This window comes from Bos javanicus, chromosome 5, assembly GCF_032452875.1.
Source record: "Bos javanicus breed banteng chromosome 5, ARS-OSU_banteng_1.0, whole genome shotgun sequence".
Lineage (NCBI taxonomy): Eukaryota > Metazoa > Chordata > Mammalia > Artiodactyla > Bovidae > Bos > Bos javanicus.
The window spans coordinates 6,152,464-6,677,423 of NC_083872.1; the positions used below are offsets into that span (position 1 = coordinate 6,152,464).

Consider the following 524,960-nt stretch of genomic DNA (forward strand, 5'->3'; position numbering starts at 1 on the left):
ACACGACTGAATCAACTTAGCAGCAGCAGCAGCAGTGGTTTCAGTTCCTCTGGCTGCAGCTTTAATGCCATCTTCCTATTCTCCTAATGCAACACCTAAGGCCTGCAGAAGGGATGCCCTGAGGAGAACTAGCCCTACTGGAAAATGAAATGCTACTGTAGATTTTCCAAAAGAGCCCCACTTTCTGAATTTCTCCCTCTGCTCCTCTGGCCTACTGTGAGGGGCTATTCCATTCCTTCTGGGACCAGAAATCCACCACCACCCTCTTTTCTTAGAACTATTCTAAGAGTTGCACAATGTAATTGACTCCAGAAGGTCACCATGAGAGTACTTCTAAGAAGAATGAAATGATGAGGCCTGGATATTTATTTTGCTGTGTGTGTTTGGGGAATTTTTTGGGTTTTGTTTTTCTGATATTGGAACTTGATTTGTTTCAGAACCCTCTTCCCTGAAGCTGCGAGTGAGCGTGCTGGGAGCGAGTGTTCGACTCTTTGTGACCCTAAGGATTGTATCCCACCAGACTAAGGACTGTATCCAGTATTCTCCAGGCAAGAACACTGGAGTGAGTTGCCATGCCCTTCTCCATGGAATCTTCCCGACCTGGGGATCGAATATGCATCTCTTGTGTCTCCTGCATTGGCAGGTGGGTTCTTGACCACCTGTGCCACCTGGGAAGCCCCTCCCCGGGGCTGGCACTATTGATATGGCCTGTGTCTATGGAGTACGGGGCCGTCAGCTTCAGAACTGTGTGCCAGCTGGCATGGTTTCTTCCAACCCTCTTTCTAGGCAGAAAACTCAGAATATTCCATCCCGGATAGTAAAGGGCTGCCCAGCTCTGACATTCCGTTTTTCTGCCCAGTTTACAAAAAATATTGCCCCAGAAACCCATCAGGTTTTCTGTTTATGAACTCTGAATTCCTCTTCCCAGGTGCCAACAAGAAAGGCTCTCCTAGAGTCCTCTAGGTTCAGAACTGCAAAATGAATGACCCTAAGTAAGGTCTCGGAGAAGGTGATGGCACCCTACTCCAGTACTCTTGCCTGGAAAATCCCATGGATGGAGGAGCCTGGTGGGCTGCAGTCCATGGGGTCGGGAAGAGTCGGTCGTGACTGAGTGACTTCCCTTTCAATTTTCACTTTCATGCATTGGAGAAGGAAATGGCAACCCACTCCAGTGTTCTTGCCTGGAGAATCCCAGGGACGGGGGAGCCTGGTGGGCTGCCGTCTATGGGGTCACACAGAGTCAGACATGACTGAAGTGACTTAGCAGCAGCAAGTAAGGTCTGCATTTGACGGCACTCCTTACACGGTCCCTTTCTGATAATATTCTTTCCACCTAATGTTCTGAATCCTATGTCCATTTCTTACATTCTCGGGGGGCGGGGGGGAAGAAAAGGGTGAGTGAAAATAGACTCTGTCTAAGCTTTGGTTAAACCTCCTGCACTCTGAGGACTTTTTGCTGCTGCACACAGGCTTTTTGGAGACACTTCTCCTTTCGTGATAACTCAGCAGGTTGGCTGAAGTCAGCCAACTTTTGGGGGTGGAGATGAAGGAAGGTTGGTCTTCTGGTCTCTTTTGTTTGATATCTCGAAAAACATACTGTTTTAAAAGGGTTTTTCAGACCTATAAATAATTAGCAATTGACATTACCAAAAGCTATTTCTTAATCTCTTTAAAAACAAAAACACTGAATGAGATAATAACAGCAAACACTTAACTGAGCTCTTCCCAGGGCCAGGCACTGCTCCATGTGCTTCACAGGCGCTCACCTTTCATAGCCCTCTGAGGCAGCTACTGTTATCATTCCCATTTTCCAGACAAGGGACCGAGCACAGAGTGGTTAAATTGTTTGCTCAAGGTAACACAGCGATTACGTGTGAGAGTCTGGCTCAAGGATCTAAAGATCTAAAGGGGCTCGTACACAAAAAGCACTATTTCAGTTTTCTCTGATAGACTGGAGAAGGTGGTGAAGAGTACACAGGACTCTGGAATTAAGAGAGCATAGGGTTGAAGTTCCTATTGTCCCCTTACCAGCTGAATAACGTGGGACAAGTAGATTCATCACGCTGAGCTTTACTTTCTCCATCTGCATTTTGAAAATAACAATACCTTTCTCATAGAACTATTGTGTAGATTTAATGAGAAAACCCTTGTTTAGTAGAGACCGAGTAACATAGCATTACAGTTGGAAAGAGAAGTTGTTCTCAGATGTCAGGACAGAATTACTGAGGGCATGACATTTGCAAGAGGAATTACAAGTGTACATTTCCATCCATAGTTGGACAAATCACCTTCCTCAATTCTACCAGCTTAGAATGATGTTGGAATTTTGTAAGGTCCTAGGAGCCATCCCAAATAAACAGCCAGTAATTTTAGTGATTCTAGAACAGAACTGTCCAGTTCTGTCCACCTTCAGCAATGACTGGCGCATTCAGTATCTGCATTGATTAATATGGCAGCCACATAATGGCTCTCAAGCACCTGAAATGTGGCTTCTGTGATAGAGGAACTGATATTTTTCTTGTTGTTCAGTTGCTCAGTTGTGTTCAACTCTTTGCAACCCCATGGACTACAGCATACCAGGCCTCCCTGTCCGTCACCAAATCCTGGAGTTTACGCAAACTCATGTCCATTGAGTTGGTGATGCCATCCAACCATCTCATCCTCTGTTGTCCCCTTCTCCTTCCACCTTCAATGTTTCCCAGCAGCAGGGTCTTTTCCAATAAGTTGGCTCTTCACATCAGATGGCCAAAGTATTGGAGCTTCAGCTTCAGCATCAGCCCTTCCAATGAATATTCAGGGTTGATTTCTTTTAGGATTAACTGCTTTGCTCTCCTTGCTGTCCAAGGGACTCTCTCTGATATTTTAATTTTATTTAATTTTAATTTATTTCAATTTAGATAGCCACATGTAGCTGCTGATTACAAGTGAGACAGAAGAGCCCTAGATCAGTGGTCCTCAAACTTTTTGGCACCAGGGACCAGTTTCACGGAAGACAATTTTTTCACAGACTGGGGTGGGGGGTGGGGTGGCTTTTGGGACGATTCAAGTGCATTGCATTTACTGTGTACTTTATTTCTTTTATTATTACATAAGCTTCACTTCAGGTCATCAGGCATCAGATTCTGGAGTGTGAGGAACCCTGCTCTAGATGATCTGATCAGGAGGGCTGCCCTGGCGGATCAGACAGTAAAGAATCCACCTGCCAAGCAGGAGAGCCGGGTGTGATCCCTGGGTTGGGAAGATCCCCTGTAGAGGCTATGGCAACCCACTGTAGTATTCTTGCCTGGAGAATTCCATGGACAGAGGAGCCTGGTGGGCTACAGTCCACGGGGTTGCAAAGTCTTGGACATGACTGAGAGACTTTCACTCACTTTATTATAATTTTTCAGATTTCCTGCCCTAAATGCAAGATAGAAAATGAAACTGCTTAACTATTTTCTCCAATGAACCATATAGGTAAGGCCTAGATGAAATCAAAGTATGACCTGTTCTCACTCCTAAATCACGGATCAATTAGTGTTTTGAACTACATCAGCTTTCTTCCATTATCTGGTTATAAATTTCAGAAACATTTATTCTCATATTATCATTATAATGCTTTACTCCATCATATTAGGAATACAGCTAGAAATGAAAGCTATGTCACAGACCCGTTTCATTTTGACAATTAATAGGTGAGTGGAATCAATGCTTTCCTGCTATAGAAAACAGGAGGGTGAGGACTCTGTGGTGTTCACATTCCTGTTTCACGCAGAAAAAGTCTTCCTAAGAATTAATCAGACCAATTGGCTAGTTGATGTTAAAGGTCTTAGACATCTTTACTCCCAAACTCAAAGAGTTATACCTATACAAACGTGGCAGTTTGCAACATATTAACAGAACAACATAAGCGGACTCCAAAGGTACCTCAATTCATTCAGCGGCTTGGGACGTGCCCCTTTTACCTGACTCGTCCCCACAGTCCAGGATGGCATAATGTTCTGCTGCCCTTTCTCTTTATGTGGAATAGACCTTGGGAGCCTCAATCAGGTACTTAATCAAATTTTTGATAAAAGAACTTGATTATATTTACACTCACCCTTGCCATCTGCACTTCCAATCAACTGAGTGGAAATTCTGCCTGGGTCAGAATGCCAAAGCTTGGTATCTTTTCTTCCTCAGTAGAACAAATTTTCTCTCTACTACCTGGTATCTATAAGATGACTCCCATTATCCATTCACATAAAATATCTTCATTTCCCATACCTGTGGTGGGAAAAATTCACTCAAGAATTGATTGAGATATGTTACTTCATAATACTTACGTAAGCCTCTGAGATTGTAAGGAACTTATCGTTATGATCACTATTAATTCTTGTTTGTTTGTTTTTTTGGCCACATCACAGGGCATGTGGGATCTTAGTTCCCCAGGGATGGAACCCACATGCCCTGGAGTGGAAACACAGAATCTTCACCACTTGACTGCCAGGGAACGGACATTATTCATTTTTTTTTTTTTTTAGATTTTCCCCTAGTTTTGCTTCAGTCAGACCAGATCAGTCGTTCAGTCATGTCTGACTCTTTGCGACCCCATGAATCGCAGCACACCAGGCCTCCCTGTCCATCACCAACTCCCAGAGTTCACTCAGACTCACGTCCATCGAGTCAGTGATGCCATCCAGCCATCTCATCCTCTGTCGTCCCCTTCTCCTCTTGCCCCCAATCCCTCCCAGCATCAGAGTCTTTTTCAATGAGTCAACTCTTCTCATGAGGTGGCCAAAGTACTGGAGTTTCAGCTTCAGCATCATTCCTTCCAAAGAAATCCCAGGGCTGATCTCCTTCACAATGGACTGGTTGGATCTCCTTGCAGTCCAAGGGACTTTCAAGAGTCTTCTCCAACACCACAGTTCAAAAGCATCAATTCTTTGGTGCTCAGCCTTCTTCACAGTCCAACTCTCACATCCATACGTGACCACAGGAAAAACCATAGCCTTGACTAGGCGAACCTTTGTTGGCAAAGTAATGTCTCTGCTTTTGAATATGCTATCTAGGTTGGTCATAACTTTCCTTCCAAGGAGTAAGTGTCTTTTAATTTCATGGCTGCAGTCACCATCTGCAGTGATTTTGGAGCCCCCCAAAATAAAGTCTGACACTGTTTTCACTGTTTCCCCATCTATTTCCCATGAAGTGATGGGACCAGATGCCATGATCTTTGTTTTCTGAATGTTGAGCTTTAAGCCAACTTTTTCACTCTCCACTTTCACTTTCATCAAGAGGCTTTTGAGTTCCTCTTCACTTTCTGCCATAAGAGTGGTGTCATCTGCATTTCTGAGGTTATTGATATTTCTCCCAGCAATCTTGATTCCAGCTTGTGTTTCTTCCAGTCCAGCGTTTCTCATGATGTACTCTCCATATAAGTTAAATAAACAGGGTGACAATATACAGCCTTGACGAACTCCTTTTCCTATTTGGAACCAGTCTGTTGTTCCATGACCAGTTCTAACTGTTGCTTCCTGACCTGCATACAAATTTCTCAAGAGGCAGGTCAGGTGGTCTGGTATTCCCATCTCTTTCAGAATTTTCCACAGTTTACTGTGATCCACACAGTCCAAGGCTTTGGCATAGTCAATAAAGCAGAAATAGATGTTTTTCTGGAATTCTCTTGCTTTTTCCATGATCCAGCGGATGTTGGCAATTTGATCTCTGGTTCCTCTGCCTTTTCTAAAACCAGCTTGAACATCAGGAAGTTCACAGTTCACATATTGCTGAAGCCTGGCTTGGAGAATTTTCAGCATTACTTTACTAGCATGTGAGATGAGTGCAATTTTGTGGTAGTTTGAGCATTCTTTGGCATTGCCTTTCTTTGGGATTGGAATGAAAACTGCCCTTTTCCAGTCCTGTGGCCACTGCTGAGTTTTCCAAATGTGCTGGCATATTGAGTGCAGCACTTTCAGAGCATCATCTTTCAGGATTTGGAATCTGCTTCAGTACTGTAAGCTAATAATACTAGCTCTAATTTATTGAGTATTTACTTTGTCTGAAGGAGTATATAAGTTCTCTCATTTAATTCGCACAACACACTGAAGAGTAGAATTAGTGTTACAATATGGAAACCAAGGCTCAGAGGGAGTGTATCGCCCAGATCACCCGGCTTCTATGGGGTGGAGCCAGAGTGCATACCCAGGGCCTCCTGACTCCACAGTCTGAGCAGTTAAACTCCAAACTATATTCCGTCTTGACTCACTGATATCAGTGTACCCGGGCTGTGCAATCTGTTATCTACAAAAGCATTCTCACTAGTAAAATGTAAACTTTTAGAGAGCATCTGTAAAATAGCACATTGGAAAAGTATTTGGTTGTTCTGCAAAATCACAGATGTGGTCATTTCTGTTCCTTGGTGCCTTTGGGTTCAGTTGAAAGAAAAGTGTCTCTTCGTGTACATGTTATTTGCAGTTAGAACAAAAGCCCAGTATGTTTTCACTTGGGTCTTCACTGCCAAGAAACTTGGCCAAGCTCATTGCTAAACTAGCACAATGAACTTACCTCATGTGTTCAGTGCTGTTATCTGTTTATTCAGCATATGACTATATTTATGTAAATATAAGGTATTTATGAAGCCTATTATGTTTAGGGGGCTATGATCACACCTGGGATGCAAAATAGAGAGGTGAACATGACTGAAATTTCCTCAGGGAGCTCACAGTTGAATAGGGAAAGAAGAGATTATATAAAGAATAACACAAATTGTTAATTATAATTGTGATTAGAGCCACAAAATATAAATGAATGGTGGCATCGCCTAGCCAGGCAATAGTGGTTTCATGGGTCAGTTAGTAAGAAAAACCTCTGAAAGTAGACTTTGTGATCATTAGCCAGCAATTCTATTATGCACTGATATTCCATTGTATGTAATTTGACAATCAATTCATTAGAAAAAACAACAATATATGAGGCATAAATGTGCCTTTTACTTATCAAGAAGTACCATCTAATTATTCTCCCACTTCTTTTTCTTTCAGTGAAAATCTTGTTTTAAAAATTCCCCTGGAAAGTATGTAAAACAGTTTTACTATAATAAAAATGAAAATTGAGTTGAAACGATGTTGTCGCTTTTAACCTCTGCATTATTAATCTGGAGAAGACGAAGACTAATAGGACTTGAACCTTCTGTTCAGAAGTAAAGATCATGCCTTATAAGCAAGCAAAGATCATGCCTTTGTGAAATGATTAATTCTTACTTCAGAAAGCTATACCCAAAAAATGACTAAGGAAAACCATCTCCTGCCTTTGAAGGCTTTAGTCTGCTATCATCATTAAGAATTAAGATTTAAAAAAAAAAAACCACCATCATGGTCTAAGAGTTCTAGAAGTTAATTTTTAAGACTTTCTTTTCTACTTAGAGCTTGCCTGAAAAAGGAGTAAGTATGAATTAATTCTCACATGGGTCAGCCAATAATCCCCAGATATAGGTGTTAGAACATTAACAACAATGACAGAAAGTGAGTGAGTGTTAGTCACTCAGTTGTGTCTGACTCTTTGCAAACCCATGGACTATATACAGCCCACCAGGCTCCTCTGTCCACAGGATGCTGCAGGCAAGAACACTGGAGTGGGTAGCCATTCCCTTTTCCAGGGGATCTTCTTGACCCAGGGATCGAACGTGGGTATCCCACATTGCAGGCAGATTCTTTACCATCTGAGCCACCAGGGAAGCCCAAAGAAGATCCCCATTTTTTTTTTCCACAGCATTGCCTTGACTTCCCCTGCCTTGGTCTGCTCTATAGAATTTAAGAGAAGCTGAGTGTGCCAATTTTTCTTTGCTGGTAGTTTTCTCCTGTGCTTTTCTCATGTTCAAAAGTGGAAAAGGGAAGATGCTATAAAAACAGAAACAGCTCTGAGGTGTGGTCTCCACAAATGAGCTCTTCAGAAGGGCCAACCCTTCCACTCAGTAACCTGGAACCCATACGTGTCTGTTCCTCACTGCTAGACCCACCTGCCTGAAATACCACCAGAAATGCATTTGACGTATGAGGTCTCCTCTTTGCAAATGAAAGCATCTCTAAAGAGTTTCTTGTTAGCACCTAAGATCAGCTACAGTGAAGTGACGGTAACTTTGGTGAGTGAGGGTTGGAGAAGAGAGGACTGTAGAACATGGAGCACTGTGGAGCACCCATCTGGCCAGTGCAGGAGCCAGAGCAGAGCGCACAGGACACCCGTACATGCCCAGGTCACACAGAGACAGGTGCTGCGGAGAGAAGGGGGACAGGAAGGAAAGCAGCTGGCAGCACAAACCAAAACAGATCTGTGTAAAGGAATTATTTTACATAAATCACGTAGAACAGTGAGTGCCTAGCCCCAAATAACACGGTAACAGTAAGCATTTCCTAATCACTGGTCCTAGGGCGAGTCAGTCCCTACAACAGAAGGGACCGCTCTCTCTCCTCCTCCTCTCCTCCTCCTGTCTTGTCACGTGGCCTATTGTTCCCAGGGCTCAGAGGTCTGACTTGCACATCTCGTGGCACAGCTTCACTCCAAGTGAGGGGAAAAGGCTTCAGTGAGCTGGCCCTGGAGTCCAAACAGTATTCATCCTATTGTTTCCGTAGAAAAGGTGTTGAGAGCACAGTAGACTCTCAAAGAGTCTTTGTTTAAGCAAAAAAAATGTTTAGTCGTGGTGAGGTTCAGAACATGCTACCCCACAATACAGTACCTTGCCACTGTGAAAATTTTACACTGAAGGAATCCGAGCAATGACAGGTGTAGTGAGGACTCTCTGATCTTCCTCTGAAGTAGGTCGTTTCCCCCGCCCCGCATCCCCCCGAGAGAGGTGCCGTCCTACACCCAGAGGAAAGGAGAATCCTCGTCTCTGAGATGCATAGAGGAGTCTGGGGGACCGGCTTTGCCAAGTTTCCCTAGTTTACTACCCTTAGCTCATACTCTTTTTTTTTCCTCTCATAATGCCCCATGACTTTCCATTCTACATCAAACCTAGTTTAAAAATACTCAGACTTAACTGTTTCTCAGGTCTTCATTTCCTTATAAGGCTACCATGTCATGCAAAACTTATACTAAATAATTTAGTAAGCTTTCCTCTAGTTAATCTGTTTGTCAGTCTAATTTACGTGGCTCTAAATAGAGAACCGAGGAGGAAAGAGATTGTTTTTCCTCCCCTACAGTTTTCCCCCAATCAGTGTCCATACTTTGAGAAAGGATTACATACATAGGGTGAGGGCTCCCTATATACTGGATGCTTATTTTACTTAGACACTTGTTCTCCTTGCTTTTTAAATTTTTAATGGTAAAGGATTTTTTTTTTAAATTTAACCTAACAAGATTCCACATAAGGAAAACAGAGAATAGATGCTATGCAAAATACAAGAAACTTGGAATCTTGGCTGTCCTGAAGTGCAGATTCTACAGGGACACAATCTAACTCTTTGATAAGTGCACACAGATCAGGAATTAAGGATCTGCATACCCGAAAGGAATAGGCTACACTCGGAGAAGGCAATGGCACCCCACTCCAGTACTCTTGCCTGGAAAATCCCATGGACAGTGGAGCCAGGTAGGCTGCAGTCCATGGGGTCGCTAAGAGTCAGGCACGACTGAGCGACTTCACTTTCACTTTTCACTTTTCACTTTCCTGCATTGGAGAAGGAAATGGCAACCCACTCCAGTGTTCTTGCCTGGAGAATCCCAGGGACGGCAGAGCCTGGTGGGCTGCCGTCTATGGGGTCGCACAGAGTCGGACAGGACTGAAGCAACTTAGCAGTAGCAGTAGCAACAACCAGGAATTGGTGATGGACAGGGAGGCCTGGCGTGCTGCGATTCATGGGGTCGCAAAGAGTTGGACACGACTGATCGACTGAACTGAACTGAACTGAACAACCAAATTGTCATCACCTGAAGAAGCCTTCAGACAATCAACATTTACCCACTTAAGTTCCAAAGAAAATGCATCGCAGCTACAAAGAATGTTCCGTCCCAGATTCTGAATGAACCAGAGAGAGACAATGACAGCCTACAGGATAAAAGCCCAAGGCGCCGCTAGCCCGTTTGTGTTCGTGGTCATAACCTCTAGTCTGGTTCATGACAGAATTGATTCAGTACTAACAACTGCCTTCAACACTAAAGAGAGCATAAAGGAATAGATCGATCATGCCCCCGTCTAGTCTGCTAGCCACAAAACTCTAAAAATAAATAAATGTCGCTAAGGAGAACATTAAAAGAGAAATGTTATCTACTAAAAAGGATACATGAGCCCTTTGTGTTTTTCCAAAGTCATTACTGAATGACTAGGGCAATTCATATGCCTCAGAACTGCACTCTTCATTTGTATATTTTGATCCCTCAGCAGTATTTGTGTTTGGTACTTTTTTTTTGTAGAAGAGAAGGACAGGAAGGAGTTTGGTTCAGAGTTTCCCAGATTGCTTATACTGTACAGAAGATGAATATTACAGTCCTGGAGGTAGGGCAGGGAGGGCTTCTCAGGACAAGCTTGGAGACAGATGGCATTCATATTTATTTGATGTGCAGCCTTCAGTTCCTAGAGAGATTGGGGCAGGGTGGGAAATAGAAGTTGACCAAGACCCCATAGGGCCACCCAAGGCAGAAAGAAATTTTAAAATCACAATGAGGTGGAAATAGGTTTGGGATGAACTGACAACCAAGCATTTTTGCACATTTTTATACCTTCTGTTTATGACCACTGATACTCAGCTCAATTTAGTTGCTCAGTCGTGTCCAGCTCTTTGCAACCCATGGACCAGAGCACGCCAGGCCTCCCTGTCCATCACCGATTCCCGAGTTTACTCCAACTCATGTCCATGGAGTCAGTGATGCCATCCAACCATCTCATTCTTTGTCATCCGTTTCTCCTCCTGCCTTCAATCTTTCCCAGCATCAGGGTCTTTTCAAATGAGTCAGTTCTTCGCATCAGGTGGCCAAAGCATGGGAGTTTCAGTTTCAACATCAGTCCTTTCAATGAACACTCAGGACTGATCTCCTTTAGGATGGACTGATTGGATTGTAGTCCAAGGGACTCTCAAGAGTTTTCTCCAACACCACAGTTCAAAAGCATCAATTCTTCTGCACTCAGCATTCTTTACAGTCCAACTCTCACATCCATACACGACTACTGGAAAAACTAGCCTTGACTAGACGGAACTTTGTTGGCAAAGTAATGTCTCTGCTTTTGAATATGCTATCTAGGTTGGTTATAACTTTTCTTTCAAGGAGCAAGCGTCTTTTAATTTCACGGCTGCAGTCACCATCTGCAGTGATTTTGGAGCCCAGAAAAATACAGTCTGACACTGTTTCCACTGTCTCCCCATCTATTTGCCATGAAGTGATGGGACCGGATGCCATGATCTTAGTTTTAAGAATGTTGAACTTTAAGCCAACTTTTTCACTCCTCTCTCTCACTTTCATCAAGAGGCTCTTTAGTTTTTCTTTACTTTCTGCCATAAGGGTGGTGTCATCTGCATATCTGAGGTGATTGATATTTCTCCCGGCAATCTTGATTCCAGCTTGTGCTTCATCCAGCCCAGTGTTTCTCATGATGTACTCTGCATATAAGTTAAATAAGCAGGGTGACAATATACAGCCTTGACGTACTTCTTTTCCTATTTGGAACCAGTCTGTTGTTCCATGTCCAGTTCTAACTGTTACTTCCTGACCTGCATACAGATGTCTCAAGAGGCAGGTCAGGTGGTCTGGTATTCTCATCTCTTTCAGAATTTTCCACATTTTATTGTGATCCACACAGTCCAAGGCTTTGGCACGGTCAATAAAGCAGAAATAGATGTTTTTCTGGAATTCTCTTGCTTTTTCCATGATCTTCAGCAATATGTGAACCGTGAACTTCCTGATGTTCAAGCTGGTTTTAGAAAAGGCAGAGGAACCAGAGATCAAATTGCCAACATCCGCTGGATCATGGAAAAAGCAAGAGAGTTCCAGAAAAACATCTATTTCTGCTTTATTGACCATGCCAAAGCCTTGGACTGTGTGGATCACAATAAACTGTGGAAAATTCTGAAAGAGATGGGATACCAGACCACCTGACCTGCCTCTTGAGAAATCTGTATGCAGGTCAGGAAGCAACAGTTAGAACTGGTCATGGAACAACAGACTGGTTCCAAATAGGAAAAGGAGTTCGTCAAGGCTGCATATTGTCACTCTGCTTATTTAACTTATATACAGAGAACATCATGAGAAACGCTGGACTGGAAGAAACACAAGCTGGAATCAAGATTGCCGGGAAAAATAGCAATAACCTCAGATATGCAGATGACACTACCCTTATGGCAGAAAGTGAAGAGGAACTCAAAAGCCTCTTGATGAAAGTGAAAGTGGAGAGTGAAAAAGTTGGCTTAAAGCTCAACATTCAGAAAACTAAGATCATGGCATCTGGTCCCATCACTTCATGGGAAATAGATGGGGAAACAGTGAAAACAGTGTCAGACTTTATTTTTCTGGGCTCCAAAATCACTGCAGATGGTGACTGCAGCCATGAAATTAAAAGACGCTTACTCCTTGGAAGGAAAGTTATGACCAACCTAGATAGCATATTCAAAAGCAGAGACATCACTTTGCCAACAAAGGTTCGTCTAGTCAAGGCTATGGTTTTTCCTGTGGTCATGTATGGCTGTGAGAGTTGGACTGTGAAGAAGGCTGAGTGCGGAAGAATTGATGCTTTTGAACTGTAGTGTTGGAGAAGACTCTTGAGAGTCCCTTGGACTACAAGGAGGTCCAACCAGTCCATTCTGAAGGAGATCAGCCCTGGGATTTCTTTGGAAGGAATGATGCTGAAGCTGAAACTCCAGTACTTTGGCCACCTCATGGGAAGAGTTGACTCCTTGGAAAAGACTCTGATGCTGGGAGGGATTGGGGGCAGGAGGAGAAGGGGACGACAGAGGATGAGATGGCTGGATGGCATCACTGACTCAATGGACGTGAGTCTGGGTGAACTCCGGGAGCTGGTGATGGACAGAGAGGCCTGGCGTGCTGTGATTCATTGGGTTGCAAAGAGTCGGACACTATTGAGCGACTGAACTGAACTGAGCGGATGTTGGCAATTTGATCTCTGGTTCCTCTGCCTTTCTAAAACCAGCTTGAACGGAAGTTCACAGTTCACGTACTGTTGAAGCCTGGCTTGGAGAATTTTGAGCATTACTTTACTAGCGTTGTGAGATGAGCGCAATTGTGAGGTAGTTTGAACATTCTTTGGCATTGCCTTTCTTTGGGATTGGAATGAAAACTGACCATTTCCACTCCTGTGGCCACTGCTGTTTTCCAAATTTGCTGATATATTGAGTGCAGCACTTTCACAGCATCATCTTTTAGGATTTGAAATAGCTCAACTGGAATTCCATCACCTCCACTAGCTTTGTTCATAGTAATGCTTCCTAAAACCCTCTTGACTTCACCCTCCAGGATTTCTGGCTCTAGGTGAGTGAGCACACCATCGTGATTATCTGGTTCGTGAAGACCTTTTTTGTACAGTTCTTCTGTGTATTCTTGCCACCTCTTCTTAATATCTTCTGTTTCTGTTAGGTCCATACCATTTCTGTCCTTTATTGAGCCCATCTTTGCATGAAATGTTCCCTTGGTATCTCTAATTTTCTTGAAAAGATCTCTAGTCTTTCCCATTCTATTGTTTTCCTCTATTTCTTTGCATTGATCGCTGAGGAAGGCTTTCTTATCTCTCCTTGCTGTTCTTTGGAACTCTGCATTTAAGTGGGTATATGTTTCCTTTTCTGCTTTGCTTTTCACTTCTCTTCTTTTTACAGCTATTTGTAAGGCCTCCTCAGACAGCCATTTTGCTTTTTTGCATTTCTTTTTCTTGGAGATAGTCTTGATCCCTGTCTCCTGTACAGTGTCACGGACCTCCATCCATAGTTCATCAGGCACTCTGTCTATCAGATCTAGTCCCCTAAATCTCTTTGTCACTTCCACTGTATAATCATAAGGGATTTGATTTAGGTCATACCTGAATACCCACTCCAGTATTCTTGCTTGGAGAATCCCAGGGACGGAGAAGCCTGGTGGGCTGCCGTCTATGGGGTTGCACAGAGTCGGACACGACCGAAGCGACTTAGCAGTAGCAGCAGCATACCTGAATGGTCTAGTGGTTTTCCCCATTTTCTTCAATTTAAGTCTGAATTTGGCAATAAGGAGTTCATGATCTGAGCCCAGTCAGCTCCTGGTCTTGTTTTTGTTGACTGTATAGAGCTTCTCCATCTTTGACTGCAAAGAATATAATCAATCTGATTTTGGTGTTGGCCATCTGGTGATGTCTATGTGTAGAATCTTCTCTTGTGTTGTTGGAAGAGTATCTAGAGTATCTAGTATCTAGTATCACTGATACTATATTCCATTTGTAGTAGTAATACAATTTTCTTTTTAAATAAATATTTAAAATTTTTAAATTGAATTGACAAGTTAGTATGCTATTACTATGTTATTCAGGTATAACAGTTTCAGAAACTGATGCCTGAATGCCTGACACTTAGGAGCTGTTTGCTTGGAAAAGAGCTCTGGTTTCAGAGTCACTCCAGTACTCCCTTGGGTTACCTTCCAGTGATTATTTACTTTCTCTGAACCTCATGATCCTCAACTACAAAATGTCTGGATGAGAAACACAAACCTCTCAAGCAAGGCAATTGTAAGGAATACAATTCCTTTCCTTCCTTGCTTCCTTTTTTTCCTACATAAAAAGGCATACCAAAATTTATGTTGAATATTCTCTTCTAATTGAAGGCTTATTACCTCTTTTTTGTCCTTCACACATTAAAAGTCTATGAAACTTTTGGACTCCCCTGGTGACCCAACAGTTAAGAATCTGCTTGCCAATGCCAGGAACTCAAGCTCTATGCCTGGTTCAGGAAGATTTCACATGCCACGGAGCAATGAAGCCTGTGTGCCTCAACCGCGGCACCCTCGTGCCTAGAGCCTGTGCTCTGCAACAGGAGAGGCCACCCCGATGGGAGGTCCGCACACCGCAAGGAGAGCACAGCTTCCGCTTGTGGAAGCTGGAGACAAGCCTGTGCAGCAACGAGGACCCAGCAGAACCAATTAGGAAAAACAAAGATTTGTTGTATGACCACATGAAGAGATAAAACAACGCCTGGCCAGTGGTCAACTTCTCCTCCTGGCATGGTGAACTTTTAGCAACTTAAAATTCTGATACTAAGAATTACCTTCAAAATATTCCTTCAGAGGAGTTCATTTCCCTGAACAATTATTTATCTCTAATAGCTTCCTTTTTCTCTCTTTAACTTTGATTCCTTTTTCTGTCTTTGACAATGACTGAAAAACTGGCTGATGTTGAAAAGTCAGGATAAATCTCTTTATAAAATATACATATCTAGAATCCATAATATTTCTATTGTTTAATCTGTGAATTTTGTGTTTATTAATTTAACATTAATTTATTATCAATAAAATTAATTTATTAACATTTAATTCATTAATTTAATATCTGTGATTATTTTCTTGTAATTTGTAAACATTTAGAGAGAAATTTTTCTAAAAGTAAGTAATTTTAAACAGTGTAATTATTATCATAGACACTTTAAATGCCTTTTCATTTGAGGATATTCTTAAACTGCATCTAGTTGTTCTTTTCTTTGTAATATTTTTTCTTCATCAATTTTTTTAACCTGAGATCTTTTTTTTTAATTTGTTTTTCCAAGAGTAAGAATATTTTTCACTCCCATACATTTTTCCAATACCCTGGTGATGGCCAATTTGGATTTTTATTTATATTTTTAAATAGTCATCATCTGAATTAAAAACTCTTCATCTTTTAAAAATTTCTTCTACTTATAAAAATTAGATGATACACATGCATTTCAAAAAATTAGAAAATATAGGTAAATTAAAAATTAAGATCATGTAGATTAATTAAAAGATTAATTATGTGGATTAAAATGATCATGTAGAAAATATAGATAAATTAAAAGATTAAAATCATGCAGATTATTTTAAAAGATTTAATTAAAAATTAAATTAGAATCATAGCAGTCCAGCAGTTTAGACTCTTGCACTTTCAATATAGGGGGCACGGGTTCCATCCCTGGCCAGAGAACTGAGACCCTACAAGCCACATGGTGTGGCAAAATAATAATAATAAAATAAATAAATTTAAAAACAAATTAAAATCATGTAAAATTTTACCATTCTGATTTGATCATTTAAAATGTTCACCTGATCCTGTTTGATTTCCCCACTGTTCTAAATTGCTTCTTTTGTCTTCAAATTTCCATCTTTCTCCTAAAGCCTTTCCTCTTTCTGGGTTTCCCTGTGTGAATCTCCCCTACCTTTATAAAACTCCATGCCCCAAACCCAGTTATTGGCACTGTATATCCCCTCCCAACAGGACCTCTTCACTTTCCGGTCAGCCGTCAGGTCTCCTGAGTCTGATTCGTGCGGTCTGGGGTAGCCCATGACCAGTAGAATTAGAGTGGTCACCGGTGTCCCTCTCCACAGACCAGTCTCTCCCAGCCTTGTGATCCCATCTCTGACATGCCTAGCCACTCCAAATAAAATTGGGTCCTTCCCAATCTCTTCACGAGTGTGAGGTGCGAGCTGGCTGGATCAAACACCCTGAAGGATAAAGATGGAACAGTCAGCCTAAGCCGGAACTAACGCGGACGGAAATAAAAGCCTTTGTGCGGTTGTGTCAGCAGTGAGGACTGTGCCAGCCGGGGATCGGGCACCGCATCTAAAAGGGGCAATCCTCGCCCAGCCTGGGCACAGAGAGATGAAGTCACCATGGCCAGAATGCTGCATTTTGAAGTCAAATTTGCTCCATTGGCTCACTGTTTTTTAAATTAAGACATTTGCGGAGCAAATAAAAGCTGCTTTCAGGTTAAATATGACCTGTGTTTTACCAGTTTATGACTCCTAAACCAAAACCATATAAACCAGCAGGAAGGAGAAAATATTTTTCCAACCATTTCCTAATTTATAAGTCACCTTTCTCTCCAGAATCCATAAGTCTTGGAAGTCATATTTTTGTGCAAAGCAATGTTCCTTCCATTACTCACTCTCTTCCTCTGCACATCTACTGGGAATTAGGGCTATTTTCTTAATAACACAAAATAGACCTTTGAGTTTTAACTTCATTTTTTAAAAAATATTTTATTTATTTGACTGTGCCAGGTCCTAGCTACAGCACACGGGATCTGCTATAGCAGGCAGGATCTGCTGAGGCTTGCTGTGTCTAGCTGAGGCAGGCAAGCTTTTAGTTGTGACATGTGAGATCTAGTTCCCTGACCAGGGACTGAACCCAGGCCCTCCACATTGGAAGTGCAGAGTGTTAAGCACTGGACCACCAGGGAAGTCCCTTTTTTTAAAAAAAAGATATGATATAAGGAATTTTTTAAACAAAGTATTGTGATTATATATGTAAAAGGCTGGGCCACTGAAATACCCCAACACATAGAAAAATCACCGGTATGGAACAAAGCCATAATGGATGTCACAACGAGGTATTTTGATCATAATAGCTCACTCTCTTCAGACTCAGCACAGATAAAACAGGACTTGGTTGCTGCATCGTCTCTAGGCACTGTCTCCTGTACAAGTTCCCAGTGATTTACGTTTGATTTCTGTACTTACCATAAATACTTAAGTTCTCAATTTTTATTCTCTGAGTAATATTTTTCTAATTTGTATAAATTACGTGTAACTTTCTTTGGTAATTGTATAGGTTTTTTGCTTCTTGCCTAATTGCACAAACATCTTCTTTAGTTGCACTTTGAAGCAACAGGGACCACATTGATTTAGCATCCGCTCATCCATTAGAGACGGAGAAGGCGATGGCACCCCACTCCAGTACTCTTGCCTGGAAAATCCCATGGACGGAGGAGCCTGGTGGGCTGCAGTCCATGGGGTCACTAAGAGTCGGATACGACTGAGTGACTTCACTTTCACTTTTCACTTTCATGCATTGGAGAAGGAAATGGCAACCCACTCCAGTGTTCTTGCCTGGACAATCCCAGGGACGGCGGGGCCTGGTGGGCTGCCGTCTATGGGGTCGCACAGAGTTGGACACGACTGAAGCGACTTAGCAGCAGGAGCAGCAGCAGCATCAGTTAGAGATGTATTATGCCAGACCTTGTGCTAGGCTATAGTATATGTCACAGTGAGAGGAGTGGGAATGTCAACATTATTATTACTGTGAGCTTTCAAGATGCTCACAGTCTGCTGGGAAAGACTCATGATCCAGTGGGAGAGATACATGTAAACGCTGTGCATAAACGGGAAGAACTGGATTGTCTAGAAGGGTTCTTACAGGCATTAAAATGTGAGCCATGTCTTGAAGAATGAAAAACAGCTTATCGTGTTGAGAAACAGAAGAGTATCAAGGCAGAATGGGTACTAGAATTATGGCAGAGAGACATGATTAAACATAGTATTCGGGGATAAAAGGAGAAGCTGAATACGCTACACATAGGAGAGTATCAGGAGTAAGAATAAAGTGTGGGCTGGGGCCAGATCATTGACTTTCCTGAAAGGTTTTTAAGCAGTGTGTCACCATTATATTTGTGACTGAGAAAGCACACTGTAGCTAACTTTATTTGGCTCCATGAATACAGGGAAACTTAATATGCAAATACGCTTTGAGTTTAGTTGGCATTTTTGGACTCAACATCTTGGGCTAAAAGTTGCTGAAACATGATATCCCTTAGATGGAGTTCAAAGTTGTATCAGGAAGAATCTGAAGCATAAATGACTAATTCTTACGAGCGGGGATGTCTCAGTGACAAGCAGTTTTACAAAAAATTTCTAATTTTCAAACTGAGCAAACAGTAGTATTATTTAATACTCATACCCTTTGACCTGTGACCTGTGACCTAACTCCTCCAACTCAAGTAGACTTGTCTGGTTTCTTACACAGTCTATTTTAAAATTATTTACTCATTTATTTATTTGGCTGCACCGGGTCTTTCTTGCAGCATGTGGGATCTTTAGTTGCTGCATATGGTCTCTAGTTCCCTGACGAGGAATTGAACCCCAGGCCTCCTGCGTTGGTAACCTGAAGTTTTAGATACTGGACCACCAGGGAAGTCCCTCTTATATAGTATTTAGAATCAGTTTCATACAGTTGTTACATCACCATACAAAAGTTCCTAGGTTTCTACTTTCACAGGATTAATTTGAAATTTAAGATGAAATAAATTGTATTTTATAAATTCAACTCAGTAGATCTCAAAACAATATTTTGTGTTTAATATATACTTGTAAATTTGGTATAAATTATAGCTCTATAGATTTTTTGTTTTGCTTTTTGAAAATAAATCAGTATAAGATTATGCTTAATTTTGAGTTAGTTTTCTCTTAGCCAGAAATGAATCATTTAAGTATTTTAAAATGCGTTTCATGAGATGCCAGTCCAGGGTCAATGCACGATACTGGATGCTTGGGGCTAGTGCACTGGGACGACCCAGAGGGATGGTATGGGGAGAGAGGAGGGAGGAGGGTTCAGGAGGGGGAGCACATGTATACCTGTGATGGATTCATTTTGATATTTGGCAAAACTAATTTCAATTATCATGGTCTACCATCCATACAAAGAATAAAATGGAGAGATTAAACAAAATCTATGTAAAGGGTAATAACAAATTAATTTACCAGGTTTTATATACATTTCTTACCTTGTAGAAAACAAATGTCTTCCTTAACTTTTTAGTCTCTATAGGAAATATGACTTCAATAATGGTTCAAAAAAGCAATGTCTTATTTACGAGTTAATATGAATCATCAAATGATGCTGATGAAAGGTCACACCATACCTATGTAGCAGCAGCACACTGAAAATAAAGATAACATAACAATCCGTAGTTTTCTTTTTCACTTAAATTCTTGTCCGCAGGGTCTATTCTGATTCCTTGTTTGCCTTTTCTAAGATTCGTGCTAATAAAAAAAACAGAGGTAGAGAAACTGGTGATCACTACATAGCCTCCACGAACTTTCCAGAGTAATTTTGTCTACTTGGTCAATTTTTAAATCAAATTTATCCTATAACTCCAATTCACAAATTAAAAAGTGAGTGCAGAGTGTGTGTATGTATGCATGTGTATATACACATATTTGAAAAAATTACCCCAAATAATTCCGACCTCCAAAAATACACTATTGGATGAAGAAACCATAGTTTTCAGAAAGCATAAAATCACATTTAAAAAGCATCCCACTCCAGGAAAGGAATGCCATTTCTGATTTGTAAAGCACACAGGCAGCGTGAGGATCCCTTCATTTGTCATTCCTTCAGATTCTTCGGCAAGGGACCTTGTTGTCAACAGCAGAGAAAATCACTGTTCTTTCTGAATTTCTGTCATCATCACAGAGAAGCTGTAGGCTAAAATCATTCTTTTTTTCTTCCATGCTCAGATAAAATAATCTACATTAAAGACAAAAGATACTAAATGCAAGTGTACATATCCCCAAGCCAACAATCTAATATGATTTGTTTAAAAAGTTATTCTACACTGATCATAGTCCTCCAGATGAGGTCTTCTGAGGAAGGCCAACATGCGGCTGGGGTACCATCATCAATCTTTGTATCACAGAGCACTCAGCTATCATTAATCATTTAAAATAATCACTCAAAGTGATTCATGGTAGGCAAACATTTCAAAGAAAGTTTGGTCGCTCAGTCGTGTCCAACCCTTTTCGACCCCGTGGACTGTAGCCCACCAGGCTTCTCCGTCCATGGGATTCTCCAGGCAAGAATACTGGAGTGGGTTGCCATTTCCTTCTCCCGACTCAGAGATCAAACCCAGGTCTCCCGCATTGCGGGCAGACGCTTTAACCTCTGAGCCACCGAGGTTTACATTTCAAAGGCACTGACAAAATTTAAAGGTAAGTTATAAACAAGAATATTGAATTTCTTTGACCTGGTAAAGTTCTTTCATTTATGAATTATTAGTGATGATCTCTAAAAATGTTTTTCTGGGACTTCCTGGGTGGTGCAGTGGTTAAGACTCCTTGCTTTCACTGCAGGGGGCATGGGTGAGAGCCCGGGTCGGGAACTAAGATCCCATTTGCCAATGGTCAAAAAACTAAAAAAAAATTTTGATAAAATAAAAATGTTTTTCCTCTCAAAGACCCAAAGCACTAAGCAGTCAAATTCTAGTTCCTTCTTAGAATGCCTGACTCAGCAGATAGAAAGAAGACACTAAAGTGTGTCCATTTCCAACACAGAGACATCAAGGTCTTTGTACATCTCTCTTTCTTTATCAACATATGGACCCCAAACATGCTATTTGAAAATTCAGTGATAATCAGAATATTTTCAAAGGAAACTTTATAAAACGTGGATGCCCAGGCACCACCCACCATCCAACCACGTATTCAGACATGGTGGGGATGATGATACATGGCCTGCACTTGTTTAGTGAAGATGAGGCTGAACTTATTCTTTGGTCTTTGTGGGGTTTTCATGTTTGGGTTGGTTCAGGTTCTCAGTATTCCTTGGGACATTAAGGTTAAATTTCTTGGAAATTCAATGTGTTATAAAGTTGAACTCAATGTAGTTATCCTCCAAGAAACACACCCCAGAGGGCAATTTCCAAAGAATTTAGGTCTATAACAGCATCAGAGAAAAAAGGACGTTGGTTTTTCAGTGGGTACTGCGTGAACAACCACTTATTCACTTCTTCCTGAAGTAACAGTAGAAGCAACCACTTCTATGAGAAAAACAAAATGGAGGGGAGCTCAGACTATTATTTACCTTTACACAACTGCAATTATAAAATAAAATAAGAGTTTAAAAAAATCATTTCAAGTTGGAGCCAGGAGAAGCGCCTTAAGCATGTTGGAGCCAGGAGAAGTTACGGGATATTGGAAGAATTCAAGGCAGGAGAATATTGGTGGATTTCAAACGTCTGTTATTTTGTTCTGTGATAACATAGCTCTGCATACACTTGCAAGGAATTACTGGCTGTATAGTTATAATAGTAAAATTAGTATATGCAGCAAGAAGGTAATTCCAGCACATTGGAAATAATTCCTCTTTGGAATTCTTCAGGAATTAGAGTTGAAAGAGCACAGAGCAAGATAAACAAGGGGAAGAAAGCAGAGTTGATGGGACCTTTTCTTGAGCTCAGGACTGCCAAATATACCTGGTCTGTGAAGAGAGTGATGCCAGATGATGACTACACGGAGAAACCGGGGAAAAACCTCAGGGGAGCATAAGCTTCAAAATCCAGTCAGAGGGCTGTTGCTGACTATCCAGGGAATCAAGGGAAGTACTATGCTTGCAAGTGGGTTTGGCCTTCATGAGTAGTTCCCAAACCATTGGAATCACCTCAGTTCAGTTCAGTTCAGTCGCTCAGTCGTGTCCGACTCTTTGCGACCCCATGAATCGCAGCACGCCAGGCCTCCCTCTCCATCACCAACTCCTGGAGTTCACCCAAACTCTTGTCCATCGAGTTGGTGATGCCATCCAGCCATCCCATCCTCTGTTGTCCCCTTCTCCTGCTGCCCCCAATCCCTCCCAGCATCAGAGTCTTTTCCAATGAGTCAGCTCTTCGCATGGGATGGCCAAAGTACTGGAGTTTCAGCTTTAGCATCAGTCCTTCCAAAGAACACCCAGGACTAATCTCCTTTAGAATGGACTGGTTGGATCTCCTTGCAGTCCAAGGGACTCTCAAGAGTCTTCTCCAACACCACAGTTCAAAAGCATCAATTCTTTGGCGCTCAGCTTTCTTCACAGTCCAACTCTCACATCCGTACATGACCACTGGAATCACCTCAGGAGCATTCAAAAAGCAGACTCTTGACCGCACAGCAGGCATGCTGAATCTCAATGGGATGCAGAGACAGAGGATGGGGCCACTTAGCCCATGCCAGGCACTGTTTCAGGTGCTCACTGTTTTAGTCACTAACATATGACTTAACACATTCAGTCATCTTCTTAATCAGGTATTAGTCCCTTTAACAGGCGAGGAAGCCAAAACTCAGAGAAGCTAAGTAACTGGCAGCAAGTCATAGAGCTGTGATTTGGATCTGGTCTACTTCTAGAGCCTTCATAACCCTGGCACTCTGCCAGAGCTGGAAGTGAGGTAATCCAGATACATTCAAACTAGAAGTTTTATTATTTTTTATTTAGCAACCAGAAAAAAAAAATTCAGGAACAGTATCCATTCTTAACGATGTACTCATTTCATATGTAATCTTTTTAAAAATCAACTTTATGTTTTGAATGGCTTTAGAGTCTCAAAAAAAAAACTGTGACGGAAGTAGAAAGAATTCCCATACACCCTGCACCCAGGTTCCCCTATTACTATCTAACGGTGCAGTATATACGTTATAATTAATGAACTGATATTGACACATTATTAAGCCCATGTGTAACCTTTTTCAAGTATATTATTTGTAATCAACTGACTGTGCAAGACTCAAGATTAGGTCTGATGGCCCAAGTGTCTTGGGCAAAGAATTTAGCTGCTGAACCTTATCTTACTCATCTCTAGAAGAGAAATAATAAGAGTAATGGTTTCACAGGGATATGTTGATATATTTGAAGAGGGTCCCACACCTAATACTCTTTTCCCTTGTCTGGGTCTGGTAGAGGCCAAAATATTTCTGCTAGGACTGCTAAAGCGGATAAAGAAATGTGTGACTTTCATCTGCAGTCAAGTGGTATATAATACCGACCTCCTGGATAAAACAGATTTACATGACAAGACAGACTGGCCAGGTAAAGCGGAAGAACACAAAGAACAACATACACAGTAGCCAGGAAACTTTCATGGGGAAGGAGCAAGAACGGGGTGCGGCGCCGCAGGCTGTCTCCCGTCAACACGTGTCAGCAGCCGGGTGAAGCTGTTCCTTCTTCCCTGGGGAGAATGGCCAGGAGGGGTGAATGCTAATGGCAGCTGGGCAATACTAACTGCTAGATCTACACGAAAAGATGCCATTTGCAGTAACATGGAAGGACCCAGGGATTTTAACACTGAGTGAAGTGAGTCAAAGCCAGATATCATGGTATTACTTTTACGTGGAATCTAAAATATGACACAAATGAACTTATTTACAAAACAGGAAGAGACTCACAGACAGAGAAGACAAACTTATGATTACTAAAGGGGGCAAGGGGAGTGGGGAGAGGAGTTTGGGATTGACATATACATACTACTACGTACTGATATAAAATAGATACCCAACAAGGACCTACTGTATACACAGGGAACTACACTCAATATTTTGTAATGATCTATGAGGGGAAAGTATCTGAATATATATATATATATACACACACACACATATATACGAATCACTGTGCTATACACCTGAAACTAAAACATTGTAAATCAAACTATAAATTTGTTTTTTAATATAAATTTATTTATTTTAATTAGAGGCTAATTACTTTACAATATTGTATTGGTTTTGCCATACATCAACATGAATCCGCCATGGGTGTACTCATGTTCCCCATCCTGAACCTCCCTCCCCTCTCCCTCCCCGTACCATCCCTCTGGGTCATCCCAGTGCACCAGCCCCAAGCATCCTGTATCCTGCATCGAACCTGGACTGGCGATTCGTTTCATATATGATATTATACATCTTTCAATGCCATTCTCCCAAATCATCCCACCCTCTCCCTCTCCCACAGAGTCCAAAAGACTGTTCTATACAACTGTGTCTCTTTTGCTGTCTCGCATACAGGGTTATCATTCAGTTCACTTCAGTTCAGTTGCTCAGTCGTGTCCGACTCTTTGTGACCCCATGAATCACAGCACGCCAGGCCTCCCTGTTCATCACCAACTCCCAGAGTTCACTCAGACTCACATCCATCGAGTCAGTGATGCCATTCAGCCATCTCATCCTCTGTCGTTCCCTTCTCCTGCCCTCAATCCCTCCCAGCATCCGAGTTTTTTCCAATGAGTCAACTCTTCGCATGAGGTGGCCAAAGTACTGGAGTTTCAGCTTCAGCATCATTCCTTCCAAAGAAATCCCAGGGCTGATCTCCTTCAGAATGGACTGGTTGGATCTCCTTGCAGTCCAAGGGACTCTCAAGAGTCTTCTCCAACACCACAGTTCAAAAGCATCAATTCTTCGGCACTCAGCCTTCTTCAAAGTCCAACTCTCACATCCATACATGACCACAGGAAAAACCATAGCCTTGACTAGACGGACCTTTGTTGGCAAAGTAATGTCTCTGCTTTTGAATATGCTATCTAGGTTGGTCATAACTTTCCTTCCAAGGAGTAAGCGTCTTTTAATTTCATGGCTGCAGTCACCATCTGCAGTGACTTTGGAGCCCAAAAAAATAAAGTCTGACACTGTTTCCACTGTTTCTCCATCTATTCCCCATAAAGTGATGGGACCGGATGCCATGATCTTTGTTTTCTGAATGTTGAGCTTTAAGCCAACTTTTTCACTCTCCTCTTTCACCTTCATCAACAGGCTTTTTAGTTCCTCTTCACTTTCTGCCATAAGGGTGGTGTCATCTGCATATCTGAGGTTATTGATATTTTTCCCGGCAATCTTGATTCCAGCTTGTGTTTCTTCCAGTCCAGCATTTCTCATGATGTACTCTGTGTATAAGTTAAATAAGCAGGGTGACAATATATAGCCTTGACGTACTCCTTTTCCTATTTGGAACCAGTCTGTTGTTCCATGTCCAGTTCTAACTGTTGCTTCCTGACCTGCATACAGATTTCTCAAGAGGCAGGTCAGGTGGTCTGGTATCCCATCTCTTTCAGAATTTTCCACGGTTTATTGTGATCCACACAGTCAAAGGCTTTGGCATAGTCAATAAAGCAGAAATAGATGTTTTTCTGGAACTCTCTTGCTTTTTCCATGATCCAGCGGATGTTGGCAATTTGACCTCTGGTTCCTCTGCCTTTTCTAAAACCAGCTTGAACATCAGGAAGTTCACGGTTCATGTATTGCTGAAGCCTGGCTTGAAGAATTTTGAACATTACTTTACGAGCATATGAGATGAGTGCAATTGTGCGGTAGTTTGAGCATTCTTTGGCATTGCCTTTCTTTGGGATTGGAATGAAAACTGAGCATTTCCAGTCCTGTGGCCACTGCTGAGTTTTCCAAATTTGCTGGCATATTGAGTGCAGCACTTTCACAGCATCATCTTTCAGGATTTGAAAGAGCTCAACTGGAATTCCATCACCTCCACTAGCTTTGTTTGTAGTGATGCTTTCTTTCTAAGGCCCACTTGACTTCACTTTCCAGGATGTCTGGCTCTAGGTCAGTGATCACACCATTGTGATTATCTGGGTCATGAAGATCTTTTTTGTACAGTTCTTCTGTGTATTCTTGCCACCTCTTCTTGATATCTTCTGCTTCTGTTAGGTCCATCCCATTTCTGTCCTTTATCGAGCCCATCTTTCTAAATTCCATATATATGCGTTAGTATACTGTATTGGTGTTTTTCTTTCTGGCATACTTCACTCTGTATAATCGGCTCCAATTTCATCCACCTCATTAGAACTGATTCAAATGCATTCTTTTTAATGGCTGAGTAATACTCCATTGTGTATATGTACCACAGCTTTCTTATCCATTCATCTACTGATGGACATCTAGGTTGCTTCCATGTCCTGGCTATTATAAACAGTGCTGTGATGAACATTGGGGTACACGTGTCTCTTTTAATTCTGGTTTCCTCGGTGTGTATGCCCAGCAGTGGGATTGCTGGGTCATTTGGCAGTTCTATTTCCAGTTTTTTAAGGAATCTCCACACTCAAACTATAACTTTGATTGGAAAAAAAGAAGTTAGATTTACAATTAAGAATTGATCCACATGTGTGAGCTCAAACGTTGGTGTCTGGTACAAATAGATACAAAATAGTATTTGTACCAAACAACTAATTCTGCAACAGATATTGATTTTTATTTTTCCAGCCTAGACAGTGATATTTTTGCTTCAAAATAGTCCAGATGCTAACAGTGAGTAGGCACAAATGTAGGGTTGTAAAAAACACGTTTTTTTTTTTAATAAGAATCACTTTATTATGACTATAGAAAGCCAAATAAATGATTGAATCCATTAGTTGAATTTTCTCAGCATGATTTCCAAAACTGGGTCATCTATGGTGTCACCCTGTTGAAAATATAGAATCTTAGGTTCCACTGGATCAGAACATGCAAGGTGTTTCTTTCTTTCTCCTTCTTCTTTGTTTAAAGTTTTATTTTGGCTGTACTGCAGAGCTTGTGTACACTCCCCAAGAGACTGAACCCTGGCCCTGGCACTGAAAGCAGAGTCCTAACCACTGGACCACCAGGGATTCCCCAGGGTCTTTCCATCCTTGAAAAGACTTCAGGAAATCCTATAATCAAAGATTTTGGGTCTCACTGGTACACACTAGAGGGACACTGAACATTGAAATCTAATTTGCAGAGAAAAATAAATTTTTTTCTTAAAAAAACCACAGTTCTGAGTTACTAAGATGTATAAAAATATCAATCTATTTTATAAGCTTTCTTCACTTTGCTTCAGTTTGGAAATCTTTTCAAATAAGTAAAATGTATTAATCTCAGAAAAACTCATATCATAGTTTGCCTGGGCATGGGCTACAAAGTATTAGCAGACAGGCTGCTGGAGAAGTTAAATCTTCAGGGAGTTTGCATTTTGGGAGGCAAATGCTAACCCTATGTTTATATCCTCACCATTTCCTGAGAAGGTATACTCTTTGAACAGACTAAAATAAAGATATTGCCAAGCCAACATTAAAAATAGGAGCACGGTTGGAACCTGCATACTCATTCGGCTCCGAGCACTTCCTGCAGACGCCCACAGCTCTCTCCAGCTTCTATCTGACGCGGCAGAACCAGCACATCCCTTTCCTAAAGAGGCTTCTCTCTGGCTTCATATTAACGCAGAGACCACTGATGCTATTTCTGTGTCAGCAACAATTCTTGTCCTTCCTGTGTCATCCAAGGAGCCCTGAATTCTTTCTGAACGCGAACACGCTGGTCCTGTCCACACTGGCACACCAGGGGGAAGGTGTTGGGGAAGGGGGGTGATGGATGAGTATTTTTTTGAAAGAGGTTCAGCATGAACTCAGCAGATTCACAGAGTAGGTCGATGTACAAGATAAATCAAAATTCGGAAATACAAATATTTTCTGCTGCTATTTTATTTAAAAAAAAAAACAATATTTTTTCTAAATTCAGGGAGAAAAATCAGCCTAAAATCAACAATTTGCTTATTTCTGCCAGTTACTGTTTTACTTAGTAATTTTCTCTTTGCCTTATTCTGAACATCCATTATTGTCTTTGCATCCTCATACTATTAGACATCTGAATTAGCAATCGTTTGTTAAGTGCTCTGTCAGTTAGCTCTTGCCGTATAACAAATTACCCCGCAACTTGCTTGAAAAAAACAAGCACTTATGTAGCTCATGATTCTGGGAACTGAAAGGTGGTTCCCCTCCAGGCTGTCTTTGCTGGGCTCTGCTGGGCTTACGTGGCCTGTGATCACTGCTGGCGGGACTGGAGGCTGGCTGGCCTAGGATGGTCTCACCCGTACGTCTGGCTATTGGCAGGTGGCTGATGGGCACCCGGATGCCAGGGTACCTCGAATTTGCTCCTCATATCCTCTCATCTTTTAGCAGGCCAGCTTGGGCTCCTTGTAACCTCAGGGTTCCAACCCCAGTGAAAGACAGCAAGGTCTCAAGTGCCAGTGTCTGCTGTGAATTTGCCGATCTCCTTGTCCAAATCTAGTCGTGTGTCCACATCCAGACTCCAGGTGTGGTGAAACAGACTCCACCTCTTGATGGGAGGAACTTCAACTTCGCATCGAAAGGGTATGACTAGACAGATGCAGGGAAGTGATGGCCATTTTTGCAATATACCACAAGGGTCTAGTGAGTGAAAATTTTCACATTTAAAAAACAGATGAGGTATCTCCCATGGTGTAATGACTGGAGTTTATTTTTTATTTTAGCCTTATGTTTTGACAGAGTTCCAAACCAGGCAAATCCACAAAACCTCATCCAGCAACACAAATCCCTACTTTCCTTTCACCATTTGAGCTTTCGGATTATCCTCAGAGCTAGCTGCGACTCCGAGCCGCTGCAGATGGACCGCAGTGTGGCGAGTACGCTGGGTGGACAGTGAGGAAGGGCTCCCAGCGCTGCCAGCACAGGCTTCTAAGTGAGCCTTTACCCTTCCGTGATTCCACCACCGGTTCAAAAGTGACAGACACAGAAGGACACTGTTAGCTCACAAAAGCACAGGTGGAGTCCCTGAGCCGAAAAAAAAAAGAGCTTATTTGTTTTGTTTTTGCTTGCTTATTAGCTTTTTAAAAGTCCATATATGAGTGAAATCAAAGTATTTGTCTTTCTCTGACTTATTTCACTTGCCATAATATCCTTAAGGCCCAAACCAAACCAAACCAAAGCGAACAGCTACAATGAAAAGCAGGGGTTACCGCAGGGGGAGGAGTGGGAGGCGAAAAGGGTAAAGGGATTAGCTATACAGCAAGGAATGAAAACTAAATTTTTGGTGGCAAGCACATTTTAGGGTATACAGAAGTATAACATGATATTCTACATTGAAAATTTACAGAATGTTATAAAACAATGTTGCTGCTTCAATTAAAAAAAAAGTATGTGTGCCTGATTTTGCAACCAGGCATACTTGGTGACTGAAAGAAAGGCACTTAGCAAGACCCAACCCTTGGATAAGAGACAGAAAGTGAGACAAAAACTCTGGGCACTGTCACAAAGCGAGCTCACGCTCCACGTGATAATGTCTGAGAGTCCTTCCGTCTGAGGAGGGTGGCAATTCTAATTAGTCTGGATGTCAGTGCAACTTGGCCCTGTTTTTTGATTTCCTGGTTTATAATGAGGGGGAATCAAGTTGTGCTAAGATCTTTTCTCCCTATGCCATCCTCTCCTTACCCATGAACAAGTTTTGCAGATTGTGGTTTTTAGAAAATATTCTGCACTTTCTCAAATGGCCCACTTGTTAAAGGCCCCTGATGGGCACAGAAGAAATAGATCCCTTTCTGAAATGTAGTAAGGTTCAGTTACTTAGTGTCCTCTAGGACAAAGTGTCTTCTAGGTATCAGTGATGCGCAAATAACAGTGTTGCCTGAATTTTCCATTACCTCAGTTTTAGAAATGTGGGAGGGAATAAAAGTAAAAGCAGAGCTTTGAAATTAGGAGGTTGGGAGTAACTTATACACACTCAGTTCAGTTCAGTCGCTCAGTCATGTCCGACTCTGCGACCCCATGAACCGCAACACGCCAAGTTCCCCCTGTACGTCACCAACTCCCAGAGTTTACCCAAACTCATGTCTATTGAGTCGGTGATGCCATCCAACCATCTCATCCTCTGTTGTCCCCTTCTCCTCCTGCCCTCAATCTTTCCCAGCATCAAGATCTTTTCAAATGAGTCAGCTTTTCACATCAGGGGGCCAAAGTATTGGAGTTTCAGTTTCAACATCAGTCCCTCCAGTGAACACTCAGGACTGATCTCCTTTAGGATGGATTGGTTGGATCTCCTTGCAGTCCAAGGGACTCTCAAGAGTTCTCTCATACAGTTTAAAAGCATCAATTCTTCTGTTCTCAGCTTTCTTTACAGTCCAACTCACAATCATACACAACTACTGGAAAAACCATAGCCTTGACTAGACGGACTTTTGTTGACAAAGTAATGTCTCTGCTTTTTAATATGCTGTCTAGGTTGGTCATAGCTTTCCTTCCAAGGAGCAAGCGTCTTTTAATTTCATGGCTGCAGTCACCATCTGCAGTGATTTTGGAGCCCCCCAAAAATAAAGTCAGCCACTGTTTCCACTGTTTCCCCATCAATTTGCCATGAAGTGATGGGACTGGATGCCATGATCTTAGTTTTCTGAATGTTGAGCTTTAAGTCAACTTCTTCACTCTCCACTTTCACCTTCATCAACAGGCTCTTTAGTTCTTCTTCACTTTCTGCCATAAGGGTGGTGTCATATGTATATCTGAGGTTATTGATATTTCTCCCGGCAGTCTTGATTCCAGCTTGTGTTTCTTCCAGCCCAGTGTTTCTCATGATGTACTCTGCATATAAGTTAAAAAAGCAGGGAGACAATATGCAGCCTTGACATGCTCTTTTTCCTATTTGGAACCAGTCTGTTGTTCCATGTCCAGTTTTAACTGTTGCTTCCTGATCTGCATACAGATGTCTCAAGAGGCAGGTCAGGTGGTCTGGTATCCCATCTCTTTCAGAATTTTCCACAATTTATTGTGATCCACACAGTCAAAGGCTTTGGCATAGTCAATAAAGCAGAAATAGATGTTTTTCCGGAACTCTCTTGCTTTTTCGATGATCCAGTTGATGTTGGCAATTTGACCTCTGGTTCCTCTGCCTTTTCTAAAACCAGCTTGAACATCTGGAAATTCATGGTTTGCCGGGGTCCTGCCCCGGCTGATCCAGGGTATTCGAAGCGGGGACGGCGTCGGTGACCTATTTATTTAAATATTTTATCAAAGATATAAAGAGTAATAGGATGAGGATAGCTCAGTAGGAAAATTCAGTGGAGAAAAGAGGCTGAGTGGCTTGGTTTACGCGGGAGACCAATAAAACTTCAAGACAAGAAGTTTGCACCACTTACGTAGGCCGCAGGCGTCCTTCCATTTTCCCGAAGGAGAGGAGACACTGAGGCCTCCCCGGTCGGATCTTAGAAGCCCAGGCATAATTAGTAAGCATGGTGGGTTCCACGCTCCAGATGGAGACTCAACCAGAGTGAGAGAGAGAGCGACATGGGGAGACCAGTATTTCGAGAAACTGATCCCAATTCTTTATTTTCCATGGTCTACTTTTATACACTGAGATGTTATGCAAAAGTCACGCGGGGTCAGCAGTCCTGACTTTTATCAAAGTCAGGTGCTTCATACAAATGTATACAGAGGTCTTAGGGGTGTTACATCATCTTCTGGCCAGGGGGGCCTGCTGACAATTTATGACCCTCTCCTTGTGACAGCGGTCAGTCAATCAGGACACTTATTTCTCCAGGGCTGATTATTCTCAAAACAGACGCCACCCAAATAAAGTTACATTCCTACAGGGTGAGGGTGTAGTGGGTTTTAGTTAAGGAAAGAATTTACTTAGCCTAAGGTCTAACGTGATTAATATCAAAGGTTAATTCTATATATTCATTAATATGTGTAAAGGCAGGGGATATGGAGACTTAGCAACAAACATTGGCTCAACAAATGAAAAACCCTTCACCAACACAATTTCTAATTAGCCCACTATACTTATACTTATAGTTTTCTAACTTTTCTAAGGAACCTGTTTTTAGAAGGTTTAAAGCATCTCGTGCCTCTCACGGTTGGGAGGCTGTGAGCAATCACATGTGGCCGGACAAGCCTGTCAGGCAGGCTAGAGAACCTTCAGAGGAGTTTGTAGGTTAAAACACTCTTGTCACACCCAAGAGTTTTTATTGACTGGAGCTCTAGGTTAACTCCTTCTCCAAAAGAGGTGGTGGGGGATAGCCCCCCGTAAAGTCAGAGGTGTAGGTAAGAGCACAAAGTAGTAAAGTAGGCAGGCTCTGGTTATGGGGGTAGATGCTCGAGGAGTTCCAGGGGGACTCCTGAGGCTCGATCCCGCCTTTGCGTATGTCGAGCCTCCTTCCTCATGACCTTTGTCACGGGCGGAGTACCTCACTCTGGCCCCCAACAATGGTTCACATACTGTTGAAGCCTGGCTTGGAGAATTTTGAGCATTACTTTGCTAGCATGTGAGATGAGTGCAATTGTGCGGTAGTTTGAGTGTTCTTTGGCATTGCCTTTCTTTGGGATTGGAATGAAAACTGACCATTTCCACTCCTGTGGCCACTGCTGAGTTTTCAAACTTTACTGACATACTGAGTGCAGCACTTTCACAGCATCATCTTTCAGGATTTGAAATAGCTCAACTGGAATTCCATCACCTCCACTAGCTTTGTTCGTAGTGGTGCTTCCTAAGGCCCACTTGACTTCACATTCCAGGATGTCTGGCTCTAGGTGAGTGAGCACACTATCATGATTATCTGGGTGGTAAAGATCTTTTTTGTACAGTTTTTCTGTGTATTCTTTCCACCTCTTCTTAATATCTTCTGCTTCTATTAAGTCCATACCATTTCTGTCCTTTATCGAGCCCATCTTTGCATGAAATATTCCCTTGGTATCTCTAATTTTCTTGAAAAGATCTCTAGTCTTTCCCATTCTATTGTTTTCCTCTATTTCTTTGCATTGGTCACTGAGGAAAGGTTTCTTATCTCTCCTTGCTATTCTTTGAAACTCTGCAGTCAAATAGGTATATCTTTCTTTTTCTCCTTTGCTTTTTGCATCTCCTCTTTTCACAGCTATTTGTAAGGCCTCCTCAGACAGCCATTTTGCTTTTTTGCATTTATTTTTCTTGGGGATGGTCTTGATCCCTGTCTCCTGTAAAACGTCACAAACCTCCATTCATAGTTCATCAGGCCCTCTGTCTATTAGATCTAGCTAGTCCCTTAAATCTATTTCTTTCTTCCACTGTATTTGATTTGGGTCATGTATTTGAATGGTCTAGTGGTTTTCCCTACTTTCTTCAATTTAAGTCTGAATTTGGCAATAAGGAGTTCATGATCTGAGCCACAGTCAGCTCACAGTCTTGTTTTTGCTGACTGTATAGAGCTTCTCCATCTTTCGCTGCAAAGAATATAATCAATCTGATTTCGGTATTGACCATCTGGTGATGTCCATGTGTAGAGTCTTCTCTTGTGTTGTGGAAAAGAGTGTTTGCTATGACCAGTGCGTTTTCCTGGCAAAACTCTATTAGCCTTTGCCCTGCTTCATTCTGTATTCCAAAGCCAAGTTTGTCTGTTACTCCAGGTGTTTCTTGACGTCCTACTTTTGCATTCCAGTCCCCCATAATGAAAAGGACATCTTTTTTGGGTGTTAGTTCTAGAAGGTCTTGTAGGTCTTCATAGAACCATTCAACTTCAGGTTCTTCAGCATTACTGGTCAGGGCATAGACTTGGATTACCGTGATATTGAGTGGCTTGCCTTGGAAACGAACAGAAATCATTCTGTTGTTTTTGAGATTGCATCCAAGTACTGCATTTCGGACTCTTTTATTGACTATGATGGCTACTCCATTTCTTCTAAGGGATTCCTGCCCACAGTAGTAGATATAATGGTCATCTGAGTTAAATTCACCATTCCAGTCCATCTTAGTTTGCTGATTCCTAGAATGTTGACATTCACTCTTGCCATCTCCTGTTTGACCACTTCCAATTTGCCTTGATTCATGGACCTAACGTTCCAGGTTCCTATGCAATATTGCTCTTTACAGCATCAGACCTCACTTCTATCACCAGTCACATCCACAACTGGGTGTTGTTTTTGCTTTGGCTCCATCCCTTCATTCTTTCTGGAATTATTTCTCCACTGATCTCCAGTAGCATTTTGGGCACTTACTGACCTGGGGAGTTCCTCTTTCAGTATCCTATCATTTTGCCTTTTCATACCGTTCATGGGGTTCTCAAGGCAAGAATACTGAAGTGGTTTGCCATTCCCTTCTCCAGTGGACCACATTCTGTCAGACCTCTCCACCATGACCCATCCATCTTGGGTGGCCCCACACGGATGGCTTAGTTTCACTGAGTTAGACAAGGCTGTGGTCCATGTGATCAGATTGGCTAGTTGTCTGTGATTGTGGTTTCAATCTGTTGCCCTCTGATACCCTCTGTCAGCACCTACTGTCTTAATACACACTACTGTATATAAAACAAACAACCAACAAGGGCCTACTGTATAGCACAGGGGACTATACGGAATATTTTGTAGTAACTTACACAGGAAAATGTGATGGTGATGCAGCCATGAAAGTAAAGACGCTTACTCCTTGGAAGGAAAGTTATGACCAACCTAGATAGCATATTCAAAAGCAGAGACATTACTTTGCCAACAAAGGTCCGTTTAGTCAAGGCTATGGTTTTTCCTGTGGTCATGTATGGATGTGAGAGTTGGACTGTGAAGAAAGCTGAGCACCAAAGAATTAATGCTTTTGAACTGTGGTGTTGGAGAAGACTCTTGAGAGTCCCTTAGACTGCAAGGGGATCCAACCAGTCCATTGTGAAGGAGATCAGCCTTGGGATTTCTTTGGAAGGAATGATGCTGAAGCTGAAACTTCAGTACTTTGGCCACCTCATGCGAAGAGTTGACTCATTGGAAAAGACTCTGATGCTGGGAGGGATTGGGGGCAGGAGGAGAAGGGGACGACAGAGGATGAGATGGCTGGATGGTATCACTGACTCGATGGACGTGAGTCTGAGTGAATTCCAGGAGTTGGTGATGGACAGGGAGGCCTGGTGTGCTGCGATTCATGGGGTCACAAAGAGTCGAACACAACTGAGCACCTGAACTGAACTGACTGACACAGGAAAAGAACTAGAATATATATGTATTATATACACTTCCCTGGTGGCTCAATGGTAAACAATCTACCTGCCAATTCAGGAGATGTGGGTTCAATCCCTGGGTCTGGAAGACCCGCTGGAGAAAGGAATGGTAACCCACTCCAGTATTCTTGCCTGGGAAAGCCCACGGACAGAGGATCCTGGTGGGCTACAGTCCACGGGATCACAAAAGAGTCAGACATGACTTAGTGACTAAACAAGAGCAACAGCATATGCGTATATACATATTTTTATTTATATGTAACTGAATCACTATGAAACTAACACAACACTGTAAATCAACTACACTTCAATTAAATAAATAAATAAGTAAATTTTAAAAATAAGAATAAAAACAGAGCCTTGGAAGGGCATTACGGTTCCACGGACCAACGCCCTAGGGTTAGAAAAGGGCTCTTGTGAGCTACTGGTCCCCTTGGAAGGAGTACCCAGGGGGCCTCAGGTACCCGGCCTCTCAGGCCCACCTCCTTCGGAGCACTCTGCTCTTAACCATTTTGTACATTGAGATTTTGCAAAATATTTCTTCTGATGAAAGATTTCTGAAGCAAAGACTTCATTTTGTAGGTGAGGAACTGGAGGCCCAGGGATGTGGGGTAACATGCTCAGGGCCACAGTGGTTGTCTGAGGACAGAATTCAAATCTCAATTTCTAGGCCAGTCTTCTTTGTTCTACCACATGCCATCTTCCACTTCTATGCCTACGCTGGGCATCTTCTTTTTAATAGATGCTCACTCGGATGGCACTATAAATATTGCCAAAATGTTTGACACAGATTAGAAGATGAAAATTGTTATTTCTCATTTGAACAATTGCTATGACATGATCTGAGTTCTGGCTTCAAATTCTTACCCTGTTTTCCACGAGCTGGGTGACTGAATTTCTCTCTGTTGCACTCTCATTGTAAACTAGAGGCATTGACACTCAACAACTGCTCAGCTTTTTGTAAATAAGCAGATAGCTAATACAGAATGCAGCTATGATTACTGGTTTATTGCTTTGATTACACAAAAAACAATTACTATTCATGCATCGTAAAGGCTCCACTACAGTGAATTGTCTCTTAACACTTTTGGAAAAACTAAAGCAATAATCAAAACAGTCACCCTTTGTATGGAACATAACTTGAGTTAATCAAACCACGATCAAAGGACCTGTGTTGCCTGCAAACCATGCACTCTGAAGGGCAATAAGAACTAAGGAATGAGCCTTGAGAAATCATCTGACTGTCCTGAATCTTATAAAGCCTGGAATACATATGAAAGCAATACTGGAGAAGAATTCACTGGGGCTGTCTCTTAACTAATAAACAACACAAGCACCAGAAACTTCAGTTGGTCCTGAAATTCACTGCTTCCCATTTAGAAGCTGCTTCTAAATGTGGCAGCTCTCCCACTACCTAATTAAAATGCCTTCCCAGAACAGCTTCAAATCTGACAAGGATGAATTGTTGCCAAAGGGGCCCCTTTCTTTGCCGGGCCTGCAGATCATTTGCCTCCAGCTAACAGGAGCTGAGCCAAAAGTGGGGCATCAGAAGGTTTCAGTCACTGAGTAAGGACTGTTCTATGATGCTCAAATGTGGACTGAGCTCTGTGGTAGCTCAGATGATTCTGTAATATCAGTAAATTGTGCATAGCTATGCTACAAGGCAGGAAAAATGGTGTTCAGATGAACGTGACTCTAGTGTGTGCAATGTTTCCGATTTCTTTCATGATTGTATAAAACATCCAGATTATGTCAGATTACGTCTCCACTGGAGCTGGGAGATTTGTGCTCAGATTCTGGCCCAGTTACTGAGTATCTTTGCTGGATTAAACTTTGGGCCTCTGTTTCCTCATCTATGAAATAGCCAGTGAGGCAGAAAGTTAGGTTAGGAATTTTTAAAGTACTTTTCCAGTTCTAATAGCTTCTTAGTTTATGGTTAAAGGTTGTAATGACCAACAGCTTTCCTTCTCTCTTTGGATTATTTAAATTGTCTCATATATCAAATTACAATGGATTTAAAAATTATATTGAGTCTGTGGCCTATTACCCATCTATGTAGTATGTTAAGGAAGTTTATTGCTTTGATTACTACCTGGGCTAGTGATTTGGTAAGAACTAAGCTTCCCTGGTGGTTCAGATGGTAAAGCGTCTGCCTACAATGCGGGAGACCTGGGTTTGATCCCTGGGTCGGGAAGATCCTCTGGAGAAGGAAATGGCAACCCACTCCAGTACTTTTGCCTGGAAAATCCCATGGACAGAGGAGCGTGGTAGGCTATAGTCCATGGGGTCACAAAGAGTCGGACACGACTGAGCTACTTCACTTTCACAAACTGTGCTGTAAGAAACAAAATCTGGAATTCCCTGGCAGTCCAGAGACTAGGACTCTGTATTCTCACTGCTGAGGGCCCAGTTCAGTCCCTGGTTGGGGAACTAAATGACCACAAGCTGCGAGGTATGGCCAAAACAAAAAAGAGAGAGAGAGAGAAACCAAAATCTGACTACTGCAGTTTAAAAACACAAGGTTTTCTTCTCTGACATGAACTCTAGAGGTAGGAAATCCACAAACACTGTGGCTTGATGAAGAAGTTCCACTGCATGTGGCTACTAGCCTCGTTTACCTCCTGTGAAGCGAGGTGAAAGTCGTTCAGTCGTGTCTGACTCTTTGTGACCCTATGGACTCTACAGTCCATGGAATTCTCCAGGCCAGAACACTGGAGTGGGTGGGTAGCCTTTCCCTCCTCCCAGGGGATCTTTCCAATCCAGGGATTGAACCCAAGTCTCCTGCATTGCAGGTGGATTCTATGCCAGCTGAGCCACAAGGGAAGCCCAAGAATACTGGAGTGGGTAGCCTATCTCTTCTCCAGCAGATCTTCCCAACTCAGGAATCGAACTGGAGTCTCCTGCATTGCAGGCAGATTCTTTGCCAACTGAGCTATCAGGGAAGCCCAAGATTACCTCCTAATACAACATCATTGCTAGCATGCCAACCCTTGCATCTATATTCCAGGAGCAAGGGGAAATTGACAAAAGTGGGGGCATCCTTTGACTAGGGAATGCTGTTCATAATCTGGGCATGCTGCCATCCTAAATAAAACTGGGGTCCTGTTGCTAAGAAGAAATAGGACCAACCATCTGGTTCTGTCACAGCCAGTTATTTCAGCTGGATTCCTTGGCCATTTCCTCAGTCCTGAATAGCTTTCTCCCAAATTCAAGAGCCAATCTAGACAAACTCCTCTGTTTTTCAACACCTGTAAGTCATGTAAGGCGCTTGGGAGGGAAGGCACTATCTTGCTGATTGAGGATTTGAAAAATCATTTTCAAAGGTGAAAGGCAGCAAATTTATTCTAGTGTGGGTGCCACTTGAAGAATTTGCTATTTTTGAATTATTACAGTAAGAGTATTTTCCAGTTTTCCTAGGAAATAAACTAATTTTCACCTTCCTAAAAAAATTTCAAAACTATTTAAAGTAATTCTCTTCTTGCTATGAATAAGTTCCACAGCTTAGCAACAGAGAACAGAGGGAGACACACAAAGCTTTTTCTTTTTTAAAAAAATAATAGCTCACCCCCAACTTTGGATTAGGTAAAATAGTCACTTGGGCAAAAGGAATTCACTTCCTGAAGTTCTGTTTTTATCTTTGCTGCTAAAAACCCACAGGCTGTATTTCTCACTATGGTATTTTGCTTTTTTAATAATCTTAGTTCACCTGACTAGTCAAAAATGCCAAAGAGGTATATGGGTTTTTAAGAAATTAAAAACAGAACCCAATCAAAACCTAAGCAGACTGAAGGCTGAAGCTGTTTGGGGACAGTGCTTCAGTTCAGACACTTTGGTTCTAGGTTCATATTTACCGCAGATCCCTGTTCCCCATCTGTGACGGTTAATTCTATGTGTCATCATGGCTAGGCCACAGTCAGTCAGATATTTGGTTAAACGACAATTTATTTTTTGTTTATGTTTTAATTGGCCATACTCCGCAGCTAGCCAGCTCTTAGTTTCCTAACCAACGATCGAACCCATGCCCTCTGCAGTGGAAGCACACTGTTCTAGCTACTGGAGTACCAGGGAATTCACAGAACAGCAGTTTACATTTTGACGTGAAGGCATTTTCTAGCTGCGTACATGTATGCGTGTATGCTCAGTCCGACTCTTTGTGACTCCATGGGCTATAGCCCACCAGTCTCCTCTGTCCATGGAATTTTCCAGCCAAGAATCCTGGAATGGGTTGCCATTTCCTACTCCAGGGGAACTTCCCAACCCAGGGATCAAACCCATGTCTCCTGCATCTCCTGAATTGGCAGGCAGATTCTTTACCACTGCACCCACTGGGAGGCCCCCTTTTTAGATGAGACTGCCATTTAAATCAGTAAATTTCGAGTAAAGCAGATTACCTCCACGGGGTAGATGGGTCTCATCCAACCAGTTGAAAGCCTAGAGAGATAAAGACTTTGTCAGAAGAAGCAGGAATTCTGCCTTCAGGCTGTCTTCTGATTTATGACTCCAACATCAACTCTGCCCTGGTCCCTAGCCTGCTAGCCTTCTCTGAAGACCTCAAAACTTGCTCCCACAACTGCATGAACCAATTTCTTAAAAGTTTAATAGACAGATAGGTACACAAACACTCAGAGGACACAAACAAAACCTTGTGTGCACCAGGATCCAGGGAAAGGAGAAGTGACCTTCATAAGAGACTGACCCAGACCAGACTTTGAGTGTTTCAGTATCTCCTGCAGAGGAACGGGGCAGCAGTGGTCTGCCACGGGGACAGGGGCTCTGGCTGCAGCAGACCTGGGAGGTGGGGCATGAGGCATAAGTCCTCTTGGAGGAGCTCGCCATTACCTCCACCATAGAGCCACTGAGCAGATGACCCACAAACTGGAGAACAGTTACATTAAAGAAATTCTTGCACTGTTGCAAAAGTTCTAGGGCCCACAACAGATTTCCCAACCTGGGCATCTGGCAAAAAGACTGAGAATCCCCAGGGAACTTGACTTTGAAGGCCAGAGAGATTTGATTCCAGAACTTCCACAGGACTGGGGAAAACAGACTCTTGGAGGACATAGACAAAACCGTGTTTGCACCAGGACCTGGGAGAAAGGAGCAGCGACCCACAAGAGACTGAAACACACTTGCCTGTGAGCGTCCAGGAGTCTCTGGCAGAGGTGTGGATCTACAGTGGCCTGCCTCAAGGTCAGGGGCACTGCATACAACAGTCCTGGGAACCAGGCGTGATTGCGTAAGTTCTTTTGAAGGAGGTCGCCATTACCACCATTGCTCCTACCACAGTCTGGCCTCAGGCCAAACTACAGTGAGGGAACACAGCACCACCCATCAGCAGAAAATTGGATTAAAGATTCACTGAGCAGGGCCCCCGCCCACCAAAGCGGGGGCCCCCACAGCCAGTCCCTCCCATCAGAAAGCTTCCACAAGCCTCTTCTCCTCATTCATCGGACATTGGACAGAATGAAAACCACAATCACAGAAAACCAACCAAACTGATCACATGGATCAGAGCCTTGTCTAACTCAGTGAACTATGAGCCATGCCGTGGGGGGCCACCCAAGATGGATGCGTCATAGTGGAGAGTTCCGACAAAACGTGGTCCACTGGAGAAGGGAAGAACAACTACTTCAGCATTCTTGCCTTGAATGGTATGAAAAGGCAAAAGGATATGACACTGAAAGATGAACTCCCCAGATCAGTTCAGTTCAGTTCAGTTCAGTCGCTCAGTCGTGTCCAACTCTTTGCGACCCCATGAATCGCAGCACGCCAGGCCTCCCTGTCCATCACCACCTCCCGGAGTTCACTCAGACTCACGTCCATCGAGTCAGTGATGCCATTCAGCCATCTCATCCTCTGTCGTCCCCTTCTCCTCCTGTGGAGAAATAGCTCCAGAAGGAATGAAGAGGCTGAGCCAAAATGGAAACAATGCCTTCTGGATGGTCTGGTGGTGAAAGTACAGTCCGATGCTATAAAGAGCAATATTGCGTAGGAACCTGGAATGTTAGGTCCATGAGTCAAGGTAAATTGGAAGTGGTCAAACAGGAGATGGCAAGAGTGAACGTCAACATTTTAGGAATCAGTGAACTAAAATGGACAGGAATGGGCGAGTTTAATTCAGATGACCATTATATCTACTACTGTGGGGAGGAATCCCTTAGAAGAAATGGAATAGCCATCATGGTCAACAAAAGAGTCCTGCGGGGAGCGAGCTCCACCCGTGGCAAAGGTCATGAGGAAGGAGGCTTGGCATATGCAAAGGCGGGATCAAGCCTCAGGGGTCTCCCTGGAAATTCTCGAGCATCTACCCCCAAAACTAGAGTCTGCCTACTTTCTGCTTGTGCTTTCACCTACACCTCTGACTTTACGGGGGGCTGTCCCCCACTACCTCTCTCTGAAAAGAGTTAGCTTACAGTTCCAGTTAATAATTCCTGGGTGTGACAGTGTTTAACCTACAAACTCCTTTGGAAATCCTCTAGCCTGCCTGAATAGGTTTTTCAGGCCACATGTGATTGTTCAGAGCCTCCCAACTGTGAGAGGCAGGAGATGTTCTAAACTGTCTAAACACAGATTCCTTTGAGTAGTTAAAAGATTGATTAGAAATTATATTGGTGAAGGGTTTTTCACTTATTGGGCCAATGTTTGTTGCTAAGTCTCCATACCCCTTACCTACTGTGTCCTTGGCAGTGTATTGATTGATATAATGGGTGTATAGAAATGTAAGTAGTAGCCTCAATGTTTGTAACCTTGGACCCTTGAGTTAATTCTTTTCTTGATTGAGCCCACCTCACCTTTGCCCTGTAGGAATGCAGCTTTGTCCAATGCTTTTTTGGAGGCTGGTGCCTGACTTTGGAATAATCACCTTTAGAGAAAGATGTTTCTTAAAATGTTAAGGCCTCCTGGCCAGAAGATGATGTAATTCACCTGAACTTTTGCATATGATAAGTTTGAAAGCCTGGCTTCGATTAGGACCAGGAACTGCTGTCCTTGCATGACTCCACCCCTTCCCCCATTATCCTCTATGCACAACTTAAGGTATAAAAACTACTTTGGAAAATAAAGTGCGGGCCTTGTTCACTGAAACTTGGTCTCCCCATGTCGCTCTCTCTCCCAAATTCTGGCTGAGTCTCCATCTGGAGCGTGGAACCCGCCATGCTTGCTAATTATGCCTGGGTTTCTAAGATCCGACCGGGGAGGCCTCAGTGTCTCCTCTCCTTCGGGAGAACGGAAGGACGCCTGCGGCCTACATAAGTGGTGCAAACTTCTTGTCTTTTGGTCTCCCGCATAAACCAAGCTACTCAGCCTCTTTTCTCCACTGCATTTCCTCACTGAGCTATCCTCATCCTATTACTCTTTATATCTTTGATAAATATTTAAATAAATAAGTCGCCGACGCTGTCCCCGCTTCGAATACCCTGGATCAGCCAGGGCTGGTGGTCAACAAAAGAGTCCGAAATGCAGTACTTGGGTGTAATCTAAAAAACAACAGAATGATCTCTGTTCATTTCCAAGGCAAACCATTCAATATCACAGTAATCCAAGTCTATACCCCAAACACTAATGCTGAAGAAGCTGAAGTTGAACGGTTCTATGAAGACCTACAAGACTTTCTAGAATTAACACCAAAAAAAGATGTTCTTTTCATGATAGGGGACTGGAATGCAAAAGTAGGAAGTCAAGATACACCTGGAATAACAGGCAAGTTTGGAGAACAAAATGAAGCAGGGCAAAAGCTATCAGAGTTTTGCCAAGAGAACACACTGGTCATAGCAGACATCCTCTTCCAACAACACAAAAGAAGACTCGACAGATGGACATCACCAGATGGTCAACATCGAAATCATATTGATTATATTCTTTGCAGTCGAAGATGGAGAAGGTCTATACAGTCAGCAAAAACAAGACCAGGAGCTGACTGTGGCTCAGAGCATGAACTCCTTATTGTAAAATTCAGATTTAAATTGCAGAATGTACTGAAAATCACTAGGCCATTCAGTTATGACCTAAATCAAATCCCTTATGATTATACAGTGGAAGTGACAAATAGATTCAAGGGATTAGATCTGATAGATAAGAGTGCCTGATGAACTATGGAATGAGGTTCGTGACATTGTACAGGAGACAGGGATCAAAATCATCTCCAAGAGGAATAAATGCAAAAAGGCAAAATGGTTGTCTGAGGAGGCCTTACAAACAGCTGAGAAAAGAAGAGAAGCAAAAGGCCAGAGAGAAAAGGGGAGGTATATCCATCTGAATTCAGAGTTCCAAAGAACAGCAAGGAGAGATAAGAAAGCCTTCCTCAGTGATCAATGCAAAGAAATAGAGGAAAACAATAGAATGGGGAAGATGAGAGATCTCTTCAAGAAAATTAGAGATACCAAGGGGACATTCATGCAAAGATGGGCATAATAAAGGACAGAAATGGTATGGACCTAACAGAAGCAGATGATATTAAGAAGAGGTGGCAAGAATAAACAGACGAACTATACAAAAAAGATCATAATGACTCAGATAACCACAATGCTGTGATCACTCACCTAGATCCAGGCATCCTGGAGTGTGAAGTCAAGTTGGCCTTAGGGAGCATCACTACAAACAAAGCCTAGTGGAGGTGAACCTAAAATATGGTGCTGTGAAAGTGCTGCACTCAATATGCCAGCAAATTTGGAAAACTCAGCAGTGGCCACAGGACCGGAAATGGCCAGTTTTCATTCCAATCCCAAAGAAAGGCAATGCCAAAGAATGTTCAAACTACCACACAATTGCACTCATTCCCCATGTTAGCCAAGTAATGCTCAAAATTCTCCAAGCCCGGCTTCAACAGTACATGACCCGTGAACTTCCAAATGTTCAAGCTGCATTTAGAAAAGGCAGAGGAACCAGAGGTCAAACTCCCAACATCCACTGGATCATAGGAAAAGCAAGAGAATTCCAGAAAAACATCTACTTCTGCTTCACTGACTATGCTAAAGCCTTTGACTGTGTGGATCACAACAAACTGGAAAATTCTTCAAGAGATGCGACTACCAGGCTACCTTACCTGTCTCCTGAGAAATCTGAATGCAGGTCAAGAAGCAACAGTTAGAACCAGTCATGGAACAATGGACTGGTTTAAAGTTGGGAAAGGAGTACCCTACTTATTTAACTTATATGCAGAGTACATCATGTGAAACGCTGGGCTGGATGAAGCACAAGCTGGAATCAAGATTGCCGGGAGAAATATCAATAACCTCATATACACTATGACACCACCCTTATGGCAGAAAGTGAAGAGGAACTAAGGAGTCTCTTGATGAAGGTGAAAGAGGAGAGTGAAAAAGCTGACTTAAAACTCAACATTTAAAAAATGAAGATCATGGCATCTGGTCACATCACTTCATGGCAAATAGATGGGAAAACAGTGGAAACAGTGACTTTATTTTTTGGGGGGGGCTCTAAAATCACTGTAGATGGTGACTGCAGCCATGAAATTAAAAGACACTTGCTCCTTGGAAGAAAAGCTATGACTAACCTAGACAGCATTTAAAAAGCAGAGACTTACTTTGCCAACTAGGTTCCATATAGTCAAAGCTATGTTTTTTCTAGTAGTCAAGTATGGATGTGATAATTGGACCATAAAGAAAGTTGAGCAGTGAAGAATTGGTGCTTTTGAATTGTGGTATTGGAGAAGAATCTTGAGAGTCCACCGGACGACAAGGAGATCCAGTCAATCTTAAAGGAAATTAGTTCTGAATATTCATTGGAAGAACTGATGCTGAAGCTAACACTTTGGCCACCTGATGCAAAGAACTGACTCACTGGAAAAGACCCTGATGCTGGGAAAGATTGATGGCAGGAAGAGAAGGGGATGACAGAGGACGAGATGGTTGGATGGCATCATCGACTCAACGGACATGAGTTTGAGCAAGCTTTGGGAGTTGGTGAAGGATAGGGAAGCCTGGTGTGCCACAGTCCACGGGGTCACAAAGATTCGGACATGACTGAGTGACTGAACAACAACAGATAGACAGACAGACAGGTTCTTTTTTTCTGGAGAACTCTGACAAATAAACCACACCAAATTTTGGCTCATGAATGTTTGTAAAGCCTGTTTGTACTACTCATTTCTGCAATCCATTATTCAAAACAGACTGAATAAGGCTTTTAGGTCTAAAGGAGTAGAGGGTATGGATCGTGGCATGAGATTGGCTTGGTATCACAGTAGCAAGGTTATATTCCCTGGATAAATCTCTTATCTCTCTGGGCCTGCATGTCTATTCCTGTAAAATGGGTTATGATGCTGATTGAGGCATAAAATGATAATGACAGTAATGACAGCAAAAAATACATTACTTTTTTGGAGCATTTACTAAGTGACGTGAACATGGATTCTCTTTTCTCTCCCAAACAGCCTTAGAAGTTGAAACTGAGGTTCACAAAGGGCTAAGAACCTTTTCCGAATTCACACAGGCGGCATGCGGTAGACGCAGCATCAGGACCAGCACCATGCTGTCTCCACAGCACACGTGAAGGTGCCTAGTCTATGCCTGCCCAGAGCAGACAGTCTATATTAACTCCTTCCACTTCCCTCTTCATTGTCTTTTGTCTGATTACTCAGCTGTTTCTGCAAAGGTCAGAGCCTGTGAAAGCAACAAAATGTTGTACCCTTCAATTTGTAGCTCTCAGGCAGTCAGGAATCTGCCCTAAGGTGATTCACTCTGCAATTTCTTGCCAGGAGTTGAATCTGAAAGCAAAGACTGTTCCACCGCAGCATCTAGAGTGGCCGATGGTCAGGTTGGGATTGTCTAACCAACTGGACACAGCCACTGTCTATACTGCTGAGTTCACTCCCAGAGTCAATCCCAAGCTGATGTGTTTGGATGTATACCTCATTGCCTCCATTTTCCTGGTGTAAATTCACCGTGAAATCACACATGGAAAGTAAGACTGAAAAGAGTGGATGGTGGTCAGAATCTCCCTTCCTAACTTGGTGCTGCCCAGGGCGTGCGATGCCTTTTCTTACTTGGTTATGTTGATAGGGAAGCCATGCAAAATGGCACAAGAGCCACCCTCCCTCTGTCTCTTCTCTCTTCTCTTTGGAAAACACTGAAGAGATCTGTCCATTAGCATGAAGAGTGCATTTATGCATTTTTTAAAGTGGTTTTTGGCAAACCAGAGAGCTGTTCTATGACAGGCTACAGACACAGTGTCTGGCTATTTATCATGATAATAGGCATCCTTACAATATGGATGTCTCTGAGTGTAACATTAGCTCTTTGAAAATTCATTTTGTGTGAGGATGTTGATGTTGGTAACCAAGTTATTCTCTAATTCTAGGGACAAGGTTTTGAGAGTCCTCTGTAGTTGACGTAACAACTGCTATACTCATGCTCAGATTTTGATCAACTTAAACAATTTAAATTTTAGCAAAGATTGGCTTAATTCCAGCTAATTACTTTAGGGCTTCCAATATAAATGGTAATGTAGGCAGTAGTATTTTTATTATTAAGCTTTTGCTATAAAACATATTTTTCAAAGATAATTTAAAAATTTAGGACTTGAATTACACATTTTCATAGCCTGATGCAATGAACGCTTGACGTTTGTAACAGCTAGATCTACAAACACGATGTGTGGCACGGGTCAGAAGTCACAGACATGGGGGTGTCCATTCCTTTCTGGCCTCCTGTCCCTCCATTCTTCTGCAGTGATGCCAAGCTTCTTCTTGGGTCATAGAGAACATGTTCCTCTTCCCAATGCTACGCATGTGCTATCTCCTTGGTCCACATGACCCTCCTGTCCTTCATCCCCCTCTTCCCACTGTGCAGCCCAAATTCTTCTCCCTAGACATTCAGATCAAGTGTCATCTCCCTCAGGAAACCTTCCCTGATTTTCCCATACTACTTCTTTGGAGCTTAATGTCTATTTATCTCCTACAATTCTTCAAAGACATATAAGTCCAAATGTAGTTAACTCTCAGCTATCCACCTGGACGTTCCTGGTGGTCCAGTGGTTCGGAATCTGCCTGCTAATGCAGGAGACACAGGTTCTATCCCTGGTCTGGGAAGATCCCACATGCTCTGGAGCAACTAACCCCGGGCACCACAACTGCTTCAACCCGCACCTAGAAGCCCCGCTCCACAACAAGAGGAGCCCCCGTGGTGAGCCCCCGCAGCAAGGAGGGCACAGCGCCACCAAAGTAAACAAGTGGCCTGTCTACCTAAGCATCCTGGAAGGCACGTAGAGACCTAGACAGAAGTCCATGCTTCTTGCAACAAGGAAGTGAGAGATGATTCTATACAGTTTGATCCAGTACCTTAAGAATAGAACCATGTCTTCTAGGATTCTGCTTATCCCACAGGACCAGATGGCAAGACTAATACAGACTGTTGAAGAGAATTTAGAAAGTGCTAAAAAAAAAAAGGGAAAAACAGCTCGATCCAGTTATCCGGTGATAACCTCTGCTGATATTTAGTGGGTATCTTGGTGCTTTGTTTTGCTTTCAGTGTGTATGTCTATATGAATTTTGATTCTCCTCGTTCCTTGGACTGTAGGACAACCACTCACCATGACCACGCTCATTGGACCTAGCCTGTTCTTAATAAAGGCTAAGGCTGTATTAGAGGTACATATGATATGTACCGGAAAGTTCACACACAAATCGAGTGTACAGCTTGATGAATTTTAATAAAATGAAGATACCCATGTAACCAGCACCTGGATCAAAAAGTAGCATTTTACCAGTGCCCTAGATGCCCCTCTTCTGTCCGCTTCTAGTTACTGCCCTCCCCCAAAGGTAATCATTATGTATACTTCCAACAGATTGTCATTTTGCCTGTTTGGGAACTTTACATAAACAGAATAATACAATATGTACTTTTTTATGTGTGTATGAAATGACCAAGCTGAATTTAGGTTGAGGAAGAAGCTGAGGGTATCCACCAGGGTGAAGCAGATATGGGACTAATTTGTGTACATAAATGTGCTTGCAATATAGGGACTAACTCATTGATCTCCCAGAAAGCGCTCCAGGGCCCCTATGTTCATAGCCTAAGTCCTACCATATCATCTGGGACAGTCTCAGAGCCAGAGGATACCACCATCCCAGCCTAGGCTTAAGTAGCAGGAAGTGAAGGATAATTTCCATTTGTACAAACTGAGAATAAAATCCAGTTATTAAAAAAAAAAATACAGGACTAACCCCCCAAATTATTTGAAGCATGAGAAAGGGCTTTGGCTTCCTGGGAAGCTTCTAGATCTGTGTGTGTTGAATACATTTTCCTGTGCCAGAAATTATGGTCCTATGGATTCAATGAATCAGATCTATTTCTAACAGGAAAAATGAGGATAAATCCAGTAAAAATAGCTACCTTTCACTAACCACTTCTCTTATGCGCCAGACACTGGTATCTATACACATCAACTGCTTTATGTGAATGTAGTGAGTGCACAGTCCTCAGGAGAACCTTAGGAGGTAGATCGCATTACCCTCATTCTACAGTCGAGGAAGCTAAGGTAAATCCGCACTTCTGATCACTGCTGTTGGCATGGGGCTGGCTGGTGAGCCGGTCAGCAGAGGGTTTCGAAGGAAGGACCTCCCTGGCAATCCAGGAGCTAAGACTCTGTAGGGGGTACAGATTTGACCCCTGGTCCAGGAATTAAGATTCCATGTGCTGGGTGGCATGGCCAAAAAATTAAAAAAAATTTTTTTAAAGAGAGAATGACAATACAGTAAGAATCTGAGGGTCTACTCCATGAGAGTGGTTCCTTCCCTGAAACTGGATGGGAAGGAATTAAATCTATCTAGCTAATATGGAGTGGAACAGATCTCCTTGAGAAAAAGAGCCCGTGTCCATGGAGGCCTACAAAGGAGCTCAGTGCTGGATCTGAGGAGGGGAGGTAGGGTGTGATGGTCTGGTCAGGATCCTGTTCCTGTGGCATGCCATCCAACTATCCCCTGGACACTTGGACAAAAGATGTCAGCCTGAATCCCTGGCATCAGAACTTTCTTAGAATCCTGGAGAGGCCCATGTCTTGTGAGCATATTACGAGGGAATTCTCTATGATCTCCTGGAAATCCACTCCTCTGAGCAGGCCTCAGTGATCGAGCCTAAGATTTAAAATGTAAACCAACCCTCGGGCTTCCCTGGTGCTCCAGTGAGACTTCCCTGGTGGCTCAGATGGTAAAGCATCTGCCTACAGTGCGGGAGACCCGGGTTCAATCATTGGGTCAGGAAGATCTCCTGGAGAAGGCAATGGCAACCCACTCCAGGATTCTTGCCTGGAAAATCCCATGGATGGAGGAGCCTGGTAGGCTACAGTTCATGGGGTCGCAAAGAGTCGGACACGACTGAGCGACTTCACTTTCCAGTGGCTAAGACTCTGTGCTCCCGATGCAGGCGGCCCAGGTTTGATCCTCGGTCAGGGAACTCGATGCCATACGCCACAACTAAGAGTTCACAGGCTGAAACGAAACATCCTGCATGCCGCAACTAAGACCCAGTGCAGCCAAACAAATAAAAATAAATATAAAAAAAAAGTAAACTAACCCTGAAGCAAGAGGTTGAGTGTTCCTCTTTTTAAGACTCTGTGAAACTGCTGTCAGCCCACACCCTTCGGCTTCTCCTAGCCCTCAGAACAAGGAGTAGAATTGAGGCGAGACACAGCCAGAAGACTCTTTCACTCACAAGTGCCAAGAAGGGAAGGGAAACGTCCTTGAGGATCGCAGCTGGTTTAAAGTGGCGCCAAGACAGTGGCCAGATTCCTTTGGAACATCCTATTTATTGAGAAGCTTGTTAGCACCTTATCTGACAAATCAGGCCTGGAGAATCCCTTCAAGGGTCTCCTCCTGGGCAAGAAACTGGCACGTCCGAGGACTAGATGGTAAGGGATATTAACAAGCAACACTGTTCCAGCTATCAAATATAAATACAGCACGGGGCTTGTTCCCCTGAGAATTGACTGAGGTCAGCAAATCTGCAGGGAGGTTCTCGGAACAACCATCCTTAACAGGTCCGAGGAATAATTTGATGAAGGAGCCTTAAGAGGTTGAAGCAGGGAAAACTGGTAGGAAAAAGACAGCTTTTATCCTTTCAAATCGAGAAAGCAACTCTGTCCACTGTCTATATTAACTTCTAGCTTTCTGATCACTGCAAATGCAAGTGGAAAGTAAGAGTGGGAAGATGGGTGTGAGGGGAACAGCGGGGCAAAGAATAGGGAAGGAGAGGATGGGGGAGGTGAGAGGAAATGGGGTAAAAGTCCAAATAAAAGATAGCTTAGATGGTGTGTCAATTAAATTAAAAATAAGCAAATTAACAAATTAATGATCAAGTCTGAGAGAATGATGCCTACTTTAAAATGGGATATGGGAAAAACCAAAAGCAGTAAGACAAAAGGGAATTAAGCACAGAGCAAAATATTCCAAATTAAGATTAGGAATGAATAAAAACAGAATAAAATAGATATAATTTTTGAAAAGACAGGGTCAGTGAAATAGGAGATGAAAGCTTTGAAACAGAAAGCTATTAAAATTAAACTGAAGCTAAACCCAAATGAGAAAAAGAAAAATAAATAAGGTGAATGTAACTTAAGAAGTACAAGAAAGTAAGAAAAAAGGAACTCATAACAACACAACTCAAAACAACAGCCACCACCTGACCAGCCGGACCACTCAAGGGAAAGGAGGAATGAGGAAGTCCTTTGGACAGCCAGGCTCTCCTCCTAAGAGAATTCTCCCGAGGCCCATCCCTGCCGTCAGGTTTTTTTAGTCTGGTTACATATTCATCTATTTCTATCTCCATTCATTCATTTCCCAAATATTTATTGTGCTGAACTGGAAATTCAACTGTGTGAGTCAAACAGAGAAGAATTTTGCCTCCATGAGGCTCACAGTCTAGTGGCATGAGGTGGTGGTGGGAGAGAACACAGATGTTAAATAAATGACTACATAGGCAAATTAAAAATTACACGGCAATGAAGAAAGGGCTTCCACGGTGGGTCAAAAGGTAAAGAGTCTGTCTGCATTGCAGGAGACCTGGGTTCGATCTCTGGGTCAGAAAGATCCCCTGGAGGAGGGCATGGCAACCCACTCCAGTATTGTTGCCTGGAGAATCCCATGGACAGAGGAGCCTGGCAGTTCACAGGGTCGCAAAGAGTCAGACATGACTTTCACTTAAGAAAATCCCATAGCGCTAGGGGGATATACGAATTGGTCACTGATTCAACATACATTAGGAATGGGGGATGTGGAGTTGGTGTGGAGATAGATGGACATCGGCGGAGTCTTTTCTGCCAACATATTTGTCCTGAGATTCAGAGGATATATTAGGAACTAACCAAAGCACAGTAGGGGTAGAGATAAGCAATATATACCAAGGCCCTGAAATAGGAAGGCTTTAATCCGTTTGAGGAACTAAAAGAAGGCTGTGGCTGAAGCAGATAGGCCTAGCAAGGGAGAAGTGTTGGATGCAGTAGGGGAGGATGGTGAGGGACAGAATAAGATTTTTGATGTTTATCTAGGAGCAATGGGAAGCCAATTGTTTGTTTCCTTCAGGCAACTGAGGCAACAGAAAGTGTTTCATCCATTTGTTTACCCTTTTCTTGGTGGGAGTTCTCTTCCTTTGGGGCAGGGCACCTTATCTGACACAATATTCCCAGCACCTGTGCAGTGGACAATAAGTATTTTGAATGAATTAATGGGAATTATTTTGGTAGGACCACAACCAAATTCCAGGTCTTCTTCAAAACCTGTTTCCTCCAAGAAGTCATATTACCACCTCCGTAGTTTGCTTAGAGTCCTATCTGCTCATCAGTAAGGTAGATGTTAGATGTCTTGCTCAATGCTTTTGCCATCCTTAAAATAACAGCTCAGCTTCTGAAGCACTGGTTACTTCTGAAAGTTTTGAGAATCGCTAATGAATTCTGCCACCTGCCATGATGTCAGATGGATGCCATCGCTGGCTACTGGCAGCCAAGTAGGGGGAAGGAATTTATCATTGCATGTCCGTGTGCCCTGGCATTCTTTTCCTGAAGAACTAACCCATGCAGTGGCAAACTGCTTTCCCATTAACAATTTTCACGAGTCTCAGGGAAAACTTAGCAACACTTGGCTTCTTAGCAAGTTTTTTCCCCAAGCGATGGGGTGCCTAAGGTACTTGACACCTGAAATAGATCAGTTTTTAACAGCCTCCTCTTGTAGAAGACAACGTTATTTTTAGTAATAGTCATGTAATAATCAGGAATGTTAATTCTTGTTTCCTTTTTTTTTGGTTTAAAATAAGCAATAGTTTTTTTAAAAGAATAAATATGAGTTTTTAAAATATTACTTTAAAATTAGTAAACTACGTAAATCAACTACGCTTCAATAAAAAAGTTGTTTGTTTTGAAAAAAAAATTGAGAAGAGTGCTAAAAAAATCAGTGAACCACTTCACACAGGAACTAAAATTTGCACTTACTAAACAGAAGTATCACATGTTGCATTTTGCACTCTTTATCACTATTTAAAATTTAAATACAAATAAAAAACTCAGAGTGGTCACAGAGAACGTCAGAATTAAAGTAGCAACTTTTGTTTCTTTGTTTTTAAAATCACTATGTCATGATTGTCTACTTCAAATCTACTTGTTTAAATCAGGTGGTTGCCTATTTTCCATATTTTTTAAAAGCACTTTGGCAAAAATTCTTATGCTCTTATTCACTTATTGCTTAAGTGTTAAAGTTGCTCAGTTCTGTCCAGCTCTTTGCAACCCCATGGAAGGTAGCCCACCAGGCTCCACATTCCATGGGAATTTTCCAGGCAAGAATACTGTAGAGGGCTCAGTTCGGTTCAGTTCAGTTGCTCAGTCACGTCTGACTCTTTGTGACCCCAAACTCATGCCCATCGAGTCGGTGATGCCATCCAACCATCTCATCCTCTGTCGTCTCCTTCTCCTCCTGCCTTCAATCTTTCCCAGCATCAGGGTCTTTTCAAATGAGTCATTTCTTCACATCAGGTGGCCAAAGTATTGGACTTTCAGCTTCAGCATCAGTCCTTCCACAGAATATTCAGGACTGATCTCCTTTAGAATGGACTGGTTGGATCTCCTTGCTGTCCAAGTTACTCTCGAGAGTCTTTTCCAACACCACAGTTCAAAAGCATCAATTCTTCGGTGCTCAGCTTTCTTTACAGTCCAACTCTCACATCCATACCTGACTATTGGAAAAACCATAGATTTGACTAGACAGACCTTTGTTGGCAAAGTAATGTCTCTGCTTTTGAATATGCTGTCTAAGTTGGTCATAACTTTTCTTCCAAGGAGAAAGCGTCTTTTAATTTCATGGCTGCAGTCACCATCTGCAGTGATTTTGGAGCCCCCCAAAATAAGGTAGACACTGTTTCCACGGTTTCCCCATCTATTTGCCATGAAGTGATGGGACCAGATGCCATGATCTTAGTTTTCTGAATGTTGAGTTTTAAGCCAACTTTTCACTCTCCTCTTTCACTTTCATCAAGAGGCTATTTAGTTCTTCTTCACTTTCTGCCATAAGGGTGGTGTCATCTGCATATCTGAGGTTATTGATATGGCAATCTTGAGTCCAGCTGGTGTTTCTTCCAGCCCAGCGTTTCTCATGATGTACTCTGCATAGTAGTTAAATAAGCAGGGTGACAATATACAGCCTTGACGAACTCCTTTTCCTATTTGGAACCAGTCTGTTGTTCCATGTGCAGTTCTAACTGTTGCTTCCTGACCTGCATACAGATTTCTCAAGAGGCAGGTCAGGTGGTCTGGTATTCCCATCTCTTTCAGAATTTTCTACATTTTATTGTAATCCATAGTCAAAGGCTTTGTAGTCAATAAAGCAGAAATAGATGTTTTTCTGGAACTCTCCTGCTTTTTCGATGATCCAGCGGATGTTGGCAATTTGATCTCTGGTTCCTCTGCCTTTTCTAAATTCAGCTTGAACATCTGGAAGTTCATGGTTCATGTACTGTTGAAGCCTGGCTTGGAGAATTTTGAGCATTACTTTACTAGCATGTGAGATGAGTGCAATTGTGCAGTAGTTTGAGCATTCTTTGGCATTGCCTTTCTTTGGGATTGGAATGAAAACTGACTTTTTCCAGTCCTGTGGCCACTGCTGAGTTTTCCAAATTTGCTGACATATTGAGTGCAGCACTTTCACAGCATCATCTTTCAGGATTTGAAATAGCTCAACTGGAATTCCATCACCTCCACTAGTTTTGTTTGTAGTGATGCTTCCTAAGGCTCACTTGACTTCACATTCCAGGATGTCTGGCTCTAGGTGAGTGTGAGTGATCACACCATTGTGATTATCTGGGTCATGAAGATCTTTTTTGTACAGTTCTTCTGTGCATTCTTGCTACCTCTTCTTAATATCTTCTGCTTCTATTAGGTCCATACCATTTCTGTCCTTTATTGTGCCCATCTTTGCATGAAGTGTTCCCTTGGTATCTCTAATTTCTTAAAGAGATCTCTACTCTTTCCCATTCTGTTGTTTTCCTCTATTTCTTTGCATTGATCACTAAGGAAGTCTTTCTTATCTCTCCTTGCTATTCTTTGGAATTCTGCATTCAAATGGGTATATCTTTCCTTTTCTTCTTTGGCTTCTCTTCTTTTCACAGCTATTTGTAAGGCCTCCTCAGACAGCTATTTTGCCTTTTTGCATTTCTTTTTCTTGGTGATGGTCTTGATCCCTGCCTCCTATGCAACGGGACATTGTACTGGATAGGGTAGACACCGGTTAAATACAAACTCCTAAATGTGGAATTGCTGAGTCAAAGGTTACAAATGTGTAAGGCTTTTCAAGCTGTTTCACTACATATCAGACAAGCAAATATGAAGAATCATCACAGCTCCCTCTCTCCAAAGTTTCCAATGATGGTGCCACAGAAACTATTCCTTTAAAAAGTAAAATGTGCGGGGGGCCTTCTCCAGTGGGCCAGTGGCTAAGATTCTGCATTCTCAGCGTAGAAGCTCAGGTTCCATCCCTGATCAGGGGTCTAGATATTGCATGCTGCAATGAAGGGTTCACATGCCACAACTAAAAAAAGGCTGTTATAGCAACTAAGACCCAGAGCAGCCACAGTCAAAGAAACACATTTTTTACTTTTTAACTTTAAAGTGCAGCATTTAGAGACTCAGAAGGATACAGAGGGGACTTCCCTGGCCATCCAATGGTTAAGACCTGTGCTTCTAATACAGGAGTGTGGGTTTGATTCCTGGTCAGGGAACTAAGATCCCACATGCTGTGTGGTGGCCGAAAAAAAAAAAAAAAAAAATGGGCAGGGAATAGCCAAGGTCAGCAGGGAGGCCAAGGGAAAGGCGGGAGGGCTCCTGGTGTGGCTTTCTCTGGAGGACGTTCCACCCATCTCAGAATAACGTGCCTCCTCTCTCCCAACTGCTGAGACTTTTCAGCTTCTCTTGACAAGTTCCTCACTGGAGACCAGACTCCTCTGAAGAGGTACCTGAAGTTTCTACAATGGCCAAGGCAAATTTTGCTTGAAGGTGGGGTTTGAATTGTGAGGCACAGGGGAGGAGCTTGCCAAGCCCTATGGAGTATCAGACTGCCAAACAAGGCCTCAGGGAGACACTGGGTGTGCTGGGAGGCGGGGACCAGGGGAGAACGCTGAGACACAGAGGGGGACGGAGAACCTGTCAAAGACCCCAGTTCCCCTCCTTCAGAACGGCCCAGAGTAAAAGCTTTCTCTGACCCTACTCTTATATGATCAAATGATTCTCTACTCATAGGAACTCAAACTGAAACTAGCACATTGGTTTCATTTATGGATTAAATAGCACTTTAATGGATAAACTGAGAACTTCAGCTTTGAATCATATATACTTTTATATATGGGCATACATATGAAATATGGTTTATATAGAAAACTGCATTCTAAATAACCAATTATTAATAAGCAAATAACCCAACAAATGCTGGAATCCATGCAAAGGGTTTAGTACCCAACACACAGCAAGCATTGACTAAGTGTAAGCTATACTATGCTAATAGAAATAACATTATACTCTGATTGCTCACACACAGTATAAAATATTTACTCCAGTAAATAAATAAGCTACAATTGTTACAAATAACACTGAAACCCCTCAGCAGTAAGACCTCCTTAGCCCAGGCAGGGGGTACTCCTGTGAGAGTCTCCAAGGACAGATAAGCCCAGGGACTGAGATGGGTAATAAAGGCTCTGGGAGCCACACTCTGCTTCTGCAGCGAACCCAAAGAGAGGGCTGCGGAGCCGGTGGGGAAAGGTTGGGAGTGGCTACGACCTTCATGGGCCTCGTCCTAGAGGGAACAGCAGGGAGCGGGACCAGGCTGGGCCAGGAGAGGAGGGGAGGTTAGGAAACCTCAAGGTTTGTTATCAGTCTCACTGCAAAGGGAGCGGGCATATGGGAGGTCATATCCTGGGACCTTCAGCGCCAGGTATCAGCTGCACTGGTCGGCGGGGTTTCTCTAGTGTTGACACCCTGACGGCCTGTGGGATTCTCTTGCTAAGGAGGCTGGGGGGTGGATGCCAGGCAGTCAACCAGCATGTGGGCACCCCAGGGCTTGCGCCCCTGGGGAGGGCTTCCACTCTGCCTCTGGGGACAGATGGAGCTGCTCTAGATCTACTTCTCACCTGTGGGGGCGCCTGATTAACTTACTTTACTTTTCTAAGCTGCATATGCAAATAGAGATAATAATAGATGTTTAGCTCCTAGGACAGTCGTGAGAGTTAAATGAGACATACAGTAACTAGCGTGGCACCTGGCCCTGAGCAGGAACCCAGAAAATATTGGTAATGATTATACGTTCAGCCTGGATGACCTTACTGGTTTTATTTTTGCCCAGATTACATGATTTCTCTTTTCCACAATTTAACAAAAAGAAACATGCCCTAGAAACTAGAGTTGCTTCCCGGTGAGGCACAATTGTTTAAGAAGGTCACCTTTAGAAGCATTTCAGTAAAACTTTTTATCTGTAGGTGCAGAAACAAGTCTCTCACCATCTGTCTGCAGAGCTGTCACTTATTTTGCCCCCCTTTTGTGCAACTGGGTTATTTCGTCACACTTCATGCCCACTGGAAGCTACAGCTGACAAGCACCATCGTTGCTTCACAGGGTACCTGGCGGCACCGTGGGCTCATTTTTCCTCCTGCTGCCAAGCTGAAGAATTCTCAGGACTCTCTCTTTGTTGCATTTCAGAGCTGGTATTTATAAATATGAGAAAAGATGTAGTGAAGACTGAGGGCAAAATCAGTCTTTCAATTATGTGAAGGTTGGGTTTGCTGGTGAATGAGAAATAGTGGGTGGGGGGTGGGAGGTGGTGCTGGTCGAGGAGTCTGACCAGGAATATGTCTCTGGCCTGGATGCTTGATCCTAAGACACTCCTGTCTCCATGCTGAGCTCTCAGCTACCTGACCCCTTCGGCCCTCACCCCAGGCTTCAGGACCACAGCAAGGAGGAACTCACCGAGTCCACGTGGTTCTGCAAAAAGACAGCCAGCCACCTCCGAGGTTGGCTCTGATGTCCCATCCTGGCTCCAGCCACATGACTGAGTCCTAGAATTGTTCTCTTACCCTTAGATCTGTTCTGATATTACAGTTCTTCTCACAAGGCTCAGTTCTGCCTTGTTCCAACCACGCCTCCAAACTGGGACTGGGCCCCTACCCCTGACTTCCAGCCTTGTGGCTGTAATCAGTTTCCAAAATCTCCCCAGTGCCACAAGCCACACAGAACGGCTTGCTCAGTCGCTGCATCACTGTGCTCTCGTCGCTTTCCTGAACCCGCAGGTCCCGCTGAGCATTTTGGATGACCACCCACCACCTACCCCTTCATCGCCCTCACCGGAGCTGGTTTAGCCATCCTGGCCGCACGCACCTTCTAACTTGGCTCCACATCCAGCAGCACTTCTGGGCCAGGCGGGGGTTGCTGGTGGGTCCTGGTCCCTCTGTGCTGTCCTTGCCAGTGCCACTTTCAGTTTCGACGTGGGTTCCTGCCCAAGTCTGTCACTAGCTACGAGACTCTGGATGAACACCATCACTGGGAAGCCACAAACTCAGTGCTCTACAGGGACCAGGTGGGCAAGACAGCCCAGACTGGGTGGCATGGGGCACAGCGCACTGTGGCTGTGCGGTTACTGCACGATCGTATGGCTGTGTGATTACTGTAACCGCTGGGTGCTTGCTGCCAAGCTAGACTACAAGCCTCTTGTGGCTGTGTCTCCAGCTTTCCGAAAGGGGTGTGTGTGTGTGTGTGTGTATGTGTGTGTGTGTGAGAGAGAGAGAGATAGAGAGAGAAGCCTGCTTTTTCAGTCTTTACAACAAATTCTTATTCTAAGGCTGTGCGGGCCACCCTTGGTCTATGAGTCGCCAGTAGACAAGCAATTCGTAAGGACCTCTCTGTGCCGCATTTCCTCATTTGTGGGAGAAGGAAGCTTTTCTAGATAAAGCCTAGGGTCCCTTCCAGGTCCTATGTCCTGCTTTAGGGAAGAGAGAACTCTGGACAGGAATGCTGCTGCTGCTGCTAAGTCGCTTCAGTTGTGTCCAACTCTGTGCGACCCCATAGACGGCAGCCCACCAGGCTCTGCCATCCCTGGGATTCTCCAGGCAAGAACACTGGAGTGAGTTGCCATTTCCTTCTCCAATGCATGAAAGTGAAAAGTGAAAGTGAAGTTGCTCAGTCGCGTCTGACTCTTCGCGACCCCATGGACTGCAGCCTACCAGGCTCCTCCATCCATGGGATTGTCCAGGCAAGAGTACTGGAGTGAGCCTTCTCCGTGGACAGGAATGGGTCACGGACAGTTTCCTATCCCTTCAGTAGGAATAAGGAAAGGATATAACGGGGGAGGGAGAGGAGGAAAAGGGCAGGGGAAGTCCACCTGCTGTCTGCTCCTGCGTTTCTCTTCACCCCTGACTAACTCTCGCTTCTCTGGAGTGTGGCTCCCTGTCCCGAGATTCTTTGGGACATCGGTGACATGCCATCACACCAGGTCACCACCTCTCCTCTCTGAGGCTTCTAAACGGTGAATCCTGAATGCCAGATTTCTCAAGAGCTGTTCTAGCTCCAGCTGGGTCACGGAGACTCGAAGTCATTCTCTGTGGCTTGTTAATTCAGTTTACTTGATGAGCTTGCTGTATGGTGAGAAAGTCACGGGGCTGTTCCAGTTGACCGTGGACAGTATCTCAAGTGGGGTCTGCTGAGGAAAGAGTGTGAAGAGCATGGGTCCATCAGGGCTGCCAGGAAGTCACTAGAATTCTGAATTCACTCACCTTTATGGGTCCCATCCTGTGGGTTTAGTTATCAGGCTTGTGGTCACTGATATAAAAGCAACACCTGAACACTCCCCAAAGCTGAGAGGATGGTAGAATTGAACGTTTCCTGCCTCTGTTTCGACTGAGGGGGTGAGATGAAAGACATGGATGAGGTCAGATGCCCATGTGAGCGAGACAGACACACCCCCTCCTAACTTGTACAAGGCAAATGGAATGTCTCTAAGAATCTGTTCCAGAGTCCTGGGACTGCTCCGGGAGGTCCAGATGAGACTGAGGAGACAATGTCTCCTTAGAGGGAGTGGGGAGCTGGTGGGTGTCGCGGATCCTGTTAACACCCCTGCAGAGCCCCTTGAAAACTGACTCACTGCCTGCCCCACCACCCCTTCTCTGGAGAGCGGCCCTTAGCCGGCAGGACCTGTAGGCCACGCCCCCCGTCCCGACCAGCCCAGCACACCTCAGCCCAGTCAGCAGAGGAGGACCCGAGCTCCTGGCCTCCAGGTGGGTCTGTCTTCGCCATGCCCTTCGTCGGCAATCTTTCCCTCGGAAATCAGACTGAAGCTGGTCTCTAGCTGGGACCACAGTCCTGCTTGGCTTCTCTCTCCTCCAGCTTTACCCTGCTCTCTTCATTCCCCTTCTAATGAGAAGAGTTCCTCAAAAAATCACTTGAAGAGGAATCCCCATTTCAGGTGCTGCTTGTAGGGAGGCTGACTGAAGACAGAGCCCTTGTGGATCCTGAAGATGGAGTTGTCGTGTGAGTCGCTCAGTCGTGTCTGACTCTCTGTGACCCCACGGACTGCAGCCCGCCAGGCTCCTCTGTCCATGGCATTTCTCAGCCAAGGATACTGGAGTGGGTTGCCATTTCTTTCTCCAAGGGACCTTCCTGACCTAGGGATCAAACCCGCATCTCATGTCTCCCACCTTGGTAGGCGAGTTCTTTCCCACTGAGCCACCAGGGAAGCCAAAGATGGAGACTTTAAGGCAATTGCGTTGAGTGCCTTTTAAGTGTCCCCTACAACTGGAGGCCAAAGAGGATGGGCCCCTCCTTCAGGCTGGAGGAAGGCTCACTCCCACCTCGGAATTCCAACAGCAGCAGCTCCAGGGTGGAGCCAGGAGGAGGGTGCTGCTGCGTGGACTTGGCTGACCCCAGGTGGGAGAGAAAAGCAATGTCTGATGCAGGATGGACCAGCACGCGTCCTCTCAGCCTAACAGGGCTGCCTGCAGGGGCACGGAGACCTCAGGCAAAGAGTCAGAGGCCTGACCTCCCAGTGAAGACGGCATCACAGATGGCCACCAAGAACAGAGATCGATCACGCCAGGCCCAGGGAACTGCAAGGGCAGGGAAGTCTGGGACGTCCCTGCTGATCCAGTGATTACGACTCAGCGTTCCCAATGCAGCGGATGCAGTGTGAGCACTACATCCCGTGTGGCACCCAGAGTGTGCCCCCACCAAAAAAAGCAAGGAAACCAATGAGAAACCCCTGAAGAAGCAAAACGCTCCCGCAAGAAGAGAATTCATTGCGACCACCTGCCAACCCCATCCAGAAGTTCCAGCTTTCAAGGTTCAGCCAAGGGACAACAGTGCTTTCCGTCCTTTTCCCTCACTTTCCCTACACTCAGGCCAAGAGAGAAACCACAGGCACTGCAGTGGAGCTGGGAGAAAGGGAGAACGGAAGGATCACAAACTCCTTCCCCAGCCACAGCTTTGTGGAGCAGGCTGCGCCTGGAGACTGCGTGATGGTTTAACCTTGACTTCAGGTGCGGATTTTTTTCTGTGGATTTGTTATTATTAGATGAGACTGAATATATTGCTTTTAAAATGAGGCTGTTGTTTTTGTAAGTCCAAGTGAATAACACTCAGAGTGACGCAAGACTTTATCAACAGAGAAATTTCTCCCCACTGAATTTGGTTTAAAGTGGTGGAGGGAGATGAAAGCAATGTCTGGATCCCATGCTCGTGCAACATATGGTTACGTAAAGGGGGAGCGGTGGCGACTTCCCTCTGCTTCTCCAAGCAAGCCTTGTGCCGACTCAGGCAACTGCATCCTTAGGCCTGGCTCCTGGGATAAAATGTCCATTGGGTAAGGATCTGAAACAGCAGGCTCTGAAACTTTTGACTGGCCAAGTGCCAGGTGACTCAGAGCTATGTATGTAAATGAATCATGTCATCTCTCTGTAGGAATCTGGAGGAATCTACATTTTTTTTTTTTTTTTGCCACATGGCTTGCAGGATTTTAGTTCCCCAACTAGGGACTGAGCCCAGGCCACCGCAGTGAAACGGCTGAGTCCTACCACTAGACCACCAAGGAATGCCCGGAATCTGCTACCTTGAAAATGGTGGCAACCTTCCTCCATGACCCTGGTTAGAAATACATGTGTTGCCACTGCTTTACTGAATTCCTATCAGGTACTGAAGATTACAAAACAATGAAACAGAGACCTGACTTGCAAAGATACGACTTACATATATGTGCTGTCCTTTTAGTGTGGAGGACAGAATGATTCTAACAGAGGTGATGGTTAAAGTGAGGCTTGGTCAGGGACTACTTGAATTGGTGGATCTAAACTTTGATGAAACATGGTCAGAAATATCCTCTGAAGGAGGGCATGGTAACCCATTCCAGTATCCTTGCCTGGAGAATCCCACAGACAGAGGAACCTGGTGGGTTACAGTCCATAACGTCGCCAAGAGTCAGACACAACTGAAGTGACTCAGCACACATGTATGGGAATCACCTGGAATGCTTTTTAAAAACACCATGTTCCACTAAAAGCTTCTGATTTATTGGCCTGAGCTGCTGCCTGGGGCAGCAGGGTTTTTTTGTAAATCCCCCGGATAATTCTAATGTGCAGTCAAGGCTGTGAACTACTTTAGATCATCATAACAAAGCTGAGTACCAAGGCACCAAAGTGATAATAAGTGTTTTAAAATGTGATATTTGTATGAATAGTTTTAGTAGGAATTTTCACTTTATGAAATGAAAGCCAATATAAACATTTGAATTGTATGCACGGGCCTTTTGCAATCTTTCGTGTTCCTTAGTCAGCTGATTAGTCAAAGAAACACTAGAGCATGTTTTCCTCTCCCTGGAACAAAAGGCTTTTCAATTATCATTGGAGCACATGACTACTTTCCACTTTTCTACAAAATCTATTTTTGCTAAGTGACCCAGGTGTCAAACTATTAAAACAAATTTCCTATATTAAAATATTGAGTAGAATGATAAGACACATCTGTTTAAAAAAAAGAATAAGTAGGACTTCCCTGGTGGTACGGTGGATAACAGTCCACCTGCCAATGCAGGGGACGTGGCTTTGACCCCTGGTCAAAAGATTCCACACACCGAGGAACAGCTAAGCCCAAAAGGCGCGAGGGCTGAGACCACGCGCCCCAGAGCCAACACGCGCAGCAACGAAGAGGAGCCCCCTTGCTTGCTGCGCAGCAAAAACCCAGTGCAGCCAGAAAGAAATAATTACAATAAGAAAATAAAGAATAAGTAATGTCTTGTTTTTTTCTGTTTTGCTATTAAAGCTAAAGGTTAAAATTACTCAGCAGTTATCTCCGGTCCATCATTAGTGGTCTGGCTTGTTCTACACTCTGGAGGCAAATACACAGTGAGAAGGAGTACCAGGCACGTTGTTGTCTGCTTGCTAAGTCCTGTCTGACCCTTTGTGACCTCAGGGTCTGTAGCACGCCACTGTCTCCCAGAGCTTGCTCCAGTCCACGCCCACTGAGTCAGTGATGCCGTCTAACCATCTCATTCCCTGCCGCTCCCTCGGGAGGGTCCCATCTCTGGTCAGGGACTTAAGATCTTACAGGCCTCGGGCCAAAAAACTAAAACAGAAAACAGAAGCAACCTTGTAACAGATTCAAGAAAAGACTTTAAAAATGGTCCACATTGAAAAACATCTTTGGGGACACGACTGAGTGAATTTCACTTCTCCTTTTGCCTTCAGTCTTTCCCATCACCAGGTATATTACTCAGGTAATTTAAATAAATTGTTTTTATACACGTACACACACACACAGCCATATGTAGGAGTGATTTTTGCCTACACGGTGAAATTTATAAGTGGGGTGGGGTAGAACAGGACAATGGATTTTTTTTTCTTTTTATATCATTACGTATTTTGTTTACAACCTACAACCTATTCTTTTAAGTTCTCTGCATCAATTTCTCTCTCTTTCCTTTGATTTTTTTTTTTCCGCAGCCTTTCCTTCTATTAGTCAAACTGTATTCTCAGTTATAATAGACCTATCCACCCACTTAGTTCACTCATTCATCCCTTAATCCACCATTCGTGATATGACAATTCATTCTACTGTAGTCAACTGCCACACCACAGATAATGGCTTCAGAACTTTGAAAAGAAAGGACATGATTTCTTTATTGATAGATCGGGTAGCTTGCTTCATAGCCCAACTTTCTCTGAGCAAAGTTTAATTGCCAAGAGAGAAACTCCTTAGTGGATAATAAAACCCAAAATGAGTGCTTCTGGGCAGCCCCTCTTCACACCTCTCACCTTCTCCCACCCCACCACACCTCCTGGTGGCTGGGAACCGGCTATAATATAAAAAAGAGCAACAGGCTTCACTACATTCAGAGGTTGGAGAGTATGAGTCATAAACTGTTCCTCTGCTTTTATTTTTTTAAAAATTCCTTCCTGTCTTGTATTTCGCCTTCTTCTTTTTACTCCTATTGCTTTGCTGTCTATATGTGTTTATTTTCCTTCCTTCCTTTTCCACCTTCTACTGTCCCCACTGATGTCAGGACCAGGGGTCCCTGGGCATCGCTGATCATCAGTAGTAGCCCATAGTGGGACCAGTGCCCTGTGACAGGCCCTGAGCCAATCCTCTCTCAGTTTAGAGCAGTGAGCTGGGACAATGAAGGAGGCAAATACTGAAAGACAGAGGGGTGCCTGGTGGGAGCTATACTCTATGGAGCATGACTGCAAAGGGATGCAGTGAATTTTTTTTTTTTTTTTAACAGGGATTTATAAGCCAGTTACAAGAATAAATGGGCTTCCCTGGTGGCTCAGAATCAGTCAAGAATCCACCTGCAATGCAGGAGACCTGGGTTCAATCCCTGAGTTGGGAAGATCCCCTGGAGAAGGGAATGGCTACCCACTCCAGTACTTTTGCTTGGAGAATTCCACAGACAGAGGAGCCTGGCAGACTACAGTCCATAGGGTCACAAAGAGTCAGATATGACTAACTGACACTTTCACTTTACAAGAATAAATATCCCCAAATGTTTGGAGCATTGTTAATAAAGGGTTGAGCCTCTCAAGGTGATTGCTTTGAAATGGACAGCACTAATTCAGCTCTGTATCAGAACAAAAATAATTCCTGTGTGGAGGTTCCCTATCATTTCCTTTCCCCCCATGTGCCAAACACAATTCTGACTTGATCATTATGGCTGCCTGCCCTTCCTGCCACGGTTCTGGACCTTTCTGATAAAGAATGAGGAAACAAAGGGAGAGACGAGACGAGAAACAGGGAGCCGGGGAGTTTTCCTGGGAGTTAGGTGAAACGGAATCTTAACCCCCAAGGGTGACAGCATTAGTAGGTGCGGCCTTGGGGAGGTGCTTCCGTCCTAAAGGAAGGCTCAGAAGGGGATTAGTGCCCCACCATAACAGACCCACAGAGATCCCTTGCCCCTTCCGGCGTGTGAAGGCCTGGTAAGAAGGCACCAGCTTCAAACCAGGAAGAGGACCTTCAGAAAGTCACTCTATGCAGCAGCTTGATCTTTGACTTCCCAGCTCCAGAGCTGTGAGAAATAAATTTCTGTGGCTAATAAGCTACCAAATCTGTAGTTATTTATTTCTTTTTTTATAGCAGCCGGAACAAACCAAGACAAGAGTCCTCAAAACAACCTCTCTCCCCACCAAGTGTGTTTCAGTGATTCGCTGGGAGGACACTGTCTTATTCAAGGCTGAGAGTCCAGCAAAAGGACGCAAAGCAAAATCAGCAAAGAGAAGAGCCATGTGGGGCAACGCTTAGAGGAAACCAAGCACGAGTTTCTAGGAGTCCTAACTCACACAGGACGCACTTCATTCTCCCACTGCTGGTCGTGGCGACACGGGAGAAGCGCTGCTCTCGGGAGGAGCGCATGAGAGACTCGGTGCCCGGCACTGTCCCTGGGGGCTGGACACAGGCGCTCTGCAGAGTGTGTACCCAAATTCCAGACTCCAGAAGGGAAAGCAGGTGGTCAGCACAAGCCACATTACTTCCCAAGCAGTTTAGGCCCAGGGAACCAGTATCATCAATTAGGAAATGGTAGAAACCCTCCTCAAATCCCCAATTCCCAGACACCAGCCAAGGGCTGACCTTGTAATCAAGTCTTTCTGATGACAGCTGCCACAGGCTTGCTACGTAACTCTTTTCTGCCCAGTAAGTACGTGTTTATCCCCACTCCACATATGAGGGAAAGGAGGCTAGAGAAATCAACTACAGTTGACCCTTGAATAACACGGGTTTTGAAATATGCAGGTCCATTTATACATGGATTTTTTTTTTTCAGTAAAGAAGTACTATAGTACTGAAGGCTTACCTCATAGCTCAGTTGGTAAACAATCTGCCTGCAGTGCAGGAGACCCAGGTTCAATCCCTGGGTCGGGAAGATCCCCTGGAGAAGGAAATGGCACCCCACTCCAGTACTCTTGCCCGAAAATCCCATGGACAGAGGAGCCTGGCAGGCCACAGTCCACGGGGTCTCAAGAGTCGGACACAACTTAGCGACCAAACCACCACCACAGTGCCAAATAATCAGAGGCTGGTTGAATCCAAGGATGGGAAACCATGGATATGGAGCCCCAACTGTAAGGTTAGACTCAAGCTTTCAACTGCATTGGGGATTGGCGCCTCTAACCCCTAGGCTCTTCCAGTGTCAGCCCTGATTACTCAGCTCGCAAGTGGTGGAACTGGACTCTAAACCCAGGTCTCTTTGACTCCCAAGTCCACGTATTAGCTTGTGACTCAAAGCACACTGGAATGTGATGAGGGAAACTTGAGAGGAGCGATGGTTCCAGCAGAATAAGCAGTACTCAAGGAGTTCAGACATGTCGCCCCAAATTATGCTGCTTTGGTATATTAATTGAACTAAAGGCATTTGAAGAGAATAGCTGATGCCAGAATCTGACCTTCTTTTTACCTCCTAAAAAGCAAGAGAGAAAATTTCTATGTGAAAGGTGCCCTCTATGCCAGGAGGAAGAAACATCCTTATTGACAGAAGTGGTGTTGAGGCTGAGAGAAAGCTGTACACACAGACCTTATTAAAATAACCCTTTCACTTCCTCAAATATTTTTATTTATTTGTTCATTTGGAAATTGAATATCATGAACATCATGATCAAGATTCCTCTAGCTTTAGGGAAGAGATGCCTGTGTTTCTGATGAGTGGGAAAGGCCACAAATGAAATTAATTAACATGCTCATTTATCTCTTATATCTTTTTATAGGGAACACACAGGGCTGATGGGTAGAAGCCACTGAGGTTATGTGTTAGATGCACATATCTCTGCTTTTAAGGTTTATTGGTTGGATTTTTTAAATCTTCTTTAAAAAATATTTTTTTGAAACATATTTTGCATAAAAATGTATGTTAATATATAACAGCTTTCTCATTGTTTGTTGTTTTAAAGTGATTTAATAAACATTTTTAAAGCTCTCAGTTTTAATGTCTAATATAGTAAATAAGCTTTGCATATTTTAGTTACCTTTCCACAACTGCTACTCTTTGTTCAACCTAGGATGCACACACTCGGGCCTAGTCACTTTGCTGTTGTTTGGTCACTAAGTCGTGTCCGACTCTTTGTGACCCAGGGGACTGTAGCCCACCAGGCTCCTCTGTCCATGGGGATTCTCCAGGCAAGAACCCTGGAGTGGGGTTGCCATGCCGTCCTCCAGGGGATCTTCCCGACGCAGCGATCAAACCTACATCTTCTGCATTGCTGGCAGATTCTTTCCCACTGAGGCATCTGGGAAGCCCAGTCACTTCTTCAGTTCTAGTGAGGGCTCCCATGTACATGCTACTAAAGTTTGTATGCTTTCTTTCCCCATTAATTCTGTCTAATGTCAGTCCCATCCAGAGACTCTAACATGGTAAAGGAAAAGTGATATCTCCCCTCCTGTGCATTTAGAGAAGTGTTTTTTATTTTTTAAAATCACTGTTATGGATGTCTATTTAACTAGGCTTGTGCAGCTTAGAAAACGCAAGTCACATTTAATGAATGCAGGAAACTGCCACAAATGAGTGGAGAATAAAGAAACCAGTGTGCTCCTGGAGGTAACAGACAAAGCTCACACAGGAGAAAGGAGGTGATTCTAGGTATTTCAGGCAGAAGGACATGAGCACAGAGCACTCCTAGCTTGGCACCTACTGTGGCTTCTCCTTCCTCCTGCCCGGGGGCCCCCCTGACATGGCCCCAAGGTGCTGTCGCCCTGCTCGGGAGAGGAGTCCTGACTTCCCTGATTCTTTCTCCCCTGCTTGGCTTCAGTGCCAGTCAAGGATAATCCTTATGAGAAACTGTCACTTCTACTCAGATGTTCCCCCCACACTTCTTCCACTCCTGCTTGTGAATTCTGGTCAAAATGGTATATATTTTGATGGGGGGAAAAAAGGAATCCTAGCAGAAACATAGGCTGCATTCCTTACCCCCCCCCCCCCCCCCGCAAGTTTGCTTGCTTTTAGTCTGAAATCTGGTAAAGAGAATAAAACAAAGGACAAGATGAGACACAGAGTGAAGAGCCACACTTCTTTGTTTCCAAATCACAGATTTAAAAGAAAAACAAAACAAAATCCTCTCTGACAAGAGATTCCTGCAGCCTTGAAAGGCCTCACTCAATTCCCTCCCCTGCTTGCCAAGGGCTTCCCAACCTAATGCTCCTCAACGAGGAGGTTGCAGGAGCCAACTTTCCTGGTCCCAAACCTCTTCCTTCTGTCTGTCTTTCATTCACTTTGCCTTACTAGGGCCACAATAGCTTAAATTCCCCAGATTTTCTACATGTAGACCATAAAGGTGAGTGACACAAAACTGAATAAGGAAAGAAAGTAAAAACCGAGTTATAAGATAATTCAGGGTTGTCTGTGGATTCAATATATTCCTTCAACTATAAAAACTTTTTGTCAAAATTAATATTAATGTTATCACTGCCTCCTAAGGCCACATTCAGGAGTGGGTGGATGATGTGCAGAGCAATCTTCAAAGCCCCTGAGCTGCCTCCTTTTCCCCCAACATGGCTAACCTAGTTTTGGTAGTACAGTGAATTGAACGGTTCCCCCCCAAACAAGTCCTAGCCCATGGTACTTGTGAATGTGATTTTATCTTGTTTTTGCTGATATAATTAAGTTATGGATCTCAAGATGAAATCACTCTGGATTTAGGTGGGCCCTAAATTCAATGGCATGTCCTTATAAGAGACAGAAATGGGGAAGACACAGAGAGGCATGGGGAGAAAACCACATGAATACAGAGGCAGAGACTGGAATCTTGTGTCTCCAAGCCCAGGACTGCTGGCAGCCACCAGAAGCCAGGAGAGAGACATGCAATCCATTCTCCTTCAGGACCTGCAGAATAACCAGCCCTGCCCACATTTTGATTTTGCAATTCTAGCTTCCTGAGCTATGAGAGAACAAATTTCTGCTGTTTAAGTTTCCCAGTTTGTAATAATTTGTTACAGAAGAAATTAATACTCCTGGTCATTCTTGGTATTTATCTTTGTTAAAGCTTACTTTTTACACTCAGAACTGTTACTTCATGTAGTTAGGAAACTAATACACTTGGTAATTCTTGGCATTTCTCTTTGGTAGATCTTACTTTTTGCACTCAGAAGTGCTGCTACAATTTTGTTTTATCAGGGATTGGCATATTTTCCTGTAAAGAGCAAACTAGTAAATGTTTTAGGCTTTATGTGCCATACAGTCTCTATCACAGCTACTCAGCTCTACCACTCCAATGCAAAACTAGCCATAGACAACATTTAAATTAACGGACATGACTGTGTTCCAATAAAACTTTATTCATAAAAGCAGATGGTGGGCCAGATTTGATATATGCCATAATCAGCTGACCCTGGGGTTATAATGTTCTCATCTCAGATCCTGGTGCCGTATCTCTTGGCCATCCTCCTAAAGTCCTCCCTATACCATTTCTCCCAGAAGCACTAGAAGGTCTTCATGCAAACAGACGTCATGTGGATTGTTTTGGTGCCCCAGATTCTCTGATGTAGATTTGCTTTTAGTTCCCACTCTCTCTAGTGGTTATTTTAAAATAAACATGGCCCAGTTTATTTCTCATTTCAAAAACTTGCAGTCACGGAATATCATTTTCTCTTTTCTCTTTCCTCCTACAGACCCGTTTCCATAGTGGATTTGTGAACGAATGATGGCGGCACTCAGGACTGCCGTTTGATTGTGTCGCATTGTCAGCTGCTGGAGGCAATACGTCAGAAGTGCGTGGGTGCTTCAAAGACTCAGGGCAAGCAGCCTGACAGCTCTAAACCACCAAAAGAAGGAAATCACAGGAAAAGAAAAAGGAGGCTGTTCACTGTATGTGACTTTTCAGATTAAGCACAGTAGAAGGGGAGGGGGTATGGGAAAGAGGCAGAGAGATAGAAACTGATGCTTCCCAAACAATATATGACTGTTTGGAGGTAGAAAATGTAAGCTGAAGGGGAAGGAGCCAAAACAAACAAAATATTAATAGAATTCTGTACTAGTGAATCAGAATCAGTTAGTCTGTATAGGACAGTATCAAGGTGAGACAAGATTGACTGGGATTCAGAAAGAAATATTTGGGGTTGAAAATGGAAAGCAGAAACCTTCTTGAAAAACCCTGAGACAAACAGGCTCTGATCTGGATTGTTTGCAGCCTCCTCTACTGACTAGTTGAGACCCCAGTTAATTTCCCATGACTACTGCAAAAAACTTCCACAAACTTGGTGATCTCAAACAACAGGAGTTTATGCTCTCCCAATTCTGAAGGCTGGAAGTCTGAAATGAGCATCATTGGCCTGCAGCCAGGCTGTCAGCTGGGCTGCGCTTTTGAGGGAAGAGCCCTGTTCATTTCCGGTGACTGTGGCTGGCCCCCGACTTTACGGTCACGCCGCTGCAGCCTCTGCCTTGTGGCCACACTGCTGCCTCCTCTCTATCTGCCTGCTCCTCTGTGTCAAACCTCCTTCTGCCTTCCTCTTATAAGGATCTATGCAGTGGCCTTTAGGGTCCATGCAGATGATCCAGGTTGATCTCCCCATGTCAAAGTCCTTAATCACATTTGCAAAGAGCCTTCTTGGTCCTGTGAGGCCAAAGGCCACGTAAGGTGACATTCACAGGTTCCAGGGATTAGGATGGGGGTATCTTTTGGGGGGGCATGTTTCAGCACTCTATAGCCCCCAAACCTTACACTCAACAGCAAAGAAAAAGCAGCACAGCTCACAGACTCAGCTTCCTCAGAGGGCAATTTAGCCAGTCCCTTGAGCAGGCTGATGGGGTGGGGAGTAGAAGATTTGTTCAATATTTCTTTCAACCACATTTAATATTTCAGCTTCTCCCCTTAGCCTGGTTCTCCAGACATCCACAGGCCTGGCCTTTTCTTTAATCGGGCTCTGCAGGAGAGAGTGATTATGAAAAGGACCTTAAAAAAAGCAAAGGGAGGGTCATATTTTAAGTTAACAGAAACCCAGGAAATTTTTTTACAATGAACATTTTTCTAAGAAAAAAAAATTTCTAAATATGGACACAGGAGAATCTAGACTCCTGGGATGGGGCCCATTGTACTGATGCATACACACCCACTTCCAACTAAGTACAACGACAACGCAAAATCAAACAAAACCAGGAAGCATTTGAAACTGCTCCTGGGACATTTCCACCTGGACATCCTGCCACATGCACCTCAGACTCATTATGTCCAAGACAGGACACAATGCCTCCTACCAGGAGCATGTTCTTCCTTATCCACTGTTGGAATTTTTTTTTTTTATAAACTAGTTGACTTACAATGTTATGTTAGTTCCATTGTTATAGTTTGAGAGCAGCACAGCTGTGTTTACCTGAGATGGATGCTCGTTGGAACTGGAAACCCATGAACTGTATGCAAATGTTTGAATGTAAGTGCATCTTTGATTTTTTCCCTTGTTGCTCAGATGGTAAAGAATCTGCCTGCATTGCAGGAGTTCCATCCATGGGTCAGGAAGTTCCCTTGAGAAGAGAATGGCAACCCACTCCAGTATTCTTGCCTGGAGAATTGCATGGACTGAGAAGCCTGGCGGGCTACAGTCCATGGGGTCGCAGAGTCGGACACGACTGAGCGACTTACACTTTCCTTTTTCAGGAGAGGAGTCCCTTGTCTTCATTAGCTTCTCCATGGAATCTTTGATCTCAAAAAGGAAATGAAAGTCTGCCCTGGTGTGGCCCTCAGCCAGGTCGACATAAACATTTGCTGCATAGCCTTATGCATTCTCCGTGGAGAATACTCACTGCTCTGTTTCTGAATGCCCTTGTTATAATTCTTATAATGCATTTGTGATCATGCATTTACTGTCAGAGATTTGCAGGAGAGCTGGTTGGGGCTTATCGTTCAGTGAGTCACTGTAAAACAATTCTGCCCCCATTCCCGTCCCCCTAAGTAGGGCTACATGTTCTGGATCAAGTGTAAGAGAAAGGCTGTGATGGCTCTGAAAAGAAGGAAGGAAAAGACGGTAGTGAGGACTTTTTCTGTATTCACTAAGTCTGAGGATTATTTTGGCGTCAGCTTACACTCCATAGACCTTCACATTCTTGGAATGCTTGCCCTCACCTTTCCCAACTTTGCCTAATTCATATTTCAAGTCTCAACCATTCCTTTCCCTAGAGAAGGCTTCCATGATCAATATCCCTGAGAAAAGACCATAGACTCATGTTGTGAAATATGGATTTTGTTGCTTACTGAGAATCTTTATGCAGGAAAAGGAATTGGCCACCAGCTGGAAACTGGAGGCTGTCACTTCAGTCTTAATTCTTGGATTAACCCAAGGTTACCCTTCAACCCCAGCTCTTCCCAGAATCATTCTGGTTTCCACAGGGAGGGCAGGGCTTGTGCTCAGCAGCAAACAAGCTTCAATAGGCTATTATATTTTGGAAAAGAGAATGGACAGTTTGAAAACAAGGAGAGTCACAATGTTCCTTTGGAAAACCAAGGACATTCTTAATATCTGCCCGTATATTTTGTTTATGGCATTACCACAATTATAATGAAATAATAACATTTGTATAATTTTATGTTTAATGGCCTTTTGTTTGCTTTTGCCCATAAGCTCTGCAAAGGAAAATCTGTCTGTCTTGCTCATTGCTTAGCAAGGCCATGCACATGGTAGATACCGAAAAATACTTAATACATGAATGGAATGATTAGTTAGTTCATTAGTTAATATAGAATTGTGATTTTGTCTCTTTTCCAATGAGAACCAACCTTTGACCACACCAGTTAATTGTCATACAGAATATGGTTCTCAAAATAGGTTCTCTCAACCTCAGCAAAATCGACCTTTTGGGCAGGATAACTCCTTGTTGTGGGGGGCTGTCCTGTGCACCATAGGATGTTTAGTGGCATCCCTAGCCTCTACCTACCAGCTGCCAAAGGCATCACTCTCCCTAAACTGTGATGACTGACAAAGTGTTTCCAGATCTTACCAAAAGTCCCTGAGGGCCTAAAATCGCCCCCCACCCCCTCCCTGGGTGAAAACCCGCTTAAAGCAAGAAGAAAATCACAAGTGGTATTTCTGACTCTGGGACAGGATGACACCATCCCTGAATGGAAGCCATCACTGAATGCCCTAAAAGCTGTGCCCCTGAGGTGATATCTACCTGGGCAATGCCCTCCCCCGCACCACTGTTTGCTGCAATAAATCTGTAATCCAAAAAAATCCTTGGTTTTTATACGTTAGTGGTTTTTTTTTTAAATTATCTTAGTTTCTTACTGAAAATACCTTTTGAAAAATTCCAACTTTATCTCAAACTAAGAGGAACTTTATTTTTATTTTATTGCAATTCAGCAGGACAGTTACCTGAGGCTGAGGCAGATGGGACCCTAGAAAAGACCACAGAATTGGGTCCACTGGGATGTGGATCCCAATACTCCTGGGCCACGCCACACACAGCGCTTCTGGCAGCTCCCCCCAGACAAGCAGCAGACCACAAGCAAAGGTAGCCGAGTTCCTGGGAGTCAAGAGCGGAGGAGCCAGAAACTTCTGTGTGACCTGAGGTTCGTGTTTTCAGTTTCAGATCTTTCTAAATAAAACATGAACAATGAGGAGTTTAAAAGGAGTAATGGTTTCTGATGATGTGGGAAGAAATGTTTTTGCTTTAAAAATTAATTACAGCTACGTCTGCATCCTGGGGGAGCTGAAGAATTCATTTCTGTAGGAAACCTGGTCATTTATTGAAGTACACACGAAGAATGAAGGTGCAAACTGAACAAAAAGCAAAACTGAAATGTACGAGACGATGTAATTTTAAAGTTTTCGGTCACAGACCTAAAGTTGACAGCTCCCATCCTATTGGGTAGCAGCCAATTTTGGGGGTGGAGAGAGCACATCGACTTTTCTAGTTAATGGTACACACGACAGGAGTGTTCTGTGAGGACAAAACATTCCATCAATTGAAGTGTAACTCGCTATCAGAGCTGGGTTGCTCCTTTCTCTTTCCCCGATATGGCTCTAGGAGCGGATAAGGCGCACATCCCCTTGGCACCGGGGAGACGGGGTTGGGATTGGCGTGTGCTTGTCTTCCTGCTGTCTCCCTTGCAGGCCAGTCAGCGCTGTCCTTGGGTGTGGGCTGGTTGGCACCCACTAAGCTGAGGGTGAGTCTGGGTCCTTCTGAGCATCCCGCTAACATCTGCGGCTGGGGAGCTCACCCGCCTTCTCTCTCAGCTTGGTTAAGGTCGTCAGCACTTGGCCACCTCACTCCTCGGCTGGTGGCTAAAGAGCTAGTGTAGGTCTGGCCACTAATCTCAGCTGCCCCCCGGCCCACCATGAGTTCCCAACCACGGGCGTTCTTTGCCTCAGCCTCACACAGTGACATCTTGTGTGGCAAGTCCCCCAGCTTGAATCTCACCTACTTTCAAGCAGCTGTTCCTGAGAAGGACAAACCCCCTTTGCTATCTGCTCTGACTGACTTGAAGACCTCCCTGTTCTGGGACTTGAGTGTGGAGAGTAATACAGCATCTCAAAACGTCCTTTCGCCACCTGCTCCACAAACTTGAGCTCCTTCTTCTTCCCATATCCCCTCTGGGTCAGGCGGTGGGCTGCCGGCGCCATCACCTCCCAGCCGCCTACCCCTTTGCAGCAGGTACTTTTCTTCCCCTCAGTTCTCTCCTGCTAGAATAATACTTTGCTGTTAGCCCACTGGATCCTGCTCTTGATATGTTAATGATGGCTTATGGAGTAGAGAAATTTCCTCTCTTGACAAAGACTGGCTTTTAAGACTGTTGTTTCATTTCTGACAGCTCTGGAAGTCAGAAGCTGAATCCTGCCTTCCCCTTCCTCTTTGCCTTCCTACTGCTACGACCTTCATCCTCCCCAAGGCAGGCAGACAGCTCTGGCAGAGCAGAGGAGAGGCCATGGATAAAAACCAGGAGAGAGAAAGGTGAAATTTATTATAGTCATAAAAAAACATAAAGTCTATTCTTGTCATTTCCACATCCCTTGTTAGTGGGACAGTAGGTGTGAAAGGTAAGGTCCAGAGTCACTACTGCGGTGTGGGGAGGACAAGGGCATGACAAGGTCAATTCGCTTGTCTCTGGGTGAGGAGATTTTTCTCATGGAAAATGACTTCTGGCCTCATCTGGAGACTTATCAGGAAGTAAACCATGTGTGAGAGAGGAAAGGAAACTGGGGGGCTGGGACGATGGGTCTTCAGTGAGCTGGCAGGAGACAGGACCTCGGGAAGAGGGGCGGCCGCCGTGGGCGCTCCCGGTGGGAGTGGAGGCTGAAGACAGGAGGACGAGGGGCGTGGACATCTGGCTTCCCCTCCTTTGCTGCTCACTGTCGCCTCTGTGGCAGCACAGCCTCAGAGAAGGAAGCTCCAGCTGTGGGCCTGTTTGAGGAAGAGGTGGTCCTGAAAAGAATGGAGGTTTAGTGATAAAGTGACCAGAAGCAACTGAGAAGAGGCAGGGAGTGTGGAGCTGAGCGCTGACAAGCTACGTCTACGACAGGTCTCTTTCCGCTACCGACCCTCACCTGGGTACTTCTGGGTCTATACAAAGGGCTTGAGTTTTTTAAAAATATTAAACGGGAATGCGGTAGATTTTAAATGGCCGCTCACTCTTGGTCCACCCTACCTCCATTGAGGGGTGGTGTTTATTTTCCACAATCTCAAGTCTGGTCTGGCCCTGTGACTGCTTCAATCAAGAGAATGCGGTGGAAGTGATGCTCTGCCCATCCCAGACCTAAGTCTTTGACAAGCCCAGCAGCTTAGCTTTTCAGACGCTGCGTCATCATGTAGCTATCGTAGGGGAGGAGAAAAAGCTTTCCTTCTATCCTCCTACGTTCTCTTTACCTTAGCAGGACGCACCATGTCTGACCAAGCATAGATTAACAGGACAAAAACAAACAGAAATTTATTGACATGTACACCATGCATGAGCTTCCCTTGTGGCTCAGACGGTAAAGAATCTGCCTGAAATGCAAGGGACCCAGGTTTGATCCCTGGGTTGGGAAGATGCCCTGGTGAAGGAAATGGTAACCCACTCCAGTATTCTTGCCTGGAGAAGCCCATGGACAGAGGAGGCTGGCAGGTTACAGTCCATGAAGTCACAAAGAGTCGGACACAACTGAGCGACTGACACTTTGACACCTGAGCGCACTCAGAGGTGGGTAAATCAAAGGAGCGGTTAAAACTTGGGCTTGGATGGCATCTTAGTAAAGGAATGATAAATTTTGTAGAGAAGTGGCAGGACAAAGGAAATGAAAAAGAACTGAAGTGCTCCCGACTCTGACTTAGGCACTTTCAGAACCACTGAGGCAGAAAAATAAATGTTTGCACAAAAATGTCACAGAAAGACAAAGGAAAAGGAACATTTCAAAAAGGTAGCAAATGTGTGGCCATCTGGGTGGTCCTGCCGGGGTCCAGCCCTGGTGGATCCAGGGAATTCGAAGCGGGGACGGCGTCGGCGGGGATCAGGAAACAACTGCTTAATTAAATGTTAATTAAGGATATAAAGAGTAATAGAATAAGGATAGCTCAGTGAGGAAATTCAGTGGAGAAAAGAGGCTGAATAATTCAGCCAGAAGGTAAGAGAAAGAACGACATGGTGAGACCAAGTTTCGGTGAACAAGGCCCGCACTTTATTTTCCAAAGTAGTTTTTATACCTTAAGTTATGCATAGAGGATAATGGGGGAAGGGGTAGAGTCATGCAGTAAGCCAGGCTTTCTTCCTGCAAACTTATCATATGCAAAAGTTTAGGTGATTTGCATCATCTTCTGGCCCGGAGGCCTTTTTCTCTAAAGGTGATTACTCTAAAGTCAGGCGCCAGCCTCCAAAAAGCATTAGATAAAGTTGCATTCCTACAGAGCAAAGGTACGGTGGGCTATAACAAGAAAAAGAATTAACTCAAGGGTCCCAGGTTACAAACATTAAAGCTACTACTTACACCAATTATATTAATCAATACACTGCCAGGGACACAGCAGATAAGGGATATGGAAACTTAGCAGCAAACATTGGCCCAACAAGTGAAAATCCCTTCACCAATACAATTTCTAATCAATCTTTTAACTACTCAAAGGAATCTGTGTTTAGACAGTTTAGAACATCTCCTGCCTCTCACAGTTGGGAGGCTCTGAACAATCACATGTGGCCTGAAAAACCTATTCAGGCAGGCTAGAGGATTTCCAAAGGAGTTTGTAGGTTGAAACACTGTCACACCCAGGAATTATTAACTGGAGCTGTAAGCTAACTCTTTTTCAGAGAGGTAGTGGGGGACAGCCCCCCGTAAAGTCAGAGGTGTAGGTGAAAGCACAAAGCAGAAAGTAGGCAGACTCTGGTTTTGGGTGTAGATTGCTCCAGAATTTCCAGGGAGACTCCTGAGGCTTGATCCCACCTTTGCGTATGCCAAGCCTCCTTCCTCATGACCTTTGCCAGGGGCGGAGCTCGCTCCCCGCATGGTCCCAAAGTTCTTGCCAAGTTGTGCTTTGGGAACCTCTTGGAGGAATGGAAAGAAACGATCTGATCCCAGGTTCATGCTTTGAGTTCCCTTCTTTCTACCCAGGGTGTAGTGTAGGTAATTACCTTGTATTTTCTCCTCTTTCTTCTGAAGTTCCCAACTCAGCTCAGAGCTTCTTCATTGTTGTTAAAATTAAATCCAAAATAGCAACTCTCTTTTGTCATTTCTATATTAACGGGAAGGTGAAATTCTAGGAAAATGCTTAACCGTTTTCAAAAGACTTCTCCTATATTGCCCTCAGAAGAATTTTATCATTTTTATTTGACTTGCTAGAAAACCAAGGTTAATAGAGGTTAATTTATCAAATGTCACACAATACATCTGAAATTAAATCTGTCCACCTTTATGGCCCATTAAATTAAACTACCATGATATTCTGACTTTCAAGGATTTGATGCATTGTTCTTAACAGAACCTGGATCCAGCAATTTTCTGGAGAGCCTGGCCAGCATGTGCTGTCTGATTCCAGAATACAACTTCTATTTCCCACTCTGTATGGAAATGTCTTTAGTATCCTCCCACAACTACGTCACTTTGGCTTTCTCTCTACTTTTATCCTTATCCAAATGTTCTCCACTATACTCCCACGTAACAGTTACGGGCTTCCACATATGTGGATATCATCTTGGCATACTGCATTAATCTCTTTCCCCTCCACCCTAGCCATTTCCTTTGACAAGGTACAGCCATTTATGGCCAAGCCTGCTTCTACTTGCTCCACTATATGATATCTGTATTTCCTTTCTTATATTGAAACCTCAGATTCACCTAGTTTTTGCCTCTGCTCTGCTGTCTCTCCCACTCCAGCCCCTTCAAATAAATCAGATTACCTACCAAGCCTGCCCTGGCTTTGAGTAAAACCTTGATGGAATTCATCCTCACTTTGCTCTGACAGCCAGATCCATTGCTCTTATATTTCTTACTTCTTTTGGGCCTGGACCTCATTCCTATTTTCCTCCTAGCCCTGTTGACCCATGGCTTGCTGTTGCTCTCCCAGCTTTATCTATGTCCATACTAGTGAACGCTTTATTGAAACATCCGATAATGATAACTTACATGTCTACTATGTGTCAGTCTGTGGGCTAAGTATTTTACCTGGATTATTGCATTTATTCCTATAGAGGAGGAAAAATAATTTTCTCTCTGCTCTTCTAAGATTTCTCCTTGGAACCCTGTAACAAGAGACAGAGTAACAAGAAAGAAGTAAACAGAAGTTTACTAATATGTATACTTCATGTATTTGGGGGAGATAGGCAGGAAAAATTGAATGACACTCAGGGGTAGTTGAGAATTAAGGCTTAAATACCATCTACAGCTAAAGACAAAGAGAAGGGTGTGCAAGAATCCAATTATGGGGATGTGACCAGGAGAAGTATCATAAACAAAAGGAAGTTTTGCTATATGGATTTAAATTGGCGCCTTCTCCACTGATGGATTTCTTGTGATTTAGTCATCTTTCTCTTCTGATACAGAGAGGAAGATAACCTTACAAAGGGGGATTTCCTTATAAATGTAAATTTCCCTTAAAAATGGTAACTTCTGTGTCTTCAGAGCTTCTCTTATGTCTACTATTTCTCAAAATAATCCTGTGTCAAAGAGGCCTATTTTGGGATGGCATATTTCGCTAACCTTTACTCCTCAGGAGAAACCTACAGTGTATTTTTCTTTCCTTCATTTTCCAGGAAGAAGAAACAGAAGCGGTAATCAGTGCTATGAAACATCTTTTATATTGTAATTAAAGCTCCTACCTGGATGCCTGGCATTACGCTGGTTCTTTACCTTTACTATTTCAGCTCCATGTACATCAGTGAGATTAGAACATTACTACACACCATATAAAAAAATAAACTCAAATGGATCGAAGACCTGAATATATGACCTGAAACCAGGTCTAGGAAAGAACACGAGCAGAACACTCTTTGACATAAACCACAGCAATATTTTCTGGATCTGTCTCCTAAGGCAAAAGAAATAAATATTTAAAAAATAAACAAGTGGGATCTAATTAAACTTAAGACCTTTTCACAGCAAAGGAAACCATCAACAAAAAAGACTACCTACAGAAGGGGAGAACATATTTGCAAATGATGTAACTGAGAAGGGGTTAATAGTCAATAATACAAAGAGCTCTTAAAACTCAATATGAAAATTAAAAAAAAAGCACAAACAACCCAATCAAAAAACGGGCAGAAGATTTGATAAGACATTTTTCCAAAGAAGACATATAGATGGCTAACAGACATTTGAAAAGATGTTCAATATCAGTAATTATTGGGAATGGCTACCCACTGCAGTATTCTTGCCTGAAGAATTCCAAGGACAGAGGAGCCTGTAAGGCTCACAAAGAGTCGGACACAACTGACTGACTAACACTAATAATTAGAGAACTTCGAATCTAAACGATAGCACAATATCCCTTTATACCTGTCAGAATGGTTAATCATCAAAAAAGTCTGCAAATAACAAATACTGTTGAGGATGTGGAGAGAAGGGAGTCCTCATACACTGTTGGCGGAATTGTAAATTGGTGTAGCCACTATGGAAAACAGTCTGGAGATTCCTCAAAAAACTAAAAATAGAACTATTATATAGTCTAACAATTCCACTCTTAAGTATATATCAGGGGAAAAAAATGAAAACACTAATTTGAAAAGATACATGTACCCCAGTGTTCAAAGCAGTACTATTTACAGTAGCTAAGCTATGGAAACAACCCAAATACCCATCAACAGACAAATGGATGAAGAAGATGTGGTGTATATATATATATATATATATATATATATATATATATGCCATGGAATATTGCTCAGCCATAAAAAAGAACAAAATTCTGCAATTTGCAGAAACATGGATGGAAGACCTAGAGAATATTATGCTTAGTGAAGTAAGTCAGAGAGATAAAGGTAAATACTGTATAAAGTCACTTATATGTGGAATCTTAAAAAAATGCTACAAATGAGTATATATGCAAAATAAAAACAGGTTCACAGACACAGAAAACAAACTGCTGCTGCTGCTGCTAAGTCGCTTCAGTCATGTCCGACTCTGTGTGACCCCATAGACGGCAGCCCACCAGGCTCCCCCATCCCTGGGACTCTCCAGGCAAGAACACTGGAGTGGGTTGCCATTTCCTTCTCCAATGCAGGAAAGTGAAGTCGCTCAGTCATGTCCGACTCCGTGCGACCCCATGGACTGCAGCCCACCAGGCTCCTCCGTCCATGGGATTTGCCAGGCAAGAGTACTGGAGTGGGGTGCCATTGCCTTCTCCGAAACATACTGCATCACTATGCTATTCACCAGAAATTGAGACAGGCTGGGACCTGGGACTCTTTGCTACAATGTTTGCCCCTGGACAAGTGTCTTCTCCAGCAACAAAATTCAAAGAAACCATAAGGGACTAAAAGTAACTATGAGCATGTGCAATTGGAGCACATTATGAACAAGATACCTACAGACCAAAACCCAGTAATAGCAGAGCCCTGGCACCCTCACACCACACAGTGAAGGCAGGAGACAGACTGCCAGAGCCACCCCTTCCGACCCAACCCCAGGACCCACTCCTACACTCACCCCTTACCCCCACCCCTGCCCCAGGATGCAAACAAGGCAAAGTGTTACGTGATTTCTTTCTCTCCTGCTGTAGCACCAGTCCCAGTAAAGTCTTGCTTGAATTTCTAGTCTGGCCTTTGATCAATTTCCATTGTTTAAGGAGGCCAAGAACCCTGTTCCCTAACAAAACTCCTATAATGTTGTAAATAATTGTACTTCAATAAACAAATGTAAACACATTAAAGTAACATCAGTTCAGTTCAGTCACTCAGTCGTGTCCGACTCTTTGGGACCCCATGAATCGCAGCACGCCAGGCCTCCCTGTCCATCACCAACTCCTGGAGTTCACTCAGACTCATGTCCATCGAGTCGGTAATGCCATCCAGCCATCTCATCCTCTGTTGTCCCCTTCTCCTCCTGCCCCCAATCGCTCCCAGCATCAGAGTCTTTTCCAATGAGTCAACTCTTCCCACGAGGTGGCCAAAGTACTGGAGTTTCAGCTTTAGCATCATTCCTTCCAAAGAACACCCGGGGCTGATCTCCTTTAGAATGGATTGGTTGGATCTCCTTGCATGGACCCAGCTTAACCGCCAGTAGCAAATCCAGCTACCAACAAGGGAGCTACAAAGCCCTTTAGCTTAACACTGGTGGCATGAGATCAGTCATGAAATGTTAAATCACGCCAATTAGCATCTTACATACAGAATTCTAATATTAATTGTAATAGATTTTAAGCCTCTTTAGAGTAAGAATAATATTTTTTTCATTTTTGTGTCCTCCACAGCACCTATTTCAATACTTGTTTAAACATAAATAGACTGTGGGCTTCTTAGGAAAAGGATTTTTTTCCCTCTTATTTTAAAGTGTATCTAACAATATCTAATATGAATTTGGCACAAAATAATACTCAGTACATTTTTTCATAAATTGAAAAAAGATTCGACTTGACTGAATCTAGACTCATGAAAAATTAAACATTTGGGTTCTTGTGATGAATCAGTAAAATAAACCATAAACAAAATATTGTTCAAATATTTTATAAAAAGATACTGACAGATCTTAAGATAAAATTTTGAATCAGCTCTTGGAGGGGACAGTGGCTTAAAGCAATTCATTTGTGTATTCTGGGCTTTATTTTCCTCAAAAAGACCAAAATCTCTGGATCAGAAGATCATCTCTACAGTCTCTTCCAGCTCCAAATTCCTATGTATAATCCAAAAGGAAGTAGGTGTATAAGCAGATGCTGGTTCATTAACTGAAGGCCAAATGATTTTTGTAAAAGAATAAACCATAAACAAAGCCGGAAATCCCATTTCCTGATAGTCAAACCCTGCATAGTCACCAATCTCGTCTTAATACGGTTGGTCAGTTTGACCATTCACATACAGCAGAAGTAATTGTCATTTTCTAGGTCAGGTTATAAAAATAAAATGTGAAGAATTGAAGCCTTGTGACCACATCTCAGTGCATCTGAAAGTAGATTCTCCTCAAAGCCTTAGTCAAGCTTTTAGAAGATGGCCAGCTTGACTGCAACTTCAAGAGCCAGAACCATGTGACTAAGCTGTTCCTGGGTTCCAGATCTTTAGAAACTATATGAGATAATGTATTTTTTGTTGTCTTAAATGGCTAAATTTGGGGGAAATTTGTTACACTTTTTCATCCCAAATTTCTCTCCCCACTCCTATCTTAGGGCACATGACCATGTTAATTTCACCATTTCTGAAAACTTTGTTTGGCATCATAAGCTTCATAAGAAAAGATACAGGTTAGTACCAGCATTTCCTTAGCCACTTCCTTTTAAAACTCAGCTACACTCAAGACACAACTTAAAAAGAAAAAAAAAAAAGCTACATTATTGCATGTAGCTGTGGTCTCATTATGTTTTCTATCTCTCCTGTTTCATGATTACACCTTGCCTTTGCCAAAAATTCCCTTCTTTCATGGCTGTCCAATTGCTGTATTAATCCCTGTCATGTTTCTTTGTTTGGTCTTTCCATGGATCAACTGATTGCTTTAACAGAAACATATTCAGAAATAAACATATTTCTCTTTCAGTACTTCTCCAAGTCATATAATTGCTTTTTATTTCATGACAAAATGACCTTTAAGAACTTTGAAGACTGTTATTAGGTCTAAGAAATTTTACAAATCAAAATGTATGAAATTCAACTGCTTTATGCATTCAAACCCCCACCTTAGAAAGGTCTTAGAACAGCTCCTGGCATACGTATTCAATAAAACTAACATTTATATGGAAGTTCTGGTTGACACCCTGTTATACAGACAAGGAAATGATTAATGTAAGAAAGTGCTTAATACCTGAGACCAAACATGAAAGACATATCCACTTAGGCTCTTCGGTGGATGTCAAGTTCAGAATAGCTCCCTTAGTTCGAATCAAAACCCCTCCACAACAGTGATTTCTTCACCGTCTGCTGTAAAGAGTCATGAATAAAGTTGCTCTGTCTTAAATGCATCCTGATATGCCAGAGGAAAGTCAGTGCACAACGACAGAGCACAAAGTGACTCAAAAACTTCTGTGGACAGGAATGGTTACTGACACATCACTAGGCCTTTGGGCAAACACATTTCTTAGACTTTAGACTTGCAAATTTCTGTCCCATGTCTGTAGGAAACCGGATATGCGTTGAACCCAGTCTGTAAAGCTACGGGCTTCAAATAGGACCTTACATTGGTGTACACGTAGACTACTAGTGGTGCAGTCTGGTGAGGAATACAAATTCTGGTGGAACTGGAAATTGCTAAACTTACACAAAGAAAGCACCAGTAAGGGCATAGTGCATCTCCTCTGAAATGGAACTCTGAGGGCAATCAGGGAGGAGAGAGAAGGGAAGTCCTAGGGATCCTGACCCTAAGGAGAATCACAATAGCCTAACCTTCAGAAAAGAGAGAAGAGGAATGAATACAAAGCCAGATGTTCTGCGCTTAGAGACTCACTAAGGCATTGCTGCGGAGAAGGCAATGGCACCCCACTCCAGTACTCTTGCCTGGAAAATCCCACGGACAGAGGAGCCTGGTAGGCTGCAGTCCATGGGGTCCCTAGGAGTCGGACACGACTGAGCGACTTCACTTTCACTTTTCACTTTCATGCATTGGAGAAGGAAATGGCAACCCACTCCAGTGTTCTTGCCAGGAGAATCCCAGGGATGGGGAAGCCTGGTGGGCTGCCATCTATGGGGTCGCACAGAATCGGACACGACTGAAGCGACTTAGCAGCAGTAGCAGCAGCAAGGCATTGCTGATGTTTAGTCTCTAAGTCATATCCAACTTTTTTGTAACCCCATAGACTGTCACTCACCAGGTTCCTTTGTCCATGGGATTTCCTGGGAGATAATACTGAGTGGGTTGCCATTTCCTTCTCCGGGGGAACTTCCCAACCCAGGGATCAAACCCTCATCTCACCACTGAGCCACGGGGAAAGTGAAGTAGCTCAGTCGTGTCCGACTCTTTGCAACCCCATGGTCTATAGCCTATCAGGCTCCTCCGTCCATGGGATTTTCCAGGCAAGAGTGCTGAAGTGGATTGCCATTTCCTTCTCCAGGGGATCTTCCCCACCCGGGAATCAAACCTGGGTCTCCCGCATTGCAGGCGAACGCTTTACCGTCTGAGCCACCACCAGGGAAGCCCTCATTAAAGCATAAAATGCGCAAAATAAGGTCTTACTCCAAATTCACTTAAACTTCTGGCCTCCTTATCCTAGACTTTTTGAGAAAAGGAATGGATTAATCAAGAAATGTATTCCAAGCTTCTATTTCTAGATTTTAACAGTTACAGCTAAAAGATGAGTTTATAGCCATCATAATTTTTCTTGCACTGAAGTCATACCCTGAAAGTAATTGTGCAGACAATTACTTATGGGTCAGAACTAAAGCCAATTAAGGTTTTGGAAAATGATATTTCCTTTCTCTTTCTTCCTTTTTTCACCTGATGAATTCATTTTGAGGAACCGAATTTTATTTTGCTTTTTTTTTTTCTTGTCTTTATGAGGAATAACTGACAAAATTTGTATATACTTAAGACATACAATCTGATGTTTCAGCATACATATATATTGTAAAATAATCATCACAATCAAGCTAACATAGGAAAAGTATTTTTTCAAATATATTCGAGATACAAACTTCCTTCATGATTTTTCAAAAGAAATGAAAGCAAAGTGTAAAAAATTTAAATTATGGCATTATTACAACATGCAAAAGCATTTACTTGGTGTTGTCTAGACAAGTATTTAGAGAACAGTAATAGTGTTATTTATTCTTATTTTGCCACCTATTCAGAGAAATATGTATCAATTTTCATGTTGTAAATAAGTTGCTGAAGGTGACTACATTCCTATTTTTTTTTTCCAGTGAAAAAGGAAATTAGAAATTTAGCATAAAGTATACATTTTCATACCTAGGCAGACCTTGGAGAGCAAAAGGCCTCTTACAGTCTCATTCTAATGAAACTAATAATGTCCTCTGCATGTATCAGTCAGCTGTGGTCGTGAACTTAGGTGATCATGTGCACCCCAAACACATGTGTCTAATTTGACCCAATACCAGTTTTGTTTTGCTTTTCTTTCTTTTTTTTTTTTTTTTTTACACAAAAGTCACCCATAAAGTTAATAGATTAAAACAGTAAACATTACTAAGCTGGTCTTGGTTGGGTTCACTCATGAGTGTCTGGTCAGCTGCTGAGTTAGCTAAGTGGCTCTGCTTCTGGGGGTGGGTTTGTCCTTCAGCTGGGACAATTCAACCCTGTTCTACATGTCATGTGACCTGAGCAAGCAACCGGACCTCTCTGATCCTCTCTGCTGGTCATTCTCATTAACACAAGATGCGTTGTTATTTCTCTTGATCACACTCAAACAGGCTACTTTCCTCTCCAGCTATCCTGCTCTCTGCTCATTTTTATGATGAAATTCTTTCAGAAAAGAGTCTATACTCGTCTTCAGTTTCATTCTTACTGTTCCTGCTAAGATCTACAAAAGGTTTTGGCCCTCACCACTCCACTCAAATGGCTCTTGTCAAGATCACCGATAGCCTTTACCATGTTCAATCCCACGATCCATCCCCATCCTCCTCTCACCTGACCCATCGCAGCGCGTGATGTATATCGTCACCCCTTCTTGGGACACTTCCCTTGCCGCACCCCCTGGTTGTGCTGCCTCACTAGCTTCTCCCTCCAGGCTTCTTGGACTGGCAGAGTTTCTCCAAGCTCAGGCCTTGCCTTCCCCCCTCCCCTTCCCTCCCTCCCCTCTTTTCTCCTCTGTACTGATTTCCTTGATCTCATCAGTTCTCCTAGTTTTTTGTTCATTTGCTTGTTTGTTGGCCATGTCCTGCAACACGCAGGATCTTAGTCCCTCGACCAGGGATTGAACCCATGCCCCTTGCATCAAGAGTGCAAAGTCCTAACCACTGGACTGTCAGGAAATTCCCCAGGTCTCCTGGTTTTAAGTATCATCAGTAACTCTACATTTATACCTGCATCCTGAACCTCTACCCCAAATCCAGACATTTATATCCACCTACCTACCAGATAGCTCCACTTGGATGCTCTACTTCCTATTTGCTTTTGCAACAAATGATCGCAAACCTAGTGACTTTAAAACAACACCAAAGACTTCCCTGGTGGTCCAATGGTTACAAATCCACCTGCCAATGCAGGGGACACAGGTTCTACCCCTGCTCCAGGAAGATTCCACACACTGAGGGACAACTAAGTCCTAGTATCACAACTGCTGACGCCCGCCTGCTCTAGAGCCTGTGCGGTGCAACAAGCGAGGCCATCGCAAGGAGGAGCACTGCGAGGAGGAGGAGCACTGCGAGGAGGAGGAGCACTGCGAGGAGGAGGAGCACTGCGAGGAGGAGGAGCACTGCGAGGAGGAGGAGCACTGCGAGGAGGAGGAGCACTGCGAGGAGGAGGAGCTCCGGCTTGCGGCAGTTAGAGCAGGACCGTGCACGGTGACGAAGGCCCAGCGCAGCCAATGCTGAATAAAGAAAACATTAAAAAATCCACCAATGTGTTACCTTACGCTGCTGAAGGTCAGAAGTCCAAAATGGGTCTCATTGGTCTAAAGTCAAGCTGCCAGCAGGGTGGCATTTCTTTCTAGAGGCTCCAGGGCAGAACCAATTAGCTTGTCTTTTCCAGCTTCTAGAGACTGCTTGCGCTCCCTTTCTGTTGGCCATTTCTATCTCCAAAGCCAGTACTATCCAGTCAAATCATTCTCACACTGCATCACTCTGACACTGCCTTCTCCGTGGCCCTCTTCCACATTTAAACTTGTGATTACATTGCATCCACCTGGAAAACGCTATCCCAAGGTTAGCTAATTAGCAGCCTTCATTACCTCTGCCCCCTTCATTCCCCTTTGCCATGTGGCCACACGTATTCACAGGTCCCAGGGAGTAGGATCCAGACGGCCCCTTTGGGAAAGCCATCGTCCCGCCTCCCACAGATGTTTTGTCATCATGTCAGACCTAACAGATCAAAACTGAACTCCTGATCTTAGCAACCCTGATCCTCTCCAAGTTTTCCCCAACTTCAGTCAGTGCCAACCTCACCCTTCCAGTAAGTCAGGACAAAAAGTTCAGAGTTATTCTTACTCTTCTCCATCTCATATCCAAGTGAAGTGAAAGTTGCTCAGTCCTGTCCAACTGTTTGCGACCCCATGGACTATACAGTCCATGGAATTCTCCAGGCCAGAATACTGGAGTGGGTAGGTAGCCTTTTCCTTCTCCAGGGGATCTTCCCAACCCAGGGATCGAACCCAGGTCTCCTGCATTGTGGGCAGATTCTTTACCAGCTGAGCCACAAGGGAATCTGCTAGCAAATCCTAGGGATTCCACCTTCAAAATAGTCTCAGAATCTGATGATTCTCACCACCTCCATACAACTATACTGGTACAACCCCATCTCATTACTGTCTGCGTTATTGTTAATAGTCTCCATAACCCCCAGATTATTATAATAGCCTCCTAACTCATCTCTCTGGTTCCTGCCCTAGCCTACCAGCACCCCATCTACTGCCCGCCCACACACAGTCTATTCTTAATATAACATCCAGATGATATCTTTACAACACAAGTCACATCATTTAGTTTCTCTGTTCAAAACCTTCTCAGCTCCAAAAAGGTAATGTCTGCAAAGCCCAGGGAATCCAGCTATTTTTCTGACCTTTTCTATTTCTTGCTTCACTCCACCCATGAAGGCCTTCCTGCTTTGTCTGCGACACTCTAGGTAACTCCTTGGGGCGTTTGCACTCGACAGTTTTCTCTTTGTGGCATGATCTCTTCCCAGGGCTTTCCCTGGGTCTCTCTTCATCTGCCTCAATCTTTTGCTCAAAAGTCACCTTCTCAGTGACGCTCTCACTGCCCATAATCCTTTACTTTGAATTGCATGTGCATACATGCACACAAACATACGCAGAGCCCTTTCTTAATGCTTTACTGTTTTCCATGTCACCACTTTCTAACTTACCATGTAACTCACATATTTGTAGTTTTTTTTTTCTCTTACCACTAGATGGTAAATTCCACGAAGGCAGGAATGATTGATGTATTCCTAATTCTTAAGCCAATTATCAGGTCATAGTAGAGACTCAATAAATAATAGTTGAATAAATGACTCTGCCTCGGTTTCTTTAGGGGCTTCCCTGATGGCTCAGTGGTAAAGAATCTGCCTGCAATGCAAGAGATGTGGGTTCAATCTATGGGTCAGGAAGATCCCCTGGAGAAGGAAATGGCTACCCACTCCAGTATTCTTGCCTGGGAAATCCCACAGATAGAGGAGCCTGGCAGGCTACAGTCCGTTGGGTCACAAAAGATTAAACCAACTTTTTTATCACTAAAATGGGAATGACTGGACTAGTAACTACATCACTGGGTCACTGGAAGAATTAAATAAGTTAATCTATGAAAAGTGCTTATCCCAAGCATCTCTATCCCACTAGCATAGAGAAAGCATGTTTGCTCTTATAACCTCTCTACTGTTTATACTGATTCTTCTCTTATTACTCAATAAGCAACCAAATAGTACCACTCAAGAGGTAACAAACAGTATTACATTGAGACTAGAGCTGTCCTAGCAACGAAGATATGTGTAAATACTTGGTTCGTTAATATTTTTCTTTTGGATGTATCATGGTAACAGGGACAAAGGAATTAAACTTTAGGCTCTCACCTGTTCAGAACTAACCAGGAAGGACCAAACCACAAACAGCTGACACAGATTAACTAAATCCTCATGACTGCCATGGTTCCATATTCTTTGGTCATTTGTTGAATTTAGGTGATAACTTTCAAGCCTAGAACAGGCACCATATTTTCCCAGTTTGGATACTGGCACAATCTGAAGACCATATTAATCTTATTTCAAAATATCAAAATTCCAGTATTCAGAGCATTTGAAGCTGCGCAAATATTCTTTGATAATACTTAAAAAAATAAAATTATCATTGGTTTTATTCCTTTAACCTCTTGTGGAATCTTACCAAATTAAACTCCAGAGTTTCAAGCAGAAAACTTATTACGTTTTCACATCAGTGAGGCTAAAAAAAAAAAGTTATTATCTAGAAGCAGAAACTCAATGAAGAGTCAAATCTTAAACTTACACACTCATGAAAATGAAAGTTTCTCCTGACAAGGCAGGCTGAACATTGCTGATGTGTGGCTATTGGGTGGTCAGTCTTATTCATTCCCTAACAAATATAAAGCACTTAAGAATAAAAAAAAAAAAAATCAGTTTTATAATAGATAGGATCCTGTTGTCTGTATGTCCTTCTTGAATATTGTCTCTGATATTTAATTCCGTTACTTCAGACAGATCTCTATGGCATTTGACTCTTATAACACACTCTAACCCCGGGCTGTCAATACTGCTCTGTGTGACTGCTCAGATAATTCACTGCACGTGGCTGTCTAGCTAAGGGGGCAAGTGAGGCTGAAAGATACTTGGTTTTGTTTATTTTTAATTCTAAAGCTTGATTGTTAGTACAGGCATATCTCATTTTTTTGCACTTTGCAGATACTGTGATTTTTACAAGTTGAAGGTTTGTGGCAACCTGCAACAAACAAGTTTCTTGGTGCCATTTTTCCAACAGCATTGCCTCACTTCCTGTCTCTGTGTCACATTTTGATAATTCTCACATTATTTCAAAATGTTTCTTTATTGTTATATTTATTATGGTGCTCTGCAATCAGTGACCTTTGGTGTTACTATTGCAAAAAAGATCACAACTCTCTGAAGGCTCATATGGTGATTAGCTTTTTTTTAGCAATAAATTATTTGAAAATTACGGTATGCACATTGTTTAGATGTAATGCTATTGCACATTTAAGAGGCTACAGTACAGTGTAAACATAATTTTTAAACTTTTTTTTTGGCCACACCTCATGGCATATGGGATCTTAATTCCCTGACCAAGGACTGAACCCACGTCCCCTGTGTTGAAATCATGAAGTCTTAATCATTAAACTGCCAGGGAAGTCCCTAAACATAACTTTTATATGCAGTGGGAAACCAAAAAATTCATGTGACTCACTTTACTGCAATATTATCTTTATTGCAGTGGTCTGGACCCAAACCTGAAATATCTTTGAGGTATGCCTGACTATGCCAAAGCCTTTGACTGTGTGGATCACAGTAAACTGTGGAAACTTCTGAAAGAGACGGGAATACCAGACCACCTGATCTGCCTCTTGAGAAATTTGTATGCAGGTCAGGAAGCAACAGTTAGAACTGGACATGGAACAACAGACTGGTTCCAAATAGGAAAAGGAGTACCTTAAGGCTGTATATTGTCACCCTGTTTATTTAACTTATATGCAGAGTACATCATGATAAACGCTGGAATGGAAGAAACACAAGCTGGAATCAAGATTGCCGGGAGAAATATCAATCACCTCAGATATGCAGATGACACCACCCTTATGGCAGAAAGTGAAGAGGAACTCAAAAGCCTCTTGATGAAGGTGAAAGTGGAGAGTGAAAAAGTTGTCTTAAAGCTCAACATTCAGAAACGGAAGATCATGGCATCCGGTCCCATCACTTCATGGGAAATAGATGGGGAAACAGTGGAAACAGTGTCAGACTTTATTTTGGGGGGCTCCAAAATCACTGCAGATGGTGACTGCAGCCATGAAATTAAAAGACGCTTACTCCTTGGAAGGAAAGTTATGACCAACCTAGATAGCATATTCAAAAGCAGAGATATTACTTTGCCAACAAAGGTCCGTCTAGTCAAGGCTATGGTTTTTCCTGTGGTCATCTATGGCTGTGAGAGTTGGACTGTGAAGAAGGCTGAGCGCCGAAGAATTGATGCTTTTGAACTGTAGTGTTGGAGAAGACTCTTGAGAGTCCCTTGGACTGCCAGGAGATCCAACCAGTCCATTCTGAAGGAGATCAGCCCTGGGATTTCTTTGGAAGGAATGATGCTAAAGCTGAAACTCTAGTACTTTGGCGAAGTACCTCATGCAAAGAGTTGACTCATTGGAAAAGACTCTGATGCTGGGAGGGATTGGGGGCAGGAGGAGAAGGGGACGACAGAGAATCAGATGGCTGGATGGCATCACTGACTCGATGGACGTGAGTCTGAGTGAACTCCGGGAGTTGGTGATGGACAGGGAGGCCTGGCGTGCTGCGATTCATGGGGTCGCAAAGAGTCGGACACGACCGAGCGACTGATCTGATCTGATCTGATCTGTACTAAGGATAAACCCTGGAAGACTCAGAGTATAAGTGCTTGGCAGAAATGACAGAACTGGGAAGAACAGGTGATAATATCACAGAGAACATAGGATGACAGTGAGCCATACACTACCAATACCTATGTCATTCATGAGACCCTTCCAGAAACTTAGATCAGGCCTGAGAAGGGGAGAAAATGGAGAAGAAGGTGGAAAGGAAAATCCTGAATGTGGCAATTTACCTAAAGAAAATGAAATTTTTAAAAAATGACTGAACTATACTGATTTAGTAAGACTGCTTTTGCAATCTGCCAAACAGAAATTGGGGACTTTTGATCTAAACTGTTTTTAAGCATATTTTTAAAAAACTGAATATATACGTGCCTGAGTAATAAGTCTGGGACTGTCAAATTTACATCCAGCACGTTAGCATTTATTAAATATCTAAGGTAATGGCACCCCACTCCAGTACTTTTGCCTGGAAAACCCCATGGACAGAGGAGTCTGGTAGGCTGCAGTCCATGGGGTCGCTGAGGGTCGGACAAAACTGAGCGACTTCACTTCACTTTTCACTTTCATGCGTTGGAGAAGGAAATGGCAACCCACTGCAGTGTTCTTGCCTGGAGAATCCCAGGGACTGGGGAGCCTGATGGGCTGCCGTCTATGGGGTCACACAGAGTCGGACACGACCGAAGTGACTTAGCAGTAGCTGTAGCATAGCATTGCAGCCACTACACAAAGAGGCTTATACACATTATTACACTTAGTCATTCCAGGAAAATATTAATAAGTAGTCTGAGAAACTGGCTGTGTTTTCTATTTGCCTCTCCAGATCTTTACCTTCCTCCCTCTACGGTAAGAAAGGCTGACTGATAAGAACCAGATCAACGAGCCACCTTACCCTCGTGCTTCTTGGTGGGTCTGGCCGATAAGAGAGCTGTGGAAAGGGAGCTCAGGGTCCTTATTTCACTGGGCGCCTTTTGTCACATTGCCATGGGTTGTCTTCATCCCTCTATTGAAGGTGATAGGCTCCCATCAGGCAGCCCTCCTTATTGGTGCTGTTTTGGAGTAAATATCTGTGTTCCCCAAAGTTCATACGTTAAAGTCCTAACCTCCAGAGAGATGGTATTTGGAAGCGGGGCCCTTGCAGAGTAATTATGCTTAGATGAGGTCATGACAGTGGAGCGCCCATGAGGGGATCGGCTTCCTTGGAAGAAAAGGAAGAGAGAGCAGAGCTTGCTTTCTCTGTCACGTGAGGACATGGTGAGAAAGCCGCCGTCTGCAAGCCAGGAAGCGGGCCCTCACCAGGAACCCAATCTGCCAGCACCTTGATCTCGGACTGCCCAGCCTCCAGAAGAGGAGGGAAAAATGTCTGTTGTTTAAGCCACCTCGTCTGCGGTATTATGTCAGAGCAGCCCCAGCAGACTGACAGCTACTGCCTCAGAGTTCCAAGAACCATGGCCTCTGCTGACCTCTCAGGCACAGGGCAGGCAAGGGCCGCCTGATACTGCTGGTCTGGAAGTGTTGCGCTATTCCCTGTGCCTTCCATGAAGCCTGCCCACAATTTTGTAAATTACTATTTTCCAGTGACCCAGTTGGAGTGTGCCTTCCCTTTCCTGCTGGGACACTCACTGACGGGTGTGTATTTCCTAAGCAGAGACTAGGGAATACTTCTCAGCAGGGATTTCCTTAATCTTTGGGTTAAGTGATTTTTAATGCTCTTTCAACTCTGAGAATCTGTCTATGCTGCTTACAGCTATACTTAAAAAAAAAAAAACACTCATTATGTTTTTACCCACTTACGCATGGAACAACAACATTTTCCTGTAAATACTCTTTACATTCTATTGAACAGAGCTACTTTGTCTGTCCTCCAAAAGCTGCTATTCTGTGATCCCAGCATTCAGTTTAAAGAAAATAGAATAAAGAGCGACTAACAGAGGACTTCCCTGGCAGTCCAGTGATTAAGACTCCGTGTTTCCAGTGCGGAGGGTGTGAGTTCTGTCCCTGATTGGAACTAGGATCCCACAGACTCTGCAGTGCAGCCAAAAAAAAGGAGAGAGAGAGAGAAAGTAAAAAAGAACGAATTGACAGTCCGGTGTTAGAGCTGGAGGGCAGCCATCAATCCAGAGTTCCCAAGGATGGAGGCCCTGGAGAGTCTGAGCCCTCTCTGCCTGGGATGGCTAGTTTCCTAACTAAAGATAGGACTCAGAACCCAAGTTCTCACCAGACGAGGAAGGGTCTTGTCCACAAGCTCAGCCAGGCGCAGGGCTCACGCCTCTTGTTTGCAGGTACAGGTGACACTCCTGAGAGCATTCATTGTGTGTTCAGCTGCTCCATCAAGACAGAGTCTGCAAACTTTATGATAAAACACAGTGAGGAAAAGTGAACACCGGTCCCTTCACAAACGACATGTCATTTGATCTAAGGACTTTCTGCTTCAGCTCTCCCTTTATCGTACACGCACACACACACATACGCCACACTCCTGCCAAACACCATTTTCAGGACAGTGCTTCTCAAACCATCTGAAGGAAGAACCAGGTTTTCTTTTCCCAACCCAAAATGATCTCACGTTTTAATAAACCACAACAAAAAAGAAGAGCAAAATGGAATGAAAAGACACACAAAATATAATCCAAGTTTTCTGTTTTTAGATTCAACATATATAAATTACTGACATATTGCTTTTAAAGTTTCTAAGTGCTCACTTTCAACACAAAACTTATTTCCTTATGGACTGGGCTTTAAAACATTTAAAGAAGACTCATTTCACATGCCAGCAAGATTATACTCAAAATCCTTCAAGATAGGCTTCAGCAGTATGTGAACTGAGAACTTCCAGATGTACAAGCTGGATTTAGAAAAGGCAGAGGAACCAGAGATCATATTACCAACATAACGCTGGATCATAGAAAAATCAAGGGAATTCCAAAAAAAATCTACTTCTGCTTCATTGACTATGCTAAAGCCTTTAACTGTGGATCACAGTGAACTGTGGAATACTTTTAATGAGATGGGGAAATCAGACCACATGCCTGTCTCCTGAGAAACCTGTATGCAGGACAGGAAGCAACAGTTAGAGCTGGACATGGACCAACAAACTGGTTCAAAATTGGGAAAGGAGTACGTCAAGGCTGTATATTGTCACCCTGCTTCTTTAACTTATATGCAGGGAATATCATGCAAAACGCTGGGCTGGATGAAGCACAAGCTGGAATCAAGACTGCCGGGAGAAATATCAACAACCTCAGATACGCAGATGATAGATACCACCTTAATGGCAGAAAGTGAAGAGGAACTACAGAGCCTCTTGATGAAGGTGAAAGAGGAGAGTGAAAAAGCTGGCTTAAAACTCAACGTTCAGAAAACTAAGATCATGGCATCCGGTCCCATCACTTCATGGCAGATAGATGGGGAAAATGTGAAAACAGTGTCAGATTTCATTTTCTTGGGCTCCAAAATCAACGTGGACAGTGACTGCAGCCACAAAATTAAAGATGCCTGCACCTTGGAAGAATAGTTATGACAAACCTAGACAGGCCTAAAAAGCAGAGACATCACTTTGCTGACAAAGGTCCATATCGTCAAAGCTATGGTTTTTCCAATAATCATGTATGGATGTGAGAACTGAACCCTAAAGAAGGCTAAGTGCCAAATAATTGCCACTTTCAAACTGTGGTGCTGGAGAAGACTCTTGAGAGTCCCTTGGACTGCAAGGAGATAAAGCCAGTCAATCCTAAAGGAAATCAATCCTGAATGTTCATTGGAAGGACTGATGCTGAAACTGGAACTCTAATACTTTGGCCACCTGATTCGAAGAGCTGACTCATTGGAAAAGACCCTGATGCTGGAAAATACTGAAGGTAAGAGGAGAAGGGGGTGACAGAGGATGAGATGGTTGGATGGCATCACTAACTCAATGGACATGAGTTTGAACAAACTCAGGGAGATAGTAAAGGTCAGAGAAGCCTGATGCGCTGCAGTTCATGGGGTTGCCAAGAGCTGGACCCGACTTAGCAACTGAAAAACAACAACAAAGAGGAAGACGATTTAGGTGATACAAACAGCCTTTATTTAACACTTCATGAAGCAGACAGTCTCCACTCGGAGAACTGCAAAATAGGGCAGAAGGCAGGATGATTTTATAAGACAGCAAATAAAGAACAAGAAATAGAAAAACAGAAATATCTGTTTGGCTGAAGCCACACAGTCAACCTCATATGGAGGAAGAAGGAACAAGGAAGTAAGTGTGAGACCGAGTTGGCTTGGCGTTTGGGGTTGGCTGACTGAATAGCCTGCATTTCTGGTCAAGCAGGGCATTTACAGGGACATGAAAGTTATGGCAACCCACTCCAGTATTCTTGCCTGGAGAATCCCATGGACAGAGGAGCCTGGGAGGCTAGAGTCCACAGGGTCACAAAGAATTGGACATGACTGAGCAACTGAGCAATAGTTATGAAAGGTATCTAAGTTTTGGTTTGCTGACATGGCACCCAGGGCAGAAGTGGGACCATCTTGGGCCTAGAAATTTGTTCAACAATTGATGACAAATACTTGCAGTTGCTGCTAAGTCGCTTCAGTCGTGTCTGACTCTGTGCGACCCCATAGACGGCAGCCCACCAGGCTCCCCCGTCCCTGGGATTCTCCAGGCAAGAACACTGGAGTGGGTTGCCATTTCCCTCTCCAGTGAATGAAAGTGAAGAGTGAAAGTGAAGTCATTCAGTCGTGTCCCACTCTTCTCGACCCCATGGACTGTAGCCTACCAGGCTCCTCCATCCATGGGACTTTCCAGGCAAGAGTACTGGAGTGGGTTGCCATTGCCTTCTCTGAACAAATACTTAGTTATGTGCTAACTGGCCATGTTTGAACAGCATTGACTTAGACGAATGAAGATTCATCTCTGCAGTGGGTTGTATATATACAGAAATGTATTATTTCTATCTGTGATTTATGTCAAAGCGAAGAAGGCAATGGCACCCCACTCCAGTACTCTTGCCTGGAAAATCCCATGGATGGAGGAGCCTGGTGGGCTGCAGTCCATGGGGTCACTAAGAGTTGGACACGACTGAGCAACTTCACTTTCACTTTTCACTTTCATGCATTGGAGAAGGAAATGGCAACCCACTCCAGTGTTCTTGCCTGGAGAATCCCAGGGACGGGGGAGCCTGGTGGGCTGCTGTCTATGAGGTCGCACAGAGTCAGACACGACTGAAGTGACTTAGCAGGAGCAGCAAGCATACATATCATACTACATAGACATTATCTTTCTGATCTTCAATTACTTATACCTTTAAAGTAAAGCAAATCATTTTCAATATCTTTAAGGAGTCAGGAGTTTGTTTGAAAAGAACTTTCTGCTTTTTATTTTCTTCCACTGATAAATATTTTAAAAAATGCCAGTCTTCCAATGGACTCTTGGGTTCAAACAAAAACATAATGGAAACCTCAAATAAACATTTAGGAGTAAAGATCTCTCATACCCAGTGTTTGTCTAATGTGTTGCTGTTACCTGAATACTGGGTTCGCTTCTTGATACATGTTGAGCCAAAAGACACAACCAAGCCAAAGAGCAGGAAAAGGAAGGACTTATTACTTGCAGCAGGTAAGGAGAACCTTGGGGATCTTTCCCAAAACAGTCTTCACTACTGTGATATTGGGGAAGTTTTAAGCTAAAGGTACGTGCATATCTGTGAAGAGGGTTGGGTGGTGTAAGCACAGTCACGGAGAAGCTTGAGCAGAAGAGAATTCAGCACAGAATTGGGGTAAAGGTTGCCAGAGTCCAAGCTTTAGTTGCTTGAATTCAGAAGGCTCAGAAAAGGTCAATATCATCATTCCTTAGGTTCTGATCAGTCTGGGGTCTTAGTATGTAGTTCAGTTCAGTTCAGTTCAGTCGCTCAGTCGTGTCTGACTCTTTGCAACCCATGAACTGCAGCACGCCAGGCCTCCCTGTCCATCACCAACTCCGGGATTCACTCAGACTCATGTCGATCGAGTCAGTGATGCCATTCAACCATCTCATCCTCTGTTGTCCCCTTCTCCTCCTGACCTCAATCTTTCCCAGCATTAGGGTCCCTTCCGATGAATCAGCTCTTTGCATCAGGTGGCCAAAGTATTGGAGTTTCAGCTTCAACATCAGTTCTTTCAATGAACACCCAGAACTGATCTCCTTCAGAATGGACTGGTTGGATCTCCTTGTAGTCCAAGGGACTCTCAAGAGTCTTCTCCAACACCACAGTTCAAAAGCATCAATTCTTCGGCGCTCAGCTTTCTTTATAGTCCAACTCTCACATCCATACATGACTACTGGAAAACCGTAGCTTTGACTAGATGAACCTTTGTTGGCAAAGTAATGTCTCTGATTTTTAATATGCTGCCTGGGTTGGTCATAACTTTCTTTCCAAGGAGTAAGCGTCTTTTAATTTCATGGCTGCAGTCACCATCTGCAGTGATTTTGGAGCCCCAAAAATAAAGTCTGCCACGGTTTCCACTGTTTCCCCATCTATTTGCCATGAACTGATGGGACCAGATGCCATGATCTTCATTTTCTGAATGTTGAGCTTTAAGCCAACTTTTTCACTCTCCTCTTTCACTTTCATCAAAAAGGCTCTTTAGTTCTTCTTTACTTTCTGCCATAAGGGTGGTGTCATCTACCATCTTCCAACTTCTCTGTTACATCCTACCACCCTCTGCAGGGTAGGGGACTTTATTTCCTGCAGAATTTAAACCACTGTCTCAGATTATTCTGCATATCCCTAGGAGGAACCAGAAATCTGCTTTAAGGCCAACAGTTTGTTAACTGACTGCTTTTCCTTTGTGTCTGCATTTCTGTACTTCCCTTAAGATTACTAATAACTGAGGCCTGGCAAGCATCGTGGCCAGGCTGAGGTCACAAAATGGCTTGGGTAAAATGGCTTCTCTTCTGTCAAGAAAGCAATGGCTGCTTTTCTTTCTCCAGGTGAAACTGAGCGGAACTCTGTGGGGCCCTTCTGTGTACAAATCCTTTCTGTGTCTCCCATTTCTTGTTTGTAGGAAAGAGACTTCAGCCTCACAGACCTTCCCTGAGTACCAAAGAACAGATCCAAATAGTTGCTATCAGGGAAGTGAAGGAATGCAGAAACAAAGGAGGAGCAATCAAAAGACAATACTGCAACGATAAGGCAGTTCTTCCTAAGTGGTACGCATACAGTGTCTTTGGGTTCTTCCTCAGGAACTAAGGTTTTGGCAGGAACTAAGGTTTTGGCAGGAACTAAGGCAGGAACCCAGGTGTAGGATGGTAACTTTGGACTGAGCACAGGAGTCCTGGAGCACCACCCTGTCACTTCATCACCAACCAATCAGAAGTGAAAATGTCAGCCACTCAGTCGTGTCCGACTCTTTTGTGACCCCATGGACTGTAGTCCACCAGGTCCCCCTGTTCATGGAATTTTCCAGGCAAGATTACTGGAGTGGGTTGCCATTTCCTTCACCAGGGGATCATCCTGACCCAGGGATCGAACCCAGGTCTCCTGCATTGCAGGTGGATTCTTTACCGTCTGAGCCCAATCAGAAGAAAGTCTGCACAAAGTAGAAGAAAACAAAGACTCTGAACCCTCTCCAAATGATTAACTGTGACTGACTTCCCCTTTCTTCCTTTATAAACTCTCATGATAGAGCAGAATCTTCAGATTGGAGTCCACTTTCTCCCCAGGTTACTGGCCTCCAATCTTTCTTTTCCAACCAACCCGTGTCTCTTAAATATTGGCTTTTGCGAACCTGAGTTTGCTAACATGGGGACCCCGGACCCTATCTGGTTACATTTCTTGTTAAGAACATTTTTATTCTTAAATGAAATCTTGTTAAGACAGGTGATGTTATAACATCACTTTCTCGCCACGAAAAATGAGTTATTAGGAAACAACAGTATTTCACAAACATCCGTGTTTTACTGCTCCCTGTGAGGCCATGGAAAAAGCAGTAAGCCCGAGAGAAAGGTGAGGAAACCCGTGTCTAACAGTGCAAGGATTTGCAAATATTCAAAGTGCAATTCATTTGTTGAAAACGTGACCACAACTGGCTTAAAGTTTTATTTGTTTTAAAAATTCCCTCATCTGACATTGTTTTTATTCCACCTAAATTTCAGGACAAATATAAAATCAGGGCAGAAGCCAAAGGAAAGGCAGATGCATATCATTAAGGAATAACAGTCCTGGAAAAAACTCTGAAATTAAAGTTCAGAGGCTATTGGCATTTACTGTTGGCTGCTCCCCTTAATCCCTTAAAATTCTGAAGACCTATGCATTGTTTCCATAAAATGTGCTTAGTGTTTTAACATTCCCACCAATTATACCAAGCAATCTAATTTGACCTCTATTTAACAGAAGTTTTTCTTGGTTTTTCATAAGCTTTTTACTATACAGCATGAAAAACAAATGTTACGTTGTGGGATGTCACCCGCCATATCAGTAAACAAAGGAGGGTGTGGCCATCAAGCCATCAGCCACTGCAGCCACCCCAGCTGTGTGCCCTGAGGGGATCCAGAATGGGAAACCAGAATACCAGTTCCAGATAGCTAAGGTATGGCATATTGAACGGATGGTTTAAGTGAGCCCAGATTCTTACATCTTCCCAAACACAGAAAGCACTCAGTTCATTAACTTGAGACGTCTGGTTTTCTTTAATTAACAGTAATCTTTTGATGTTCTGACTATCTGGTTTCTGTTGCAAAAACTTCTATAAATCCTGGCTCCTGCCTTACCTCTGCTATCTGACAGGCTGCCTGCCAGGCTTGAGTTCTCAGAAATTTTGCTGAACAAAACATAATTCTCAACATTTAGGCTGTACATTTGTCTTCAGTTGACAGGGTGATTCTTGATTGACTCCTACACTGGAAAAAAGCCTGAAACCAAGAAACTAATGACTTTATCCTTCCTTTTGTAGGAGAGCAGAATTTGCCACCCTAAATATATCTCTTTGGTGTATTAATTGTTTTAAAGTGGTTATTTTCTGAGAAATAGGAGACAAGGAAAGAGTTCTGAAAACCAAGTAGACGAGTTGCCCTTTTGTAAGACATATTTACATTTGTAACAGAAATCTCTATTTGTGTCTTCCTCTTTGTACCTGGAAGAGGAAAGCTCTAGAAACTCATCAATAGAAAAGGCAAGGACTTAAATCTACACACTAATCGTTCTTGCTCACTTTGCTTTTCCTGCTAATTTCCAGTTAACTGACTCTCCCCGCACTCAACAACTTTTGTCTTTAGCTAAGGATGGTATTCAAGGTGACGGCTTCAGCCATTTGAGGGAGTTACTCAGTTTTCCTGTTAATCTGTCTCAGGTCAGTTTAATTCTTAGACCAGCCAGAAGAACCTAGAAGAGAAGAGGAGTGTCTTCCTCCCCAGCACCTTCACCCTACAAATAAATACACACATACTTACACTCCTGACAGACACTGTTTTTAGCTGTTAGGGGAAACACACCGGCTGCAACTGCCCACCCTAACCAGGCACCCCAGTAACCATTTGCATGAGTTGTTTTACGACAGGAAGTCTTGGTAAAGAATATAGAACCAACAAGCCACCACCATCTGGAAGAATCTGGGAAAAGCCAAAAGGAGTCTCCAAGTGCCCACCCACCTCCCAGAATCCTCCTCTCTGGCTTCCGTCTTGGCTGAGCAATGTGTGCACCTCCAGGAAAGACCCTGAGTCAGAACGATGGCCAGAGACAACCCGGAACCATCCATCACCATAAACCCGAGACTGGAGCCACCGGCAGAGCAGTCCTCTGGGTCCCTTACCCCGCTGCTCTCTGCCCAGGCGCCCTTCCAAATAAAGCCTCTTGCTTTGTCAGCACGTGTGTCTCTGTGGACAATTCATTTCCAAGGTTAGACAAGAGCCCCCTTTCAGGCCCTGGAAGGGGTCCCTCTTCCCATAACAGTGCTTTTCAAACTATCCGAGGTGAATAACCAGTTTTTCTTTTCCCAATCCATCATGAACTTACATTTTTATAAACTACAACCAAAAAGGATAACTAGACAAACAGAATAAAGACATGCACAATGCCCCCATAGGGCCTTTTTAAGACAGTGGAAAAAACTCTGAATATAGGTTATATATTAGATAATTTTATTACATCAACATTAAACTTTGGTGTGCTGTAATATTGTGGTTAAATAGGAGAATGTCCTTTTTCTGAGAAAACACATGAAGTGTTAAGAGATGAAGTATCACGATGTTTGCAACCTACTTTCAAATGTGTTACCCGACCAGGTCCCTTTGCTTGACCTGAAGCAAGCCAAATGCTGAGATGCGGAGGTTTGTGGCAGAGAAAGAGTTTATTCCCAAGGCAGCCAGGAGAGGAGATGCGAGAACAAGTGTCAGATTTGCCTCCCTGAAGGCGAGGGGGTAGGGAGATTTATGTGATAAGCAGGGCAGTCCTAGGCACGGAGGTGATTAGACGTGATAGGGATAGAATAGGATAGTTATACGGGTAGTTGTCGAAGTCCCAGTAGGGAATTTTAGACAGAAAGGGAAACCTCTAGAACTCTGGAAGACAAGTGTAAGTTAATGATCACTCAAAAAAGCTATGGGAATGTTTGGAATGAAGCAGTCTTGCTTAACTATAAAGTCATGCATGAAAATACAAGATATACCGCAGGTCACTAAGTGAAAGAGAACAATGTCACCACCCTTTTGCTGGTTTAAATATGCGCTGTGACAGTCCCAGTTGACCTCATGGGGTCAGATATTGTCCTGCCTGATATGAAAGAGAAGCTAGTGGTGTCTACTCAAAGAATGAGGAAGAAGGCAGTCTTTTATCGCTCGGCCACTTTCCTTCTATCATAAAAATGTAGCCCACTTTATTTTCTTGGGCTCCAAAATCACTCCAAAGGGTGACTGCAGCCATGAAATTAAAAGATGCTTGCTCCTTGGAAGAAAAGCTATGACCGACCTAGATAGCATATTCAAAAGTAGAGACGTTACTTTGCCAACAAAGTCCATCTAGTCAAGGCTATGGTTTTTCCAGTGGTCATGTATGGATATGAGAGTTGGACTGTGAAGAAAGCTGAGCGCCGAAGAATTGATGCTTTTGAACTGTGGTGTTGGAAAAGACTCTTGAGAGTCCCTTGGACTGCAAGGAGATCCAACCAGTCAATCCTAAGGAGATCAGTCCTGAATAATTCCTTGGAAGGACTGAAAAACAGATGACAGACAGATACATGATAAAAAGAAAAGAAGGAAGAAATGGAGGGACAGTAGGAGGAATGAAGGATAAAGGAGAGAAGAAAGGAAGGAAGGAAGGAAATGTGGGTGGTCACGTCAATAAGGCAAATATTTAAGCAGGCCTATTCCTCTTCCTGCAAGGCCTGGGTGCAGATGGAGACTCCTATACCATGTACTGGAGAAGGCAATGGCATCCCACTCCATTGTTCATGCCTGGAGAATCCTGTGGACAGAGGAGCCTGGTGGGCTGCCGTCTCTGGGGTCGCACAGTCAGACATGACTGAAGCAATTTAGCATGCACGCATGCATTGGAGAAGGAAATGGCAACCCACTCCAGTATTTTTGCCTGGAGAATCCCAGGGACGGGGGAGCCTGGTGGGCTGCCGTCTATGGGGTTGCACAGAGTTGGACACGACTGAAGTGACTTAGCAGCAGCAGCGGCAGCAGCATACCATGTTCCCAAATATTTAAAGTTATAAGGAAAACTGACAAAGTAATACAATATGATTCATCTTTTACTTTATCAATATGTCTTCATAATGAGCTAGAAGCGAAGTTCAGATTTAGAATTCACAAACTCCTGCAAGTGTTGTGCTAGAACATGGCAGTGCAAGGGGAGCCAGCCTCTAGTTTCCTGGCCTGTAGCCAGTTGCCTTCCTCTCCCTCCCACCCCCCAGGTCCACCCTGCACCATAAGGGACTTTATGCATATGCATGTGTGACACCTCAGTTCATGCATTCACGCATTATCTGCTAGGTGACAGAATATACCACCCTCAGAATACGCCATGTCGGCATAAGGATTATTTTGAGCTGAAGGCAGTTGAGAAGAAGCAGATAGAAGGAAAGCTCCCTGGCCTTCCTCTATTTGCCTAAAAGCAAAACGTAAATTTTCAAAGGAATCCCTCCTCTTCTCTCGACCACGAAGAACAGAAGTTAATCACCAGAGATAACTTTAGATCCTGCATACCTGGTTGTTGTCGTGGTTAGTCACACAGTCGTGTCCGACTCTTTGCGACCCCATGGACTGCAGCCCACCAGGCTCCTCTGTCCATGGGGTTCCCCAGGCAAGAGTACTGGGGATGGTACCAAAAGATGCTACATAGCAAACTTTACCGATTAGCTTCTGTTAGCTTCCTAGACATTTGCCTTACCAGTATTTGCTGTCCCTAGAAACTCAAGGTCCTTTTTCTTTGTGTCATCACTTCTATAGAAAATTATCGTTGCTTTGCTAAGGTACTTCATACACTTAAGTTCTAAGGCACCTTGGAGGGTTACTCATGTTCTCCCGGGTATTTCCCATGTATGTATGAGGTATACGTGTTAATAAACTTCTTTGGTTTTTTCTTGTTAATCTTTTTTTATTCCAGGGATCTCAGCTAAAAATTTCTCCCCTAATTTTTAGAAAGATACATGAAAAGAATGGGATAAAAAATTGTTCTTCCTAAATTATCTGAAATGTGGTTTACCGACTGGGCTATGAGGGAAGCCCCACCTGTGTGGTAGCCTGGTCCGATGTTCTAGTTTTCTATTTTAGGACACACATTTCCTATAGCTGGGCTTCCCCAATGGCTCAGAAGGTAAATGCATCTGCCTGCAATGCAGGAGACCCAGGTTCGATTCCTGGGTCAGGAAGATCTCCTGGAGAAGGCAATGGCACCCCACTCCAGTACCCTTACCTGGAAAATCCCATGGACAGAGAAGCCTGGTGGGCTACAGTCCATGGGGTCGCAAAGAGTCAGACATGACTGAGCAACTTCACTTCACTTCATCATTTTAATTGGGAAAGGGGAAGAGGAATGTATGTATCTTAGAGGAATGTATGTATCTTAGAATATGTATGATTTTTAGGAAAGATAAATAGGTCCTTAGAAGAACCGATGGGAGGTATGATGGTGATAGAGTTTGGATGTGGTGTCAACTTATAGTCTTTTCAGTGATAACAGTCAATCTTCCCGGGTTGATGAAACTCTGGGGCGGGAATCGATGAAAGTTGAGTCACCTTTAGAAGTTCTGTCTTTAGGCAGGTAAGTGGAGTTCATAGAAAACCTCTCTTTATGCTTACTGTTTTTCAAATGCCTACAGCTCAATATGATCAATATACTAAAGGATCATATTTTGAGGTGGCATGTCCTGAAGTCAGTGTTCGTGTCTACTTGGAATTTCCAATTGACAAAACTCAGGCACCCAGCTACATCTGACTTCTAAGAAAGCTCAGAAATGCTGTCTGACAGTTTACCCAGGAAAAGAGGGAAATAATCCAACCTATCCAACCTCCTGCATATACCAGCAGAGTAGAGATTTGGAAGCTGTACAAGTAATTTATGGTTTCAGCCAGACTTCATGGAAGTATAAGGCCTCTAGGGGTCTCTGTTTCCTGGAGGACTCCACGAACCTTCACTTGACCCAGCGTGGCCATGGAGCTCTTAGGGGTCTCCTTCAGTCTCCAACCTCGTACATTCCCAGGAGATTTTCTCCTGGGGAAATCTGTATTGCTACCCATCCCTTTCAAATGTACTTCATGACATCAGCGCTTTAGCCATTTCGGTAGTACTCACCATGTATGTCTCCAGGACTGTCACACACTCACTCAATAATTCATGAATTAGAAAACACAAATGGAGGAGTCCATCATTGTCTTCCTAAGTAAAGCCTTAGTAAAATTAGGTGGATTTCAGAGCGTTCTCTCTGGCTAGGAAGGCCCTTAGGTAAGGCGCCAGACCTTTGCATTCCCTCATCACCGATCTTAACACCCATCACTTAACACTCATCTAATACATGTATGTTAGATCAAATTGCTTTCAAGTTTGACAAGTCATTTTATCATGTGACTCTAAGTTTTTAATTGAAACTTTTATTGCTGTACTTGTAAATTCACATACAGGTGTAAGAAATACTACAGAGGGCCTCCTGTGCACGCCTCCTGGTTTTCCCTAGTGGCACCATCCTGCAAAACTACAGTGTCAGTCACAGCCAGGACACGGACTTGCATGCAGTCCACCAGTCTTATTCTCCTCACCCTGATTCCTCAACCCTGAGCAGCCACCAATCTGTCCCCCATTTATGATATTTTACTTTTCAATCATGCAGTGTGTAACCTTTTGGGGTCTTAACCTTTCCCACTCAGAGTACTTCCCTGTCACTTCATTCCAGTGGTTGGGTGCATTAATAATTTGTTCCCTTTTTTATTTCTGAGTAGTCCAGTTTAACTACTCTCCTTGAAAGACATCTGGGCCAATTAAAGTTTTTAGCAATTATAAATAAAGCTGCTATGAACCTCCATGTACACGTTTCTTCCAATTTTTATAGTTCCACTTTTTAGGGAAATACTGCGACTGAACCGATCTATTTACTCTTGTATTCTGAAGTCCTGGTACCCTTTACAGCTTTCATCCCCACTTTTTTCCAGCAACCTCGCTCACCCCAGCATCCAGCTTCACCTCCGAACATTGCTGACTTTGCCTTCTTCATGTGTCTTCTGTTGCCAGAAATGTACTCAAACATCCGGTCTTATTCTGTGCCTCATATTCCTGGACATGCATCTTGGATCTACTTTCTCTTTCTCATCACCTTTTTCTAGATCTTGAAAATTTTTTGTTTTACTCCAACATTCAGTTCCTTGTAGACCCCCAAGGTCCTCACCCTGGGCTAGTTCTCCCCAGGGAAGAATCTCTACCTTGCATTCACTAAGCAGAAATTTCCACTCTAGCTTGTTCATGGACATTCGGGAGACACCACTTTGCAACCGGAAGCAACCTTGTCCCTTCCATGTGAGGTTACCACGTGATCTCAGCAGACCCTGAATCTGCCAGTGCCTTGATCTTAAGACTTCACCGCCTTCCGGGACTTGCCTGGTGGTCCAGTGGCTAAGACTCCACACTTCCAGCGCAGGGGGTAACTCCTGGTCAGGGAACTAGATCCCACATACATGCCATGGGTAAAGACGCTGCATGCCACAGCGAAGACTGAAGACCCCACGTGCTGCAACTAAGATTCGGCACAGTCAAATAGAAGGAACGAGCAGTTGTGCTAGAAAAAACAAAAAACAAACCAAAACACTAGACTTTCAGGGAAAAAAAAAATTTCACCACCTCCAGAACTGTGAGAAATAAATGCTTGTTGTTTATAAGCCACCTGATTTATGGTGTTGTCTTATAGCTGCCTCAGTGGACTAAGATATCAAGAAAGAAAAGAAAGGAAAGGAAATGGACTTGGACTTTTTTCCTGCAGCCCAGAGCAGGGCTGATTCTGGGTCATTCCCTAAAAATCAACTATTAAAATCTTCCAGGACATAGCCATCAGTAACCTATCACTCCAAAAGAAGACATTTGTGGTTTCTGCACTACTTTTCCTGAATTCCAAATGAGAACTACCATCAGACTAAATCAAGAAGGGAAGAAATTCACTTTGTAGAAGGGTAAAGGTTTCTATTCTAAGTCATTTTTCACTTTACGGTCAAAGGACTTTCACTGGAAATGGGGTTTCTCTAATTTTGCTGGGAGAACATCTGGAAAGATAATTCACAGCTGAGACTGTCAAAATATCACCACCACAGTGTGCATCGTTTTGGACAAGGTTTTAACTCACTGCCGCTGACCCGTGCCCTCTGGGAGCCGAGCTTTGTGCTCGAAGTCATAGTAAGGTTACCTGCCTTCCTCAGGCCCTGTGTTATCAGCCAACACTGTGGTTTACGAAGTTACATGAAATAATCATATTTCAGCCTCTGATGCAATGATGGTGATGATGACAAAACGGCAGTGAAATAAAACAGGGCCAGCACAAATAAATGCGCCTGTGTAAAAGTTAAAGCCAGAGAAGTGGTGAACTTAGGACACTGGCATTAAATAGCAGGACTTGTTATTTACAACCAAACACTGAATTCTATAAGGCAAACATTTCAAGACTCTCAGTTTTAAAGTTATCTGAACTGACCATGGGCCAAATGTGCAGACATGTTTAGATCTTGAAAAAAATCTTGAGTAGAAAAAAAAATATGCAGAATAAAATTACGTATTACATAAAAGGCTAAGCATATACAATAAAAGCATGTACCGATTGCCTTACCCCTTCATGGATCACAGCCTTGTCGCGGTGCTGTGAAGGTGCTTGTGTAACTCAGTGAAGTTATGAGCCATGCCATGCAGGACTACTGAAGATGGACAGGTCATAGGGAAGAATTCTGACAAAATGCGGTCCACTGGCGGAGGAAATAGCAACTCAGTCCAGTATTCTTGCCTTGAGAACCCCATGAACAATACGAAAAGGCAAAAAGACGTGACGCTGGAAGATGAGCCCCCAGGTCAGAAGGTGTCCAATATGCTGCTGCATATTTTTTCCATTCAAGATTGTTTTTATGATCTAAACATGTTGCTACATATGCATCAAGTCCATTGAACTATGATGTTCTATAACTACATCACAGTTTCTCAATTCCCATATTATTTCCCTTATTTTCTTGGGCTCCAAAATCACTGCAGATGGTGACTGCAGCCAAGAAATTAAAAGACACTTGCTCCTTGAAAGAAGGCTATGACAAACCTAGACAGCATATTAAAAAGCAAAGACATTACTTTGCCGACGAAGTTCCATCTAGCCAAAGCTACGGTTTTTCCAGTAGTCATGTACGGATGTGAGCGTCGGCCCATAAAGAAAGCTGAGCACCAAAGAAATGATGCTTCTGAACTGTGGTGTTGGAGAAGACTCTTGAGAGTCCCTTGGACTGCAAGGAGATCCAGCCAGTCCATCCTAAAGGAGATCAGTCCTGGGTGTTCATTGGAAGGATTGATGTTGAAGCTGAAACTCCAACACTTTGGCCACCTGATGCGAAGAACTGACTCATTGGAAAAGACCCTGATGCTAGGAAAGATTGAAGGCAGGAGGAGAAGGGGACGACAGAGGATGAGATGGTTGGATGGTATCACCGACTTGATGGACATGAGTTTGGGTGGACTCTGGGAGTTGGTGATGGACAGGGAGGCCTGGCATGCTGCGGTTCATGGGGTCACAAAGAGTTGGACACGACTGAGCGACTGAACTGATATTAGGAAGCATCTTTAATTAAAAAGTAGAAATAAAAGGTATATCTGCAAATAGAAAAACTGTTGAATAACTAATGATATATCTATATCATAGAATATATGTGCTATTATAAAGAATGAGAGAAAGGCATTAATTTGGAAAGATGTCCATGATAAATTAGAATAAAGAATAATCTTGTGTTAAAATAAACTTAAAAAAACCCTCTATGTATACTATACATGTATATGTGAGTTTATAAACATAGAAAAACATACCCTATAAACCCAATGAAAAGACACTCAGTAAGCAAAGTGTTCCTGTGGCTGATTCATGTCAAAGTGCGGCGGAAACCACCACGATGTTGTAAAGTAATTAGCCTCCAATTAAAATAGATTAATTAATTAAAAAATAAGCAAAATGTTAACACTGATTTACATGATAGTGGAACCAGATGGGTGGGGGAGGAACAGACTATGCATTTTTATTTTATATGGCTCTGTATTATTTGATTTAGCATGTGTTACTTTTAGAGTTTAAAACCTCAACAATAATAAGGCACTAAAGAAAAAAGGTCTGTCTAGTCAAGGCTATGGTTTTTCCTGTGGTCATGTATGGATGTGAGAGTTGGACTGTGAAGAAGGCTGAGCGCTGAAGAATTGATGCTTTTGCACTGTGGTGTTGGAGAAGACTCTTAAGAGTCCCTTGGACTGCAAGGAGATCCAACCAGTCCATTCTGAAGGAGATCAGTCCTGGGTGTTCTTTGGAGGGAATGATGCTAAAGCTGAAGCTCCAATACTTTGGCCACCTCATGGGAAGAGTTGACTCATTGGAAAAGACTCTGATGCTGGGAGGGATTGGGGGCAGGAGGAGAAGGGGACGACAGAGGATGAGATGGCTGGATGGCATCACTGACTGGATGGACGTGAGTCTGAGTGAACTCCGGGAGTTGGTGATGGACAGGGAGGCCTGGAGTGCTGCGATTCATGGGGTTGCAAAGAGTCGGACATGACTGAGCGACTGATCCGATCTGAAAGAAAAAAGAAATTGTTAGCGCTTGATTTTTGCTTTAGACTCTTTTTTTCTAGATGATGTACTATCTCCCAAACAATCCTTCCTTTCCCATCTCCCTCAGATACGTCCTTCAAAGTCTATGCTGGTTCTTCATTTTTGCACCAGATAATAACCCAATTCACACTAAAGTGTGAATGACTGATGTTATCTTAACGGTTACTTTTCCCAGGGATGTTTGAATTTTTCAAAGGGCTGTGGACAGGCTGTAAGCTGTAACTTCATTCCTCTCAATGTTTTTATAGTTTCAGACAAGAGTGGGATGAGTGGAGGCTCTTGGCCAAGAAATCTTTCTGATATCCCTCACTTTTGGACCCATCACAGATCCCTTACTCCAAATATATGTTCCCATGCTCATTTAGGGGAGAGCATCCCTATAGAGTTCCTTAAGATTACAATTTCAGGAAGGCCCTTTTCATTTTATGTTGGAAAACTGAAAAAAAGTTTTCACAGTTAAACCATCCTGTGGAAACTGAATCATCCAAACACATTCTAAGAAAACATATTTCATTTTCTGCACAGCAGAGGTGAGGAGATGATTTGTCTTCTTCCTTTTTGCTACACATAAAGTCCCTTGCATCTAGAGAGAAATCGATGATCGGTTATTTATTTTTCTCTGAGTGGACTGGCCACCGGGCTTTATCCTCCAAGGACAGAGTTGCTTGGACCAACCTCAACAAGCTGAGGCAAAGCGTTAACAACACTGGCAATATCTGCTCTCACTGCGGAGGCCCCCGAGGTCCCTGTCCTGCTGCTGACCGCGACAGCAGCTCCAGGCGTGTGCAGGAGCGCATGCGCATTCACACCTAAGACCTCCCCCTGGAAATGTTCCCTATGACAGGATGATGCTTTTAACGGTCCAATTTGGGGAATTCTAGTTGTGGTCAAAGCAGATGAGAATGAGTCAGTCTACATTTCATGGCCTCTTTAAATGCAGGGAGAAAAGTAAAGCCAGCAAAGATCTCTCGCCCCACCCATTCCACTGGGACTCTTGCTTGAGGCCCTAAAGGAACGTGGTGGGCCAGAGGGATGTCGCGTTTGTTCCCATTTACCCGGAGCTCAAAGTTGCCTGTAACTAGCTCTGTGCACATCTCCCCACAACATAGAGCCATTTAATTAAAGGGAGAAGAACAAAGAGAAAGGCTATCTCAGGACACTTCACTGATTTCCTCTAGAGAGGTCATTCTCAACTGGAGTGGATTTTGACCCCCAGAGAATACCTGACAATGTCTGGAGACATTTTTGGTTGTCACAACTGGAGGCGGGGAAGGGGTAAACACTACTGGCATCTAGCGAGTAGAGGCCAGAGACGCTGCCAAACATCCTACAATGCAGAGATAGCTCCCTACGAAGAATTCTCTGACCCCAAATGTCAACTGTAACAAGGCCGAGAAGCTCTGGGTTCAGCACTTGATCTACTGCTAGTGAGCATCTCTTGATGTCCTTCTCCCCTACAAGGCACTAGAGATTTTCAAGTACTTCTTTGCTTTCCATTTCAGAAACCAAATTGGGCTGTTTAAGAGCCATCTTCACCTTAATGGAAACCATCAAAGTAATTTCTCCTCTTTTCCACCTTTAATAGGAATAACAAAAGCAGTGGGAGCAATAGCTAGACGGCCATTGAGACTGCTCTCGACAGCAGGCGCTAAGCTAAGCGCTTTCTGAGAATCATCACATCAAATCTTCACCACGGCCTCTGAGGTAAGCACTGCTGTCACTGTCATCTTGGAGACAGGTTCACCCAAGGACACGGCCGGGAAGAGGCAGAGCTAAAGAGGAGCGCTGCGCCCAGAAGAGCCTGTGCCTGCGACAGACTCCCGAGCCCAGTGTGTTCCTGACAGCAAGCGGAGACGCTGAAGATTTCCAAGCCTTTACAGGGAAGTCAGGGCAGGCTGAGACTGAAAGGCAAGCACAGCTGGGATTTCTAGACCCCACTCATAGCAACCCTGACCCTTTTCAGAAAGAAGGCAGCTTAGCGAGAGAAACAAACCCCGAAATATCCTTTTACTTTTGTGAAATGTTATTATTTTCTGGGTTAATAGTTCTATAATCCCATCTCTTGCAATGAGAGAAGTTATAGGATACTTTTGTATAGGTTAGCAATCTCTTGTCAGAACCCTATGTGGCTGGGTATTTCATAATTTAGAATTTTAAATTTTTTCAGAAAGGTTTTGCATTCATACACTGCACTTCACATAATATTTCAGAGGAGTCTGCAATAGAATGGGGCTGAGTGTGTCCTCCTAAAATTCATATATTGAAAGACCAGGGAACTGTAAGCTAAATAATTCCCAGAGTGCACACAGAGCTGAGAAGCTTTCAAGTTCTGATCATTCTGAGTGAAGAGTCCTTACTGAACATCCAGGGAATTGGGCAGATACCACAAAAGGACCACTCATTTGCAGGAAGATTAAACTAGCCCTGAAGTAAAGGTGACTCTTAAACCCACCTTAACAAGGCTTAAAAAACAAGCCCTGAAATATTCAAGCTGTTGAGGGAGTGTGTGATTTTCTTGGTTCTGTCTTGTTGCAGCAAAAATTTGAAACGACAGACAGACCAGTGTTTATAGCTCAGTTTTATTGGCAAGCAAAGGGAAATACATCCTCGAGGCGTGAGGGCACACTGACCCAAAAGACACGAAGAGAAGAGAAGCCCCCGGCTCAGTTTTGGCTCCTCTTCTTGTTTTCTCCCGCCTCTGAGCCTTCCCTGTGTGAACGGGGCTGGCCAGGAGGGCTGAGTGTTCTTCCTCCCTGAGGTCCTCACACCGGACCTTCCTTTGTTCCGTTTTCCCTTCTTTGTCTTTTAGTCACCACCACTTTAGACTCTTTCCTATTCTAATTACCTAACAAAGCCTTGAAAGGACCAAGCCAACAGCAACAAAATCCAACACTCTTTTGAGAGTTAAGGTCAACAAGGGACACGCGGTTTTGAAGGTGTGCGCCTGCTGTGGCCCCCTTTGCCTAGCAAAGCGATTCTTTTCTACTTTACCCCCTTCCCCCGAAACAGAATAAATCCGACAAAATCAAGTATGCAATTTTATATTCCAAGAGTCACTAAAAGTTACTAGACATTTGAAGAAACAAGGAAACGTAATTCACAGCTAGGAAAAAGTTAATCGATAGAAACAGATCTAGAAATGATAGAGATGAGGGCAGTGGCATATGGCACTTTAAAGAACTTTCGAGAACAGTCCACCTGCATTTAGTGTTGTCAAAATCTGTGGGTGTTCTCTTCAGCCACTGTTAGTTTCTTTCATAGCTTTATAAACATAAAGGTTTAAAAAATAAACGCGAAGCTTTATCATCCAAATTATAAATATGTTCAAGGTTAAGGTATATACCAGACATTATTTTAACAAGTTTATCAAGATTTTAGTTTCTTCAACATTAGTAGGAGACCTGTCATTACAAATTCCTTATGTATTTTACATTATGATGTTCTTAAATTCTGTAGGCAGCTATGGTAGTTGAATTTTATGTGTCAACTTGGCTTAACTCTGGTGACTAGTTATTTGGTCAAATGCCCATCTAGATGTTGTTGTATTATGTGACATGTGGTTAACACCCACAACTAGTTGACGTTAAGTACAGATCACCCTCGATAATGTCAGTGGGTCTTACCCGTGCAGCTGAAGGTCTCAGTGCAAAATCTGAGATTTTGGGATTGCCAGCCCCCCTGATATGTGAGCCAAGTCCTCAAAACAGATCTCTTTTACATATATTTTAAAACACACAAAATACTACTTTATTGTTTGCATTTCTTTGGGGAACCTTGACTGATACTACAGCCTTCTGAATAGTCATGCTGATTTCAGTGCTCAGTTTTGTAGCATATGTTAGCGGCTTGCTTCATGACCAGCAAACTAGAAGCGTACGCTCGCTTCCGCACTGTCAGATTCATCCGATAAACCTACGGTTGTGGTCTACATCGTTTGCCCCTTGCAATTAGTTCTTGATCATCACTGCACAAAAAATCTTCCACAGCTTGCCCTTCAGTTTTCAGTCATACATTGTTTTGATTCTGATATTCTATTTTTCATTAAGACAGACACCCCTTTCTGTTTTCTGTGATAATTTTTCCTACTACATTATTGATTACAACAGGCACTTCTTTTTCTTCTCTTCTCTGTTGCCTACAGGGACAGCTTCTACTCTTTTTGAAGAGTGAAATTAAACCCAAATTTCAAAAGAACAAAAATGCACACGGCAGATATGATAGTGAATGAGTGGGAGCTCTGAGACACAGTTAATGATCAGAACTGTCTTTTCCACCAAATGAGTTTTTTGTTCCTGCACTTACCAAAAAGGGTTGAGCTTTCAGAGCTTTTAGGATATTGTGATTGCAGAGGAAGGGCTGTGGAGCTGTACCTGCCTCCTGCCGAAATGCCACATGTTTTGAAACATACTGGTCCTAATTTGACTAAGCAACAAGACAGAATGTTCTCTGGAAAGAGAACTCCCCCTGCCACCCACTTTTGTTACATATGGGATGCTGAGGAGACGGTGAGCTCACCATCCTGGCTGGGGTCCCTGGGTTGAGCTTCCAGAGCAGTGGAAGGCAGAGCCTCCAGACCCAGCAGGCAGCGCTGACTGCCGAGCTGACCGCGGCTCTCACAGCTCTTTGCTGGTCCAGCGTTTTAAGTCCTGGCCAAGTTGGCACCCCAAAGGCACCCCTTTTTCTTCTAATATCAAGTCCTACTAAACTTCTGTTGCTCTGTGGGCTTCTACTCTGCGACTGGTGGTCCCAAGGGCATATGCTTCTTTGATTCATCGAATCTATACCACCTGTTGGGAGTACAGGAAGATGGAGGGGTTGACGGCCAAGCAACTCTGCAACCTGGATTCTGCTCTAGAGGGAAATACATGCACAGAAAATGATGCTGGCCAATGAACATGTGATATTTAGTTGGGCTGTAGCCCAAGTCAAGTGCACAGTGCTTTGTGATCTGGAGCGGACCCCAAACAACTCGGTTAAATGTACATTGAACCAGAACAGTCTGAGCTCTTAGGCGTTTTGTCTTAGGCTCTGGCCCTATCAAGGGAAAGTCATCCAGAGCCCATGGCACAGACTCCTTCTTGGGGGTGAAATGAGGAAATGTGAGGGGAGTGAGAGGAGCTGTGAATATATCTCCTGGTCAACAACATCCCTGATCTCTAGTCTTTGACCCATTATCCCATACACTTAACGTCTAGATCCATCTTACCTGGACTTATGGGATGAAAAATACCCAAAGAATCAGTGTCAACAGAACATTTTTCCCCGAACAGGCTACTTTAAACACTTTCAACAAGACTACATTTTTCAGAAACATGTCTCAGTGATTCTTCTTACCCTTGATCCTGTTCTTGAGGGAAGAACAGAGGTAGCACTGAGTTGGAACTCTGAGATTCTCATGGTCAGCACAGTGGATTTTACAATTACAGCAGGGTGGGTCACTGTTTTACAAAGTGACGGCTGAATGAATGAAAATGGAACAAGACTTCTTACAATCACAGTCAGCCTCTACTGCAGAATTAGTATAGAGGTTGCTGCTCAAGCCATTTGCTTATGCACCACCCTGGAGGGAAAAAAAATAACCTTGGGCTAATGGTTAATTGAGGCAGTAAGAGGTGTAATTGGAGGGGGTGCTGCATTTGGAAGCAAAGAATCCAAATAAATCCCAGCTTCCTCTCCACCTATGTTTCTCTCTTCTCTTTGGGAAATGAATCAAAGACATTAACGACATCAGCACTGCCAAATATACATCAGATCTCAACACATACGTTGTAATAGAGGTCACCCTTTAGTAAGGAAGAACAACCCTACAAAATATGTATGCTCATCCCACTTGCTAAATTAAAATCTTGACAATGTACTTGGCTGCTTTTGTTGTTTTCACAAGAGTCTAGACTGGAAATCTAATTATACTACATTTTAGAACACTGACAAAAGGCTATCTTCTATAGGTTATAGCCTTATGGCCTAGATTCATCTTCGTATACATTACTTGAGTAAAGTACATATTACTTCATATACATTACCTCATGTTAATAGTCTGAAACACCACCCTTTATACAGTTAATACAAAATTTATTTTTGGTATTTATGAAAGTGAAGGCTTAATACCATCCACAAATTACAAGTTCAAAAAAGAAATGGTTTAATTTCAGCTCTCTACTTAAATGCCAAGCTTGCCAGAATTTTCTCAAGCTTAATTCTATATTACTAAACCCATTTTGGGCTTTTCCCTCATAGCTCAGTCAGTGAAGGATCTGCCTGCAATGCAGGGAACACGGGTTCAATCCCTGGGTTGGGAAGATCCCCTGGAGAAGGAAATGGCAACCCACTCCAGTATTCTTGCCTGGGAAATCCCATGGACGGAGGAGCCTGGGGGGCTACAGTCCATGGGGTCACAGGAATTGGACACGACTGAGCAACTAAAGCACCACCAAGACCCACTTTACAGATAAGGAAACTGTGCAGATGAGACATGAAGAGATATGCTTAAGGTCACATAAACAGCCAGCATTTGGACTTGGAGAGTTTGCTGACAGAAACTCCCTTCTTAACTATTTCACTACCTCTCACTAATACTCTACTTTACCAAGGTCCTAAGGCCTGCCATGATTTGCCCCACATTTCTCTGGTCTCATTTACTCCATGCTCGCTCTACTCCAGTCACACTGGTCTCCTTGCTGTTCCTTGAATGTTTCTAATACACTCCACCTCAGGGCTTCTGAAACTACTGTTTTCCTCCACTTGCAACTTTGTATCCCCAAGCAGCTTAATGGCTCTCCTCGCTTTTTTGGTGTCTATTCAAATATTACTTCAACAAAGCAGCCTTCCCGGGACTCCCTCTTCATAAATCCCGTTGCCTCTAGCCTCTTCACCATTATTTTAACATGCAGTACGTACCTTCAGAATACTTCCTAAATGTTACGGGTGTGCATGCCTGCTAAGTTGCTTCAGTCATGTCTGACCCTATAAGAGACCCTTAGGGACTGTAGCCCGCCAGGCTTCTCTGTCCCAGGCAAGAATACTGGAGCGGGTTGCCATTTCCTCCTCAAGGGGATCTTCCTGACCAGAGCTTGGCCCCGCATCTTTTATGTCTCCTGCATTGCAGGCGGGTTCTTTACCAGTAGTGCCATCCACAGTTTCCTATTTATCGTCTATCTCTCCCAATCAGAATGCAAGCTCACGGGGCAGAGAACTTACTGTTGGGCTCACTGCTGTGTTTCTGGCTCTTAAAACGGGCCTGTAACACGAAACACTCAACAGATATTTGCCGAGTGGAAGATTTAAGGAAGGAAGGACAGACTGTAGGGAAACGAAGCAATTCATTAAGATTATGATGCTGGTTGTGCAATCGGCACTTCCAATGCCAATCATACCAACACATGATGTTCATTATTTTTTCACTTGTAACTCCAAAGATTTCTTCATGTCATTTCCTGAAGCAGATGAGGATTCCAGCTCTAACTTTCAAAGTGCCTGGGAATGAGGATAATGCAAATTAGTTCTTCGATTATCATTGTGTTCACAAACTCCAATATTTACTATGTACTTAACAGGGTCTAGACACTGAGCTAAGCACTTTACATGGTTTATTTCATTTTACTGCTGCAACAGGGCTTTTGATCATTAGTACTGAAGTGTGCACAGTGTTTTATATCTGTGACCACTGGGGTCAGTCCACCCAGATTTAAATCCTGGATCCACCACTGACTTGCTGTGTGGCTCTTTTTACCATCTGTAAAGAGGACATACTATGACATTAATTGTACATAACCACTAGAGTTGTTTTGAGGCTCACATGAGATCATGCAGTTGAAGCACCTGGCATAGTCTGGCACATAGCAAACATTCCAACATCTTCGCTATGATTATCCCCACCTTCCAGATCAGGAAACCAAGCCTGAAAGCACTTAGGTAACTTGCCCAACATTACAAACAACTAAGAAGTTGTGCTGGGATTTAAATCTGACACTGTTTGACATTGAAAAAAAAATTTTTTTTTGACATACCATCTTTTCTGCCTCTCTTAGTCTGGCTGTGTGTTCAAAGGGCCCTAGTGAAATAAGTCAAGTGTAGGAAATTCTATCAACTCAGCTAGCATTCTCTTTAAAAGGCCCTCTTTGAGTGCTTGCAAAGTGAGCCTTGATGCATTTGCAAGAAGAATGAGGCTGTGATGGTGACCTTGAGCGTTGTGGATATTTATACACCTCTCTAGAAAAATTTGATCCATGATTATCTAAACATGAAAAGGAAAATGGTACTTCTAGAAGGAAATTTAGGAGACTACCCTCACGATTTGGGACTAGGCAAAGATTTCCTAAGATATACTAGCTGTATGATGACATGGACTATATGAAATTAGGAATTTCTTTTCACCAAAAGACACTACTGAGAGAAGGAGAAGGGGAGCCACAAAGAGAAAGAAGTTATTTGCAATATTCAACAACTGACAAAGGATTCTTATTTGGAATACATAACCTTACAAATAAACACGAAAAAGCTAGGGAACTCAGTAGAGAAGTGAGGAAAAGACATAGGCAGGGACTTCACAAAAGGTCTCATCACAATGGCCAATAAACAGATGCTTATTTGTTTTTAAATCTACCTAGCATGGGCTTCCCAGGTGGTACTAGTGGCAAAGAACCTGCCCACCAGCACAGGATGGGTAAGAGACTCAGTTTGATCCCTGTGTCAGGAAGATCCCTTGGAGGAGGGCATAGCAACCCACTCCAGTACTCTTGCCTGGAGAACGGCATCGACAGAGGAGCCTGGCAGGCCATGGTCCACAGGGTCACAAAGAGTCAGACACGATTGAAGTGACTTAGTGCAGCACAGCACAGCAGCATGTGAAATTCTCAGTTAACATCCAAGAATATGAAAAATCCAGGAAAGTCAAATGTGGTGTGGATGTTGTCTAAGAATTGAGTGTAAATAAGACAGGATTCATGTCTCCAGGGAATTTCCTCATTAAAATACACAACGCGGTGCAGTGCAAGGCATGACGTGTAAAGCAAAGGTTTAAAGCTCGTGGTGACAGCAGAGGTTAATTCCAAATGAAAGGAGCGAGGAGGCTTCCGAGGACGTGACGCCGAACTGTGCCCTGGTGGATGATCAAGTGCATGGGTTGATAATGTGCGTCTCCCCACTTGGAGGCACCTTGAAGGCGGCGCTATTGACGCTGAGGGACAAGGGGGACAGTGGAGCATGTCTGAGCAATCTTCCAGGCTGTGTGCTTAGTCGCTGCTCCTCCTAGAGTGGCGCCTTTTTAAGGATCAGTAAGACATGGGGCTTAAACTTCAGGGTTCACTTTGAGAAGAGAAAAACGATCAAACGCAGTCCCTCTGTCATTAACTTATTCCTTCCACCAGTGGGAGAGACCGCCCCTGTTCTGGCTCCTCCTCTCTGCAAACAGCAGCCCAATTTCTATCCAGGTTTCCACTGGCAGGCCACTGAAATGGAGATTGTTTTGGGTCGTACCACATTTTCTTCAGGGGTCAAGTTTGATGGGATATTCCTTATGACCTGTCTGAGTTTCGTTTCTACATCTTTGGTGAAGTCACTTTGTAGGTTACCGGCCTTTAGCCTCTGGAAGCTTCGGGACAGGCAGAATGTGTGCCATTTCAGCTAACTTACACTGGCTGCCCAGAGTAAGGGGACGCCACGTCCTGCTCGTTTCAAAGGTTTCCAGGGTTAGCCTTCCAGAAATAATGAAAATACTGTCAGCCACTCGGCAAGAATCTCAAAGCAGCCCTTTAATCTGTGGCAGGAGGGTGCTGAGGTTGGCCTCCTTTGCTGGCTGTCATTCCAGTTTAAAGCACAATAGCTTTATTGTTCTTCTCCAGAAAACAGCGAAGCCCTCCTAGAGCCATTTGGTAAATGGATTTTGGAGGAAAAAAAAATTGCCTGGCTTTCCAGCAAAAATAAATAATTTCCAAGTGAGTCTTAAATGAAATTGCAGGGACCCTGCCCTTAATGCAGAACCAAGCACAGGGGGAGATACTCCCTGACATGTTTCACTACAATTCGTTTGCTTGTAAGGATTTGTTTATTATTTGTTTATTTTACTCTTTTGATATCTCCTTTTGGGGGGAATTATTATAAACTGTTTATAAATAACACTAACTCGCTTACCTAAAAGTTTCTTATAGTCTTATGTAGGGCAGTGGGAAGCAGGGGAGAATGATAAGACTGAATAAAGCTTAGAATTGGATTCCTAAGGAAAAAAAGAAACATAAAGAAAGTGGCTGAAGCTCGACAAACTTCCAAAGCTGATTAGAAACCACCACGTGGGAAATATTAGTGGATGGCTGCAATCCTGACACCGGCGTGAGCAGCGCTCAGACTCAGTGTCCGCCACTAGCCTGCGTGCACAGTTTCTGTGTGTGGCTTTCAAACTGTGCTCCGTGGGGCCTTCTGGTTTTCCTGGGGCTCCACAGACACAGAGGGGTCTCAGAGGGAGGGGTACCGAGCTCAGCCATCAGTCCCGAGTTCAGTACCCCTGATCCTGAGCCCCCTTGACTCACTTTAATCACTATGATTGGGGCTTGTACCTGTTTACATGCTGTTAAGTATGTAAGAGTGTTTGAAAACACACACATACACACACACGCACACACACACACATGTTCAAGAGAAGTGGAGGGGGAAGAAGAGCTCAGAAATCATTATTATGGGTCATTTCCCTTAGCATCTTTCAAAAGTCTCTCAAAAGAACCCCCAGCAATTCAATCCAGTGCCCCTTAAACTGTGAGGACCACTTTCAGACAGGGCAAGCAGGGCATCTTGCTACAAAGAGGGCCTCATGTTTAGAGGGCCGTCCTTAAACATTCCTCAGTCCCCTCCAGTACCTGGGACTGGCTGAGGCCAGCAGTGGCATCCAGGCAAGGCACTCCCGAGCCTGCATGGTTCCTGGGCCCTGTCTCTCCTCCGCACGGTGCGCTCTGAAATCCTGGTAACAGTGGTTGGCCACTTACCCTCAGGGAGCTCTGGCACTCTGCCTTCTGGGGTTTTTCTGCCATCCCATGGCCAAGCCCCAGAGCCCGGAGAGCAGGCTGACAACCAGACGGTCCCTGCTGGCCACTGTACGGGTAGTTTTTCTTTCACAAGAGAGCTTCAGACGGGGTTGCTAGAGTAGTGCTGACATTCTGACTGGGGTTACTAATACTTACACTCACAGGAAACATAAGAAGAATCAGGGCTTTGGACGAATGACAGGCCACTGCCCGTCTCTGGATCTGAGCCGCATCTCTGGGCCTGAGCCGCATCTCTGGGCCTGTCCGGAGGCACTTGAGTGTCTGTGCTCCAACTGCGGAGCCATCTCTGTTCTTGAGTATCCAAGGGCATTGACAGTGGCTGCAGGAATCCTTTACCTCTAACTCTCGCTGCTGGCACCAAGGGCAGTTGCCGACTCCTTTTGTGGGAGAGTACAGCATAACTGGGAGCCCTCAGGAGTGACCAGGCCTGTCACCTCCAAGAGCCTTTGCGATCACCGCTGTGCAATGTAACAGGTCTTCTGATCAGTGTCCTTTCTTTCTTGATTGATACAATGACATTATGCTCTCCCAGGTAGATCTTACAGCCTGCCCGAAGATGGATGGCCACTCCTTGAGTAAACGGACCTGTGCTCTTCCCATGAGCCCCACAGGCTCCTCTTCCATCCTCGTTGCAAGTGGTGGTATGGAAGGTCAGAGTCTGTTCAGTGTTAAAAAAGATGACATTCTAGGAATGCAGTGATTGTGGCCTAAAGAGTTCAAAAGAAGTCATGGTTGGAATATGAGCTATTTTACATTTAAGGCATAAAATTCTGAACAATAAATCTAACATGAGTGGAGAATGAATTATTATTCACATTTTCCTGCATCCCCTGGACAAGACTTGCATTTGTGGCCTTCATCAATGATAACGATCTCTGAGAGAGTAACAACATCGGTGAGGACCCCTGGAAGTCAGGATGACAGGCGGCATGATGGATAAAGCCCCGTTAGGAGTAACGACACACCCAGCACGAAAGAACTGATTTTAGGGAAATCAGGAACAAACAAACCTATCTTCTTTTTATACAAATAGCTTGAGAAAACTATGACATTTGAGTAATAACTGCATCGCTACCTTTTGCTTGCAGTGGGAGACAGAAATTAGCCAGGAACAGCATATGTAACAAGGAACATGAAGAGATAGTTCCTTGATCCAAATAGGAACAGATGGGCCCTGGATCCTATGGAGAATCTTTCGTTCACTGAGTGGATAGAAAACAATTACGAATATCTCAACTTCACCTGTTTTCTAAACCATCAGTCAATCATCTTTCATGGGCAGTGAACTTTGTAATACATTTTTAATCAAAATTTTTACATACAGGACCCCTCCAAATATTCTGCCTACAGACTTACATATTCTAGGGGAAGCCCTCCCACCCCTGTCTTGCCTGATAATAACTTCCTAATTGAGCCCTCTGTTTTTTAAAAATCTCTACCCTTTCTAGTGCATCTTCTAAACTGCCAGAGAGTGCTCTTTCTAAAATGCAAAGCCAAATGCAAAGTCAACTTTATCCTGCTTACAGTTCTTTGGTATCCAGGAAACCAAACTGAATTTTTTTGTCTTGGCACATAGTTCCCGTCACAATCCAGCCCCTCCTTATCTCTCTTAGCCCCATCTCCTTGTAATATCCCAATAGCTCCTGGATGTTCTAGCCACCCAACTGTCAACTTTCAAGATCCTTGGTGCTCTTAAATGCTCTACCCTTTCTTGGGATTTCTTCACCATGAATCGTCTTTCTAAATGGTTCCTACATGTCTGGCAAGACTCACTCAGGGTCTCACCCCAACCACCTCCCTGAATGTCTCCTTCCTCCTCCACCTCTCCCAGGCTGAACGCATGCATGGGAGCCAGTGCAGCTAGAGAGTAGTGGTGGGGCTGGGGGGATGACAGGAAGAGCTGAGGTCAGAGGGTGTGCAGCACAGTTCACAGAAGTCCTCGGAGGATTTTATTCTGAGAAACATGTGAAGCCATCAGCTGCCCACCCCTCCACCAGCGAACTGCACCCCCCAATGGTCACATCCTTAAGAAGTCTCTTCCCACTCTAAATGTAGGCTAGCTGTATAACTCAGTTTAACCCAACACAACAAAACAGAAGTGACACTGTGCTAGTTCTGAGCTTAAGTCATCAATGAGAAGACATGGGAACTTCTGCTTTTGTGCTCTGCAAATCCCTGGGCCCCATGTAAGATGTTCAGCTACCTGCTGGAGAGACCGTGTGCAAAGGCCATATGAAAAATGGAGAGGCCTCAGACTATATGGTGAGAGGAAGAGACCCATCAGTAGCCCATCTGAGCCCAGCTTCCAGCTGTCCCTGCTAAGGGACCAGACATGTGAATGAAGTATCTTGGATATTCTGGCTCTACCCACGGGTAAAGGTCCTGTGAGACAGTCACTCGAGCCCCAGTCAATCTACACAATCATGCAAAAACAATAAAAAGGTTATGGTTATACCGAGCCACTAAGTTAACTGATATCTGGACTGGGACACAGGTGAGAATGTGTCTTGGCATCAAGAAAGATAACAAGGTGTTGGGTAGGGGATGGGCAGTAAGTACCATTAGCAAACCCCACACCTGGCATCACAAAGCAGGGCTCAGAGACCCAGTGGGTAGCTAGAGTGCATACTCGGCATCGGACAAGCCTGGACTCACGCCCACTGCTGACCTAAGCCCACCTTCCCACTCCCTGTCATGCTCACCCTATCAATCTCACACCTGACCGAGAGAGATGAGGCATCAAACAAGCTCAGTGTGACCTCTACCCACAGCTGTGCCAGGCAGGAAGGCAAAGTGACCAGCCAGCTGGCAAGGAGAGGACAGGAAGTTGAAGCCTGATGAGATGTTGTAACAGGAAAGGCAGGAGCTGATTATCAGTGAGTCCTTTGCTCTTCTGGTCAAGGGCACAGATTTCAGCTCAGCTAATCTGGCTGTATTCCATAGCCATCAACAAAACCTCTAATCCCAGCCAGCTGTCCAAACTGGTCTCCCTCCATTAGTCTCGGGAAAGAAGGACAAGATACCATATCTAACTCACAGGATTTCTCAGGAAAATGCTGTGTTGTGAGTGAGTCCATGAATCAGTGTCATTATTGAAAAAATAACTGGGTTCTGCCCTTCATCTGCTCATCTCCTTCCTTCCCACATCCCAGACTAAAGCTGTTCCTCTAGTTGAATTCCTTATCTTTATTGACAGGATCACCAGTCTCCACCCAGGCCCTCAGCTTTAAACTTTGACATTATTTTGAAGTCTCTCTTCTTTCCACCTCCCTCACTCAATCTACACCCTGATATCACTTCTGCCCATGTCTTAGATCACTCTTTTTATTCCTGTAGTTCTAGGTTAGGTCTTGTAACTTATGTGAAGGGTTCCAGGAACTTCCTAGTTGGCATTGTAGCTTCTACGTTTTTCTTCCCTCCGTCTTTTATATCTTTGCAAGAATCATTTTTCTAAAACATGTTCTCAGCATGTCATTTTTCAGCTCACAATCCATCAATGATTCTCTAATTCATGCAACAGGGCTGCAAACTCAAATACCTTCAGGTGATCTGAGTGTAAGATGTGACTGGTTGGTTAGGATGACAGGGAGCTGCAGAGCCCTGCTGGCAGGTGGAGAGGATGGATCCTGCTAAAGACATTTATATTCCCTATCTTTAGAACTACTGTCCTCACCAAAGGAAACGCAAAATTTCTCAAAATAAAGGCCAGACTCTTTAGTCTGATTTTCGAAGGTTTCTATGAGTAGATTCCAACTTATTTTACTGGGCTTAGAGCATGGCTGTCAGACATGATGCGTATATGGCGCACGACACATTTTTCCATCCCTGGTCCGTGGTGGGTACTGCCGCTGGCCACGGTTTTCTTTCCTGCTGGGCTCAGGTTTAAGCCCAGGATCCTCTCCGACCCACCACTTCGGAGAGCAACTATGAGCCAGCAGGGCTTAGTGTGCTGGTGAAAGCCTACTTGCAACTCATGTCTGGTCAATTCCAGCTTGAGCTGAATCCCCACATTCACCGCACCATACTCACCGTGCAGACTAGAGAATCTGAAACAGCTGAACAACCTGTTTAGCTGTTTTCTCCAGCCCACACTCTGGCTTACCTCAGAGGCTGACATGCTGTAGGCTCAACCCTGTTTCAGGTGAGCTGCCCACTGGTCACTGTGGGTCATTACAGGAGACAGGTCCTGATCCTGGCAATGTGCTCCAGAGAGAAGCTTAGATGAGGGTCCCGTCTCCGCAAAAGCAGACATCTCAGAACCTCTCCCATCGCCATGCTCTACTTCTAGGCTTGCAGTGGCAACTGACCTCAGACAGAACCAACCCTGTTGATATGGCTGTTTTAAATAGACTTACTCATAGCAACTGAAGAAGGCAATGGCCACCCACTCCAGTGTTCTTGCCTGGAGAATCCCAGGGACTGGGGAGCCTGGTGTGCTGCCGTCTATGGGGTCGCACAGAGCCGGACACGACTGCAGCGACTTAGCAGCAGCAGCAGCAGTCATAGCAATGCTGGTCTGCAGGACCAGTGTCCATTGGTCATACTCTGTTCATTGGTCATTTGTTAATGATGTGTACACAGATTCACTCTCCCTAGAAGCATCATAATCTAGGTCACTTGTTGGATTTAGCTCAGTGGTACGTGTGGCTTATCGAAGGTGTTTATGGGATAGCATCCATACAGAGTCCAAGATTTCCCCACTGAAGAGTTTATTCTTTCTACTCTGTAACACTTGCTTCTAGGACTTGGGGTCTGCTTCCCCTTTTCCTATTTAATTGGGGTCTGCAAGTTTCAAAGAGCACAACTTTCCTCTTTGTTTGGCAAGATGTTTATACTTTCTTCTAAAGCAACTGACTTTACTCTCTGTTCTATAGGAGAAAGTAAGACAGATGTTAGTAATATCACACAGATGAACTAAAAAAGCCCAAGGGAGGGGAAGTAGGAGAAGAACAGTTTATTTTACAACCTACTTAATGGAGCTAGTTTGTCTTCATTTATGACTCTCTTGAGAGGCCTCCAGCCTGGTGCCTGCTGTGCCGGACGTCACACTTGCTCCAAATGGACACTGTGCCCTAACAACAGGCTTGCCAACAGCACAGCTGGAGTCCTGGCTCCCACGGCACCCTAATGCTACTCTGGTTGCCCACATGGGCAAATTTGCCTCCTACAAAGCCTCAAAATTATCAGGTCCCTGGGAGAACCACAGCTAACAACACAGCAGATCTGAGAGTGAGTGTGCAGGGTGTAGTGTGTAGGTTCAGCTGAAGCTGGGAGCCAGGACCTCCGTTCTCCCCATGGAGACAAAAGTGTCTTTTGTCTCCTCAAAGTTCCTGTTTTTTACTTTTCATATGTTTGTTTTTTTTTTTTATTAAGGAATAAGTCTGATACGGATTTAATGTTTGCATCCCCCCTCCCACCTCTCTTTATATGTTGAGGCCATAATCTTTAATGTGGTAGTAACTGGAGGTGGGACCTTTGGGAGATACTAGATCATGTGGGTGGAGCCCTCATGAATGGAGTTAGTGCCTTTACAAGAAGAGCCATGGGAAAGATGATCTCTCTTTTTCCCATGTGAGGACACAGCAGAAGATGACCATCTGTAAGGCAGGAGGTCCCTGCCTTACGAGAGGTTACAAGACGCTGAACCTTTCTCTTGGACTTCCCTGTCTCCAGAACTGTGAGAAATATATGTCTGTAGTCTATAAGCCGCTCAGTCTATTGTAGTTTTTATAGAAGCTGCAGCTAAGACCAACTCCTGTAAGAATTAGTTAAATTTGAAGAGACGGAAAAGAGGTGAACTCCACGCTAAGGATCACTTGCCAAAGTACGTCTCCCTGGGAGTGATTACTTCCATCTTTTCCATCTATACAAAAGGTGGAAGGCAGCATCATATGGTGAGAATTCCTCCCCCTACAAAACCCCATGGAATAGCAAATTGTTAAAGTTGGGATTTTATTGTTAATAAAGACACTATAACAGGGTGGGGGGATTCCTAGAGAACGCAGAACTTTATGACCGCTGGAGAAATGAACCTTCAAAACCACTTAAGTTTCAAAAGCTTGTTCATCACTGAAAATTCACTTCAAATGTGATGACAGGGTTCACGCAGGCCTGGGTAGGTAGGCCTCCCATCTGATTCCTGCCCCAGTTCAGGGAATACACACTGTCCCCTGGGCCTGGGGCCAGGTAGAGAGTATCCTTTAGCCTTGAGATGTCCACTGCACATGGAGTTGCATTTTATGAAAACTCATGAAGAGTTTTAAAATAATTTTTATTAACCATTTTCCCAATTTAATTGACATAATCACTTTTTTGTAGAGAGGAGAATGTAACTTTACCGAAAGGAGACACTGTGTCATCCTTATTCCCACCTACCAACCCTCACCATTCTTTGTTTGATCACCAATAGGGTGACTCTGGGCTTCCCTCATGGCTCAGTTGGTAAAGAATCTGCCTGCAGTGCAGGAGACCCAGGTTTGATCCCTGAGTTGGGAAGATCCCCTGGAGAAGGAAATGGCAACCCACTCAATACTCTTGCCTAGAGAATCAGATGGACTGAGGAGCCTGGAAAGTACAGTCCATGGGGTCACAAGAGTTGGACACAACTTAGCAACTAAAGAGAGAGAGAGGGTGACTCCAGATTAATATGACATTCCGCCCTATAAGAAGTTATGCCTGAAACAGCCTCCCAGCTGAGAATCTGTAGATGAAGGTTGATGACGATGATGGTAAAGAGAGACAGGGACCTGCAATACTTAACAAAATGTCTGCAAAATAACACACTAGTGATTATACTCGCTGGCAGAATTATGTCCCTTTCTTAACCATCGTAGAGATTTTAGGCTTTTTCCATACTTAAAATTTTATTAGGAAATAGGAATACTCAGACTGAAAAAAAAAATCACAAAATATGATGAAAATTTAATTAGGAGAAAGCCTAGAGAGAAGACCATGACAAACAATAGCATACAAAATTTCTCTCACAAAATCAGTAGTTGATCATGAGACTTCTAGTGTTCTCAAAGCCGTGTTTTACTTTCCTCATTGCTCAATTTATTTCTCAGCAAATATTTAAGTTTCCTTAATTCATTACCTTATATAAAGTTAACATCTTCTGTGCTTTGTCTTTTTTTCCCCCTCTAAAGATGCTGCTTTAAATGGCAGGCCAGGGTGTAGGGTGTTTGATGTTCTCTGAGTTACCACGAGTTCTGGGCTGTAAATAAATCATGAATGTACCGCATCAATCATGAATTATTCATTTTTGCTTGTACTTTCTATAGAACACTATGCATCAGAATTGAATCCAAAGTACTGAAATTTTAGGTGGTTAAGATCATTAAAATAGCTGGTTATTCAGCCTTGCAAAAAGATTTTTTTAAAAAAATCTATGTCTATGTAAAAATTCTTACCAGCTGGAAAAAGTACAGCCCTCTCTGCACTCACCAACAGCACAGCGATGCATTAGGCCACAAAGGACACATGGGGCTTAAAAACAGAATGTCAGTGTCATGAGGTATATATTGCAATTTTTAAAATTAGAAATAGTATTTTCCCATTATGTGCATCCTTTTAAGTCTTTGGGCTTGCAGCCCAACTACATGGTTGTCTAATAGGACATTTTCTCCTCTTTCACAAATGGAGCACAGTCTGTCCCCAACTTACTAAGTACCCAACTTAGAAGTTTCAAAGCTTCATTCAGAAGTTGTTTGCTTGAAACAGATCGAACACATTTCTCAGAGAAACAAGATGAGTGGTTCTGTCCCCATGCAATTTCATAACCTGCTAACTCACAGGATACTAGAAATATGGACCTAATGGTAATCTAGAATGTGATCAACAGATGGAAACATATTTCTATGGAAAACTGTTCATAATTAAACTTGGGATGGGAAGAACAGAGTTCCTGTCATTTCTCCTTTGCTCTTGCCTTCCTCAGCTGGGATCAACATAGGCCCGAGGCTGCTCTAGCCAGGCAAGGGTTGGGAAAAAGGCAAAATGGCAAAAAGAGGGTTACTATGTTTGGAGGATAGACTGTTAATTCTAGAATAATTAAATTCTTTGAATTAAAATTTAAGGTTCATATGTGTTTCATGCATATGTGTACATACCAATGTGTATTTTCCAGCAAGATAGTCTTAACCTTTTGTTAGATTCTTAGGATTCCAGACCTCAGACTTAAAAAAAAAAAAATTGTGAATCACTGCTCTGGAAGATATAAACAAAAAATGGAATGAAGTTCTCACCAGCATAGCCCCTCAGCACTGTCCTTCCATCCTGGGTGATCACCCAGTGAAAGGCTGACAAATAACGCCTTCCCTGAGTGCCCACGTGTGCTCCATCCCCACTCCCAACAAACCTGGGTGTCCCAGACCTGTCCCACCATGCATCTTGCAGCCCTACTCCCCCAGATCCAATTACTAAAGAGTTAATGCCTGACCCAGCAGGGGACTCCAGGGACCAAGGCCTGTTCTCACTAGCTCATGCCTTGGCCTTGCTAAGTCACTTCAGCCATGTCAGACTCTGCGACCCTCTGGACTGTAGCCGACCAGGTTCCTACGTCCATGGAATTCTCCAGGCAAGAATACTGGAGTGGGTAGCCATTTGCTTCTCCAGGAGATCTTCCCAACCCAAGGATCAAACCTGCAACTCTTATGTCTCCTGCATGGGCAGGCAGGTTCTTGACCATTAGTGCCACCTGGGAAGCCCTGGTTATATATTTTAATGTCAACCCTGGCTCTTCCACTGTATTCCACTGTATTGACTTGGAATAAACTACTTTACTTATCAGCTTCAGTTTCCTTCTTGGTGAAATGAGGGATGAAAATAATACCTAGCTTGCTGATACTATGACGTGAGAATTCAGAGTGTAAATTAAGTGCCTGGCATAGAGAAGGTGCTCAAGAAATGGTAGCACTTAATGAGATAATCCTTGCAAGAAACTTGTGTGCTTAGTCACTTATTCATGTCCTACTCTTTGCGACCCCATGGACTGTAGCCCGCCAGGCTCCTCTGTCCATGGAATTCTCTAGGCAAGAATACTGGAGTGGGTTGCCATGCCCTCTTCTAGGGGATTTTCTCAACCCAGGGATTGAACACAGGTCTCCCTCATTGCAGGCGGATTCTTTACTGCCTGAACCACCAGGGAAGCTCTGGGCAAACTGTAAGTGTTCCATCAAGATGAAATACCATCACCCCCTTACTGTTCAGTGGCTATTATTATTATTGACATCCTCTAGAAAACCCTTCACTAACTGAGAGATGAAAATTAATGACCTTGATCTACTAACTCAAAAATTCTGCGACTCTATTGCAGACATGTTTCCATGCCTCTGGTATCAGAAATTGATGTTCCATCAGCGGTGCCCTTCAGAAGGAAATATTCTCTGAAGATTGTGACCTATGCTTTTGCATTGTTAATAATTTCATATACATTTGCACCTTAGGCAGGGTCGGCCAATTAGAAGGCTTATGAATATTGTCCATGCTCCAAGAGTGCAGGTTTGGGAATACCCTGATTGTGTCCAGATGGTTTTGGCTATTATACAGAATGATTTAGCTGATGAACTATGTCATCAATATTGAATCAGGAAATTTTCAGCCAGGAAAAAGAGGATTCAAATCCTTCTTTGCATAGCTTTGTAATTTGCATACCCCAATCTGGGCCCTTCTTTAGAAACTGGAATAAGCTTGTCCTCTAACCCAATCCATATGCTTGGCGATACTCCCACTGCTGTGATCCCATACACTGTGGCCAGCAGTGTTCCTGCGTCAGCATCTATGCTTCCTGATGGAACAACTGCCTCCAGTTAGGTGCCCTGTTCTTTATATCTGCCCCCAAATAAATTCTACACAATTTCATATCAAGAAAGCCCTAATAACCTTTCACAGCCTAAGTAATAACCCTAAACAAACTCTTTTCTCGTTTGTGATAGGGTTCAAGACACACAACCCCAATATATAGCACCTGGACATAGCATATAGTTTTAAGCTAAAGGAATTTGAGATGTGGCATGTGCAAGAAAGACTTTCTGACCTTCCTCTGAAGCAGGACGTACAACTCAATATGAGAGATGCCCTCTCCAAACTCAGAGGAAAGGAACACCCTCATCTCTAAGACACTAAGCAGAATCTGAATGAAGAGGTCATGCTGTTTCCCCAAGTTTACTACACTTATTAGCTCATACTTTTTTTGATTGTCACATTTTCCCCACCACTCTACTCTCTTCATGAAACCTAGCATAAAAGCAAGTGTGAGGGTGTGTGTGCGAGAGGAGTGAGTGAGCTTGCAACTGTGAGAGACAGCTTGCATGAAAACAACAGAAACTGAGTGTGTGTGAGAGATGAAGACAGAAACAGAGAGACAGGAAAGAAGGAAGGAGAAGGGAAGGGAAGAGACATGATTCCTATAGTATCTAGTATTAGAACAGAAGCAGCAGGCCATAACGCTAGAGTCACGACTGTGCCCAGGCTGGGACTCTGGATTCCTCTGCCCTGCAGGGTCCCTGCTGACGAACGCTGAAGCACAGTGCCATCTGGGCAGCAAGCCTGGACTCAGGCCTAGGGGACATCCCGGAATGCTGTCACCAGGCTTCAGCGCAGGAGGGGCAGCTTGGTGAGCAAACGCTTCTTTCATGGGTTCACCATCAGAGTGATGCTGACAAGCTGATTTGGGAAGGTACCAATTTTTTATATGGACAAGAGTTTCCCTGGTGGTTCGGACAGTAAATAATCCGCCTGCAATGCTGGAGACCTGGGTTCAGTCTCCGGACTGGAAAGATTCCCTGGAGGAGGGCATGGCAACCCACTGAGCGACTAAGCACAGCACACAGCACAGGGCTCCCCCACACTCTTGAAGTGGATTACCCACTAGTTCTGCTCTTTCAGGATCACGTTATTCCCAAGAAAGAAGGCAGGCAGAGCAAAGTCTACCTTACTAGGTAGGGGAAGGAGTCATTGAAATAAAGGAACCATATTTCCCAGAGGATACTGTCAGACTTGGAAACTGTATCTCAAGTTTGGGGCCAAAAGTATTCTTAAATTTTGCAGAAAAAAATATCTGAGTTGTGTAGTAAATCTTAGATCAACGTTGGTTAGAGTGTAACTCATTTAGAGAGACATGTGAGACAAATTGCAAAATTTCCCAAAAATGGAAACTTTATTAAAGACTCTGATTAACTGAATAAAACTATGATCTCAACGAGTCAGAAGTGGGAAAGTAGAAAACAAAAGAAAATGAATAAAAAGAAAGCGAATCAGGAGCTAGTAGAGGGACAAAGCACACCTGTATTTTGGGAAGACAGGCTGTCGGGAAGAAGCGGAAGTTAAAACTGGGGGCTCTGGTGGCTCTGTTTCAAGAACAGCCCTGAGCCTTAGGCCTCTTCAGAACGCCTGTGCCAACCAGGACAGCGTGGCCGATGGGGCGTCTCAGACTTGAGAGGCGGGGGACTCATTGGAAATGCAAACTTCAGGGTCCCAAGGCTGTGGCCTGATCCGTAGTCTCCTGTGGGACCCAGGCGTGTACATGCTCTCCAGCTGATTCTGGTACACATGGGCCATGGGCCATACTCCAGGAAACAGATACAGTCAATTTTTTAACAATTAAAAGAAAAACATGTTACAAATGCAAACAAAAGCACTTCCTCTGGGTCACAGGTGAATTTCCAGGCCCCTTCAGGGCCTGCATCTAGGTCCCACCCCAACAGGAGCCCACCCGTCCCTGTGACCTCTCCTGTTGTGGGCTCTCCAAGCCCACAAGCCACTGGGATGGTAAGGAAAGCTCTGACTGAAGACTTTCCCTCATGCCAGCAGTTTTTCTAGAACACTGTGTAACCATTTTTTAAATTTATTTCTTTTTAATTGAAGGATAATTGCTTCGTGTAACTATTTTTTCCCATGGAGGGTAGGCAATCACTAATGTGATAGTCATGCTTCTAGGTTCAGAAAGGCAAAAACCTTTCAGTGGACCAGGACTTGAATATAAAAGCAGCTTAATTTTTGTGCAAGCACAGCAACTTTAAAAAAAAGCAACAATGAACTTTTCCCCAAGTGGTTGAAAGGTAATTGCCGACACCAACATTTTCCATGTAGTAAATTAAAATGATCAAGTAAAGCTTTACCATAATTGATAAAGAAAGGCTATTGACGAGGCTGCAGGACACTCCAATGGCCCCTTTCCAGTCCCAAGCAAACGGGAGACAGTCTGCCTAAACCGACTGGTGCTCAGAACACGTTTATGAGGAGGAAGTCCGCTTCCCTTTCGTGTCAAGTCATTTGCTTTACTTCCTATTTCACACTGATGTGCCTAAGGAAATGAATGAGTCTGCAGGTATTCAACAAGTACTTCTGCCTAGAATTGCAGCTGAAATCCAAAGCTGAGACTGATACCTAAGGAGGACCGTAAGTTCTAAGGAAGAGTGACGTTGGACACAGCCATTCAGGATTTGTTAAGGTGACCAAATGTGATCTTGTGGCCCTTAGCTGACACATTCCTCCAGCCTGTCAAAGGGAAGGCTAGGGATTTGGTGGAGGAGAAAGGCTTTCTTTGAAAAGAGCTGTCAGTTAGGAGAGTGAGTTCTGGAACATTCCTCTACCTCTAGTGAGGTAAAGGAAGCAGCCAGAGGACCTCTCAGAGCCGAGGCTGTGCTGTCTGCCGCAAAGGGAAAGGGACGGTCACCCAGCGAGATGCTCACCGAGGAGGGAGTCTGCACGTGGCCACAGGAGTTTGGGCGTGTGCCTTAGGAAGACAGAGGTGGCCCCGATAGGCACTGACGGCAGGGCAAGGAGAACCTGACCTTCTAGGCTTAGAGTGGGAGAAAGCGGGCAGGGCTAGAGAGGCAAGACTACACGATGTTTTCCAGAGGGCCCAGTGAACGCTAGGAGAAGCAGCTCAGCAGGACTGGGTGGGAAGTAGCCTAAGAGCGTATTACACGCAGCAGAGACTAGAGCAGAGCGCAACTATGGAAGTGGACATGGAGAGTATCCTTCAAAGAACCCACAAACATTCTTCACAGGAAAACTTAGGTGGCATTTGGGCTTTTTTCCATGAGTGAGAAGGCACTTAGCAGCCAAGAGAGGCACTTGAAGAGCACCGATGAGTATTATTTTTTTCCCTTTTCCTATCATCCTTCTTTCCCTCCACCCTTTGCTCCAAATGTGGATGAGTCAAGAGCATTCTGGGGGGACAGGGAGTAAGCACAGTCTACATCCCCTTCCTGAATCCAGCGTTCTGATGTTAGGGTGGGCATGAGCAGCTTTGAACTAGAGGAGAGAGCAGAAGTTGGATATTCGATTTGTCTGGATTTCCTGATTGCTGAAAATAAGAGCATTCTAATACTTGACAGTGACAGGTAAGGCTGAGGTATCTCTCTGAGATACTGTCCAAAGACAGAAAAATAGAGAACCAATGGGATGTTTGATAGTAGTAAGGAAAAACAAGACAAAACTGAGCATCTCCTGATTGAATTCCCTTGAGTCCTGCCTGTTTATTGAACCAGGTATCACTGCAACATGCGCAAGTTACAGAAGGGCAGAAACAAGAGGAAGACCACTGCTGTCGCCAGGAAACCGGGCAAGTGAGGCTGGATTCCTGACTGAGATAAGAGCTTGTGTGTATTCTCCGAGACTCTGCAGCCTACCCCAGGCTAAGCAGAGTGCTCCTTTGCCTCAGGGAGGTTTGTTTTTCAGGGCAGAAAGCAGAAATTCAGGAAGGCAATCTCTCCTTCTACTTTTTGTAAAAGATTGTATGACTTATGAAGATATTAGCAGATGCAGAACAAAAGGAATAATCTCTCTGAGGGTCAAGAGAGGGGAGAAATTTCCCTCAAATGAAAAGAAAATAGAATTCAACTAGATTCACAGGTAGCCCGCCCCTCCTTCCAAGAGCACCACAAACAAGAGGGCAGAGCTTAGAGGATAAAAGCAGACCATGTATGTCCCAACCAGCGGGCTCCATTCAAGGTACAGTGAAGACCTGGGTAACAAGACCGAATGATGAGCGGAGTAGGACACCATACAACCTTCTCAGATTCTCATTCGTCCCTGGGGAAGATGAAACTCTCCACGAGTTATTAGGAGCTGTTAGGACTTGGGGTCACATATAATATGATCGTTTAAAAACTTTGTAATTTATTTGACTCTGCTAGGTCCTAGCTGTGGCACTCAGGACCTGTAGTTGCAGCATGCGAGCTCGTAGTTGCAGGATGTGGAATCTAGTTTCCTGACCAGGGATTGAACCCAAACACCCTGAACTGGGAGCACAGAGTTTTAGCCACTGGACCACGGGGGCTAAGAATTGACATTTACTGACCATAAGTATTTGGAGTTGTAAATTCATATCCACTACATGACAAGAATAAAATAAACCTAACTGGGACTTCCCAGGTGGCTTAGTAGTAAAGAATTCACCTGCCAATGCAGGAGATGCAAGTGTGATCCCTGGGTCAGAAAGAGCCCCTGGAGCAGGAAATGGCACCTCACTCCACTATTCTTGCCTTCGTAATCCCATAGACAGAGGAGCCTGGTGGGCTAGAGTCCACGCGGTCACAAAGAGTAGAACACGACTTAAGTGACTAAGCAGCAGCAGCCAGCAAGTATCTAGATAAATGCCACAGGGGAGATATACGATAAGGGGCTGAGAAGACAGCCCTCAGGAAAGGGTGAGCAGCAAATCACTCTACGGAGGAGACAGCATCTGAGCTAAGCTTCGGATGTTACGTAGGATTCAAATGGCAGCAAGGGTGGAGGGACGAAGGCATCCTGGTATTGGGAAATACATGGAGATGGGAAAGTCAGAGGGAAATAGCGTATAAAAGCGCTTTACTGCAGTTACCCTTAGAAGATGCTACATAGGGAGATCAGGGATAAGAAACGGAATTGAGTGGGGCTTGAATGGGAATCTTGGCGAAGGCAATGGCAACCCACTCCAGTACTCTTGCCTGGAAAATCCCATGGATGGAGGAGCCTGGTAGGCCACAGTCCATGTGGTCGAAAAGAGTCAGACACGACTGAGCGACTTCACTTTCACTTGAATGGGAATCTGAGGATTTGCATTTATTTTGGCAGCAATAGGGAAACACTGATAGTTTTTAAGGGGTAATGTGACATGATCAGAGATAAGCAACAGAAAATATCAATCTGGGAGAGAGAGATGGGATGAATAGAAGAAGAAAGTGATCAAGATGCGATGGGAAATAGGTTCCTGCTGAAATCCAAACAGGAGGTCACGGAAGGGCAGAGCAGATGGTCGTAACCTCCAGTTATAGAAAGGCTGTGAAAGACGTGGACGAGGTCCATCCAGACCTGCATGGATGTGAGACCAAAGATTGCTAAGCGTCAAGCGCAGCTGATGTGAGACTCACAGTGCTGTGGAGGAACTGGTCAACAGTCGGGGAGGAGCTTGTTTATAACCGACGTGGTCTGCACGTGACACTTAGCCTGATGGCTGAACTTACAGTTGGGTAGAGATGTCAGGAGTGCGGGAAGAGTTCAGAGATGAAGACTCCGTGGTGCCTTCGTAGCGAAGTTGCCTGTCTCCCCAGCTGGGACTGTCCCTTTGTCTCTGAATGACCTGGAGCAGAGGAGGGGGAGGGCTGGGCCGTGGCAACCCAGGCCCAGAGAACCGAAGGGCAGAGTTGGGCCAGGAATGTGGCTCAGTCCACGTACTGAACCTGAAAAGAACGGATTTTAAAGACTTTTTTGGTTTACTTGAGACCTTCTCCCATTTTCCCCAGTGATCTCTTTAACTCTGGGCCCCTCTGTCTTCCCCAGCACTTCTCAAGCTTTCTGTCCCATGAACTTTTCTCAAAAACAGAATGAATATATGCCTGAGAGCCCAGTAGACGTCCTGAGTTTGGAGAGGTCCTGCCACCTTTAACTGGGAGCACCTGGGGAGCGTTTCTTAATCCCTCTTGGTCTCAGTTTCATTATCTCCCAGCCTCCAATTTTTTTAGTGGAAAAAAAAAAACTGGTAGGTTTTTTGTGGAGAAGAAATGAGGTAATGTGTAATAAATCACTAGGCAGAAGGACAGGTGAATGTTAGCCTCTCAACAAACGTGAGTTCCCTTCTCTTCTGCCCTGCCCTTGGCACTAGCAACCCCTGGCAGAGATGAAGACCCCTGGTGCAGAGCAGCGCTGCTGCCACACAGAACACGCAGAGGCCCACAGCCCTAGTCAGCTCCATAAATGGCGACTCCACCCTTCTGCTGCTTAGGCCATGTCTTAAAATCATCGTGAATCCCTCTACATCCTGCATGCATACCTCCGACAAGTCCTTTTGGCTTTACCAACAAAATACGTCTGGAATCTGATAGCTTTTTATCATCTCCACATAGCCACACATCCATCCACTAGTATCTCTGCCCTTATTATTGTTCAGTCGCATCCGACTCTTTGCAAGCCCTTGGGCGGCAGCATGTCAGGCTTCCCTGTCCTTCACCATCTCCTGGAGCTTGCTTAAACTCATGTCATTGAGTTGGGGATGCCATCCAACCATCTCGTCCTCTGTCACCCCCTTCTCCTCCTGCCCTGGATCTTTCTCTGCCCTGGATTACTGCACTGGCCTCCTAATTGCTCTTCCAACTTCCACTCTTGCTCCTCACAGACTATTTTTCACACGGCAGCTAGGATGAACCTTGTAAAATCACATTCTCTTACGCCCCAAACCTTCCAGTGTAATGTTATCTCACTGATCAAATCCAGACTCTCAACCTTGGTTGAAATGGGTGCAAATAAACTCATTTCTGGCTCCTCTCTGGTGTCATTTCCTACCACTCTCCACCCCTGACTTCCTTACAATGTGCAGGCAAGCTTGGCACTTACTGTTCCCTGCCCTTTGAATGTTCTTCCTCACATACTCTCTTCAAGTCTCTCTGAATTAACATGTCTCCCAATTTCTTTCAAAAGAAAGAAAACACATCTTCAAATCTTTTTCATTAGAAAAAGCTTTCTCTCTCCTCGTTAGACAAAAGAGCAAACTCTCTTTACTCTTTTTCTTTTCCCTATTATCCTGCTTTATTTTTCCCTTCATAGCATTTACCATTACCTGTCACATTATACATTTACTTATTTGTTTTTTAATCGCTTTCCAGCAGACCCATAAACTCTATGAGAAGAGTTTCGTTTTTTCTCTTCACTGCTATATTCCCAGTGCCTAGATGGACTGGGAATGGTGCCTACATGGCACCTCATTTTTTAAAAAATTGCAGTCTGTTGATTTACAGTATCTTGCTGGTTTCTGGTGTACAGAACAGAGTTCCCTGCGCCATGCAGTGCCATCCTTGTTTATCTATTTTATTTGCAGTAGTGAGTATCTGCTATTCCCAAACTCCTCATTTATCCTCTCCCGCCCCCTTCGCTTTGGTAACCATGAGTTTGTTTTCCACGTCTGTATTTCTGTTTCATAGATAAGTTCATTTGTGTCATATTTCAGACTCCACATCCGAGTGTCATCACATGGTATTTGTCCTCTCTGACTTACTTCACTAAGGATAATAGTCTCTAGGCCCACCCATGTTGTTGCAAATACAATTCTTCCATTCTTTCTTATGACTAATAGTCTGTTGTCTACATACACCACACCTTTATCCACTCATCTGTCGACAGACATTTAGGTTGTGCTCATGTCTCAGGGACTGTAAACAGTGCTTCCAGGAACACTGAGGTGTTCCATGTATCTTTTTGAACGAGAGTTCCTTCCAGATATATGCCTAGGGACGGGATTGCTGGATCACATGGTAGCTCTATTTTTAGTTTTTTAAGGAACCTCCATACTGTTCTCCACAAAGGCTGCACCAATTTATATTCCCACCAACAGTGTAAGAGGGTTCTCTTTCTCCACACCCTCTCCTGCATTTGTTCATTGTGGAATTTTTAATGATGGCCATTCTGACTCATGTCAAATGGCACTTCATTGAGGTTCTTTTAAAAAATTTTTTAAGGATGATTGCTTTACAGAATTTTCTTGTTTTCTGTCAAACCTCAACATGAATCAGCCGTAGGTATACATATATCCCCTCCCTTTTGAACCTCCCTCTCATGTCCCTCCCCACCCCACCCCTCTAGGTTGATACAGAGCCCCTGTTTGAGTTTCCTGAGCCATACAGCAAATTCCTGTTGGCTATCTATTTTACATATGGTGATGTAAGTTTCCATGTTACTCTCTCCATACGTCTCACCCTCTCCTCCCCTCTCCCCATGTCCATAAGTCTGTCCTCTGTGTCTGTTTCTCCATTGCTGCCATGTAAATAAATTCTTCAGTACCATTTTTCTAGATTCCATATATGTTCGTTAGAATACGATATTTCTCTTTCTCTCTCTGACTTACTTCATTCTGTATAATAGGTTCTAGGTTCATCCACCTTATTAGAACTGACTCAAAGGCATTCCTTTTTATGACTGAGTAATATTCCATTGTGTGTATGTACCACAACTTCTTTATCCATTCATCTGTCGGTAGACATCTAGGTTGCTTCCATGTTCTAGCTATCGTAAATAGTGCTGCAATGAAGATGCGTCTTTTTCAATTTTCGTTTCCTCAGGGTATATGCGTAGAGTGGGATTGCTGGGTCATACGGTGGTTTTGTTCCTAGTTTTTTAAGGAATCTCCATGCTATCTTCCACAGTGGCTGTGTCAATTTATATTCCCACCAACAGTGCAAGACCATTCCCTTTTCTCCACACCCTCTCCAGCATTTATTGTTTGTAGACTTTTTGATGAGGGCCATTCTGCCCAGTGTGAGGCGATATCTCATTGTAGTTCTGATTTGCATTTTTCTAATAATGAGTGATATTGAGCATCTCTTCATGTGTTTGTTAGCCATCTGTATATCTTTGGAGAAATATCTGTCTACGTCTTTCTCCCACTTTTTGATTGTGTTGTTGGTTTTTCTGGTATTGACTTATATGTGCTGCTTGTATATTTTGTAAATTAATTCTTTGTCAGTTGTTTTCATTTGCTATTATTTTCTCCCCTTCCGAAGGTTCTCTTTTCACTTTGCTTATAGTTTCCTTTGCTGTGCAAAAGCTTTTAAGTTTAATCAGGTCCCACTTGTTTATTTTTATTTCCATTACTCTAGGAGGCGAGTAATAGAGGATCTTGCTCTGATTTATGTCATCGAATGTTCTGCCTGTTTTCCTCTAAGAGTTTTATGTTTCTGGTCTTACATTTAGGTCTTTAATCCACTTTGAGTTTATCTTTGTGTATGGTGTTAGGAAGTGTTCCAATTTCATTCTCTTACATGTAGCTGTCCAGTTTTCCCAGCATCATTTATTGAAGAGGCTGTCTTTGCCCCATTGTATACTCTTGCCTCCTCAGTCAAAAACAAGGTACCCATCGGTGCATGGGTTTATCTCTGGGCTTTCTGTCTTGTTCCAGTGGTCTATATTTCTGTTTTTGTGCCAGTGCCATACTGTCTTGATGACTGTAGCTTTGCAGTATAATCTGAAGTCAGGAAGATTGATTCCTCTAGCTCCATTCTTCTTTCTCAAGACTGCTTTGGCTATTCAGGGTCTTTTGAGTTTCCATATGAATTGTGAAATTTTTTTGTTAGTTCTGTGAAAATGCCATTGGTAATTTGATAGGGATCTCATTGAATCTGTAGATTATGTTTGGTAGTACAATCATTCTCACAATATTGATTCTTCCTACCCAGGAACACAGAATATCTCTCCATCTGTTTGTTCTCTTTGATTTCTTTCATTAGTGTCTTACAATTTTCTGTGTACAGTTCTTTTGTCTCCTTAGGTAAATTTATTCCTAGATATTTAGTTCTTTTTGTTGCAATGGTGAATGAGATTGATTCCTTAATTTCTCTTTCTGGTTTTTCATTGTTAGTATGTAGAAATGCAAGTGATTTCTGTGTATTGATTTTGTATCCTGCAACTTTGCTAAATTCACTCATTAGCTCTAGTAATTTTCTGATACTATCTTTAGGGTTTTCTATGTATAATATCATGTCATCTGCAAACAGTGAGAGGTTTACTTCTTCTTTTCCAATTTGGATTCATTTCTTTTTCTTCTAATTGCTGTAGCTAGGACTTTCAGAACTATGTTGAATAATAGTGGTGAAAGTGGACACCCTTGTCTTGTTCCTGATCTTAGGGGGAATTCTTTCAGTTTTTCACCATTGAGAATAATGTTTGCTGTAGACTTATCATATATGGCCTTTACTATGCTGAGGTAGGTTTCTTCTATGCCCATTTTTTGAAGAGTTTTAATCATAAATGGATACTAAAATTTGTCAAAGGCTTTTTCTGCCTCTATTGAGATTATCATATGGTTTTTATCTTTCAATTTGTTAATATGGTATATCACATTGATTGATTTGCGTATATTGAAGAACCCTTGCATCCCTGGAATAAACCCAACTTGATCGTGGTATATGAGCTTTCTGATGTGTTTCTGAATTCTGTTTGCTAAAATTTTGTTAAGAATTTTTGCATCTATGTTCATCAGTGATATTGGCCTGTAGTTTTCTTTTTTTGTGTTGTCTTTATCTGGTTTTGGTATCAGGGTAATGGTGGCCTTGTAGAATAAGTTTGGAAGTACTTCTTCCTCTGAAATTTTTTGAAAGAGTTTGAGAAGGTTAGACATTAGCTCTTCTCTAGATGTTTGATAGAATTCTCCTGTGAAGCCATCTGGTCCTGGGCGTTTGGTTTTGGGCAGACTTTTGATCACAGCTTCAATTTCAGTGCTTGTAATTGGGTTGTTCATAATTTCTATTTCTTCCTGGTTCAGTCCTGGAAGATGGAACTTTTCTAAGAATCTGTCCATTTCTTCCAGGTTATCCATTTTGTTGCCATATACTTGTTCATCATAGTGTCTTATAATCCTTTGTATTTCTTCATTGTCTGTTGTAACCTCTTTTTAATTTCTAATTTTGTTGATTTGATTCTTCTTTTTTTTTTTTTATTTTTTTCTTCTTCTTTTCTTGATGAGTCTGGCTAAAGGTTTGTCAATTTTGTTTATCTTCTGAAAGAACTACCTTTTAGTTTTATTAATCTTTACTACTGTTTCTTTCATTTCTTTTTCATTTATTTCTGCTCAGATCTTTATGATTTCTTTCCTTCTAATAATTTGGGGTTTTTCTGTTCATCTTTTTCCAGTTGTTTTAGGTGTAAAGTTAAGGAAAGTGAAGTTGCTCAGTCGTATCCGACTCTTTGCAACCCCATGGACTGTAGCCTATCAGGCTCCTCCGTCCATTGGATTTTCCAGGCAAGAGTGCTGGAGTGGATTGCCATTTCCTTCTCCAGGGGATCTTCCCGAGCCAGGAATCGAACCCGGGTCTCCTGCATTGCAGGCAGATGCTTTACCATCTGAGCCACCAGGGAAGCCCCTGGTGGTGTAAAGTTAGGTTGTCTATTTGATGTTTTTGTTTCTTGAGGTAGGATTGTGTTGCTATAAACTTCCCTCTTAGAACTGCTTTTGCTGCATCCCATAGGTTTTGAGTTGTGTTTTCATTGTCATTTGCTTCTGGAAATTTTTTGATTTCCCTTTTGATTTCTTCAGTAACCTGTTGGTTATTTAGAAATGTGTTGTTTAATCTCCATGTGTTTGTGTTTCTTACAGTTTTTTTCTTGTATTTGATATCTAGTCTCATAGCATTGTGGTTGAAGAAGATGCTTAAAACGACTTCAATTTTCTTAAATTTACTGAGGTTTGGTTTGTGACCCAAGATGTGGACTATCCTGGAGAATGTTCCTTGTGCACTTGAGAAGATGGTGTATTCTTCTGCATTTGGATGGAATGTCCTGAAGATGTCAATGAGATCCATCTCCTCTAACATATCATATAAGACTTGTGTTTCCTTATTTTCTGTTTTAATGATCTGTCCATGGGTGTGCGTGGGGTGTTAAGTCTCTTACTATTATTGTGCTACTGTCAATTTCTCCTTTTATCTCTGTTAGTGTTTGTCTTATGCCTTGAGGTGCTCCTATGTTGAGTGCATATATATTTACAATTGTTATGTCTTCCTTTTGGATTGATCCCTTCATCATTATGTAGTGGCCTTCCTTATTGCTTGTAATGTTTAAGGCCTATTTTGTCTGATATGATGATTGCTACTCCAGCTTTCTTTCACTTCCCATATGCATGGAATATATTTTTCCATCCTCTCACTTGAGAGTCTGAAGTGGGTTTCTTATAGACAGCATATATATGGGTCTTGTTTTTGTATGCATTCAGCCATCTGTGTCTTTTGATTGGAGCATTTAATCCATTTACATTTAAAGTAATTATTGATATATATGTTCCTATTGCCATTTTTTTAATTGTTTGGGGTTAATTTTGTAGATCTTTTCCTTCCCTTGTATTTCTTGACTATATAAGTCCCTTTAACATTTGTTGTAAAGCTGGTTTGGTGGTACTGAATTCTCTTAACTTTTGCTTGTCTGAAAAGCTTTTTATTTCTCTACCAAAGGAACCAAGGAAACCAAAAATTATATCTACCAGTTAAGAACAAAACTAACCAAAGCACAAACTGGAAAACAAAACTAAAGCAAGGTGCCAAGTGGGGAATAAAGCAATGAAAATAAAACTAACAAATATGTTGATAGGAAAGGAAAGAAAGAATAGATATGTGAAGTTAAATAGAGGTAGATAAAGAAGATTTATATATATTAAAGATTAAGTGCAAGGAGAAAACAACAGTAGGAAAAGTAAACGAAGGAATGAATGTAGAAAAAATAATAGGTTTAAAAAATTAAAAATAAAAAAAAGAGAAAAGAAAAAAAAAGAACTCCATAGAATTGCAAAAGCCCAACACAGAGGCAGAGGTTTATATCAACAATTAAAAAATTTGACTGAGAGAAAAAAAAATGCTCAAAAGCTTAATTAGATTTCATGGTGCCAATAAAATCAACTACTAAACAGAGGGGGGAGGAAAAAAGAAAAAAAATCCAAAAGAATCTACAGAACAAGTCAAAACATAAGAATAATAAACATTTTTCTTGAGTCACTGCTGTCAGTCCTTTCCCTCGCTGAGAGTCACCGTCCACCTCGCCTCCCTAGGATGCCCTCCAACCTGTGCTGGTCTCTGGACCTGCTGTGGGGGCAGCTCAGATTCTAATCTGGTCCTACTCCAGTGTGTTCTTGCCTCCAATGTCCACAGCTATCAGAACTAGTGCATTTTCTTTTGTGGGAGCTCTCAATGTCCTTTTATATATTCCATACACACAGAGTCTGCCTAGTTGACCGTGTGGATTTAATCTGCAGCTTGTACAGCTGGTGGGAAGGTTTTGGGTCTTCCTTAGCCACACTGCCCCTGGGTTTCAATTGTGGTCTTTTTTCCACCTCTGCATGTGGGTCGTCCACTGGGGTTTGCTCCTGAGGCTGCCCTGGAGAACTTGGGTTTGCCCCTGTGAGGGCCAGGCGTGGAGGTGGTGCACCTGCTTGGGTCACAGGGGTTCTGGCAGCACCAGGTACTCAGGGGAGTTGGCGGCTAGGGCAGCAGGAAATACAGTGTTCCAGAAGGGTATGGCAACCAGTGTTGGCCAATATGCTCCAGTATTCTTGCCTGGAGAACGCCTCTCCCTGACAGAGGAGACTGGCAGGCCACAGTCCACAGGGTCACAAAGTGTTGGACGTGACTAGAGAGACCCTGAACGCACAGATGCAAGATGTTTTTTGCTTGTGGCAGCTCTGTCCCAGTGAGGACTGGGCGTGAAGGTGGTGCAGCTGTGTGGCTTGCGGGGACCCTGGTGGTGCCAAGTGTGCAGGGACACAGACAGCCTCTGCCGCAGGAGTTATGGCCCTATCAGAGTCTTTTTTCAAGAGGCTATGGTGATGGCTCCACCCTCTATGTGTGACTCAGCAGTATCGCCTTGCTTCCATGGCTGCCTGGCCTTCCTCCACAGGCATTTCCCACCACAATCTCCTCCTTCACATCCCCTCAATCTGTCTCTCCACAGTCAACAGCAGCCCTTGCCCTGGGATTGCTCCACACTCCCTAAACTCCAGCTCCCAGCTGCTGTGCCTTCCAGGGGACCTGTGTCCCTGTCTGGGGTATGTATGGCTGTGGCAAGGACTGTCTGATTCCCATTCCATTTAGGCTCCCACTGATCAGTTGTTTCACTCTCAGCCTTAAATGTTTCTCCTCTGACTCATAGACAATTGCCCTGATGTGGGGATCACACCCCTGCCTCAGTTCCCCCACCCGCCGAGGGCAGGTCCCGTTCTTCTAACACTCCTGTTTTTCCCCTAGCTTCTTTGTCCTACTGAGTTTTGTGTGGTTCTATATATTCTTTTCTGCTGGTGCTCCTTTGCTGGTATATCCTTTTCTGCTGGTACTCTGCAGGTACTCCTGTCCGCTCTCAGCTGGTCTTCGGCATCCACTTCCGTGTCTGAAGGCTTATTCCTGATGTATCCATGGAGAGAGATGTACTCCATGTCCTCCTACACCTCTGCCATCTTGTTCTCCTTCATTGAGGTTTTGATTTGCATTTCTCTAATTCTTAGCAATGTTGAGAATATTTTCATGTTCCTATTGGTCATCTGTATGTCTTCTTTGGAGAAATGTCTATCTAGGTCTTCTGCCCATTTCCTTTTAACCAAGAAAAGCATACCTGGATATATCTACCTGAAAAGTCTCTCCAGGAATGCTCTCACCCTAGTTTCCCATGAGGTATGTCATTTCCTTCCCATCCTGCAGGATCTGTTCAGTGTCTTTTTCTCTGAGAACTCTAAAGTGGTTTAACCCTCTTCCCCTTATTCTCTATCACAGTGAGTGACTCGAATTACTGCTGCTGCTGCTAAGTCGCTTCAGTCGTGTCTAACTCTGTGCGACCTCATAGACAGCAGCCCACAAGGCTCCCCCGTTTCTGGGATTCTCCAGGCAAGAACACTGGAGTGGGTTTCCATTTCCTTCTTCAATGCATGAAAGTGAAAAGTGAAAGTGAAGTCGCTCAGTCATGTCCGACCCTCAGAGACCCCATGGACTGCCGCTACCAGGTTCCTCCATCCATGGGATTTTCCAGGCAAGAGTACTGGAGTGTGGTGCCATTGCCTTTTCCAGACTCAAATTACAGTCCTTCAATAACTAGCAATTTATATTTTTTTGCTCTGTTTACTCTTTTAATGTCTATCTTTCTGCTGGGAAGTGAGCTCCATGAGGCCTGGAACTAGTCTGCCTCACTTGGCCACACCGAGGTCCTTAAAAGAATGGTGAATGAATGCATGTGACTGCAGTGGCAAGGGGAGAATGAGTTTCAAGAAAGCAAAAGAATATCTGCCTGAAGATGCTTCCAGCTTCTTATGCGGTAGCATATTTCTTATGAGGGAAGAACAGACTTTTATACCGTCCCCTTCCAACCTAAGGAGACTGGTGTGCCAGAGTTCGATTTTGTTCAAGGAAAGGCTAATTCCTCAGTTTCTGTGGGTATTCTGTGCTACTAACAGGCAGATACCCAGGGAGAATGGCCTTCTGTTTAGCAGAGAGCCTTAATGAGGTTAAGGATTTACCAAGGGAGGCTTTCATGGCTCCTGAGCAGTGAAGTGGAGAATGAACGGGTCCTACATTAAAGCAGCAGTGTTGGCTAAGGCTGCCGTGTGTGCTGTGTGTGCTTAATCGCTCAGTCATGTCCGACTCTTTGCGACCCCATGGACTGAAGCTCGTCAGACTCCTCTGTCCATGGGGATTCTCCAGGCAAGAATATTTGAGTGGTTGCCATGCCCTCCTCCAGTGGTTCTTCCCGACCCAGGGATCGAACCCAGGTCTCCTGCAATGCAGGCTGATTCTTTACCATCTGAGCCACCAGGGGTTGCCATAGCAAAGTAAAATAGACCGCGTTGCTTAAACAACAAATTAAATTTCCCACAGTTCTGCAGGCTAGGAGTTCAAGATCAAGATGTCAGCAGGGCTGGTTTCCTCGGAAGCCTTTCTTTGGTGTGTAGGTGGCCATTTTCTCCCTCTGTCATCACACAGTCTTTCCTTTGAGTGTGTCTATTTCCTAACTGCCGCTTACAAGGACACTCTTCATAGTGGGTTAGGGCTCACTTCAGGGACCTCATTGTAACTTAATTACCTCTTTAAAGACCCTATCTCCTTCTGTGACTGGCTCATTTCACTTGTACGAGGTCCTCTAGTTTCATCCATTTGGACCATATTTATTTGCTGTCTATTCTTCTTAATTATTTGTTTAAAAAAAATTTTGGCTGTGCAATGTGACTAGTGGGATCTTAGTTTCGCTACCAGGGATTGAACCTGGGCCCTCAGCAGTGAAGGCTTGAGGTCCTAATGACTCTACCACCAGGGAATTTCCAGGATTTCCTTCTTTTTCAAGGCTGAATATTACTCCACTGTATGTATATACTACATTTTCTTCATCTATTTATCCATCAGTGGATATTTAGATTGTTTCTATATTTTGGAAGTGTGAACAATGCTGCAATTCGCATGGATGTGCAGATATCTCTTTGATATCTTTGGTATCTCTGACTTCCCTGGTGAGCCAGTGGTTAAGAATCTGCTTGCCAATCGGGAGATACAGGTTGATCCCTGGTCCGGGGAGACCCCACACGCCATGGAGGAACTAAGCCTGTGCGCCACAACTGCTGAGACCCCTGTGCCCCACAGCCTGTGAGACACAGTAAGAGAAGCCCCCGCAGCGAGAAGCCCATGCACCGCAACGAAGAGTGGCCCACACCTGCACACTAAAGAAAGCCTGCTGGCAGCAGCAGAGAGCAGCACAGCCGAAAATAAGTAAGTTAATTAAAAAAGCTTTTTCTTTGAGATCCAGATGCCAGTTCTTTTGGATATGTATACTCAGAAGTGAGATTGCTGGATCATGCGTGTGTGCTAAGTTGCTTCAGTCATGTCTGACTCTTTACAACCCTGTGGACTGTAGCCCACTAGGCTCCTCTGTCCATGGGATACTCCAGGCACGAGTACTGGAGTAGGTTGCCATGCCCTCCTCTGCCAGATCATATGGTAGTTCTATTTTTAATTTTTCTGAGGAAGTTCCATACTGTCTTCCACAACAGCAGCACCATATTACATTTTACCAACAACGTTCAAGGATTGCAACGTCTCCACATCCTCTCCAACACTTGTTGTCTTTTTTGTTTTTGATAATATCCATCCTAATAGGTGTGAAATGATACTCATTATGATCCCACATAAATAATAAAAAAGGATCTAAAATAGTCAAGCTCATCGAAGCAGGAAGTAGAATGATACCAGAGGCTGGGGGGAGGAGGAAATGAGGAGTTGTTGCTCACTGGGTATAAAGTTTTAGTTACGCAAGATGAGTAAGTTCTGGGGACCTGCAGCACGGCACAGTGCCTACAGCCAACAGCACCGTAACCTCTGCTGAAGAATGTGCTGAGAGGGCAGGCCTCAGATCAGGCGTTCCACGGACACACATGCCAGGATACGACGGAGGGAGCTTTGGGGGTGGTGAGCGTGTTTATTGCCTGGACTGCGGGGATGGTTTCAAGCGTGTTTGCCCATGCTCAAACCCATCTAATTATATACATTAAATATGCACAGTGTTTTTACACATATCGACTACTCAGAGTAAGTACTTCAGCCACAACAAATAAGTAGAATACAGAGGTTGGAAAACTGGGAGAGACGGATGAGGGAGCACAGAGAACTCCATCCCATGGTGGGAGGCCAGGGATCCTGCAGGAGCAGATGGTGCTGGGGAGCCAGCTAGGCGTCCCCCTCTTCCAGAGGAACAGAGTTCAGCCACGCAGGCGGCTGCCGAGCTAAGGCTCTGTTCCCTAGTGACCCTTGTCACTAGGTGTGCGGCTCTGGCTACGCAATGACGGTAAAGCAACACATGCAGCTCTTGATCACTGACTTAGAAAGAATGTGACTGCCCTGTGTTTCTACTCTGTCTTATCTGTGAATGGTAACCCAGCCTTGTCTGCAACCAGCTTTGACTGTGCAGTGAAGACTGGACAGTTCCCGGTTCTGTCACAACCCATGAAATGGGTGGGGGACTATGAAAAATAGAATACTTTTAGTTTGGCAGCAATTTATAAGTCATATGTGGCAGGAAGTTTTTTAGGCTCAGTTATTAAAATCTCACTTCTATTTAAACTAGTCTGATCCTGTGTAGCAGATCAGACTATACAGACAGAATTCTCGGCAAAAGTCTCTGGAGAAAAGACCCTTTCAGGATTACCTGATTTTATAGGGATCTGTGTCTTATATCACCCCTAGTGTGGAAGTCTGCAGAAATTGAAGTTAACTTGTGAAAGGCTGATGATGATGCAAACAATTCCATTTTCAGAAATACAAGTGAAGTTTATCCAGTGAAGGTGCATCAATTTCCACTCTATGGAAGATGCCAGTTTTGTCTCTATCAGCAAATTCAATTCTGTATTCCTAACTGCCCATGTATGTGCTTTTCCTTTGGATTTTCCTTTGAACCAGTTTTGAGTGCTCACTGGTTTCCTCATTAAATAATGAGTGAAATAAAATCTTCGACACATATTTTATATTTGTATGAGAGACCACAATTTTTAAAAATTATGTTTCAGCACCCTGATTCTCTAGCAACTGAGCTCATTCCCAAAAGTGGGGTTGGCAAGGGGTGGGGGGAGATCCCTGAGTTTCCGACTGAGCATTTACCCAGAAGAGTCTAGTTGAGTGAGCTAATAAAAAGGGGAAAATAATGTCTACCCTCATTCCTGGACACAGAGGCTCTAGATTTGAGTTTATTGCAGAATTTGTTATAAAAATCATGCTTGCACAGCCAACTTTGAGGATTGCTGTGATTGTCCTCCTTTTTATTTTTTTTCTTGACCCTACATGTTTAACTAGTTCACTTACATAAGAATAAAATGGTAATAACAGATGTTGTGCTGGGCTTAGAGAAATAGGATGGGAACATGAATACCACTGGATATCTCGGTCTCTTCTTCCAGCACTTAAGTCTTTACCTCTTCCTGTGTTAATCTCACTCTTCCTAAAACGGTTTCTCCATATTCTCCAAGTTGTGGACAGCTATTAGCATCTCAGCATCTCTTACGCAAATCCTTTGTGGAAAAAAACAAGAGTGCCATTAGCATAAGTCTTTTTTCAAAGCTGTCGGCAGGAGAAGGAGCTTTCTAACTTGGGAAGGAGGGTGGAATTTTTTTACAGGGCTTCAGTAGGCAGGGTCAGCTGAAGTTCAGCTAGTTTCAAGAGTATTTGTTCCAAGAGGTTCTGGGGAAAAGAAGGAATTATTCTGATTAATTAAGTGCCATTGTTTGGACAATCTGGATTTTACCAAGAGGAGTGGGAGGAACGGGGCAGGGCTGAGGTCACGTGCAAGCAGGGGGACAAGCTGCAATTGACAAGGACATTGAGGGCCACAGAAGGAGCCATGTGGGAACTGCTCCAGTGCCCTTTCTTCCTCATGAAAGATAGACATGCCCTATGAACATAGTTACCAATGGAAAAAATAAAGATTTAGGGGGAGGAAATATCTATTCTTATCACTTGTATTTTGCTAGAAGAACAAGGTGGTTTCACACCGTGAGCTTCAGTCAAAATCCCCAGAATTTGAATCCTGACTTCCTACTGATTTTTTCCATGACCTTGGGCAAATAGTTAACTTAAATAAATTCCAGTTTTCTCATTTAGGAAGTGAAGAATATCTACTTCAAAATTTAAATGGATTGTGTATACAAAGATACATCATTGCATCTGGAATATGTTCAACTGTTTTAATTTTTTGTGATGATGAAGATGATGGTGATATTATGAAGGCACCAAAACCTACTCATTTATACTTTTAAACCACCCCCTCATTATTGTTTTTAAAATAGAATATTATGATTATAAGGAAACTCACACATCACTTCAGCCAGTGGTCAAGCCTCTCCAAAGAGACCACAGGGATCCAGGAAGGAGGGGAATGGGGTGGGGATTCATGGGGGCTAACCTCTGCCCTACAGGAGAGGGCAGGTGAATATGGATAAGGGAATCCTCATTTTACAGTTGAGTCCAGGCTCACTCTGTGTCTTTTTGTGAGTGAGAGAGAGTGTGAGCGTGTGTATACTCATGTGCATTTATGTGTCTGGATCCAAGTGTGTTCACAGGATGTGATGAGTAAACAGTATGTGACATCAAGAAATTATCAGCATTGACACTGATTACAGATGCTGGTGAATTAGCAGTGTAGGAAGGGGAGATAAAATTTGGCTTAGCTGTGAGAAAGTAATGCTACTGTAGTTTTTTTTTTTTTTTTACAGTCATTTTCATGAGCCCCTTACCATTTATGCTAATTACCATGCAGCACAATCGTAATTACATGCATCATTAAATATGTGCCCAGTGAACTTGTGTGTGAGTTGTCTTGATTAGAATCATCATCTCTGCTTCACTCAGACACCTGTTCAGAAATATACTGTTTCCAGTCTTGCTACTTCAGAGTCTATTGAGTGGGACCTGACTCCCTGGAGTTTCAGAACCACCTGCCAGGTCATATGGATACTAATTCTCGTTGGAGAAAGCGGTTCTCTCAATCACATCCCAGTGCAGGAGGAGGCACAAGATCTTTTTCTCTCTGCTTCCCCACCAGCAATTCTTCAAAGGGCCCAGGGAGCTCCCCCCCTACAGCTGAGGGGACCCACACAACTGAGGGAGACACACACATGACAGGAGACAATGACAGATACAGAGACAGACAGACAGGAAGAGAGTCAGAGAGAGGCAGACACAGAACGCGGGGCCCAGGCACAAACACAGTCTGTTCAGCGAGGAGAGTGGATTCAGAGACCCTCACAAAGCAGGCTGTTTTTCTCTGATACTCCACGAGAAAAAAATTGTTCCCACGAGCAGATCCAGCCAATTTTGGGATCCTTCCTTGACCTGGATGGTGAAGAAACCGGAAGAGGGAGATGAAAAGCAAAGGGCAGGCAGGGAGAAGAGAGGGAGGTAAAGTAACAGAGAGATGGGGAAAGGCAGGGGAGTGGAGGGAAGGCAGAGGCTATGAGGGGCTGGGAGTCTCCTGGACACTCAGTCAGTGCCCATCTGGTCAAGGAAACCTAGGGGACACGTTCATGTCCTCTTTCCTTTGTGATAAAACTCCCAAGTCCTTAATTAGCTATGTAGATGCAAGCAGTAACTGGCTTCCTGTCACAGAAGTGGAACAGAGCCAAGAGCCTCTACCTGGATTGACTCATTCAGTCCTCAAAATAATACTGTCGTGATGCCATATTATGGGAAAGGAAGCTGGCACGTGACTTGCCCACAGTCACCCAGGTAGTGAGTGAGATTCAAATCCTTCCATCTGGCCCCAGATCCTAAGTTCTCAAGCACAACATAACACCATCAAAGCCAGTTACATAATAACTCATAGTGAAGGGATCCTGGACTTAAAAACATTCTTGTTTAATTAAAATTTATTTTAAATTAGCTTAATATACAAGTCAGTCAACATTCCCAGAATAAAACGTTTTCATTTCCATGAAGACTTCACTTTTTCAGTTCAGTCAGAGAAGCAGGGGCAGAATTCTAGTGTTGTGGTTAACAGACAAACGACGCCTCTGGGGGTTCAGTGGCTCCATGATTTCCACTTGGTGGACAGAGCAGATTCCAGTGTTCCACCTCCCCGTGTTTGGGTTCTGTTGCATTTTTGTCAAAAGACATTGAAGGGACTGGAATTTGGTCCCTCAGTGACTCCAATTTCCCCAGTGGAAACTCATGCAAAATCTATCAGCTTTCAGCTTTCTAATTCGTTAATAAGTAATGATATTTTTAAAAAAGAAATCATTTGGTTATCATCCTTGGAGATTAATTGGATAATTAATTTTAGCTAAGTGCTTATGAAATATAAAGTGCTTCATAAGTCTTCAGGATTGATGTGCTCATGCTTCTCACCAGGCCTGTAGGGCACAAAGTCCGCAAAATGAGAAGCTGATTATGAATGGCCCTCATAAGGGCTGATTCTCACTAAATTGCACCAACCCCCATCAGAGAATTTTTTGGACAGGCAGATGATTATCAGGGTCATTTTTATATCTCAGACTGAAACTCTGAGCACTGAAGGGCAAATCAAAGGGAACTGGCAAGAAAGAGAACTCGGCTTCCTGTTTACTCTGTTGTAGGAAAAGGCAGAGGAACCAGAGATCAAATTGCCAACATCCGCTGGATCATGGAAAAAGCAAGAGAGTTCCAGAAAAACATCTATTTCTGCTTTATTGACTATGCCAAAGCCTTCGACTGTGTGGATCACAATAAACTGTGGAAAATTCTGAAAGAGATGGGAATACCAGAACACCTGACCTGCCTCCTGAGAAATCTGTATGCAGGTCAGGAAGCAACAGTTAGAACTGGACATGGAACAACAGACTGGTTCCAAATAGGAAAAGGAGTACATCAAGGCTGTATACTGTCACCCTGCTTATTTAACTTATATACAGAGTACATCATGGGAAATGCTGGGCTGGATGAAGCACAAGCTGGAATCAAGACTTCCAGGAGAAATATCAATAACCTCAGATATGCAGATGACACCACTCTTATGGCAGAAAGTGAAGAAGAACTAAAGAGCCTCCTGATGAAAGTGAAAGAGGAGAGTGAAAAAGTTGGCTTAGAGCTCACACTGAGAAAACTAAGATCATGGCATCTGGTCCCATCACTTCATGGGAAATAGATGGGGAAACAGTGGAAAAAGTGCCAGACTTTATTTTTTGGGGCTCCAAAATCATTGCAGATGGTGACTGTGGCCGTGAAATTAAAAGACACTTACTCCTTGGAAGACAAGTTTTGACCAACCTAGACAGCGTATTTGGAGAAGGCAATGGCACCCCACTCCAGTACTCTTGCCTGGAAAATCCCATGGATGGAGGAGCCTGGTGGGCTACAGTCCATGGGATTGCTAAGAGTCAGACACGACTGAGTGACTTCAGTTTCACTTTTCACTTTTCACTTTCATGCATTGAAGAAGGAAATGGCAACCCACTCCAGTGTTCTTGCCTGAAGAATCCCAGGGATGGGGGAGCCTGGTGGGCTGCTGTCTATGGGGTCGCACAGAGTCGGAAACAACTGAAGTGACTTAGCAGCAGCAGCAGCAGCAGCAGACAGCATATTAAAAAGCAGAGACATTACTTTGCCAACAAAGCTCCGTCTAGTCAAAGCTATGGTTTTTCCAGTAGTCATGTATGGATGTGAAAGTCAGACTATAAAGAAAGCTGAGTGCCAAAGAATTGATGCTTTTGAACTGTGGTGTTGAAGAAGACTCTTGAGAGTTCCTTGGACTGCAAGCAGATCCAACCAGTCCATCCTCAAAAAATTCAGTCCTGAATATTCATTGGGAGGATTGATGCTGAAGCTGAAACTCCAATATTTTGGCCACCTGATGCAAAGAACTGACTCATTTGAAAAGACCCTGATGCTGGGAAAGATTGAAGGCGGCAGGAGAAGGGAACGACAGAGGATGAGATGGCTGGATGGCATCACCGACTCAGTGGAAATGAGTTTGAGTGAACTCCGGGAGCTGGTGATGGACAGGGAGGCCTGGCGTGCTGCAGTCCACGGGGTCGCACAGTGTTGGACGCGCCTGAGGGACTGAACTGAACTGCACTGCAGTCATCAACTGCAGTCATTTTGGAGCCCAAGCACATAGAATCTGTCAATGTTTCCCCCCTTTTCCCCTTCTATTTGCTATAAAGTGATGGTACCGGATCCATGATCTTAGTTTTTTGAATGTTGAATTTCAAATCAGCTTTTTCACTCTCCTCTTTCACCCTCATCAAGAGGCTCTTTAGTTCCTCTTCATATTTTTCCATTACAGTGGTATCATATGCATATCTGAGGTTGTTGATATTTCTCACGGCAATCTTGATTTCAGCTTGTGCTTCATTTAACCTGGCATTTCTCATGATGTACTCTGCCTAGAAGTTAAATATTCAGGATGACAATATACAGCCTTGTCGTATGCTTTTCCCAATTTTGAACCAGTACATTTTTCTATGTCCAGTTATAACTGTTGCTTCTTGTCCTGCATACAGATTTCTCAGGAGACAGGTTAGGTAGTCTGGTATTCCCATCTCTTTAAGAATGATCCACAGTTTGTTGTGATCCACACAGTCAAAGGCTTTACTACTTTACTTTTCTACTTCACTGAAGCAGAAGTAGATGTTTTTCTGAAACTCCCTTGCTTTCTCCGTGATCCAACGAACACTGGCAATCTGGCATCTGCTTCCTCTGCCTTTTCTAAACCCAGTTTGCACATCTAAAGTTCTCAGTGCATGTACTGCTGAAGCCTAGCTTGAAGGATTTTGAGCATTACCTTGCTAGGGTGTGAGATGAGTGCAACTGTGTGGTAATTTGAACATTCTTTGGCATTGCCTTTCTTTGGGATTGGAATGAAAACTGACCTTTTCCAGTCCTGTGACCACAGCTGAGTTTCCCCAATTCAGTGACACACTGAGTGTTGCACTTCAGCAGCAGTATCTTTTAGGATCTGAAATAGCTCAGCTGGAATTCCATCACCTCCACTAGCGTTGTTTGTAGTAACGCTGCCCACTTGACTTCACACTCCAGGATGTCTGGCTCTAGGTGAGTGATCCCACCATCATGGTTATCTGGGTCATGAAGATATTTTTTGTTTAGTTCTTGTGTATTCTTGTCACCTCTTCTTAATCTCTCCTGCTTCTGTTAGGTTCTCACCATTTCTGTCCTTTATCAGGCCTGTCCTTGCATGAAACATTCCCTTGATATCTCCAATTTTCTTGAAGAGATTTCTAGTCTTTCACACTCTATTGTTTTTCTCCATTTCTTTGCACTGTTCATTGAAGAAGGCCTTCTTATTTCTCCTTGCTATTCTCTGGAACTCTGCATTCAGCTGGGTATATCTTCCTTTTTCCTTTGCCTTTCACTTCTCTTCTTTCCTCAGCTATTTGTAAAGCTTTCTTAGACAACCACTTGCCTTCTTGTATCTCTTCCCCTTTGAGATGGTTTGGTCACTGATTCCTGTACAGTGTTACAAACCTCTGTTCATAGTTCTCAGGCACTCTGTCTATCAGGTCTAATCCCTTGAATCTATTCCTCACCTCCATTGTATAATCATAAGGGTCAAATTTAGGTCAAATCCCCTTCATGGATCATAGTCTTGTCATGCAAAGGGGCTTATATAATTCAGTGAAGCTATAAGCCATGCCATTCAGGGCCACCCAAGACAGACGGGTCATAGTAAAGCATTCTGACAAAACGTAGTCCACTGGAGGAGGGAATGGCAACCTACTCCAGTATTCTTGCCTTGAGAACCCTATGTGCAGTATGAAAAGGCAAAAAGATATGACATTAGAAGATGAGCCCCCTGGTCAGGAGGTGTCCAATATGGTACTGGGGAAGAGCAAAGGGCAATTACTAATAGCTCCAGAAAGAATGAAGCAGTTTGGCCAAAGTAGAAACAATGCTCAGTTGTGGATATGTCTGGTGGTGAAAGTAAAGTCTGATGCGGTAAAGAACACTATTGCATAGGAACCTGAATGTTAGGTGCATAAATCAAGGTAATTGGATGTGGTCAAGCAGGAGATGGCAAAAGTGAACATCAACATATGAGGAATCAGTGAACTAAAATGGATGGGAATGGGAGAATTTAATTCAGATGACCACTATCTACTGCTGTGGGCAAGAATTCCTTAGAAGAAATGGAGTAGCTTTTATAGTCAACAAAAGAGTCTGAAATGCAGTACTTGGGTACAATCTCAAAAATGACAGAATGATCTTTGTTCGTCTCCAGGGCAAATCATTCAACAACACAGTAATCCAAGTCTATGCCCCAACCACTGATGCCAAAGAAGCTGAAGTTGACTGGTTCTGTGAAGACCTAGAAGACCTTCTAGAACTAACATCAAAAAAAATAGATGTCCTTTTCATTAGAGGGGATTGGAAGGCATAAGTAGGAAGTTAAGAAATACATGACAGAAAACTATAAGACATTGATGAAAGAAATCAAAGATGACATAAACAGACAGAGAGATATTCCATGTTCCTGGGTAGGAAGAATCAATATTGTGAAAATGACTATACTACCAAATGCAATTAGATTCAGTGCAAACCCTACCCAATTACCAATGACATTTTTCACAGAACTAGAACAAAAAACTTCACAATTCATATGGAAACAAAAAATATCCTGAATAACCAAAGCCATCTTGAGAAAGAAGAATGGAGGAATCAACCTTTTTGACTTCAGACTATACTACAAAGCTACAGTTGTCAAGACAGTATGGTACTGGCACAAAAACAGAAGTACAGATCAATGAAACAAGATAGAAAGCCCAGAGATAAACTCATGCACCTATGGGTACCTTATTTTTGACAAAGGAGGCAAGAATATACCATGGGGCAAAGATAGATAGTCTCTTCAATAAGTGTTGCTAGGAAAACTGGACAGCTACATGAAAAAGAATGAAATTAGAACACTTCTAACACCATATACAAAGATAAACTCAAAATGTATTAAAGATCTAAATGTTAAGATCAGAAACTATAAAACTCTTAGAGGAAAACCTAGGCAGAACACTCAGTGACATGAATTACAGCAAGATCCTCTATGACCTACCTCCTACAGTAGTGGAAATAAAAACAAAAATAAACAAGTGGGACCAAATTAAACTTAAAAGCTTTTGCACAGCAAAGGCAACTACAAACAAAGTGAAAAGACAATCCTCAGAATGGAAGAAAAAAATAGCAAATGAAACAACTGACAAAGGATTAATTTCTAAAATATACAAGCAGCTCATACAACTCAATACCAGAAAAACAAACAACATAATCAAAGAGTGGGCCAAAGACCTAAACAGACATTTCTCCAAAGAAGACATACAGAAGGCTAATAAGCACATGAAAAGATGCTCAAGATTGCTCATTATTAGAGAAATGCAAATCAACTACAACAAGATACCACCTCACACTGGTAGGATGGTAAGGATGGCCATCATCAAAAAATCTACAAACAATAAATGCCGGAGAGGGTATAGGAAAATGAGATCCCTCTTGCACTGTTGGTTGGAATATAAATTGATAACAGCCTCTATGGAAGACAGTTCAGAGATTTCTTAAAAAACTAGGAATAAAATCACCTGCAATCCCATGACTAGGCATATACCCTGAAGAAACCAAAATTGAAAAAGATGCATGTACCCCAATGTTCAGTGCAGCACTATTTACAATAGCTAGGACTTGGAAACAACCTAGATGTCCATCGACAGATGAATGGATAAAGAACCTGTGGTACATACATACAATGGAATATTACTCAGCCATAAAAAGGAACACCTTTGAGTCAGTTCTAATGAGGTGGATGAACTTAGACCCTATTTTTTCTTTTTTTTCTTTTTCTTTTCTGAGCGACTGAACTGAACTGAACTGAAGTGTCAGATACCTTAATGATGGGAAGGCTTGTGAATAGCTTGGGATTTTGCTTTTTTGAAGAAATATAAACAGACTCCAGCCTCTTCTGAGGCAGCCCCCAGCAGCAAGAGACTCTTCTAATAAGAGATTATGTGCTTTGATTCCTGGTTTCTAGAAATCTTTAGTGAAACACATTTAATAGGTGGTTTTCAGAGTAAAAGGCCCTAGAGTGTGTGGAAGATATTTATCAATGAATCTGAATCTTCTACTGAGGATTTTTTTGACATATGAAAATACTATATAAAAGATATCAATTGATATCAAAAGATATCAAAAGATATCAACACTATTTTTGTGTTGGCAAATTCTATCCTTGTCTTGTCTACCTGCATCCGTGAACTTAGACCCTATTAAACAGAATGAAGTAAGTCAGAAAGAGAAAAACTAATATCATATGTTAATGCATATAAATGGAATCTAGAAAGATAGTACTGATGAACCTATTTGCAGGGCAGCGATGGACACACAGACATAGAGAACATGGGGGGAGAAGAGGGTGGGACGTATGGAGAGAGCAACGTGGAAACATACATTACCATATGTAAAACAGACAGCCAATGGGAATTTGCTGTCTGACTCAGGAAACTCAAACCAGGGCTCTGTAACAACCTACAGGAGTGGGATGGGGAGGGAGGTAGAAGGGAGGTTCAAGAGGAGGGGACATAGGTATACCTATGGCTGATTCATGCTGATATTTGGCAGACCAACACAGTATTGTAAAGCAATTATTCTTCAACTAAAAGTAAATAAATTAAAAAAAAAGATACCTGGAGTAAAAGGCAAGTTTGGCCTTGGAGTACAGAATGAAGCAGGGCAAAGGCTAACAGAGTTTTGTCAAGAGAATGCCATGGTCATAGCAAACACCCTTTTCCAACAACGGAAGAGACATCTCTATACATGGACATCACCAAACGGTCAGTATCGAAATCAGTTTGATTATATTCTTTGCAGCTGAAAATGGAGAAGCTCTATATAGTCAGCAAAAATGAGACCTGGATCTGACTGTGGCTCAGGTCATGAGCTCATTATTGCAAAACTCTGCTTAAATTGAAGAAAGTAGGGAAACCCACTAGGCCATTCTGGTATGACTGCAATCAAATCCCTTATGATTATACAGTGGGTTATCCAGATGGGTTTTAAATCCAATGACAGGTTTTCTCAAATGAGTGAGACAGAAGGATATTTGACAGATAGATGAGGAGGAAGAGGAGGCAATATGGGTCAGAGGCAAAGCCATTCAGAGATTAATGTGGCCACAAACCAGGGAATTCCTGGAGCCACCAGAAGCTGGAAGAGGCTAAGGACAGATTCTCCCCTAGAGTTTTCAGAGGGAGCACAGGCCTGCCAATACCTTGATTTCACGCTTCTGATCTCCAGAACACTGAGAGAATAAATTTCTGTTGTCTATGTTAATTTGTTACAGCAGCCACAGGAAACTAATTCAGTGGTTAATTGAGACGAGGAGACTAAGCAACAGGGTGAAGCCTGAGACAACCATCAGTTTTCACTTCGGGTGACCGGCATGGAAGATGGCGTCCTTCACCTAGACTGGGAACAGAGAGCAGGTCTTAAGGAAGTTGGTAAATTCAGTTCTGGTCATTCAGACTACTGGACCAATCTTCCAAGGGGTCTCGTCCACTCCTACACATTTTGCAAAGTATGTTAAAAATGCAAGGCCCTGATTGCTCTTCACCTGGGTCATTTTTCAGGCATGTTTTTGCTCTGAGTAACTTTGAGGGACTGTTTCCAGGACGAAGAGGAGGCTTGCCCACCACTGGCAATAAAACAGCAGGTTCCTCAGGCTCAGTGTCCCCTTCCTAAAATGCAATCCACTGCATGGATATCTGGCCCTCCGTTTCACCCTGTGGGACTCGGAGTGTCAAGAGTATCTGACGTCCACATGCTGATGCTGATGCTGCTTGCTGTGCTGTGAAGAGTAAGAACTTCTGTCTGATCCAAGACCCTTACTTCTTTTGCCTGCATCCATGAAACAGCAATAAAGCTAATTTACTGGCTAGAAAGTAGGGTAAAACCAATCTCAACTGGAACCTGAGTTGATCCGTGAGTCCTCCTGGAAACACCACTTGGGGGGTGGTCTGTATCTCACCAAAGACATCTGGCTACAGATAACAGATTTGGAAATAATCAACTGAGACGTCTTGATTAACACTACAAATGTAAATCATGTCACTCAGGAAAATTTTATGAGGTAGGAGAGGAAGGGACAAGAAGAGAAGGAAAGCAAACTGGAGGAACGCTGATATTTATGGGACAAGGAGAAGGACAATTTAAAAACGTAGACAAAAATCAGGCAGATATTTTCCTACTTAACCAGCCTCTGTATCTTAGTAATTCCTATCTCTGCAAACTTCTGCATCTAACCTGTTGTCAATTTCAGTTAAGCAGTGTTTGTTTGTTTGTTTTTACCATGCTGCAGGGCATGTGGGGTTTTAGTTTCCCAACCAGGAACAGAAACTGAGCCCCCTGCAGTAGACATGCAGGGCCTTAACCAGTGGACTGCCAGGGAAGCCCCAATCCCAGGAGCTTTTTTTGTGTGTGTGTCCATACCACTCAGCAAAGGATATCTTAGTTCCCCAACCAGGGATCAAAGCCAAGCCCCTCACATTGGAAGTGCAGAGCCTTAACCACCGAATAGCCAGGAAAGTGCCTCCAATTAATCTTTGAATCCCATTTTGTCCCACACCCATCTATTTTTTTCCATTCCTAGCTGATGTTCTAGTTTCGGCTCCACATCTACTGTATACAATCTTTGCAATAATCTCCTAGTTGGTCTCTATGTTATATTTATGACAATCCATCCTACACAGTGCTGCCAGATTAATTTCCTTAAAATATCACTTGGATTGACTCACTCTCCAGGGTTAGAAACTATCCACAGTTCCCCAGGATTCCTGATCTTTCTCTACCCATTGTTCTAGGGCTATCATTACAGAGTAGGAATTGGTGTCATAGGGAATAAAATACAACTGTGGAGAAAAGAGAAAAAGGATAGAGGGAGGGAGAAAACGAAAAGTTCACAGGTTGTGAGGAGTCATCTTTGTGGGGCATCAGATATCTTGTTCGGGCTTCCCTGGTGGCTCAGAGGTTAAAGCGTCTGCCTGCAATGTGGGAGACCTGGGTTCGATCCCTGGGTCGGGAAGATCCCCTGGAGAAGGAAATGGCACCCGACTCCAGTATTCTTGCCTGGAGAATCCCATGGACGGAGGAGCCTGGTAGGCTACAGCCCACAGGGTCGCAAAGAGTCAGACACGACTGAGCAAGCGACTTAACGTTAACATTAGATGTCTTGTTCAAGTGTGTCCAAGGTAGACCTGTGGGCCAAACCCGTCTGTTATTACAACACAATTTTATTAGAACACAGCCATATCCATCATTTACACATTGGCCATGGCTGCTTTTATGCAACAACTGAAGAGCTGAGTAGTTGTGACAAAGACTATCTGGCTCTTTATAGAAAAAGTCTGCCAACTCCTAGTCTAGCTACACCTGCAATATATGACAGGTTTTAGACCTCAAGGAATGAAGAAAGGGATATTTTAAAAAGAGATGCTAAGGATAACCAATTGGATGACTCTCTGTGGACAGTCTTTGAAAGATTCCAGCAAAACTCTGAATGGCCTTTAACACTGGTGAGCCACGAGACAGTCCCCATTAAAACGACTTTGTGTACTGACTCTGGAATCTTTATTTACAGTGTTAATCTCTCTCTTGAAATTTCTCCTCACCTTTCCAGGTCTACTTTATTCGTTTAAATTCCTTCCTTCAGATTTCTACTCAACCTCTGCCTCCTTCCATAAGCTTTCTCTGTCCCTCACCTCACAGCCAGTAGCTGCGTTTACTCAATGCTTCCCAACTCAGCCCTTATACAGTGTACCCCTGTGTATTTCTGGCTGATCTTTTCATGGCTGGGTAATCTCCATATTAAATCAATAGCTTACTGAAGTCAAGGACTGTCTCATGTATCTTCTTATTCCTTACAAGTTCTGGAAAAGGGACTTGAATAAAATTGTTGATAAGTGTATTATAAATAGTGAAATCATGAAACAGATTTTCCAACTTCCCAGTCCTACAGAAGTGCTATGAGCAAATATTTTAACACCTTATTGTCTGGATCATTTAAAAGTTTTAACTGGATTCATTATGTGAAATCCCCAGTCTGTAATGACAACACAAGAGTGACTGGGCCATGAGGGACACCTCACTGATTCTTACGCTTGAGTTGGTGTTCCTGTGCTCCTTAACTTCTACCTAAACACTGCCTCTTGAAGCCACCTGCTCAAAGACGGCGGCGGTGGGGGTGGGGGTGGTCTTCTCAGAGAGGAGGATGGCCCTGTGGTCACGTGTGTGGTGGTGGTGGTGCTTTAGTCTCTTAGTCGTGTCTGACTCTTGCGACCCCATGGACTGTAGCCCACCGGGCTCCTCTGTCCATGGGATTTTCCAGGCAAGAACACTGGAGTGAGTTGCCATTTCCTTCTCCAGGGAATCTTCCTGACCCAGGAATTGAACCCAGGTCTCCTGCACTGCAGGCAGATTCTTTGCCAACTGAGCTATGAGGGAAGCCCCACGTGTGTGGTAGCCTGGTCTGCTGTTCTAGTTTTCTATTTTAGGACACACATTTCCTATAGCTGGGCTTCCCCAGTGGCTCAGAGGGTAAAGAACCCACCTGCAATGCAGGAGACACAGGAGACATGGGTTCGATTCCTGGGTCAGGAAAATACCCTGGAGGTGGAAATGGCAACCCACCCCAGTATTCTTGCTTGGAGAATCCCAAGCACGGAGGAGTTTGGCGGGCTACCGTCCATGGGGTCACGAAGGTCAGACATGACTGAAGTGTCTGAGTACACACACATTCTCTTATAGCTGTTCTGTATATTTTTCATTTAAAAACATTTTTATTGAAAACATATGTATAAAAATGCACATATAATAATGTATTGCTCAGTGACTATCACGTTGAAAACCTGTACAATCAGCTCCCAGATCAAGAAACAGAATATTTGTTGTTGTTTAGTTGCTAAGTCATGCCCAACTCTATGACCCCATTGACTGTAGCCCGCCAGGATCCTCTGCCCATGGGATTCTCCAGGCAAGAATACTGGAGTGGGTTGCATTTCCTTCTCCAGGGGATCTTCGTGATTCAGGGGTCAAACTCATGCAGGTGGATACTTTAACTCTGGGCCACCTTGGAGGCCCATAACTACCTAACATTTTCAAAACAAGCAGCAGCTTACGAGTAACTACCACCAACTATTATTACATGATTTTAAAAAGTTTTGTTGGGACAATCAAATACCCTACCCTAAAAAATTAGCAGGTTCAACTATTCATTTACATCTACGCTCCAGATCACTTAAGTGTGGAATCTAAAATATGACAAAAATTAACCACCTACAAAACAGAGACAGACCACGGCCACAGAGGACAGACAGGCAGTTGCCAAGGGTGGGGTTGGAGACGGATGGAGCGGGAGGCTGGGTTAGCAGACACAATCTTTTATATATAGAATGGACAAACGGGGTCCTACTTATAGCACACAGAACTATATTCAATATCCTGTGATAAACCATAATGGAAAAGAATATGAAAATAGAATATATATATATATAACTGAATCACTGTTGTACAGTAGTGATTAAGTAACACAACACTGTAAATCAACTATACTTCATTTAAAAAAGACAGGAAGAAAAGAATGTAATCCATCCCAAGAAATGCACATCATGCTCTCTCTCAGCTGTTCCCACAACTCCTCTCCAAGGGGACCGCTGTGGTGACTTGTGACAGCCTTGACTGACTCTGCCAGGTTCTGCACTTTATACAGAGGGAATCACACCAGGTGCATTTTGGCAGCTGGCTTCTTTTGTTTGTGATTCACTCCCAGTGCTGTGTGCATGTTGTAGGCTGTTCCTTCCACTGCGTTTCAATGAATAAATCAATTGTGATATATTTATACAGTGGAGTACTACCCATTTCATTTTCATTAAAAATATCTGACATTGGAAATCTCAAGGGCTTAGCTGTTGAAAGTGAAGTCCAGTGCTGCAATAAACATAGTGTTATTCTCAAAACTTAAATTTCATAACGGCCTCAGTGTCTTCCATTAAGTAAAATGCTATGGGTACTCTCTCAGCTTCTGAGCCATATCTGAGCCTGCTTTGCTTAGAACTCTATTCATACAGCAACATTTTCTCAGAATAAAATTAGAGCAAACAAAAATATCAACATTTATATTCAAGTAACTTGATTTATTATCTCTGAAATTCTTCTTACCTTCACACTTCACACACTTATGAAAACATGTTACTTTTAATGACAAAAGTGTAAGTGCACTATATTTCGTTTACTTTGATATGTGTTCAAGTCTCCTTCCACCAACACACATACACACACACCCACCCCCCTCACTCTTCACTGACTGCAAGATTTTAGCTACAGCACCGCTCAGTAGGATAAACTTCATTATGACAGTCTTCTCTTGATATTGCAGGAATTACTACTGCTTGGAAGAAATCCAAAACCTATATTATAGGAAAATTCAGAATGTCATGGTACTCTTCAATAAAAGTGCTTGCAGAAAAACATATTTTTTAAAACTCAGGTTATGAAGGTACAATATAGTTTACATACAGTAAACCATACATTTACTATAATATTATTATATTTACAATAAACCATATGTAAATTCACATAAAGTTTATGCTCTTTAGTCTACAGTTCTGAGGTCCAACAAACGTGTATAATTGTGTAACCAGCACCACAATCAAGATACAGAACCTCCCATCATCCCCAAAGTCCCCTCGTGCCTCTTCGTACTCAGCTCCTACTCCTAACTCTACCTCCTGGTCACCATCTCCTGGAGCCAGCTCAAACTCATGTCCATTGAGTCCGTGATGCCATCCAACCAACTCATCCTTTGTCATCCCCTTCTCCTCTTGCCTTCAATCTTTTCCATCATCAGGGTCTTTTCCACTGAGTCGGCTCTTCACATCAGGTGGCCAAATACTAGAGCTTCAGCTTTAGCATCCATCCTTCCAGTGAATATTCCGGATTGATTTCCTTTAGGATTGACTGGTTTGATGTCCTTGAAGTCCAGGGGACTCTCTAGTGTCCTCAGTTTGAAGGCATCAGTTCTTCGACACTCAGTCTTTTGCACTGTCTAGCTCTCATATCCGTACATGACTACTGGAAAAACCATAGTTTTGATTAATCTTACCTTTGTTGGCAAAATAATGTCAGTGCTTTTTTTGCTGTCTTGGTTTATGGGCTTCCCTGATAGCTCAGTTGGAAAAGAATCCACCTGCAATGCAGGAGACCCCAGTTCAATTCCTGGGTCAGGAAGATCCTCTAGAGAAGGGATAGGCTACCCATTCCTGTATTCTTGTGCTTCCCTTGTGGCTCAGCTGGTAAAGAATCCACCTGCAATGTGGGAGACCTAGGTTCAATCCCTGGGTTGGGAAGATCCACTAGAGAAGGGAAAGGCTACACACTCCAGGATTCTAGCCTGGAGAATTCCATGACTATACAGTCCATGGGGTCACAGAGAGTTGGACATGATTGAGAGACTCACTTTACTTTCTCGGTTTATCATTACTTTTCTTCCAAGGAGCAAGTGTCTCATAAGAGTATATAAAATATATCAATTCAGTTCAGTCGCTCAGTCGTGTCCGACTCTTTGTGACCCTATGGACTGCAGCATGCCAGGCTTCCCGGTCCATCACCAACTCCCAGAGCTTGCTCAAACTCATGTCCATTGCGTTGGTGATGCCATCTAACCATCTCATCCACTGTCATCCCCTACTCCTCCTGCCTTCAATCTTTCCCAGCATCAGGTCTTTTCATATGAGTCAGCTCTTTGCATCAGGAGGATAAAGTATTGGAGCTTCAGCTTCAGCATCAGTCCTTCCAATGAATATTCAGGACTGATTTCCTTTAGGATTGACTGGTTGGATCTCCTTGCAGTCAAGGGACTCTCAAGAGTCTTCTTCAAAACCACAGTTCAAAAGCATCAATTCTTCGGTGCTCAGCTTTCTTTATGGTCTAGCTTTCACATCCACACATGACTATTGGAAAAACCATAGCTTTGACTAGACGGACCTTTGTTGGCAAAGTAATGTCTCTGCTTTTTAATGTACTGTCTAGGTTGGTCAACACTTGTCTTCCAAGGAGCAAGTGTCTTTTAATTTCATGGCTGCAGTCACCATCTGCAGTGATTTGGAGCCCAAGAAAATAAAGTCTGGCACTTTTTCCACTGTTTCCCCATCTATTTGCCACGAACTTATGGGACCAGATGCGATGATCTTGGTTTTTTGAATGTTGAATTTTAAACCAGCCTTTTTACTCTCCTCTTTTACTTTCATCAAGAAGCTCTTTAGTTCCTCTTCTCTTTCTGCCATAAGGGTGGTGTCATCTGCATATCTGAGGTTACTGATATTTCTCCCAGAAATCATGATTCCAGCTTGTGCTTCATCCAGCCCGGCATTCTGCATGATGTGCACTGATGTAAGTTAAATAAACAAGGTGACAATATACAGCCTTGATGTACTCCTATCCCAATTTGGAACCAGTCTGTTGTTCAATGTCCATTTCTAACTGTTGCTTCTTGACCTGCATACACTTTCTCAGTAGGCAGAAAAGGTGGTCCGGTATTCTCATCTCTTTCAGAATTTTCCACAGTTTGTTGTAATCCACATAGTCAAAGGCTTTGGTGTAGCCAATAAAGCAGAAGTAGATATTTTTCTGGAACTCTCTTGCTTTTTTGATAATCCAATGGATGTTGGCAATTTGATCTCTAGTTCCTCTGCCTTTTCTAAATCCAGCTTGAACATCTGGAAGTTCACGGTTCCCATGCTGTTGAAGCCTGGCTTGGAGAATTTTTAGTATTACTTTACTAGCATGTGAGATGACAGCAATTGTGTGGCAGTCTGAACATTCTTTGGCATTGCCATTCTTTGGGATTGGAATGAAAACTGACCTTTTCCAGTCCTGTGGCCATTGTTGAGTTTTCCAAATTTGCTGGCATGCTGAGTACAGCACTTTCACAGCAGCATCTCTTAGGATTTGAAATAGCTCAATGGAATTCCATCACCTCCTTTGTTCATAGTGATGCTTCCTAAGGCCCACTTGACTTCACATTCTAGGATGTCTGGCTCTAGGTCAGTGATCCCACCATCATGGTTATCTGGGTTAACTAAACAAGATCTTTTTTGTATAGTTCTTCTGTGTATTCTTGCCACCTCTTCTTGATATCTTCTGCTTCTGTTAGGTCCATACCATTTCTGTCCTTTCTTGTGCCCATCTTTGCATGAAATGTTCCCTTGGTATCTCTAATTTTCTTGAAGAGATCACTAGTCTTTCTGATCTAAAATGTATACCAATCTCATAAAAGTATATAAAGTGTTTTTCTCCCTTCTTTTTTCAGACACAGATAAGCAGATTAGAGGCTGGCTGCTTGGCACACTGCACTTCCCCCACACCAGCCACACTGTCTCCTCCAGTGCCTGCCCTCTCCACGCTTCCACCTGCTAATCTTACCACATCACTCCTTTACCTAGAGCCCTCTTCTCGTTCTGTACCTGGTCAACTCCTACTCATCCTTTGATCTCAGCTTCAACATTATTTCTTCGGAGAAGTCTTTCCTATCTAGTTCCAAGCCCTCTACACTGCACTGTGCACATGTGAAGCAGTGATTTCATATCTATGTTTTATTTGATTAACATTTATCGTCACATTAAACTGTGAGTTCATGAGGGCAGGGACTGGGTTTTGCTCATGATCATATGCTGAGGATACAGGTTAGTAGTAAACACTCAATAAAGCCTGAGTAAATGAATATACAGTTTGAAACCAGCACTGTTCTAGATGTTCAGTTTTGATTCATTCAAGGGTGCATTAAGATCAGTAGTAGTACTTTTGTTTTACTATGTGATGATCTTAAGTCAAAAATTCTTTGACTTTCCTCCCTTCAAAGGATGGAGCCTAAATCCCTTCCCACCAAATATAAGCTGACTCAGTGGCTTACTTAAAATGGATAGAATGCAGCAGATGTGACCATATCATGCAAGGCACTGCACTTCTGCCCTGTTCTCTCTGGGGTCACTCCCTCTGGGGGAAGTCAGCTGCCATGTCATTCAGGCACATTAGCAGCCCTGCGGAGAGGTCCACACAGTGAGGAACTGAGACCCCTGCCAAGAGCCACGTCAGTGATGGAGCCAGTCTTCAGATGACTGTAGCCCTGGCCAACATCTTCTTGGCAACGTCACGAAAGACCCTGAGCCAGAACCCTGCAGCTAACCCACTTCCAGATGCCTGACCCAAAGAAGCTGTGTGAGAGAATAAATGTTTGCTGTTTTGAGTTACTACGTTTGAGGATAATATTGTTGTTACTCAACAATAGATAACTGAAAGAACCGAAGGTGGAAGTAAAGTACAGCAAGTTTAAGTGGTTTGTTTAAGGTCATGTAACTAGTAAGTGGCAGATCCAAACACAGGTGGTGGGGCTCTAAGGCCCCTCATCCCTCTACCATGCCATGCTGCCTCCTAAAGATGCTCACTGTGACGAATACAAAATCGTTTGACTGTGAGAGTATAAAATCTTTGCAGACTGGTTCATGTTACAGTTTTAGGAGGTTGCTTTCTGGGTTTCCAAAGAAGCTGCTGACTTGAAAAATTTCTGAAAGAGTGGTGGTAAAAAAGAAGACATGTACTGTTCCATTTAAAGACTTTTTGTGAAGACATTTCATTGGGGTAGGTTGAAGCAAGTTTGTCATAAATCAGAAAAGAGGTAACTTGAAAGTAACTTTTCTCTTTAGCTCATTCTTATGGTATAATAAAATAGTTTTCAGGACTTCCCTGGTGGTCCAGTGGTTAAGAATCTACCTGCCAGGGCAGGGGACATGGGTCTGATCCCTGGTCTGGGAAGATTCCACTTGACACAGGGCAACTACGCCTTTAAACCACAACCACTAAAGCTCCACTAAAGCCTAGAGCCTGTGCTTCACAGCAAGAGAAGCCCCAGCAGTGAGAAGCCCATAAACTTCAACTAGAGAGCAGCCCCCACTCGCAGTAACTGGAGAAAGCCAGCACAGCAAGGAAGACTCAGCCCAGACTAAATAAATATATCAAACAAAAATAAGATAAAATAGTTTTCAGAGTGTGAATAGATTGTTCAATTTTAAAATACATTCAATATATTTATATGGTCAATATTATTTATATATATCTTTAATATATTTGTATATATCCAAATGTTTATATTTCGTATTTATGAGGGAATTACTGAAAGGCAGTATTTCTCAGAGGTTTCTTAGTTACCATTCCAAAGGCCAGAATCTTGGAGTCGGCAAAGATTTCTTCAACAGGACACAAAAGGCACCAGTCCTAACAACACAACCTTGATTAGCCATTGTAAGCTATCGCCATGCATGGTGTTCAGGCTAAGCTGATAAAACTTCATACCTTCATCCTAGCACTCTCAGATCAGATCAGATCAGTCGCTCAGTCAAGTCTGACTCTTTGCGACCCCATGAATCGCAGCACACCAGGCCTCCCTGTCCATCACCAACTCCCCAAGTTCACTCAGACTCACGTCCATTGAGTCAGTGATGCCATCCAGCCATCTCATCCTCTGTCGTCCCCTTCTCCTCCTGCCCCCAATCCCTCCCAGCATCAGAGTGTTTTCCAATGAGTCAGCTCTTCGCATGAGGTGGCCAGAGTACTGCAGTTTCAGCTTTAGCATCATTCCTAGCACTCTGGAACGACGCAATTTCCCTTTTCCTACTGTTCCTTCCATTTTTGTAGTCAAACTCTGGTCCTTTCATCCAGTCAGTCCACTCAGTATTATCATTAGTTCCCTCATCAGGAGTATTAGACTCTTCGCACTTAAAAGCAGAGGCGTCTCCTGGCACCCAAAACAGGAATAGTGCTGGGTCCCAGCAAGCTACGGACTTGTGAACTCTCTCTCTCCACCTCTTGTCTATGATTCCAACTTCATGTCTGTGAGTAGGTTTAATGGAAGAATCTCTATTCAGTGGCAAAGAACATGCAACACTTTGGTTCTCCAAATAATTTTGCTTTTTCAGAATCTTAGTTAACCCTGGAAATAGAAAAAAATCTAATAACGTCAAGTAACAGCAACTTGGGTCTCTTTGGATAAATTAACTGATTCTGGTGATTGCTTTTAGACCTGATTACCAAAACCTCAGTCTCCTGACAAGTTCACACACCTTCTTCCCAAGGACAGCTTAGCTGTTTGTGATGTGGAGCCACTGGCCTTTCCATTTCTCTTTGTGGGCCTACTTCGTGACTGGTGGGATGAGTAGAGCCTGGGGAGAGAGTTCAGCCAGTGAGCATACAAGCCCTGGCACACGGGAGGTCATGGTAAGGATACCAAGTAATTTCAATCGGGGAGAGAGTTCAGCCAGTGAGCATACAAGCCCTGGCACACAGGAGGTCATGGTAAGGATACCAAGTTTCAATCGGTCTTTGCTGCTACTTCATCTGACACTGGCAACAAAACACTGGCGATGTCTGTGGCAGGAAAGGGGTTTTAGGAGACTGAATAAATCACTCCCCCCCACTGGGATGCACACATGGGGGTCAGGTTGAAGGAGACAGAAACCGCAGAGTAACTCCCTCTGATGCGTATACTGGACCCGAGGGCCTAACATGCTACATGGAGCAGGCGGGTGAATGCTCCACCTCTGAGTCAGACACATGGTCCCAGCAGGGCCTCTGAGGGTGAAGCTGACCCTGCTTCCTTTCTCTTAACCAAGGGAAAGAAAGGGAGTGCTCAGACACCCACCCGCACTTCCTCCACCCAAGTTCACCAATCTGGCAAGTCCGTTCGCCTCCCTGGAGGGGCAGTGAGTGAGACAAGAAGCTAAGAGAAATCTCAGCCAAGGTAAAAAATAACTCATATATTCATAGATGAATATGAATGCATTTGTATTTGATTTTATAAGCAGCACAATGAAAAATATGCCTGGTAAGTGATTCATAGGATTAGCTGGTTTAGGCAGAATCATCTAAAGGACAACGTGAAGGAAAGTGGGAAGAGAATGGGCCACGAACGCAAGAGGAAAAGAAAACAAATCACAACAGGCATGTGAAAATTGGCTCAATATTGCTAATTACCAGAGAAATGCAAGTCAAAACCACAGTCTAAACTATCACCTCACACTGGTCAGAATGGCCATCATTAAAACGTCTACAAATAACAAACGCTGCAGAGGACGTGGAGAAAAAGGAAGCCTCCTACACTGCTCGTGGGAATGTAAGTTGGCGCAGCCACTATGGAAAGTAGCATGGAGGTTCCTCAGAAAACAAAAAACCAGAGTTTCTATATGATCCAGCAATCCCACCCCTCAGCTATTTTGTCCAGAAATTTTTCCTGGACAAAAATTTAAAAAGATACACACACACCTATGTTCACAGAACCACTATTCACAATAGCCAAGACATGAAAAGCACCTAAACGTCCAGCAACAGATGAGTGGATAAAGACACGAAACATACACACAATGGAACACTGCTGCTGCTACTGCTGCTAAGTCGCTTCAGTCGTGTCCGACTCTGCGGCCCCGTAGACGGTAGCTTACCTGCTACTCGGCTATAAAAAAGAATGAAATAATTCTCTTTGCAGAAACATGGATGAACCCAGAGATTATCACACTAAGTAAAGTAAGAGAGAGAAAGACAAATATCATATGATATCACTTATATGTGAAATCTAAACTGCGACACTGGTGGCCAGTGGCTGAGACAGCACTTTCACTACCGAGCGCCTGAGGTTCACAGAACACAATATTCAAACGGCCCCAATTTTGTCTTCACTACACAGTTCATTTTGTTTCTTCAGATATATACATATATATGTGTATATATATATATGATCTCTTATTTCACTTCTCAAAAGGGTTAGAATAAAATATTGCAAATAACACAAATATATAAATTGACCTTTTCCCCCCTAAAGTGAAAGTGAAAGTTGCTCCGTTGTATCCAACTCTTTGTGACCCCATGGACTATACAGTCCATGGAATTCTCCAGGCCAGAATACTGGAGTGGGTAGCCTTTCCCTTCTCCAGGGAATCTTCCCAACCTAGGGATTGAACCCAGGTCTCCTGCATTGCAGGCAGATTCTTTACCAGTTGAACCACCAGGAAAGCCCAAGAATACCAGAGTGGGTAGCCTATCCTTTCTCCAGAGGATCTTCTTGACCCAGGAATCAAACCGGGGTCTTCTGCATTGCAGGCAGATTCTTTACCAATTGAGCTATCAGGGAAGGCTTTTCCCCTCTAAATAACCAACAAAGTCTTCTCAAGGAGCAAATCAGATAACGCCCTTATCAAGTTATGCACAGGTTATCATTTGCTAATGTTCTTGTAGGCATTACTATCCTGGAGGATTGTGTAAGAAACCCTGATTATTAAGACTAGGTATACTGCAAGTTAATGTAAATTTTAAGACATATAATACAAATTAGAATCCAATACAGGAGTTTAGTAAGTACAAAATGGTATGTAAATTGTGACAGAAACACAGGTAAAGTCCCAAGAAGTTTTACATAAATGTACTTCTGGAATATGTATTAAGATTGTATATACTATGGGGTCCCCTTTTTAGAGAAAACAGACATTTCTGTTGCTGCGGTAAGGATTTCCCAATAGCGGGGGACAGAATGGAAACCACTCTGAATTCACAGAGTACACCCAGTTACTAACTAGATATATTTAATCTGGGCATAAGAACCTTGATTGCTATAATCATTTGTGAGGCTTTCACCCAGACATTTGTCTATAATAAGGTCAGGCATTGCTGCCTGGTGATTTTACCTGGCTCTAAATACAAACATCCAAAGGAGTAGCTGTAAGTGATAGAGACTAAAAAATTATGTGTTTTTACTACACTGTTAAAGTGAGAGTGTTAAGTCACTCAGTTGTGTCTGACTCTTTGCAACTCCATGGACTGTAGCCCACCAGGTTCCTCTGTCCATGGAATTCTCCAGGCAAGAGGATTGCCATGCCCTTCTCTAGGGGATCTTCCCGACTCAGGGGTTGAATCCAGGTCTCCTGCATTGCAGGCAGATTCTTTATTGTCTTAGCCACCATGGAAGCCCTTACTATACTGTTAACCTAAGCATAAATGTGATTCAACCACAACATGTCATCAATCCATAGGCTACAGGGAGGCTTTCTGCACAGACTTCGAATAAAATTTCCTACTGAGAGCTGCTCTTTAAAATGAACAAATGACTGTTTAGAACAGAGACATGCTAAGTCACCTGGAGGAAACAGAATGGCTTCCAGGATGGTAGAACGTTGCAGTGATTTAGTATTTTAAGAAAAAACTGGGTGCGTCAGTTTAGGTAGTGTTAGACACAAAAATGGAGTCATGGAGGCAAATCCAAATGTCGGTTGGATCTCTGGGATCACTGCCCAGGAGGAGGGAGACTTAGTCAGTCTTTCCATTGGTCCATTTGTCTTCATTCATTCACTCATGCATTCATTCAGTGAACTTAGTAGAGTGCCTACTTGGCTAAGCAGTATCCTATGTGCTGGAAATAGGGAAGTGAAAAAGTCCACGTTCTCACGAAGTTTATTCTAGTGCGGAAAGCAGTCATTGTGGAAAAATAAACACACACACTAATAACATTAGATGTGTGCTTCAAAAAGAGCTTACCAAGGTAGGAAGGTCATGGAGAAGGAATATGTTTAGACTGAAAAGTCAAGAAAGGTATCTCTAAGGAGGTGACAAGAAAGCAGAGATACCTGAATAAAGTGAGGAAGTGAGCCATATGAAGATCAGAGGGAAAGAGGTGTTGTTGTTTTTTAAATATGGAACTCTTCACGTCATCCTTGCACAGGGGCCAGGCTAATCTTCTCTGTATCGTTTTAATTTTAGTGTATGTGCTGCCAAAGTGAGCTCAGAGCGAGAGTTTTGTGCATCAGAACAGCAAATGGAAAACCTGGAGGCTGAGACGGCTTGTGTGTTCAAGGGATAGAAGGAACACCGGTTTGGGTGCTCATTAGTGCTGCCTGCCAAGAATTCTCTCCTCTTCCAGGAACAAGGTGGGACGGAGCCACCTGGTTCTTCTGCGCATGGGTTAGCACCGTGCGACTAATTCTGGCCAGTGAGTCATGAGTAGAAATGCCATGTGCCACTTCTGAACACAGCCAATGAAAGACCCTTTAGATCTCTTTTCTCTCTGTGGCATGATGACTGGTAAAGTTAAAGACAGAAACTGGTCCATCAGCCCTGATCTAGGAGTGAGGAAGAAAATCATGTGGGGTCAGAGCTCCTAGCTGACCTTTAACAGCTATGTGAGGACATTACTATGCACTGTGTCAAGCCTCTTGAGACCTGGAGTTCTCTGTTACCTCAGTATGGCATAACTTGTCCTGACTGACAATGTAACTGGTGGGGAGAAAGCTGGAGGGAGAGTGGTAGGGGGTAAGATTTAAGGATAAGCAGGAGACAGAACATGGACAGCCTCGTAGACTATGAAAAATCTGGATTTCACTCCGTGTGAAGGAAAAACCTTTGGAAGACTGAGCAGAGGGATGACACGACAGGATTTGCATCTTCAAAAGAATCATTTAGTCATGTAGGGAAGCCCTTGTTCATGAGAAATACATACTGAGGTATTTAGAGATACAACTTGCTTTCAGATGGTTCAGTAAAGTGTGTGTGTATGCACACACTCATACATGAACGAAGGGTTAAATGGTAATTGGTGAATTCTGATGTAGGGTTTGTGCTCTTTTCTCAACTTTTTTTGTGGAGTTAAAATTTTTTTACATAAAAAGTTGGGGGTAGGGAAATCAGTCTAGGATAAAATGCAAGGTCTTGAAGCAAGACCCTTAGGAAGCTATGGCGGGTGAGATGAAGTGACTGGCGGCTGGAAAGGCAATCCTGAGAAACGGGCGGATTTGAAATCTACTTCATTTGTGGGGCAGTGGGATCTGCTGGTTGGCCGCAGGATGTGAAGGTAAGACTGGAGTCCAAACGGCTCCAGGTTTTTGTTCTGACTGAGTGGGAGATTGGTGATGCCACTAACTGGGATGGGGCAGCAGAGCAAGAACCAGGTTTAGAGAACGTGAAACAGTCATCCTGTTTTGGACATGTTAAGGGTAAGCATCCATGTGGAGACTGGGTTGGGAGGTGGATAAATGAGTTGGTAGGTGAGAGAAGAGGTTGGCTGGAAATGCAAAATTTGGAATCATCAGCATGTGGTGGCACCCAAGTTATAGAACTAAATAGAAACCCACAGAAAGCAAGTGTAGGTGAAGAAGACCACGACTGAGCACTGGGGAACTGGAGCATAACTGGCTGGGAGGGGGCTCATGCGGTTAATTTGATTTCTCTTGTTCTCATTCCATGCTTGCTGAGCAACCACCTGATTATTACTTGACTTCCCACATATAGGTCCGATGGGTCAGATGGACTTGGAATGATCTCGTTCCTGGGACAGTTCTTATTGTAAATAAATTGGTCACACTCACAAGTGTGGTTAGATTCAGTCCCTAAGACAGAGCCATTCTCGGCAGCCTGACAAAATCTGATGGTGAGTCTACATAAGAAGCCAGACACAGCACTGGAAATTCTCTGAGGAAATGAATGCCACACTGCTTGCTGGTACTTCTTTGGCTCAGAGTAACCTCCTGAGAAAGACTGTTTCCAGAATTATTGCAAAAACTGCTACCCAGTTATGGCTAAGAGAATATTCCCTTTTTGACTGTATCCTTTTTTTTTTTTTTTTGCTGTAAAAGCACTGATCCATTAGTGTGTATCTCACATCATTCTTCTTCTGTCATGATCTTGCATTTCCTTAGGTCAGGATCCTTATTTTAGCTATTTAAGGGGCATTCTATATGTGTGTGCTCTAAATTTATTTTTTTTAATTTTATTTCATGTCAATAAGTAGCATTCAAATGGCTCAAAAATCAAAATGCCATAAGGTATACACTGAGAAACCACCTCTTCCCTATGCATGTCTGTCACTGTCCCTAATCCATTCAGTTTGTGGATCCATCTAGATTTGTATGTGTGCTTAGTCACTCAGGTATGACCTAAATCAAATCCCTTAGGATTATCCAGTGGAAGTGAGAAATAGATTTAAGGGCCTAGAGCTGATAGAGTGCCTGATGAACTATGGACTGAGGTTCGTGACACTGAACAGGAGTCAGGGATCAAGACCATCCCCATGGAAAAGAAATACAAAAAAGCAAAATGGCTGTCTGGGGAGGCCTTACAAATAGCTGTGAAGAGAAGCGAAAAGCAAAGAAGAAAAGGAAAGATATAAACATCTGATGCAGAATTCCAAAGAATAGCAAGAAGAGATAAGAAAGCCTTCTTCAGCGATCAATGCAAAGAAATAGAGGAAAACAACAGAATGGGAAAGACCAGGGATCTCTTCAAGAAAATCAGAGATACCAAAGGAACATTTCATGCAAAGATGGGCTCAATAAAGGACAGAAATGGGATGGACCTAACAGAAGCAGAAGATATTAAGCAGAGATGGCAAGAATCCACAGAAGAACTGTACAAAAAAGATCTTCACGACCCAGAGAATCATGATGGTGTGATCAGTGACCTAGAGCCAGACAAGCTGGAATGTGAAGTCAAGTGGGCCTTAGAAAGCATCACTACGAACAAAGCTAGTGGAGGTGATGGAATTCCAGTTGAGCTATTCCAAACCCTGAAAGATGATGCTGTGAAACTGCTGCACTCAATATGCCAGCAAATTTGGAAAACTCAGCAGTGGCCACAGGACTGGAAAAGGTCAGTTTTCATTCCAATCCCAAAGAAAGGCAATGCCAAAGAATGCTCAAACTACCACACAATTGCACCCATCTCACATGCTAGTAAAGTAATGCTGAAAATTCTCCAAGCCAGGCTTCAGCAATATGTGAACCGTGAACTTCCTGATGTCCAAGCTGGTTTTAGAAAGGGCAGAGGAACCAGAGATCAAATTGCCAAGATCCGCTGGATCGTGGAAAAAGCGAGCGAGTTCCAGAAAGCATCTATTTCTGCTTTATTGACTATGCCAAAGTCTTTGACTGTGTCGATTACAATAAACTGCGGAAAATTCTGAAAGAGATGGGAATACCAGACCACCTGATCTGCCTCCTGAGAAATCTGTATGCAGGTCAGGAAGCAACAGTTAGAACTGGACATGGAACAACAGACTGGTTCCAAATAGAAAAAGGAGTTCGTCAAGGCTGTATATTGTCACCCTGTTTATTTAACTTACATGGAGAGTACATCATGAGAAACGCTGGACTGGAAGAAACATAAGCTGGAATCAAGATTGCGGGGAGAAATATCAATAACCTCAGATATGCAGATGACACCACCCTTATGGCAGAAAGTGAAGAGGAACTCAAAAGCCTCTTGATGCGAGTGAAAGTGGAGAGTGAAAAAGTTGGCTTAAAGCTCAACATTCAGAAAACAAAGATCATGGCATCTGGTCCCATCACTTCATGGGAAATAGATGGGCAAACAGTGGAAACAGTGTCAGACTTTATTTTTCTGGGCTCCAAAATCACTACAGATGGTGACGGCAGCCATGAAATTAAAAGACGCTTACTCCTTGGAAGGAAAGTTATGACCAACCTAGATAGCATATTCAAAAGCAGAGACATTACTTTGCCAACAAAGGTTCGTCTAGTCAAGGCTATGGTTTTTCCAGTGGTCATGTATGGATGTGAGTTGGACTGTGAAGAAGGCTGAGTGCCGAAGAACTGATGCTTTTGAACTGTGGTGTTGGAGAAGACTCTTAAGAGTCCCTTGGACTGCAAGGAGATCCAACCAGTCCATTCTGAAGGAGATCAGCCCTGGGATTTCTTTGGAAGGAATGATGCTAAAGCTGAAACTCCAGTACTTTGGCCACCTCACGCGAAGAGTTGACTCATTGGAAAAGACTCTGATGCTGGGAGGGATTGGGGGCAAGAGGAGAAGAGGACGACAGAGGATGAGATGGCTGGATGGCATCACTGACTCGATGGACGTGAGTCTGAGTGAACTCAGGGAATTGGTGATGGACAGGGAGGCCTGGCATGCTGCAATTCATGGGGTCGCAAAGAGTTGGACACGACTGAGCGACTGATCTGATCTGATCTGATCTTAGTCACTCAGTTGTGTCCAACTCTTTGCGACCCCATAGACTGTAGCCTGCCTGGCTCCTTTGCCCATGGAATTCTACAGGCAAGAATACTGGAGTGGGTAGCCATTCCTTTCTTCAAGGTATTTTCCCGACCCAGATATCAAACCTGGGTCTCCTGTATTGCAGGCAGATTCTTTACCGTCTGAGCCAGGAGGGTTGGTACTAATCTCTTGCTATTTACAAAGCTCCATCCTAGCCTCACTCCCCCCAGTGCTGTGATGATGGGAAAAACATATTCTATTCCTTTTGGAAGGGAATGAGTAATTTCTGATAAAAGTTCAGGCTCAAATTGAACTCTTCCCTGTCCGTTTTAGTCTAAAACATGGATATCGTAACATTTCCAGTGTAACATGGTTAAACAACTCTTTGGCTAAAGCCATTGAAGGATGTTCAACTATTTAATGCCTATTGTTTTGGGAATAAAAATGGATTGTGCTGGCCCAATGAGAAAAAATAAGGGGTTCGTAAAAGTTATTGGGGAGAATGTGTTTGTGGAAGGTAGACTGACATATAACTACAGAAAACAATAATAAAAACCTCAGTTGAGAAGCTTTTCTCTCCCATGGTATAGCAGATTCTGTTTTCCAAAGATAGCTGCCTCAGCATATCTCATCCCACATGCTGTTCCTATAAGGTGACATCGACATTTCCCATTGAGTGGTGGGGCCTGTGTTCCCTCCCCTTGAATTTCAGCTGACCCTTATGGCTGCCTGAACCGACAGAATACAGTGAAACTTGTCCAGCTAAATCCAGGCAGCTCTCAGAACCATGAGAGGCAATGATACAGTGATTCAAATCAAGTACAATTTGAATAAAATTTTTGAATGAATAAAAATATTCATCATGCAGCAATAAAAACAGAACATGGTCTTGATTTTAATCATCTTCTACATTTTCTTTGGTCTTCTTTAATTTTTATTCAGATTTTACTTTAGTTTTATCTATTTTTGTTGCAGGTCACCTCAAACCCTTGGTGGAAGTGGGTTTAAGTATAACGTAACCACATTTTTTGAAATGCTCTTTTATCTAACTCAGTAATGTGAACTCTCTAGTGTTATTCTGCAAAGGACAAGGATGACCCATGAAAGCTTTATCACCATTTTTGAGGATGTTTTTAATGAAAATAAAAAAGATCGCTTTGTATAGACCTGTTCTACATTTTCTGCTTCTTTCCCCTGCAAACAGATTCTTTTCCATGAAAGTTTGATAGAAATAATTAGGGCCTCATCTATGAGGACCAGAGCTCCCTAACAGACATTTATTGGCTACTACTATGTGGCAGATATTAGATTAGGTACCAAACACAAACATTCCCAGCTTACAAAGGGGCTCCTGGACCAGTGACTATTTATAGCTATAAACGCCTACCAAACGCAAGGCATGGGCATGCATGTTTTTGAATACCTTCACTGATGGAGAAGTATTTAAAACAACAGCAGCAAAATAGAGCAAAGTTATCAAGAGACCTGACAGGCAATTTAAAAAAGTGAATGAAAAAAATGATACAATAATTTTACAGTACATCTATGTATCTATGGATTTAGTATAAGAAAGAGAAATAATACATTCTCTCCATAATCACAGAAGTGAAACAGTGTTATCACATATAACATAATATGTCCAGAGTGGCTTGGCTCAGATGGTAGGCTAAGATGGTAAAGAATCTTCCTGCAGTGCAGACCTGGTTCGATCCCTGGGTCAGGAAGATGCCCTGGAGAAGGGAACGGCTACTCATTCCATTATTCTTGCCTGGAGAATTCCATGGGCAGAGGAGCCTGGCAGGCTACAATCAACCCACGGGGTCTCAAAGAGTCAGACGCAACCGAGCAACTAACACTTTCGCTTGCATATAACATAAACCTTACAAAAATACAATTTTACTTAATATAAAAGATTTGCAGGGATGGAACTTTAGATTTTTGGGTGTCACCCTGTGCCAGGCTCATGCTGATCTTATGGATCACATTTTAGTATGTGTGCCGCCCAACTGAGCATGGGACGTTACTGTCTTTTAATATATTGTCAGTCATTGCTTTTTCAAGTTTAACTGTAATGAAATTTTAAAAATTGGTTTTCTTCCACTTAATTTCAGCCCAACTGGTGTCACTACCCACTACACATTAACCTTTAAGGAAAAGCGCCTGAAGGTAGGAACCATATCTATTTGTTTACCACAGCATATTCAGCATCTGGCACACAGCAAGCACTCAAAAAGAATTTGTTGAATTAGTAAACAGGAAACACATAATTAGAACAGATTAAAGAAAACAGTTTTATTCAACAAGCCCTTGTGAATACTCGGTATGAACTTAATACTGCCTGGGGTGTTACAGAGAACTACCAAAAGTAGAAGATATTGCCCTTATTCACAGCTAGAATCACAATATTTTTTTGCATTTATAAACCTTTAAAATATAAACATTAAAAAATTCATATTAGACATAAATATAGCAGTCTCTCGGTATCCAAGGGGGATTGGTTCCAGAACACACACCCAGCCCCGCCTCCCAGCAGACACTAAAATCTGTGGATGTTCAAGTCTCTTATAAAAAATGGCACAGCATTTGCATATAAGCAATGCACATAGTCTTTGTACTTTAAATCATCTCTAGATTACTTATAATCCCTAATACAATGTAAATACTACGTAAATAGTTGCCAGTGCACCTGGCAAATTAAAGTTATGCTTTTGGGAACTTTCTGTAAATTTTTTCCCTGAATATTTTCAACCCACAGTTGGTTGAACCCATTGATGTCCAACCCACAGATCAGAGAGCCAACTGTAACCCTCAAATTATCTATTACTACTGAACTATGGCTATGCATACAATACAAGAAAGCCCAACAGATACATGAACTATCTTGCAAGCTCTTAGAGAACAGGAGAAAATGATAGTATGATTTTCATATTCTTTTTGGAATTATTTCAACTAAAGAAATGAAAATAAATACAATCCACAAAATCCTATTTATGGTAACATATTCAATGGTGCATGAATGGTGAAAAAAATCTATCCAGGCTCTAAATAAGGGGACAATTAAAGTAAAAAATAATTTTACTTATATACTGTTTGAGAAAAAAGAATGAGACTTTTGCTACAGAAATTATGAGTAGGGAAAATGAATCATTTTCAATAAGCAAATAATATTTTATGAACTAAAGTAGGATGGCATTTGGAGACTTCATCCAAATGTGAAATTATTCTATTAACTAACTATAGAAAGGCAAGGCAGAAGGGAAGAAGAGTGAAAAAAGATACAGAAAAGTAAAAGGGAGCTATGAAAAAACACTTTCCCTCCAAACCACAGACTAACTCAAGAGCCGAGACACAGGGACACTGGGGGAGAAAAGATCCACTTACTCAGATCCTGGCTTCACTCAGCCAGACTTCCTCCTCAGAACTGTTCCATAATGAATGCAGTCTACAATATTCATATCTGAACGTCTGGTGGCCTCATGTACTTCTAAAGACTTTAAAGTTCTGCTGTTTTCCTAACTAGGTTGAATTAACTTGAAAATCAGTGGTTACATGCCTGCCTTGTTTTATGGTTTGAGTTGGATTAAAACTCTGGTTAATAAAGAGCTTTCCATTTTATAGTTCCTCTTCTGAATCTTGATCATAAACTTCCTGAGGCTGTCTCTTAATATTGATTACTAAGTCAACAGTCAAAATGTTTGTCAAGCACTGAAGAACTGAAGTTAGTAATTGGTATTTACCAGCAACTGATTCCAAACCTGTTTGGTTGCTTATCATGGGTTGATTGGTTTGCAGTGCCTGGAGAGCTCTTACATATACTTGTGGAAAGCTGTAATTTCCTTTCTTAGACTTATACAAGATTTTGGGAACGCCTAAAATTGCATTGGCTATTATCCTACTAACCATGGTTTGTTCTGATTGCTGGCATTTTTTGGCATAGTTGAGAAGATAGTAATGCAATAAGATCTCAAAATTACCACCCACAGGCAAAACACAACCAGCTGGTATAGATGAGGAATAGTAACTTTGGGAAGTACACGTCTCTAGTGACTTATACCTCAGTGGTAAAATGCTGTCCTTTCTAGCAAGTTTTGTAACCTGTAAATTTTCATAAGAAATTCCCCTTCTGGTATTTTCTGGTTTTGAGTTAGCAGAATTACTCTCAATAAAGGGTTCATGGTCATCCATTATCCTCCCTTTCTTTGGGGATGAACATCTCAATGTTTCATCTGTCTGGTATGAATCTGTTACTGCCACTTTTGGTGTTGAACACAATACATTTTGCTCTAATTTGATGCTTGGAACTATCAAATTTGAACATACTTTTAAATTCGTTTGAGTTTTTGCCAGTTCACCTTTGTTCTTTACAACAGTGTCCTGATACGACCTTTGTATTGAGCTGTTAACTATTTTTGGTAACTCATTACTCTCTCTACTATTCTTATATATACAGGGACCTGAGGTACAACTTTGGTCACTGGTTTGTGTCACACAATTTAGATCAAGGTCTTTAAATGCTTGCCGAAGCATTTTAAACGCTCCATGTAAAGCATTCTCATGTTGTTCCACAAGCCCCTGCACCGGTGCACACAGAGCTATACAATGTGGTGCGAATGAACAGGTGCTCATCAAGCCAAGATGAACAAACCTTTTGGATCTAAGGATGAGGGGTTTACAGAATTTCGCCAAAGCAGTGTGAGAGAGTTCATACTGAGAAGAGGCCTCTGGTAGTACAAAGGGAGCAAGACCAATGACTCTCTGGATCAGAGAAAGTTCTTCAGATGATAAACACTCCACCACGGATATGCCATTCAGTCCCGCACAATAAATTACCAAGTCTGGTTGCTTCACAGTAGATAGGAGTAATTTTACATTCTGATTCTGTAAATGTTTCACTATTGCTTTTGTTCTTTCTGTAATCCAAAACTGAGATGTCTGAAACTGTGCTTCTGAATTTAGAGGAAACTCTGATCCAGAAATTGAAAAAAGAGGCTGAATGGTTTCTGTTACTATCACTATTCTTATGTCACCATCTGCTGGACAGTACACAGAAAAGTCTCTCTGAAGCACAAGCCCAGCTATGATCCTGGAATCGGAAACGGGAAGGCCAGTGACACCAACTTTCAACTCAACAAAACAGTCATCCACTAGCTCCAGTACTTCTTCAAACCTACTTTCACAAGCTGTACACTTGAAAACATAGTCACACATCAACTGAGACATCAAGTTGTGATTATTTCTTCCCACTCTTCCACAAAAGTATGCTCCTAAGAGCATCTCTAAAGAGCTCCTACACAATGTTCTTTCTTTAGTGCATGAAGAAAAGATGGACAAGAAGTGTCTACTTAAGTAATGGTCCATAACATAGTCTAATATTTGTGTCTGAAATGTTAGAAAAGCTTGGGAAATAAATTTCCACCGACAGCAATTTTTCCAATGCCTTCCACAGGTTTGAATATTTTCAAAAAGGAAAGAATCCTTTTCCTTGTCTGTGATCTCACGAAGTCCTCTGAGTAAATGGCAAAGAAAGATAATGAATGTTTTAGCACCATCTCCTGTTTTTCTTAGATGACTGGAAACACAGGCCACCATCACCCTGCACAAGAAAGAAAGAAAGCAACTCAGATTTTCAGAGGGCTGCCTTTCCACATCTGAATCAAGTTGAAAGCATGCTTTTACATCTATAAAATGAGAATACTATCTCCTTGATGTACTTAGTTTGTTTTTTCCCTTTTAAAATTTACTTAAATATAGGCTGAATGGTTTCTGTTACTTAAAAGGGAAAAACAATAGAACCACCATTGTGCTATTTAAAGATTCTAGGGTTGGGTCGAGCTGGAAGGAAAGGAGAAACGCTCTTTTCAGTTGTGGAATGTTCCCTAGGACAGTGCTCTAACTCTGAGCGTACACTGGTCTCATCCAAGGTCAGTTTTCTCCAGAAATAGCTCCCGAGAAGCCCTGACCGCTTTACCATCTTCCGGGTTATTGGACCTCTAGCTTCCACTGGCAGAATGGCTGGGCTTTTTCTGCTGGGCGAGAGGGAGAAGGTCAGTTTTCCCAAAGAGCAAAACCTTACGGACAAGAAGTCCAGGGAGATGAAGTGAGGTGTCCATCTGGAGTGCGGGACGTGAGTACCTAAGTAGAGGATGCTCTAAAGGGCTGCAGCCTGCGTCGCGGGTACCTGGCTATGGGATGCTCTAAATGTAGCGCCTTCAACAGGCAGCCTCCATCCCGGCTGAGCAGCACCTCGCCAGTGGGCTTGGTACACAGAACTTGCCGCCCTTCCGGCCCCAGGCAACCGCTCACGATGGTTTCTAGCACTTCCGCCACATGCAACGCCACCGTCACAGACCCCGCAGCGGCCATAGCCCCTCAGGTTCCAGCGGCCTACGCACGCCGCTTGCAGAAAACCAGGATTGCCTGGAAGGAACAGAGCGCGGGTACCACCGGAAGCGGAAGGGGCGGGTAGAAGACCGGAAGCCGGGGCAACTAGGCTTCTTGGTTGGGCGAGGGTCTGCCGTTCCGCCCGTCCACCGGAAATTGCCCCGCAGTTCGGCCAGTAGAACTAGCGGTCCAAAAGCCCGCTAAGGTAGAAAAAAGGTCGGGGCTTTTCTGAAGCTGTCTCTGGAGAGGAAGCTGAAAGCCCTTCCCCAGCTCCCTAGGTGAATTCATTCCTTTCCTGGAGGCTTCAGCTGCCACCAGATCTCTCCTTTCCCAGGAGCTCGGCACGATAGTGGAGGGACTGGGCCCTGCGGCTAGAATTCGGTTCGTTTCCAACTGCCGTCAAAAATTCGTTCCCAAACCTCTGCCATGAGCTTGTGCATATCCTGTCCACATTCTGCACCAGCGGTTTTCTTTCGCGGTGTGGGCCAGATGAGGAGGGCCTGGCCACGGTCGCCAGCTGCAGGCTTCATGCTTTCTACAGGTGGCTTTGCCGCATTTCCTGGGCTTAAGTATCAACAACATGAAATCCTCGTCACCGCAATTTTCTTTTTCTTTAGCAGAGATGATAAATGTGAGGACTTACTGGTAATCAATAGTATGCTTTAAAAACAGTGACCCAGGATTATTGCACACAATCCGACGGCAGGAAAAAAAAAATACTGTTAAGCAGAAAGAACATACTGTTTCCTACGTTAAGACACGCCCCTCTCTTTTAAGGATGAAATGGTAAAGAGCATGGGCTTAAGATTTACCCGTGTTTGTTGTGCCATTTACATCTGTGACATTCTTTGTCTCCACTTTTCTCATCTTAAAAGAAAAAATGGTGATATGTAATGGTGGCAGCGGACAGTTTAAAAAGCTGTGGGATTTGGGGGGTATTTTTTTGGCATGGTGTGTCATAAGTACTAAGCACTCAACAAAACAACATACTCAACAAATTACCGTCATGTGTCACCAGTGTAGGGACCCACTATTTCCACAAGAAAGGGATATTTTGTAAGGTTCAAAAGAATTATCAACCCAATACAACTATATAGGAGTTTGGTCAACATCAGGAAAATGACCTTTTAGATGTTTCATTGAGGTTGAACAGTGAGGGGCTATTTTCCCTATCCTTTACTCCTATGTATAGGATAGGAGACACCTGTAAGCCCTCCCATTCCTGGCAGTAAGACAAAACTAACTCGCTCTTAGCCACAAGCAACTGAGGGGAGCAAATACTGGGTTGGAGGATGAAGGAGGAAAACTAGAGGAATGATATCTTGTAACATATGTGATGTTGATGTTGACTCAGTTGGGACTAATAGATAATTTGTGGGGGAAAAACGTTTTCATGTGAGTTTTGTTATCTATGTTTATGTAAGCAAACCATTCAATATCATGGTAATCCAAGTCTATGCCCTGACCAATAATGTGGAAGAAGCTGAACTTGAACGGTTCTATGAAGACATACAAGACCTTTTAGAACTAACACCCAAAAAAGATGTCCTTTTCATTATAGGGGACTGGAATGCAAAAGTAGGAAGTCAAGAAACACCTGAGTAACAGGCAGATTTGGCTTTGGAGTACAGAATGAAGCACGGCAAAGGCTAATAGAGTTTTCCAAGAGAATGCACTGGTCCCAACAAACCCCTCTTCCAACAACATAAGAGAAAACTCCACACATGGACATCACCAGATGGCCAACACCGAAATCAGATTGATTATATTCTTTGCAAAGATGGAGAAAGCTCTATACAGTCAGCAAAAACAAGACTGGCAGCTGACTGTGGCACATCATGAACTCCTTATTGCCAAATTCAGACTTAAATCGAAGAAGGTAGGGAAAACCACTAGACTATTCAGGTATGACCTGAATCAAATCCCTTATGATTATACAGTGGGGGTGAGAAATAGATTTAAGGGACTAGATCTGATAGAGTGCTTGATAAACTACAGATGGAGATTCATGACTGTACAGGGGACAGGGATCAAGGCCATCCCCAAGAAAAAGAAATGCAAGAAGCCAAAATGACTGTCTGAGGCCTTAAAATACCTGTGAAAAAAGAAGCAAAAAGCAAAGGAGAAAAGGAAAGATATAAGCATCTGAATGCAGAGTTCCAAAGAATAGCAAAGAGAGATAAGAAAGCCTTGCTCAGTGATCAGTGCAAAGAACTAGAGGAAAACAATAGAATGGGAAAGACTAGAGATCTCTTCAAGAAAATTAGAGATACCAAGGGAACATTTCATGCAAAAATGGGCTCAATAAAGGACAGAAATGGTATAGACCTAACAGAAGCAGAAGATATTCAGAAGAGGTGGCAAGAATACACAGAAGAACTGTACAAAAAAGATCTTCACGACCCAGATAATCAAGATGGAGTGATCACTCACTTAGAGCCAGACAAGCTGGAATGTGAAGTCAAGTGGGCCTTAGGAAGCATCACTATGAACAAAGCTAGTGGAGGTGATGGAATTCCAGTGGAGCTATTTCAAATCCTAAAAGATGATGCTGTGAAAGTGTTGCACTCAATATGTCAGCAAATTTGGAAAACTCAGCAGTGGTCACAGGACTGGAATAGGTCAGTTTTCATTCCAATCCCAAAGAAAGGCAATGCCAAAGAATGTTCAAACTACCATACAATTGCACTCATCTCACACGCTAGTAAAGTAATGCTGAAAATTCTCCAAGCCAGGCTTCAGCAATATGTGAACCGTGAGCTTCCAGATGTTCAAACTGGATTTAGAAAAGGCAGAGGAACCAGAGATCAAATTGCCAACATCCGCTGGATCATGGAAAAAGCAAGAGAGTTCCAGAAAAACATCTATTTCTGCTTTATTGACTATGCCAAAGCCTTTGACTGTGTGGATCACAATAATCTGTGGAACATTCTGAAAGAGATGGGAATACCAGACCACCTGACCTGCCTCTTGAGAAATCTGTATGCAGGTCAGGAAGCAACAGTTAGAACTGGACATGGAACAACAGACTGGTTCCAAATAGGAAAAGGAGTGAACCAAGACTATATTGTCACCCTGCTTATTTAACTTATATGCAGAGTACATCATGAAATGCTGGGCTGGATGCACAAGCTGGAATCAGGACTGCTGGAAGAAATAACAACCTCAGATATGCAGATGACACCACCTTTATGGCGGAAACTTTCCTCCTTGGAAAGAAAGTTATGACCAACCTAGAGAGCACACTGAAAAGCAGAGACATTACTTTGCCAACAAAGGTCTGTCTAGTGAAGGTTATGGCTTTTCCAGTGGTCATGTATGAATGTGAGAGTTGGACTATAAAGAAAGCTGAGCGCTGAAGAATTGATGCTTTCAAACTGTGTTGTTGAAGACTCTTGAGAGTCCCTTGGACTGCAACGAGATCCAACCAGTCCATCCTAAAGGAGATCAGTTCTGAATCTTCATTGGAAGGATTGATGCTGAAGCTGAAACTCCAATACTTGGGCCACCTGATGCGAAGAGCTGACTCATCTGAAAAGACCCTGATGCTGGGAAAGATTGACGGCAGGAGAAGGGGACGACAGAGAATGAGATGGTTGGATGGCATCAGGCCTGGCGTTCTGTGGTCTGGGGGGTCGCAAAGAATCGGACATGAATGAGCAATTGAACTGAACTGAATGATAGCAAGGTTTTTTTTTCCTTATCAATCACAAAGGGGTTACTTGATTTGAGCAACGGACTATTACAAACATTTAAAAGTAAAGTGCTTTGATCAGAGTTCTGTTTAAGTGTACAGTGGAAAGAGAATGGACACTGAAGTCAGACCTGGATTCAAACTTGGGCTTGCTATCACTCTTATTATGTAGCTTTCAGAATGATGTAACTTCTATGAGCCTCAGATTCTTCATCTCTAAAATCTAACTTCCATTTATCTGGAGGTTATTATGGGTATTCAAGAAGAGTGAATGTAAAACATCATGTAAAGCATACATTAGGGACTCTAGCTGTTAAATCCCTTCACCATCATTCACAACTACTCCCCAAATGACTTTTAACTAAAAACTCATTACTAGTTTTTAGTCACCATGTTATATTCAAAATCATTTGATCAGTTTGCTCTTTTTAAAAACTTTATTTAGAATGCCTAGTTGAAGTTAGCATCATTTTACAGATCATTAGAAAAATTCAATTCTTTTGTCTCTGCAAACATTTATAGTAGGTTAGGAGTAACAGATTAGAAATGTAATACATTACAAAACAGTTGCCTATGACTATCTGTACATTTACTATGCACCTTAAGGAAAATAACTTGACAGTGTGCTGTACTTACACTGCAAATAACATACTTTTATTCTGTTTTACAAAACTGACCAGTGTTTGAATTTATAAATGATCATTAAACAGGATATTTAACTTAGATGTATAGTTAACATGCTAAAAAGTAAAAAATTTCAACTGAAGTTGTGTGGCTCATCAGTTCAAATGTTTCATGGCATTTTTTCTTTAAATTTAATATTGTAATTCTCAAATAATTTTTCATGATAAATTCAGAAAGAAAATTTTCTAAATATTTTATAAAGTATATTCACATTCATTTTGTCATGGGTTTCTTGTGGCTCTTCTAAATATGTTAATCATATTAAGGAGACACTGGTCCTATTCAATTTTAACAGTCCATCTTCAATTAAAACTGTAACAAAACAAACAGCATGTTAAGAGTGACAAAAAGTAAATTTAATATACTAAATTCACACTATAGGTACACAAAATAAAACCAAATTACATAATAGTGGCAGGGTACAGGTTAAAGAATCTTTTTCCACGTAGTCAAATAAGATAGAAGTTCAAATGTAAACTTAGTGATCTGTGTGGGATTCCTCCCCTCTCAGCTATGGTTCAAATTGGAAAATTTGGTATAAATGCTGATTTTAATATTTCTGTGCATTTAACATAATTCAAAATCATCTGCAGCATCATGCATGGCTCATCAAATGTCATTATCACTGTATGTCAAACAAAAACCCCCAAATATATTCACTGTTCACTGGAAATGTGAAACACTGGAAAAAATGGAATTTTACACATTTGTTTTCTTAAATATTTGACCAAGATATTCTTCAAAAAGTTAAAACTGCCTTCTCCACATAATTTTGTGTACATATGGCACAAGTTGACATCCTAAAACAGTGTGAATTCCATCGAAAAGGCACTGTTTAACAATACTCAGAATAATCTGACAAGTCTAGTTCAGTGATGTCTGAAAGTGAAGAATATATTTGAGATAGGTAAATGGACAAACTCTTATAAAAGTATGGCATTACTGTTTAAACATACTATAGCTATATAAGAGGAAATAAAGTGACACAGAGAAATGACCCTTTTATGACAATTAAGCCTATAAACACTTTGAATCATATTACAGTTCTGTAACACAAAAATGACAAAAAATTATTTTCTTAAAGGCACAAAAGCATGAATACTAAATGAGAGCTGTATTTTACAAGGCCAGCGTTTTCAATGGAATGGTAACACAAATTACACTGTACCTTTGTAAGTAATACCAAAAAAGTAGTGATAGGAAATACAAATGAAATATCTACTGCTGAAACTTACTTATATCACACACCCTAATTTATTGTCTTTTCTTGGGCCAGCTACATCTCACTAAATGGTGGATAACTGAAGGCATAGTATATTTAATAACTAAAACAAAAATGCACATGTCAATAACTATTACTTATTTAAATTTTTCAGTGAAAAAATAAAATTTTTGATTAAATGAAAAAAAGAAAAAAAAACTGGTTATAGGTCTTAAATCCTAGAAACCATCATGAGACTCTCAGATAACTGGGAACTGTAAATCATAATTTTTATGAGTCCATGTGTGAAGGAAGATTAATCTCAGGTAGAGAACATTCAAAGTCAATTACATACATGGCTAAATACAAAGTTCATTATGTGTTTTAAAGGATTCACATACTAAGCCTAGTATAAGAACTGATCTAAAACTAAGCCACCAATTCCTGAGTTTTGTATTCAGTTCACAGAAAGGAACTCATATAACTAAAAGCGTAAGACTATTAGATTAGACATATGCTTTTAGTGTATAAGAAACAGCATGAGTAACCCTGCTCTTTCTCATGAAATAGTTTTTGACTCCTGGGATAATAAGAACCCATAACATTTGCCCTAACAAGAAAAGTTTTAAAAATAAAGAAAACAACTCCCTCTCTAGTCTTAGAGGATAACCATACAAATAAAACACTAAGACCAAATGAAAGTAGCATACAAGTAGATAAGCCTAAAGCCCCAAAAGGGAGTTTACCAACAAAGAAACATTAAGTTTTCAGGGTTTAAAGATGAAATTATTATTGTGATCAGCCAATCAACTTATATAAATTAATTCTAATTTAAGCCATAAAAAAGGATCGAGTTGTACAATATTTACAAAATATATATTAATGAATAGGCAGTTGAGCATAATATTGGTAACAGAGAGTGAGTACAAAAATGATATCAACAAGTATGAAGTACAAACAAAAAACCCACCTGTTTAGTGTAGTCATACCTATGCTTATATTGGGTATAGGTATATCTTATTTACGTATAATCTATTTAAAAAACATTTTCACAATTATTGTTTTGCCAAAAATACATGAGGAATGGCTCCTCATAAAACCTAAGGAGACTAAAGATCACTATATTGATTAGGAGGAACAAAGCAGGCTCTTCTTATCATTTTCAGCTTTTAATAATTTAGTAATCTTTCCTTTATTGTATGCTTAGCATGGCATAAACATTGACTATAACTTCACTAGTATCTCACAGTCTCTTCTTAGTCAAGGGCAAATGTAGCCAGAGCAATTATTTCCTCTCTGACCTTCATTTTCATTTCAAAATCTACTTTTGGAATTCTAAGATACATAAAGTAAAAATATTAAACTGATAAAAAATTTAGGGAAAATGTTTGCCTGAGCCTGAACAAAAGGAACCTTGAGGAACTGTGGTTTTGCCACAGACTGCAGTTACTGAAAGCAGAGAACAGAGAATTAAACTTCGGAACTTGATGCTCTTCTTAGATGCTCAACGTATTGCACATTTTAAAGAAACCAATTTTAAAATGCATAATTACCACCACACTAAGTGTCTTTTCTTATCACTCTTCTCTTATTTGGCTTTTGAAGTAAAATATGGGAGATATATGTATATATATTTTCTATTCTACTGTTTCACTGAACACACCAGAATCTAAATGAAAGCTAAAGAAAGGTTTTCATAATGAAAAATCACGATTATCAGCATTTTATATGCCCTACAAACATCTCTAGAATTTAGCCTATGTTATTGGACCAACTGAGTTTAAAAAAATAAAAAAGGACAGCAATCAGGTTTGCCCACACTTTTTTCCAGCAAGTGCTTAAGTGGGTATTATATACGTACGATAAGAAAGATAGAATCAATAGATCCAAGTAGCTGCATACCAGTTTTCTGCTGTTGATATACACATATTTATACTTGTATCTATAAATATTAAATTCTAGGGATTAAAAAAATCTTGTGTAAACTTTTGAAAAAAGCAATTTGCCACTTTGTCTCAATTTGACCACACATTTTGTTTGTTTTCTGTAAGAAGACAGTCGAGCTGAATGCTTTGGAAATGATCTTTTTTTAACAGTACAGTGTTTTGAACTATTTATGCCTAGTATCCCATTATTTCCCATTCTGTAACTCCTTACTGATAAAAGTTTTGTGCCTGTTTTATGAAGAAAATAGATTGTTACATATATAAGATCGATAGTATTTTTGTTATGACTGACATTAATGCTGTATATTTCATTACATGAACATACCATAGACTACAAAGATTACTGTTAAGGTATATATAAGACACAATTGTGTATACATGTGGATTTATTATACTCACATGTAGACACATTCTGACAAAAGCTAGAAACGTTCTGGCACTTAACACATAGTTCACTTTAATAATCAAATAGAATAGCTCTTGTTTCAGGTTAAGGATAAAAGGTATGAAAAATCAACACTTCTACATTTATTTCTAAGGTTTTCAGTTTTATAAATATTGTGATGTTTTAATAAAGACCAAACCAACTTCAACATTGGTCCCAGGCCAAATCTGATCATTCCAGTTCATTAACTCAATTGTAAAGGACTTCTACTTAAACATGAAGTTTATTATGACTTGAAGCAAAATCAGGAGAAAAATGATGATGTAGTCTTTTTGTTGAAGAAAATAATCCGTGGCAGGTGTGCTTGAAATTAAATGATTTCGAAGAGCCATAATATTTCTACAAAAATAAGGAACAATAAATGTAATAATTACTTATAAAAAATGATAGCAGAGAAATCACAATTTGATATATGGCCACATAATTCAACTGTATAAAATTCAATTGTATCCAGTTCCAACAGTTACCACCCCCTGAACAGGGAACTGATCATGCTATGTGGAAGCACTAGTAGGTTTTGCCTGAATCTGTACTGCACACTGTACCAAATGTATGACTTCATGATGTGTGTTAAGCATGGTTTCCCTGATGACTGTGGGTAAAACATCTGTCTGCAATGCAGGAGACACAGGAGATGCAGGTTTGATCCCTGGGTTGGGAAGATGTCCTGGAGAAGGCAATGGCAACCCATTCCAGTATTCTTGCCTGGGAAATCCCATGGACAGAGGAGCCAGGTGGGCTACAGTGCAAAGGATTATAAAGAGTTGGACATGACTGAGTGAATAAGCATGTCAAACATAATTCTTAAAGTTTGCAGACTTTAAAATATATCACCTTCTTTGTTATCACAGTGGTTTTAAAACAAAAATTTTGCTTCTCAGTTGGTCCACTAAGGTTCTTTTATCTTTTTTTAGGGAGACAAAGGTAGAGATGGATAAAAATCCTTTATTTATCAGGAAAAAAACAAATTTTATGATATTTCTTACTTGAAGAAAGCTCGGTAGGCATTTCATATGCTAACAAAAATAAAATGTTAATTTAATCGCAATACAAGCTTACATTATCCTCGTGCAACTCTAAATACTTTGCCTAAAACAAGCTGATTAGTGAAGATGTTTTGTTTTTATGCCTTCTTTTAAAGTGTTTTCCCAGTATAGAAGCAGAAAGGAGGCAAAATGAACAAGTAGGCTCATTAATTTATAAATATAATGAAATTAGGAAATGTGATCACTTTATATAAGGACTGATGAAGCCAAGATGCAGAAGACATGCTCCCTGCTCTCAGAGAGCTCACAGTCCGACTGGGTGGAGTGGGGGCAGGTAAACAGACCCACAGTCAGCAACTCTGTAGTACAGTGTGGAGAAGGCGATGGCGCCCACTCCAGTGCTCCTGCCTGGAAAACCCCATGGACGGAGGAGCCTGGTGGGCTGCAGTCCATGGGGTCGCTAAGAGTCTGACACGACTGAGCGACTTCACTTTCACTTTTCACTTTCATGCATTGGAGAAGGAAATGGCAACCCACTCCAGTGCTCTTGCCTGGAGAATCCCAGGGACGGGGGAGCCTGGTGGGCTGCCGTCTATGGGGTCGCACAGAGTCGGACACGACTGAAGTGACTTAGCAGCAGCAGTAGTATAGTAAAAGACTAATGGGAACCATACAAGCCAAGTGGAAGAGTTAGAAACTCTGTGCAGAGAGGATGAGTGATCAGAAATGTTACTAAAAGGGTAGCATTTGAATTATATTCTGAAGGATAAACAGGGATTTTCTTGAAGGGCAAGGTGGGAGGAAGGGCAGTTTAAAAAGTGGATTCACTGTGGGTAAAGATCCAAAGAAAAAAGTGTTAAGTCACTTAATCATGTCCAACTCTTTGCAACCCGATGGACTGTAGCCCACAAGGTTCCTCTGTCAGTGGAATTCTCCAGGCAAGAATACTAGAGTGGGTTGCCATTCCCTTCTCCAGGGGATCTTTCCAACTCGGGGATCAAAGCCAGGTCTCCTACATTGCAGGAAGATTCTTTACCATCTGAATCACTAGGGAAACCCCTATACGAAAGGGCACACTATATTCTGGAGATGTGGGAAGTTTCATAGGACTAGAGCACAGGGTCAGTGTAGAGGAATGGCAAGAGATGAGGTTGAAAACAGCAACTAAATATAAGCTATAAAATCACCAAGAATAGAATAAATATCTTTAAAAAAATCCTCCAGAACAGTTAGCACTGAGTGCTGAATACACAAAAGCAGGTTGGCCAATATAAAAAATTTTAACATCTGTTATAGCAATGGGATACAACTAATCTGAACTTGTGCTGGCCTTAGTGATAGATAGGAACCTTCCCTTACAAGGAACTTCCCTAGGTGTTACAACCTTTCAGTGCTGGATCATCGGGGGGTGAGTGTGGGGGAAATGCAAAGGCAACACTAGAAGGTCTCACCCACTGTTATGAACATATTTTGGTATTTCAACAACTGGTACATTCCAATTAAAATTAGCCATGTACAAAGGACTGTGGAAGCCTTGACGTTCTCAAAAACCATCCCACTTCCACATTTAACTCAGCTACATTCCTATAGTATGCTACAGCAGTCAGATGAGATTCCAATTCTAGCCTCACAGATGAGACAAAACAACCTCCCTCTCTCCCCCAGTACTTCAGTGCCAAAGGAATTTCCTATGTTTCAGTAATCCGGTGTTAGAAGCCAGGGTTCTGGTTTAGCTTAGAAATGTTATAAAAATGTAAAGTTTGCATATGACTTCCTACGTAACAGGATTTTTAACTCCTCTGGACTCAAATGAATAGTCACTGTCAGTATAGATTACCTTTTAATTTCTTCCTGTGTTTGTTTAATAGATTCAATTGAAGTTTGAATGTCTCCCAGTTCTATCCCTTTCTTTCTTCTTGCGCTTGGTTTTACTGATTGAGCTAAAAAGACATTGAGAATAAACACAGTGAAAATAGTGGACATATTTAATTATAAACAATTTACATTTCAGATTAATGATTCTCATGTAATAAAAATTTTCCTAGACATTATTTTTATGGTTTAGAGACTAACATACTACTCCTAATACTTGGGATTTTTGAAGTTTCAATCATAGTTCAAAACTAGAACACTATAGATATATGACAAGTAACCATAAACTAGTTAAATTTTGGGTTGAATCAGTTTTATTTTTTAGCCAATTAAAATAGACAAAAATATTTCTTTAAAAATACATATATTAATCTGGGGGAGGTATTACTCTTCCATCTCTTGCCTACTTGTAAACATATGAAGAAGTCAGCTTTTTGAGCACCCTTTTCAGTTTTTTAAAATTAAGTGTTAACGTCATCTTTATTTCCTTAGTCACCCACATTTTAAAACTTTTCTGTTGGTTTTAGTATCTCTTCTACAAATTTTTATTGTCAACCAACAAAGTGTATGGTATTTTTTTAATCCCTTCAAGTATCCATTCCTTCCTTTCCATTTTTGTTTAGATCTTAATCTCTCGCCAGGTCTCAGCTATCTCATTTGTAAACTTAGGACAATAATAATACTCAAAACTTACACGGTTGTAGTAATGTGTGTTTAAACAGCCATGTTAGGTACTGAATAAATGTTAGCTGATACATTATAGGTAATATAGTGGAGTGGATAAGACAATGAATTAAGGAGTCAGAATATCTGCATATATAACATATATATACTGCACTACAGGGTATATGACCTTGGGCAGGTTAACCTGTGCCTCAGTTTCCTTTACTGTGAAATGGGAACAACAGCATAAATAATATTCTCCTTTTGAGCACAATGGTACCACGTGACTCCTGCTTTTAGAAAAACTTTATTCATTTTACTCCTCTTTTATCTTGTCTACTCACCTGCATCCGTCAAGCCCAGATTGCTATCATCCATTAAAAATCCTAATAATTCATCAGAGTTCCTTTCCCCTCAAGAACCTTCCCTCAAACTGAATTCAGCTCCCTTTCCTTTAAACTCTTTATTATTTGTTATCTACTGATTTCTTAGCACTTACCATTTCTTCGTCTCTAGTATTATCTCTGTAAAACTGAGTTCCCCAGCTTTAGTGTAAGCTTAGTAAAGACTACGGCTTTAACAAAAAACCTTTATTTTCTCATAACGTCTCAGACATTACCTTAATCTTTGATTACATCTCAGTGTAGTCCAAGACAGCTTATAAATTATGTGACTTGGAAATGGCACACTTGTTAATTTAGTTCATAATTTTGATACAGTTATATTTTTACTTGTCTGTGATTTCTAAACACCACAGTAATTTACTATGAGAATGAAAACCTTCTGAAGCATGGAACTGAACCCGAAACTCGAGAAATGGTGCCTGTGCTGAGTCTAGGAAACCAACAACAATTTTCCAGAAGCTAACAAGGCATAGGGGCTACTACTGCTGTGGTTCTTGATTTGCATGCTTCCCCTTTTTTCATTTCTACGACTTTACCTTGTGGCCTGGTTTTGAAATTTATCTATAATCTAAAAAAGCTTTTCTTGCACATCACCCCTATCCCCTACCAAAACTTACAAATCTTCTTGAGTTAATATGAAAACCATTTTAATATATCACAGTATAGTAATATCCTTTTAAAAATTTAGACTCTTTATAATCAATAGTCTGCAATAAATATTTTTACCTTCACTTCCAGACGAGTCCTGGATGTCAGGTTCTGGGGAGGAATAGCCTTTTGCCACTTTCTTCTGTTGCCTGGTAGGCTTATGCTTCATTTTTGGGACACTAACCTGAAAGCAAAAGATCATGTTCTTATGTGAATTTGTGCTGAATTTTGTAACTAAAGATCAATGTTGTACAACTGTCAAAACTGTTCATGGGCACAATACTTAGAAATAAAAACAAATATGAAACAGTCTAATTAAAACTTAACAGGATGTGATACACTTATACAAAGTATTTCATGTTAATAGGAAATATTAATTTGGCACAAACATTGAAGAGTAGAAGAAAATTTATAGTGAAGTGGTTTCCTCCCCACTGTTGATCCATATATACCCAGTCTCTCCCCCACTAAAAAGATACTCAATGCTATTAGTCTGTGTATCTTTCAAGAAATATTTTTATGCACACACAAATATGAATACAGATACCCTACTTTTCTAACTGCACAGTTAGTACATTTGGTATAATCAGAAAAGTGCATTGCCATTTCCTACTCCAGGGACCTTCCCAACCCAGGGACTCAACCCACGTCTCCTGCGTCTCCTGCATTGGCAGGCAGCCTCCTTACCACTAGCGCCACCGGGAAGCCCAAGTTAGCACCTCTAGTTGAATGCTAATTTAACAGTGCTACTTTAAGATCAGGCCTGTTTCCAACATTACAAACATTCTCACCGAATGATGTTGGGTTTCCAACAAAATTATTTACCTAAAAGTTTTAATAATACCTGGATAATGTAGAAAGCATCTTACAATAAATGGAAATGATATTATTGTCATGCAGAGCATAATTTAAACTTACTGTAAATATCTGAGTAAATGTACAAAATTCAAAAGTGTATTTAACCATCAATTAGGACTAAATTTTCCTTAGAATAAAATATGTGAGAAGAAACTAGAAATAGAAGGGCAAGGCAATTTATATGCTTATAAAAACACAGAATCAGTGGTCTTAAGTCTTTATTCTCATCTGTTTACTGTTCTAAATAGGAATTATCCCCAGTTAACTATGCCTTGAAATAATTTTGCAAATCTTACTCACTGGCTTCAAATTGAAATTTGTATAATTTTATTACAGAAAATAAAAAACAAGGCAGGTTCTAGATTGAGCCTACACTGTGCCCTCATATTTTAAATCATGGAAACCTAAAATTTTATAACATTTAGAATCCAAATCCACATTCTTAGAGAAGTAGGTCAAATAGTAGTTCAAGAGACTGACATGGCCTGATGCAAAGATAAGGAGATTGATAAGGCCTGGTGAGAAGTTATTTAAAATGAGACAGGGAGTCAGTAATCTAACTCTCAGTAGACAAAGATTTAATGTGATCAGTAAACTCTACTGATAGGAAATATAGATGCCCTATATGTCGCTATCATGATAGTGTTGTTAAAGGAAGAAACAAAATTTAAAATTTAAAAAACATTCTAAATTGTGATAACATGTATATATGTATACACACCCCTACATACACACACACACACACAAATTTTTTTTTGCCATTTTAACCATTTTAGGTGTACAATTCAGTTGTATTAAGTGCATTCATAATATTTTGCAACCATCACCACTACTTCCAAAACATTCATTATTCCAAAGAGAAACTCTGTAACAATTAAGCAGTAACCCCTATTCTCTCCTCCCTTCAGTCCCTAGTAACCTCTAATCTTTCTATGAATTGCTTATTAGATATTTTATATAAGTACAATCAAACAGCATCAATCCTTTTGTGTTTCATTTATTTCACTTAGCATGTTATTTTCAAAGTTAATTCATGATGCAGCATGTAACAGAACTTCATTCCTTTTAAAAATGGCTGAATAAAAAAAAATAGCCTGTTGTAAACATATACCACATTTTGTTTATCCATCTGTTGATGGACACTTGAATTGTTTCTGCCTTTTGGCTATTGAGAATAATGCTGCAACGAACACTGATGTGCAAGTATATGTTTGACTCTGTTCTCAATTCTTTTGTAGTAGAATTGCTGGCTTATGCAATGTTAAGCTTTTTGAGGAACCACCAACTCGTGCTGCAAGCAGCCGCACCACTTCACATGCCCACGGGCAATGCACGAGGGCTTCAATTTCTCCACATCCTCTCAACACGTATTTTCTATTTTTAAATTATTACCATGCTAGTAGGTGTGTAGTGGCACCTCGCCTCCTTGCAGTTTTGATTCGCATTTCCCTTATGACGAATGATGCCGAGCGTCGCTTCATGTTTGTTGGACATGTGTCTATCTTCTTTGGAGAAATGTCTATTCAAGTCCTTTGTTCATCTTTCACTTGGAATGTTTGTTTTTGGTTAAGTAATGAGTCCTATATATACCCTAGGTATTAAACTCCTACGAGATCAATTATTGCAAATATTCTCTGTTGTCTTTCACTTTGATGTGCCTCCTTAGATGCACAAAAGTATTGATTTTGATGAAGTTCAATGTATCTGTTTCTTCTTCTTGTTCCTCCTGCCTTTAATGTCATTGTGTGTGTGTGTATTTATGTATCGCTTAATTTAAAAACTATTCATACTAACAATAAAAAAGAATACAGGGCCAAATAAAAGATTATGAAGATTTACTCCTTTTTTCTTCTCAGAGTTTTATAGTTTTAGCTCTTATTTTAGGTTGTGAATCCATTTGGAGTTAGTTTTTGTGTATGGTTTGAGGTAGGGGATCCAACTTCATTCTTTTACATGTGGAAATTCAGAACTATTTATTGAAGACAAAGAAGCAAAGGAAGTGCAGGAGAACTAAAGGGAGGATGTTCCTCTAGGACTGGCAGTCTAATTACTTTTTGAGTACATACCATTGGAGTGCGATGTTTCACTTTGGTCTGGATAACACCATCTTTTTCGTATTGTATCATATCATTAAGTGGGTCCCATGGTCGAGTACTACATAAATGAGAAAAACACCACTTGTTTAATGACTAAGCAAAGCACTCAAAAACTTTTTTAGAAACTTTCTGTTCTACAATTAGATTTTCAATGGTAATTATAAACTTAGCCATAAAACTAAGATCTGTTACATCTAATCTTCTGATCCTCAGCTTATTTTATAGGCTAACTATTATCACAGAGTCAGATTTATAATGAACATCAAGGGCAAAATCTCATACTTTGTGTGTGTGTGTGCGTGTGTGTATGTATCACTTAATTTAAAAACTATTCATACTAACAATAAAAAATCTAGAAATAAAGGCAAAAAACTATGAGATATTATTTGTAACATACTTTTTAATTACTTACTCTGCAAACTTGTAATGCCATTCTCCTGTAAGTGAGTCAAGTTCAAATAACTTGCAAGTCCACTCTTCATTTTTTGTTTTCCGCTCTCTGGCAGCTTGTCTTTGAGCTTCTTCTAAAACATACTTTTCTTGAGTAGCTTCTGTTTGGTCTTTGGCATTTATGGCTCGAGTTACCCGCTGCCAGAGTCTAATTCATGTGCAAAAATAACATTGAGAAAACAACAGAAAATCAAATCTACATGGAGTAGGTTTGAGTCCCCCTGAGAGGAAATGATGCCCATGTGGGTTTTTGGCTTTGACAAAGCTAAAGCTCAGATGCTTAGAAACAAGTCAAGATATAAAAAGTAATGCCTTAAATACAGCAAGACAGTGGAGACCAATCTTTTTTCTTGGCAAGAGAAATTTATTACATGAGTTCTTAAATATACGGAAATAAATGGTGCTGACCCATGATGATACAACTCTAGTGAAGGCTCAATAATCTACATTTTTAACAAGCTCCCCAGATGATTCTTGTACATGCTGATTAAGATCCACTGGCCTCAAAGATACAAAAGTGTAATGTCATGTTTTTCAATCTTGGATGCAGCATTTGTCAGGGAATTTAAAAAATCGGAATCTATGGGAGTGGGCCCACGTATTATTTTTGTAATGTTTCCCAAGTGATTTTAATGTGCAGCCAGTGTTGAGAATCACTGATTTAACAAAAAAGACTACTTTTCTATTAGAAGTAAAATCTTTTCCCCTACTAAAGTTTAGTTTCATATTAGATATATAAAAATATATCTATATTCTACCCTTCTGGCAAGACAGTATGTTGGGGCTGAAAAAATAAAGGCTATAGAATCAGATAATCCTAGATGTGCCACCTCGTGGCTAGGGAACTTACAGTTACTTATCTTGTCCAAAACTCACTTTCTTCATCGTAAACATATGTTAAATTATATCCATGTTTTAAAAATAGTTGTATGCCGTGGCCATGTTTCACTCTTGATGGAGAGCATCATGTGGTTATAGTAAAACAGAATTTTTTCTTTTAATGTGAACATTTTTTTAAAGTTGTTATTGAATTTGTTACAATATTGCTTCTGTTTTATTTCTGTTTATTTTTTTGGCCATGAAGCATGTGGAACCTTAGTCCCCTGGCCAGGGATCAAACCCTCACCCTCTGCACTGGAAGGTCAAGTCTTAACCACTGGACTGCCAGGGAAGTCCCCTGAAACAGAATTTTTAGAACATGGCAAACTCAGTTTTTGAGTATAGAAGGAAAGTGGATGTAGACTTGAATCCTCATGAGAAGAGAATGATATGTGTGCATAAACTCATACTGTTCTCTACTAGTATAAAGTACCTAGTAGACTGTCTTTGACACAGCAGCCCCCTTCTCCTAACACAAAGAAAGGAATAGAAGAATACAACTGAGCAGTATGTATACCATATTTTTGAGGTACTTCCCTAGTGTTTCAGACAGTAAAGAATCTTCCTGCAATGTAGGAGACCTGGGTTCAATCCCTGGGTTAGGAAGATACCCTGAAGAAGGGAATGGCAACCCATTCCAGTAAAGTATACCAGATTGAGCAAGAATTTTATGATTTAAGAAAAGAAATTATGGCCTTAATTATTCTCCAAACAATAAGTCCTCTAGAAGCTGCACATCCAGTGCTGTAATTTTTGTATTTTAGAAAATAAAACAAAAGTAGATTTTGTTCTGCTCCCTCCACCTAGAGTATCACATGCTCAACCCGGGTTAGAAAATGGCTGGATAAAAACCAAGAATCATTAGTCCCGTATTTTTCTGTCTTTTTAGTTCCCTGATCAGGGACTGAACCTGTGTCCCTTGCACCGGGAGTGAGGAGTGTTAACCACTGGAGAGAAGACCTAGTCCCGTAATTTTATGCAAGCAAAAAAAGTTTTGTTTTTTTTTTTTAAATAGGCCCTGGAGCAGATAAGAAGAGAAAGGAAAAAAATAGGAATCCTTAATTTAGAGCAGAAGAGCAACAGGACTTGTATTGTAATTACTTGATATTCACATACACCAAAGCAAAATCCTGTCACATCTCACAAACAGTAAACTACTTTGCTGAATTCAAACAGAAAAAAGTGATCACACTGTTGAGGGATTAAAAGAAAAAAAACTCTGGATTTTCATGAAGTTAACTGAAAAATGGTATACTTACTTCTCTGATTCAAAATCTCCCTGCTCTTCAAATTTTACAGTGTGCCTTATTAATCTCCACTGCTTAATGTCTGGTGTTGGATTCCAGAAAACCTCTGAATTATCAGTCTTTTTGTCAGTAATAAAAACTTCACTATCCTGTATTTAAAGATATTAAAAATTAATGTAAAGAATTGTCTTTATTTAAAAGGGAATTATGTAGTTCAGTAATAACCATTTCTTCTTGACACTTAATCCCAGTAAAACACATTTCTAAAACAAATACAACAAGTACTTTTCTAAAAGCCCCAAATCTCTTGTTATGAAAACATTAAGAAAGCTGTGGTACATATACACAATGGAGTATTACTCAGCCATTAAAAAGAATTCATTTGAATCAGTTCTAATGAGGTGGATGAAACTGGAGCCTATTATACAGAGTGAAGCAAGCCAGAAGGAAAAACACCAATACAGTATACTAACGCATATATATGGAATTTAGAAAGATGATAACAATAACCCTGTGTACGAGACAGCAAAAGAGACACTGATGTATGGAACAGTCTTATGGACTCTGTGGGAGAGGGAGAGGGTGGGAAGATTTGGGAGAATGGCATTGAAACATGTAAAATATCATGTATGAAACAAGATGCCAGTCCAGGTTCAATGCACGATACTGGATGCTTGGGGCTAGTGCACTGGGACGACCCAGAGGGATGGTATGGGGAGGGAGGAGGGAGGAGGGTTCAGGATGCGGAGCACATGTATACCTGTGATGGATTCATTTTGATATTTGGCAAAACTAATACAATTATGTAAAGTTTAAAAATAAAATAAAAAATAAAAAAAAAAGAAAACATTAAGATTAAATATATAATACTTGTCCTTAAAAGTCTGGTTGAATAGACAAAAAGTTTGTGAGTTTTCACAAGTTTCACTTAATATCTGAATCGTCAAAGTAGCATAGTGTTTGCTATAGGTACTGTAGACCAGTATGAGGTGCTGCAGACCACCTGCGTATTCAATATACGTGGAAAAAGCTAAGAGCGTTTCTTGCATTAAAAATCTGAGCACAATCTCATAAATTTCATTTTTTTAAAAAGAGTTCTATCTTTTTTCCAAATGATATTCAGATAAAAGTAAATTCTAAAAATAACAGAGCATTGTGACCTCTAAGTTGAGTTTCTAGGTCTACCTTCATTTTAACATATTTCCCATCATTTCTGATTATAATGCAGAAAAAAGCATATACTAGAGTTAACAGTTAGAATGCATTTGGCACTAGCATGATATGATCCTTTTTTTTATTAATTTAATAAGCTCCTCTTAGAAAAATTACATAAATGTGAATTTAGGTCATCAGAGAAGTAAATAAAAGCCACTGGTCTCAAAAAACATTTTATCTTTTCCCAGTTCCTCAGAAGGAACTAGAACTCTTACTGGAAATGCCTCTTCTGGTGAGAGGCAGTATACTGTGGTGTGTAAGCACAGCCTTGGAACCAGAGTGTCTAGGCTGGGAATCTTACTTCACCACTCTGAACCAATTATTTAAATTCTCTGTGCCTCAGTGTCCTCCTCTGTAAAATGGGAACAAAATAATAACACTCACCTCATAAGATCACTATATTAAATGAGTTAATATAAGTAACATTTTTAAACAATGCACTCCATAATAAGTGATATAAAAATGTCAGCTATTTTTATTGATTTAAGGTTTTAGAAAGCTCAAATATTAAACTAAATATTACTGATAACAGAGCAACACCAAAATATTTAAGTTGAAGCTTACGTTGAATAGTCATGCTTTTAGAAATGGAATAAGTGAACTTATAAAATCTGATGTTTAATTTTTTCCCACTGAATAAAATTCTTTTTGTAAAGCTAAAATATAAAAATACTTACCCAATGTCCTTCCAAAGTAGCTAGTACTTCTTTTCCCAATTTTAGTTTACCTGATATTTGATTAACACAGTCACTACTACCTAGAAATGGCTTTTAAAAGAAAAAATGTTGAAGAAACATTTTACTTTTAATATATTTACATACAATGTAGACAAAAAAACAAAAACAAAAAACCAACCGAAAAAGTGACTGTATAACTATTCAGTGCTGTTGAGGCACAAATGGTGAAATACTGACTCAAATTTTAGTCAGATATATTCAGTAAAAATTTTAAATTTACTGCTGTGTGTAAACAGATAAAAGCAGACTATACAGGTCCAAGTAAACACGCTAAGAGAGCTAACACTGAAATAACTGGCTCGTGTCTTGGGCTCTCTCGACTCAAGACTGCTCTCTATCCATGCTGCAGTATTTTACACAATAACAACTCAGTAAACATAAGAGACTTAACTCGTATATTTAATAGGAACTCCTCCTTTAAAACAAACCAATAAAACAACACTCAATCCAAATACTTCTGAAATTCAATTAGAAGAAAAGACCTTTTCAGTCATGGTTTTCAGTATCATTTGCCAAGAAGGAAAAAAATCAAAGGGCACTGCATCAGATAATACTTAAAGAGATCCTTTTTATTAGAGCAAAGCTGCTGATCTGCTGGATATCAAGATAGCTGATACTTACAACTAATATTTGGTTGTAAGCATTAATTCATAGAAATATTTTTATCTAAAAATAATGCTGTGCTACATCAACAAATGATACTGTGAAAGGATCTTAAATTTCCCTTCCAGGCTGAGGCAGACAGAATTTTCCAAAGATGACCTCAACTATATCTCTCCTCCCTCCTCAGCCCACACGCTCTTCCTCAGTGAGAGCCTGGCATCCATCCTCTCGCTGAGAAATGGTGGTCTATATCCCTTCCCCTTGCATTTAGGTGGGTTTGTAACTCTTCTACTAGTAGAGAATGGTGGAAATGATGTAATCTGATCTCTGAGGCTAGGTCATGGACAGCAGTGTCTCTTCTGTCTTGCTCACAAGGACACTTGTACTTGGAATCCTGAGCCCAGCAGAAGTCTAACTATATGAAAGTCCCCTTGATGTGAGGAAGACAAGACCACATGCTCAGATCTGCAGTCCCAGTCTTTCAGTCACTTCAACATTACTTACATGTCATCAGTCATGTAAGTGATGAGCTTTCAGATGTATCGAGCCCCCAACTGTTAAGTCTCTCACAGCCTGCGTAACTGTTGCCCCAGGCATCATGCAGCAGAGACAAGCCATCCCCAATATGCCCTGTCCAAATTCCTGGCCCACAGAACCATTAAGAAACAGAACACAGTTGTTTCTAAGCTTGCAAATTTCAGAATATGTTAAGTCAGAAATAATAAGTAATACAAATCCTTCAATGTACACAGCTATAGCTCAAGCTGATACATACTTCTTTTCAGATATATATTTTTTGGTATTCTGTAAAGCAGTGCTTCAATTTACTAAGAAATTTCCATTCATTCTCTTCTTAAATTTCCTATGGACTTACCTGATAGCTCAGTTGGTAAAGAATCTGCCTGCAATGCAGGAGACCCCAGTCAATTCCTGGGTTGGGAAGATCCCCTGGAGAAGGGATAGGCTACCCACTCCAGTATTCTGGCCTGGAGAATTCCATGGACAGTATAGTTCACGGAGTTGCAAAGAGTCAGACACGACTGAGAGACTTTCACTCACTCACTCACTCGCCAACAGTTTTATTAACTAAGAAAATCCAGCTTTCTATTGATTTGAATCTTCCAAGGCTGCCTTTTCATTAATTCTGTGTTCTTATATTTAGTTTTCAAATAGGAACAAAATTGTGCTCTTTGTTCAATATTTATAGCATAGCTCCTCTTTAACTAGGTGATACCTCCTATCATTCTCTACTAACCTTTAGTTTGAATTCAAGTATTGCACTGTATCCAGTTTTTTGACATGTAATATTGACTGTTCCACCAAGCTCCAGTGTCATTGTGCCATAAAGAATTCCTAAACAACAAAAAAAAATTTTTGACAAAAGTTTGAAGAGAGAGACACTGGCTTATCATAAGCAGAACTTAACAATTTAATCTCCTTCTAGTAGAAACTAATAATCCAAGAGGATTCTATCCTATCCAATAACAATCTATAATATACACACAAAGTTGGTTCTGAAAGATTTAAAAAGATAATAGTTGATCCACATTATCTGCAGATTCTACATTTGCAAATTAATACTCTCACTAAAATACCTTTTTCTTTTTTTTTAAAGCTGTACCACACAGCATGTAGGATCTTAGTTTCCAGTTCCCCCACTAAGCATCAAACCCATGCCCCCTGTAGTGAAAGTCAAAGTCCTAACCATGGAATTCCCTATTCCCACCAGGGAATTCCCTATTCTCACCAAAATAAGTTAGTAGTCCCTACCCAGAGCATTTTTTTATTTTTGCAGTCATTCATGGATGTGTGCAGAGTGGGTGAAATATTTGAATTGTCCAATGCGCACACTGGAGTTGAAGTCAAACAAGGCGAGATGCTGACTTCTGGTTTCACTGCTCATGCAGTCTTTTATGCAGTGTATTCAGTGCCACATTTTTGTACTTCTTGTTGGTGATTTTACTATTTACAATCCCCCAAACGTAGTGCTAAAGTGCTCTTTGGTGTTCCTAAGCACAGAAGACTGTGATGTGCCTTACAGAGCAAATATGTGCGTTAATGCTTGGTTTAGGCATGCGTTATAGTGCTGCTGGCTATTAATTCCATGTTAATGAATCAAAAACATATGCCATGATAAAGAAAGCAATCCTTGTCTCGAAAGAATCTGCCTGCAATGCGGGAAACCTGGGTTTGATCCCTGGGTTGGAAGATCTCCTGGAGGAGGGCATAGCTCCATTCCAGTATTCTTGCCTGGAGAATCCCCATGGACAGAGGAGCCTGGCGGGCTACAGGGCATGGGGGGTCACACATTGACTGAGCGACTAAGCACACATATAAAAACAAAGTTATGTTTTGACTGGGTAATGAAAATACAGTGACAGAAGGCTCACGAGAACCTCACCATGTGTTTCCTCTAGGAGCAATAGTTTGGCATTCATTAATTTCACATTGGAGTGCAACAATAAGCGTAACAATAAGCATTATGGTGACATTATAAAAAGTACTGCAAACAACAATAATCAACTGTGTAAGATAAATTTAAAAATCTCCCCATTTTGGCACTTGACTAAAAGCTGGGGAAATTCTGAGTTTGATGAGTTAAACAGCCTGTGTGTATGTGTATGTTCTTGGACTAATTTCCATAGTTTGTATATTTTTACCATGTATGCACAGAAACTATATAAGCTCATTTTGCATAAATCATACTATAACAGGTCTTTCTTCAATTCGATTTTTTAAACAACATTTCAGATTGAATTTTTAAAAATTTAAAAAATTTCATACAATTTTTAAAAGATTATTTTCCATTTACAGTTATTACAAAATCTTGGTTATTTTCCCCATGTTGTATACACATCCTTGGGCCTATCTTACACCCAATAGCTGTGCCCTATACTTCCCGACCACTAAAATCCACTCCAACTGGTAACCACTAGTTTGTTGTCTATATCTGCCAATCTGCTTCTTTTTTTTTTGTTATATTCACTAGTTTGTTGTATTTTTTAGATTCCATGTATAAGTGATACACTGTATTTGTCCTTCTCTATCTGACTTTACTTCTTAGCATAATGCCTTCCAAGTTGGACTGAACTCCCATGGCAGTCTTTAATATGTAAATACACAATGCTAATTTTCAAGAGAGGAACAGACTATGCAATGTTTCCAAGTTATTTGACTATGGAATTCTTGCTTTATAAAATAATTGGAGACTACTGATTTAGGGAACACATCTTAGAAAATATATACAAAGGTAGAAAATAATAACTTCCTCATTCACAAGAGGCTATAATTTCCTTTTTTCCCTGCAATATAAGCAGTGCTATGAAAAGTTTTCCCTGTTGCTATTTAGGTCTGGCATCAGGTATTTATCTACATAAAATATCATTTTACTTATTCCAAAATTTAAAAAATATATTTATCAAATCATGATTTCAAGTGTTTCACTTCCTGCTTATTTCAAGAACCACACATGAAGCTCCAAGAATCATCCAGCCTCAGGCCACAAGCTGGCACTCTTGTGCTTAGTACCAGGTAGATTCATGGTACAATGGATGGGCTCAAATAGCCCAGAGCTTAGTCTCAACATTCTTACTAACTAGCTGGTCTGGTTTTAGGTAAGATTCCTAACCCTTACAAGTTTTTTCATCTGTGAAATGAGGCCATATTAAGTAATTTCTATGTTGTCATGAATCAGTTCCTAAAATAGAGGATAATTACCCTAAAAAGCTATTTTTAAGAAATGGGTTGGAAAGGATGGTATAGGTAATGATGGAGCACAGTGTTTAAGATGATGCCATATAGAACTACAGTACAGACTGCAGAGCTTGTGCTAACCTCTTTCTGCCTTGTTTGCTTGTCCATCAAACAAAGATAATATTACCTAATTTATAGGGCTACTGGAATGATTAGATGTGTTTATAAATGTAGAGTGCACAGAATAGTTGAATGCCTGTCCTGTCCTGATAGTTAAAGGAATGGGTAATGGTACAAAAAAATGAAAATCACTTTCAAAGATTCTGAAATAATAGTCTCATCAAATTTTGCAACTTGCAGATAAGGCAAATGAAATTCCATTATTATAAATTAGTCTCTACCAAACTAATATACATGTCACAGAAAGTCTATTGTGGTGAATTAATTCACCATAGAAGTATTCAGCAGATGATAACAATGATCTTGCGTATCTGTAAATCAAGGACACTTTCAAACAAAAGGCCAAGTAACTCCATCAATCTCAAAACATAACAAATTACAGTCAAATACATTTACTTAAAAAGAAGATTTAGGGGAAATCTAACAAGTATAGAAAATATTTACCTTTACAATGAGCATATGGCATTGTCATTACATAATCTTCACCTCTATTCAAGAAAGTTAACCGTGCCTCTCCTTCTAATATTGCAGATAATGAGTTTCCTGAAATAAACATTGCTTATTAAATTTAACAGAAAATAATTTAACCATTCCAAAACAAACTAAACATATTGAGGACATCTATCAGATATCTACAGTAGAGGGAAATTTACAACTTAAATTAGAAAACAAGAAAAATTCAAATCAGTGATCCGACTTTTGACCCTATGAAATTAGAAAAAGAACTAATTAAATTCCAAGTAGGTAGAAGAAAGGAAATAAGGATGAGCAGACATCAGTGTATAAAGTGGACAGATAATTCAGAAAATTAGGGAAGCCAAGAATTGATACAGACAGATCAAAATAAAGAACACAAATCAGGAACAAAATGAGCAGAATCGCGACAGAGCCTACAGACACTGAAAAGAGGGTAAGAGAATACTGTGGATGATTTTACGACAGTAAATTTGAGATCCCCCTCTCTGGCCCTTTTCCTTTTCAGATTCCCATTCTCTGTCCAGTGGCCATGGTTTCTTCGAATTCAGCGTTTGGTGCTCCAGGCTGGAAAGGCTGCAATGTTTCTACCAGCTTACCCTGTTGACCGTACGTAACCTGAAGCTGAGAAGCAAGGGTTCATTCTGGGTGATTTCTGACCTATGACTGTGGACTCCCACTGAATTTGCCTGCATCTGCTCTCTCTTTAATACCTTCAGGCAGCTGCCTTTGGTATTAGGGCCAGAGGTACAGAGAAGGATGGTCCAGGAGGGCTTTATTCAGGCATTGTTGTCCATATACATTTTTATCACAGTAAAACCACACAGATCTTTTGTATTCAACTGTATACATGTACTGGCTTATCATTAAATCATTTATCTTTTATGATATAGTATTCATAGCCATATTATATCTTAAAATGACTGTTTCCTTATTTTAGAGGAAATATGTGTTCTTCATGAGCAAGTTGAAAAATCCAAAGATAATTATCCATAATTCTATAATTCAGGTTAATCATGAAATCTTGATTTTTTTTCCTAAACATGAATGCATGTTTACTTTTACTTTAAAAACATGAATACTTTTAAAGTAGAGGTGACTCAGAGCATAGATGTATTCTGCTTTTCATTTAACATTGTATCATAAGCTATTTCAGATTATAGTGTACATTAGAATTACCTGAGGAGATTGTAAAAATTACATTCTTGAGCCCAGTGATTTTGATTTGGTAAGCCAAGACTGGGGTTCAGAATTCCAAAATCTTAACTCGTATTCTGATTATGAAATTGACGGTTCATGCATACTATTTGAAAAACAAGAGCAGCTGTCCCAAATGATGATAAATTATTTAACCCATAGCTAAGTACCTATATTTCACCCGCTCCACAAAATATAAGAAACCCATTTAAAAATAAATGGTTCTTAGGGCAAAGACTAGTGGTACAAGAAAAAAACAGACCAACAGACCTGAGAAGACAGAACCTGAAATAGAAAATAATGACACTAAAAATCATTTATAAATAGACACTGAGAAAATTAATTGGCTTTTAGGAAAAGAAAGTTGTGTTCTTGCTTCACTCCATTCACAATATATACATCAAAGTAAATTCCAGGCAAATTAAAGATCAATGAAAGCATAAAAGTATAAGAATATATAAGTGAATTATTACATAAGCTGAAGTGAGAAAGGATTTTTCTGTGACATCAAAAGCAAAAACCATCAAAGGAAAAACTGATAATTTAGTACATCAAAATGTCAAGAGGCTACTTGTTAAGAGGAATACACTCTGCCCAGATGTCATTAAATTTAGCTTAATTTAGATTCAAGAAAATGCACCAATTCCTAAAACAAAATAAATTATCAAACTCTCCAAGCAAGAAGTTTTTATATGAGGATGTCAATAACCAAAGAAGAAATGAAGAAGTTACAAAAAAAATTGCCCCTACAAAGTCTGAACTTAGTAAATTCTTTCAAATTACAAAGGAACAGATAGCTCTGATATACACAACTATATTCACTATAACACTGAAAAAAAGAAGGCTAGCTGCAAGTAATCCTGGAAAGTGTAGCTGGTACTCAATAAAAATTCTACAAGGGTAGAACACACATTCACAAAAGCTATCTACACTATAGCCAGGGAAGGGACATGAAGAGATGAAGGGTACAGTGGGGAAAAACTCAAATACATGCACTTTCAAAAGAAAATGATCACACTCTGAAACAAGCAGAATATAAAACTAGGCAAAAAAAATCAAACTCAAAAGCCAAACAAAAAGCATCAAGCGATGCTCTGCTTGTTTGAATTGTCACAGGTCTTAGATTAAGATCCTACTGTACATATTTCTTTATTTTCCTTTTTTTTTCTTTTACAAAAGTTTTTAGTAGTATGTTACTTGACTCAAGGTAAAAATATCATTACTTTCAATATTGGACTCTGGACAAGTATTCTAACTATATTTAGATTCTCTCTCTCTCTAGTCAAAGACTAAATCAAAAGATCAACCTCTCAGGTACAGTGAGATGAAACAAAAAATCTTAGTAGAGCTAAAGGCAAAAGAAATATATTGTGGGCCAAAATGGCGAGCTACAGTGGACAGTCATTATTCTGTCTTTTGATAAGTGGTGTTTGCAGTAAATTTACACATAGATGAAACCTCTATTTATGAATGAGCAAAGAAAAACAACAAAAACAAAAAGGCATTATCCAAGTAAAACTGTTACTTAAAATGACACACAATCCCTTGCTGAAAACAGTACAAGACATTGTCTATATTAAAGCTCACCAGAAAATACTACATCCCAGAAAAGGGTATAGGTTGAGACATGGGTAGACTCACCGTAGAACTTGGACTTGGCCAGGATACTACCACTAAGGCAAAATCCATCTTTTCGGTTACTGACATAAAAGGCAGATATTGGTGGATGATGAGACACCTATTGGATACAGGAAACATACATGAAAATATAATAATTCTAAGCAAATTACTGTGATATTATGCAAAGCTCAAGTCTTAGAAGTATATTCTAATAATGAATTAAAAGAAATATTTGGTAAGTATTTAACAGTAAAATTAAATACTGATGAGTGTAGGAACCAATCTCCAAGATGTGTCTCAAGGAAACCCACCTCCTGGTGTCCACAGCAGTAGACGAGCTCCCGGGTCAGTTTGTGTGGAAGTCATAGTATGTTACCTCTGAAACTGGGCTATAAGGCAGCGTGTATCTTAGTGTGTGCACGTCTCTCTCAAATCATTAGCTCTGAACAGCCAGCTTCCATGTTGTGAACAACTATGGACAGGCCCATGTGATAAGGTACTGACCTCCTTGCAAAAGCCATGCGATGACCTTGGAAGCAGAAGCCTTCAGAAGATTGCAAAGCTGGCTGACATCCTGACCTCAACCTCAGGAGAGATCCTGAGCCAGAACCACCCAGCTAAACAGCTCTCAGATCCCTAACCTTATTATACGAAGTAGTAAGTGCTTGTTGTCTTACGCCGCTGAGTTTTGAATTTGTTACACAACAATGAATAACTAATACAGTGCCTACTCTTCATGTAGATTACTGAATAGACCTAAGAAGCTAACAAAAGCGTTAACAAATGTGTCATTTTAATAATTAATATTTTGATACATATACATCTTAAGGTTTCTAAAATGAGCCAAAGGTAAAATTAATCACTTCTCAAGCTTTTCAACTTAGTGAAGAATTACAGCAAACTAAAATGCAATCATTTAAAAAACTAATACAGATAAAGTGCTTTCAATCTGAGGAGTACATCAAAATTTATTGGGAAGATGAAGGTTTCTCAAATAACACATTGTATTCTCATCCTCCTTACATTCCCTATATTAAAGGTAAGCAGGCCAGAATTTATTTACATGAATATCTGCGAAGAAATAGGGTTGGAGAATTAAATTTAAAAATAATGAGGCAAAAAAGTGCAATATCAGGTTATCTAATTGTGAATGCACAGATTAGACTACTGTGGAGTGCTTACAAAGGCAGGTGAGTGCAAGTCGCTCAGTGGTATCTGACTCAGTGACCCCATGGACTAAATGGTCCATGGAATTCTCCAGGCCAGAATACTGGAGTGGGTAGCTGTTCCCTTCTCCAGGGGATCTTCCCAAACCAGGGATCGAACTCAGGTCTCCCACATTGCAGGCAGATTCTTTACCAGCTCAGCCACCAGGGAAGCCCCAAAAGGCCAGCAATGTAAGATAAATTTATAAAGATACAGAAGACCCTGAATGTTAGAGAAATGGCTTTAAATTTGACTCAGGAATTGGAGAACCACTGAAGTATCCAGCCACAAAAACAAACAAACAAACAAACAGCAAAGCAAGAAAAATAAAGACTCATTTTGATTACAGGATTCTATGAGTGTAAGAGTATGGTATTTAGTAGTTGTCAGTATTAAGAGGTTAAATGCTTATCAAATGTTCACTAATAAGAAAGGTTAATCAACAGTGAGTTTACTGAGTTAATATTTTCTCTAAAAAAAATCTTAACTTCCAAATCAGTTTTCCTTCTATAACAAGCATTTCTAATACCTGTTCAGCAATATAAAAAGTTTTGCTGTTTGTTCTGGGATGAATCCACAAACAACGGAAAGTCTCACCAAGTATAGGATTATAAGGTTTCTTCAGTCCCTAGTAAAAAACATACAAGTTTCAAATTATAAACATGGAAGATTCAAAGTACTAACTTAAACCAGTCAAGATGGGCTTAACTGTATCATCTGAGAATTATCCTTATAAAATTATAATGACATGAAATAAAACTAAATGACTTCAATCAGAATATAGGTCTAAACAAGTTTTTTGAAATTTTGCTAACTGAAAGAGGGCTTGCAAAGTAATTATTCATAAATAATCTAAGATAACCCCCCCAAAATATATAAGGCTAAAGAAAGTAAAACATAAACACTACCTTTGGCTTTTTATAGAATCCTGACAAATACCACTTCACTACTTTCTTCAAACGGAAATAAGGATTTTCTTCAAGAGCAGCCCTAAAAAACAAAATGACAACATGCAAAAATTTTATAGAACATATCACTAAGTCTCCCTAATATTAATGAAGCCAACAACTGAATATGAAATGATAGGAAAGTACACAATTCATATTTAAAACAGATGGTAAAAGTAACCATGTCAATCAGTATGCAAGAGTCATTTTGCATAATCTAGTTATTTTTCTCCCCATTTTTCTTATTATTTGATATATTGCCCCAGCCTCTGCTCAAGTAGTTTTTGAAAAGTCTCTAAACCAAGGTTTCTCAACTCGGGTTCTATAGAACCCTAGATATTGCTAGAGTTCTATTTGAAATTGTGATTGAAAAAAATAAAAATAGATTCTGAGATTCACACACTGCATGATCCCTAGCATTTGCAATGATGAAGCAATGGCCAAGCAGTCTTGCTAATGATTTCATTAGAAGTCTTTGGTCCTTTTGTCAGAAAAGGACCACGTGCACTTGATCTAGCCTATTTTCAGCTGGTGATGTTAATTAGAAGCGATCAATAGTAGCTGGTGAGCGCTATAGTACATCAGCCTCTTCCATGAAATTGCCTCTCTGAAGCACATGACTATGTCCCTTTTAGTCCCTAGTATAAAATGCAGAAGTTTCAAATCACCAATATGGAAGACAAAATAACTTATATCAATCAAAAAGGTTTTAATCCCATCTTTAGACTTGAATCTCCCCTATTTGCTACCAACTGATTTTCCAGAGTTATTTAATAACTACTAATTTAATAGATAAAGAACAATTTTCATTTTAAAGAGACAGTTTTAGAAGCTATGACTCACCTGTCCCCTTGCCCTTCTGCTATTGCTGGAAATAGTAAAACACTGATTGTGTTGTTTTTCAGAAGTCAATCTGAGAAGTTTCATACATATACATACACACACACACACAAACATAGCAATTTAACTATTTATACTACTCCCTTTAAGCATGTCTAAAGGTCCAATATAGTGATTTTTGAGATAAAGTATGAGATGGAGGAGGCTAGGCCTAGGCTTGCTGACAACTGTGCAACTTAAAGTCATTGAACTTTTCGGGAGTTTTCCCTCTGATTGTGCTCTTCTTTTCTTGCTTTAAATTCTCTTATTATGAAATTTATTTAAAACTTTACATGCATGTAGAATACATAGTTCAAACTCCAAAGCAATATAAAAAAGTATACAGTCTTGCCATTGCCCCATGGCTCCATGTTCTTCCTACTTAACCTACCATAGGCAACTTTCTTTTAAAAATGTTTCTTTTTATGCACAGTTTTCTTAGAGCATAAAGAAGTAAATATAATATATAGCCTTTTTCTTTAAAAGGGAGAGGAAACAATGCATTCCTTTGTACTTTCGTACTTTGCTTTTATTTTTTTTTAACATACACACACACATAAAATCCTGATGATCCCTCTAAATCAGTCTTAGTGTGATAAGCTCTTCCTTAGTGTGGATATACCATACATTACTTAACCAGTCAACTGTGGCTGGACACTTGAGTTATGTAATCTTTTGCTATTTCAAGCCCTGCTGCCACAATTTTGTATGTGTATCATTTTGTATATGTAGACTTGTATCTGTAGGAGTTATTCTCAGATGTAGGATTACTGGACAAAGGACTGAATGCACTGACATAATTTTGGTAAATACTGCCAGGTTTCTTTCAAAGGCACCGTGCAAGTCTGGATGAGCCAGCAGCAGTCTATGAGCGCCTGCTGCCCCTCACAGCCTCCCCAATACTTTGTGTTGCCTGAAGTGCAATCTCTCAATTTGGGGAAATGGGCATCTCTGAAGATCTTATTGTGATTCATCGGAACCTGCCTCATATTTTGAGAGAGATAAGTTTCTAGGTAGATAAAAAAAGGAGAACTGAGGTACAAGAAAATTTAGATTTTTGGTCAATGAGATGGATGAAAAAATAGATCTTACTATGGTTTGAATTTGCACTTTTCTTATTTAAAGTTAAGATTACATGTTTAAGGAAGTGTCTCTATTGTGTGTGTTATCACTCAGTCGTGTCCAACTCTGTGTGACCCCATAGACGGTAGCCCACCAGGCTCCTCTGCCTGTGGGATTCTCAGACAGCAAGAGTACTGGAGTGGGTAGCCATTCCCTTCTCCAGGGGATCTTCCTAACCCAGGGAGTGAACCTGGGTCTTATGCATTGAAGGCAGATTCTTTACCACCTGAGCCACCAGGGAAGCCTTAAGAATCTGCCTGCAGTGCAAGAGACCTGGGATCGATCCCTGGGTTGGAAAGATCCCCTGGAGAAGGGAATGGCTACCCACTTACAGTATTCTTGCCTGCAGAATTCCTTGTTCCTATACTTCATTTTTAAACTTCCTGGTCATTTCTTCCATTCTTTTTTCTATTAAGTTATTGATCATTTTCATTCACTAGTTAAGAACTCTTTTTATTTTAGGGAGCTTAACACTTCATGTATGATTTAATTTGCAAAAATCTCCCACAGTTTTATCAATTATCCTTTGAATCAGCTTATGCTTTTTTTCCTTGCAATATTCATTAATAAACTAATTCACTAATAAACTGAATAAAGATACTGATGAAGAATCTAAAAATCCGGTCACAAGGCCAGAACCTTGTATCTCAGAAAACACAGCGCCTTGAAACTGCTGCTGGAATGGGGGCAGCAGGTGGAACCTTGAAAAGTATGGTTCTTCAAGAAACTGCTGGGAAGGAGGCAGGCAGATCCTCCTCTACCTCCTTCAGGCCTGCCTTTTTCAGAATTACACCCAGGATCAGCTGGCAGGAAGAAAAACAAAGGGAGTGGGGATTTATGCCATGAGCCAGCAATTGGCAGGGTGTTCCAGATGCAATAAGCTGCACACGCCTTATTGCGTACAGAGAGGATAGCACAGACACAAGCAGAAGCCCCAGCACAGGACCTGCACGAGGACTCAGGTGAGGAGAACACAGAACGCCAACCAGCTCTCCCTGTGCTGGGTTAGCACACGGGTCAGGGAGCCTGTGATGGCAGTGCTGTCAAGGCAGAGGCAGAATTCCTGTCTTCCTCAAGCTTGCGATCACCCCATTTGACCTCATAAATAGAAACATCACAGCAAAGCATTAAACTTACTTCTTATTAAGGTCAACTATACTAGTGGTGGAGAAGAGAGAACAGGATCTCATCAGAGCTTGATTTTGGTACAGCATAACATGTCTGACACTCTGCGACCCCATGGACAGCCCACCAGGCTCCTCTGTCCATGGGATTCTCCAGGCAAGAGTACTGGAGTGGGCTGCCATTTCCTTCTTCAGGGGATCTTCCCGACCCAGGGATCGAACCCAGGTTTCCCGCATTGCAGGCAGACACGTTACTGTCTAAGCCACCTGGGAAGCCAACAACTGAAAACAGCACTCTGAAAAATCTCTAAAACCACGAAGCATCTTTTAAGAAATGAGAATTTACTTACTCAGACAGGAAATCTGCATGATAGTAGTAATCTGAAAGTTTATCCAGGAAAGAACGGGGTTCCAAAATAAATGTAGGCAGGACCACCCTGGATAGATCCATGCCAGGACGAACTTGTTTCAGCAAAGTCCAGATAAGGCTTTTATTTTCTTCAGACACAGTTTCTGTTTGCGATGCTTCCCCTGCCTTTTGCAATTAACAAATAATACTGAAATACCGTATTTATTTCAGAAGCATAGATATGTATGTAGATAAGACAGCTAGTGCAGAAAAAAATAATTCACTATAGGATTATTCCAAGCATTCTCAAAATGTGAAAACAATCCATTAGGCAATTAGTCAATAGCTATAAAATTCAGTAAAAGGGTAGTTGCAAGAGACACTAAAGTGAATGATATTTTCAAAGAATCCATTACAAAAAATATCATACTCTATTTAGACTATGTTTACTTCTATGCATTAGCAACAAGAAAGTTATAAATTCACACTTCCCTGCAGTTTACTTTGTATCTGGCAATAATATCAAGGAGTATCTTATTTCAAAAGAAAACCTGAAGAAAATATAAACTTTAAATTCAATATACTACATTGGCATTTGTATGAGTATATATATTTAGTGGTTTAAAATAAGTATTATATGCATACTATTCTCTTTTAGGAAAATAAGCAATAGGTTATACAAATATCTTCAATTACATCTATAAATTCATAGAAAATAAAAATCCTTGAAAATCACAAGCTGTTACCTCTCCGAGTTCTTCATGGCTCTGCTCAGTGTAGGTAGTCTCCTTTAAAGGCTCAACAGGCTCAGGCTCAATGTATGAGTCATCCTGCCTTTCTGATGTGTCTGTGTCACTTTCTTCACTTTTCCCCAACACCTCATTGTCAGACTCATCATGCTCTTGATCATTTTCTTTATCAGATTTATCAGAATACATATCTTGGTCCTTAAAATGCTGTCGTTCAATTTCACTATCATTTAACCTTAAGGGAAAGAATTATTAGCAGGAAGGATAAAGGAGGTTAAGAATATTTAATTTTTAAGTAAGAATGATATGTAACACTTACTGAGAATTTACTATGTGCTGGACACCATTCTAAGTGTTTTATATATACAGTTTAACTTACTTAATTGTAAAAATGCCCTATGAGATAAGTAAAATGATTATTCTCACTTCACAGATAATTGGGGGCGTAGAGAAACTAAAACTTGGAAAATATTAAAAGATGACACTCTGAGCTCTTTGCTTCTCTATCCTTTAGGTCTAAATTTTTCAAAACAAAAATTTTAGACTATTTCTTGCTAGACTTTTTTCTTAGTTTTATAAACATCACTTGAATGTTTGAATCAACCTATCACTTCTGGTCTAGAGAAAAACTTCAGGTCAAAACCACCAGATTTTCAAGTGAACACGAATTATGATTTTCTACCTGTAAAGGTCTCCAAATTCACTCATAGTAATTCCAAAAATAAAGGAGAAAACATATGAGGCAATTATGTTGATTTAATACTTGATTGATAAGTTTAACCCTGGAAAAAAATCCAGGAAGAATTAGAAATGGAAATTTCAGCTTAAGGAAATGAACTTTCAGCCTAAAATTGTTAAGCTGCTAATACCCAACCTTATTCTTACTTACATGATTAGGGTTGCTAGTCTGCGTAAAAATGAAATAATGAAACAAATCATTTCCAGAATCAAAATTTTTTAGAAATTTCTTATTTGAGAAAGTACCTATGTGTTTCATTTGTATAAAAATTTTATAAAGCTCTTTACAAATGACTACATGGTGCCATTATATATGACTGATACTTGAATAATGCTGAGATAAAAACAGGCCCTAGAAGTGCCGTTTGATTCTTACTTTTGTGTCTATTTTTAAAAATCTTCCTATGTTTAGATTTTAATCAGAGAACTCCTAATACAAATTCACTTTTTAAGAATACTTGCTATTTCCTTTCTTATCCTTTACAATCACATGTTTTTAAAAAACATTAAGTCTAAAATTTCTGTCTTTGCTTTCTTACCATTTAGTCTCTCCTTTACCCCTCACAGTGTGGTTTTTATTTTCTTTTTTGTTTTATCCTCTCTTCCCCTTTGGCAAGCTATCCAGTTTCAAGACTTCATCACTTCTATTTGATGATTTCCCGTGCTTGCTTTTAAATGCTCGGCTGACCATCTACATGTCCAGAAACCACTGCTTCTTCAACATGTCCAATATTTATATTATCCAATTACATACAAGGAAAAGAGACTCAAATTTTTTTAATGAATATATATGTGGAGCAGATGAATTTTTAAGATCCCCACATAAGAGTATTTAAGGATTACCTGGTATTCAATAACACCAGGGGAAGAGGCCCCCTCAAAAATCCATTCCTGTATAAGTTGCACCTCCCTCCCCGACATCCTATCTCATTCAGGCTCCTATACAAGGATAAAATAAAGCTACGCTGCTCAGTCACTTCAGGTGTGTCTGACTCTTTGTGACCCTATGGACTGTAGCCCGCCAGGCTCCTCTATCCATGGGATTTTACGGGCAAGAACATTAGAGTGGGTTACCATTTCCTTTTCCAAAAATAAAGCTATAGGTTACATTAATAGATCTACAAAGAAAGCTTGTAAAAGATCAGGTAACAGTAGTTTTAAAACAGAGTAAAGAAAAATAGTTAAAAGAAAATGAAGAAAAAAGTTCAGTTCCGATTACAGGGAGGAGAGGAGAGCAGCAGCTTCACTTTGAGAATAACCTCAAAGCTGATATCAGTAAGTGACTACAGAGAAGCCAAGGGTTGGGGCCAGGGAGGAAACGGGGAGGTCTATTTCTCTTGCAAAGCAACAGAAGAGATCTGAACCACAACAAACCTCTGAACCTCTTCTTTCCTTGGAGAAAATTTTTTTTACTATTAACTACAACAAATGCTTCAGGGGAAAAAAAAAAACCAAAAATATACAGTTCAAACTTGAAATACCATGTAACAGAAGAATTCCACAAACACCAGGTACAATAAGCCAAGTCCCATTTAAAACAAAACAAAAAAAATACTGTTATAGAACAGCAATAGAAGGATGAATTACATCTCATTTTTATGAAGCAAGAAAGGCTTCACATATAATATTTGAAATTGAGATTGGCCTTGAAGAAAACACAGGAGTATGATAGAAAAAAAGCAAGGAGGACTAGAAATTGTTCTTAATGGAGGGAACACTGTACACAAAGACAAGATTGCTAGTATGGTTGTATTTAGGAAAGAACAAGTAAGTCACATTAGTTGGAATCAAAGAACTTTCTACACTTCATCATAGCAACTAAACAAATTTTAAACCAGGCCACAGGGGTTTAATGGAGTAGGAAATGGTAACCCACTCCAGCATTCTTGCCTGAAAGAGCCCATGGCAGAGGAGCCTGGTGGGTTGCGGTCCACGGGGTTGCAAAGGGTCAGACACGACTGAGTGACTGAGCAAGCGCACAAAGGGGTCTAAAGCAGATGAGTTTCGGTCCTAAATACAATACAAAAATTCTCCGCCTGCCGACTGACCTAGTGAGTAACACAGTCTTGAAAATAATCACCATATTAGTGGCAATATCTACTTACTGGAAATTGTCACCACTGTGGAGATTGTTAGCACGTAATAAGCCATACAAAGTCACATGCGTGCTCTCTGATGAGATGCTCAGGTCATGTTCTTTTCCTTCCCTGATCATCGTACGTTTAAGAAGACTAGAACATTTCAAAGCCAACTCCAAAGCATCCATCCAGCACCTTCCTAGAAGAATGCAGATTCACAAGCAGTGTAACTCAAGGAACTAGAAAAACTAGCACCAACATAATTTATCACAGTTAACTTCTGAACATATTACTTCTCTCAGAAACATGCACTGTAATCCACTGCTGGGCATACACACTGAGGAAACCAGAAGGGAAAGAGACACGTGTACCCCAATGTTCATCGCAGCACTGTTTATAATAGCCAGGACATGGAAGCAACCTAGATGCCCATCAGCAGATGAATGGATAAGAAAGCTGTGGTACATATACACAATGGAGTATTACTCAGCCATTAAAAAGAATACATTTGAATCAGTTCTAATGAGGTGGATGAAACTGGAGCCTATTATACAGAGTGAAGTAAGCCAGAAGGAAAAACATAAATACAGTATACTAACGCATATATATGGAATTTAGAAAGATGGTAACGATAACCCTGTATACGAGACAGCAAAAGAGACACTGATGTATAGAACAGTCTTATGGACTCTGTGGGAGAGGGAGAGGGTGGGAAGATTTGGGAGAATGGCATTGAAACATGTGAAATGTCATGTATGAAACGAGATGCCAGTCCAGGTTCAGTGCACGATGCTGGATGCTTGGGGCTGGTGCGCTGGGACGGCCCAGGGGGATGGTATGGGGAGGGGGGAGGGAGGAGGGTTCAGGATGGGGAGCACGTGTATACCTGAAATTTAAAAAAAAAATTAAAAAATTAAAAAAAAATTTTTTAAAAATTAAATTAAATTAAACAAACAAACAAACAAACAAAAAAGAACATAAAATCCTTCCAGGATTTCTTAATGCAATTCTTCAGCATAATAAATGCTTTTTGCATTCTAAATATCTAGAAACCACTGGTAAATAAATAGCATTAATGCACATTAGGAAATACACTTAATCTAAAATAAGTGTACTTAATTTTTAAAAGTTTCTAATAGTATAATTTGAAGGTACCAAAAAGGTACATAAAATATACCTAAGAATTACGTTTCTACTAGGAAACAAACTAAAATAATATTTTGTTGTTGATAAGACATCTATCCCAGGTTTAGCACCTCAATTTTAAGTCAGAAAAATGCCTGTACAAATAATGTTATTGTCATATTAGTCAGGAGAAACATTAACAACTTAATTTTTTAATGTGTGGTTGACTATATTTTTTAAAATTTTATTTTATATTGGACTATATAGTTGGTTTACAGTGTTGTGTTTCCAGTGTACAACAAAGTGATTTAGTTAGACATATACAAATATCTCTTCTTTTTCAAAACCTTTTCCCATTTAGGTTGTTATAGATCGTTGAGCAGAGTTCCCTGTGCTATTCAGTAGGTCCTTGTTTGTTATCCTTTTTAAATATAGGAGTGTGTACATGTCGATCCCAAACTCCCAATTTAGTCCTCCTCTCCTACTATTTTTGAAACTAAAATTCAGAACAGTATTAGCAGAAAAAAATGCTAATTGCTCTAAGAAGTCATATATATTTGTTTCAAGATATACTAAAAAATCGGCCAAATAAATCATTTTCATAATGAAAATGCATGCATATGATATTTTAATTTAAAAAATAATCATCTAGTGAAAGGAAACTTTAGAAGGTTACATGACTTCCTAAGCTAAGATGGTCTAAACTATAAAACATAAAAGTTGGGGGGAAAAATCCATTATCAGTTATTAAGGTTTGAAAGATACCTTGCTCTCATATAAGTTAAAGCCTCCCTATGTTTGTCTCAGGAAGGAAATATTAAGTAATAAAGTACATAAGAGGAGCTCGCATTTGAATGTCTTACGTAAAGAAAAATAATGCACATGGTGTCTCATGTTAATATTGAATGATAAAGTATAAATATGATTAAATGTGCTTCTAAAATGACAAAACAATGAATTCCACAGAGACCAGATATGTCATGAAAGATGAGGCGGAAACTCCAGGCTGCTGATGTATCACTCAATTATACAATGCTTCCTTTCTATCAGATTGCCCTGTTTGTCAACCAAGTTGATGATATAAATATTCAGTGTTCTAAATAATTTATGATTATAATACCTTTATTGAAATTCCATACCAAAGACAAATTTCCCAAAGGAAAACACAGTCATATATGAAATAAACCCTTAAAAATGAGGATCGGAAAAAAAAAAAAAAAAAAATGAGGATCGAAATCCAACCCATTATTTCTATTTACCGTCTGACTCTGAAGTGGCTCGGATGATCAAATAACTGCTAGGTAAGGGCTGAGTTATGGATCCAACTGCTTCACCTTTTGGACCCTTAAAAAGCAAAATAACAAAATAAATGGTGTATAGTATTATGAGATCTCAAGTTTATATTATTCATTATTACCTATAATAAACTAAGTAAGGCATGGAGTATAATTTTTAAAAGCAAGCAAGCGTTAATTTCATGCTTCTTGAGAGCAAATGTCAAGTAGTCAGGAAAGCTTTCCTCTTCCACCAAACTTAACTTCCTTACCAGAAAACTGAATTTATAGTTAACACTTAATATTATCTCTGCAGATGGTTTACATATTTTAAAAAAGCCTAAAATTTAACATACTAGACCAAATTTTAATTTAATGGAGAATTTCCACACTACAAAAACTACTAGCTAAGAAATACTAAATTTCTGGAAGCCTAAATAAACAGCTGGAAATATAAGAAAGAGAGAAATGAACTTTTACTAGGTCTGGGGAAAAATAATTTTTTAAGTTGTCAGATCAAAGAATAAATGGATTTTAAGAAGCATATACATCAGAAAGTAAGGAGGAACATTTAAAATGAAAAAAGTAGAAACAAATCAATATGATTTCAACAAATCCTACAGTATCCCCTGGGTGTTTTCAAATGGCTTTATAATTTATGGTCCAGGTCCTAGAACCACTATAGAGTAGGGCCATGAGTCAAATTGCCTGGTTTCAATCTAGTATGACTCCAAGAAAAATTACTTAAGTAACTTCTTTAGGCCTCAATCTCTTTATCTGGGTAATAAGAGAAATTTGCATCCTCCTTACAGGTAGAAGAATTAAAAAAAAAGATTCCATATAGTATGCTGAAGAGTCCCTAACACAAAGTAGAAATTTACAAACATTATTCTGTTCCTATTCATAGGAGTGACCACAGTCATGCTTTTCAGTTATAAAAGCGTTAGAGCTCCATCTTCCAAGAAAGCTGCCTCTTAAGAGTAAATAAGACCACTCCTGTTTACAGGCTTCCAGTCCCAAGTTTACATCCCTGCAGGAAAGACCACCAAAAGAAAAGGCAGCTTCTGTTCTAGGGAGTCTGACAAATTGATCAAGAGAAAAACAGTCACAGTAAACCAGATACAATATTACAAGGCAAAGCTCCTAACTGCAAACTAAAAAAAGAGTACAAACAATCCACACAGGCAAGAGAGAAAAGGGTACAAAATAAATGTGGGAAACATTTTCCGGAGAAATTTTTAAGTCTGATCTTAAAGGTAAAATAAACTAAGCACTTTGGTGCACATTTCATTGTGGGCAGAGACGGAAGGAGGAACAATGTGACTGCAGACAGAAACAAAGCCCTAGCAGAGGACAGCAACCGCTAGGCGGTCACTCACTGATTTAGCTGAGTTCTACTTACAGATTGTCATCCTTATTTTTGCCTGGGTAACAAGTGCTTACTTACCTTCACTGCCCAAATAGACTGCTCCAAAGGATGGAAAAGTTTAAAACAAAAGCCATCCTTTTTTGATGGACGTTCAATGATCTCACAGGCATTCAGAAGGACTGTTCCTACCCATTGACCGTTTTTCTGGGTTTTATAGATCAGTAGCACACCAGGTTTCAACACACACCACAGTTTGGTCCAGCTCTTTAGGGTGCCACGAATCTACAAAAAGATAAGTTTATTTTCAGAAATAAAGGTCTGTTTTTCTGCTTCACAAGATACTAAATGAATAGAGGCAAACAGGGTGTTTTAATCTAAAATTTTCAAAAAATGTACATTTAAAATTCACTAGATGTATATTTGTTAAGCTACTAATTAGCCAGCACTACAAATAAATGTGGAAACAGCATGGCTGCTACTTCTGCTGCTGCTGCTGCTAAGTCACTTCAGTCGTGTCCAACTCTGTGTGACCCCAGAGACAGCAGCCCACCAGGCTCCCCCGTCCCTGGGATTCTCCAGGCAAGAACACTGGAGTTGCCTGCCATTTACTTCTCCAATGTGTGAAAGTAAAAAGTGAAAGTGAAGTTGCTCAGTCGTGTCTGACTCTTTGCGACCCCATGGACTGCAGCCTATGAGGCTCCTCCATCCATGGGATTTGCCAGGCAAGAGTACTGGAATGGGGTGCCATTGCCTTGTCCGGCTGCTACTTCTAAGGAACTTAAATTCTAGTGGGAGACTGCATCACATCAACAGTTTCAAAATAATCCTAACCTTCCTGGCCAGGTCAGGGGCCATTAAAATATACTTTCTTGGTACCAAGATCTGGAGCTTAAACACTTAGTAAGTAGAGCCAATATAAGTCCAAAGGTGTTTTCAGAATAACATGCAAGAAGACCTCAGTATTACTTCAACTATCAAGGAAATTATCACTAGACTCCCATTTTGGTAAGAGAACTTTCCTGACAGATCTCACAAAGATTTTAGTTTGAAGGCTGTACCTACCCTTGGGGAAAGAGAAAAGCTTTTCAGGGCTGGGGTGATTTTTAGGTGAAAGCCAGGTACTGAAACGTTCTGGGAGTCAGGGTCTTACAAAATCATTCTCAAAGTTAGCATTAGTCTAAAAAATTCCTACCAAATATCCTACAAATAACAGTGATACAGAGAATAGAGTGACTAGGATGATAGAAATGGAAATAAAAATAAGTAGGAATACCCAGAGGCTAAAAGAATAAGATATGGAAATAGCAATATGTATGTTTTTTTGAAAAATTAAAGCTTTTCAAATGACAACTTTTACACTAATTTTGTCTCATATCTTCATCAAAATGCATATACACCAAGTCTACAACCATACTAAATGAGAATTTGAACAGCAAACAGAACATTTCTTCACTTCACATTGATTGGACTATGTCCTGTCATATATATTACAAAGCTTTTTAAAAGCACTGCTATCCATATTTGATGTTGCTGTCAAGAGAGCCAACATTAAGGTTCCTGCTCTCTGTTAAGATTGGAACACAGACCTTCTGGGATACAATTAATGGCTTCTTCGTCAGTGAAAAAAATCATCCTAGAGTTGTTTTTGTCTCGCAAGCTTTTAGGCAGGTGCACTCTGGGCTTTCCTATGCCAGTTGGTAAATATCCAGCAATTTGAATTCAAGACAATACAAACTGACCTTCAACCAATCAGCCATAACAATAACAGAAGGATCTGTGATTGTACTGAGTAACTCCTTTGTGGCTCTTTTCTTTTCTTCTCGGTAATTTTTCTTTTGTACCTATTTTACATAAATAATAGAAAAATAAAAAACTTCATTAGAAACAGGCAATTTCTTTTCAATTTTTTAACTTTATGGAACGTAAAAATTTTACAAAATAAAAATTTAAACCTCTTTTAGAATTCTAGCATCTTAGGACAGAAGAGCTTTTTTTTTTTTTTTTTAAAGAATTTTAACCCTTTTAAAGTTACACAATACATGAATATGAACTCATGGTAAAAATTGCAAACAACAAAAGCTAAAAACCATTTTTAATATACCCTCTCCTATTCTGATCCCCAGAATTGATCACTGTTAACCTTCAGGAAAACACTGTAACGTTGAGGAAACACTATACACTCAGGTCTTTTCAAATACATAGCTTTTGTGTTTGCTTTTGCTTTTTCTAACACATAAAAAAAGGTTCTCCAATATTTCTTGGAGTATTTCAACTCTATTTCCATTCCTTGCCTACCTCATTCTTTTAACTGCTACAAAGATTCTTCCTATGAATAAAACAATAAGAGGTAACATTTACTGGACACCTTCTGTGTACCTGTCCCTACTGTTAGCACTTTACATGTACTACCACATTTAATACTTACAATAACCTTGAGGAGTAAGACTATAATTATCCTTATTCCCTAGATGAGAAAACTTGATACCCAGAGAGTAAACTGCTCAGTGTCACATCGCTAAGTAAGTCGTGGAAGCAGAATGCAAACAGAAGCAGACCGGCTCTAAAAGACATGTCTGAACCACCATGCTATACTGCTTCTGTAATGTTTCTTAATATACTCTCTGGCTGATGGTAATCTACTCTGTTGTCAGTTTTTCATACCACAAACAATGCTATAACTACTTAGGATGGACAATCTTGCTCTCTTTCCTGACACTAATACATAAGATATAAATAATTAAGAAACCACAACAGTGAAATTAATACATTCAAATTATCAAAGTTTTACCCTTCCTAAGTCACTTCTGAGATAATCTGGGAAAGCAGCAGTGGGGCAGCCTTATTATTTATTACTTTGCATTGCTTATGAATAGAAGATAACCTATCAGTGATTTTTCTTAAAGTAAAACACAAAATTTTCCTAGTTGCACTTAATGGTAAAGAGACTACATACACACAACAAAATTTTAATAATTATACAGTCAAAAAAAATTTAGACTTTGGTCTTTATTAATGTGCATAAGCGAATTAACAGATTTAATATATGATTATAAATGTAAATACATATGGGATCAGATATGGAAAAGAGGAGGGGGGTGGCAAAACAGACTGTATGGGAATCAAGAATCAATCAGAAAGCACGAGCTCCTTAAGCTCCAGGGTCTGTGGCCATTCTGGAAGGCAAGTCCGGTATTACCTATTTCTTAAGGGAAGCTAAAAGCCTGGACCTGTAATTGTTGGCTCAAATTTTTAAAACATTGTGTAGGTCAAACAAAATGTATCTACCTGTGGACCAAATTCAGCCCATGACCTAGCAGTCAGGAAACTCTAAGTTCAAAGGGCAGAGAGCTTCCCATCAGGAGTTCCACAGCACAGCGATGTGCTGGACTCAGGCCCAACTGTGCAGACATCCCGTCCTCAGCCCCCATCCCACGGAGGGCAGAGCAGCGCTGGGACGTCATCAGAAAGCCTTTTCAGCTGACTCCAGCATGCCACGCAAACACAAACATTAACAGTTTTTTTTTTTTCCTTTAGGAATACAAATACTTCTTTATTAGCCTACTTTCAAAAGCACAGGTAAAGCGTAACATTAGTTATAAAATAACTGTGGAAACTAACCTTGAGAGATTCCTTTTTTGTAAGCTTGCTTGAAGCTGAACTGTCTTTCTCTGAGCCATTATAAAGTTTAGATTCAGACTGAAACCACACAGACAGGAAGAAAAGAGAAATAATAATTAAAATTGCCACTTATTCTCCACATACACATGGCACATAAAACTGATATTCAAATTATGTTTGTGACCTTCCCATTCATTACTGTGATTTTAGGCAAATATCAATTTTCAAATACTGATTTTTCTTATACAGTATTTGGGTTTGAAAACTAATCCACATTAAAGCCACAGAAACACAAAAATAAAAACTTGTCAGTAAATCAGCGTACAACGTAAGGTTAAACAAGATCATTTGAAATTCTCTGCATTCTGTTTTCGGAGAAGGCAATGGCACCCCACTCCAGTACTCTTGCCTGGAAAATCCCATGGATGGAGGAGCCTGGTGGGCTGTGGTCCATGGGGTCGCTAAGAGTCCGACACGACTGAGTGACTTCACTTTCACTTTTTACTTTCATGCATTGGAGAAGGAAATAGCAACCCACTCCAGTGTTCTTGCCTGGAGAATCCCAGGGACGGGGGAGCCTGGTGGGCTGCCGTCTATGGAGTCGCACAGAGTCGGACACGACTGATGTGACTTAGCAGCAGCAGCAGCGTTCTGTTTTTCAGAATACTTCTAAAGAATATAGTTATTTTATACAAAATAATTCTCAAGGCAAGCATATCCAAAGCAGTGTAATTTTTTAGACTGAAATATTCTAAAACCCAAAAAACTAGCAAATTGCTGCAAACACTGCCCTGTTACTACTCCTTCTTCAAAGGGAGTAAATACAAACATCTTCAGGAACTAGAACTGAAATACCCTCATTTGTATAGTGTTTAAAAAACAGAATTCCCAGCACTTCTTTCTAACTATCCAGTGCCTCGAAAAATAAATATTAACGCCTCAAACTTGTTTTCTGATTTTGCTTATACTTGATATTTCAGTTTGATCCTTGTAAGAATCTTGAAAAACAGGCATAACAAGTGGTTTTATCTCCATTTTACAAATCATGAAAGGGAGGCTCATGGACATTGATTTTCTAAATAATCAATCAATAGCAGGGATCAGAACCTAGTGCTGTTAATCCAGTCCTCTTTCAAGGAGACTACTTTCTTCTACCAGAGTAGAAGAATATAAAACTAAAAGCTGCTTCTATAAATACTGGAACAATAAAATTGAACATAATCCTTCACTGTCCTATGAATTTCATTTTTATCTATTGTTAGACAAGGTAGAAGGTACTTCAAGTTCACAGCATTACTCCTAGGGCCAAGAAAGTATATGGGACTTGATTTAAATGGTAGCTTTCAAGTGTTTAAATGGCCAGATCTGTATAATATCACTAGATGTGATCAAGGAGGAAGAACATTGGGAAATAAACTCCCTCACTCAATTTTAAGATCTATGAACACAAGGACCATGCTTATTCAACCATTGCAGCCAGATAGCACCTGGGGTAATTTGGGCTTTGCAGGTGGCGTGAGTGGTAAGAACCCACTTGCTAATACAGGAGACTTAAGAGACCTGGATTTGATCCCTGGGTCAGGAAGAACCCCTGGAGAAGGGCATGGCAACCCACTCCAGTATTCTTGTCTGGAGGATCCTATGGACAGAGGAGCCTGGCAGGCTATGGGCCATAAGGTCGTGAAGAGTTGGACACAACTGAAGTAACTTAGGGGAGAAGGCAATGGCACCCCACTCCAGTACTCTTGTCTGGAAGTAACTTAGTAAAGCAAGGGCTCAATGAATACCTTCGGAATTATCAAAATGAAACTAGCATTTGCTGTTCATCTCTCTTAAAAATGCCTCTGCTATTTAGTACAAAATACGAACTATTATGCTGATGGTAAAATAAGTGGCTGAACTGGAAGGGAACTGTAAACTACACTCAATGTAGAAGGTGGGGATTAACCTAATTAAATTTTTGTTAAAGTTACTCCTTTGAGAACTGCACTTGAAACATTACACGGCTTACTTCCATGATGACAAGATATACTGTGATATCAAAACCATTTCACAAAAGTCATCAAGCCTAATAGGTCTCTGTCCTCTCCTTGCTGCTGGAAACTCAAACATGACACAGCTACTGTCAGAGGAATATAATGGTTTCTATGTCCCACAGCTTAATAGGAAAATGTATATTATAATGTACTTTTTAGATATTATTAAGTAAAGAATTTCCATAGTGTTAACTTAAAAGTTAGTGAAAATGAACGGTTGTTTGACTCTTTACCAAGTACTGTAATAAATACTTTATGTGTTCTGCCTCTTTTAATCCTAAAAGCCACCTTATGAGACAGTAGTCGTTTCTTCTTCTGCTAATCAGGAAACTAAGACTAACAGATTAAATAACTTTCCAAAGTCACAGAGCCATAAACAGATGATCTGGGATTTGGACTCTGGTGTGTGCCTAATTCTCAGTCTCATGCTCTTAGCCCTCTCACCACATTTATTGCTCATCTTTTTACAACTATTCATATAGAATCTCAGACTCAAATTTAAGACTTGTCTTTATGAACAACAGGAAATCTATTTCCCTAGACATGGCAAGACTGGCTTGGAGGTTCCTAAATGATTCTGGTATCTAAGGGACCAGTAGGCCAAATGGCTACACCAAGAGCTTGCTAAATGACAGCACACGTACTTCAAAAAATCCTGCCAAACAGTGTAGCTAGTTTGGGGGAAAGAAAAGAAATCCAGTGACCAAGTTCTATATTCTTTTCAACGTAATACTAAGTCTCATGAACCAACAAGTTATCTTTTAAATATCAAGAATCATAAACTGTTTTTATTGGAAATATTTTATTAAACTAAGTTTCCTTCTTTGATAACCTTACTGACCACTGTCTTAATGACGACACATTATGGGCTGTGTGACTATGGGAAGATATTCTCTTCCAGTCTTAATTGCCTTATTTATAAAATAAGGATATTCCTACTAACTCCTAGCGCTGCTTTGGTAATGAGGCAGTGTACACGTGTTTAACACAGTACTTGATATGTATTGAATAGTTTCAGATTTGTGACTATCTCCTAGACTGCAAGTGTTGACAGAAATATAATCTTCAGATAAATGGAACATTAACATAACTGGAATACTTTCAACTTGCTTTGAAAACTAAAATACTGTAGACATAAGAATAATAGCAATTATGATGTTACTATGATTCTATCAGATATTTTGATTTGGAAAGGTATTTTTTTTAATATCCAGGTAAACATATTTTTTACAGCAAGTGATACATGACTTAGCAAACCTACAGGCAAGGAGACTGATGACTGGAGAATCAAGTCAAAAGATCTCAGCTCAGAAACTCCTTATCTTTGTAACAGGATTCCTTTTATCCCACTAGAAATATTATTCATGCTCGTAATTCCTTACATTGAGATAGACAATTAAAAATTTATTTAAAAATGCTAAAAGGAAGAAGAGATGATCTGATTAACTGCCTTCTTCAATTCACTCATTTACAGGATGCATAAGAAACAGGAACTGCTTTTATTTCTAAAATGGTGGGGGCTGAGGTAAAGAAGGGTTGTGCCTATTGGTCTCAATTATGTATTTTTAAGAAATAACACTTAACTGCAAAATCAATGACCTAAATGACAGTATTGATGCTTTTTGCATCAAATTCATAAAAGTATAAAGTTAAAATTATTTAATGGCCTCAGTTATACAGATCAATCATAGAAGGAATAACAAGATTTTGTTTTCCAAAGTTACTTGGGTAAGAACAAAATCTTCATAATTCCATGAAAATAAGGCTTGATATAAATGCATACATTTTAGGATTCTTCCAAAAAGTAATACAGTAGGATATATGTTAAACTATTCAAAGACAAGCTAGTGACTGTATCTCTTAAGGTAACAGAATAAACTGAGATTAAGAATCAATAAGATTCAGCTCTTGGAAAACAGAACGAGTACAATTTTACTTACACTAAATAGTTACCACACCAAGAAGCCCATTCATTCACTGTAGCTCTTTATTCAAAGGAAGAAAAATGAGTTCTCAAATACCTATTATTAACCAGGTACTTTGTCAGGCACTTACAGTATCACAATCTGTGAGTTAGATTTTATCTCCCTTGTACAGAGAAGGAAACTGAAGCCACTGTGAATTCTAGCTCTAACACTTTGACCCTTGGAGAGCTATCTAACTTCTCTAAGCTTCATTTATAAAATGGGGCCAATAATACCTGTCTTCTAGTATTGTTAAGAGTTAAAATGACACTTAGCAAGCTCTTAATACAAACTAGTTAGCATCTAAGAAATCATAGGCAACGTATGACAATCAAGATTCAAAGTCACTTTTTTAACCTTAAGGTAGTCGGTGCTTGGTGTCCAGTAGACCTTTCTGAATAACAGCAATATTCTATATCTGAGTGGTTAAATATGGTAGCCACTAGCCACATATGGCTAGTGAGTTATTGAGATGTGGCTTGTGCAACTGAGGAACCAAATTTCTAATTTTACTTAAAGTTCATATACAATTCGGTGCTATTACACTCAAGGTGCAGTCTAGTTTCCTTGTTTTTCATTAATCCGCACTGCTTCCCTTTCCATGCTCCCTCTCCTTCCGACCCCTTCCGCTCCTCCCTCATTCTCCTGTTTAGAGACTAGGAGGCTGTGGCAGGCAGGGCCGGAGTTTAGGCTTCTGAGTAGGAATACCAATTAAACATACATTCACCAATGCTCGTATTAACTGCTTGAAAATAGGTTTTTAAAATTCCATAAATTTCACTGCATTTCGAACCATGGCAGAACCAAGACAAACTACCTCCTTGTTAAGTGAAAGTGAAAGTGAAGTCACTCAGTCGTGTCCGACTCTTTGCGACCCTGTGGACTGTGTAGCCCGCCAGGCTCCTCTGTCCATGGGATTCTCCAGGCAAGAATACTGGAGTGGGTTGCCATTTCCTTCTCCAGGGGAATCTTCCCGACCCAGGGATCGAACCCAGGTCTCCTGCATTGCAGGCAGATGCTTTAACCTCTGAGCCACCAGGGAAGCCTTGTTAATTATGCATCTTATATAAAATGATTAAGGCATTTCTCATGTGTTTCTCTTTGTATTTTATACATCAAAGTATGACACTAAACTCTCCTTATATACTTTTACCCATATTAAATATAGGATGGACTTTTATGTAATGAAAAGTTAAATGTGAATAAAATTTGTATAAAACATCATGGAATCCTCTGACTCAACCACTCTCAAGAATAGAACAAAAAATGTCTGGTTTTACAAGCAAAGCCTATTCTAAGAACAGCAGAGAATTCACTAGCTTAAGAAACAGATTTTCTTACAGTTATTGAAGTTTGAGTCCATAAACAAAAAAGCTTCTTCTGCTACTAAACCTGACCAGAAATAAGTCAAAAGTCAAATCCATGAACAAATTATAGAAAATCTAGTGAATTACAAACCCATAGGAAAGCCTATGCATCATCCAGTACTTCTCAAATTTGAATAGTACTCTTAGAGAAAAAATTCTCAACAGACCTAAGAATATATGTGTTAGTTGCTCAGTCGTGTCCGACTCTTTGTGACCCCATGGACTGTACAGCCTGCCAGGCTCTTCTGTCCATGGGATTTTCCAGGCAAGGATACTGGAGTGAGTTGCCATTTCCTTCTCCAGGGGATCTTCCCGACCCAGGGATCGAACCCGGGTCTCCTGCATTGCAGTCAGATGCTTTACCATTTGAGCTACTAGGGAAGCCCAAGAGTATATACAAGTACCCAATTTGAAAACTACTAATTTAGGGAACTCTGTCTTATTCTAAGAAACTGTCTTTCAGTTGCATGCTGCTATAGTAAAAGATATTTGGTCTTTAACTGTTAAAATGTACATGTTTTTGATAGTCATTTGAATGAACCCAAAACACTTAAAACTTAAAAAAAAAAAAAAAGAAACCTGACTGTTTCTCCAGATGGAAGCCTCAGACTTAAGTCTGAGATGTGTGCTGTGGCAGACATACCACAACAGTATCACTCAGGAGAGAAGCCTGATTACCAATCGGCTGTATTTCCGAATAACCAACGCTCCTAAACCAGCCCCAGGGGAATGTTCCTTTTCTCATAAATACTACCTGGTTTAGATATACCAACATGAACACATCCTGTAAAAATCTGGTAAGATTTTGGTGTTAGTCCACTCATCTTAAATATTAGAAAAATATTATGATCATATACTTGAGGACAATATGCTTACCTTGCTCTTTGACATAGAAAGTGAAGATTCATCCTTATTTTGAGAAATGTCTTCCTTTCCTCTTTCAAAACCTTTAAAAACATAGTCATTATTTCAGTATTACCACATTTGAACATATACAGGCAATAAAAAGCAAATACACATAAGTTATTCAATTTCAAATATACATTATACAATATTTGATGTATATCAGTGCAAGAAACCTAGATTCAACATACAGTTTTAAACTATTATAGTTTAAAGACTACTAAGGGGTCATCTCTAGTAATTCTTTAGAATAAATCAAGGCTTACAGAGGTACTGGTGTCTTTCCCTGAACCCATCAACTTAAGATAAATACCTCTTACCTCTGCTCATTCACTTGGAATGAATTCAGTGCTCACAGAATGTTTATTTCAGTTAGTTGTTTTCTAACAAAGAACCAACCCAACATACTTTTCATGCCCCTTGTCAAACTGGAAAACAACTCCAGAATTGGTGATAAAAGAAGACTAGGGAAATGAATCTGAATTGAAGGACAGACTTTTAAAAAAAAATCTAATAATGTGCTTACTGTGAGAATTAAATAAGGATGCCTAGAAAGCAATTAGCATAGCATTTGTGCACAGTATATATTCAATTAACATTGATCCTTAATATTATCATTGGCACTGACTACTGTTACAGAAATTCTAAAAGGATAAATATGAGTGCATTGGGATATATGCTCACATCTTCCCAATCATGTAACATTAATACAGCACTATGTATTCGTGTTAGTCACTCAGTGGTGTCCAACTTGTTGAGAGCCCATGGACTATAGCCTGCCAGGCTCCTCATGGGATTCTCCAGGCAAGAATACTGGAGTGGGCTGCCATTCCCTTCTCCAGGGGACCTTCCGGACCCAAGTACCGAACCCAGATCGCCTATATCGCAGGCAGATTCCTTACCATCCTAGCCACCAGGGAAGCCAATATAGCACTATGCCAAAAGCAGTTAGCAAGTTAGTGTTGTACGGGTATAATCAGAGAAATGCTAATGCTGAGATTCGTGTGGCCGCCATAAGTGGAGCAGTGCCCATTTTATTGAAGCTCTGTCTATTTTTGTGGACAAGTAGCATTAACTGTTCTCTACAACCATTTGTCCTGAGTCCAATAAAGCCTATATAAAAATGTACAAATAATCATTCATAGAACAGTGCTTAAAAAGTTACCAGCAGTATCAGTGCCTGAAGCATTTAAAAATCACTTCTAACATATCAGTGAGACCATTTATTTGATTTATATTAGCTAAAACAAATCCATTCTATTTTCTTAATTCAATGATTTTGCCAAACTTTTTTTTTTTGGTAATATGAAAAAGAAATCTTTTTGTTTCCTTCTCCATCTTTGGTACAGAGCAAGATCAGGCAATTTTAAAATTGAGGAGGGGAAAAAAAATCTTATTAAATCTAACATGGAATTTTAAATGAAACTTACTAGAATTTGAAACTTTAGAGTAAAGCAAATCGAAGTTACATAATTCAGCTTAAAAATTCTAAAAATATTTATTCAGAGTAATAAACATAGGCAATTCTTAATATTAATGAATTAACATTAATTATTTCAAAGATCTAAATATATGTATAAAAGAACAAAGATTTTCTAAAAATATAATTATGAATGGAAAAAAGATAATATCTTCCTTTATTTTCATAAGAACAAGACTATTCAATTTCTCCAGTGTGGTTTTGGCTTCAGATAAATGTATATCAATGCATTTATTAGACTAATAAAATGGCTACTTCACTGTATTTATATTCACATATTATTTTAACAACAGAACAGGAAATTAAAACAAAGTTATAAATCTGAACAGACTTTTTTTGAACATGCAAATATGTCTTGCAGAAAGTTTCAAATATTGGAAAAGGACACACAAAAACAAGACTAAATAAAAATCCCCCAAAATACAAAAAGAATAGGTCACTCATAAACCTAGGTTATGTCAGACCAATAAATGAATACCATTTTAAAAGATTTTCTATACCTCAAACTTGCAAATCATTATTTTAAAAGGTGGCCCTGATGACTTCCATATTATTTAACTGTATTTTTTTACTGTGACATTTATAAATAAAATCCTGAAGCCTACAATACATTATTGACCGTTATCAATAAAATGCAAGGTTTCCCCCCTGGCTCAGCAGTAAAAAGTCCACCTGCAATGCAGGAGACATAAGAGATCCAGGTTCGATCCCTGGGTCAGGAAGATCCCCTGGAGGAAGGCATGGCAATCCACTCCAGCATTCTTGCCTGGAGAATCCCACGGATAGAGGGGGCTGGTGGGCTAGATTCCACAGGGTCACAAAGAGTCAGACATGACTGAAGCGACTGAGCATGGCACACAGCACACAATACATTACTGACCATTATCAGTAAAATGCAGAACAGTTTCAGTTCATGACTTTTACCAAGTTTGCTCATTAGTGATATCAGGCAGTAAATTCTCTTCCTACTATCCTCCTCACTGCTACCACAAGATAGAAACCTACATCCCCACCCAAATGGCTAAGATTAAAAGGACTAGGAGCATCCAAATACAGGTAAGACTATGGCACAACTGGAACTCTATTCACTACTGATGAGAATGGCATAATCACTTTGGAAAGCTATTTTACAATATCTGCTAAAGTTAAAAGTACTCATATTCTAGAACAGAGCAATTCTGATCCTAGATGTACTAAACAGAGATGAATGCGTTACATGGTCATTAAAAGACAGGTACAAAATGTTCACAACAGTTCTATTCATAATAGCAAAATCTGGAGCCAACTCAAACGACTATCAATAGTAGAATAAATGAATCCCTTATGCTACAGTCACACAATGGAAAGATAAACATCAGTGAAGAAGAACCAATCACCACTACCCAAAACAACAAACGGAACACTGAGTGAAAAGAGCCACCTCTCGCCACCAAAAAAAAAAGCACATACCATATGATTCCATTTATATAAAGGTCAGGAACTAGCAGGAGAAGGAAATGGCAATCCACTCCAGGACTCTTACCTGGAAAATACCACGGGCAGAGGAGCCTGACAGGCTACAGTCCATGGGGTCACAGGAGTCGGACACGCCTCAGCAGGATAAACAACAACGAGCAAACCTAACCTATGGTGGTAGAGGCTGGAACAGTGGTTGACTTTGTTGCAGGAGGGAACTGACTTGGGCTGGGCCTGAGAAAGTTTTCTGGGGACCTGGGGCGTGGTCACACACGTGGCTGAGTGCTGCGCTGCACTTGGTTGCTCAGTCACATCTGACTCTTTCTGACCCCACGAACTGCAGCCTGCCAGAGTCCTCTGGGGGTTCTCCAGGCAAGAATACTGGAGTAGATACATAACTAAAAATTCAAAAAGTTGTGAATGAACTATGTGTAGGTTACGCCTTGATAATTTTTTAAAAAATTCATATGTGCTCTACTAGGTCGCTTTGGTCATGTCTGATTCTTTGTAGCCCGATGAACTGTAGCCCACCAGGCTCCTCTGTCCACGGGATTCTCCAGGGAAGAATACCGGAGTGGGTTGCCATTTCCTCTTCCAGGGGATCTTCCTGATGCAGGGACTGAACCAGTGCCTCTTGTGTCTCCTGCAGATGAGTTTTTTACTACCGGCACCACACTCTTTCCTTAATCTTCTAATTTATTAGACCGCTCTTGCTATGGCATCCTTTCTTACTCTATACCCCTTTAACATATCCTGCTCTGGGCTGATTCTGATTCATCCATAACCATGATAATTAAGAAGATAATTAACATAATATTAATGAAAACAATAAAGCAACCAATATCCATTTGTAGGAACACTTGCAATTTTAAGACACTTTGATAATTTACTCCTAATCTTTAAAATCCAGCCCCCCTCACATATCAGGTATATTCTATATAACTGAAAAAACTGAGGCTTACAGAAATTAAGTAACGTGACAAATGTCAATAGGTGACAGTATCAGCGCTAATTTAAACTCAGGTCTAACTTTAAAATTCATGGTGTTCTAGAATGTCAGAGTGCTTCTCGAGACTCAAGGCCAGCGTCTTCCGGGAGGCCGTGTTTAGACTGCATAAACACAGCTAGCTGTCTCCTCTGAGACACAGCACTTGGTACACGTGCACTACTCTATTTATCGCAAAATATTTCAATTGCCTGTTCTCACGTTCACGTCCCATACTTGACTGGGAGTTCCTGAAAAGAAGGGTCTCGCTTCTTGTTCATCCATTCAAATTTTGATAAACTGATCCAAAGATGAATAAAAATGGACTCTACTTTTACATGCAGTGGCTTTTTAAAATATGTGAAAAACGCATACTTCAGAAACATACATAAAGCATAATTTAATATATACAAAAACTATCTGCATAACCACCACCCAAATCAAGAATTACAGAATTGTCACCATCCTGTGAGAACCACCCCCTACGCCGCTCCATGCCATTCTTGACCCTATCTACTCTTCTTTCCCTCAGAAATAACTACTTTGACTTTTACGATTATGTACCAGCATGCCACAACTGGTATTTCATTCATTTTCACTGCTGATTAGAATCCTATTGCATGACTATATCACTATTTATCCATCTGCTTGTGTTGTTTCTAGTTTGTTCCTCTTACAAATATAGGTGATACAAATATTGTTGGCAACGCATCCCAGTATATCCATGAGTATCTCTAAGGGTTAAACCAGAAGCAGAACTCCTAGGCCTGAGTGTACGTGCGTCTTTAAGAACACCAAATTGTTTACCACTTGTTTATTTTCCCCCAACACTGTATGATAGTTCTCCTTTTCCCACATCCATGGTAACATCAATATTGACAAATTTTTTATTATTTTTGCCAATCTGTTGGGTGTGTCAATGGTAAATCAGTGAGGCTTTAGTTAGTGTGTTCCTGATCACTAATGATATTGAGTACTATCTCATATATTACCATTTTAATTTTCTCTTTGTGAAGAAACTCTTCAGTACATTAAAAAAAAAAAACAACTCTGTACTTTTTCTTGATTTATATAGGAATTCATAATGTTTCCCAAATATTGGTTCTTTGCCAGTTATATTTATTACAAATATCTCCCCACTCTATGGCTTGTCTTTTAATTCTCTGCATGGTCTCTTTAGATGAATGTCTCTTAATTTGAACACTGCCAAATGTAGCAACCTCATTCTTTTAACAGTTAGTGCTTTTGGGTCTTAAGAAAGTCTTCCCTAAATCTGTGGGAAAATAGCAGAAGATATTTTCCAGTAATATAGTAGTAAAACTTTTTCCTACTAATTCAATGGAATGTGATTCCTGAATAAATTAGTACACTGTCCCTAAATTCTTATTAACAGATGAAAAATGCTATCATCACTGATAAGATATAACTTTTTATATACCTCATTAAAAATTGGTTCAATAACGTTTAGATATAATAAAGCAAGTTTTATACTGCTTCAGCCTTGTTAAAATCAGATTACATACACAGTATCTAAAAATGTAGATTCAGTAAATATTTACAAATATAGAATTACTGCATTAACTAAATTGAACACAGCCAAGAATTAAGAAATTGTACAAGAAAAAAAATTCAGAGAAGTCAAAATATACTAAAAAGATCTAATTATATACTAAAGCTTCTACAGAGTGTCTGTAAATGTCTTTGTTCAAAGTTTATTTCAATTTCTAGGTACATGGACAAAGGGTACCATTCTATTTTATAACTCTATCATACAGAAAAAGGTCATACCAATTTGTTCCTTAAGGTAGAAGTGACCAAAAAAAAAAAAAAAAAAAAAGGGCGGGTGGATTTTCCTAAGGAAAATGAAAACGAAAAAGGGTTGTGGTCAAACCAGTAAAACAAACAAAGCTATCTTTAAATATCACTAATGTATAACCTCTCTTTCTCTAATGATGTCAGATAAAAACAAAATGTCCCAGAAAAAATTAAATTTTTTACTTTTAACTTAAAAAAGCCACTTCTTTGTAGTACCTAATTCTATTCAACTATTCTACCTAGCTGATAAAACATATTAGAAAGCGCTTTTGTTTTAATATTATTGTTAGTTGCATTAAGAGGACTATGGAAGCATCCTTATGAATATGACCTTATCTATTTCAAGAGTTAGAAAACAAAGCCAAACATCTACTTTTCCACTAAAAGAAATCTATCTGGATGACCTTCAATATTCTCTTTGACAAGAGAAACTCACAACTCTGTCTTAAATTAAATGAAGTAAAAACCAAACTTCTAAAACGTTTTCTATTGTTAAGTAAGGTCACCTGATTATTCTCTACATTAAGTAGACTCATAGCATGAAGGTCAGCAAACATGTGCCAGCAAGCTTGCTGGCTTAAAAAAAGAAAAACAAGGAGTCAAATCCAGAAATGGAGCTAAGTCAACATTGAAAAAGCAAGTAAGTATTCAACCACATTAAAAACTTGTTTGTTGTATTTTCAGTCACTTCTAAACAAAGACAAATAGTAAAATTTACAGCACTGTGAGAACGTTAAGAAAGAAACATGATAGCAACCACGCTACACTAAGAAGACTAAATACGGATTATGAATGCTGTTTAAAGCTTATGTTACTCAGGCAACAGTTCAGGACTATGGTTTCCAATACTTTTCAAAACATTGTTAGAAAAGAAAATGAAGTCAGTGAATTTATAATAATTTATTTAATTGTCCAAGTAACACTGTATCTCAAGAGAATGTATGTCCTACCTATCAGCATGAGTATTCACAAAAAGCTAAGAAGAAAGGCTAGTGTGAAAAATGAAAATATAATTCAAATTTCACAAAATGAGTGTCAGAAAATACATAAACAATTAAAACAAGCACCAGTTCAATCAATATTTGTCATGAGGATTAAAAGAACATTTTTATTTTAAAAGAAAAATATAACTTTAAAAGAGTAGATATGATTATGTAGCAGTTTAATATTCTGAAAAGAAAACAAAGATTGCTTATATCTTAACATCTACATCCAAATATTTTCTACAATAAATCTTTTTCAAACAATAAAAGATCAGTTAACAGCTACATCTCATTGACCAACTGTTTAACGTCTAAGTCATAGGTGTCAAATGTCTAATTTCATTTAATAAATTTTGCCCTAAAAATAACATTTTCTAAGCAAAAACTGATCATACATAAACACATTTAACAACATGAAGTAAGGCATTTCAAAAATTAAATTACACAGATAACTTCATGTTAGTCAGGACTTAATCTATTAAAGCATAAACTAAACGTCAATTTTCACAGTTACTATTTTGCTTGAGAATAGTCAAACAAATATTAATATTAAATATGTGGGTTTCATTTGCAGAAACCTCAGAACAACTGGTTTATTTATAGAATTTTATCTCAAATCTACAAAGGGCTTAATTTTTATCAAAGGGTTATAATATTAATTTCAATAATTAAAGTAAAAACTCATGCTATAAGCACTCAAGATTCATACTTCACTGAATCATTAGCTTTCAAGTTCAAGCATAAGGAGACTGTAAAAGAAAATATGGAAAGCCAAGCCATATAGTAGCAGTTACTAAAATCTAACCTTTCATTATAGAATTGTTTTGTTTAAAAGAAAGCAGCTTTAAGACATTAAGATGTCCAGTTTATTTTAATGAAAAGTCTATAAGAAATTAAGAAAAGAATGCAAGATTAAACAAACCAACCTGGCAAAGAAGGAGAAAGTTCATTGTATCCTCCAAATGAAGCGTTCCGGACAAGCTTTCGGCCATCAATTCGTGGAGGAAATAAAACAGGCGAAACCACAGTACAGGAAGAAAACCTACGTTGTTGTGAGCTGTCTTCTTTCATGGCTTAAAAGGCCTATGTAATGTATACCCTCACCCAGAAGGCTAATTAGACCAGTATGGCAATAACAGGCTTTTCTTCACATCCAAATACAGCGAACCCACCAGCACAAACAAAGGACACACACATTTAACAGCAAAGGAGAAGGACCAGAGACCGTCAAATCAGCAATAAACAGATAGAGGCTGACAGAAAAGGCATTAAGCCATGCTGCTGGGTGTTTTAAAAGAAATGAGCTGAAAAATAAGGAAGGCTATTCCACTGTTTTACCTTTTTATCAAACAAGTAATGCCCTGCACCGAATTACTGCCTTAGTAAAACAAAAGCAAGATCAATACTTAGAGATTCAGATGAAATAATAAACTCAGTTTCTCTCTTCTCAAAATAACGCAATCCTCTTCTCATACTCATTATGCTTTTATAGTATCTGTCACACTTCCCACGTCTTCCGATGCTTTCCAGTTTTTGCTTACTTTAAAAATGGATATAACACTTGTTTATCTTTCCTGAAGCTTCTAGATTTATATCTAATCTACTGCTTGCTTTAGCTATGATTAAGAATTCATAAGGGAAGATATTCTTTCAAGTACATTTTTGATGGATTCCAATGGGTAATGCAGAGAATAAACATTTAAATTTTACCTCTAGTAGAGATACACGTGTCATTAAGACACTGCTAATGCAAACCATTAACACAAAAGATTAAAAGGATACCACTAATAATGCTGTATCTCCAATATGTTTCTCTGAAAAGAGATGCTATAGTTCCTCATTACATTTAAACTTTTCAAAACATATAATCAACCAATGAATATTTTCCACTTAAAAATCTTATTTAAAAAATACAATTTTATTATCACAGTAACAAATATAAATATCTTTTTTTTTTCTGGGTTAAAACTAAGTGACTAGGATGATCCCATATCATTAAATCTAACAGGAAAGTACCTCTAGCCAAAATGATACAGTATGTCATCTCTTTATATCTAATCTTTAAAATTCCAAGAAGACTTTCCTAGTTATATTAAAATCCATTTACTTTACACCTTAACTAAAGTTAAAAAGCTTTAAGTCAGTTATTTTCTTTCTATATCCTAGACTGGTTTTTCTAACCACAGTTCTTTCAACCTGGAAACACACCTTCTTAGACAACAACAGCTCAATTATAACTGACTTGGTGGTTCATTTTTACAGGCGCCTTACTGTAAGACCTCCGTCTCCTTCCTCATTATGCATACACTTCAAGGCTGGCTCTCCATTCATACACAACAGCATCCCGCAAAATCTAAGACTATTTCTCTTCAAAAGAAAGGACATTTAAACAAACTTAATTTCCTGTACATACTATTTCTTTGGCAAAGGCATTTTAAAATCAGTTAGTGATAAAAATGGTTTATGGTTGATACCCACAACCATAACAGGTTTTGGGTTTGGGAGTTTTCCCCCCACTTTTCTCCCTTGTCATGAAATATAAACTGCCATTTAATATAGGCATCAGGGAAATACTTATAAATAATTCACAGTGTTGCCTACCTCTTAAAGCATAAAGAATATAACATCACAAAAGGCATTTATAGTGCAATGGTTAAACAGGATTTGAAATTAAAGTTGCGTGGGTTCAAATCCTAGTTCTAACCTAGTTGGATACATTAGAGCCATTGACTTAATTTCTCTGTGTCTCTGTTTCCTCATCTATAAAATTTTAATAACATTATCTATATTACAGGACTGTTATAAGCATCAAATAGGATAATAGATGGAAAATCAAGAAAGGTTCCAGGTTAAAATGGTAGAATGAAGATAGTGACATAATAATGTATTCTCTCCTAAAACACGACAAAATTTCTAGGAGTGGAGTATTTTTTTAAAAAAGCATACACAAGCGTGGGTGTGTATTCCACAAGTATGCACACAAGAGAGGACACAGCAACACATAACTTGCCCTGGAAAGCACGAGATGAACTTGCTGTCAGTTGTCCTGCAGGTTCAAGAAAGCTGAACCACACATGAGCAGTAAAAACTGAGAACCAACCCTATGGCAGCAAAAAATCCTTCTACAGATAATTAACAGTACCACGATTAGGAATCAGACAAGCTACTGATATCAGCAATACTGGAACCAGGACAAAAAAATAGGCAATGTCTTCAAAACTAGAAGGAAAATGACTTCCAATTCAGAAGTACATATCCAGTCTAATTATCAATTACATATTAGGGTAAAATAAAATATTTTTAGATATGCAGGGTCTTAAAAATTTACTTTCCATGCATGTTTTTAAAGAATTTACTAGAATAATCATTCTTACCTAGGGTTCTACAATAGAATTGAGCTTAATGAACTAAAACATCCACTCTTTAAAATGAATTAACTCTTTTCTCCTATGTATCTATTATAGCTGTTGCCATGCACCATATTCTTGGGAGAATTGAGAAATATTCACCTATATTATATGTTATATGCCTTCCTCATTTCCCTCTCAGGAATTCCCTTGAGAAAGAATATAAAAGAATATATACTCTACCAAAAAGTGACAGCAAATCAAGGATACATAGAATACAGGAAATTAAAAGATGCTTGCTTGTTAGAAGAAAAGCTATGACAGACCTAGACAGCATATTAAAAAGCAGAGACATTACTCTGCCAACAAAGGCCAATCTAGTCAGAGCTATCATTTCTCTAGTAGTCATGTATGGATGTGAGAGTTGGACAATAAAGAAAGCTGAGCACCAAAGAATTGATGCTTTGGAACTGTGGTGTTGGAGAAGACTCTTGAGAATCCCTTCGACTCCAAGATCAAACCAGTCAATCCTACAGGAAATCAGTCCTGAGTGTTCACTGGAAGGACTGATGTGGAAGCTGAAGTTCCAGTACTTTGGCCACCTGATGTGAAGAACTGATTCATTGGAAAAGACCCTGATGCTGGAAAAGATTGAAGGCAGGAGAAGGGGACAACAGAGGATGAGATGGTTGGATGGTATCACCGACACGATGGACATGGGTTTGAACAAGCTCCAGGAGTTGGTGATGGACAGGGAAGCCTGGCATGCTGCAGTCCATGGGGTCACAAAGAGTCAGACATGACTAAGTGACTGAACTGAACTGAGAATACGGGAAACAGGTTACTCAATATAAAGAGCTGTCATCATCAAAATGTCTCCTCCTATCACTGCACTATCTCTTTTTGACCAAAGACAAATTCTATGAGATTTACCAACATTCTTTCCTGATGTTGACATGCCCTGACAGTATGCTGGTGAGGTTTATTCTCTTTTCCTCATCTCCTGATGTATAGATAAACTGAGACTTCAAATACATGGAAATGTCTGTTGTTTTTTTTTAAAAACTTTTTTAGAGCAGTTTTAGGTTCATAGCAAAATTGAGAGGAAAGTACAGGTATTTCCTGTACCAGTTAATGTATTTTGAAATTCCCTAACACTAAAAAGAACTAATACCTCTGAATATATTATCTTTGGTCTAGGGGTTCTTTCCATATTAAAATGGCAGATATTTGGGCAGAGGCAAAAACCACAGCATGTACAGGACACAGTGACCAAAACCATCTCAAAGAAGAAAAAATGCAAGAAGGCAAAGCAGTGGTCTGAGGAGGCTTTACCAATAGCTGAGGAAAGAAGAAAAGTGAAAGGCATGGGAGAAAGTGAAAGATATACCCAACTGAATGCAGAGTTGCAGAGAACAGCATGGAGAGATAAGAAGGCATTCTTCAATGAAGAATGCAAAGAAATAGAGGAAAACAACAGAATGATAAAGACGAGAGATCTCTTCAAAAAAATTAGAGATGTCAAGGGACAATTTCATGCAAGGATGGCTACAATAAAAGACAGAACCTGTAAGGACCTAACAAAAGCAGAAGAGATTAAGAAGAGGTGGCAAGAATACACAGAGGAACTACAAGGAAGGTCTTAATGACCTGGATAACCATGATGGTGTGGTCACCCACGATGGTGTGGTCACTCACCTAGAGCTGAACACACTGGATCATGAAGTCAGGCGGGCCTTAGGAAGCATTACAACAAACAGAGCTAATGGAGGCAATGAAATTCCAAATGAGCTTTTTAAAATCCTAAAAGATGATGCTGTTGAAGTACTGCACTCAACATGTCAGCATATTTGGAAAACTCAGCAGTGGCCACAGGACTGGAAAAGGCCAGTTCTCATTTCAATCCTAAAGACGAGCAATTCCAAAGAATGTTCAAACTACCTTACAGCTGTGCTCATTTCACATGCTAGCAAGGTATGCTCAAAATCCTTTAAGCTAGGCTTCAGCAGTACAAGCTAGGTTTAGAAAGGCAGAGGAAGCAGATATCCTGAATCATGGAGAAAGCAAGGGAATTCCAGAAAAACACCTACTACTGCTTCATTGACTAAGCTAAAGCCTTTGACTCTGTGGACCACAATAAACTGTGGAAAATTCTTCAAAAGATGAGAGTACCAGACCACCTTACTTGTCTCGTGAGACACCTGTATGCGGGTCAAGAAGCAACAGAACCATCATGGAATAACTAACCGGTTCAAAATTGGAATAGGAGTATGACAAAGCTGTATATTGTCACCTTGTTTATTTAACTCATATGCAGAGTACATCAAGTGAAATGCTGGGCTGCATGAATCACAAGCTGGAATCAAGACTGCTGGGAGAAATATTAATAACCTCAGAAATGCAGATGATACCACTCTAATAGCAGAAAGTAAAGAGGAACTAAAGAGCCTCTTGATGAGGGAGGAAAGAGGACAGTGAAAAGGCCAAGTTGAAACTCAACATTCAAAAAACTAAGATCATGGCATCCAGTCCCATTACTTCACAGCAAACAAAAGTGGAAAAAGTGGAAGCAGTGACAGATTTTATTTTCTTGGGCTTCAAAATCACTGCAGATGGTGACTGCAGCCAGGAAATTAAAAAATGCTTGCTCCTTGGAAGGAAAGCTGTGACAAACCTAGTTAGTTAGTTAGTTCAGTAGCTTAGTTGTGTCCGACTCTTTGCGATCCCATGAATCGCAGCATGGCAGGCCTCCCTGTCCATCACCAACTCCCTAGACAGCATATTAGAAAGCAGATACACCACGTTGTGGACAAAGGTCCATACAGTCAAAGCTATGGTTGTTTCAGCTGTCATGTACAGATGTGAGTTCAGTTCAGTTCAGTTGCTCAGTCATTTCTGACTCTTTGCAATCCCAAGGACTACAGCACACTAGGCTTCCCTTTCTATCACCAACTCCTGGAGCTTGCTCAAACTCATCTCCATAGAGTTGGTGATACCATCCAACCATCTCATCCTCTGTCATCCCCTTCTCCTGCCTTCAATCTTTCCTAGCTCAGGGTCTTTTCCAATAAGTCAGTTCTTCGCATCAGGTAGCCAAAATATTGGAGCTTCAGCTTCAGCATCAGTCTTGATTTCCTTTAAGACTGACTGGTTTGATCTCCTTGCAGTCCAAGGGACTCTCAAGAGTCTTCTCCTACACCACAGTTCAAAAGCATCAATTCTTCACCAGTTGGGCCATAAAGAAGGCTGCTGTGCTTAGTCACTCAACCGTGTCTGACTCTTTGCAATCCCATGGACCGTAGTCCACCAGGTTCCTCTGTTCATGGGGATTCTCCAGGCAAGAATACTGGAGTGGGTGGCCATGTCCTCCTCCAGGGATTCTTCCCAACCCAGGGATCAAACCCAGGTCTCCTGCATTGCAGGCAGATTCTTTACTGTCTGAGCCACCAGGGAAGCCCTAAAGAAGGCTGAGTGCCTAAGAACTGATGCTTTCCAATTGTGATGTTGCAGAAGACTCTTAAGAATCCCTTGGCCTGCCAGGAGATCAAACCAGTCACTCCTAAAAAAAAAAATCAACCCTGAATATTCACTGGGAGGACTGATGCTGAAGATGAAGCTCCAATATTTTGGCCGCCTGATGTGAAGAGCCAACTCCTTGGAAAAGACCCTGATGCTGGGAAAGATTGAAAGCAAAAGTAGAAGGGGGCAGCAGAGGATGAAACGGTTAGACAGCATCACTGACTCAACGGACATGAGTTTGAGCAAACTCTAGGAGACAGCAGAGGACAGAGGAGCCTGGAGTGCTACAGTCCGTGGGGCCTCAAAGAGTCAAATGCAACTTAGTGACCGAACAACAACAACAACAAAACCCACCAAAGGCCATAACAGAAAGAACCCCTAGATTCTCCTGCTGTGCCCAAAGAAAATGCCCAGCTTCAGTTTTTCTTTCTGTAGAGCCAAAAGATTAGGACCAGAGAAGGCAGCTCACTGTTCATATTAGAACTCTAATGAGTTCCCTGGACAAATTCCAGATCAGCTTTATTTAAAAAACAGATGACTGGCAAACATAGCTGATATTTTGAAATAATCTAATTCGGTAGCTGGAAAATCCACTTAAGCCCTATAAAGTTCCATATGCACATTCAGGATAAAATATATTGGCTTAAGTTATTATATTATAAGAACTATATAGTTTAATCTTGAATCTCAAGATAATTAGCGAGGTTTTAAGAGATTTAAAATTCTGAAAGCAGCACGAAGAATTGGGAAAAGATCAAAATACTAAAAACAAACATCAGTCAACAAGAATTTAAGAAAGTATTACACCCAAACATGAACAGAACCACCACCTTAGAAAATGAACTAAATGTCTGACAGTGGTACTATACAAACTCAGCAGTGTTTCCCTACAGAGCACAAAATTTTAAAAATAATATAGTTGTTTACTATTAATTAAGCAGCTCAGTCTTAGCAAACAAGACTACTAATAACCTTTCAAAGGACATACAATTTGAGATGGCTGACAATGATCTTTGCTTTAAAAAAGAAAGCACAACAATAAAGCTCTCAATTTCCATCCTCCAAAGAGACAAAGTAAGTTCTTAACTGTAATTAGTAAAATTTCACTGATGAGTATATGGCACACAAAGCAATTTTATTTATCCCACATTTGTAATGAGAAAATTATTCTTATAGATTCTCAGTACTAAATATGTTCTCAACAGCACATGCAAATGCACATACAAAATTAAAAGGCTGGCTTAAGATAATTTTAGACGGAAGAGCATTCTTGTCTATATATCCACACTCACATCAGCAAGCATAAGACAGTACTTTCCTCTGGGTGGAAAGTTCTTTGTAATTATATTTGTATATCAAATAATCATTCATTTAATAAAAAATGTGATGAGCATATACTTTGGGTTAGAAATTATGTTAAGCACAGACAGTTATGATATAATATCCCCTAATTTCTGCTCTTATTGAGCTTTCAACATGTGTGAGTACACGGTCATTAAAAGTTGACTGAAACTCAGGGTCTATTCCCACAAAAGAAATGTTAAATGAGGTGCTTAGGTTTCTTTCTAAGACTGTTCATAAGAATCTATTTAACTGAAAATGTACTAAGAGCATCTATGAATGTAACCTTTATTAATACTATCTAAGAATTATACAGTAATAAGTTTTCAAAAGTGTTCTCACATATGTTCTCAATAGATTGAAAGAACAACAGTATCTTGGTTTTACAGGTATGGCTCAGACAGTAAAGTGTCTGTCTGCAATGCAGGAGACCCGGGTTCAATCCCTGGGCTGGGAAGATCCCCTGGAGAAGGAAATGGCAGCCCACTCCAGTATTCTTGCCTGGAAAATCCCAAGGACCCAGAGCCTGGTAGGCTACTGTCCATGGGGTGGCAGAGTCAGACACGACTGAGCGACTTCACTTTCACTTTCAAACTTGGAGGCATGGGCTTCCCAGGCTGTGCAGTGAAGAATCTACCTTCCAATACAGGATACGTAAGAGATATGGGTTCAGTCCCTGGATGGAGAAGATCCTGTGGAGGAGGGCATGACAACTCATCCAGTACGCCAGCCTGGAGAACCCCATGGACAGAAAAGCCTGGCGGGGTATAGTCCATGGAGTCACAAAGGGGCGGATGTGACTGAAGCGACTTAACCCGTCCACGAACTCTGAGGAGTACAGGCTCAGAGCCACACAGTACATGAGCGATACGCCAGTGAGAATCCAGCCACGGAAGCAGCGTTTACTTTCCCCCATCTCCTCATTCTGCTTTCCCTACGCCCACCAACACAAATACCAGCATCAGGCAATTTTGTGGTAAGCTGAGACTCAAAGAGTGGGGATAAAAAACCACCATCCCAGGGTCTGTGGTAGGAAGGGATAAAGCGAGAAATATCTTAATGATGGTGAAGAAGAAAGGAGAGCCTATAGGACAGAGCCCACTCAATTGGATCGGCTTTCACATATAGGGACACTTCGTAAATGAAGGACACAACTCAAAACTTGAAACATCTACTTCTCAAAAAATTTTCCACTAGAAAGCTGTGCAAATATCATGCTAGAAAAAAACTACTATACTTTTTCCTTCACTTTTTACTACACATGATAACAAATATCATGCTAAAAAAACCTGTAACTGAGTTCTCAAAACATAACAGATAAAAAAAATTCCACTCCTTTCCAGCCTTCTCTTCAAGCATGGGAACCATGTTATAAGACAACACTGCTTACACATTGTTCTAGGATGGAAAGAATGAATATGGATCTCTCTTCCTTCTCTCTCCTGACTGATATTCAAATATTGGTGCCAATGCTCACATCATTTTACTTACCCACTAGAGACTCAATCCAACTCTACGGAGGCTTTGGAGTTGCATACAATTTAAATTATTGGCTGCCACACTCCAGATATTTCCTAATGATGAGCCTAATAAGGTCCTGAAGAAGCTATTTTGATTCCACAATTGTAACCACATATCTAACTAACTTCATGGCCCATGACTCCATCCAAAGCACAAGGATTTCCTTATCTTTTACCCCGATATCCACAATCTCCTCACACAGGTAAATGACTATGTGAGGTAGGTAAACCACAGGTAAAACTACGGTTCCTAGATTTTGAATCTGTGGACCAAAAAAATTCCCCCTCCCCAAACTGTAGCACTGATATTACAGTTCTCAACTTGGTAAGACACAATATTTTTAAAATCTAAATTCACAGCCTTCAATTCAGAAAGGGATGTTAAATATGATACAGCAGGAAGACTATAATCTCATAATAAAGGGCAGTTCTTTAAACTGAAGGAAGTTCACTTAGTGAACACTCCTACCAGTGTATTTATTTTTCGCTTATGCACAAGGAGATCAGCACACGCAGTGGCACCGGCCCACAGTCTATACACAGAAACAGGCTCAGCCTCTCAGACTGTGGGAACAAAGAGCAGGCGGAGGGCGGGGGATCCCATCAGAAAAGAGCCCAGAAACAAGCGCACGTATTATCTGATAACCCTTTACTGTTATCTTAATAAATAAACTGTTATCTTAACAACTGTTATCTTAATAAAGTAGGGAGGAAGGAATATATGAATGTATATGTTTATGCGGAGAAAAGCATCCTTTGTTGTTCTTAATGTTCATCTTACTGCTTTCTTAAAGAAGCAATTAATAAGGCCCGGCAAGGATAAGACAGACTCTCTTATCTTTGTAAAGATGCTTAAAACAAAGCTGAATTATTCATTCTCACTGAATTTTCAACAAATGATTTCAAAGTATTTCATATTTCCCTATGGGAATAGTTGAAGAACACAGATACTGCAACATTTAACAAGAGAGATTTATAAAAATATTTTATTCTTATTTTCTTAACATGCCAAATATTCCTCTTTCATTACATAATAGGTACTTTCATAGCTCTATGAAGCAATTATCCAAACACAAGGAATTTCAAAGCAGAAAACAAGTATGTCTTAAGATATAACTTTGGAAATCTAACTTATTTAGGGCTCAGAAACTCAGAGGAGAAAATCAATATAGCCTCTAATTTATACTCTTTCTAAAGAAAACAACTGACCAAAGCACAGCATCTAGGGGAAAAAAAGAAAGTGGGGGTGGGGAAAAAATTCAAGTCTTCTTTCAGGCAAAACAATTTTCATGAAATATAAGACATATATTCAGGAACACACTTGTTATGTGTGTCTGGTCTCATATAGTTTCAGAACTGATCCTAGAAACGTCTTACCAAGGACAGAGGAACTGCTTCGGTTCATGGAGGAAACTGATCTAGGTCTCCTTTTGTCTGAGCCACTCTAATGAAGCTACTCTGTGTTAGTCACCTGAGGTTATCCCAGCAGTGTTTCAGACTGTCACCTGGGGAAATCTGTACGACATCTTCACAATAGTAAACTCTCAGTTAAAGTTAGAAATATTAGATATAGACCCATCATGTCACATTCAATGCTGCCAGAGCACTCAAGGTGAAGGGACTTCACAGGTTTAAGATTTCCTAGAGGATAAGAGAAACACAGTACTCAGTGTAGACATTTTAACTCAAGCCTAGATGAACCAAACATGGCTTAAATTAACTTTGATAAAACTGATTAAGCAGGTAAAACTTCTAGTTTTAAAACGTTAAACACAAAATTAGCTTGAAATGGATTCATATAAATTTTGGCATGGCAACATTTTATATTCTGTCACAGAGCACTATAATTGAAAGATGTTTTTTTAAAAATAAAAGCATGAAAAGAGCTTTTTATGACCAAAGAACCAAGGGTGGCTACAAGATAAAAGTCAGGAATTCATCCAGTTTTGATGATAATCTCAAACGTGATCTAGAGGGAACAGAACATGCAGCTGTAAGATAAGCTATGATTTAGTCTCCAGGGTGCTGTAGCATCGTCCTTACTCACAAGTACAGGGAAAAGGGAGACGACAAGCCTAACTAACTACAAGTCTGTCTTTCTTGGTAAACAATCAAAATACATTATACTCAAATCAGCATGAAACAAATGTCATTCTACTCAAGGGACTGTAATAATACTTAAGTTAAAACTACTTGAAATAAACTAGTACTTAGTCTTCAAACAAGGGAAAAAATCTGGCAAATGCACAATTTTTAGAATAACCTGATTCAGCATCATAATCTAAACATAAAACAAATAAAAAGAGTATCTTGGGCTTTAGTGAGGACAGCCAGAGTCTCCCTAGTTTCTCCAAAAAACCAACCAAAGGAAAACTTAAAATGATGGAAGGAAACCACATTGCAAAAAACCAAACAAGCTATTTTTAAGGGAAAGTGACCCATATTAAATTGGTATGAATCAACATGTATAAAGGAGACTCAGCCAGAAAACAATGAGAATCTTTGCCATTGTTCTCACAAATTTCTAGCATCATACCATGCATAAAACAAAAAGAAAACAGCTCATCTGTAATTCACTCCAGTACAGTAGAAAAAACACCATGGGCTTGGACGGTCCTGAATTTGAAACCTGCCTCTGACATTTACTAGTTTTGTGAATTTGAACAATTTCTTAACATCCTCATTTTCAGCTGTCTCACTGATAAAGCAGACACAGTAATTGTGTTTGTATCTTGTGGGGTTGTTTCAAAAGTTAAATATAAGTTGGCATATAAAACTTTCAATAGTCAAACTCAGTAAGTGCTTGATAAATGGCAGGTATTAGTATGAGTCCAGGAAATACCACCAAAATAAATGCCATTTGAAATAAAAAAATAAATCTATCTACCTATCTACTTGCCTGGTCATCCATTCTCTCTTGTCAGGAAACAGGAGTAATACATGCAGGGTTCATGTCAGAGAAGGGCTTCCAACACATGAAGATCATCTCCAAAATTTCATACTCATTAAAATGTGAGCCTGTAACCTTCACAATGGCAGGGAGCAGCACATAAAAGGTGCTCAATAAAGATACTTATTCATTTATAAACACACAAGTGCTTATGTTCCAGGTACTATGCTAGGCATGGGGGACTATACATAAGCACATCCACAAGCATTTATTTACTACCAACAATTTTCTTCCTTGTACACCAACCCTGTTAGTTTTATCAGTTCTGTGTTCATCTGTAAGAGAGCCCTTGCTCCCACAGCTCTCCACTCCTGCACAGTGCTCCTCAGCTGCCCACTGACTCCAGCATTTCCTCCAACAGATCCTGCCCGCTCCACCAAAGCAGTTCGCCCAACTCATCCGTTAAGCCTCGCCTCCCTTACCAGTGTCCCATACGGACTCTGCCACCATTCTTTCGTTGCACACACCTAGCAAAGCCTACCATTACAGGAGAAAATCCCATACTAGGTCAGGCTGATACCAACTTCAGCATTAGTTGGCACACCCACTTCTGTGGTTCCTCCACTTTGCAGCTGGATTCCTAGTCCAGTCAATCCCTAAATCTTCACACCTGACTCCATCCCTGCCGCCTTCTCTGAAAACCTGCCTTATTGATTCTCCTAACTTCCTCCTATCGGAGAAGGCGATGGCACTTCACTCCAGTACTCTTGCCTGGAAAGTCCCATGGATGGAGGAGCCTGGTGGGCTGTAGTCCATGGGGTCGCTAAGAGTCGGACACGACTGAATGACTTCACTTTCACTTTTCACTTTCATGCACTGGAGAAGGAAATGGCAACCCACTCCAGTGTTCTTGCCTGGAGAATCCCAGGGATGGGGGAGCCTGATGGCCTGCCGTCTATGGGGTCGCACAGAGTCAGACACGACTGAAGTGACTTAGCAGCAGTAGCAGCAGCAGCTTCCTCCTATAATATTTCTCTTACTGACTTTATCCTTTCAATGTCTGAATATGCTCAAATGTCTCATCTTACAACAAATCTTTCTGTCCTCTGTTCTTTTTCTTGAAGTGCTTCTGTCTTGCTGAGAGGCACTGTAAATCTTTCTGAGGTCTCAAACCAAAAAAATCTTACAGAAGCACTCTTGATCTGATCTTTATGTTGAGGCCATTTTTCCTACACCCTGGGAACTGAGAAGAATTTAAAATTTTATTTATTTTGGCCCGCACTGGGTCTTTGCTAGGTTTGGGCTTTCTCAGGCTGCGGTGTGTGGGCTTCTCACTGCAGTGACTTCTCTTGTTGGGGAGCACGGTCTCTAGGATGTGGGCTTAGTTGCCCCGTGGAATATGGAACCTTCCCCAAGCAAGGATCAAACCCATGTTCCCTGTACTGGCAGGTGGATTCCCAACCACTGGACCACCGGAGATAAGCACTGGGGAGAGGATATTCCACAACAGAGAAGCAGAATAAATAAAAGCACAGTCTTCTGTGGAACAGGGAAGAAAGTCATCTAGCTGAGTTCGTGATGGGAAAAATACAAAATTAAATTGGAAGGGAAGAATAAGATCAGAAACACTAAGAGCGCTGACTACAACATCACAAAATCTGTAATTTATGCTCTCTATTGCTGGTTTCTGCTTGCTGATCCAAATGTTGCTGTACCAGATACACCTGGAAAACTTTATAAATGCACGACCTCACCCTAGAGACTTTGAAAGGCTGGAGTAGAATCTGCATCTAATCAAAGAAAGCTTCAGGTGATTCTCAGACACAGCCACACCTAGGAGCCACTGCTCTAGGCGACAGTCAACCACTGACTTTTTGAGAATGGGAGTGTCATAAATGCAGATACCTTATGAGGTATTCAGTTACAAGCTTGAATAAAGATCTGTATTTTCATTTATAATTTTCTATTTCCATTTATTCATATCATTTCCCTAAGAGACCTACTTCACTGGATCCACGTGTTCTCTGCCCACATACATCCATAAAACCCTAATCTTACCATAGTCTCACCTTACAAAGTAATAATAATTTTCTGTTTGGTTGTCTTGTTAAGAAAGATGAGCCTTGTTATTGGAAGGCAAAGCCCTAAGAGAAGTTAGAATACTGTGGTACTATGTAATGTAGGTGTGGAGTAATAAGGACCTGACCTAAGATGATGATAGTTAAGAAAGACAATGAAGATAAAGACCAAAGCAGGGACAGTCTAACACTTCTAGAAGAATTGCAAAAATATGTTCTTTGAAACTTTAGGATAGACAAAGATTTCTTTAGTTGGGATGTGGCAGGGAGCTTGAGTCATGGGGGAAAACCTGATAAATTGAATTTCATCAAAATTAAAAACATCTGTTCTTTGTAAGAAGTCATTTAGACAATGAAAAGGCATGCCAAGGCTAGAAGAAAATATAATGTATACAGTTAGCAAAGGAGGATGCTGAAATATATTTTTAAAACTCTTAAAATTCAGTAAGACAAGCAAGCAAGCCAAATTTTTAAATGGGCATAAATTCTAATCTGACACTTCAGATATACAAGTGGCCAACGAGCATATGAAAAGATGTTCCACACTTAGTCAACAGGGAAATGCAAATTAAAATCACAATGTGATATTACTATACACCCACTAGAACGGCTAAAATAAAAAATATCAAGGATATAAAGCAACAGAAATCCTCATACACTGCTGAGAGAAATGTAAAATGATATAACTACTTTGGAAAACAGGCCACTTCTATAAAGTAAAACACACTTATATGATTTCATAACTGTACTCCTACATATTACTCAAAAGAAAGGAAAAAAAATAAACTTCACATAAAGCATTCACGACCCAGATAATCACGATGGTGTGATCACTCACCTAGAATGTGAAGTCAAGTGGCCCTTAGGAAGCATCACTACGAAAAAAGCTAGTGGAGGTGATGGAATTCCAGTTGAGCTATTTCAAATCCTGAAAGATGATGCTGTGAAAGTGCTGCACTCAATATGCCAGCAAATTTGGAAAACTCAGCAGTGGCCACAGGACTGGAAAAGGTCAGTTTTCATTCTAATCCCAAAGAAAGGCAATGCCAAAGAATGCTCAAACTACCGCACAATTGCACTCATCTCACACGCTAGTAAAGTAATATACGTAAACTGTGAACTTCCAGATGTTCAAGCTGGTCTTAGAAAAGGCGGAGGAACCAGAGATCAAATTGCCAACGTCCGTTGGATCACCGAAAAAGCAAGAGAGTTCCAGAAAAACATCTATTTCTACTTTATTGACTATGCCAAAGCCTTTATGTAGATCACAATAAACTGTGGGAAATTCTGAAAGAGATGGAAATACCAGACCACCTGACCTGCCTCTTGAGAAACCTATATGCAGGTCAGGAAGCAACAGTTAGAACTGGGCATGGAACAACAGACTGGTTCCAAATAGGAAAAGGAGTACGTCAAGGCTGTATATTGTCACCCTGCTTATTTAACTTATATGCAGAGTACATCATGAGAAATGCTGGGCTGGAGGAAGCACAAGCTGGAATCAAGATTACTGGGAGAAATATCAATAACCTCAGATATGCAGATGACACCACCCTTATGGCAGAAAGTGAAGAAGAACTAAAGAGCCTCTTGATGAAAGTGAAAGAGGAGAGTGGAAAAGTTGGCTTAAAGCTCAATATTGAGAAAACTAAGATGATAGCATCCGGTCCCATCACTTCTTGGTAAATAGATGGGGACACAGTGGAAACAGTGGCTGACTTTATTTTGGGGGGCTCCAAAATCACTGCAAATGGTGACTGCAGCCATGAAATTAAAAGACGCTTACTCCTTGGAAGGAAAGTTACGACCAACCTAGACAGCATATTAAAAAGCAGTGACATTACTTTGCCAAGGTCCATCTAGTCAAGGCTATGGTTTTTCCTGTGGTCATGTATGGATGTGAGAGTTGGACTGTAAAGAAAGCTGAGTGCCGAAGAATTGATGCTTTTGAACTGTGATGTTGGAGAAGACTCTTGAGCGTCCCTTGGACTGCAAGGAGATCCAACCAGTCCATCCTAAAGGAGATAAGTCCTGAGTGTTCATTGGAAGGACCGATGCTGAAGCTGAAGCTCCAATACTTTGGACACCTGATGTGAAGAGTTGACTCATTTGAAAAGACTCTGATGCTGGGAAAGATTGAGGGCAGGAGGAGAATGGGACGACACAGGATGAGATGGTTGTATGGCATCACCGACTCAATGAACATGGGTTTGGGTAAATTCCGGGAGTTGGTGATGGACAGAGAGGCCTGGCGTGCTGCGATTCATGGGGTCACAAAGAGTCGAACACGACTGAGCGACTGAACTGAACTGAAAACATTGTACACATAATGGGGTTATATCAAAAGACACAGAAGCCAAGTTTAAGGTTTGGAAAAGTTTAGCCTCAAAAAATCTAATGACTAAATTGACTGAAACCTTAAAAATATAAAACTCTGTAATTATACCTAGGTTCAAGTTTTAGCTCTACTACATACTAAATATGTAAACCAGGCAAGGAAATTTCCCTTACCAAGTGCCTAGTTTCCTCATTTGTGAAACAGAGACAATGATTTATATACCATAAGGTTCTTATAAGAATTCCAGGAGCTAATGCATGTAAAAAGCACATAAAAGACATGAGGAATTTTAATCATTATTACTGTTAATAAGCTTTTGGAATTCTAATTCTTTCCATTCAGGAATTGAAATACTGATCTACAGTATAATACTTGAGTTATGGCAGACCTATCAAAGATATTTTCTATACATGTTAATTTCCAACTATTTATCTTCACAATAAGCAAGAGTTAATAGGTTTAGCTTATTTTAAACACATCTCTCACTTCTGAAAACTATCATATGGAATCATGGTAAACCAGAGGGAGATATTGTGCATTACAAAAACCCAATAAGCTGACTTTAACAAAGAAGTACATTCAATATGTAATTCACACTATAAATATTAATTTACCCATAACTTACCCAAGAACATTTAGGTGTAAATCAAGATATATCTAATACTATGGCTGATGTAAATCATGAGGTCTATGATTTACTCCAAATATTCCAGCCCCACCCCCAAATAAATAAAATACAACAAAAGGTTAATAATTTCTTACATCTACCTGATGGGTTTATTAGTGTTAACTGCATTATTCTTACAAACTCCCTGCTTGTCTGAAAATGTTCATGATACATATAAATACAAGAAGCTTTAGTAACTAACCCCTTTGTTGTTTCATTAAATATCAAGTTAAAGGATTTCTCTAAATATTCTAGTACACAGATATATGAAACACATGAACCATATTCATTACAGTCAAAATTCTGGTGTACAGAACCAAAAAAAAAAAAAAAAAAAAAATCACATAAGTTGCATCCTTCCAGAACTTTATGTTACAATTTTTTTACAATGTTATGTAAAAATGTTTCCATCTAATACTTGACTAGAAAAAATTTTCTACTGGAGTAAATTAGAAAATGGTCATGTAACTTACGATCAACCAGTTAATACTCATTTAAAAAGAAGTAACTAAAGCCTACCCCAAGGGATAATTCACACAGTAACAACACCAAAACCCAACTAATTATGTAGACAGTATAACATAACACCTAAGACTCGCTAGTGGCTGATTCATGTTGATGTATGGCAAAACCATCACAATATTGTACAGTATCCTCCAGTTAAAATAATTAATTTTAAAAAGTTTGATAATCTAAGTATGTATTGGCTTTTAAATACCAAATTTAAGTTCTTAGCTTTAAAAGCAGAAGTCTTTCCCCCTAGTTATCAGTAGTACTGATAACTGATTGGGGATCAGTAATTATCAGTAGTACCAATAACTGATAAGGAGAGTTCAAAGTATATGATCAAATAAACTTCAGCTAAGAAACAGAATCCAATTTAAAAAATTTATCAATTATGAATTAAAAATGATCATAATCACTGTAGTTTCCAAGACACTTTCAAAAGGTCTGCAAGGTCAAAACTAGTTTCATAATACTCTTTTATTGTGCTGACGTTTTCACTAGTCGTGCAAAAGCAATGCTAGATGAGACCACTGGCACCTTGGCCCATATCAGAGCAGAGGCATCCGACCGTAGTAGTAGTCACTGACTTCTTCACTGCCATGCACTTGCAGTGAAAGAAGGTCGGTTTCACTGACAAATATCCTTGATAAAGCTAGACATAAATTAGAAAGATTTGCAAAAAATGTAAAACAGTAGTTCTCAGCCAGAGACAATTTTGTCCCACAAGGGATATTTGTCAAGATGGCACCCCACTCCAGCACTCTTGCCTGGAAAATCCCATGGATGGAGGAGCCTAGTAGGCTACAGTCCATGAGGTCGCAAAGAGTCAGACACGACTGAGCGACTTCACTTCACTTCAGGGCTAATTCTAGTTGTCACATCCAGGAAAACTGCTATTGGCATCTAGCGCATTGAGGTCAAGGATGCTGCTAAATACCCTGCAATGCACAGGATAGCTCCCCTCAACAAAGAATTATCCAGCCCAAAATGACAATAGGGGCAAGGCTGTGGGACCTCGAAGGAAAAGAACACCACTCTTCTCATTCTCACTCAGCTCTTCTTTGGTGGGGAGGGGAGTCAGTTATTGTTCATAAAAATATGTGATTCATATTAGCCTATAATAGGTTTATTATTATAATTTGAAATGAATTAAGGGTAAACATTTTAAATAAATTATTATGTATAAAATAAGCTACAAGGCTATATTATACAACACAGAGAATGTAACTGATATTTTATAATAACTATAAGTGGAGTATGGGCTTCACTGGCAGATCAGCTGGTAAAGAATCCACCTGCAATGCAGGAGACCCCAGTTCAATTCCTGAGTCAGGAAGATTCCTCAAGTGGGACAGGCTACCTACTCCAGTATTCCTGGGCTTCTCTGGTGGCTCAATGGTAAACAATTCACCTGCAATGTGGGAGTTCGATCCCTGGGTTGGGAAGATCCCCTGGAGGGGGGCATGGCAACCCACTCCAGTATTCTTGCCTGGAGAATCTCCATGGACAGAGAAGTCTGGCAGGCTACAATCCATGGGGTCACAAAGAGTGTGACTGAGTGACTAAGCACAGCACAGCACATAAAAGGAGTATAATCCTTAAAAATTGTGAATCACTAAACTATCACACAATTGCACTCATCTCACCTGCTAGTAAAGTAATGCTCAAAATTCTCCAAGCCAGGCTTCAGCAATGCATGAACTGTGAACTTCCAGATGTTTAAGCTGGTTTTAGAAAAGGCAGAGGAACCAGAGATCAAATTGCCAAGATCCGCTGGATCGTGGAAAAGGCAAGAGAGTTCCAGAAAAACATCTATTTCTGCTTTCTTGACTATGCCAAAGCCTTTGACTGTGTGGATCACAACAAACTGTGGAAAATTCTGAAAGAGATGGGAATACCAGACCACCTGATCTGCCTCTTGAGAAACTTATATGCAGGTCAGGAAGCAACAGTTAGAACTGGACATGGAACAACAGACTGGTTCCAAATAGGAAAAGGAGTACGTCAAAGCTGTATACTGACATCCTGCTTATTTAACTTCTATGCAGAGTACATCATGAGAAACGCTGGGCTTGAAGAAGCACAAGCTGGAATCAAGATTGCCGGGAGAAATCTCAATCACCTCAGATATGCAGATGACACCACCCTTATGGCAGAAAGTGAAGAGGAACTAAAAAACCTCTTGATGAAAGTGAAAGAGGAGAGTGGAAAAGTTGGCTTAAAGCTCAACATTCAGAAAACTAAGATCAGGGCATCCGGTCCCATCACTTCATGGCAAATAGATGGGGACACAGTGGAAACAGTGGCTGACTTTATTTTTCTGGGCTCCAAAATCACTGCAGATGGTGATTGCAGCCATGAAATTAAAAGATGCTTACTCCTTGGAAGGAAAGTTATGACCAGCCTAGATATAGCATATTAAAAAGCAGAGACATTATTTTGCCAACAAAGATCCGTCTAGTCAAGGCTATGGTTTTTCCAGTGGTCATGTATGGATGTGAGAGTTGGACTGTGAAGAAAGCTGAGCACCGAAGAATTGATGGTTTTTAACTGTGTTGTTGGAGAAGACTCTTGAGAGTCCCTTGGACTGCAAGGAGATCCAACCAGTCCATCCTAAAGGAGATCAGTCCTGGGTATTCATTGGAAGGACTGATGCTGAGGCTGAAACTCCAATACTTTGGTCACCTCATGCGAAGAGCTGACTCATTGGAAAAGACCCTGATGCTGGGAGGGATTGGGGGCAGCAGGAGAAGGGGACAACAGAAGATATGATGGCTGGATGGCATCACCAACTTGATGCACATGAGTTTGGGTAAACTCCGGGAGTTGGTGATGGACAGGGAGACCTGGCGTGCTGCGATTCATGGGGTCGCAAAGAGTCAGACACGACTGAGTGACTGAACTGAGCTGATACTTACACCTGTAACATACATATGTATATCAAGTGTAGAAAGTGTCAGTCACTCAGTCGTGTCTGATTCTTTGCGACCCCATGGACTGTAGCCAACCAGGCTCCTCTGTCAATGGGATTCTCCAGGCAAAAATACTGGAGGGAGTTGCCATTTCTTTCTCCAGGGATCTTCCCAAGCCAGGGACTGAACACGGCTCTCCCATACTGCAGGCAGACTATTTACCCACTAAGCCACCAGGGAAGTCCACATGCATATAGCTGATAAGTACATCAACTATACATCAATTCAAAAAACAAAGTAAACATTTTTTTAAAGTTTCAGTTTTAATATGCAGTACAGTATGTATCAACAGGTTAATTAATCCACATAAAAATTATTTGGGGTCTTCAGTAATTTTTGACAGTATTAAAGGAGTCCTGAGACCAAAAGTTTGAAAATCACTGAATTAAAAGAATGGTATAACTAACCAAATATTTTAGAGAATGTAAAGAGAATTAAAAAGTACTCCAAAGGAAAATGCACTCATTTGAAGTGTATTATGGATGACCAAAACAAAACAAACATAAACCTCTATAAAACCAAATAGTCAAAAAGAAAAATCATGATACACCAGCAAAGGACAGACCTGCCTAAAAAACAAAACAATCCATACACACAGAGCCCACCATCAGTAACAACAAAAAACATTAAAAGTACAACTCCGTACCCGGGGTATGAGGACTTGCTGGACTGAAAGATGGCTGATACAAATCTTTGGTTGGCGTTGGAAAAGCCTCTTTCCCTTGGCGCTGACTCATCCTTCCTGGTGTCAGGTGTTGAGTATCGTCACTGTTTGCTACCACAGCTCAAGGAAAGAAGGGAAAAAGAAATTAGTACTTAAGTCACAGATTTACATAACAGCATAGTTAATAACATGGACTAGAACTGTGATTCGGAGAAGGCAATGGCACCCCACTCCAGTACTTTTGCCTAGAAAATCCCATGGATGGAGGAGCCTGGTAGGCTGCAGTCCATGGGGTCGCTAGAGTCGGACACGACTAAGCAACTTCACTTTCACTTTTCACTTTCCTGCATTGGAGAAGGAAACGGCAACCCACTCCAATGTTCTTGCCTGGAGAATCCCAGGGACAGGGAAGCCTAGTGGGCTGCCGTCTATGGGGTCACACAGAGTCAGACACGACTGAAGTGACTTAGCAGTAGCAGCAGAACTGTGATTGATATGGCCTCAATGGTTATATTCATTTCGTCAACTCAATACTCTAATAATACTTTAATAAATTAAATTACTTTAATAAATAATTAATAAATGTTTTATTTTTAGTTTGCTATCAATTCAAGAGGAGTTTATAGTCATGCGTCAAATTACACACCTCATAAAAATGAAAACACATATTCTGATAATGAAAGGTCCTCCAAGGTTTACTATCAACCTTTCATTGTGTTATTGACTCTATATATTTGCCAACAAAGCAATAAGCAAAAGACAATGCAGAAGACATACAAATGGTCAACAAACATATGAAAAGACAGTCGACCTCACTGGTAATGAGGAAACATTCCAGTTTACAGCAGCATAAAATGGCGTGGTGGTGGTGGGTTAGTCACTAAGTTGTGTCGAGCTCTCTGTGACTGGCCTGGACTGCATGAACTCTGACCACGTGGACCGTGGCCCGCCAGGCTCCTCCGTCGACGGGATTTCCCAGGCAGGAATACTGGAGCGGGTGCCGTTCCCTACGCCAGGGGATCTCCTGACCCAGGGACCGAACCCAGGTCTCCTGTGCTGCAGGCAGTCTCCTGCATTGCAGGTGAATTCTTTACCAGCTGAGCCACAAAATAGTATTTCATATGTGCTAGAATTTCTAATTTCCAACTTTCATGGAAAGTAGGTGTGATTCTTATTTTAAAGTTGGGGAAACTTGGAGGTTCAGAGATTGCCTTGCCTAAAACTAATACTGGTAATATTCTAACAAAGGACCATTTGGTTCAAAGTCTGGTTTCTTAAGAGCCTGCTGCCTCAATGATAAATCTAAATAGTGTTTAGGGCTTCTAGTCACCCGTCTGACCAAGCTACTGATAGAGGAAAGCAATGTCCAGTTCCAGAGAGGACAGAAAAGAAAAAAATACTGATTGAAGGAGCAGGACAAATTGTGAGCAAGTCCACAGTGCCCCAGGATCTCCATTCTTCGATTTTTATGTAACTGTGCTTTCAGTCTACAGAAACCTTAAGCTTTATCTTGAGAGAGAATGATTCTGTCTTCAATCTAGATGTAATTTCAAACTTAAGCAGAACTTAGGCTGATATTTTTAATCACCATATCTTTCAAGGAAAATTGCTTCTTTAACATTTTAAACAGAAATTACCTTTAACATAATCATTAATGTACTTTTGATGGTGCTAAAGTTTTCAAAATTATATTTTAGCTCCTTAAATTTTAAAGTAAAAATTCAAAAATACTCTCACTTATCATCCAAGTAAAGTTACAAAGAATTTATTTTCCCATCAAATCAATAAAAAAGCATCCTACACTGATGACTACTAAATTTTTATCTCCTCCTAAAATCAAAAACTCACACATCAGTTGCCTGCCTGTATTACTTAACAGACATCTCAAATTTATCCACAACAGTCTTTATTTTGTTTATCCTCCAGATTTGCCTCTCTCCCATCTGTTTGGAGAAGGCAATGGCACCCCACTCTAGTACTCCTGCCTGGAAAATCCCATGGACAGAGGAGCCTGGTGGGCTGCAGTTAGTGGGGTCGCTGAGGGTCGGACACGACTGAGCAACTTCGCTTTCACTTTTCACTTTCATGCATTGGAGAAGGAAATGGCAACCCACTCCAGTGTTCTTGCCTGGAGAATCCCAGGGACGGGAGAGCCTGGTGGGCTGCTGTCTATGGGGTCGCACAGAGTCGGACACGACTGAAGTGACTTAGCAGTAGCAGCAGTAGCATCTGTTAATGGAATCACTATTCTCCTCTTCCAGTTTCTCAGGCCAAAAACTTTAGATGTATTCTTTGATTTTTCTCTTTCTCTCACATTTCATACTCCGTCAATCTGTGATATCTTTATCTTCAAAATTTATCTGGGATCCTCCTACTTCTCTGCACTTCCACAACCACTACCCTGTTCCAAGACACCATTACCTTTCCACGATCACAGCAGCATATTTCTACCTAGTTTCTACCTGTATCATCTTGCTCCTTGATTCTGTAGAGTTCATTGTCTGTACAGAAGCCTGAGCAATCTTTGAAACCATGAATGCAAAAAAGTAAAACTTGAAAACTTTTAAGAGAATATAAATTTGGGGTAGGCAATGATTCCCTTAAAAAGACACATGAAACACTCACCAATAAAGAAAGCGCAAGGTGGGGGTAGGGATTAAGAATTAACCTAATCAAAAGATAAAAAAGAAATTGGGGGAGGGGAAACCAAGAGATTTGTAACACATATAATTAACGAAGAGTTGGAATTCAAAATATGTTGAAAAAAAATTCCTGTAAATCAATTAGAGAAAGGTCAAAAAGGTAAAAGAAACACAAGGGTAAAGGAATGCATCAAAAAGAATGCCTAAGAATAAATTTAACCAAGGAGGTGAAAGACCTGTACACTGAAAACTGTAAGACCCCGAGGACAGACACTGAAGAGCACAGATACAGATGGAGAGGTGCACTACATGATGGACCGGAGGAGCAACACTGAAATGTCTACACCTCCCAAAGCCATCTACAGACAGTGCAATCCCTCTCAAGATTCCAATGGCAATTTGTTTTTTAACAAAAACAGAAAAAACAATTCTAACACTTGCATGGAATCACAAAAGACCCCAAATAGCCAAAGCAATCTTGAAGAACAGAACTAGAGGCATCATACTTCCTGATCTCAAATTCTATTACAAAGCTATGGTAATCAGAACTCCGTGGCACTTGCATAAAAAGGCACATAGATCAATGGCACAGAACTGAGAGCCCAGAAATAAACCTCTATGTATATGGTCAATTAGTTTCTGACAAAGGAGCCAAAAACATACAACAGGGAAAAGGCCAGTCTCTTTCATAAATACTGTTGGGAAGCCTGGACAGCCACACACAAGAGAAACAAACTGGACCTCTATCTTACTGTTACAAAAAAATTAACTCAAAATGGCTTAAGACCTGAAAATATAAAATTCCTAGAAGAAAACTAGAGGTGAGCTCCTTGACATCAGTCTTGGCAATGATTCTTTTAGATTTGACACCAAAAGACAATAAAGGCAAAAATAAAGAACTGAAACTACGTCAGACTAAAACATTTGTGCACAGCAAAGGAAACCATCAATACAATGAATGGCATAAAATGCTTGCAAATAGTATATCTGATAAGGGGTTAATATCCAAAACACATAAAGAACTCTTATAGCTCAATAGTCAAAGTATACATGAAAGGATGATCAACATTACGATTCATCAGAGAAATGCAAATCAAAAGCACAGTGAAGTATCACTTCCCACCTGGTAAAATTGCTATTATTAAAAAGATAAGAAATAATAAGTATTGATGAGGATGCAGCGATAAGGCAGCCCTTGAGCACTGTTGGTGGGAATGTAAACTGGTACAGTCATTATGGAAAACAGCATGGAGGTTCATGGAAAATAGGATGGAGGTTCCTCAAAAAGTAAACCTAAAACTACCATACGATCCACCAGTTCTACTTCTGGGTATTTATCCAAATGAAATGAGAACCCTAATTTGAAAAAGATACACGCAGTCCATGTTCATTGCAGCATTATTTACAACTGCCAAGATATGGAGACAACCTAACTATCCATCAATGGAAGAACGGGTGAAGACAATGTGGTGTATATATAGTCAATGGAATGCAACTCAGACATAAAACTGAGCTCACAGATACAGAGAACAAACTGGTGGTTTGCCAGAGAGGGGGATGGGGCTGTGGTTGTGCAAAATGGGTCAAAAAGTACAAACTCCCAGTTATGAAATAAAGAAGTCATGTGGATGTAACGTACCGCATGGCAACTAGAGTTCATACTGTACTGCATATGAACTGCAGTTCATACTGCATAAGATAGTAAATCTTTTTTTTTAATTGAAGTGTGAGAGTGCAAGTCACTCAGTTTGTGTTCGACTATACAGTCCTGGGAATCCTCCAGGCCAGAATACTGGAGTGGGTAGGTAACCTTTCCCTTCTCTGGGGGACCATCCCAATCCACAGAGCAAAGCCAGGTCTCCCACATTGCAGGCGGATTCTTTACCAGCTGAGCCACCAGGGAAGCCCAAGAATACTGGCCTGGGTAGCATATCCCTAGAGTGGGTAGTCTATCCCTTCTACAGCAGATCTTCCTAACCCAGGAACTGAACTGGGGTCTCCTGCATTGTAGGTGGATTCTTTACCAGCTGAGCTACCAGAGAAGCTTCCCTTGTGGCTCAGCTGGTAACTGAACCATAGCTTATAATGTTTCGGGTGTACAGCAAAGTGACTCAGTTATATATCTACCTATATTCTTTTTCAGATTCTTCTCCATTATAGGCTATTACGAGAGTACGTTTTAAAAGCTGTCATTATAAGAAAAAAAACTCTTTAACAATCTATGGCGATGGATGCTAAGTAAATTTACTGTGATTATCACTTCATAGTATATACAAATATGGAATCATTATGTCACACACTGGAAACTAATACAATGTTGTATGTCAATTAAACATCTATTAATGTTTTTAATTAAAGAAAAATGGTAGGAAAACATGAACAATTAGTTCATGGAAGAAAAAATGCAAACGGCCCATAAATGTACAAAAAGATTTTGATCCTCCTTAGTAATAAGGGAAAAAAACAAATCAAGATCACAATGAAATAAATATTTTATACTCAGTAAAACTGAAAAAAATTAGTAAGTCTGATACTATCCAATGATGGTAAGGATATGGTCAGCGAGCCAACATACGCATTGCTGACGATAGAGTATGAACTGACACAAGCACTTTGGAAAACCACTTAGGTCTTATAACATTGAAGTTTAGCATATTCTATGGGTCCTAAAATTCCACTTTTAGCTTTATACCTGGAATGTGTATACCAAAAGACAAGGATAAAAATGTTCATAGCAACACTGTTCATAATAGCAAAAATCAAAATAAATATTCATAAACTGAAAACAATATGGATTCATATATTGAGGTATACGAATATAATGGAATAGTATGTAGCAGTAAAAGCAGATGGTCTTATCTATACCCAGTAACATGGCTCAAACTTAGAAACACAACGTTAACTACAAAAAACAACTCCTAGAAGATGACATAGAGCGTGACGCCATTCTTGTAAAATTAAAACCCTAGTAAAATTTAGTGATACATATGTGACCTAAAAATAACCAAAAAATATATTTTTGAAAAAGCAACGAATAAACAAAAACAACAAAAATGAATTAACCATCACCCCTGGGAGGACAGGCACAGCCGTGAGAGATTCAAGTTCTTAAGTCAGTGGTGGGTTCACTATGTACTCACTGTATGAATATACTTCATAATTTTCATATGCTTCATATAATCTTTTGTAGTATTAGTACATTTAAGGCTACTTCAAATACATTATAAAGGGACTTCCCTGCTCGTCCAGGGGCTAGGACTCCACACTCCCAAAGCAGGGGGCCCAGGTTCAATCCCTGGTCAGAAAACTAGATCCCACATGCAAGCAACTAAGAGCTTGTATGCCTCAGCTAAGACTCAGTGCAGATAAGTAGATAAATATATATAAAATACATTATCAGAACAGCTAACAGAATTAGAGCATGCTTTAGTATTTCATCAGAAAGACATACGTAAATAAGTCTTAAATAACTTGACTATATAAAAAAAGAAATACAAGTGCAAATTTAGTTCTATTCACCTCTTGCTAACTCCTTACTAAGGTATTACTGTTTATAATTTTGATAACGTTGAAATGAGAGGAGTTGTAGAAATAGCAACATATGGAGTATATTTCCTTATAAAAACCAGGAAGCCTATTTTTCTATTTGTTTTTTCTTACATCATTCACAAACATTAACTATACAGAAAATTTGCATAATATAAAAATCATTTTGATGCCCTGCATCATTTGCACACTAGTAGAATATTTGTGTATAAACTCAGGAAAGACAGTGACTTTTTTTTTCATTTGTATTCTTTGGCATAAAACTGACAATAAATACTTGCTAAATGCCTGGATCAATATTTGACCAATGAATCACTACAGGATTCCCAAACAGTCTCTGGTGATGTAACCACCAGCCTCCCTGTCTAAAGACAGCATTACAGTGCCTTCTTCTGGTTCCGCTTCGTAATGAAAGGAAAGCAAAGCAAAGCAAGCAAAGCAAAGCAGCCTACTTTGCTGAATGTCATATTAAGATAGAAATTAATCACACTGGAATCATCCATAGTAATATAATTAACAAATCAGCTGCAACTTTTAAGGAGGATATGATTCTGTAACAACCATTCTTTTACTTTCTGAATTTAACTCATCAGTACAAAGTCAGGAGAATGTTACAAGCTTCAAAGTCTGGTTCTTGCCCTTAATCTAAGTAAAAACTACCAAAAAGAAGTTAAGTCTTTTAAAGTCATAAATAATCCCTTAGAAGAAATCCTAAATATGCCCTTACAGAGAAGATGGTATACCTTTTCTCAAATACATTAGTAATTTAAATATGTTGCTATGTATCTTTATAGTTTTTTCACTGAATAGCATAGATCCTAATGAAGAACTAAATAGAATTACATTTCACTCAAAATGATATATGGTCTATAGTAAATAACACAGCCACAGTCTTCTAATAGTTGGCAGAGTACAATACAAACTCTAATATGTAAATTACAATATAAACTCACCTCTAATATATGTTATATATTTTAATTCATATGTGCTTAAAATATATAACTATAATGAATGTCTTCTATTTCAAGTAGAAATTAAAGACCCCCATTTATAAAACCCAGGTCCTAAGAAGAACCACTTCAACTGATATTAAAAATGCAATTCTATTTCTAAAGTTCAGCAGTGACAATAAGTTCACGTGAGTCAACATCTAAATACATGAGGTAATTAAAGTAACTGAAAAATGCATTAAAAATATCTACCAGGTATCATAAGTAAGGCTGAACAAGAAAACGAAAACGTTTTGGGATGCGTATACTTTTTCTACTTCAAAAAACTTGTTTTAATTTTTTGTTATGTATTGGGGGATAGCCGATTAATGCTGTGGTAGTTTTAGGTGAACAGCGAAGGGTCTACTTTAAAATTTTACTACTCTAATAATGCCATGAACTACTCAATACTATGAATTGTTACAATTAGAATAAAAATGGAATTTTAGCATATTACTTTAAATTACCTCTCTCTTTAGAAAACAGAATTATAAACGTACTATATCCATTATCAGAGACAAACAGGGACTGATCTAGACCGAAGCACTTTGCCATTATCTCGCTGGGTCCCCTTCTTGAACCAGCGAGGAAAACGAGCCCCAAAGCAGTCAACTGACTTGCAGCAGTCACACAATTATTTAGGAATAAATACGAAAACTTCCTGAATCAATATAATTTCCATGTGGGTTTTGAACAAAGTTAAAACCTTTGATTTATAATGCAGCAATATTTTAATTGTTTGGTTATACTTAATTCAGTGAAATGATAGCTTTATTCTGATTTTTGAAAATCAGAAGATGGCTACTAAACTAGTAACCAATTCTAACTCCTTGGGTATACTTAAGATCTTAGCTTCAGACTCTTCATCTACAAAAATTAATGCTTTATTTAAATGATCTCTGAAGTTTCATTCACATCATTACGTTTAATATGTCACAAAGCTTTGAAAATTATGTATTCACAGGTCTAACTCTCCTACTAGTATATAATGATCCTTAAAGCCAAGGCACATGTTTTATTCATTGTGTATTCCTCAAAGCTAGCACCATATCTAGTCAAAAACAGATTTTTTTAAAACATAAATTTAAAGGATGTAGTTTCTAAATCCCTAGATAAAACAGGCTTCACTTATGAAATTACCAAAGTAAAAATAATTTTTTTCATAACCAGATTATCTATTACATAAAAGTTCTGACAAAAATAAAACCGTATTTCTCACTTCATATGGCAGTGACTTTGTTACACCTTGTCCAGCCTCAAAGTAGTCTGATCTGTGCTTTGTGATGATTGTAGAAAGGATACTATAAAAAAACATTAATTCATGATTTAGGAATTATGAATTTATAAATGGTCAATTAGATAACTAAGTAAATAATCCATCTTTAGATAATTAAGATGTAAGTACACAAACACCATTAGTCTCAGAGGGACACTGACAACAGATGGGTACTGACTGACCATTTATAGTCTTTCTATTTCAATGCCTGGAAACAAAGTAGAAGACTCAATAATCAAACGGAAATACCATATACCTTTTATAAGTACACATCAAAATATTATCACGTCTGCAAATATGCCATTCAAACTTTAACTACTTACTTGATGGCCCAAGGACATCTTTGCTATCACCAAGAAGCTTTTAATGCAGGATAATTGAGCAGCAAACAAATAGAATCCAAACCAGGAAGAAGCAAAGTGTATCAGGATTGAAGCAGCAGTGAAACAAAAGGACAAGGAAAATAGCATTAGTTTATAAGTGGAAAGCACATGCTAATAATCATAATTTGCAAGGAATTTTCTTTTTCACACATAAAAAGACCCTGTCTTAGGCATTATCTAATGTCTGTTCTAATTTTGGAAAATGAAAGTAGAAAGAGAAAAATGAAATCACTCAAGTATTTTGTTTTGAAAATTACTCAAGTGAAAAATTACTTCCAATTACGATTCAAGGTATGGGTTAGGAGTGATTAAAAAATTATTTAGAAATGCAAAGGATAGCCAAAAGTTATTCATCCTTTAAATTCAAGTGGTATAAAAATATATAACACTCATGCACTATTAAATATTAGTTCTGCATGTCATGAAAACACTTAACACTATGTAGAAATTCAGTCTGTTTGTTCTACAAAAAGAAAGAAGGAGTTTACTGAGCACTTAAGTCAAGCATTGTGCAAAGAGCTTTTACAGAGACATCAACAAAGCGGCAAAAACCAAAGAGAAGAACAATAAATTTAAGTTAGACAAAACTTTCCTAGGACCCACTACTATCAAGCATAGCATCTAGAGCTACTAGTCTCCCGGCAGATAGAAGATCAAATTCTTGAACGATTAACTTGCAATCAACCAAAAGAAACAGGAAAAATTGCTGACTGTTTATCTAGTAACTATTTTAATAAACAATATGACACTACACATCACCCACAGACAAGTGTTTTGGTCTCCCTTGGCAGGAAAAGAGTCCTTAGTTCTCTTCCCTTCATGGATCTGTATCAGAACTAAAGCAACAACAAAAACAAATAATTCCCACTGATGATATTATTGTTTGGTCTTATTTAAAGGAAATGGGGAGTCTTACTTAACTGGTTTTGCATTCACCCTTCAAAAAAGTTGCAGTTGTTTGCTTTGGGTTTGTGTTTCCCAGAGGGAAAATAAGCTTGGCCCTGTTACTTCCTAAGTGAAGGTTATTTCACAATATGTAAAATTATGTTCTAATTCCTCTAAAGGCATTTGCTTTATTTATTTTTCGGTAGCTGCCCCTTTAAGCTCATTCTTCTACAAACGCATTTCAGTTTCACTGATAAAACTAAAAAAAAAAAAATACAGTTTTAGGGACAATGAAGTAATTGTGCTCAAATCCTTATTACTGAAATGGCCATGTTATTATAGCTAGCAAGCATGTGGAAAGAGATTAAAACATTTGTGGCAGGCAACTTCTAAAATGACCCTAGTGATCCCCACTTTTTGGTGTATAATTCCTTCTCTTTGAGCATACATTGGATGTGCTGAATTGCTTCTAATAAAGAGAATACGGCAGAAGTGAAAATGTCATTTCCAAAATTAGACTGTAACAAGACTATAACTTCCCTTTTGCTTGGGGTCTCTTTCTCTCCTCTCACTCTCCCCAAGACAGATCATCTTGGGGAAAACCAGCCACTGAGTCATGAGGCAATCGTGCAGAAAAGCCCAAAAAGGAAAGGAATTGAGGTCTGCCGACCAGCCTTCAGTGAGCCTGAAGGTGGCTCTTCCATCTCCCCTGACACCCTCAGCAGCAGCTCCTTCCCCAGTCCACTGACCATATGAAAGGTTTTGAACTAGAGACAGCCAGATTCTCTCAGATTCCTTACTCACAGAAACTGTAAGGTATTAAATGCCTGTTTTCTACCACTTAACCTAGGGATGATTTGTTACATACCAATAAATAACTAAGACAATACTTTGGAAAATTGAAGGAGGTTAGGAAACTCACAGAGACAACTATGGCATACTTTACAAATGCTTCACAGGCATCTTTGGAAAAATCCTCCTGTATTGATACAAATAATTATCAGCTTCCTTAGACTGACCTAAAGGAAACTTTAGGTAACTTCCTAAAGGAAAGCAATGGTTTCCTAAAGGTAACTTCCTAAAGGAAAGCAATGGTTCTAACCATATATACTTAGTCAAGAGTATTTAATTTCACAGGGCCAGTCACATTTGACGTTCTCAAGCTGGTCTTCTACTTAGGATAAAAGATTAAGTTCAATTTCATTGCAGAGCTGTATATAATTCTTAAATTATGTTGATTAAAAGCACTATGTCATCTGTGCAGCTGTACACCTTGCATTTTTACTAGCAGAAAAAAAACCCTTAGCATATAAGCAACTTCTAAACAACTTATTTCAAAGTATGTTTTCTACAGTATTTGCTCAGGCATATCTGTGTCATATAAACCTGATTCTACTGGATTAACTCAGTATTTTTTGCAGACTTAGGCAAATCAAAGTAAACACTCTCTACTCTTATCATTGATCTATCATCTATCCATGGATCCACCCACCCAAATATTCATTCAGTACCTACTATACAGACAGGTATCATTTTAGGCACTGAGGAATAGAGCAGTGGACAACAAAAATTCTGCCCTTGTGGCAGTTACGTCTAGTGGGAAAGATAAAACAGTAACATAATAAACAAGTAAAATTTTGTTGTATATTATATAGTATAAACACTAAGGAAAAATAAGCAGAAAATGAAGACATATAAAATGTTAGCGAGATGGCGTTAAAGTTTTAGATAGGGTGGCCTAAGGAGGCTTCACTACGAAGTTAACTGAATAAAATGAGGAAACGTCCCATAAAGACATAAAGGAGCAGAGTACTCCAGGGAGCAGGAAGATCAAGATTAGAGCAGAGGACTTGGATGCGAGCAAGTCTGGAGAACAGCGAAAAGGTCAGAGGACTGGAATACAATGCAAGCAGGAGAGTGGTGGATGAAGCCAAAGAAGTAAAGAGTTGCAGGACTTTATGGCACCTAGTCAAGACTTTTGTTTTATTCTGGATGAGCTGGGAAGCCACTGGATGGTTCTGAGAAAAGCAGTAACATATATGAGAACGTTATAACAGGACTGCTCCAGCTGCTGTGTTGAGAACAGATCAGAGGGATGAAGGTATTATCAGTTCAGAAGTTACAGCAATATTATAGGGGAGAGATGATGGAAACTTGGACCAAGATGGGAAAAGTGAGAGGGACGAGAAGTAGTTAAATTCTAAATATATTTTGAAGATGAAGTCAACAGAATTTCCAAATAGGCCAAGTATGAGGTAAAAGAAAAAAGGAATCAAAATGAAGTCAAGCGTTGGACTTTGAGCACCTGGAAGGATGGAACTGCCGTCATCTGAGATGGAAAAGACAGTAAGACAAGCTCATTTACAGGGAGAAATGTAACTACAATCATCCCTTGGTATCCAGAGAGAACTGGTTCCAAGATATCCCCCACCCCCACCCCAGGGCAATACCAAAATCTGTGGATGCTCAAGTCCCTTATTTAAAATGGTGAAATATTTGCATATAACCCATGTACATCCTCCTGTATACTTTATATCACCTCTAGGTTACTTATAATATCCAATACAAAGTTAATACTAAGTAAATAGTAGTAAATAGAATGAAAACGCTACAAATCCCACAGACGGAGGAGCCTGGTAGGCTGCAGTCCATGGGGTCGCTAGGAGTCGGACACGACTGAGCGACTTCACTTTCACTTTTCACTTTCATGCATTGGAGAAGGAAATGGCAACCCATTCCAGTGTTCTTGCCTGGAGAATCCCAGGGATGGGGGAGCCTGCTGGGCTGCCGTCTATGGGGTCGCACAGAGTCGGACATGACTGAAGCGACTTAGCAGCAGCAGCAGCATGTGGCAACTTCAAGTTTTAATTCTGGGACTTTCTGGAATTTTTTTCCCCAAATGTTTTCCATCTGCAGATGGCTGGATCCATGGATGCAGAACCCTCAGTTTTATATGGAGGGCCAACTGTCTCTCAGTTTGGAACAGGTTAAGTTTAAAATGTCTGTCAGACATCCAAGTCAAAATATCAAGTAGGCAGCTGGACATGCAGACCTGCATGAACATGTACGTGTACAGGGAATGCTTTAGGCTGGTAAGGAAATAGTATAAATTATGGTATGTGTGAGAGTTAGGGTATATGATCTGAATGGCTTCATCACAGGAGATTAAAAAATACTCCAGAAACAGGCACCAGAAAACATATATTATAATGGAACAACAATAGAGCCAAGAGTTACTCTGAAATATTACAAACAGAAGCAGAAGACACAAGAAGACACTTATTCACTTCATCACTTCCCAGAAGGATGTGATGTAGATAAAAAGGCACTAAATTGAGACGCAAGTGAAATCATCTCTCAGAATTGTTTGCAAGTGACGCTAATTGGGAAACGAGATCTTATTAAAGATTACATATTAATTTTACCAAGTAACTGACATAACTGAAGACTTCTACACACCACTGGCCTACACACTACACTTCTTATTCTTACTGCTTTTAGGACTTGGGCTTACTTTGTGCGGTTCCATGTTGTGTAACACACAAATAAAGACAATATGAAGATACTGATGTTGAAATGCTCTGTACAAGTACCTTTTACAGATGGCTAACAAATACATGAAAAGATGCCCAACATCACTCATTATCAGAGAAATGCAAATCAAAACCACTATGAGGTACCATTTCGCGCCAGTCAGAATGGCTGTGATCCAAAAGTCTACAAGCAATAAATGCTGGAGAGGGTGTGGAGAAAAGGGAACCCCCTTACACTGTTGGTGGGAATGCAAACTAGCACAGCTACTATGGAGAACAGTGTGGAGATTCCTTAAAAAACTGGAAATAGAACTGCATAATGACCCAGCAATCCCACTACTGGGCATACACACCGACGAAACCAGAATTGAAAGAGACACGTGTACCCCAATGTTCATCGCAGCACTGTTTATAATAGCCAGGGCATGGAAGCAACCTAGATGTCCATCAGTAGATGAATGGATAAGAAAGCTATGGTACATATACACAATGGAGTATTACTCAGCCATTATAAAGAATACATTTGAATCAGTTCTAATGACGTGGATGAAACTGGAGCTTATTATACAGAGTGAAGTAAGCCAGAAAGAAAAACACCAATATAGTATACTAACACATAAATATGGAATTTAGAAAGATGGTAACGATAACCCTGTATGCGAGACAGCAAAAGAGACACAGATGTATAGAACAGTCTTTTGGACTCTGTGGGAGAGGGTGAGGGTGGGATGATTTGGGAGAATGGTATTGAAACATGTATAATATCATATAAGAAAAGAATCGCCAGTCCAGGTTCGACGCATGATACTGGATGCTCAGGGCTGGTGCACTGGGATGACCCAGAGGGATGGTATGGGGAGGGAGGAGGGAGGGGGGTTCAGGATGGGGAACATGTGTACACCCGTGGCGGATTCATGTTGATGTATGTCAAAACCAATACAATATTGTAAAGTAATTAGCCTTCAATTAAAATAAATTTATATTAAAAAATAAAATAAAAAACTAGCCACTCTTCTTGGCTTTTGTTAAGAGAACCAAAATACTACTAAAATTTCAAAAAATCCAGGAACTTCTCAGCTTGTTCAGAAAAAGACCACTAAGGTATGATAGAACAATGTCCTCTCTCTGAGCAGCTCAGCATGTTTACCATCATCCTCTGAACAATGTCCACAGTCATCATCTCAATTTTTTTTATCATTTAAATAAATCTCTACTTCAGCAGAAAGCATGAGCTGACAAATAATAAAAGAGTAAAATGCCTAGAATTTTTTAACTTAGAATTCATTAGTATATTGTATACATAGTATATACTAACAGTACTTTAAAGAATGAAATATAGCCATTATCTAAATCTTTACTGATTTTAGCTTAAAAGTTTCAGGAAAAGAGCATAATGCAAAAAATGTGATTTTATTTTAAAATATTTCTAAGTATTTGCCATGTCATCCATAATTAGCATAAAACTTAGGATCTTTAAGAAAGATAAAGGGAGAAGTAGAAACTCATAATGGTGCCCTTCATTCTGAGAAACCCCTCAGTCCTAAACTATCTAGGACAGATGGCCACTGTCTGTATATATAATACAGAAACAATACCAGGAGATCTATGGCTTGATTCCATTGCCTTTAGCACAGCAACTCCCCCTTTTATCGATTTGACTTAAGTTTGCCTGGAAAATCCCATGGACAGAGGAACCTGGCAGGCAACAGTCCATGGGTCGCAAAAGAATCAAACATGACTTAGCAACTAAACAACAAACAACAAAAAAATCTGTTGAGCTTAAGAGAAAGTCCAAATAGCTTATCAACCACTGATATGAGCAGAGTTCAAAATAAACTCGCAGGCAGATGGCACCTCTTTCCCCAATACTGCTGATCAAGCTGTACTCTTGAAGATTGCAGAAGCGATCCTGCTCCCAGATTCTGGGATTCTGGGCTCCCAGAAGCCACAATTCTAAAGAAGGGTTATATAAAGCATCTTAAGACTGCTCTCCTTGGCGTTATCTTCAGCTCTTAGAGTAAGCAACTTTAGTGAGGAATATACTATGCAGCTGAAATCTTTTTGTCCTATAAACAGGACTCATTACACTTAAAATGAACTTTTTCATATTCCTACAATCATCTGCAAAACACACATGTCCACATTTCATTCCTGAGTTTTGCAGGAGAGATTTTAAAGGAGTATTTTTTTGGGACTAGAGTTTATCACTGTTAGAGAATATGATCCAATCTGCCAGGCAGTTAGTTGCATTTTTGATATGGCAATTCCACTACTAGGAATGTATACTAAGATGATCATTCAAAATGTTTAAAAAGATGTGTTCAAAGATATTTATCACATCATTTATAGTAAATGATATACTTAAAACATGGAATTAAATAAATGATAATATATTCACATAATAAAATACTATGTAGTCATTATAGTTTGGTTTTATTTTTTCAGGGACTGAAAAACATCCATTACATATTGGCTTTTAAAAGTAGGTTATATTGAATCACTTTGTTGTATGGCAGAAATTAACACAACACTGTAAATGAACTATACTTTAGTTAAAACAAATTTTTCTTAAAGTACTGATATAGAATTTGTATGCTATGACCCCACTTTTATAAAATTTTATGTGTAAGATATACACGTGAATACACTTAAAAGTGAAAGTCGCTCAGTCGTGTCTGACTCTTTGCAACCCCATGGCCTATACAGTCCATGGAATTCTCCAGGCCAGGATACTGGAGTGGGTATCCTTTCCCTTCTCCAGGGCATCTTCCCAATTCAGGGATCAAACCTAGGTCTCCCGCATTGCAGCCAGATTCTTTACCAGCTGAGTCACAAGGGAAGCCCAAGAATACTGGAGTGTGCAGTCTATACTTTCTCCAGTGGATCTTACCAACGCAGGGATCAAACCAGGGTCTCCTGCACTGCAGGTGGATTATTTACCAACTGAGCTATCGGAGAAGCCCTGATAGCTGAGCACTTAAGAAAGAGGCCACCAAAATAATAACAGTGGTTATCTCTAGAAAATAAATTTTATTTACTATATTTTTCTTTACTGTTTAATTATGCCACATTGTTATATATTATTTTTATAATAAAAAAAGATGAAATGTATTAACATATTGGGCAAATGAAAATGCAATTTTTAAAGTAAGCTTTTCAATTTACATTAGCTACTTTTTGTACTAACAGAATCATCTAAGATTAAACATAGAAGAAAATACATTTTAAGAATTAACTTGAAACCCTAAAAAAAAAAAAAAATGTTAACATTTTGAACATGGCACCATGTATTACTCACTGTCTCTTGAACTTCAGCAACTTTTGAACATGGCAAGATCTAAAAAAAAAGACAAATTTTCTCAGGAGTGATTTAACTTTGTATACCTGAATCTGAATCTGGAGAGCACTCACAGTTTATAGAAGGAATTAAGTGCTTCATTAGTCATTTAAAAAGTGGCAAAAAAAAAAAAAAAAAAAAAGATCAATAGTATGTTTACACTGAAACTAAACCTTTAAAAAAAAATGTCCAAGACATCAGGAAATTACAGAAATAAAGTGAAGTCGCTCAGTCATGTCCAGCTCTTTGCGACCCCATGGACTGTAGCCCACCAGGCTCCTCCATCCATGGAATTTTCTAGGCAAGAGTACTGGAGTGGGTTGCCATTTCCTTCCCCAGGGGATCTTCCCAACCCGGGGATCGAACCCGGGTCTCCCGCATTGCAGGCTTTTACCGTCTGAGCCACCAGGGAATCCCCTGGTGGATTCCCAGGAAATTACAGTCAACCTACCAATCTGTCAAGTCTTCTCTGGCATGTTTTGGGGCTTTTTCACAATTCTTAAACTCCTTGCATATATTTAATTATATCAGCCTTTCCACCACACAAGCCCTCTCTTCCTTTAGTTTCTAAAACACTCCACTGTTCTGGCTTCCTTTCTCCTAATTTCCCACCTCCATTCTGTCCTTCCACTCAATAAAACATGTGGGCTTCACCAATGCTCAGTCCTCAACTATCTGTTCTTTTCTATATGCTCTCTTACTGCAGGTTCCAGTCATATTCAAGGCTCATTTGTACCTTTACTCAGACAACTTCCAAGTTTCTTCTTCAGACCTAGCCTATTTCCAAAACCTTATCCTAAAACATTGCTTACCTGTATGTTCAGACATTATTGCAAATTAACTTCTGGTTCTAAAATTCTGTTAACAAACTTTAGTATCTCCAGATCCCTCTATGCTCCTAGAAATTGCCAAAGACTCCAAAGAGTTGCTGTTTATATGGATTATACCTATTCATATTTGCTGAATTAGAAATTAAAGGTGAGAAATTCACTATCTTTGCTAGCTCATCACGGGCAAGTCACAGTGATAAGCCAAGTTGATAGTATACATACTTTTCCATAATCGTGTGGTGAAATGCCATTTTACCTCTGTAGTCTCCTCCCCAAAACCCAGTCTAATCATGAGAAAAGTATCAGACAAATCCCAGTTGAGTGACACTGCAAAATATCTGACTAGTACTCCTCAAAAATGTCAAGATTATCACAAACAAGTCTAAGAAATTTTAACTGCTAAGAGGACCTTATGGAGATGTGATGACTAAACGTAAAGTGCTACCTGATGGGATTCACACACAGAAAAAGAATATTAGGTAAAAACTAAGGAAATCTGAAACAAAGAGCAAAGTATGGACCTCAGGTAATGTATCAAGATGGATTCATTAATTGTACCAAATGTCCCATTCTAGTATGTTAATAATAGAGGAAGGAAACTGAGTACAAGCTATATGGAATTCTTTATGTTCACAAGTTTTCTGTAAGCCTAAAACTCTTATAAGAAAATGAAGCTTATTTAAATTAAAAAACCACTGCTTAGGAAAAAAATTAAACTAAGAAAATTTGAAAACACAAGAATACACAAGCATACACTTCATTAGCCGGCAGAGCAATGACATTACACTTCATGCGGTCTTAGGTAAAAAGTGCACTAGACGTTCACGAGAAAGAGAAACAAAGCAAACAACATCAAGCACCATGGCATTACTACACAAATAATCCAGACCTCAGACCTCTGAAAAGATCTTGAGTTCCACAGTCCTGGGAACGCGCTGAGAAAATCTCCAAACATAATGGAAATACAAAAGATTTCTGACTTGGAATTTCTTCTACTTTTTCAAAGTTAACCCTTTCTCCAATTTAGCTCCCCAAACTTATTAGAGTCCCACCATATACCTGGAAAATGTTTACATTATTCAACTTATAAGAGAATCAAGGATAATGTTTAAAAGTCAAAAAAAAAAAAAAAAAGGAAGACATACTAAGAATCTAAGCACTCAAACAATAGAAAATACTGAGTAATATTTTCCCACTTGGGCAGTTCAAACATTACAAATATTTAAGTGTATTTAAGTACTGCTATTAATTTATGCTCCTATTGAATTAACAGATCTAAGTGATGATCATCAATGGCCATAAAATTTTTTTAAATTACTGATACATAAATTTGTATGCTATGACCCCACTTATAAAATCTCATGCATAAGATATACTCATTAACACATTTAGGAAAGAGGCCTCCAAAATAATAACAGTGGTTACCTCTAGAAAATTAATTTTATTATATTTTTCTTTATTGCTTAAATATGCCACACTGGCATGTATTATTTTTATAGTCAAAAAAGATTAAATGTATTTACATATTGCTGCTAAGTCACTTTAGTTGTGTCCGACTCTGTGAGACTCCATAGACGGCAGCCCACCAGGCTCCCCGTCCCTGGGATTCTCCAGGCAAGAACACTGGAGTGGGTTGCCATTTCCTTCTCCAATGCATGAAAGTGAAAAGTGAAAGTGAAAGTGAAGTCGCTCAGTCGTGTCCGACTCTTAGCGACCCCATGGACTGCAGCCTTCCAGGCTCCTCCGTCCATGGGATTTTCCAGGCAGGAGTACTGGAGTGGGGTGCCATTTACATATTAGGCAAATGAAAATGGATTATATGCCTCCTGATGGTAATACACAATACCATCGATGAATTAATCTTGTCAAAAAAAAACTGAACCTGAATCTGAGCAAGCCTCAGGTTAAAACTGTCTACTGACCAATTTGCAAGAAATATAAGTAACTGAGGAACACATTAAATAATGATCATGGCAGAGAATCCAGATTGTGGGAAACCTACAGGACAGCTACCTTATTTCTTCAGTAAATTGAAAATAAAAATTAAAACTGAAAAGGAAAAATCAAAAACAGATGCAGGAGAAACTGAAAAGATTTTAAACAGACAAAGTGACTTATCAACCAAGCCCAATACAAAGACAATAAAACTAAATTTAAGCAATAACTAAATATTTCATATCAAAGAATTACTCTTTTTTTAGAGTAAGAATGGTATTTATGGTTAAAGTTTTAAAGAAAAGTCTTTATATTTTAGAGATTATACTGAAATACTTATGAATAAAATGATGCATATGGGATTTTCTCAAAAAAAAAAAAAATATCAGGTGGGAAGGCAGGACTATACATGAACAAGACTGACCTGAACTAACAATGCTGAAGATGAGTGACGGGTACATGAGGGTTCATGATACTAGTTTATCTTATTTTTTAAACACGTTTGAGGGTGCTCCCTACTGGCCCAGCGGTGAGGACTCCACCTGCCGGTGCAGGGCACATGGGCTCCATCCCTGGTCCGAGAAGATCCCACACGCCATGGGGCAGCGAAGCCCACGGACCTCAGTTACTGAAGCCCAGGCGCCCTAGAGCCCATCCTCTGCAACAAGAGAAGCCACCGCAATGAGCAGCTCACACCGCAGCCAGAGAGCAGCCCCCATCTCCACACCTAGGGAAAGCCCTCACCCGGCAAGGGAGACCCAGCACAGCCAAATATGCACACATGCATTCAAAACTTCACATAATAGAGACTGCAAGGAAGGTCTCTATTATCATTCTTGCATGTGTAATTAAACTGTTCTAGTTAGCAAATGGTTATTAGGAAGGTGAAGCTATTTTAATATAAAAGACAATGAGTATGTAGGTAATACATTGGTGACTAAAATGTCTAGTTATTTTATTATTTTACATAAGAAGATCTCTGCCACCTAAGAATTTACCTAATTTAGGAGCTTAATCTAACTGGCAATTCCTTAGGTGAGATGCCCCACCAGACTACCTGATTTTGGATTATTTGGCAATAGGGCCCACTTCACTAGGCTGGGATGCACCAGAGGTTAGTACTATGACGATGGTGGGTAGAATAATGGCCTCCCAAAAATGTCCACATCCCAGGAATTCCCTGGCAATCCAGTGGTTAGGACTGTGTGCTCACACTGCCAAGGGCTCAATCCCTGGTCAGGAAACTAAAATCCTACAAGCTCAGCTTCCAAAAAAAAAAAGATATTAGAATCTGTGACTGTTTAGAAGCCTTAGGATCTGTGAATGTTACTTTACATGAGGCAAAGGACTCTGCAGATGTGATTAAGTTAAAAATCTTGAGATAGAGCAATTACTCTGGATTACCTGAGTGGACCCAAAGGAATTCCAAGGGTCCTGACAAGAAGGAGAGAAGAAGGTGAGTGTAGCAGGAGGTGTGACAACAAAGGCCAGAGGCTGAATGGGAGGAGGAAGCCACGAGTCAATGAAAGACTGCTACCTCCAGGTTTCAACAAAAAGAAACGGACAGTCCCCTCAGAGCCTCCAGAATGAACACAACATCTTGCTTTTGGACTTCTAATATCCAGAGCTCTAAGATAATCGGTTACTGCTACTTTAAGACTACATTTGTGGTAACCTGGAGCAGCAAGGGAACCAGCACAATGACTTGAGGTGCCTTCTGAGAAGCGGAGCTTCCTATAACTACGTGACTTCATGCCGAGGCTGGATGACCTCAGTCAGGGGGTACTGTGGACAGAACCGTTACGTTAGACAGACTATTGGACTAAACGATCTCTAACAGTCTCCCATAAAGACTAAGGGGGAGAAGTAGCCACAGGACTCAGAGGTTTGCAAAAGGCTCTGCTGATAGCACAATCTTTGTTAAAGTTGAAAAGAAAAGGCCTCTACGAGGCAATCCTGAAGTATACAAGCATTAGGAAACACTTAGGCAGGTCTCAAAGGGTATTCAAATATTAGATGAGCATATGTACCAAATTTGGTGACCCATTTATTATAGATAAGAAACTTCACAGCCTTTCTCCCTCATTTCCACTTAGGGCTGAGAAGGGGGATCTAATAACAACCAAGTGCCATTGTACAAGAATACTTTATGAGGATTAATTGACATGTGGATACTTTATCATTAGACTTGAATGCATAAATGTCTTAAAGGTCAGTTATTGAGAAACTGTGCACCAAAAATACTGTACTTATAAATCCAGGAGATCTTTCCAATCCAGGGACCAAACCCAGGTCTCCCTCATTGCAGATTGTTTACCATCTGAGATACCAGGGAAGCCCCCAAACGAAAACATACAATATACTAAATCAATAATGGCAATGAAGAAACTAAATTAATGGTACGGCTGACCCTTGAATACGAGGGTGTGAACTATACAGCTCCACTTGCAGGCAGTTCAACACTAAATACTGAAGTGCTACAGATCAGTGGTCTGTTGAATCGCAGATACCAAAGAACCATGGCTCCGTATCAAGTGTCAGACGCTCCACCCCAACCCATCTCCAAACATTTAAACAAGAGAAAAAAATAATAACCTTTAAAACCTATGACCTGATCAAAAATAATACTTAATGTTACCAAAAATAGGCAATTTCATTAATTTACATGCCATATACACAAGCTGTATGTCGTCAAATGTTACATATATATAGTAGCCATGCTTCTTAGAATATGATTTAAAGTGCTCAGTAAATGCTAATAAAATATCAATTTTACTTTATGAGCACTAAATCATAGTAATCAGTAAAAATTCATCTAGTAAATATTAAACTCTAAGTTTCAGGAAGCTGGGTCATCTGTAGGCCCCTCAAGAAGATACTTACTCATTTACTACATTCTAAGAATTACTGAGCTAAATCATCTTCACCATTCTTTCCACTTCAGAAAACATGTGACTCAAAGTGTCCAATTTAAAGTAGAATCTTAAGAGTTTCTCAACTGAGAATTCCTAATAATACTACAAAGATTTCTACATGTTTTTAAATTTTTATTCTCTTCTAAAAAGTCATTTATATAATCAATTTTTAATACAACAAAAGATCTTGACCTTAATAGACTTTATAACTTATTTTCCTCTGATAATAGCATAGTATACAAGATAGTCAAAAGACAGGACTTTACTTAATGTAAGGAATTTTTTTAATCTACTTCACTTATTTGGTTTACCTCAATCTATTAATAAATATTTGACCCCTGCATTTAAAGGATTTCTCAGTGGTTAATTTCCAAAGTGTTATGAGTTCTGCCCTTTTACAAAATATTTTAATACATATATTAAATGTAAACGTGTTCAGAAGTATATTTAGTATAAAGATTGAATTCATATTTTTTAGTATTTACTACCTAAGACATAAAACACTACCACAAAAACAGAACTATAAACAATAAATAAGCAAATGAATTTTTTTTAAATAGGAAGCATAATCTCATGTAGGAGAAGAAAACCAAATAAGTGGACACTAAAGTCAACTGAGTCCCAGCTTTCACCACCTTCACTAAGACTACAAGTAGTCTCAATCAGTACCTGTATCTCTCTCTCTTCTAAATCATCTCATATCCTGCGGCTCCAGATTCATCCTGTCCACTTTCATAAAACTATTCAGTGACATACCACTGTCTACAGAATCAAGTTCAAAATCCCTGGTCTGGCACTCAAGACTTCCATAAGTTTGGTCTCTATCTGCCACATTGATCATTATTCTTATAAACAACATTCAGTTCATTTCAGTCGCTCAGTCGTGTCTGACTCTTTGTGACCCCATGGACTGCAGCATATCAGGTCTCTCTGTCCATTACCAACTGCTGGAGTTTACTCAAACCCACGTCCATTGAGTCGGTGATGCCATCCAAACATCTCATCCTCTGTCGTCCCCATCTCCTCCTGCCCTCAATCTTTCTCAGCATCAGGGTCTTTTCAAATGAGTCAGCTCTTCACATCAGGTGAACAAAATATTGGAGTTTCAGCTTCAACATCATTCCTTCCGATGAACACCCAGGACTGATCTCCTTTAGGATGGACTGGTTGATCTCCTTGCAGTCCAAGGGACTCTCAAGAGTCTTCTCCAATCCACAGTTCAAAAGCATTAATTCTTCTTTATAGAAAAAAGCATCAATCTTTCTTTATAGTCCAACTCTCACATCCATACATGACTAGTGGAAAAACCATAGCCTTGACTAGATGGACCTTTCTTGACAAAGTAATGTCTCTGCTTTTAATATGCTGTCTAGGTTGGTCATAACTTTCCTTCCAAGGAGTAAACAATATTACCTTCCAATTTCTCTATGCGTTTCCCCTGAATAAACCCTGTGCAATTAATTTCGCTTTTAGCCTTGCCTCTTGCCATCCTCCCTTCCTAGAATGCTCTCCTTGCTCATTTTCAATCCCATGACCCCTATACCCTATTCACAGTTTGTATTCTCTTAAGAAACCTTTTCTAACTACCCCAGTGTACAGCAACCACCCAATTTTCACAACTTGTGTAACTATGCCTTATGTCCCTCATTTGACACTGAGTAAATGCTTATTACTGCCTTATCTATCCATCCCTCTATCTAGTCTTCTCAAAATAAACATAATTCAGACAGACTACATTTTATCTCTCTTAACATCCCCTTCACTGGCCACAGCACTTTGCACAAAGACTGCACTCAAAAGAAGCTAACTAATACTATTTTAAAAATTAGTACACACAATAAGGTTTTATACAACACTGCCACCACATACTGATATGTTGCTTTATATTTTCAAAGAACTTTCTGGTTTCACTAGATCATATTGTCCCTGTCAAGTAGGCAGGATGAGCATTCTTGTTTATGTATTTTTCATTGAAGTAGAATATTTGCCTCAATATTTTAAACAGTAAAAATGAGATTTAGAGAAAGTGCAAATCCCAAATTACTCAACAGCGCAGGACTTTTAAAAATGTGTTTTGTTGCGTCTTCTGCCTCTAAATATTTATCTTTTTGGAGAAAAGGCTGAATATTAATAGTTATATTAACAATAACCATAGTAGCTTTTATTTACGGGGTATTTATAATGTGCACAGATGTGGAAAAAGGCATTTTATAGATACATTATCTCAATTAAAATCCAAGTAAATATTAAGTAGATAGTACTACTAATCTTTATTTCAAACCTGAGGAGAATTGGAAACCCTGAGAATGTAGCTAAGTGACAGAGCTCAGATTTTAACACACAACCAAGTATCTACAAAGCCCATGTTCTTATCCACCTCTCTTAAATCTAAACTAACTAGCTTAGGCCATGCAGTTCAAAGGTGATATTTCATTAATAGATAACTCAAAGTGGACCTCAAGATTAGTTTCGAATAGAGAAAATTTCAGCAGTTCATACTGAAATCAGTGGTATTACTGTTTCTAAAATAAGCTACAATATTTCACCGAAGAAACAATGAAGAATAAGAAGAAAATTGATCTCATTGCGTTAATTTAAGTAACTTGCTCTAACCTCTCAATATCAATAGAAATAAGAATAAAAAATGAATAAAACTTTAACAGTACAGTGCAGACATTCTGGTATAGAATTTAATACTATCTACTTGGATACTAAGTTTAAAAAGATAACAATAAATTTTAAGCAATTCTATCCAGAAAGACAGGTATGATGTAATCAACATGTTAGTGGCAAAGGAAAATGTTTAGAGATAGATCTCAGTTGCATCATTTAAGATGTAGCTTTTAGAGAACATAATCAACCTCCCTGAGCCTATTTCCTTGTCTTTAAAAGTGAGGATAAGCAAATATTTACCTTTAATGACTGTTGTGAAGACAGTCAGAAAAAGTGTATACTCAGAAAACAGCAATTGCTATTACTGATATTTATATATCATAACCAAAAGATTTAAAATATTTTAGCCAAAAATAAACCTTCAGGAAGTCCATTAGCTTTAAATAAGAAACTATTTATGATAAAGTAAATAGTATGTTCCAAGAAAGGCTTTCATCTTTTTTTTTTGAAGACAGTAAAAACAAAATAACCTACCATCAGTTTTCCATTTAAAATCGTTACGATAACCTTCTTCATAAACCAAGTTCTGTCCATGTCCATTTTATTCTCTATTAAGAAGCTATCATTTTAAAGTTTAACTTTTTTTGACCATTAAAGAAACAAGTTTGGACCAGAAATTCAGGAAAGGGTGGGACCAAGTTAACGCAAGTAAGCGAAACTGCATTTTGCTGTCAATCATTACTGATCCTACATTGGAGCCTGAACAAAGAACATGCACTAAATTAAAATTCACAAACATCTCAATATAGTAGTGACTTTCAACTTCACAGCAGTATGAAAGAAAAGCTGGCCTCTGCATTATTCCAATATTGTAACTCTGTCAAAGAATCTACCACCTAACAAGCCACAGAGCTATCAGCTGGCTACATTTTACCCACTGGCACCTTGACTTTAGGTAGTACAAACATTTCTAATAAAGAGTCTATAAATCAGTATTTAATGGCATCTTTAAAACTGCAACAGAAAAAATGAAAATGAAATGATCCTTGAGCAAAATGTCTCTATGCGTGACAAAGCATCATTTAATTTACCCCACTGGTTAATTTTTATTTTTATTTTTTTACTTATTGGAGAAGGTACACTTATAACCACCACCCATACATAAGTGTTTTAATTTCAGAATACAATTCAATCACAGGCAGCAATACTTATTAAATCTTCACACTTCTATAGAAAGAGTATGTATGGCAACATATATTAAGAATTAAATCTTAATTCTTTCATTCTGTCCCCAGCTGCACAATTTAAGATTTCCGGGCATTTAATTTTTTCAATTGTGAATAACCTCTTGATTTCAATAAGACAAAATTTCTTGAGGAAAACATGAACACCAACTATTCTATCAATATATCTTACTATATGGCCAGGAAAACAAGGAAAAAGAGGTAGGAGACAGGGTGGAAGTGGCAGGACACTGGGTTATGCTTCAACAAGCTTTAAACTACCTATAATTTTTATATCAACTTTTTTGGAAGTTCGTTTTAAATACATTTTAAAAATAAAACGATGGCTTAAATCAAACACTTCCCAAGATAGATGGTAGTACCTTATTATGCTGTATTTGAATCACTCACCAAAATTCGGTCAGGTTCTCCATCTGCCAAACTTGCCTCCATAGTGAAAGAAGATAGGCTTACACTTCTCTTCCCATTAATGTTTAGCCATCCTGTAAACTTGGAAATCCTAGAAGAAGAAAACCATACACGTTAGTTCTGGTATAAAACTGTGATAAGTGGAAAATAAAACATCAAGTATATAAGGATGCAGATATCATTTTAGGCTGAGCTTATCAGGAAACATCAATAATGGAGAAACAGATTTTGACGTGGGCCTTGAAGAGTGGTAAAAGTTCAGAAAAAAATGAACGACACTATTCCAAGTGAAGAGGAAAAGCAAGAGCCAGGTTAAATATATGAGACTGTTCAAAATTTGAAAAGACGCCTAAACCTACTTATAATTGAGGAAATAAAATTAGATTCTTTCTCATTATTACATTGGCAAATACTAAAAAGTATGCTACCATCTGATGTTGGCACAAATGTAGGAAAACAGATGTTCTCAAACACTTTTGTGAATAGAATATAAATAGAAACAGTTTAGGAGAGGACAATTTAATGAGAGAACATAATATAGAAAAAAACTTTGTGCTTCTGAATGTTTCATTTTTACAATGAACATCTATTATTTTTATACTTATTTTTATTTTTAATAGTGTTAGAATTATGCCTTCACAAGTCTTTTCCTTTGAGCTTTTTAACTAACAAAGCCTCCAAGATGAACTCCTATAGTAATTATATATATCCAGAAGTCTCTAATAATAATTCTTTCTTAAAGCAATTAACAAAATTAAAACTGAGAAATATGTAGATTTCTAGTCATTTCTTGGAGTTCCAAATCATTTTCTTGTTTTTGCAAGTATAAAAAGCTGCAGCGAAATATAAATACAGGACGACCATCCTGTGGATACGAGTCAGCATCTTTCTCCAGCCAACGCTGTCATTGTCCAATGGGTTCACGAAGTTGCCATGGTGGAAGGGATGAAGGTTATACATGGGCTCAGCAGTATGACCCTCCACTTACCAAGACAAATTTGGCTACTGCCACTGCTGAGTGCCAAATCTGCCTGCAACAGAGACCTACACTGGGTCCCCAATATGGCACTGTTCCCTGGGGTGATCAGCCAGCTACCTGTGACAAGTTGGTTACACTGGACTTCTGTCTCCCCTGGTGGCTCAGATGGTAAACAATCTGGCTGCAGTGGGGGAGACCCAGGTTCGATCCCTGGGTCAGGAAGATCCCCTGGAGAAGGGAATGGCAACACACTCCAGTATTCTTGCCTGGAGAATTCTACGGACAGAGGAGCTGGAGCCTGGAGGGCTACAGTCCATGGGGTCACAAAGAGTCAGACAAGACTTGGCAATTAACACACTATCATGGGAGGGGCAGTGCTTTATTCTAGATGAAACAGATACTTACTCTGTATATAGATTTGCCTTTCCTGCACAAAATGCTTCTGCCAAAACTACTATCCACAGACTTACAGAATGCCTTATCTACTTCCTTCTATTCTACAAAGCGCTGCTGATCAAGGAACTCATTTCACAGCGGAAAAAAAAAAAAAAGTGTGGCAATGGCCTAGGGAATTCACTGGTCTTACTATAATCTCTATCATCCTAAAACAACTGGTTTGATAGAACAGTAGCATGACCTTTTGAAGACTCAGCCAGAACACCAGCCAGGTGGCAATACCTTGCACGCCTGGGCAAAGACCCCCCAAAAGTTCCATGTGCTATGAACGTCCAATATATGGTGCTGCTTCTTGCATACCCAAGATTCACAGGTCCAAGAATCAAAGGAGGAAACAAGTGACATCACTTAATGGCCCACAAGCAAAAATTTTGATTTATTATCACAATGTTGTGTTAGTTTCTGGTGTACAGCAAAGTGATTCACATATAAATACACACACACACACACACATTCTTTTCTGTTATGGCTTATTAGAGGACGCTGACTATACTCCTTCTGCTATCCAGCAGGACCTTGCTGTTTATCTATTTTATATAAAGTAGTTTGTATCTGCTAAGCTCAGACTCCTCATTTATCTGTCCCCCACTCCCTCTCCCCCTTTAGTAACCTAAGTTTGTTTTCTGTATCTGAGTCTGTTTCTGTTTCGTAAGTTCATGCCCTATTTTAGATTTCACATATAGGTGGCATCATATTCCTTTCTCTTTCTGACTTACTTCACTTAGCATGATAATCTTTAGGCCCATCCATGATGCTGCAAATGGCATTATTTCATTCTTTTTTACAGCTAAGCAGTGCTCTATCGTGTATATATACCACATCTTCTTTACCCATTCATCAGCAGATGGACATTTAGGTTGCTTCCATGTCTTGGCTACTGTAAAATGTAATTAGAGTTTTCTCCAGACATATATCCAGGAGTAGGATCCCTGGATCACATGGTAATTCTATTTTCAGTTTTCTGAGGAACCTCCATACTGTTTTCCATAGTGGCTACAGCAACTTACATTCTCACCAACAGTGTAGGTGGGTTCCCTTTTCTCCACATCCTCTCCAGCGTTTCTTATTTGTAGACTTTTTAAAAATAATGGTCAATCTGACCAGCATGAGATGGTACCTCATTGTAGTTTCGATTTGCATTTCTCATACTTAGTGATGATGAGCATTTTTTCAGTGCCTATTGGCCATCTGTATGCCTTCTTTGGAGAAATGTCTATTTAGGTCTTCTTCTCATTTTTGTTCGGGTCGGTTTTTTGTTACTGAGTTGTTATCAGCTGTTTGTATACTTTAGAAACTAGGCCCTTTTTGGTCGAATTGTTCACAAGTATTTTCCCTAGTCTCTATGTTGTCTTTTTACTTTATTTATGGTTTCCTTTGCTGTGCAAGAGCTTACAAGTTTGATTAGGCTCCAGTTGTTTATTTTTGCTTTTATTTCTATAGTCTTGGGAGACTGACCTAAGAAAACATTGGTAACATTTATGTCAGAGGATGTTTTGCCTATATTCTCTTCTAGGAGTTTAATGGTGTCATGTCTTACATTGAAGTCTTCAAGCCATTTTGAGTTTACTTTAGTGTATGGTGTGAGGATGTGCTCTAACTTCACTGATTTACATGCGGCTGTCACGCTTTCCCAGCACCACTCACTAGTAAAATGCTTCTGTCTCCTCTTCCCATGACCTTTGCTCTGCTGGTCTGGAGGTCTCAGTCCCAAAGGAAGGAATGCTTCCACTGAACTGGAAGTTAAGCCAGTCACCTGGCCACCTTAAGCTTCCCGTGCTTCTGAATCAGTGGGCAAAGAAGGAACTTACTCTGCTGGCCTGGGTAACTGACTAATTATCAAGGGGAAATGGACTACAATGCCACAATGGTGCTAAGAAGAGTATGTCTGGTTACTGGAAATCCCTAAGGGCATCTCTTAGTACTGCCATGTCTTCTGATTAAATTCAACAGAAAACTTCAATAGCCCAACCTAGGCAGGACTACAACTGACTCAAACCCTTCAGAAACAAAAGTCTGGGTCACTCTACCATAAAGAACTATGGCTATCTGAGGTGCATGCTGAGGGCAAAGGAATACAAAAAGTGTAGTGGAAGAAGGAATCTATAAATCTCAGATCCCACTACATTACCAGTTACAGAAGTGAGAATTATAATTGTTTTGAGTATTTTTTCCTTATTTTATTATGAAGGTTGTATATGGTATGTTATATATGCTGTGTATATTTATCAAATCACTGGTTTCTTCTCTCTTCTTATCATATAACATAAGATACACTGACTTTACATCATAGTAGTTAATTACTCTTAACTTTATATCAATATTTAACTTATAGGATATCAAGGAGAGTGAACGTCACCCAGGGACTTTGCAACCTGCCCTGCAATTTCAGGCTTGCCAGCCCCCACAAGCACGTGAGCCAATTCCTTAAAATAAATCCATCTCTTTCTTCCCCTCTTTCTTTCTGTATATACGTTTATCTAATTCGTTCTGTTTCTCCGGAGAACACTGACTGATAAAATAAGTATGCGTGTATTCATATCTTATCCATATAGACATAGATATATTTATCTCATTGTTCATTCTCACCACCTTCCGTATGCTCCTCTGTATCTTCTCTTCCACAAAAGCTAAAAGGATGAGAACTCCATTTTACAAATCTTTAATCCCAGAATTCTGTATGTGTTCACATTCTGCAAATGCAATGCATTTACACAGCGTTTGGAAGGCAGAAGAGAGACAGAAACAAAGCCATTCTTCTGAATGCAGTAGACACCTGGACTGTGACAGATATGAGGTTTTACAGTAATCACCGAATGCTCCCCTGCCAGCTCCCTATGCTGGCACTACCCGCAAGCCATAGCAGCAGCAGCAGTGAAAGCTGAGAACAGTCTTTCAAGCTCCACACCTACAGCTTTCCCAATAAGTTTTAAGAATCTAAATCCCCTTACTAGTTTTCCTTTTGCTTTAAGTATCTATAGTGATTTGTTCTCCTCAATGAACCTGGCCTGACAAGAGTTTTTTAAAACTAATAATGAAAATATATTGTTTATTAGATAGTAATCAGTGTGGAGAAGAAAAATTAGGAAGGGAGCAATTATATGACATGTACAGTAATAGGGAGAATTTTAGATAAGAACGAATCTGAGTCAAGATCTCAGTAACTGAGGGGGTGAGCTGCTCAAGTATCTAGAAGACCCTTCCAGGCAGAAGAGGAGACAGCAAACACAAAGACCCTAAGGCAGGAGCATGAGGCACGCTTAAAGAGCAGCAAAGACAGCCTTTCTTGGTGCTTCCAACGTAGTGGATGTGAGTTTGACACCTGGTTGGGGAATAAGATCCCACATGCTGAGCAGCATGGCCAGAAGATTAAAAAAAACAGAAAAAGGTTTTTGAATTGGTTAACAAAGCAAAATTCACATTATGTAGTTTATAGGCACACACCCAAAACAATACAAATGGTACTTTATAATGCAAAAGGTGAGAGTACAGAATAAAGATAAAATATTAAAAAAATAAGATAAAGAACATCAAGAAGACTAATATGGCGAGTGGAATAAGGAAAAGAGCAATGGGTAATAAGAACAGAAAGATAACTATGTTCCAAATCGCCAACAGCCTCATAAGACAGAAGGACTCCGGCTTACTTACACTCTGAACGAGATGGGAAGTTATCTGTTGAAAAGAGAGCAGAGAAGTAACAGAATCTGACTTATGCAGGATTACTCTGGCTACTGGCTGAGAAAACATTAGCAACGGGAAGACCACTGCTATATAATGCAGCCGTGTGCCAGAACAGCAGCAAGCAATGTGGCAAATAGTGTTAAATTATTTAAGTATTTTGAATATGGAATTAAAAGGATCTGTTAATGAACAGATATAGGATGTGAATTTAATGAGAGAGACAGACAGAAGTATGTGTGGGGGAGTAAGACCTAGATGGTCTGTGTCCTGAGCAACAAGAAGAATGAAACTACCACTAACATATGTTGAGTACATTATAGGAAGACTTGACGAAGAAAGGGCTGAATATCACAGCTCCTTTTGGATATATTTACTGTGAGACACTAGTTAGACATCTGAATAGAGATATCAATTGGATATAGTTAGACCTATGACTGTGAGGTTAAGAAGTCAGGGTAGAAATGTAAACTGAGAGTCAGCATACAGATGGAATTTAAAACTATGAGACTAGTGAGATCTCCTTGGGAATCAGTGTAGGCAGAAAAGAGGACAGAGTACAGAGCTCTGGGGTATTCAATATTAAAGAATCAATATTTAGAGAATGAATAAATCCCAATTTTTGCTTTTCAATTTTCAGATCTACTCAATATAATTATTTTATGTAAAAACAAAATCACTCTATATAAAAAGCTAAAACAATTTTGAGAAAGAAGACCAAAGCTGAAGGTATCATGCTCCCTGACTTCAGACTATACTAAAAAGCTACAGTAATCAAAACAGTATGGTATTGCCACCAAAACAAACACATAAATCAACAGAACAGAATAGGGAGCCCATAAATAAACCCAGTCAACTGCAGTCAATTAACACAACAAAGGAGGCAAGAATATACAATAGGGAGAAGACAATCTATTCAATAAATGGTGCTGGGAAAACTAGACAGCTACATGTAAAAGAATAAAATCAGAATATTTCCTTACACCATATACAAAAAAACCCCAAAAAACTCAAAGTGGATTAAAGATCCTGATGTTAGACCAAAACCCATAAAACTCCAAGAAGAAAACATAGGCAGAACACTCTTTGACATAAATCATAGCAGTATTTTTTGGATGTGTCTCTCAAGGCAAAGGAAATAGAAGCAAAAATAAACAAATGGGACCTAATTAAATTTAAAAAGCTTATGCACAGAAAAGGAAACCACTGACAAAAGGAAAAGACAGCCTACAGAATGGGAGAGATTCTTTGTAAATGATATGATCAATAAAGGGTTAAAAAGCTCATACAACTCAATACCACAAAAAATAATACCATCCAATTAAAAACTGAGCAGAAGACCTGAATAGACATTTTTCCAAAAAAGACATACAGATGGCCAACTGGCACATGAAAACATGCTGAACACTGCAAATCATCAGAGGAATGGCTGCAAATCAAAACCACAACAAAATATCATCTCAGAATCTGTCAGAATGGCTATTACCAAAAACCCCCACAAATTACAAATGCAGATGAGGATGTGGAGAAAAGGGAACTCTTTTATTCCCACGGCTCGTGAGAATGTAAACTGGTGTAGTCACTACGAAAAAGAGTATGGAGGTTCCTCAAAAAACTAAAAATGGAACAACTATATGATTCAGCAATCCCATTCCTGAATATATATCCAAAGAAAATAAAAATACTAATTTGAAAAGATACACGCACTCCCATGTTCATTGCGGCATTACTTATAACAGCCAAGATATGGAAGCAACTTAAGTGCCCATAAACAGACGAATGGATGTTTATATGAGATTATATATCTATCTATATACATGATATATATATATATATCTGTATCTTAATCTTTCTCTCTCTATATATACACACATATATATACACACATATACACACACACATTGAAATGTTACTTAGCCATAAAAAGGATGAAATTCTGCCATCTGCAGTAAAATGGATGAACCTAGAGAATATCTTGCTTATTGAAATGTCAGAGAAAGACAAACACTGTGTAACATCACTTATGTGTGGAATCTGAAAAATAATACAAATAAATCTTCATGTAAAACAGAAACAGACTCACAGATACAGAAAACAAATCTGCGGTTGTCAAAGGGGAGAGGTAAGGGAGAAAAACCAAGTTAGTGGTTTGGGTTTAACAGATACAAACTACACAACAAGGATATACTGTATAGCATAGAGGATTATAGCCATTGTCTATAATAACCCAGGATGGAATAGAATCTGTAAAATACTGAATCACTATGCTGTATCCTGAATCTGGGCGCTTCCCCTGTGGCTCAGTGGTAAAGAATCTGCCTGCCAATGCAGGAGATACAGGTTCGATCCCTTGGTTGGGAATAGCCCCTGGAGAAGAAAATGGAAACCCACTCTAGTATTCTTCCCTGAGAAATCCCATGGACAGAGGAGCCTGGAAAGCCACAGTCCATAGGGTCACAAAAGAGTCAGACACAACTTAGCAAGTGAACAACAATACCTGAACCTAATATAATATTGTAAATCAATTATACTTTAAGAAAAAATAAATTAGAAAGGGAGCAGGAAAAGAAAAATAATTGCCCTAAATTCCTCACAGATGAAACTAGGGAGGTGAGATGCTACTAACATGTCAAGAAACAAGTTCTTAGTATTTTCTTTGAAATCAAAGACTATAACTGAAAATGTATAATGAAAAATCCCCAGAGGGTGATTGACTGGAAGCTTAAAGTATAAGCAGACTTGTTTCCCCCGTTTCCCCCTCTTTTAAGAGTTTAAAGCTAATCTGAGAATAAAAAGTACATTTTTAAAAGTTAAAACAGTGATTAAACGCAGACCTAGTGGCAGTAGGCTCTAGGGAACAGCCTTGAAGAGAAGAAAGGCAGTCTCCTATTTTAACTCTTTCTAAACAGTGCATGTTGCTTCTATAACCAAAAAGAATGTCTAAGTTTTTTGTAAAAAGGTACGGTGCATCACAATCCTGAAGACTTCTTTCTCCAAACTGCCAAGCTAAAGCTAGGCCTGCATCCTAATTTAAACATGATAGCTGGATTCAAAGTTTAAAGACTCTGCTCCCTCTCTTGTTCCTTTGTTATCAGTACTCTAGATATCGTTTGGGGGCACTGGTGCCTCACTGTCTACCCTTAAACTAACAGAGTTCCTAGAGGAAAAAAAATGTATAAAAATCTTCTCTATTTTGGGCTTGAACTGTTATTCCAGTCACAGAAAAAATGAAGGAGCATCTACTAAGCAAGACTAATGACTTTAACAGATGTCATTTAACCATAACAACTTCTTGGCACTGTTGAATGATGGCTGTCTCCGAAGGCAGTTACAAGTTGTATAGATTAGATTGTGGCTCCTATTTCACAGGACGCTATTTTGTTTTGTTAAATGCTTAAGTTGTAAAAAGCAACAATGCCTATCAATGAACACACCATACATCTAAAGATTAGCACTGCCTTCTTATCACTGGAAACTAGGATTAAATTCAATAATCTTAACCTCATTCATTGCCAATTTGATTTTTAAAAAAAGACTGCAAGTAAGAGTAATTTGGTCTAGTTAGTCTGAACTAACGTAGAGTATTTATAGTAGATTAAATCCTAAAGGAAAGTCTAATATAATGAGAAATTAATGATACAAATGTGACATCCCAAAAAGCTAGCACCAACATGTAATTCATAAGCAGCTTGAAATATATATATGTGCGTGTGCACACTTGCACACACACACACACGATTGCTTTATTAGAGCAGCTTATCCAAATGGCTTTCAAAACAGTGTAGTACATATTTTTCATGAAATGTATTCACACTTTGGCACCTATGAATTATGTTAAGATGTTTTCCATTCTAAATATAACAACAAGAATGATAGTGATGGTTCTAATGGAAGACTGAGAGGCAAGCAAAAAGCTGGAAAGGGCAAGAGGGAAGCATGGTTAGAGTGTAAAAGGCAAATTACCCTACTGTGGCTGTACAACCCTAGGGCGAGAGATGAGAAAGGTGTGTCAGGGAGACACACAGAGAGAAGAAATAGTCTGAGCTGTCAGACCATGTCTTGGAAAAGAGAAAGGCATGGTAAATTACCTAAAGATATAAAGTTGAAAGGAGAGAAAAAATCTAGATGATTCCTCTTATCTGGATTTCTCTGGAGTATGAGGTATATACGCATTTTCAAGCACTGCCCCTCCTAGAATACCCTCATTAAAAGTACCTCATTTCACAAACATGAGGCTTCCCTGGTGGCTCAGACAGTAAAGAATATGAATGCAATGCAGGAGACCCGGGCGATCCCTGGGTTGGAAAGATCCCCTGGAGAAGGGAATGGCAATCCACTCACGTATTCTTGTCTGGAAAATTCCACTGACAGAGGAGTCTGGCAGGCTACAGTCCCTGGGATTGCAAAGAGTCGGCAGTGACTGAGCCGCTTTCACATGTGTGTCTATTTCATAAAGTCACTATAATCTAGTTTGCATTTATCTAATGACTGCCTAACAACACATTAAAGCCCAATCAATTAGTTAAATTCTGAACTAGAAAGGCGTCCAAATACTTTTTATATCTCTGATTTGGCAAATTCATTAAACAGTTCAACTAGATGCACTCTTTTAGACAGATGTATACATGTGTGTATTTCAGATATATTTGGTCTTCATCCACCGTTCCTTGTTCAAGGCTCCTAAAACCTTTGGAACTTTCTGAGCACAAAAAAGGGGGGTGGTGGCAGATAATACTTGATCTCTTGTCCTCAGTCCCTGAAAACTCTTCCGGGAAGGTGACTTTTGGATCTCACCCAAGGGTAGGGGCTGTTTGCCAGGAGAAGCGACCATGTGAACAGTGGGTTGGAACTTTCAGTCCCACCCCTTGATCTTCAGGGAGGAGAGAAGGGCTTGAGGTTGAATCAACTACCATTGGCCAGTGATTTAGTCAATCATTACTATGTAATAATGCCTCCATAAGCACTCCAAAGAACAGCTTTTTGGACCCCTTGTTTTCCAGAGAGCTTCCACCTCTGGGAAACAGACTCTGCCATGCTACCATGCTGAGCCCCAAGCTTCACAAGAACAGAAACTCCTTCGTTCAGGACCCTGTGCTGTGTACATGTTCATCTGGCTGCTGATTCATATCCTTAGATATTCATTTACAGCACATCAGTAATCTAGTAAGTCAACGTATTTTCGAGTTCTGTGAGCCATTCTAGCAAACCAGTCAAACCCAACAATGGGGAGTGGGAACCTCTGACTACAGCCAGAAGTTCAGATAACGACTTGGACGTGCAACTGCATCTGAAGTGGAGAATGGGCCTGTGGGACCGAGCCCTTTCCCCTGGAATCCGACTCTATTTCCAGGTACGCAGAATTAGAAATCAGGAGAATTCTGACGTACTGGTGCTGTCGAAGAGTTAATTGCTTGTTGGATTGGGGGAGCCTACACACATACACGATGGCATCAGGTCTGGGAGACCTTTTCAGTCCATACAAGTGACAACGGTATTACTAATAAAAAGCACAAAGAAAAAGATAGTAAAGATTTTCTTGATTTGTTGCTTTACAAAATACATACTGTTGATGTGAAGTACAGACAAAATGATACTGTAAGCACTTCGCCCAGAGGAAAACCAGGAAACCACTACTACCAAATTTCTGACAGGAGACAAAACAAAGCTCCATATACTCAAAGCTATGGTTTTTCCAGTAGTCATGTACAGATGTAAGAGTTGGACCATAAAGAAGGCTGACTGCCGAGGAATTGATGCTTTTGAACTGTGGTGCTGGAGAAGGTTCTTGAGAGTCCCTTGGACTGCAAGGAGATCAAACCAGTCAATCCTAAAGGAATCAGCCCTGAATATTCATTGGAAGGACTGATGCCGAAGCTCCAATACTTTAGCCACCTGATGCAAAGAACTGACTCATTGGAAAACACCCTGATGCTGGGAAATATTGAAGGCAGGAGGAGAAGGGAGCAGCAGAGGATGAGATGGTTGGATGGCATCACTGACTCAATGGATATGAGTTTGAGCAAACTCTGGAGATAGTGAAGGGCAGGGAATTCTGGTGTGCTGCAGTCCACAGGGTCACAAAGAGTTGGACACAACTTAGCGATTGAACAACAACAAAACAAATTCCATCTCCCATTATGTCTGGACCAACCACTAATATACATAATTCATAAAATATATGGTTTATAAACCCTTAATATCTATTGTTGCTTCACCATCATTTTATATGTCCTTTGTAGGACTCAAAACACATTCATTAAATATTTACTTCTTGTCGCATAAGAGACACTGTTCTAGATTCTGGACATATAAAGAATAAACATCCTGTCCTAGCTAAAAGACAGCAAAATACTACTATGAGTAAATACTGACTAGCATACTACTATGTAATGAGCCTTATGACGAAGGAATGTGCGGGATGTACCTGCAGCAGCGCATGCAGACATCAAACCCAGATTTCTGCAGATGGTGGAGCAAGAGTGCCCCCTACTCTTCCCCAAAAGTCCTTCTATGCCCCTTTATATTGAAAAAAACAGTAACTACCAGAAGGAAAACACAGAAATAAACCCAATTAGTACGAGCAAAGAGTAACAAGGAGTCTTTTGTAAACATTTACAATCTAAAGGGCTTCTTAAACAGTCTATTTTGAACTGAGGTTTATACTGTTTTTTAGGTTCATTTATTTGCTTTTAGATTTAGTCACAAACAAAACTAGTTCAATTATCTTTCAAATTGATATAGAATTCTACAAAAGAATAAAGTAAAAAGGAACAACTGAAGTAATATTAAATTATTGTACAGCTTATGATTTTTCTTAAAAATGGGTATGGAAGAGGAATAGATTAGAAAATTAATTTTCTAGTTTGAAGATAAACTGGTTACAGTAAGATTCTATCATATATATAAAACCCTGGACATTTTGCAGAGTTGGATACAGAGAAGAAATTATTTATGAATGACAGAACATAATTCAAAGTCATTTAAGCTTCCCTAGAGATATCAAGCCAACCTGCAGAGAGCTGCACTAAGACCTCCCTTACTGTACATTCCTATTTCCCCTTTATTACTATACATTGCTATTTCCCCTTTAAAACTTGAAGGCAAGAAAAAATCATTCCAAAGCAAACTATGTAGCTCTATGTGTTTTAAAAGAAATCAGTTCACTTTAGTTCAGTCGCTCAGTGGTGTCCGACTCTCAGTGGTGTCCGACTCTTTGCGACCCATAGATTGCAGCATGCCAGGCCTCCCTGTCCATCACCAACTCCGGGAGTTTACTCAAACTCATGTCCATTTAGTCGGTGAAGTCATCAAACCATTTCATCCTCTGTCATCCCTGTCTCCTCCCACCTTCAATCTTTCCCAGCATCAGGATCTTTTCAAATGAGTCGGTTCTTTGCATTAGGTGGCCAAAGTATTGGAGTTTCAGCTTCAGCATCAGTCCTTCCAATGAATATCCAGGACTGATTTCCTTTAGGATAGACCGGTTGGATCTCCTTGCAGTCCAAGAGACTCTCAAGAGTCTTCTCCAGCACCACAGTGCAAAAGCATCAATTCTTCGACGCTCAGCTTTCTTCACAGTCCAACTCTCACATCCACACATGATTATCGGAAAAACCATAGCCTTGACAAGACGGAACTTTCTTGGCAAAGTAATGTCTCTGCTTTTTAACATGCTGTCTAGGTTGGTCATAACTTTTCTTCCAAGGAGCAAACGTCTTTTAATTTCATGGCTGCAATCACCATCTGCAGTGATTTTGGAGTTTAAAAAAACAAAGTCTCTCACTGCTTCCACTGTTTCCCCATCTATTTGCCATGAAATGCTGGGACCAGATGCCATGATCTTAGTTTTCTGAATGTTGAATTTTAAGTCAGCTTTTTCACTCTCCTCTTTCAGTTTCATCAGAGGCTCTTTAGTTTTTCTTTGCTTTCTGCCATAAGTGTAGTGTCATCTGCATATCTGAAGTTATTGATATTTTTCCTACCAATCTTGATTCCAGCTTGTGCTTCATCCAGCCCAGTATTTCTCATGATGTACTCTGCATAGAAGTTAAATAAGCAGGGTGACAATATACAGCCTTGACGTACTCCTTTTCTGATTTGGAACCAGTCTGTTGTTCCATGTCCAGTTCTAACTGTTGCTTCCTGACCTGCATACAGATTTCTCAGGAGGCAGGTCAGGTGGTCTGGTAGTCCCATCTCTTTAAGAATTTTCCACAGTTTGTTGTGATTCACACAGTCGAAGGCTTTGGCATAGTCAATAAAGCAGAAATAGTTGTTTTTCTGGAACTCTCTTGCTTTTTTGATGATCCAACAGACATTGGCAATTTGATCTCTTGTTCCTCTGCCTTTTCTAAATCCAGCTTGAACATCTGGAATCTCATTGTTCACGTACTGTTGAAGCCTGGTTTGGAGAATTTTGAGCATTATTTTGCTATCATGTGAGATGAGTGCAATTGTGCAGTAGTTTGAGCATTCTTTGGCATTGCCTTTCTTTGGGATTAGAATGAAAACTGACCTTTTCCAGTCCTGTGACTACTGCTGAGCTTTCAAATTTGCTGGCATATTGACTGCAGCACTTTCACAGCATCATCTTTTAGGATTGAAATAGCTCAACCGGAATTCCATCATCTCCATTAGCTCTGTTCATAGTGATGCTTCCCGACTTCATATTCCAGGATGTCTGGCTCTAGGTGAGTGATCACACCATTGTGGTTATCTGGGTCATGAAGATCTTTTTTGTATAGTTCTTTGTATTCTTGCCACGTCTTCTTTATACCTTTGCTTCTGTTAGGTCCATACCATTTCTGTCCTTTATTGTGCTCGTCTTTGCATGAAAAGTTCCCTTGGTAGCTCTAATTTTCTTGAAGAAATCTCTAGTCTTTCCCATTCTATTGTATTCCTTTATTTTTTGCACTGATCCCTGAGGAAGGTTTTCTTATCTCTCCTTGCTATTCTTTGGAACTCTGCATTCAAATGGGTGTATCTTTCCTTTTCTCCTTTGCCTTTCCCTTCTCTTCTTTTCATAACTGTTTGTAAGGCCTCCTCAGACAAGCATTTTGCCTTTTGCATTTCTTTTTCTTAGGGATGGTCTTGATCACTGCCTCCTGTACAATGTCATGAATCTCCAGCCATATGTTCTTCAGGCACTCTGTCTATCAGATCTAATCCCTTGAATGTATTTGTCTCTTCCGCTGTATAGTTGTAAGGGATTTATTTATGTCATACCTGAATGATCTAGTGGTTTTCCCTACTTTCTTCAAATTTAAGTCTGAAGTTGGCAATAAGGAGTTCATGTTCTGAGCCACAGTCAGCTCCCAGTCTTGTTTTTGCTGACTGAATAGAGCTTCTCCATCTTTGGCTGCAAAGAATATAATCAATCTGATTTCGGTGTTGATCATCTGGTGATGTCCAAGTGTACAGTCTTCTCTGGTATTGTTGGAAGAGGGTGTTTGCTATGACCAGTGTGTTCTCTTGGCAAAACTCTATTAGCCTTTGCCCCACTTCATTCTATACTCCAAGACCAAATTTGCCTGTTACTGCAGGTGTTTCTTGATTTCCTACTTTTGCATTCCAGTCCCCTACCATGAAAAGGACATATTTTTTGGGTGTTAGTTCTAGAAGGTCTTGTAGGTCTTCATAGAACCATTCAACTGCAGCTTCTTCAGCATTACTGGTTGGGGCAGCAACTTGGATTACCGTGATATTGAATGGTTTGCCTTGGAAATGATACTGTGTTATTGAAAGTTTTGCCTTGGAAAAGAACAGAAATAGCAAAATACAAATGAACTTATTTACAAAACAAGCTCACAGAAACTGAAAACAAACTTATGGTTTCCAAAGGGGACAGTGGGAAGGAGGAGATGAGGACTTAGGATTACCATCTGCACACTGCGATACATAAAATAAGTAAACAAGGACCTACTGTATAGCACAGGGAACTATATTCAATATCTTGTAATAACCTATAAAGGAAAAGAATCTGAAAAAGAATATACATATGTATTGAGTGTGTGTGTGTGTGTGTGTGACTGAACCACTTTGCTGTACACTTGAAACTAACTCATTATAAATCAATTACAAGAAATAGCAAGATAGCCCAGAGAAGAAATAATCAAGTCAGTAGCAACCAGACGCCAGCACCCAGTCTGTGGTCTCTAAACAACATTTCTCATTAAAAGAAACCAGGACTTCTTGAAGAAATGGCATATTCCAGATCTAAGACAACAAATCCACAAAATGAGCCTAGAGCATCTTGTATTTCAGACAGCATGAAAGCTATCAAAAACACTGTTAAAGTCATAGAGTGAAGACTCAGGAGCCAAGTTGAAGGGGCTACCATCGGCCAAACAAGGGACAAGTTAAGTACTGGGAAAAAAAAATAATAAAGGGATATAGAAGCTTTGAAAAGTAGATTTAAAAACTTCATGAACTGATCTATAAATTTCATTGCACCAACCACCATAATATATTCTTTTCAAATATATACATATATTTCCAAACTTTACTACATACTAAGCCAAAATGTAAGTCTCAAATAATTTGCAAAAGGCTGAAAACATACAGACTGATTTCTGACCATAAAGCAATTAAGCTAGAAATCACTAACAAAAGGCAACTAGAAAATCTCCAGACATTTTGAAATTGAGAAATAAATCTCTAAATAAGCTATGGATTGAAGAAGTAATCACAGTGGCAATTTAGGGAGCAATAAGGAAAATTAAATTTTTAACTAAATGATAAAAAACATTATTTACCAAATTTGAGGTGAGCAGAGAAAATTTACAGCTATAAAAGGCAGTTTGAAAATCAAATAACTAGTCATCTATTTCAAAAAATGTGAAAGGGGAGCAAATCAAACCTTTGAAAGTAAAGGATGGAAACAAAAAAGAGCAGAAACGAATGACACAGAAACTAAAATACAAGAAAGGAAATCAACAAAGTTAAAAATTAGTTCTTTTAAAAGAGTAAAATTAATGAATGCTAGGCAAGACTAAACAACGTGAAAAAAGAACAAAAATAACCAAAATTATGATTGATAAAGACAAAACAGCAAATCCTCCAAACATCAAAAACATTTTAAAAGCAAAATGTAAAGACTTTTATACCAATAAACTTGAAAATTTACAATAAAAAAATTCCTAGAAAAATTCAGCTTAGTGAAACTTCTACAAAAAGAAACAGAAAATCAAAATAGTCCTAGTGAAACCATAATTTTAAAAAAACTTTGCAACAAAGAAACATTATCTATTATTAATGCATTCATTTGTATTTTTCTATATCTAGTACTTTGCACAAAGAATGGTAATTACTATTGGTAATTACAATGACATACTATTGTAACTGTATGCACCATACAAGCAGGTTATATTCACTGAGATGACACTGGTAAATTTCAGGAATTTGGCTTCAAGAACGTAAAAAATTAAAATAACATAAAAGGAACTTATTAGTCTATTAAACCACCCAAAACAAAAATGACAGTTTCTGCTCTCTTCTATCCTCTACACATGAACATGTGTGTGTGCTCAGTCGTGTCCAACTCTTTGCGATCCCGTGGACTATACCTGCCAGGCTCCTCTGTCCATGGGATGTCCCAGGCAAGAACACTGGAGTGGGTTGCCATTTCCTTCTCCAGGGGATCTTCCCAACCCAGGGATCAAACCTGGGTCTCCCACATTGCACCAGATTATTTACCATCTGAGCCACTAGGGAATCCCCTACACACTCTTCTATAAAACAACTCAGAGATAACAACTTTAAACAAAAAGCTGTAAGGCCTAAACTACAGGACATTTGTCTTGAAAAGTTTTGTTATGAACTTCCGGGCATAAAGAGACATGATGAATATCTTTAAATGAATGAATGAACTTGAAAAATACATTCTAATATCACACTAGTTCTAAAAGAAACAAACACCAGCAAATAGACTCCATTTATCCTCTAGCGCAGTTTTTTTCCTCCTACACAAAGAAGGGCAAGAAACACATTCTGAGAATACACATAAGCCTTACGGCAGGAGACCAGTCGTATATAAGAACAGCCTTATTTTATTCTCATTTGTGTGTTTTAGATTCGACAACTCACATTTACACATGCTAGTGAATTAGGCCTTTTTAAGAAATTAAACTATTGGTGAGCCAGGGTCCGTTCCTCGTCATTATAAGATAACGTGAAAGAAGCAATAGAGCAGCTAACATTTCGATGTTACTCTGCTCCAGAAGAAAGCTCTCAAAAGTGTAATGAGCTAGATAGAGCAAAACATTTCCTTCCATCACCTTACTGAACTGCCATTCTCTTCTGAAAATTTTTTCTTGCAGTCTAAGAATGCAACAAGGTTCAAATCTTTCTTATACCCACTAAATCAGCACTTAACAGTGTGAATGATAATATCTGTAATTGTTCATAACACACATCTTGGGTTTTCACAGTAGCCGAAACTCAATTCCTAATTATGCCATGTATGACTGTAAAGGAGTGTAAATAACAAGACTAATGTTTCTGCCTACTAAAGGAAGAGCATCAAATATGGTGTGTGGCAAATGTGGAGGAACGGGAGCCTTCGTGAACTGTTGGTAGGAATGTAAAATGGCACAAACACTATAGAAAACAGCATGGTGGATCATCAAAAAAATTAAAAATAGAATTACCATCTGATCTAGCCAATTCCACTTCTGGTTATATGCCCAAAACAACTGAAAGCAGGATCCTAAATAGATATCTGTACACTCATGTTCATAGCAGCATTATTCACAACAGTTAAAACACAGAAGTGTCCACTGATATATGAATGACATACAATGGAATTTAAGAAATCAGTCTTATAGGAGAAATTTCTGACACATACTACAGCATATATGAACTCTGAGGACTTTATGCTAAGTGAAATAAGTCAGTCACAAAAACAAACTAACAAAAATTGTATGATCTCACTTACATGAGTTACCTAGAGTACTCAAAATTACAGAGACAAAGTAGAATGGTGGTTTCCAGGAGCTGGAGGAAGGGGAAATAGGGAGTTATTGTCCAGTGAGTATAGAATTTCAATTTTGCAAGAATGAAGAGAGTCCTGGAGACAGATGGTGGTAATGGTTGCACAACAATATGAATGTACTTAACTGTACACTTAAAAATGGCTAAATTTCATGTTATGCGTATTTTACCATAATTTTTAAAATTTAGGGCAAAAAAGTGGTGTGCAATTTTCCTATTTAGAAATACCATAATTAGATATCAGGTTTAAGACATTATCAACTTTCCTCAAAGATGAGTATGTCTAGTTCTGTTGAGAAAGAAATCAGTCCCGACGGCATTGTGATCCCTTTCCATCATGCACTAGTGATTCACACTGAATCACTTAAACCTGAAGATCTCATCTCATTTGTGAGTAAATGACCATGTCCTGGGGCTTCCCAGGTGGTGCTAGTGGTAAAGAACTCCTGCCAATGGAGGAGACATAAGAGATGCAGGTTTGATCCTTGGGTGGGGAAGATCCCTTGGAGAAGGGCATGACAACCCCCTTCAGTGTTCTTGCCTGGAGAATCCCACGGACAGAGGAGCCTGAGGGACTACAGTCCATGGGGTCACAAAGAGTTGGACACAGCTGAAGCGACTTGGCACACGTGCATGACCATGCCTTTCCTGTTAATAGGCTGTCTTAAATCTTTCAAGTAAACTGGGCTATCAGTATGCTGCTTCTTAAGGACTGCCCATCAATTAAGTAGTTCTACAACTCAAAGTTTTAAAAGAAAAAAAAGTCCTAAATAAAAACAAACTGTAACACCTGAAAAAATGTGATTAGGGGTTAAAACACACGAACAAAGTCCTAAGCCAGTAATAGTTACAGTACTGACATACAGCAGGTTCCTACCTTGAGTTTCCAGGAAGAAATTTCATCATTCCCACTGTGTCAATATGTATTATCTGCTCAAAAATTAACCATAAACTTATTTTCTATTTCTCTACAGGAAAAAAAATTTAAGAAGCAGGAGACAGTTTACTGTTTTGCTCTTCCTTTCAAATTTCTATCGTATCTCCTCCTTCCCTAAACCAAAGAAGCTGAAAGAATAAGGCCAGAGTTCATAGAGAATGTCGCAGCTATCCAAAGTCAAGAGGAATATTTAGGGCATTTAAACAACATGTATTTTATAGAAAGCTGATTCCCCACCCACTCATCTCCAAGCCAAAGAAAATTCAAAGTAGCATACTTTAAACGTCAATATAGTATACCTCTTCAAAAACACAAGTTTTGAAGTATAGTATACTTGTATATGGTATACTCTACCATATACTACATTGTATATGGTATACAATATAGTATACCAACTCAAAAACAGAAGAACAGTTATGAATATGGCAGAATTTTTCAATGGAAAAGCATGAGGATTTCACTTTAAAAAAAATTTATGACTATAAAGTAATAGGAAATAGACTATAATATGCTAACTTCTTTTAGAACACAAAATACAATATTTAGGGACTACAGTGAGTTACAATCATTCAAAGTATATATGTAAATATTAAAGGACTGAGAGGAAAGAATACAAAATAGCCTCTGAGGTGAATGAATCTTTTAACTTTGTTAGCAGACTGTTCTTAAGATAAAGAAAACTGGAGATTCAGTAAGTTGTGGAAGAATGAAAGCGTCTATAAGCACCAAAGTGAAAGAAAGTGGAAGTGAAGTCGCTCAGTCATGTTGGACCCTTTGCGACCCCATGGGCTGTAGCCTACCAGGCTCCTCCGTCCATGGGATTCTCCAGGCAAGAGTACCAGAGTGGGTTGCCACTGCCTTCTCTAGGGATCTTCCCGACCCAGGGATCGAACCCACGTCTCCTGCAATGGCAGGCAGACGCTTTACCCTCTGAGCCACCAGGGAAGCCCCACAAACACCAAACCATGAACCAAAATTTAAAAATGACTATGAAAACAATATAATAGAAGGCATACAAATTTCAATGGATAAACTAAGCACCGAATAATTTAAACAATCTGTAAAGGACTGTAAATATTTGTTAGGAATTTACAGAGTCAGCTCTTTTACCATCCTATTAACTGTTGATTGTACAACTACAAATTTAACCTGGAAAACTAAACAAGACTTGTAAGAACAACCATTTATTAAATACAAAAAAAATGTCAAGGATTTGCATGCTTCCATCTATCATTACTAATCTTCAAACAAATCCTGAAAAATGGGTATAAAGTCATTTTCGTTTTAAAAACAGAAAGGACAATCAGGGACTAATGCCTCCCAACACAAGTATATACTGCTGTGAAGAACTCTTGACCAAAGAAGGGGGGTGGGAATCAAACCTCATTCATAAGTTTCTGGACCTAACTGCAATTTATAAAAACTAAGGCTAACAGAAGAATGCATTAAATGATACCATGGAGATTCAATATGCAAACTCCAGATTGTGATAAATGAGAGAACAACCAGGCTTTTTCAATAAACTGCCAAGGGGGAAAAAATGTAGAAAAGACCTACAGATTAATAGATACTCCAGAAGTATATAAGCCATTGCAGGGAGTTCCCTAGGGGCCAGTGCTTACTGAGGTTCGGGACGTTCACTGCCAGGACCCAGGTTCAATTCCTGCTGGATGATCTAAGACCTCACAGCTGTGTGCTGCACCCCACCCTATCCTGCCCCCCAAAAGAAGATGGAAACACGCATATAAACCATTGCAGTGTATGAACCTTATTTGAATAGATATAAATAAATTATTAAAAATTTATAAATAAGAATGTAATTGAATACTGGCTGGACATTTGATATTATCAAGAAATTTTTTTAGTATTTTACAGGTGTGAAAACATGATTTTGAAAAATATGTTTCTAAAAACAGATAAAGAGAAAAGAGAAAATACATATAAAATAATACAATCTCTGGATATTTAGAAAAGTGAAGAAAAAGAAAATGCACTTTTTAATCAACACTTATCCACTTTTTAATCATTACTTAAGTAATGAATTATTTATTACTTAAATAATAGTCCAAGTTCAAAATCTAAATTTAAGGTTATTTACTGGTGTACGTGTTAGTTCTAAAAGGTCTTGTAGGTCTTCATAGAACTGTTCAACTTCAGCTTCTTCAGCGTTACTGGTTGGGGCATAGACTTGGATTACTGTGATATTGAATGGTTTGCCTTGGAAACGGACAGAGATCATTCTGTCGTTTTTGAGATTGCATCCAAGTACTGCATTTCGGACTCTTTTGTTGACCATGATGGCCACTCCATTTCTGCTGAGGGATTCCTGCCCGCAGTAGTAGATATAATGGTCATCTGAGTTAAATTCACCCATTCCAGTCCATTTCAGTTTGCTGATTCCTAGAATGTCGACATTCACTCTTGCCATCTCTTGTTTGACCACTTCCAATTTGCCTTGATTCATGGACCTGACATTCCAGGTTCCTATGCAATATTGCTCTTTACAGCATCGGACCTTGCTTCTATCACCAGTCACATCCACAGCTGGGTATGCTTTTTGCTTTGGCTCCGTCCCTTCATTCTTTCTGGAGTTATTTCTCCACTGATCTCCAGTAGCATATTGGGCACCTACTGACCTGGGGAGTTTCTCTTTCAGTATCCTATCATTTTGCCTTTTCATACTGTTCATGGGGTTCTCAAGGCAAGAATACTGAAGTGGTTTGCCATTCCCTTCTCCAGTGGACCACATTCTGTCCTACAAGACCTTTTAGAACTAACACCCAAAAAAGATGTCCTTTTCATTACAGGGGACTGGAATGCAAAAGTAGGAAGTCAAGAAACACCTGGAGTAACAGGCAAATTTGGCCTTGGAATATGGAATGAAGCAGAGGAAAGACTAATAGAGTTTTGCCAAGAAAATGCACTGGTCATAACAAACACCCTCTTCCAACAACACAAGAGAAGACTCTATACATGGACATCACCAGATGGTCAACACCGAAATCAGATTGATTATATTCTTTGCAGCCAAAAATGGAGAAGCTCTATACAGTCAGTAAAAACAAGACCAGGAGCTGACTGTGGTTCAGACCATGAACTCCTTATTGCCAAATTCAGACTTAAATTGAAGAAAGTAGGGAAAACCACTAGACCATTCAGGTATGACCTAAATCAAATCCCTTATGATTATACAGTGGAAGTGAGAAATAGATTTAAGGGCCTAGATCTGATAGATAGAGTGCCTGATGAACTATGGACTGAGGTTCGTGACATTGTACAGGAGACAGGGATCAAGACCATCCCCATGGAAAAGAAATGCAAAAAAGCAAAATGGCTGTCTGGGGAGGCCTTACAAATAGCTGTGAAAAGAAGAGAAGCGAAAAGCAAAGGAGAAAAGGAAAGATATAAGCACTGAATGCAGAGTTCCAAAGAATAGCAAGAAGAGATAAGAAAGCCTTCTTCAGCGATCAATGCAAAGAAATAGAGGTAAACAACAGAATGGGAAAGACTAGAGATCTCTTCAAGAAAATTAGAGATACTGAGGGAATATTTCATGCAAAGGTGGGATCAATAAAGGACAGAAATGGTATGGACCTAACAGAAGCAGAAGATATTCAGAAGAGGTGGCAAGAATACACAGAAGAACTGTACAAAAAAGATCTTCATGACCCAGAGAATCACGATGGTGTGATCACTGACCTAGAGCCAGACATTCTGGAATATGAAGTCAAGTGGGCCTTAGAAAGCATCACTACAAACAAAGCTAGTGGAGGTGATGGAATTCCAGTTGAGCTATTCCAAATCCCGAAAGATGATGCTGTGAAAGTGCTGCACTCAATATGCCAGCACATTTGGAAAACTCAGCAGTGGCCACAGGACTGGAAAAGGTCAGTGTTCGTTCCAATCCCAAAGAAAGGCAATGCCAAAGAATGCTCAAACTACCACACAACGGCACTCATCTCACACGCTAGTAAAGTAATGCTCAAAATTCTCCAAGCCAGGCTTCAGCAATATGTGAACTGTGAACTTCCTGATGTTCAAGCTGGTTTTAGAAAAGCCAGAGGAACCAGAGATCAAATTGCCAACATCCGCTGGATCATGGAAAAAGCAAGAGAGTTCCAGAAAAACATCTATTTCTGCTTTATTGACTATGCCAAAGCCTTTGATTATGTGGATCACAATCAACTGTGGAAAATTCTGAAAGAGATGGGAATACCAGACCACCGGATCTGCCTCTTGAGAAACCTGTATTCAGGTCAGGAAGCAACAGTTAGAACTGGACATGGAACAACAGACTGGTTCCAAATAGGAAAAGGAGTACGTCAAGGCTGTATATTGTCACCCTGTTTATTTAACTTATATGCAGAGTACATCATGAGAAACGCTGGACTGGAAGAAACACAAGCTGGAATCAAGATTGCTGGGGGAAATATCAATCACCTCAGATATGCAGATGACACCACCCTTATGGCAGAAAGTGAAGAGGAACTAAAAAGCCTCTTGATGAAAGTGAAAGTGTAGAGTGAAAAAGATGGCTTAAAGCTCAACATTCAGAAAACAAAGATCATGGCCTCCGGTCCCATCACTTCATGGGAAATAGATGGGGAAACAGTGGAAACAGTGTCAGACTTTCTTTTTGTGGGCTCCAAAATCACTGCAGATGGTGACTGCAGCCATGAAATTAAAAGACGCTTACTCCTTGGAAGGAAAGTTATGACAAACCTAGATAGCATATTCAAAAGCAGAGATGTTACTTTGCCAACAAAGGTTCGTCTAGTCAAGGCTATGGTTTTTCCTGTGGTCATGTATAGATGTGAGAGTTGGACTGTGAAGAAGGCTGAGCGCCGAAGAATTGATGCTTTTGAACTGTGGTGTTGGAGAAGACTCTTGAGAGTCCCTTGGACTGCAAGGAGATCCAACCAGTTCATTCTGAAGGAGATCAGCCCTGGGATTTCTTTGGAAGGAATGATGCTAAAGCTGAAACTCCAGTACTTTGGCCACCTCATGCGAAGAGCTGACTCATTGGAAAAGAGTCTGATGCTGGGAGGGATTGGGGGCAGGAGGAGAAGGGGACGACAGAGGATGAGATGGCTGGTTGGCATCACTGACTCGATGGACGTGAGTCTCAGTGAACTCTGGGAGTTGGTGATGGACAGGGAGGCCTGGCGTGCTATGATTCATGGGGTCGCAAAGAGTCGGACATGACTGAGCGACTGATCTGATCTGATCTGACCTGACTGGTGTACGTATCACACAGTATAAATAATTTGATTTGGAAAGCAATAATCGTTCTATATAAACAGCAACACTTAAAAAAAATATGCTCTAAACAACTGAAAACTGATTTAACTTCAAAATGTCTACTTTAAAATTGGGAAAAAAAATTTTAAACCACAATAAAATTGTGAATCAAGTAAGAATTAAATACTTTAGATCAAATTACGACAGGGGAATTAAAGGTGAATATTTACCTAATGCATGAAGAAATCATTTATCTTTGAGGGAGCATAAGAAATAAGAAAAATGGTCAAATGTAATAACATTTTATACATGTTTAAAAATACAAATTATAAAGGCAAAACGAACTAAAAAGTTAGTGACTTTAATGTACAAAGTATCCCTTCGAGCATGTAAGATCTTCAGACCTCACTCATTCCATCAATAGTTTTGAGCACTGAGTGTGTGCCACTGCTTGCTTTAGAAGCTTAAGAAGTGCCTTTTCTTGGAGGAGAGTTCTGACCAGTAGAGGGCATCAAAGAGCCTACTGGGGGCTGGAAATGCTCTGCATCTTGACTTCAGTTATGGTGAGTGAAGTGAAGCCGCTCAGTCGTGTCCGACTCTTTGCGACCCCATGGACTGTAGCCTACCACGCTCCTCTGTCCATGGGATTTTCCAGGCAGTAGTACTGGAGTGGATTGCCATTTCCTTCTCCAGGGGATCTTCCCAACCCAAGGATTGAACCCGGGTCTCCCGCATTGTAGACAGACGCTTTACCATCTGAGCCACCAGGGAAGTCCCTAAGTTACGGTATATACACACATAAACATTCATTGAGCTGTACACTTATAATCTGTACACTTCAGCACATGTAGGCTGTACATCACTTTTTTTGTGAAAGCGCCTTCGTACTGCCTCCCATTGTTGCTAACTGTCCTTGTACACCACTTGGATGATCTCTGGGACAACCAGAAAGTGGAGGCTATGTGATGTGATGACAGACGCTCTAAGTAATTCAAGAGGAGAAGACAGATGCATACTTTGAACAGCCTATACCTTTAAAAGCTAAACACTCAAATCACTGGGTTCTATTCACCAACATACAGCACAAAAGTACTAACTGAGTTTTCATATATTTCTCCATCAACTACGTAATTATGCTAGCAGGTACGAACACAACTATTTTTCTCTGCATCAGTGTTTCTCAATAGTCACTGGTGTACCAACACCACAATTTTGCCAAGTGCTACTAGTATATAGTCAAATTTTTTACTTGCCTTTATTTTAATTTTAACTCACCTTACCTAATAAAATGCACACATTTACCGGTTTAAGTCACAGGTTTTACTTTTTAGAAAACACTAATACTTCCCTAAAATTTAAAACTGTTCATTAACATCTCACACCACCATACCAAATACTGGTAGAGATCGCCACAAACTATTTCATCCCTATGTCCAGGATCAAGGCATGCACTTTCCCTATCTGGACGTAGCACGATGAGATATGCAGAATATTAGTAAACCCTATTTCAGGTCCACACCTCTAACAGTTGTGGACCTTTAGACAAACTATTCTGTATCTCTGTACCTCAGTTTCCTTGTAAATAAGATTATGAAGTTAAAATGGCCATTACTGAGATGTCTTTAAACTCTAACATACCTACCACCTAAAAGGCAGTAGTTGTACCGCTTGTCTAACTACCGCTGACATAATCACTCCGATATAAAAGAACACAAGTTGTAAGGCAGCACCTCAGCTTTAAGGGCCATACTAGGACCTTCCTTCAGAATACTATATTAAGGGGGAAAAAGAACATGAGGTAACTTACAATAACTATAACAAATCAATAAAGCACATTACCGTTTTCTAAGTTTTTTCACATTCACCTGAAATCTTTTACTCTGCAGGGTCAGTACAAATAGCTCCTAGAGAGGGAAAATATAAGTTCAAATAAGTAATCAAAGCAATATTTATCTATCTTAAATATTTTATTACAACTGAAATACATACATTCCCTCCTTCTCTCTCTCCTTCTCTTACTCCGTGCCCACCCCCCATCCTTTAACGGAAAGGCATTTTCACTGAGTGGATCTACAGATCAGAATTGAGCACTAGCTCCCGTGCTTAAACCACAGCTGTAACACATTGTCTGAGATTTCTAGTGTCAGTTCTCTAAAATGAAACAAGACTTTAAAACACTTGCAAACTCATAAGTTTAGAGAATCCTACTGTGTTTACAATTAGTTTCCCTATGTTTTCTAGTTATCCACACCAAGTCCCAAAGGAGCAATGTGGATGGGCCCAGATGGATGCCCTTAGAAGCAGTGGGTTACAACACAGAACTCTGAGCTTAGGAAACCCGTATATCTTATGGGCTGCATAATGGGTGGTAAGCATGCCTATCCTTTGCTCCAGAGGAAGAAAACCTCTGTCTTCCTAGGCTATTCATTACACAATAATCTTTGAAAAGATAGTCCAGAACAAAAGGCAGGCAGTTCTTTACTTGAAAGATATGCAGAAATGCAAGACACCAAGAAGGAATTGTATCCCAACATTCTTTTCATCCCTCTCTTCTCCAGTACAATGCCCTGTAACATTTCACCTTGTACTACAAAAGTATTATTATTCGTGATAGATCCAATCATTAGTGACTCACAAGCCAGTCCAAAGAGCACTTTTGCAAATGTCCACTGAGAGTAGTGATGAGCAGGATTTCTTCTGACTGTAAACAATCTGAAGAATCTTTTTATATATAAATCACACCTCATCAAGTTCAGTCCTTAATTATTGCATGTCTATTGCTTTGAAGTCAACCATCACCCCAAAAGACTCAGGGATCAAAATGGTGACACAGAAGCCCCCAGCCTCTATCCTCCCACAGGGAACAACAATTAGGCAGCTATCCATGAGCAAAAACAGCTCTGGGAAGGATGTGAAGTCCATGTAGAAAACTTCAGCAATGTAGTGGAACAAAAAAGCGGGGATGAGGGGTAAGGGGAGAGAACAAGCCCGTCGAAAGGGAGGGAAGAAAGCTTCATTCTGCTTTTAGCATCCATCCCCTAGCCAGCACTGCTTAGCACGAAGGGGAATTTCCCCAGCGAGAAAGAGTTCCCCGTGCCAGGAAAGGGGCATCAGAGTGAGCAACCAGCTTCCTCAGGTTTTCTGGGCAATGCATGAAGTTCCCACTTCGATTTCACCCCACCTAAAGACCAGCAAAGCTGAGGCAGAGATGGCTAGGAACAAGGAAGAACAGCCGGGGTTACCAAGACCACCACAGTGTCAGCTGCCCTTCAAAGGACCTGAATTTTAAAGCTTTTCAACTGAAAAAAACCAACTGCCAGCACAGCTGCCATGGATCACCCGCAGATTTCACCAGCTTTGGTCCCAAGGTGTCTGTGTTCAGCAGCTCACAGCGGCCTGAGTCCCTCCCTGCTCCTTTCCCTCCCCTGCCCCCCACAAGAGCCCAGAACCCACCCCAGCAACCAGTCCAAGCCTCTGGCTGCATGACTGCAAGACGCTGTCTAGACTTCCGTGGCTGACCTCGGCCACCACATGCCTGCTCCAGCAAGAACCTCCAGTTGTGCACTTGCATGCCACTGGCATCAGTCACCAGCTGCTACCGTCACACGCAGGCCTGGAGACTATGTGGCCACGGAAAGTCATGTCCACACCTGGGCCCCTGCAGCTGGCCTGCATCACCGTGCTCACCTGCAGCCGGCCCTGCCAGCCATGCGCCTGCACATCCTGGCCCAGCCCCATCACGGGCCTGGACCGCTACCAACCTGAAGCAAGACGCTAGTCATGGTAGTGTTTGCTGACAGCCACGACCTCCCCGGGTGTCAGTGCGCCCACAGATGACCCCAACCCTTCTGCCTACCCTGGCACCTGCCCTACACGTGTGTCTGGAACCTGACCACAAAGGTACCTGCAGCTAGCTGATCCGGCACCTGAGCCTGTGCACACCAGTTAGAGCCACTACCACTGTGTGCCCTAGACCCTAGACCTGGGTCCGAAGGCACTTCTGAGGACCTCAAAGCCTGAAGCCTCGATAGATCTTTGCAGTGCTAGCCAAGGACCACACAGCTGTTAAGGCTGCGGATCCCGACAGCCTGAGCCCATGAGCCACCATGTCTCCTCTGGACCCAGTGCCACCCAGCGCCCCCATACTTGGTGCCGCAGACCACTAGACTCGGGGTTCACACCACGCTTCAGCAAGCCCCTAACCACAGGTGAAAGTCTTCCCTTGCTGAAGTCAGTCCACCAAGTCATGAAGGGGCAACCAATTCTTCAAATACACAGATACTTACTTATGCAAGGCTACAGGGATCATAAAGAAAAAGTGAAACATGAATCCACCAAAGCAATACAGAAAACCTCTAATAACCCTGGTGGCTCAGTGGTAAAGAATCTGCCTGCAATGCCGGAGACATGGGTTCGACCCTTAGGTCAGGAAGATCCCCTGGAGAAGGAAATGGCAATCTACTTCAATACTCTTGCCTGAAAAATCTCAGGGACAGAGGAGCCTGGTGGGCTACAGTCCGTGAGGTCCCAAAGAGTCGAACACGACTTAGCAGCTAAGCAACAATAACTGGCCCCAAAGAAATGGAGATGCAGGAATTGTCTGACAAAGAATACAACATAATTGTTCTAAAAATACTCAAGAGTGTTACAGGACAGCACAAATAAAAATTTAACAATGTCATGAACACAATATAAGAACACGATGAGAAGATTCAATACCAAAACAAAAACAAAACAAAAAACCCAAACCACCCAATTTAAAAAATGGGCAGGAGATCTAATTAGACGTTTTTCCAAAGAAGACATATGAATAGCCAACAGACACCTGAAAATATCCTCACACAGAGCAATGAGAATCAAAACCACAATGTGGTATCACCTCTCACCTGTCAAATGGCTATGATCTAAAATCTACCAATAATAAATGCTGGCAAGGATGTGGAGAAAAGGGAACGCTAGTACACTGGTGACAGGATTGTAAATTGGTGCAGCCACTACGGAAAACAGTATGGAGGGTCCTCAAAAACCTAAAAATAGAACTACCATATGACTCAGCAATTCCGCTCCTGGGTACTATCCAAAGAAAACAAAGACTAATTTGAAAACATACACGCACCGCCCCCACCCCATATTCACTGAAGCATTATTTACAATAGCCAAAATACGGAAGCAACCTAAGTGTCCATCAACAGATGAATAAAGAAGATGTGGTATACATACACAATGCAATATTTATTCAACCACCAAAAGAATGAAACTCTGCCATTTGCAACAACATGGATTGACCTGGAGGGTACTATGCTTAGTGAAAGAAGTCAGACAAATACTCTACCTTATCACTTTATATGTGAAATCTACAAAAGAACACAAATGAATGCAAATTACAAAACAGAAACAGCCTCAGATATAGACAGAACAAAGTAATGGCTACCAGCGAGAAGAGGGACAAAATACAGGTATGGGAGTAAGAGACACAACCTGCTATAAATAAAACATATAGGCAACAAGGATATATTGTAGAGCACAGGGAAATATAGCCGTCGTTTGTAATAGCTTGATATGGAGTAAAATCTATGGAAATACCGAATCAGTATGTTGTGTATCTGAAACAAATATAATATTATACATCAACTATACCTCAACAAAAATAAATAGATAAAAATAAAATATAGTAACTTAGGGGGGGAAAAAATCCAAGATGTGAATTCACCAGAGAAAACATAAAAGAGAAACACAGGAATTTGGAAGGTGAATATAATCCCTAAACTGAAGAATTCAACAGAGCTTCAACAGCAGCTGAAAGTCAGAAGAATCTATGAGCTCACAGGCAGGTCACTGATAATTAGTCAGCTAGTGGAGAGGGGGAAAAAAAAAAACCACTAATGAAGAAAGCCTACAGGTCTTATGAGATTCCTTCAAAAGAAACTATGTATCACTGAAGTCTCAGAAGGAAAAGAGAAAAGGGTAGAGAGTTTATTTACAGAAACAATGGCTGAGAAAATTCCCAAACTTGGGGAAAAGATCTGAACATCAAGTTCATTAAACTAATAGGTCACCCCAAAATTTCAAACCAAAATTATCTTTTCCAAAAAGGGAACCCTCCTACACTGCGGGTGGGAATGCAAACCGGGTACAGTCATCATGAACAGTAAGGAGGTTCCTCAAAAACTAAAAATAGAGCTACCATATGACCCAGCAATCCCACTCCTGGGCACATACCCAGAGAAAACCTTAATTCAGAAAGATACATGTACCCCAGTGTTCACTGCAGCACTATTTACAATAGCCAGGACATGGAAGAAACCTAAATGTCCATCAATAGAGAGATGGATAAAGAAAATGTGGAATATGTATACACAATGCAATATTACTCAACCATAAAAAGGAATGAAAGAGTGCCCCCCCAACACACACTGAAATATTACTGCTGCTGCTGCTGCTGCTGGTAAGTCGCTTCAGTCGTGTCCGACTCTGTGCGACCCCATAGACGGCAGCCCACCAGGCTCCCCCGTCCCTGGGATTCTCCAGGCAAGAACACTGGAGTGGGTTGCCATTTCCTTCTCCAATGCATGAAAGTGAAAAGTGAAAGTGAAGTCGCTCAGTTGTGTCTGACTCTCAGCGACCCCATGGACTGCAGCCCACCAGGCTCCTCCGTCCATGGGATTTTCCAGGCAAGAGTACTGGAGTGGGGTGCCATTGCCTTTCTGAACCATAGGAAAGAACAAAATAGTGCCATTTACAGAGATATCTGCACTCCCATGTTCGTTTGTGGCATAATTCACAATAGATAAAATATGTTAACAACCTAAAAGTTCAGAACAGAAGAATGGCTGAAGGAGGTGTGGGGGGACCCCCCGGCCCAGTGGCTAGGAACATGTGTTCCAGTGCAGGGACACCGGTTTGGTCCCAGGTCAGGAAATGCACGTACAAGGGGAAACTAAGCTACGTGCCACAACTCCTGAGTGTGTGTGCTCTAAAGCTTTCGCTCCAAAATAAGAGAAACCTCCACGCCACAGTGAGAAGCCCCTGTGCCACAACTAGAGAGAAACCCCACACACAGGCAAAAAAAAAAAGAGTATTGGGTTGGCCAAAAGGTTTGCTCAGGTTTTTCTGTAATATCTTATGAAAATACCAGAAGGAAACTTTTGGCCAACCCAATATATATGTACAATGGAATATTATTTTGTCCATTAAAAAAAAAAAAAGAAGGAAATCCTGCCATTTGTAACAACATGGATGGACCCTGAGAGCCAAGTAAAGTAAGTCAGATGAGAAAACACAAATCCTGTATGATCTCACTTATATGTGGAACCTAAAAACAACAACAGAGAGTAGAATGGTGGTAGCCAGAGGTTGAAGGTAGCCAGGGGAGAAATGGGAAGGTGTTGATGAGAGGGTATAAACTTCAGATATACAAGCATGGTGACTATAGTTAACAACACTATATTGTATACTTGCAAGTGGCCATGATAGTAGAGTTTTAATGTTCTTACCATAACACCAAAAACAAAAGGGCAATTATGTGAGGTAAGGGATGTGTTAACTGACCTTTCTGTGATAAATACTTCATAATATACACATGTATCAAATGATCACATTGTACACCTTAAACTTATACAGCATTTGTTATATGTCAGTTATAGCTCAATAAAGCTTGGGGGTGGAGGGGAGCATGTTAACTTTTATTAACTCAAAAATAAATAATATTATTGAAACCTTGGCAGCATGGATAGTACCTGGCACACAGCTAACACTTAAAAAAAATTCATTTAATGAATAAAGGAAACAAACAACAACAACAACAACAAAAATAAAGGAAACAAAAAAATTTCTTGAAAGTAATTGACTTGAGGGACTTCTCTGGCGGTCCAGTGGCTAAGAACCCATGCTCCCAATGCAGTGGTCCTGGGTTCAATCCCTGGTCAGGCAACAAGACCTCACATGCCTCAACTAAGAGTTCTCATGCTGCACCTACAAAAAGATCCCACATGCCAAAAGGAAGCCCCAGCGCAGCCACGTAATAACTTTTTTCAAATTGACTCCATAGTTTAAATCACATATTCAAATAAGGGTATGAACTAAAGACAGGGGCAAAGCAACTAAAGTACAAAACAGACCAGTCTTAATAAGTGCTATTTTATGATCATGGCAAATCTATAAAGGCTGAAAGGTCCAAACCCAAGCTCAGCCAAGAAATAGTTAAAACTGCAAGGCTACACGAACCAAGGGCTTCCCTGGTGGCTCAGTCAGTAAAGAGCCTGCTGCAATGCAGGAGACCCGGGTTTGATTCCTGGGGTGGGAAGATGCCCTGGAGAAGGAAATGGCTACCCACTCCAGTATTCTTGCCTGGAGAATCCCAAGGACAGAGGAGCCTGGCGGGCTACAGTCCATGGGGTCCCAAGAGTTGGACACGACTTAGCAACCAAACCAAACCAAACCAACTAAGAAACTGTAATAATATTGTTTTTTTTTTCTTTAACCTGTCCATATTTACTTCCTCTTCCTGTGATAACACACTGAGCTCTTCCTTTGAGGAAAAGGTCCCTCCTCCTCCAAAGTAAACAATTGGTGCCCTGCCCTCTCCTAACAAACAGTAAGCAATAAACCCAAGCCAGGCCACTAAGTCCCTATCTGTCTCAATCTCTGAAAAATCTGAATCATGAGCAGAGTGATCACATGACTGGAAAAACAAAGAAGAACTATCTGTTGGAACGGAAGCTCTATAAAGACTACCCACTGCTTCCTGCTCTCTAGATCTCTGGAGCTGCTCAAGGGTCTGTTCTTTCTAAACTCAGCGTTTACTTTCAGAGTATGAGCTGGTCATTCTAGTGATTTACTTAAAGTAGTCAAAGAACCCTAAAATGGTAGACATAGGTACTATTTCAGTCACTTACAAGCAAAACAGGCGACCTCTGAATAATGAAACCAAAATGAAAGTTAACTTTAAAATATTTTAAAATACATTTACAAAGGTGAAATCAATGTCAGACCTAGACTATAAAACACTATATATGCTATCTTAAGAAAAAAATACAATAGCATTATATTCACCCATTTGTTTCTGGCTAGGTGCCCTTACTTCATTAAATAAGATCCATTATATGAACATCATGCAAGATCAGGTTTTTATCAGAGTCATAAGAAGAAAAGATTGTGTTTAATCAGAAATGTGATCTCTACCTCAATTTTGGTTTGGATCTTACTACCCAAGGTGCTTCCTCTGGAGCTCCCGTTTCATATCTTCTCATCCACTATCAAATGCAAGATCTGTGGTCAACGGCATGACTAGTGCTAAGAGGAGAAACATCTAAAAATATCTATTCAAGCAGCTGACTGACATTTCCACTTGTCTGACTGCAGTCTTCATGAAGCAAACACAGGAATGCACACAAAGTGCTGATAAACTCCTCTCATGCCCTGGAGCACAGTCAATCTGCAACAACCTAAAAAGGGAAAGCTATTCACCTACCTCTACCTCGACACCTACCTGGTTTCTAAAATCCTAAGCTGTGTCTAGTGCTAAGCTAAGAAATGTCTTTCAGAGGAGAAACGTGATTTTAGTAGGAAGAAAAAAATACACATATATTTCTACTGTGGCCTCAGACTTTATTTTACACTATAAGTTAATTAAAATGCATAATCCAGGGAATTCCCTTTTGGTTCAGCGGTTAGGATTCGGCGCTTTCACTGCAGACGGCTGGATTCGGTCCCTGGGGAACTAAGATCTGCCAGGCCGCATGTCTGAGGCCAGAGAAAAGGAAAGGAAAGAAAAAACAAAGAAAAAAATGCATAACTGAGATCCATCATCAACAGTTCCAGTATGTGAAAAGTGAAGAAAATGAATACAAAATAGGCAGAACATAAAAATCTCTGTCTGGTAAAGTATACAATATAATTGGAAGAACCAAATATACACATGGGCAATATGTGTATTACTGATTTGACAAACAGAAGTTTGTACATGATTGAATACACGTTACATTTACCTTTTCTCCTAATATGTTTACTCTTACACAAGGCAAGGAGGTTTAACAAGAAAAATAAAAGCATCTGGGCACTGTCCCAAAACCAAGAACCCAGGACTTTTTACATGTAGCCAGAAACTAGATTAAATGCAATCTGTATCTAATATTTTTCTTCAACATGTTCCCATGAAGCACACGCTATAGTTTTGGCAACTGCCATCAGAGTTCGTCAACATTTATGCTGCAGACTGCTTTAGGCAAGGCTGGGATGTTTCTGGTAAAGAGACAGAAGGAGGAAAAGGAGTATGTGAGGTAATTAAAAAGTGTTACAATTTCATTTCCTGTCAAGTTTCAGATTTGATATTTAAATACTTGGCTTCTGGTACACAGTTCTGCTACTGCAGCTCCAATTTGCTGACCTTCTCAAAAATAATATATAGGTACCAAAGAAATGTAGGACTGCTTATTGTCAACAACAGTGACACAAAGGAAAAACCCCAAAGGCTAATTTCTTCCAGCCAGGTGAAAGTAGTTAACATCTTCCATAATGTAAACAGTATGTGCCCTGGCAGATACCAAACACAGAGCTCCTGCAGATGGCAACGTCTTTGAAAGCAGAAACTAACAAAGACAAATGAAAACCAAAAAGCAACGAGGCAAACACAAGCAGTGAGGGCAAGGGAGTGAAGTATGCAGAGTCTTTCTTCTATTTTCAAAATAATGTCTGGTCGGGAGATTTACACTCTCTCTAAAAAAACAGAAAAATAAAGAGTATGGCATTGCAATACCATGTATATGTATCAACGGAAGAGAAGCACAAGTCCAGAAATGGATCACACACACATGGTCAATTATTTTTCAACAAAGGTGCCAAGGAAATCTAATTTGAAAAACAAAAAAAATACTTTCAATTAAAACTAGCTATTAGGTAAAAGGAAAAAAACTTGGCTCTTATACTAAACACAAAAATACCTCAAAATGAATTACAGACCTCAATATAGAAACACTGTAAAACTTCTAGAATAAAACAGGAGACAAAATCTTCACAACTCTGCAGTAGGCAAAAATTTCTTAAGGGACCAAAAGCATAAATCATGAAAGAAAAAACTAGTATGCTGAACTTCATAAAACTTAAAAGCTTCTCCTCTTCAAGAACAGTTAAGAAAACAAAAAGGCAAGCCACAGACTGGGAGAAGACAGGCACTATATATATGTATGACAGATAACTAAGATCTTGACTATATTTAAGAAAAAAAAGTTTAAAGTTAATAATAATAAGAAGAAAACACCAATTTTTAAATAGACAAAGATTTTTAAAATTTACCAGAAAAAGATACAAATAACCAATAAACCCATGAAAACATGTTTGATACCACTGGTCACCAGTGAAATACAAACGGAAAATCATGAGACATGACTGCATAATCACTAGAATGGCTAAAACATTTCAACTGACAATGTAAGTTTTGATGAGGATGAGACGCAAACAGAACTCTCATACACTGTTGATGGGAATGCAAAATGGTACAGCCACTCTTAGACAATTACATAGGAAAAATGGAAATATATCCAAAGACCTGTGCATGGACTTTTCATAGCAGCTTAATTGTTTACAGCCAAAATCTAAAAACAAATCAAATTGTCTATCAACAGGTGAATGGTTAAACAAATTATGGTATATTCCATTCTATACAATTGAACAGTATCTAACAATAAAAAGAAACAACTTCAAACACACACTGAGCAAAAGAAGCCAGTCAAGAGAATAGTCTATGATTCTATATATGTGAAATTCTAAAACAAAGACAATCTATAGTGGACAGAACCCACATCAGTTATTGCCTGGGGAAGAGAGTGGGGAGTAAGAGATGTGAAGTGGGAGAGGGCATAAGGGACTTGGGAGACTGCAGAAAATGTTCTACATCTTGACTGTGGCGGTGGTTACATTTGTCAAAAGGCAAACTATATTCTTTAAGCTGGTATATTTTATTCTATGTAAATCATACCTGAATTTCAAAAAACTGTTGATGATGATTTAAGTGGTAGAGAGGATGAAAGGAAAGATTACAGAAAGAAAGGCAGAATGACATTAAAGCTATGTTTTTAAAGATCACAAAGTTAAAATTCAGCACAGCTAAAACTAGGACTATAACAGGGAATTTATTTAATTTTAAAGAAAGGCAATTCCAAAGAACGTTCAAACTAACGCACAATTGCACTCATCTCACACGCTAGCAAAGTAATGCTCATAATTCTCCAAGCCAGGCTTCAACAGTATGTGAACCGTGAACTTCCAGATGTTCAAGCTGGATTTAGAAAAGGCAGAGGATTCAGAGATCAAATTGCCAACATCCGCTGGATTATAGGAGAAGCAAGAGAGTTCCAGAAAAACATCTGCTTTATTGACTATGCCAAAGCCTTTCACTGTGTGGATCACAATAAACTGTGGAAAATTCATCAGGAGATGGGAATACCAGACCACCTGACCTGCCTCTTGAGCAACCTGTATGCAGGTCAGGAAGCAACAGTTAGAACTGGACATGGAACAACAGACTGGTTCCAAATAGGAAAAGGAATATGTCAAGGCTGTATATTGTCACTCTGCTTATTTAACTAATATGCAGAGTACATCATGAGAAACGCTGGGCTGGAGGAAGCACAAGCTGGAATCAAGATTCCCAGGAGAAATATCAAAAACCTCAGATATGCAGACGACACCACCCTTATGGCAAAAAGCAAAGAAGAACTAAAGAGCCTCTTGATGAAAATGAAAGAGGAGAGTGGAAAAGTTGGCTTAAAACTTTACATTCAGAAAACTAAGACCATGGTATCTGGTCCCATCACTTCATGGCAAATAGATGGGGAAACAATGGAAACAGTGTCAGACTTTATTTTGGGGGGCTCCAAAATCACTGCAGATGGTGACTACAGACATGAAATTAAAAGACGCTTGCTCCTTGAAAGAAAAGCTATGACAAACCTAGACAGCACATTTAAAAGCAGAGATATTACCAACAAAGGTCCATCTAGTCAAAGCTATGGTTTTTCCAGTAGTCATGTATGGATGTGAGAGTTGAACTATAAAGAAAACTTAGCACTGAAGAATTGATGCTTTTGAACTGTGGTGTTGGAGAAGACTCTTGAGAGTCCCTTGGACAACAAGGAGATCCAACCAGTCCATCCTAAAGGAGATCAGTCCTGAATATTCACTGGAAGGACTGATGCTGAAGCTGAAACTCCAATACCTTGGCCACCTGATGCGAAGAACCGACTCACTGGAAAAGACCCTGATGAAAAAGACCCTGATGCTGGGAAAGATTGAAGGTGGGAGGAGAAGGGGACGACAGAGGATGAGATGGTTGGATGGCATCACGGACAAGATGGACATCAGTTTGAGTAGGCTCTGGGAGTTGGTGATGGACAAGGAAGCCTGGGGTGCTGCAGTCCATAGGGTTGCAAAGTCAGACACCATTGAGTGACTGAACTGACTGGTAAACTGGGAATAACTCACAGGATCACTATGAAAATTAAATGAGATAGAACTAACACTATACCTGAATCAATCAGTGTCAGTGTTAGTTGCTCAGCTGTGTCCGACCTCTCTGAGATCCCATGGACTGTAGCCTGCCAGGCTTCCCTGTTCATGGAATGCTCCAGGCCAGAATACTCGAGTGGGTTGCCATTCCCTTCTTCAGAGGATCTTCCCAACCCAGGGATTGAACCTGGGTCTTTTGCATTGCAGGCAGATTCTTTACTGTCTGAGCCACCAGGGAAGCTAGCTCAGAATAGTTAAATCTGTACCTGTCTATTGGAATAGGAAACGGCAACTCACTCCAGCATTCTTGCCTGGGAACTCTATGGACAGAGGAGCCTGGAGGGCTACAGTCGATGGGGTTGTAAAGAGTTGGACACGACTGAATGACTAAGCACATATTTACCCAAGTTAAGTGTTAAGGTGAAACTAGGAAAATAAGTAATAATTACATAGAATAAGTAGCTTGAGGGGAAATAATTTTAGATACCAGTATTAAAAAGAGAAAAGAAAATGAATGGAAGGATGCAGGCAGAGGGAATAGCAATGGGCAGAAGAATGGCGGTGGAAGGAGCGAATTGTGTGTAGGAGATGGCAAAATTAGCACGTCTGTGGCAGCAAGTTCACATACGGGAGTGACCAAAAAACCAGGGCAATTGCCCCATCTGACTCAAATATTCATTTAAAATTTACAGTAGGATCCAGGATAGAAATGATACAATGATACTTCTCCTGAGAAAATATGAACACTTAACATTCATCAGTCTCTTGGAGGTTAGCCATCGTTCTTTCCTCCAAAGAGAAATAATTATTAAAATGTAATTATAGCTAAGCAACATAAAGACTTGCTGTGTAGCTGTCAGTGTGCTCTTGAAATTATGAAAGCCTTTTACATTTTCCAGAATCTGAATTCTGTAAGTGATTGTTATTTTGGAAAACAATACCAAAAAGTCTCCCCCCAAAACTATCAGCTACAGAGGAACCAGAGATCAAATTGCCAACATCCGCTGGATCATGGAAAAAGCAAGAGAGTTCCAGAAAAACATCTACTTCTGCCTTATTGACTATGCCAAAGCCTTTGACTGTGTGGATCACAATAAACTCTGCAAAATTATGAAAGAGATGGGAATACTAGAGCACCTGACCTGCCTCTTGAGAAACCTATATGCAGGTCAGGAAGCAACAGTTTGAACTGGACATGGAACAACAGACTGGTTCCAAATAGGAAAAGGAGTACGTCAAGGCTGTATATTGTTATCCTGCTTATTTAACTTATATGGAGAGTACATCATGAGAAACGCTGAGCTGGAAGAAGCACAAACTGGAATCAAGATTGCCGGGAGAAATATCAATAACCTCAGATATGCAGACGACACCACCCTTACGGCAGAAAGTGAAGAGGAACTAAAAAGCCTCTTGATGAAAGTGAAAGTGGAGAGTGAAAAAGTTGGCTTAAAGCTCAACGTTCAGAAAACTAATATCATGGCATCTGGTCCCATCACTTCATGGGAAATAGATGGGGAAACAGTGGAAACAGTGTCAGACTTTCTTTTTGTGGGCTCCAAAATCACTGCAGATGGTGACTGCAGCCATGAAATTAAAAGACGCTTACTCCTTGGAAGAAAAGTTATGACCAACCTAGATAGCATATTCAAAAGCAGAGATGTTACTTTGCCAACAAAGGTCTGTCTAGTCAAGGCTATGGTTTTTCCTGTGGTCATGTATGGATGTGAGAGTTGGACTGTGAAGAAAGCTGAGCACCAAAGAATTGATGCTTTTGAAAACTGGTGTTGGAGAAGACTCTTGAGAGTCCCTTGGACTGCAAGGAGATCCAACCAGTCCATTCTGAAGGAGATCAGTCCTGGGTGTTCATTGGAAGGAATGATGCTGAAGCTGAAACTCCAATACTTTGGCCACCTCATGCGAAGAGTTGACTCATTGGAAAAGACTCTGATGCTGGGAGGGATTGGGGGCAGGAGGAGAAGGGGACGACAGAGGATGAGATGGCTGGATGGCATCACTGACTCGATGGAGGTGAGTTTGAGTGAACTCCGGGAGTTGGTGATGGACAGGGAGGCCTGGCGTGCTGCAATTCATGGGGTCGTAAAGAGTCGGACACGACTGAGCGACTGAACTGAACTGAACAAGAATTATATATCAAGGCTCATTACTTGAGAAGGTACAAGAATGCTATAATTATATTTCAAGAGACCTAAAGTGACCAAGATTAGGATTCTTAGGTATTCATAATTTTGAAATATTTTTACATGTATACACGTAAAAATGTTTAATAAAAGAGTGCAGGGTCTGCATTTTTATGACATTTAAACTAACTTAAATATTTATTAAGATTTTACATATATGGCAGAATAATTCCTTTGTATATTTTATACACAGAAAAGTGTTTTTTCAATGCTTTGTATCTGGGACGTGCAAGCTGAGTCGCTTTAGTTGTGTCTGACTCTGTGACCCTATGGACTGTAGCCGGCTAAGCTCCTGTGTCCACAGGATTCTCCAGGTAAGAACACTGGGGCGGGTTGCCATGCCCTCCTCCAGGGGATCATCCAGGGATCTTCTAGAGACCCAGGGATCAAACCTACATCTCTTACATCTCCTGCATTGGTAGGCAGTTCTTTACCACTAGCCCCACCTGGGAAGACTTCTGTCTAAAGACATGGCCAAAATATTAATAATCTAAGCTAATTTAGTTGCTAGAATGAGGAACAGTCAGAAATGCAGAATGAGATGGCACAATGAGAGACATAGTATTAAAGGACAATAATGCTGACCTTTAACCCAAGTAGCAGCAATGTAGCTCCAGTGAGGACAGCACAGCTACAGGACTGAATCCACTCTAGTCTCTTAAGGAGAAAGGACCTTATATAGTGACAGTCAGCTGAAAAACAAGGCTTTATCTGCTTCACCCACCTCAGAGCTGTAACCAGTCAGAGACCGTGGCCCAGAGACTAAAGAATGACCTTATCTACGTTTGCTTTCTTGGGCCTGTATGTTATACATCAAAGTAATAACGGAGGTCTCTATGAAGACATAAAAAATTATTGATATATCAGTCACAAATGCTTGTCTCGTTAACATTCATTTTTCATGACAATAGGGTATTATATCATAAAATACTTTTCAAAGAATTTCCTCTAAGTATACCAGAAAAGGAAGCTACTAAAGAAAAATAAATTAGAAAAAAATTTTAATAATAAGATTAGTGGTAAACTATTAGGCAAGACCCACCCCTATTTTCTGTTTTCACTTTTTATTGAAAGCAGATCTGGGGAGGCTAATACTGCTAAAGATTGTTTATTGTTTTTAAAATGAGGATTGTGAAACTTTTAAAATCAAACACCTCCAAAATAATTAAAGATAAGATGATAAGAAACATGAGAGCAGTCCTTTTATGTATAGTTCAAAGGCTTTATCACTGTAAATAGACTTATTTATTTAGAGGTGGGAAATTTGCCCATGGTACATACTCAGGTTAAAGCTAGGAGGAAGAGGTTCAAAATTTAAAGGAATAAGAAAGTCTGTTGTGGGAAGCCCTGAGAGCTACTACTGGGTAAGTGGAGAGGACAAGTCACCCTGAATCTCTTACTTAGAGTGTGAAGCATTAGGCTGACCAAAACATGTGTTCTGTCTTCCCATAAGATTATGGACGAACTGAACTAACTTTTTGGCCAACCCAATATATTTGAAGCCAATCATAAAAGAACTATGCAGCCCAGCAGCCAGGTTTATAGAAAAAAGAACACATGTATCAACAAAAACAAACTAAAGCTCTCCCTGGGCAAGCCACTGCTGGAGTCATTCATTTTCTCAATTATTCTTTATTCTTGTGTCTCTGCCTTAATAAAATGCTACTTGAAAAAAATAGCTAATTGTTTAAAAAGAGTTTAAGCACAAAAATTCAAATATGAAAGTCAGAGAAATTCAAAATATATAAAAGTGACGAGAAAATATTAGAAAAACACAAGCTTAAGATTAGGAATACAAAGAGTCCCTACAAGTTTAAAGGACAAAGAACACTATGGATTAAAAAAAGGTGAAAATAATTAAAAACAGAGAAAAATGAAAAGGAAATAAAATAAGCAACCTGAGACACTGAAAGCAGGAAATAAATGTAATATTCACAGTAAGAACAGAGCAATGCTAATTCCAAAGCCAAACCACCTCACTCAGAGATTCTTCAAACTGAGACTGCTCTGCCTTCTCAAGCGTTTTGTAAAAATTTTACTTAGCCAGTAATTGCAAAGTGGAAAGCCGGAGAGCAGAAAGCACAGTTCCTGCCTCAGAGCCACATCTCCTTTCCTCTGTTGTTGGTTAGTCCCTCAGTCGCGTCCTACTCCTTGTGACCCCGTGGACTATAGCCCGCCACGCTCCTCTATTCACGGGATCCCAGGCAGAATACTGGAGTGGGTTGCCATTTTCTTATCCAGGGGATCTTCCCGACCCAGGGATTGAACCTCTGACTCCTGCACGACAGGAGGATTCTTTATCAATGAACCATCTGCGAAGCCCTTAGAGATATTAGAAATCTTCAAATCAATCACTGACCATCTCTAAATTTTACAGATGTAGAAACTAATCATAGAGGGATTAAGTGACTTGCCCAAGATCATGGAGCAAAAGAGACCAGAACCCCAGTCTCAAGACTCAGTTTGATGTTCAGAGAACAAAATATAAATTCAATGGGAAGAATTATTAAGAGTCAGCCTTTTAGATTTAATATGTATTGACTGGTGGAAAAAAACTGCAAAACAGCATTATAATCCCAATTGTGGTTTTTTTTTAACTATACATACATGTACATATACGGGGTAGGGGTGGGGGATTACGGGAAGGAGGGACAAGGGGAAGAATACCTGGAAGAATAATCCCAAACTGATAATAAGCAGATTCTTCGGGACATAAAGTGGGGTCTAGTGGCAACAGAAACTAACTGGATGAGCTTCTATAGCTGTTGAATTTTACAGACAGCATATGTTGATATGTTTTTGGTTTAAAAAACATTAGACAAAAATATGTCACCAAGAAAATGCATCTCCAAATGGCTTAAGTCTGTCTTCAGCCCCCGCCCGCTCCCTCATGTGTATGCACACATGCACGCGCACGAGACTTGAAAGACAGGACTTTGTAACTGGGGTTGACCTTGAAATTATCTTAATTTGGCTTCACATTAAATGTGGTCTTCCTTAAGAATAGTATAACATTAACATGTTAGAATAATTCTAACAAGCCAGGGTCATTAAAGAAATTAAAAGTCTAAATTATAAAAGAATTACACTTAAAGAATTTTCCTTTATACCTGGAACTAACACAACACTAAATCAACTGTACTTCAATTTATTTAGTTTTTTAATTTTAATTTTTCTTTAGATACCTAATAGTAGTAGAAGATGAATTAATACATTTGTAATGAATAAGAATATTTGTAACTTAAAAATTACTTTCATATAAATACACACTAAAATGGTTTTAATCATGTTAAAAAAACCATCTTGGTAGGTTAAACATCCACCCTGCAACTTCCCTCCCGTAAGTTTACTATTACACTATGGCATTCCTTGCAAAATGGTAAAGACTTGAGCTCAGCCCTCTATGTAAATTATGAATTTCAAAATTAATAGGTCCAAACACTGAGATTTCATTAATATCATATAGTTCTCAATAGAACCATATGCCGGTTAGTTGCCCATCAAGCTTATCTACTTTTCCCATATTTTGGAATTTTAAATATCTCGCCAAAGAATAAAGAGTAAGTAAATTATATTTTCTTCACTCCTTCCTCCCTTTCCCTCTGAACCCACTGAGACCTGGTGCCTGCCTCTGTAATCTCACTACAGTTACTCACACGAGGATCCTGCATCGCCAAGTGTAACGCTCCCTTTGCCATGCCCCTCCAAAGGTGCTCCTGGCCGTCTAGTCCCTCCAACCGACCCTCTTCTAATTCTTTCCCTAGCTCTCTTCACTCTGCTACAGGTCTTGTAAACTAAAGAATCTCAGTGTTTCATTCTATTAGAACCTCTTCTCTTGTTTTCAAATACCCTCTTCATGCAGCTACTCCATATTCACATCACCAACTTAGAGCTTTATCCTATACCAAAATCATGTATAGTGACCTGCGGCAGAGGTTCAAAAACTTTAGGAAGCATCAGAATCACCGCAAGGCTTGTTCAAAATCAGATTTCTAAGCTCCACTCCCAAAGCTTCTGATTCAACAGGTTTTAGTAAGAACCCGAGAACCTGCACTTCTGATAAGCTCTCAGGTGACACACCTTGAGACCCATTGGCCTACAGGATTCTCCCTTGGATAAGCCATAGGGACCTTAACTTCAACACAACCTAACGAGTCTCCCAGCATCTACCCTGGTCGCTTCAAACCATCTTACACAGCACCCAGAGTGATTATGCTAAACTTGATCATTTCACGATCCCTTTGTTTAAAGTATTATAATGGACCGTGAGACATAAATCAAAGTCCTTAACAAGACCTCTCAAGTCTTGTATGATCTGGCCCTTGCCTACTGAGCCACATTACTGTCACTCATTATTATTATTATTATTTTTACACACAGTGGACTCTTAGTTCTAGCAAAAGTCAAGTTCCTTGCTGTTCCAGGATATTTAAACAAGATGTTCTGCCAGAAATATTCTTCTTTTCCCTCTCAGCTTAAGTCACCTTCCTTGGGTCTCCTTCCTTGGCTCCCCTCCCCCACTAGGTCAGCAAAATCTTCTATCACCCTCTTATTTCCTCCTCTTAGCACTGTCCACAGTGGTGACTACACAGTGAATTGCACAATTAGTAGTTTACAGTCTGTTTCCCATCCTTCCCACACACACACACAGAGGTCACATGTCTATCTGCTTCTGCTGCTAAGTCGCTTCAGTCGTGTCCGACTCTGTGCGACCCCATAGACGGCAGCCCACCAGGCTCCCCCGTCCCTGGGATTCTCCAGGCAAGAACACTGGAGTGGGTTGCCATTTCCTTCTCCAGTGCATGAAAGTGAAAAGTGAAAGTGAAGTCGCTCGGTCGTGTCCAACTCTTAGAGACCCCATGGACTGTAGCCCACCAGGCTCCTCCATCCATGGGATTTTCCAGGCAAGAGTACTGGAGTGGGGTGCCATTGCCTTCGCCACACATGTCTATCCAGTTCCCACTAAATTTTCCGTCCCTTGCATAATGAAAGTCAAAGTGTTAGTCACTCAGCTATGTCTAACTCTCTGCGACCCCATGGACTGTAGCCCGCCAGGCTCCTCTGTCCATGGGATTCTCCAGGCAAGAATACTGGAATGGACTGCCATTCCTTCATTCCCCACCCAGGGAGCGAACACGGGTCTCCAGCATTGCAAGCAGATTCTTTACCACCTGAGCCACCATGGAATGACTTACACTCAAGTATCTGTTGAATTAAAGGTCTTGTAACATTCAATTATTCTGAACCCTCAAAAGGAAAAGTATTACGAAAAAGGGACTAGAGGCATTTTTTAGTATCCCTTAATAATCACAAATGAGGAAGCTTCATTAAACTCTATCCTTTGGGATTTTAAATTTTAAAAAATAATGCTTGAAAAGATAAAATGAAATCTTCCTGTCACAAGTTCTTCTGCAACAAGATATATAGGTATAGTATTGCTTATATCTGTACCAAGAGAGTACAGCACTGATATCCAAAAGCCATTCAGTAATATATGTTCATAATGTCCCCCAGTATAATTTTTGCAGAAAAGTTATTTTATGTGTAGACCTACATCAAAGAGTATACTCGGGCTTAGCAGCAGAACCGCTTTTAGTTCATACTAGGAAATGGGACAAGGTAGCTGACTGGAATTAAACCTAGATACAGATAACCACAAATTATATAATAAATATGAATATAACTGAGAATTATATTATTATGCAAACAAATGTTATATAGATTCTGATCTCCTTTCAAATGGAAAGACTACCACCTGCCTGCCATGTATAATTCATTCATCAACTCTGAAACACAGGCTACATCAGCACAGCACTGGCCTAAGTCACAAACAGAGAACAAGTATAACCATTTAAAGGTGTAACTTTAACTAATTTAGAAGAATTTACGTCCAAATAAAGGTTATCTCCATTAGAGTAGTCATTTTTAGACTATTTCAACTTGCCATCATACAAAACAACTCTAGAACTCCTCTCTTCTAATCACTTTCTTAGCTACCATACAAATGACACAAGAATAATAGGTGTCATCCTTTTGGTTACTGATTATTTTTAACTGAAAATAGCATTTCTCATTTTGTTCCCTAATTTTGTGTATGAGACTCAGTTCAGAATGACTTCCCACTTTTTCCAAATATCAAATTCATTCTCAACAAATGTCATTTGCCATCAAAGAATATACGTAAAAGAATGAGGTTGAAGTCACTAAAGAAATATCAAAAGGATAGTTTCAAAAGTGTTTTTGAAAAACACTGACGTTACTCAAATCAATTCAAAATAACTCAGAACACATCAATCATCTCTTAGACATATAAGTTTTAATATGCTTATCTAAAAGCTGGTCACACATTTCTACTCCAGGCACAAATCAGACACGCCTGATCCCTGACTTCTGGTTTCCCTGAGTAACACATGATATCATGCAGAAGCACATTCACTATAAAGTACAGATTAAGAAATGCAATAAATTTTAGGAATAAAGTCTAGTGGTCTACTCTAACAACATGGCTTGGAAAGGCAGTACTGTATTCTGAAAAAAACACAGCTATAGAATGAGATAGGCTAAGTTCAACTTTTTGCTTGGCCTCTTGGCAGCTACATGATTCATCATGTTACTTGACTGAACACAGAGTCGGTACAACATCAATAATTCTATCTGTAAAATGGGAATAAAATAATCTATTTCAGAGCTATTGTAATGACTATATTACATGATGCCCCCTAGCATCATCAAGGAATTCTCAAAAGAACCTAAGAGGCTATCTATTCCAACTCTCCATTTTCCTAAGACCCACAGAGTCTAAGTGCTTTGCCAAGGTCACAAAGTTACTTAGCAGGAAAGACAATACTTCTGGCAGGTTTTTATTTTTTCCCAGTGCATCTGTTTACTAAATCAGTTGGTGTTTGTAATGCTGGGTTGCAGAAGGCTGTGACACAGGGTCTCAAAGAGGGTTTCTGATACAATAATAAACCGAGGCCTCTTAAGGACAGTATTTAGAAATATGTCACTGGCCATCTATTAATACTTTAGCCCAATATATTAAATGTCTCCCTTGGATTTTAAGTCTTTATTTTTAAACTGAGATATTTAAAAATACAGCTACAACTACCTCATTCTATGTGAATTTGCTGTTTTCTAAAAGGTTCTTTTCTAAGGAAAATATGAACCTTGTTTTAAATCATGATACTAGAAAAAAGTGAATGTGTTTCTCATTTATTATGGTAACTGGCTATAATAAACCAAAGGACTTGCACCAGTTTCCTACAAGTAAATTCATATCCATATTTAAAGGTGGGGGGTTTTCACTAAGGATCAAAGTTTGAAATGCAAGACTAAAGTTAATCCAGAAGAACCTCAAGGAATTTTATTACTGATTTTATTATTCAGTCCCCAAAACAATCTCTTCATAATTTGATGCAGCTAAGAATGGTTTTCTACCTTGGGCATGAAAGAAAAATGAGTGTCTGAGTGCCTAACTCTGGCCTAGATGTTTCTGGGTTTTAATTCAAGGTATAAATTACCACAACCAAAGTACTCATCATCTTTAATTTATCATGTAAGGTAACCAAGATACATAATTACACTTCCACATGCCAATTCAAAAAGGATCTATGAAAATTAACATAATTTTTAATACTTCAATGAAAAATGACTATCGAAAAAGACAAAGTATGTAAATAACTCATACTGAAAGACTTCCTAAAACTGATCAATATGGTGACTACGAAAAAAATTCTTAGAGAATACCAAAAGGCATAATTTTCTGAATTTAATTAAAATCAATTTGTGTCATAGCCACAAAAATGTATCACTGATTAATTGGAATTTACAAACTTGAAGAGGTTAATTACTACTACCGTAAATTAAGTAGAAGCCACCAAAGAAAACCAAGTAAGATTCTGCTAGTTAAAACACTAATTATGTTAAGCAATCAACCTCTTAAATGAGTGTTTGCACACAGGAATTCTTCCTCAATACTGACAGAGTATTATTTTTAAATTTTTACACCCTAATCAGAAATTCTTGACAAAACAAAGATAATAAACCTACAATTTCCCAAACTGAAAAACAATGCTAAAGATTCTATTTTAAAAATTCAGGAACAGTGAGAAGAAGTACCAAAACTATACACATAATAGAAGCAATAAAGTATACCATAATGAGCCAGACAAGAAGGACAGTGATTATAACAAGTATCTAAAAAGGAAAATGTTTAGAATACCTGAAAAAGGTAAGACCAGGAGACATACAACCATGATCTAATCAAATGTCTGGATTCTAAAACCAAGAGTTGCACAGAATATGGAGAAAGTTCACAAAATAATCAGTGAATAAATATCAACTGCATTAGGAAATATTTACAGCTTTGATATCCCCTAGGGCAGGCAAATAAAGAAACTACACAAGAGCCGATTTCTTTTCTAAGCTACTTTAAATTTCAAATAAGCATGTACTGTGTAGGTTCCACAGGATCTTACATAATCAGGCCAAATCTAGGCGTTTAAGCCTTCCAAATCACAACCCTTCTGACAGGATTTCAATTTCAAAGTAGTCAGCATTTTAAAAATCTGGATTAAATAAACTTCTGATTGCAAGCGCATTAGAACTCTAATCATAAAAGACATCTCAGCAGTCAAAACCATCGCTGGAAAAGAAGGCATGACAAAGCCTCATGAGAGGACTGAGCACACTAACAGAGAGGTGCAGCAGTACCACGGAAGACGGGGAAACAGACGCCTAAACGCGTTTGCTCCCCATACATCATAGTCAATCAATTTCTCTAAAGCTTTGAGAAAGGAGACTGGAAAATAAAAACCAGAATAAAGTATACAGAATTTAAACAACGATGGGAAGTTTTTCTGAGTATAAAATAAAAGGAGACGAAAATTATGGCATTAGTGAATCACCCAGGCAATCTAAGCTCAACATTTAAGGTACCAAAAATGATTAGGAAGAGAAAAAAAGGTAAGAGAGAAAAATATCAGTAACTAAGGAACCAAAGTAGATATCACAATTAAGGCGGAGAAGTAAATGAAAAAGAGTAACACCTCATCTGCCTTGACACAGCTGAGAAACAGAAAGCATATAATGAATAATCACAATGTGACAGGAATCATGGGCTTACAGGTGACACACCATTCTCTAGAAAAAAGATACTATTTTACACACAATTCTAAATGGTCTCATTCAGTTTTCGAGGGACAAAGTGGAAGTGGCAAGAGAATCGTAATGACATGTCCAGGCTGGGGCAGATGACAACAGGAGAGGAAACAGAGAAACGAAGCAGCAAACAAGAATTCAAAAAGCACCCAAATTTCAGGACCAACTGGCAGAAAGACACAAACACCTCTACAAATCAACAGTGAAGAAATACCAATGTACATCAACACAGTATCGTGATCACAGTTTTTATGAATAAACCTGCATTAACAACAACATAAAAAGATAGGAAAGGTCTCCAACAAAAGATGATGGACTAAATATAAATTTTCCCTCCAGTTATTCCAGATATCCCATTGACATAAAAACAGTTCATACAGAAAAAGAATAATAAGAGCAAAGAAATTAACAGCAGAGATGGGGCAAAATAGGGGTCAGGAAATGGGAGTACATGCTACTACGTGTAGGATGGGCTCAAGCATGTACTGTGCAACACAGGGAATAGAGCCAATATTTTGTAATAACTGTAAATTGAGAGTAACCTTTAAATTCTAACAAAATTAAAAATAAGACACACACCGGAAGTGGAGATGAGCGGTACAGAGAGAAAAGTCAACAAGCTTATGAAAGATGAAAATAGATATGAAATTGCTTGATACAACAAGCAGAGAAAGCCACGGCCTCATTCTATCCTATAGAATATCTATTTATATATATTTATATAGAATATATCTGTTCTATATAAAAGGGTGGGAACCAATATATCTGACAGAATCCCAGAGAAGCATTATTGCAAAGTAAATAGTTCAGCAAAGGGTGGGAATAAATAGTGGGACTAAAAATAGGAGAATTATATATTACCTGACTGACTGTTTAAGGGACAGCTCCATTTCCCAACACCCACCTCCAAGCAGCACCTAAACGACTGGCATTTACTCCCTGGCAAAATGACAGTCGGCCTTTCTCTGAAGAAAGTGAATACCCGTCTAGGGGATGCTATTGCTATTGCTATTGCTAAGTCACTTCAGTCGTGTCCAACTCTGTGTGACCCCATAGACGGCAGCCCACCAGGCTTCCCCATCCCTGGGATTCTCCAGGCAAGAACACTGGAGTGGGCTGCCATTTCCTTCTCCAGTGCATGGAAGTGGAAAGTGAAAGGGAAGTCACTCAGTCGTGTCTGACCCTCAGTGACCCCATGGACTGCAGCCTTCCAGGCTCCTCCATCCATGGGATTTTCCAGGCAAGAGTACTGGAGTGGGGTGCTGGCCCAGAGTAATAAATGCTTCTAACCTGTATATTGTCATTCTACTTCTTTAACCTATATGCAGAGTACATAACTTATATGCAGAGAAATGGTGGGCTGGATGAAGCACAAACTGGAATCAAGATTGCTGGGAGAAATATCAATTACCTCAGATATGTGGAAGACACCAACTTTATGGCAGAAAGCAAAGAGGAACTGAAGAGCCTCTTGATGAAGGTCAAAGAGAAGAGTGAAAACTCTGGCTTAAAATACAACATTTAAAATACTAAGATTACGGAATCTGGTCCCATCACTTCATGGCAAACAGATGAAGAAACAATGGAAACAGTGAGAGACTTTATTTTCTTGGGCTCCAAAATCACTGCAGATGATGACTGCAACCATGAAATTAAAAGACACTTGCTCCTTGGAAGAAAAGATATGACAAACCCAGACAGTGTACTGAAAAGCAGACACATCACCCTGCTGACAAAGGTCCATCCAGCCAAAGCTATGGTTTTTCCAGTAGTCATGTATGGATGTGAGAGTTGGACCATAAGGAAGGCTGAGGACCAAAGAATTGATGCTTTGGAACTGTGGTGTTGGAGAAGACTCTTGACCTTGGACTGCAAAGATATCAAACTAGTCAATCCTAAAGGAAATCAATCCTGAGTATTCATTGGAGGGACTGATACTGAGATTGAAGCTCCAATATTTTGGCCATCTGATGCTAAGAGCGAACTCACTAGAAAAGACCCTGATGCTGGGAAAGACTGTCGGCAGAAGGAGAAGGGGACGACAGAGGACGAGATGGCTGGACGGCACCACTGACTCAATGGACATAAGTTTGAGCAAGCGCCGGGAGATGGTGGACAGGGAAGCCTGGGGTGCTGCAGTCCATGGGGTCGCAAAGAGGCAGACACGACTGAACAACTGGACAACAGCCTGGAATTTTGAGGGCCCATGGCCTGGCTCCCCTCCCCCTCAACACAACACTTGCCAACAGATAGGCCCCACTCAATAATGTCCTGTCCACGAAGTGCTGTGCCTAGAATTCCTATTCAAAGGAAAAAACCTAATACTGAAAGCAGTCCAAGGAACGGAGTGGGAGGGGGATATCCAGACCAGGAAGCTGGTCCTTTCTGAAACATTAATGAGAGTCAACTAAGCATCACCAGGCATATAAAGGAAAACTAAGTAAGAAAAAAGAGATTACAAAAACAAACATAAAAGCTGACAGGAGAAGGAAATATTTGAGGAAACACAAAATGCCTTTTAAAAATGTTACTTTGCATATTCTGAGACTAAAGAGAGCACTAAAACATAAAACAAGAAAAGAATGGCAGAAAAAGAGAACAAGAAAATCCATAGATTACCCTCTCCTCAAAAAATCAGCCCAATAAACTAGGGGGAAAAAAGTCACCTGAACATAGAGCTAAGAAAAGCACAAAGTACGAAAGCAAAAATAAGATGAGGATCAGTCCAAGCAAGAAAAATCTGCCTACGGTAGAACAAACATGGAAACAAAGAGAAGAAAAGATCAAAGGCAGAAGAGGATTTCTTAGAGTTGAACAATCTGACTCAAATATGGGGAATTGAATACCTATAACAAATACAACCAAAACAAAACAAAAACATGCACTCCTCGTTGAGTTTCCAGCAAAAAGACGAAATAGAGAATATCCTCAAAGTTTTCAGTCAGAATAAAGAACAAATCACCTTCAAAGGATAGGGAATTAGATGGCATCTGACTTCGAACCAAGTGCTGGAAGACAACCAAGCACTGCTTTCCAAAGTTTCAAAGGCAAGTCATTTGCAACCTACAATACTGTACCAGAGTCAGTCAGTTCAGTAGTTCAGTCGTGTCTGACTCTTTGCGACCCCATGGACTGCAGCATGCCAGGCCTCCCTGCCCATCACCAACTCCCAGAACTTGCTCAAACTCATGTCCATCGAGTCAGTGATGGCATCCAACCATCTCATCCTCTGTTGCCCTCTTCTCCTCCTACCTTCAATCTTTCCCAGCATCAGGGTCTTTTCAAATGAGTCAGTTCTTCACATCAGGTGGCCAAAGTATTGGAGCTTCAGCTTCAGCATCAGTCCTTCCAATGAACATTCAGGACTGACTTCCTTTAGGATTGTACTTGAACTATCAGTTAAATATGGAAACAGAATGAAGACATTTTATATATAGAAATTCAGAAAATTTGCCTCTCAAACACACTTTTTTGGAAGTTAGTTGAGGATGTACTCCAGAAAAAAGATCAAGTAAGTTTAGAAGGTAATGGCACCCCACTCCAGCACTCTTGCCTGGAGGATCCCATGGACGGAGGAGCCTGGTGGGCTACAGTCCATGGGGTCGCAAGGAGTCGGACACGACTGAGCGACTTCCCTTTCAGTTTCCACTTTCATGCATTGGAGAAGGAAATGGCAACCCACTCCTGTATTCTTGCTTGGAGAATCCCAGGGACAGAGAACCCTGTTGGGCTGCCGTCTGTGGGGTCGCACAGAGTCAGACATGACTGACGCGACTTAGCAGCAGCATCAAAACTATATACTGGTTTTTGTTATTTAGAGATGGACATAGGGACATCACAGCTGGGGTTGGGGGGATAAGGGAAATGTGTTTAGCAATAACAACCATAGCTACCAGTCTAGAAAGAAGAGAGAGGAAGAAAGAAAAAGTGGAAAATCCAGACAATGTCTAAGCTGATAAATTAGTGTTAAGTGTAGATTCAATAGAAACTATTTTATAAAAACAACATAGCTTCCTCTGTTGCATATCCATAAACAAACCTCCCCCATGAACTCCACCCATCTCCGAAGGGGAGAAAAATACCTTTAATTAAAGGTAAGCTTGTTTCAATTTAAAATAATTTCTTTCAGGTTAACTCCAGTTTCTGAGGTAGCGGTTCTCCACTGGGGATTTGCCCCCAGGGGACATCTGGCAATATCTAGAGACACTCTGGCGGTACACTGATGGAGGTTCCACTGGCATCTAACAGGCAGACGATATGGATGCTGTTCTACAGTCTGCAATGTACAGGAAACCATCATCACACAGAGAGTTATCCAGCCCAGTATGTCCACGAAGCCAAGCCAGAGAAACCCTGTTTCACAGGAACTCTTCAGACTTCTATAGAAAAACGTTTACAGTTTCTGTGTTCCTTATTCTTATGATGGTATTTGGATGTAGAGGAAAGCTTCTGTGGGCACAGGGAATGTCATGATTGGTCTGAATGTGGACCCATGGACTGCCCTCTGGGTCCTCATCAGCCTTTGAGGTTTGATAGAAGGCGATGGCACCCCACTCCAGTACTCTTGCCTGGAAAACCCCATGGACGGAGGAGCCTGGTGGGCTGTAGTCCATGGGGTCGCTGAGAGTTGGACACGACTGAGCGGCTTCCCTTTCACTTTTCACTTTCATGCATTGGAGAAGGAAATGGCAACCCACTCCAGTGTTCTTGCCTGGAGAATCCCAGGGACGGAGGAGCCATGTGGGCTGCCGTCTATGGGGTCACACAGAGTCGGACACAACTGAAGCGACTTAGCAGCAGCAGCAGGGTCACAATGGCATACACTGATGAGGATGCTGCAACAGCATCCAGTGGGCCTCCTGACTTGGCCCCACCTCAGCTCCTGCTGGTATGGATATTCTTAGGGCCTCAGCTACCTCTCCCAAGCAGCCGCCCTCCCCACAACCTCTAGGATCTAGGTGGTTCTTCCGCTCACACCAGTCCCCACAGGACAGGCGGGCTGGCTCTCACTCTGCTAACTTCTATTCCCTGCACTTGGATTATGTGAGAACTTCCAGATCTCTTTCATACCACTTAAGAAAAACAGGAAACTCACAGGGTGCATCTCCTGGTCTTGCTGTGCCTGAAGACACCACTGTCTTCGCCTGCAGCACTCTCATGTCACAGAGGGTCAGGACAAGGCAATGAGCTAGTTACATGGCTGTGGGGGTTCTGAGTGAAGCAGTCTGGCTCCAGAGCCTGTTCTAGTCTGCCTCTCTAGCTTTCTAAATATTAGGTAGGAAGAAACTCCTTTCATGATCATTAATGAATATTTATAAAGCATTCACACCTTGCAAAACAGCCCAGGGGACTATTACAATCCCCCCACTATGATGCACAGCACTGTTTTTCTCTGCTTCTGGATTGTTGATCTTAACTTATTATAGTCAAAACAATAGGCAAAATTATACAGTAAGCAAAACTCGTTCTCAGAAGTGCCTCACCCTACTCTCCACTTTACAGTGTACCTGTGTCTTCACGTCCAAGGAATCCCAACTCCTTATTCTTTTTTTAAAAAATAAATATTTATTTGGCTGCTCCAGGTCTCAGTTGCGACATGTAGGATCTTGAGCTGCACATGAGAACTCCCAGCTGGGGTATGTGGGATCCAGTTCCCCGATCAGGGATTGAACCCGGGCCCCCTGCACTGGAAGCGAGGAGTCCCAGGCACTAGACCACCAGGGAAGTCACCTCATTACTCATACAAAATAACAACATATTTTGTACTATGAATGAATAACATACGAAAGTGTTACTTCAACGGGACTATGTCTCCCCAAACCTATTCAGTTCATTTCAGTCGCTCAGTCGTGTCTGACTGTTTGCGAACCCATGAATCGCAGCACGCCAGGCCTCCCTGTCCATCACCAACTCCCGGAGTTCACTGAGACTCACGTCCATTGAGTCAGTGATGCCATCCAGCCATCTCATCCTCTGTCGTCCCCTTCTCCTCCTGCCCCCAATCCCTCCCAGCATTAGAGTCTTTTCCAATGAGTCAACTCTTCGCATGAGGTGGCCAAAGTACTGGAGTTTCAGCTTTAGCATCATTCCTTCCAAAGAAATCCGAGGATTAGGTCGGTGCAAAAGTAACTGCAGTTTTGCATTGTTGAACTCTGCTGTTTGACATTGGAATATGTTCTCAAGTAAATGTGGCTATATTATACATTGTTTTAATGCAAATTTCTCACTTTATGTTTTCTGGCTGATGACTTATGACTTGCTGTTTATGTTTAATTTAGACTATAGAAATCATGTTAGACAAAAAGCAAATTCAATCAATTTTTTATTTGAGGTCAAAATGGGTCATAAAGCAGCAGACACAACTCGCAACATCAACAACGTATTTGGCCCAGGAACTGCTAACATACAGTGCAGTGGTTGTTCAAGAAGTTTTGCAAAAGAGAAGAGAGGCTTGAAGATGAGCATAGTAGCTAATCATCAGAAGTTGACAACAACCAGTTGAGAGTCATCATCAAAACTGACCCTCCCACAACTACACTGCTACTGCTGCTAAGTCACTTCAGTTCAGTTCAGTTCAGTCGCTCAATCGTGTCCAACTGTTTGCAAACCCATGAATCGCAGCACGCCAGGCCTCCCTGTCCATCACCAACTCCTGGAGCTCACTGAGACTCACTTCCAATGAGTCAGTGATGCCAACCAGCCATCTCATCCTCTGTCATCCCCTTCTCCTCTTGCCCCCAATCCCTCCCAGCATCAGAGTCTTTTCCAATGAGTCAACTCTTCGCATGAGGTGGCCAAAGTACTGGAGTTTCAGCTTTAGCATCATTCCTTCCAAAGAAATCCCAGGGCTGATCTCCTTCAGAATGGACTGCTTGGATCTCCTTGCAGTCCAAGGGACTCTCAAGAGTCTTCTCCAACACCACAGTTTTCAAAAGCATCAATTCTTTGGTGCTCAGCTTTCTTCACAGTCCAACTCTCACATCCATACATGACCACTGGAAAAACCAGAGGCTTGACTAGACGGACCTTTGTTGGCAAAGTAATGTCTCTGCTTTTGAATATGCTATCTAGGTTGGTCATAACTTTTCTTCCAAGGAGTAAGCGTCTTTTAATTTCATGGCTGCAGTCACCATCTGCAGTGATTTTGGAGCCCCCCAAAATAAAGTCTGACACTGTTTCCACTGTGTCCCCATCTATTTCCCATGAAGTGATGGAACCAGATGCCATGATCTTCATTTTCTGAATGTTGACCTTTAAGCCAACTTTTTCACTCTCCTCTTTTACTTTCATCAAGAGGCTTTTTAGTTCCTCTTCACTTTCTGCCATAAGGATGGTGTCATCTGCATATCTGAGGTTATTGATATTTCTCCCGGCAATCTTAATTCCAGCTTGTGCTTCTTCCAGCCCAGTGTTTCTCATGATGTACTCTGCATAGAAGTTAAGTAAGCAGGGTGACAATATACAGCCTTGATGTACTCCTTTTCCTATTTGGAACCAGTCTGTTGTTCCATGTCCAGTTCTAACTGTTGCTTCCTGATCTGCATACAGATTTCTCAAGAGGCAGGTCAGGTGGTCTGGTATTCCCATCTCTTTCAGAATGTTCCACAGTTTATTGTGATCCACACAGTCGAAGGCTTTGGCATAGTCAAGAAAGCAGAAATAGATGTTTTTCTGGAACTCTCTTGCTTTTTTGATGATCCAGCGGATGTTGGCAATTTGGTCTCTGGTTCCTCTAAGTCGCTTCAGTCATGTCCAACTCTGTGCGACCCCACAGATGGCAGCCCACCAGGCTCCCCCCTCCCTGAGATTCTCCAGGCAAGAACACTGGAGTGGGCTGCTACTTCCTTCTCCATAACAACTACACTAGAAATCGCCAAAGAACTCAACATCGACCATTCTACGGTCATTTGGCATTTGAAGCAAACTGGAAAGGTGAGAGAGCTTGAAAAGTGGGTACCTCGTGAGCTGACCAAAAATCAAAAAAAATCACTTCTAAGTGTCGTCTTCTCTTATTCTATGCAACAACAACACACCATTTCTCGACTGGATTGTGACATGTGAAGAAAAGTGGATTGCATAAAACCGGCAATGACCAGCTGAGTGGTTGGACTGAGAAGCTCCAAAGCACTTCCCAAAGTCAAACTTGCACCAAAAAAAAGGTCATGGTTCACTGCTGGCTGGTCTGCTGCCCATCTGATATGGCTTTCTGAATCCCAGTGACACCACTACATCTGAGAAGCATGCTCAGCAAATCAATGAGATGAATCGAAAACCGCAATGCCTGAAGCCTGTATTGGTCAACAGAATGGGCCCAATTCTTCTCTAAGACAAATCCCGATTGCACGTTGCACAATCAACGCTTCAAAAGTTGAATGAATTGGGCTACCAAGTTTTGCCTCTTCTACCATATTCACCTGACTTCTCGCCAAATGACAATTCTTTGCAGGCAAAATGCTCCCACAACCAGGAGGAGGCAGAAAAAGCTTTCAAAGTGTTTGCTGAATCCCAAAGTATGGATTTTTATGCTACAGGAATAAGCAAACGTATTTCTCATTGGCAAAAATGTGTTGATTGTAATCATTCCTATTTTGATTAAAAAAGATGTTTGAGCCTAATAATAATTTAAAATTCATGGTCAGAAATCAGTGACTTTTGTATCAATCAAATACCATACCCTCATCCCATCAAAATGCACATACACATATTTCATAATTTTCACTGGAGTATGAGCCTTCTTTTAAGAAGCTAAGTAATCTGACAAACTCAGTTCAGTTTAGTCAGTTCAGTCACTCAGTCATGTCCAACTCTTTGCGACCCCATGGACTGCAGCATGCCAGGCCTCCCTGTCCATCACCAACTCCTGGAGCCAGTTCCAATTCATGTCCATCGAGTCAGTGATGCCATCCAACCATCTCATCCTTTCTCATCCCGCCTTCAATCTTTCCCCGCATCAGGGTCTTTCCCAATAAAGTCAGTTCTTCGCGTCAGGTGGCCAAAGCATTGGGAGCTTCAGCTTCAGCATCAGTCCTTCCAATGAATATTCAGGATTTCCTTTAGGACTGACTGGTTTGATCTCCTTGCAGTCCAAGGGACTCTCACGAGTCTTCTCACAACAACACAGTTCAAAAGCATCAATTCTTCAGCACTCAGCTTTCTTTATGGTCCAACTCTCACATCCATACATGACTACTGGAAAAATCATAGCTTTGACAAGATAACCTTTGTCAGCAAAGTAATGTCTTTGCTTTGTAATATGCTGTCTAGGTTGATTATAGCTTTTCTTCCAAGGAGCAAGCATCTTTTAATTTCATGGGTGCAGTCACCATCTGCAGTGATTTTGGAGCCCCCCAAAATAAAGTCTGTCTTTATTTCCACTGTTTCCCATCTAATTGCCATGAAGTGATGGGACCAGATGCCATGATCTGAGTTTTCTGAACGTTGAGTTTTAAGCCAGCTTTTCACTCTCCTCTTTCACTTTCAATAGGAGGTTCTTCAGTTCCTCTTCACTTTCTGCCATAAGGGTGGTGGTGTCATCTGCATATCTGAGGTTATTGATATTTCTCCTGAGAATCATGATCCCAGCTTGTGCTTCCTCCAGCCGAGCATTTCTCATGATGTACTCTGCATATTAGTTAAATAAGCAGGGTGACAATATATAACCTTGACGTACTCCTTTCCCAATTTGGAACCAGTCTGTTATTCCATATCCGGTTCTAACTGTTGCTTCTTGTCCTGCATACAGATTTCTCAGAAGGCAGGTCAGGTGGTCTGGTATTTCTGTATCTTTAAGAATTTTCCACAGTTTTATGTGATCCACACAGTGAAAGGCTTTGGCATAGTCAATAAAGCATATGTTTTTCTGGAACTCTCTTTGCTTTTTCGATGATCTAACAAATGTTGGCAATTTGATTTCCGGTTCTCTGCCTTTTCTAAATCCAGCTTCAACATCTGCAAGTTCTCAGTTCACATAATATTGAAGGCTGATTTGGAGAATTTTGAGCATTATTTTGCTAGCGTGTGAGATGAGTGTAATTGAGTAGTAGTTTAAGCATTCTTTGGCATTGCCTTTCTTTGGGGTTGGAATGAAAACTGACCTTTTCCAGTCCTGTGGCCACTGCTGAGTTTTCCAAATTGGCTGGCATATTGAGTGCAGCACTTTCACAGCATCATTGTTTAGGATTTGAAACATCTCAGCTGGAATTCTAGCACCTCCACTAGCTTTGTTTGTAGTGATGCTTCCTAAGGCCCACTTGACTTCGGACTCCAGGATGTGTGGCTCTGGTGAGTGATCACACCATCGTGGTCATCTGGGCCATGAAGATCTATTTTGCATAGTTCTTCTGTGTATTCTTGCCACCTTTTCTTAGTATCTTCTGCTTCTGTTAGGTCCATATTGTTTCTGTCGTTTATTGTGCCCATCTTTGCATGAAATGTTCCTTTGGTATCTCTAAGTTTCTTGGAGATCTCTAGTCTTTCCCACTCTATTGTTTCTCCTGCGAACAGTGGCATCTGGCAGCCAAAAAAGTTATTTTAACAATGGACATTTCAAAAGGATGGATTTTAATTATGTAGATTTGTATGATTAAATGTCACTCATAAAAACTTTAAATATCACTCATAATAACCCACTCATACCAATTCTGTGCATTCGTTTTACTCTTTAAAAAAAGTATTAATTTTAAAAATTGTAACAAATCACCTTAAAATACAATTCCAGTTTAGTCTGAAATTTCCGAGTGAGAAAATGGCAACTGAATGAACAATAATGAATTATTTGCTTTACTCCACATAAAATAAAGGATGTCATTCAAATACACATGAAATGAAGCAAATCGAGGTAATCTTATTACAAACTGTATTTTCATCAAATCACGAAGTCAAAATAGACTGAGAAAGATCATAAAGGTCAAGACCCGACACAAGGGGCAACTGCCAGAAAACGACACAAGGCAGTGTAATGTGATGGCTACAGGTCAGGTTCTGATGTGAAAAGGCGGGTTAAACCCTGAACTCAAAGCCTTTTGGCAAGTTCCACCACCTGCTACTTACCCTCCCTGTGACTCAGGGTTAGTTCAAATCCGGGCTCTCCAGCCTACCATTTAATCTCTCAGTGCTTGAGGTTTAAAAAGGGACAAGAAAATAGCCTGATTCAGGGGGAGGGGATGACAGTCAAGTGCATATGCAAGTACTGGATACACAGTTAGTACTCAACACATATCAGTTACCATTATTATTATGACTAACCACTCCTACTAAGACACCTTTAGGAGCTTTCGATCTCCCTCTGAATCTATCATGTTTTTAACAATCCTGAATTAAAAAGTTTCCTTTTTATTTGAAAAGTCTTCAAGTTCAAAAACTGTTTCCTCTTTTTTTTTCCCCCAGTCCTTTGTGAATATGGAAGATGGTAGGTACCTGGCTTATTGTTTGAAGATTCAAGACTGTTTTTGGTCTTTTCATAATACAATCCCCTTTCAAATATTATACAAAGGACAGCCTGCTTTATTAATTTAAACACTGTAAAGAGTTCACAAAGTATAATGAAATTTTGAGATTCATGAAAGAATACACAGCTACTAGAGCAAAAAGCTTAGATAAGGAATGATGCAGAAGTCTATAAGACTGCTCACAAAATATTGAATTCTAAACTAAAACACAGCAGATAGAGACTCCTCATGGTTTACAGTCACTCAGATCACTAAAAACATACAGATGATATTTTCAGTAATTTTTTTTTCTGTGATAGCAGGAAAATGTACTTTTTCTTCTTTTTCACAACAGTGAATAGACAGATTGCATGACAGGCAAGCACAATTTCTTCAAAAACAAATTCTGTAAAGAAAGCCTAAAGGCTCAGATTTTTCAGTAACACATATCCCTTAAAGCTTTACAAATTTAAGGTATCTAACATTCCCTGTGGTTTGTAACATTAAGAAGTAATACAGTTAAGCCTCATTTCTATCAGAAAACATTATGCTTGACTGAAAGAAAATTAAGTATCTAGAATTTAGATACTGGTAAATTTAAAGGTAACACAATGGGTCAATGCAAAGATAAGTAGATATCAGAGTCTGTGATAAATACATCAAAATATTTTTTAAAGCTCTAATGACAAATAAATGTTTTAAGTAATTTAACATTTGATTTCTCCTATCTGTTAGTACTGAAATAGGCACTTCCGGGGGGTGGGGGGGCGTTCAGGGAGAATGGATACATGTATATGCATAGCTGAGTCCCTTTGCTGTTCACCTGAAAATACCACAACATTGTTCGTCAGTTAAATCCCAATACAAAAGTTTCAAGTCTGGAGGGGGGAAATGAAATAGGCACTTTGACATACATTTTGTAATCTCATTTCCCCAACAACCATGTGAATAAGGATTATTCTCCTCTTTTTACAAATGAGAAAGCTAAGGCCCAGTGGTTTACCTAGCTTTCTTATATAAAGTGAAAGTCACTCAGTAGTGTCTGATTCTTTGCAACCCCATGGACTATACAGTCCACGGAATTCTCCAAACCAGAATACTGGAGTGGGTAGCCTTTCCCTTCTCCAGAGGATCTTCCGGACCCAGGAATTGAACCCTGGTCTCCTGCACTGCAGGCAGTTTCTTTATCAACTGAGCTATCAAGGAAGCCCCTAATTTCTTGTATAAAATGCAGTCAGAAATCCCATCAAGTTTTCCAACCTCCAGATCAATGCTCCTGCTTTCACTCTACCATTGTCACTTCCAAAACTCAAATACTCTAAATTTCAGCTCTTATAAAGTGTGTCAACACTTTTATCAAGGAGAGGTAACAGAAGGGAAGAAGAAAAATTCATGTTACCAAAAAAGACTCACTGTGTTTAATCTGGCATGACTATCCAGTCCAATTTAATGCTTTGGTTCAAGCTGTCTGCCCCTTAGAAAACATCTGCTTATCATCAGATACACCGCTTTCAGTCAAGACTTAAATGAAAAATCACCTCTTCCAAGAAAGTTCCCCAGATGAAATGAGTTGCCTCCCTTCTTCACACCTACATCACTTTTGTCACCTCCTTCCTTGCACCTAATCTGGATTACATTATCACATACTCCTCTTTGCTTTCCAGTCATATATCTGGAACCACATTTTTTCATTCAATAACTCTTAAGCATTTGGAACTTCAATAGTTCTTGCTATCATGGAGAATTTACATTGTTTCCACCTTTAACAACAAAAATTAACAAAGGGTAGAAGAGTATGATGTTTCAGGACAAGAACTCTTTCCTACAAGGTATCTGAAGAAAGCTCTCTCCTTGCAAACTTGGTAACATTCTTCAGGGAGGAAAAATCCTTCTATCAAGTGTTCCAGATGAGACCTTCAATTTCATGCCTTTAAGAGGATATATGAGGGGGTGAGGACCAAGCTGGAAGGAAGGATAGATCTCAAGTCTTTCAGAGGTTTCCAAAAGAAAATATTGACATGAAATCTTCACACATTAGTCCAGATAGCTCTTTCTGTGTTCCAAGCACAAGGAAACTCTACTTCAACTTCCCTGCACACAGCCACCTTCACTGATGAAGTACTCAGAGACTTAATTCAAGCTGCACTTTTGTATTATCTGTAGGTCATATTCATAAGATAGGACCTTTTTAATTCCTCGATGCTCCAAGATCATTGCAATAAAAGTTTTCAGCTTTGGATATTATGATGTAAATATTAAAATACAATACTTCAAGTATTATTAGGATAAAGATTTTCCAAAATAATATTAGATAACTCTAAGTATCATTTCTTTATTTTGTCATTTCATGCTTCAATTCAAATGATCTGCTCTTGAAGGATTATTTATAAACCAAGTTTAAGTGTACTAAGGACACTCATTAGAGAAATTGTGCAATTAATTCCTTAAAAAGAGAGATGTTTTTATAATGCAAGTTTTGTAAATTCATAACTTTACCACTTTTTTCTTAAAACTAAAGCATAATTCCATTACAGAGTTGTATTACTTGTTTCTTAACTATCTTTTATGTCTTTTTCAACTCAAAAGAAACCTAAAAACTAGATATTACCAAATTTATAGGTACCATAAATGCTTTGTAAGAAACATTTGATTGCCTCTAAAAGGTCATAATATTCTAACTGGGAAAAAAAAAATCTGTGAAAAACCTTTTCACAGATCACAATTACAACAAATACTATGATTCAATAAAAGAGAAATAAACCATGACCGTGTTTAATTAAACCAGCCCTTCTAAGCACCTGTGTACAATGTATTGTGGCTCAAACGGTTCACATGGAATTTGAACACAACTTAAGCTCCATAAAGACCTAAAAAGTAGTTCTTATGTTTTATCTATTCCCTTTTCCATTACTTTGAACAGGCATGTTGCAGTCATTCCGCACACAGTTACTAATGAAAAAAACAAAAACAAACAACAAAAAAACGGGTAACATTTTAAATTAGCTGTAATAGAGGACACTCCTCCTTCTCCAACCTGTTTCATAAAGCCAGCATGATCTTAAAATTTTCACTGCAAAACAGGTTCGAGCAAGCACAGAAATTCACCCTAGTCTTTCCGCTTGATCAAGTTTAGATAACATTGGATGAGATAGAAGACGGAAACTAACAAAGAATTCACAATCCTTGGAATCTTAAGGGAGGCCAAAAAACAAAACAAAACAAAACTTTTAAATAATTATTTTTGAAAAGACCTATGCTGCTGCTGCTGCTGCTGCTGCTAAGTCGCTTCAGTCGTGTCCGACTCTGTGCGACCCCATAGACGGCAGCCCATCAGGCTCTCCCGTGCCTGGGATTCTCCAGGCAAGAACACTGGAGTGGGTTGCCATTTCCTTCTCCAATGCATGAAAGTGAAAAGTGAAAGTGAAGTCGCTCAGTCGTGTCCGACTCTTCTCGACCCCATGGACTGCAGCCTACGAGGCTCCTCCGTCCATGGGATTTTCCAGGCAAGAGTACTGGAGTGGGGTGCAGTGGCTCTAATTTGAAGCTAAGTTTCAGAGAAAGTTAATTAAAAACGAATAACCCTACCATACACAGTGCAATGTAATACTACTTAGAAGTCATTTACATCTTCCAGCATCAGAAAGACAAAAACCTCATTAAATTGTTTAAAATAAATATGCATATAACATCAATCGGGTAGATTTCTCCATCTATTTAAGTAGGTGGCTCATACGGTAAAGCGTCTGTCTACAATGCGGGAGACCCGGGTTCGATCCCTGGGTCGGGAAGATCCCCTGGAGAAGGAAATGGCAATCCACTCCAAACCTACTGCCTGGAAAATCCTATGGACAGAGGAGCCTGGTAGGCTACAGTCCATGGGGTCGCAAAGAGTCGGACACGACTGAGCGACTTCACTTTCCTTTCCAAGTTACCTATTATTTCAGGAAATATTTAGACAAAATTAAGTTAGGTACGTTCCCCAATCGCAGATGTCTCTCATAAAGAGTGTCGAATGACTTTTGTGAATGGAAAATCTGCATATACTGTTGCTTCGGCTGGGCCGGTCTTGAGTGGATGGCTCAATGAACCAAAGGCAGGCTCTTTGTGAAGCTTCTTGGAACCCGATTCCACTCTCCAGAAAGGGATCAGACACAAACACTAAATTTAAAAGTACAGCAAAGGCTTTGCCTTCCTCCTACGCTACAAGAAGGCCACAGGAACTGAGGTTTAGAGGAACAACACCGTGGCGCTCGGCTCTCCCAGGGCGGGCGCGGTCTGCGGTGCGCGCCACAGCCCTCCTCCGGGGCTGTCACAGGAAAACGGGAGCCTCGCCTAAACTGCATCAAGAGACAAAGCGCCACTCTCCCCGGCGCCAGGGCTTCCGGCGAGACCCCGCCGTCCGCCCAAGCAAACTTCGGGCGGGGGCCGACTCTCGGGGCCGTCCAAAAGACGGTACCGGCCCCCTACCCCTGCTGCGGCTTTGTGAGGTTGCAGACGCACTCACCGTGGGCCTCAAAGCACTCCATCCTCTCCAGCCTTTGGAATGTCCCACTCCAAGAGGGGACACAGGGACCAAAGGAAGCCTCCCCGGCGCAGGGTGCCCGCAGTCCCCGCCGGCCCGAGCGCAGAACGTGCGAGGCAGGGGTGCCGCCGCCCGGAGGGTGCGGACACAGAGACCCACGCTACACTCACCGGTGCGGAGCCCCCAGAGAGGCGGGGCGCGGGCGGTCGGTTCCTGTGGGGCCCCGCACGCGTCCAGTCGGACCCCAACTTGTCTCGGCCGCAGTCGCCGGCGGCAGCTGGGGCACGAGCCCAGCCCAAGGGCGCTGCCTCGCGGCCGAGAAGGCAGTACCCACTCGGCCCGCGAAGAAGGCGGGAACGCCGGCCCTACGGTCTGCCGGCAGGGGCGGGCCCCCACCTCCCTCTGTCTGCGGGCTACCCGCAGCGGCTACCGCGCCGGCGACAGCTATCGCTGCAGCCGCTGGGGCTGCCGCTACCACCGCCTCCCGCCCGGGAACACGTCGCAGCCTGATGCTGTCATCGGCCGCGCCGCCGCCGCTCTGGGCCTCTGGAGCCGCCAAGCTCCTTCACATTCGAGGACCCGCCCCGGCCCCGCCCCCTGTTGGCGGGCTCGGTCACGCCCCCTTCCCGTCACGTGACGACGTGCGGAGGCGGTGACGAAGCGTCTCCAGCTGAGCGGGCGTCGGCCGCGCGGGAGTAACTGTCAACAGCTGGTTCGGGTGGAGTCTTATCGCGGCCGAAAACGCCTCTGGACATCCTGGGGCGGGCTCGGGAGGCGAACCCACTTGCCCACCCCGCGCCTGTTGAGGCGAGGCCTTTGGGACCGGTCTTGCAGGGCCCTGCCTAAACTAAGGAGACTGTCCCGTAGAGCTCCCGGGTAGGACTCAGGGTCCCCCCAACTCCCCAGCCTGGGGCTTGCCTTAAGTTTTAGCCAAGCAAAGACAGACAGAAAGCATCGTGGTATCTGCCTTGGAAGGCAGTAACTACTTCCTATTTCTAGTAGCACGTCAGTTGTGGCATTTAATGTACTGTTTTCTTCATTAGAGATTTTTATTTTTGAGGAGAGGATGGTGCATTTCTTTCATGCTGAGATGAAAATAGTTTAGCAAAATTATTTTGGTTTCTAGTCCTGTTCGGGATCCTTCGTGCCAGTTTAACAGTCATTTAGTTTTACAGTGTGTGAGGTTGGTGACTATTTTAAACAGATACACAGGAATTTGACGATTCGTTCCATTTTTAAAATAAACCCTAATTCTTGATTTTTTTTTTCAGGTGCATTAACTTTTGGACATAACATTTTGCCTTCTCTTTTAACCAGAATCCAAGGAACTCGCACCTCAACCCCGTAATGAGAGGAAGAGTAAAGTGTCAGTGACCAAAAGACGGTAACAATACAAAAATAAGGGCGGTAGAAAAGCAGAAAGATCATAATCAAATTCTGTTAACAATGAAGGCACATGAAAAAGCTTTCACTAATAAGTAAACTCAGTTTGTAACTCATTTTTCCTTCTAACCCAGAACTAAGTTCTTTTCTTACGTGATTCTCATTACGTTTTCTTAAGAGGTCAAAAAACATTCTGATCAGCTGAATACTTTGAAATGAATAAGCAGAAGAGTTTGGCCTATATAATCCTTATTACTAAAATATTTCATAGAAACTCTAAAAACATCATGGAACTTAAGACTCACCATTATTTCATGTTACCCAAGAAAGAAAAGAAACTTTGCCAATTAAACTGTGCCATGCCACTGATTTTTTAAAGATGCATCTTAAACTCGGAGATGTTAAAATGTGAAAAAGAATGAGTCTTAGAATCTATGAGATATTATAATGAAGTGGTGTTCCAATGAGGAAAAGGTTCTATAGGTTCTGTTCTGAAGTCTGAGAGATTGTAGTTGTGGTTCAGATAAATATGAGGGAAGTTTAGTATTCTGTGAATGACACAATTTCAGCAAAGCTAGTAATTCTGGAGTTTGTGAGCAGACTGAAGCCTGTCTTCTATTTTCTAGAGCAGGGGTTTTTGAACTGACTCAAAAGTCCATTTTACTTTTTAATGATAGGCTAGAATGGAATCTAGAAGATCAGAGTGTATGTATAACAAGGGCAAGGATTCTGAAACTTTGGTTTCAGTTGTGGAGGAGGGTGCCTATGACCTGTGTTATTATTTAAACTGTATTTCTTATTCTGAGTTGCAGTCAGATAGATTTCAAAATCTATGGGCTTTCCTGATAGCTCAGCAGTAAGAAATCAGCCTGCCAAGCTGGAGACATGTGTTCGATCCCTGGGTCTGGAGGAAGATCCCCTGGAGAAGAAAATGGCAACCCACTCCAGTATTCTTGCCTGGGAAATCCCAAGGACAGAGGAGCCTGGTGGGCTACAGTCCATGGGGTCACAAAGTGTAGGACAAAACGACAAAACAACAACAACAGGATTTCAAAAATAATGTTCCCAGAGCATAGATAAGATGCAAAATATACCATCTGGGCTCTTTGGCTTTTCCTTGACTTTGGGAACTGAGACTAAAGATTAGATGTAGGCGATGAATTGCCTTGTCTAGTCCTCTTCTGCCTCAACCCCACTTTCTTACACTGGCTGTTGAAAATAAAGTCATTTATTGAAATGGAAAGCAGTGTACTGGAATCAAGGAAGCTTAGGTTAATTAGATGTGACTAGGTAAATTCAGTTCAGTCAGTTGCTCAGTCCTGTCCAACTCTGCGACCCCATAGACTGCAGCATGCCAGGCTTGCCTGTCCATCACCAACTCCTGAAGTTTACTCAAACTCATGTCCATTGAGTCGGTGATACCATTCAACTATCTCACCCTCTTCTGTCCCCTTTGCCTCCTGCCTTCAATCTTTCCCAGCATCAGGGTCTTTTCAGATGAGTCAGTTCTTCCCATCAGGTGGCCAAAGTATTGGAGTTTCAGCTTCAACATAAGTCCTTTCAATGATTATTCAGGACTGATTTCCTTTAGGATTGACAGGTTGGATCTCCTTGCAGTCCAAGGGACTTCCAAGAGTCTCCTAGAACACCACAGTTCAAAAGCATCAATTCTTCAGTGCTCAACTCTTTATAGTTCAGCTCTCACATCCATACATGACTACTGGAAAAACCATAGCTTTGACTAGATGGACCTTTGTCAGCAAAGTAATGTCTCTACTTTTTAATATGCTGTCTAGGTTGGTCAAAACTTGTCTTCCAAGAAGCAAGTGTCTTTTAATTTCATGGGTGCAGTCACCATCTGCAGTGATTTTAGAGCCCCCCAAAATAAAGTCTGTCACTGTTTCCATTGTTTCCCCATCTATTTGCAATGAAGTGATGGGACCAGATGCCATGATCTTGGTTTTCTGAATGTTGAGCTTTAAGGCAACTTTTTCACTCTCCTCTTTCACTTTCATCAAGAGGCTCTTTAGTTCTTTGCTTTCTGCCATAAGGGTGGTGTCATCTGCATATCTGAGGTTATTGATATTTCTCCCAGAAATCTTGAGTCCAGCTTGTGCTTCTTCCAGCCCAGCGTTTCCATGATGTACTCTGCATAGAAGTTAAATAAGCAGGGTGACAATATACAGCCTTGACGTACTCCTTTCCTGATTTAGAACCAGTCTGTTGTTCCATGTCCAGTTCTAACTGTTGCTTCTTGATCTGCATACAGATTTCTCAGGAGGCAGGTCAGGTGGTCTGGTATTCCCATCTCTTGAAGAATTCTCCACAGTTTGTTGTGATCCACACAGTCAAATGCTTTGGTATAGTCAATAAAACAAGAGTAGATGTTTTTCTGGAACTGTCTTGCTTTTTTAATGATCCAACAGACGTTGGCAATTTGATCACTGGTTCCTCTGCCTTTTTTAAATCCAGCTTGAATATCTGGAAGTTCACAGTTTATGTACTGTTGAAGCCTGGCTTGGAGAATTTTGAGCATTGCTTTGCTAACATGTGAAATGAGTGCAATTGCGCAGTAGTTTGAACATTCTTTGGCATTTCCTTTCTTTGGGATTGGAATGAAAACTGACCTTTTCCAGTCCTGTGGCCACTGCTGAGTTTTCCAAATTTACTGACATATTGAGTGCAGCACTTTCACAGCATCATCTTTCAGGATTTGAAATATCTCAGCTGGAATTCCATCACCTCTACTAGCTTTGTTCGTAGTGATGCTTCCTAAGGCCCACTTGACTTCGCATTCCAAGATGTCTGGCTTTAGGTGAGTGATCACACCATCGTGATTATGTGGGTCATGAGAATCTTTTTTGCATAGTTCTTCTGTGTATTCTTGCCGCCTCTTCTTAATATCTTCTGCTTCTGTTAGGTCCATACCATTTCTGTCCTTTATTGAGCCCATCTTTGCATGAAATGTTCCCTTGGTATCTCTAATTTTTTTTTGAAGAGATCTCTGGTTTTTCCCATTCTATTGTTTTCCTCTATTTCTTGGCATTGATCACTGAGGAAGGCTTTCTTACCTCTGTCCTTGCTGTTCTTTGGAACTCTGCATTCAAATGGGTATATCTTTCCTTTTCTCCTTTGCCTTCCACTTATCTTCTTTTCACATTTATTTATAAAGCCTTCTCAGACAACCATTTCTTACACTGTCTGTTGAAAATACAGTCATTTATTGAAAGGGAAAGCACTGTACTGGAATCAAGGAAGCTTAGGTTAATTAGATATGCGACTAGATAAGTTACTCCCTGCATTTCAAGTTCTGATAAAAGGGAGTTGGACTACATGCTCTTTAAGGAATGATATGCAATCCTTTTTTCCAATGGATGATATTCACATTTGAAACAAATAGTCATGGTGTACCCAGGATTATGCAAATTGTTTTCAAACTAGCTGTAACTCCTCTCTCTCTCACACACACACACCCACGCACTCACCCAGAATGCATGTAAGTGAAAGTGAAGATATAATAGGGAAGACAAATGTAAATAATTAATATATCGCAGAACTGAATTTGGCTTCCCCTCACTGGTGCACAGTAAAGTCATTCCTTGACACCAAGTTGTGGTGAAGGAAAGTACAGGTTTTTTTGCAAGGTGCCCAGTGTGGGGTCAAGCAAAGAGAAGAAGCAGCTCATGATCAAAAGACCCAAACTCCCTGATGGAAAGGATTTTTAAAGGCAAGGTGAGGGTCTCAGGGTGCCTGATCAGTTTGTGGACGTCCTTCTGATTGGTGGTGAGGAAACAAGGTGGTATTTGAGAGTCAACATTATATTCTTTCAGGTCCAACCAGTCTGGGTTCTATGTGCAGTTGACTTCTTCCACCTGCTGCAAATTTTAGTATCGGCAAGACAGCTCAAGGATATGGCTTGGGATACTATCTGTAGCCCTCGAGGAGGAGCTAAAGGCCCTTGACTTTGTTTTGTGGCTAAACTATTATTTTGTCTTGCTTGACTGGTTTCCTTTGTTTCTGCATTTTCTCACTGCTCTGATTAAATCTGCTCTTTGGAATTTGGAGAAAGCTAAAACTTTTCTATAAATAAGAGTGGGAGAGAGGATTCCAGGGTCTGTCCCTGGAAAGTTTTCCAGGGTTCTGCTTGATTTCAAGTATATCTTTCATAATCTTCTGTATTTTAACTACTGATCAGATCAGATCAGATCAGATGAGTTGCTCAGTCGTGTCCGACTCTTTGCGACCCCATGAATCGCAGCACGCCAGGCCTCCCTGTCCATCACCAACTCCCGGAGTTCACTGAGACTCATGTCCAACGAGTCAATGATGCCATCCAGCCATCTCATCCTCTGTCGTCCCCTTCTCCTCCTGCCCCCAATCCCTCCCAGCATCAGAGTCTTTTCCAATGAGTCAACTCTTCGCATGAGGTGGCCAAAGTACTGGAGTTTCAGCTTCAGCATCATTCCTTCCAAAGAAATCCCAGGGCTGATCTCCTTCAGAACGGACTGGTTGGATCTCCTTGCAGTCCAAGGGACTCTCAAGAGTCTTCTCCAACACCACAGTTCAAAAGCATCAATTCTTTGGCGCTCAACCTTCTTCACAGTCCAACTCTCACATCCATACGTGACCACTGGAAAAACCATAGCCTTGACTAGACGAACCTTTGTTGGCAAAGTAATGTCTCTGCTTTTCAATATGCTATCTAGGTTGGTCATAACTTTCCTGCCAAGGAGCAAGCGTCTTTTAATTTCATGGCTGCAGTCACCATCTGCAGTGATTTTGGAGCCCAGAAAAATAAAGTCTGACACCATTTCCACTGTTTCCCCATCTATTTGCCATGAAGTGATGAGACCGGATGCCATGATCTTCGTTTTCTGAATGTTGAGCTTTAAGCCCACTTTTTCACTCTCCACTTTCACTTTCATCAAGAGGCTTTTTAATTCCTCTTCACTTTCTGCCATAAGGGTGGTGTCATCTGCATATCTGAGGTAATTGATATTTCTCCCGGCAATCTTGATCCCAGCTTGTGCTTCTTCCAGTCCAGTGTTTCTCATGATGTACTCTGCATATAAGTTAAATAAGCAGGGTGACAATATACAGCCTTGACGTATTCCTTTTCCAATTTGGAACCAGTCTGTTGTTCTATGTCCAGTTCTAACTGTTGCTTCCTGACCTGCATACAAATTTCTCAAGAGGCAGATCAGGTGGTCTGGTATTCCCATCTCCTGATGAATTTTCCACAGTTTATTGTGATCCACACAGTGAAAGGCTTTGGCATAGTCAATAAAGCAGAAATAGATGTTTTTCTGGAACTCTCTTGCTTTTTCCATGATCCAGCAGATGTTGGCAATTTCATCTCTGGTTCCTCTGCCCTTTCTAAAACCAGCTTGCACATCAGGAAGTTCACGGTTCACATACTGCTGAAGCCTGGCTTGGAGAATTTTGAGCATTACTTTATTAGCGTGTGAGATGAGTGCAATTGTGTGGTAGTTTGAGCATTCTTTGGCATTGCCTTTCTTTGGGATTCGAATGAAAACTGACCTTTTCCAGTCCTGTGGCCACTGCTGAGTTTTCCAAATTTGCTGGCATATTGAGTGCAGCACTTTCACAGCATCATCTTTCAGGATTTAGAATAGCTCAACTGGAATCCTATCACCTCCACTAGCTTTGTTCGTAGTGATGCTTTCTAAGGCCCACTTGACTTCACATTCCAGGATGTCTGGCTCTAGGTCAGTGATCACACCATCGTGATTATCTGGGTCGTGAAGATCTTTTTTGTACAGTTTTTCTGTGTATTCATGCCATCTCTTCTTAATATCTTCTGCTTCTGTTAGGTCCATACCATTTCTGTCCTTTATCGAGCCCATCTTTGCATGAAATGTTCCCTTGGTATCTCTGGTTTTCTTGAAGAGATCTCTAGTCTTTCCCATTCTGTTGTTTTCCTCTATTTCTTTGCATTGATCGCTGAAGAAGGCTTCCTTATCTTTTCTTGCTATTCTTTGGAACTCTGCATTCAGATGCTTGTATCTTTCCTTTGCTCCTTTGCTTTTTGCTTCTCTTCTTTTCACAGCTATTTGTAAGGCCTCCCCAGACAGCCATTTTGTTTTTTTGCATTTCTTTTCCATGGGGATGGTCTTGATCCCTGTCTCCTGTACAGTGTCACGAACCTCAGTCCATAGTTCATCAGGCACTCTATCTATCAGATCTAGGCCCTTAAATCTATTTCTCACTTCCACTGTACAATCATAAGGGATTTGATTTAGGTCATACCTGAATGGTCTAGTGGTTTTCCCTACTTTCTTCAATTTAAGTCTGAATTTGGCAATATGGAGTTCATGATCTGAGCCACAGTCAGCTCCTGGTCTTGTTTTTGCTGACTGTATAGAGCTTCTCCATCTTTGACTGCAAAGAATATAATCAGTCTGATTTCGGTGTTGACCATCTGGTGATGTCCATGTATAGAGTCTTCTCTTGTGTTGTTGGAAGAGGGTGTTTGTTATGACCAGTGCATTTTCTTGGCAAAACTCTATTAGTGTTTGCCCTGCTTCATTCCGTATTCCAAGGCCAAATTTGCCTGTTACTCCAGGTGTTTCTTGACATCCTACTTTTGCATTCCAGTCCCCTATAATGAAAAGGACATCTTTTTTGGGTGTTAGTTCTAAAAGGTCTTGTAGGTCTTCATAGAACCATTCAACTTCAGCTTCTTCAGCATTACTGGTTGGGGCATAGACTTGGATTACTGTGATATTGAATGGTTTGCCTTGGAAATGAACAGAGATCATTCTGTCATTTTTGAGATTGCATCTGAGTACTGCATTACGGACTCTTTTGTTGACCATGATGGCTACTGCATTTCTTCTGAGGGATTCCTGCCCACAGTAGTAGATATAATGGTCATCTGAGTTAAATTCACCCATTCCAGTCCATTTCAGTTTGCTGATTCCTAGAATGTCAACATTCACTCTTGCCATCTCTTGTTTGACCACTTCCAATTTGCCTTGATTCATGGACCTGACATTCCAGGTTCCTATGCAATATTGCTCTTTACAGCATCGGACCTTGCTTCTATCACCAGTCACATCCACAGCTGGGTATTCTTTTTGCTTTGGCTCCATCCCTTCATTCTTTCTGGAATTATTTCTCCACTGATCTCCAGTAGCATATTGGGCACCTACTACCTGGGGAGTTCCCCTTTCAGTATCCTATCTTTTTGCCTTTTCATACTATTCATGGGGTTCTCAAGGCAAGAATACTGAAGTGGCTTGCCATTCCCTTCTCCAGTGGACCACATCCTGTCAGACCTCTCCACCATGACCCGCCCATCTTTGGTGGCCCCACGGGCATGGCTTAGTTTCATTGAGTTAGGCAAGGCTGTGGTCCTAGTGTGATTAGATTGACTAGTTTTCTGTGAGTATGGTTTCAGTGTGTCTGCCCTCTGATGCCCTCTTGCAACACCTACCATCTTACTTGGGTTTCTGTTACCTTGGGCGTGGGGTATGTCTTCACGGCTACTCCAGTATTAACTACTACTAGCAGTATTAACTACTGCTAGTAATAGTTATTTGTCATGAATAACTAATGATTTTAAACATACATTACAATTGATTGCAGCAAAATGGCATCTCAATGCATTACAGTTGAAAAATGTATGTTTTTTAGATCCTTTCAAATCTGATATTCTAGGATTTCAGGAGATAATCATTCAATCTTGCATTTTCAATGTAATCATAACATAAGCAGAAACTGTAATACATGATATTGCACTGTAACTGAAAAGTAGTAGGTAGCTTCCATTTTCTGTGTTGAGAGGCCCTGCAGCTTGCTACTCTTAAAATGATTTTAAGAATAGTATTTTAGAAGTAAGCCAGAAAGAAAAACACCAATACAGTATACTAATGCATATATATGGAATTTAGAAAGATGGTAACAATAACCCTGTATACGAGACAGTAAAAGAGACACTGATGTATAGAACAGTATTTTGGCCTCTGTGGGAGAGGGAGACCGTGAGATGATTTGGGAGAATGGCATTGAAATATGTATAATATCATATATGAAACGAGTCACCAGTCCAGGTTCAATGCACGATACTGGATGCTTGGGGCTGGTGCACTGGGATGACCCAGAGGGATGGTATGGGGAGGGAGGAGGGAGGAGGGAGGAGGGTTCAGGATGGGGAACACGTGTATGCCTGTGGCGGATTCATTTCTATATATGGCAGAACCAATACAATATTGTAAAGTTTAAAAATAAAATTTAAAAAAAAGAATAGTATTTTAAACTAAAACTTTTTATTATAACTCTGCTATTTAAACTCCAATGAGAATCCATGTCTTTTGCCTAATGTTTAATTAATTATACATTTCTAAGAATGAAAAGTTTTATTTGTTTTCAAATCAGTTTAAGCACTAATAAGCATGATAATCTTTCCCATAGAAAACTCTGACCTAGAATGTGAGAAATTTGGTTTGAGGGGTGTTGCTTTTTTTTTTTTTTTTTGGTTTTGGTTTTTCCTTTGAAAGAAAATGTTAGCCAATCAATACTGTCCAACTCTTTGTGATCCCATGGACTGTAGCCCACCAGGCTCCTCTGTCCGTGGCATTTCCCAGGCAAGAATGCTGGAATGTGTAGGCATTCCCTTCTCCAAGGGATCTTCCTGACCAAGGGATTGAATTCAGGTCTCCTGCATTGCAGCAGATTCTTCACTGTCTGAGATTTTTTCTATTAGCCTTCCATTTAGACACTTACATTACCAAAGACTGCTGATGAGGCTTTTAGGTTAAAATCGTAATTTTTCAAAGAAGATTGAGAGCAATTTCAGACATAAATAAAGTTTCTGACATTATCTTGAAGTCTGTGAAGTGGATTGTACTATTACTCTTGGTCATGTGACTTGCTCTAGCCAGTTGTTTGTGAGTAGATGTGACACATGCTAACTTTTTAAATTTTTCTTTAATATCTTCTTTCATTAGTCTTGAACTGCCTGCCATGAGCAAAGCATGTTCCAAATAGTGTCTCAGAATGAGAAAATATGTGGAGCAGACCTGAAATTGACCTTTACCCTGGAGCAATACTGCAGCTAACTTGCAGCTATAAATGTGAAAGAGTAAAACGTAAATATTTCTTGTTCTAAATTACAGAGATTTTTGAAATTGTTATATAACATAACCTCACAGAGCACCTAAAGTGAATTTTAACCAACAGGTTAGTGGTTCAAAGACTAAATGCACTCTGGAACAATATGTAAACTTCTGTTTAATAAAATGAAATGATAGAGATCTACAAAACAGTCAGCCAGATATCTGATAGACATTCAAATAAAATTTATATTAAAAAGAAAGTCTACTTATAAAATCTACAGATTTCCTTGCAAAATATTTGCATATTGATTTTAAGCATTTCTGCTTACTCTTATTTATCTTAAGAAAATATCCCTCCAAGAAAGTTTGGGTAATAAACTTTAAGATAAAGCATAGGCTTTGTTTTTGGCAATATTATGGACTAGGTATCTCATTGATTAACTGGCAATAAAGAAATTAGTAGGTCAAAGAAATTAAGTGAAGGCAGAAACTTAGAGAGGTGAGCAGATCCTAAAGCATGCTTTTACCATTTGGACATTGCCAAGCCCAGTTTACATGAGATTTTCTTTATCTAATAAGAGACAAAAGCCATGACCTGTCCTATGGGCACACACATACAGAGAGAGAGAGAAGTGTTCCAAGAATTATTTATTCAGTTTAAAGATGTACTAGAAATAAACTTCCCCCATAATAGCATATACACCCATCCCCAAGTCTACACAGAAAATTTACTGTCTTAAACAGAAACAGATTTAAAACAACTTCAACTACTGAAATTACCAAACACAGACTATAAAATATATAAAGTATATTGTTGCTGTTGTCCAGTAGCTCAGTCATGTCCGACTCTGCAACCCCATGGACTGCAGCACGCCATGCTTTCCTGTCCTTCACTATCTCCCGCAGCTCGCCCAAGTTCATGTCCATTGAATTGGTGATGCCATCCAGTCATCTCATTCTCTGTCATCCCCTTCTCCTCCTGCTTTCAGTCTTTCCCAGCATTGGGGTCTTTTCCAGTGAGTCAGCTATTTGCATCAGGTGACCAAAGTATTGGAGTTTCAGCCTCAGCGTCAGTCTTTCCAGTGAATATTCAGGACCGATTTCCTTTAGGATTGATTGGTTGGATCTCCTTGCAATCCAAGGGACTCTCAAGAGTCTTCTCCCAACACCACAGTTCAAAAGCATCAATTCTTTGACACTCAGCTTTCTTTATGGTCCAACTCTCAGATCCATATATGACCACTGGGAAAAACCATAGCTTTGACTAGATGGACCTTTGTTGGAAAAGTAATGTCTCTGCTTTTCAATACACTGTCTAGGTTAGTCATAGCTTTTGTTCCAAGGAGCAAGCATCTTTTAATTTCATGGCTGCAGTCACCATCTTCAGTGATTTTGGAGCCCAGAAAAATAGTCTCTCCCTATTTCCATTGTTTTCCCATCTGTTTGCCATGAAGTGATGGGACTGGATGCCATGATTTGTTTTTTGAATATTGAGTTTTAAGCCAGTTTTTTCATTCTCTTCTTTCACCTTCATCAAGAGGCTCTTTAGTTCCTCTTTGCTTTCTGCCTTAAGGGCAGTATCAGCTACATATCTGAGGTTACTGATATTTCTTCTGACAGTCTTGATTCCAGCTTGTCCTTCATCCAGCCCAGCATTTCTCATGATGTACTCTACATATAAAACATGAATAAAAAATAAAAACAAGCTTGAAAATATGTACAGAGAATAAGAAACTATAAAAAAAGACTGCAGATATTTGAAAAAAATTGACAAGTTTAATTGTCAGTGGGCAAGTTTACTAGTCTATTTGACAGAGCAGAAGTATGATCAGGGAACTAGGAGACAGAGATGATGAAGTTATCCCAAATGCAACAGAAAAATATAAAAGAGATGTTAATTGATATGGAAGACATTATGAGAAAATCTAAACTAATTTGAATTATAGCTCCAGAAGAATAGGAAAGAGAAAATTGTGCAGAGGCAATATTTGGCAAGATAATGGATGAGAATTTCCAGAACTGATGAAAGACTCCAACCCACATCCTAAAAAAGTCTCTCAAATCCCAAGTGATTTAAAGAATAATAAATCCATGTTTAGATACATTATAGTGACACTGTAGAACACCAAAAACAGAAAAGAAAGCCATAAAAGTAGCAGAGGAAAAAAAATACAGATTATCCTCAAAAGTGTCTGATAACTGACTTTTCATCAGTAACAATAGAGACCAAAAGGCAGTGGAATAATATCCTCCATGGGCTAAAAGAACATGACTGTCAGTCTACAATTCAATAACCAGTGGAAAGATCTTTCAAGAATGCCACAAGAATAAAGGCATTTTCAGGCAAGCAAGAGCAGAGTTTGCTGATAATAGATTCCCACCAACAGAAAGTCTAAAGAAGAAATCTTTCCTCAGACAAAAATGAAATGATCCCAAATGGGAGGTCTGAGAGTTGAGACTGAAAGACATTTGAAAGTGGCACATATTTGCATAAATATAAAAACTATTGATTATGCAAAACAGAACTGTTAAAATTATTTTAATATTTTAAATGAAAAATAATCATCCATATGCCTAACAGCAGGATAAGTCCAATCAAATTCTCACTTTACAGTTACTATTCAATAGACCTCATTGGACCAAGTATGTCACCCGTTTGTATTATTATCTCCACCTAGAATATGCCTTAAAAAGCAAAATCACTAAACATTTCCATTTTTTTGCTCTTTTCTCATCCATATAGGCAAAATTATATTAATATTTTATTGGCATTCTCATTTTAAATAACTGTACTGGTGCTGCATTTTAAGCGTTTTTCTTCATAATGACATTCTTAGTTCAAATTTGCATAATGTACCAATGAAGATGATTCACTAATAATCAGGCTAAGAAATTAGCATATATTTAGGAGATCATGATTTGGAATAATAAAAAACAGAATTATTACTGTTTTTCACATAACTGAAGCATTAGTGATTCCCACCACAGAAGCCTAAAAATGAAAGTTCATCATAATGAATTATGTAATTACATATTCACAGGTTAATAACAATTAAATCTTGTTGAAAAGCTCTGCCTACTCTTTCCACCCACATTGCCTATTCAAAGTTAGGTGCATGATGTGACTTTTAATACATCTCTGGAAATAGTTAAAAATTTATGCTCAGGTGTTAGGGTTGACTCCTGAGTTTTAATTCAGCTCAGAGGGCACTCTAAGCGCCAAATAAATTTTTAAAAGACGAACCCATCTCTTTCTGATGACTATCCGACTACATATTACAAGTTCTAAATATATTTTTTATTCCAATTTTAGGAGAGTGTATAATAATGTAAAGATGGGAAACATAGGCCACACAATCCGTTAAGGTCCTAAAATTGTGGCAGCTATAATGCAAAGATGGTACAGGAATTATACTTCATTTTTTTCACCAAAGCTTTACTCTCTTTCCCTCAGCCCCCATGATATTATTCAAAATATACTTTCTTCTATAATACTTTCTTAATAAAAGTGTAATTTCACTGCAGAATGCTGAAATGACTTTTATTTCTTTGTATCTTTTAACATATAAAAGATTACATATTACTACTATAGATTATTCCAGTTAACTTTGTTCAGCTTGTATGTACATATCTACAAACTTTCTGAGAGGTTACAAGTAATTCAGTTTGTTTAAACCAGAGTACTTTAATTCTTCGATGCAATAAGTTATCAGTTTTACCAGAACTGAGGCCCATTCTCTTTCAAAAAAATATCTATCAAGAATCTATATTACTCCACCTCTTTCCTGAAATGAATGAGGAGAGCAAGACGCCTCACCCTATAAACTAACAGTGTTTCAAAACTGTCCTTTCTGCTGTCCGCTGGAATGAAGGTGCCATATTCCAGCATGATCAGGTAGCAGCCATCTACCCACCCCTCCCAACAAGGACAGATCCTACTGACCTAGATGACTTCCACCAGATACTCTAGGTAGGTAGTGTCTCTCCTACCCATCTAGAACACTGGAACCCAGAGGTGACAAAATGGAGAAAAAAGCACCTACCCTATATTCCAGTAACATCTGTCCGGTGCATTCCTGTCAGGATCATCCCTTTGTTCTAGGTCTTGTTGATACTCCTCTCTACTTGTTTTCAGTCAACTCCTCTGGGAACTTTACTTTTGTCTAGTATTCTTACATGCACAGCTAAATGAGGCTCCCAGTCCCATTCCCCCAGTCATTTCCTTTAACCACAAGCCTCGGTAACCCCCTCTTAGAAATGAGCTGGAGTTGACACAGCCCCATTTAAGACTTTGTCTTTGAATGTCAACTCCTTTCCAGAGATGGCTGAAGACTGTACCCCAAGTGGGCCTTCATTGTTGATTACTTTCCACTATTTTTTGCTATCAGCCAATAGTCTTGGACCTGACATCATTTGCATTCTAACTCTGCCCTCCTTTCTTATGTTGTTACAAAAATAGTACCCTATATAAACACAAGGATCTAATCTAAGAACAGGGAAAATTCTGGGAGATAATGACCTTTATTCACAAATGAAGGCAAGGAAAAGAAAGGCACTGTCATGGGTTAAAAGAGATGCATCAGACACACCAACCAAATGCAACGTACGGACCTCTGAGTCAAACAAACCACTTCCATAAGAAGACATTAATGGGATATTCCCGGGTGGCTCAGTGGTAAAGAATCTGCCTGCCAAGCAGGAGACCAGGGATCGAGCCCTGGGTCTGGAAGATTCCCCTGGAGGAGGAGATGGCAACCCACTCCAGTATTCTTGCCTGGGAAGTTCCACGGACAGAGGAGCCTGGCGGGCTACAGTCCATGGGGTCACAAAGAGTTGGACATGACTTAGCGACTAAACAAACACAACAGGGAAATTTTAATACTGACTTCATGTTCACTTCAGTTCAGTTCAGTCACTCAGTCGTATCTGACTCTCTGTGACCCCTGGACTGCCACACACCAGGCTTCCCTGTCCATCAGCAACTCCTAGAGCTTGCTCAAACTCATGTCTATCAAGTTGGTGATGCCATCCATCTCATCTCATCCTCTGTCATGACTTGATGATACATGATATTAAAGAATTATGGTTTTAAGTGTGATAATCTATTTTTAAAATATCTCATTTCTTTTTTGTTTATTTATTTGGCTGTACTTGGTCTTAGCTGGAGCACATGAGGTCTTTGTTGCAGCATGTAAAATCTTTAGTTGTGGGATCTGCTCTTAGCATGTGGGATCTAATTAGCATGTGGGATCTACTTACCCAGCCAGGGATCAAACCTGGTCCCCTACATTGGGAGTATGGAGTTTTAGCCGCTGGACCACCAGGGAAGTCCCAAAATGTCTCATTTATTAAACATATTCTCAACTATAACTGTGCCCCCTGCTTAAAAAAAAAAAAAAAACCTTTAAAACATGTAAGCTTCTTTTATCTACCTATAGGTGAGGCTAATGGGAATGTACTCTACAACTATTACTTATTTTCTACCCTTAACAAAATATAATAATTGTTTCCTCTTTATCATGTCTATAATTTTTCTGAGTAAAAGTATTCAAATCAAAAGCAACTCACACTACCTATTATTTGCTCCAAACCTCTGTTAAACTACTGTGAAAAGCCTAACATTATATAACCTGTGGCAAATAGATCTGATTGAGCATGTTAACATCTTTAAATTTATATAAGACAGTCTACAAATAAAGATTACTCTAGAGATGCTAACAAGCAGTTGTACTGATCTCCTTGGCACTCACATGATTTAGCCACAAATAGAATTTGAACAGATTCCAAATGCACAACTGTCAAATTCATAAAAAGTAGCCCAAAATGTCAAGTAAGAGCTTAGGCTTTGCTTTGAATAGCACTGACATCTGAAAAGAAAATCAGAAGTATTCTGTTAATGTTTTATTTCTTTAATGCTAATATTTGACAAGAACTAAGTACTTTTATTTCATGCATAGAAATCCCATTAGGTTACTAGTGATAATTTAGAAACTGTTTTAAGTCAGTATGACTATTAGGTCCCAAAAAATCCCAAAAATCACTTCAATCAATGTTACAAAGTTTATTAATATAAATTTGACTCACCAAAGTAGTGTAGTGTAAAGGAGTTGAGCTCCAACTCTAAAATCAGACAGATCTCTATTCTAATCCTAACCACGTCATTTATAAGCTATGTGACCTCACCAGAGCTCTTTTCCTCATCTGTAAAGTGGATATTTTAAAAGCCTATTTTACAGTGTTGTTATAGGAGTCATAGAACTCAAGAAAAAGAAACTCTTACCATTACAATCTTTTGGAAATACCACAATCTATACAATGTTACTAGCTGTATTTTCACTCAACTCAATTGATGGAAAATAATACACAGACTAAATACTCCACCAACTTTCCTTTGATACCAAACTTTTGCATCAACTGGCCTAATTCTAAGAATTACAAATGATACATAGATAAGCATAACTTCAGGCCATGGCAGCAGGTTTATTTCAGAATCTGGACAATCCTCATTTCAAATATAAGGATCTCACATGTAACATAATAATGAAAGACATCTCTTCAGCAACCAGGTGATTGACTCAATTTCAGAGTTGTGTTCTCCGTTCAAGTAAGATTTCCCACCAGCTCTCTTACCATACATGGAGTCAACACTCTAAACCAGTCACCTCTTGCCAAACTCATTTCTTAAGTACAGTGAGTCATAGTAAAACAAATGTATCCCTAAGCACAATGCATATATCTCTTTATTTTTTTTAATTTTGCCTTCCCATTTGCTTACCAACCCAGAATATGATTTTTCATAGTTGTAAAACTGACTTTTTGACCTCCTTCTCTAAAAGATATTAAATGTAAAGACTTGATGGGTTCAAGATTTACATTTTGGAATACTTGTAGATGATGTAGTATATTTTTATATAGTATCTTTCATGATATTTGATGACAATTATTGACACTTAAAACTGATAACTGAATTAACGATATGGCAGGCTTATCCTTACTTTATGAACTTGTGACTAAGAAGCAATTTGTATGACATTACTTTGATACTACAGAGATGTCTATTTCCTCTTCAAACATGAAGCTTATCCTTTAACACTCATTTAAACCCTCATGTGAGCCAATAATTTCAATAACTGTAAAATAATTCTAATTTAATTATTTCTGCCTTATTCTGACATTCCTCAGTAAACTTCATTACTTGGAACACTTTGGTTATCCTGAAATATGGTTCCTATAGGAAAGGAAAAATAAATAATAATTCTTTGCTTTCAGTTACTATTTTCAAAGTAAGGATATTTTGGGGACTAATGAGCAAAACTGAATTGGGGTTTTAGATAAGATGAAAATGTATTGATCTGGAAAGGTGGAGATTTTTAATTTTAAAAAAGTGGCTAAGTTACAAAACTGTACATTAAGTACATTAAGTATGATAAAACCACTTCAATGAAAAATACATATTTATATAATATGTCTATGCATGTATAGGGATAAATAAAGATATACAATAAACTGTTAACAGTGGTAAACATCTGGGTAGGGAATATGGTTGTTTTCATTTTCTTGGGTTGGCCAGAAGTTTTGTTAGTTTTTATCCATAAGATGGCTCTAGTAGCACTCAGTCGTTTTTAACTTCATTCAAAACAATTTTGTTAGCTTGTATTGTGACAGCTATCATATCAGCAGGCATTTTTTTAAAAACATCAAAATTGGTGGCTAAAAAGCACAAAACTACACAAAAGTGTTGTCATTGTTCTTCACTCAGTTGTGTCCAACTCTTTGTGACCCCATGGACTGCAGCATGCCAGGCTTCCCTGTCCTTCACCATCTCCCAGAGCTTGCTCAGACTCATGTCCATTGAATTGGTGATGCCGTCCAACTCAATGACTTTTTGTGTAGCTGTTTTAATATGAAAGATAAAAGAAAAAAAGCAACATTTTCAGCATGGGGAAACAGTGGAAACAGTATCAGACTTTATTTTTGGGGGCTCCAAAATCGCTGTAGATGGTGATTGCAGCCATGAAATTAAAAAATGCTTACTCCTTGGAAGGAAAGTTATGACCAACCTAGATAGCATATTGAAAAGCAGAGACATTACTTTGCCAACAAAGGTCCATCTAGTCAAGGCTATGGTTTTTCCTGTGGGTGTGTATGGATGTGAGAGTTGGACTATAAAGAAAGCTGAGTGCCAAAGAATTGATGCTTTTGAACTGTGGTGTTGGAGAAGACTCTTGGGAGTCCCTTGGACTGCAAGGAGATCCAACTAGTCCATCCTAAAGGAGATCAGTCCTGGGTGTTCATTGGAAGAACTGATGCTGAAGCTGAAACTCCAATACTTTGGCCACCTCATGCAATGAATTGACTCATTGGAAAAGACCCTGATGCTGGAAGAGATTGGGGGCAGGAGAACAAGGGGACGGCAGAAGATGGCTGGATGGCATCACCGACTCGATGGACATGAGTTTGAGTGAACTCCGGGAGTTGGTGATAGACAGGGAGGCCTGACGTGCTGTGATTCATGGGGTCATAAAGAGTCAGACATGACTGAGTGACTGAACTGAACTGATGCTTTATTATTTCAAGAAAGGTAAAAACACAAAAAAAGATTTGTGTGGGGTATGCAGATGGTACTATGACTGACTGAATGTCTCACAAGTGATTTGCAGGGCTTCTGTGATGGCTTGGTGGTAAAGAGTCTGCCTGCTAATTCAGGAGACGCGGGTTCGATCCCTGATCTGGGAGGATCCCACATGCTGTGCAACAATTGAGCCTGTGTGCCACTGTTACTGAGGCTGTGTCCTGCAGCTCGGGAGCCACAACTACTGAAGACTGCGTGCCCTGGAGCCCGTGTTCCACAAGAGAGAAGCCTGCACACAACTAGAGAGTGGCCCCTACTTGGTGCACCTAGAGAAAGGACCCAGCAGAGCCATAAATAAGCAAACAAAATATTTTTTAAAAGTGGTTAGTAAAGTTTCATGCTGGAGTCTTCTCACTGGATGATGCTCCACAGTCAGGTAGACCAGTTGAAGTTAATAGTTGTCAAATCAAGACATTAATTGAGAATAATCAGCATTACACCACATGAGAGAGAGCTGACATGCTCAAAATATCCAAATCAAGTGCTGAAAATCATTTGCACTAGCTTGATTGTGTTCATCACTTTGATGTTTGGGTTCCACATAGGTCAAGTGAAAAAAACTTTCTTGACTATTTCTGCATGCTATTCTCTACTTAAATGTAACAAAAATGTTCTGTTTTCAAAACAAATTGTGATGAGCAATGAAAGTGAGTAAATACTGTACAGTAATGTGGAATGGAAGCAATCCTAGGGCAAGCAAAATGAACCACCACCAAGCACACTGAAGTCCAGTCTTCATCTGGAAAAGGTGATGTTGTATATATGGTGGGACTGGAGCTCTGTTATAAGCTCCTTCTGGAAAATCAAATGATTACTTCCAACAAGTACTGCTCCCAATTAGACCCACAGAAAGCAGCACTTAGCAGGAAGCATCTGGAATTAGTCAAAAGGGAATGCATGATTTTCCTTCAGGATAGCTCAAGATGACATGTTTCTTTGATGACCAGGCAAAAACCGTTATAGCTTGACTGGGAAGTTCTGATTCATTGGCTGTGTGCACCAGACATTGCACCTTCAGATGTCCATTTATTTCTTTATAAAATTCTCTTAATGGAAAAAATTTCAATTCCCTGGAAGATTGTCAAAGGCACCTGGAACAGTTCTTTGCTTGAAAAGATAAACAGTTTTGGGAAGATGAAAGTTGAAGTTGCCTGAAAAATGGCAGAAGGCCGTGGGACAAAGGGCTTCCCTGTTAGCTCAGCTGGTAAAGAATCCGCCTGCAACGCAGAAGACCACAGCTCGATCCCTGGGTTAGGAAGATCTCCTGGAGAAGGGATAGGCTACCCACTGCAGTATTCTCGGGCTTCCCTGGTGGCTCAGATGGTAAAGAATCTGTCTGCAATGCAGGAGACCTGGGTTTGATCCCTGGGTTGGGAAGATCCCCTGGAGGAGGGGATGGCAACCCACTCCAGTATTCATGCCTGGAGAGTGCCCATGGACAGAGGAGCCTGGTGGGCTACAATCCATGGGGTCTCAAAGAGTCAGACATGACTGAGCAACTAGGCACAGCACAGCACAGCACAGTGAAACAAAACCGTGAATATGCTGTTCAATAAAGTTCCTGGTAAAAGTGACAAATGTGTCTTTTATTTTTAAATAAAAATTTAAATTTACATTATTTTTAATTAAAAAAAATGAAGGAACTTTTCAGACAGCCCAATAGATCCAACATTCTACTTTGCAGGTACTACCTTTATAATGACAAAAGCTTATTTAAAAAAAAAAATCACTATTTCCTATTGGGCCCACATACAGCTTTTGGACAATCATCAACACAAGTCTGTGCTTTCCAGCTTGGGAGGTTGCCAGGGCACCAGCCCAGCTGGTTATTTCTTCAGAGCCTCTCCTTGCCTGCGGATTTCCTCAGCCTGTGCCTCTTACCTGTGGCTCAGAAGGGCGACATTAGCACCAGGCCAGCACAGACTTTTCACCTTAGCAGTCATCACTAATTAACAACTTCTTTGTCTCTTGTTTGCCTTTGGGCAGAAATTCTATTTCTCCCTTTAGATTTGTTAATGTTTGTTTCTTTTGTTTAGGTGCTCCCTTACCTGGCTCTTAAAATAGTAATACGGTTCTTTTAGAACTTTAGTGAAGAGTAACTTCCATTTTTATTTCTGCCACCTTCTGTATGTAAGTTGAAAGAGCATTTTATTTAATTAGTGATTTGGGGAGATGAAAATAAAATCCACTGCATTCTTGCCATATTTTTCAAATCTACCTTTCCACAACAGATTATGTTTGGATCAGTTTCTCATTCTCAAACTCGTGTGAATCAAGCCCATGCTTACTTTCTAGATGGAGGTCTGGTGTCTCAGATGGTAAAGAATCTGCCTGCAATGCCAGAGACCTGGGTTTGATCCCTGGGTCAGGAGGACCCCCTGAGAAGGAATTGGTAACACGCTCCAGGATTCTTGCCTGGAGAATTTCATGGACAGAGGAGCCTAGTGGGCTACATGGGATCTCAAAGAGTCAGACATGACTGAGTGATTAACACTTTCTGAGGCCTACACTTTCTTCTTTCCACTGTTGACCACACTGAGTGTGAAGTGGTGACTCTGCCTGTTAATCTGTCCTGCAAACTGAAAATTTCCGTTGGTATGTCATCTCCCATTTGGACTTAAGGAGGAGTATGGAAAATCTTGGTCATGACTGTACACTGAACTCATATTGTCCAAGCAGCTTTATCAGTAGAAGGTGTATTCTTTTGTTTTGTTTTGTTTTCCCTCTCTCTGGCTCCCTATCAACTGGTTCTGAATTCAGAAGAAAGTTAAGACATGTAAGCACCTATCACTGCCTAATCCCCATTATTGACAGGACAAGTCTATCCAAAAATGGCTGTTTAATAAGAACTTTGGTCTTGGAAAATAAAATCTTACCAGCCTGACAGTAAGGGAATAAAGGATCCCAGGAAAGAACGATAGCAATTATCAGAGGATCAGTAAAATAGGAATTTGTTCTTTATTCGTGAATTCCTACTGTGTGTTAGGCAATGTTCTAAGTGGAAGTTTAAAGAGTTAGAATACTTTAAACAAAAGTTCCCTGGTACTCTGACTGTTCTGAGTTTTGAATTGTGATAATGATCACCAGCCAAGCAATGTTTTTTATTCAAAGACAATGTGATTCACTCAATATAACAATCATAACATTTGGGTGCTAATTACTTATCAATCAAGAGATTCCCATAAAATATCCAATTGAATCATCAAAACAAATCTGTGAGACAGAACAGAATAGTCTAGGTTACACTTCAGTTGAAAAACAAGTCAGTGGTTTAACTGAACACAGATTTATTTCTTGTTCCAAAAAATTGGCTTTGGCTGCAGACAACGGTTCTCCACATGGTGACATAATAATTCAGGCTCTTTCAACCTTGTGGGATCACCATCTTAACATGAATCTCCTTCTGTGATTGCCCCAGTAGGGGAAGAAAGACTGGGACTTTCATACAGGCCTTTCATGCCCTCATTCTAAAACAGACACATATCAGTTCCACAATATTTCATTGGCCAGACTGAGTCACATGGCCCCATCCAATTGCAGGATACACAGTCAATCCACTGAGTACCCAGAGGGAAAGAGAACGGAATACTAATTAACACTAGCAATGAATACCAGTAATGGTGGTGGTCGTTTAGTCACTAAGTCGTGTCCAACTCTTGCAACCCCATGGCCTGTAGTCTGGGGTTGTAGTCTTGCAACCCCTCTGTCTGTGGGATTCTCTAGGCAAGAATACTGGAGTGGGTTTCCATTTCCTTCTCCAAGGGATCTTCCCGACCCAGGAATCGAACCCTGGTCTCCTGCATTGCAGGCAGATTTCTTTACCAACTGAGCTACAAGGAAAGCCCATTAAGAGCTATTATTAATAGGTTTAATAGCATTGATGGTATTAATAGAGGATACTCTGATTCTAGAGCTTGTGCCTAAACTCTATCCTATATAACCTCCCAATATCACACAGGAAGCCTGGCAGAACCTAGCCAGCACTGGAGGATATTTCATTCAATTCACTTAAATGCAGTTCAATTCGAATCAGCATACATTTACTGAATGCTTTGTGTCAGGCATTGCAGTTCCATATGGAGAAGGTTTAGATTATTTGACCATATAGATCTATTCTTATAGGTATAAACAAATAGAACAACTGTAATGGTTAATTTTATATGTCAACTTGACTGGGCCACAGTGCCCAGATATTTTATCAAACTTAACTCTGGATGTTTCTGTGAAGATATTTCTGAATGAGATTCACATTTAAACTGGGGGGCTTTAAGGAAAGCAGATTTCCCTCCATAATGTGGGTGGGCCTCATTTGATCAGTTGAGAGCCTTAATAGAGCAAAAACCAACCTCCTCCAAGTGACAAGGAATTCTGCCAGCAGACTACTTTTAGATTTGAACTGCAATTTCTCTCTGAGTCTTCACAATTGCTTGAACCAATTCCTTAAAATAAATCTCTCTCTCTGTATGTATGTATGTATGTGTATATATATATATATATATATATATATAAAACAAGATCCTATGCAAGCTCTATTTTGATTTCAGATAAAAAAGTAGAATCCTAGAATAACATACAGAAATAAGTCAATATTTATTATATTTTCTTTTTTTATATGTTACCTTTTCTTTTTCTTTTTTTTGGCCATGCTGCATGGCTTTTGGGATCTTAGTTCCCTGACTAGGGATTGAACCTGGACCCTGGTAGTGAAAATGTCAAGTCCTAACCATTAGACAACCAGGGAATTTCCTATATTTTCTGTAATACAAGAAATTAAAAAAAAAAAAAACACCTCTATTATAAAATACACAGATTTTTGCAAAAATCTTACCAGACTGAAAAAACAGGCAAAACAATCTGCCACATATAGGCCTTAGAATGTGGTTTTATAGTCTGTCTTCTTAGGGGAATGTTCTAATTATCTTCACAAATTCAGTGTTGTGAGAATGTGTGGCTAGGTGTTAACTATCACTTTAGAATAAATTCACTTCTACATTGCTGAGATGCTAACAGTCTACAATTATAATTTGTTCTCTGTACAAGATATTGTTTCTGAAGAATTTAGTTGCCCCCTGCTGGTCACACAAATTTTAGATTTCCTAAAAATATGTATTTCTCAGTAAATTGCATATGATGACAAACTTCTAAAGAGATACATTGAACTTTTCATCTAATGAATTCACCACAGGTTTCCAGTGCTCAATTGAGATAAGTTAACCCTTAGTTCTCTTAAGTATGATCCTCTTCTTTCTTTCATGTCATATTTTATGTCTCTTTAAATCCTTTTTGGAACCAAATGGTAAAAACATCAAATTGAGAGGGATTAAAAAGCACTTGTTTCAGAATCTTACAAGCTGTGTTTTTATTCTATCTCTGCTACTGTCTCTCTGGCTAATCTTAGACAAGACACTTTAATTTCTTGATTCTTACTTCTTCATCTGCAATTTGAAGTATAACTGACATGTCGTAAACAACATATATTTAAAGTATAATTCGATAAGTTTTGACCTATGTGTACAGCAATGACAGCATCATCTTGATCACGATAGAGGGCATATCTGTTGCTCCCCAAAGTGTTTTCACGCCTCTTTCCTTCCTCCTTCCTTCCGCCCCTCCCATCCTTCTCCTGTCCTCAAGGACTGATGTGTTTTCCGTCACTATAGTCTAATGACTGCATTGTTTCAGAGGAAAACAGAAATGTTAGGCTCAATCGTTTAAGTGACTGAAGGGAAATGTGTAAACACTTAAATTCTTTTAAACTTGAGACTTCCTGTTTGAACCCTTAGAGAGAAGTATGATACAGGGGTTAGGGCCCTTAACTTCAGAGCAAGCAGACATGAGCTTGGGTCTCAGCTCTGTCATTCACTAGCTGTTATGACCTTGGGCAAATTACTCAATATCCTGACGTTCACAGTTTCCCCACATTTAGAGGAAGGCATAATAATACCATCTGTCCTCAAAAAGATGTTGTGAAATTGCATGCACAGCAGTTAGCTCAGTACCGGGCCTGTTCATACAATATACTCAACCAACTAAAGACAGTCACCTACCTTTAGACATTTCAGAGTCCTAACTCACATTTTAGGAAAAGGAAATGAGAACTCTGACCATGCAGACAGGGCAATCTTAAGGCAACAATTTTAGAAGTTTTATGTGAAGATTACGATAATTCACTGTGCTACACATGGTGTCTGTATGACTCTGACTCAAGTCCTTTTGATGAGCACCGCACTGGCTTTTCTTCCTCATAACTCTTTCCCCGAGTGTCATGTGTCCTTCTGTTGCCATTATTCTATCCATACCATCCCCAAACATAGGACCTGACGATCACTGATTTGACAAATGACTTGGCCGGAGTAGAGTGAATGGTTGTCGTGTCAGATGACAGGCGTTGAAAACAGAGATAACTGAAGAAAATAAATTATTTTTTGGTGACAAATGTTCTTTAATAGCTTTCTTCTCTATTTTTAAATACTTCTCTCATTCTTCTTGAGCCATTACACTTTACCAGGCTTACTTGATAAAGCTCTCTCTCTCTACAACAGAAACTATAGCTCCACTTGCTAGCCCAGCTCAGGGTAAGTTCTGGCTTTATGGAGGGAGTATCTTACAAAACTCTTCCATGGTTTCTCTTTTTTTTCCATTTTAAAAATGTATTTATTTTTGGCTGTGCTGGATCTTCATTGCTGAGTGGGGGCTCCCCTCTAGCTGCAGTGTGCAGGCTTGTCATTGCAGGGGCTCCTCTGGTTGGGGAGCCTGACAGGCTCTAGGGCAGCATGTGGGCTCCGTAGTTGTGGCTCCCAGGCTCTAGAGCACAGGCTCAGTGTAGTCATGGTGCATGGACTTAGTTGCTCTGAGGTATGTGGGATCTTCTCGGACCAGGGATTGAACCGGTGTCTCCTGCATTGGCAGGTGGATTCTTTACCACTGAGCCACCAGGGAAGCCCGTCCCGTACTTTCTTTCATGAAGTCTTCAGTTCAGTTCAGTCACTCAGTTGTGTCTGACTCTTTGTAACCCCATGAATCACAGCACACCAGGCCTCACTGTCCATCACCAACTCCCGGAGTTCACTCAGACTCATGTCCATTGAGTCTGTGATGCCATTCAGCCACCTCATCCTCTGTTGTCCCCTTCTCCTCCTGCCCCCAATCCCTCCCAGCATCAGAATCTTTTCCAATGAGTCAATTCATTGCATGAGGTGGCCAAAGTACTGGAGTTTCAGCTTCAGCATCAGTCCTTCCAATGAACACCCAGGACTGATCTCCTTTAGGAGGGACTGGTTGGATCTCCTTGCAGTCCAAGGGAGTCTCAAGAGTCTTCTCCAACACCACAGTTCAATAGCATCAATTCTTCCACGCTCAGCTTTCTTCACAGTCCAACTCTCACATCCATACATGACCACTGAAAAAGCCATAGCCTTGACTAGACAGACCTTTGTTGGCAAAATAATGTCTCTGCTTTTCAATATGCTATCTAGGTTGGTCATAACTTTCCTTCCAAGGAGTGTCTTTTTAATTTCATGGCTGTAATCACTGTCTGCAGTGATTTTGGAGCCCCCAAAAATAAAGTCTGACACTGTTTCCCCATCTATTTCCCATGAAGTGATGGGACCAGATGCCATGATTTTAGTTTTCTGAATGTTGAACTTCAAGCCAACTTCATGAAACAGTGTCATGAAGTCTTAGCATTGCTTTTTTAAAGACAGTCTGGAGAAATTATATGGGGTGGAGGGACATGTCTCCTGCTTACAGTTCTTCCTATTTTGCAATGTACTACCCGGTGGCTCAGATGGTAAAGCATCTGTCTACAATGCGGGAGACCCAGGTTTGATCCCTGGGTTGGAAAGATCCATTGGAGAAGGAAATGGCAATTCACTCCAGTACTGTTGCCTGGAAAATCCCATGGACAGAGGAGCCTGGTAGGCTACAGTCCATGGGGTTGCAGAGTCGGATACGACTGAGCAACTTCATTTCATTTATTTTTACCTATATAAGTTTATTCATTCCTTCTTCCTTAACCTGGCTTCCTTCCAAGAATTAGAGTCTATGACTATAACTTATGTGCAGGTAGTTGATTTTGGACAGAGACCTCAATGAATAAGAGTGAAAAAACTGGAAAACTAAATCATGGAAGGAGGGAAAACCAGTTCAAAACTAGATGACCAATCGAGACATTTCTGCAGGCAATCAGGGTTCAGTTTTCTAGATCTCCAAATAGTACTCTAGAATTCATGTAGAACTGTCTGCCTGAGTGAAGGGGAGGGCAGCATTTATCTACTAGTTTCCAGCTTGCACTGTCCAGTGTGGCAGAGAGACCCTAAGGTCTATTGATCCCTGCCTTCTGGTATTAGTGCCCTTCTTTAAGCTCCTATCCCTGTATGTAGGTGGAGCCTGTGAATTGCTTCCAGCCAATTTTTGTCATTGTTCAGTCACCAAGTCCTGACCAATTCATTTGTGACCCCATGGACTGCAGCAAACCAGGCTTCCCTGTCCCTCACCATCTCCTGGAGTTTGCCCAAGTTCATGTCCACTGAATTGGTGATGTCACCCAGCCATCTCATCCCCTTTCACCCTCTTCTCCTTCTGCCTTAAATCTTTCCCAGCATCAGGGCTTTTCCAATGAGTCAGCTCTTCACATCAAGTGGCCAAAGTACTGGAACTTCAGCTTCAGCACAGTTCTTCCAAAGAGTACTCAGGTTTGATTTCCTTTAAGATTGACTGGTTTGATCTCCCTGCTTAGTTATAGGGTATTAAGTCACTTCACTTCAGTCGTGTCCGACTCTGTACGACCCATAGATGGCAGCCCACCAGGCTCCCCCATCCCTGGGATTCTCCAGGCAAGAACACTAGAGTGGGTTGCCATTTCCTTCTCCAATGCATGAAAGTAAAAAGTGAAAGTGAAGTCGCTCAGTCGTGTCTGACTCTTAGCGACCCCATGGACTGCAGCCTACCAGGCTCCTCCATCCATGGGATTTTCCAGGCAAGAGTGCTGAAGTGGGGTGCCATTGCCTTCTTCCTCCCACAATTACATTACGTGACAGATGCGATGGGATACATCACTCCCATTATTGTGTTACACTAGGAAAGAATTGATCTCATGGGCAGAATTGCTCTTTCTCACATTGCTGCCACTTTGAAGACACAAGTTGCTATGTTTTGAACTGCGTATGGAGAGAACCGCATGGCAAGGAACCCAGGTGGCCTCTGTAAGTGGTTGACAGCCTCCGGCTGACAGCCAGCAAAACCTCTGAAACGCACAGTCCAACAACGGCAAGGAAATGAATTCTCCCAACAACCTAGAGTGTGGAAATGGGTTCTTCTTCACTTGAGCTTCCACATGGAAACACAACCTAATCAAATGTTCAATGTGAGACCCCAAAGTGGAGACTCCAAGCAAGCTGTGCCTGAACTCTTGACCCACAGAAACAAGAGATAGTATGTGTTGTTTTAAACTGATAAGTTTATGGGGTTCGTTACATAGAAACAGAAAGCGAATACAGATTTTAGTACTGAGTAGTGGGATGCTGATGTAACAAACACCTAAAAATGTGTCTGTGGTTTTGCAACTAAGTGATGAGTGGAAACCGGAAGGATGTTGAAGAGCATGATAGAGAAATTTAATCACCATGACTGGGGTCACCGTGACTATCAGGAGAAATAGGGACACTGAGGGTACTGTGAAGATCTCCGAGGCAAGTGAGGAGCCTGGGATTGGAAACCAGAGGAAGGAGAACGCTTGCACTGTAGCGACAGAACACTTAGTGAGACTTTCTCCTGCAGTTATGTTGAAAGCGAAACTTGTAAGTGGTGAATTTTGTTATATATAGTTAAGGTGATTTCAAAGCAAAGTCCTAGATGTGACACTGTTTTTGGTGCATACAGCAAAATGCAAAATGTCAGAAAGAGAAAATGTAGCAGAAATATTATTAAATAAAAAAGGATCAGGACTTGATGATTCTGAAAATCTTCATCTACCCCAGGTGGTTAAAAAATATTAATCCTAGGAAGTGGCTTCTGAACGTTGTCAGGAAATCCTGCTCTAGAGAAAGATACCCAGGAAGTAACTCTGCAACCTTTTGTTAAAACTTCAAAGAGACCAAAAGGTCACTGGTTTTCAGTCACACCAAAGACCATTTTTGTCTCAGATCCTCTCTTCCCAGATGGCGCTACTGGTAAAGAACCCACCTGCCAATGCAGGAGATGCAAGAGACGTGGGTTCGATCCCTGGGTCGGGAAGATCCCCTGGAGCAGGTAATGGCAACCCATTCCAGTATTCTTGCCTGGAGAATTCCATGGACACAGGAGCCTGACAGGCCACAGTCCACAGGGCCACAAAGAGTTGAATATGACACCGAAATCAGATTGATTATATTCTTTGCAGCCAAAGATGGAGAAGCTCTATACAGTCAACAAAAACAAGACTGGGAGCTGACTGTGGCTCAGATCATGAACTCCTTATTGCCAAATTCAGACTTAAATTGAAGAAAGTAGGGAAAACCACTAGACTATTCAGGTATGATCTAAATCAAATCCCTTATGATTATACAGTGGAAGTGAGAAATAGATTTAAGGGCCTAGATCTGAGAGATAGAGTGCCTGATGAACTATGGACTGAGGTTCGTGACATTGTACAGGAGACAGGGATCAAGACCATCCCCATGGAAAAGAAATGCAAAAAAGCAAAATGGCTGTCTGGGGAGGCCTTATAAATAGCTGTGAAAAGAAGAGAAGTGAAAAGCAAAGGAGAATAGGAAAGATATAAGCATCTGAACGCAGAGTTCCAAAGAATAGCAAGGAGAGATAAGAAAGCCTTCCTCAGCAATCAATGCAAAGAAATAGAGGAAAACATCAGAATGGGAAAGACTAGAGATCTCATCAAGAAAATTAGAGATACCAAGAGAACATTTCATGCAAAGATGGGCTCAATAAAGGACAGAAATGGTATGGACCTAACAGAAGCAGAAGATATTAAGAAGAGGTGGCAAGAATACACAGAAGAACTGTACAAAAAGAGATCTTCATGACCCAGATAATCACAATGGTGTGATCACTCACCTAGAGCCAGACATCCTGGAATGTGAAGTCAAGTGGGCCTTAGAAAGCATCGCTATGAACAAAGCTAGTGGAGGTGATGGAATTCCAGTTGAGCTATTTCAAATCCTAAAAGATGATGCTGTGAAAGTGCTGCACTCAATATGCCAGCACATTTGGAAAACTCAGCAGTGGCCACAGGACTGGAAAAGGTCAGTTTTCATTCCAATCCCAAAGAAAGGCAATGCCAAAGAATGCTCAAACTACCACACAATTGCACTCATCTCACATGCTAGTAAAGTAATGCTCAAAATTCTCCAAGCCAGGCTTCAGCAATACGTGAACCATGAACTTCCAGATGTTCAAGCTGGTTTTCGAAAAGGCAGAGGAACCAGAGACCAAATTGCCAACATCCGCTGGATCATCGAAAAAGCAAGAGAGTTCCAGAAAAACATCTATTTCTGCTTTACTGACTATGCCAAAGCCTTTGACTGTGTGGATCACAATAAACTGTGGAACATTCTGAAAGAGATGGGCATACCAGACCACCTGACCTGCCTTTTGAGAAACTTATATGCAGGTCAGGAAGCAACAGTTTGAACTGGACATGGAACAACAGACTGGTTCCAAATAGGAAAAGGAGTACGTCAAGGCTGTATATTGTCGCCCTGCTTCTTTAACTTATATGGAGAGTAACTTATATGGAGAGTACATCATAAGAAACGCTGGGCTGGAAGAAGCACAAGCTGGACTCAAGATTGCCGGGAGAAATATCAATCACCTCAGATATGCAGATGACACCACCCTTATGGCAGAAAGTGAAGAGGAACTAAAAAGCCTCTTGATGAAAGTGAAAGTGGAGAGTGAAAAAGTGGGCTTAAAGCTCAACATTCAGAAAACGAAGATCATGGCATCTGGTCCCATCACTTCACGGAAAATAGATGGGAAAACAGTGGAAATGGTGTCAGACTTTATTTTTTTGAGCTCCAAAATCACTGCAGATGGTGACTGCAGCCATGAAATTAAAAGACGCTTACTCCTTGGAAGAAAAGTTATGACCAACCTAGATAGCATATTGAAAAGCAGAGACATTACTTTACCAACAAAGGTCTGTCTAGTCAAGGCTATGGTTTTTCCAGTGGTCATGTATGGATGTGAGAGTTGGACTGTGAAGAAGGCTGAGCACCAAAGAATTGATGCTTTTGAACTGTGGTGTTGGAGAAGACTCTTGAGAGTCCCTTGGACTGCAAGGAGATCCAACCAGTCCATTCTGAAGGAGATCAGCCCTGGGATTTCTTTGGAAGGAATGATGCTAAAGCTGAAACTCCAGTACTTTGGCCACCTCATGTGAAGAGTTGACTCATTGGAAAAGACTCTGATGCTGGGAGGGATTGGAGGCAGGAGGAGAAGGGGACGACAGAGGATGAGATGGCTGGATGGCATCACTGACTCCTTGGATGTGAGTCTGAGTGAACTCCGGGAGTTGGTGATGGACAGGGAGGCCTGGCGTGCTGCGATTCATGGGGTCGCAAAGAGTTGGACACGACTGAGCGACTGAACTGAACTGAACTGAACTGAAGCAGCTTAGCATGCACACAGATCCTCTCACTCGAAGAGCCTCTAAGAAGTTCAAAGGTACTGTTCCTCAGTATTAGGCTCTCAGCAGTAGCCACAGGTAGAGACTGAGTTATTCTGAAGCAGTCTATGCATTGTGTGGTTTCTGTCTCAAAGAGTGCACTCCACACCAACTTGGAATGAGAAGGACAAGGAGATAAAAAACAAAAGGACGCTGTCGGATCCTCTAAATTTTACTGGCAAGACGTAGACTGATGAATCTACTCATCCTCATCCATGAACACACGCTCCCTTCCAGGAAGAAGAGAGGATGACTTCGAGGGCTGAACCAAGACCCCAGGGGGTTCCGCCAAGAACCATGAAAGACTATTTTCAAGCCAAAGAACCTAATCAAGGAAACTCCCAACATTCACCTAGCTGTATTTCAAAATTCCAATGGACCAGGGACTCTTTTTAGCCTTTCATTTTTTCCCTTTTATAAACTAGAATGCCTGTCAGTAATATTATTAATACATCTGTCCCAGCATTGAATGTTGGGCTTGTTGGAAGCAGATAACTGATTTCTTTAGTTTCATTCTAAAGTGCACAGAAGAAGAGGAATTGTACTCAGGAACTATCACTTTTTCTGAGTCTACTCAAAACTGGCAGCCTTCCAAGCCACCCCAAGTATCACATATGATGGCTCATGGCACCTTTTTCTTAGTGATAAAATGCTTTTCTTCTCCTTCTCCCCTCCAGTGTTCCATTGGCTGAACCTAATCAGAAACCAATTGCTAAAGGAATTCTGGGAAATACCATTTAACCTGGGTGTGTCCTGTGATTCAGAGTAGAGCTGGGGAAGGGCTGGGAGTGATGGATCTGAGAGCAAATAGGCTAATGACCATTAAAGAATCTAAACACCTAGAAATTTGCTACAATTCAGCCCTAATTTGGTTTCTCATGAAAGGTTCAGTTCAATTCAGTTTAGTTGCTCAGTCATGTCTGACTCTTTGTGACCCCATGAATTGCAGCACGCCAGGCCTCCCTGTCACCAACTCCCGGAGTTCACATTCACTCAGACTCATGTCCATTGAGTCAGTGATGCCACGCAGCCATCTCATCCTCTGTCGTCCCCTTCTCCTCCTGCCCCCAATCCCTCCCAGCATCAGAGTCTTTTCCAGTGAGTCAACTCTTCACATGAGGTGGCCAAAGTACTGGAGTTTCAGCTTCAGCATCCTTCCTTCCAAAGAAATCCCAGGGCTGATCTCCTTCAGAATGGACTGGTTGGATCTCCTTGCAGTCCAAGGGACTCTCAAGAGTCTTCTCCAGCACCACAGTTCAAAAGCATCAATTCTTCAGTGCTCAGCTTTCTTCACAGTCCAACTCTCACATCCATACATGACCACTGGAAAAACCATAGCCTTGACTAGACGGACCTTTGTTAGCAAATTAATGTCTCTGCTCTCTCCTTTTCATTTCTATCCTGTTTTGTTAGTATCTTTTTACCTCTTAGGTCATTTGCTTTTCCTTTGTTAACTTGTCTGATTGAGAGGACCATTGTCTACCCTCAAGACAAATAATTAGACCATTTTTCTTTTTCATTACAGAATTTACCTATAACAGTAATATAGCCCTCTACTTTTTAATGTCAAACCCTCTCTTCCATTTATGTTTTCCATTTTCCTTGTCCTTCAACTCTCTCACTATACTTTAGTCATGCACAACTCGTTTAGGGAACTAAAAACCATTGAATCAATGCACAGATTTTCATTCATCAAGTTGAAGCAGTCCCTAAAATCTAATCCAGCTTATGTCAGGGAAACTCTTACAGTCAGGAGACTAAATTTGGGGCTATTTATGAGCTCTCATTTCTAAAATCTTCTAAACATTATTTGATCTCTTCCTGGGCACCTTCCCTACCACCAAGATCTTAAAACTACAGTTCCTCTCCATTTTCTATATCTATCCCATATTTTACCAGTTTCTGCTCTTCTAAATCAAAATAAGCACACCAGTTCCTTGCATCCTACACTCTCCAGTCCTAATCTAGTGAATGATATAGATTATGAGTTTAGATCACCTGATCACCTAACTATAGTGAACATAGTCATGGTTATGACTATGGTCATGACTATACTCATGGTTTTGTTAACTGGAAAGGATATTGTTAAGAAAAACAAACATATGACCTCAGCACTCAAATCCACACACTGCAACTAGACTGAGGATTCTAGTGCCGTTAAGCTCGTGCTCTAGTCTGTCTTCTAGAGGTTATCTTGGGATGGGGGCATCAGAATTCTAACCACATAAAGCTAAAGTTTAGATCAGACATCAATAAACCAGAGGATGCAATTAATTAATCATAACTTTGACTCTCAAATTTTCTGCTACTTCAACTCAAGATAGATTTGAACAATTTCTGGATCGAGGAAATATAGCCACTTTCATAGAGGAGAAACTTTCATTCTGCTTCCCAGTAGACCGAAGAAGGTTGGCCTGCGTGGGGCTGTTGAGGACTGCAGTTCTTATGTGTTTAGTCTCAAAGCCCATTTACGCTTTTAAAAAGTATGGAGAATTCCAAAGAACTTTTGTTTATATGGATGATGTCTGTGGATATTTGCCATATTAAAAATTAAAACTAGTGATTTTTAAAAGGTTATTGATTCCTTTAAAAATTAACAATAAGCCCATTATGTTTTAAGATAAATAACATATATTTCATGAAAATTAACTGTATTTTCCAAAATAATTTAGTGAGAAAAGAAGTACAAGTTTTACATACTTGTAAATCTCTTTAATGTCTGGCTCAGTAGAAGACAGTTCAATTCTTATATATCCACTTCTGTATTCTGTATGTTCTGATAATGGTGTTTTGGTTGCAATAAATGAGCCTCGCACACATATGTAATCAAAAAAGGAAGAGGCATTTGAATAGCTTTTTAAAAAGCTAATTGTGAATATAATTCTTTGCTTTCACACCACCAAAACCTTAACAGTGATAGTTTCCTAGGTTATCAGCAATGTAGAATCTGAAATTGTATGAATGAATGTTTGTATATTGTAACATTAATATATATTTGTGTATTATGGTGTGTCTTGAACTTTGAATGGATCTTTTAGTCCTACATTATTTTGTAATGTCATGCATTGGTCGTTTGGAAAATAGTTGTTCATTGAGTTATGCATATCTTCCAAATGTTGACACATTTCATTTTGAAATATCGAAAACTCACATTCATTAATGATATAACCACTCATCAGGACAATGAGACTCACAGGGATGGATATAAGTTTTCCAAAACTCTGAATTTTTCTTGAAAGCTCAAATTTTATTCATAACAAAAAATGCTGAAAGTTGTTTTCATTGAAGTTATAGACTTACTTTGTTAAATTTTGAGACAATGTCTGCCAAATACCCAAGTCTGAATACTATAGTTTGTCTGTCTCATTCTTTCAAGTAAAAATGATGTTCCATATTAAAAGTGGCTTGTTCAGCTCACAACTTGATTACATAAATCCTTTTCCTTGAGACAACCATTGTTCTTTGGTATGGAGCAGGAATACTTTATGCATTCTGCCTCACATAACTTTTGAAAGACATGCAATCAAGGATTCAGATTTAACAAAGTTAATAATTTTTACTATTTTATCAAGCATATTCTTAAATTCTTTTTTTCTCCTGTGACTACAGTCATTCCTTGGTATCTGTGGGGGTGGTTCCAGGACGCCCTGCATCTGCTAAAATTTGAGGGTGCTCGAGTCTCTTATATTAAATGGCATAGTATTTGCATATAACCGATGGAATATCTTCCTGTATATTTTAAATCATCTCTGGATTACTTATAACATCTAACACAGTGTAAATACTATGTAAATGGTTGTTGGAGCAGCAAATTCAAGCTTTGCTTTTTGGAACTTTTCAAAAGAAAAACCTTTAAAAATTTCAGTCCATGGTTGATTGAATCTGTGGGAATACAGAGCGGCTGATGACTGTATACGGCAATGAATAACACAGTGACTACTAACAGCTTGGTATCGCTGCTTTGATTTCTGTTAAGGCACTAAGCCTCTTAGCCAGCACTGCCTTTGTAACATGGTACAAATATCAACATAGTAAGGGGGGCAAATAACGTCTTAGTACTATTGTGAAAATAGTTTTGACGTTGCATAGTCTCCTAGGGACTCCATGGGGTCTGCAGGTCACGTTTTGAGAGCCACCAGTCAAAAACAAATCTAAATTCTAAGTGGTAGCAATTCATTTTTTTGCAAATTTTGCCCCTCTGAGTCAAGTCTGTGCTGTTATAAACAATCCTGGCCTAACTGTTCTCTCATTGATCTTTTCTGCTTGCTAATAAGTATGACCCATCATATTCTGTTCTTGGTTCCAACTCAGTTCCCCATTTCTAACCCTCCATTCTTCTTGCCAAAGTAAAGATTTCTTGCCTCCGTTTTTATCTACCTAATCAAATCCCACACTAATATTCTAATGATTTCCATTTCAATTATTTTGACCTTGTTCCAGTAATCAACCTAGCCCTTCAGGGTAGAATTTTATTCATTCATTTATTTCACTTATACATTTATTGATTAATTTATTTAATCAATGAATCAAGTAAGTTCATTCACTTTAAAATGAATTTTCTGCAAACCTACTATTTCATTTGTTAGAGAGATGGCGTTTGGTTTTGTCTTTAAAGGGAGAGATGATTTGAAGAAATGAAAGTTTAGGTTTCTCAAAGTATGTATAAGAAATAATAATAGATTTATGGAGGTAAAAAAAAAAAACCCCTCCTTGTTTGGGGAAAGGCAAGGAGGAGGATGCAGAAAGTAGAGTTATTAAGACAAGGCCAGAAAGTTAGTATATGGCCATCTTGTGAAGGTATTGGATGCCTGGAGTTCATCTGGTAAGCAATGGCGAGCTACCAGGGGTGTTTCAATAGAGGCAGAGGTAATGGGTGAAACAGGATCAGTCATTATTTGCCTAAGATTGTTTGGCAGCTATAGATGAATTTAGTGGAGAAAAGAGACTTGAGACAAGAAAAACAGGTTGGAGGCCTGAGCTAGGGTGGTGGCCCTAGAAATGGAGATGAGTGGAGATGGATTTTGAGAAGAATGAGGAAGTAAGTTCAGTAGGTGGTGGGGAGGGAGAAATGGTTTTCAAAAATGACTCGCATTTCAAGCATGGGAGAAGGTGATGCTCTTCAAAGAAATCAGGAAGTCAAAAAAAGAAAGGGTTTGTGTCAGGCAAGATGATAAATTCAGTTCTTTACCTGTGAGGAACTTAATTTTATAGCACTTACAAGAACTGGAACCTGACAAATATTAGAAGATTATGGTTATGCTAGACCGGCTTTATAATCGTCTGTTTGCAATATAAATGTAAAGGGGAAAATGAAAAATGCAGTCAGTACTTTAGTTATCTGTAGTTTCTCATTAGACAAATATAGCAGGAATCTATAGCTTTTCTGTGGTCCATATATCACAAAGATATCGCTCATAAAATTATATATATTTATTAAATGATTTGCAAATGTTATTTATTATGCTAAATTGAATGTCAATTAATCCTTGCAACAGCTCTTAGACATTACTATCTGGATTTTCATAAGAAAAGGTACAAAGAGATTAAACAACTTCTCCAAGTTCAAACAGGAAGTGATGGAATGAACTTGAAACCAGGTTCTGTGCAGTTTTCAAGTCCTTGTTTCTTCTCCTCTGTATAGCTAAAGTATTTATGTGCCTTTCCTCCATTTTCCTTTTCACAGAATAAAAAGGGAATTGTGCCTTTTAACATGGACCATTGGTTGCTATGATATGATTGTATCCAGAGATTCCTTAACGCCACCTTAGGAGATCTGTGGTAAAGAATCCGCCTGCCAATACAGGAGACACAAGAGACGTGGGTTGAATCCTTGGGTCAGGAAGATCCTCTGGAGGAGGGCAAAGCAACCCACTCCAGTAACCTTGCCTGGAGAATCCCATGGACAGAGGAGTCTGGCAGGCTACAGTCCATAGGATCGCAGAGTCAGACACTACTGAGTGTGCGCGTGCAAACACACACGCACACTCACAAGACCTGTCTTAGGAAAATATCCTGCTCAGGGGGCTCTCCCTTTTTATTTTATTTCCAGCTTTATTGAGATATGATTGACATACATCACTGAATAAGTTTAAGGTATACAGCAAATGGTACATATATTGTGGTACAATATATTATACATATTATGGTAATGTTTAGCTAGAATCCATTATCTCATACAGATAAAAGAAAAAAAAAACAAAAAATATTTTTCCTTGTAATAACGTTTAAAATTTACTCTCAACAACTTTCCTATACGTCACACAGCAGTGTTAACTATAGCTATCATGCTGTACTTTACATCCCTAGTACTTATTTATCTTGTAAGTGGAAGACACCACCCTTACGGCAGAAAGTGAAGAAGAACTGAAGAGCCTCTTGATGAAAGTGAAAGGGGAGAGTGAAAAAAATTGGCTTAAAACTCAACATTAAAAAAACTAAGATCATGGCATCTGGTCCCATCACTTCATGGCAAATAGATGGGGAAACAATGGAAACAGTGACAGACTTTATTTTTGGGGGGGCTTCAAAATCACTGCAGATGGTGACTGCACCCATGAAATTAAGACGCTTGCTCCTTGGAAGGAAAGTTATGACCAACCTAGACAGCATATTAAAAAGCAGAAACATTACTTTGCAAACAAAGGACCATCTAGTCAAAGCTATGGTTTTTCCAGTAGTCGTGTACCGATGTGAGAATTGGACTACAAAGAAAGCTGAGTGCAGAAGAATTGATGCTTTTGAACTGTGGTGTTGGAGAAGACTCTTGAGAGTCCCTTGGACTGCAAGGAGATCCAACCAATCAATCCTAAAGGAAATCAGTCCTGAATATTCATTGGAAGGACTGATGCTGAAGCTGAAATTCCATTACTTTGGCCACCTGATGTGAAGAACTGACTCATTGGAAAAGACCCTGATGCTGGGAAGGATTGAAGGCAGGAGGAGAAGTGGATGACAGAGGATAAGATGGTTGGATGGTGTCACTGACTCGATGGACATGAGTTTGAGCAAACTTAGGGAGCTGGTGATGCAGAGGGAAGCCTGGCATGCTACAGTCCATGGGGTCACAAAGAATTGGACTCGACTGAGCGACTGAACTGAATTGAACTGATATGTTACTTCTATATTCCTAATTTATCCTTCCCTTCCATCTTTCCCCTTTGGTTACCATAAGTTCCTTTCCTATGTCTCTGAGTCTCTGTTTTATAAATGAGGTTAATTTGTCACCAGTTTTTTTTTAGATTCCACATATAAGTAATATCATATGGTATCTGTATTTGCCTGACTTACTTCACTTACGACAATCCCTAGGTCCATCCATGTTGCTGCACATGGCATCATTTCATTCTTTTAGTGGCTGAGAAGTATTCCACTGTATACATATACACCATCTCTTCTTTATCCATTCATCAGTATATGGACATTTAGGTTGTAGAAATTTGTATCTTTTGACCATCTTCCTCCAATTCTGCCTTCCCTGACACCCTCCCACTTCTGATAACCACAAATCTGATCTCTTTTTCTTCGAGTTTAGTGTTTTGTTTTTCAAGATTCTGCATTTGAGTGAGATCATATAGTATTTGTCTCTCTCTGCCTGAGCTATTTCGCTTAGAATAATGCCCTCAAGGTGGATCCATGTTGTTATAGATGGCAGGCTTCCTTCATTTTTATGGCTGAATGATATTCTATTCTATGTATATACTGAATTTCTTTATCCATGCATTTGTGGACAGACATTTAGGTTTTTCCCATGTCTTGGCTATTATAAATAATGCTGCTATGAACATGGGGATGCAGATACTCTCTTCAAGTTAGTATTTTTGCTTCCTTTGGATATATTCCTGAAGTGGATTGGCTGGATCATATAGTAGTTCTATTTTTAAGTTTTGAGGATCCTCTATATTGTCTTCCCTGTGGCTGTACGGTTTACATTCTCACCAATAGTACCCAAGGGCTCCCCTTTCTCCACATCCTCACCGGAATTTTTCCTCTTATCCTTTGGATGAGGCTACTTTAACAGGCATAGGTGATATCACACTGTAGCTTTAATTTGCATTTCCCTAATGATGGGATGCTGAGCCTCTTTTCATGCACCTGTTGGCCTTTCATATATCTTTTCTTGAAAAATGTCTATTCAAGTCTTTTGCCCATCTTGTAACTGGATTACTTGGGTTTTTTCATCTAGGTTTTTTTGTTTTGGGGGAATTTTTTGGCTATTGAATTGTGTAAGTTCTTCATATATTTTGGGTAATAACCCCTTATCAGATATCTGTTCACAAATATTTTTTTCCCATTCCATGGTTGTCTTTTTACTTTGCTGATTATTTCTTTTGCTCTGAATAAGTTTTTTAGTTTTATGTAGCCCAACTTGTTTATTTTTGCTTAGGTGACATATCAAAATATCATTGCCAAAACCCATGTCAAGGAATTTTTTTCCTCTGTTTTCTTCTAGGAGTTCTATGGTTCAGGTCTTACATTTAAGTCATTAATTCATTTTGAGTTAATTTTTGTGAGTGGTGTAAGATAGGAGCCTATTTTCACTATTTTATATGTGAATATCCAACTTTCCCAGCACTATTTATCAAAGAGACTGCCTTTTCTCCATTGAGTGGCTCTCTTTCAATGGCAACTAATTTCCCCTCCAACTACTTTTGACTACTTTAATGGGCAACTACTTTCCCCATTGCAATGATAATTCCTGTCCTTACTTAAGACTGAGACAGCTATTAAGTAACAAAATTAATTTAATTTAAAAAACCACAATATAAGAACAGATATAACAATTTAAAATGTAGCTATGGTAAATACTGTCATTAAAAAATGATAAAGAGCTAGGTGAGTTCCTCTGAAACCACTATTATTTAAAAAAAATTTTATTGGGATATAGTTGATTTATAATGTGTTGGTTTCAAGTGTGCAGCAAAGTAAATCAGTTACATATATATATATATATATATATATCTCCACTTGCTTTAAGATTCTTTTCCCATATGGGTTATTTCAGAGTATTGACTAGAGTTCCCTGTGCCATACAGTAGGTCCCTATTAATTATTTTATATATGCATGTGTGCTAAGTCTCTTCAGTCGTGTCTGACTCTTTGTGACCCTATGGACTGTAGTCCACCAGGCTCCTCTGTCCATGGGATTCTCCAGGCAAGAATACTGGAGTGGGTTGCCATGCCCCCCTCCGGGGGATCTTTCCAACTCAGGGATCAAACTTGTATCTTTTAAGTCTCCTGCATTGGCTTGTGAGTTCTTCACGACTAGAGCCACTGGGGAAGCCCATCCTATACATAGTAGTGTGTGTATGCCGGGCTTCCCCAGTGGCTCTAGTGGTAAAGAACCTGCCAGCCAGTGCAGGAGACTCAAGAGAACATGGGTTTGATCCCTGGGTTGGGAAGGTCCCCTGAAGGATGGCATGGCAACCCACTTCAGTATTCTTGTCTGGAGAATCCCATGGACAGAGTAACGTGGCAGGCTACAGTCCATAGAGTCACAAAGAGTTGGACATAGCTGAAGCAATATAGCACAGATGCATATTCAGTATTGATATCCCAACTTTTCCATTCCCCCACTTTCCCCCCAGTTGCTATAAGTTTGTTTTTTACATCTGTGACTCTATTTCTGTTCTGTAAATAAGTTCAATTGTACCATTTTTTAAGATTCCACATATAAGCATATATATATATATATATATATATATATATATATATATATATATAAGGACTGGAAAAGGTCAGTTTTCATTCCAATCCCAAAGAAAGGCAATGCCAAAGAATGCTCAAACTACCACACAATTGCACTCATCTCACACGCTAGTAAAGTAATGCTTAAAATTCTCCAAGCCAGGCTTCAGCAATATGTGAACTGTGAACTTCCAGATATTCAAGATGGTTTTAGAAAAGGCAGAGGAACCAGAGATCAAATGACCAACATTTGCTGGATCATTGAAAAAGCAAGAGAGTTCCAGAAAAACATCTATTTCTGCCTTATTGACTATGCCAAAGCCTTTGACTGTGTGGATCACAATAAACTGTGGAACATTCTGAAAGAGATGGGCATACCAGACCACCTGACCTGCCTCTTGAGAAACCTGTATGCCCGTCAGGAAGCAACAATTAGAACTGAACATGGAACAACAGACTGGTTCCAAATAGGAAAAGGAGTATGTCAAGGCTGTATATTGTTGCCCTGCTTCTTTAACTTATATGCAGAGTACATCATTAGAAATGCTGGGCTGGAGGAAGCACAAGCTGGAATTGAGATTGCCAGGAGAAATATCAATAACCTCAGATATGCAGATGACACCACCCTTATGGCAGAAAGTGAAGAAGAACTAAAGAGCCTCTTGATAAAAGTGAAAGAGGGGAGTGAAAAAGTTGGCTTAAAGCTCAACATTCAGAAAACTAAGATCATGGCATCCAGTCCCATCACTTAATGGCAAATAGATGGGGAAACAGTGGAAACAGCGGCTGACTTTATTTTTCTGGGCTCCAAAGTCACTGCAGATGATGATTGCAGCCATGAAATTAAAAGACACTTACTCTTTGGAAGGAAAGTTATGACCAACCTAGACAGCATATTAAAAAGCAGAGACATTACTTTGTCAACAAAGGTCCGTCTAGTCAAGGCTATGGTTTTTCCAGTGGTCATGTATGGATGTGAAAGTTGGACTATAAAGAAAGCTGAGCACTGAAGAATTGATGCTTTTGAACTGTGATGTTGGAGAAGACTCTTGAGAGTCCCTTGGACTGCAAGGAGATCAAACCAGTTCATCCTAAAGGAGATCAGTCCTGGGTGTTCATTGGAAGGACTGATGCTAAAGCTGAAACTCCAATATTTTGGCCACCTGATGCGCAGAGTTGACTCATTGGAAAGGACCCTGATGCTGGGAAAGATTGAGGGCAGGAGGAGAAGGGGACGACAGGGGATGAGATGGTTGGATGGCATCACTGACTCAATGGACGTGGGTTTGGGTGAACTCCAGGAGTTGATGATGGACCGGGAGGCCTGGAGTGCTGTGATTCATGGGTCGCAAAGAGTCAGACATGACCAAGCAACTGAACTGAACTGAACATATAAACAACTTCATATGATATTTGTCTGTCTGACTTACTTCAATCATTATGACAATCCACAGGTCCATCCATGTAGCTGCAAATCGTATTATTTCATTTTTTATGACCGAGTAATATTCCATTTTCTATATATGCCACATCTTTTTATCTGTTCCTCTGTCAGTGGACATGTAGGTTGCTTCCATGTATTGGCTATTGTAAATAGTGATGCAATGAACACTGGGGTGCATGTATCTTTTTGAATTATGTGAAACCACTTTAAATTTAGACAAATAACAGAGAATGACCTTAATAGCAAATCAGAGCATTCATGTATGCAGGTCTTCCTCTACATAGGAAAAATAGAGGATGATGAGTCTTGGAAATTAACATTATGGTTGGATGTTCTCCCAGAGTGTGATGAGCAGAGAACCAAGAAAGGCACACCTATGCTACATCTGTTACACTGAAAAGTGTGGCACTTGGTCAGTACTCAATGAAGGTAGGTCCCTTTCTGCAAAGTATTTCCACGTCTCATTTCTTCACCCTATATATTGAAAAGAAAATCCCAAGGAATAAACTGTTATTGTACTGCTACATAAGAATCTTTACTCACTGAACCTGACTAGATGATTCTGTAGCTTGGTCTCTGCATCCTGAATATTCTGAGTTTGCACTCTCTCTGTGGAAATTGATCACGTATTCCTCTGGCCATTGAGCTGTGATAGGAAAGATTTTCCTGCCTGGAGTCCAAACTGAGCATGCGTCTGGCATAAACAAAGACCCATGACACTTTTTGTTTGTTGGTTGGTTTTGGCCATGCCAAATAGCTTATGGGATCTTAGTTCCCTGATCAGGGATTGAACCCATGCCCCTGTATGGAAGTGCCGAGTCCTAACCACAGGACTGCCAGGGAAGTGCGCCATGACACTGTCTGTGTAATGTCATTGGACTGACACTACTGACTGTTGATCCCTGTGTCCCCAGGGCTCAGTGGTGACATTTTGTACTACAAAGACACATGTGTGTGTGCATGCTAAGTTGCTTCAGTTGTGTCCAGATCTTTGTGACCCCAAGGACTTTGCTTGCCAGGCTCCCCTGTCTGTGGGATTCTCCAGGTAAAAGTACTGAAGTGGGTTGCCTTGCCCTCCTCCAGGGGATCTTCGTAACCCAGGGATCGAACCCAGGTCTCCGACATTGCAGGCAGATTCTTTACCAGCTGAGCCACAGGAAGCCCCAAAATATCTATTCCAGTGCTGAATTTGAGAGAATTTCAAAGAAAGTCTCATGGAAAGTCTCAGCTATGAGGTGTGGTTTCTAGAACCGACCTCTTTGTGTAAGCGAAAAGTGGTTAGAAGGGACATGAAGAAAGCAAAAGCATGACGTAACCATGTCAAACAAAGGAGATAGGTCTCCAACAAACAGCATGTTGAGAAAGTGAAAGGAAATAGGGTTAATTAGATCTTCAAAGTTCAGATGACAGAGGATGCTGACCAGAAAGATTATAAATTTTAACTACAAACTATTCAAGAAACATTTGTTTCTTAAGAAGGAAAGAAACTATTGACAAGTAAAACTAATATAACTTTGCCTAAGACATGTTTTTGTGCCTTTACTTCAGGTTCCTTCATTTTGTGAAAAGGGGAGGAAAGCAAAATAAATATTTTTAAAGAACAAAACAAATGAACCCAAAATAGAATGGCATTCTGGGTAAGCCAGAATACCTGCAACACAAATTTAAATAGATCCAGTACTTAATATCATTCCTAATATCTATATTAGAAATGTTCATTCAATAAACATTTATGAATTCCCTACCATATGCCAGACACTGAGGATACAGTATTTACAAGACAGATATGACCTCTAACCTCATGGAACTTGCAGGCATTAAAAACATGATTGCATTTATTTTTACCTTTATAACTTTGTAAAAACTAAACAGATAACTCTTGAGATTTTTTTGCTGGGTGTTGGAAATACAAAGATTGACATCCACAAGGAAGTGAAAGGTAAATCTACCTGGCTGTGACCATATTACATTAGTAAAACTTTCCCAGTTGTCACCCTTAATATCCAATACTGCTGTCTCCTTTGCCCTTTGAGTTGGAGATCAAATCATCATCTCAATCCACCTGCACCAATTACAAAGTACAGACACTTACCATTGAACACTAACGGAGGAACCTGTGACTTCTCCCACTGAGCGAAATTTCTCTGCCTTATCGAACCTCCGCTGACATGAAACAGGCCTCATCATTTCTGTTTCAGAAAGCAGAGAGCTGCCTTCTCTTTTATCTGCGAGTTTATAGAACCCATAAGATCTGAAAATCCTATTTTAGAATATGGCATGGTGAAGAACTGAACATAAAGTACCTGATCCAATAGCTCTCTGTCTAGGACTTGTCTTTATGTGTTAAGAAGAGATTTATTTTTAAAAATGAGCCCCCTTATGGTTTAAGCTTCTTTAAGGCAATGTAGAGACAAAGGTAAGCTGATCACCCTGCCCTCAGGAAACATCAGAGGGACTGCTGCTTAGTAATCAGACAAACACAAAAGACATTCAGGAAACTAAGATCATAGCATCTGGTCCCATCACTTCGTGGCAAATAAATGGGGAAACAGTGGAAACAGTGACAGACTATTTTTGGGGGCTCCAAAATCACTGCAGATGGTGACTGCAGCCATGCAATTAAAAAATGCTTGTTCCTTGGAAGAAAAGTTATGACCAACCTTGACAGCATATTAAAAAGCAGAGACATTACTTAGCCAACAAAGGTCCGTCTAATCAAAGCTATGGTTTTTCCAGTAGTCATGTGAGAGTTGGACTATAAAGAAAGCTGAGTGCCAAAGAACTGATGCTTTTGAACTGTGGTGTTGGAGAAGACTCTTGAGAGTCCCTTGGACTGCAAGGAGATCCAACCAGTCTATCCTAAAGGAAATCAGCCTTGAATATTCATCGAAAGGACTGATGCTGAAGCTGAAACTCCATTATTTTGGTCACTTGATGGAAAGAGCTGACTCACTGGAAAAGACCCTGATGCTGGGAAAGATTGAAGGCAGGAGAAGAAGGGGATGACAGAGGATGAGATGGTTGGATGGCCTCACTGACTCAATGGACATGGGTTTGAGTAAGCTCTGGGAGTTGGTGATGGACATCGAGGCCTGGAGTGCTGCAGTCCATGCGGTTGCAAAGAGTCAGACATGACTGAGCGACTGAACTGAACTATCCCTCTCAAGTCCACCCCTCTAGAAATAGATCAGGACATTCTCAAAGCACATGTTCCTCCACTGATGTGTACTAAGAACTTTTCGATTTCTGCTCCCAATTTTGGAGCTATATAATGATTAATTGTACCGATTAGCTGACAATCATCACATCAGGAAATCCAACTGCCAGTATTGGTAATGAGACAGCAAAAATTTGAGATACATTGTTTTTATGTCATTTTGGTCATAAATAACCTAAAAAATCCACTCCGGTCTCCTCCAATTAAAAGTATAAAATTCAAATATTATTTCCTAAAAGATTCCATGGACACCCAAATTTAGAAATGTGTGTTTAAATAAAATAAAAATTTTTTAAACAAATGTTCCATGGATTGCTTTTGTTAAAAATTGGTGGAATCAAGAGAGAAAAGTTATCCATGCATGATGTGCCTATAAACTGGCTTTCTGAAAGCAAAAACAAAGAGGAAATTCTGATTTGAAGTCTTTGTTGACTTCTTTAGTATAAACACTCCCACCACGGCCAATTTTAAGCTACCAGTCTGAAATCACAGAACATACAGTTGGGGAGAGATGTGCCCAGTCAGCGTGCCCAGTCAGCTCTCAAGAGCCTGGATAAGCCAGCTCCAGAAATCAACGGCTGTCACCTGAGGGAAAAAATAAATATTCATGTCTGACTCTTTGCGACCCCATGGACTGGAGCCCACCAGGATCCTCTGTCCATGGGAATCCCAGACAAGAATACTGGAGTGGGTTGCCGTTCCCTCCACCAGGGGATCTTCATGCCCCAGGGATTAAACCTGGGTCTCTTGCATTGCAGGCAGATTCTTTACCATTTGAGCAATCAGGAAAGTCCCAAATATTAATTTACTTTCTGTCAAAGAGCCCAAAGACTACATTGTTTCTGGTGTAGTTCCTAGAATATCCAATTTGGAGAATTATTCTTAATGTTGGTTTTAATACTTTATGAAACTAAACATTCCTTTTATAAATCTTTTCAGTGCTTCACACTTTGATGTGATTTAGGTTTAAATATGGCAACCAATTTTCCATAATGAGAAATATAAAGATGTGAATGTTTATTAGTAAGACAATGACATTAAAAAGATTTGTGCTACTTGTCAGTAAAAACGTTTCTATTCCTTCGGTTGAAGTAAATTTATAGCCCTCTCCGTGACTGTCCACCAGATGGCAGACATTTTGCAGCCACTTTGCAAATAAGGCATATTTGCATTTCTGCAAGGCCAAACAATACTTTTTGAAGATGTTAAAGGAAATAACGAGCACATTTGATTAAGCAACAACACATGCGGGAGCACATTTGCAATTTGGATTGTTCTCTTATTTTTCCCCTTCCAGTCCACACCTCTCTCTGGGGTTCCAGAGGGTATTATCCAACCAATTGTTCCTGGCATTTTCATTCATGGAAGTATGTGAATTTGAACATGGCTAAACTGAACTTTTGGGAGACTTCCTATTGGTCCCTGGTGGGCCGCTGGCTAAGACTCCACGCTGCCAATGCAGGGGGTCCGGGTTCCACCCGTGGTCAGGGAACTAGACCCCACATGCCTCAGCTGTGTTCACACGCGGCCAGTAAAGACTGTGCATGCCACAACTGAGACTCAGCACTGCTGATAAATTATTTCATTAACATTAGAAAAAACCCTGAACTTTTTGATCTTTCCCTCTTTTCCAATTCTGCTTTTCTTTCAGCCTTTTCTTCCAGCTGCTCATCCCAGAAACCTAGAAATTATCCTTGATAATTTCACTCTTGTTACCTTCCACATCTAAGTGTTAGTTGCTCAGTTGTGTCTGACTCTTTGAGACCCCATGGACTGTAGCCCCACAGGTTCCTCTGGCCATGGGATTCTCCAGGCAAGAATACTGCAGTGGGTTGCCATTCCCTTCTCCAGGGGATCTTCCCAACCCAGGTCTCCTGCATTGCAGGCAGGTTCTTTACGGTCTGAGCCACCACAGAAGCCTCTGGCATCAAATCCTCTTGATTCTCATCTATCATCTTTCCTGGAGATGACTGCCACAGCCTCCTAATTCATCTTCCTTCTTATATCCTCCACACAACAGAAACAGCATTGTTTTAAATATGTAAATCTGAGAACTTGTTATCCTCCTTTTTAAATCCTTCAATGGCTTCTGTCAACTTACAATTGTTTTCTTTCGCTATTGACTTTTTTCCTTTAAAGTGATTTATTTTTTTACTTACTGTAGTTAAGTCTCAGAATGGACTAGTAAATGTGAGCAGGTAAAAGTCACAATAATGAATTACAATGTCCCCCTGGATACAGCTACTTGGTTTGGGGCGTACTGCAAGTGATCTCCACAGAAAATAAACTGTTGCTTCACTGTCCTTGGACTCACCATCCACATGCCACGCATTACAGGAAAATTATCTGCTTGTCTACCTCAGGAAAATGAAAGGCAGATCTTAAGATCTTAATTTGAAGGACATAAGATCTCTTGAAAGAAATTGTGATAGGAACTTTGATATGATGGTTAGATCTGAAGACAAGAATATTAAGTGCTTCTGACTAGAAGAGGTTGAGATAGACCTGCTTCAGCCCCTCGGGGAGGGTTCTTCAATGTTTTGGCTATCTGCAGCTGTGTAACACACCACCTCAACTGCATAGCGTGGAGCAGTGGTCTGTACTTAATTATTATCTCTTACAGTGTTGGGGCTGACGGGACTTCAACCCCCTAGTCTCTCGGGGGGGTTGAAGTCAGACAGCTGTGGCTGGAGTCATTCTGAGGCTTCCTCATCCACGTGTGTGTGGGAGGATGTGGGCTGTTGGCAGGGACCTTAGCGGGGCTTTTGCCTGGAACACGTACACATGGCCTCTCTATGTGGCCTGGGCTTCCTCAAAACCACTGATGCGAGAACACAAAAGTCCTGCCACTTTGGCCCAACCGACTTGGACAGCTACGGCTTCCTAGGTGGTGCTGGTGGTAAAGAACCTGCCTGTCAATGCAGGAGACAGAAGAGACGCGGGTTTGATCCCTGGGTCAGGAAGATCCGTTGGAACGGGGCATGACAACCCACTCCAGGATTCTTGCCTGGAGAATTCCATGGACAGAGGAGCCTGGTGGGCTGTAGTCTATAGGCTGACACAGAGTCAGACACGACTGAAGCGACTTAGTCTGCACACACACGGGGCAGCTATGGAGAGTCATCCTAGCTCCAGAGCTCCCTGGGGCATTGACCAAGACTGTCATTGAGGCTGAATCACAATTTGACTTCTCCTTCATCCACTCCAGCTTCCTTCCTTCCCCTTCTCTTCCCTTCCACAGGTGTTAATACACAGGCACTCCTTAATAAATGTCATGCACATGTCCTCAGTTTGAGTCAGTTCCTGGGGAACCCAGCTTGCAACAACATGGGGCCGTAAACTCAGGAGGGAAGTCTAGCTAGAGAGAGCTAAATGAGCTGTAACCAATGAGCACAGCCAGTGTTGGTGCCAGAACTTTCAACTGGGTGCCTTGTGAGCAGTGTTCTCTTCTGTGTGTGCATATGTGTTTACATGGGGAGGGGTGGAAGAAACGAATTCACTTTGGGGACTTATTTTGAAGTTGCTTATATACAAGTGTACTATGAGTTAGATTGTATATTTATCTTTAGGGTTTATCTGGGAGCTGATGGAGGTGTGGGGATGAGAAGAAAGTTCCCTGCATGCACTTAGACATCCCCTCACCTCAGCTCCTCTTAGGATTGCCATCCGAGGTTGGCTGAAAGAGTTGAGACATTCTCCCGAAAGTCTTGTGAAGAACTGCGGCCCTTGGCATTGGTGCTGGTGTTCTGTGGCCAGAGATGAACAAGAGACTCATCATGGGGCAGATCTAGGGCCTGCTAGAGGCACAGGAATCACTGCATTCCCTGCCTGGACTAGCATCGTCCAGTAGAAGGATTCACTTGATCACTTTAAGAAGTTTGTTGTTCTACAAACAAAATGCTGGAGAGGGTTTGGGAGAAAGGGAACCCTCCTACACTGTTGGTGGGAATGTACATTGGTGTAGCCACTATGGAGAACAGCTTGGGAATACCTTAAAAAACTAAAAATAGAGCTACCATATGATCCTGCAATCCCATTCTTGGGCATATATCTGGAGAAAATCGTAATTCTAAAGGATACATGCACCCCGACGTTCATCGCAGCATGATTTACAATAGCCAGGACATGGAAGCAACATAAATATCCGTCTACAGAGGAATGAATAGTGAACACGGTGATGGCATATTACTTAGCCATTAAAAGGAGTGAAATATGACATTTGCAGAGACAGGGGTGGACCTAGAACGTTTTGCAAAGCAGAAATAGAGTCACAGATGAGGAAGACAAACTCAGGCTTACCAAGGGGGGAAGGTGGGGCAAGATTAATTGGGAGATTGGGACTGACACAAACACCCTGCTAGGTAACTAGTGAGAAACTATCGTACAGCACAGGGAGCTCCACTCAGCGCTCCATGGTGCATATATGGAGATACATATGCGTGTATACATGTGCTGCGCTTAGTCTCTCAGTCAGCTCTTTGTGACCCCAAGGACTGTAGCCTGCCAGGCATTCTCCAGGCAAGAATACTGGAGTGGGTTGCCATGCCCGCCTCCAGGGGATCTTCCCAACCCAGGGATCCAACCCAGGTTTCCCACATTGCAGGCAGATTCTTTACCATCTGAGCCCCTAGGGAAGCCTGTATATATACAAATGTATATGTATAACTGACCACTTTGCTGCGCAACTAACAGAACATTGTAAAGCAACTATAGTCCTATAAAAATTAATAGTAATTGTAAAAGAAACTTCTTGGAGACTGGGAATCTACCAAAACTCAGAGCATCAAAACCCATTATCTCCCAAGTATTAGCATGGCTTACTCTTTCTTTTTCTTTTAGGTTTTTGCCAAATATCACCTTTCAAAGAGGCTTCCTTGACCATTAATTTTATTTAAACTAGCACCTCTATAATTCTCTCCCTCTATACTGCTTTTATTTTCATCATGTTGCTTCCAACCACCAGACACAATTTTCTGTATTTACTTGTTTATTGACTATCTGTCTCATGAGAATCTAGTTCTAGAAGGGGAACAAATTGGTCTATTTTTTTTTTTTTATTACTGTCTACTGAGAACCATGCAATAGCAACAACTTAACAGATATTTGTTGATTGAAAGATATTTGTTGATCAAAGATTTCAACTGTCTTAAATTCTAGAGAAGGAGTTGTAGATGGTGAATATCTTCTGCCCCGTGGTTTGGAGAACAGATGAAATTGGAGACTTGAAGGGAAAGTGGAGACCCAGGATGGAGAGCCTCTTCTGCTTTCCGCCTGCTGCTGGGGAACCTGGTTCCAGTCAGCTGTCAAGGTCCTGCCACGTCGTTGCCCTTGGGTTCTGTGAGACAGTCTCGTTCCTCATAACACATTCCGTTCTTCCTCCTCTGTTTCAGCTGGGTCTGTATCAACTGCCACCAAAGATTCTAACAAACAAACTTTGAGAAAGTACGTTTTAGCTTTGCCTTTTTCTCTCAAACTGCCCCTGACATTTTTCAGAAAAGCAAAGAGAAAGAGATGTTCTTTCTTCTCTTATAAAGAATTAGGCGCATGTTACTGATAAGCACTTCAGTAACATGAAGGTCAGGGTTAGGGTTTTGTTTGTGTTGGCTTGGTCTCTGCCACTCCACGAGGGCATGCAGGATCTTAGTTCCCAAACTGGGATTGAACCCGTGCCCTCAGCAATGCAAATGTGGCATTCTAACTCCTGGACCACCAGAGAATTCCCAAGGTATTTCTGATAAAGGCTTGAATCTAGGATGTTCACAAAAGTACCAGCCTTACTTTCTTTTCAGTTTGGAGATACCTGTAAAAACATATAATCTTGTGTTGTGTTCTGCTACTATAAAACTGTCTCTGCAAGATATTTATACAAAGGAATCTTTTTAAAATTTATTTTAATTGGAGGCTAATTACAATACTGTAGTGGTTTTGCCATACACTGACACGAATCAGCGATGGATGTACATGTGTTCCCCATCCTGAACCCCCCTCCCACCTCCCTCCCCATCCCATCCTTCTGGATCATCCCAGTGCACCAGCCCTGAGCGCCCTGTCTCATGCATTGAACCTGGACTGGCGATCTATTTCACATATGATAATATACATGTTTCAATGCTATTCTCTCAAATCATCCCACCCTTGCCTTCTCCCACAGATTCCAAAAGACTTCTTTACATCTGTGTCTCTTTTGCTGTCTTGCATATAAGGTCATCGTTACCATCTTTCTAAATTCCATATATATGCATTAGTAAACTGTATTGGTGTTTTTCTTTCTGGCTTACTTCACTATGTATAATAGGCTCCAGTTTCATCCACCTCATTAGGACTGATTCAAATGCATTCTTTTTCAAAGGAATCTTTTAAAGACAGACAGACTTGCAGAAAAATTGCTTTTGTGTCCTCTGAAAAGTTTCCCTGCAACCTCCAACAGTCTGCAGTTCTAATTGGTTATCTTAATAATTTGCTTCCCTAGTAATTATTTTAAAACTGATATCTCTACTCTTTAAAAGGCAATGAGATATTTATGAGGTTTCTCTGTCAAGCCAGGAGAAGAGTTTTAGAACGTCCTTTTTCCTCCCTTTGTGCACAAATGAACAGCACATCTGTGACTCTTTTCTCACTCAAACAAAAAGGTGAGTGCTTCTGTCTCATTATCTGGGACTGGTCAGGGCTTCACCTACTTCCAGTTTCAAACTCATTCTTATCACTAACATCCAGTTTATTTTAATGTTGGGAAAAATATTTGAATCCCGTGGGTCTTTATTTCCCAAACAATATTAAAAGATGAGTGTTTTCATTCCTGGATAAAATTACTTCTTATCAGGGTCCTAGGGGTCGAGCATGACTGCTACTTAAAGAAAAAATAACTTGATTTTGGAGGTCTCTTTGGGAAGCAGGAAACACTCTGTAGAATCCGTCTGTGGGGAAAGCAAACTCACTTTTGGTTGCACATCCAAATATCTTACCTGGTGTGCTTGAATGGTGTCTCCTGGGTTTTAAACATCTGCTTGGTTCTAGGTTGTTTGTACAGGCCTGGGCACCACAAAGCGAGGAAGGAGACTAACAAGGTGCTGGTGAATTGCAACCTTGCATCTTTGATGAAATTGGGCCAGGGTCTCCCTTAAACTAAAGATGCCTGCTGCTGCTGCTGCTGCTAAGTCACTTCAGTCGTGTCCAACTCTGTGCAACCCCATAGACGGCAGCCCACCAGGCTCCCCTGTCCCTGGGATTCTCCAGGCAAAGATGCCTAGGATTTCTGAAATGTGTGGGGTTTTTTGCCATGTTTGTGCAAAAAAAAAAAAAAAAAAAAGGAGTTTTATAATCTCTGTTTTTTATGCTCTTGGTCAATACTGATTCACCTACCTAATCACATTATGCCAGGCAATTAAGGCACAAAACATTGATATATATTATATATAATATACATATAAACATTGTAATATGTAATATATATACTATATATAAAAACACTGTAATATGTAACATATTACATATGTTATATACATATGGGGAAATATTGGGATATATATTATATCACAAAGGTAATCTGATTCACAGGCTCTGATTTCTTCATTTGCTTCTAATCCTTACAGAGCACTCTCTTCACTTTTCCCAATTTGTTAAGAAGTGATATTTCTTTCCTTAATTGCTTTTCTAAATTAACTTTTGGGTTCTGAATGCAGTTTATTTAATAACAGCTTGTAGTTCAGTTCAGTTCAGTTGCTCAGTTGTGTCTGACTCTTTGTGACCCCATGGACTGCAGCATCCCAGGCCTCCCTGTCAATCACCAACTCCCAGAGCTTACTCAAACTCATGTCCATCATGTCGGTGATGCCATCCAACCATTTCATCCTCTGCTGTCCCCTTCTCCTTCTGCCTTCAATCTTTCCCAGTATCAGGGTCTTTTCAAATGAGTCAGTTCTTCACATCAGGTGGCCAAAATATTGGAGTTTCAGCTTTAGCATCAGTCCTTCCAATTAATATTCAGGGCTGATTTCCTTTAGGATGGACTGGTTGGATCTCTTTGATGTCCAAGGGACTCTCAAGAGTCTTCTCCAACACCACAGTTCAAAAACATCGGTTCTTCGATGCTCAGCTTTCTTTATAGTCCAACTTTCACATCCATATGTGACTACTGGAAAAACCATAGCTTTGACTAGATGGAATTTTGTCAGCAAAGTAATGTCTCTGCTTTTTAATATGCTGCCTAGGTTTGTCATAGCTTTTCTTCCAAGGAGCAAGCGTCTTTTAATTTCATGGGTGCAGTCACCATCTGCAGTGATTTTGGAGCCCCCCAAAATAAAGTCTGTCTCTGTTTCCACTGTTTCCCCATCTATTTGCCATGAGGTGATGCGAATGGATGCCATTTTCTTAGTTTTCTGAATGTTGAGTTTTAAGCCAACTTTTTCACTCCCCTCTTTCACTTTCATCAAGAGGCTCTTTAGTTCTTCTTTGCTTTCTGCCATAAGGTTGGTGTCATCTGCATATCTGAGGTTATTATTTCTCCCAGCAATCTTGATTCCATCTTGTGCTTCTTCTGGTCCGGCATTTCTCATGACGTACTCTCCATATAAGTTAAATAAGCAGGGTGACAATATACAGCCTTGACATACTCCTTGCCTGATTTGGAACCAGTCTGTTGTTCCATGTCCAGTTCTAACTGTTGCTTCTTGATCTGCATACAGATTTCTCAGAAGGCAGGTCAGGTGGTCTGGTATTCTCATCTCGTGAAGAATTTTTCACAGTTTGTTGTGATCCACACAGTCAAAGGCTTTGGCATAGTCAATAAAGCAGAAGTAGATGTTTTTCTGGAACTCTCCTGGTTTTTCAATGATCCAACAGATGTTGGCAATTTATCTCTGGTTCCTCTGCCTTTTCTAAATCCAGCTGGAACATCTGGAAGTTCACAGCTTATGTACTGTTGAAGCCTGGCTTGGAGAATTTTGAGCATTATTTTGCTAGTTTGTGAGATGAGTGCAATTGTGTGGTAGTTTGAACATTCTTTGGCATTGCCTTTCTTTGGGATTGCAAACTGACCTTTTTCAGTCCTGTGGCCACTACTGAGTTTTCCAAATTTGCTGGCACATTGAGTGCAACATTTTCAGAGCATCATCTTTTGGGATCTGAAATAGCTCAACTGGAATTCCATCACCTCCACTATGTAGTTTGTAGTGATGCTTCCTAAGGCCCACTTGACTTCACATTCCAGGATGTCTGGCTCTAGGTGAGTGATCACACCACTGTGATTATCTGGGTCCTGAAGATCTTTTTTGTATAGCTCTTCTGTGTATTCTTGCCACCTCTACTTAATATCTTCTGCTTCTGTTATGTTCATACCATTTCTGTCCTTTATTGAGCTCATGTTTGCATGAAATGTTTTCTTGGTATCTCTTTTTCTTGAAGAGATCTCTAGTCTTTTTCATTCTATTGTTTTCCTCTATTTCTTTGCATTGATCACTGAGGAAGTCTATCTTATCTCTTCTTGCTATTTTTTGGAACTCTGTGTTCAAATGCATATATCTTTCCTTTTCTCCTTTGCCTTTCACATCTTGTCTTTTCTCAGCTATTTGTAAGCCTTCCTCAGACAGCCATTTTGGTTTTTTGCATTTCTTTCTCTTGGGGATGGTCTTGATCACTGCCTCATGTACAGTGTCATGAACGTCCATCCATAGTTCTTCAGGCACTCTGTCTATCAGATTTAATCCCTTGAATCTATTTGTCACTCCCACTGTATAATCGTAAGTGATTTGCTTTAGATCATACCTGAATGGTCTAGTGGTTTTCCCTACTTTCTTCAATTTAAGTCTGAATTTGGCAATTAGGAGTTCATGATATGAGCCACAGGCAGCTCCTGGTCTTGTTTTTGCTGACTGTATAGAGCTTCTCCATCTTTGGCTGCAAAGATTATAATCAGTCTGATTTCAGTATTGACCATCTGGTCATGTCCATGTGTTGGTGGAAGACAATGTTTGCTATGACCAATGCGTTCTCTTGGCAAGACTCTGTTAGCCTTTGACCTGCTTCATTTTGTATTCCAAGGTCAAATTAGTATTCCAACGCCAAATGACAGCTTGTAGCTTCCTATATATTTATATGCCATCAGCAGTTAGGTACCCATTTATTGAAGCTTCTCTTAACCAGTCCCTCATTTAGGCATGAAGTCTCTGGACAATTCCCTTGGGGTTTTTTTTTTTTTTTCTCCTTTTAAAAAAATGTTTTCCAATTATTGGATTCTCAAGGCCACATTGCTAGTAGATGAGAAAGCCAAAGTTCAAACCAGGCATTCTCTTTCTTGGCCTGGAACCTCAGTCAGTATAGCGTTTTTATAGAAGAGTAGACAGGGAATGAGCATGAGGCAAAACACTGCGGACAGGGCAGAGGCTCCAGTGCGCTTGTTCTCAACACCAGTCCAGGGCTCCACATGGAGCAGGCGGGGTACTGTTCCCACCGAGTCTAAACTATACTGCTCACTGCAGGACAGGCCAATAACTGAGATATGAGTTCTTGGGGCAAGGAATACCGACTTCATTCCAAAAGCCCAGCTAACCAAGAAGATGGTGGGCTCATGCCCCAAAGAACCATCTTGCCAGCGTCAGAATTCAGACTCCTTTTATACTAAAAGGGGAGGAAGTAAAGTCAAACACTTCCTGGTTCCCATCAGCCTCCAGAGGGGATGTGTTAATTTCTTCCTCCCTACAGTCATTCACGAGTGGGCCTGTTAAAGATGTTTCCTGTGAGCTAAACAAAGGTATTTTAGCTTAATGCTCATTACCTGGGAGGCAGAGTTCCCAGAGATTGGCCATTATGTATAACTTAAGCTTATAGGCAACATCTCTCTAGTGATTAACTTGTAATAGAATACAACATATTCTTCCCTATTACAGTACCATAGTCACATCAATTTATACCATAGTTAAATCTTCAAACTTTTTTTTTTTGAATTTTATGTAATTTTCTTTTTCTTTTTTTTTTTTTTTTTGCCAAATATCAAAATGAATCCACCACAGGTATACATGTGTTCCCCATCCTGAACCCTCCTCCCTCCTTTTTTTTTTTGTACACCTTTGGGTCCTCATGAAAATGGAATTTTTGGGTAACATATTTTTCCAAAGTTCCTGAAGTAGGGCATGCAGGTTGGTATCCCTCTCTCAAGCTGGGAAACACACCCGTGAGCATGTGCACAAAATCCATATGTTGAAGCCCTGATCCTCAGAGTGATGGAGCTGGAGATGGGCCTCTAGGAAGTCATTAGGTTAGATGAGGTCACAAAATGGGGTTCTCACGACTGAATGAGTGTCCTTATAAGAAGGGGCCAGAGAGCAGGCTACTAGCCTCTGCATATGAGGGCACAGCAAGAAGCCAACCAGCTGAAAACCATCAAGGGGGCCCTATCCAGACACCAAATCCATGAGCACCTTGAACTTGAACTTCCCAGTCTCTACAGCTGTGAGAAATAAATGTCTGTTATTTAAGCCATCTCACCTATGGTATTTTAACTCCCAAATAGACTGAGACAATAAGAAAATTGAGTAGATTTAGAAATGCATTTTCCCACAGAAAAATGGATTTAAATAGTAATTCACTTCTGAGGGGAGGCCACTAACTGAATTCATAATGGAGTGGAAAGAGCAAGTATTTTTAAATGAAAAGACAATGTTTTAAAAAACTGTGGCAATTTTTTCCCCCCAATGAAACAGGAAAAATAGGCATTAGTCTGTGGGTCAGGAGCCATGGGTTCAGTCTTCTGCTCTTTGCGGTCTGGCTGTGTGAATTTAACCAGGTCATTTTACCCCTCCAGCCTTCAATTTCTTCATTTGTAAAATTAAAGAGTGAAAGAGGTTACAGTAAAAAGCATACTTTAAAAAGTGTCCTTCCCATTCCTATACCCACTTGAAGGAACTGAAGGAAGCTAATTAGAGAAGGAAACTCTACTACACTGTGGCTATGAAAGGCCCTAACCTCATACACAATCTCTGAAGAACATTATCCACAAACAGCATCACTAGAAGTCAATTAGCAGAGAAGCCGGGTTCTGATGTTCCTGGAAACATGCAACCTATGGAGATAAAATGGAGGCACCTCTAATTCTACCCGACTTCCCTGGTTGCTCAGATGGTAAAGCGTCTGCCTACAATGCGGGAGACCCGGGTTCAATCCCTGGGTTGGGAAGGTCTCCTGGAGAAGGAAATGGCAACCCACTCCAGTATTCTTGCCTGGAGAATCCCATGGATGGAGGAACCTGGTAGGCCACAGTCTATGGGGTCGCAAAGAGTCGGACACGATGGAGCGACTTCACTCTCACTTAATTTTACCAAGTTTATAGAAATGAGAGCTTCAGAGGATGAGGTGAGTTTCAGGAAAGAGAGCAAACCTCTTGCTTTGAGTCATTTCCTTACTAAAGGTCTCCAGGAAGTAATGGCATGTCCAGAAATTCTATTTAGTATGGGTTAGAGGCTGCATACTGGTTAGAAGATAAGCCTTAAAGCTGATTTTATAAAGCTGCTGCTGCTGCTAAGTTGCTTCAGTCGTGTCTGACTCTGTGCGACCCCAGAGACAGCAGCCCACCAGGCTCCCCCATCCCTGGGATTCTCCAGGCAAGAACACTGGAGCGGGTTGCCATTTCCTTCTCCAATGCACGAAAGTGAAAAGTGAAAGTGAAATCGCTCAGTCGTGTCTGACTCTTAGCGACCCCATGGACTGCAGCCTACCAGGCTCCTCCGTCCATGGGATTTTCCAGGCAAGAGTACTGGAGTGGGGTGCCATTGCCTTCTCCGGATTTTATAAAGCACAGTATATCAATCAGACTGAGGAAATGTCAAAGGTCACCATTAAAGAATTGGGGATGAGGACACTGATGAAATTATGCGGTGAGCAATTCCCCAGGTAACCTTCGGCTCTGCCATTGCTGAAAATAATGGGATAGAAGGAGGAACGCTTGAATAAAGGAGACATTTCTTTTTTTTTCTTCCTAGAAACTACTTGGAGAATAGTATAGGGAAAGTGCTGAAGACTCAAGCTCAGAGCAGCTGACAGCTATGCCATCCTTCCTGTCTCACTTGGTGTCCCTCGAGTGCCTGGAGTAGGGAATTGGGACCACGGAAGCCTCAAAGTTAATGTACATCATGGTTAATTCCCGTCTAGTGGCTGGACGGAGAGTTTTGCAGGTTTTGGCAGGGCCCAGTAACATAATTCTTACTAATACAGTGAGGCCAGAGTTTCGGCCCTGTCAGGGTTACCCCTTTGGCAACTGGTGTGAGCAACTGCCCAGATACTATTCTCTTTCTGTGGCTGAACAGTGGATGGAAATAGGTTTAACTTGTTTCTTGTGAGACCTCTGACAGCTAGCTGAAACTTCGGTGATTCTGACAAAACCACAGCTCTGGCTGAAAACCAAGATGAAAACCCACTGGAGCTATCCAATGAGAACACAACCTACTCTGGGAAAGGGGGGTACAAGGACACCCTCGGGGACACAGGTCTACCTGGAGAGTTATATTGAGCTGTGAGCAAAAAACAAATCCTTCTGACAAGAATTGCAGCTGATTAAGAACTACTGGGGAAAAGCAGAGTCTGAACTGAGAACCACCTATACCACCGCCCTGAGATTGCTGGATAACTAATGCCATAGCCAATGCGGCTAATCCAGAGAGTGATCTTTTACCTGAAAATGGAGACTACTTCCATAAGGTGATTATCAAAAACAAACTATAGACGATTCCCAAGGAGCTTCCCAGAAGGCATTAGATATGAACATGAAATCAGATCAGATCAGATGAGTCGCTCAGTCGTGTCCGACTCTTTGCGACCCCATGAATTGCAGCACACCAGGCCTCCCTGTCCATCACCAACTCCCGGAGTTCACTCACACTCAAGTCCATCGAGTCAGTGATGCCATCCAGCCATCCCATCCTTTGTTGTCCCCTTCTCCTCCTGCCCCCAATCCCTCCCAGCATCAGAGTCTTTTCCAATGAGTCAACTCTTCACATGAGGTGGCCAAAGTACTGGAGTTTCAGCTTTAGCATCATTCCCTCCAAAGAAATCCCAGGGCTGATCTCCTACAGAATGGACTGGTTGGATCTCCTTGCAGTCCAAGGGACTCTCAAGAGTCTTCTCCAACACCACAGTTCAAAAGCATCAATTCTTCGGCGCTCAGCCTTTTTCACAGTCCAACTCTCACATCCATACATGACCACAGGAAAAACCATAGCCTTGACTAGATGAACCTTTTTTGGCAAAGTAATGTCTCTGCTTTTGAACATGCTATCTAGGTTTGTCATAACTTTCCTTCCAAGGAGTAAGCATCTTTTAATTTCATGGCTGCAGTCACCATCTGCAGTGATTTTGGAGCCCACAAAAAGAAAGTCTGACACTGTTTCCACTGTTTCCCCATCTATTTCCCATGAAGTGATGGGACCGGATGCCATGATCTTTGTTTTCTGAATGTTGAGCTTTAAGCCAAGTTTTTCACTCTCTACTTTCACTTTCATCAAGAGGCTTTTTAGTTCCTCTTCACTTTCTGCCATAAGCGTGGTGTCATCTGCATATCTGAGGTTATTGATATTTCTCCCAGCAATCTTGATTCCAGCTTGTGTTTCTTCCAGTCCAGCATTTCTCATGATGTACTCTGCATATAAGTTAAATAAGCAGGGTGACAATATACAGCCTTGATGTACGCCTTTTCCTATTTGGAACCGGTCTGTTGTTCCACGTCCAGTTCTAACTGTTGCTTCCTGACCTGCATACAAATTTCTCAAGAGGCAGATCAGGTGGTCTGGTATTTCCATCTCTTTCAGAATTTTCCACAGTTTATTGTGATCCACACAGTCAAAGGCTTTGGCATAGTCAATAAAGCAGAAATGCAACCTACTCACCCAATCGACCTTGGGCTGGCTCTTAGCTCTTCTGTAGTTTACTGTGAAATCCTGAGTAACGCAGAGTTCGCCTGCATACTGGCTGAAACCACTTTTGGTGAAGCCATGATGGAATCTGACGTACTGAATGAAGACTCAGACAAAAACACCCTCATCACGCAACAGCTTAGAGACAGTCTAACACTATGGACCTCAGACAGTGCAGGAGAAGAATGTGAAGTGCAGAGGGGACAGAAAGCTAAATGGATACAGTGTCATCTTTTTTCCTTCAAGAAAACTTGTTGCACATCTCCATTGCTCATTCCACTTGGATTCTCTACAGCAAAGAAACCCATTCAGTATATGGAACTACTGAAATTTTACGATGTATGGACTACACTTCTTAGAGTAAGTATTTTACTTACATGGATCAATCTCATGACCATCTCTTCTTTAGATGTAAATGATATGCATTAAGTGTTGTATGGAATAAAATGGGCATTTTAAAACTAGGAATAAGTGGAATGTAAGACAGACTTTCACTGACTCCCAGAACCACTCCCAGAAGGAGAAATAAGATACTGAGTCAGGCAGTTCTCTGCTCTGGTCAACAGGTGGCAGCAGAGTAGCTTGGATGCCAACTGAAACAAAGAGTGGAAATCGATATCAGGATAAAGGCAGGCTTTGGGTGAATGTGTGGGGAGACAGTGTGACTGGTGGTTTATATTTGAATACGTCTTAACTCTAAACTGTTCATTGGTTGAAGCGAAGAACATTTCCAGGTACAACTAAAAGTTGGTTTCCTCCCTGTAAAGTGGATATAAAAGTGGTATCTGAGCTTCCCTGGTGGCACAGTGGTAAAGAATCTGCCTGCCAGCACAGGAGATGTGGGTTCCATCCCTGGTTTGGGAAGATCCCACATGCTGCAGAGCAACTAAGCGCATGCCCCACAACTCCTGAGCCTGTGCTCTAGAGCTGCGGAGCCTCAGCCACCGAAGCTCTCACTTCCTAGCGCCTTTGCTCCACAAGAGAAGCCACCACAGTGAGAAGACCGCTTGCTGAAGCAAAGACCCAGCATAGCCAAAATAAATAAAATTACTTTTGAAAAAGTGATGCCTACTCCATAGCATTGTTGTGAGCAGAGATGAGTTGATCGTGTAAACATAACCATGCAGACGACAGAGTAAATGCTCCATAGATGTCAGTCACTGGGACTGCACAGTCACCGTGCTGCTGCTGCTGCCGCTAAGTCGCTCCAATCGTGTCCGACTCTGTGCGACCCCATAGACGGCAGCCCACCAGGCTCCGACATTCCTGGGATTCTCCAGGCAAGAACACCGGAGTGGGGTGCCATTGCCTTCTCCGCAGTCACCATGAGGCACGTGTAATATCAGCAAGTATTAGTGGATACACAATCGGACAGGGTGCTCACAAGCCCGATACTCCTAACTCAGAGACGAGTGCCAAAATACCCATAGTGCCGTTTGGTAAGGGAATAACCATGTATACTAGTAATGGAACTCTACAAGTGTGTAGCCTCAGGAGTTCATTGAAATGGCATCTCTCTGGGTATCATTAGAGCTCATATGTACGTCGCTGAGTCTTTCCAGAGAGGTGTATAAGTATTACAAACCCAGACAAACTTATCTGGATTTATTCCTCAGATAAGAATTGTGCAGTCCCTACCATGTTCAGTTCTGCCCACACACAGGTGTGTGGCTCTATGAACACAATTCTAGCCTCAGCCACAATGCCACTTAGAGAAAGGGGCTGGAATTAGTCTTGCTGTTTTAAGCTAGATATTCAGGGGACCAAAGGAGAACTCTGGAGTACTTGCTCAACCATCGAGTTGCAGTTCCCCTTCTTAACTTTGACTCTATGAGTTCAGATCTTAGGAGAGGGCTTCTTCCTGGCTTCCTGACTTTTATAACAATTTTTCCTAAGAATATAACTCAGTCACGGACCCCAGCTATTACCTTAACAATCTGCCTATACATTTCTCCCCTCTTATCTTGATACCCAAACTATGCCACTGCTCCTCAGATGTGAATGAGATTCTGCTTCGAACCCCTGGAACAACTATAGATCCCTCTGGAAAAACTTCCGCTGCCCCTCTGACAAATACCGCCATAGTCAGAAAGTGAAAGTGAAAGTGAAGTTGCTCAGTCGTGTCCGACTCTTTACGACCCCATGGTCTATAGCCTACCAGGCTCCTCTGTCCATGGGATTCTCTAGGCAAGAATACTGGAGTGGGTTGCCATTTCCTTCTCCAATAGTCAGAAAGGTGGTAACAATAGTAACATCCATTCTTTGATGTGGACCCCAGCACGGGTTAACCCTGCATTCCCCACACCACTTCAGACCCTGTTATTGGGACTACTGACAGGCCAGCAAAATCTGGCCAAGCTGCCAGGTTAGCCCTCCCTTTCCTTGCCCATTTCCATCTTCCTTCCCTCTCGGCTCAGAAAGCCTTATTCAATGCGGACAGGAAGAGAAGGTTGGCATGGGGTAAGAGAGAAGCAGATATGATAAAGAAGAGGAGGAATAAGAATACTTTCAGCTCTGAGATGTTAATGCTACAAGTAGGAAATGGGAAATAAACAAAATGATCTTGAAATTTTAACCTGAGGGGGAAAACGTAATTTCATAGAGGCAGTATGGAAATAAAATGGGATTTAGCTGTGCTTGAGTCCTGCCTCTTCCACCTACAGGTTAAGTGACTTTGTGCAGGCTCTCGAGTCTCAGTTTCCTCATGCATAAATTGGGGTCATAAAAAGTTTATTGTGTAGTGTTGTGAAGATTAAATGAGATAAGCCATGCAAAAATGCTCTGTTTTGGGGTCATTGCTCTACTGCCAATGGTAATTCCTAGATTAGAAGTTGAAAAGTAAGCCCTGTGGGCTGGATTTGGCTTAGAGATGTTTCGTTTAACTTTGTATCGGGAGTCTCCGAGACTACCCCCAAGTTCAATGATTCAGCATATAGTCATACTCATGGCGATGACTTCTCACGGCAAAGGATACAAAGCCAGATCAGCAAGTTTTGAAGGGTCCTCTCCACGGAGTCACACAGGACATGCTCAACTGCCCCAGCAGTAAATGGTGACAACACATGAGAAATGCTGCCAGCCAAGAAGATTCTCCGAGATTTAGCGCCCAAGGTTTTACCGGCGGCTAGTCACGTGGGCAGGCTTTGCCAGGCACATACGAAAATCCCATACTCCCAGAAGGAAGGCAGGTGCTGGGCACAAGCCATATTGTTTGCAAAAACAGTTTAGCCCAGTGAGTCATTATTACCGGTTCTGGGAAAGCTGGGAGCAAAATTCAAGTTCCTAGATGCCAGCCAAGGGTCAGCTATGTAGGTAGGAGGCCTTTCTAAGAAAAAGCAGTCAGGCCTGATACGTTAACTCATTTTTTTCACACAAGCCTGAGCAGTGTTTGCCCATGTAGTACTGTTTCTTTCTCTATTTCTCTCTCGTCCTTCTTCCCTCCCTTCCTTCTTTCCTCTTTCCTTCCTTCCTTCCCTTCATTGCCATCCTTCAGAACTTAAGTTTTACCCAGGATTTCCAACTTCTTGTGAAAAATCAGATATGTGGTAACAATAGATCCATAGGCCCACATGGCAATGATTGATACTCCCCTTTAAATAAGGCTTAAATTAACCCTGGTCTTCACCACTGCCTGTGGTTTTCCCCACAGTTGTGTGCCAATTGCCTCTTAATGTCATGCTTCTGTGACTCTGGCCATGGGCTGCTTAAACCAAGAGTGGCCAGCCGACCACAGTACAAGTGAAGGAAGCACTCACGTGGAACACCAGTGAGTCGAGTTCATGAATTCCTGCTGTTGATGTCCTCAGAAATGTCTTAAATCCAGGACTCCTCCCTGGCGCTTCCTATTATAGCAATTCCTTATGGGTATTCTTGAATTGACATGACAACACTTTTATTGTTATATACAATAACAATTTTATTGTTCACCCTTTTATGTCAGTTAACTTCAGTCAGTTTTTGTTCCTATCCACTTGAAGATTACCAACTAGAATAATGATAATATATCAACAAATAAAACATTATATGTATTCTACTTTATCAATGTTAAGTTATTATCATCCCTGCCAAGACTTGTTAGAGTGAATTAACATATATCAACAGAACGGCAAACCTTGTTCAAAGGAAAGAGATGCAATGAATACTCAAGAAGGTCTACACATGAATGCATCCACTTATTTACTAACTTAACAAATGTTTGCTGAATACCTACCATGTGTACAAGATAATGTTAGGCATAAAAATTTATTTTTACATTCTAGGACCTAGAAAAGTACCTGGTATGGAGTCTGGATTTTAAGAAATATCTCCTGACTTAATAAATAAAGTTCACCTAGGAGATCAAGAAACCCAAGGCTAGAGATAATGAAATTAATTTTGTTCAGTATGAAAAGCGGAAACTGAAAACAGTATTTTTATAGGAGTATGCTGCATGCCATCTAACCAGATAAGTGTTCTAGAACCTGCTTTTTGAGTTCTAGCTATCACACTGTCACAGAGACTAGCAACAGAGGAGGACCTGAAACTATTCCAAGGTTCCATTTTATTAAAAGCAGAGAATTTGAAAATTTCTTTGCTTATCTCCATGATAATTTCATTCCTTAGAAGACAGAGGTAGCAATTAGGGGGACTAGATATTCTAGATATGACTTTTACTAATAAGGAAAAACTGGTATGTAAAAGCTATAAGAATATCAAGAAAAAATATCAAGAGGTCATATCATATCAGAGCTGGACACTGGGAGTGGAGTTTGAGTTGTAAGTTTTTAGTTGTAAGTGGTGGGAATCCAATTCCAATTGGCTCAGGCACAGTTGGATCCAGGTTTTCAAATGAAGTCACCAGGAATCAGTATTTCCCTGTTGGTGTTATTTGTTTTCCTGGGTTCTGACTTCATTCTCAAGACAGGGTCACCTCTCGCAGTGGCAAGATGATCTCTAATAACTCTGAGCTTATGTCCTATGAGGCAATCAACCTCATTAGAAAAGAACGTCTTTTCCCCAGTAGTTTCCAAGAAGTCTTGAATTTGAGCGTCACTGGAAAAACTTGTGCTCTGGGCCCATCCCTACATCAATTATGTGACCTGAATGGGGGCTGGGAATAGGTACATCCTAGGAATGTGTTAGGTCTGAAGCTGAGGAGGTAAAGTTGGCACAAATCAACTGCAAAGGAATGGTTCCATGAAGGAAAAGTAAGGGTCCCCGCTAAGAATCGAAGGTGTTAGGGATTCATTCATTCATTCATTCAACAAAAATATTTACTGAGTGCCTACTCCGGGAGTTGGTGATGGACAGGGAGGCCTGGCATGCTGCAGTCCATGGGGTCGCAAAGAGTCGGAGATGACTGAGCAACTGAACTGGACTGAATGTATGTATGCCTATTTTATATTCAGGTATATATAACAGTGAATAATATAGAAGAAGTTCCTGCTCTATAGGACATTACATTCCAGTTGGGGTGAGGGAGAAAAACAACAAACAGCTGCATTAATAAACTATGTTGCGGGACTTGGTAGTGGTCCAGTACCTAAGACTCTGAGCCCCCAGTGCAAAGGGCCTGGTTTGAACCCTGGTCAGGGGACTGGGTCACGCATGCTGCAGCTGGGAGTTCACACGCCACAGTTAGAAGGTTCCACGTGCCGCAACGAAGACCCGGCACAACCAAGACCCAGCACAACCAAATAAATAAGTGTTTAAACAAAAAAAAACACGCCATAGTCCAGGTGATTATGTGTGCTGCGAAGAAAAATAGAACAGTACATGTAAGAGGAACGGAGATTGCTGGCAAGAAGGGTGCTGCAAGTTTATGCAGGGTTATCACTGAGAAGGGGACATGTGAGCCACAGCAGACAAGACAATGAACTCTCTGAATATCTGGGTGAAAGGGAAAGAAAAGAGCAGTGCATGTGTGAGTGAGCCAGGGGAGAGCAGATGAGGTCAAAGACTGTAAAATGTCTCGTAGGCTACTGATTCTGATTTTACTCTGAGTTGAGAAGCTACTGGAGTGCTTGAGCAGGTTGGTGACATGCTCTAGTTGACATTTTAAAATGTAGATCAAAGGGAGAAAGCAGGAGATTAGGTAAGAGATTAGTGTAACAATCCAGATTAGAGATACTAATGGTTTAGACCAAGATGATAGCAGTGGACCTGCTTAAAAGAGGTCAGATGCTGGAAATATTTTCAAGGCAGTGGATTTGGGGCGGGGTGGGAGGGAAGTGAGGGAAAGTATCAAGGATAACTGAGATTTTTGAGCAGGGTGATTGGAAGCCTGGAGTTGTCATTAACTGAGATGCAGAAAACTGTGGAAGCAACAGGTCTCGGGGAACAGGAGTTCCACTGAAGACATATTAAATGTGAGGCACTTTCAGGATTCAAATTGGAGGTGTTGACAGGCAGTAGAATGTATGAGCATGGGATTCGAGTGAGAGTCCCTGGCTACAGAGTTATTAGTATATAGGTGGTCCCTGTCCTATTCGTCACTCAGTTGTGTCTGATTCTTTGCAACCCCATGGACTGTGGCCCACCAGGCTCCTCTGTCCATGGGATTCTCCAGGCAAGAATACTGGAGTGGGTAGCCATTCCCTTCTCCAGGGGATCTTCCCACTCCAGGGATAGAACCAGGGTCTCCTGCATTGCAGGCAGATTCTTTACCAACTGAGCCACCAGGGAAGCTCAAATATTTATTTACTTGGCGGCATTAGATCTTAGTCGCGTCCCACGGGATCTTTTGTTGCAGTGCGGGCTTAGTTGCTCCATAGCATGTGGGACCTTAATTCCCTGACTAGGGATCAAATCTGTGTCCCCTGCATTGCAAAGCAGATTCTTAACCACTGGGCTACCAGGCAAGTTCCTGTAGGTGGTATTTAATACCATAACACTGGATAAGACCACTGAAGGAGAGTGTGGAAGATCAACAGTTCCAAGAGCGAGGTACTTCAGTGTTTAGACATTAGGGTAATGATAAGAAATTAGCCAAGGAGACTGGAGGCTGAGAAGCAGCAGCCAATCTTGATAAGGGCTGAAGAGAATGAGAAATCCTGGAAGCAAAGGGAATCCAATGCTTCAAGGAGAAAGAGATCACTCTGTCAAATGAAGGGAGGTCAAGTGAAAATGACTGACCTTTGGATTTAACTCTACGGAGGCCTTGACTTGAGCAGTTTAAATGGTGTAAGGTGGAAAAAAAAAAAAAAACCCTATTGGAGTCTCTTCAAAAGAGAATGAGAAGAAAGGCATTTGGAGACTATAAATGTTAAAAACAATAAATGTTAAAAACAAATACAACACAGTTTATTTCCACATGTTTTGCCATAAGAAGGAGCAGAGAAATGGGATAGTAACTAGAAGAGGGATATCAAGAGAAACTGTTTTTTAAAAAAATATTTATTTACTTATTTTGCTGTTTCAAGTCTTAGTTGCAGCATGCAAGACCCTCAGTCTTCACTGGAGCATGCAAACTCCTACCTGTGGCAGGAGTTTATCTAGGTCCCTGACCAGGGGTCAAACCCAGGCCCCCTACATTGGAAGCAGAGTCTTAGCCACCAGACCACCAGGGAAATCCCGGTTTCTTGTCTTTTTTATTTATTGATAGAATGATTCAATGGGGAGAGGAAACTGGTGATGTAGTAGGGTGAAGGCAGAATTTATGGAGAAATGTTCTTGAGGAGACTTGCAAAAACAGCAGGTGTCCACTACCAAAACATATGGGAGACTTTAGAAAACAGATTTCTAAAAGCCCAGAGTAAAGATAACTGGTTTTCCGACCAACATCATTTAAAGTGGACAGCAGATTAAGAAGAGCGAGAACAGCTGAGGGAGGGTGGGAGTCTGATGAGCCGGCATGATTCTGGCTTGAATCTCCGTTTTGATCCCCACTGGCATTCAGATATGCCACATGTGTAGTGTCAGGGCCAGGGGTCTCCTGGCAGAGAATTCATTCTAAACGGGGAGAATGGAGGGCTCTTAAGTTTGGACCAGTAACTGGCCAGATGGGAGGGAAGACCAGGACCACACGGTGTCTGTCTCTCTGAACTAGCCTCTGGTTCATACACCAGAGAGGAAGACAAGAAACGAGAGCTCTGCTTCAATAAATTATGTAAGATACCAGGATCACAAGACAGTCCTATTCTGCTTCTCGTCCTCTGTTGATGCTAACATACCAGGGAGAAAAGCTCTGATCCTGCTTTGGTCCACAAGGCCTCGGAGCTTTCAGAACTCTAAAAACTTCCCCGCCCCCAACTGTAACATTCTATAAGCAGCCCTGATGGCTGAGGCAACAACAGAGGCCTCATCGCTCAGTAACAGTGGGAACCAGCTTTAAGAGCAGGAGAGACTTTAATAGTTGGCAGCTTCAGAAGACAGTATCCTCAAGGTGGATTGCCCCTGCAGGAGGGGCGGTGGTCAGGCACCAGCAAGCCCCTTCATGGGAAGCAGCGGCTTTGGCAGCAAGTGCCACGGATGGGGGCCAGGGTAGGAGAGGATCGTGGCAGACACGGCTGGGAACTGACATGACTCGCTCATAAGCACCTGTCTGATCATCCATGAGCTTCCTGAAGGCACCTGGATGAGGCTTTGAGAATAGCTACTACTACTACTACTACTACTACTACTACTACCACTACTACTAAGTCGCTTCAGTCGTGTCCGACTCTGTGTGACCCCACAGTCGGCAGCCCACCAGGCTCCGCTGTCCCTGGGATTCTCCAGGCAAGAACACTGGAGTGGGTTGCCATTTCCTTCTCCAATCCATGAAAGTGAAGTCGCTCAGTTGTGTCTGACTCTTCGAGACCCCATGGACTGCAGCAGATGTCCCAAATAGAGGTGTGGGTCAAAGTCAGAAACAGTCCTGCTTATTATTGTAATATAGTTTCACTTTTTCCATAGGTTGGTGTGCCTAGGGAAACACAGGTTATAAGAAATCACAATCACAAATAAAGCTGATGAGGAAGAAAATATTTTTAAAAATGCATGTGGTCAAACAGAGAGGGCTCTGTTGAGATATATGCTGATATAAAGGGGCGTGCCTAACTATCACACATATGAAGGGAAAAGCTCAGGAAGGAGAAAGTATAGAACCATCTGAAGTTGAGGATAATAAAAACAATTCAGTGAAAGAAAAAAACATTATGTTTGGAGCAAGAAAATGATGTAATGCTGACAGATGGCAGAGAAAATCTAACTACTTGATTGCTGCTTTATTTCTTCTTTTTTTTTTAATAAAGGAACTGGCTCTCAAAGTGGGAGGTGGGCAACATAACTAAGCATGATCTGATTGCATGGAATGACTATGAGAGAGCCACCTCATTATTCCTGCTTTTCTGTATTTTCTGAAAATTTTACAATGAGCATTATTTATTTATTTTTTTACTTAATATTGAAGTAAAATATTTACTTAAGTAATTTAAAGTAATTTAAATTACACAATTTGCTTAAGCAATTTAAAAAAGATTCTTAACATTTTATTGAAAAATAAGGAAATAAAACAAGGCTTAGGTAAAAGACTTACAGATGAAATCAAAGCTTTAGATAACGCCAGGTCCCCGATTCCTTAGCTCCTGGAAAAGCACAGATGTGATAATAGGGCAAGAGATGCTGGTCCTCAAGCAGTGGTGGAGAACAAACAAAGTTGCCAAAAGATTATATCTACTGACTTTTGGTTTGTAAAGCAGCTGTGTGTGTGATTCTACCGCTATGTCAGTTACAGGCCAGGCGTTGAACTAGAGCAGGGCTGGCAAACCATGGCTTGCAGGTCAGTTTCAGCTCACTGCTTGTTTTTGTGCTAAGAATTGCCAATTTAATGGTTTGAAAGAAATCAAAAGAAGTTTTCACATCATGTAAAATTTATGTGAAAATCATTCAGTGTCCATAAATCAAGTTTGATTAGAACACATCCACGCCCATTTGTTTCTATATTGTCTATGGCTGTTTTATGCAACAGTGGCAGGGTCGGGTAGCTGTGACAGAGGCTTACGACCTAGAAAGCCTAAAATATTTATTATTTAGTCTTTTACAAAAAAAAAAGAAAATCACCAATTCCTAGGCGAGATGCATACCTGATGTTACCTCTAACCCGTGGTTCTGTGAATGTCTGTATTTCATTTCTCTCCAGATCCTGCCCAGGGAGGGGGGCTGGGTAACCACACTTATCTCCATGATAAAATGGGAGCTTAGAGCAACTGCACAAGTCACTTAAAAGCTACAATCCAGGTCTTCTGGCTTTCAGTGCAGTGTTCAGGACGTAATAAAATAGTTGACGCTTATTACATTCTTAATTTGTGCCAGGAACTGCTCTACATACCTTACTCATATTAACTTATCTGAGTTTCATGATCACGCTGTGAAATATGTTCTATTATTATTACTCCCATTTTACTGATGAGAAAACGGAGGCACAGAGTGATCTAGTCACTTGCTGAAGACCACAGAGTGTACGGGAGGAGGTGGAGCCAGGGTCTAGGCTAGAACAGCTGGTTTTAGAGCCAGAGGGCTGAACCACGACTCTTCGTCCTTCTGGGCCATCCGACACTGTCCCATTTTATTACTCTGAACCAACAGCAAACCTGCATGCTGGTGAAAATGCAGTCAGGTGATACACTGTTTATAGAAGTATATAGAAATACACTGTTTAACTAAGAGACGAAAGGTTTACAGTATTCTGAGTGGGAGTTCCTCGGAGCAAAGGCATTTGTACTGGAGCCTTAAACTGTTTGTTCCTTTTTTGCCAATTGTCTTATATTGCAGGTTACAAATACAGGAAGTGGATTTACAGGTTGTATTATCTGATTTGAACTAAGTAATCCTCTCAAAATAAGAGGATTGCCTGAAAGAATCCATACAAAGAAACTGTGTAGTGAGCCATTTATACTAATAGAAACATGGGCATATTTTGCAGGTCCATTACGTGTAAAGTGAGAGGGAATCCTTTGTGAGCCAAAGTGAAATAAAGCAATTGAAAATCTGAGCAGATCTAACACAGGTAGTCTTATTGCTCTCTTTAGAAACATAATTAATAGTATACAAGATGTTTTACAGTCAAAACAGGTGGTGACCACTAACCCACACACACAAGGTCAAGTTGAATCCTTGGACAGTGACCTGGATCACGGAGTTCAGTAAGCATTGATACTAGGAACATTCAGTTAGGTGTTTGGGCCTGTTCATATGATACATAACAATTTCTATCATACTCTTTGTTTTGCAAGTGTAACAGAACGTGTCCTTTCGGTGTTGGAAGCAACCCCCTAGAAGTTATTTACAATCATTCTAAACCAGTGTTTCATGGAGTATGGCCAGAGGACTAGCACCTTAACATCACCTGGGAACAAGTTAGGAGGGCAGATTCTCAGACCCCACCCCAGATTTACCAAGAGAGAAGCTTTTGTGGGGCCCAACAATCTATGCTTAAACAAGTTGTCCAGATGACTTTGTTTATAACGTGAGAACCATGTATTGTGTATACCTAGGACATTTAAATTAGAAATAGCTGGGAAGTCTTTCTCAATACTCAAAGCTAATGAGAATTGAAGACAGGCCGCTTAAAGTGAATCTACTTAAATCACAGTTTTACAGTCCTGGTGTTCAAAGTAAGGTCCAGACACTAACCATATCAGCATTCATGGGAGATTGTTAGACACGCAGAGTCCGGGGCCCCTTCTCTGATCTAACCAAATCATAATTTGTAATTTAACAAGATTTTCACGTGATCCCTATGCACAGTAATATTTGTGAAACTGTGTTACAGGAAATAGTTCTTTTTTAACATTTCATTGAGAATTAACTTTTAAAATACTGATATTTTTGGCTTTTCTTTTGGACAAAAATTGAACGACTGTATTATACAACCTTCTTCCCCACTTAACATCTGAAATTTGTGGTAGTATCAAAACTTCTGTAACAAAAATAATTTGAGGGCTTTTTTATTTTCCAAAGGCTTTTTTCAGTCTTTGATGATCATTCTCCTTTGAAGGGCTTATCATCATCCTTGCTTATTTTCTCTCCGTACGTGCACATCAATCGAGTCTAACGCCTCCTTTTCCTTGGTTTTACGTGACCCAGCAGTTTTCCAACACTATGGTCACTGACTTTATGAAACATACCTTGTTTTTAAAAACTCCACAGACCACTATGATTCAGTTTCCATGACGTTTGCGGATGTTTACATCCAACACTCAGGGAAAAGCTGCCTACAAGCTCTTTGGCAGGATGGGTGGGGATGGGAGTGAGTGCTGAGGATGTTTGGGTGGGCATGGACTTTATAGGCAGCCAGCTCATTAGCTAACGATATCCATATCATGGTAACTATTGCTATCTTGGGTAACATTGTACCTGGAATGCTGTGACAATGAAAAGTCAAACAACAATGACCCAAGCATATTATCTCTGGGCAGTGAAAGTCCAAGTAATTTTTGTATTTCTTTTGTGGTTGTCTATATTTTCTAAACTTTCTGGAATGAATGCATATTATTTTTGTTACCGGAAAAAATCTTGTTATTTAATATTTTAAACTGAGGTATAATTTACATTCAGTAAAATGCACAGAGATCTTAAGCATTCAGTTTGAATTGCTGAGTAAAACTGTATACTCCCATGTAACCACCAATCCAAACAACATAGGTAGGACTTATTTCCATCACCCAAAAGTTTCCTTTGTGCCCTTTTAAACCAGAAATTACCCTAATATATCACTCCTCCTGTAACACACACACCACCCCAAGACTGTCTAACCTCTAGTGTGGTTACAGTGTGGTACCCTGGAACAGCACGCTATGTCCAGATTTTAGTAAATACACATTTTTGTTGGGCTCAAGCATAGAGCTTAAGCATACAGAGGGAGTCACTGCTGCATTCTGCATTTCTTTCCATAAACTCCCCTTTGTGTGTCTCTAACTCATACTTTTAGTAGAAAATGAGAAAAAATGTTTTCCTTCCATAATTTCCTCTCCCACACAGTCATTCTCTTTTCTCTTTTTTCCTTCCTGCCTTGAAACAGCTATGTAACTGCCCTGCAGAAGATTCCATTAAGATGAAAGCTTCGTCCTTGCCAAGGCAGAATTAAATAAAGCCTGCTTGCCAGCAACTGGGACAGGAAAAGGTGTATCCCCTCCCCTGCCCCCACATTGGACCCCACCCATACCCACACCTGCCTCTCAAACATCTCTTTCTTATTGCTCTGGTTTATGGTAGCAATAAAAAACAGTAAAAGTAATGCAGATTAAAAGATGATAAGGTTTAAAACACATAAAGGACTTTCATGAAGATTATCTTATTTTGTTCAGTTCTTCTGCAATACCCCTTGAGTTCTGTGGGGAAATACCAGTATTTGTTAATTATTTCCTTTGTTCATTCCCACAACACACGTTTACATATGTAGATACCACGTGCCAGGGGAAATACTAGGAACTAAGGAACAGTGGCAAAAAAGGAAGAGTCTCTCACAACGTTTATTATCCACTGGGGGAAATGGATGAGCACGTAGGCAGTTATGACTCAGGGTGCAACAATCTGTGCAGGAGCATTTTTACCCCAGGTTAATTATAACACTGCAAAGGTGGAAACAACCTGTGTGTGTGTGTAAATATGTGGGTGCACGCATGGGCACGTGTGTACTCAGTTGTGTTCGACTCTTTGCAACCCCACGGACTGTAGCTTACCAGGCTCCTTTCTCCATGCTGTTTTCCAGGCAAGAATACTGGAGTGGGTTGCCATTTCCTACTCCAGGGGACTAAGATGTCAAATTACCGTGCAGCTGCTTAGCGGAATGTTTTGTGGCCATTAAGAGCTATTTTTTGGAAGATATATTTGAGGATATATATTAATAGGCACGTGTTACTTTTATAGGGTTTACCTGGTGGCTCAGATAGTAAAGAATCTGCCTCTAATGCAGGAGACCCAGGTTCAATCCCTGGGTCGGGAAGATCCCCTGGAGAAATGAATGGCAACCCACTCCAGTACTCTTGCCGGGAGAATCCCATGGACAGAGGAAGGAGCCTGGCAGGCTATGGTCCATGTGGTCACAAAGAGTAGGACATGACTGAAGTGGGTAATGCACACACACATGTTATTTTTATAATCAGACTTTTTACATTGTAAGCTAAAAAACACAAGATTGTTACAAGTATGCTAGCGTACTAGCCAGCACCTAGGGATGGTAATATTTATCTACAACTGTACTTTGTGTCTGCAGCCATGAAATTAAAAGACGCTTACTCCTTGGAAGGAAAGTTATGACCAACCTAGATAGCATATTCAAAAGCAGAGACATTACTTTGTCAACAAAGGTCCGTCTAGTCAAGGCTATGGTTTTTCCAGGGGTCATGTATGGATGTGAGAGAGAAAACTTAGCACTGAAGAACTGATGCTTTTGAACTGTGGTGTTGGAGAAGACTCTTGAGAGTCCCTTGGACTGCAAGGAGATCCAAGCAGTTCCTCTTAAAGGAAATCAGTCCTGAATGTTCATTGAAAGGACAGATGCTGAAGCTAAAACTCCAATACTTTGGCCACCTGATGCAAAGAACTGACTCCTTGGAAAAGACCCTGATGCTGGGAAAGATTGAAGGCGGGAGGAGAAGGGGACGACAGAGGATGAGATGGTTGGATGGCATCACCGACTCAATGGACATGAGTCTGGGTGAACTCCAGGAGTTGGTGATGGACAGGGAGGCCTGGTGTGCTGCGGTCCATGGGGTTGCAAAGAGTTGGACACGATTAAGCAACTGCACTAATACCTTGATACTCTGAAATAGCAAGATAATACAATTTCCTTTCTTTCTTTCTTTCCTTATTAGCTTTTATACACTGGTTTCTGTTGGGGCCCTCCATTTCCTGGGCTTCTGTCTCCACATGGAAGACTCTGTTCACCTCCCCTGCTGTCTGTCCTGCCTCACGTCCTCCCCAGGGAGAAGTGACACACGTGGCTAGTGAGCAGCCCACCAGAGCCCCGTCCTCTTCCTCCTGGGTGCGCCTACACCTAAGGCACAGTGTATGCAGCTCTGCGTCCCTATCTGTGAATGTACTGGCCAGAGCCTGCCAGTGCTTGAGGCCAGTGATGGAGGGGCTAAGTCTGCCGAACTCATGGGTGAAATATTGGGACACCCACCCTCCAAGCTTCACTCCACCTTCTGTGTGACAGAATCTGTTAATGCCCCTTCCCCCGAGCCCCTGCCACTCTGAGCTCACCTGCTGCAGCTGTGGTGACAACTCCCATCCTGTAGGGACAACTGCATCTCTTCACTTCTCCGTGGGCACTCTCCGTGGACACTCTTAGTTGAATCACCAGAAGCAAAAGTGCAGAGAGGTTGACACCATCTTCAGCTAGTGGGACAAGCCTTCCTGTTCTCCGATGGGATAATTCAAAGATGGGTTCCACGTGGTTGCTCAGAAGGTTCCCCAAGGGAATAGGCACCATTTCTTCACTGGCTCTTTTCCTTTCTCTCTTTCTTTCCCCTGCATCCTTACTTTACTTTCTAGAAACACTTCCCCACAAACTTCTTGGACCCAAATCTTGTCTCTCAGAAGAGAAGGTGGTATTTCAACCCTCATCTGTCTGACGTTTTGTTTAAATTTTTGTTTATTTGGCTGTGCTGGGTCTTCACTGCTGCACACAGGCTTTTCTCTAGTTGGGGTGAGAGGGGCTCCTCCCTAGTTGGGGTGCAGGGGCCTGTCATTGCGGTGGCTTCTCTTGTGGAGCACATGCTCTGGAGCACAGGCTCTAGAGCACAGGCTCAGGAATTGTGGTGAATGGGCTTAGTTGCCCCACAGCACATAGAATCTTCCCAGACCAGGAATCCAACCCACATCCCCTGCATGGGCAGGCGGATTCTTAACCACTGGACCACCAGGGAAGTCCCATCTGACTCGTGCTTCCATGGCTCAACCTCCAGTTATGAAAGGTAAGGGTTTAATCCTATCTCCTCACCCTCCCTTCCCCATTCACACATATATGCTTTTCCAGTTCTGTCTCAAATATAGTTCTATAACCTGTGTTACAGTAATTACTCTTTGTTACTAATAATGTAACTAACCTTAGCTAATCACATCATTATGGCCGTAAATAGAAATCTAATCTGTTTCGCATGCATCCCACACAGCTTGTGTCAGGAAAACCCCTCTGACACAGTCAGCACAGCTGACAACCTGCCAGTCTCAGTTTTCCTTGGTGGTGCTGCTTCTGCCACCAGCTCCACTCTAGACTAGTTTCTGTCTGACCAGAATTAAATTTCAATTTTCTCCGGTCTGCTAAGTCAATTACCTCTCCAACACATGATTTCTAGCAAGTGAAAGACTTCCTTCCATCCAGTTTTCAGATGGACATTACTCCCGACTATCTCCTTAGTAATGTCATAATGCCTCTGTGGGGTGTGGTGGTTGATAGAATACTTTCACGAATGTCTTCCCATGTAATCCTTCCATCACTTCGGTGAAACAGAGGTCGTTACTTTCATTGTGCAGATTCATTTAACACAGGGTCTGATGAATGCCAAGCCCTGACAAGCCACCTTCACAAATAACTCATTTGTGTGTGCGTGCATGCACATGTCCAGCTCTTTGTGACCTCACAGACTGTAGCCCACCAGGCTCCTCTGTCCATGGAATTCTCCAGGCAAGTATACTGAAGTGGGTTGCCATTCCCTTCTCCAGGGAATCTTCCTGACCCAGGGATCAAACCTGTGTCTCCTGCGTTGGCATGTGGATTCTTTACCACTAGCACCAACTTGAGTCCTCAAAACAACTCTAGATAAGAAGAACGATTACCATCACCATTTCACAGATGGAAAAATTGAGGCACTGGGATTTACTCAAGTTCATTTAACTAGTATAGTGTAGAGCTAGGAATCAATACGATCTGATGATCTTAAAATATTTTATGATGCAGATGAAAATGTTAAATAACAGACTAAAAAAGTAATTTCTAGAGTCAGCTAGTTGACAAAGGTGTCAGAGCAAAGCCTTGATCCCAAGTTTTTTTTTAATTCCATGTCTAAAATGTTCTTCAAATTATGACACAAGGTGGGTGTTACCATTGCAGCTCATAGCAGACCAGGAGCATGAGCTGCGGGGAATCCTGCTCTCTCAGCACGGCTGTGACTGGTGCATTTGTAAGTAAATCTTCAATTCCATCTGCAACTGTTTACTTAGGTTGGATTTTTAGCAGCTATATTTACTGGATTAAAAATATATGAGGTCCATGTTGATATATGGCAGGAACCAACACGATATTGTAAGTATCCTTCAATTAAAAATAAATAAATTAAGAAAAAAGAATATATGAGGAAATAACCTTTTTTAAGAATTTTAAACAGTTTGCTGAATAATTTGCCAGAAAGATTTAAACTCATCTGTGGAATAGGAAACCACACCACTACAACAATTGATGCTCTCTCTCCTTCTCTATTTTAAATCACAGATGGAAAATCAAAGCTTACCTCTCACAAATTTTGAAAAAATTAGATAGAACACTTTTTGACTATTAGCCATTAGTACTTCTTGTTTTAAAAAATATCTTTCAGTTTCTAAAAGTAAGAAATTAAAAGTAAATCAGAACAAATACCAAAATGCTTCCCTGGCTCACAAAAAAGGCTTTCTTCTCCTTTGTGTTTATCTAAAGACCTCTAAGGCTTTGCAAACTGAAGTCAAAATGATGCAGTGAAATATAAAAACACAAAAGTCCTCCAATTCAACCAACCTAAGACTTCCCCTTTGTCTTCTAGCAGATTCCAGTGTTTATAGTCTATATTTCTCTTAAAGAATAAATTCCCACAAAATGTTTCTTACTGTAATAATTACTACAAGTATCCTATATATTTTCTGGACTTCTGACTCCTATTTGGCTATTAGGCAAAGCCCAGTGTTTACTGATGAAAATATTCTTTGGCAAAGCAGCCCCAGGCAGCTTAAACAAAAGGGAGCAAGTGTTTGACTTGAACTAATAAAAATTATCTGAGTAACTTCTGGCAGTTCCATAAGTCGCTATTGTTGAATCGTGAAGTCCTGAGCAGAAGATCAAGAAACAGCTGGAGGCACTAAAAGGATTTTTCTAGAAGGAGGGTCCTTAGGCAGAATGTTGTCCATGGTGAATGCCACTTTTTATAAACGGTGAGCAGCCTGAGTCAGGTTACTAGGATGCCAATCCCCCCCTTTCCCCGCCGCAGTGACGCAGCCCGTGGTCTTCCTCCTCTCAGGGATCCACGTGGATGTGCACTGCAGGGGTGTACTAGGTGTCACCAAGACAGAGTCCCAGTTCAGCCCAGCACCCCAGCAGCTTCAGCCAGACTCGCAAATGCAGCAGATGTGGCTGCATTTATGAAACCAACCCCCAGGAAAGACTTTTTTTCTTGATAAAAATAACTTTTCTTGCACTAACCAGCACATGGAGGGTGCTAAGGGAATATTAACAGCATTTTCTGAAAGGAATTCAAGACATGGAGAGCTTAAAAAAAAATAGTAGCTTTGGGGCACATTTTTATCGATGGATAGAAGGCTTCAATGCAGAGCTATAAACCAAGTATTTCAGCAGTATTTGCCAGTGGCCTGCCTGGCTTATGACTGACAAAGTTCCCTGGTAATTGAAAACAGAGAACTTGAGCTCTGGAATCTAACAGACATGGATTGACTTCCAGTTCCAACACTCTTTGGTAAATTGTTCAATCCCTCTTTTAGTTTGCTCATTCATATCAAATGGGGACCAGAGATATTAATACCTCACAGAGTTTTTGTTAAACAAAACGAGAGAATAAAATGTTTAACATACTGCCTGGCAAGCAGTAGGCTCAGTAAGTATTTGGTGCAGTTATCTTGGCCAAATCCAATTCATTATGTCTATCAGTCTATATCCTTGTATGAAGGTTGCTGTATGGTTACTAAAAAATATAGTCTTTTTAAAAATTGAAGTAGTTGATTTACATCATTGTGTTAGTTTCACATCTACAGCAAAGTGATTCACTTATATAGACGTGCTGTGCTAAGGTGCTTCAGTCGTGTCCCGCTCTTTGCGACCCTGTGGACTGTAGCCCACCAGCCTCCTCTGTCCGTGGGATTTTCTCAGCAAGAATACTGGAATGGGTTGCCATGTCCTTTTCCAGGGGATCTTCCTGACCCAGGGATCGAACTCAGTCTCCTGCACTGAAGGTGGGTTCTTTACCACTAGCACCATCTGGGAAGCCCAGATATATGGATATTTATTATATATTTTCAGGTTGCTTTCCATTATAGGTTATAAAAAAATGTTGGATATAGATTCCTATTGTTGCTGTTTAGTTGCTAAGTCATGTCTGACTCTTTTGACCCCATGGACTGCAGCATATCAGGCTTCCCTATCCTTCATTATTTCCTGGAGTTTGCTCAAATTCATGTCCACTGAGTCAGTGGTGCTATCTAACCATCTCATCTTCTGCCGGCCTCTTCTCCTTTTGCCTTCAATCTTTTCCAGATCAGGATCTTTTCCAATGAGTCGGCTCTTCACATCAGGTGACCGAAGTACTAGAACTTCAGCTTCAGCATCAGTTCTTCCAATGAATATTCAGGGTTGATTTCCTTTAGGATTGACTGGTTGGATCTCCTTGCAGTCCAAGGGACTCTCAAGAGTCTTCTCCAGCACCACAGTTCAAAAGCATCAATTCCTCTGCACCCAGCCTTCTTTAGGGTCCAACTCTCACATCGGTACATGACTACTGGAAAAAGCATAGCTTTGACTATATGGACCTTTGTAGGCATGGATCCCTGTGCTATACAGTAAATCCTTGTTGCTTATCTATTTTATATACAGTAATGTGTCTCTGTTAATCCCATACTCCCAATTTATCCCTCCCCCACCCTCCTTTCCCCATAAGTCAGCCATAAGAAAAGAATGGAATAATGCCATTTGAAGCAATCTGGATGGACCTAGAGATTATCATACTAAGTTAAGTAAGCCAGACAGAGAACGACAAATATCATATGAATTCACTTATATGTGTAATCTAAAAAATAATACAAATGAATCTGTTTACAAAACAGAAACAGACCCACAGACATAGAAAACTATAGTCTTTTAAATACCAAGAGAGACACGGGCGTGACTCAGATGAGCTCCTGAGAGAAATGACAGAAATGAATATTTTTTGCTTGTTTTTTTGAACATAGCAAGTCATAAATCTCAGTTTGTGAATCATCACTCTGTTGTCTGCCAGAGGACAGAGAAACCCAGCTTAGCAAGAATCAAAGTGACAGTCTACAAAGCTCCCCTGAGAGTGGGTGGTTCTTATTTCTTCCCCGGAGTGCATTGCCAGTGTCCAATCATGAAGAAAAAGTCCTCAGAGCTTAAAAATATAATAATATTAATGATTAAAAGAAGTGGGCAACAGCATCAGAAGTGGGTTCTGAGTCAAACTACAGGGATGAATTCCCCAAAATCCTGTTCTGTCATTTCATTATTTGAAAAATTTACATTTTTGCATTCTTTTCTTGTCTTCCTTGCTGTGCCCCTCAGATGGAGGTGAAAGTGTCCAACCATGAAGAAAAAGTCCTCAGAGCTTAAAAATAAAATAATATTAATAATTAAAAGAAGCGGGCAACAGCGTCAGAACAAGTTGGTTGTGAGTCAAACTGATAGGGATGAATTCCCCAAAAGTCTTGTTCTGTCATTTTATTATTTGAAAATTTTACCTTTTTGCACTCTTTTCTAGTCTTCCTTGCTGTGCCCCTCAGATGGAGGTGAGAGAACAAGGAATACACGGCAGGAGGGCATATATGCTAATAAAACTTCATACGCTTTGCTGCATCACAAGCTTGTTTTGTTGGTTGTATTTCAATATAATTGGCTTCTTTGTAATCCTATATGTTATGGTTTGTGCATTTAAAAATACTGTTCTCAGAAAGCATTCATAAGCTTCACTGGACCACCAAAGAGCATAAAGTGTTTAGAAACTGGCCTAATTCCTCGTTTATGAGTCAGGTCTTCCAACATTAGAAAATAGCTGTTTCCCCGAGCTTTCCCTTTTCTAGACTCACAGTTCCTAGTATCCAGTTTCAGGACAAGTCCTCAGGAAGTTGCAGCCTGGGAGGTGAGAGCCTCCCACTGGAGAGATGGAGCAGGCCGTGTGAGACCAGAGAGCAGAGTCTGCTTCCCGCACGGGCAGCAGACCATGGGGAGTAGAGAAGGCCGACAGGAAACGGCTGGTATGTCAAGAAAGCGTGCCACAGGTCTGGGTGTGTGTGGAGGGTGAAGGTGGCAGTAAACAAAGCTGCGGAGGTGCCCCAGCTAGTGGACATCGCTCAGAGGGGAACGGAAGTGACATTCGTCAAGCATCGTGCTGACCAGCTTACAGGCATCACTGGCTTTATTTTCACAGCAAGCCAGTATGGTGGATATTAACATGACTGGGGAAAGTCAGTTAGCTGGTGAGCGTGTTTTGGGGTACAGTGGGAGGAGTTCAGATGTTTGGGGGTGGGAGTGGGGCTGGCAAGAGCCAAGCAAGACCTTAATTCTAAAGTGACTTGAGGAATTAGGCAAGGTGCCAAGAAGCACGGGAGCACAGCAAACAGCCAGAAACCACTGATCAGAACTGGTACGGCAGCACTGAATTGTATACATTACCACGTGGGAAGCTGCTGTATCGCACAGGGAGGTCAGCCCGGGGCTCTGTGACAACCTGGAAGGGGGTTTGGGGGTGGTGGTGGGAGGGATACTCAAGAGGTAGGGGATATACTATACTTGGCTTCCCAGACGGCACCAGTGGTAAAGAACCCACCTGCCAATGCAGGAGACATAAGAGACTCAGGTTCAATCCCTGGGTCGGGAGGACCCTCCGGAAGAGGGCATGGCAATCCACTCCAGTATTCTGGCCTGGAGAATCCCATGGACAGAGGAGACTGGTGGGCTACCGTCCACAGGGTCGCAAAGAGTCGGACACGACTGAATCAACATAGCATGTACGCAGGATGTACGACTGATCCACATTAATGTACGGCAGAAACCAACACGACAGTGTACAGCAATTATCCTCCAAATGAAGAAAAAAAAGGAAAAACAGCTGGGCCTCCAAACAGTACTTGGCTTTCCAGAGCAAAGAGAAGCGCACACTGACCCTTACATCTGCGTCTCTGTGCCTTTGCTCACGCTCTTCCTTCCGGCTGATTTCTACCAGACCCTCCTCCACGACACTCAGACTCCAGCCTCTGCATCCTTAAGTAGACCATATCCCTGCCAGCTGATCATCTGTCTTCAGTGACTCATTTGACTTATAACACTCTTCCTTGCCTTTCATTTAGTTATTTTCCCCTCTCAACCTGCTATAACTTAATAAAAAAGTAAAGCATTCTTCTTCAACTGAGATTGTCAATGTACCTTCAAGATCACAGTTAAATGACTAATGAGAGTGCCAATGAGTATATTTCTAAATCAGTTGCTATTCAAGAAAAATGCCATACTGATATTTTAAGTAGTCAATAAAGTTCTGGAAAAGATGAATGTTTTCATCATGTACTTTTCCCTCAAGTATTTTGAAACCCATTTGTGCAAAGCTATTGTTTTAAAAAACTTAATATCGGCTATCCTGTATGCAAAATACTTATTGGATAAACATTAATGAGTCTGAAAGGGTATATAAAAGATAGGATTCATCTTTGGTGTATGGATGCAAACACCAAATAAATAGTGACAAGTCATTTCAATTCAAGAAGCATCTACTGAACAAATGCTATTAACAGAAGGTACTCACTAGGGGAGATAAGTCAGGTATGTGCTCTGCCTTTGAAATGCTTTTCATTTAATGGCAGAGACAAGCATGATGCATAATGTCTTATCCACAGAAATGCTTACGGAAGCTTAGTGTTAAATAGTAATGCCTTCTTTCTAACTAGAAATGTTTTCTCCAAGCCAGGCTTCAACAGTACATGAACCATGAACTTCCAAATGTTCCAGCTGGATTTAGAAAAGGCAGCGGAACCAGAGATCAAATTGCCAACATCTGCTGGATCATTGAAAAAGCAAGAGAGTTCCAGAAAAAGATCTATTTCTGCTTTATTGACTACACCAAAGTCTTTGACTGTGTGGATCACAACAAACTGGAAAATTCTTCAAGAGATGGGAATACCAGACCACCTGACCTGCCTCCTGAGAAATCTGTATGCACGACAAGAAGTAGCAGTTAGAACTGGACAAGAAACAACAGACTGGTCCCAAATCAGGAAAGGAGTATGTCAAGGCTCCTTTCCTGATTTGGGACCAGTCTGTTGTGTCACCCTGCTTATTTAACTTATATGCAGAGTACATCATGAGAAACGCTGGGCTGGATGAAGCACAAGCTGGAATCAAGATTGCCAGGAGAAATATCAATAAGCTCAGATATACAGATGACACCACATTTATGGCAGAAAGCGAAGAAGAACTAACTAGCCTCTTGATGAAAGTGAAAGTGGAAAGTGAAAATGCTAAGTCACTTCAGTCGTGTCTGACTCTGTGCGACCCCATAGACAGCAGCCCATCAAGCTACCCCATCCCTGGGATTCTCCAGGCAAGAACACTGGAATGGGTTGCCATTTCCTTCTCCAATGCATGAAAGTGAAAAGTGAAAGTGAAGTTGCTCAGTTGTGTCCGACTCTTAGCGACCCCATGGACTGCAGCCTACCAGGTTCCTCCATCCGTGGGATTTTCCAGGCAAGAGTACTGGAGTGGGGTGCCATTGCCTTCTCCGGAAAGTGAAAAAGTTGGATTAAAACTCAACATTCAGAAAACTAAGATCATGGCATCCGGTCCCATCACTTCATGGCAAATAAATGGGGAAATAGTGGAAACAGTAGCTGATTTTATTTTTGGGGGCTCCAAAATCACTGTAGATGGTGATTGCGGCCATGAAATTAAAAGACACTTACTCCTTGGAAGAAAATTTATGACCAACCTAGACAGCATATTAAAAACCAGAGACATTACTTTGCCAACAAAGGTTTGTCTAGTCAAAGCTATGGTTTTTCCAGTAGTCACATATGGTTGTGAGAGTTGGACCATAAAGGAAGTTGAGCACCAAAGAACTGATGCTTTTGAACTGTGGTGTTGGAGAAAACTCTTGAGAATCCCTTGGACTGCAAGGAGATCCAACCAGTTCCTCCTAAAGGAAATCAGTCCTGAATATTCATTGGAAGGGCTGATGCTGAAGCTGAAACTCCAATACTTTGGCCACCTAATGCAAAGAATTGACTCATTTGAAAAGACTCTGATGCTGGGAAAGATCGAAGGCAGGAGGAGAAGGGGACAATGGAGGATGAGATGGTTGGATGCCCTCACAAACTCAATGGACATGAGTTTGAGTAAGCTCTGGGAGTTGGTGATTGGCAGGGAAGCCTGGTGTGCTGCCGTCCATGGGGTCTCAAAGAGTAGGACACAACAGAGCGACTGAGCTGAACTGAACTGAAAACCATTCATGGCATCTAATATAAACATAAACATTTACTATAAAATATTTCTAATACATTTCAGATGGTCATTGCTGAACTCACATATTTTCCTTAAATTTTCAAGATGGTAGGCCTTGATTAGATACCATATAGTGTATGTCTAATTCTTTTTGTAAATTACTAATTGATTTGTTTATTCAATCTGAAAGGTTTTATTATTAACAATCTCTTGAATTCTACCTTTAGAAACAGTGTGAGCGTTATAAATCAGGTTGGTTCTCTAAGTGTTAGTTGGATTGTAAATGGTATTCTGGGCCAAATAATGTCCAAGGCGTCTAACAGCTCTAACATTTCTGTACTTCATTGGCACTTATCAAGAGAGGCCCACTCTGCTTATGTAGCCCATCATGCAGGTTCACAATGGTCATTCAGTTCTATAATGGTTGCAATATCCATGTAAGGAAAATGCCATGATGCTTTAGATAGAACCCTACTATAACTTGACTTGATGTTTGGAAAAGTATGTGTGTATGTATTTGTCATTGGTTGAACCAAAGTCTGAAAAATGTTCACATATTAATAAGATAAATGTTCTCTAAAGATTGTTAGTTGATTATGCAGGTGTACCAAAAAGACTTTTCTTGAATTAATTAATTCTCCTGCCTATATTAGCATATGAACTTTCAACCACACAAATGAAAATTGCTCATGTGTATTTTTCCACATGAGAGATGGAAAGAGATCCTTAATACTGAGGCAGCCATAGCTTTTATCATCAGCATTTTTTATTGGATTATAATTGCTTTATGATGTTGTGTTAGTTTCTGCCAGAATATTTTAAAATACATTCTTCAAATGTAAGTTATGAATAGTTTGAAAAGTGATGGTTCTTTCTTAAGAAGCAGTTCCTTTGAATTAAAATATTGTGTGCATTGGAATAAAATGGGATTTAAACTGCACACTTGAGATTTCTTGGCAGAGCTTTACAAGTGTGAAACTGTGCAATAGCATTAGCTCTTATCGTGACGATTCTGTAAGATAAGAAGACTCTTCAGGATGCTTTCTTTTTTAAAAAATTACAAGCGCATCGCTGTTGATGTCAGCAGTTTCAGTTCAGTGCCTTATGTTTTGGCTTCCCAGGTGGCTCAGTGGTGAAGACTCCGCCTGCCAGTGCAGGAGCTGCTGGAGACATGGGTTCAGTTCCTGAGTTGGAAAGATCCCCTGGAGGAGGAAATGGCAACCCACTCCAGTATTTTTGTTTGGAAAATTCCATGGACGGACAAGCCTCGTGGGCTCCAGTCCATGGGACTGCAAAAGAGTTGGACACTACTGAGTGACTAAGTATGCATGCACACCCTATGCTTTGGTCACACCTTAACCTTTCTTGCAATGAAAGTGAGTCCTAGAGGAACACACAGGCAAAGCCTGGTTAGATGTGTAACAGTGAGTAGGGAGCAAGAAGACTCTGCGAAGCCCACTGGGCAGGACATGCCAGGGAACTGCAGCCTTCCTCACTGCCATCCCAAGTTCACATAAGACTGTATTGCTTCTTATCCAAGACAGTCCTGATCCCTAGGACAAGACACCTACAACTGCCAGGTGCTTAAGGGCGAATGCCTGTGCCTCTTAAAAAGGGGTGTTTGAAGCTGCAAAACATGTAAGTGCAATGATGACAAGAAAGTGTAATTTACTGAGGTGCGAATATGCCCCGGGCTCCCTGGACGGCTCAGAGGGGAAAGAATCTGCCCACGGTGCAGGAGACACAGGAGTGCAGGTTCAGTCCCTGGGTCAGAAAGATCCCCTGGAGAAGGAAATGGCAACCCACTCCAGTATTCTTACCTGAAAAATCCCATGGACAGAGGAACCTTGTGGGATATAGTCCGAAGGGTCGAAAAGAGTCAGACACGATTGGGTGATTAAACAGAAATATGTCATAGGCATTATAAAAATCTTAACAAGCTAGAATCTCCAACAGAATGATGCTTTATGGCTTGCACATTAAATTTTTTTATTTTACTTTTTAAATTGTTTTGTTATTGTTGCACTGCACAGCATGTGGGATCTTAGTTTTCTGATGAGGAGTCAAACTGAGCTCCCTGCAGTGAAAGCTCAGAGTCTTAACCACTGGACCACCAGGGAAGTCCCCAAAACTTGCACACTTTTGTACCATTTTGCCCTTCATTGTTTTCCCCCAGAAAACACTCACCAGAGGAAAGAACAACAACAAAAATGAATTTTTGTTCAAATAATATTAACACTCAATCATCATTAGTGGAAACAACAGCTCTAAAATATCAGCATGATATTAGATAGTCCAAAGGTACTTGCAAATGCAGTGTGAATATCAGACTCTCTCAAAATTTGGAGTCCTAGTGATAACTACATTTATTGTCAATTGAAGTAGATAAAAAATAGCCCCAGAAATCCCCCCTTTGTAGGTCAGTGTTCACTGCTGAGTCTGGTGTAATTATGTAGACCAAATGAGCTACAGCTTGAGCTAATAACACCCTACGGAGTACTAGAGAGCTGTAATTATACAACAACATAATGCATGCTTGGCAAGATCTGCAGTACTGGGGAGGTTACTGTCAAAGAGCATCTGGCAGAGTTAAAAGTCCAACTTAGGGGTGAAATTGGTCTAGACTGAACTAATTCATGGCATTGTAGCTCAAGCAGAATAAGTTATATGCCTATTAGACAAACCCTATGATAATGAAAACATCTAGAAATAGTGCAAAGTCATCTAATCACATGACTTTAAAACAGAGCATTTCCAAGACTGAACATTCGCTACGTACCATGCACCATGCTGGGTACAGGAGATTTAGAACAAAACAGGAGGAGGGAGAATTCCTGACTGCTAATTGTTCATAGTTAGGACATAGGGAGAACTTGTGTTTTCACAGAGAGATGTACAAAGTATAACGAATTAACAATGTCATTGACAGCTCTGCTGTCTTTAGTGATGACCTACATTAAATCACTACTCTGTTGTTTCATTACGTTTCCTTTGAATCTCATGTTCTTCCTGTAATTTTAATAGAATTACACAGGATAGCCTTCATACAGACGTTTTTGTTATGATTTTCTCCTTCCTTGCTAAGTCATTATATTTTACCTTGAGTCTTGTCTACTGTACAAAGGGCAGCTAGGCTAATCCCATTGTTACAAATTTGTCCTTCCAAATGTCCCATGTAACAGATACAGAGAAGTCTGTTCCCTTTAATACAATTAATCTTAGTGTTTCTTCTGTATGCCTTACCTCTGAAATCCATCTAGCTTACAAAAAGCTTTATGTAGAAATCTATTTGGTGGTATTTAAAGTACATATACTTGTATATTGCCAAACGCCATACTTTTATTCTGATAGAAATTACTCAAGTGATTTCTTGGACTTTTTAGGTGGCAAAGAAATTTTCATTCCAATTGATTTGATCATTTTCAGGAACTTGTTTCTAAAGACATGTAGATTTCTTGTGAATCGTTTGGGAAATTTCCAGCTTCTACAGCCACGTGTTTGCATGGAAACCTTGTCTAACTTTTCTACACTGGACCATAATTTTATTTTGTGCATATTGTTCAGTTCAGGGAGTGCTGTGTATGTTCTGATGCAACTAATCTCTTGAAGCTCTTATTAAGCAACAAACTTGGATCATCAGGTAAAAGTGATCACTTTTGACTTAGCCGCTTTTGATAGGTCATCATTTAGAAAACTATTCAAGAGATTTTTTTTCCTCTTCTAATTCACGCACTTAAACGTTCTCACTGTGAGTATTAGTGAGACTGTTAAGAGGTTATTAAGTATGACTATTCAAAGGAAACCCCAGAGTATTGACTACTGCGCTGCTTGCTGAGATAAAGCAGTACAAGTGGTCCCACCCTTCTGTAACATAACACGTTCGTGAAAGTCATAATTACATGACTAAAAGGACTGAGCATGTGAATTAGGAAGCCAACAATAATTGTAGATATTTATTAGGCAGAACTGAATAAGCTGACTGTTGAAATGCAAAGCAGATTTGCCTGTGCCCTTAAACTAGAGCAGCCGATTATTAAAGTGTGATCCACGAGCATTCTCCTCACTGTTCCTTTTGCTACTGGGAGCTCACTGGATTATTGACTTTTCCCTATCTACTTCAGAGAAAGTACACAATTTCTTTTTTATCCTTTTTTCCTGTCTTCCTTCTTCCCTTCCACCTTTCCTTCCCCTTGTTTTTTTCTTTTCTTCAGATAAGAATCCCAACTGAATCAACAGAAAGGTTTAGAACTAATGAGAGAATTCAGCAAAAATGCCAGATACAACAAGATCCACTCACAAAAATCAATAGTATTCTTCAGCATCAGCAATTGTCAGCTAAAAATAGAACAGAGTCTGTGATGTCATTCATAATAGTGATCAACACTATAAACTGAATTTAACCAAATAAACAATGTACAAGATCTTCAAGATGTTTCAAGGGTACAAAAGCCTAAATAAGTGGAGTGCTATATCACACTCATGGAGAGGATAGCAACAATGTAAGGATGTCAGTTCTCTAAAATTAGTCAGTAAATTCAACCTCAATTAAAATTTTAGTATGACTTTAAAAAGTGAATTCAACATACTTATTCTAACACGTATAAGATGACTAAATATATTATGAATAATTAAAGCAATTTTGAAAAAGGGCAATGAAAGGGGTGACCTCAGAGAAAGAACTGATAAAGTTTTAATAGATTAGGGAAGTGTCATTTTAGGGAAAAAAATAATGCTGGATTCTTAGCCTAAAATAGCATTTCTCAACCAGTGTTTTCATTACTGTCCTCCGAATAAAACTTTTTAGGTATATTTTCCCCCTGATTTTCCTCCATTACCAATACAATTTTAATATCATGGATATAGAATATATCTGTTTATGATCCTTGAAGGGCTATGCGTGTGCATGTGTGGTAAGTCACTTCAGTTGTGCACAACTCTTTTCGACCCTATGGACCGTAGCCTGCCAGGATCCTCTGTCCGTGGGATTCTCCAGGCAAGGATACTGGAATGGGTTGCCACTCCAGGAAGATCCTCCTTCAAGGATCTTCCCGACCCAGGGATCAAACCTGTGTTTCGTTTGTCTCCTGCATTGACAGGCGAGTTCTTTACTACTAGCGCCACCTGTGAAGGGCTATAAACAATTACAATATCTAAGTTGTTTTTTTTTTTTTACCCTCTAAGAACAAACTTCACTTTCTTGGGAGTGCCATTACCCCCATTAAGAATGCATGTTTATGCCATATACAAGGGGGAAATCCAGTTGGATTAAAGTATTAAATGGAAAATCTAAAAAGCTAATGGAAAAGGAAAAAAGAAACATGTATTTTTCTTGCTTTGGAGTGTGGAAGAACTTCTTAAACCAACATTCAAAAACACAAACTCTAAGATAAAAAATAAATGGATGAAAAAGACATTAAATTTAAGAACTTCTCTTTATCAAAAAATGTAATAGGTGAAGTTCATATACAGATCACAGATTGGAAATGATATTTGAAACAAGTAGAGGAATGGCCAAGACGCTGGAGTAGGAAAACAATGAGCTCCCCTCTTCTCATGGGCAAACAAAAACTACAACTCTTTACAGAGCAACTATTGATTAAAATTACAGACGTTCTTCCCAAAGAGTGAGGGATCTTAGCCCCACACTGGGCTCCCCATTCTGGAGGTCCTGCACCAGGAAGATGAGCTCCCAGAACGTTTGGATTTGAAGGTCAATGGGGCTTCATTTGGGAGAACCAAAGGGCTATTGGCTAGGACTTTCCACTACAATCAGATAAATTAAAGAAATAAAAGGAATTCACATTGCAAAGGAAGCAGTAAAACAGTCACTGTTTGCAGATGACATGATACTATACATAGAAAATCTTAAAGAAACCAACCACCAAAATGTACCAGAACTCATCAATGAATTCGGTAAACTTGGAGAATACAAAAGCAATATACAGAAATCTGTTGTGTTTCTATGTATTAACGATTAACTACCGAAAGAGAAATTAAGAAAACAATCTCATTTACAACTGCACCAAAAAGAATAAAATATTTAGAAATAAATCTAACTAAGGAGATAAAGAGCTGCACTCAGAAAACTATAAGGTATTGATGAAAGAAGTTGAAAGGGCACCAACAGAAGGAAAGATGGACTGTGCTCATGGATTGGAAAAATTAATATTTTTAAAATGACTACTCAAGGCAATCTACAGATTCAGTGTAATCCCTATTAAATATCAATGATATTTTTCAAACACAAATGACCCTGAATAACCAAAACAATCTTGAGAAAGGAAAACAAAGTGGAGTATCACATTCCCTGATTTCAAACTTACCTCAAAGCTACAGTAATCAAACCAGTATGGATCCAGCACAAAAACAGGCACAGATGTCAGTAGAGCAGCACAGAGAGCCCAGAAATGAATCCACTCTTATATGGGCAATTAATCTACAACAGAAGAAGCAAGAATATACAATGGGGAAAATACAACCTCCTCAATGAAGTATGTTGGGAAAACTGGACAGCTACATGCAAAAGAATCAAACTGGCCTACTTTCTTAGACCATGAACAAAGATAAGCCAAGAATGATTTAAAGACTTAAATGTGAGACCTGAAACCACAAAACTTAGAGAATAAAACATAGGCAGTAAACTCTTTGACATCTATCTGAGTAATTGTTTTTGATATGTCTCAGGCAACAGAGACAAAAGCAAAATAAACAAATGGGACTACACCAAACTAAAAAGCTTTCATGGAGTGAACTATCAACAAGGCAAGAAGGCCACATACTGAATGGCTTGAAGGATGTGTTCTGCTTGGATAGTGGGATGGGCCCCTAAAAAGGGAATAAGGGTGGGAATCAAGGATGAAGGAAGGAAATTAAACAAAACTAAGAGAGGGCCCTTGCTAAGAAATTGATGATGGGAACCTCCCACGAGTATCTAAACTTTCTCCACCATAAATCCAAAATCCCAAACCCAGTATAGATTGTACCACATTCCAGCAAACAACCCGAAATGGTCTGAGACATGTGAACCCTATTTCCAACCAAGTTGTGACCAGCCTTTCCTGAGCCTAATTTCCATCTGAATTCTGAGTTCTGTATTATTTCACAAAGTCACAGACATATCCTAGGATATGCATTGCTTATATATTCTAATGGGTCTTACGATGGCAAGAGAAATGAAGGTGGACTTAAGGATGAAGAAGAAAAATAAAGCAAAACCCAATGAGAGGGAACCCTTGCCCAGACTGAAGATGGCAGTATGCCATGAGTGAATGAATTCTCTTTACCTTAGGTTCAAAACCAAAAATTATAGATTTGATCATACACTAGCAAATGACTTGTAGTGGTCTGAGACTTGTGAACTCTGATTTCAACTGCAACTTAAATTGTTTTCATTCTTTTTTTTTTAAATCCTTGAGCTCTGTTGTCTATTTCCTACCTCACCACTTCCCTTAGAACTAGTTATTTTGACTTTCTGTTCTCTCTGAAGGACTTTATATCAAACTTGTCCCTTATTTTCAAAAATGTCTTATTATCTCAGAATAGGATCATCCTAGTTTTTCAGGGACCAACAGCCAGCCCTGATTCAGCGGACTTGGCTAGCACTGTGGCCAGGCTGTTCAGGACCTCCAGGCAGTACCACTTCATGTACAGAAAGCTTCTTGGGTAAGCAGGCATCTCAGCACTCATCAGGGGTACCAAAGTCTCTCCTGGATGTTGTGAGCAACTCGCTGGCTAAGACAGTGGTGGTGGTAGGTGGCGGGCAGCAACTGTAATGTAGGAGATGGAGGGTGAAGGAGCTGGGGGAGAAGGATAAACAGAGAGGAGAGAAGGAGGTGAGTATGAAAGAACCCAAAGTTTGCTTCTCATCACAGTTTATCAGATTCAGCCTTCAATATGTTAATTTCAGAGTACATGTGTGTTGGGGTAGGAAGGAGCCACACTTGAGTGACCTCAGGGCATCAGGACAGGAAATAGAGAATCTGACTAGCTCTCTTGGAGTTAGATATCCATCCAAGTGGTAGGCGTGTGGGCTATAGAATGTTGAGAGGGAAGGTTCTTCCCTCACCTCACAACTACAAACAAAGGAAAAGATTTAAAACACTAGAAATGTATAGTTTATACAAGAGATCCTGCCAATTTCACATACCAGCTACTGACAATGTGGTTATTTATTGTTTGATTTTAAACTTGTTCCTACCATTCTGTGCCAAGAGCTGCAAGATCTGATCAGTAAAAGGAGGAATAAATATTTTTATGTATACCACACAACAACAAAGTGATATCCTCATATGCTCAAAGATTTGAATAATACAGAAATTTATTTCTCTCTCACATAAGAGTTCAGGCATGAGCAGTTCAGAGATATTATGATGACTGTGCTGTCAGATCCCAGCTGTCTTTTAGTTGGTTTTTCTACCATATCTAGATAGTGAGCTTTAAGAGAGACGGTTCATAATCATCACCATCTCTCTGATCCAAGAGACAGAGCAAGACACAGGATATGGAGGAAAGAAGGAAGATTCTCTCCTTCCCTTTCCTGGCACAAATTGGGAATCACATCCAACACTTAGCTCACATCCCAGTGGCCAAAACTTTATCACATGATCACACACCTAGCTGCAAGGGAATCTGGGAAATGTAGTTTTTATGGTGTTAATCTAGGCCAACCTAAGATTTTTCTTACTCTCAAAGTAAAGAAAAACACATGTTTAGTGACAACTGCCAGTCTTAGCCATGGTGGAATATTCATAAAAAGTTCGACCTGAGATTTTCTTTTGTCAAGGGGAAGGCAATGACAAGAGCTTACTCTTTCAATGATGAAAGCCAGGTAATGCTGGTGGTAAAGAATCTGCCTGCCAATGCAGGGGATGCAGGAGATGTGGGTTTGATCCCTGGGTCAGGAAGATCCCCTTGAGAAGGAAATGGCAACCCACTCCAGTATCCTTGCCAGGAGAATACCATGGATGGAGGAGCCTGGCAGGCTACAGTTTATAGGGTCGCAAAGAATTGGACATGACTGAGTGACGGGGCACACACACACGCAAACACTCACACACATATGAAGAATTCAGTTCAAACAATACAAATGTCTGACATTAAGAATTCAGTTCAAATAATACAAATGTCTGACATTATTAAGGATCCCTGTCCTTGAGGAACTTAGAGCCTCACTCAGGGACATTAGAATACACATCAATCATTTAGATCTAAAATAAAATTTTAAATTAAGTATACCCAAAGTGCCATGGGTAGACAAGCATGGAGAATTTATCCAGATATGAGCTCTTTGAAAGATGCCCACGCTGAATGCCAAAGATGAACCAAGTCTCAAAGGAATAAACATATAAAGAGCTATAGAAATCAAATGTTACAAGAAATTTTCCACAAGAATTGTTTGTAAATGAGTAACGGCAGTCTGCTTTCTTCAATGCAGTGATAAGCTCACCAGCTGTCCTGTTACGCTCTGTGCCATGTTCAGCCTCCCAAGGCTGCAGCACATTTCGGTGTTGCTGCTCCTGTATCACAGCCTTTCAGGAGCTGAGCCGGCTAACATGGGTCTCCTCTGCCTTTTACAATCGGAACAGTTGAGTGTGTGTTGGCTCGGCTACTCAACAAGTAAAACCTCAGGCAGGACAAGAATTGACTGCCGCCCTGGTTTCACTGCTGACCACTCTCGCCTGCTAATACAGGATCTCAGTGTTCTGAGATCTGTAAGGGTCCTCCCTGGCCCAAGTACTGACGAAGATCGCCAGGTGTCTCTCCCACCTGTTCCTCAAAACAAGGCTGGTCAGTCAACTAGAGTAAAGGTCATCTTGTTTCCACCCTCTTACCCCAACCCTTCTCCACCAAGTATGTCCATGTCCTTCCCTAGACAGAACTGATCTGCAAGATGCTGTGGTCACTTCTGCTGCTTGGGCCTGCTAGGCATTCCAGTCAGGGAAGGCCTGGCTGTGCCAGAGTGTGGAATTTTGTCTTTCTTCTTTTAAGAGCCTCCCAACACAGTGCCGTTGTCTCGCCGGTTTTCGTGAACGAGCCATTTTCACCGAGAGTTTCTCTGTGCCGGTCACCCCCAGCCGCTGTGCGGAGTGAGTCTGCGGGGCCTGGGGGATCTGCTAGCAGAGGCACCACGTCCTACTCACCGCGTGCCCTTGCCCTCCCACCGCTCTGACGTCTATTCCCTTTCCTCGGGGATTGCTTCTCTCCAGAGGACTCTGTCACTTCTGCAGATTCCTGCAGCCCCGCCCCTAAGGTTCACCTGAGGAGCGCTGAGAGCGATGAGTCCCACCGGGCTTCAAGAGCGGGACAGCTTCCAGCAGCACGGTAAGGACAGGTGAGGCCCGTGTTACACTACACGCCTCACTTCCGGACACTACCCCTGAGCCGCAACTCCTCCCCGCAACCCAGCCGTAAATAAAAGTCTCATTAGAAACCCCGAGCCCATCAGCTTGCTGTTTGAGCAGAGAACAGTCACCGAGAAGAGGAACTCTTCTCAGAGCAATACGATGTAAAAAATATTTCCCGATGGGTTCTCCCTTTTCCATAATATGGTTGCCTTCCCCGTAGACAGCCCCTTTGCCATCCCAATCATTCTAATTTGTGTGTGTGTTGTCTGTGTGGTGTGTAAAAGTGATTTGGAAAGAGAGAAGCATGTAATATGTACACAGTTTGTGGAGGCCAACTAAGAGAAATAGAAAGCCTTTCCCGTATCGGGTGAGAAGAAAAGAGGAAGCAAAGATCATACCCGTGAATGGGCGTGTCCAGGCCCAATGAGAAAACAAAGAGCCGGCCTAGAGGAGCCCAAGAAGGCTAGGGAGGCAAGAAATAAGCATATTTCAAACTCCTTTTTTCTAAAACACTAATGGGCCTTTTGGGTGAGTGGCACTGACTTAGTCAGCTCTCCACTTCCATGACTACCTGTTGTCCTTGTAGCCAAAGCTGTAGGTATCTGGCTCTTGACAACAGCCTGCCCTTCTATATTTGGTATTAATCGGAACAATGTAGAAATTAGAGTAATCTGCATTGGTTTAACAGTATGAATTCATAACTTTCACCGGTGGTGTAGTTCATGCTGGCAAAGAAAAATTACTTGACTCACTTGGGTGATTTGAAAAGTGAGTTATCCGGAAAGCATAAGCGCTGACTCCCAAGGGGGGCCCATTAGCATTGTGCCAAATGGCAACAGTTGCCAGAAGTAAATTGCAAACAGTGACTTTGCAATCAGCTGTGAGCTCTCAGAGCCCAGCGTCTGCAGGCATTTAAACAGGAGCACTTCTGCCACATATTCTTTCCAAGGAGATATTCCAGGATTTATTTAGCCAGTCAGGACAAGCACCCTTAGCTATAAAAGAAGTAAATAATGATTTAAACAGTTTGTCTTATTGCTGGTGAGAAAAAAAGCATTGTATTAGTGAATTCAGCATCTGGAGCTGAATACATGATTCCCTTCACGCAAGAGTATTGACTAAAAATGATGCAAAACTTGAGAGTTGCAAGTTAAATTTTCTTTGGGACAAAATGATGGCCGCAGCCCGGGAGACAGCACCTCAGAAAGCTCTGTCAAAGAGGCACTGGGTGGAGGTGAATATGTAAGGTTTTGGTGAAGGGGGAGTTCAATGCAATGAAGCACTCATTTTACAAAAGGTTTTCTGCTAGTCACAAGGATCTGATGTCATCATGAAGAGATACAGTGCTTTTCTAAATATGAAGAGATGCAAAGATTGAGATCATGAAATCAGTTCCTGAAAACATCTATCTAAAGACCTGTCCCACCAGGTTCCCTGGGGCTCAGAGTGCCTCACTCCACCCTGATCTCCCTCAGGGGGTGCTAAGGTCAACAGCTGCAGCAGAACAGGGGTCACTCTCCGCAGAGGCAGATGGCAAATGCCCTTGTTGGTGGTGGGTCAGTCCCTGGCAAATGCTCTTGTGTGTGTGCTAAGTAGATTTAGTCGTGACTCTTTGCGACCATATGCACTGTAACCCGACAGGCTCCTCTGCCTGTGGGATTGTCCAGGCAAGAATCCTGGAGTGGGTTGCCATGCCCTCCTCCAGGGGATCTTCCTGACCCAGGGATCGAACCCGTATCTCTTCTGTCTCCTGCATTGGCAGGCATGCTCTTTACCACCAGCACACCTGGAAAGCCCGGCAAATGCTCTTGGCGAGTGCCCATTTGTAGTTGGCAAAAGAATAAAAGCAAATTTACCTATTTTGAAGCTTTGCTTCCCCACCTCCCTCCCTCACGCCTGAGGATTAAGAAGGACTGTACAGGATGCTTTACCAGAATCTGAATCTTTTAAATCGGCACAAGAGATAATGGTCTTTGACTTTCATCAATGATCTATATTCCTCAAATAGAATTAGAATGGCTTCCCATATAGAAAAATGTTGACTGGACGCAAACGTTATTATCTGGGTATTGGATTCAGTGATACCAAGGGCTTTCCTCTGTCGACAAAGGTTCCTTCTTCCCAGGTTAGTGTTTCATCCTTTTACTAACATAAATGTCATTATACAATGCCTCTGAAGCACTGTTGGGTTTTTTGGTGGGTTTGACGCCTTAGTCTTTTTCTTGATTTGTTTAAGCCAGTGACCATTTCTTTCGTGGTATCATTTCTTTCACGAACACTTTCCTTTTGTACCCATTAGTAAGCACAGACTGAGCTTCTCTGGTAGCTCAGCGGTAAAGAACATGCTTGCCAAGGTAGGAGACATGGATTCTATCCCTGGCTCGACTCCCTTGGACTCTTTTTTCCCCTTATGTTGACATGGCTTCTTTCAACACTTTTTCATCACAGTGTAGAACGTGACTTTGGGCCTCCTAATCACGGGTGAAAACACATCCCTTCGGTAGGATGTGCTTGGGAGACACAACCGCAGCGTTCACTGCACACTCTGCTGCCTTCTGCCTCTTCCCGCCACTCCCCCAGGCAAGTCAGTGCAGAGTCCATCATCCGTCCCTGTCTTCGTGTTGATTTTGTGACTGGAGAGCTGGTATAATTCACTCTGATTCGAGTTTGGCTTTGTTTGGAAAACATAATTTTTCCCCAAAGCGCTTGAGCTATTTTGAATTGCTGTAGTGGGGAGGGAAAAAAAAAGTGCTCCAAAAGAGATTACTAATTAATGTGCATGCTGTGGACAAAATTATACCTGGATCTGCAAAACGTCTGACTTCATGTTCAGCTGCTAATGGATTTCTGATATTCCTTTCACTGTGACTGCTCTTGAGTCCTGATCATCATACTTGAAATCCGTTTCTTTCACTCGTCTCCTTATCTGTGTTGATTCACCTAAGTGAATAGGCTATTTTCCCCCAGAGTCCTCTTTATGCTCCCTTTCAGGGGTTTCTCAGTTCCCGCCAAAGAGCTTGGATTCCAGTCATTCATGCTTCCCCTGGGCCTTTGTTGGCCCTAGAAACTGAGTTTCCCTACCCGTCTTCTTTCTCCCTCTCCATTCTTTCCTGATTCCTTTTTCCTTTTGGTCTCTTCTGCTCTCCTCTATCTCTGGGAGTTGTAGGCTGTTGCTGCTTCCACGGTCTCTTGTCCCTGCACCTTCACTCGCCTCCAGTTGCACAAGTGAGACCTGGGTAGCATTCTTCTAGCTGAGTGAGACTTCATAGCCAGCACAGGTAGTGAGGCTACAGGGTGCTTGGACCTGAAGACTGTAATTCCTATATGTATATGTATGTGTGGTGTGTGTGTGTACAAATATATATATGTACATATACATATATAATGTTGGGAGACCTGGGTTCAATCCCTGGATCTGGAAGATCCCCTGGAGGAGGGCATGGCAACCCACTCCAGTATTCTTGAGAATCCCCATGGATAGAGGTGCCTGGCGGCTACAGTCCGTGGGGTCACAAAGAGTCAGACACGACTGAGCAACTACGCGCAACACAGCATATATATACACATTTTTGTTTTGCTGCACTTGTTGCACGTGTGATCATAGTTCCATGACCAGGGATGGAACCTGCATAAAAGGAGTCTTAACCACTGGACTGCAAGCCAAGTCTAGCCCTGTGATTCTGAATCTCATAAGAAATGATAAGGAGTCCAAGCTATGCTCCCCCAAACCAGATCCAATATTTTTGTCAGAAAAAAAAATTCTTCCATCTCTTTAGCTTTCTTGGGCAAAGTATAATTTTCAAAAATTTAAAAATTCATCTTCCATACATAGAATAGACATGTGTCAAAGATTTATTCAAATCATTAACAAAAGAATCACTAACATGGTAATGCTGATTTAAAGAGCATTTGAGTAAATGAGTATTTAAAAACATTAGAGAAAAGAATTTTGGAATAAGATTTGTTAGAATAGATATAAAACTGGTTAATAGCCTACAAGGCAATAAAACCATAAATGTGATATAATCCTTCCTCTAGATGGAAATCGTTTACACTGCTCCTAGAGGGGGAAAAAAAAAAAAAAAAAGCTAAAGGTTTAGATGCAATTTCCCAGAATCTGGGATTTTAATCAATACTAGATGGTGAATCAAAAGTGTATTCCCTTAGAGGCTTAAATAATCCTTGGGTGGCCTGCTAAAGGTTAGCAATGAAAAGACATGTTGCCTTTCCTTTGCCTTATTTCTAAGTTTTGGATTTTGTTTTTCTTAATGCCTCATTTTAAAAATTTTAAAGTAGCCCAGGTGCAGGGATTAAGCATCCTAGGCTATGTAACTCAACTGCAGATGATAACTAATTTCTTGACACATCTGCTCTAAGGCTGTGACCTACTTCCTAAGAATATAACCTACTTCATAAGAATGCCGGTCGTGGTTAAGGTATCCTTCCAAGTATAGTGGAGCAGTGCCAGAATGACACAGATGTGATCCCAATGGCATATCAACATGCTCCCTTTAAATCTTGTTGGAAAGGAGACACTTGTGGAGATTGTACTCAGCTGGAACAAATGTCACCACTGAGCCCGGCCCCAAGTAAAGATGAGAGCATTTGTTGAGTTTGGAGAAGTTGGGAGGGCCGGATTACCTAGGTCCCTAGTTGCCATAGTAGGGCGTTTGGATTTTGTTCCAAGTGCTGCTGGAAACCGAGGAAAGGTCTGAAGCAAGAGGAGGAGAGTGTAGTTAAGTCTTGAGTTTTTAAAGCCTTGTTCGTGTGGTTTTCCTTACGTTCTGCAGCTTATTCATCATAGAATCCCAAATGCAGCCCAGTGTCATGTATGCAAAGGATTACATTAGATTGCTTCAACTGGGAGACTAAGTTAAAGGATAAGGTTAAGCTGTAGGTTCAAACGCCATGGAGGTCAGTTATTTGGGGGCTGTTTCAGGGTCACAGATGGCTACTTTGTAATCATGACAGTTGTAGTAACACCATGTATTTGTTTTGCAAATGCCTTTTACCAGAGTGAAGTCTGGATAATTCTGTTCATAATCCAGTATAAATCTGTCATCACTGCTAGAGATTAATTGCAAAGAAATATGCACTGTGGTTCATCAGTAACATCACTGTTACATAAAAGAAGATAACATATGTTTAGGGAATTTTACTGCTAGTAAGTATGAAGCTTAAAAGATGATTATATTGAGAACTATCAATGGAATATTCTGTTTATATAAAGCAGACCAATCTGTTTTTTTTTTTTTTTGAAAGGAACACTTCCAGGAAATAACTACTCCTCCAGGAAAGTGTGGGCATAGAGTTTTGGTTAAAAACATGACCCTGGAGCCAAAAACACACCTGACTTTTACTCCCAACATTGCCACTCATTAACTGTGCTCTCTTGGGTGAGGTATTTCCTCAATTCTGATTTTTGGAAAATAATACCCATGTCTGTAGCTGTTGTGAGGATCGAATGAAATTCTGTCTTTCCTTGAGTCTTCTCAGCATCAAAACTCTTTCTGTCACAGATGTTCCTGCTTATGAGTTTGGGGCGGGACAAAGATGGCCCTATAAGTGACGGAAGTGCTCAGAACTTGGTACCCTGGGTTTCCTTGCAGCAAGAGCATAAGCATCAACCTTGGGCTTCCTCACTCAGCTGTAGTTCAGCTTTGGTGCCGGAGTGAACGGCATGGGCGGGAAGGGGCTGGGAGATCTCTCTAGAGGCACCGCAGCAGTGGCCGTGGTTGCAGCAGTGGCCACCAAGTCAGGGTTTTGATCCGGCAGTGACTGTGTAGGCACACCGGCTGCAGGAAACCTGGCTCCAGCGTGGAAGTGGCGTCAGTGCAAACCCAACCATCCAGTGCTTTGGCACAGTGACCGCAGTTCCTCATCAGCCCACTTCTGTGGTATGACTCTTAGAAATTTATCCAAAAACCTGATTCTCCAAGTTTTCAGGCAATTCTATGAGCAACTAATAACGCTTGATTAAACTCTTTTGTAGTGTAATCCATCCAGAGTTAGCTCCAGTTCCTGGCTACCTAGAACTGTGGTTGGTTTACATTCTACACCTATCCCCACAGTACGGTGACTAGCAGAGAGCACACAGCAGACAGGGCTGTTCGTAGCAGTTAGGGGCTTCCCTCGTGGCTCAGGTGGTAAAGAATCTGCGCGTAATGTGGAGACCCGGGTTCGATCCCTGTGTCAGAAAGATCCCCCTGGAGAAGGGAATGGCAACCTGCTCCAGGATTCTTGAATGGAGAATTCCATGGACAGAGGAGCCTGGCGGGCTACAGTTAATGGGGTCACAAAGAGTCAGACACGACTGAGTAACTAACAGTTTCACTTTCTCATCAGCAGTGTGCTATGTTATAATGCAGTTTTAGTGATCTTGCTCCACATTTAAGAGCTGTATTTAATATTGCCTTTACTGGTATATCTTTTTGAAATGGTCTATATTATGAATTACATCTTGATGAATCTAACACTCTTTACTAGACTATAAGCTTCTTGAAGGCAGAGATTGTCTTGTTCAGAACTGGATTATTTTCTGGCACAGTGCTTAACACAGGCAAACTCTTAGTAAATATTTGTGGAGGAGGTACCTCATGAGCTTATCGATAAAACAGAGGTACCATCGCAGGGTTCTCAGGATACTCATCTCAGGGTACTGATGCTGAAGCTGAAACTCCAATACTTCGGCCACCTGATGCGAAGAGCTGACTCATTGGAAAAGACTCTGATGCTGGGAAAGATTGAAGGCAGGAGGAGAAGGGGATGACAGAGGATGAGAGAGTTGGATGGCATCACTGACTCAATGGACATGATTTTGAGCAAACTCTGGGAGATGGTGAAGGACAGAGAGGCCTGGCGTGCTGCGGTTCACGGGGCTACAAAAAGTTGAACACAACTGAGCCACTGAACAACAACAACGATCTCAGGGATTGGACAGATCTCTAGGTGGCATTATCTCAGTGAGACAGTTTAATCTAGGATTGGTTCTCAACTCTAGGAACTCAAAATTGCACTTATCTGAAATTGATTATGCTCTTGGATGTAGACTCAAACTAAACAAACTCATAAGAGACTGATGTGTAAACCATATTTATTTCCACTAAGAAATAGAACTGAAATTCTGCTCACGTATTCATTTAATGCATTTTAAGCATTCATTGTGTGTCAGGTATCGCTCTATCTTTGTATAAACAGTGAATAAAACAGACAAGAGGGCTTCCCTGGTGGTCTAGTGGTTAAGAATCCACCTGCCAATGCAGGGGACCCGGGTTCAATCTCTGGTCTGTGAGGATACCACATGCTGTGGAGCAACTAAGCCTGGGAACCACACCTGTTGACGCCCAAGCACCCTAGAGCCTGTGCTCTGCAACAAGAGAAGCCACAGCCATGAGAGGCCCGTGACCACAGCCAGAGAGGAGCCCCTGCTCGCTGGAACTAGAGAACGTTCTCAAGCAGCAACCAAGACCCAGCACAGATAAAAACAAATAAAATTTCTTAAAAAAAAAAATGCCATTCTCCCATATCATCCCACCCTCGCCCTCTCCCACAGAGTCCAAAAGACTGTTCAATACATCTGTGTCTCTTTTGCTGTCTTGCATACAGAGTTATCATTACCTTCTTTCTAACTTGCATATATATGCGTTAGTATACTGTATTGGTGTTTTTCCTTCTGGCTTACTTCACTCTGTATAATAGGCTCCAGTTTCATCCACCTCATTAGAACTGATTCAAATGTATTCTTTTTAATGGCTGAGTAATACTCCATTGTGTATATGTACCACAGCTTTCTTATCCATTCATCTGCTGATGGGCATCTAGGTTGCTTCCATGTCCTGGCTACTATAAACAGTGCTGTGATACGAATCGCCAGTCCAGGTTTGCTGCATCATGAGACAGGGTGCTTGGGGCTGGTGCACTGGGATGACCCAGGGATGGGATGAGGAGGGAGGGGGGTTCAGGATGGGGAACACATGTACACTCATGGTGGATTCAAGTCAATTATGGCAAAACCAATACAATATTGTAAAGTAAAATAAATAAATTAAATTAAAAAAAACAGACAAGATTATTACTATCATGCAATTTGCACAATTATGTCCACAAATAAATACATAGTTGTGGATAGTGGTAACTGTTATAAAGAAAAACATAGGCTACAAGGATGAAAATTGTTAGGAAGGAGTGTATGCTGTTTTAAACTGGATAAAGGGAAGGAGTCCCTCAGGATGGGACATTTCAACAGAAACCTAAATGAGGTGGGGGGAGAAAATGCCAGAAATAGGAGGTATTATATTTAAAGACTCTGAGACAGAGATAATCTTGGGAGTGTGCTAGGCAGCCTCTGAGATGGTTCTCAATGATCTCCAGCTAGTGGTATTCACAGCTTTATGAAATTCCCTGGGCTGAATGTGTAACTAGATTCTAACAAGCAGAATGTCACAGAGGTGATGGAACATCACTGCCAATATTAGATTGCAAGGAACAGTGGTTTTTTCTGACTCTCATCGTCTCACTATGCAGAAAAGAATGAATATGGGAGGCCTAAGCCCTGGGACGGGGGAGCCTGGTGGGCTGCTCTCTATGGGGTCGCACAGAGTTGGACATGACTGAAGTGACTTAGCAGCAGCAGCAGCAAGATAACTATCCCTAGAAAGGCCAGCTTGTGAGACTGGCCCTTGGCTGGCATCTGGGCACTTGGCTGGTAAACAGTTCCCCCCGAGGATGTAAATCTTTCCTTAATTGATAAGGGGTGCTCCCTACACCTAGACTGCTTATGCTGAACCACTGCCCTCCTCCTGGGAGACTGGGATTTTAGTAGACACGGAGAAGGAAATGGCAGCCCACTTCAGTACTCTTGCCTGGAAAATCCCATGGATGGCGGAGCCTGGTAGGCTACCGTCCATGGGGTCGCAAAGAGTCGGACACGACTGAGCGACTTCACTTTGACTTTCACTTTCAAGCAGAAGGTGCTTGTGTGACCAGGCCCGTAAAATCTCTGGGTGCTGGATCTTTAGTGGGCTTCTCCAGAAGCAGAAACATTGCACACACACCCTGCTGCATGGTCTTTGCTGAGAGATGAGGGGAGCCGTGGGGCCCCCTGTGAGAGGGTGAGCGCATCAGGCAGCCTACATATGGATTCCCCAGAGTCTGTGCCTTTTCCCTTTATGACCTGGCTGTGTGTCCTCAGAATCTTGGTGTCAGTGCAACCACAGGCACGCCTCATTTCATTGCACTTTGTCTCATTGTGCTGCACTCCACTGCACTTTGCACATAATGCAGGTTTTAAAAACCAATTGAAGGTTTGTAGCCAACCCGTGTCGAGTGAGTCCACTGGTGCCTTTCTCCCAATAGCACTTGCTCGCCTCGTGTCCCTGTGTCACAGTTTGGTAATCTTGCAACGTTTCAAAACTTTTCATTATCATTATTATGTTTGTTATGGTCATCTGTGATCAGAGGTCTTTGATGTTACTGTTGTAATTGTTTTGGGGATGCCAAAAACCATGCCCATGTAAGATGGCAAATTTAACCAATAAATGCTGTGTATATTCAGACTGCTCCACCAGCCGCTGTTCCTCCGTCTCTCTCCCCGTCTGCAGGCCTCCCTATTCCATGAGACACAACAGTATTGAAATTAGGACAATAATGACTCCACAACAGCCTCTAAATGTTCAAGTGAAAGGAAGTGGTGTACACATCTCTTCACTTTAAATCAAAAGCTAGAAATGATTAAACTTAGTGAGGAAGGCACGGTCAAAGCCAAGATAGGCTGAAAGCTAGGCTTCTTGCACCAAACAGTTAGGTGAGTTGTGAATGCAAAGGAAAAGTTCCTGAAAGAAGTTAAAACTGCTGCTCCAGTGAACTTACAAATGATAAGAAAATGGAACAGTCTTATCGCTGATAGGAAGAAAGCTTTAGTGGTCTGGATAAAAAAAGTCCAAACAGCCACAACATCCCCTTAAGCCAAAGCCTACTTCAGAGTAAGGTCCTAACTCTCTTCAGTTCTGTGAAGGCTGAGAGGGGTGAGGAAGCTACAAAAGAAAAGCCTGAAGCCAGTAGAGGTTGATTCTTGAGGTTTGAGGAAAGACACCATCTCCATAACACAGAAGAACACGGCAAAGCAAGTGCTTATGTAGAAGCTGCAGCAAGTCCTCCAGAAGATCGAGCTAAGATCATTCATGAAGGTGGTTATACTAAACAATATATTTAAATGTGGACAAAACAGTCTTATACCAGAGGATGATGCCATCTAGGTTCTCATAGGTAGAGAGAAGTCACTGACTAACACCCCAGCATCAAAGGACAGACTCAGGCTCGTGCAGCCAGAGACTTCAAATTGAAGCCAGTGCTTATTTCAGTTCACTTCAGTTCAGTCGCTCAGTCATGTCTGACTCTTTGCCACCCCATGAACCGCAGCACGCCAGGCCTCCCTGTCCATCACCAACTCCTGGAGTTCACTCAAACTCACGTCCATCAGGTCGGTGATGCCATCCAGCCATCTCATGCTCTGTCGTCCCCTTCTCCTCCTGTCCCCAATCCCTCCCAGCATCAGAGTCTTTTCCAATGAGTCAACTCTTCACATGAGGTGGCCAAAGTATTGGAGTTTCAGCTTTAGCATCAGTCCTTCCAATGAACACCCAGGATTGATCTCCTTTGGGATGGACTGGTTGGACCTCCTTGCAGTCCAAGGGACACTCAAGAGTCTTCTCCAACACCACAGTTCAAAAGCATCAATTCTTCGGCGTTCAACTTTCTTCATAGTGCAACTCTCACATCCATACATGGCTACTGGAAAAACCATAGCCTTGACTAGATGGACCTTTGTTAGCAAAGTAATGTCTCTGCTTTTGAATATGCTATCTAGGTTTGTCATAACTTTCTTTCCAAGGAGTAAGTGTCTTTTAATTTCCTGGCAGCAATCACCATCTGCAGTGATTTTGGAGCCCCCCAAAATAAAGTCTGACACGGTTTCCACTGTTTATCTATCTATTTCCCATGAAGTGATGGGACCAGATATGCCAGCAAATTGGGAAAACTCAGCAGGGGTCACAGGACTGGAAAAGGTCAGTTTTCATTCCAATCCCAAAGAAAGGCAATGCCAAAGAATGCTCAAACTACTGCACAATTGCTCTCATCTCACACACTAGTAAAGTAATGCTCAAAATTCTCCAAGCCAGGCTTCAGCAATACATGAACCATGAGATCAAATTGCCAACATCTGCTGGATCATTGAAAAAACAAGAGAGTTCCAGAAAAACATCTATTTCTGCTTTCTTGACTATGCCAAAGCCTTTGAAACTGTGGAAAATTCTGAAAGAGATGGGAATACCAGACCACCTGAACTGCCTCTTGAGAAACCTATATGCAGGTTAGAACTGGACATGGAACAACAGACTGGTTCCAAATAGGAAAAGGAGTACGTCAAGGCTGTATATTGTCACCCTGCTTCTTTAACTTATATGCAGAGTACATCATGAGAAACGCTGGACTGGAAGAAACACAAGCTGGACTCAAGATTGCAGGGAGAAATATCAAAAACCTCAGATATGCAGATGACACCACCCTTATGGCAGAAAGTGAAGAGGAACTAAAAAGCCTCTTGATGAAAGTGAAAGAGGAGAGTGAAAAAGTTGGCTTAAAGCTCAACATTCAGAAAGTGCTCATTTACCATTCCCCAAATCCTAGGCCCCAAAGAATTATGCTAAGAGCACTGTGCTTGTGCTCTGTAAAGGCAACAACAAAGCTGGATGATAGCATCTGTTTACAACATGATTTACTGAATACTTTAAGTCTACTCTTGAGAGCTAGTGCTCAAAAAAAAAAAGATTCCTTTCAAAATATTATGGCTTATTGACAATGCACACAAGAGCTCCAAAGGAGATAGTGAGATTACTGTTGAAAGTGAAAGTCTCTCAATTGTTTCTGACTGTTTGTGACCCCATGGACTATACAGTCCATGGAATTCTATACAGTCCTATAGAATTCTATACTATACAGTCCACTCCAGAGTACTGGAGTGAGTAGCCTTTGCCTTCTCCAGGGGATCTTCCCAACCCAAGGATCTCCCGCATTGCAGGTGGATTCTTTACCCTCTGAGCCACCAGGGAACCCCAGACTACAGTATAGCGTAAACATAGCTTTTATATGCACTGGGAAACCAAAAGGTCAGTGTGACTCACTTGATTGTGATATACACTTCATTGTGGTGAGCCAAGTCCACAGCATCTCCGAAGTATGCCTGTAGATGGTGAGTCTCATGAGTGCTTTGAGCTTATCCCTGAATGTGGTGGTGGTCTTGCGGATCCCCAGCACCCTCACACCAATGAAGAAAGCTGCCACAAGCTGTCCTATGGAGTTCCTTGTGACAAGGAGCTGAGGGAGGCCCCTGGCCTATAGCCAGTGAGGAGGAGCTGAGACTTTTGGTCCTGCAGCCTGTAAGAAACAGAGGTCCACCTGAGTGAGCCTGGAGCAAACCCTCCCTGAGCTGAGCCTTCATTTCCTTGTCCAGGGGATCTTCATGACCCGGGGATTGAACCAGCAGCTCCTGCATTGCAGACGAATTCTTTACTGCTGAGCCACCAGGGAAGCATATGAGTCGAGTCTTCAGATGAAAATCCTGTCATGGCCAACACCTTGACTGCAGCCTTGTGAAAGACCTTGAACCAGAGGCACAACCTAAGCTGTATTTGGGTTCCTGGCCTACTGAAACTGTCTGATAATAAAAGTTTGTTGGGAATCCCCTGGTGGTCCAGTGGTTAGGATTTGGTGCTTTCAACACTGGGTCCCGGGTTCAATCCTTGGTTGGGGAACTAAGAATTTGCAGGCTGTGCAGAACAGCCACAAAATAAGAAAATTCGCTGTTTTTAGCCTTCAGGTTTTGGGGCTTCCCTGGTGCCTCAGACAGTGAAGAATCTTCCAGCAATGCAGGAAATCCAGGTTCAATCCCTGGGTTGGGAAGATTCCCTGGAAAAAGGAATGGCTACCCACTTCAGTATTCTTGCCTGGACAATTCCATGGACAGAGGAGCCTGGTGGGCTATAGTCCATGGGGTTGCAAAGAGTCATACACAACTGAGCAACTACGCACATGCACATGCACGCATGCAATAGATAACTAGTACATCCAGTACGGCTGGAATACAGGGAGCGGGGAGAGTGTGGTAGGTGATGGCCTCAGAGAAGTAGGGAGGCCTCGGACCACACAGGGCATTCTGGTCCATGGTGAGGATTTAGGGTTTTATTCCATTAGAGGATTTAGAGCAGGGAAATCTGATCAGCACATTGTGTTCTGCCTGCCAGTGCTTTCCCACCTTGGCTGCATTTTGGAATCATCAAGGTGCTTTTCAGAAAAACCTATGCTGAGCCCCTAAAGGAGATCAGTCCTGGGTGTTCACTGGAAGGACTGATGTTGAAGCTGAAGCTCCAGTACTTTGGCCACCTGATGCGAAGAACTGACTCATTTGTAAAGACCCTGATGTTGGGAAAGATTGAGGGCAAGAGGAGAAGGGGATGACAGAGGATGAGATGGCTGGATGGCATCACCGACTCAATGGACATGGGTTTGGATGGACTCAGAAGTTGGTGATGGACAGGGAGGCTTGGTGTGCTGGTGTTCATGGGGTTGCAAAGAATCGGACACGACTGCGTGACTGGACTGAACTGAACTGATGCTGAGCCCCACCCTCAGAGATTCTGGTTCAGTGGGCCTCAGGAGAGCCTCCAGTATCATTATTTTTAAAAGCTCTGGAGGTAATTCTGATGGACAGCTTGTGCTGAGAACCAGGTATGCTTTAGGGCAGCAAACCTATGTGGGAAGCCAGAGAGGATCACTTGCTAAGTAGGGAGTCAGAACAAAGAGAGTGAGTTGCACATTTTTTTTTTTAAGTCTTTATTGATTTTGTTACAATATTGCTTCTGTTGTTTATGTTCTGGTTTTTTGGCCAGGAGGCACATGGGATTTAGCTTCCTGACCAGGGATGGAACCTGCACACCCTGCATTGCAAGGGGAAGTCTTCACAGCTGGACTGCCAGGGAATTCTCACCTATTTCTAATGTCTAATTATTGATCCATATTAGGCAGAGCTGGTGTGTCTAGAATAACACTCTCACTGCTCAGTGCTGGAGAAGTGGCCACAATTGCTCAGCCCTTGAATTGTCCCTTCCTATGAGAGCTGTCATCCATCTGTTCTGTTCACACGAAGCACATTATGGATTAGGCTTCAGGTTCAAAGAGACCAATTCAACATAGCAAAAGTAAATTGACACGACAAAGAGTTGTTTTGTCTTTCTGTTGAAGACAAATGAAGACAAAAGAAGACAAATGAAGTTTTCATGCTACCTGGCTCCATTCTAAAAAGAATGGATCTAATAATGGATCTGTATTATATGACTCTATAATTGATGTGTATATAAGAGAACACATTAGGAGACATGTCAAGATGATCCGCTAAACCGTGGCTTCTGAAAACTCATCCCCCATAGTGAGAAGCCCAAACATTAACGTGCCAAGTCAAACAAGACAAAAAATCACTTTCACGGAGCTATAGCAATTTTGGATTTTTATGTTTATTGTAGTTTCTGTCAGTTATCCTTTATATTGGGACTTCCCAGGTGGCGCTAGTGATAAAGAACCTGCCTGCCAATGCAGGAGACTTGACACATGGGTTCAATCCCTGGGTCAGGAAGATCCCCTGGAGAAGGAAATGGCAACTCACTCCAGTATTCTTGCCTGGGAAATCCCAAGGACAGACAAACCTGGCGGGCTGCAGTCCACAGGGTCACGAAGAGTTGCACACGACTGCAGCAACTCAGCACACATCCTTTATATTCTTGGCTAAAGAATCTTAAGTTCTGATCAGTACAATAACAATCTTGATGAAAATATAATTAAAATTTTAAATGAAATTTTATTTAATTGAAATGTAAAACCTTGATTTATAATGTTTCATAGTAAAAACCTATGGCAAGGATTCCCTGGTAGCTCAGTGGTAAAGAATTCGCCCGCCAATGCAGGGGACACTGGTTCGATCCCTGATCCAGGAAGGTCTACATGCCGTGGAGCAACTAAGCCTGCAGGTCACAACTATTGAGCCTGCACTCCAGAGCCTGGGAACCAGAGCTACTGACCCCGTGTTCTTCAACTGAGCCCACACGCGTAGCTCCTGGAGTCCACACACCTGAGTCCGGGCTCTGCAACAGGAGAAGCCCAGAAAAGGCCACGCAGCAATGAAGACCTCACACAGCCAACAATAATAAACTCTTAGGCTTTTTGAGGTAGGGATGAAGATAATTATGTTTGCTTCTCTCCCCTGTTTGTTGGGGGCCTGAACAGAAAGGAGGTTCACTTGGGGGAAAGTGCTGACAACGTTTGTAGGACCAGAAAGAATGTTCTTACACACACGTTAAAAAGAAAAAAAGATGACAAGTTCAAAAGCATTAAATCCCAAACCATTTGTTCGTTCAGTCAATTCGTTCAACATTGAGTGTACTGTATTAATATGCCAGCACTGTTCTTGGTGCTAGGCTATAGCAGTGAAAAGTTCACACAGGGTTCTTCATTACAGACCTTTCTTTGCACAGTGTGTGTGTGTGTGTGTGTATGTGTGATAATAAAAGTCAGGTGGTAATAAATGCCATTATGATAATTAAACAAGATGGTGTGACTGCGAGGTGGGACTGGAAGGGTAGGGGACGGCCACTGTTGGCTGAGTGGCCTGTCAGATATCAGACTTACTCCAGAAAGCAATTGTTTGACCCAGAGAGCCTTAATTTTTTTTTCTTTTTTAACTAATTGCCAAAGAGCAGGGGCCAAAATGTTGTGTGGAATGGATCCAAGGCATTTAGAAATAGCATATATTTATTTATTCTCTTTATGTATTTTATTAAACTTTCCTATTGAATTACTGTGTGACTTCTCCCCTGACTGGACCCAGATGGACACAAAATGAGATGTTGATACCTATGGAAAAAAGATACAAAACTCACTTGCACAACTACAGTGAGAAGATCGATCCCAAACTGGTTAATGGCTGTCATCAATTTAAGAGTATTTAAAATTAGCCATTGTTCAACAAAATGTAAATGCCTTGAGAAGCTTATAGCTCATACATGAAAGAAACTTGATTGAGGTTTTCCCAAATTTGACAGCAGTCGTAAAAATTTATACATATAATTTACAAATTAGTGTATAAATATCACTAATGCTGCTGCTGCTGCTGCTGCTAAGTCGCTTCAGTCGTGTCTGACTCTGTGCGACCCCCATAGACGGCAGCCCACCAGGCTCCCCCGTCCTTGGGATTCTCCAGGCAAGAACACTGGAGTGGGTTGCCATTTCCTTCTCCAATGCATGAAAGTGAAAAGTGAAAGTGAAGTTGCTCAGTCATGTCCGACTCCTAGCAACCCCATGCACTGCACTAATAAAGAATTATAAAACTGAAAGAAACTTTTATTAATTTTTTAATTTTATTTTATTTAACTTTACAATATTGTATTGGTTTTGCCATATTAAATATGAATCTGCCACAGGTATACCTGTGTTCCCCATCCTGAACCCTCCTTCCTCCCCATACCATCCCTCTGGGTCGTCCCAGTGCACCAGCCCCAAGCATCCAGTATCGTGCATCCAATCTGGACTGGCGACTCGTTTCATATATGATATTATACATGTTTCAATGCCATTCTCCCAAATCTTCCCACCCTCTCCCTCTCCCACAGAGTCCAAAAGACTGTTCTATACATCAGTGTCTCTTTTGCTATCTCATATACAGGGTTATTGTTACCATCTTTCTAAATTCCATATATATGCGTTAGTATATGGTATTGGTGTTTTTCTTTCTGGCTTACTTCACTTTGTATAATAGGCTCCAGTTTCATCCACCTCATTAGAACTGATTCAAATGTATTCTTTTTAATGGCTGAGTAATTCTCCATTGTGTATATGTACCATAGCTTTCTTATCCATTCGTCTGCTGATGGACATCTAGGTTGCTTCCATGTCCTGGCTATTATAAACAGTGCTGCGATGAACATTGGGGTACACGTGTCTCTTTCCCTTCTGGTTTCCTCAGTGTGTATGCCCAGCAGTGGGATTGCTGGGTCATAAGGCAGTTCTATTTCCAGTTTTTTAAGGAATCTCCACACTGTTCTCCATAGTGGCTGTACTAGTTTGCATTCCCACCAACAGTGTAAGAGAGTTCCCTTTTCTCCACACCCTCTCCAGCATTTATTATTTGTAGACTTTTGTATCGCAGCCATTCTGACTGCTGTGAAATGGTACCTCATAGTGGTTTTGATTTGCATTTCTCTGATAATGAGTGATGTTGAGCATCTTTTCATGTGTTTGTTAGCCATCTGTATGTCTTCTTTGGAGAAATGTCTATTAGTTCTTTGGCCCATTTTTTGATTGGGTCATTTATTTTTCTGGAGTTGAGCTGTAGGAGTTGCTTGTATATTTTTGAGATTAGTTGTTTGTCTGTCGCTTCATTTGCTATTATTTTCTCCTATTCTGAAGGCTGCCTTTTCACCTTGCTTATAGTTTCCTTTGTTGTGCAGAAGCTTTTAATTTTAATTAGGTCCCATTTGTTTATTTTTGCTTTTATTTCCAGTATTCTGGGAGATGGGTCATAGAGGATCCTGCTGTGGTGTATGAAAGAAACTTTTAAAACTATAATAAAAATAAACTTTGCTCAACTATGTTTGGAGAAAGATCAAATTACTTCTCAATTCTCTCCAATTGAAAAAGTATGAAATATTATATGAAGAGATGATTAAATAGTGTGTAGTCAAAAAAGACAGAATAATAGGTGCATCAAGCAGATAATCAAAATTAGTAAGAATATTATATCCTTTGTATTTTATAATATTTGTAGTATTTTTCAGCTTTCTAAAAGTTTATAATGTGTTGTGGTATCCTTCTCATTATAAGTAGGTATTTGCTAACATTTTATTCATAATTGTGTATTCTTTTGCTTAAAGAAGACCCCCAGTTGTATAAGGTTGTTCACAAGCCTACACTAGCTCCATCTTGCCCACTGCCCCCCGCCATCTGTGTGCTCAGAGGATGCTTATTCCCACTCCCTTGAGAAATTTTATTGATAAGGTGATTTGCATCTATGAATAAATAGTATGGAACAGAAGGAAAAAGCTGACCTCTAGTCTTGTTTTTTGAGGATAACTGCTTTACAGCGTTGCGTTAGTCTCTGCTAACAACACAGTGAGTCAGCTCTGTGTCCACACGTATGCCCTCCCCCTTGAGCCGCCCGCCCCCGATCCTGCCTATGACCGCTGGTGCTGATGAATTTTAGTTCCCAGATTCTAAGATCCTAAAGACTTCCTCCCTGTGAAAGTGTCCTCACCAAATGTGAAAGAGGAAAGTCAGGTAAATTCTGCCACATGTCGGGCAGTCCAGCTTTTGTGCACAAATGTTAAGCGCAGAAGGGGCTAAGCCAGTGCCGGGCTTTATGTGCAGTGTGATTCCATGCTGGGGTGACTGTACACCTCACACCCCTACAAAGGTCAGAACAAACATTTTCAAAGTATCAGAATCCTGATTTTTCTGATGCCTGAAATTCGAGACATTGAAAGATGTCATCATCAAAGAGACAAAGCTTTTATTTCTGCAATGAAGATTAAAGCAACAGGTAAGAACATGCAGATTACTCTCAGGGAATGTAGCCTATAGTTTGAAAATGACAAATAACTACAACTGTATTCTTTTCTTTACAGCTTTTTAACTTTGCTGAGAAATAAATGCTAAATACAATAGTGTACACGTAAAGTCTACAGTGTAACGATTTGATGTACATATGCATTGTGGAGCAGTTACCAAGATCAAGGTAAGTAACACATCTGTCACCTCATGTAGTTAAAGTAATTAAGAGTGTGTGTGTGTGTGTGTGTGCGTGCATGTGTGTGGTGAAATGATTAAAATCTACTCTCAGTAACTTTCAAGTATACAGAACCATATTAAATGACTACAGTCATCATGCAGGACCTTCTTTTCATAACAAAATTTTTTTGAACTGTCACCTCAATTCCTACTCCCTGCAGCCCTGGCAAACACCATCCTAATTCTATGTTTCTATGAAATCAGTTTTTGATTGAGGGGAGAAAAAGGAAAGATCGGGGAGTCTCTTTTCTATGTAAACAGGGGCAGTGAGCACATTGGCGCTGATCCATTTCTTCATCCAAGTTCTGCCTGAAGTCTGGTTGGAGAAGCTGCTAAAGCACAGGGAACATTTTTAATAAGAAAAGAATGCATATATGTATTCATTATGAATAGAAATAGCCATAAATATGCAAAGGGAGAAAGAAATCCATTAGGAAATACTTATTGCCAATCCTCTAAGGAACATGAGATGGAAAATTCTAATGAGCTTACCATAAAACTTCCCTGGCTCAGAGACGTGACTCTTCTGAGTTCCTTCATATTTCACTGTATCTCTGGTAAAGGTAAGAAGATCTCTTTACTCTTTGTTCCTTATTTCTATTTGCAAGGAAGTAAACTGGTTGCATTTTCTTTTGAGAGATTGCAGTGTTTTGTTTTTTTATTGTCATTCTTGATAAAAGACATGTAACTTGTCCCTTTTATATTTGACAACTGTTTTCTTGTGGAGAACAGATACTTATGGAGAAAACGTCTAGTCCTGAGATAGCAAATAAATCTCTCATTTCTGTAATTATGGAAATATTCCAAGCTACAATATTCATATCTTCTACTGTCACTGTACTTTCTGAGACAAAGTTTTGTATAAGTAAGAAAGACAGAGGGCCAATCCTTCAATAATAAAGTTTTATCTGAGTGTGAGTATCATTTTATGGCTGAAAAGCCTTGCAGTAATCATCCAGTTTAAGCTCAAAGAGATTGAGGACCATGAAAGTCTAAATATTTATCCATTGGTAGCAAAACTGAAACTAGAACTAAATTAATTGATTCCTAGCCCAGGGTTGTTTTTTTTTTCACCACACCAAGTGACTTCATGTATTTGCCTCATTGTTTAAAAGACCATGATTGTTGCTGCTCTTGTTGTTGGGTTGGTAAGTCACATCCGACTCTTTGTGACCCCATGGACTGTAGGGTGCCAGTCTCCTGAGTCCTCCACTATCTCCCACTTGCTCAGATTCATGTCCATTGAGGTGCTGATCCAATCTAACCATTTCATCCTCTGCTGCCCCTTCTCCTTTTGCCTTCAATTCTTCCCAATCTCAGGGTGTCACAAGTGGCCTGCAGATGGTGACTCATTACAGGCAGACAGAAGTTTGAGTTTTGTGTCTTGGGTCAGTACAACATAGTCCGAAAAGATGATATTAACTATCCAACATCCCATTTTCATCTTTTCAGTTCAGTTCAGTTCAGTCGCTCAGTCGTGTCCGATTCTTTGTGACCCCATGAATCGCAGCACGCCAGGCGTCCCTGTCCATCACCAACTCCTGGAGTTCACTCAGACTCACATCCATCGAGTCAGTGATGCCATCCAGCCATCTCGTCCTCTGTCATCCCCTTCTCCTCTTGCCCCCAATCCCTCCCAGCATCAGAGTCTTTTCCAATGAGTCAGCTCTTCACATGAAGTGGCCAAAGTGCTGGAGTTTCAGCTTTAGCATCATTCCTTCCAAAGAAATCCCAGGGCTGATCTCCTTCAGAATGGACTGGTTGGAACTCCTTGCAATCCAAGGGACTCTCAAGAGTCTTCTCCAACACCACAGTTCAAAAGCATCAATTCTTCAGCACTCAGCTTTCTTCACAGTCCAACTCTCACATCCATGTATGACCACAGGAAAAACCATCATAGCCTTGACTAGACGAACCTTTGTTGGCAAAGTAATGTTTCTGCTTTTCAATATGCTATCCAGGTTGGTCATAACTTTCCTTCCAAGGAGTAAGCATCTTTTAATTTCATGGCTGCAGTCACCATCTGCAGTGATTTTGGAGCCTAGAAAAACAAAGTCTGACACTGTTTCCACTGTTTCCCCATCTATTTCCCATGAAGTGATGGGACCGGATGCCATGATCTTCATTTTCTGAATGCTGAGCTTTAAGCCAACTTTTTCACTCTCCACTTTCACTTTCATCAAGAGGCTTTTTAGTTCCTCTTCACTTTCTGCCATAAGGGTGGTGTCATCTGCATATCTGAGGTTATTGATATTTCTCCCAGCAATCTTGATTCCAGCTTGTGTTTCTTCCAGCCCAGTGTTTCTCATGATGTACTCTGCATATAAGTTAAATAAGCAGGGTGACAATATACAGCCTTGACGTACTCCTTTTCCTATTTGGAACCAGTCTGTTGTTCCATGTCCAGTTCTAACTGTTGCTTCCTGGCCTGCATACAGATTTCTCAAGAGGCAGGTCAGGTGGTCTGGTATTCCCATCTCTTTCAGAATTTCCTACAGTTTATTGTGATCCACACAGTCAAAGGCTTTGACATAGTCAATAAAGCAGAAATAGATGTTTTTCTGGAACTCTCTTGCTTTTTCCATGATCCAACGGATGTTGGCAATTTGATCTCTGGTTCCTCTGCCTTTTCTAAAACCAGCTTGAACATCAGAAGTTCATGGTTCACGTATTGCTGAAGCCTGGCTTGGAGAATTTTGAGCATTACTTTACTAGCATGTGAGATGAGTGCAATTGTGTGGTAGTTTGAGCATTCTTTGGCATTGCCTTTCTTTGGGATTGGAATGAAAACTGACCTTTTCCAGTCCTGTGGCTACTGCTGAATTTTCCAAATTTGCTGGCATATTGAGTGAAGCACTTTCACAGCATCATCTTTTAGGATTTGAAATAGCTCAACTGGAATTCCATCACCTCCACTAGCTTTGTTCGTAGTGATGCTTTCTAAGGCCCACTTGACTTCACATTCCAGGATGTCTGGCTCTAGGTCAGTGATCACACCATCGTGATCATCTGGGTCATGAAGATCTTTTTTGTACAGTTCTTCTGTGTATTCTTGCCACCTCTTCTTGATATCTTCTGCTTCTGTTAGGTCCATACCATTTCTGTCCTTTATTGAGCCCATCTTTGCAGGAAATGTTTCCTTGGTATCTCTAATTTTCTTGAAGAGATCTCTAGTCTTTCCCATTCTGTTGTTTTCCTCTATTTCTTTGCATTGATGGCTGAGGAAGGCTTTCTTATCTCTTCTTGCTATTCTTTGGAACTCTGCATTCAGATGCTTATATATTTCCTTTTCTCCTTTGCTTTTCACTTCTCTTCTTTTCACAGCTATTTGGTCCACTGGAGAAGGGAATGGCAAACCACTTCAGTATTCTTGCCTTGAGAACCCCATGAACAGTATGAAAAGGCAAAATGATAGGACACTGAAAGATGAACTCTCCAGGTCAGTAGGTGCCCAATATGCTAATGGAGATCAGTGGAGAAATAACTCCAGAAAGAATAAAGGGATGGAGCCAAAGCAAAAACAATACCCAGCTGTGGATGTGACTGGTGATAGAAGCAAGGTCCGATGCTGTAAAGAGCAATATTGCATAGGAACCTGGAATGTCAGGTCCATGAATCAAGGCAAATTGGAAGTGGTCAAACAAGGGATGGCAAGAGTGAATGTTGACATTCTAGGAATCAGCAAACTAAAATGGACTGGAATGGGTGAATTTAACTCAGATGACCATTATATCTACTACTGCAGACAGGAATCCCTCAGAAGAAATGGAGTAGCCATCATGGTCAACAAAAGAGTCCAAAATGCAGTACTTGGATGCAATCTCAAAAACGACAGAATGGTCTCTGTTTGTTTCCAAGGCAAACCATTCAATATCACAGTAATCCAAGTCTATGCCCCAACCAGTAATGCTGAAGAAGCTGAAGTTGAACGGTTCTATGAAGACCTACAAGACCTTGTAGAACTAACACCCAAAAAAGATGTCCTTTTCATTATAGGGGACTGGAATGCAAAAGTAGGAAGTTAAGAAACACCTGGAGTTACAGGCAAATTTGGCCTTGGAATACAGAATGAAGCAGGAAAAGGCTAATAGAGTTTTGCCAAGAAAATGCACTGGTCATAGCAAACACCCTCTTCTAACAACACAAGAGAAGACTCTACACATGGACATCACCAGATGGTCAACACCAAAATCAGATTGATTATATTCTTTGCAGTCAAAGATGGAGAAGCTCTATACAGTCAGCAAAAACAAGACCAGGAGCTGACTGTGGCTCAGATCATGAGCTCCTTATTACCAAATTCAGACTTAAATTGAAGAAAGTAGGGAAAACCACTAGACCATTCAGGTATGACCTAAATCAAATCCCTTATGCTTATACAGTGGAAGTGAGAAATAGATTTAAGGGCCTAGATCTGATAGATAGAGTGCCTGATGAACTATGGACTGAGGTTCATGACACTGTACAGGAGACAGGGATCAAGACCATCCCCATGGAAATGAAATTTCATCTTTTACTCAACCATTTAATGTGCCAAAAGTATTTTTTGCGATCTTCATTATCTTCAGTCAACTCCCAGGTTTCCTTTTCGTTTGTTTTTCTTTTAGTTTTTAAAATCTTACACCTAGAACTGGAAAGCAGGATTAGCATGGAAGGCAGAGTGTTATAGAAACAATAAAAACTGCAGACCAAAAGCACTGACTTTAGACTGTCTCCAGAGGATGGTTTGTATTTGCATCAACAATGTCCACCTTTTTTTTCTTTTCTTTTTTTTGTTTACTGGGGAGAGTTTGAGTTTTGCAAAGTCCTTCATCTTGAGCATGTTCAGCAATGATTTGATTGACTACAGTAAGTGGCGGTGGAAGATGCTAAAAGGCCTTCTTTCCCACATGCGAGTACCCAGTGGATAAATGTATAGGTTGTGTTCTGCTCAAGGGCATCAGGCCTGGCAGGTTGCAAATGAAAGTGAAAGTGAGAGTCACCAGTTACATCTGTCTCTTTGTGAGCCCATGGACTATTTACTCCATGGAATTCTCCAGGCCAGAATATTGGAGTGGGTTGCCTTTCCCTTCTCCATGGGATCTTCCCAACCCAGGGATCGAACCCAGGTCTCCCACATTGCAGGAGGATTCCTTACCAGCTGAGCCACCAGGGAAGCCCTGGCACATGGAGGCCGACACCAAATCTGTGCCCTTGTCATCAAGCTCTATGCCCTGGAGGGACTGCAGTGGCTGAGAGAAGAGACAGCAAAGTTTCTCCAAGGTTCAGTGTTAGACTTCATTTTAGTATCGTCCTGATTCTGTAGGCTCCTGTGTAAAAGTGAATGGTTCCAGGACCAGATTGCCACAGACAAAACATTGAAGAAACCAAGAAACATACTGAATCACATTATGTATCCCCCTGCAAACTTAATCCCCAACCATGTCTCGTTTATATTCACTCTTTTTTTTTTTTTTTGCCATACCATGTGGCATGCAGAGTCTTAGTTCCCCTACTTGGGATAGAACCCATGCCCCCTGCATTAGGAACATGGAGTCTTAATCACTGGACTACCAAAGAAGCCCCTTTTTATATTCATTATTTATTGGTTTAAATTAAATATCAAAGAGTTCATATAAGGCAATAATCACATTTGTATAATGAGGAAAGATCTTTCAGTCAAAACTTAGGTCTTAATTATGGAAATCATATGAGTAAAATATTATTAATGTAATGAGTGTGGGGAAACCTTTGATTCTGGTTCATATTTTATGTGACACCAAAGAAATCATGCTAAAAAGAAGAGAGAAGAAATGCTCTAAATGTAGTCAGTCCTTCAGCTGCTGGTCAAATATCTTGCATCACCAGAGAACCCATACCCAGTTAATTGTGTAGGTATGCAATAAATACAGAAATATGATAATTTAGTGGAATGAGAGATTGTCCATTTGGATTCAAGATCTTTTAGGAGATTTTTGGATTAGGAAAAATATCCCTAATGCTTTTCTAATTGCATTTTGATTTTACCCAGCAACATACCACTCAGCGGTGATTGGTTGAAACACTGAAGATTTTGTTTTTCCTAATGCCTGTTGCTCTGAAGCATAAACCCTTGCCTTTTCTTATGTTGTTTTCTATGGCTGGAACTCTTTCCCCATCTCTACAACCTAAAATCTCAATTGTCAATTCCTTTAACCAGCTGTCTTTGACTTTCCTAAAATGAGTTAATCAGTGTCTGTAATCCTACCTTCACACTTTATTCATGACTATACTTTAGCTCTTGGCAATGTAAAAATTAACAAACAGAAATCTCAATTATAGTAGATTTCAGAGTGCAGAAGAGGGAGCTCCCATCACCTATGGTGACAGCAGAGCCCAACAGGAGAAGAAACACTTCCTCTTCTTGCCTGGTAAGAGATCAGCCAATGAGAAATGGTCACAACTCAGTCAAGGAAAAGCCACCACACTTCTAAGTGTAAATTCCTCCAATGGACTGTTTCCTGTAGCTCACCTGACTTCCTGACTTCCTTTTCCTGTTTACAAAGGAGTCCTTCTCTCTGTGCTAGAGGGGATTTGCATACGGCTCACCATGACTGCAGATGCCCAAATTGCAATTGTTTATTGATCCTGAAAAAACTCATTTTTGCTGGAGAAATAAGTGGCAGTCTATTTTGTTTTAGATCAAAGCACTATAGCAGTTTGTTTATGACTTGCTACCTACGAGATTATGAATTTTCATTGTTGTTGGATGAATAATGCTTTGGCAGTGCTAAGAGAAAATATTTTCATGTAGTTTGATGTTTTCAGAAACGGTAGCTAAAATAAAAAATAAAAGAGTAAATTAGTATATTTTTGGTTGTGCTGATACTATATGAAAACACTATAGAGAAAAATATTAGTGTGGGGAGGGGCAGTCTGTAGGACTGAGCTTTTAACCTGTGAATGATGCCATCTCCAGGTATACAGTGTCAGAACTGAGCTGAATTACAGGATACCAGGCTGATGTTTGAGAATTGCTTGGTGGTGCTGGGAATACCCCAGGCATTGGAATGTGAGGCAGAATCTTTTGTGAAAATCAAAGTTACAACATGTGTTACAACAGGGAAATGTGTGGAAATTAGAGAAGATAAAGGGACATTGTTGAAAACTGAAGCAAAATCTAATGAGATTTTATAAGGATATCATCATTAGGACTTAGTACCTAATATTCTTCATTTTGAACTGTAGTATTCGAAAAGACTCTTGAGAGTCCCTTGGACTGCAAGGAGATCAAACCAGTCAATCATAAAGACAATCAACCTTGAATACTCATTGGAAGGACTGATGCTGAAACTCCAATACTTCGGCCACCTGATGTGAAGAGCTGACTCATTAGAGAAGACCCTGATGCTGGGAAAGATTGAAGGCAGGAGAAGGGGACAACAGAGGACGAGATGGTTGGATGGCATCACTGACTTGATGGACATGAGTTTGAGCAGGCTCTGGGAGTTGGTGATAAACAGGGAAGATCTGCTGTGCTGCAGGCCATGGGGTTGCAAACAGTCAGATACAACTGAGCGACTGAACTGAATATTCTTAATTAATATGTAAATTGTCATAGTGAAAATGGCATTACTGTATATTTGCCCACATCAGGGCACACAATTTTAGGGATCAATAAATTAGATAAACTTAACAAGATTAATGGGCTTCCCTGGTGGCTCTGACAGTAAAGAATCCGCCTGCAATGCAGGAGACCGGGGTTTGATCCCTGAGTTGGGAAGATCCTCTAGAGAAGGGAATGGCTACCCACTCCAGTATTCTTGACTGGAGAGCTCCATGGACAGAGGAGCCTGGCGGGCTACAGCCATGGGGTCGCAAAGACTCAGGCATGACTGAGTGATTAACACTTTCAACAAAATTCTAAATGTTTTATCAATTAAGGTTTAAAGGCGACTTTACAACATGAAAGCTTTACAACTTTCTGCAAGATGTAATGCACTATTACAGTACCAAAAAAAAAAAAAAGAAAGTAATGGGACAACATCATCAAAGAAGAACAATTTATTTTAAAAGCTTGAAGAAATAAACATAGCACTTCTCTGTAAGCAAAGTGAATATGAAGGAAAAGTCACATGGTCTATTTGACCTAGATGTAACTTTTACATGAGAAAAAAAGCACAGTTATCTGCAAACTAAACTTCTAGTTTCCTTTTGAGAATAAATTGAGAGAAATCATGTCGTAGATAAGACCAATCGTGACAGGCAGGCTGGCTGGGCATTTAGCTAGACAACATTTCTCAGTCTCTTTTGCACTTAGATGTAGCTGGGTGACTGAGTTCTAGCCGATAACTGAGTTGAGGTGAGGTATACCTCCAGGACTGGCCCATAAGACCTTCTCATGTCCTTTTCCCTTCTTCTGGTTTGATGGAGGTGAACACGGCAGCCTCGGAAGACGTGAGTTGAAGATGAAGGAGCCACAGGATGGGCTAGCAATTAGAGGAGAACCGTCTGTCATCGGGAACACTTATTCTGGACTTCCGTATGCGAGAAATAAATGTCCGTTGTGTTTGAGCTATTGTACATTTTGAGGTTTGTTATGGCAGCTAGTGTTACCTTAGCCACTATAACAGGGGTCTGTAAATTATTTCTTAGTGATGTTGGTACACTTAAACCTAGGTTAACCTAATGCCCCACCCACAAAAACCACTGCCATATGCTGCCTTGATGTTGCCCTCCAATACAATCCATCCCCAGTATGGATACAGGCCTCTGGGAAGAGTGTAACTGAATAGGGTACGTAATACCATGAGCCCTTACACCTCAATTCCTTATCTATTAAATGAGGATCATAAGCCTTACCCTGTGGGCTTCCCAAGTGGCACAGTTGGTAAGGAATCCGCCTGCCAAAGCAGGAGACACAGGGGACATGGGTTCGATCCCTGGGTCAGGAAGATCCTCTAGCGTAGGAAATGGCAACCCATCCCAGTACTCTTGCCTAGGAAATCCCATGGACAGAGGAGCCTGGTGGGCTGCAGTCCACGGGGTTGCAAAGAATTGGATGTGCTGAGTGCATGTGTGCACAACTCACCGGGACGCTGTCCTAGGCAAAGTAAACATTCCACTGGGGACAGAGGCATTCAGACACCAGGAAGTTGATCTCTTCTAGAATCAAGATCTAGAACTCCACGTTTTAGTGCCAAACACTGGGTGTGTGTGAGTCCATCCTCTCGTGCTAGTCCAAGAGACATCTCCCAAGCTCTCTAGGCCTTCCTCCAATCCCAGCAAAACGAACGGTCTTGATTCAGCTGAAGCACCAAGTTCCACTGGCACTCAGGTCCACAGCTCCAGAAATGAATATGGAATGATTTGGGGCTCAATCCCTGGGTCAGGGAGATCCTGGGAGAAGGGAATGGCAACCTGCTCCAGTGATGTTGCCTAGAGAATTCCATGGACAGAGGAGCCTGGCGGGCTGTAGTCCATGGGGTTGCAAAGAGTCAGATGCAACTGATTGATGAACACTTTCATTTGCAACCTAGTGGTGGTTACTGCGGCTTTGGTAAGTAGGTGGTATAGGATACCAGATTTTGGATGTCTTGCTATCTCTACCTGGAAGACTACCATTCATAAATATCCAATTTCATCCTCAGTGACCTCAACCTCACGGAGTTAGGCAAATATATTATTTTAGTTAAAAAAAAATAGCTACTACCAACTGAATATTCAGAGAAGTCAATGGCACCCCACTCCAGTACTCTTGCCTAGAAAATCCCATGGACGGAGGAGCCTGGTAGGCTGCAGTCCCTGGGGTCGCTAAGAGTCGGACACGACTGAGCGAATTCACTTTCCCTTTTCACTTTCATGCATTGGAGAAGGAAATGGCAACCCACTCCAGTGTTCTTGCTTGGAGAATCCCAGGGATGGGGGAGCCTGGTGGGCTGCTGTCTATGGGGTCGCACAGAGTCGGACACGACTGAAGTGACTTAGCACCAACTGAATATTAGCTGTGACCCACATACTGTTACAACAATTTTGAGATTTTCTTTACTGCTTGAGATAAATGGGAGTGTTTCCCAGCATTCTTGGTCTACATCACTGCTATTGATCCAGGTGTTTAGGTCAAAATCCTGAAGGCATCCTAGATTCCTTACTTTTATTATACCTTATATCCATCAGCAAATCCTATAAGCTCTACTTACAAAATATATAATTTCACTGTTTTCTTACTTTTTCATGGTCACCACTCTAGTCTAAGGCTGTGTATATATCTCTTAGCTAAGCTACTGCTGCTGCCAAGTCGCTTCAGTCGTGTCCGACTCTGTGTGACCCCATGGACTGCAGCCTACCAGGCTTCTCTGTCCCTGGGATTCTCCAGGCAAGAACACTGGAGTGGGTTGTCATTTCCTTCTCCAATGCATGAAAGCGGAAAGTGAAAGTGAAATCACTCAGTCGTGTCCGACTCTTAGCGACCCCATGGACTGCAGCCTACCAGGCTCCTCCATCCATGGGATTTTCTGGGCAACAGTACTGGAGTGGGGTGCCATTGCCTTCTCCTACCTAAGCTACTGCTATAACCCTTAACAGTGCTTCTTCTATTTGCCCCCTAGAGTGCATGTTTACAAATGCACAGGGTTGCACAGGGTTGTTGTTGCTGGGCCTGGGCTTTTTCCAATTGTGGCGAGCGGGCGAGGGTCACTCTTAGCTGTTCTGCACAGGCTCCCCAGTGCAGTGGCTTCTGGTGTCGCAGGGCACAGGCTCTGGACACGAGGGCTCAGTAGTTGCAGAAACATAGGTGGGCTTAGGCGCTCAGTGGCATGTGAAATCTTCCCATGTAGGGACGGAACCCGTGTCCCCTGCATTGGCAGAGGGATTCCTACCCACTGTACCACCAAGGAAGTCCCCCAGTCTCTTTAGAATTAAATAATGAGCGTCTGTTTCCTGTGACTGGTACATTTCTTGGTGTGTGTACAAGCTCAGTCATTATTGACTCTTTGCCACCCTATGGACTGTAGCCCGCCAGGCTCCCCTGTCCTTGGGATTCTCCAGGCAAGAATATTGGAGTGGGTTGCCGTGCCCTCCTCCCCGGCATCTCTTATGTCTCCTGCATTGGCAGGCAGGTTCTTTACCACTGCACCAACCTGGGAAGCCTGGTACACTTCTAATCACACTTAATATCAATCTTAACAAGGTCCTTGTAAAACTTAACAAAGTCCTTAACAAGGCCCACAAGCCTGGACGATCTGAGCTGGAGCGACCTTCGCTGACTCTTCTGAGGTCACACAGCATTTGTGCACTGAGCTCTCCCTTGAACTCACTGAGCTTGCCCCTACGTCTGGCTTTTGTGTCTGCCGTTCTTATTTCCCTAGGCCTGTGGCACGGCTCATTCACTTTTATCCACGTCCCTACTCCAATACTGCTTCTTCAGAGAGGTCTTCTCTGACTGTCTACCTAAAATAGTACTCTCTGTCACTCTGATTCCTTTATTTTCCCTTATCTGTCTTCATTATACTTAATATCTATCATTTTAATATACATTTGGTTAAAGCGCGTCATTGCAAAATAAACTCTCCGTTTTGTTAATTCTCTATCCTCAGACAGTCAGACATGTCTCAGCACATAGCAGGTGCTTCATATGTACTTTTTCAATGGATCCCCATTTGAAATACAATTTCAGATACAATTTGAAACCTTATTGTCTGTCTCTGGGAGTCGCTCTAGCCTGGTGGGATGATTCCAGCTCTGTCGTCAGACAAGTCTGGGCTCAAATACTGAACTTACCTTTTACTGCTCAATCTGATACCTTGTTCATAAAATCAAAACAAAACAAAAAAACCCCACAAAATCTTCCTTGCCAAAGTTAGTGACCATTGGAGATAATACATATAAAGAACCTGGCACAAGTAATAAAACATAACCAAACTACAACCAAACCACCACAGGAAAGCAAGAATCTATCTCTTCCCCATCTTGGACTGTGAGGAGATCAAACCAGTCAATCCTAAAGGAAATCAGCCCTGAATATTCACTGGAAGGACTGATGCTGAAGCTGAAGCTCCAGTACTTTGGCCACCTTATGCACTCAAAACAGCTTTATAAAGATAAGACATTTGTATTTAGACTGAGAAGCTTCACTATTGTCTTCTCTGATAATGAAGGCAAATTAGTCAAAACAGCTTTGTTTTGGGAGCTTACTATTCTGATGCTTTGTGCTAACTTTAGTTAGTGTCTTCCATAAATAATATTGACTTGCTAATACTTGATACTTTCTAGGGTGCAGGGCAATAGGCATTTTATATATACTGATGGAAGTATTAATATAAATGGAAACAATCTTCTTGGGAGCTGCTTGGCTTTAGAGAGTTCTTGAAAAGTTCATATTTTGATTTCAGTAATTCTACTTACAGGAACATATTCAAGGGAAATAATCAAGCTTTGTGTGATTAAGTCTTGTCTGCTGCTGCTGCTAAGTTGCTTCAGTCATGTCCAACTCTGTGTGACCCCATAGACGGCAGCCCACCAGGCTCCCCTGTCCCTGGGATTCTATAGTGATACAAATAACTTCTCTCTGGTTGGCCGAAAACCATATTCTTCCCAACTACCCAACCTCCCCAACCCTCCCATTCCTATCAGTTCAGTTCAGTCTCTCAGTCGTATCCAACTCTTTGTGACCGCATGGACTGCAGCATGCCAGGCTTCCCTGTCCATCACCAACTCCCGGAGCTTACTCAAACTCATGTCCATTCAGTCCGTGATGCCGTCCAATCATCTCATCCTCTGTCATGCCCTTCTCCTGCCTTCAATCTTTCCCAGCATCAGGTCTTTTTCAAGGAGTCAGTTCTTCACATCAGGTGGCCAAAGTATTGGAGTTTCAGCTTCAACATCAGTCCTTCCAATGAATATTCAGGGCTGATTTCCTTTAGGACTGACTGGTTTGATCTCCTTGCAGTCCAAGGGTCTCTCAAGAGTCTTCTCCAACACCACAGTTCAAAAGCATCAATTCTTCAGTGCTCAGCTTTCTTTATAGTCCAACTCTCATATCCACACATGACTACTGGAAAAACCATAGCTTTGATATCCCTATGGATAAAGCAAATTTTGCAGTCTTTTGTTAAATTCACTTCAATATTCTTTTACTTTGTAAAAATTTGTGTTTCTCTGACTTCAAATTGGTTGTAACTTTTTAATAATTTCCTCATTAAAAATATATAATAATCTTTGACATCTCATCACTTTGTATCTATGAGAGTCTTGACTTTACCTCTTTTTTTGAAAACGATTCTTAACAACTACATAAACTTTTGAAAGATAGAAGTTCTATATTTTCTAGTTTCACTTTCTCACTTTCAAATTATCCATTTAAATCTATCTTCTGCACTGCACCCCAAACCAATATACACATATCTTGCACTCATCAATCCTATATTGAAACCATTCTGAAAAAGATCAATCAGAGTGAATGCTTTTCAGTCTCATCTTGCTGCAATTTGCTGCATCGATAGTGTTAAATCCAAGTGATATTTACTCATGGGAAAGACAAAGGCTCTATCTCAAGGCCTTATTTATGCAACCCAAATTCTTCCAGCCATAGAAGTTCCTGACTATGGTTTCAGTATTTTATGGAATTCTTTCTTTCTTCTCTTTTTAAATCCTGGAGGATAAAGCCAGAATGAAACAGTACAGATGTCTGTACAACCACAAGGGTCCCTGTTTCTTTGCCTATAAAAGTGCCTTATCCTGCTAGGGAGAACTGCCCCAGCTATGCAGGTATCAACCCTAAAAGCTTTATACTTCTGAAAAATAATGTAGTTTTTCCCCCATAATCTCTTACAATTTTGTAAAAAATTCTGTTAGTTTTAATGCCCCTTTTTTCAGACAAAACAGTGCTTCCCTGGTGGTTCAAATAGTAAAGAATCTACTCACAATGTGGGATACCTGGGTTTGATCGGGAAGATCCCCTGGAGAAGGGAATAGCTACCTGCTCCAGTATTCTTGCCTGGTGAATTCCAAGGACAGAGGAGCCTGGCGGTCTATGATCCATGGAGTCACAGAGTCAGACACGATTGAGCAACATTTTTTTTTAGATGAAATATCCCAGAGCTTAGTATTCAGATTTATTCACTATCTATATTCACTCAGTGTAAACAGATAAGGTAGGGGCCCCTGAAGAAAAACAATCAGACATAGATTTCTTGATATAAGAGAAACCATTTTTGGCCTAAACCATTTTGTGATCTAAGCCTGCCACAATGTTTGCCCTTAAACAGATCTCAATAATGATCTTCAGGGAATAAAAGAAAAAAAAAAAAAAACTACCACATGACAAGTAAGAATAGCAAAGATAAAAAATCAGTTGTAAGCTCCCAGTTTGGTTTCAGGAGTAAAGATTAGCCTGAAGCACTTTCTTTAGCTGATCTGCAGGAGTTAACCCTTCTCAGGAATTCAACCACCACCCTCAACAGGAACCTAACAGGAACCTGATGAACTTTTCTGACCTTCCTGGCTTCAATCAGCTAAAGCTCTGTTGACCTTTGCCCCAAATTAATGCTGAATTCTTCTCTGCTCAAGCCCCCTCATAAATATGCATGTTCAATTCAGTTCAGTTGCTCAGTCACTCACTCTTTGTGACCCCATGGACTGCAGTACACCAGGCTTCCCTGTCCATCACCAACTCTTGGAGCCTACTCAAACTCATCTCCATTGAGTTGGTGATGCCATCCAACCATCTAATCCTCTGTTGGCCCCTTCTCCTCTCACCTTAAATCTTTGACAGCATCAGGGTCTTTTCCCTGAAGAAGTCAGTTCTTCGCATCAGGTGGCCAAAGTATTGGAGTTTTAGCTTCAGCATCAGTTCTTCCAATGAATATTCAGGACTGATTTCCTTTAGGATGCACTGGTTGAATCTCCTTGCAGTCGAAGGGACTCTCAAGACTCTTTTCCAACACTACAGTTTAAGAGCATCAATTCTTCAGCATTCAGCTTTCTTTATAGTCCAACTCTCACATCCATACACAACTACTGGACTAGATGGACCTTTGTTGGCAAAGTAACGTCTCTACTTTTTAATATTCTGTCTAGTTTCATCATGACTCTTCTTCCAAGGAGTAAGTGTCTTTTAATTTCATGGCTGCAGTCACCATCTGCACTGATTTTGGAGCCCCAAAATTAAAGTCTGTCACTGTTTCCACTGTTTCCCCATCTATTTCCCATGAAGTGATGGGACCAGATGCCATGATCTTAGTTTTCTGAATGTTGAGTTTTAAGCCAACTTTTTCACTCTCCCTTTTCACTTTCATCAAGAGGCTCTTTAGTTCTTCTTCGCTTTCTGCCATAAGGCTAGTGTCATCTGTATATCTGAGGTTATTAATATTTCTCCCAGCAATCTTGATTCCAGCTTTTGCTTCATCCAGTCCAGCATTTCTCATTGCTCAGGTCAAAACTAGAGTCATCTTCATCTCCACTCTCACACCTTTCTCTTACATTCAACCCATCAGCAAATCTTGTTGGCTCGAACCTCAAAGTGTGTCAAGACTCACACCACACCTCAATACTGCCACTGCCATCACCCTGTTTCAAGCGTCCACTGTCTCTTGCCTCTAGCCAGCTAATCTCTTCACTTTTGTACTTTCCTCCTACATCTATTCTCAACACAGCAGTGAGGACAATCTTTAGTAAAAAAACGAGTCAGATTATGGGATCCCTTTGCTCAAAACCCTGCGAGGACTGTCCATCTCTTTCAGAGTTAAACTCAGAGCCCTTAGGCTTTCAGGCTGCACGTAATCTGCCCTGATCTCCCAGTAGAATCTGAACCTCCCCTCTCACTTCCTCTTCCTGATCTCTCCTGCCTCCTTCTTTGCCACTTACTACAATACTAAGCATACTCTCACTTAGAAGCGTTTGCATTCCTGATCTCTCTGTCTGGAAGCTCTTGTGTTCAAGCATCTGCCCGGGTTGCTCTCTACCTTCTTTCAGGCCTTTGTTCAGATACCATTTCTCAATGAAACCTTCCTTGACCTTCATTTCTCACTGAAACCGTCCTTGTAATTATGTAAATTACAACTGGCCCCAAGCCCTACTTTCTGGCCTGCTCTGTCTTATCCTTTGCTTTTCATTTCTTCATAGTACTTATTAACATCACCGGACATTCCATGTACTTTACTATTTACTTTCTATCTCCCCAGGGAAGGCTATTTACAACACAAAGTTGGCTATGCTTCTCTCACTGAAAGGCAGCATAACCTTATGTTTATGATTCCAGGTTCTAGAGTCAGACTGCCTAGACTGAGCACTGGTTCTATCACTCAGTATTCTGTGCCTCTCCTTGTTGTTATTGCTTTAGTTGTGTCCAGCTCTTTTGTGACCCCCATGGACTGTAGCTTGCCAGACTCCTCTGTCCATGGGGTTTTCCAGGCAAGAATACTGGAGTGGGCTGTCATTTCCTTCTCCAGGAGATCTTCCTGACCCAGGTATAGAACCCATGACTCCTGCATTGCAGGTGGGTTCTTTAGCACTGAGCCACCAGGGAAGCCTCCCCTTGCTCACCTATAAAATGAGGATAGTAAAAGTACTTTTCTCACAGCCTTGTAATAAGGTTGAAATAGGACAATTGCATATAGAGTGCTTAGAACAGTGCCTGGCACAGGGAAAATGTACAAATGATAATTAATAATAAAATTAATGATTCAGTTCAGTTCAGTTGCTCAGTCGTGTCTGACTCTTTGCGACCCCATGAATTGCAGCACGCCAGGCCTCCCTGTCCATCACCAACTCTGGAAGTTCACTTAGACTCACGTCCATCGAGTCAGTGATGCCATCCAGCCATCTCATCCTCTGTCATCCCCTTCTCCTCCTGCCCCCAATCCCTCCCAGCATCAGAGTCTTTTCCAATGAGTCAACTCTTCGCATGAGGTGGCCAAAGTACTGGAGTTTCAGCTTTAGCATCATTCCTTCCAAAGAAATCCCAGGGCTGATCTCCTTCAGAATGGACTGGTTGGATCTCCTTGCAGTCCAAAGGTTAGTGGTAAATAATGATAAACCTTGCCTTGGTTCCAGGGCATGAAGGATAGGGCAGATATTTGGCAGTATTTCCTTTTTGTTTCCCTTTTTATTCTTTTTAAATGGCTGGTATTAATTTGGTAATTAGGATGGATAAGTGCGTATTGACTCAACAGCTTCACCCACCCGTAATACTTGGGCTCTAGTGTCTAGAGAATATTCAAGTAGAAACTTGGCTTCCCTTGCTCCTCGGGGCAAATGACAGAACACAGCTAACAGCAGCACCTGAGTTTTATACATTCACAATCCAGGCAATGAGAGGTGGACTTAACTCTTTGGGGTCTCCAGTTCATTGGCCCATTAGCCCAACACAGGTCAGATGTCCACCCTCAGTCTAATCAATTATTGCGTAGACATGGAGCCTTGAAGCCATAAAGGCATGGAGTCATCATGGGGCAGCTCCTACTGACATAATACGGATGAAGTGGGCAGAAGCAATTTCTGAAATAAAGGAATGAGGAGAAGGAAATGTCACAGGTATCCATGCAATGGTACGATATTATGGTGGAAAATGTTTGAAGTTTTCCAGTGTTTATCAGCTTTCATTCAAAATTGGGAAGATGTACCCATAACAGTTTTGTATATTTCAGCTTCTTCAAAGATACCCCTTATCTTGAGTATTCTAATTTCTTGAATGTTTTGCAGGTCAAATCCTGCTCTTAGAGAAAGATATACAATTGAGTCAATAAGTTGGGTTTTTTGTTTATTTTTTGTCTTTATTCCTTTCTTCTGTATTTAGATTAGACAAAAACTGAAGCTACATCAGTAATTGTATGATTTGGAAGCTGATGTTTCTATATATTTTTGCTAATTAATGAACTTTAAAAATCTGAATTTTTGGTAAATGTAAATTAAGATTTACTATTATCTTTATGAGTCCATGCATTTGGTGTCCAAGCCAGCCGGGCAAGTGTTGCACAAGTATTGCAATTAAACAAAAACAAAACAGTCAAACTACTCTCTCCCCTCTCAGAAATTTTATAGACAATAAGCTATATTATTATATATATTATATATTTCACCTTGCTCAACATGAGCTTGTGTGTTCCTCCATAAAGACTACCAGACTGGGAGTTATCAGTCTCAAGATCTAGAAGCTACACTCTGTGACACTAGACAAGTTCCAATTGCTCTGGCTTCAGAGCTTTGTTTGTAAAATAAATTGATTGGAGTAAGTCTAAGGGTCCTCCTGACTTCAAAAATCTCATTTTGCTAATGGTAGGTCTCAGAGCATGTGGGTAAACACTTATTTACAGGACTAACACTCTAAAAGCAAGAGAGTAAAAATAGGAAAGAATCTTGAACTCTAAGATACAAACTGAACTCAGTTTGTAACTCAGTTACCAAAGCAGAACTCAGTTCATTTGAAGTTGCTGCAGTTGGGAGAACAGTGCCTTAGCAGAATCCAGAGAGAGGCATCAGAGAAAGATTATACAGGATCTGGAAGGTCTGGATGGTTGCCCAGGTGGCTCAGGGGGAAAGAACCCGCCTACCATACCGCAAACACTGAGGAGCGGGTTTGATCTGGGCGTCGGGAAAATCCTTTGGAGGGGAAAATGGCAACCCACTCCAGTATTTTTGCCTGGGAAGTCCCGTGGACAGAGGAGCTGCAAATAGACACGACTGAGCATAAGCACGCATGGCGCTCTGGGCTCAAGGGTATTATGGCTGGTGTTTCAAAGTGGGCGGCAGATTGAGACTGGGAAACTTCATGAAATAAAACTTTAGGATTGGTGGGCACAGTGAGGTGAGATGAGTCTTCCTAAATAAACGATGGTTTGATGAGGGAGACTGTTGTCTCAGACAAACTGATTTGCAGTGATTTCCTGCAGCAAACAGTGGAGTTGTTTATTGACTTATGGTTTTATCTTCTCTGAGCAAAGCTTCCTGGAACAAATATCTGTCATGTTGACACAGGTGGTCTTGGTTTTTAGACCTTCCAGTTATATCATACTGATGCAGGTGGCCACAGCTCTCATGGACTTTAAGTTGATGAACAAAGTAGCTGGTAACAGAGAAATGTTTGATGAAAACTCTACTCCTGGCTCTTGAATTTCATATTCATGTATTCAACTTCCTCCTTGAAAGTTCTTCTTGAATGTATTATATAGTTCTCAAATTCCTATAAAATAAATAAATTGCAAAGAGAACTCTCCTTGATATTCTCCATTTCAAGAAATGGCATCACTACTTACACAGCTAGGTCAAAACCCGAGGAGCCTCTTTTGTTCTCATACCTCCCACATAAGTCTTGTTGGTTGGACTCTGGAACTCCAGAATGTGTACCAAATTCAACCACTTAATATCTTCAGTGTTAAAACTCTAATTCAAGCCATCATTATCTCTTGCCCAGGCACAGATTCACTACATAAAATGTCATGCCAGTCCTTCCTTTTACAAGAAATATGCATGTTTTTTCCCGTGTCAGGGCCCTTGTACTCTCCTGTGTAGACCACTGTTCCTCCAGATCTTCCCACAGCTCCTTCTCATTGATGAGATCCTTATCATGAGAGCCTTTATTTCCTTAGAGATGACTTTTCTGAATCACCCTAACTACAGTTGTCCTCTCCCTGCCTGTTCACATTGCCATATTTTAATTATTTATTTTATTTGCCATATCCTTCTCCAGGGGAGCTTCCCGGGATTGAGCCCAGGTCTCCCGCATTGTAGGCAGATGCTTTACCATCTGAGCCACCAGGGAAGTCTATTTTATAGTAGTTAGCAATTCCTGAAACTTTATTTTTCTACATTTTGTTTCCTATTTCTTGTCTGTCTCTATCCACTGAACATAAACTCCATCAGAGTAGAGATCCTACCTCCTAGATCCCAGGCCCTGTATGCCCACTACCTTGAATAGAACTTGGCATATAATAGAGTCTCAAGAAATAATTTTAAAAGATTCAATAAAACATTTCCAGCAAAAAAACAGATGAATAAATGGAAGTATGTATTAATATATTAATTATTTTAAAAGTAATAATCATTTAGTGATAATATAGTCAAAGATGCTAAGAATGTAATTGTTCTGCATTAATGGTGTAATATATTTTGTTTGTCTCATCACTTAAATTATGTTTATCTCCACCTTTCATTTAGTGAATCCCAATGTTAAGCAATGATATTTGTTTCGTGATAGAACTGAGTACTATCTGATTCATAATTGGTATTTTTACTGGACTACTTAAAAAGGCAAGAAAAGGAGAATGGTTAGTGATGAGAGATTCAGAGAACATCTGAATGGCTAACTAAGTAGCTCAGAGCTAAAATCAAAATCACTAGGGAAGCTTGACTTAAAAATTAAAAACCTCCCTGACTTAATAGTACTCATGTGTTTCTTTATGTAGTAGCTAAATGTTAAAACAACTTTCTGGGGTTTTGCAAATATATTTAAAATGGTATTTCTTTATATAATAAATAGCAAAGTTCATTAAAAATAAAATATACTAATTTTTAAATACACTCTACTCATGAAACATAAGGAAAGCTGGTTTTCACTTGATGGAGAGGGGGTAGGTTTAAGGCAATACTCTGGGAAGTAACCCCGGCTATGGTCTAATGTTACTGAGTTACATGAGTCAAGAAACCATTGTATTGTAGTATGAGGAAGCAAATGTTAGTGAAAGCTTAGGAAACAATAATAAAGATGGGTCTGAAAGAGCTGATGGAGGATTCTGGAAACTTGTCTACTTCATAGAAGCTTCCATAGATTGTAAGCATATGTTTTAAGCCACAGAATCAGGCCAGAAACTCCTTAACAAATATGAATTGAGCATCTACTCTCTACCTGGCACTGAGCTGGTGATGAAAACATAAAAATTAAGGGGGTGGTTCAGTTCAGTTGGGGGGAAAGCTATATTCCTTGCCTTTCAAGTTTGTGTGTGTGTTCAGTCACTAAATTGTGTCAGACTCTGCGTCCCCATGGACTGCGGCCTGCCAGGCTCCTCTATCCATGGGATTTCCCAGGAAAGACTACTGGAGCAGACTGCCAAAATTTCCTTCTCCAGGGGATCTTCCTGACCCAAGAATCCATCCCACATCTCCTGCATTGTCCAGTGGGTTCTTTAACACTGAGCCACCTGGGAAGTCCCCTTCAAATTCTTATTAAGTGACCTATAGAGATGAAGATATAAATGGGGTACAAGTCATCTAAGGCTCTTGTCCCAACCTCAGAGGTTTGCACTCTATTCTGAAGACAATGAAAAGCTGTTGAAAGATTTAAGTGGCAGAGTGGTACAACTAGCTTTCCATTTTACAAAGAATAATAGATCTGTCAAAATTTTGGAGGATGTTTGTGGTTAGGAGGTTGGTAGTGGAGGTTAGGGAGAGGGCAATGGCAACCCACTCCAGTACACTTGCCTGGAAAATCCCATGGACAGAGGAGCCTGGTAGGCTGCAGTCCACGGGGTCGCTAAGAGTCGGACACGACTGAGTGACTTCACTTTCACTTTTCACTTTCATGCATTGGAGAAGGAAATGGCAACCCACTCCAGTGTTCTTGCCTGGAGACTCCCAGGGGCGGGGGAGCCTGGTGGGCTGCAGTCTATGGGGTCGCACAGAGTTGGACACGACTGAAGCGACTTAGCAGCAGCAGCAGCAGCAGTGGAGGTTAGAGGCAAAGAAATGGAGAAACCCTTTAAAAGGCTGCAGCAGCAAACCAACCAAAGAGTTAAAGGTGGCCAGAACTAAGATAGCTGCACTAGAGATGGAGACACACAGGCCAAAATACTACTAAGGATATGGAATTAATGGTGTTACCCGTCGCCATTGGGTTGGTGACTTCTCAGTGGGTCCTTTGCCTGGAGTTGCAAACATCAAGTAAAAAAAGCAAAAACCAGTTTCAGAATGGCAGAGCAGAAACTTCATTCCTTCATCAGGGAATGAAGAAGGGAGAGTTCATACTAGAAAAACACTTCTTCCCCAAGATGAGAGGAATAAGGGACTTCTAAGAGATAGTGGGAGGCAGACAAGTTATCAGCGTTCTAGAAAAGGGGCGGAGAGTTCCAGGGGCAGAGGAAGTCCACTGGGGTGCATGCAGCCTTCCATGCTTCTCTGCACGTGGCAGCATCTGCGCCTAGCGGCGTATACGAATCCTCGCCTTTGGCAGAGATCTTAGCATAGTGATGAAGCAAAGGTAGATTTCAGCACCTTCAGGGCTCATTTGTACAAGGTGTTTCTGTGGTCAAGTCAGAAGCAGTTCAGGTCAGTTGACCACAGCATATCTCTTGAGGAACAGCTGTGAAACATCTTCGACAACTACCAGGAGCCTTGGAAACACATATAGAGATAAATCAAGCCAGATCCTTTAGCTCTCAAGGGCTGGTATGGGTGACAGAGTAACTCAGTGAATGGTTTCATAAAAGAAAGTGCAGAATTACAGAAAGGGAGGAGTCAGGGTTGAGACTGGTTTGACAAAGAGAAAATGAAAAGCTTGTCAAAAATATTTGTTTTATTTTTATTTTTTTGAAGTTTTATATCATGTATGTTTATATAATCTTTATTCCAAATAAGCATTTTAAAGAAATCTCAATTGTATTTCCCCCCCCCCAAATTTACTACTGTAAATTGTGTTTGAGATTAGAAGTCAGCAAACAGTGAGAAGGGAACTTTTCTTAATTGCAAGCTTCCTTATCATTCTACTTAAGATTTTGGAGTAAATTAATTAACATTTTTACAAAAATACTGGTAAAGCTACCTGTATTTTATGTATATACACCAAGTAAACTCTGTGTGGTTGGCAAATACTTAATTCTCAAATTAAAAAAAAAAATAAATTTATTTATTTAATTGGAGGCTAATTACTTTACAATATTGTATTGGTTTTGCCACACATCAGCATGAATCCACCACGGGTGTACACGTGTTCCCCATCCTGAACCCCCTTCCCACCTCCCTCCCCGTACCATCCCTCTGGGTCATCCCAGTGCACCAGCCCCAAGCATCCTGTATCCTGCATCGAACCTGGAATGGTGATTCATTTCATAAATGATATTATACATGTTTCAATGCCATTCTCCCAAATCATTAACTCTCAAATTTTTAAAAAATGCTCTGAAAAAAAAAAAATGCTCTGAATGTGAGTCATAGGTAGTAGTGATGAGGGCATGCACACTGGTTTACACAGACAAACTCTAAATTATTCATATTAGAAATGTTCTATTGATACTAGAAATCTTTTCAAAGTATCATATTCTAAGACATGATATGTCTCAGATGACCATTATATCTACTACTGTGGGCAGGAATCCCTTAGGAGAAATGGAGTAGCCATCATGGTCAACAAAACAGTACAAAATGCAGTACTTGGATGCAATCTCAAAAACGACAGAATGATCTCTGTTCATTTCCAGGGCAAACCATTCAATATCACCATAATGCAAGCATATGCCCAAACCAGTAACGCTGAAGAAGCTGAAGTTGAACAGTTCTATGAAGACTGGAAGAAACACAAGCTGGAATCAAGATTGCCAGGAGAAATATCAATAACCTCAGATACGCAGATGACACCACCCTTATGGCAGAAAGTGAAGAGGAACTAAAAAGGCTCTTGATGAAAGTGAAAGTGGAGAGTGAAAAAGTTGGCTTAAAGCTCAACATTCAGAAAACGAAGATCATGGCATCTGGTCCCACCACTTCATGGAAAATAGATGGGGAAACAGTGTCAGACTTTATTTTTCTGGGCTCCAAATCACTCCAGATGGTGACTGCAGCCATGAAATTAAAAGATGCTTACTCCTTGGAAGGAACGTTATGACCAACCTAGACAGCATATTGAAAAGCAGAGACATTACTTTGCCAACAAAGGTTCGTCTAGTCAAGGCTATGGTTTTTCCTGTGGTCTTGTATGGATGTGAGAGTTGGACTGTGAAGAAGGCTGAGCACTGAAGTATTGATGCTTTTGAACTGTGGTGTTGGAGAAGACTCTTGAGAGTCCCTTGGACTGCAAAGAGATCCAACCAGTCCATTCTGAAGGAGATCAGCCCTGGGATTTCTTTGGAAGGAATGATGCTAAAGCTGAAACTCCAGTACTTTGGCCACCTCATGCGAAGAGTTGACTCATTGGAAAAGACTCTGATGCTGGGAGGGATTGGAGGCAGGAGAAGAAGGGGACGACAGAGGATGAGATGGCTGGATGGCATCACTGACTCGATGGAGGTGAGTCTGAGTGAACTCCGGGAGTTGGTGATGGACAGGGAGGCCTGACGTGCTGCGATTCATGGGGTCGCAGAGTCGGACATGACTGAGCGACTGATCTGATCTGATCTGATGAAGACCTACAAGACCTTTTAGAACTAACACCCAAAAAAGATGTCTTTTCATTGTAGGGGACTGGAATGCAAAAGTAGGAAGTCAAGAAACACCTGGAGTAACAGGCAAATTTGGCCTTGGAGTACAGAATGAAGCAGGGCAAAGACTAATAGAGTTTTGCCAAGAAAATGCACTGGATATAGCAAACACCCTCTGCCAACAACACAAGAGAAGACTCTACACATGGACATCATCAGATGGTTAACACTGAAATCAGATTGATTATATTCTTTGCAGCCAAAGATGGAGAAGCTCTATACAGTCAGCAAAAACAAGACCGGGAGCTGACTATGTCCTAATCACAAAATTCAGACTTAAATTGAAGAAAGTAGGGAAAACCACTAGATCATTCAGGTATGACCTAAATCAAATCCCTTATGATTATACAGTGGAAATGAGAAATAGATTTAAGGTACTGGATCTGATAGATAGAGTGCCTGATGAACTATGGACAGAGGTTCATGACATTGTTCAGGAGACAAGGATCAAGAACGTCTCCAAGAAAAAGAAATGCAAAAAAGAAAAATGGCTGCCTGAGGAGGCCTTACAAATAGCTGTGGAAAGAAGAGAAGTGAAAAGCAAAGGAGAAAAGGAAAGATACAAGCATCTGAATGCAGAGTTCCAAAGAGTAGCAAGGAGAGATAAGAAAGCCTTCCTCAGCCATCAATGCAAAGAAACAGAGGAAAACAACAGAATGGGAAAGACTAGAGATCTCTTCAAGAAAATTAGAGATACCAAGGGAAAAACATTTCATGCAAAGATGGGCTTGATAAAGGACAGAAATGGTATGGAAATAACAGAAGCAGAAGATATTAAGACGAGGTGGCAAGAATACACAGAAGAACTGTACAAAAAGATCTTCACAATCCAGATAATCACGATGGTGTGACCACTCACCTAGAGCCAGACATCCTGGAATGTGAAGTCAAGTGGGCCTTAGAAAGCATCACTACGAACAAGCTAGTGGAGGTGATGGAATTCCAGTTGAGCTATATCAAATTCTAAAAGATGATGCTGTGAAAGTGCTGCACTCAATATGCCAGCAAATTGGGAAAACTCAGCAGTGGCCACAGGACTGGAAAAGGTCAGTTTTCATTCCAATCCCAAAGAAAGGCAATGCCAAAGAATGCTCAACTACAGCACAATTGCACTCATCTCACATGCTAGTAAATTAATGCTCAAAATTCTCCAAGCCAGTCTTCAACAATATGTGAACCATAAACTTTCAGATGTTCAAGCTGGTTTTAGAAAAGGCAGAGGAACCAGTGGTCAAATTGCCAACACCCGCTGGATCATCAAAAAAGGAAGAGAGTTCCAGAAAAACATCTACTTCTGCTTTATTGACTATGCCAAAGCATTTGACTGTGTGGATCACAACAAACTATGGAAAATTCTGAAAGAGATAGAAATACCAGACCACCTGACCTGCCTCTTGAGAAACCTGTATACAGGTCAAGAAGCAAAAGTTAGAACTGGACATGGAACAACAGACTGGTTCCAAATAAGAAAAGGAGTACGTCAAGGCTGTATATTGTCACCCTGCTTATTTAACGTATATGGAGAGTACATCGTAAGAAACACTGGGCTGGATGAAGCACAAGCTGGAATCAAGACTGCCAGGAGAAATATCAATAATCTCAGATATGCAGATGATACCACCCTTATGGCAGAAAGCGAAGAAGAACTAAAGAGCCTCTTGATGAAAGTGAAAGAGGAGAGTGCAAAAGTTGGCTTAAAGCTCAACATTCAGAAAACTAAGATCATGGCATCCAGTCCCATCACTTCATGGCAAATAGATGGGGAAACAGTGGAAACAGTGGCTGACTTTATTTTTGGGGCCTCCAAAATCACTGCAGATGGTGACTGCAGCCAGGAAATTACAAGACGCTTACTCCTTGGAAGGAAAGCTATGACCAACCTAGATAGCCTATTAAAAAGCAGAGCCATTACTTTGCCAACAAAGGTCCATCTAGTCAAGGCTATGGTTTTTCCTGTGGTCATGTATGGATGTGAGAGTTGGACTGTGAAGAAAGCTGAGCACTGAAGAATTGATGCTTTTGAACTGTGGTATTGGAGAAGACTCTTGAGAGTCCCTTGGACTGCAAGGAGATCCAACTAGTCCATCCTAAAGGAGATCAGTCCTGAACATTCATTGGAAGGACTGATGTTAAAGCTGAAACTCCAATACGTTGACTACCTGATGCAAAGAACTGACTCATTTGAAAAGACAGTGATGCTGGGAAAGATTGAAGGTGGGAGGAGAAAGGGACGATAGAGGATGAGATGGTTGAATTGCATCACCGACTCAATGGACATGAGTTTGAGCAAACTCCGGGAGTTGGTAATGGATAGGGAGGCCTGGAGTGCTGTAGTCCATGGGGTTGCAAATAGTCGGACACGACTGAGAGACTGAACTGTACTGAAGAATGTAATCTTTATATTTGCATTGTGTGCATGCATGTCCAACTCTGTGATGCTATGGACTGTAGCCCGCCAGGCTCCTCTCTCCATGAGATTCCCCAGGGAAGAATAGTGGAGTTGGTTGCCATGCCCTCCTGCAGGGATCTTCCTGATCCAGGGATCAAACCCATGTCTCTTAAGTCTCATCATTGGCAGGTGGGTTCTTTACCACTAGTGCCACCAGGGAAGGCCTGAGACTGAGTGACAGAGCTGAACTGAAGGAGTTGCCTTACTTATGTATGTTGGCATGTCCAAAATCTGCAGTATGGGCTGACAGGCTCAAGACCCAGGAGAGAGGATGGTGCACATAAATCTAAAGGCAGTCTATTGGAGAATTTTCTCTTGTTCAGGGAGGCTAGTCTTTTTGTTCTATTCAGGCCTTCAGCTGATTGGATGACACCCACCCACATTTGGAAGGCAGTCTGTGTTCATACATGTAAACATTAATCGCATTCAAAAACACTCTCCAATTTGACACATAAAATCAACCATCACAACAGGTTTCAGGGATTAGGATTTGGACATTTTGGTGCATGGCAATTATTCTGCCTACCAGAAGCGTCTCTCTTGATATCCACATTGTGACCTCTGTGCTAACTACTTAATCTCTGAAAACAAGCTATCCTAGTTTCTGCTTATAAGGAACTCACATTTGCAGAAGAGGACACATAAATTGATAAGTACAATACAATAGAGTAGGTGTAATGATACAGCTCTGCACAGTATGTCATGGTAATACAGAAGAGAGGCATGCGGTTCAGCTTGGGGGTGGGAAGCGCAGGTGGAGAAGGTGGGGGTAACAAAGAAAGCTTTCTAAAAGGGACGATGTTTAAGCTGAATTGTTAAAAACATGTGGGAGTTTAAAAAGGGAAAAGGCATTGCAGGCAGAGGAGTCAACCTGAGCACAGAGAAATCACTATTCCACTGATTCTATACTCAACTAGTAACTTTCTCATTTTAATTTATAATAACTTGAAATTTTTTTTTTCTGTAAGGGAAGAACATGTTGGCTGGAGAACTCAAGGCCCCAGTTCTCCTGGAAATAATATTTCTAAGTGTAAATGAATACAATGGCATTTAGTTGTATATACACATCTTTGTGGTATGGTGGGCACCATTGGATCTGGCCTTTGTTTCCTCCCAACAAATCGATTTTAGTTCAGAGATGTGGTGGCAGTATACTCAGGGAAGGTGAGGCCCTCCTTAGTCCCAGGGGACAATTTGTAAGTGTTCTAACTCAGTGGGAATATCCATTCCTTTTTGTTGTGAGGTGGCTCAGACGGTAAAGCGTCTGTCTACAATGCGGGAGACCGCAGTTCGATCCCTGGGTTGAGAAGATCTCCTGGAGAAGGAAATGGCAATCCACTCCAGTACTATTGCCTGGAAAATCCCACGGACAGCGGAGCCTGTAGGCTACACTCCACGGGGTGGCAAAGAGTCAGACACGACTGAGCGACTTCATTTTCACTTTTGTTGTGATTCGTTTAAGGAAGTCATGTGATACAGTTGTGGCCACTGAGGAACAAAAGAGAAAAGAGAAGTTAGGTGGGGGCACTTCTGGAAAAGATTTTCCTTCCTCACAGAAAGAGATATATATGGGAGAAGCTCTTAGCTCTTCTATCTTGCTTGCTTTTTGACTTTGTTGTTTGAGACTGTGATGTTTGGAGCTGAGGCAGCTATTTTGTTACCATGGAGAACACATTATGACATACCAAACATCCCAACAGAAAGCTGAAGAGAGCCTGGAACCTAAGTGACATCACTGAGCAGCTGGACTAAATGTGCTGGATAGAGGCCAGATAAGACTGCATGCTGGGTGCCTTTTAGACGTTACCTTGCAGGATAATCAAACTGCATTATCTACACTAATGCCTTCTACATTATTTATGAAGGAATATTTGTCTTTTTAGCTTTTCATAGTCTAATGCGCCAGACTCCAGGAGAATGTAAGGAAATGAAAGAGAAGTCCATCCTGAGAGAAGATTTATTTATTTCAAACATTTTCTAAGGCCTTTCTTTAAAAGACTAGGTTTGGTACTTATAAATCAAGAGAAATCACCTCACCTAACATTCTATCTGCCTTTCTCCTCCAATTTTTGGAACTCTCTTGTTCTGATCATTTCTTAGATATTAAGGAGACTTTTGCTTGTAGAATTTTTGTACGTGACCATTATATTAGAAAGATTTCAACTGTATGTAAAATTGCTGTTTTTAAAGACATACAGAGATGTTTAAATTTAGAAACAATATGGCTCATTCTTCCTTTTGATCATAAATTTTGATTTATATTTCTTCACAACAAATTACATCTTCTGTGAGATTCTCTAAAAAGTATGCGGTTTATACACACATCTTTACACTCATGAATTTCACTGGTGTGAGTTAACAAATTGACAAATAGATAATGAATAAAAGAACTAGAGAATATATTTCGAACTAAAAGGAGTATTCTATTCAGCACCTCTTGTTATTTTTAAACTGTGTTTTACTACCGTTAAAGTACAGTAAGTGGGCTGGGCTGTTGTTGTGCATCCTTGCATTACATATTGGTTTACAGCACATGGAAGTAGCAATTATTCTCACTGCTGTGAAGTGCTTGTGCTCTGCTCACTCAACGTGTAAACATTTCAAATTACAGTACATTAAGATGTCAGTGACAAAAGGGAACATTCTAAAAATAAACTGATTTTTAAGCATTTTATAAAATGACTAACTCTTTCTTTGCCAGGGAGCACATACTCTACAATTTCTTCAGATGCTTCTTAGAAACTCCTGTGAAACAAAGAGACACACTTCTAATTAGTCTTTATTGGTGGGTTAGTTTCAAGAAATAACTCCCTGATTCTTTGGCATTCATTATTGTAGAATTAGACTTGCTTTTCAGACAAGGATAAAACTTGGATAACAAGGATAAATGAATGTATACGTTGTTGATTTTCCTGACAACCTTTTCATTTCCATTTCTGGTTAAAGCCAGACATTGATCTTATATCTTTAAGCAGAAACTTAGTGATTCTCAGTTCTCATTCACAGTATAAAGTAAATGTTCAAAAAACCCCACTTCTGTGTGTCCATAGTGCTACTTTCCCATGGCTTTGCCCCCATGATAGCAAATTTTCTCTGAAGTGCCTGTGTATGAGTAAAACATTTCACTACCATTTTTAGAGTCTTCTGAAGCCTAATAGATTTGACAAAACACTCCCTTTTCTGGATGGCTTATGAAAATATCGTTTAAGGCAAACCTGATCCCTGGTGAGCTCAACGTTTTGGATTACCTTACTCAGAGAAGAGCTTTAGGAATTTGTTCTTTCAACAAATATTTATTGAGTGTCTGTGATGGGATGGATACTAGAGCTACATCAATGACCAAGACTAAGCGGGTTTTCTGCTTTGCATTTCAGCCTGGAGGGGAGGGGATGGGGAAGAGGCATGTGTAAGGGAAAGCAAACGACTTGTGTTAACTAAGGCCTCTCTGTGCCAGCTCATGTACTGATTACTATCCATGTCTGCTCACGCACAGTTTCCTCACAGAAACTCTATGCAGAACAGATTTTTATAATCATCCACATTTCACCGATGACACCCTGGGACTTAGAGGAATTTCTAACTTGCTCAAGACTGGACAGCTTATTTATAAGCAGCAGAGCTAGGAATGCAACCCCAGCTTCCCCGAATTCAAACTCTTCCACTCAAACACTAGGCCAAAATGACTCTCTATAACCTCAAGGTGATATCTGCCAATAAAAGAAAACAGACTTGTTTTTTCTTACTTGAAAATAAGATGTTTCCTTCATATTTGAGTCGAAGTACTTTCTGTATGCACGTGGCAACCTGACTGGATATCTTTGGGCTTAAGTGTTATTCTGTCTCACTGTTAGCAAGTGGGTTGTCATCTTAAAATAAGCCAACCAGAGAGGCCTCTGGTACACAGATTAGATACATGCATACATATAAAATTATACACACACACAGATTTAGTGTGTGTGCCTAACTGGTGGCCTAGATGGTAAAGAATCTGCCTAAAATGTGGGAGACCCAGGTTCAATCCCTGGGTCGGGAAGATCCCCTGGAGAAGGAAATGGCAACCCACTCCAGTATTCTTACCTGGAGAATCCCGTGGACAGAGCAGCCTGGCGGGCTACTGTTCATAGGGTTGCCAAGAGTCAGACACAACTGAGTGCCTAACTGCTGCTGCTGCTGCTGCTGCTAAGTCGCTTCAGTCGTGTCCAACTCTGTGCAACCCCATAGACGGAAGCCCACCAGGCCCCATCGTCCCTGGGATTCTCCAGGCAAGAACACTGGAGTGGGTTGCCATTTCCTCCTCCAATGCATGAAAGTGAAAAGTGAAAGTGAAGTCGCCCAGTCGTGTCCGATTCTTAGCGACCCCATGGACTGCAGCCTATCAGGCTCCTCCATCCATGGGATTGTTCCAGGCAAGAGTACTGGAGTGGGTTGCCATTGCCTTCTCCTAAGTGAAAAAGTTGGCTTAAAGCTCAACATTCAGAAAACGAAGATCATAGCATCCGGTCCCACCACTTCATGGGAAATAGATGGGGAAATAGATGGGGAAACAGTGGAAACAGTGTCAGACTTTATTTTTCTGGGCTCCAAAATCACTGCAGATGGTGACTGCAGCCATGAAAATAAAAGACGCTTAGTCCTTGGAAGGAAAGTTATGACCAATCTAGATAGCATATTCAAAAGCAGAGACATCACTTTGCCAACAAAGGTTCGTCTAGTCAAGGCTATGGTTTTTCCTGTGGTCATGTATGGATGTGAGAGTTGGACTGTGAAGAAGGCTGAGCGCCAAAGAATTGATGCTTTTGAACTGTGGTGTTGGAGAAGACTCTTGAGAGTCCCTTGGAGTGCAAGGAGATCCAACCAGTCCATTCTGAAGGAGATCAGCCCTGGGATTTCTTTGGAAGGAATGATGCTAAAGCTGAAACTCCAGTACTTTGGCCACCCCATGCGAAGAGTTGACTCATTGGAAAAGACTCTGATGCTGGGAGGGATTGGGGGCAGGAGGAGAAGGGGACAACAGAGGATGAGATGGCTGGATGGCATCACTGACTCGATGGACTTGAGTCTGGGTGAACTCCGGGAGTTGGTGATGGACAGGGAGGCCTGGCGTGCTGTGATTCATGGGGTCGCAAAGAGTCGGACATGACTGAGCGACTGATCTGATCTGATCTGAAGTGCCTAACACACACATACATAATTATATATATAATGGAAAATGTCAACAGTATGTGTAAACAAAAGGAGAAGTTTTGAAAAGATATGAAAACAAACAAAAAATCAAATGAAATGCTAGAAGTGAAAAATCTGATGTAAATTACAAAGAATTTATTTCACAGGCTAAAAGGCAATCTGGACACAGTGGAGAAAATAGTCACTGAACTTGAAGACATTTAGGTCACTAGACATCACTCAAATTAAAACACAAATAGAAAAGAGAGATTAAAATAAAAAAAGATTACAACAGCTAAGTCCTTTGGAACAATACCAATTATCTAAAACATATAATTGGAGCCCAAGAAAGAGAGATGAGAGAGTAGAATAACTTCTAATAAATTTTCCAAAAAATTTTAAAGACATCAACTCACAGAACCAAGAAACTCAGTAAACTATAAGCAACATAAATACAAAGAAAACACATATATGAATATTATAGTCTAACTACAGTATCTTTAAAGTGCTTAAAGAGAAAAAGTCACCCAAATGATTTTTTAAAAAGAAATACAAAGTAAAGACATTTTTAGATAGAAGATGAGAGAATTTGCTGACAACTTATCTAAACTACAAGAAATAGTAAAATAAATCTTTGGTCTAATTGGAAATGATATCGGATAAAAGCCAGACCAGCAGGAAAGCTTATTATATTTTTAAAATTTTTTCTTACTTTATATATGTATATATAAAATGTATACTTCATAGATAGATAGACACAAATTATAGTAACTTGCAAAAACTGCCAAGAAAATCTTATGGAAAATAGGGTCCCATTTCCAAGGACAAGAAATAGCCACACAGTAAATTTATAGAATGGGCTTCCCTCGTGGTTCAGTGGTTAAAAAGTCCGCCTACCAGTGCAGGAGATCTGGGTTCAATCCTGAGTCAAGAAGATCTTCTGGAGAAGGAAATGGCAGCCCACTCCAGTTTGCCTGGAACCTTGTCTGGAAAATTCCATGCATGGAAGAGCCCGGCAGGCTACAGTCCATGAAGTCACAAAAGAGTCAAACACAACTTAGCGTCTAAACAACAATGACAATTTACAGAATGCTTACAGAATGCTAGGAAGAGTGGTATGGAGTCATTACGAATGCAACTTGGGTGTTAGCGGGAGTGCCCTCACCCTAGAATCCTGAATTCCACAAAGGGTTGACTCAAACCCTCCATTTCCATGCCTCAAATTCTTCTATTCTCTGCATGATAGCGTCTGTCTCTTTAGCTCTGCTGTGACAATGACTCAAGCTGGGTCACTGCCCATGCTTCTGTTCCCCTCCCATTCCAAAATTACCTTGTACAAAAGGCCGTATCCAGTAACAGAAATTTTACTCGAGATAGGAGCCTGCATATCCCACTTCAAAAAACTGAAAACTTAGACCATTCCTGCTCTGAAATGCTCCTTGTGTATCGTGCTGCCAAGGTTTTCTCACTGGCTTGCTCACCCAGGTACCACTCAGCCTTCCACCATCACATAAGCTTCTCTCTTTGTCCTGACACCTCTCTCATCCTTTTCTATTTTCTTTTCTGTTCCCTCTCAAGAGCTGAATCAAAATTTTCTCATGTTCTCATGCAGAGAAGCTTAACCACTTTTCTCATTGCTTTGACTCCTGTCCAATCTCACATTCATCCCGGAACAGCTTTGTTGCATAACTGCAGGGGCCTCACTTACTTTGTCGTCCATGTAAATGGGTTTGTGCAGTGCACGGCGGAGCAGCAGTATGTGGCAGCCCGACCTTCACTTTATTAAGGTAGTTTCTTAACCAAAGGCTGTTCTGGTGTCAGCTGTTTCACTAATAATCTCCCACCTACATTACATAAAAGACCTACAAAATTTTTTTAGAAAATTGAACAAGTGGAAAGCTATGCTATACATTGGATGGGAAGTCTAATGTAAAAATGTCCAAGTGTCATGAGCTCTAATTAAGATATCAACAGGTTCTTCCTTTTTTGAAATATGACAATAATGTTTATACCTTGGAATAACTGAACAGGAGAGAATAGCAAAACAATTAATCTTTTGGAAACAATGAGAACAAACATTAGACCCTATAACGATTCACTAACATGTGTAACTGTCATCTGTATAGCCACCAAATTAGCCAGTTTCCCATCTAGATAACTGGTTACTTTTGTGGACATCATAGCTCAGTTGGTAAAGAATCTGCCTGCAATGCAGGAGACCCCGGTTCAACGCCTGGGTCAGGAAGTTCCCCTGGAGAAGGGATAGGCTACCCAGTCCAGTATTCTTGGGCTTCCCTTGTGGCTCAGCCGGTAAAGAATCTCGCAATGCGGGGGACCTGGGTTCGATCCCTGGGTTGGGAAGATTCCTCAATCTAGAGAAGGGAAAGTCTACCCACTCCAGTATTCTGGCCTGGAGAATTCCATGGACTGTAGAGTACATGTGGTCCCAAAGAGTTGGACACAACTGAGTGACTTTCACTCACTTAACTTTGTGGACATCCAAAGCGTCTCTTTTCCCTTCTTTCAATAACGTCTTCCCCTTCTTCAGCTACCGGTCATCACTGCCCAACTATGCACCCCATATGGTTTTGTGAAGCTGCCAATCATAGGACCCTACTCCCTGGCCTAACGGTGGACACGCAACACAGGCAGGACCAAGCAGAGTATAATATCTTCTTGACCATGATGGTTGGTCCGGGGATAGGTAAGTGAGTCAAGCCACTCCTAATTTTCCCTGGAAATATTCAAAATGAAGCTGAAAAAATATCTTCTCTTTTGGGAACGATAACTGGGATGATATAAGCCCCAAACTGCTGGCAGATAGGTTTTTCTGCCAGTGGAAAATAGCCCATCTGTTATAGCAGAGAACGAAGCCAAGTAGAAGTAAGTAAACATGAGACGGAGTGAACAAGAAAGAAAATCCTGATGGTACTGAGTCCCCGTTTGAATTTTCGAAGCTCCAGAACCTATCTGGTTCCTGAAGGTCTTCTGTCAAATCTCAACATTTTCCTAGTATATTTATAATAATATAGACATAGCTATAGAGATATAACTGTGGGGAAATATTTGGCCTTTCTCTGCCCACCTCTCTCCTGGTTACCCCACCCAGTAGAGGAAAGGAAGAGATACCACCCCGATTAGTTAGGACCCCAGACACATTGAGGGTTATGACTTATTATTGGGTGATTTCACTCTTAGTGATGGTGATTATTGTGGGGATGGCATGGTGGTGACAAGAGGGCTCATCTTTGTAATAACAGCACTGCTCCTGGGTGTGCCAAAAAGTGCCTGGATGTCCTGAAGTTATCCTAGTTATGATTTTCCTCTGCAGGCGAGGTGGGGCTCAGTGTCTAGGAAAGGAGATGGTAGAGAACTCATAGCTGGTATGGAATAATAGAATCTGAGCAGACAAACTGCACGAGTTATTTTACACAAACTCTAAGGGAGTTTTTACCAAGGGTGGAACTCTCCTTTCCTGGGAACACTGGGACTTCTTATTGGGGGAGAATCTGGGCATTCTATCTTAGCTTTAAGCTGAATTCAATTGCATACTTCTCTGAGTTATCATTGAACTCAGGTGACGTGTGTGTGCTCAGTTGTGCCCAAGTCTTTGTAACCCCAAGGACTGTAGCCCACCAGGCTCCTCTGTCCATGGAATTTTCCAGGCAAGACTATTGGAGTGGGTTGCCATTTCCTACTCTAGGGATCTTCCTGACCCAGAGATCTCTTGCATGCGTCTCCTGCATTGGCAAGCAGATTCTTTCCCACGGCACCATCTGGAAGGCCTGTCTCCTAGGTTATGCAAGGATAAGACCTCCCAAGTATGCCACTCTGTTGACAGCGTGCAAGGTTCCCATTCTAAGTCTTCCTGGCTTTTCTGCCAGCCTCGCATTCATGTCACCTGATCTTTCTCCCCTCTCCCTAGGGAGCTTATGCCACTCTCTTGTGAGTCTTTCTTCTGTCCTGGATATTTATTCATTGATTTATCTACTTATTCAAACCTATATTTAATAAGTACCTACTATGTGTCAATTATCGTTCCAGTTCTTCCCAGGTGCTTTTAGGTTGGTAGGACGACAGACATGGAAACACTTTAATACATAATTGTTAAACCCAGCCCCATTTAGCAAGGCCATGATCTGGCTGGCCTAGCAACCTTGTTTCAGTACCTCAGTGTTTCTTATCTTTTCTTTCCTGTGCTATTTACCAAGTTCCCTCCCAGGGGTGTCATCAGTTCAGTTTAGTCGCTCAGTTGTGTCCGACTCTTTGCGATCCCATGAACTGCAGCACGCCAGGCCTCCCTGTCCATCACCAACTCCTGGAGTCCACCTAAACCCATGTCCATTGAGTCAGTGATGCCATCCAACCATCTCATCCTCTGTCGTCCCCTTCTCCTCCTGCCTTCAATCTTTCCCAGCATCACTGTCTTTTCCAATGAGTCAGCTCTTTACATCAGGTGGCCAAAGTATTGGAGTCTCAGCTTCAACATCAGTCCTTCCAATGAACACCCAGGACTGATCTCCTTTAGGATGGACTGGTTGGATCTCCTTGCAGTCCAAGGGACTCTCAAGAGTCTTCTCCAATACCACAGTTCAAAACCATCAATTCTTCGGTGCTCAGCCTTCTTTATAGTCCAACTCTCACCTCCATACATGACTACTGGAAAAACCATAGCCTTGACTAGACAGACCTTTGTAGGCAAAGTAATGTCTCTGCTTTTGAATATGCTATCTAGGTTGGTCATAACTTTCCTTCCAAGGAGTAAGTGTCTTTTAATTTCATGGCTGCAATCACCATCTGCAGTGATTTTGGAGCCCCCCAAAATAAAGTCAGCCACTGTTTTCACTGTTTCCCCATCTATTTTCCATGAAGTGATGGGACCAGATGCCATGATCTTCATTTTCTGAATGTTGAGGTTGAAGCCAACTTTTTCACTCTCCTTTTTCACTTTCATCAAGAGGCTCTTTAGTTCTTCTTCGCTTTCTGACACAAGGGTGGTGTCATCTGCATATCTGAGGTTATTGATATTTCTCCCTGCAATCTTGATTCCAGCTTGTGCTTCTTCCAGCCCAGCATTTCTCATGATGTACTCTGCATATAAGTTAAATAAGCAGGGTGACAATATACATCCTTGACATACTCCTTTCCAGATTTGGGACCAGTCTGTTGTTCCATGTCCAGTTCTAACTGTTGCTTCCTGACTTGCATACAGGTTGCTCAAGAGGCAGGTCAGGTGGTCTGGTATTTCCATGTCTTTCAGAATTTTCCACAGTTTATTGTGATCCACACAGTCAAAGGCTTTGGCATAGTCAATAAAGGGGTGTCATGGGGATACTTAATTCAGTCTTCTAGTCAGAGGCAAATTCTAGTAACTCAAACACTTCTCGTATCTCTGCTTACAAAGCAAAGGAAGAACAACTGTCCCCAGCTATAACATAGTGCCTTCCTCTACAGACACACCAGAACACCAGAACCCCGGCCATAATTCCAGAGAACCTGGCTTTCTCTAGGGCAAGGATAGGAAGTTGGGAGAATTCAGCAATGCTGATCTTGTGTTCACTCTGGTTTTAGAAAAGGCAGAGAAACCAGAGATTAAATTGGCAACATCTGCTGGATCATCGAATAGCAAGAGAGTTCCAGAAAAACATCTATTTCTGCTTTATTGACTATGTCAAAGCCTTTGACTGTGTGGATCACAATAAACTGTGGAAAATTCTGAAAGACATGGGAATACCAGACCATCTGACCTCCCTCTTGAGAAATCTGTATGCAGGTCAAGAAGCAACAGTTAGACCTGGACATGGAACAACAGACTGGTTCCAAATAGGAAGAGGAGTACATCAAGGCTGTATATTGTCACCCTGCTATTTAACTTATATGCAGAGTACATCATGAGAAATGCTGGGCTGGAAGAAGCACAAGCTGGAATCAAGATTGCAGGGAGAAATATCAATAACCTCAGATATGCAGATGACACCACCCTTATGGCAGAAAGCGAAGAAGAACTAAAGAGCCTCTTGATGAAAGTGAAAGGGGAGAGTGAAAAAGTTGGCTTCAACCTCAACATTCAGAAAACTAAGATCATGGCATTCAGTCCCATCACTTCATGGCAAATAGATGCGGAAACAGAGGAAACAGTGGCTGACTTTATCTTGGGGGGCTCGAAAAGCACGCAGATGGTGATTACAGCCATGAAATTAAAAGATGCTTACTCTTTGGAAGGAAAGTTATGACCAACCTAGATAGCACATTCAAAAGCAGAGACATTACTTTGCCTACAAAGGTCCATCTAGTCGGGGCTATGATTTTTCCAGCAGTCATGTACGGAGGTGAGAGTTGGACTATAAAGAAGGCTGAGCACCGAAGAATTGATGGTTTTGAACTGTGGTTTTGGAGAAGACTCTTGAGAGTCCCTTGGACTGCAAGGAGATCCAACCAGTCCATCCTAAAGGTTGGGTGTTCATTGGAAGGACTGACGTTGAAGCTGAAACTCCAATACTTTGGCCACCTGATGCAAAGAGCTGACTCATTGGAAAAGACCCTGATGCTGGGAAAGATTGAAGGCAGGAGGAGAAGGGGACGACAGAGGATGAGATGGTTGGATGGCATCACCGACTCAATGGACCTGAGTTTGAGTAAACTCCAGGAGTTGGTGATGGACAGGGAGGCCTTAAATGTTGTGGTCCATGGGGTCGCAAAGAGTCGGACATGACTGAGTGACTGAACTGAATTGAACTGATCTTGCAAAATAATTTCTACTGCCCTATCAGAGATAGCAATGGCAGGGCAATAGGAAGACATGTGAACTTGAAGATAAATGACACCAGTGACTTCACTGCTGGCTGTTGAAAGTATAATTCCATGCGTAAAGTTGCTCTCATAAAATTGAATTCAGCAGTTCATTTATATTAGTACTATTAAATCTTTGGGTTTCCCTGGTGGCTTGGTGGCAGAGAATCCTCCTGCCAATGTAGGAGACATCAGTTTAGTCAGGAAGGTCCCCTGGAGAAGGAAATGGTAACCCATTCCAGTATTATTGCCTGGGAAATCCCATGGACAGAGTAGTTTGGCGGGCTACAGTCTACAGGGTGGCAAAAGAGTAAGACATGACTTAGCAACAAAACACATATAATCTATGTAGATTAAAAAATGCCTAATCTTTAAATTTAGGCTTCATACACTTTTATTTATTTACTTTCCTCTCATACTTCAATTGATTATCATCCTAAAATATCACATGCTCTGACAGTGGCAAAGAGGCATGATTTAATTAGTGTTTAATTTTATAGCACAGTTTAATTGTATTTTCACAGTTTAATCCATTCTTTTATGGATTGTGCAGTAATGAAAAATTGTGACTGAATTTAAATATATATATTTTATTATAAAAGTAATATATGCTTGTTGTACAAATAGAAAAAGTCGAGAAATAAAAAGAAATCATCCTATTCTTTGTTCTCCAATCCCACTTCCCAGAAGTTACACTGTTTGATATGTGTCATTCCAGGTGTTTAAGCATGTACAGTTGTTCCCCACAAATGAGCTTATGCCCGTACACATACACTCTTATACTTAGCTTTTTCCTAACAATCTGTCCATGTCACACAGATATTTCATAGTATGGATGCACTGTAATGCATTTAACTAATAATGTTTATCTACTGAAATACAATTAAAATACAATTTCACTATTACAACCACTGCTACAAGTAACTCTGTAATAAATATTCTTGCATATTTATGTATCTATAAGGCTGCTCCTGCTGCTAAGTCGCTTCAGTCGTGTCCAACTCTGTGTGACTCCATAGATGGCAGCCCACCAGGCTCCCCGTCCCTGGGATTCTTCAGGCAAGAACACTGGAGTGGGTTGCCATCTCCTTCTCCAATGCATGAAAGTGAAAAGTGAAACTGAAGTCCCTCAGTCATGTCCGACCTGCAGCGACCCCATGGATTGCAGCCTACCAGGCTCCTCCATCCATGGGATTCTCTGGGTGAGAGTACTGGAGTGGGTTGCCATTGCCTTTTCTGATCTATAAGGCAAATTTCTAGAAATGGAATTGCTGGGTCAAAGAGTAGATGTACTTGATATTTAGATAGATAACCATGAAAATGCCATCCAAAAAGGCTATGCTAGCCTGAGCTCTTACAAAGAGCATGTGTCTGTAAGCATCTGTTTTAAATGTTTGTCAATCTGGTAGTGAAACATGGTAAAATGTTGTTATTTTACTATGCATTGCTGTAATCATGAATGAGATCTAGCACTTCTCATGTATTTATTAACAATTTTTCTTTTTCTCTGACTTCTATTCTTTTTGTGACTGAGTCTTTTGTATTGCAGATGATTTCCAAGAAAGAGTGCACGTTTTTGAGTTTCATATTTAAAAAGCCTGAAAATTTTAAAGCTTATTATTAAAATTAGAATTATACAGGTGCCAGGGTCATGTATAATAAAATGATGATTTTGGTTTGAGGAAAAGCTCCCCAGTCCATCTGGATCTTCACAGTTTTACTTGCATTCACCAGACCCAGGAATGAAAGCCTCAGACATTCACATCCTCTTTAAAAAGCTGCACAATGATATGGTTTACTGTAACCATTAGGCTCAAAAATATGAATCCTAGAGGATGGGCTGGCTCAGTGCTAAAAGCACAGAAAACAGTTTTTTGGACGTTATGTAAGATGGAGGTAAGAAACAGCGTGATTATGCCATGTGTGAAATTAAAAGGAGGGATTGGTCCAGATCTCAAGTGTAACTGGGAAAGACACAGGAGGCAGTAGACAAATGCAAAGGAGAAGGTCACCAGCACTGGTGTGAGTTCCAGTACTGTTTGCCACACAAAGATTAAGTGAAGGACCTATTTACTTTTGTTTCAATTCAAGGTAGGTATATCTCCAACATAGGGAATCCCCGAGTAGGACAAACCAGCTGCTTTCATTTTAGCTTGTTTGGTGGTGGTGAGTTTTGATTACAAGTGCAGGAGCCTGACTCAAACTGCTGCAGCTGCTGCTGCTGCTAAGTCGCTTCAGTCGTGTCCGACTCTGTGCGACTCCATAGATGGCAGCCCACCAGGCTCCCCCGTCCCTGGGATTCTCCAGGCAGGAACAGTGGAGTGGGTTGCCATTTCCTTCTCCAATGCATGAAAGTGAAAAGTGAAAGTGAAGTTGCTCAGTCGTGTCCGACTCTTCGTGACCCCATGGACTGCAGCCTACCAGGCTCCTCCGTCCCTGGGATTTTCCAGGCAAGAGTGCTGGAGTGGGGTGCCATTGCCTTCTCTGTGACTCAAACTAGTTTAGGCTAAAAGAGAATTCCTGGGTTTATGTAAAAGAGAGTTGAGGGATTAACCATTTTCAAGCATCAGTGAGTTCAGAGCTTACTCTAGAAGGCTATTGGAGAAGGAAATGGCAACTCACTCCAGTATTCTTGCCTGGGAAATCCCATGGACAGAGGAACCTGGTGAGTGACAGTCCATGGGGTTGCAAAGAGTGAGACATGAATAAGCAGCTGCGGCTGCTGCTGCTGCTAAGTCGCTTCAATCGTGTCCAACTCTATGCGACCCCATAGACGGCAGCCCACCAGGCTTCCCCGTCCCTGGGATTCTCCAGGCAAGAACACTGGAGTGGGTTGCCATTTCCTTCTCCAATGCATGAAACTGAAAAGTGAAACAAGTCGCTCAGTTGTGTCCGACCCACAGCGACCCCATGGACTGCAGGCTACCAGGCTCCTCTGTCCATGGGATTTTCCAGGCAAGAGTACTGGAGTGGGGTGCCACTGCCTTCTCCAGAATAAGCAGCTAAGCAACAACAACTGGAGGGCTATGCCTTAGCCTCCAACTCTCGCCTACTGTTCTCTACTTAGGTTCCTCCTCAGGCGGGCTCTCCCTGAGTATAAGCTAGAAGAGATGATAGCAGCAGTATTGGGCTTTACTAGAAAGCTCCTAACAGAGGCCAGGTGACTTCCTAATACTGAGAATATAAAGATGTATAAGATATCATCCCTATTCTTTTATTTCATTCAATAAAAATTTATTATTAAGGTCATTTCCAGAGAATTCACCTTTATTCCCTTTACTTAAACTAATTCATTTTCTTGGAGGATTTTTGTTCTCTACTACATAGAACCATTACAGTACATTCCAGAATATATTTAACTTTTTATGTTTTCACAAAGGCATATTTCCCAGTTTATTTCATTTGTACTTGCCCAAGAATGCATGTTTTCAAGCTGGATTTAGAAAAGGCAGAGGAACCAGAGGTCAAATTGTCAACATCTGTTGGATCATCGAAAAAGAAGAGAGTTCCAGAAAAACATCTACTTCTGCTTTATGGATTATGCCAAAGCCTTTGACTGTCTGGATCACAAAAAACTGTGGAAAATTCTGAAAGATATGGGAATACCAGACCACCTGACCTGCCTCTTGAGAAATCTGTATGCAGGTCAAGAAGCAACAGTTAGACTTGGACATGGAACAACAGACTGGTTCCAAATAGGAAAAGGAGCACGAGAAGGCTGTATATTGTCACCCTGCTTATTTAACTTATATGCAGAGTATACATCATGAGAAATGCTGGGCTGGAGGAACCATAAGCTAGAATCAAGATTGCCGGGAGAAATATCAATAACCTCAGATATGAAGATGACATCACCCTTATAGCAGGAAGTGAAGAGGAATTAAAAAGCCTCTTGATGAAAGTGAAAGAGGAGAGTAAAAAAGTTGGCTTAAACCTCAACATTCAGAAAACAAAGATCATGGCATCTGGTCCCATCACTTCATGGAAAATAGATGGGGAAACAGTGGAAACAGTATCAGACTTTATTTTTTGGGGCTCCAAAATCACTGCAGATGGTGATTGCAGCCATGAAATTAAAAGCCACTTACTCCTTAGAAGGAAAGTTATGACCAACCTAGATAGCATATTCAAAAGCAGAGACATTACTTTGCCAACAAAGGTTCGTCTAGTCAAGGCTATGCTTTTTCCTGTGGTCATGTATGGATGTGAGAGTTGGACTGTGAAGAAGGCTAAGCACTGAAGAATTGATGCTTTTGAACTGTGGTGTTGGAGAAGACTCTTGAGAGTCCCTTGGAGTGCAAGGAGATCCAACCAGTCCATTCTAAAGGAGATCAGTCCTGGGTGTTCATTGGAAGGACTGATGCTAAAGCTGAAACTCCAATACTTTGGCCAACATATGCAAAGAGTTGACTCATTGGAAAAGACCCTGATGCTGGGAGGGATTGGGGGCAGGAGGAAAAGGTGACGACAGAGGATGAGATGGCTGGATGGCATCACCGACTCGATGGACATCAGTCTGAGTAAACTCCGGGAATTGGTGATGGACAGGGAGGCCTGGCGTGCTGCGATTCATGGGGTCACAAAGAGTCGGACACGACCAAGTGACTGAACTGAACTGAACTGAATCCTAATTGGCTGTTAATTCAATGTGCATTTTTTTCATATTTAAATACTTTTACTTTTTTAGAGCAATTTTAGGTTCACAGCAAAATGAAGGAGAAGGTACAGAGATTTCCCGTAAATCTCCTGTGCTCATACATTACAGCCTCCCTCAATACCACCATCCCTCTTTAGGGTGGTGTACTTCTTACAACTGATGAACCTACATTGACATACATCACCACCCAAAGTCCACAGTTTACACTGCAGTTCATTCTTGGTAGTGTAGTCTATGGGTTTGGACAAATGTTAATGACATGTATGCACTGTGATAGTATCAGAGAGTATTTTCAATGCCGTAAAAATTCTCGGTGCTTTGCCTGTATTTTTCTCACCTGTAGCCATCTCCCAACCCTGAACAACCACTGATCTTATTGTCTCCATAGTTTTGCCTTTTTTAGAATGTCATATAGTTAGAATCTTATAATATGTAGCCTTTTAAAATTAGCTTCTTTCACTTAGTAATATGCATGTAAGTTTCCTTAATGTCTTTTAATGGCTTGTTAGCTCATTTCTTTTTAGCACTGAATAGTATTCCATTGTCTGTATGTATATAAGTTTTCCATTTCCTACTGCAGGACATTTTGGTTGCTTCTAAGTTTTGGCAATTATGAATAGTTTCTGTAAACATCCATATGAAGGCTTTTATGCGTAGACATAAATTTTCAACTCCTTTGGATAACTACCAGCAAGCATGATTGCTGGATCTTATGGTAACGGCATGATTCATATTGGAAAAAACTGCCAAACTATTTTCCAAAGTGACTGTACCATTTTGTATTCCCACCAGCAAGGTATGAGAGTGCCTACTCCTCCACATCACCGCTGGCATTAGGTGATGTCAGTGTTCACTATTTTGACCATTCTAATAAGTATGTAGTGAAATCTCATTGTTGTTTCAATTTGCATTTCCCTAATGACATATGAGGCAATGGCACCCCACTCCAGTACTCTTGCTGGAAAATCCCATGGACAGAGGAGCCTGGTGGGCTGCAGTCCATGGGGTCACGAAGTGTTGGACACGACTGAGCAACTTCACTTTCACTTTTCACTTTCATGCATTGGAGAAGGAAATGGCAACCCACTCCAGTGTTCTTGCCTGGAGAATCCCAGGAACAGGGGAGCCTGGTGGGCTGCCGTCTCTGGGGTCGCACAGAGTTGGACATGACTGAAGTGTCTTAGCAGCAGCAGCAGCAATGACATATGATGTGGACCAGCTTTTCATAAGTATATTTGTCATCTGTATATCTTCTTGGGTAATGTGTCTATTCAGATCTGTGGCTTATTTTTAAATCATGTTATTTGTTTTCTTGTTGAATGTTAAGAGTTCTTTGTTTAATTTGGGTAATAGTCTTTTAACAGATGTGTCTGTTGCAAATATTTTTTCCTAGTCTGATGCTGGTATTCTCATGTTTATGACATTACTTTTCACAGAGCAGAAGTTTTTTAATTTTATTAAGTTTGGTTTATCCATTATTTCTTTAATGTATCATCGTTTGGTGATGTATTTAAAAAGTCATCACCATAAGAAAGGTCATCTAAGTTTTCTCTGTGCTATCTTCTAGAAGTTTTTATAGTTTCCATTTAGATCTGTCATCCATTTTCAGTTAAATTTTGTGAAGACGATAAGGTCTATGTCTAGATTCACTATTATTTTTGTGCATGTGGATGTCCAGTTGTTCCAGTACCATTTGTTGAAAACAGTATTTTTGCTCTGTCATAATGCCTTTGCTCATTTGTCAGATAAATCGACTATATACTTCTGGCTCTGTTTCTGCGCTTTCTGTTTTGTTCCATTGATCTACTGGTCTAGCCTTTCACCAATAACATTGTCTTGATGACTATAGCTTTATAGTTAGTCTTAAATTGGGTAGTGTCATTCTTGACCTTTGTACTTTTCTTTCAATGTTGTATTGACTATTTTATCTTTTGTCTCTCCATATATACTTCAGAATCATTTTGTCAACATCCACAAAATAACTGATGCTGAAGCTGAAGCTCCAATACTTTTTTCACTTGATGCAGTAAGTTGATTCATTGGAAAAGATCCTGATGCTGGGAAAGATTGAAGGCAGGAGGAAAGGGGGGTGACAGAGGCCAAGATGGTTGGATGGCATCACTGACTCAACGGACATGAGTTTGAGCAAAGTCTGGGAGATAGTGAAGTCCAAGGAAGCCTGGAGTGTTGCAGTCCATGGGGTGACAAAGAGTCGGATGCAACTTAGCGACTGAATATCAACGCAAATAACTTGCTGGGATTTCAATTGGGATTGCATTGGATTTATATATCAATTTGGGGAAAACAATATTGAGTCTTCCTACCTATGAGCATGAAATCTCTCTCCATTTAGTTAGTTCTTTAATTTTGTTCTTCAGAGGGTTGCCATTTTCCTAACATAGGACTTGCACATATTTGTTGTGTTTATGCCTTGTTATTTCATGCTTGTAAACTGCACTGTGTTTTGAATTTCAAATTCTACTTGTTTCACTGCAGGTATCAGATCAGATCAGATCAGTCACTCAGTCGTGTCCGACTCTTTGCGACCCCATGAATCTCAGCACGCCAGCCCTCCCTGTCCATCACCAACTCCCGGAGTTCACTCAGACTCACGTCCATCAAGTCAGTGATGCCATCCAGCCATCTCATCCTCTGTCGTCCCCTTCTCCTCCTGCCCCCAATCCCTCCCAGCATCAGGGTCTTTTCCAATGAGTCAACTCTTCGCATGAGGTGGCCAAAGTGCTGGAGTTTCAGCTTTAGCATCACTCCCTCCAAAGAAATCCCAGGGCTGATCTCCTTCAGAACGGACTGGTTGGATCTCCTTGCAGTCCAAGGGACTCTCAAGAGTCTTCTCCAACACCACAGTTCAAAAGCATCAATTCTTCGGCGCTCAGCCTTCTTCACAGTCCAACTCTCACATCCATACATGACCACAGAAAAAACCATAGCCTTGACTAGACGAACTTTTGTTGGCAAAGTAATGTCTCTGCTTTTGAATATGCTATCTAGGTTGGTCATAACTTTCCTTCCAAGGAGTAAGCGTCTTTTAATTTCATGGCTGCAATCACCATCTGCAGTGATTTTGGAGCCCAGAAAAATAAAGTCTGACACTGGAAGGCAACTGATTTATGTGTACTAATCTTGTGTCCTGCAATCTTGTTATAATCTGTTATTAGCTCCAGGGGGTTTCTTTTTGTAAAATCTCTGACAATCATGCCATCTGCAAACAAAGACAGTTTAATTTCTTCCTTCCCAAGCTGTACACATTTTAGTCCATTTTCTTGTTCTATGGAATTAGCCAGTATCTCCAATATAGTGTTTCAAAGGAGCAATAAGAGGGAATATCTTCCCTTTATTTCTGATTTTAGTGTGAAAGCTTCTAGTTTCTCACCACTAAGTATGATGTTAGCTATATCATACATTTTTTTAGTTTTTAAAATCAAGTTGAGGAAGTTCTCCCTATATTGCTAATTTACTGAGAGTTTTTATGATGAATGGGTATTGGATTTTGTCAAGTGCCTCTTCCTCATTTATTGATATGATCTTATTTCTCTTTTTTAGCCTTTTGATGTGATGGATTATGTTAATTGATTTCCATTGAATCACCTGAGTGGCTGGGATAATTCCAATTTGGTTGTAGGCCATACTTCTTTTTATATATTGTTGGATTCAATTTGCTAGTATTTTGTTTAGAATTTTGGCATTAGCATTCATGAGAGAAATTGCTCTGAATCCTTCTGTTCTTGTGTTAATAACATCTTTGTCTTATCCTGATATTAGAGGAATGCTAGTGAATTAGCACTAGAATGAATTAGGAAGTATTCTTTCTGCTTCTGTCCTCTAAAAAAGATTGTAGAGAATCAGTGTAATTTTCTCCTTAAATGTTAGGTCAAGGTACACTTTTAAAGTACAGTTTGAAACCCTAAAGACTCCACCAGAAAATTACTAGAGCTAATCAATGAATATAGTAAAGTTGCAGGATATAAAATCAACACACAGAAATCCTTTGCATTCCTATACACTAACAATGAGAAAATAGGAAGAGAAATTAAGGAAACAATTCCATTCACCATTGCAATGAAAAGAATAAAATACTTAGGAATATATCTACCTAAAGAAACGACCTATATATAGAAAAATATAAAACACTGGTGAAAGAAATCAAAGAGGACACAAATAGATGGAGAAATATACCACGTTCATGGATCAGAAGAATCAATATAGTGAAAATGAGTATACTACCCAAAGCAATCTATAGATTCAGTGCAATCCTTATCAAGCTGCCAATGGTATTTTTCAGAGAACTAGAACAAATAATTTCACAATTTGTATGGAAATAGAAAAAACCTCAAATAGCCAAAGCAATCTTGAGAAAGAAGAATGGAACTGGAGGAATCAACCTGCCTGACTTTAGGCTCTACTACAAAGACACAGTCATCAAGACAGTATGGTACTGGCACAAAGACAGAAATATAGATCAGTGGAACAAAATAGAAAGCCCAGAGATAAATCCACACACCTATGAACACCTTATCTTTGACAAAGGAGGCAAGAATATACAATGGAGAAAGGACAATCTCTTTAACAAGTGGTGCTGGGGAAACTGGTCAACCATTTGTAAAAGAATGAAACTAGAACACTTTCTAACACCATACACAAAAATAAACTCAAAATGGATTAAAGATCAAAACGTAAGACTAGAAACTATAAAACTCCTAGAGGAAAACATAGGCAAAACACTCTCCAACATAAACCACGGCAGGATCCTTTATGACCCACCTCCCAAACTATTGGAAATAAAAGCAAAAATAAACAAATGGGACCTAATTAAAATTAAAATCTTCTGCACAACAAAGGAAACTATAAGCAAGGTGAAAAGACAGCCTTCAGAATGGGAGAAAAGAATAGCAAATGAAGCAATGGACAAAGAATTAATCTCAAAAATATACAAGCAACTCCTGCAGCTCAACTCCAGAAAAATAAATGACCCAGTCAAAAAGTGGGCCAAAGAACTAAACAGACATTTCTCCAAAGAAGACATACAGATGGCTAACAAACACATGAAAAGATGCTCAACATCACTCATTATCAGATAAATGCAAATCAAAACCACAATGAGGTACCATTTCACACCAGTCAGAATGGCTGCTATCCAAAAGTCTACAAGCAATAAATGCTGGAGAGGGTGTGGAGAAAAGGGAACTCTCTTACACTGTTGGTGGGAATGCAAACTAGTACAGCCACTATGGAGAACAGTGTGGAGATTCCTTAAAAAACTGGAAATAGAACTGCCACATGACCCAGCAATCCCACTGCTGGGCATACAAACTGAGGAAACCAGAATTGAAAGAGACACGTGTACCCCAATGTTCATCGCAGCACTGTTTTATAATACCCAGGACCTGGAAGCAACCTAGATTTCCATCAGCAGACAAATGGATAAGAAAACTGTGGTACGTATACACAATGTGATATTACTCAGCCATTAAAAAGAATACATTTGAATCAGTTCTAATGAGGTGGATGAAACTGGCGCCTATTATCCAGAGTGAAGTAAGCCAGAATGAAAAACACCAATACAGTATACTAACACATATATATGGAATTTAGAAAGATAGTAATGATAACCTTGTATGTGAGACAGCAAAAGAGACACATATGTATGAACAGTCTTTTGGACTCTGTGGGAGGGTAAGGGGGGGATGATGTGGGAGAATGGCATTGAAACATGTAAATTATCACATGTGAAATGAATTACCAGTCCAGGTTCGATGCATAAGACAGGGTGCTCGAGGCTGGTGCACTGGGATGATCCAGAAGGAGGGGATGGGGAGGGAGGTGGGAGGGGGGTTCAGGATGGGGAACACATGTATACCAATGGCGGATTCATGTCAATGTATGGCAAAACCAATACAATATTGTAAAGTTAAAAAAAAAAAGTACAGTTTGCATTTGGAAATTATGTGGTAGCTTATGGTGAAACAGCTTGAATCCTAAGCATTGTGTCTGGAATTATCACAGTGGGGAAAGGAAGTGCTGGATCACATAGAAACCCACCCTTGCTTTGTTTCAGAGCACTCCTTTGATGATTCTATTGATAAAACATTTACTGAAAACCTACTACATGACAGCAAGCATTGCTCTGGGTGCTTGATAATTAATTAGTTAATTACACACGCACATTTATACACATATATACATATATGTCGGAGAAGGCAATGGCAACCCACTCCAGTGTTCTTGCCTGGAGAATCCCAGGAACGGGGGAGCCTGGTGGGCTGCCGTCTATGGGGTCGCACAGAGTTGTACACCACTGAAGCGACTTAGCAGCAGCAGCAGCAGCAGCAGCATACATATATGTGAATAAATAAGTATCCATTTGTTTAAAATTAAAATTCTTTGTTTTGACATAATTTCAGATCTTTGCTGTGGTAAGTGAATACAGAATTGCTGCTGCTGCTGCTGCCGCTGCTAAGTCGCTTCAGTGGTGTACGACTCTGTGCGACCCCATAGACGGCAGCCCACCAGGCTCCCCGTTCCTGGGATTCTCCAGGCAAGAACACTGGAGTGGGTTGCCATTGCCTTCTCCAATGCATGAAAGTGAAAAGTGAAAGTGAAGTCGCTCAGTTTTGTCTGACCCTCAGCGACCCCATGGACTGCAGCCTTCCAGGCTTCTCCATCCATGGGATTTTCCAGGCAAGAGTCCTGGAGTGGGGTGCCATTGCGTTCTCCGACAGAATTGCTATATATCCTTTACCCAGATTCTTCAAACATTAACATTTTATTATTTTCTCTTTGAGACTTTGTCATAACGTTCCATTATACTTAAATACTTCAGCATAAATTTCCTAAAAAGAAGAACATTCTTTCATATAATCATAAGGCAATGATTAAAATCAGGAAGGTGGATTGATACAAAAGTACTGTCTACTATACAGATCGTATTCAAATTTTGCCAGTTGTTCCAATAGCAACATATGTTGTCTGCTATGGCAACATAAGATTCTGGGTCATATATTGCATTCAATTTTTATTTAACTCAGACTAATTTCGCACTCTTCCTTTGTCCTTCATGACAGTGACATTTTTAAGGAGTACAGGCCATATATTGTAGAATGTCCCTCACTTTGGGTTTGTCAGATGTTTCTGCTTCATGATTAGATTCAGGATATGACTTTTGGTAGGAATATCACAGAAGTGACATTGGCTTCTTCTCAGTGCATCATTTCAGGAGACACATAATACCAATTTATCCCATGTTCCTATTTTTAAAGTACTTAGCATCTAGGACTTGTGACAGCACACAGAGAAATAATTCTGGTATAGTCTGATCATCACAATAAGTCAGATGTACATGTATGTAGACATATTCATTCATTCTTCATATTTTCTTGGCTTACCATTTTGCTCCAGCCATTTATGCTGGAGCCAACTATGGTTGGCCATGGTCTGTGTCAACTGCCTGGGACATCTCTTGCTACTGCTGTAGAAATTCTGTGCCGCCGCCACCTGGGATGCCTCCAGAAGCCCACCCAGCTGTTTCAGCACAGGTACAGACTGGGAGGTGGAAGGAGTTGACACTGAACGGTAGAGCCAGAGAATCAACCATCAACTCTTCCATGTCAGACACTGCTGACAATTCTGAGGGACAATTTACACAGCTCTCCAAAGGCTCTCATCAGGACAAAGCTCCAGGTACCCAGAGTGACGACCAGCTCAAAACCTATGCTCGTAGACAACAGAAAGACATGGAGGCTGGGGGGTGGGGTGGGGGAAGGAGAGGGTTGGACGCACTGAGAGAGTGGCACTTACATATATACAGTACCATGTGCAAAATCACAGGTAGAAAGTCAAGCACTTGTTTATGAACTAAGGATGGCCCTTGAACAGTGTGAAGACAATGGCAGTTATAAGACCTGTAGATTGACTTATTTTTGTTAAGGACTCATGAAGACTTTCTTCCCAGGCGGCACAGTGGTAAAGAATCTGCCTGCCACTGCAAGAGACTCAAGAGTCATGGGTTTGATCCCTGGGTTGGGAAGGTCCCCTGGAGAAGGAAATGGCAACCAGCTCCAGTATTCCTGCCTGGAAAATTCCATGGACAGAGGAGCCTAGCGGGCTACGTGAGCACACATGCATGGCAGGGCATGAAGACTTAAAGAAAGGATAGACCCATGTTACCAGCACTTAACTCCAGGCAGACTATGAAAATCAGAAAGCCTCCAAGGCAGTACTTAAAGGGATGCTTATTTTTTGTATCCACAAAGCAAACTGTGCTGATAATCAGATCCAGGACTGAGCTGGAAGGTCACAGAGCTACACAGAAGACCGAATATACTGTCTTGACAAGTCTTCTATGCTAAAGGCAGGGCCCTAGAAGGGGAAAAAGCAGAATCCTGACACTTCCAACAGTAGCATTTAGGTGAACAAGCCTGAGAAATTGTCAAAATGTCTTGTGAAGTCTGTGTTGGTACAAGTAGCTTCCTCTGCTTTGCTTAAGAATAGCCTCCCTTTTCTGGAGACCTTACAGTAAACCTGTATGAAGCAACAGACACAGAAACAAAGATCTGTAAGACCTGGTTAATATTTATTTACCTGAAGGAATGGAGGAGTGAATCCTCAAAGTGCCAGACCAGGGAAGGCAAAGAAGGACAGCAGAAAACTCACTGAGGTTGAAAACCATCTGGACGTGGAAGGACGTTTCATGACGTGGCAGGACACATGAGCTAAGTAATATATTGCTAGGATGGCTCCTTAGACCTTGGATAGGGTGAAGACGTATAGGAAATGAAGCACAGACTCTAGAAGTGCCTTGACTGCCTTGAGGAAGGTGTCCGAAGGCTCAGAGAGGTTAGAATGTAAGAAAAATTTATAATATTATACCTAAGAACACACCATCTGACCATGTTCTCTGTAAGAGCCTGGTGGGTGCACCCATCTCCAAGGCAGTAAGAAAGTCGGTGATGAGGGTACCATTGACATCTCCAAGAAGCCCAGTGGCAGTTATCCATTACAGGTGACAGAGAAGAGATGCTGCTATGGGACTGGGTTCCTTAACATTATTTGGATTGATAGGAATCCAAAACAGTGGAGGCCAGATGGTAGCACTTAACCTACAGAAGGAAAGTGGACATAATTGTGATAATGGGCTGCAAGGCCAGAATGACAACCAGAATATCTTCATCCACAGAGCTCAGTAATAATGACTAATAGACCCTGCTGCTGCTGCTGCTGCTAAGTCGCTGCAGTCGTGTCCGACTCTGTGCAACCCCACAGACGGCAGCCCACCAGGCTCCGCTGTCCCTGGGATTCTCCAGGCAAGAACACTGGAGTGGGTTGCCATTTCCTTCTCCAATGCATGAAAGTGAAAAGTGAAAGTGAAGTCGCTAAGTCATGTCTGACTCTTAGCGACCCCATGGACTGCAGCCTACCAGGTTCCTCCGTCCATGGGATTTTCCAGGCAAGAGTACTGGAGTGGGGTGCCATTGCCTTCTCTGTAATAGACCATAGTGAGTCTCAAAGCAAGTTAAATGAGCATCCACTAGGGTGTTACTTGATCTGTATGTGTAGTCACAAAAAAAGTCAACAGCTGGTTAACATTTCCTACTGTTGGGGATCTTCCCAGCCCAGGAATGGAACCTGTGTCTCCTGCATTGGCAGGCAGACTCTCTACTGCTGAGCTGCCAAGGAAGCCCATATACTTACTGAGAATTATTTTAATTTTATTTTAACCTAGGATAAACTAGATGACTTCTCAAAGTTCTTTAAAGGTTAAAGTTATTAGTCAAGAACTAGAGTCATCATTTATCACAATCAGGATTTTTCTTTTTTTTCCAACCTGGGCTCCATAGTCTATGCTGAGAAAGTCCTGAACTCTCTAATATTTATGCAAAATTGTGTGTATGTATGTTTGGAAATCTGTAGTTCCCACTGTCTTCTCATAATTGACTAATCTAATGGCAAGTATCCCAAAAGTTGAATTTGAGATCAATCTCAGGGGATGAAATTAGGAAAAAAGTCTTGCAATGAATGAGGTAACCAATCGTAGAAAGAACCCAAACTCACCACTAAGGGGTGGAGGTGTCAGGGAACTCTCAGGTTCAGAAATCTGAGAATAGTCTCCAGAACAGCAGTTCCCAATCTTTTTGGTGCCAGGGTCCAGTTTCGTGGAAGACAATTTTTGTACCGACCAGGGTCAGGGGGATGATTCAAACACATGACATTTATTGTGTCCTTTAACTTCTATTATTACATCAGCTCCACCTCAGATCATCAGGCATTAGATTAGAGACTGGGGACCCCTGCTCTAGTACCTAATTATATTAGTGGATTAAAAGCTGAGTGAGGATGGAGGAAAACTTTCAGCTGTTGGGGATTTTTGAAATGTCCAGATGGTCAGTTAAAACTGCACTACAGATTTTCTCCCTTAATACCTGTTTAAAAAAAAAAAAAAAGGTCTAGAAAATTCACCAATTTAGCAATCAAAAAATGAAAGTGACATATCCTAAAGTTAAAAAGAGAGAAATAAAAAAAAGACAGGGACACAAAGGAGCATAATACTCTAAAACAAAGCAGAGAAGAATGAGTGAGGTTACTTCTTAACTGTGCCCTTTCATCCACCTACCTAACTCAAGCTACACTGATAAAGATAGCAAATATCTGAGATTCACACTAATTGGCAGAGAAACCAACCAGTTTGGTTTCGTGTTTCATTTTGTGACTGTTGTACATTACTAGAAATAGCTGCAAGAAAGTCTGGTGAGGTAGAGAAAGTGAACCATGGAGCTGAGGTTTACAGTGAAAGTGAAAGTTCCGGGACTTTAAGATGGGGGGACAATCTGAAGTCTCAGGGCATTTCCTT

The 524,960-nt window shown here is 41.0% G+C and overlaps 3 protein-coding genes, 2 non-coding genes and 1 pseudogene across 31 annotated transcripts; 1 reads left to right on the forward strand and 5 right to left on the reverse strand.

Annotated features, from left to right (window-relative positions):
• Positions 1-142,616: 142,616 nt before the first annotated feature.
• On the reverse strand, positions 142,617-142,688 carry TRNAC-GCA (transfer RNA cysteine (anticodon GCA)). Its single transcript has one exon. It is a non-coding gene; the product is annotated as a tRNA-Cys (tRNA).
• A 7,223-nt stretch (positions 142,689-149,911) lies between these two features.
• On the reverse strand, positions 149,912-189,275 carry BBS10 (Bardet-Biedl syndrome 10). 4 transcript variants are annotated; one of them, XR_009736276.1, is made up of 3 exons: positions 185,061-189,275; positions 182,264-184,475; positions 149,912-150,342 (listed from the first exon to the last, which is right to left on the reverse strand). XR_009736276.1 is itself a non-coding variant. In XM_061415569.1 (2 exons), the coding sequence occupies exons 1-2, from the start codon at positions 185,243-185,245 to the stop codon at positions 182,495-182,497; spliced, it is 2,166 nt and encodes a 721-aa protein (XP_061271553.1). In that variant the 5' UTR covers positions 185,246-189,275; the 3' UTR covers positions 181,160-182,494. The 4 variants fall into 4 exon arrangements, 3 of the variants coding, with proteins under 3 accessions (XP_061271553.1, XP_061271555.1, XP_061271554.1); XM_061415569.1 differs by lacking the exon at positions 149,912-150,342 and having other exon boundaries at positions 181,160-184,475; XM_061415571.1 differs by lacking the exon at positions 149,912-150,342 and having other exon boundaries at positions 181,517-184,475; positions 185,015-185,150.
• On the reverse strand, positions 174,565-174,661 carry LOC133248967 (U6 spliceosomal RNA; annotated as a pseudogene).
• A 700-nt stretch (positions 189,276-189,975) lies between the features above and the next one.
• OSBPL8 (oxysterol binding protein like 8) lies at positions 189,976-356,343 on the reverse strand. Of its 7 annotated transcripts, none has more exons than XM_061415561.1 (25): positions 356,260-356,343; positions 290,983-291,091; positions 281,017-281,055; positions 273,241-273,277; positions 264,447-264,584; positions 235,877-235,947; positions 229,634-229,711; positions 227,755-227,856; positions 226,094-226,297; positions 224,632-224,716; positions 222,275-222,446; positions 219,429-219,666; positions 218,684-218,868; positions 215,170-215,251; positions 214,791-214,889; positions 213,077-213,173; positions 210,209-210,307; positions 207,147-207,244; positions 205,229-205,318; positions 203,349-203,485; positions 201,173-201,358; positions 200,731-200,818; positions 197,885-197,990; positions 196,057-196,159; positions 189,976-193,572 (listed from the first exon to the last, which is right to left on the reverse strand). In XM_061415561.1, exons 2-25 carry the CDS (start codon positions 291,022-291,024, stop codon positions 193,440-193,442), a joined length of 2,709 nt encoding a protein of 902 aa, XP_061271545.1. In that variant the 5' UTR covers positions 291,025-291,091; positions 356,260-356,343; the 3' UTR covers positions 189,976-193,439. The 7 variants fall into 7 exon arrangements, with proteins under 7 accessions (XP_061271545.1, XP_061271546.1, XP_061271547.1 ...); XM_061415562.1 differs by lacking the exon at positions 356,260-356,343 and adding an exon at positions 356,072-356,160; XM_061415563.1 differs by lacking the exon at positions 281,017-281,055.
• Positions 354,677-432,311, forward strand: LOC133247146 (uncharacterized). Of its 18 annotated transcripts, XM_061415577.1 has the most exons (5): positions 354,677-356,965; positions 357,361-357,473; positions 407,351-407,501; positions 427,970-428,053; positions 430,067-432,311. In XM_061415577.1, the coding sequence occupies exon 1, from the start codon at positions 355,650-355,652 to the stop codon at positions 356,724-356,726; it is 1,077 nt and encodes a 358-aa protein (XP_061271561.1). In that variant the 5' UTR covers positions 354,677-355,649; the 3' UTR covers positions 356,727-356,965; positions 357,361-357,473; positions 407,351-407,501; positions 427,970-428,053; positions 430,067-432,311. The 18 variants fall into 18 exon arrangements, with proteins under 18 accessions (XP_061271561.1, XP_061271562.1, XP_061271569.1 ...); XM_061415578.1 differs by lacking the exon at positions 427,970-428,053; XM_061415585.1 differs by lacking the exon at positions 407,351-407,501.
• LOC133248985 (U7 small nuclear RNA) lies at positions 400,601-400,659 on the reverse strand. The gene has a single exon (XR_009736803.1). It is a non-coding gene; the product is annotated as a U7 small nuclear RNA (small nuclear RNA).
• Positions 432,312-524,960: the final 92,649 nt, after the last annotated feature.

Excerpts from the sequence above, each read along its gene's own strand:
- BBS10 (XM_061415569.1), bottom strand. The coding sequence starts at position 185,245 with ATGGCCGCTGCGGGGTCTGTGACGGTGGCGTTGCATGTGGCGGAAGTG. Across the intron at positions 184,476-185,060 it reads TTAGAGCATCCCATAGCCAG|GGTGATGGTGGCCTGTGTTT; the intron begins GTACCCGCGACG and ends TTTCTTGTGCAG.
- OSBPL8 (XM_061415561.1), bottom strand. The coding sequence starts at position 291,024 with ATGGAGGCAAGTTTGGCAGATGGAGAACCTGACCGAATTTTG. Across the intron at positions 224,717-226,093 it reads AGTCTATTTGGGCAGTGAAG|GGTCCAAAAGGTGAAGCAGT; the intron begins GTAAGTAAGCAC and ends TTGCTTTTTAAG. Across the intron at positions 207,245-210,208 it reads GCCATATGCTCATTGTAAAG|GAATTCTTTATGGCACAATG; the intron begins GTAAATATTTTC and ends TTTGTTGTTTAG.
- LOC133247146 (XM_061415577.1), top strand. The coding sequence starts at position 355,650 with ATGAACCAAAGGCAGGCTCTTTGTGAAGCTTCTTGGAACCCGATTCCA.